Below are 404,168 nucleotides of genomic sequence, written 5' to 3'. Positions count from 1 at the left end.
CTTTTGTCAGCGTTGGTTGGATTACAAATTGATTTGAAAATTTTTGTTAAAGTAGATGTACTAAACAGAAAAGGATTAACTTTTGCCTGTCTCAAGGAGAGAGCAGGTTTTATTAGTGCACAGATTAAAGCAGTCGTGCAGGGCATTTGAAACTGAACTCTTCGAAATTGAAAAATTAACTTAGCTGGCATTTAAATTGGTATGTTCAGGTTTTCTTGGATCTGTAAAAGCTGAAAATCACAAAGTCATTGTTAGTGAATGCCAAATTTTCAACTCATGAGATGCAACATGTCACTGAAATTACACTTTTTATACTTACATCTGAACATGTGATGAACAATGGTTTCATCAGGACATTGCCTCATTTAAAAAGCGCTGAAGTGAAAATGAGCTGAAAGTACGCTTCCTGAGTATTACTGGTTTATAATCAGAGATACTCCAGAGGATGTCTAGAAGCATAAACGACCAAAGAAAGTGTTATAAAAGTGTACTTCTATGAAATTGAATATTAGTATTATGTGCCTTGCTAACCTACATTAGACAGGAAATATATGTTAAAATGTCGTGCATTACGTGATGTGCAGCTTCTCAAATACAGAAACTTAATCACCGCTCGAGATTCAATTGGATCATCTTTACACTTTCATTTAATTTAGTACCTGTAATATAGAAAATATTAAGAGTTAGAAGATGAAATTTTCCTCATAACCTATAAAAATATCTGGGTTACCTATGAATACCGGAGGAATTTTTTATTGAACTTCCCACATACTTGCCTTGGATAAAAATCCTATTCATGGTTCGGAACTCAATTTTAGCAATATACTGCATCTGATATATATAGCCTTGGTACTAGAAAGAGACTTTAAACCACAAATAACACTGGTCAACGAAATTCAGCTTTGAAAAAAAATATACATGAAACTAGGTGTTCCGAACTAGGAGGTTTTTAAGCTCTTGAGTACAAATCTGAGCTTCGTTTGGTACCTGGTTCTTCCAATTTTAAAATAATGCCAGGGAATAGTATTATCACTTTGAAAATCACGTTTCTTTTCTAAAAGAAGCAAATTTCAGACATTCACCCTAGTTAACTCAGGTTAATGGTTAATACATCATTATTTTTGTAATGATTAGTGTTTTGTAATACCGTATGATCCACAATTTTCAAGAAATCCGGGAAAGTTCGAAAGAATTTCGTAGAAAAATATGTTTCTTAGCAATCTGGGCGCCTCTGGATATGTATATACTAGCTGTTATGCCCGTTCTTCCCACGAGTCAGATAAAATATGAATGTAAACAAACTGAACAACGAAAGAACAATTAATAAACATTTCTAAAGTTGGGTCTATTTTTGTGTAAATGTATATCCAACCAGTATTTCTTCCAGACATGTTTTTGGGGGACACTGCCCCCAGGAGCTCTGAGAGTGCCCCCTCGGTGGAGACCAAATTATAAGTCTATAATATAATAATAAATAGAATAATACCAGAAGTACCCTCCGGAACATTGTTTCTGAAAGAAACTATCAAACAACAAAATGTCGGTGCTGTCAACTTAGAAATAAAATCTTTTTATGTGGAAAGCTATTCGTCAATTACTTTGTATAAAAATGTATTTATTGAAGGTATTTAAAAGCATGTACTCTCCAGTGACGGTGTCTTGATCACTAAAAAAACAAAAAAACAGAGGCGGTATGCCTTCATCATTCAGAAACCAGAGGCGGTATGGCATATCACGGCATACTGTCTCACTTCGACCACTGTATATATATATATATATATATATATATATATATATATCAGTGGGGTATTAAGCCCCCCGAAATCTTACTTACTATAGTAAAGTATATGCAATATCTTGCAGAATCTTTACATTTTCAGGCAAAGACCTCCCCAAAAGTTAGCAATTCCCCCTGAAACAAAATCGTAAATACGCCAGTGATATATATATATATATATATATATATATATATATATATATATATATATATATATATATATATATATATATATATATATATATATATATTTATACAGTGTTCAAAACAACACCGGCAACGTTTGGGAAGTGATTCCTGACACCAAGATAAGACAAAAAGTATAGACCAACCTGGGTGCACAAATGCTTCCTTTCGGAGTTATAGGCTGGCGAAAACATAAAATAAAAACATTGTGAATGTCCATAGCTCCTGGGACCGACCGTAGTTGGGCCAAGACTTTACTTAGGAACTACTATGTGCCCTATCCAAAAATCCATGTTTCAAAATCCTAAGGTACTCACACAACAATTTTTATAAAGGAACTTTGGCTACGGGCATATAACTTGAAGTACTCACCAACTAAAAGAATTGTTGGGGAAGTACCACAGGATTCTGAAACATAGATATTTGGATAAGGCACATAATAGTTCTTAAGTGAAGTCTTGATCCGACTATGGTAGATCCCATAGTTTTGGAGCTATGGACCCGTAAAGTCCATTTTCTCGTGTTTTCGAAACTCCGAAACGAAGCATTTATGCACCCAGGTTGCTTTATACTTTTTGTGTTATCTTGATGTCAGGAATCATCTCCCAAACGTTGTCGGTGTTGTTTTGAAACACCCTGTATATTTCAAAATGTCGCAAAATGTATACGAGGGTAGGTTAATAAGTTCTCAGCCTTCTTAGGTTCAAACAAAGCTAGATATAAAAGTTATACGTTTATGAGGCTTATAATTTGTGAAGCTACTGGGCAAAATTTGGTTTGACTAAACCAATTTTAAATTTGTCTTTTTCAAGTTCAAAGTGAGGATGTCAGCCTACGTCCCAGAAATTAGTAAATTTGAACACCGCGCATTCATCAAATACCTCTTCCTAAAGAGATTCTCGCCGAAGGAGATCCACAACGACCTTGTCGATATTGGGGGACAAGGCACCATCGTATGCCACTGTGAAGACATGGACAGCAAACTTCAAACGTGGGCAGTTTAGTCTGAACGATGATACCAATTTCAGTGACCTCTCCCGAGATGATTGACGCCGTTCACCAGATGATTCTCGATATTCGCCGAATCCCGCTCAAACAGATAGAGGACACATTGGGCATTAGTCATGAACGGGTGTGGAAAGTTATCCATGAAGGCTTGTTTATGAGGAAGGTCGCGGCAAAATGGATTCCGAAACTTTTGAACGCAGATCAGAAGAGTGAACGGGTAGAGGCAAGTAAGGCAGTTCTGTCCCAATTTCAAGCGGATAAGACCAATTTTTTTCAACGGCTGGTAACAGTGGACGAAACCTGGTTATAGGGTAATTTCGGCAAATAACGCCAGTCGGGTAATAACGCCATTTAAAGCTTCCCACAATGCTAGCATAAACACGTGGTTCGTAAGGTGACCGCTTATGAGTGTGTGATAAACAGTGATGCCTATTGTCTTTGTAGACACAAAGACTAGAGGCCAGCCAGGCGTCAGTAAAGAGAAACCGGTGAACAAATGTTGACCTGACAGCCGCGGAGCAGAGGAAACAGCTCGCAAATTTTTATTATGTGAAACGAGGTAGGCGAATTGTTTGGATAAAAGTAAGATTTTACTATTACTAAAGATATGCGTTAATAGGGCCGTACTTGCATAATATTATGATATAGATAAAATATGCAGGATCGCTGTTCTTGGTATAGAAATAATGGCCAAAACAAAGTCTATTGTTTCTAGAAATAACGCCACTATCGCGTCGGGAAATAACGCCACTCCATCTAATCGCTAATCGAAACTAATACTATGTTAAAAGTTTGCATTTCTTTGTCGTAATGGTAGAGCCGGAAAAGTCTAGTTTTATGCTTTCATGGCAAGACACTCGAATATCGTGTGCAGAAAGGCGGAGGATGAGCTATGGTAAACTAATGCGTTTCAACAGAACTACGTGAACGAATTGTATACGCTATTGGGAAATACACTTGATGCTATGAATCTTTTGTGACAATCCTGAACTTATTTGCAATGCAGATTAAATGCAGGACTATAACTAACATACAACAGTAGCCTAAAAATGTTGGCACATAAAGGGAGTAAGCGAGTATTTAATGCCACACATGGCGAAAAAGATGAAACTGTGAGTGTTATTGCGTGCACTAATGTATCAGGTTCAAATTAGATCCCTCCGATGGTGTTATACAAGAGAAAGTATAAAAAAAAATAGTTTAGTGATGATCTTCCTCCAGATAACATCTATGCAATGACACCTAAAGGCTGTGTTACAAAGGGAGAATTCCGTACATTTCTGGAACATTTCAACAGACATCGGATCCCTGGCCGAGCGCTGCTTATTGTAGTTTGCCATCGCAATTATCTTGATATTACCATTTTAAATGCTGCTGAGACCATGTATATTAAACTGCTGTGCTTGCCTGCACATTGCACCGATGAACTTCAACCGCTCGACAAAAGCTTCCTCAAATCGTTAAAACTGTAACTGCTCTGAAACAGTTCACAGTTATCGACGAACGCATCCCGGAATTACACTTGGGAAGCTACAGTTTCCAAAACTGTTTTCACAGCCATGATTCCGTTCAGCAACACCTCAGACCACAATTTCAGGCTTCAGCGCTACAGAGCATCCTTTTAACAAACATGCTATACCCGATGTCGCTTTTTCTCCAAATGATGTCTCAGAGCAAAAGCAACCTCCACCACCTCCAAACACATGACCAGCCTCCATCTCTCCTTCAACACCACCGAGTGCCTACTCCATCCACGAGCTTCTGCCTACAGCTAAAATAACTAGGAGCAAATCTCATCCCAGGGGGATTTCTCTTACTGCCAGAGGAGTATTGGTAACACTAGACCTATTCCCAAGAGCCGGCTCTTTCACTTCTTCCGGCACGAAGAAACAAGCATCCTCTGGAAAGACAAAGGATGGAAATATGCTTCGTGTAGACTGTGGAGGATATTACTATGATCTCAGGGGTCTTAAAACGCGGATTCAATGTATTGAATGCTAGATTATGCTTTCACGACTTATGTGATTCTGACAGCATTTTTAAATGTGGCTTCTGAACATTTTGTGACGCTGGTTGTGCATTATTGTCTGTCTCCGACGAGTAGTGCTCCATATGACTGCAGCTGTTATGTTAAGAGGTTCGCAATCATCACAAGAGTTACCGGTTAACATGTACAATGACTATGAGTTTTGTGTACCAGCAAAGCAGGTAGCACATTGCCAAGAACATTGTTTAGTTGTGTTCAAAATGTATTTCATTACGATTCCAACATCTTTCCGCTGTTGTAGAGCAAGTGGCGTTATTTGCCGACACGTCTGGTAATAACGCCATCTCATACTCACTCCGCTTCTCAGTGCATTGTGGTCGACATTGTATGTGTAGGATCTTTGTTTTCTCATTGCATTATAGCGGAAGGTTCACTCCATCTTCCATGTAATTTGCACAGTTCTAGATATTAAAGCACTTGAACACCAGATCAATATGTTGAATTGGTGGCGTTATTTGCCGAAGTTATCCTATTTTTTACGATCCCACGATGAAACAGCAATCGGTGGAATGGCGCCACAGCGGTTCTCCACTTCCGAAGAAGGCTAGGACACAGCGCTCCTCTGCTAAGGTCCTTGCTACGACCTTATGGGATTGTGAAGGAATTCTATTGCTGGATTATCTGAAATCGGGTGAAACCAGCAATGCAACTTATTATACATCTCTTCTGGACAAACTGAAAGCAGCATTAAAGGAGAAGAGACGTAGAAAGCTGTCAAAAGGGGTAATCTTCCTACAGGACAATGCGCCCTCACACAAGGCACGTCTGAGATTGCAAAAATTGGAGGACCTACGGTTTCAAATACAGGAATATCCACCTTATTCGCCTGATTTGGCTCCATCAGACTTTTATCTATTTCCTAAATTGAAAATGATTTTAAAGGGAACGCATTTCAATGGCGCCGATGACGTCATTTCTCAAACAGAGGCCTGGTTTGCATAGCATTCATTCGACTTCTATTTGTCTGGCCTGCAATCACTGCAGCAGCGATGTGAAAAGTGCATTGTACTACAAGGGGAATATGGTGAATAAAAACACCAAGCTTCGGTTTCTATCTACTTGTTTTCTTGGTGAGGCTGAGAACTTATCAACCCACCCTCGAATATACATTAACACTAAACACAACGATGTCATCATATATGTGCTTCCACGTAATACAAAATGATGTAAGAGAACACACTACCAAAAAAGATACTAATCAATGGAAACGCTAAAATATTTTTCGGCTGTAAATCTCTTGGTCTTTTTCTGTCAGATACACTAGATTGAAAAACCCACATGTTCAAAAATTATCTAGCAAAGCTGGCTCAAACCTGTTACATGTTAATGCTTATGAGAAATAGTGTGAGTCAACACGTTCCACTAAAGAGTTGTTTGAGATTTTTTCACCTATAATTAAGCATAGTGGTATTCTATTGGGCTGCAATGAAATTGCGCACACGTTTCCGGTTTTATCTGTTTTATCTGATAAGCCGTTGACAAGCTGTCATAATATACAAGATTGCGCACAAAAATATTAAGCAATGTTGTCAAATGGATAATATTTTCTCTTTTGTCATGTTTGTATATGTATGTAACTTTATTGACAAGTGTATTTTGAAAATACAAAGGAATTAACACATAAGCATATAAAGAAGTGCGGAGAAGTGATGTACTGTATTCGGAAAAAAAAAAAAACACCAGTTCGTCCGAGAAATATTACGGAGGCTGTTGAGCAAACGATTGAAAGAGAAGATGAGTTAAGTCATGATGGAGGAAAAGTTTCTATTTGCAAATGAAGAAGCTAAGATTATCGTCCTTGGCTAGTAGTGGGAAGTATGCCGTCTATATTATTATTATTATTATTATTATTATTATTATTATTATTATTATTATTATTATTATTATTATTATTATTATTATTATTATTATTATTATTATTATTATTAAAAACTTTGAGAATGTCATCGTAATGGTTTGCTTCGCTTTATTTAGGTTTCCACCTAGAATATGGGCTGCAGAACCTCAGTAGCTCTTCGATTGACGAATGGGGCCGAAGCATTTCATAAGCATTACAATGAACACGTCTATTCACCGGATCCAAATAGTTATTAAGTGATTTCATCTTTGGTGAAGATACAATCAGAAACAAAATTGAAAGTAAGATCATTTACGAAAGGATATACCAATACACAAAGAAAGGAAGATTTGAGGAGACATAACTTAACATTGAAACTGTATCAGATACTTAAAAGTGATACATATTCAGAGTATCAGACAAGGAGAATTAAGTTTCTAAAAGTTGTAGGCTTAAAATTGCAACCAGGAAAATTTTAGCATGTGGATTATAAATATGAAAACTTGATTTCAGAGATACCTTGACTTGTATTTACTGATCAAATTCTATTTAATTAAGCCTCAATATAATTTGCATTTTATTTCTAAGTTTTTGTTTCTATCCTAGTCTGAAGGAAAATCCTGTTTGTGCACAGATTTTAAAGCTATCAGTGTGGCAATGTTGGACAAAAATCTGTGTTCAGAAAAGGCCAACAGAGATTTGTGCGCAATTTGGGATCTAGGGTGTGCGCAATCCAGTTGCTTCCGTTCTATTGTATTATTAAACTCCAAATTCATTTTACAAAAGACAGCTTTAAGATTTATGATGGGAAATAGCTCTTGAATTTCTTGTAAGTCTATATTTAAACATCTTGAAATCCTATGTATGAACTCATAAAAATTGTTAGGAAAGATTCACAAACAACTGCAAGTTAATTTCAGACATTCTCTTATGTAATATGTTGAGTCTTCACATAGATAGTACTCACGTTTAAAAATATACAAAAATAGCTTATTTTCCATGACATTAAATATTTATAACGAACTTCTTGCAGAAACATGGTTTTCGTAGAGTAGTAAAATGTCATCTCGTTGAGTGCTGTTTCTAATCGGTAGAAGTATATTCCTCAAGTTTGTAATCAATGTTAATATTAGATCGTAAGAATGTTTGTAGCTAATGTAATGACATATAAGAATATTCACAAGAAGCAAGTTATATATTTTATGTGTGAATTATGATATTGAAAAATGGAAATCTTTTAAGAGCTAGTGAATGGGTTAATGAGCCTTTAATTTGGGATTTAAATTAATTAAAGACAAGGGAGTCAATCTACTCATTTAAAAAATCAGTCCATTTTCATAAAACTTTCGTAAATATAGGTATTATTCGACTTTGATGTAATAATGTGTATTTTTCAGACTTGAAAAGCACCCTTGCTGCTTGGTGTTCAACTTGATCAAGAACAAAGGGATGAATTTGCTTCAATTTTAAAAGCATGTTTCATGATAAAATAAAATATTATCATAAAGCATATTTCATAAAATAATATCCAGTACTTTTATGAAGCAGCGTATTATTTTGTTTGATGCTAATTTCAAATTAATTAGAGGCAAATGACTGAATTCACTCCATCTGTTTTTAAAAAATAAATACAAGTTCAGGTATATATTGCCTAGAAAATATCAGGTTTTCATGAAACAGGGACACGGAGGTTTAGCAGTATAGCCAACACTTGTCTCAAAAGTCCCTGATTCAGTCCCAGATCCTATGTGTTTGTGGCAGACAATATCGTGCCCATAGGTTTCCATCCATTTCCTCCCACATTTTAATCCCACCAATTCTTTAACATTCATTCACTTTCATTAATCACGTCTCCTTTAGCATAAAAGACATACGTGTGGAACCTTTTTTTTAATTTTTTTTAAAATTTAATTTAATTTCATAAAACATTTTGAAAACTTTCTTCAAGGCTTCCTAATGAAGATTATTACCAGGGCATTAAAATCACTCAAGAGTGAAAAGCAAATTCACTTCATCTAATACAGAGTCAGTTAAGCATTGGTCGTGTCGCCGTGGACTTAGGTGGAATCACTCAACTCTTACCTAGCCAAAATGGAGCCACAAGTAGGAGCACTTCCCGATACCTGTATATTAACTACTTGCGAGTTCATTCACAGCAGAATCACACCGCATGGGTATCGCTGCTGTCGATTGAAAGCAAGCAGAATGAGTCTTGAAGAGAAAGGAAATGAAATGAAATGAAATTTTGAGTTTTACGTCCACGGTTATGCCAAGAGAAAGGGATTTTAGAATTCCGTTTTTGCAATGGGTAACTAGAGCGATTATTTCGACTGTGTTCGTTAATGGAAACAATTCGTTAACATCTTAACAAGTAACAGGGACTTACGTTTGTCTGTTGGTGCATATGAAACTCTTGAGCAAAAGCAAAATTTTGAATTTTGTTTTTCGCAATAGAAAGCTAGAGCAATTATCTCCACGGAGTTCGTTAACGGATTCAATCTGTTAACAACTTAATTGTAACGGTGACTTACGTTTATCCGCTAGTGCACACGATAACTCTTGAACGAAAGCGAAATCTGTTTTCTTGCAAAGGTAGTAGAAGTTACACATCTGGCCGTTAGATGATAGCAAACGTCCTCAAATGGTTGACATCCACCAGATGAAATTGAAACTTCTAGCGCGTGATCCTTTTTACTGTCTACCAGATTTTATTAGATTTTGTAACTTTTACCATTGTTTCAATTTAATATCAATGAAACTTTTTATTCTTATTTAAATAACTGGTTGAACTGTAATAATATAAATAATAATAATAATAATAATAATAATAATAATAATAATAATAATAATAATAATAATAATAATAATAATAATAACATTAAATTACTTTTAAACTCAGTTCATTCAAGAGTTTCCTCTTATAATTAAGTTACTATTAAGTGCATGTTTGAACTGTGGGGTTTGTAACATTGCATTCCTTGTAGTATTTGATTCTTTAGAGCATTGATGGACATTTTTTTAAGGTGTCAAACAAAAAAATACTCAGGCCGATAAAAATTGATAAAATACGACAATGATACGTATAGTTTATAAAATTCTTGCTTCTGTCCTCTGTGAAAACAGTCATTCACAATCTCCATTCAAGCGAGGAAACCATGCAGCTTCCAAGTTCTCAGCCCGAAACTCAGAAGTCGTTAGAATAAAAGTAAAAGAAAGGGAAGAGGGAATATTTCAGTTTCATTGTGTAGCTTCAACATTTCGACTCCCCGAATTGCATCCATAAAACCATCTACGGAAAACTGAAGAGAGAAAGTGTCTTGAAGAATTGGTTGTTTTTCTTTTCTAGGTTAACCAACTTAAACCGATGATCTTAACTGACCTATTTTAAGAAGTCACATAAGGATCAAGAATCTTATTATTCGTCTAATTTCTGTCATAATTCGTAATTTAATGTATTTTTCTTGGAACATTACAAATTTGTGTGAAGGTTATATATACGAGGGTCGTTCATAAGTACTTACGAAAAGATAAAAAAACATCATTTTGGGTAGAATTTTTTAAAGTTTTACAATGTAATCTCCTTTTAGCTCGACAAAATCCTTCTAGTAGTGATTTTCTCAACGTAGGCTATCTCTAACTTTCTAAAGCCGTCCAAAAAGTAGAATTTCGGAAGGTTCTCAAAATAGGCATCTTCTTGGGTAGTTCCTCCTCGTTCGACGTGAATTGTTTTCCGCTAAACCATTTTTCAAGTTTGGAAATATAAAAAAGTTATTGGTGCCAAATATGGTGAATACGGTGGATGTTGTAATAATCGGGATTTTAATTCCATAATTTTCGCCTATGAAAACTTGTTTTGATGGAAGATTTTTTTTCTTTCCCAAATGAGGGTGTTTTTTAATTTTATTTCTTTCCTCAAGCGGTTCAATAACGATGCAAAATACTCTCCATTTATCATTTGTCCCTTTTCCAAGTGATCGATGTGGATATTCCGCGTGCATCCCAAAACTGTGGTCATCACCTTGTCGACCAATTTCACTGTCTTTGCCTTTTTCGGAGCTGAATCGCCTTTAAAAAATCACTCTTTCGACCGTTCCTTTGTTTTTGGAGGGTGATAGTGTATCCGTGTCTCGTCCACTGTTATGTGTCGATGCAAAAACTCATTGGGAATGGCGACGAAAAAGCACCAAACCAGCCTACGAATCGATCATGCGATTGCATTTATTCTCCACTAAGAGCAAATGTGGCACCCATCTTGAATTTTTCGTGCAAGATTGGAAATATTGTACTTTTCGATATCTCTATAGCCTCAAAACCATATTGTGGATTTTGTCAATCATTTCGGAGGAAGTCATTTCCACTGGACATCTTGAACGATGTTCTTCATTTGTGAATTTATGGCCACTTTTAAACACATTTATCCAATTGTAAACAATCGCAAACACAGGAGAAGATGTGCCATGAACTTATCCAACTAGGCTTTGATCTCTTTCGGTGTTAAACCTTTTGAATAGAAGTGTTTAATAACCGCAAGAAACTCATTCCTTTCCATTTATCTAAATAAACAAAGTTTGTTTCTTCAATCGACTATGACAATGAAACCACGTGACAGATATAGCTGAAACATTAACAAGTCTAGTGAGGAATGAGGCTTACTGAAAGCAAACCTTTTTCAATACTATAAGTGTCATCTTTCGGATTTTCTAAGGACGTATTGAACGATCCTCATATCTTTTCCATGATTTGCAATAAAATATTTTAAAATATTTTCATCAATCTATTTGTATCTATATTGCCTTTTAACCAATTTTTATTGCGCCAAATCCCAGTCCTCGCACTAATCCAAATAGTGCTGTTTCTATTATCGTTCCTCTATATTGGGTGTCGTGACAATTGCGACTTGCGACAATTGCAATCAACTGAAAGTTTCAAAATATTGAGATGTCATAATGTTTATTATTATTATTATTATTATTATTATTATTATTATTATTATTATTATTATTATTATTATTATTATTATTATTATTATTATTATTATTATTATTATTATTATTATTATTATTATTATTATTATTATTATTATATAGCAAAATAGTGATTAAATACCCTACCTATATCTCTTGCACTATTTGCAAGCCTGAGACTGACAAAATACTTGGAACACAGACCTACATAGGCCTAATGCACAATTGTTTGGGAGTGTTTTAAATTAGTGTTAATCTTCATAACGTGGTATTATTGTATTTAAAGCCCTTCTCACTGGCTTAGTGGCTAGCGTGTGTGCCTTTGGTGAACTTCGTCCTGGGATCGATTCCCGGTGTGAGGGCAGAGAATTTAATTTCAATAATTCACTTTCATTAATCATCCGTCTATTTTAGCCTAAAGAGCATAAAAGTGGGACGTTAAACTAAAAAAAAAAAAGATAGTTTTTACCATTTGCTTGAATCTAATACTGGTTATACACGAGCGTTGGGTATCAGCACAATTATGGGTCATTAGTTTAATAGGAGACTGTGCATAAATCCAAGTTCTGAACACAGGGCAAAGCTTTCTGTTTATTTTCTTTCCTGCTTGCCAGAACTTGGCGTCTTTTTACACTGTAGTCCACCTGAAGAAAATATTTAGAAACTACGCTTTTTTGTGTACTTATTAATTTATTTTTGGTGCGATAAAATGAAGAAATTGGACCAACAGTAAGACTAAGAAAACATTAAGGTGATTCGGTATGGACTATTACAATCATTTGAGCCCAATGCTTTTAAAGTCGTGGACTAATTTCTTCATTTACACCCCAAAGAATCTCCATTTGTGATTTTCGTAAAAGTGTTAATTTTATTATTTTTTAAAGTTTGCTAATTTTTTTATTCTTTTGATTATATCTTCACACTCAATCCGTTCTTGAAGTTTATCGTACTTTCACATCTCACCCATAATTTACGAGGATATCCTGTATGTTTTACTGTACATGTCTACTTATGAACATTTATATTTCCATAACAAAATAGGATGAACACTACGTACTATCCCTTTCCGTGTGGTTCAATTAAAATTATTCTTACAAGGCAGGGTACTCCGGTGTAACACGCCGATTGTGATAAGATTGCAATGACATAGAGAACATCGAAAAAGAAGCGACACGTATTTTTCTTATATCAGCCAACAGACATAAAGAAAAGGGTCAAATAGGGTCATAAAAATGGGATCAAAATTAGATAATGTGGAATATAACGAGAACGAAAAGATATATCGAAAAGGGGCAAATGTACGAAACACTACCCATAGTCAATGCAAGGCAATGAGGTAGAACACACCCACGCGAAGAAAGCAAAACATCCAGAAATGGACCAATCACGTGCAACATCGTCACAGTGTGTTACGGAAATGAGCAAAAAGAGTGGTAAGGAGGAAGAAGAAAGAAGAAACGAAAACAGAAAATTCGTTTTGCTTTGGGTGCATACGTCACCCGTATATGAAAGAGACGCAAATTCATCTTAATGCACGAAGATAGGAGAACATGTAGGAAGGATACAAACGCCGTCCGTATAGACAGACAGTGAGACAGTACTGTGAAGTAGGTTGCATATATCGCGTAATGGGAACAAAAATGCATAGCACAGTAAAATGTAATAGCAGGTGGTCCACATACGTAAGATAAACAACAACAGTAATTTCAGTACCACGCATGAGTATCAACATTACATCACTACGAAAATATGCGTGCAACATAACAGTAATAGTAACATTTTTCTTTTTGTGTTACTACTGCCTACACACATATTCATTTCCAACATTCATCTCATATTTGTTCTCATTACGCGATATATGCAACCCACTGCGCAATGTTGTCTCGCAGGCTGCCTATACGAACGGCGTTTGCATCCTTCCTAAGTGTTCTCTCATCTTCATGCATTGAGATGAATCTGCGTCTCTTTCACATGCGGGTGGCGTATGCACCCAAAGCAAAGACACATATTTTCTCTTTTCGTTTCTTCTTTCTTCTTCCTCCTTACCATTCTTTTCGCTTATTTTTGTAACACACTGTGACAATGTAGTGTTTCGTGCATTTATCCTTTCTCGATATCTCTCTTCGTTCTCGTTATATTCCACATAATCTAATTTTGACCCAATTTTTATGCCCCTATTTGACCCTTTCTTTGTTTTTGTTGGCCGATATTTAAAAAAAAACGTGTCACTTCTTTTTTCGATGTTCTCTATGTGCAATCTTATCACAATCCACGTGTTACTCCAGGGTACCGTGCCTTGTTATATATATATATATATATATATATATATATATATATATATATATATATATATATATATAAGATGGAATATTGTGTTTTCATCCGAATTCTGGAACTGCAAAATTCCATCTTTGTATGACGTCAGAAAAATGAGTTAAATTAACGTTGTAAGATTTTGATAACATCCTTATAATCATTGTAAGCCAAAGAAAAGCTTTAAAAATTAGTATGAAATGACATGAAATCGTTTAGTTAAACATCCCACAATTATGCCTTTTAGGCTAAGGTAGACTGATGATTAAATTAAGGCAAGTAAATGATGATGGAAGTATTGGTGGAATGATAATGTGAGAGGAAACGGAGGTAAACGCCGAGAAAATCCACGGATACGATATTTTCCACCTACAAACTCATTGGGCTGAGATCAAATCAGGACCCCACACACAAGAGATAAGCATTCTACCACTAAGCCACCAAATTTTAAACTTAAGGATTTTAAGTGATTCTCCATGATATTTCCCCGAATTTTCTTCCTAGCCCGAAAATTAAGGGTAGATGTTGGAAGAATGAAAATTTTTAAAAAGTGATTTTCCAATAAATAAATAAATAAATAAATAAATAAATAAAATTAAAAATAAAAATAGAACGACACTAACGATTTTGTTTATATTTTATATATCAAAAAACATTCGGGGAAAATTTACGAGGGGTAGTAAATTTCTTATTCTTGGGGGTAACCTCTTTTCGGAAGATTTTCTCAAAAACAGCACAGGCGATTTTGTTCATATTTCATAAATAAATTTTTCATTAATAACCTGATAATACAGCATGACTCAATTTTCAGGAAAATTATACGAGACTAGATTTATTATTGGGGTGATTTTTTACCGGCGATTTTCTTTGAAACGACCCAAGGAATTTTGTTCGTACTTCATAAAGAAATATTTCATTATTAATCTGATAACATGATGTAACTATTTGGTTCTGAAAGATACGAGGGAAAATTTATTTTTGAGGGCGATTTTTTCGGGAGATTTTCTCAAAAATGACTCAAGGGGCTTTGCTCATATTTCATAAATAAATATTTCGTTAATAACCTGACAATGTTTCATAATTCACTTGTTCTGAAAAAATATATGAGGGATAGTTTATTCTTGGGGGGTGATTTTTTTCGGGTAATTTTCTAAACTGGACTCCGGCGATTTTATTCATATTTCATTAAAAAATACATTCACTAATTACTATATAATGTTGCATAAATTACGGTTTTAAGAAAATATCCACAAAAGGTAATTTACTCTTGGGGTCAGTTTTCTTCGGGTGAAGTGTTCGGAAAATGCCATATTTTTCGTATTTGACAAGGAAATGTTTCATTAATAACTAAAGTATAAAATGGTTTAGTTTAACTTATTGGAGCGAGAAAGTTTAGTGTGGTGCCGGATACATTTATTGCTAGTGACATGATCGTTACTTCTTAGCAACATTGTTCAAACTAATATAATTGCGAGAACTTGTTACGGAAAAACTATTGCTGTAATGTTATAGATGCAAAGGTGAGCAACACATCTTACAAAAGTGTTCAAATTGGAACCCATGTTTTCCATATCTCGGAACAGTTTGAGATGTAAAATTACTGTAAATCTGAAATATACTATAATGATTTGAGATATAAATTTATTGCATTATATGCATTATGATCTTCAGGACTTTTGAAAACCATCTACATAATTACATGTGATACTTATCTAAGCACTTGTTCGAAATTACTCATTTCGAAAAATGCCAAATTCTCAATTTTTTAACTTAGTTGTTATTTATTCGAAATACGTTTTATCATGGTCGTAGCATTCTACGCTATGGCACTTTGGGTGCACATTACTTAAATTATTACGGCTTGTAAGAACCTCTGAAGTTTGGATGTTTATGATATTGTAGCATCCTTAATAATAAAGGTGATACTGTAAATTCTCGTTTAATACGTAGATTTGAAATTTGTAATAACTTAACCAGTATCATTTCAGTAATTTTTTGTTGAATTTGCAATACTTAATCTGGTAGTATTGAATAATATGTTAAACAATGTTCCCCTGCCATTCTTTCAATGGTGCAAAATTTCAACGTTTATTTTTTATTTATTACTATAAATGTTACATATGTGTCCGGTGAAAAAGGACAGGTAATTTGGAAGGTGATAGGAAACTTCAATCTAGCAAAAAAAAAAAAAAAAAAAAAAAAATGGTTTTCAGATGGTTTACCGATTATTCCAGTAATACCGAAGGTAGTTAAGAAAAAAAACCTCCAAAAAATTCCCCGATGATTAAGAGGTAAACTGTGTGCCTAAGATGTTTTGAAAGATGCCCGTTGGCCTTCGGAATAGTACTCGAGAAAGATATCCGAGCTACACACCAAATGGATCGAAGTGATAACATTTATGAAAAACTTGGTTTAAGCACGAATCACAGTATCAAGAAAGCCCCGCGTTATGTTTCGTGTTGGTATTGCACTACAGATACTGTGTTCAATAACACAGTTTGGCCCTTCTGTTTTTTCTTGCAAGGTTACTGTTTCTATTTTGTGCGTATTTTGTATTTGATATTTTGCATTGTAATATCAACATTACTATACATTACATGACACTGTTTATTGTAGATTATTCATTTACGTAAATGATTACGTTTCTTTGGCGAATGGACAGTCCATGATATATTCCTTTTAAAAGCGTAGAGTGAATTTTTTTTCTCGAGTACTATCACGACGTCAATTTGCATCTTTCGTGCAATTTGCGTAACATTTTAGCCATATGGTGTAGTATTAGCCATCCGAAATGTTTCTGTTTTCCTAGTGACAATATTCCCATTCAATAACAGGGAAATTTTGAAAGGATTTTGTTTTTTAAAAAAGAAGAAGAATCCGTTACTTACCTCCCTTCGGCATTGCAGGGATAATCGGTATATCTACTGTATAACCTTTCTAATGAAGTATCACTTTTGTTGACAGATCAACTACAGAGTGTGCTATAATTTCTTTATTGGCACTCTTTGAGAGTTCGAAAAGTAGTCCCTTATCTCGGAAACCAAGGGGAATAGATTAACACTATATATACAAAAAAAAAGTGCACTCTTCATCTGACAACTGAGGAAATGCACGTATTTTGGACGGGGCTTTAAGTTTCGCCTATTCAAGATTCGCCTAATGCCTCCTAGCTATGCAAACGTCAAAAATCAATGCGATGACACAGAGTAAATTTTCTTATTAGGTGAAACGCGAAAGTTGAATTTTTTAAACAAGTTGGTTTAGTTCGCATACGTTGGTAGGTTCGCGTTCTTATTAAATAGTCCAGTATGTAGGTGAAAATTTTGACAAACCCACCAAAGATTAGTAGCTTAATGAAATTTGCAGGATAGTTTCCTTTCATCAAGTATAGTAATATCCAAAAAGAAAATCCCCGAACATCCCTCTCGAGCTTCATCCAATATGGCTTCCATATTCAATTTAACCATCGCCGTCTATGGAACAATCATGTTTTCCTTGATTTCTTACCTTAGGTTCAATCCTTCGGACTTGGAACTTATAACAAAACATTTTGTAAATAAAATTTTCTTTGTTTGATATATAGTTAATCTCTGTAGGTCAGAAACTTTTAAAGTTACAAATGATAGGGTAAGCTTGTATCGTTTAATCTTGTACACCCAGCCACAAAAGTACCTCCCCCCTAAGTGCTCTAATTCCATTACTTGAGGTCCAGGTAATTTGCAGTTGTGAGAACGCCTAGACAGATGCAACCCAACTTACACGTAACTTTTCTCGGCACTGACAGCAGTTGGTAGCCCTGATCCAGGTAAAATTGTAAAGGAGGTGACTAACGAAACAGTTCTCCATTCTAAGATGAATCTCTATGGTTCGGATCGTGTTTTCCAAAGAACACCATATATTCATCTTAATATTGCTGTGTACCGTATGTAATGTATTATTTCTTTATATAATGTATGTTTAGAGAAATAAAAATACTTACCACGCATGAATCAGAAAATGCTTGAAAATAGCTGAAAATATCATATCTAGAACAACTGCTGGAAATAAGTTAGTAAATGATTGCCTTCATTGAGAGACCTTCTCCAATTCTCCTCATTCCAACATATTTTTCTTCCTGGAGGAGAGATCTTTCTTGTCACACTGAGTATATATCGAAATTGAAATTGAAACATTTGAAAAAGTTTCAATCTGGCCGGGTTTCGAACCCGGGCCCGAAGAACAGAAGTTCAATACGCTAACCACTTACCCACCGCGTCACTTAACCTTTTACCTAAACTTTTAGCTAGTTAAAGTAATTGCATGTAAGACTATACAAACTACTAGTGCTCGTATGAGAAGACGTTCCTTATGAGTGTCACAATGACTTACTCGAGATTTCCTTCTTTAACTCAAAAGCAAGTTATATAGACCTTCCTCAATGAGGAAAATATCACGAAACGTTCTTCAAGTTGAGGTTACCTCATCGTTTTTAACTGCTTCCGATTTACATTACTACTATTCTTCCTCATCCTAAGTTCTAATTGCCAAAGAAGAAGAGCCGGCGACATTTACGCCGATCCCAAGAGCTTCAGTATTCACGCGCTACCCTAGCCAGTTGTTTGAAGTTGGTCATGTAAAATGTACAGAAAAATTTGAGCAAGAGAACATAACCTAACCAACCTCTGCGGGGCTTCTAACCCGTTCCTACTACTACTACTACTACTACTACTACTACTACTACTACTATTACTACTACTACTACTACTACTACTACTACTACTACTACTACTACTATTATTATTATTATTATTATTATTATTATTATTATTATTATTATTATTATTATTATTATTATTATTATTATTATTATTATTACTTTTACTATGGATCCGTATAGTAAAACTGCAAGCTTATTTTCATGAAAAAAGTGTTATGAAAATTTAAAAAATCCTTGGGCAAGGTTTGAACCCACGCTAAAAACTATTTTCATTACTAGAACGTTGCCTTAGAACACTCGGCTACGAGGGTCGACAGCAGTTGGCCTTAATTTCTGCTATATATAGGTCATGACTCTTGATGTCCTATCTTTATCGGCCAATAAAATCAGAGGATATCTGAAATTCTTGGAATCTCCCACACATCAAGGTCTGCGGGGTTGTTAGTTAGGCCTCTGGGCCCGTTCCATACACGACAAATTAATTAAGGGAACAATATTGACAAATCTGACAATAATATACGAATATATATTATTTCTAGTGCCCCTAATAGTAGACTTTTTTTTTTTTTTTTTACTGAAATGGGCCCACGACTCATTATTGTTTTATTTACCTTTAGTGTGCTGTTCTGTTTATGTAATGTAGTGAACCCGTTTGATGCTTCACTTATAATTTAATTTTCGTATCGCATATGGAGTAAGACAATTTTGTCTTAAAATAGGAACCCCTCGAACGGCGGGGAGCTTTCCTGGGGGCAGTGGCCCTCCTGCCCCCAGAAGTTACGCCCCTGGATCGTGACAATCATTTTTTCTTAATTGGAAGGTATTGTTTACGTAATTGATTTTGTAATTATGTATTCCTTTATTATTATTATTATTATTATTATTATTATTATTATTATTATTATTATTATTATTATTATTATTACAAAGTCGAGACGTGGCTACATATTTTATATTTTATGAATTTTCTGATTGGATTTCAACTCTTTTTGTTGAATAATCAACACACTTCACTTTAGGGGGTTTGGAGGAGGGAAATATTATCCTGTTGCTTTTCATTTGTTAACTTGCACGTTACACCAAGCCTGGATATTACATTTCACCTTTCTATATCTACCGGAAGTACCCTAAAGGTTGTGATGATCATAATAGAATAATTGAATAAGTGATGAGATCAATGAACTTTGCGTATTAACAACATTTAAAGTATCAGGTTGTCAGAAAAGTCATGAAATATTTCGGTAAAATATGACAAATGATGGTTTGTGGATATACTAGAGTTATTCGGATCATGCAATAGTTTGTCATGAATAGATAAGATGTAGAGCGTTTTGTGTAGTAATATTGCTCTTTGTTTGGTTTGGTTTTACAGATTTGATCACAGAGGGCGTGGGTCAATGAAAACTTGACCCACGACCCACTGCGACCCACTCTGACCCATGATCCACTACCCACCTTGGTTACTCTGACCCACTACCCACCATGAACCACTGACCCACCAAAACACATCGTCATCAACTCTGGCACATGATCCACGTCTTCTTTTCTACCGACTAAAGAATTTATACTTGTAATAAAGCCAGGTTGTCAAATTCTAACTAATCGGAGTTTGAATTTCTATGGTCAATCCCTCAAGCACCTCTCTGTTACAATAATGATGGATCTGACCTTTACGATATAAAATGGTAAAGTGTTTGTCATGGGCAAAATTACGATGAATTTCAATTAAATTATCATGGTCTAGTTATTTTCTTATTGACTTATCGATACTTTTCAGTGGAAAAACGAATGAAATTTGAAAGTCCCAAATCAAGGTACGTAGACCAACATACAGAAGCTTACCTTACAGATTTTATGTCTATTTTTCTCACAACTTTATGGGTTGATAGCCATGTGCTCTAAGCGCTCCATATAATAAACAAGCTTCAGCAATTATTATAAAGCGCATGGTAATCATATATGGATATATGATGCGAAGCACTGTATTTGTTGAGTTGAATTGAGTTTAACGTCCCTTTCAGGAGCGAGGCTATATGAAACATGGTCCTATCCCATGCCGTAAACGTCGCCAACACCTAGTGGCCCACTTGCGGGTAAACGTCGATCGTCAATATAGAGACGAGTCGAAGGATTGCCGCTAGTGTCCCCTGCCGGCAGGGTTTCGTCGAGTAGAAACAGATATCTCGCTTCATATTTTATTGAAGTTACCACAGCGAGGACTTCATTTTGGTCCGCGCTCCTTCGATTCGTCGCGACCAACACAAACAATCGCCAGTCATGTGCATGCGGTTGTTATTATATATTTTTTTCCCTGACGAATTGTTCCTAAAGTGAGCTCCGGGGGACAAGAATAACCTCTACCTCAACATCATGAAGTGAAAAATCTTGAGTGCGATAATTGTATGAATTTAGATGGCAACTATCGTCGATCATTAGAAAGAGTATGGGAGAACTATAAAAATAAAGTAAATAGACATGCGTCATTTTGGTATAAAATTACATGGCGAACGCACTTTATCTTATCCCAAACAGTTATCGTCTCATATATACGGTTAAAAGAGCACTGTGATTTACCAAATTAAAAAGATCTCAACGATTTATCCCTTTACCAGCGACGTCTCCTTCATCACCTCCGTGGCGAAGTCGGAAGAACACTCGGTCATAAGGTTGGTTGTCTGATCCCTCTCCGGGGTATTTTTGGTACTTTTTTAGTGGTTTTTAGACTCACTTTAATGTAAACAAATCACACATATAGGCGATTTAACGTATTTTGGGGAAGTAATTTTGTGGTTCATTGGCGTTTTGTCGCGTCAGAAGATGCTGTCTACAATGCAGTGAGCAGGGAGGGTCGGTGGGTCAGAGTGTGTCATAGTGAGTGGTGGGTCACGGTGGGTGGTGCGTAGCAGTGGATCAAGGTAAATGATGGGTCGCAGTGGGTCACATGCTGATGACTCACAGACCCACTCCGAAAACTCGATCAATTTGACCCACTCCAACTCTGGATTTCACACCACATAGAAAATGGAAGACCAAAAATTGCATGTTCACCATATTTTATTGTTTTACTTCAGGCAAGGGAAGAACGCGCGAATAGTGTTTGTGATTTTTACTGTCCTCCCTGTTCTTAAAAAGTTACTGGAAAAACTGAAAGTGAGTAAAACGCAAAAAATAGGAAACAAGGTACTGAGGAAGGTTCGTTACATTAATTAACTTTAAAAAATGATCCAATGCCCTGAAACACCAGATTCCAATCAATATACACCGTGTAAGTATCTGTCCAATGCCGTGCCATGAAAAATCAGGGCCCGAGGCGAGAGCATACAGCAGAGCCTCCGTATATATGAGTTGTCAATTTAAAGTTAACTTCTCTGGACTATTCTTTCCGCATAATACTTTACTATTTTATCATGACTGAAATCAGGAAGTTTCAGCATTATTACACTGGAATCGTAAAAGTGTGTAATTACTGAATTCACTGCAGCTCCATTTTTCCTTCTCCCAGAACAGTGATGCCTTATATTAATGGCTTAAGCGTTAGTTTCATGATGTTGGGGATGCGAGTTCGATTCCGGCTGTGGCAATTCAGGAAATTTTTATAATCTACAAAACTGATACTTCTGATGTATACTAACATGAAAAATATTCAATTTCTCTGGGTCTAAGAGTTGAGACAACTTCCTTTACAGGTGAAATGCCAACAACACAAAATTACGTCATCCGTATCAACCTTCGTAATTGTCTGGCAAGTAACGTGTTTGGACAAGAATTGATGAACACATAAGGGCTAAACACGTCCTTCCTGCTGTAGTATGGGCCAAAAATGAGTTCCAAGGAATTGTTCCTAGCTGTGCACAAACGGCAAATAGTGATCGAACTTACAATAGGGATCGCTAGTCACGAGAATGATCCTATTTAAGATGTCACCTCACCTTTCTACTTAGAAGAAGGGCGAAACAAAATGCATTACTGTCATCAGCTAACAAATCTTTATATTCTATTTCTTGTTGTCATGAAATGATAATTCTATCTGTAAATCCATAAACGTAACAATATTATTGCGTTCATGTGTAAACCTAAGAAACATCTGACATACTCTATATCTTTTCTGTTCCTATGAATACCTTCTACTGTTACTTTTTCTTTCCATTGTGGTAATAATAATAATAATAATAATAATAATAATAATAATAATAATAATAATAATAATAATAAAGGAATAACATAATTATAATACCAATTACATAAACATTATCTTCCCATTCAGAAACAATACTAATTACCACGACGGGATTTGAACCCAAGTAGCTGCAGTGGAAATTTCTTGCTTTCACATTTTTTAAAACAAATTGCCCCAACCGGAGTATTGTTCGCCACTGACATTTCATGTCCTTTCGACGTATTCCAAACACTACAGGATCCCGAACACAGAAATACTGAGAATTAAAATTCCGACCTTGCTCTTCAGAGGAATTCGAATCCCTAGTGGATTACGCCTCATGATCAGAAGTCGAACGCCCGGGATTACTCGCCTAGTGCCACCGGTTCAATTTGCCACAAACTCCTCATATGAATATAAGAAAATAAACTAGTAGTTATTGAACATAAACATAGAATTGTCTATTTCTACCCGTGTTAATACAATTCAAAGAATGTGAAAATAATTTCTGTCGTCTTTCCTTTGGAAATTAGAAGTAATGGTAAAGACGAAATGTAATGTAAATCGGGATCATCCCTGCAACCAATGTCCAACGCCGTAACTTAGATTCTTTTCTGGGGGGAGGGCAAGCATTAATAAGCTTATTTTGGCCCCTCTAGAAAAATTGATTTTCTAATTATTGGCCCCTCTCCAACTTTCTCTTAATCTTTATGGGCCCCCGGAGCCTGTGGGCCCTCCCTCACGGCAAGGTCTGCGGTTCCGTTAGTTACTCCCTGGGCCCATTCCATACATGACAAAATTATTAAGGGGACAATATTGATAAATCTCAAAGCCATACGAATAAATATTACTGAAATGGGTCCACGACTCATTTTTGTTCTATTTACCTTTTGTGTGCTGTTTTGTTTATGTAATGTAGCGACCCCTTTTGATGCTTCATTTCTATTTTCATGTCCGTATCGTATATGGAGTAAGAAAATTTTGTCTCAAAATAGGCACCCTCGAACGTCGGGGAGCTTCTCTGAGGGGCAGTTGCCCCCCACAAGTTACGGCTCTGTTGATGACGTAGGCTCAACTTGAAGGACATTTCGTGATATTTTCTTCATTGAGCAACGTCTATATAACTTGTTTTTGAGTTAAACAAGGAAATCTCGAGTAAACACACACACAAGTTGCTTATATTTTCTTATTTATATTTTGTTTAAATTTGTTTGTTTTTGTTATATTTGAGTATCTTGTTTATATTTTTCCATGAAACGACTTTAACTAGGTATTAGTTTGGTTGGAAGTTTAAATGGCGTGGGAGGTGTTTGGTTAGCGCATTGAACTTCTATTTGGTGGATCCAGGTTCGAATTCCGGCCAGGCTGAAACTTTTTCAAGTGTTTCTGTTTCAATTTCAATTTCAATACACACTCACTGTGACAAGCAAGATCTTCTCTCCTCCAGAAAGAAAAAAGATGTTAAAATGAGGAGAATTGGAGAAGGTCTCTCAATAGAGGCAATCATTTACAAAGTTATTTCCAGCAGTTGTTCTAGATTTGATATATTCAGCTACTTTCAAGCATTTTCAGATTCGTATGTGATCAGTGTTTTTATTTCTTTGAATATACAGTACCGGTATATAATGAAAAATACATTACATACACAGCAATATTGAGATTAACATATGATGTCCATTAGACAACACGCTCTGAGCCAGAGAAATTGATCTCAGAATGGAGAAATGTTTCGTGCGTCATCTACTCACGATTTTACTTCCATACAGACGTGACTCAGTGCTACCAACTGCTGTCAGTGCCGAGAAAAGTTACGTGTAAGTTGGGTTGCATCTGTCTAGGCGTTATCACACTGCAAAAGAGCTGGACCCCAAGTAATGGTATTAGAGCACTTAGGGTGGGGAAGAGAGAGATACTTTTGTGGCTGGGTGTACCTGTGTTTCTTTGAAAATATGTTTCTGTTTTTATACATGTAATACTTGTATAAGTAAAAAAAAATAAAGAAAATATGTCAACATACCATGATTACAATTGATATACACATAATATGGTACATTTGAGAATAATGGGGCATTATACGAAGTTTCTGTAAACTTATTAAACAAAATAGTCCGTAGAGAAAACATTGTTTAAGCAAAATTAAGTTCTTTTTATATAAATGATAGAAATAATTTATGGTACATAAAATATATCAAAATTAAGTCAGTCTGGCACGGTGCACAGTTGGGAGATAAATGATAAGGTTGGATTTCATCAGACCCACTGCTGCTTCAAATGAAAAAAACAAGTCGAAAGAACGAGTTTTAAGTACAACATTTATATTTTGGTAATTTAGGCTTCATATAATAAACTCTGCTTCTTTCAGAACAGGAAGGGTAACTATTAAGGCGGATTTTCATGCCCGCGTTAGAACGGAAGCATCACATGTAGCGTATTCACCGTAAATTATTTTCGTTTTCATACATCCGTGCGTGTATTGCGCCAAATTACTACTCCCTAGCTAATGCGCATGCGTAAAATAGAAAGTTTGCGACTTCCGCCATGTTAGTCAGTGAATACAATAGTGTACGCGCGCTACTTCCGTCAGAATTGAACAAATTTCTACTCTGACGCGAGTGTAGCGCGCCATCTCCGATGCGTGATTTCATTGGCTGTTTGGCACAATCGCTCGCAACTCACGGAGGTAAAGGACACATGAAAATCCGCCTTTACACTGAAAAACTAAACAGAAAAACAAAAAAGAAAGAAAAAGAAAGAAACTTCGAAAGATTCATAAAAGTAACGTATAATTTGAGGGTAGTTCAACATTAAGATTACGTCAACATGTTACTTTTATCCTCTTGTTTTTTTTTAATTCCAAACATGTTATTTCCCTACTATTAATGCACATGTCTGAGTAAAACAACTTCGAACTTCGAACATGGGCAGTTGGACTAAGCATATGAAAATTTTACATTTGCAATTGTGTTGGTATACCCAAACAAGTAAATGGGTAGCATTCTTAATTTTCTCCTCCGATCCTCGATCAATTGCTAAAATATATCTTGCTCCAGCCGTTTGCTTCTGATAGTACACCTTCAATACGTGTCGCCTGTTCGTACTTGCTCTTATTTGTAAAACTGAGAGGTGAGTGAATAGTGTGAAATAAGTCTGCTCTATGTGAAATATCGACGAAAAGTCAGTGCGTCACCATCATGCGATACATAACAGTGTGATTGGAACTGTTATCCCACTTTTTCTAATTGTACAGGATTCGTAGTGTATTTATTGAATATACTCTCAACCTGTTGCAATACCTGTTGAATATACCTGTTGCAATTAACTATCTCTCGAATAGTTTTCAACAAGTTTTCTTCCCTTTCTGGAACAGATACAAAGTCGTGTCATTCTGAAAATTCATGTAAAAACAGTATCACATCATTCATGTTTCCTCCTGTATTTTCATGTATTTAAAACATTTCGACTGGGTAATGAAATCTGCCGTTTTGAAAGAGTTAAAGAAAATCAGAAAAATGCGCTTGAAAGAAACAGATACAAGATTAAGTGACAAAGGTCTACTCTATTAGTGGACACTAAACTACAACAACAATTGAGATAGGACGATTAATCGAGCGGACGCATGGCACTCCAAAATAAAGAAGAAAACAAGGAATCCACACTTGAATATATACAGAATTATAGATCTTTTAAAACAGAAGCAAGCAGAAAATGAAATGACAATGTATCAACCCCAGATGGGACACGTCGCTAAATCAAGGGAAGCAAAGTGGAATCGCTTTAATCGACGTATTGTGGAACTCAAAAGAAGGCCTGGATCACAAGAAATATACATAATCCAACACGTTGATGCAGTGCTCACTGCATTTTATTTACGTGTGACTTGCGATTCTTGGTGTTTTCTTTATTTTATGATTTATGCAAACTGTAGTAGGATTTCCGTCACTTCTCTTTGTTTTCTGTAAGACACTTTGTAACTTCATGTAGCATTTTCACAGCTTGATGTGAAGCATATACTATGTATCCATATACTGTAATTGTGCTTATACTGGTTCTTGGTATTTTGATAATTTTATTTTATGATTTATGCAAACTCTCGTGGAATTTACGTTACTCCATTTTATTTTTCCGTAATACATTTTGTAACTTCATATAACATTTTCATATCTTGTTGTCAAACATATAATATCTAGTCATGTACTGTAATAATGCTTATACCGGTTTAATACGTACGTACTTTTTAAATATTTATTTTAAAATTTGGACACTACAATTTATTTGTGTCATTTCTTCTCAGTACTACCAACATAATATCGCAAATCTTGAAAGGAAAAATCTTGAATTCAAGTTTCGCATACACTTTCTCTTGAGTTAATGTTTGTAAATTACATTGCCTAAAGTTATTAGGCGAATCTTGAGTAGGCGAAAGTTGATGTCACCGTTTTGAGGGCAGCTAGCTATTTTTTTTTGCACCGAAAAGAATAGTTTTATTAGTTGACTTACATTAAAGTATATCCGGTTATACATAAACCTAACATTTTGAGCTGTGAAAGTAATCCCATTTAAAATGTATGGAGATGAAATTTTTAAAATTTCATAAGACCCCTAAAACTTTATTTTTTATTTTTTATTTATTATTTTTTTTTTTTACAATTTTCTTTTCCGTTAGTTTTAAAAAGCCACGAGCATGCCAAGTTTTGAGTTTCTATTCCAATTAGAAGTATTTAAACTTTTAAGTTTCCCATTAAAAAAATAATTCCGTTTTAAAAACACAGGGGGAAATGTTTTACTTCCCTTTAGCTTTCCTAGAAATTAAAATATTCACGTTTGAAAACTTTTTCTGGAGTTTAGTCCTCAGAGGCTACAAATATGCCAAGCTAGTTCTCCATAAAACCCAATTAAAATTGGAAATTTTTAATTTTGGTGATTTAATTAGGTAACACTATCTAAAAACTATAAGCATACCAAATTTTAAGCTTTTACTACAATTTCAGTTTCCTAAAACATGAGATTTAACGTAAAACTAATAACAACAACAAAACTTATTTAAATAACAAGGGGAATATTCCCCTCCTTTTTACCTCCTGAAAACGTAACAAATATACTTTTAACAATTTTCCTGTTGATTTTATTTTGAATAAGCATGACAAATTTCAACTTTCCACGTGAACCAAAAGTACCTGTGATTTTGTCAGTCAGTTAGTTCAAATAGCCTCCTGATAGATATATTATTCATTACACTCCAGCCTTACTATAGGACACGATCTTTCTTTCTATTGGTCAGCTCAAAGATGTGTATTATTCGTAGATGCTATTGAATTACTATTACAAAATAATTTTGAATGTTGAATAGCACAAAGTACGCATTTTTCAATTTAATTAGTAGCTACAGGCGCACAGCCAAAACATTAATATAAGACAGACGGTCCGAGATAATTTTGGGAGCTGACGCGAATTTGCTTTACATTCATACATACATACTAACAAACAACTGAAAAGTTCAGCGGAGCTCATCGCCAAGGCTGGTTCTACCATATGTGTAACACGTGCATTTGCACAGTGCGGTAAATTTCGAGGGGCGGCAAAATCTGTCATAAGTATATTATTTAAATAAAGGTTAAGGTCACATGGACAGTGCTAAAACGAATGGCCAAACAAACCCCAGCATGAATTGCTTGGTTGTTGTCGAATACAAGAACTCAATTCACGAACAGTGGCGAATATCTGTTCCTTAGTTATCACGTTTTTGATATGAAAACTATTCTTGTCTTTATCACAAATTCCTTATCATTGAAGATGGAAACAGTTTTATTTTAAATAACAGATGTAGAAGCAAAATCAAGAAATCAAGATAAAAGAGCTAGTTACAATGAAATTGCAAACTGATGTTTTGAGATTGAAGCTCAACATTGAATTCTATAAAAAGGATTATCATCTTTCTTCTGCAGGCGTGTTTGCTTTATCTTTCGCTAAAAACAGACACAACGAAGTTGTATTTGTAGTGTTTAGGACTTTCTGGGTGCGAGTGCACTTCCCCTTTCGTTGTTCATGATGATATAGCATACTTCAAGTGACGTCTATTAACCCTTAACAGGAAATATGTGTCTGTCAGACACGTATGGTTTTTCTTTGTATTACATTGGCAACACTGATTCACTCAATGTATCGGTTTTCTCAGTACCTTCCTATTATTTAACATTACACATATGTTTTTTAAAAAAAGATATTGCTTTATACATGTCCGTGTCCCACAGACACTCCTTTCCTGTAAGCGAAGAAAATAGCGTTTCCTGTTAAGGGTTAAGATTTGTTATTTCTGGAGAAAGGGGGGCAGCGGAAATAATGACATTGTACGGGGCGGCATATTGCCTAGGGTCAGCCCTGCTCATCTCAGGGATACTGAACCCCTGGCTACCCCATTGGTACGGATCTGCTAAGAAAGGAACGTTTGGGAGGGAGGAGAGGGCAAAATTTTCAAGAAGGTGAGTCTCACCTCCTTAAGCTCACCACTGGTTTATAACAATGTTGTTTTCGTTAGTTATGTTAAGTAAATTATTATTTATCTGATTTAAAGATAGGCATCAAAGCACAAAAAATTGATGCGAAAAATAATATTTAGATGTAATAGTGAAACATGTGTGTTAATATTTGAACAATAATGAGCTAGGTAGTGTTACAATATTTGGCTTATAGTAATATTATTCTGTTATAATTGCGAACTTTTAATTTTTCGTAGCAAACGCTTCGGATTGTACTTCGTCAAAGCTGACTTGTAACTTCTCATATGATTAACACATACAAAAGTATCAGGAAACGCTTGCGGGAATTTAAAAGTCGAAGTTTCATATTACTTTTGCTATACTTGCATCCGGCGCACAAAACGAACTATAATTAAAAGTGAATATTTATTGTATTTTTGACAAATATTGCAATTTCCTTTTCTTACTATATTTCATATATGTATGTTTTTTTTTTAGTACATGACACTGAATTGCAAACATCAACTTATGTCCACTTCGTGACTTCACAGGCCGAAGTGGATGCTATTCATGAACTCTCAGATGTCTCTGAAGCTTCTAATTTTTTACTGCAGATGGCGGGCGTGTAGTTCTATGTGCGTTTAATCCGAGAGCGCCTAGGGCAAAGTGATGGACGGTGGAAATGGCTGGTATGTGTGTGAAGTGAAATCGTCGAGTATGTTTGTGAATGGATAGACTGTAGTGATATGTTGTGTTCTTTGTGTTTCGTATGCCTATCTTAACAACATCAGGTAAATAATAATATACTTCATTGGTGTTCAAGTTCGAGTGTAAGAAACGTTTAACGTTCAAGAAATACCGTTGAACGGTGTTATGTTTTCATGATTACCTGCGGGTGGAAGTTTATGTTTACGTGGGCGAATTGTTTAAATATATCTTCGAAACAGGTAAAATTATAAAAGAAACACTCTGTTATATGTTGTGCAATGTTGATAATGGGTTTAATCAACTTCTGTGTAAGTTGCAAGCGAGTTTAAAAGTTATTTTCTCGCGACAAGCAACAGGTTGTCAGATATTCGGGGAGAACAGAAATGTTTACGTCTTGCCTTTTAATATGAATTCTTGTGAATGGAATGTATTACACGTCAAGCTCGCACAATGTTTCTACCTAAGTTATTAGGTAAATATTTGTGGATTATTTTGAGATATAACTTATCGATTAAAAGGACACAGCTATATTGTGAGCTTCAGGCCAGAAGCTTACAGACCTACTTAATTGTGATTTTGTAATGCCTGTGCTAAAGGAGTGGTACTATCTGAAATAAATGTGACAGATTTTTTATATTCATATCAGTGCGTTTCATCGTACTATTTTTAGCGGTAAAACTGTGGTTCATTGCTAGAGTACTCCCCTCTGGTGGAAAGGATCTAGGTTCAATCCCAGCCCATGAAAGTTTGTAGTTTTCCAACGTCTTCTGTGTACATAATATCAACTTTGCCGTAATACAATGACATTATTACCCTGAAACTTTTAGCATATTGTGCATAACTATGGGGAATTAATTGAAAGAGAGAGAAGATTCACAAAATTTCGTTTACGATACATTCTGTCTAGAATTGTATAACGCCTGTATTGGCTCCAATGATAATATACAAAAATGTGGAGTTATTATTTGATGTGCCAAGCAGCCAATATTCCACTGGTAGTTGTTCAAATTACAGTGATTTTGTATTACTGAAGCTATGCTAAATTGAAGAGACTTATGCCCTAGTTTGAAAGATTTTTTTTTTTTTTTTTTTTTTTGACGCATTGTAGTATGGTAATGAGCGATTTGCCTACATGACAAAATTTCCATATGAAAAACAGAATGGGTGTTTGGTTGTAATTGTTTAGTCTTGTTCAATGGAAAACAGGCTAGATGAACAAGATTAGTTGTTGGGGGGAGAATATTTTGCTTAAATTTCGTGCTTCCTTGCTATACTTTCTGTATTCTTGATGGTTAGGATTGGTTAGGCCAGTTTAGGTTAGTATTTTTGGGTTTGGGGAGCCAGAATTCTTTGCTTAAAATTCCTATTTCCTATATTTTCTGTTTTTGATGATTTAGGCTAGGTTAGGTTAGTTTAAGTTCGATTAGACTAGTACTTAGTAATTACCCCTATGTTAACATCAAACTCATTTCTTCCGTAAACATGGTGTTTTTTTACCTGATTTTGTCCCCCCAGTTCCAAAATTATCCCAAGATTACAAATCTTTTCTAATTTTATTAAAAAAAGTAATATCTAATCGAACAGTACCCTTAAAAGTAATTAATTCCAGAAATTCCACTCTCTGGATGATAATATCTGTGCTATATTACGAACTTTCATTTTACAACTACATTTATAAAGAAGAAAACAATTCAAAGCACATATTTATATCCTTACCTTTATCAGAAGGAGTAAAAATGTGGTGTATACCTATACTATACTCTTACGCTCAAGTTTACAGAATTTATTTCCTAATATCACACATTTCAGGCGTTGTGCCAAAGGAGTATACATGTTCTTCAGTAGTATAGACAGAAAATTGGTCCTATGAAAAATGCAGTTGATGTTGAGCTTTTGATAGTGCATAAGTAATTTAATTGGTTTCATTAAATTGGACGAGAGATTGGATTTGGGAACTGAAATAATTGGTTATTTCTGTGCTCCTCTGAATAATAATGATCAAATTATAGTTATTTTCGATCCTGGGGAGGGGAAAAAAGAGAACGGAAGGGAGGAAACAAGTACATTTCATAAGTAATCAGAGATGTGATATCTTAGTGGAGAAATCCTAGCTTCGGAAAGGCAATATTCACTTTCGGGTTACTTCTTGAAATCATTATGCAGTTTGTAGTGGCTATATTTGTTTTCCTTCGTGGACATTATTTAAATCATTGCCTTTCTAAAATTCAGCATAATAATTCTTCTGTCATATTTATATATGTTCTTTGAGGTCATAGATGTGTATTTTTATTTACTAGATAGCTAAGTACAAGTTAAATCAAAGTGTAGTATTAACGTGCTGACATACACACGAAGCGATCATGGCATTCTGATTTAGAGATAATTGTCAAACTTCATCCTGGGTCAAATTGTAGTAGTGCAATTGCCTTTGGACAGTTTAGTTGAATTCGTATTTCTCTTGTGCTAGGCAGTGTACCAGAGTTTATTACATAGTCTTATTCGAAGTATTTTGCTCTACCTTTTCCACCTGTACTTCCCATGGGCTCATCCGTAGATTCATAGGATTTAAAGCTAAAATATGTAAATAAGAAGCCTTAAGTTTGTTCTTATCTCTGACGTCCAATTCCTCAACCAGAGGAGAAATTCAACATGAGCTTGAAGATTTTATTTTATTATCTCGTAGATTCATGTTATGCATTTACAAACATCTGTAAACAAACCAGTGCGATTATAATCCAACTGTTCAGCTTTACAATTGGATACATCGTGAAGAGGGTACAACGGATGACACTGTATCCTCATTATAAATTGTGACCTTTTTATTTAGAAATATTTTCTGTATATTTGATTATTCCGATAATTTCGAGAGTCGGGGTGGGGGAAACGAGTATTTAATAATTGCTGCGAGCACGAAGATTGTTCGTTAGGAAAAAAAAAAAAAAAAAACTTCAGTACAGAAATATTTCGAAAATTTATGATTATAGCTAGCCATAACTTTTTATACACAGCCAAACGTTTCAAGCGAACAAAAGAACATGCACACAAAAGAGAAGTTCGCCAATCAACAAAAATAATTATTTATTTTTTAATTCACTTACATTGTCTACGCGCTTTTGAGCAGTGATTATTTATTGTAATGTTCCGGAAAATGTTGGATTTTCCAATAAATTTTTGAGCATTGTCCAAGCAACAATATTGCAAGCAGATAGAGCTTTTATTGCTATCACAAAAATGTAGACAGGATTTGTTGCGGAGTATGGAAAGGGAAGGGATATTTGGATAACAAAAGGAACGGAAGCAGATTATAGAACTGAAGAAAGAGGATTGTACATCACTAAACCAACGAAGAAATATTGCAGTGATTCAACAGTTCCATAGCGGTTATATTCAAGTAATTACCTGGAAGTAAAAGCAAATAAAGATAGTGAAGAAATATTAGTTTCTGCTTTGCAAGAAGTTGCACATTATATATATCAATAGTAGCTGACACATCAGGGGGAAAGGACCCTTCAGGACCTACGAAGAGGTTACTGAGAAATAGAGAAGGGTCATATGATAATACCTAGCATAAAAATGGACATGAAATAAATCTGCGCAATGACATACCTAAAATTATTCTTCCTCCTGAAGCATGAAATGGATGTGAATTTCCCTTAAAAGTGCCACGTTCATTGGCTGAAAAAGCATTCGATTCGGTAAAAGTCTTGGTAGTTACATTGCTGTTAGTTCTAGTGGTGTCAAGGGAACATGTATCAGAATTGTTGATATCATTTTCATAATCATCACCCGACTGTTCGTCTGTGCAAGAATAGTAAGACTTGGCAAGAGGGCATCAGAATGATTGTATATCTCACAGAGAGATTTTACATGTTTTTTTATTGTGTGTTTGTGTTTCGTGGGAGAGAAAAGGGTAAAATATAACCGTGAAACATTACAGTAATTGTTTTCCTGGTGATACTACCTATATTTTTTTCAAAATCACAGAGTTGCAGAATATCCTGCAAGAGCTTTAAGTAAAGAACAAGAAGTCGGGTGTAAATTGAATACGAGTAAAAATGAAGATGATACTCAACAGCTTCACAAGAGTCAGTGATAGAGGTTGAAATTTTGAGTTTTTTATGGATAGCAGGATTTGAAGAGAAGAAATTAGACAGATGTGTTGAGCTAAACTCTAGTGTATCGGAAGAAATAGCTTCATATTAATAAAAGAAATTGCCGATATGTGTATACTGGAACATCATGTTCAATGTTTATATTCTACATTTTGTGATAAAATTATAAATATTACATGGAGCAGAAAGATGATAGGATTGACAGATATAATGAAAGTAAAGTATTGGAGTGGCGTTAATATGAAAGAAAATGATGATAGGTGGACAACGGCAATCTTTAACTGCATTCCAAGAGAATAAAAGCAATCCGGGAAACACCTTCATGAAAGCTGGTGTGAATCACGTGAGAAAGAATTGTCCATGATTTATGATTATTTAAAGTTGAAAAGAAGTTAATAATATCAACAATGAAGATAGAAGAATCATGTCATTTTTTAAAAGTCATCTTTAAATTATGATACAGGTTTCATATTGGCTGCGTTTTTAGCCTCATATTTGATGAATCTGTTCCTATCCGGATAAATCTGCATGTTTTGACAAGCGAATTCTTGCAGGTAGAAGCGTTGGTTGTGCAGACTCCATATAGTTGAGTACAGGGCAGTTTAATTTGAGATATTTTATGATTTCAGAGTGAGCATAGAGAGTAGTGATTGTTGTTAGTGTTTGTGATAAGCATTTGGGAACTTTCTACCACGAGGAAGATTTTCCTGATGAGGCCAAAAATTTGTGGCTTGCACCAGCAGTGACTCCTGAAGACATTGCTGGTGTTGAAAACTGATTAAGCTGGTAGAAGTTAGAGGGGAAACTGACGATTAAATGCAAGCAGAGTAAAATTGGTGCCAGTTTGGTGTCACCTTCAATAACAGAGATACAGAAACAAGCAAAGATGGATTGATCCAAGCTCATAGGGACAAGTTTGATGACAGGAAATAATAATTGCTGTTTGAAGTAGCCAGAGACGGTAAACCAACTCTTTATACTGAAAGCAACTGGCATTCAACATCCTCGACCTGTGAAGGAAATCTCTGAAGTCCTTTGAAAGCTCCGACTGTGATTTTTGTTTGTTTGTTTTAAAGTTTGGTGGAAGTAGTCCGTGTTGAAACACACATCATAGAACGGTGGATGCTATTTGATATGCAAAATTTTGCCTTTCTCTTTTACCGAAAAGTTGGTCAAACTGCAACCAAATCTGGTTGAGTTACCGAATCTCATTGAGTCTTGCTTCACCACTATAACACTAACCTACACAGCTGCACGGACAGTTTATTTCTTGGTTGGAACAAAATGCAACTATACCACATCTTCTGTATTATCAAACTCGTCTCCATGTGACTGATTTCTATTTCGAAGTGTGAAAGCAGGAGATCAAGGTGGAGGGTGACGTTGAGAGTTAGTTTATAAAGTAAAACTACCTGGTTTTAGAAATATGACATTTTACCTTGCAGACTTATAAGTAATTCTCAGGTAGTGTATATGTATCCATATTGTTAGTTGGTGAGCTTTAAGGGATGTTTATATAAGAATTACTTTTTCACATTTATTTCATCTTTTCATTGGTACATCACAAGGAATGTACTGTACTTTTAATTTGAGATCAAAACTGTTCTTTTCGTTAAAGAAAGAAATTTTATTGAATAGAAGACCTTGTGTGCAGTTGTTACATTTGGTAAAAAGGAAGACAGAACAAAGAAAAACTATTTCTGAAATATCTTTTACTGTGTTCATTATGAGTCAGTTTTGAATACTACTTCAAGGCAGCCGTACATAGGGAGATTTTCCGTAACTTTCATATATGCATGACGTATGCGGTCATATGTCAAGGCAAGAATACAGATTTTTCCCATGCTAAGAGCATCTTTCTTTATTTTGTTCTTTAATAAATTATAAAGTTAAGGACGTTGTGTATTGCCATATGCGTAATTGTTTAAAAGGAAATCTCCATTTAGATTTTACAATCTGTACGGAAATAACTGGTATTTTAAAGTACAGTTGCTAGTAAAAGTGGGTTAGGGTCTACGCTGTTCCTTTTCTCAATAATTTCGAAATAAATGGATCTATTTGAGTACAGTTGTTTTAGCTCAAAGACAGTACTATTTTTAAATTATACTTTTCTCTAGTTTATAATTGTTGAAAAGAAATAGTGTCTCTCTACCAACTTCCAACTGGCAATTAAGTTAAAAAAAAAAATAAAATAAAATAAAATAAAATAAAATTTTAAAAAATCCAATTATTTTATTACACTAACATTTGTGACGGAATGTTGAGTCAATACTTTCTTGAGTGTAGACAAGAGCATTATGATTTAAGATGAAGGATATTATGTCCTAATTAATCAGTTCAATCTAGAAATTTTATTACGAGATAGGCTTATGGTCTTTGTATAAAATAGTTACAGAAAGCCCACTACAGTTACAGTTAGAAAGGAAGGACTTGAGTGGAGATTGAAAAAAAAAAAAAAAAGTTTTGTCGCATAACTTAGCAGTTAATGATTTTGAAACGAAAATTTTATTTTTTAACTTCATTAACGGTATCTTTAAGCTTCAGAAATACATTTAGTCTGTAACAATAAATATTTATATTCCTTAATTTTTCTTGTTTTATCTTTCAGAGTTCACTCGTGTCTTGGACGACATGCATCCCATTCGGCGTAGGAAAAAACGGCCTAATTATGGTGTAAGAACCGTGGAGGTGACAAGAGGAAAGAAAGAATTCGGATTTACGATCTCAGGGCAGCAACCATGTATCCTTAGTTGTATTGTAGCTGGGAGTCCTGCTGAGAAGGCAGGACTTCGTCCGGGAGATTACCTCGTAGCTGTGAACGGCCAAAATGTTTCTAAAGTGCCTCATGATGATGTGGTTCATTTGATAGGCAACTCCACTGGAGTGTTAAAGTTACAAATTGCAGAAAATTACTACTCGGACAGCTCTGATGATGATGTACTTAATACAACTCGTCCAAAGCCAAAATATCCACATAAACCTAGGCATAGATTTGTTCAGAGTAGGGCTGCAAAGGTTATTGAAGATCTGCAGACAGGGGCTATGTTTGATGAGCAGCCCAATCGGGGATTTTCAGAGCCTTCAAGGAAACCAAGATGGGAATGTGTTAGTTTGCCAAATGATTACGGTGTATTGCTTCCTATTCCAGATAATGCCAAATTGGTTAACAACTTCAATTTTCCTGGAGGAAGTTCTTACGCACCAAAGAGTCCACACGTTATTCGAGACATTCCACCCCCACCAGGAAGAGTCGCCCCACAGGCTAAGAAGGAGAGATCAGGGAATTTCAGTTCTCAGGAAGTAAAAAATCAGCCACACAGGAATATGAACAGACATATAAAGCAGGTCATGGTTCCTTTAATGAAAAGGCAGCAGCTTGATCAGTTTTTGTATTTGACTCTCGAAAAACCAGAGAGTTCAGGGAATGTTGCAGGGGACAATTTGTCTGACATCCAGTACAAAGCTGTTATTGGCTACCTGGGGACTATTGAGATGCCTAAAGAACTTCAGCCCGGATCGCGATTGCAGGTGATTAGAAATTGCATTAGGCGAATGCGTATCGAAAAGAAAATTCATACAATGGTGTTAATGTCTGTGTATACACAGAAAGTGGTCTTGACAAATTCACATGGAATGATGCTTGCGGAATATCCCGCCGAGAAAATAACGTTTTGTGGTACATGTGCTGACGATAAAAGGTTTTTCGGACTGGTTACATGTCAGGGTGTTCTTAGTGATGACGTAAGCGAGTGTGGGAAAGAAGATAGTATCCCATTATCAAGTTCGTGCCATGTTTTTATGGTGGAGCCTAAAATGCAACCACATCGAGAGCACGCAGGTAAAGCAGAAACGTTTCGAATTAAGTGTACTGTAAATCCTGATACGAATAAATGTGAAGAATTTCCAGATACAGCTGATCCTATTTTGCACGCTGTTACCAATGTGTACAAGGAGAGACTAGGTGGTGATGGCGGAGGTGACTTTGGAAGATCGCCGGGGCTGATTGATGCAGATGTATACATGAATCCGTCCCCACAGCATAGTAACGCGAGTAGTAATTCAAGCAATAGTGACTCAGGGATAGGTTTTAAGGATGACGGTCATCATTCGGACCGCGTAATCGTGGTGGATGTTGAGAATGACAGGCTTCATGTTCAGCGTGTGAGTGGTGAGTGTTCGTGTAGAAGGGATAACAGGAGTGATGAAGGAAGATTATCGTCTCCAATTAACAATCACTGTGATAGCTCGTGTGCTTGTTACGCATCCAGTAGAGAAGATCGGTTAACGGTTCGTGCTATGCCGGATCCGGTTGGATTGTGTAGTGGAAGTAAGTCTCCGTGCAATGTGGTGGATGATTTTCGAGCTGGTGATAAACAAAAGCGTGGACAACAAAGGTATATTCTCCTAAAACCGGAGGAGCTAGAGCATTGGACTTCTAGTCCGTACCAACGTAATGGGTGTGGGAGATTACGTGCCTTTAAGGATATGCGAGATGGTGCTGTGTCGGATAATAGTCAAGATAATTTAGATTTGTTATCGTACAAATTAAGTCCAAAAGTTTTCGGTGTCAAAATGCCTAGTGGAAGAACTAGTGCGAATCATCCAGTTGCTCATAGTTTAGAAGATATTAAGACCAGTGAAAGTGCCGTGAATAATAAGCATGAATTTCGTAGTTCCCCTCATTTGGAAACCAAAAAGTATTCATCATTGGATTGGGTGTCTCAACAACCACCTTGCCACCCAGGTGCTGTTCCTGCTTTTCTTTGCTCGTCCGAAGCGAATTTGAGTCGTTCAAGCCAATCAAGTTCGCTGCTTCCAGGACGTGGACAGTGGGGTAGTCTTCAGGATCTTCGGACATCTGCTTTACCCACGGAGGAACAGCTTTATCCGCATTCTGTTCCTCATGACCTTCGTCAGGAAGAAATGCCAAAGAAGGATGAATTGGAACTGGCTCCGTCGGTAAGTGTAGACTGTTTGATATATTAATTTAATGTTATTGTGATGAAGGAGTAATTTGCGTTTGGAAATCATGTTCTATTAATAGTGATTAACTTTTTCTTTCGTGCTTTTTGAGTTGTGTGTAACTACTTTTAGAGCCTAGATATGCTGTAAATGCGATTGTTGCTTTATCATTTAACCTTAACTTCTAAGTTCACGATTAACTTGTAAGTATTTTTTATACAAGATCATCCAGTAAATGATGAGACTTGACACGATTTGTGAGTTGCGGAGTATCGTTATTATTACGTGAGCGATTTACTACTATAGTTTTATATAACAATTTGAGCATCTGAATTGTTGATTATCAACCTTTAACAATAACATTATATTGTTTTCATTATTTTGGTTGGAAATAGATAATATGAGTTCAATTTGTGTAATTCATGGGTCGTACTCAAGGAACGACTTCCTTCTACGTGTATTCATGATGCAAGACAGCGATGATTGATTGTTTGCAATGGTAGCATTACCTATTGTAGCAGATATTCTCTTTCCTCCTATTGTTATATTTTTAAATATTTCCACATGTATCTGAATTGGACACTATTGCTATGAATATTCACATATACAACATTGTTCATGAAATATAGTAAGTAATAAATGTATGTTTCAAACAAGGGTAAAATAGTTGCGTACTTTATAAAAAAAAAGCAAGTGAAATAACTCAAAGTATTGTTAAGTTGATGATTGTATCTGTACGTTGAAAATTCGACTTTTTCTGATACTTTTATTTATTCGGCAAGCTCCAGACGTGTTAGATGGGTCACTGGAAAATATTCTACTTTGACTGGTCATATCGTTCGAAAGTTTGTGAAAATTTTAAGGAAAATTAACTTTCGAACGTGACTATACATTGTCGAATAGAAATTGAATGGTAACCATGTGTTTAGGATGAAGGAAATGTTTAAAGAAGAGTTGTTAATAGGGCGAATAAGAGAGATTTTGATTCCTCGGATAAGTAGCTAACTATTCATATCTTGATTAAAATAGAAGAAACAGCCGATAAATACGTGTATACTCGAATGGTATTGAAACTTAAAACTGATCGTTGTGACAATTATTATTTTTTTTCCCGCTGTGAACATTCTAAGTTGATGATGTATCTGTAGATGTTTTTCATACAGTTCGTTGCTTCTGGACAAATTTGAACAGGTGTAAAGATAGCGTGCCTAAAATTTCCATAAGGATGATTTTAAATCTTCTCAGGTTTTAAATCTTTTGAGACTGTTTTATATTCTTTACATCGTTGGTTATATTGTTTGTATTGTTCTCTCGTATTATTTCCAAATGTATCTTGTTCAAAAAATTACAAGTTTCTTTTTTATTATGACCCAAATATACGTGTTAAGTCGGAAGATGTATATAGAATACGTTTTGTATGGTGTGCTGTGTTTGTTTATATTCGTTAAGGTTCTTTTATTAGTATCTAATGGAACAACCCATAATCATTCAGCGGGGCGTCATGTGTTGTATGTCAATGAATGTACCGGATATGCGTGCATGATTTTAATGTGCCGTAGTGCATAAACTTACCTAACATAATGTCTTAACAGTGTTTACGAATAATGCATGTTTTCTAAAGCTGTTTGCATAATGTGGCGTCTTTGAATGCTATTATAATTATGATGCTTCTCCCATATTTCTGTCAGACTTATATGAGTAGGAACTCCATTCCATGAATAAATTAGGGGACATTTAAAAAAAAAAAAGTTCTAGGGCCTTGAAACATACATTAACAAACTATTGAGCTTGTTCCCTCTGAAATTTTTTGTATATTTCCTCCAATTTTCAGTATATATATATATATATATATATATATATATATATATATATAATGTGTGTGTGAGAGAACAGAGAGGGAGAGGGAGAGAGAGAAAACTTCAGGCGACTACCTTGTAGCTACTGTTCCTTTTCAGACCCATATCTATATTTATTCGTGCATTTACTTCTAAAGATTTTCAAATAATTGATAAGTACTGAATACTGGATTGTGTGAATAAGGTGAATGTATCAAGACGTTAAGTTTGATTTTTGTTATGATCGTGTTAGCTACTTCCATCCAACGATTCTTTCATTGGACCTTTCGTTACATTTTAAAAAACACAATAATATAGTCATTTATAGAGGTGATCGCTATTGACAGTACGAAACAGATATTTATAACATTACACGTGTATGGTTGCCGAAATACGTGATCTCAGTCGATAATGAAAATTAGCTTCTTATATTCAAATTATATACTCATTTGTCTTTTCTCTGAGTTAATATATATCCACGTTTGATGAAATTGTTATCAACAGTTTTATATCAGCGACTTTTCATATGAACAGTGTTCGAAGTGGAAAAAAGCAGAGCGGTATGTTTTATAATTTTGGCTCAACATATCTGTTATTTAAATATTGTTTTGATCACTGAAAAACCAGAGGCGGTATGGCATACCACGGCATACCGTCTCACTTCGACCACTGCATATGAATATTCCTTTGTGCGTAACTGTTTACGTACAACTTTCACATTTTCAAAACGCCTTCCATAATTTATATTTTGTTACTGCTGACATTTGTGTAATATTGCTTCGGTGTTTAGCCCTTTTTCTATTGTATTTTATGGTATGCTCTTAGATTCCACTTAGATTTCTTTAAGAGACGGATAGAAACTGAAAGAAAGAAAGAAAAATATATCGAACTTGAACGTGCTTATGACTGGGAATTAGAGATGCAAGGGCTCGAAAAAAACACACACACACACAAAAGATTTTTTGGAGAAAAAAAAACTCGTTTTTTTCTGCTTCGCTTTTTTGCTTGGGGAATTTTGGGCTTTTTTCAAAATTCTGCTTTAAATTGATAAAGCAGATTTTGTTTCGCTTCTCTATAACACAAAAAGTCATTTAATTAGTGGTTGATGCCGATAGTAATAAAAAAACCTCGAAAATAAACCATGAATTTCGAAAAGATATTTCAAACAATTTTACTTCTCAACATGTTTACATTATGAATTCCAAAGGATTAACCATTGTATATAATAAGATTTTTTTAACCTCCTATATACAAAAGTAAGCAGGGTTGGCAAGAACCATGGTTGTTTTTGAAAATGTCAAAAACCCGTTTTGGGGGGGAGTTTAAACTAGGATTTTTTTGTTTAAACCAGGTTTTTTGGGTTTAGATATATTGCTTTATGTATTTATATTACATATTGACAGAAATAAATTTGTTTCGCCTTGGTGTTATTATGCAACAACAGGGTTATGCTGGAAGAGGTCACATAAGCTTAAAGAAGTCCGGTCAGTAAATTTGTTAAATTGGGAAACTTCCGCCCTAGCCATCGGGAAATCCCGTCATTATTCTAAATGTAAAACAATAACGGAAAAATCCTGTTATTCCTTTGCATGTAAAATTTAAAGGTCGACCTATCATAATCATCATAATCAGCGCTAAAACGGAGGTATTAAATTACAAATTTAGTGCGTACATATCATTGAAAGTCCAATCCAAGCTAATGTTGGAATCTACGTAGGCAATCGATAAATTTTGCCAATTTCTGTCAATATATTTAAGCAGCCTTAGCTTCTTTATAAAACAACAGGCATCCAGGCATGCAGAAATATACAATTTCGTTTCGTTTCGTATGTTCAGGCTTAACATCCTTACGTAATACAGAGGTTATGAAGGAGAAGACTTTCGCTTAAAGTTACATCCGAACCGCTACTTTGTTTACGTATGAAAGAAGGGTTGTGGTTCGACCGAGAATTGAACATGGAACACCTTGATTAAAAGGTGAAAAGGAAATAAAACTAATGCAGATGGTTTGATGTGTGGAAACGTCACCATGAAGTTCACAGATTCGCATTTTTCGTTCTTTTTGTTATTTATTTATTTTTTTTTTTTTGGTTTAAACCAGTTTATTTTTTTAAAAAAAAAGAAAAAATACACAAATAACTAGCAAAATTCTATGTAGTATTTTTACTTCAAAATATTCCATACCCTCTTTTTGGAACAAAATAAAATTAAAATAAAACATATGAGAAATACTTAGATTTATTTATATGATACACTTAAAGGCTGCACATCTAGGGCTTTTGGTTCTGTATATTCTTGAAATTCTACAGTTTTATATAACCACCATCACGGTTTACTCAGTCCTCAAGTTTTCTGAATTTTCCACAAGAGGGATTCAACATATGAAGGATGTGAGGCAAGAACATGGTAACCCACAACTTTACTATTTTAAGAAATTAGAGATTTTCTGCTGCATAATCCATTTTGAAAGTCGGAAAGCTGATTTTTCACATAAGACTATACATGAAGGACAGTGTTCGAAGTGGGGGAAAAGCAGAGGCGGTATGTTTTATTATGATTTTGACTCAATATACCGGCTATTTAAATATTGCCTTGATCACTGAAAAACCAGAGACGGTATGTTTTCATTATTGAAAAACCAGAGGCGGTATGGCATACCACCGCATACCGTCTCACTTCGACCACTGATGAAGGATTAAACGAAGCGATATGCGTTGCTGTCTATCTGGTGCTGCATAACTCAGCAATTGAAAATTGGTTGGTTACCATGTTCTTGGCTCACACCCTTCATATCATTACGGAACTTACCCACCACCACCACCCAAAAAAAAAAAAAAAAAAAAAAAAAAAAAAAAGACTACGGAATATATATTTAAGTTAAGATAAATACAACTGCACAACAAACAAGATTGAGTGGAGGTTTTGCGCTTTATCGGGAAGTCCGGGATTCAACCCAGCATTCGACCATTATGACAAAGTTTTTCTTCATTCCATCTGTGAAGTAGAAATAGTGCGTGTACTGTGAGTTGGCCGACTTCCTTTCTTATTGTTTTTAAATCGTTATTATTACTAATTAGCAGCAGTGACGGTTTTGCGAAGGTTAGGGGGGCGGTCTTTCGGACTGAAGCCTGTTCCCCAAAATTACGGAATGTCTAAAACAAACGAAATATCTATTAGTTATGCCTTTACTCATAAACTTTAAGCTCCCGTCAAATAAAAAGTACGAATGTTTAGAAAAACTAAACATTAGTAAGAAAAACCCCACCCAAAATACTTTTCTAAATCCGCCACTGATTTTAAGTGTAAAAGGTTATATCCGGAAGATTATCGCTAAATACATAAACGAAACAAAATATTAGTTATTCCTGTACTCATAAACTTCAAGCTCCTCCCAAATAAAATTAGGACATTTTAGAAAACGAAACAATCAGAGAAACGCCTCCCAAAGTACTTTTCTAAATCCGCTACTGATTATTTGTATAAATTAGTATTCAAGGTTGTATCCGGAAAATTATTGCTAAATCGTTGCACAGATACAGTATAACAGAAATGTGGAAGTACGGTTTGACAGATATATTGAAAAACATAAGTTTAACTTTTGCGCTAAGAATAAAAATATCAATAACTCAAATTAAAATAAAGTTAAATAGCCTTTAAAATTGCCCTCAAATACTACATTCTTCATGTTAGCTTTAATTCGTAAAACATGTGCTCCATCTTGATGGTGAATTTCAGAGCGAAATATGGCATTTAGGTCATGGAATTCTTATCTAACTATAGAATATACTATAAGAAAGCTATTTAGATAGAAAAATCATGAAAATGAAAAAAAGCCAAAATTTCCAAAATTCTCGTTTTTTCCCCCAAATAAAAGCCGGCTTTTTATGTGAAAAAAAAACAACATATATTCAAAAAAGCCGGCATCGTAAATATTCGTGCATTACGGTAGTTTCGTATAATCCTCAATCTTCTATTTAATGTTATAGCATTGTACTTTTTTTTTTTTTTTTTTTTTTTTTGTCAAACTGAAACCGATATAACGTCGAATCTTTTGTGTTATCCCAAATCGTTATAAGGTAATTTTTTTTAATACGTATACAGTGAGAGTTTTGTGTTTTGGGAAGAATTATTAGTGTGAAAATTAGGATGGAGGGAAATTAGTTCGTTCTTGTATCATCTGTAGAAAATAATTAAGGATTCGAAACAGGAACTTAGGATAGTTGAGTAAATGAATTAAATACTTGTCCTTGACTGGTACCACTGCTTACATAACAATGACAATTTTCATCTTTTTACCATTAAGTTGAATGGCATTTGAGAAGCTCTCAAACAAATTTTGAGGAAATCGTAAAATGTTTCTTTTATACCTAATGGCTTGAGAGAAGTGAAGAGCTTCGTGTCCAGAATATACTCGACCTTGTTAAAGCTCTTTGCAGACTCACTTCAAGAAGGAATCATTTACAATCAATCCCACGTTCGTGGGTACATACGTGTGTGCTCGTGGATATCTGTATTCCATCATCGTGAGATGAGAAAAGGTTTGGGATCTAATGTATTTCGAAAGAACTTGAACATATCTTAAAAAAAAAATCTGGGTGATACAGAGTGTTCGTAAAGTCATGCTACTTTGGTATTACTGGCAATTCTATTTTCACTTTGAGTTAAGAGAGAGAAATAATTATATATGTAAAACCACTGAGAGTACTTGGTTCGTGCTGTTTATGTATTAATTTAAGTTAAAGTAGTATGTCTTCTAGTCTCTTGGTGATCATATAGTGACTTTCGTGATGCATACACTGCGTGATTTCATAACAGTGAAATCTGTTTCAGGAGCAGTCCGGAATTGCATCCAATACGTCTCAAATTTTATAAAAACCGAACTCTGAAATATATTAAACAATATATCAATGGAATTCAAAAACAGATGTCAAAATTAGCGGACTGTATGTTATGAAGACCTCAAATGGTGGCATGGAAATCGACACACTGACCACAGGCCACTTCAGTATTTGACATAATCATTTACGCATCTGCTCGACTATAATTTTTGTGAAATGTTATCCGATTTTCGTGATTGTTAAAAAAGATTTTCTAAATAGTCTTGTTGCTTGGAATTGAATTAATTAAAAAATAAGGATGTGTAGAAGTTTGCTTATGTTCATTTGGTATCAAAGCTTGCCATTATAAATTTCGTAACAAAATATTCGCTTGTGATGAAATGAGCATATATTTTTTTCACAATCTTATTCATTCTTGATATCGCTTAAGGATAAAGGGGTTTATGATTCCCAGTGGGCCGGTAAATACCTAGGTAGTAAGGGGGAGTTAAATACGGACAAAGAAAAAGTTTTTCAAAGTAAGTTTCGTAAAAATGTTAAGATTTTCGTAAAATATAGTATTTTTTTCTTAAGGGTTTCGAATTGCACTTTTGATTGTTGAAATGAGTCAGAGCAAAGAGATGTTTATCACTTCTAGCCTATGTTTGTTTAAAAGATTAATGAAGATTTTCCTTTAAATAATAATAATAATTATTATAAAACACAGGTCATATATTGTGAAATATCGCATTAATTTGTTGAGGTTTCCCAATGGAACATATTGTTTAGTGTTGAAATCGGTCAGTGAAAAGAGTGTTTTCCAATTTAAGAAAATGTTTTAATTTCTTTGCTTATCTTTCTTTTCTTTTCTTTTTTTTTTATAAAGATAATTATTGTGAAACACGGTTGCTCAGAGCGGTATCAAATAATCGAGAGTAACCGATTACTGAGAACGCTTAAATTTTTTGTATAATTTATATTACATTTTATGTTGTACTCAGCAACAATGGCTTTCTGAGAATATCCAATTTTTAACTCATTAAGATCTTCAATTTCTTGGACAGACATGTCTGTCTGGGTGTTCGCCTGAAGACAGGTTCTAGCCCACTTACTGTAACGTAGCTAGATGAGGCCAGTAAGTCAGTTATGCTAGATTAGTGCTGTCCAAATGGCACCCCGCCAAACCATTTTCTGCAGCCCACAGAGCTGTCGCGATTTACGATTGTTATTACTGATACTATTTTCATATATTCATTCTTTTAATGTTTCCACTCTTCTTTCGAAATAAGGCATTCATTTAGCGCTTCTGTACAACAAAAAGGCGCGGGCATCCATGGCAACACGTTTCTCTTACTTTTGTGAGTTTGGTCGGAAAACAATGTCAATGTTTGGTGCACTTTCCAGCATGAAGATTGTGAAGAATCGCTTCAGAAGCTGTCTTGTAGATTATTCTTCTTTACATCTCTTTCGACTCGCAACAACAGGAATGGATGTAGATATCCCAGTTCTTGTAAACGCTGCTACCCTCATTTGTCACACTGAATAGTTAGGCCTATGTAATATTTCAAATATATTTTTATTCTTTTCTTTCGTAGCATAATAATAATAATAATAATAGTGTTATATTGGTTTCCTTCTATTAAGTTTTCTCTTAAGTGGTACGTTTCTCGCAACATTGTATTTTTTCTGTGATCGAAGTTGATATATATTAGCACTGTTATCTCCATTATAATTCATCGTAAATAACAATCTATATATATAAAAGAGAACGTACAAAAATTTGTCCGCTCATCACGCTAATACGGCTGAACCAATTTCTTTCATTTTTGGGGGGTTATTAGGATTTGGACCCTAGATGGTTTTTATCATATCACTTTAATTTTTAATTACCAGTGTCTTGAGATAATTGACCATTCAAGTGTCCATAACGTACAAATCCTTTGTTATTAGTTCATCATAGGTAAAAATAAACGTTTTTATATGCAACCCGCATGACCGTGTCACTCGGCGGGTTAACATAAATGACAGGCGATATACAGCGGAAAATAGCTTGAATCTTCTGTTTAAAATTTTTTAATTGATTTGCTTATTTTTACAGACACTTTTACAATATGCCAGCACCGGGATGACCGCAGCGAAGCGGGGCGGGTTAACATAAATGACAGGCGATATAATGTTAAGATTTACTGCAATCTTCTATGGTTTTTATCATATCACTTGAAAGCGAAAAAGTAAAAATTATCTAAGTAACAAAGTTTATTGCGTTCCGGGGTGACCGCAGCGAAGCGGGGTGAACGCTGCTAGTTATGTAATAATAGTAAACCACTGGTCAGTTTCGCAAATTTAGAGAATTTGCTTTTAACAGATAATCGACAACTTGATAATAGGAAAAAATATTGAACGCTAATTCTTTTACTTCTTAGGTACTAAGAAGAAATTCCTTTCTGATATAATTCGTTTTATTTCTTTAAAAAAAAAATCTGTTATAAAAGAAGGTAACACTTTTGATTTCACTGGTAATGATATCCTGGTTCATATTTGTCATAATTTAGTGATGATTGAGTACCAGATGTGTAGCGTCTTCACCGTCAATTAGTGCATATCGTCCTGTGACTCGTTACTTCTATGTACCAGCATTATTAGCAGCACATTACAGCACTCTTTTCACTTTTTCGAGGACAACACACTTTCACTTTAGTCTAAACTAATTATTTTTTTCAAACTAATTAGCATTGTTTATTAGTTGAATAGCATATTTCAAATGCAGGTGAGTTTCTTTCGAAATGGAAATACATGACGTTACGCTGACTTAACTAGAACTATAGGAAAAGCTTGTTTATGACGTCGACAATATTTTACTTTCAATATAGCTATTAATCCGTCCAGTTATTTTCGTTAGGTAAGGCTGAAACAAACAAAGTGATAAGTTGTGATCTTCATCTCTTTCTCTGTCATCGTAGGAATAATAATAATAATAATAATAATAATAATAAATCACAAACTTACCTTTCATGCATAACTGATCCCTCTTACCTTGGTTTTTAAGACGAATGTTTCAAATGGAGCATAGTGGCTTAGTGGTATGTCTATGTGTATTAAACAAATTGTCTGATGCTTTTGGCTGATGATCGGAGGCAAAACCCGATGTGTTCATGACTGTCAAATCCAGTAGAAATTCAGCAAAGTAAGGAAGAGTTGAATAAGTGGTAGAGCGCTTATCTGGTGTGAGGGCTTCCTGACTCTATCGTAGGCTATGTGTGTGTGTGTAATGGACAGCATCATGTCCATGTTTTTTTTTGTTCTGTTTCCTCCCACATCCTTATTCCAACAAATCGTTAATAATCATTCACTTTTATTGATCATCCATCTCCTTTAGCCTAAAAGTGGAACGCTAAATTAAGATTTTATTTCATTTTCATTTTTTTACGAATGCTTTGAGTCTTAAATTAACATCTATTATAACTTTTTCCTTAATATGATGATGATAAGATAGCTATTATTATTATTATTATTATTATTCGAACAGAAGAACGTTAGTTAAAACCAAAAAGACACATTTGCATAAATAAAAGTTTAGCGTTTAGCAGTAGAAACTTTATTGGTTATTTGACCGTAAAGTTTGAAGAAGTAATTACTTTCATAAAAAAAAAAAGTTAACTGTATTTCAATATTTGAATGTAGCCAAAGTTTAATCCAACTTTCTTCATTGTGACCTAACAGTACATCTGCCTCTTGTGTACTTTGACCCCAGACCATGTGGATTTTTTTAAAGAGGGACAATCTTATTTCATTATTATTCCATTAATTTATTTAATTATTAGTCAGTGTGTGCATCATTTTCATTAATGGGACGTTTAATTAAAAAATTCATTTAATTTACTAGTAATTATCAGATATAACAACTTTTTGCAATATTTTAATATTTATTCTCTGTTTATTATTTATAAAAAAAATATTATTGAGGATGTTCATATTGAACTTATCTTTATACGCTTAATATTTTGAACAAAACTTAACTCTTTGAATACATTGAGAAAATGTATTGAATGTTATTTTTATTTAGGTTCCCTTAAGCATTTATGCCCTCAGTGAATATTTTATGTTGAATGCAACTTCTCAAAAGTTTCGAATTGGTATGAATTTTGAGTTTATTTCGTATTACGCTGTGGTATAATAAACCAAAGGTTTGAATTTTGTTATCAAGTGTACAACTAGTTCAGTTTTATAACATCTGATTAAATGGATCACCTCATAAGTTTCAGAGTTGATATAACGTAGAATGCGCACAGTGTAATGAAAAACCTTTGTATGTGATTGACAGCGCGTTTAATTGTAGCAGAATGATTATTTTATAGTACTATGAATAGCGAAGTGAGTTATAATATGTTGGTATAAAAGAATCAGCAGGAAGAATATTGTGAGAAGCATGTATTTTTATGTGTTGCATTTCATTAAATGGAGAGGGAATTTCACTTTTCTTTTCCGTTTCAAGAACCAGTTTGTATTTGCGGAAGGGTTTTGTTGGATGTGAACCAACGCTTTCGCATTGACACGTTTTATAATCTCTTTCCTGCTGTGTATGTAGAGATAAATCTTTGAAAATCCTGTATTACTTTTTTCCCCTTTCATTTTGTCATCGGTTTCGTTTGTAATCATTTTATTCAGGTTAAATGTGTTTGTGTGTGGGGGCATATGCGCTCAGAAGTTGACCTGGAGGAACATCCAACAAGTGCTTGTGGACACAGTGGATTTGAGGTAAGCGTGCCATTATACAGTGTGGAAGTAGCGTCTTCTTGTTAGTAACTGTGGAGAAACTCGTTGTGCTGTTCTTCTATACGCTGGGAAAAAGTCACGTTTCTCGTCCGCAGGAAAAATTTCTCTTGTTCGAACAGAATGGAGAATGTTAGGTGTACGGTATATTAACTGCTTTCCACTGTAGATGATTACGTTTAAGTCTTGAAATAGCCATGCTTCTTGAAACTTCATCGTCCTGTTATTTTGTTTTGTTTTGAGTATGCTGAACTTTTTGCGTATCACGTACGTACGAGGCAATAAATAGAATTGCCGATTAATAACACGCATATGTTTTTGAAAGTTGGGCTCCTCCCAATATGCTTGCGGTGTCATTTTTGAAAGTTTGTATGTATGGTCTGTTGACTCCACCCTTTTAAGCTTGTTCATTGTTGCCAAACTTGTTGAGAGGAAGTGTGAGGATGATATATTGTATCATTGTTAGGTGTTTATTAATGGTTCTTGGCGTGAATTTTTGTCATATTGTAGGCTTAAACATGACCTATCAGTTATTGTTTTATTCTCATGATCAAAAGATGCCCCACTCAAACCAGATCGTAGCATCAGTCTTAACGAGAAACAAATCGATATATTTTTTTCATCAGAACTGTTCCGTACAAAAGAGAGTAAGAATTTGAATAAAATGCAGTGTATAGTTTTCCAGACCAAAAAGAACTTGCCTTAAAAAAATAGTTTGATTTATTAGCCATTTAGTTAGCAGTATATTCTTTAAAGCCACAGGATACTCAATACACAGAACAGTTTGAATTCATTAATAAATATTCGTACTGCTTAGAGGACCTCAGTTAAGTGTTTTTAACATCGATTACCCGTGTGGATCGTCTTGAATGACGATTTCTCTATTTTTAGTTTTGAAGTAAGGTCATAAGTTCGATGCTGGGACTTCGGGATGAATGCTTTTTTGTAACATTTTTTATTCTCCATACCTCAACAAGACAAAACAGACATAGTCCACAATTGTCAGAAAACTGATATAAACAATAGATGAACTAGGGGACATTTAATATTCATTTATCCAACGGATAACATTTACAGCATTCTTTATTTCAGAGTTATTCAACTTGGGGTACGTAAAATCTAAAATAAGCATAATGCATATACATATATATTTCGTGAATAATAATGAAGATCATTTCTGTCAGAAAAAATAATGTATTGTCATATATTTCCAAGAAAATGAAATGAAATGAAATCTTAGTTTTACGTCCCACGGTTATGCCGGCTAGGCTAAAGGAAACGATGATGAGAGATGAATAAAATGGTGGAATGAAGAAAGTGGGAGGAAACGGGAGAACCCTAAGAAAACCCACGCACACGGGATTTGTCCACCACAAAGCTCACTTGGCGCGAGCTGAGATCGAACCAAGGACCCTATGCACCAGAGATGAACGCTCTGCCACTGAGCCACTGCGGCCCCCCTATATTTCCAAGCATTCCCTTTGCTTATGACGACCTCTGCCATCAAGAATAAAAGCTTGCAGTTGCGCTCGTTTAATTCATAGCAGCTGTTAAAATTTTATTAATAAGTAATAGATTTTATAATTTATTTTTTATACAGTCACCTGTAATTTGCATTAAGAATATGTTAAATTTATGGGTATGCACATGAAGGGAAAAATATGGTGAGAGGTACTCGAAAAAATGAACTTCACTGCTTTATTTGAATCTACAAAAGACGTAAGATCAGTCTAGCAGATTGTTCTCAGCTGGTGTTCCAGTTTTATTTTGAGAATAACATTTCGTAGTTAAGAGCAAGACAGCAATTAATTTTAGACTATTATGTTTGAATGACTAATGAAATAAAAGAGAGGAGAGGTAGGAGTAAAGTACTATAGACAGGTATCGTCTCCTTAATTTTTATTATTTTTTTCTCCGATTGTTTCATTTTGGGTAGCTCTCAATTACAAACAAAGGTGGTCTGTAATGTCTTATGAGTTCAGATATATCATAAAATTCTAGTGTTCAAGAATGAGTAATAAAATTACCAATTAATACTTAAGAGTAATTTTTAATTTCCATGATTAGTCCTTTTCACTTATGTATCAGTATCTCTCCGGTATGAGGGATTAAGCCAGGTGTGAATTATATTGTTGCAGTAAGGTAACAGAACAGTAACACACAAAGAGTGAAAAATTGTCGGGATCTCCGACATATCGTTCCGATGTATTAACCACTACGCTTTCCAGAACAGCCACACTCTCTCTCACTCCTGAAGTTTGTGCTCTTCACTCAGAAGGCATAGGAAGCGGACTAGGTTGCGTAGTGGGTAACGCATCGGCACGGTATGCCAGAGATCCGGGGTTCTAGTCCAGGTCCAGTAATTCACTTTTCACTCTGTGTTATTGAATTCGCACCTACAGAGGATCTGGTGTGTAAAAAAATTCGGTTGCTACCTCCTTGCATTAATATATAATAGAACAGTGATTTATGCAGGATTTTTTGTTGAAGGTGGTGGGCTGGAAATCTTGAGGCTTAGAGTTTTCATCGAAGGTATGCATGCAGTCTGAAGTATAATGTTGCAACGAATTGCATAGTTAAATAATAATAATAATAATAATAAGTTATGCCAATTACAGAGAACTATCTCTGGAAAAATGTTTTCTTTTAATCACTTCTTTGCAGTTCAATTACGATTTTACATCTCCCCTGACAAAGGATGTATCGCAGTTTCATTGGGGAATGTTTCAGAAATTTCGTGAGTGGTGCAAACAGTTCGTTTTATGGAGCAATCCGCCGTTTTTGAAAAACTAGAGAAAAGTCAAGATTGTCCATGTTGGGAAGGATCTTTTACCCTCCCAATTAAGAAGGTTTCTGCCCATGTCAGCGCATACCTTTGCAAGAAAGTCAGTGTACTTATTTTAATATTGTACATGTCGTTCGCTTAGTCAGATGTTAGAATATACGAAGAAGTAAAACACTAACCGGAACTTGCGGATAATGCCTGTTATATTTAGGGTTGGTTGATATTTGACTTGTCTTATAATGTCGAGTAGGTCATTTTCTGAAACTTGACCCAGTTTGTACAAGTGAAAGCACTTGCCGCCTTTACTTTTCTTATTCCTTGCGTGTGTGTCAAGTGGGTGTTTTAATCGGTCATTACTTTATGATGTTAAAACGTGCTTCACTGGATTTGGAGCGAGTATTATTTGTGCTTTCAGGATGAAATATTTACTTTTCTTCTTTGTAAATACTATTTATCAAGATCAATGTATTTTTTTAATATTCAAACTTAATATCATTATTTTTTAAAAAAGGAAAACCTGATACATGATATGCTACTTTAAATTGTTCTTTCTCGGCTTGGAAATAATGACGGGTATATTTTGAAAATGATACTAATACTAATAATACCACCATTTGGACACTTGTGTCACGTGACAACTGTACTAAGGTCCTCAGCTACTTCTTCCTGTCTTGACATAGGAATTATCTATCCTCTTTAATACTGTCTATCAGTTATATTCTTTTCTTTCTCCGTGTTCGTTCACCATATCTTATATATGTTTCTCAGAATACACGTTTTTCTAGAACAAGGTTGTAATCCCCCGTGGCCCTGCGTGGCGTAGTCGCTAACACTTGCCTTCGGTGCGACCGGCCCCGGGTTCCATTCCCAGTGGGGGGCACTCGGTCGAAAAAGTGTGAAAAGCACTTTCAGGTCAACCATCCTGAATGAGGTTTTCCTGGGCTTCCTCTTTCACACCCAGCAAATGCCGAGGTGGTACCTAACATATAGGTCCCGGGTCGCTTCCTTTCTTCCTTCCCTTTCTCTGGTTAGTGTGCTCTTCGAGGGACGTCAGCCCTCAAAATGTGACAGGCTAACATGGCCATAGATGCCGAAAGCCCAGAAATCTAAATCCTAAACGTTGTAATCCCCTCCTTCAGTCTTTTCCTCATTTGCTTTTAATTCACGGACTTACCTTTGATTTTGTGCAAGAAGAGGCACGGTGGCGCGATAATAGATAACTCATGTCGTTCGAGAAAGGAATGTGCAAGGGATTCCTGGTTCGATCTGGTATGTAAATTAGTAGTGAACAACATCGTGTTCGTGGTTTTACTCGCGATTCTTTCGCTTTCTCGTACATTCTCATAGCACCATTTCTTTTTATAATCATTCACTTTATTTAATCATTCGTTTTCTCTAGTATGAAGGATGTAACTGTCGGACGTTAAATTAAAAATGTAATTTTTCAGTCCCTTTTCAACAGCAAGACAATATGAGACATGGATCTACAGTTTAAATTGGAATTCGAACCATCGTAGTGTGTTCAGTTCTCTTCCACCGGAAATCAGACCCGGAATTGTGCACGAATGTTACGCGAGCCACTAGATCAGCGGGGAGTTCGAGTGACCCTTTATCATTGAGTGGCTAACATATTTGATTTCTGTGCACATGGCGTTGTGTTCGATTCCTAGTGGGAATACACAGTGGTTTATTTGTGGATTTTGCAGAAGGGGGGAATATTTATAAAGAATTGCTACTAAAACATACAGTTGAATTATTGCACTTTAAAACAGATTATGTAGGCTATGAAAGGGAGAAAAATCTTTCCAGGCTGGGAAGACTGAATTAAACTTAGAGACAGGGAAGTCAAGACTTAGAAGGGGGGGAATTCCCAGGCTTCCCTGGCTACAAATAAATCCCTGGGAATACATCTTCGGATTCAAACCCAAATATTGGTTTGGATCCCATTTTGAACATTAGATTTTAAGTTGCTGAAAAAAGTACTTTCAACTGCAACCACCCAAACAAATCTTTTTCACACACATTTCGAGTATCTCGTCGTCTTTCTCAACTTTTCATCAGTTTCTGCTCCACAAGCTTAAATTGGTTTTAAAAATAAAATCCTTATGTTATAAACTAGATTATATGTTCGATTGCAGGCAATTATTGCCATTTAGTTTAGATTCGATTTTTTAATCGTATGTTTGAGGCCTCAGCTTTCAGTAATGTAAAAGATTTATTTGTATTTACCTTCGTAATTATATTACATGGACTTTTCTTGATATTCCATAATCATAACTTGAACAAATATAAAACTGATATAGTCAGTTTTGCAAATGCCAGATATATATGGAGAAGAATGACATTTCCAGACAACATCACAGATCTTTTCTTGCGAATGGACTTTCGTACAGCATCACTCAACAATGTGGAGTGATACTGGGCATTAATCAGTTACTCAACACGTGCGATATTCACTAGTGTGACTGCAGTCGGGCGAATGTGTCCATGCGCATCATTTGGCACCAAACTGTTCACACCATTCGTACATTCATGTCTGTGACATCGTTTGTTCACCATACTGTGCTTGCAATCTTCTGAAAATCTCAGCTGGTTTAACTTTCTCCTTCACAAGAAATTTGATTACACACCGCTGCTCTACAGCCACAGACACACTGCTTGCCTCCATGTTCGCTGCAACTGCTGCGCATGCGCCAAATACGTCATGCAGAGCGCTAGTTACTCGAGAAGGAATACATTAGGTCACCCGCAAGTTTCATCATGATCCGGCTATTCATCGATTATTTACACACGAAAATCCCGGTTAACCTTGAACGACTCTTGTAATATAACTTCAGTGCTTTGGTAACTTTCGAATTGTCCGATATTGTGTTGAAATGTATTTAGTATTCTTTCTTCGTTTCCTGTTTTTGTAAATTCTGAAATCAAACATTAGTTCTTGTTCTAAATAGTTCACAGAAACCTTTCTTTGAGACGACACGGTAGTCGTAGAATAATTATATTTGCAGCAACCTAGTTTGACGGAATAATATCGCATGTAATTGTATTGTTCTTTCAAGACGGCACAACCTATTATAATTTAATTAATAAATAATAAAGATTAACCTCACATTTTCATTTTATGTTCAAAGTTGTGCACTTTTAGACTAAATGTTGACATGTTCATGATAATGTTTTAGAATTGCAAGAGAAACAATAAAAAAAAAAAAAAAAAAAAAAACTGTCTTGCAAATTTTATTAGGTATGCGTGGTACAAAAGCGGTTATTTGGAACAAAAACCACCCGCGTTTGAAAATCCCGCTACATCACACACTGATTTGTGGAATATAATTACTGTAAAACGTTTTCTCGATAAATTCATAATTATAACAATTGAGGATATATGAAGTTCTGACGTAGTGAGAGGCGAGGGGACTCACTTTAAATAAACACACCGACTAGTGAGAGGCGAAAGGACTCACTACAAATAAGCACCCTCAACAGTGAGAGGTGCAGAGACGCACTTTAATCAAGCATCCCGTTAAAGTACGTACAGAACGGAGTTTCAAATCGGTCAGCAACCTTCTAGCAGTAACTCCTGCCAACTATAATTATTCTTTCCTAACTGCAGAGCATTTCAAACCAGAAAACTTTTTTTTTTTTTTTTTTTTTTGTAATTGTAATCACCATATTGGATCCACCATTTTGAATTTTGACGTCTAATCCCCTCTGGCAGTATGTTTTCTTCTACATTAAATGATTATTTCTCTATGTTTGGAGACTACCCTTACCGTTCAAAGGGTAGTTTCTACCCTTAACCCGCACCATTGCCGAAATAATAATAATAATAATAATAATAATAATAATAATAATAATAATAATAATAATAAAATACGTGTCGATTAATTTTCGGTGTTCTACAAGTATGCAAAGTTTTATTTAAATCGGTGAGTGATACTTCCGTAAGTCTCCTTGTGAGAACTAGAACTGTATTATTAAGGGATTGGGTGAGAAATGGAAGAGAAGAAACATATTTGAGTTATTGGTTTCAAGCAGAATCGTCTAAATAGAGTAATTAATGAAAATCTTAATTCATGGGAGCTTCTAAATTTTCAGCATATGTCTTGCTATTGATACTAGAGAAAATACTTTCGATAATGTTTTAGATCAAGTCATTGGATCTAAAAATTACTCTTCAAAAAAGGGAAGAGAGAGAAAAAAGAGTATTGTGATTTAATTATTAAAGAGATGTACAGTAAAATTGAAAGGTAAACTGCTAAAAGATTTCCCGTGAAGAAGAAACATCCTTTCAGAACACTATTTATGATAGAGAGTTAGTTCCATGTAGTTTTTGATGTGGTTTCACAGTGAGTTACTGGTTACAAACTTCATACGCTGATAGGTTGAAATCTCGCCTGGTTAAAGATGAAGTGAAAATCTAAGGTTTTAAAGCTGTATTTCTGTGTAAATATTTATCGGCTTTTATTTATTTTTTTAATAATTTTCTTCCTTTTGTGTTACTTTCAAAAAGAGAAAAATGATCTTCATTGAAGTTGTGAGTGAATGATACTAATACTAACAATACCTTAATTTAATAATATCCTCATGGTGTAGCATAATCATTAAAATGTGCAAATGAATTTTATGGTGATAACCTAAGCCATTGGCTCTCAAACGTTTTGAGTTTCGGAATGCTTTTTAGAAAAGAATCCATCCTGGAACATTAGATGAAATCTTTTCACGTGTACAGTAATTTATTAATAATTGCCCACTCTTAGCAGAGCACAGTTTGGGAACCGGTGACATAATGGAGATTTAGGAGCTGGAAGTAAAGTATCAGAAAATAGCATAACATCGGTAAAAGAAACGTGGAAGAGTATATCACATGGGCAATAGGCAGAGGAAGAAATAGCAGAGTAAACTTGGTCAGTGAATAATAAAATCTTGCTGATATGTTAAAAGTGAAATACTGTTGCTTCAATAAAAGTGAAAAGTGCCTTGAATTGTTTTGAATAGGCGTGAAGAGATTGAATGAATGCCGGAAATAGCAATCTTTCATTTTAATAAACACATTCAGTTGCTGAGATAAATTTGGTTATGAGAAATATTATTCCAGATTTCACATGCTTTTTTTTCCTCTTCCTCTTTTGATCATTAAGTTAACTGATTTACATTATGGCCTATATTAGATTGTGCTTTTAGACTGCTTATTGTGCTTATAGACTGATCACATGATTGAATTTCTAGTTTCGAAATACAAACTCAGTTTTAAGAATGAAATTCAATAGACAGGGTATGTTCTTACTTTTTCTTTAGAGTTTTATACTTTTCTCTATTAGACAAGCATTTTATGTAGATTTTTGTCAAACACTTCTTGCGTATTCTTAGTCTTTCATTCGTTCTTTCTTTTAATGTCAGTTTCTAGAGATTCGAACTTTCGTTCCCCCATCGCAGAGTTCACTTCCAGAATCTGTTTTCAGAGATTTGAAGTTTCGTTCCCCCCATCGTAAAGCTCACTTCCAGAATATATCTTCCTGCATTCAATAACATAAATACCCATATGCTAACATGAAGTTTATGTTGACTTTGATTGGCAACATACTTTGGAAAGGTCGACTATTAGTGTGATGGTAGTTTATGCACATTCATGTCATATTAACCACGACACTTTCGATTTGGCTTGATGACTTGATGAAGTGGAGTCGAACCGAGTATGTGTGTCATTTCATAAACTTATTAAGCTATTAAGTTTGGAATACGTCCGTTATTTATTTCCCGGATTTTTCAGGTGCACTCCTATCTGTTGGTGATCAAGCTTAAATCACGAGCTGCTGTTTCTTTCTTTCTTTATTTTTGAATCCCACCAAAATTTATTGTAATACTCGTCACCATGCGCCAGTTTAGTTCCTTTCTGTGCTATACTGTAGTAGTTTGAACTGAAGCACTTTGAGATTGAAAATGATTAAAAAGAATTATATCAAGCATTGATACAAGATGTCTCGAGAGTCGTCATTTTTTTTTTAAAACCTCTTTGATGAAAGCACCAACTGATAGAGAATAGTGATTAACACTGGTAACAAGTAGAGCTGCAAAAAATTATCCAATTTTTAATTGCACTTCCGAGGAGTTCTAAATTTCTGATATTACAAGAAGTGCTCGGGGGCCGCGGTGGCTCAGTGGTAGAGCGTTCACCTCTGGTGCTTGAGGTTCCGGGTTCGATCCCAGCCTCCGCCAAGTGAACTTTGTGGTGGACAAACACCGTGTGCGTGGGTTTTCTCGGGATTCTCCCGTTTCCTCCCACTTTCTTCATTCCACCATTTCATTCATTACTCATCATCACCGTCTCCTTTAGCCTAACCGGCATAACTGTGGGACGTAAAACTCACAGATTTCATTTCATTTTACAAGAAGTGCTCAATCTGTGTATAAGAGCTTCCTTTTCGAAATGGTGGACGTTCGATACAGAGAGCGAAAGTTCCATTTTCGATAGTTCTTTTCCCGGTGATAGTTGTATGATTTGGATCCCACATTAAGCTGTAGTCCGCGTCTTAAGTAGCATCAATGGTAGAAAGAGGCGCTAAATTCAAAACAGTTGAACCAATCAGTCTGTATAATGTAGCAATAATATTTTGCTTTCTTATATGTGGTTCCCCTAATCCTAATTCTCAACCTATCTTTTCACTCCAGCTTCCTAACTTTCCATTTGCTTATTTGGCCTACAGACTTGGTACCGTTCTCTATGCTCTACTGACTTAGTGGATTTGGCTGGATGCGCCTTCGGGGAGGAGGGGGGGCACTTGAAGGAAGCAGTAATGTGCTAGTTTGTACGGCACAGTCATTTATACGGCACTTGGCTTGGCCGAAAATAATCCTTAAAAATTAATCATGCGAACATTTGGTATTGCTAGAATGTATCTCCTTGATTATCTTCGTAGCATTTGTTTCTGATATGTAATATGGTGGATTTGTTGATCATGGATTTCATGATTTAATGTGAAAGTGATCGTTGTACATTTCTATGAAACTCAGATCTAAATTCTTAGTAAGTTCCACTGAGTCAGGACCTGTAGATACAGTAAAAATTTGCAATACTAGTGACTTCTGTCACTGTATCATTAGGTTTTAAGCGTAAGTTCCACTAAGCTAGACCTTATAGATTCAGTGAAAACATGCAAGACTTGTAACATTTGATCATTGTAAACTTTGGGTCATACTTAGAGGGCCCTTTTTCCAAGAATTCTGAAAATCCTGTCCACCCCTCTCAACCTTCCGCTAACTAGTCTCCGCGATACGTGGTAGAGATTTATGATCCCTTCTGACTAACAAAGTGACTGTTTGAGAAAGCATTTTTGTGCGTTACCCCCTGTAGCGAACGCGGCCAAGGTGGTTATTCAGTAATTTTACTTTTGCCAGAGTTGTAAATCATACTGTGAGCCAGTCAGGGTTTCCGGGTCTTTTTGCCAGGTCCAGGTCTATACTAGCAGAGTTTCAATACTCTGCACAAACCATCTTCCAAGCAGCTGTTTCTTGTTACAATCCCCTTGCCTGGCAACACGTCTTTCCTTTTTGTTCTTCCTTTTGAAATCTTTTAAACAGCAGGCGGTCTATTGTTCCGAAATGCACCAAATACGCTCGAGCTGACGTTTTCTCCGCGTTTTTATTGCTTTCGCGTTTGAGATTAGCCACCTACATTTAAATACATGGTCAGCGTATTCCAAGCGTACGCATGAGCAATAAATACGTTTTGCGATCGCCTCAAGTAGCCGGGTACTAAAAACCAATGTTGCCTCAATTCCTTTTTCCTAGTTGATGTTTTTTTTTTTTTTTTTAAATTTTTGTTGTTGTTAACTGAAAATAGGAAGGAAAGCTTTCTTCTTATTTTGCCGGACTTTAACTACACAAGTAGATCGGAGGTACGGCAACAGAGGATTAACCGAGGGTTGTGGGGAAGGGGGGGGGGTGAAAAGAAGCAGTGTTGGGGAAAGAGCCCTTTAAGGCTGTCCCGATGTATATATCGTAAATTTTAAGGATAAGTTCCAACAACTCAAGCATTATAGATACAAGTATTGTATATTTTTATTGTATCTTTGCGGCTATAAATTTTAAGAGTAACTTACACTGGGTCAAGCCTTATAGATATATAAAAACATGCAATATTTGTAACATTGCGTCACTGTATCACTGTAAATTTTAAGCGTAAGTTTTACTGAGTCAGGCTTTAGAGATACAATAAAAGCATGCAGTCATCTCGTCACCATAATAACGCCTTCCATAGTCTACTTTCCCTATAATTTTATTGTATATGTAAGCCTATACTCAGGGGACGTATACTACGGAAGATGAAAACGAGATGGGGTATTTTACACGTAGATTTCAATAGAACAAAAATATTTAAACGGAAAAAATATATATTGAAGAGCATACAGTTGAATCGAGCGGAAGTCCTTAAATTCCGAGAATCTGTACACTTATTAAAAGATGATACTCCATTTTGTACTCTAGGTAATTGACAATAAGTATCATTCTCATTCTTTAGTGGACATAGTTTATGTTCACGTCTCTATACATAAACAACAATTCAATAATTATCCAATTAGTAAAGTCTGTGTAGTGCTTAAGCTCATAGTGAGTGTTTGCAGATCTTGTTTTATGAAACGAACACAAAAAGCGAAGGAATTTTAGTTGTCATTCGCTTTTTATTTTTCACAATTAATTGAGAGGAAGAAAAAATACCGTTTCAATGATTTCTATGTACTTGTCGTACAGAAGGACGATGATCGTGTATCAGTAACTGTTATTTTATTTTTAAAAATAATATTTTCTTTGTAATTACATTCAGTGAGTAATACTTATGGAATGTCACGCACACGATTCATCGTGATAACCAGAGAATCTGTGGACCAAATTACTTTTTATATGATATGCAAATATGATATTAGATACAAGTCTGTAGTTCGTTAATGAAAAATGTGTCTTGAATTAACTAACTTCTTACTTTATAGTCTATGGAACCGAAAGGTTCAACGCCGCATTCACAGAAGCTCTCTATTGACTTCTGTTCTTAGCCAACTGGACCGAATTTCTACTTTGTATTCCTATTTCTACTAGATCCATCTCAGTATTGTTCCATCTGCGCCTAGATCTTCCTAATGGTCTTTTTCCGATTGGGTTTCCAGTTAAAATTTTGAAAGCATTCCTTTTTTTTTTTTCCATTCTGGCTACATAACCTGTCCATCTGAGCCTCCTAGACTTAATGACCCTAATAATGTTAGGTAAATGGTACAGAAGGTTGTTTGCTGCTATATATCCGACCATTTTCGATTCGGTACTTTTACCTGGTTGGAACTATGGGTTTGCTGGCGGGAGCAGTGTTGAGTCTGACTTTGTAAGTGCGTGAATGTTGGCAGTGAGTGATCAAAATCAAGTATTTGGAAAAATATTAGAAGGAACGGGAGAATGATGTACAATGTAGGGTGTAAATATCACAAATTACGAGTAGTTTGGTCAAAACATCGTGAATGCTTGTCGTTGCTCTATGGAGTAAGGAAGGCGGAGGCAAATTGCAACAGGAGTAAATTATAACGCTGTTAATTTCTCCTCAACGCGAAGAGTGACGAGAACGAACATAGTCTTCGTTCATCCACATCTTGTGGAGAAAGAGAGTCGTTAATTGTGGTGTTATTAATGAAACACATATTACTTTTCACCTGTAAAGGCAGCCAATGTTTACAATGACATTCATATTGGAGACATTTTCTTCCTTTTGTTAGGAAATATGGATGAGGGGGAAGTTGCAACATGTCCTGGTACAGAGAAACGAAATTACTAATAGTTTCATCAAAGCATCGCATCGTGAGGGCACTGATAGTTTATCGGATGGTGACAGTATTTGTGTTTAGTATGTGTTAAAGAATATGAAGATGATGGAAGGGAATGGGTACAGTGTGTCAGTGTTGGGTAAGTTACTTGTAAAAATGTAACGCGTTACAAGTTACTTTACTTTCTCTTAAAATGTAACGCGTTAGTAACGCGTTACTTGCCCCCAAAAAGTAACTGTTACTTTACTTCGAAAGTAACGCGTTACTTTTAGGTCCGAAACTTTAAAAATGTGGGAAAAAATTATGATTTAAATTTTCCGTACTACTATTACTACCGCTATTATTATTATTATTATTATTATTATTATTATTATTATTATTATTATTACTATTATTATTATTGCACGTTCTGAATCGCTTTATGTAAATGCAAGGACAAATTTTTACTTGATATATTAACATTTTCATATAATGTAACATTGATAAAATGCCATACTGCGTTACTCGTAGGGATGGACACGAACGAGTTCGAGTGAGTTTTCTTTGACACTCGATTCGACTAGAAACAGACATCTTTGAGCTCGACCCGAAAACTCGACTCGAAAAATTTCCTCCAAGTCGACTCGAATTGGGGTCGAGTTCCGAATCGACTCGAGCCAAATCTGGTGTGTAGTTTCGAGTACAATCTTCGAGTATATTATATAGACAGTATAATTATTATCAATGACACTACTACTACTACTACAACTTATATTATTATTATTATTATTATTATTATTATTATTATTATTATTATTATTATTATTATTATTATTAATTATAACAACATTGTATATAAAAAGAAAGATAGGTGATTTGTATTTGAATACTAAAAACCAGTTGATTGCCAACCTCGGTAGTCGTGAAGTCTAGGAATCAAGGACATTGTTCACGAGCTTCTGAATTTGGGTTGAGGGCCTAGGTTGAGTGTTCGGGCTCGAGCCAAACATTGTTAAAAGTTATAGGGCACTGGCCAAATAATTTCAAAACTGCTCGGCCCGGGTTTAGAATTGTCAACGATTCGAGCAGCTCGGCTCACAGCTCATTCACTATCGAGCCGAACCGAAAAGTGAGCCGAGCCAACAGCTCCCCAACCGACTCGGCTAGAGCCCTCGGCTTAGTTAAGCCGAACCGAGCAAATGGCTCATCCCTACCAAGCCAGCTCGAGCTGATGGTTCACCCCAAGTGAGCCAGCTCGAGCCATCTTCTCAGTTGGGCCGAGCCGAGCTGAGCTTGTTATAAAAAATCTCTTGTGGTCTCGTTATTGAGACGAGACGAGATGCGAGCAGTGTCCCCTCTCGTGAGCAACACTAAAAGTATTCCATGGCTTTCGTTTTCCAGTGTAATCAGGCCATGATTTCAAGACCACTTAAAACGAACGAGCCATTTATCAAACTCGACTGGACTCGAAACTCGACGCGAAAAACTGAATCAACTCGAGGATATTACCCTTGGCTTGACTCGAGACTCGACTTGAATTCGAGTCGAGTCGAGTTTTAACTTGACTCGTGTTCATCCCTATGCGTTAGAGAAAATGACTGCTTATTATTATTCTGCTAAACTAATTATATAATAATAATAATAATAATAATAATAATAATAATAATAATAATAATAATAATAATAATAATAATAATAATAATGTTGTTATGTAAAATTAAAAATAATATAGAGAAACATTACACTACTCTATAATCAACGGGACTCTAGGATAAGCAAACTGATCTGAAAGAACTCCAATATTACATCCATCAACTAACTAATTTCTAGGAATAAAGTAGGCCTGCTCATCAAAACACAGTTTATTCATGTTAACCCCTTACTGTAAATCGTTAATTATGGCACCCTAGTTATTGATAAATATTTACCGCCGGGGCACTTCAGAACTTTACTTTTAAATTCTGTCCACCATCATCCTCAGCTCTTAAGAAAAAAGTATTCTTTCAAATGTTCGAACGGTACCGTAAAATATTTTCGTTCTCCATCTTTATAAGAACAACACCAATCAAAGTAAAATAGACTACCGGTATCATTGCACTCACAGTTCACCCACTGAATGTATTGATTTGGAGCTGTCAAAATCTACGACAAAATATTCCAGGTGCTTGCAATCAGTACACGTGATTTCCCTAAGGCTGTCCTCATCTTCAAAAAACAGCAAATGGCACTACGAACTTATCTGTTTCTCTGTGTGTCTGTGACTGTCGGTCACTGACATACGTAGTTCATGCGCGATTGTTTCATTCTGAGAAATTCACTTACAGGAAAGAAACATTTGTTTCCGAAAAAAATACATATATTGTAGTTACTCATCCGAAATGTAACGCGAAAAAAGTAACGCAAACTAGGTACGTTACTTAAAAATTCGTAACGCGTTACCGTTACAGTTACTTTGGAAAAAATGTAACGCGTTACTAGGAAACGTTACTTAAAAAGTAACGCGTTACTTGCGTTACGTTACTTCCCAATACTGCAGTGTGTGGAGTGTGATGGGTGGACACACTTCAAGAAATGTGCGAAAGAAGATGTGTTTTATGTTTGTTATCGTTGTTCTTTTCGATTAAAGAAAATGTTTCTTTCGTTTGTATATTTCTTTATTACATTCATAACCTACAAATATGCTAAATTTAGGCCTAGGGCTCTGTGAAGTTTAAAATATTATGTAATCTTTTCCGATAGGCCTATGTGTAAGATGACAACACCACATACTCCATTCAGAGCGAATTAGCGTAATAGTATTGCAGTTTCTTCTTTTTTTTTTTTTAAAGAAGTATCTAGATATTTTTTCTTGTATTAGAAAAGTCAATTTATGGTGTAGACGCTGTCTAGAATGTCAGTATATGCTAAACAGTGTCTTACATTAATATTCATATTCATTAATAGTAACAATAACCGTGCAGAATGTTTGTACCTGCACTCTCAAGTTGATTTATAAGTTTGTTGGAAGCGTTTCAAAGAACGATGAGTACACTCTTATATTTACTGCAATACAACTTAGCGTTTTTTTCTTTTTTTTGATAATCATTATACAAGGGAGGAAGTGGTTTTTCAATTTAATTTATTCTTTGGAGAAACTATTTTATTGAAGTGGTGCATAGAAACATTTCGAAATGTAGTAGACCGTACTTGTTGTATAATGTTTTAACGGACGTAAGGATAAGAATTAATAATTATAAATTTGAATGATACGAACTCCGGTGTTCTTTGGAAAGAAAGAATCTTGTTACGCGTTTCACTTCATTGTGCATACATGTAGTACATGTTTCGTGCTAATTACAAGTTAATCATAATCTGAAACGGGAAGCAATCTTCTGTACAGAAGTAGCGTGCTTCTTGGTGTGCGTGTTCTGTAATCTCTCTCTCTTTCTTATTTATAAAACAATGAAAACATGTGTAAGCTTTCATATCTAAGAATCGGAACATAAGTATGTAGCCTTTATGTTATGCATCGTAGGTATAAATGTGTGCATGTTTAAGTATAACTTAATTTAAAAGAAAGATGCAGCTTTGTAATGTGGCTCGACAAATGTTCAGCAGAGGGTAACAAGAGTTAAGATGTGTCCTAATGTGTTAAGCAATGTCAGCCTCTTTGGTTAGCCAACGTCACCACAGGCACGTAGCCAAGGGGGGTCCGGACCCCCCCCCCTTCGAGACCAGAAATGAAAAATTAAGTAAGGATAAAACAAAATGAAATGAGAAAAAGAAGGATCAGCGTTAAAAATAAACTACAGGAAGCTTTTGGTTACTCTTTTCTTATGAGGAAATTTGTATTACTTGCAATACATGATTGCGAGGTGAACGATATATCCTGGAAGAGTCAGGGAATTTGAAATTTCTAGAAAAGTTGCGGAATTCTCAGAATTTCTGCTACTAGTCAGGGAGATTTCAAGCTTCCGAAAGCAGAGTGCCGTTGTGTAACAGCGTGGACATTTTTTATCATAATTTTTCGTCATCGTATCCTTGGAATATCAAACATGTTATTTCAAAAACAATTTTCTACTGCTCCTTTAACCTGCCATTTGAAACAGGCAGTAGTTGACGGAATAATAAAAATATATGTGAAAAGAGAGTTCTGTTAACATTTGATTCAACAGAAAAAGGAACGCAGATATTGCAAAATATTTTACAAGACATTATTGAGTATGTACTTTTTATATAGTGAATATGTACATTTTATAATAGTTGAGGTCATAATGAAAGCAAAATTGTTATATTTCAATAAACAGTGGAATGATGTAAATATTGTATAATCTTTTTCAATGCGTTTTTTTTTTTTTTTTTTTTAAATTTTACTCGAGATTCCTTCATAGTTTATTAAAATACTTACCAACATATCCTCATAAACCAATATATGTTGATAGTAAAGTAGTTTAGATTGATCGAGCTCCTGGCCTTCAGAATTTCATGTCACGCCCCCCCCCCCCGTTAGGAAATTCTGGCTAAACGAACCATTATATGTTCCAGTAAAATTGTTTAGAATGATCGAGCCCCTGGTGTGAGGACCACAGTATTTCATGTCACGGACCCTTCCCCCCTTCACGCAATCCTGGCTACGTGCCTGGTCACCATCTGTACATGCATTATATTTATATGAGATGTTACTTTACAGGGAGGTCCCTGGCCACTATTGTCCTTGTCGATTTCCTTTAGAGCGTGGATTGGTGGGTGATTTTTTTCTTTTTTTGAATAATAATTTTAATAGACAATAACCTTTAGTTACAAAATTTCTCAATCTTGCCTTAGAAAGTGACAAAATCTGTGAAAGTGAATAATTATTTTTTATATACTACAGAAAACCGTATTTATAACAAGTCGGGAGAAAATTATTTGTGAAATAAATTTCTATAAACCCAACAATTGTGCCATTTGTTACTTATTATTGTAGGAAAAATAAGGGGCTTCTAGTTGCTTCTTCTGGAACATACAGGGTGACCCAAAAGTAGGTATACTGTACCGTACTGATCAGCTCATTGCATTTTATATCATTTCTTATTATTATCCATCAGATAAACTCAGTTTTTTAAAAATTATTTGTTCTTAATGTATTTTTACTTAATCTTAAGATCGGAATAGCCAAAGCAAATAAACCCATAAATTAGAATGTTATACTTGATCAATGCAGGATTGTATATCTACTTTTGGACCCTCCCATATAAATGCAAGGTAAACGGATTCGAATCCTATGAAATAATATATTGCTTTTATGTTTCAGTATATGTATACATATATATATATATATATATATATATATATATATATATATATATATATATAATATGAAGCTACTTTGTTTTGTATTAGGACAGTTGCAAATTCGAATCCAATGGGCGGTTCTTTTTTCTCTCTAAAAGTTCCGTCCCTAATGTTTCTGTTGTAACACTGCCTCATATTGGGTATATCTATTACTTGATTAATAAATAAAAACTAAGTCGTTGTTGTGTATCAGCATGGTAATAACGCCCTTTGTATTTATGCGTATTATGTACTATTTAGAAATGAGAAGAGGTAGGTGGGCAATATGAGATGAACGTACATATTGAAATCGATGCTTCTTTACATAGAGGCTATAATGAAATGCACACCAATTACTTCTCTTAACTATTTCTGTAATCTTTAAAACTTATGTATATAAAAACAGAGACTATGTTTGTTAATAATAATAATCCTTGAACCGCGGACCGATCTCGATCAAATTTTCAACATAGACGAGGTTTGGGCCTGGGATTGTTTTTATAATTTCACTTTGACATGGAACTTAACGGAGGAGGAAGATATATATAAAAATGATCTAAAATGATCGATATTAGTGTCAAATACATAGTTTTCGGGGTAGGTGAGATGAACAGTGACACTTCCGATGCCGTTTAAATTCGAATTCAGCCCCGTAACTTGGGGGAGGAGGAAGAGAACTCCTTGCTTCTCACACGGCCAACTGTGTGGCAATGTCTCGAGTTGGAAATCCCCAAAGTTTATGTGTTCTGGTTGAAAATGCAAACCAAAAAACATTGGCTATCAGAGGGCGTTTCAGTAATAGTAAAAACTGACTGACTAACGGAACATATTACTATTGTTTCTTATTTTAACCCAGCGAAGCGGGTAATTGAGTTAGTATATAAATAAATGAAAGTAATGAATTTTGTTGTTGCATATCTTGAGGATTTATTCTTCAGAAGAGATGTAGTGTTCTCGTGGATTCATCAGATAATACTGTTTGTTAGTTGCTTTTATTGTTTCTGCCCTCCATTATGGGTAATCATTAGGGAATTAATGACTCGAAGTCTGAAATTACAATATAGGACAATATATATATACTTCCATTGTATAGGAAAGTAGAAAATCTGCAAAGATTTCCCCGGGTACATTCTGGAGTTTTTCTTTCTTTTCGTTCGTTTGTTCTTTCTTTTTTCATATAAAGATATGATGCAAACTAATGTTGTTTCTGTTTGTTTAACTTGCTTCTTGTAGATGTGAAAACTTTCTCTTGTTTGGGAACTTATGACCAATATTTCCTTGCAGTGTCCTTCGTGAGAATGTGAACATTCGACTTCCTTCAATTAAACAAGCGTGTTTTGTCACAGGTCAAGGTGTAGTACATAACATGTATCTACAATATATCACTAGGTACTCGTCTCTTGTTATTTTATTTTAAATATGCTATTTCTTTATGGAAGAAGAGTAAATAAGATACGGTAAATTCTGCTGAATATAAAATTGAATTACATATATTTAATTAAAAAATCAAACTGAATTGAGTCTTGAGATTACGTGCGCTTTCAATAGTCTATTTTTTAAAATTATTTTATAAATTGCTGCCCATTTATTTTTATTCGCCATTTTAAACTCAGGTTCGTGGGGTAAGTTCCGGAATTCTCCCATTTCTTTCTACTTTATTGTTTCACCAATTTTACAGTTATTTATTATCCGTTTCTTTTAGCCTATAGGACATAAGCAAGAGACATTAGAAAAAAGATGTTTAGTTTTTCATTTCATGTAATTAAGCACCAAAAATTAACGCAGTTTTTCATCATGCTTTTGTACTTTACGGTTAAGGAAAGCTTGCATCTGACAGTTGAAGATTTGGCAGCGTTTGAGCGGTTGTTTTTAGAATAATAGAAATAGTAGCTGTAGAAACAAACTAAGTACGTTTAACTACTCATAATTTTATAATCATAATTAGAGCCTGGATTTATAAGCACAACAAATAATAAAATAAGCATGCAAATTGCACAATAAATTGAAAAAAATAAGCAAAAGTAAATGCATGGAAATCAAATGAGATATTTGTTTTGGTGAAATCCTATTTTATTGGAGAATGCTACAGTATATAAGGAAGATCATCCTGAGATTTTCTTCAGTGAAGCTCCTACATCTGACTCAACAAAATAATTTGTGCAATAAAAATTTTATTTGTAGGTCGCATGACGTCACCTCTTCAATATGTGTTTCTTCACCGGAAAGCTTCCTGAAAAATTTTACACTGTTGTGTATCCAGGATTTTTTAAAAAGTAATACTTGATTAAACTTGTTAAATGTAATTTTAGTGACACCATGAGTCTCTAAAGACAATCTTACTGACAATTCTTCTGTCAAAGAAAGTGAATATTGTAGTCAAAGGTATTATTTCAAACTTCCAACTATTTCATAAAATCGGGTAGTTTAGAGAAGTGGTTATGAATGTACTGCGGAAAATCGGAAATCCTTAATCATTACAGCAGTGCATAGAAGTACAATATGCGCTTTTAATGTTATATTTTTAAGTTTGATAACCGTAAAATAAGTAAGCAATATATATATATATATATATATATATATATATATATATATATATATATATATATATTATATTTACCGGAATAAATATTGTAAGCACTGTCAACCATGGTTATAGTTGTTTGTCAGGGTGTGTACTACGAAGTACAACATTTGTGCATACCATTAGAAGTATGGAAAGAAATGAGCATTTTGCGTACAAATCCGGGCTTTAATCATAATAATACAACAATTTGATTTCTAATACATGATTTCCGTAGTACTTGAAATATTTGACAGAAGATTCAATATTCAACTACCGGCAACAGCGCAGTCAGTAACCTTGGTTACCTAAACTGTATGAAAGAATACTGCAGTGATTGGCGTAAAATTCTTTCCTTCGTTTTGTGTACAGTACACACAGGTATCTGTCAGACGCCAGCTTTCTTAAACACACAGTAAGATCAGAGGAAGATGATAACATTAAAATTGCAAATTCGTGCAGCTAATACTATATTACTATAAATTAATTGTGATAAATATAAAAGAATAGTTCGGTATTTTTAAGGTAATAAGGACAAAATATGGGTATATTCCGTAACTTCACAGAGTGAGTAAAATAAATATTGTTTCCTAGGAGTATTTATAAATATTACCAGCTACTCAAATATCATGTAAATGATGTGACCTTTTTGCAGCCTTTAGAAAAGTATTGCAATTCATCAAAATGGAGTATAGGTATTCTGAAAGTAAAAATAAATTTGATGAGCTGTTCTTATTGAAAATCAATTACTGCATTGTTAAATAGCAATTCAGAGTAATTCGAGGGTAGGATTTCTTAAATTAAAGGTTCCCTTTTAAGTTTTCTTAAAAGCAAATGTATCAAAACATCCTACTTGTTTAAGTATGACATACATAGTCGTATTTTCAGCTTCCTGTGAATTCAATATAATCGGCAAGTATTGCTTCTTCTTTCCTTCTTTTTCTTTTAAATAAGAATAAAAAAGAGGAATTCTTCAGGAATTTAGGAAATGCGTCATATGAACTGCATGGTGAATTAGATTTTTACAATGAAATAAAAGTAGATTAAAAACATCGTCATTTTATACTCTCCTCGAGAGCTTTATAACTAAAGCGTTTGGGTTGTTTCTCTGTCCGCAGGTTTAAACCTTGCTAGAGTTGCAATGCCTTTGATAAAAATCACGCTCAATGATTTCAATCCATCTTTAATAATAGTCTCAATTCTTCATAAGGACGTGTTAAAAAAAAATATTGTTAGATTAACTTTCAGTGTTTTCCCACGCAACAGATATTCCGATCAACTCTTGATTATGTCTCGAAAATAAAACTGAGAACGGTAACACATTGTTCTTCGTCTTTCAGATTTGTTCTTTCTGCGTTGTAAATTTGTGTTTTAAGCCATTTTAGTTGCTACTTCATTACTCCTAAAACATTTTAAAAAGTCTTTTGTCTCCTGGTACTGTTTGTTCTTTATGAGAGGTTCTAATTAAACTGCCGACAAAAAACAAAACCGTTAACCATGTATCCGCAGCGAATTAAGAACTTGGTAGCGTCTGAAGTTAATAACAGGCGGTAGTTGCACTTTAAGTAAACGAGGTTCGTTATAATTATTTTTTAGGAGAAAATTTTAAAAAAATGATTTCATTCTAACGTTTTCTTAATAGGAAGATATGATTACATGTGAATTATATTTTAACAGTAATATAAACGATGAAGGAATCGTGAAATATATCCATTACAATTGTTTCTTTAATGCTATTTTTATTAATAACATATTATACTTGTGAGGTTTTAGGCTGGAGAAAATTTGTGAAGTAGTCCCTTGGTGAGAACATTCCTTGGATTATGTTAGCGTTCCTTGTACATTTTGTTACTATGAACGAGATTGAGGAATATATGATAATAATAGTTTCGACTAGACTGGATTAGAACCTATTCAATTTGTGCATTGACTAGATGTGAAAGGAAGCCACTAAAATATGCTCCCTTCTTGTTTGGTATGTATTCGTGTAGTTTCTTTATTGCTTTCTGATCTTAAAAGAAATTGAAAGGCAGACAGAAGACGAATCACATATTGCTGCCCTTTTATTTTAAGTGCTACAGGGTGTCCAATATACAATGTAACCGGGAGTTTGGGATAGTAGAACTTTTGAACGGGAAGCGGTACACAAATAATGGTTATACCAAAATGAAGCCTTGTTTATGCATATATTTTTAAACTAGGAAGCAACGATTGAAGTACACTAGGAACCACACAGCGTTGCCAGATATAATCGAAGGTGTAAATCAATTTTTTTTACAAGTCACGTAAATTGACTCATAACTCATACGTACGGATCTTCTGTCGTTAATTTTCAGTTTGTATAGTTGGAGTAGCTTAACTATGGAATGAAAAAAAAAAAAAAAAAAAAGAATTTTTCATTTCTACCGATAATTAATGGGATGAGGCCTCTGTAAGGAGTTACTAGGGAAAACGTGGTTTTCATAAATTAACATTGTGAATTGGCAACAGTGCTGATGTTTCAGCGCATCAAAAGGTGTGTTAAGGATCTGTCTACGTTATGCAATTCCTGAAAACAATGAAAAAGAAACTTTGAAATTATCATGATAAAACTTTTACTTACATGCACCCGGCAACACTGCTATTCATTGAATCAAAACGGGGCACTTCCAGAATCTGTCGTAGAACAGACAATTCAGTTCGTGATGAATAGCAATGTTGCCGGGTGCATGTAAGTCAAAGTTTTATCATGATAATTTCAAAGTTTCTTTTTCATTGTTTTCAGGTATTGCATAATGTAGACAGGTCCTTAACACACCTTCTGATGTGCTGAAACATCAGCACTGTTGCCAATTCACAATGTTAATTTATGAAAACCACGTTTTCCCTAGTAACCCCTTACAGAGGCCTTATCCGATTACTTATCGGTGGAAATGAAAAATTCTTTTTTTTTTCATTCCAACTGAAAATTAACGACAGAACATCCATACGTATGAGTTATGAGTCAATTTACGTAACTTGTAAAAAAATTGATTTACACCTTCAGTTATATCTGGCAACGCTGTGTGGTTCCTAGTGTACTTCAATCGTTGCTTCCTAGTTTAAAAATATATGCATAAACAAGGCTTCATTTTGGTATAACCATTATTTGTGTACCGCTTCCGGTTCAAAAGTTCTACTATCCCAAACTCCGGGTTGCATTGTGTATTGGACACCCTGTATAATAATTCCAAACCGTATGTTCATTACCGCTCAACATGAATAATTCTTTAGGATTTTCATGATAAGTAATTGCTAAACGTTGTGAAATTATCGGAATCATATCTTGATTTGATTTATCCAGAAAAATATATTATATACAAGAATGTCAAGATAAAAACTCCATATTGAAAAAAAAAAAAGAACGGGTGTTTACATACATGCACAGATTGTATTACCGGTATCTAATATCATCTTATAAATAAGGTACTAGCTGAAATACCCATTTTACGCACGGGAAAAATGGGTTAATTCAAAATATTTGAAAGGTATATTTGGATTATTTTTTATATTGAGGAAACTATTATAGACATTTCCTTTTCTTCCGTACATTAGAAGCGGAATTTGTAAAAGGATGGGGCCAAGTTTCACATTTGTAACGTGAGGGGCTCGTTGAGATACTCCATTTTTGACGTACCTTGTAACCCCTTCTTCCCTTATAACGAAAGTAACGTGATAAAAAATTCGGCTCGACCCAAGTGCTAACTATTAAGGGGACAGACTACTAAATATTTTTCAAAAGCTAACAATTTTTCTTTTGTCAGTTTTTCGTAAATGAAAAGAGAATGAAATGTAACTTACCTCAATAATAGATAATGTTATTCTACACCCGAAAATACGAATCGGAAGAATTTTCAGTGTTGCCATCCATAGAAATTACAGTGTGACCAGAATTTGAATTACTGAAAACTCTAGGTTAAGGCAACGACTAGAAAAATAAACTCAACGGTAATTGATGACTTATCATGCTGTCTGTGTTTCTTGTTAACTACTTTTTAAATAATATTTGTATTTATTCTATAATAACTTACGTTCGTTATTACAAAATAAATACAAATATTATTTAAAAAGTAGTTAACAAGAAACGCAGACAGCATGATAAGTCATCAATTACCGTTGAGTTTATTTTTCTAGTCGTTGCCTTAACCTAGAGTTTTCAGTAATTCAAATTCTGGTCACACTGTAATTTCTATGGATGGCAACACTGAAAATTCTTCCGATTCGTATTTTCGGGTGTAGAATAACATTATCTATTATTGAGGTAAGTTACATTTCATTCTCTTTTCATTTACGAAAAACTGGCAAAAGAAAAATTGTTAGCTTTTGAAAAATATTTAGTAGTCTTCCCCCTTAATATGTTCGAAAATTCAGCATTTTCCTTTAATGCTATAATCGGCAAGAGCACTTTCATTTTTATTTACGGAGGCGAAATATCGAAGATAAAGGAAGAAACTCTGTTTTATTTTTACTACATTCTTCACTCACTCAACAAGTAGCTACACAGACAATATGATCATCTTGGGAAGTGGGATATTTAGTGCTTGCAAAATGTTATTAAATGAACTAATTGTTGCTTTTGAGCCCATTCATCTGAAATAAAGAAACTTTAATCGCCGACGGTTATGACTCATAAACTGCGCCTCCAGATTTCTGACATATATTGAAAAACTTGGATAGATTTGTTAATTCATTTAATAGCATTTGTAAATTATATCTGGGCTACTTTCCGAAATTTTTATATTTCTTATTATATTTAAGTTATTTAGTATTAAAAAAAGGTAGGGAACTTGTAAGGTTTTTAAAATTCACATTTCGTAGTGCTAATCAATATTACCTATAGGTTATTACTGGTGATTTGGATGCTGACATTGTGCTGTTTTTGTGTTTCGTTCAAGAATGTAACCGATGTTTCTGTCTCATAAGGAGGCTTGTTTTCCATTTACGTTGAGTTTGTGTCAATCTTGGGAGTTACATGTATTTTGGAAGTTCAAGTTTCATAATTTAATACGTCATAGAAATGCACAGCCATGTTAATGGTAGTAATAAAATATACCAATGAAATGTGTAAATAATTTTTTATTTACTTGTTTTTACATACTATAGTCCAGTTGTATTTCGTAAATTTTCGCACACTTCTTTGTCGTCAGTGGGAAGACGACTAAAACATTGCGTTTTCTCTCAAAATAACGAGATTTCTAACACAACTGTAATTTCCACATGAATTACATATAGGCGACTTTCTCTTCGCGTTTTATGACAACGAGGTTTCACACAGGAACGGGGGTCGTATACGTGAAAATGCTAAGAAAATGTCCAGAGGCGTTTCTTGAGCATCTGTGTGTGTATAGATGCAGCAAGATGGCATTTTAATTCAATACCGTTTCAACTCAATACTTTAAATGGCTTGAAAAGAGAAAAATGAAGAATCCTTTCGTGGCAGTTGATGATATGTGATGCTTTTATATGATAACAAATTACTTGAGTTAAATGAAAGGAAGATTGGTAATAAAACTGCACATTAAACTTTCACTCTCCATTTTAATTATATGAAAGGGTAATTCTTCTGAGTACATATTTTTTATGCTGCTTTTGAAGCTAAAAAAGAAAGAAATTGTGAGAGATTTGCACTGGCTAATGCATTTGTTAAATTATGATTCCATGAACAAACTGTTTCGACCAATATATATTGGTATTTTGGTACAGTTTGTCTCAAAATTGATTTTAACAAATTATTAAATGCTTCATGATTTTAAAATTTTAAAATTTCGCGACGCACCTTATCAGACTGCGTGACGCATTGGTTGGGAACCACTGTATTAGTTTATCTTTAAAAGAACAATATTTTCTGTCGTAGAGAAATGTTTAGCGTTTTACTTCGCATTCGGGAAAAGAAATTACAAATCTTGCATTCGGATATTCCTCAAGGGGTTTTCCCTCAGCTTCACTATGCGAATTCTAAAATAATGCCTTAAATGGGATCCTGGTTTAGTTACTATCCATGGCTTCAGTAACTACATAAATAAATTCCAGCGTAATTTTCTGGAACAAATTTGTAAAAATTGAGGAGTTGTGTGAATTCTGCGCTTGAGTATGCTGTTTGATACAGTTAATCTAGATTAATCGTTTGGAACTGTTACTAACTGTAAGTGCATCTGAAAATCTTTATTTTACTGCATTTACCTATTTCAAAATCACCGTGACATACTTCTTAATACTAAAATGTTTTATTCAAATTTAAAATTTCCTGTATCACAAGTTAATTGTATACCAAGCAGAAATTTCGAAATTAAATTTCAGTTGTTCCCAATAAAATTATTAGTATCTTTTCGGAATTATTGTGTCACAAACCAGTGATAGACTTTAGTCATTGTTTAGTTCTGTCAAGCGTAACATCAAATAGAAATTGCAGTCGGTTAAGTCGAACCTAAACCATGTTGCATAGAAAAATGGGCTGTATGTCTTACTTCTATATGGTGAAGCAGATAAATAGAATGTTTTTGAAATAATCAGAACATTGTTGGTTGTGCGTGAAATGGAAATTTATTGAAAGAGAAACATTCGTGATGATTATTTGTAGCCTAATGTCTCACTGTTATACCCTTTATGATAAAGGAAACAGATTATTAATGAAAGAGAATGATTGAGATAGTAAATTTGTTCTGTCACTGGGAATCGAACCCGTGACTACTAGACCAGTCACTAGACCAGCTATTCGTGAATACATAGTATTTAATGATGTTCAAGTGTTAGATTTTGCAAGTGAGGTTCGTTTTCGTTTATGCATTGTTGTAAGTTTGTACGGAAATTTGTACTTCATTCTTTCTAGCAGATCTTGACAATCTGGATGATTTGTTGACCAATACGATTCTTCAGATAACCTATTTTGTAGGGCCTGCTCATAAACGTGTATCCTCTCCCAAAATAATAACACATTAATAAAGGATATGTCATTTAGAATGTGAGCTTTTAGTTTCAACAAACCTCTGTACGTAGATCGACGAAGGTTGCAGCAGAGAACCGAAATACTACAAGTTAAGCGCATTTGGCTAGGCAGTAATTTTTATTCAAATATACGTATGTTTTGTAGTCAGTGTTACTTGAAGTATATTCGTCAGTGCTTAACGATTTTTTCTTTTTTTTCTTTAAATTTTCAAAATATAACACAAATCAAAGATCAGGCTTACTGTGTGTGCGTATTTGTCTTGACCTCACTAAATAATAAATTTTTGTTATGCTTAGTCCCACTTCATATTTTGCTTTTAGTAATAACGTGAACAGTGATATCGAAAAATTGTTTGGAGATGTCGGCTTTTTCAGTTCCTGTTTTTGGTGCATCTAACTTCTGGTTGAATTGCAGTTCCCTGTTGAACTCTGTCTCCATTAGTTTTAAAAGGAAGATTCATGGAAAATTAATTATAACGATGGCGACTGTACTCTTACGTTGAACTTTGGTACTGATGATGCTGTTCATTGTTAAGCAGTTCATTGAAATCCTTCTGCGTAAACGTTATTTTATATGTGAGTACAAGATAAATATTAAGATTTTGTTGTGCACATACGCAGAAACACTACTACTTGTATCAAAATTGACCTAAAATCTAAGGCACACACACATATATAAGAGAAATTGTAATGTTTCGAATAAAGCCACTTTTGACATTTTGTTTGCATAAAGAAAGAACAATAGTTTCTTTTCCGTATATTTATTTCAGGATATGTATGTAATACACATGACATAAGCATGAGCGTTTTTCTTTCTTGAAAGAAGGTATGAATTGTCTAAAGTTAGAGAAACCCTGGGAAAGATCGTTTCAAAAGAAAAGAAAAAAGAAAAGCAGGGATTGTGAAAGCGAGTGACTTGTAGTCTGTTCTGTATGCATAAGATATTAAGGAACCACACGATTGAACCCATCGTGCAAGTAATCTTGAGGACATTAGTCTCAATGTTTTCATTGTTAGTGGAAGTCATCATATTGCAGTATAATATCAGGTCTCTTAGTGACGTTGAACTTCAGCAAAGTAAAATGATATGGGTTGAACAGGTACTCGAGATGTTTTTTTTTAGGCCGAACATAACAGCTATTTGTGTGGGAGTCAAGTCGTTTTATCTGTAAACCTCTTCTTCTTCTTCTTCTTTTTTTTTAATGGTTCATTTAGAGTCCCTGACCTGATTGCAGGAACGATTTCTGAAGTATTTACTTTAGTTGATGAAAGTATGTAAAGAGAGTAGTACATTTGATTTTTAGATAGATCAGGGAACAGAGTTTTAATAGCCGTTATATAGCATGATATCTAATAATTACAAATGTGTTCCTGGTACCACTCAGAGTCTTTTTACTGGTTGAACAATAAGCAAATTCTGTTACTAGAGTAAACTAATTTTTGTCTTTTACATTAACTTTCCGTATACTTCCCGATTAATGCCAATTTACAACAGAAATATTGACTTGAAGTTGTCCAGTCGTAGAAGGAGTGGGGGAGGTATGGTCTTGAAAACTTTATTAAAAGCACAAGCTAATTTGGATTCCCTTTTCTTATGCCGCATTACTACTACGTTGAAATTTTTAAAGAAATCCGTCGGTAACAAGCTTCTTGTCCATTATATGTAGGTTTTAGCATAACGAAGATAAAAAGTACACTATTTAAAAACTCGTAGAAATATAAAATTGTTTTGTTTAAAACAAGATTGCGCTGAGTACAGGTTACATTAAATACAGGTCTCACTAAGTAAAGTTCATTGTAGGATATTTAACAGAAATAGTTTTTCTGCTCACAGTTAGTTCTTAGGAAGGTCAGTAACCAGTGGCTAATGTTTACCTCTCATTTGTTCAGTTCCAGCAGTTGCCAAAATAAGCAAATCGATTTTAAGTCATGAGCTGACTATATGTCTTGCAATCTTTTGTTTTCTTGTTATAATGCTGAGATGCATTTGTTGAGTATCCTCTCAAATTCAGTGTTTTATTTAGTATTTATTGCTCTATTTACTTTTCCTTTTTACTACTTACTTTTAACTCTGTATTTGGTATACGAATAAAACAAGCGAGAATAATCGAAAATTTTACCAATACCCACAAAATTACGCAATTCAACTCTGATACTGCTGGTATTAGTGCTTATTCAGTCTACAATATGGATCTTAGTAACTTCAAAGAGCACGTGATAATTTGATTTTTTTCTTCCTCACAATTACGAGCCTGAACAGTAAAAGTTAGTGAATAATTTTTAAGAGAATAATTCTTCTAAAACAACAACCGACATTTAAGTTAATTCAATATGGCTGTTTCAAATGGATTAAAAGAGCATTCATTAAGGTAAATACGCTGAGAATTAAGAAGGCTTATTGGTACAAAGCATCTGCTGGCATTCTTGGAAAATTGATGGTGTGGTGTGGTGTGTGTAGGATCCGTGTTGTGGGTCCTTAATTTATCAGCGGTACCTTAACAACAATCGAGTATTGTAGAATGTTGGAAGAAGATATCTTGCCCTTTCTCTTATCTGAAGATTGGACATACCCTGTCTTCTACCAATAAAAGGTGCCCCTCCGCATTATAGAAATTTTATTTGTGAACATTTGGATGTACAGTTTCCCAACTCGTGGATCGGTAGGTTGGTGCTGTGGAGTGGCCATCACGTTCCCTTGACCTACCTTTGGGGACATCGCAAATTCATTGTGTATTTAATGAAAATTGAGGATATTGACCACCAAAAGGAACGCGTAACGCAATCATACCGGAAAACACATTGAGCAGTGTTTTGAATGAATGAAAAAAAAAAAGACCTACAATTCAACGGAATGGACAACACATCGAATGTATTCGTTAATCGGAAGAAATGTGTTGTATGTGACTGACGTGAAAAAAAAAAAAAAAAAAAAAAACAGCCGTAACCTTGTTATAGTAAATGATAAAGAAAAATACAGGATTGAGTTCTTGAGAATTTTTTTTAGATGAGAACAAAATATCACAACACACGGTTTCCATTTAAGAAAGTGAAATGAATTCAAACTGGCGGATTTCAAGATGACGGCCATCGATATTACATTGTTCTTAAAGTTTTTTTTTTTTTTTACCACCTGTACTACTGACCTACAGTATTACTTCTGCAATTGTTTTAAATCATGTTTTTTATTTGAGTCTTTTCACACTTTTGGACCACCCTGTATGTTAAAATGCTGCGTTTATATGTTTATGATCCTTTCAACAATAAGATCTTGGAAACCACAAGCTCTAGAAAAGTGCCATTTTCGCAGATCTATTCCAATTTTTTTGTAGATTTGTTGGTTTTCATTGAAATAATAATAATAAACTTTCAATTATCTTGCTGTTCAACGTTGTAGTGATCGTTTTGAAACCATAAGATTAACATGGTCGCTATGGGTCATCTTAAGGTTGGTATCCTTGTTAGGCAACCAGTAGAACAATCGTGTATAGCAGGTTGGCATATATTGCAGGCAGTTTGCTTTAGTCTGAGTGGCAAAATCTATTGCGTGCTGGCAACTTCAAAAGCTTGTAGAGCCGCATGTGTGCTTGGATATAAATTTATAAGAAAGAGAAATAAATATTTCCATTTGATACCATTTACCTTTTCTAGTTTTCTACAGACTTATTCCAACATCTATGTACTAAAATGCTACTTTTACATGTTTATACCAGTTCCTCCCCTCTTTGAGTTTTCCAATCCTTCACTTGTGTCTGTAAAGGGACATGTAGTGATAGAGTAAGGACGTAGGAAGGTGATTCATGCTCATATTAGAATGAACAGCGCAGGCTCAGTTGTACAGCGCAGGCTCAGCAGGCTTACTATAAAATATCATAAGGAATTGAGTTGCATTAGTAGTTATCTCTTTGTCTGAAGAACATGCTCATTTGTAAAAACCGAACCGAACGTTATAAAGTCTCTCTTTGTTTCCTTTTTTTTTTTTTAATCGTGATTTTTTGTATGCCCTAGAAATTTTGAGACCAAAACTTGCATCAATAAAGTAAAATTCTTATTAAATATTTTATACGTGTTAAAACACTTTTCTCTCATGTCTGTTCTTATTCCAGTACTGTGATACGACGATTTGTTCTTTTTTTTCTTTCTTTTTCTTTTTTAAACTGGAACTGCGAAACAAGAGGAAAACCATTGTATTCTCATGGGAATATCATCTCGTTTGATTATAACATCTAAATAATAAGAAACGTCTGTAAGATGTAAGTAACTTTGCGTTGTATGATTGGATGATGAATGAGTTATAATACTGTTGAGTTTTAGATATATTATTAAGTTTTTCCTTTCTTTTCTAAAGGATTGGTAGATATTTGATTTAGCCTTCTTCGTTGGTTTAGTGGCTAGCGCATATCTCAATTGCGTACGTAGTCCCGACCTGGTTGTAGAACATTACAGAATTTAAACTCATTTCGGCGGTTCGGATTATTTAAACTTTAGATCCATGCCTCATCTTGCCTCGGTGGTGAATGGGAGCGCTGAACTTCAATGAAAAAACAATATATATATATATTTTTGAGTGCATTGCCTAAGAAGGCAAATCCTGTAATAGCATGTTTGTACTTCAGTATTCTGAATTATTGCGTTTTTTCTTCTCATTTGCATCTTATTCCTTAATGATGTGATAAATTAGTTACACAATGGCACAGATTAAACGGGATGCATTGCTGTGTATGAGAAACACACATGTAAAGATACTTCATTTAGTTAATATATATAGTCTCGTTCAAGCAGGATCCAGTAATTCCATATATATATATATATATATATATATATATATATATATATATATATATATGAATGGAATTGACTCTTCTTCCAGTACAAGAACGATATGCAAGATGAAATATATGACATTCTAGGATTGTCAAGCTAGATGTTGCAGGGGAAAGTGTGATGCTGAACTGGCAATCCCTAGTATCACAGTGCCACCTGCTACATCTAGCCTAACAATATTAAAACGTCATGCATATCACCTTGCGTATCGTTCTCGTACTGGAACAAATGCTTTAACTCCATCCATTTTTTTGTTTTTGAGCTATTGACTTCTACTTGAATGACGACGATTTATTAACAAACATTATATGTGAAGAGAAGCAAACAAAATATTTTTCTGACGTTCAATGATTGTTACCAAACTTGCAAACAAGCATTGATGCGTGTAGTGTGTTCATGGGTATGTCTTCGTGTCTTCTGCTAATAATAATAATAATAATAATAATAATAATAATAATAATAATAATAATAATAATAATAATAATAATAATAATAATAATAATAATAATAATAAACGTAAAAGTGTTACGTGAGAAAAAATTGGAGCACTCTGCCAGTGAAAGTTCATTAATATTACTTGTTAAAAAAATGGAGGGAAAAGCAGAGAAAAAGTGTGAAAAACAAGGCAATAAAAAAAGTGCTAGTAGAATTATTAAAGTTACTATGAAGATTATTGAAAACCACTTCCAATCATATCACATTTATAATTTTCAGCGTTATTTCTAAAGTTGGAACTTCATAGAACGTAAAACTTCGGAAATGTAAACTCCTCGCATTAATAGAATAAAATAAAAAGAAAAATTTCAATTTAACTTCTACGATTGTGCCTGTTAGGCTAAAGGAGACAGATGATTAAGGCAAATGAATGATGATGGAAGAAGTGGTGGTCAATTAAAATATGTAAGAAAACATGAGGACCCCAAGAAAACCCATGGACACGATGTTGTCCACCACAAACTTGGCCGGGGATCGAATAAGCGACCCCACGCATCGGAGGTAAGCGCTCTGCTACTAAGCTACTGTGCCTCCCTAATACAATAAGCAAATACATACTGTTAATCATTAGTAATGGTAACAGGCAGCGTTAGGAATTTGCTGGTTATAGTGAAGACTACGGTAGAGATCAGTGATTATCTCCCCTAGCATTTTATCTATAAAGCGAAATTGACGCAAGATCCAGAACATTAACACAGTGACAGATGTTACATTGTAAGTGAATGGCGTTAGAAAAGAATCAAAACTATCGGCATGTATTTTAAACAGGCATAAAATATGTATAATTGAGAACTCTGACCGTACTTCCAATTGTCTAATAAAGTTCCAGATTTATTTTACAAGTTTAATGCTTGAATTCGAATGCAGAATTCTATGATAGGATTCTATGTATAATATGGTGGGCTTGCGATATTCATAATTTTCCTTCTTCAATGCTGTACCCATCACTCTCCCCCTCCAGAAGTGTTCAAGTTTAATAGGATAAAACTCCTTTTTAAGTTTATGTAATCTGTTCTCTTTGAGTATTTGTTTTCTTTTGATGAAGCTCTCTTCCTCTTAGTCTCGCTTTTTTTTTTTTACTGGGTACAGGGTTGTAAAATAAAAATGAAGTGAAAATTTTAGTTGAATGTGTGTCGTCCATTTACGTTGAATGAGACGAATGTTTAATGAAGGTAAATGATCGTGGAAAATTGGTGGAATGAAAATGTGGGAAGAAACAGGAGAACTACGAAAATTCCAACGGACACGGTGTGCTCCTTCACAGACTCACATGACTTGGGATGGAACCAGGAACTTCTCATCCAAAGGTGAGTGCTTTACTACTGGCCCATCATCTTCCCATCTGCCATCAATAGAAAGATATCATTAAGCTGAAAAAATAACAAAATAGTATTACTCAAGGGAAGATTCCCATTCGTAATTCGTTCGTGTATGCGTAACTTTCTATTCATAATTTGCTTTTGTAGCCTTCTAGACGGAGTACGCTATTCCTTAATTCAAATACTTAATTTCCTAATTGCTGTTCTTGCGAGAATTCCAGCGCAGTCGACACACTCTTTGTACGAATTCGAACAAACAAACCCAAAAGGCTGGAAGTCCGAAAATTCTTAAGTATACTCTCCCGCTCTCCCAAATTCTTAAGTTTACAGTGATATAATATCATTTTAAGTGTTAATCAAATCTGTCTACTAAGTTTTTCTTTCCCCCCTTCTCATAATATCTAGTATTTTTCCCAGTTTGGGTTATTGACTAATAAGGTACTAAAGGTAAAAAAACTATGAAGACTGCTTAAGTTCGTTAAAATTCTTTCGTGAAAGGACTGTGTGAAGTACTTGTACATTGTTCGGGCCCATTGTGTGCGAATTTGCAGGTTGACTTCACTTATTCTCCGTTTCTGTGCAGTATATAGTGTGTCACTTTATGGATATTTTATTACTTGTCATGGATACTGAAAAAAAGTGTAAAATGTGGCGAAAATTGGCAACATTCGATGTCATTGACACGTATTGTTGTCATCTTGAGCCTGCATGAATGCAAACTTGGTCCCTCCCTGGCTCGAAGGTGCGCCAGGAGTCAGAAGACACGACTAAAACATTTTTCCTTTGAATCTTCTGCATTTCATTACATATTCTTTTTTAAAAAGGAGGATCTTCTGTCTATCTGATGGGTTAACACGCATCTTTTTCATGTAGATAGTTCTTTTTCAAAAAAGTAGCTTCGTTGGGCGTTTCAGTTTTCCATCTGTTATTGAGCTTTTTGCCCCTGAAGTTTTCCTTTTTCTTTTTCTTTTTTCAGTAGTAAGTAGAAGTGGTTCATATGTGAAAATTCAGAGCTTAGTGAATAATAAGCAACTAGGCGTAATACTTTTGTCTGGTAACAAATCCTTAAGATAAAGATCTTATTAGTGTTTTTAAACATTTAAGAGATTGAATGTTAGGCAAAATACCTATAATGAAACTGATCACGATGAAATTCATTTGGGTGGTCTTTCCTTCAATTTCAAGAAAATTTATTTTGGGTATTTGTCTCTAAATTTCCTATTTTATTACTTAAATGCAGAATATTGCCTATTTTTGACTTTATTCAAAGTCAGAACGTCATTTGAAAACTACATGTACCATGTATTGTAACTTGTATTTTTGTTTAATTTTTAATTTTTTTTTTTTAAAGCATTCAACAAGAAAAGAATACTCTTAATTAGCAGGTTTAATATTGAACTAAGGAAGAAGCTGGTCAAGTGCTGTGTACGGAGTATTGGACTGTATGGTTCAGAGACGTGGACATTACGAAAGTTAGTGAAGAAATATTTAGAGAGCTTCGAAATGTGGTGTTAGGGGAAAATGAACAAGATATAATGACGGAGAGAGAGTAAGAAACGAAGACGTTTTAAAACTGGTAGAAGAGAAGAGGGCGCTTTTAACCAGCATTCTTCGTAGGAAGTTCAATTGAATTGGATATATCTTGCGAAGAAATTGTCTTCTTCATATCGCGATAGAGGGAAAAATGGAAGGAAAGCGAGGAGTAGGAAAAAAAAAAAACATAGCTGATCGATGATTTAAGAAATAGGAGAAAATATTGTGAGTTAAAAGAGGAAGCTGAAGATTATAAATGTTGAAGAAACATTTCCAAGCCTGAACATCAAAAAGAAAAAAGAAAAAAATCAGCCCCAAGACCTGCCAACAGGCAGAATGCTTAGTAATAGTATGTTGTGCTGCAATTTTTAGTTCATTTCGTTGTTCTTTAGACTTCCAGCTGTGCATAGTATGAAAAGTCTTATAGAACGATTTTGTCTGCCCATCCGTTTGTCTGTCGACAAGTGTCAGAGAGAGAGAGAGAGAGAGAGAGAAAAAGAGATACGGAGTCAAATTTTAGATGAGACTTCAGCATCTAAGAATAAGTTCCTTCTCTTGACTTATCCCTCTATTACAACTGAAATTATAGACCTTCTAATCCCGGTTTCAATATCGAATTCCCATTGTTTCGAAGTCTTACCTAGTTTGACAGTATGAAAAACGAAATCCACTTGTTTAATCTCCGTGCTGGAGAGACAGTGAACTAGAACTAAACAAATAAGAAATCTTGCTCTGTATTGTGTGTGATGAATTACAAAGGGAAGAACAAAGTACACTTCCGTAACTCTCTCTCTTTTTTTATATATATATATATATATATATATATATATATATATATATATATATATATATATATATATATATATATATATATATGAGGGTTGGCAAAAACCATGGTTTTTATTAAAAAAACAAAAAAAACCTGTTTTTTTTTGGTTTAAACCAGGTTTTGTGGTTTAAATAATTTGCTCTATATATTCATATCATATATGGACAGAAATAAGTTTGTTTCGCCTTGATGTTATTATGCAACAACCAGGTTATGCTGGAAGGGGTCTCATAAGCTTAAAGCGGAATAAAAACCGCTTCTCGAGTTACATCCGAGAGAAATTGTCCTCCATTTGAACTCGGAACCAGGACTAATTGGCCGCAAATGCGATACGTCTGCCGACTCACTCACAAAGGAATCCTGATTAAAAAAAAAAAAAATGTTCTACTGATCTTTACATGCTTCTTAATATAACTATCAAGAGTCATTTCAGAAGGACAAAAAGATAAACAGTTGCACAACTGAAACCATTACACAGAATTACATATGAACAATTTCAAAGTACTACGGAGTACAGAAGAACTAATTTAGTTCAAGTTAGTTAACAACGACTTTTATTGGTCCAAATTAAAGAAATACACCGACTTAATCTGCATATCAATAAGAAAAGTGAATAAAGATACGAATTATTTGAGTCCACTTTGGCTCAGACTCATTTATGCATAAATAGATACCAAAGATACTTATTTCACTAAATGCCTCCCCTGGGGTCTGTATGACCCCCCCCACACAAAAAGTACGGCATTTTCGATGTATTTTATCAATAGTAAACATTGAAACGAAACAATATTTAACATTTTTCTTCGATTGCAATTACATAACAATAATAACAACTACAAAAAATCACAAAATAAACATTTATAAACTTATAAAAAAAAGTTGCTTTTGTAGTATAATCTTTTTGAATAATGAATGGGGAATTTAGGTCTGAATATAATACGAATAATATACGGGAGTGAAACGTGATAACCCACAAATGTGTGTTCATCAAGATTTTACAAACACGTACACTTTTACGAACATTTTTTTTTGTTTGTTTGTTTTTTGGTTTAAACCATGGTTTATTAAACCAGCGAACCCTGATATATATATATATATATATATATATATATATATATATATATATATATATATATATATATATATATATATATACTAATTGTGGTTATGGACAGAAAATTTTATTCAATTTTTCAAGACTTAACTCTTCTAATAATTTTGAAAGCATGTTTACAAAATCTAAAATTATAATTTTAGAGACTGGGTTCGATACTCGCATGATTTGCGAGTTAAATTAAAGATCTTACCGGATAGTTTGTTCAGAGTATCTACTGTGGTCATTTAACAGTTGTTCACTTCTTCCCTAGTCGCTGCATGTGTGCGCCCTAGTATATATGCCCCTTCGACTATTTTCTTTTTTGTTTCTACTTTCTTTCCTTCCTTTTTCTTTTTACGAGTAAGAAAAAAAAACAATTAATGTAATTAAGCTTTTCCTGACCTTGGAATCCGTGTGTGCGTTCCTTATCTTCCTTCCTATTTAGTGTACAAAACTCTCAAAAGATGGCGTGGTGGTGATTTTTTTTATGCTGGTGCTTTCGCTGCTCGCCTTTCTGCCCTAGCTACCGTATAATACGTGTTATAATAGGTGTTGACACACGAGTTCGCTGATCTTCACGGCAAAATTGGTAGGTCTATCCATTAATCAACGGTTGCAGTTAGGGTTAGAGTACATGGAAATAACTTTAAAAAATACTCTGTAAAACTCAACTAGAGTTATTTATTAATTGAATGAAAAAAAGGAACCTGAATCTTTGTTTAAATCTTTATATTGGTACTCCCATCAAATGATCATCCACATGATCATGGGTTCGATTCAAGGTAGCGATATAGTTTTCGTCTTATCTATCGTCATAAGGCAATTGGGAAGCTACTTGAGTTCAGAAAAGCCAATTCTGGTCTTGAAGCCCAGAAATAACTATGATAAGAGCAATTCACACCACTCAACTGAAAGCTGTTTGACTGTACTCTGTGGACTGTAATACCAAGAAAAAAATGCTTCCTCAGCTTGTTGTTTTTGTTTAAGTTTAATCCCCTTTCAGTACCGAAGGTATCTGCAGCTTAAGAGGGAGTCCGAATCACCGAAATGCATTCAAATTTCAATACGTTCCCAGCAGGGATCGAACCAGGACCCCATACGCAAAAGGCTTATGTGCGTGACACTAGACCAGCGGGGCAGGCCCCACCTTGTAGTTCGGTACTTGCACTGAAGAGTTCATTCCTTTTTAGTCGTTTATTTATGTTAATTTCGATATTACGTAAACCACTTAAATCAGTAAAATAAATAATAAAACAATAATAATTTTCCTTCACTGCCAAAAGTTCTATATAAAAATTGCTATGAAAATTTAAATTTATTTAGTAGTTCGCTATCCCCCGGCCGCAAAATGACAAAGCATTGATTTTATACATTTCTCGTTAAATAATATTACTTACATCGAGCATTTTAAAAGTAAAGGAAAAGAAAAGAATGTAAGTGGATAATGACGTTTCCTGGAGCCTGTATATAGGCCTATGTATTGGTGAATGATTTAGAAGTATCAGGAATCGAAGAAAGTATCCTGATTATGTGATTAACATGCTGACATGCATCACACTTATGTAAAATGAAAATAAAGATAATTTTAAAGTTTAATGTTATAGCCTTAAAAAGTTTCTGATGATTAGGGTTAGCGTTTTTAATTGCTCGCTTTAATAGTAAAAACGAGCTCTGTAAAAAGTACCTGATGTTTAAAATGTTGTGTCCAGTTGAGAATTTTATCCAGCAACTCTCCCCTCCTTTCTAGATCCTGTACCCCTTTATTTCCTCCCTTTCCTCTTCTTTTACTGATTCTTTTTGAACTTTTATTTCAAATTTCCAGGCATCGTGGATTGAGTGTACTGTTTCTTGTGCGAGAATTTTGACAAGACTAAGCACTCAACTAAATCCGAACGACGGTTCATGATTTGCAGGCAGAGCTATTTTGCATCAATGGTTACAAATACGTGACGGCTGAGAGTAAAAACTGAGTCCAACAACTGTTAGAAAAAGATCAGTTAGTTATATAATACTTCTATGAGGCAATAGTTAAATGGAAATGAAATTAAATTTTTAAGTTTTACGTCATACAGTTATGCCGGTTAGATGAGTAAAATGGTGGAATGAAGAAAGTGGGAGGAAACGGGAGAAGCCCGAGAAAACCCACGAGCATAGTGTTTGTCCACCACAAAATCCACACGGCACGAGATGGGATCGAACCAGGGACCCCAAGCACCGGAGGTGAACGCTCTACCACTGAGCCACTGCGCCCCCAACACTTAAATGGGGTTGTAAAAGAGTTTTCTATCTAAGGTTTTCAGCTTATACGTCGGTTGTTAAATTTGAACACACAACGTATTACCTAAAACAGAAAGAAATGTAGCACTCTCGTCGTGAAAGCTAAAAACAACGAATAACAAAAGCTTTATGTTTGTCTCTGGAAAATTATGTACCGGTATGTAGTTTGTTCACAACTAAATATAAACTACATACCTCTTTACTTGGATATGTACTTTATATTTAGTTGTTTTCAATTACATAAAAGTTGTTGACATAGTTGAGGAAGATCAACACCTTTCTTGCCCTTAATTTTGCCTTATTTCTGGCAACTTTTTCCTTCCTTTTTCAACAAACTTGAAAAGTTCGTGACGAAATTCTCTATGTCTGTGTGTCTGTTATTTGCGAATTTTTAAATTTTGAGTCCTCCGTTTGATAGAGCATCAAAACTATCAGAGAAAGTGACGGAATTTTTCGCTTCAGTCTTACCGTTCCAGAGATATTGGCCAAATAAATAAATAAATAAATAAAAAATAAAATAAAATAAAAAAGGTCTGATTTCGGGAGATTTAAGGAGCCATATCTTGGGAACCGTAAGTCATAGAGAGATTATATTCTGCGAATTTTTAAATTTTGAGCCGTCCATTTTGAACACGTGTCTTCGTAAAACAATATATCGTAGAATCCTTTAACAGAACTCTTAAACAAAACATGTAGAAAACATTTAGTTCTCAAGAAACCATAAATGGATATATATATTACAGGAATTGTTTAATGAGTATAATAATAAAGTACAAAGAACAATTGGTATAAAGCCTGTAGAAGTTAATAAGACAAAAATAATTCTTTTTAAGTTCGTTCTGGCAATGCTCTTGAAACATTCTCAATTGATTTCCTATTGAAATCATCCCAGAAAATCCTAACCCTGCTGATGATAATGCAGGAATTCGTGGGTGATCGAAGGAATTCGTGGGTAAGTGAAGAAAAAGAGAGCATCGTGGGGAAGTCGATGGACACAATGTTCCCCATCACCATCGTGCATGACATGAGTTTGAATCAGAAACTTCGCATCATAGGTGAGCGCCTTGCCACTGAGCCACTATGCTCATAAATAACGTTTTGCCGAGATTGATTGCAAATTGTATTTTCATGGTTACATCAGTCACATACATAGTAAGAAAACGAGAAATTCTTTCTCTTTTGTTTCTTTTTATTTTTCTTAAAAAAGGAGTTCGAGTGTTAAAAGTGTATATATATTAGGGATGGCCACAAAGTTCCGGTTCCGGCGGAACCGGTTCCCGGAGATCCGGTTTTCAGAACCGGTTCCGGACCTGGATCCGAAAACCCGGTTCCAGAACCGGATCTTAGGAACCGGTTCCAGACCTGGATCTGAAAACCCGGTTCCAGAACCGGATCTTAGGAACCGATTCCAGATCTGGATCTGAAAACCCGGTTCCAGAACCGGATCTTAGGAACCGGTTCCAGACCTGGATCCGAAAGCCCCCAAGACCCGTAAAGGAGGCATAAAGTTCACCTTCAAAAATAATGCAAAGAGGACCATGCGCTTGTGCCTTCCCCGCCCAGACCCGCTTGTGCCCCCAGAAAAAAAATTGGTCCACCAGTGATTGTTTAGCCAAATGAGTTGGCCAGTTTGCCTGTTTAACCATTGAATTTGCCAGTTACCCAGTTTATTTAGCCAAATGAGACAAGCTGCCGCCACCTGGGCGCCTGCCTGTCGCTTCCACCATTTCATCTACCATACTGTTCACAGCTTGCCAGCAGCTCGGTTTTAGCGTAGGGATGATCACAAAGTTTCGGTTCTAGCGGAACCGGTTCCGCGAGGAACCGGTTCTGTTTTCAGAACCGGTTCCGTACCTGGATTCGAAGGACCGGTTCCAGACCTGGATCCGAAGAACCGGTTCTAGACCTGGATCCGAAAAACCGATTCTAGACCTGGATCCGAAAAACCGGTTCTAGACCTGGATCCGAAAAACCGGTTCTAGACCTGGATCCGAAAAACCGGTTCTAGACCTGGATCCGAAGAACCGGTTCCAGACCTGGATCCGAAAAACCGGTTCCGGAACCGGATCTTCTAGAACCGGATCTGTTCAGACCCGAAAACCGGTTCCACCAGGAACCGGTTCTGGCCATCCCTAATATATATAGACCTATCTGCTTCACAGTAAGTAACGACTGACCAGCATTGCTAGTGTTGTAAGAGCTCGACTGTGCGCTTGTTAAAGTTCTGAAGTACTTAAATACGCATGAAGGTGTGAAGAAATCGAAGGTTATCGCGAGAGGATTCACACTTGTTCATTGACATTTTAAACGAGAACGCGAACGTCAACCCTGATAGTGAACAGTTGGTAATTAGTTGGCAAATATTCTTTATTATGTTACTAATAAAAGATAAAGGAGAGGTAAAGTGCTAAGTGTGGAACGTGGGTGTGTCTTAAAACTCTTGGTTGTATCGTGCTGTAGGAATTATTATCGATGTAGGTACTTGACACTACTATTCAACAAAAGAGTTTGAGTAAGTGAAATTCGTATATCATTGTGCATCCGTTAGACATTACCGTGCAGTTGACTTGTAAATTATTAGTACCAGTTGTTGCTCCCAAACCTTCAGCCGGCTGTACACTATAGGTTAAAATCGTAGTTAATTAAAAGAAAAAGTTTCACAGAAAACTAACGATCATTTCACTAGTTAAAAACTATCCACATTTGAATAAACGTATACTTGTGCTATTTATATTAATTTGAATCCAATGGTACTATTTTTAACTATATCCGTCCATGAAATCACGAGAAAAATGATCTGAAAATGGAAATCTTCGAAGTACCGTTTTTCCCATGGTAAAATGCCCACGCTTGGATACATTTCAAATTGCACTTTTTGCACTAAATTGAGAACGCTGAATACAATGGAACTATTTTAAACATACGCATACATGGGGTCCATAGTTAAGTGACCTTAAAATTTCGATATAAATAAATATAATTATCCATAAACTACCTCAGCATTTGCGGGGCCTAGGGCAAGAGATATCACGGGGTCCTTCGCAGGATGCTTGACTTAATAACAAAAGATGTCAACGACAGAATGTCGCTCGTCAAAATATCGATAAGCAAATATAGATTGATATATTAAATTGTTGCAATTGAAATTTCCAATTTTATACCTGATGGAGACTACTTTCTGTAACGCAGCTAATAGATGGATCGAGTTAATTTTGATTTTGAGTTTAACGTCCCTTTTCAACAGCAAGGCTATATGAGACGACCTACTGATTAACGTGGAATCCGAACCACACGAGCTGCCGCCGGGAATCGAACCCTGGCTTCCCACGCCAAAGGCGTGTACGCAATAGATGGATCGAAGTCACAAACTCTGGACAGATAACAGATTGGATATCTAGTCATCAGGAAGCAGTATGTTGTTGAACAGGATTGTATGAAAGTGCAGTATGGAAAACATTTATAGACTGATTTTACTTTACGAATTCAAACTGGGATACACGCAGCCGCGAAAAACATCAACAGTGCATTTGGGTTAGGAGTGGTGACCATACGTTGTTGGAATTTCGTGTCAGTGATACAATACTGAAAAATGAGCCCTGCGATTAGCAACCAACAACTTCTCAGGAACACCTTGAAACGGTGTTTGTGCAGTTGGTAAAGGGGGAATGTTGGATTCATGGGTGTCACATGAGTTGACATTGGCCAACAAGAATCGCTGCCTGGAGGTGTGCAGTTCTTTGATGTGAATATACGGAGTAACTCGAAAGGCTTTCTGCACGGGATTTTCATTCTTATGAAAAGTGAATCTTGCTGCGACAATCGTAAACCCGGCAGTTGCTGGATCCTGATCTACGTCGAAAAAGTTCCCAAAACCACAGGAGGTGTTCTTTTCCGTTACATTATGTCAAATTATCATACCGAACACTATGATTTTTCGTCAGTTGTACTGGAGGAAGGAGAATCAGAAACTAAAGTTACAAGGCCAATATTTCTGAAGTTTCGTCTGTTGTAGAGGAATGAGGAGTGTGCGGTAATTGTAATACATGGAGTTGGCAACTGTGCAGAGTTTCAACCACTCGCCACCTACGGTGCTAGTTGTAGCTAAACATAAATGGCAACTCATTTGAAAAACTGGTCTCGCGATGAAGTCCGCTCAGTTATTCGATTTCTGTGGGTGAAACACGTAACCGCGGCTGAAATTCACCGGGGGCTGGTAGAGATTTACGGAGAGACTGTGTAATGTTTCGTCAACATGCCGCAGAATGGTGTCAAAAGGTTTCGACTGATAGAGAAAACGTCACCAATAAGAGCACAGTGGCCGACCCAGCACGACATCAATAGATTTGAACACATCCCGCATAAAGGAGCTGATTCAGGACTACAGGAGGATCACGTTACGACATCTGATGGAAGAATTGGGAATGCCATTCGGAAGCATCTAGGAGGCCATCGCTTCGCTTCAGACGAGGAGGAAAACACTTAATGACGTGGCTGAACACTCAAGGACAGGATTTTTACCAGGAGGGAATCTTCGAACTCATCCCATGATGCGATACGCGCTTCAACCGATATGGAGACTATGCCGAAAAATAACGTAATGTATGTACTATCTGTTGGCTGTATGAAACAATACATATACGTTTCACTGCATGTTGTGCAACCTTACTTTCTGATCACTCCGCGTACCTTGTCTCAGAAGATCACTTTTCCTCTTGCTCCCGTATGTATATTCTTTATGGGTGACCCATCTGATAGTAAAATACATACATGCAACTTGTTTCTAAACTTAATTGGAGTACGGAATCATCGTATGGCGTACTTTTTCCCTTCTGAATGTAGGCTGGTAAAGGTTGGTTGGAAAGCTGATGTGAAAACGAACTTTAAGCCAGTCAAGTAAAAAGATAATGTAAGGCATGATCTGAGGAAGGTGGTTAATAATTCTGACTGTCTGGGTTGGATAGGATCTAGTAGTAGGCTTTTATGTAGTTCTGCAGCGTTGCTTGTGGGTTCCTTAAGCCAAGGGGGGGGGGGGGGAGAGAAAAAGAGAATTGAATAATAGTTCTGCTTTCTTCCTTTCTCTGTCTCTTTTTTTAAAAAGGATATTTTATGCTGGTTTATACATATTTCCTTAAGAGAATAGTTGGGTCACAAGGGAAAGACTGTAAACATCGATGAATTAGAATGTGTGAAAATGCCAAATAACAGTCACGAGTGACATGAATGTGGACGCTGTAGTCATGAATTTTATATTTGAACAGGATACCTTATGTAAAAGATACTTTTTGACGCAGACGTAAAATTAGCGGTCAGAATATCATATTCTCACGAGTGGTATAATATTTGTGAAGGGTCACATTACATTACAGCATCTTACCTCGAAGGAATATTGGCGATACAAGTAAATATCTTTGTGATGAAACCACAGTCACTTAGTTTTTGTTTACGTGGTATCCTTAATTGTAATTTTCAAACTGTTTCTTCATTCTGCTTAGTTTCCATATTCACAATTTTAAACCACAGGGGAAACAAGCTGGCCACTTTACTTCTGCGTATCCTGGTCTAGTGGACCACATGGACTAGATTAATCGGGTAGAACCTCCTTCGGCAGAACACTTCGACAATATTTTACTTGCTTAATGTTTTTTTTTTTTTTTTTTCTAAGTGAGCAGAATAAGTAATGTTCTTCGAAACTGAAAAATCTACGACCATTGATGGGTCATCATCAACGGTGTATGGTGAGGCTTTACTTCCCTCCCCTACATGTTGCGTATTATACACTGGCGAATAGATATGGGTTTGGCACTTTGAATTTTCCCGTTCTGATTGTATTAAGTAATAATAATAGGAATATTAATAATATATATATTTTTTTCCTTTGAACTTTGAAGAATTGGCACTTCTGTCAGCGACATAAAGATAAAAATAACGAGAAAGATAATATGGCCGAAACATTGAAATATTTTTTTTTTTTTTTTCAAAAGTATTCCTTTAACACTAAATTCCTGAAGTTAAAGTCGATTTTGTTGTTGCATGATATGTAGTGTGAGAGAGAATTCTTCTCAGTAGTTAAGTTATTAGCAACTATTGATGATAGGGAGGAACAGTATCCAGTTCTAAGAGTGGAGGATCTTGATTTAACAGAACAAATTCGTGAGATGTTTAATTAAAAAAAAAAAAAAAAAAAAGAAGAAGAAGAAGAAGAAGAAGAGGAACACTAATGAAGCGGTTGACAGAATTCGTGCAAAGTTCTCCTGGTTAAATTTTAGCTATAACCACTTTATACCGTATTTGTTGTTGGAGAATTTGACTTCGATTTTCAGAGCGTGTATATATATATATGTGGTGGGATTTCGTGTTAAACTGGATATTCATCTCTCATATAACATCGATGCTAGAAAAGAAACGTTAAACTCTACCAAAGAGTTCATGCATACGATGTAAAGAGAAATAAAAAGAAGTAAACGAAACATATACTGATTAGCCAGAACATTATGACCACCTACCTCATAGTCGGTATGTCCATCTTTGGCACGGATAACAGCGACGACACGTCTTGGCATGGAAGCAAAGAGGTCTTCATAGGTCGCTGGAGGAAGTTGGCACCACATCTGCACACACAGGTTACCGGAATTCCCGTAAATTCCAGGAGGGTGGCGATGCGCTCTGATGGCACTTTCAATCACATCCCAGAGGTGTTCGATTGGGTTCAGATCTTGCGAGTTGGGGGCCAACACATCAATTGGAATTCGCCACTGTATCCCTCGAACCACTCTATCATACTCCTGATCTTGTGACATGGCACATTATCTTGTTGAAAAATGCCACTTCCGTTGGGAAACATGGTCGTCATGAAGGAGTGTACGTGGTCTGCAACTAGTGACGATACGCCTTGGCCGTCATGGTGCCTTGCACGAGCTCCACTGGACCCATGGATGCCCACGTAATGTTCCCCAGAGCATAATTGAGCCGCCACCAGCTTGTCTCCGTCCCACAGTACAGGTGTCAATAAGCTGTTCCCTTCCCCTGGAAGACTGCGGATTCGCACCTTCCCATCAACATGATGAAGAAGGTATCGGGATTCATCAGACCATGTAACTCTGCCACTGCACCAAAGTCCAGTGGCGATGGGCATATGTTCATTTCAGTCATAGTTGCTGATGCCGTGTTAACATTGGCACATGGATGAGTAGTCGGCTGTAGAGACCCATCGTTAGGAATGTTTGTTACACTGTGTGTTAAGATCAGAGACACTTGTGCTCTGCCCAGCATTAAAGTCTGAAGTTAGTTCCGCCACAGTTCGCCGCATGTGTTTTACCAGTCTGGTCAGCTTACGACGTCCGACATCTGTAATGAGTGGGGAGGAAACCCTTCGACGTTTGGACGTCGTGTCACGTTGGTTTCGCCACTTGTTGAAGACACTCACCACAGCACTTCTTGAACACCCGACAAGTCATGTAGACTCCGGAGTGTTCGTGTCGAGCATCCAGGCCATTACAATCTGCCCTCGGTCAAATTCAGATAGATCGCGCGCCTTTCCCATTCACACGGTCAGCGCGTTCTGATACTACATGCACCGTACGTGTGTCTGGCTAGCAGGCATTCCTCGTCAGGTGACGCTGCTATCGCCTGGACGGGTTTATATCGATAGTAGTTAGGTGATCATAATGTTCCGGCTGATCTCTGTTTTTTTTTTTTTTTTTTTTTTTTTTTACTACATCTTCAAAAATGACGAAATTAGTAATTTGGAATAGGAAAACAGTTGCATTATTTTACGTTTTCTGTTTCCTGGCTGTAGTTGCGATAGTCCATGACGCATTTAACCTACTTAGATTGGATTTTTTCTTCGTTTATCTGTTGTATCTCATATGTATTTCTTTAGATGATGAAGAAAAGAGGATAACGCTGAGTAACTTTTGTTTCAGTACAGAAAGTTCTCTGAATGATATTAAGTCGGAATGATATTAGTTCGGAGAATTTCCTGAATTCCTATTCCTATTTTATTCTTTAAAAAAATCCCGATTTCACTTTCATTAATGTAAGTTAGTTTTCTGGCATTGGTTTCTTTTTACTATTATTATTTTTCGTGAATTCCTTTATACAGTGTAATTTCATTGTACAGACGATAGTGACAATATCATTTCCCGTATGTTATGAGTCCTTAAATACGTTATATTCCTTAAATACCCATTTTTTTTTTTCTTTTTAAAGTAAGACAAGTTGACTCACAATAAAGTCAATAGATGTATTGAGATGTTCTGAATTCCAGTTTTGTAAGTACAATAATGATGCAAAAATGCACATTATGCAGGGTATTATTCTGTTCGTACATATGCCTTATCATCCAAATCGTTCTTGTGAATGCAATGAACTATTCACTCCAAGTTGACGCTAGATGATCTCTACTATGCAGCAAAGAGTATCTTGGTTTTGTTTACATCACCCCATCAATTCTGATTATATTGCATAAGAGGCAGAAATAGGCCTGATGTAAAGAAAATTGTAGTAAAGTTGGCATTCAGGAGTTACTTAATGAGAAAATTTAGAGTCAACAGAACACACTTTACAATCTAATGTGTGTCAAATTTAGATATAAATTTGACACATACAATAGTAATATCTACAAAGTAATATCTACGAATGGAAAGATAACGAAAGCAACGCGCTGTGATGAGTACTAGAAATAAATATCTCGATTGCGAAAAAAAAACAAAAAAACATTGATTTTAAAGAATTTGTCTTACTACTGTTATACAAGGTAGCCCAAAAGTAGGTATCCAGTACCGTACTGATCAGCTCATTGCATTTTATATCATTTCTTATTTTATCCCTCAGGTAGACTTAGTTTCTTTATTATTTGTTCTTAATGTGTTTTTACTTATATCTTAAGCTCGGAAGAGCCGAAGGAAATAAACTCATAAATTAGAATGTTTTACTTGATCAATATAGGGGTGTATACCTACTTTTGAGCCACACTATACTGCATACACCAGGCCAATACCAGAATAGTACCTACTATATAGGTCCCAGACCGCTTCCTTCCTTTTACAATCCTTTCCTCCTTGCCTTTCCCTGGATAGTGTGCTTGCCGAGGGACGTCATCCCTGATACGTGACGGGCTAACATGGCCATATATGACGAAAGTTCAGAAACCTAATTCCTAATCCTAACAAATTTAACGTTTAACCTCAAATTAACGCTTAACAGGCTTGTTCCATGTATTTATAATTCTAAATAACAATTAATTATTCGATTTTTGTTTTTTCGAAAATTGACGAAGTCCAACCTCCAGTTTTGATGATCAGTAATTTGGAAATAAAATCTTTGCATATCAAAACAATTCACATGCGTACTAAGCAGACGAAGTTCATTCGAAAATGGATGAGTTCCGTAGATGTATAGTGCCTTGTGATTGATTTTTTTTTTTTTTTAAAGTTAGAAAACCAAACGAAGGACAAGAGACCTTTTATTGGGAAAGACCTTTAAAAGAACGTATATGTAATTAAACTGTCCGAGGAGTGTTACGCAAATACAAATTTTTGGGACAAAGAACAGCGGAAGAAAGTTAAGAATTTTAAGTTAAGAAAAAAATAGTATTTCAAAATATCTCACCTTAGAACTGTATCCTCGTTTTTTTAAAAAAAATAATTTTATTGTTTCAGTTCTTTTATTAAAGCAAGCAAGCAACTAAGATTTATCTAACACCGAGCAAATGCAAGTGTATAATAATAATAATAATAATAATAATAAATTTCACCAAGTATTCAAATAAAAATAATAAAATCGGTATTCAGAAGTACGTATAAAAACAATACAGGTTCAAGATATGAAGAAATGCTAAATACACGACTCATTTGGAGTACAAAATCAGTGACATAAGAAAAAAAAATTAAGTTTAAAAAAAACAAGTAAAATTACCCATTTTGTGCTGCTCGACACTTACACATAAGAATAATTGTAGAAGCAAGTCATTACTCTTTCAACAAGAATCAAACACATCTTTAGTGTTTTTTTTTGTTTTTGTTTTTTTTTGATGGGCTTAATGATTGCTGAGCTCGAATAGTTTTAGGTGCTTTATCATGGTCTAGTGTTGATAGTACCAAAATGTCTAGTCGATGTATTTATATCAATGAAGGAACTGCTTTAGCGATTGTTCCATGTAAGTTAAAATATATATATATATACATGATTTCAAGTTTCTAATTGGGTTCTGTTTCTGATCTAGCAAGTAATAAATTACTCACACCCTTTATATTATGTTGTTAATTGGGTTTGATTATAGTGTTTATTCATTTATAATACCATTGTCAGTATTCGTCCTTCAGTTGTAGAGTGAACACATTGGAAAACGTACTTCATTTAGAATACATATTTTATTGTATTATAAGTTGATAGGAACGAAAATAGCATGAAAACTTCAAACTGTGTTTACGAATATAATAAACACGCCATTAGATGTAGAGGTTTTGCAACGTATTTAAAATTTTATTTCCTCTTCATTGTTAATATTGAGTGAGTCAAGTGACCTTCATGGTGGCTTGTTCATCTGTATGAAGTATCTAAAAAAGAAGAGAAAAATTACGTCACGTCCGGTTATTTCTGGGTATTATCCGGTTTCCTCCAAAATAAGCCATACCTGTTTGAGTTTTGCGTGTGCAGTCAGTAGTATCTGCTTAGCATTTCCGGCTTTAATACGATGTGTTTTGTTTAGCTGTAATGACAGTGTCGTACACGTGTATACAGTAAATAAAAAATATATTGCTGGGTTTCTTCTCAACTTTTCATTACTTTTCTATCGATGTATTTATATTGCCTTATTAATCGTTTCATTATTCTGCAGAATCTTCATTGGAATCAAGGAAGGTGAAGTTGTTTTTAAGATGTAAATGGTAAAAGGGTTGACAAACTACTCGAAATGTAATTAATATTTCATTTCTCTTCTTAGTTTCTTGTATATACTTTCATAAAGTTTCGTAAGTAAATATGATTGGCATTTGTGGTCATATTTTGTTTCAGAACAACTCAAGAAGTTTCAGATGAAATACGAGTAATTGCTTATTTTATGTGAAGAAGATACCTTCGTTCATTCGAAGGAATTTCAAAGTTGCATTTGAAATCTGAATTTGAGTTCTGTTATACGATGTATCTTTCAAAAACACTTCGTCCCCCCCCCCCCTAATGTAATGTCCTTAATATTAGTTCGGTAACGTTTTATTTTTCGTTCGTTACGATAAATGAATAAATCGGCAAGAAAATTACGTAGGAAATAAGAGAATAGTATGTAAATTCAGAAAATGTATGTTTTTCCTTAACGTTTACTTGTTTCGAGTTCATTGCAAAATGAATCTCTTACCTCTTACGTAGCAAATAACCCTATTATTTTGGAGCCTTCGACTAATAGTTGGTGGAGTTAATACAAATATGAATATATATATATATATATACATATATAAACTTCCAGACACCAGTGCGGCATTTTGCACAGTGATTATGTATGCTATATAAAGGAATATATATATATATATATATATATATATATATATAATATTGTAGTGCCCCGCTATCACAGCTGTACACTACAGTCTATTTTGTTTAATTCATTTTTTATTTGTTTCTTCGTTTCATTTTATTTCATTTATGTAATGTATTTTGCTTTAATTATTGTCCTAATTTTAATTTTGAGAACTTATGCAATATTCTCAATCTGCACCCAAATGCATTATAAATACGTTAGACTGAAAATTTCGAGTTGGCTAAAAGCATTAAAATTGTCATACTTGATGCTGAAGAAGAGAAAGAAGAAATGGAAATATACACAACGAATTTTTTAACAGGATTGTTATCGGAAATTCAGGAACAATAATTGATAATTAAAATATTTGCTGCTAAACAGGTAAAATAGTACAATATCTGTCTTGAAGAGTTATTTGCAGTTATATCGTAAGTTACTTACATAATTATTATATTTTTTTTTGTTGAAGTGGCGAAATAATTAAAAATGTATTGCCATTAAGAAAATTAGTGGTTTGGGGATTTTTTAACCCCAAAACTCCACCCAGCCACTGTAAATCATCATGAACAACATACAGTAAAATAAATTATTCTCTCGTCAAAATTATCAGTATTCTGTAATCTATTTTGTCTATTATACCAACATGAAACGATCCTTTCCAATATCATTTGTTGATTCATATATTCATCAAATGTCACTCATAGTTTCTATGAATAAAGTAAATGCATTGTATGTAAGTAAACATCAATATGTTTTCGTTGAAAACGAGGTACAGTAATAGTTATTCTGTCGTTTATTAACCATTTCATGTACTGATATATATAATGTGAAGTTTTCTTAACGAAATAAGCTGTGTACATATCTACATGTTTAGCAATCAGTTTAGATCAATGCAATGTCGTTTCTTACAATGTAAACAAATAAGTTTACTTACATGTGTCGGACGAAGATTAATACTAGCACTGGCATCAACAAGGTTAACCTATAAAAAGATAGTATATCAAATCAAATAAAGAATCGATATAATGCAAGATCCTTGATATAATGAATGTTTAATATATATATATATATATATATATATATATATATATATATATATATATATATATATATATAGCGCGTATAATGAAATATAAGGTGTATTTTAATTTATTATAAAAGAATAAGAATTATTATGAATTTTAAAGGAATAATATATATAATACGATAATAAAAGAGAATGAGGGAAAATAAAAATAAAAAAATACCTGTGATGAAGAGGAATGACTGGTGATGCTGGGAATCGTTGAATCTCGACGAAACATCTGAAAAAAAAAATAGAAAATTTACTAAGTATACTGTACTTCCTGCGATTTGAAATTATTTTCGGTTTCTAAATTCTTCATGTATTATCTGAAGCTACAATATAACATTTAATAAATCGTATTTCATTGTTTACAAAGTTATTTTTAGAATTGATATATTAATAAGTTTATATTTTCTTAGCTGTTGCTAAGTTCGTTACGGAAACCTTAATAGTCCGTACGATGTGATTTTCTATATCGTCTTTGTATACTCCTGAGCCCACAACGAATTTGGAAATTGCGTTTTCTCTTCCGCGGCGAGTTGCTGCGGTGGCGACTTCAGTAAATTTTAGTGGGCCAAATTTTGTTTAGTTCCCCCGTGTTTTTAAAGAATGCGTTGGTGAACTATATATAAACTATTTTATTATCAAATTGTTGCGCAATAGGAAATAAAAGAAACCTCTATGAACGGGCCACACCAATATATATATATATATATAACTGTCGGGTGACACTTGATCAGAGGTCATGAGCCCATGTGATGACATGATCAGAATGGTCGCCGTACCAAGAGACATAGGTCTGTTTAAATGATCATATCTTCATTACCAATCATGATATTGTGATGTTTCAATACGCCGTTAGAAATATCTTGAATTAATCTTAAAAAGAAATCAGTCATATTTTCCATAAGTAGAAGCTTTGCTTTGTATATAATTAAATACACAGTTTTATTTGCTGAGCAAAACAATATATTCACATTAAAAACTAGTTTTTTTAATGTGAATATATTGTTTTACTCGGCAAAATTGTTCGTGTTTAAATCAGTCGTTTGTCGTAACACGAACGGTTAAGAAGTTACAGCGGAGAAAATTTGAAGTGGATGGTATACTGGTAAATATTTCAGAAAAAACTCTGAAAAACGATTTTAACGTATTTTTTGCGACATTTGTAGCAATACGTATTTTTAGGGATAATGAAACCTTGCTTCTACATAAATCTGTTTTTGAAATTAGCACACACAAATATTGTCATATGATATATCATTATCTAATTTTTCGGGGTCAAGAAATCCATTTGTGACTCCGAATTAGTGCGACCACCGGAAGTGGCTCAACCCATCATGAAAGTCAATCTGATGACCAAGTTCGATGTGAAATAGAAGTGCTATATGTTGGGGTGTGATGCATCGTTTCCAATGTTTTCAGGGTCAAGGATCTGATTGCTGATGCTTAAATTCTGATTCTGATCGTAGAAGTGCTGAAGAACTCGAGATATTTCTCCAGAAATGGTTAATTTTATGGAAAAAAATGTAATCCAAGGAATAATAGTACAGTTTCCTTAGGAATGAACTGAATACATTATTGCTGATACATATCATATTCCCCTGACTCCTCTTTCCTTATATAGGGACGGGTTCACTCCTAGCCCCAATTTGTAAAGTATTCCCTTGACTTATGGGCAGGGTATTGTAATATTTTCATGTATCACTTGAAACATAGTGATTTAAGCTACAGAAAAGATCTCTAGCTTTTTTGTCAGACAAATGGCTTAGGAGTTATTGCGGTTGCAATTGATAGAGTGAAAAACAAGAAACACATTTCCTATGATTGTGTTTTAATCTCTACATTGAGCCTCACAGCTACGAAGCAAAGTACAATTTAAGTTAGACTTTAGGTATCGACAACAATTATACCTCTCTTTGATTTGCATGATATAGTGATCGCACAGTGTCGTGAAGATTGACCTAGATTACCAATTTCAGCATCCAATAAACGCGAGGATGTGTCTCGGTCGTCAACCTCTATCCATAAAATTTTGCCAGTGTCATTTTCTCTCGCGTTATAGGAAGAACATCTCTTGAGGGTCCAATTTTTTTTTTTTTTTTTTTTTTTGGGAAGGGGGGCTTGTTCGCTATGTCTTCGTGCCGAATTTTTCCGATGCATCGTACGTGAGGCAAAGCAGTTCTATGATTGGTATAGAGCCCAAGCTTCACGAGTCCTCACGGTCACTATAGGGTTCCATAGTTATCTCGACATTAGCTGACCAGAGGAGTTCATAGTCATCTCTAATTTTTTTTCATCTCTGCTCTCACGAATCCAGAGATCTGCTAAAAATTTCTTTGGAGAATAAATATCGTTGGAGGATAGTTCTGTTGAGGTGGTGCGGTAGAACATTATATGTCGATGAAATATTCCCCAAGTTGGTCTCTTCTGTTGTGTAATGAGAACCCGCCTGGCCTCATTCACTGTCTCCACTAAACGTGAGGAATGGTACATTGGAACGACGAAGCGCTGAACTAGTAAGGATAATTCATGATCTTTAGAGATGTCTAGAACGTTTGAATGAACCGAAAAACTTCGTATACGTCTCGAAATGCTATCCACGCATTCCATGAAGTAGCTTTTCCAATACTTGAAAAGGCAGACACCCTGTGAGCTCCTGTAAAGGTGTGGAAAGAACGCAGAAAGTCTGAAAATTCTTGTGAAACTTTGTCGTGCAGCAAGTGGATCGGAATGTACTGGAGATGGTGGAAAATAGTTGGAGATAACTACAAGCTCCTGTGATCAGCTAAAACCGAGATCATTATAGACAGATGACCTAGTATAATGCAAATCAGAGAGAGATGCAGTTGTTGTTAATGCGTAAAATCTGACTTAAATTGCTTTGTAGCTGTGAGTCTCAATGTAGAAATGAAATCACAACCATAGAAGAAGGTATATTTCTTGTTTTTCATTCTCTTTGAAATTGCTGCCACAACAACTAAGCGTTCGTCTGACAAAAATTTAATGACCTTCTTTGTAGCTTAATTCGAGATCTTTCAAATGGTATATGAAAACATTACAAGATCTTTCCCGTAATCTTAAGAGAAGATTTGGGAACTTGAGATGAATGTGAATCTACCCCTATGTAAAGGAAGATGAGAGTAATGCACACTATTAATGACGTATTCATCCCATTCCCAAAAGGAAACTGTGCTATAATCGCTTTTGATTGTGAATTCTCCATAAATTGAACCAGTTTTGGGAGTCATTTTGTATTTTTTTTTTTTTTAACACTTCTGTTGTCAGAATGTGAATGAGCAACAAAAATGAAATTCTTGACCTCAAAATCACGGGAAACGATACGTCATACTCTAATACAAAACTTTTTTCCCTTATTGAAGTGGGGCACAAAATTAGCTTCCATGGTGGTTTGAGCTACTTCTGGTTGTCAGTTTGCAATTCGGAGATCACAAGTGGATTTCCTAATCCCGAAAACCTCTGAAATAATATATTACTTCGGAATATTGTAGCTAATTTCAAAAAAGTAAATTTATGCAACAGCCATTTTTGACCGCCAGCTTCGATTTCGACCACAAGAAAGCAAAATTCGACTTGAAAACATTCAGATTCATGTTGTTAACAACATTGCATGAATTGTAATAACAAAATATGCAACTAGTATGGTATGAAACTAGATATGCTGTTAGTGAACGACCATTAACATCATTAATCAACACAAACATCACAAGTTCCAGCACTTTGTTCACCCTGTAAGGGGAGTACAAAGCAACGAGTACTGCGGTGATTCCACCTGTAGCTTGGAAGTTGGGTTAAATAGCCTTGAAGGAAAACTCTCCTGCACAAAGTGTAACGGCAAGACGATTGCACACGGTACAGCTAACTGTGAACCGCAAACTACATGACAAAGCTCCAATTGGTGTTTAAAAATAGTAGACATGTCCATACCGCGGTCCATTGGAGGGAGAGACACACTGCATGCAACTCTATGATCGCCATCTATCCGGAGAAAAGTGTAAGTTTGTTGCTACACTCGATGAAAAATGGATTTATCTATCAGATTGTAGCAAAATTCGAGCCGTAACGTACACCCCACGAGAGATAGAAACCCGCCATCCGTAAGTGCAAAGCAAGTTTTCTCGTAGAGATGTCTGGTTGTCGCAGGATACTACCATGAAGACGAGCTAACGATTCTACAGGTGCCTAAAAACCGCAAAAGCAGCGCCACATTTTATCAGCTCACACCAATTTATGCAGATCTGCCCTGCGTGTATGGAAATGCAATAAATGAAGTCGGTGTGCATATGGATGTCTAATCACATACACAGAGGTATCTGCAACAAATTGCGGCAGACACTGGCATCCAGGTTGTTCCCGTGCAGAATATACAGTAAAGTCACCTGCTGCCAATCCGATGGATTTTTGCGGGTTTGGTCTATTGAAAAGAGCACTTACATCTCGTCGTGCCGCTGCTGTCCGTGGCCTCTGGGAAGCCTGTCAGGAGTGGCTCAAGATTCGCTTCCTGTACTTGAACGGAATTTCCTGCAATGAAAGTTACGGTGCAGGGCTATTTCTGTACACATGGTGCTCACGCCCACATCGAGGCAACCGAGTGTTTTTTTCTAAGATAGGCAAGACTTCAAAATCGGCCACATATAGACGGATCAATCTTCTGTAGTACGACTCACCAGTTAAGGGCACTACCTCAGCGATAGAGATTTATCACACCTTATCTCGTACATATAAAAATCTTTACATGTATATACTTGAGGATCTTAGGATAGTTTTTTTTATTATTATTCAAGTATACTTGTAAACTTGTCGTATTGAATATTTTTTAGACCAATTACCTAAATACTAATACTTCAGAAAATATCTGAAATATGGTGATAACGATAAGAGTTTATTTTTTTGACGCACAAACTATGAGGTCATAATGCTTATCATTTTATAGGAATTTCAGGTGGTACTTATATCTTAACTACCTATTTTTGTATTTGAAGCCGATACTTATTGAAGATGGCAGTTTATCTTTGGTTAAATACTGGTTAAATATGTCTTGTCTTGAAATACAGAATAGTCTGATAAATATACGATACACTCGGTATATAACATAGATAAACGTGTAATTTACATGTTAGACTTTTTCTGATGTACCTATTTCGGTTCCCGGCGGGAGCTCATGTGGTTCGGATTCCACGTTAATCAGTAGGTCCACGTCTCATATAGCCTCGCTGCTGAACGGGACGCTAAACTAAAATCAACTCAACTTCTGATGTACCTATCCTACTTTTAAAACATGAACCATATAATATCTGTGATTCGTTGGACACCGACACTTGATGATATCACATGCTGAAAAAACTGTATTTATTTTCTCTTTGAAGTGTAACGTGTGTATGGGGTTGCTGGAATGTTTCGTCTGTAGCAATGTTGTTAAAATAATAATAATAATAATAATAATAATAATAATAATAATAATAATAATAATAATAATAATAATAATAATAATATGATAATATAATCTATCTATTAAAATGCTACAACAGCAATTAAAAGCGCCTGAGCTCCAACCTATAACTTTAGCTTTCAAAACTTTCATTTACGGTTATGTGTTATTTCACGTTTAATAGAGACAAACATTTGAAGTATTTGTACTTTAAATAGTTTAAATTAGTTAACTATATCTTTTTCATAAAGTTTATGATATAAAATTATTGTTCAAAGCCTTTGTATTTTAATAAACCTTCTCTAAAATCAATGCATGTGAATTGTACTCCCATCTTCCGAGTTCTTTTAAACTACGTTTATACGTTTGTGGTCAATCCTTTCGACAATGAGATCTCGGAAACTACAGGCTCTAGAAAGATGACGCTTTTACTGATCGATTGGAAATTTTGCGTAGATTGTCCAGTTCTAATTGAATATTTAAAAAAAAAAAAAAAAACATGGCCATTATTTCTGTATTACATTTTTTAGGGTACACTGGAAGCGTTGAAATTAAAAAAAAAAAAAAACTAAAGCATCATGTCGTATGCGTTATACATTCCATCAACAGATTGTTGTATATCGGGGTTGTATATGTCTCAGGCGTATGTTTCATGGCCAAATAATAATGAAAAAGGAAGGATAACCATTTCTCGAGTCTAAGATAAATCTTTACTTTTTTAGTGTTTTGCCCAATGAACCATATATAACTGACATTATAATTAATTGTATATGTAATGTATTTGCTTATTACATATTGCATGCAAGAAGAAAGAGAACGCTGGCCATACATGAATTAGAAACTCCAACCGGAAGTAGGCTCAAATCTTGCAAACGGTGCGAGATATTGAGAAAAAATAATCGAAAAAATCTCCCGTTTATAATACCCTTTGCCGATTTTTTTTTTTTAAATCAAGACTTCTTTCACTTGTGTCTGTAAAGGAACATGTACATATATTGTGAGGAATGAGAAGGAGATTTATGCTCATATGCGAATGATGCGCTGTGTAAAGACTACTGTGATGCGTTCTACAAACTATTGTCTTGTATTGAACCAGGGACCCCTCATACCAGAGGTGAGCGCTCTACCACAGCTACCGTACCTCCCTTGTGCCAAGCATGGTTGGCTCGGTTTGTTCTATTTTGTATACTAGATGTATTTATCTATTGTGTTCTGTACTTTGTTTCATTTTTATTTTTATTATTATTTTTGTTGATTCAAATGTACATGTAGGTGAAGAAATAAATATTACGATATATCGTATTATTAATATATTACGTAATAATTAATATATCGTATTTTATTATTCTGCAAAGGTAATACATCGAGCTGGTCGTAGTTTTATTTAATTTTTAAGAGAATTTATTTAATTTATAGAACCAATGATCGACTTCATTCTAATTATAAGCACATTAAACTCTAACGAAAAAAAAATATATTCACACTGGCAACATTGCATGGGGTTCTTCTGATCTTGTATGATGGGATGATTGGGTCGGATGGTCAGTGACGGGATATAGGCGGGGCTGGACATGAATGGGTTGTCGGAAGGAAGACAGAAAAAAAAAGCGTTCTGAAAAGATCTCCCGATCCTCAGAGGCGAGCTCATCTCGTTAGGAGGAATGAGCAGAAGGCGTTTAACGAGATGGAAAACTTTCCATATTGGTAACAGTCAGGTGAGTGTAATAAAGCATGGCATTCATAATGTTGTTTGTCTTTGTCATATTGTGGTATTCTTCAAAGGCGCTAGAAATAAAAGCTCGTTAGTACAATTACGTGTACGTTTTCAGTGTTTAACGCATGGTCTGTTAGTTGAATCCACATAAAGCATAGACTGTAGCTTGTCCACGAATATGCATTGAGGAGCATCATCGTTATATTGTATACGAAGACGAAATTAATTTTTGAAATTCAGTGGAAATTTAGTAAAAATATGTATCACGCAGCAAACAATATTCAGTAGTTTGCAAATAAATATTTTGTGACGAAACTTCTAAGAGAGTAAAATTGTGTGGTGTTAATGATGAACATACAATAGAACTGGAGAAAGGCTTGGTTGTTGTATCTGACCTAAAATTAACCATGATCTGCACTTTCGTTTGTTACTGCAACATAAATAATGTGTCTGTTTTAAATGTATAGGGGTCAGGACCCACAAGATAATCAAAGGCTGAGATACTGAATCCTCGTGAACGACTCTTTCACTATCAAGGAGTATGATTATGTTACAATTATTAACCTAACTCATTTAGAAATGGTTTTAATATTGCAGTACTGAAAGTAATATTGTAAAATTTATTTTGTGAAAAGAAACACAGTAAGTGTAGGCTAGTGCTCTTGCCTCACAGTTGGGAGGTCCCGGGTTCGAATCCATTAACAGGTCATTTCGACAGATTTTTCAGACTTTTCCTCAGTTCCACCTGATGGTTCTTATAGACCCTGACCGAATTTCCTTCCACTCCTTTTCCCATTGTTGTTGTAGATTTATATAATTCCAGATTAAATTGGCCTTAAAGGCTATATTTGGAAATGGACAAATAAAATTGTTTTCTTCCATTTCAGTAAATCAATCAATTTTACCAAATAGCAAATTAAATTAATATTTAACTTTAAAATTAGTTAAATGATTGTTACATAGACTGCTATACCGATAGTTGTAAAGCAGTAATAATGTGCATTAAAACCGTACATTTTAAACAAGTGACATCCGATAATAGATAAATCAATACATGTTGATTTCAAATGATTCAATGTCTCACTTCGTAATTTTGACTGTAATTAATAATTAATAATCTTTGAACTGCAGTAAATATATTATGCTTCTCACTTAATAATGAATTATTTCCTTATTAATGAATTAAAAACATAGGATCTAAACCCTGGTCGGCGTAAGCTCTAAACTGCGATAAACAAAGCCACGTGAAACTAAATCTCGCTGATTTGCTGTTGGCCTACCGACGCTTGTACTCCTCCGCAATATAGTTCATATGATTTAATTATTGCTTCTACTATGAATCTCCATATAAAACTACTATATTATTATAAATGACAAAAATATAATACGGATTATCTAATGATACTGCAATCGAGTGTGGTTAATGAAACAATAGAAATAAACACTAAGCATGTGCAGGAATTATGGCGTCATTTCAACTGTGGAGGCGTGTTCTACTTTTAAGTCTGAAAGATGTCTTACATGAATTCCGGTTCAGCGAGTGTTGTGGTGAAACATCAACAAGGTAAACCTTTACTCGCTAAGCAACAATTGTTTACCAGCGAAATTCAAATATATATTTTTTAAATCTTTCGAGTCTTTTTTCTTTCTTTTCTGCTGCTGCTGTAAGTATCTGGACAACACGAGACAGTATTGTCAAAATGCACGTGTATAATTTGCTCCTCCCCGTAGGGACTAGGAGTGATACATCACTAGCCAATCGTATTTGTGACAAGTGGATGGATACAAATATTTTGTTTATTGGAGTTTAGAGCTTACGCTGAACAGGGAATACACAAAATATATCCAGAGTTTCATACACTAATCACAGTCCCCAACTGGAGAAACATTGGAGTATGGAACTAACGCCATAAATATAGTAATTTCTATATGTAATATAGTAATTATAATATAGTATTTTCTATATGTATACCTTTGATGGATAGGTGCAACCGAAATTCTATCTCCTGCCATGTTCATGCGAGCATGTCTGTTGGGGTGAAATGGATGCAATTATGTTCGTTGTTTAAACCACCTCAAACATCATGAGCTTCTTCACAGTTTGCAGAAAGAAAACTACATTAGTTTAACTCACGGGACCAATGACAAGCATTTAGAATCCTGTAATTCTTGTGTAAAAACTCTGTATAAAGTGAAATGAATTCGAATGTTTAGTTTGTTTTTAGATGTGTGTCCATTAAGATTGTCCCCGCTGCCGCTGGTCTAGTAGCTAGCCCGTGCCTTTCCTGGGTTCGATTCTCGGTGAGAGAGCGTTGAAATTTAACTTATTATGGTAGTCCGAATTCCTCCTTAAACTGTAGTCCACGTCTCATATAGTGTCAGAGCTGAAAAAGGACAGGCAAAAATGCTCATGAGGCTAAAGGAGACTGATGGTAACTGTAAATTAATCATGTTGGAAGAATTGGTTGAATGAGAATGTCAATAGAACTCATGTCATGATGTCCAGCATAAGTGTTACATGGCTTAATATCAATCCACCGTTCCCCTCACTGAAGTGAACGCTTATGATTGAGTTGCCGTGTACCCCTGATTACAGATATATTTCTGGTGTAACCTTTAAGATTTTCACTGGATAAGAACACTTCATTAAATGAACTTGAGTCTACTGGGTGTGTCATTCAAGAAGCAGTAACAGCCTTGATGTTGATAGTTTGTAGACGCACTATAATTTTATTCCTCTGTAAATTCATTGAGACAATTCCTCAGTAATTATACTTCCATCGGTTTCTGTACACTCTGCACGTTAAATGAAACATTATCAATAGAAAGATCCTAATGTCAAAATTAGAGAAATAATTATATTTCACTGATCGTTTAGTGACTAATAAAACTTTTAATGGTTTCCATCCATTTGTAAGAAGACATACAGATGGTTATCTAAATAGTGGAACACCGAATGACACATTGACTTGATACCTACTCTTCCACTCACGGCGCTGCTATCGGCTGAAGGAATTCCACTCCCTTTCGCTAAAGCTTTCGCTCAGCAAGAGCTGAACCCTTATTGGATCAACGCGTGGTTGGGTCTAGGGTGTGAACTTTAGTTCGCATTTTTGCCACTGCTCAAGACATTTTGGCAACACTTTAGTAGTGTGTTAAGTAATCGTTTGTACCATGTCAGATGGGGTAGAATGGCAGTGTGTGTTGAAGCGGGCAGACAGTAGGGATGCAAAATGTTAGACTCTGAGTTCCAGAAAGACAAAATTGAGTTTGTGTGGTTAGTTGTCGAAGGGTATCTAAGATGGCCAGTGTGTTGGGTGTGTCGCAAGAAGGAATGTCAAGGCGATGCCGGCTTACAGAACCCGTGGCAAAACAGCATCGGCGGAAAGTAATAATGAACGGAAAATAAGTACCAGTGAAAGGGTTACCCAGCATTAAAGGTTTATTATCAAGGATCGTAGAATGAATGCGGCAGAAGTGACTGTAGAACTCAATCAGCACTGGATCAACCGATTGAGACGAATCGCTGTTCAACTCGAGTTGTATATCCTGAACATCCGTGGTCGGATTCTAAGTCCCGAACAGCAGATTTTTATTACTAACAACGCTTTAGTGCAAAGAAAATGGTGCCAGAACGTGCAAAATGGATCACTGCTGATTGGGAACGCGAAACATGTTAGATGTGCTTATTTCCAAGAGCATTTCGCGTTTACTTATGACGGACTCCCAAAGAAACTTACTTTCCAACTGGCTCCTCTCTGTCGTGACACATAGCGGCGACTGTATGATACTGTGGGCTCTCAATTTTCTGGTATGCCGTAGTTCTGACATTACGGTTACAGGACGCATTATTGCCAATGATTATATGATTTTTAGATGCCCACGTACATCCTTTGGTGCAGGTATTTTCCCGTCCAATGACGCTTCTTTCATGATAATACGGCATTTCACATTGCTGGAGTATTGGAACGTAGTTTCATGAACTTCGGGGTGAAATACGTTTCCTCGACATAATGAATGTATATAACGATGTGTGAGGGTGACTAAAAGGATTTTAGCCTTCAAGAAAGTGAAGGAGGTACATATTTATGATGCCGTAATTTTTCAGCATTACTCCTTTTCATGAATACACTTGCTCCATCGGCCTGAAGTGCCCTTATCCGAGTAGAGAAAAGCCTGTAAATTGTGACCACAGTAAATTCTTCACGGCTGTAATAACTTGTAAAACGCTGTCCAGTTAGAACCTTTTAGATTCGGAAACAAATGGAAGTCTGAGGGACCAAAATTGGGTGGATGAGGAACAATTTCAAATCCACATTCACGAATAGTTGCTATGTTTCCTGTAGGAGATGTAGCATTGGTGGTAGAGATCTCCTCTGGTCAGCATTTGTGCCATTTTTTAAAATTTAAAGTGTTAAGTCTCCCGTAATGGTTGAAGAGTGCTTCCATGCTTTTGTTTCGGGCTGATACGTGTAATAATAAATTCAACATTCATCCTTGGTGATTAATCGCAACAGAAAATTACCCACATTACGTCCAAACATTGAGCACTTTTCAAGGTCAGAAACTTAAGCTCGTCGAGCTGAAACCTAAGTTCATTTTTGAATGTGATCTTACTTCTGTGATATGGTCAGCCTGTCTGTTACTTGACGAGTTGATAATCGCCGATCTTCCATGATCATATCAAATATGAAGACAATGTTCTCCTTGATGGTAGCACTTGATAGTCTTCCTAACCTCGGTGCATCTTCAACAATTTTTCTGTCATGCTTGAATTTTTGCATCCAACTTTTGAGGGTGGCGTATTAAGGGGCAGGCAGATTCATCTAGTGTTGATCATTTCCGGATGGATGTCGGTCGCTGACATTACTTTGATCTGTAGACATTTTATGATAACTCTGAACTGGATTTTCCTTTAACTTCTGATATCTAACTCGTCACCTGCCAAAGTCAAATGAAATTTCATAGAATCATGAAATTGGTACTAGTAACAAAGATTGTACTATTATGAAACATTTTTTTTTTATTCTGGCTTATTTATTTGTTATTCTTAAAACTTTTCAGTCATTCCTCGTAGATGTCAATAAATTTGGATTGTAATTGCCAATTTGAGTAACTTAAATTCAAACAGAAATACAAATTTCTTTAGAAAGATAGGTATTGTAATCAGTCAACTCATTAAAATAATTAAAGTAAAATAAATAGTGTTCTAGAACTGATTGCAGTTCGATTATAATTGCACTCATTTAGGTAGAGTAATAACTGTTGAGAAATCGTTTCTGCTCTGTTTTTACGAAGAAGCTCTAAACTTCTGTTCGGTATGAATTTTATTTTTAACTAAAATACAACGTAATTTAATTTCATCGACGTGAGGACAATTTTGGGTCAGAATAAGCCAATGACTGTTCGTCTCCATGTACCTCACACGTAATTATATATATAAATAAAGGTAGGTCTTTTGTGTGTATTGTGTCCTCTAGGTTAGAGTTTGACCTACATATGTGAGTTCCCTGAATAGAGACAGTACCCAAAACGGACGTAGTCTGATACGTCATGTGCCGCGTTATGTGTGTGCATGAAGGGGAGGAAGGGATCAGTATCACCGAATTTCTGTGAAGGAACATATCCCGTCTTGTGATCATAATATGCACAGTTCACATTGTATATCATCATTCTGACAGTTTGAAAATATTTAAAAAAAAAAAAAAAAATCAAATTAGTTTCAATTTTTATTTCAATCGAATGTTATCGAAATCTTGTTCTAAAAAGAAATAATGACAGCATCATCAGTTTCAGTGGAAAAGTGTAGCATTCTGTTTTTACAGTCGTGGGTTCCATGGGGAAAGGTGACCATCCTGCGTGAAAAATTCAGTTTCGCCAGCAAGTATAGAAGTAGAACCACTACAGTTTCAAGTGCTTTTATATTTTCCACGACTGGATTGCGCATGTGCTCAATTTCATTTAGCCTTCTTTGGAATGCTCGTAAAAAAAAAAAAAAAAAAAAAAAAAAAAAAAAAAAAAAAAAAAACCTGAAACTCCACACAGACTTGAAAGTGTACAACTAATATATATATATTGTAATTTTACTTAATATAATGTATTCGAAACATGATTTAAAATATATATTTTGTTAAAACAATTAATTGATCGCGAAGATAGCATGTTTGAGGGTCGTTCATTTTATCAAACAGGATTATGTTGACTAAAAGTAATTCTCTGAAATACTGTGCGAAGTATCGTGGATTCAACCCTGGAGTTAGATAGGGTGAATTTGGTCAGTAGGGCAAAGGTTCATAAGCACATTGGCGCACAAAGTGTTTCCGCTGTTCGGTGTGCTAGTGCATTGTCCACTAGCAAACAACACACGTTTGAAAAAACATCCCGTGACTTTTGCAGCAGGTTCCTATAGTATGTACCTATGATTGTAGCCTCATTTTGTAAGTAATCAGCCAAGTTCACACATTTATGTTCCAAAACACGGAGAACATGTCATTGCTGGGTGAATGCTGCAATTGAGCTGTTTTGTGGATGATGGACGAAATATGTTTCCTATTTTGCCTATTTCTGTGGTTTCAGGGTCAATACACCCAACATGCATCCATATTCACTAATCTGTTCACAAAAGCATGCTTATCCTTATAGGTCCGAAATGCTTTGTGCACATTGGATACATTATTATTATTATTATTATTATTATTATTATTATTATTATTATTATTATTATTATTATTATTATTATTATTTTTATGACAACGGTCTGAGAATGTTACATGGTGTGAACGGGCTTCCTACGGATTTTTACCTCCCTAGCTAATGCCCTACTAATGTTCAAGATAGACATCTATCTTCAGATGCCCCCCTAGCTAATGTCCAAGATAGATATATAACCAATTAATAGCTATACGTCTGTCTTCAAATACTAGCTACTCAACTTTTACCATCACTTTGGGTCTGTAGTCTTTAAGGGTCGACTTTCTCTTGTGTCATCCTCTGGACTGATACAAGTACGTTTTAATTTTTGTTGCAGCGTTCCACTGTGTCATAAGATGGGCATTCTTCACAATACATGGCTATAATCTCTTCATGTATCGTTTGTGCATATTTTCCTTGAAGAAAAAGGAACCAAATTATAGTTAGGTGTTCGATTTTGTTCATCCTGTAGCCACGTACTTTTCTGACTGTAACATCAATTTAACAAAACCCGAAAAGATACAAAATATTAGCACCATGTTAGTGAGATGCTAACTTTATCATTGTACACTTTCTTAATTTACGTGCACATCTCATTCATGGAGATAGTTTCTGGCCTACCTCGTGTATTTATATGTAAACAAGAATAGGCTTGATGCTTCATTATGGATATGTTTAGATTCCTTGTAAACTGACTTCCCCCCTCCTCAGTAAATCAATTCGAATGCATCGTTTACCCTTAATTACAGGCTTTCCTATTGTATATTTGTAGTTAGATGGTAGAATCTCAATTTCCCTTTTCGGTTCTGTTACATAAGGATTGGAAAGTTGTTTCTTACCTTTATCCTTTGCCTTTTTTTTTTTTTTTTTTTTTTTTAATGGAGCGTACAACGCAGTCATCGACTAAGATGATCAATATGTATGTTAACAACATAATCCTAGTTATTACAGGATGCCCACTCAACCGTGAATAAGCCATGATTTTCGTATACCATGAAAAACCTGAAATAATTCGTAAATTTCGTTATCAAACCTTGAAAAAAATCTGAAAAATATTAACATTTCTTAAATTGTAAACCTTGCAATAACAACCCGTTGACAGGATAAGGTAAATTAATACTAATTATAAAAAGGACTTTAAAAAAGAAAATTATATTTTAATGTTTTCTGTTTTTGTATGTACAGTTGAGATCGTAAGGTTGAACGAGAGCAAGTTTAATTATTCCACTGCAACGTATGACTGGCACGTCATGCTTTGGATTCCGTCCATGCTTTGGTCTCCGTCCATGCTTTGGTCACACGCCGGACGGTTATGATTGTTATTGTGCGATCAGTAAAAGTTATTTTTATTAACTTAACTTTCATATCGTAAAATTTAAAAAGATAATGTTTACCGTAAAAACCGCGAAAAAGCCGATTTTTAAAAAGAGAGAACCGTGTTATAATAGGAACGTGTATATATGTCTCACATATCCTGGAATGTTATACAACCTTGCTTACGATACTTGTAATGTTGGTTATAGAAAGATAAGGGGTACAATGAAGATTCCTTATAAACAAACGTTTCAGTGTCACGTTAATTTCTAATAGTAAACAGTTACAGTATTCGATGTCGCTACGTGCGCTGTCATTGCTTGCCTGACGCTAACAGATACCGCTACCCTCGGGACTGTTTTGTATAATGAAGTCTGAATAATAACATAAACATGGTGTGGAGTATGGGGTGGTTGATAGACAAGCTAAAAGTAAATAAAATAAATACATTTGTGAAATGTAAACAACTATTTTTTCTTTAAGTGTGATTTTAACCTATAGTGTACACAACGGGCCAAACTCTTGGACGCAACAACTGGTATAATTGGTTCGATCCCAGCTCGCGCCAAGTGAACTTTGTGGTGGACAAACACCGTGGACGTGCTTTTTCGTGGTTCTCCTGTTTCCTCCCACTTTATTCATTCCACCATTTCATTTATTTCTCATCACCATCTCCTTAGGCTAGCCGGCATAACCATAGGACGTAAAACTTAAAGATTTGATTTCATTTCATTTTTGCAACAACTAGTAATGATGATAATAGTATAAACGTTGAAATGTTTAGTTCAGTGTGAAAAATATATATTATAATAATACGAACTTACACAAACATTGGTTATATCTTACTAGCAGCGTTCACCCCGCTTCGCTGCGGTCACCCCGGAACGCAATAAACTTTGTTACTTAGATAATTTTTACTTTTTCGCTTTCAAGTGATATGATAAAAACCATAGAAGATTGCAGTAAATCTTAACATTATATCGCCTGTCATTTATGTTAACCCGCCCCGCTTCGCTGCGGTCATCCCGGTGCTGGCATATTGTAAAAGTGTCTGTAAAAATAAGCAAATCAATTAAAAAATTTTAAACAGAAGATTCAAGCTATTTTCCGCTGTATATCGCCTGTCATTTATGTTAACCCGCCGAGTGACACGGTCATGCGGGTTGCATATAAATACGTTTATTTTTACCTATGATGAACTAATAATAAAGGATTTGTACGTTATGGACACCTGAATGGTCAATTATCTCAAGACACTGGTAATTAAAAATTAAAGTGATATGATAAAAACCATCTAGGGTCCAAATCCTAATAACCCCCCAAAAATGAAAGAAATTGGTTCAGCCGTATTAGCGTGATGAGCGGACAAAAAATTGTACGTTCTCTTTTATATATATAGATTGTTGTTCTCTTGTCTAGCATATATACCTCAAGTTCTGTTTATTATTTTAGGCGTTATTAAGATTCCATTATGTAGGATTATTTTTGTTCTTGTTATTAAAGGGAAAAGAAAGCAGATGTTTTTGGTGTAGCGCTTGTTGTCCTCAGCACTTTGTTTACCGAAAGGTCAATATTAATAAGCATTCCTTCAACTGCACAACAGCCGATGTAGTGGAAAAATTCTTGCAAATTCTTACTTCTGACGAGTATTTTGTTGTGTACTTCCGTCTGACATAAAGGTTATGTGAAGTTAGCGTTCGGTTGATTGCGATGCTTGTCACGGAGCTGACCTTTGGGTTGAACTCTTCGTTCGTTCTCCGCCAAATGAAGAAGGGTGGTGTTGTGTATATTGAAGAATACAGGGTGCGTGAAGTCCACAGCGAATGAGAACTGCATCCAGTATGTATTCGTGTGTGAATAAACTGCCCGTAGATCGAATATCTTAAGAAAATTATTTTAAGTAGTGACAACTGTTTTAATAGATTTTACGTAGCAATCAAAATACAGGAAAACCTTGCATAACGTGGGTTCTACTCGAACACGATTTTTATTATTATACGTATTTGCGAATTCGCAATAAGTTTGTCATATTAAATTTTTAAAAATAGTATTGACTTGTTATATTACAAGATTGACTACAATTAAAGAATGGGAATACAATGGCTAAGTAGTGGAGCGCCCACCTGTGATGCAATGGGTCCCTGGCAAGATCACACAGGCCATGGGAGTTCGTGGTGGACAACATCTTGTCCATGGGTTTTCTTAAGATTCTCCCGTTGTTATATTGTGAACGTGAGTATAAAACTGTCCATTTTCCAATACTATACACCCACTCTTCTACATAGAAAGCAATGAAATACAATCTTTTAATTTAGCGTCCTGCATTTTTGTCCTGTAGACAGTGGTGCCCACCCACCTCATGTCCATGACGCACCCCCCCTCAATCGTCTATCCGTAGGTGTTCTTCCACGAAAAAAAAAACTTTTCGATTAATTTTTACACCCCCTCAAACATATTTATATAGATTTTTACCTCCCCCCCAATATTTCAATGACGCAGTTTGCGTCATAGCCCTCCTTGTGGGCACTCCTGCTGTAGACTTATAGAAACTGCATCAAGAAGACCCACGTATAGGTACAACTAGTGCTCTCAACGGGTCGGGTCGGGTTGAAGACCAACCCGACCCGACCCGTGACCCGAATTGACTGACCCGACCCGACCCGACTGACCCGAACCGTGATCCGATCTGATTGACCTGACCCGATAACCCGACCCGAGCTGACCCGGTTGACCCGACCCGACAACCCGACCCGAGCTGACCCGATTGACCCGACCCGACAACCCGACCCGAATAACCCGACCCGACAACCCGACCCGAGCTGACCCGATTGACCCGACCCGAATAACCCGACCCGACAACCCGACCCGATCTGACCCGACTGACCCGACCCGACAACCCGACCCGAGTAGCCTGACCCGACAACCCGACCCGACTGACCCGACCCGTTTGAGAGCACTATGGTCACGACACTGGGTGAACGCCAAAATGCACTCACATTGGGAAACTAGTTTTAAAAGCATAATTTTAGAAAATAAAGCATAAAGCATAATTTAAAATATATAGCACAATTCTTGGAAAATTCTCTTTAACTGAAAGTTTAACATACTGTGTTAATATTTTTTAAAGCCAATATTTACAATGCAAAATCATTGAGAACATAACAATGCAACAATGAAAAGCTTATTTTCATTTCTGTAAATTTATCGGTAAAATCCTTTGATGTGGAGAAAAGAAAAAAGTAAAAGAAGATTTTTTTCTGCCAACAATGAATAGTATGCAAGATCTCCATACTATATTGTTACAGTGACGACGCCAGCTTTAAGTTCTTAGGGGGGCAAAGGAGGGGCAGATACATTTTCGGGGGGGGGGGGCTATTTGCCATACCAAAAATGACATAGGCTATATGATTATAAATTAAACTTATTTCAAATAAAATTTGTAACTAACAAATAAGTAACGTCTGCACATGAAATATTTTTCAATGAAACTTTTGAAGCCTAAACATAAATTGAATTACTTTCGCGTAAGCTACAAGTAACACATTCGTCTATATGCTACGTCTCTCTCTCTCTCTCTCTCTCTCTCTCTCTCTCTCTATATATATATATATATATATATATATATATATATATATATATATATATATATATATATATATATATATATATATAGCCAGAGAGAGAATTTACGAGGAGCTGCTGAAAATGGGACCCGGACAAATCCGCCGAATGACAAATCCGCCAATTACCAAATCTGCCAATTACCAAATGCGCCAAACGCGAAAATGACCAAATGCGCCAATTGTGAAAATGGACAAATCAGCCAATGGACAAATCTGCCAATTACCAAATCTGCCAATGACCAAATCTGCCAATTACCAAATCTGCCAATTACCAAATCTGCCAATTACCAAATCTGCCAAACGCGAAAATGACTAAATGCGCCAATGACGAGAATGGACAAATCTGCCAATTGACAAATCCGCCAATTACCAAATCTGCCAATTACCAAATCTGCCAAACGCGAAAATGACCAAATGCGCCAATCGTGAAAATGGACAAATCTGCCAATGACCAAATCTGCCAATTACCAAATCTGCCAATTACCAAATCTGCCAATTACCAAATCTGCCAATTACCAAATCTGCCAATTGACAAATCTGCCAAACGGAAAACACCGAACTCTGTTTGTATTATCATTAAATAACTGGATAGTCTAGTAAAAAGCATACAGAAAGAAAGTATATATGAATATCAAGCAAGAAACTAAAAGTAATTAATAGAAAGTAATCAAATCATCCCCAAATATTTGAGGATTTGAACGAGGTAACCATTTAAAATAATATTAACGTGTACTCAATATATGTAAAAAAAAAAAAAAAAAAAAAAAAAAAAGTTGGTTATTTTGTGAAGACCGGAGAGACATGATGTAAAAGTTCAATAAATCGTACATGCTCTAACGCAATGAGATAATTTGTTTGTTCTTATGTGTTAATTTTGATGAATTTATAACTGTTAAAAATGAATGTTCTTGTTATTTGCTGGAGTGATTGCCCCCTTTCTGCACTGAGGTTATATTTTTGGGTGCCCGACCTCTTGGACATTACACTATACTTGTTACAGTTGGCAATACTTCTTATAATGACGTAGTTGCGAGAAATTTTTAAAACGATCGTTGTTTGTTTTCGTACTTTTGACACTTGACCAACAGTTTTTGGGAGTCGCGATTACTACATATTCTCCTAATTTCACGACTTTTAGCAGTATTGCCAACATTAACATTCATTATCACATCTCCTAAACTATGTAAAATATCAAATTGCTATTACGTGTTGTTTGCCATGACTCCATTTTGGTGTTGTTTGCCACGGTATTATTCTCTCTAGCTTATCTTATACCACAATCGTGAAGACTTATACAAAATCGACTTATAAGCTAAGGGTTGCCAGATGAGCATATTTTAATGATCAAATCTATTATATTATAAACAGAATGCATACAATACGAATTGTCCCAAGCACGTTATTGGGTTACTACGCTATCGGCTGTTAACGCCACAGTTAAATTTATTCAAGGTGAGTTCAAGCACTCAATATAATAATTTGTTTGCTTAGAAACTCTCCAAGTGCATTTTCAAAATTGATATTGCCTACAATTTGTTTGTGTTCGACTGTGTAGCCAACGTTAAATCTAGGCATATCATCAGGACTAACAATAAGGGGGGTATAGGAATCCCGATAAATGGGGACCCAAACCTTCCAGAGGGGGCGCGATACGCGATATATATATATATATATATATATATATATATATATATATATATATATATATATATATATATATAATATCCTTTCTAGAGATCAAATTAAAATTAGATTTAAAAATCTGGATTTAGCGATCTTTTAAACACCTTTGGTGAAAGGAGAAAAATTTAGTCTATTGCTAATACAAAAATTTAGTGACTTATGTATAGTTACTGGGGTATTTTCAAGTCCACACAAAGAGCTCCCTAGTGGATGAGCGGTTAGCGTAGGGACCCAGGTTCTATTCTTGGCGGGAGCTTATTTGGTTCGGATTCCACATTAAATTGTAGGTCCACGTCTCATATAGCCTCGATGCTGAACGGGACGATAAGACTGAAAATCAAATCTGTCCCACAGAGATTATTAAAATACAAGGGTCGGCAATCCCTCCATAGCATTTCTGAAACAAGATGGAATGTACACGAATTGGAGTGGATTTGAGTTAAGCATCCCATTCAGCAGAAGACTATGAGCCTTAGGCCTACAACTTAACATAGTTTCCGATACTCATGAGTTTCCGCCGGTAATCGAACCCGGGTCTCCCATACCAAAGACGCGTATCCACATAGCCACAAGGGAGCCCTGTGTACGATTTAAGACTATAAAACCTATGGCAGAAGAAACGGGTAGGTTACATTTCTCTAAGTTACAACCATTAATTCTTCCGGACGTTTGAAGATAAAATCTAGATCATATCAATGTAAGAAATTGAATCCCGCATTTGATACTGAACCACTCCGAGAAGAAATCAGAGAAGAACAATTTAAAATATTGGCTTTTTGACACAAGATCGTATGTCAGGTGGATTCTCGATGTACAGAAATGAGATATATTTACTTGACTTTTCAAGCAATTCTCAGAGTAAACACTTGGGATGACAGTGTCACAATCAAGAAATTAATTACAATCTACTCTGATGACTTCAGTTGTAATTTTGTCAAAGAGAAACAAGTATATAAGTCAGTCTCTGTGCAGCTACTTACTCGGATCTTCACAATAAAAATTATAAATTGATGTTATATTTGTGTTTCCTGAACTTCAGAATTTCCTCGCGCGAAGTGGATTTTGTGGTGGACAAGCACAGTGTGTCTGAGGTTTCTCGGGGTTCTTCTTCCTCCCATTTTCTTCATTACACTATTTTTCATTCATTCTTATCATTACCATATCCTTTAGCTTACACGGCATAAGGGTAGGACGCATCGGCGCAAATCTGTCTTCAACATTGGGGGGAGACGAGTAAGACCGTTCTCATATATATACATATATATATATATATATATATATATATATATATATATATATATATATATATATATATATATATATATATATAAGCGATGTTCAAAATATTTATGAAGTTGAAAAACAATGCTGTGAAGGATCAGAGGAGCAGAATTGTCTTCAGTGGCTTATTTAGGAGGCTATCCGGCTCAAGTCCTCCCCCCCCCCCCGAAATAAATTTGTTAGTTTTTCGCATTCCACGTACAACAATAATCCTTCTTACCATTTCTAAGAATGCAATTGACTTTCCATTTTCTTATGCTCTTTGTTCACAAATAATACTGTATTTGTCAAATTTCATTCCACGTAAGAACTGCGTCCTTTTGTTCTTTCTTTCGTCCTTTCTACTTTTCTGTTTCTTTTTCTGGACGTTACTTTCTTTCATTTCGTCTATCATACTTTATCCTCCGTTGTCAGTTGTGATTCAAGTGGGCCGTTGTCAGTAACACCAAAACTAAGAGGAGTTGATAAGAGAAACTGGTGTTCCACACCAACATGCGCGGATATCAACATGTCAGGACCTTAGTTATTATAATAAAGGAAATAATATATCGTTTAGTTATTTTTAAAAGAAGGAAATATTTGAATTAAAGAAAATCAAAACGGGGGAATAATTAGTCAAGGAAGTTAGGAAGGCCAAGAAGATGCTTCCTTTTTCTTGTATGAATAGAATAAAGGGTTAGATTCACTCATAAGTTTTTGTATCATATCATATATAGGATTTATCGGTCTGCAATTCTTGCCACTATAACTTCAATTTATGCATAAATTAAAATATATTTAATTCTCAAACTCAGATGGGCATTTGCACTCCCACTTCCTTCCTTGTGTTGGGCATAGCCCCTCGAAACAAAATACTAAGTACACCTTATTCTAGAGAAGGGAGATGAAACTCATATTACGGTAGATGAATCTGATCAACTGTTGTGGAGTATATTGTATATTAGGCGATGTAGGTGAAGTAGTTGTACATATCAGTATTACAAATCACTGCCGTGAACACATTCTGAAATCTGAATACACGCATATTTATAATTGGTATATTTCTAATTAGGCATTCACAAAGATCAACATTAAAATTGTTTTATAATAATATAATAATATAAATGACTTCCCCAAAACTATGAAGAAAGAATATCAATTATGTATGACGCAACAATACTGTTTGAGCAAAATGATGATAATCTCAATAACACTACATGAATCGTTACAGAAATCTAACGCATGTCATATACTCATATAACAGATGTAACCTTAAGATTATGGAGAAAAATATTCCAGCAATTGAATTCTTTTCTTTGCTTACGAAGTATCCTCTCTCAAAAGTAAAATTGGTATACGGAAATACGTAGGAACAAACTATGTTTCGATCTAGCAGAGAAGAGAAAACAGGCAAAATTATGTTGGCTAAAAAATCCGAATGAAATAACTACCGGTACACAAAATTTCGTCGATATCAGGCGGGAAACTTCTAAACAAAGAAACGCGATTTTTTGAAAGCTAAAATTTAAGAACTTGAAAATAATAGTAAAAATAAAAACATTCGAGACATGTATAAAGGGATCAACGGATTTAAGGAAGGCTATCAACCTCGTGCTTATATATTAAAGAAAGCTGATGGAACAGTTTTCACTGATACAGATAGCATTTTAAATAGATGGAAAGATTTCTTTGACGATTTGCTTAACACCCAGTCAAAAACAAATGTGCGTGGAGAAAGGGAGATACTCACCGCAGAACCGTATATTCCAGAACCCACCCGAATAGAAGTAGAAATCGCTATAAAGAAATTAAAGAAACACAAATCTCCGGGTGTAAACGAAATTCCGGCTGAGTTAATTTTAGCTGGAGGCGAAAAATTGTGGAGCAAGATACACAAACTCATTCTCCTTATCTACAACAAGGAAGAATTGCCAAAAGAGTGGAAAGAATCAATCATTGTTTCAATCCACAAGAAAGGCGACAAAACTGACTGTAATAATTATCGAGGCATCTCTCATCTTTCAACATGCTATAAAATTCTCTCGAACATTCTATTAGCACGATTGACCCCATACGCAGATGAAATTATTGGAGATTATCAGTGTGGATTTAGAAGAAATCGATCAACTATCGACCAAATATTTACCATTCGCCAAATACTCGAAAAGAAGTGGAAATACAGTAGCCCGGTACATCAACTATTTATTGATTTTAGAAAGGCTTACGACTCGGTTAGGAGAGAAACATTGTACAACGTTCTTACAGAATTTGGAATGCCGGAAAAGCTAATTAGATCAATTAAAGCATGTTTAAATAAATCCCAAAATAAAGTCCGGGTAGGAAAATTTTTGTCCACGAGCTTTCACGTCGAGAATGGCCTGAAAGAAGGAGATGCGTTGTTGCCAATATTATTCAATTTTGTCCTGGAAAACGCTACAAGGAAAATCAAAGATAGCAACCAGGGCCTAGAGCTGAACGGTGTTCACCAGGTTATGCGTACGCTTATGATGTAAATTTAATAGATGGTAGGAGAACAATAGAAAGAAATGCAGAGGTGTTATTAAACGCTTGCAGGGACAAGGGTTTAGAAGTAAATGCAGAGAAAACTAAATACATGAAAGTGCGTCGGGACCGTAATACGGGAAATTATGAATGCGTTAAAATATTAAATAATACTTTTGATAGAGTGGATACTTTCAAATATTTAGGATCAATATTAAAAGACGAAAATCCTATTCACGAAGAAATTAAATGTCGACCAAAAACAGGAAATTCGTGTTATTATTCAGTTCAAAATCTCTTGTCGTCGCGAATTCTGTTGAGGAATGGTCACTTATTCTGAGGGAAGAACATAGACGTAAAGTATCTGAGAACAAAATGCTCAGACGAATATTCGGACCCAAGAGGAATGGGAATGGGAAATGGCGGAAACTTCATAACGAGGAACTACGTAAATTATACTGCTTATCAAACATAGTTAGGGTCATCAAGTCTAAGAGGCTTAGGTGGGCAGGACATATAGCCAGGATGGAAGAAAGTAGGAACTCTTTCAAAGTGTTAGCAGTAAGACAAATCGGCAAACGACTATTAGGAAGACCTAGGCGCAGATGGGAAGACAATATTAAGATGGATCTCGTAAAAATAGGAATACAAAGTAGAAACTGGATCCAGTTGGTTAAGGATAGAAGTCAGTGGAGAGCTTTTGTGAACGCGGCATTGAACCTCCGGGTTCATTGGCTACAAAGGTAGTTAGCTTACGAAGCATGAGTAGATGCCTAGGCTGATACTACAAATAGATTAAATACGCATTTACTGAAAAGATGAGTTCTACTGACATTGGATAGTCTATACTCTTCCCGTGCTAGGGCCTAGGGGAGAGGAGGAGATAAGATTTCATATCAGGTTACGTCCAGTGTTGAATTCAGACATTTTCACCCGGGGGGGAATGTCAACTCCTCGGAGGGGGAGGATTGTTTTTCTGTATTTTTGCAAGAAAGCAGCGTATTTAACAATTTCATTCACATACACATCTTACATAATATTGAGACTAATTGCTGATAAATATTCAATGTGAAATTATAATTAAAAAAAAAACAATCGTTTGATTTCATCTAAAGCATTAAATAAAGACTGGCAAAAATATTTTACACTAAACTTTAACTGCTATTTACAGTAGCTATTTTTCTTATTATTTCCTATATTCAGTAGTTACTGTTTGTTACTAATGTAGAAGTTTTTAAAAAGATTTAAATTAACTTAAATATTTTTTTGTCCTAAAACAAACACAAACAGAAATATCTTAACAAAAAGTTATCATTTTTTCTCACACTTCTGATTCTAAATCAAGCATATTAGCCTTGGTTTCTTCATTGCATACACATCAATAGTTTAGTTTACGAAATTTTCAGTAGAATTAGTGCCTTGTCGTGGAAAATCAGCGTTTGGCGCGAGAGTATACGACGGCACCCCCATATATACAGGTATGAGTGAGGTCAACAGACCAGCCCCGAAAGGTGAGAAAATTTTAAACAGTAAACCATGCTTTTCCTTGATTTTGAGCACTTTTCATTACTTTTTCCTTTCATTTTATATAATATGTGCACATGTGTTTTATTCCTCTGTTTTTCCTTCATTCTTTTCTTTTCTTTTTCCCTCCCGAATTTTTCACCCCTTACTTCGGCGCCCGGGGCCGTCGCCCCGCTTGCCCCTCCCCCATGGCACGGCTCTGAGCAGGATCTTCATCACCTTCAATAGCAATCTTTCACTTATATACTACTATCATATTGATAAATTCTATATAAGTCTCTAATCCAGGAGGGATAACTGTTCCTCCCTGATCCCTCTAAATGACGCCCTCTGAATCTCTCCCTTTAACTGAATTATTTTTAATTAAAGAAAGGTGTGTTTACTTTAACAATCGTAAAACACATTTACGTCTGTTACTTCCGATGCAAGAAATGGGATTTAGGTGCCCTATTTCAAATAATGCAAGAACTGTACATTTTCAAGAACTGAAGTCTGTTGACATCAGAGATCATATGGAATGATCGAAAGATCTTCCCTGTCTTTCCTTTCCTATCTCAACCTGTGCTAGTGCTACCTACTAATATACAATATAGGGTGAGAGTATAGTACCTACTAAAATACAAACCTTTCTTCAACATTTGACAATTTCATGTTCTGCCAAACTCGGTCATAGCGTTAAGAAATACAAGTTTTATTGGCTATTTGGTATTCTAGCTTAGATGTTACACGTTTAACATTTATATAGAATGGGTCTGCGTCATATATATGCATATTGAGAGATTGGATTTCGTCTGCACGTGCACGGAAAGAAAGCAAATAATTATGTGAAGTAATTTCTACATTTTGTGACAGAAATTTTGGGAGTTTCTCCGGGGGGGAATGAATTTTCTTCGGGGGGGAGATTCCCCCCCGGGCTACCCCCTGAATTCAACCCTGGTTACGTCACACACAGTTGCACGCCTTCATTTTCATTAAAAATGGAAAAGCCAAGAGAAACAAACTTCATTTCACTTTCCTTTGTGGCAGTCGGACACAAATCATCACACTTATCTGCAAAAACCACTTTTCAAATAGGATTATTGGGAGAGTCTCTAGTTCCTATGTTGGGGGGGACATGTCTCCCCATTTCCCCGGAATTTGTGCCCGTGCCTACAGCTGAGACAACTTTCCAGCATGAGGAGAGAGGCATATCCTCCTCTGGCATTTATTGCAATTTGTGCCCAAGTAGCGATGAGACTATTAAACGCACTACAGCACGAAGTTCAGTTTGAAATACTACAAAATACGATTCTTTTTTAAAAAATGGAAAAGCCAAGAGAAATCAATTTCATTTTACATTCCTTTGTGGAAATCGGACACAAATCATCACACTTTCCCAAAAAGCACTTTTTGTCAGATTATTGGGGGGGACAGTCCCCCTCAGTTCCAAGATTGGAGGGGACATGTCCCCCTGGGATTTGCGCCAGTGGTAGGGCGTAATTGAAATTGAAAACAGAAAATTATACAACAGGAGATAATACTAAAACTCCGATAGAAGAGAAAATGCAATTATATCAATTTATTAAGTTATTGTGATATTAATGATGTTCTGTGTTCATTTGTTTTGAGTTTAATGTCTCTTGTTTGACGTTTGTTTTGAGTCTCTTTCACTAGCGACTCTAATTAGACCTCTCTCGTCCCAAAGGCGAGAACATTTACCACTTGTTCCAGAGGATCAAAACAGAGGTTCCCGGCAACCCTTCTAGATGTGTGTAAATTTTCACGATTATAAGATATGATAAGATCGGAATGCAAATACGTCGTAGCAAACAACTCGAAAATCGAGTCGTAGCAAACAACACCGTTGCAAACAACACGCCACCCAAATTGCTGTAAACGGCATTATGATCATTACATCTTTTGAAAATAATCTACGTAATTAGATGTGATACTTATCTCAGCTCCTTTTCGAAACAAAGCCCTTTGCAAGAAGTCAAGTTTTGAATTCCTTGTGAATTAGTCCCAGAAGCGACAGTCCTATTAGCGACAGGAACTGTTATCTGTCCTATGAGCGACCGATTCATTTATATTGAGATCATGGAAGATGATATGATTCCCTCTTGTAAAATATGTTTGCCTCTGGCGTTATTAGCGACCGAACAACCTTGGTATGAAATATGTACGTGCCAGTGATACTGTTCGTCAAATATATTTTTCCTTTACTGTGAGTGCAAATAAACCTTATTTTAATTTTGAGTTAGATTTGATATGACGAGAGTAGTTTGTTACAAACTACTCGACACTCATAAATATTCATGAGTGTCGATAATTTTGACATTTTAGCAGTTCCTAATGCACGTTTGAAAAAATGGATACACCCTTTTACGCATACTAATGACACATACTGTATGCAGGTGCAGCCGGAGGTTGTATAAAGAACATGACACATAATAAATGTTTCCGGTTAAAAGAAATGTTAATTGGACAAGCAGAATATAGAAAAAACCTTTCGGAAATAAAATATGCAGATCACACACTTAGAACAAGGTAATTCATTAATATGCAGCACATGTAACGCAGCAGCTGCTGTTGGAGAATATTTTGGAATTTTGATCGTCGGAATGAGTGAAAGAAAGCAGTGGAAACTTCCAGGTCTTTTTTCTAAGCTTATTATTGTTGGAATAGGGGAAAGAACACACTCGAAACTTCTGGAAAGGTTTCTTGTAGTATACTTGTTTACTTTTATATGGGAAAGGGACATATTGTAATTGTTGGAAGTATAATGGGGACGGAAGTGTTTGGTTTTATCGGGAATTGATTGCGGATTTTCCGGCATTGAAAAATGATATGACACGGTGTACTTTTATGGAATTATAACTTGACTAAGATATGGTATAATGTAATATGTAGGGAATCAACATTTTTTATTGCACCGGGACTCGAATTAGTATTCTCCCACGTGGAGAACCGTACGCTAAATTTTATGCTTGCAGTGCGAACTTGTTACTTATATGTAGCTATGAATTGTGTATGACATAACAGGTATATATAAATTATATTGTACAATACGAATCAAAAAACCTGCAACATGAAAGTTTAAGTTCATTGTGAAACTACGCCAACAACATAGGCAACCAACCTAACGTCTTTGTGGCACTGATCACGCCAGGATAACCTTCGGCTTCGTCCCCCTGCACACTTCGTTTGGAGCAAGAAATGCATAGACCACGTGACTACAAACCACAAATTTCTCACAAGATGGAGTAATAGATTGAGGTTCTTCTCATTTTACATCCTCAGTTTTAAAGAGAGAGAAAGAGAAAAAGGTCAACGTGATAAAAACTAAATAAAGAGGAATATATGAAATATAAAGGAAAAGAAAACGTGCGCATATATTGACAAATGACACATGCACTTCAAAGGAGACCATCTCAAATTTTGTTATGAACCATATATAATAACTGTGAGAATCAGCAAACCACAAAGACATAATTACACACAGTAAGTGTTATATAACACATATTTATTTAAATAAATAAAAATGCTCGCAGAAAGCTGAAAATGTCTTTAAAATCTCAACCATAACTGAAACAAGAGATTACTTCTCTATTGTTTTTCTTCGTAGCATCCATCTACATGGAGAAATGAGAAAGAGATAACATCTTAAGAGATTCGCACGTATACAATATCGGAAACTGCTAAATGGAAAAAAGTACAGTCTTTGGTTGGGATTCGAACCCAGAACCATAGTGTTAGAAATCCAACACTCTACCAATGTAGCTAGTCTGACTGTAGTACCCTGTTCCTCCATCATTACCTATGAAAGATGGAATGGAGTCTGCAGAAAACTACGTCTAACATGTCCACGACAGACCGCCTATAACCTATGTCTAATTGGTACTTTAAAAAGCTAGTTCTACACGTGCATAGAAAAGTAAAATCAAATGAGTAGTTAGTACACATCACTTTGTCTGTCTCACTCTATCTCTGACTATAGAAATAGAGGAAGAAGAAAAAAAATATAGAGGTGAGAACACAGGAAGAACAAGCAAAAATATAAGTTGCAGGAAAATGAATATCAAGGAGAGAGAGAGAGACATAGAGACAGAGAGAAAAATAGAGGGAACGGAGCAAATGATTTAATATACATCGGAAAAGAAGATTCACAACTGTGCTATACATTTAATGTATTGAATACTCTGCAGGCCCGTATCCACGGGGGAGGCTAGGGGGGCCGCCCCCCTAAACTTTGGCTGGCCCCAATAAAGGTTTCACGATAGGCTTGCAAATAAACTATAATATGGTGATGAAGTATAATTTCAATATGATTGGGTCGGGCTCCCCCTAACTTCGGCCCCCCCCTAAATTTGTGGGCTGGCTATGGGCCTGATACTCTGTTTCTTCTAAATTGCTTGCTAGATGACAAATATTAATTTGTAAAAACGTAGCAAATGCCCGCGTTGTCTTGTTTTCTTACTATTTCAGTAATAGTGGAAAACGTGGCTTATGCAACATAATAAATTACTAATTTTCCCACAACAACCATGTAGATGTTGTTGATGATTTTGAGTTTAACGTCCGTTCAGCAGCGAGATTATATGAGACGTTGACCTACTTATTAACGTGGAATCCGAACCATATGAGCTGCTGCCGGGAATCGAAGCAACCATGTACTGTTGGTAAGAAATTTCTAAGCAAAAGAAAAAACTGATCAGCAAAATACATAAAACGATAGTCCTGCAAACTATTACTTAAAGAGAATTTATTGTAAAATCAATACATCCATGTGGCGGTATATAGTCGTAAAGTGATGAAAACTTAATATTAAACTGTCGATCACATTGTTTTACTTATTTGAATTCAATGTCGTATAGATTCGGTTTTAGCTCTAGATTTCAGCGTTCTCACTTCGATTCTTAACTTGTTGGAAATATGCATTAATCGAAATTATAAAAACATACGAAATTTAACTAGCTAAAAGAAGAGAATAACATAAAAATCCGGATTAGAGTACGTCGTCGCCAACGTGTGCTTTTATTTCAGGGAGCATAAAGTCGAGAAGATCAACATTTTTTTTACCATTAAATCGGCCTATAATTCGATGGATACCACCTAACCTGTAGTCTCGCATATCCATCCCCAACAGTGAATCGTCACATGACCCATTCGCGCTGAACGGGCCATATATTGTGGATCAAACCGTCTTCCAGATGGGCGATACACACGTGTTGGCCCAAAATTTCCAGTGGAAAATATTTTTTCATCTGTAAAGACAACAGTGTCCCAGTGACAAGTAATATTTAGCTCTGCAAACGCCAGTCTATCGACTTTGTGATCTTCTGTCAATCTCTCCTTAACAGCAGCCCGGAAGGACCTTAAGCCTGCGGCCCGAATTCGCCGTCGGACTGTAGTTACATAACCTGGAAAGGCGGTAGACTGTTGCAGTTTTCGGGCACACATGAAAGGCTGTCGACAGCATTGATCAACTAATCGTTGGTCTTGTGTCGGTGAGGACACTCGTGGCCGACCACTTCCAGATTTTCGAGTTAGGCTTCCAGTTTCCTCATATTTTTTCCACCACCTGAACGCTGTTGTACGATGCACGCCTAATCGAGCGCCTGCTTCAGGAACACTCAATCCCGCATGTTCAATTAGAGCGATAACACTCTCGCGTACAGAATGATCATATTGCGCCATCCTTACACACCAAAGTAAAAGTACTAGAACGTCTTTGAATATAGGATAATGCAACATATTGCTATACATGACGTCGTATTATGAAAGGCATGCGTAGAAGAAGTAGATGTGCCTGTAATCAACTGTTGTTGCACGCAAAAATACTCACTCACTGTTAGTAACAAAATATTTTCCATTTTTTTAAATCCAATACATTAGAATATAGTAGCAGTTACTATTTTTTAAGAACATAACTTCCATCGAGTGGTGGGCATAAACAAAAACTCGTAACTATGCAACAGTTAACTTCCATCAAAACCCACGAAGCACTTTACAGATTTAATCTGATTTATTTGTGCAATTTAGATACATATAAGATTACAACTTGTCCGGGAAATTTGTTTATACTCGTCTAAAACAGTTCTATTCTATTATTCGCCACTCGTATACATTATATGACAAACAACAAAACAGAAACAAGTAAAGTGCAACTACTATAGACAATATTTATCAAAACGTACTAGAGGATTAAGATATAGCCGAGCGGTTTAGTAGAGTAGTCTACTACCTCCGCCTTCTCGTGTTCAAACCCACCTGAGGTTTGTGTCTATTCTCTGTTTTTTTTTCTTGTGCTTTCACAACGAACGTTTTTTCTATAATTCCTATAAGCTATGACTTGCAAACCCTAAAGAAAATACACATGTTTATTGTAATACTCTAATCCGGATTTTTATGTTATTCTCTTCTTTTAGCTAGTTAAATTTCGTATATTTTTATAATTTCGATTAATGCATATTTCCAACAAGTTAAGAATCGAAGTGAGAACGCTGAAATCTAGAGCTAAAACCGAATCTATACGACATTGAATTCAAATAAGTAAAACAATGTGATCGACAGTTTAATATTAAGTTTTCTAATCACTTTACGACTATATACCGCCACATGGATGTATTGATTTTACAATAAATTCTCTTTAAGTAATAGTTTGCAGGACTATCGTTTTATGTATTTTGCTGATCATTTTTTTCTTTTGCTTAGTAATTTCTTACCAACAGTACATGGTTGCTTCAATTCCCGGCAGCAGCTCATATGGTTCGGATTCCACGTTAATAAGTAGGTCAACGTCTCATATAATCTCGCTGCTGAACGGACGTTAAACTCAAAATCATCAACAACATCTACATGGTTCTTGTGGGAAAATTAGTAATTTATTATGTTGCATAAACCACGTTTTCCACTATTACTGAAATAGTAAGAAAACAAGACAACGCGGGCATTTGCTACGTTTTTACAAATTAATATTTGTCATCTAGCAAGCAATTTAGAAGAAACAGAGTATCAGGCCCGTAGCCAGCCCACAAATTTAGGGGGGGGGGCGGCCGAAGTTAGGGGGAGCCCGACCCAATCATATTATACTTCATCACCATATTATAGTTTATTTGCAAGCCTATCGTGAAACCTTTATTGGGGCCAGCCAAAGTTTAGGGGGGGGGGCGGCCCCCCTAGCCCCCCCCGTGGATACGGGCCTGCAGAGTATTCAATACATTAAATGTATAGCACAGTTGTGAATCTTCTTTTCCGATGTATATTAAATCATTTGCTCCGTTCCCTCTATTTTTCTCTCTGTCTCTATGTCTCTCTCTCTCTCCTTGATATTCATTTTCCTGCAACTTATATTTTTGCTTGTTCTTCCTGTGTTCTCACCTCTATATTTTTTTTCTTCTTCCTCTATTTCTATAGTCAGAGATAGAGTGAGACAGACAAAGTGATGTGTACTAACTACTCATTTGATTTTACTTTTCTATGCACGTGTAGAACTAGCTTTTTTAAGTACCAATTAGACATAGGTTATAGGCGGTCTGTCGTGGACATGTTAGACGTAGTTTTCTGCAGACTCCATTCCATCTTTCATAGGTAATGATGGAGGAACAGGGTACTACAGTCAGACTAGCTACATTGGTAGAGTGTTGGATTTCTAACACTATGGTTCTGGGTTCGAATCCCAACCAAAGACTGTACTTTTTTCCATTTAGCAGTTTCCGATATTGTATACGTGCGAATCTCTTAAGATGTTATCTCTTTCTCATTTCTCCATGTAGATGGATGCTACGAAGAAAAACAATAGAGAAGTAATCTCTTGTTTCAGTTATGGTTGAGATTTTAAAGACATTTTCAGCTTTCTGCAAGCATTTTTATTTGTTTAAATAAATATGTGTTGTATAACACTTACTGTGTGTAATTATGTCTTTGTGGTTTGCTGATTCTCACAGTTATTATATATGGTTCATAACAAAATTTGAGATGGTCTCCTTTGAAGTGCATGTGTCATTTGTCAATATATGCGCACGTTTTCTTTTCCTTTATATTTCATATATTCCTCTTTATTTAGTTTTTATCACGTTGACCTTTTTCTCTTTCTCTCTCTTTAAAACTGAGGATGTAAAATGAGAAGAACCTCAATCTATTACTCCATCTTGTGAGAAATTTGTGGTTTGTAGTCACGTGGTCTATGCATTTCTTGCTCCAAACGAAGTGTGCAGGGGGACGAAGCCGAAGGTTATCCTGGCGTGATCAGTGCCACAAAGACGTTAGGTTGGTTGCCTATGTTGTTGGCGTAGTTTCACAATGAACTTAAACTTTCATGTTGCAGGTTTTTTGATTCGTATTGTACAAAAAGTTAGCAGAATGCGCTTCCGGGAATCGAACCAGGACTCTTCCACGTGAAAAGCCGTACGACAAACATTTTGCTTAGCAGATGTTGTTACTTATATGTAGCTATGAATTGTGTAAGACATAACAGGTATATATAAATTATATTGTACAGAAAGTTAGCAGAATGCGCTCCCGGGAATCGAACCAGGACTCTTCCACGTGAAAAGCCGTACGACAAACATTTTGCTTAGCAGATGTTGTTACTTATATGTAGCTATGAATTGTGTATGACATAACAGGTATATATAAATTATATTGTACAGAAAGTTAGCAGAATGCGCTCCGGGAATCGAACCAGGACTCTTCCACGTGAAAAGCCGTACGACAAACATTTTGCTTAGCAGATGTTGTTACTTATATGTAGCTATGAATTGTGTATGACATAACAGGTATATATAAGTTATATTGTACAGAAAGTTAGCAGAATGCGCTTCCGGGAATCGAACCAGGACTCTTCCACGTGAAAAGCCGTACGACAAACATTTTGCTTAGCAGATGTTGTTACTTATATGTAGCTATGAATTGTGTAAGACATAACAGGTATATATAAATTATATTGTACAGAAAGTTAGCAGAATGCGCTCCGGGAATCGAACCAGGACTCTTCCACGTGAAAAGCCGTACGACAAACATTTTGCTTAGCAGATGTTGTTACTTATATGTAGCTATGAATTGTGTATGACATAACAGGTATATATAAATTATATTGTACAGAAAGTTAGCAGAATGCGCTTCCGGGAATCGAACCAGGACCCTTCCACGTGAAAAGCCGTACGACAAACATTTTGCTTAGCAGATGTTGTTACTTATATGTAGCTATGAATTGTGTATGACATAACAGGTATATATAAATTATGTTGTACAGAAAGTTAGCAGAATGCGCTCCGGGAATCGAACCAGGACTCTTCCACGTGAAAAGCCGTACGACAAACATTTTGCTTAGCAGATGTTGTTACTTATATGTAGCTATGAATTGTGTATGACATAACAGGTATTTAGAAAGTATATGGTAAGAATTATTATTATTATTATTATTATTATTATTATTATTATTATTATTATTATTATTATTGTTGTTGTTGTTGTTGTTGTTGTTGTTGTAAACTGTTGTGTTTTGTTTCATAAACGCTAGTGTAACAATGAGGTTATATGGCGACAGAACGTTTAACGTTACCGTAGATTGAACTTAAGGTTTTTTCATGTTGAAAGCTAAGCCAAAAGAGACCCGAGATTGTTTGAACATATTACCCAGGATGAAATGTAGTAGTGAAGTTAAAACGGAAACTTTATACTTATAGTTTGTAATTGGAAATCGTAATACAGCAAATAATTAATTTTTAATTCTTTTATTGTTTTTAGGTGGTGAAGGAAATAAAAAATCTTAATAGAAACACTGGAGAACAAACCTTATTTTTCTGAATTGTTTGTTGTTGAAATATAGCGGAGTTTTTTTTTTTTTTTTTTTTTTTAGTGAAAAGGAGTTATAGATTGGTTTTAAAATATGAATTTACTGAAACCGTTGGATCTTAGTTGTATGAAATATCGAAAATATTGGATAATGTGTGATATGAATATTGAATACTGAAATATCGACATAAAAAGTTATTATAAGTTTTTACATCCAACGGATATACTGGCTAGACTAAATGAGACGGTGATGATGAGTAATGATTGAATGAATATGGTTGGATGAAGAAAGTGGGAAGAAACAGGAGAACCACGACAAAAACCCACGCACATAATGTTTGTGCACCAAAAAGCTAACTTGAAACAAGCTGGGATCGAACCAAGGACCCCATGCACCAGAGGTGACCACTGTATTGCGTACCCACCATAGTTTTTTCTATGTATTATATTTGGATGAATAAAAGTACGCATGTATAAGTTGGTGGAACGAGAATGTAGGCGGAAACGGGAGAACTTCACACACAATGTTTAAACTAGAAATACACTTTGAATGAGGGAAAGCATTTTGTTTTAGAAGTGACTTATTTTTTTTATGATGAGCGCTATTTAATGTTTATGAACGAGGAAAGAAACTTACTGTAGCAGTTATTGGAGAATTATACTTTTGAAACTCTTTATACAAAATTAAGTGTTTATATAACTTCATACATACTAGTAAAGGAGATATATGATGTACGTTAGGGACAATTTTGACATTATTTAAATAGTGTAGGTAACGACTCTTAAGGCAATACAAGAGACGGACAATTATTTGACAGCGCAGATTAGTTTTATATGCAGATTGAAACAATTGCTTTAAATAAGAGATAGCACTTTGAACGTATAGTTTGGTTAAAATTGCTTTACTTTAGAACTCATAACATTAGGTACAAGGTAACCAACACCATTGGCGATAACTATTGGCAGGACTGTGAGCGATGGGAATTAGGGTGTTGGAGAGACAGATACATTTTGCGTACATAATAATAATGAGTATGAATATTTGACTTTGGCACCTAGAAGATTATGCAATCAACATTTTATAAACGTTTTGACGGTTGCATATAATATTTACAGACAGTCTGATACGATTTTGTATTTTATTTGAAGTATGATTAATGTTTGTTTGAATTAAAAAGGATATTTTATTTATAGGTCTTGTTTGTAAGTTAGAAAAACAAGAAAATATTCTTGTAATGGTGTTATAGTCGCTAGAAGCGAAATAATTTAATACCTTCTATTACAGGTAGTAGCTAACATGTCCTTTTTTTACAGTTGAAATAGATATCTGTCAATTTAAACTTTAATAAAAACTAGTTTGAATTTCGACAATTTAAACTTTATTGTAATTGTTACAAATGCATAAGAAAATAGTATTTTAATGTTTTAGTTGTCTGCATATACAGTGCAGATATATTTGTGAGTGAATACATGACATACAGTTATAACATATCAGAAGTGATGTACTCCCGAAATTAGATCTTCCTAAACCTTAAAGAGATTATATTGTGCAGTTTTCACTTATTGAGTTAAATTTGGTAATTTAAGACGAACTGTGGTTTTGCTTTTACCCACTGCAGTTGTATTGGATTGAAATACTGAACTTACTATGTCTGGATTTTTAGTTACTGTTTTACTGTTTTACTGGTTCTGTATGGTTGCGAAACATGGCCACTTACGCTGAGGGAAGAACATAAACTGAAAGTATTTGAGAACAGGATCCTGAGACGAATATTCGGACCCAAGAGGAACGGGAATGGGGAATGGCGGAAACTTTATAACGAGGAACTACATAGTTTATACGGTTTACCCAACATTGTTAGAGTCGTCAAGTTTAGGAGGCTTAGGTGGGCGGGTCATGTAGCTAGAATGGAAGAAAGTGGAAAACGCTTTCAAAGTCTTGACTGGAAGATCCATAGGAAAACGACCATTAGGAAGACGTAGGCGCAGATGGGAGGATAATATTAAGATGGATCTCGCAGAGATAGGAATACAAAGTAGAAACTGGATGCAATTAGCTAAGGATAGAAGTTAGTGGAGAGCTTTTGTGAACGCGGCACTGAACCTGCGGGTTTCATATGCGATAGAGTTAGTTAGTTTACTGGTTTTATGAATGATTTGGGAGGGCTGTTGTTTAAACTGGAATTTGAACCATTACTAATGCTTGTAAATTAGTAGTGAAATGAAATTGAACACGAAGTGAAATTTCTCGAGTTGCTACTCGCCAAATTTCACAAGTTTCGTGGATACGAGTTTCTTCTTTTCTGGTTTGAGAGCAAAGGGAAAACACTTATTCTGGCATGTAGATATGAGTTTCTGCTTTTTTTTCTGGCTTGAGAGCAAAGAGAAAACATTTTGTTTTGACATGAGTCTTATATACTCATCTACTCGAGACATTTTACAAGTAGGCAACGTTAAATGGTTAATGATTGTAAAAATGTTGAATATGAAGAAAGTGGTAGGAAATGGAGAACCCCGAGAATATCCACAGGGTGTTGTCCATCACAAATTGTCACGGTCTTGGGATTGAACTAGGGATCCTCGTGCCAGATGGGTGCACTCTACCAATGGATCAAACTGTTTCCATTTAAAGAAGTATTCCGTACAGTGATAATTATGAATGTTGTCTAATATTTTTTCTTGTGGGTTTTCGTGCTCATGTTGTTAAATAAAACATTTTTTCTACTAACATTACAATGGACAATGATGAAAGCGAATATGTATAAGAAATAATAAAATATTAAATGGTCGTATAAAATAATCTCTAATATTAAAAGTTAAATAAAATTGAATTACTCGCACACAACTCGTATTCAAAAATCAGTACATAAACTTTTCATCCACACCTGTATCGCCCTCCTATAATGCAACTAGATAGTTCGTTCGTTTATTATAGTTTAAGTTGAATGCTTGTTCCGATGAAATTTCAAAAAGTATTAACAGTCCAGATAAAGAAACATTTCGTCTTTTGAAAGTTCATGTATCGTTAATTTTAATACCAACAGATGTTTCGTGAAGTTGTTGTCCACCAGCACCACTACCCATGGAATTTTTGTCCATCACAATTGCACATGTTCTGAGATTGAACCATGTAATACCATTTTACAAACACTACCTGATTCACTTTTCAGTTTTAGCTACTGGCATAAGCATACAAACTCATCATCTGAGAAAATAATCGTTATATTTGGTGGTCAATCTCAACCATGGATAGTCTCAGCTTGAAAACAGAGGTTGTTTTCCTTAATTCTTTTGCAAGATGGGAATTTAAGTTTATTTCACCTCGGCATGTTCTTATTTTCTTCATTATGTTTAAAGTTTTACATTAAATTTTAAAAAAAGGTTCCAGCGAAAACATTTATTCCAACAAGAGTCTACCCAGGTTTGATTCCCGGCGGGAGCTCATGTGCTTCGGATTTCCCGTAAATCAGTAGGTCCACGTCTCATATAGGCTCGCTGGTGAAAAGAGACATTAAACTCAAAATCAAGTCAAGTCCAACAAGAGTCTTATACAACCATCTAATGGCACTATAATTTGAATGCATGTGTATAAAGCTGTAAAATTAAAACTGTAATCCTTGGACCAAAGGTAGTTCTTGAAATCTATCCTTCTGGTCCTCTTAAACATTAGTTCAAAAAGAACAAAATAAAATTCGTGTAACCTGTGTATCACATAGTATACTAAGAATCTCAAACAATTATTAATACTACTGTGGAATTATAAAATATTCTTCATCGCCTTCAAATCGTTCATCTCTGGCGCGTGATGGGTCCATGGTTCAATCTTAGCCCGCCAAGGGCTTATTATGTTTGGCACACAGCATGTAAGCAAGTTTTCTCATGATTCTGACATTTCCTCCCTGAAAAACAATCCATCTCAAGCAAAAAATTTTATTGTTTCCAAAGAAATCGTGAGGTAAATTAAACCTTCAATAAGGATTATTTAATAATAATTATAAGGTATGATCATAGCCTTGCATGATTCTATTACAAGAGAGAAAGATCGGATAAGCTAATTAAGCCAATAAATAAATGTAGGAAATGGAAGTACTAGGAGAAAAAAGATGTTGTCCACCACAAAGTTCAGTTGGTCGGTTTTAAATCACAAACATCAAAATCTCTTCTACCACTGAGTCACCGTGCCCTCCCCATATCCGACTATACTTCACTGTGGGTCTACAAGTTTCAAGAGGTTACCGTACAATGTTTATTCTTTTTAAAATCATATACCAAGTAAGGGTCTACACATTCTGAAATTTGTTGGAGGATGGATTCTGCAATAACAGTCACTGCGTTTAAGCATTATTGAAGTAACATTATTCTAGTTGCAATAAAACGACACGTAATTTTACAATATTGTCATCTATATTCTCAGCAAAAGAGTACACTAACTTCTTTTTATAAGACATAAAGAGTACAAGGGTATTGTAACATCGAGTTTTCTACAGTATATCACACATTTCTCTCCTACTGCAAGCATAATTCTCTTAAGAAAGTGTTGAAATGTTTGTTGGGTTATAGAGTTTTAAATGTGGTCCGCATCCAATGAATCCCTCGCGTAGGTATGCCCTTAATTCAATCCATTCTGCATACAAGATTATATGTTGTTTTCATTTAAAAGTAACTGTAAACAAGAATGTTAAAGTCTTCATATCATAAACTAAACACAAGGTATCAACCTCAGTGATTCCCGTTCAATCGACAATAGTTCATCATTTACTTACGTTGGTAATGTCTCTAAAAATCTAAAACAAAGTATTAAATATTTTCAGTTTCCTACCATATTCTTCGAAAAACAATTATTTTTTCTTTTAATGCACTGTTTCTTAAACACTAGTTTCTTCATAAAGCATACAAACAACTAAGATTATTTTTTCTAATATCAGTTTATTTCTTTAAACATACAATACTTTCACTGACAATTCAGTTGCCAGTAACTCAGTATCTTAGCTCTAACTATTATTTACATATGTTAGGTAATCTTATAATACAGTTCTCTTGCAGTTACAATAATATAAAAATGCTATATACTAAGTGATTAATGTTCCATAACAGTTCATGTACACAGCAACTGCATTGAAGTTATCCCTATTGTGGTTCGAAAACCCATATTACTGTTATATTGTTCTTTATAACCTTGTTGTTATATAAAACATAAATTAAAAATAATCCAAACAGTAGTCGATAACCTAATACAAATAAATCTCAACACCGCTTAAAATATAATTTACTAATTTACTTATCAATCAAAAGTCCCCGGTACAGTTAAAATAAATCTTGTTGTAAGCAATAGTAATTCAATTCGTTGTGCAAATATTCGTTTTCGTATTGCTGTCTTACACACAGGCTACTTCTCATCTGCGTAAAAGAAAGTCCACACTTCCCAATAGATATATATAGTTTCTCGTTACAAGCATTAGTAATGGTTCAAATTCCAGTTTAAACAACAGCCCTCCCAAATCATTCATAAAACCAGTAAACTAACTAACTCTATCGCATATGAAACCCGCAGGTTCAGTGCCGCGTTCACAAAAGCTCTCCACTAACTTCTATCCTTAGCTAATTGCATCCAGTTTCTACTTTGTATTCCTATCTCTGCGAGATCCATCTTAATATTATCCTCCCATCTGCGCCTACGTCTTCCTAATGGTCGTTTTCCTATGGATCTTCCAGTCAAGACTTTGAAAGCGTTTTCCACTTTCTTCCATTCTAGCTACATGACCCGCCCACCTAAGCCTCCTAAACTTGACGACTCTAACAATGTTGGGTAAACCGTATAAACTATGTAGTTCCTCGTTATAAAGTTTCCGCCATTCCCCATTCCCGTTCCTCTTGGGTCCGAATATTCGTCTCAGGATCCTGTTCTCAAATACTTTCAGTTTATGTTCTTCCCTCAGCGTAAGTGGCCATGTTTCGCAACCATACAGAACCAGTAAAACAGTAAAACAGTAACTAAAAATCCAGACATAGTAAGTTCAGTATTTCAATCCAATACAACTGCAGTGGGTAAAAGCAAAACCACAGTTCGTCTTAAATTACCAAATTTAACTCAATAAGTGAAAACTGCACAATATAATCTCTTTAAGGTTTAGGAAGATCTAATTTCGGGAGTACATCACTTCTGATATGTTATAACTGTATGTCATGTATTCACTCACAAATATATCTGCACTGTATATGCAGACAACTAAAACATTAAAATACTATTTTCTTATGCATTTGTAACAATTACAATAAAGTTTAAATTGTCGAAATTCAAACTAGTTTTTATTAAAGTTTAAATTGACAGATATCTATTTCAACTGTAAAAAAAGGACATGTTAGCTACTACCTGTAATAGAAGGTATTAAATTATTTCGCTTCTAGCGACTATAACACCATTACAAGAATATTTTCTTGTTTTTCTAACTTACAAACAAGACCTATAAATAAAATATCCTTTTTAATTCAAACAAACATTAATCATACTTCAAATAAAATACAAAATCGTATCAGACTGTCTGTAAATATTATATGCAACCGTCAAAACGTTTATAAAATGTTGATTGCATAATCTTCTAGGTGCCAAAGTCAAATATTCATACTCATTATTATTATGTACGCAAAATGTATCTGTCTCTCCAACACCCTAATTCCCATCGCTCACAGTCCTGCCAATAGTTATCGCCAATGGTGTTGGTTACCTTGTACCTAATGTTATGAGTTCTAAAGTAAAGCAATTTTAACCAAACTATACGTTCAAAGTGCTATCTCTTATTTAAAGCAATTGTTTCAATCTGCATATAAAACTAATCTGCGCTGTCAAATAATTGTCCGTCTCTTGTATTGCCTTAAGAGTCGTTACCTACACTATTTAAATAATGTCAAAATTGTCCCTAACGTACATCATATATCTCCTTTACTAGTATGTATGAAGTTATATAAACACTTAATTTTGTATAAAGAGTTTCAAAAGTATAATTCTCCAATAACTGCTACAGTAAGTTTCTTTCCTCGTTCATAAACATTAAATAGCGCTCATCATAAAAAAATAAGTCACTTCTAAAACAAAATGCTTTCCCTCATTCAAAGTGTATTTCTAGTTTAAACATTGTGTGTGAAGTTCTCCCGTTTCCGCCTACATTCTCGTTCCACCAACTTATACATGCGTACTTTTATTCATCCAAATATAATACATAGAAAAAACTATGGTGGGTACGCAATACAGTGGTCACCTCTGGTGCATGGGGTCCTTGGTTCGATCCCAGCTTGTTTCAAGTTAGCTTTTTGGTGCACAAACATTATGTGCGTGGGTTTTTGTCGTGGTTCTCCTGCTTCTTCCCACTTTCTTCATCCAACCATATTCATTCAATCATTACTCATCATCACCGTCTCATTTAGTCCAGCCAGTATATCCGTTGGATGTAAAAACTTATAATAACTTTTTATGTCGATATTTCAGTATTCAATATTCATATCACACATTATCCAATATTTTCGATATTTCATACAACTAAGATCCAACGGTTTCAGTAAATTCATATTTTAAAACCAATCTATAACTCCTTTTCACTAAAAAAAAAAAAAAAAAAAAACTCCGCTATATTTCAACAACAAACAATTCAGAAAAATAAGGTTTGTTCTCCAGTGTTTCTATTAAGATTTTTTATTTCCTTCACCACCTAAAAACAATAAAAGAATTAAAAATTAATTATTTGCTGTATTACGATTTCCAATTACAAACTATAAGTATAAAGTTTCCGTTTTAACTTCACTACTACATTTCATCCTGGGTAATATGTTCAAACAATCTCGGGTCTCTTTTGGCTTAGCTTTCAACATGAAAAAACCTTAAGTTCAATCTACGGTAACGTTAAACGTTCTGTCGCCATATAACCTCATTGTTACACTAGCGTTTATGAAACAAAACACAACAGTTTACAACAACAATAATAATAATAATAATAATAATAATAATAATAATAATAATAATAATAATAATAATAATAATAATAATAATAATAATAATAATTCTTACCATATACTTTCTAAATACCTGTTATGTCATACACAATTCATAGCTACATATAAGTAACAACATCTGCTAAGCAAAATGTTTGTCGTACGGCTTTTCACGTGGAAGAGTCCTGGTTCGATTCCCGGAGCGCATTCTGCTAACTTTCTGTACAATATAATTTATATATACCTGTTATGTCATACACAATTCATAGCTACATATAAGTAACAACATCTGCTAAGCAAAATGTTTGTCGTATGGCTTTTCACGTGGAAGAGTCCTGGTTCGATTCCCGGGAGCGCATTCTGCTAACTTTCTGTACAATATAATTTATATATACCTGTTATGTCTTACACAATTCATAGCTACATATAAGTAACAACATCTGCTAAGCAAAATGTTTGTCGTACGGCTTTTCACGTGGAAGAGTCCTGGTTCGATTCCCGGAAGCGCATTCTGCTAACTTTCTGTACAATATAACTTATATATACCTGTTATGTCATACACAATTCATAGCTACATATAAGTAACAACATCTGCTAAGCAAAATGTTTGTCGTACGGCTTTTCACGTGGAAGAGTCCTGGTTCGATTCCCGGAGCGCATTCTGCTAACTTTCTGTACAATATAATTTATATATACCTGTTATGTCATACACAATTCATAGCTACATATAAGTAACAACATCTGCTAAGCAAAATGTTTGTCGTACGGCTTTTCACGTGGAAGAGTCCTGGTTCGATTCCCGGGAGCGCATTCTGCTAACTTTCTGTACAATATATTTTATATATACCTGTTATGTCTTACACAATTCATAGCTACATATAAGTAACAACATCTGCTAAGCAAAATGTTTGTCGTACGGCTTTTCACGTGGAAGAGTCCTGGTTCGATTCCCGGAAGCGCATTCTGCTAACTTTTTGTACAATATAATTTATATATACCTGTTATGTCATACACAATTCATAGCTACATATAAGTAACAAGTTCGCACTGCAAGCATAAAATTTAGCGTACGGTTCTCCACGTGGGAGAATACTAATTCGAGTCCCGGTGCAATAAAAAATGTTGATTCCCTACATATTACATTATACTATATCTTAGTCAAGTTATAATTCCATAAAAGTACACCGTGTCATATCATTTTTCAATGCCGGAAAATCCGCAATCAATTCCCGATAAAACCAAACACTTCCGTCCCCCTTATACTTCCAACAATTACAATATGTCCCTTTCCCATATAAAAGTAAACAAGTATACTACAAGAAACCTTTCCAGAAGTTTCGAGTGTGTTCTTTCCCCTATTCCAACAATAATAAGCTTAGAAAAAAGACCTGGAAGTTTCCACTGCTTTCTTTCACTCATTCCGACGATCAAAATTCCAAAATATTCTCCAACAGCAGCTGCTGCGTTACATGTGCTGCATATTAATGAATTACCTTGTTCTAAGTGTGTGATCTGCATATTTTATTTCCGAAAGGTTTTTTCTATATTCTGCTTGTCCAATTAACATTTCTTTTAACCGGAAACATTTATTATGTGTCATGTTCTTTATACAACCTCCGGCTGCACCTGCATACAGTATGTGTCATTAGTATGCGTAAAAGGGTGTATCCATTTTTTCAAACGTGCATTAGGAACTGCTAAAATGTCAAAATTATCGACACTCATGAATATTTATGAGTGTCGAGTAGTTTGTAACAAACTACTGACGAGACAACAGGAATATTTCCATTAAAAGTATATTCCTATGTAATTATTGAAAATCCAGTTGTAATATCCCCTTTCTTCAAAAGCTCTGTTTGCTGTACTTAATTTGATTCAAATCTAATTACTCACTAAGCACAGTAATATATTTTATTTTGGAAAACTTAAACATGTAACAGTTTCGTCAACTATCTACTTTTTAGACTTCCTAAGACTGTGAATAAAATGAAAAAAAAAATGCCAATGATAAAAGACAGCTTTTGAGATCTCTTACATCTAATTGGCTATTCTCAACCAATCCCACCAATTACAATGCAGCTCACTCTAAACAATCTAAAAGATAAACAAACTCTTTAAACTACCTTCCCCTTATTGTAAGCTACTAGTAAAACGTAACTAATTGCTTAATTTGCCTTCCTCCCTTGTTTTGACTTATACATAAAAGCTTGTCGTATAACAATCTGAAATAATCCCTTATAACTAGACGAACTGTTAAGTCCTGCGAGAAATTTGTAAATTGTATAATAATGTTTTTCGAATACACCGTGTTTTTAGATTTCTTTGATATCCTCACGTGGTGAACACCCACTTTCCATGGGCTCCCGATGGGAAGGCAGGGATCGCCCCCCTGGCTCACGAAAATGTATACGTAATATAGCAAACCACGTATATTAAATAACAGATATACCAGACGTGATACAGCAACCATGGAGATGTCCCTCCCTAGAAAATTTTCTTATGGCGCCCCTATCTCTTTCTGATCTCTTTCTTATGCCATAAACATATTCAATCTAAACGTATGCTCCGTACCATTTTACATGAAATTTAAAGGCTAATGTACTCTAAATATTTAGTTATTTTTCCCCTTGATATAGTCAGTGTATTCATAGAAATTAATTCAAAAAATATAATATTAGGACGAACGTATAAAAGATTGTTAATGTAATGAGAGCATTCTCACGTATCAAATTCAGGTAGAGCGAAATTTTTCTTAATACATTTTGTTAGGTTCTAAATCACATTGGCATGAAACAAGTTAAAAAAGAGAGAACCTTATCTTCTTCCATTATCTTAGTATGAACGAATCGGTGACTCATAGGGCAGTTCACAGATCGAATCGGTCGCTCATAGGACAGTTAACAGTTCCTGTCGCTAATAGGACTGTCGCAAGTGGGACGACACCTTCCTTGTAGCTTTTTTCTTCTGTTTGATAGAAATACATTATATGCTGACTATAGTATTCGATACTAATTTGCTTTCGATGTGCGATGCACCATCCGTCTCACTTGCGTCCTTACTGTTGTAGAGGTCTCCAAAATTGGGAAGTTTCTGGATTTTTGTGATACTATAGCATCCTTAGTTTGAAACACTGAACAATAAAAGTGGTATTGTTTGTTTTCGATTTGTATGTACACTTAAAATTTGTAATAACTTAACGTAGTGCTATTTAAAAAAAAATACAACTTTGTGTTGAGTGTTGGCAACACTTTTCATCCGATGACATTAACCAATACGTGGCTAGGAGTCACCCTTCCTACAGTTTCTTCATGCAAGGTTTCGCTTCCCTCCCTCTTCTTGTTTTTCTGTTATCAAGGTTGGACATTATAAATGACGCACCCTCTCTCTCTCTCTCTCTCTATATATATATATATATATATATATATATATATATATATATATATAATGTGCGAAATGGTGTCTAGTAGTAAACAGGAAGAAGAACCGCACACTGAGAATTAGTCGACGATGTATGGAACCGCCCGGGTTAGCCACTTATGTCCTACCCGTACCTCCTAGTGGTGCAGACTGGTAACTTCCTGTCTACGGTGAAACTTACAGGTTTCCGTAATGATAGGAAGGCGAACAGGGAGGGCTATCGCCAACATGCCTGACCGGCACGGTGATTTTTGCCAAATACCTCCAACTTCTTTAAACAATCATGATAGGACACAGTAAGCCAAGACCCTCATTCTCTGGAAGCAGAAGTGTGTCTGGGCAAGGCAACGTTCAGAATCACATGCAGGCAGAGGGTGCTAAGAATCCCCGGAGTTACGGACTAGGTTATCATTTAAAACTGACAATGGCTACATACAATTCAAGATCCCTTGCTTCAGAAACAAGATTCCTGGAGCTGGAAGAAGAGCTACAGAAAATCAACTGGGAGATCGTCAGATTGAGCGAAGTAAGAAGAAAGGGAGAAGAATTAAGCGAATTGAAGAACAGACAATTATTCTACTACAGAGGATCAGAATGTGGCAAGATCGGCGGAGTGGGATTTCTTATCAACGAAAAATTGAAAAACAAGGTCCTTGAGGTAGATAGTATATCTAGTCGAGTAGCAAGGCTTGTAGTCAAACTCTCCCAGAGATATACACTACAAGTGATTCAAGTGTATGCGCCTACCACAAGCCATTCAGAAAAGGAAGTGTATATCCAGTGGTACTTGTAGAAACCGGAACTTGAATAAAATGGAAATCTGTGTATAATTGAAACTCCTCAGAGTCCTTATCGCTGTTATTCCTTAGAGTAAAATTCGGAGCCATTGCCTTCCGTTTTATACAAGTTTCACTATATATATATATATATATATATATATATATATATATATATATATATATATATATATATATATATATATATATATATATATATACTAGCTAAAATGCTAGTCATTCGCACAGGATGACGAAGATTTTGAAAAATATTTGAATCCCCCAACTCTGCATACAATGCTCATTTCAACGTTTGATTACCCGGTTTATCTCGACTGAATCTATTCTTTGTTCATGTTATACTCACCGTGACTTTTTATTTTTAACTTCTCCTCACTAATATCAGTCATTTTCGATTATTTGCATATGTCATCCCTCTGTGGCTCTCTTGGGGATGATAGGTGTATCTCACACCTACAACATTTTTTCCTGGTTATAAATAATATGTGTATCAAGTTTCGTTAAAATTGCTCCGGGCGTTCCAGAGTTATGCTAGACAATATATAGATACATACATACACTATTTTTTACACATCATCCTTCTGTGACCCTCCTAGGGATGAAAGTGGTATCTTTCGCCCATAGTGTTTGTTTCCTCATTGTAAGTAATACGTGTACCAAGTTGGGTTGAAATTGCTCAAGGCGTTCCAGAATTATGCTAGAACATATACACACATACACATAAGGCCTACATACTTTTATACATACGTCTTTATATATATATACACAATACAGTATTCTACATCCACGTTTATCCAGACTATCTGAGACCAAAGGCAATCTGGAAAATCGAAAATCCGAATAATCCTGATAATCTGGATAATAAGCAAAACAAATCCTGAGTCAATTCACTTCAACGTCTTGTGAGTAAAGCTTTCTAGAACTCGATAAGAAGCATTTTATGTACAGTATTACCATAATTTACTGTGAAATCTATACACAAACTGTACATTTAATCAAAACAAAAAAAGAAACGTTTGTCGTATTTATGGTTGCGTTCTTGCTATCATAGTTAAAAATTATTATCTATGGGGACATTAAATTTTAAAAAGTTTCTTCAAATCTGGTTTGGATTATCCGGAGATCCGGGTGAACGAGGGCCGGATAAACGAGATGGTACTGTACATAGATTAAAAACATCAAACTTGTTAAGACATTATATATATATATATATATATATATATATATATATATATGTATATATATATATATAATAGGATGTATGTATGTATGTTCGAGCATAACTCTCGAACGCCTGGAGCAATTTCAACCGAACTTGGTACACGTATTACTTCGAAACAAACACTATGGGCGAAAGATACCCTTTCATCCCTAGGAGAGTCACAGGAGGATGATATGTAAAAAACAATGTATGTAGGTGTCTGTATGTATCTATATATTGTCTAGCATAACTCTGGAACGCCCGGAGCAATTTTAACGAAACTTGGTACACATATTACTTATAACCAGGAAAAGATGTTGTAGGGGTGAGATACCCTATCATTCACAAGAGGGTCATAGGGGGATGACTTATGCAAATAATCGAAAATGACTGGTATTAGTGTCGAATTCTTAGTTTTTGGGGTCACGGAGATGAATGGTGACAGGCCCGATAGCGTTTCAGCCCCAGTGGAGGTCAGATACTCTTACCATCCCTAAGGGAGTCACAGGGGGAATGACGTACAAATACTCGAAAGTTAGCGATATTTGTTTCGAATCCATGGTTTTCGGGGTTGTGGAGATGAATGGTGACTTCCGATAGCGTTTCCGTCCAAATATGGCTAAGAAACCCCTATCAACCCTTCGGGGTCATATGGAGGATGACATGTATAGTCGGAATGAACCGTGTAACCAATTATTGAAATGTATATTGTTAGGGTAGTTGGGAGTTCAAATATTTTTATAAACCTGATCTTCCCGTTCGAAGGACGGGCATTTCAGCTAGTTTAACCTATAAAATACAAACCAGAGACATACACAAGCGATAAGTTCTGGTGGTCCGGACTACCGTTTTAAGAGTGATTCGTGCAATTAAATAGTGATATTCATTGGTGAAGTTCAATTAAGGTGACAATCATGTTCTTCCCTGCATCGATCGGCATCAGAGTGGATAAATTTCGAAATAAATTCCAGCGAAAAATTCTATGGGTGCTGAACGCCAATCAAAAATCCTCTATAAATCTTTGATCCTTGAAGCACCTATCTAATTAGTTAATTATTAGTGTTTAGCGTTTCTTTCCAGCACCGAGACTATAACTTGGACCTACAGTTTGAGATGGGACCCGAACCACCACAATGCGCTTAAACTTAAAATTTCTCCCACTGGGAATCGAACCCGGGACTTCCTGCGTGGCAGACATCTCCTAGGCACTAGACCTGTCTGAAATCCAATCTCATGTGTAATTATAATCTGCGCTTATCCTAGACACTTTTGTTTGATTATCAAATGAAAACCGCCGGTTAAGTTATTTTAATTCTTAGCTCTTAATTAACATCTTTCTATGTACTATTCCTTATGTGTTTTCGTTTTCTTAATAGCATAATGTTTACAGCACCTGTATTTAAAAGCATAGCTTTAGATCGATCTATCCTGTTTAAACAACTTGAGTACATTGGAAAATAACCACTCGTTCAAACAACTAGAAAGAGGAAACTGGAAAGGGACCGCTACTTTTTCTTCTTTTCTTTACGCTCGTATTTTTACGCTAGGTGTAAGGGCCAAAATACGGATAGACATTTCGGTCGGAAATTTACGGACGTAAAATGCGCACGGGAAAACACGTTAGTATTTGCCTAGCTTTATTGTGCAAATGTATGTTGATGTGGAAGTGCTTTGTAAATTCGGTTTATTGTGAGAGATTCTGACAAACAGGGAGTAATCTACACCCTCCCAACACCCCCCTAACACCCCCCAAATTTCTTTACGCACACCCCTAGATGGAAATGGAATACTCCCCCAAATCCAATTGTATCAATCAGTATCATATAAGTTATTAAAAAAAGGTTTAGCGTTTAGGAAAGAAGGCAATATTCTTATTTATTTATTTCACTTCAAAATACGAAGTGACCTCGTTCTCATGTACGGCTTCGAGAACCACATGACGTCATTGTTTCGATCAAAAAAATTGACAAAACAGACCCGCTCATACCTACTCTCCTGGGCTCCGCGATAAGAGATTGATGGACAGATGTAGATGACTGAAATTGGCAACGTCTTGAGTGGTCATTCACCTACCTCCTCCTCAATAAGGTAAAATTTGACAATATAGTAATAAGCCTATACCAGATTCAGTTGGTAAGTGCGACTCTGCAAGTGGTGTATCAAGGGATGGAAGTTAGAAGGGTATAGTCAAAACGTTTTTAGAAATGAAGAGATCGATCCAGGTAAGAATTATATATATTTTAAACTGAGTCTAATGTTATGCAGGAACGCATTGGTCGCTAGCTTTTTTTTTTTTTTTTTTTTTTTTTTGTAAAGTATACTTTTATCCACGTAACTTCATTGAGTGAATTATTAAAATTAGGCTACATTAAAAAAGACAAAACAGAAAGATGCAAAATATTTGTAAATTGAAAAACTCGATTTCTGGAAAACAATTAAACCAATGAATAATTTTCTTATGAAATATATTCAGAGCCAATAACGTAGCCAGGAAGGTTCAGGAGCGGGGGTTGAATAAATTGAAATAATGGCAGAATTTTGCAAAATAATTACAATAATTCGTATGTAATCGATTCATATGTAATTACTGGGTAAAATAGTGGTGATTAATTCCTAATACAGTGAAACCTCTCTTAACAGGCGTCTCTCAATAGTGGACACCTCATAAGAGGACAAACTTTCTTATTCTTCCATGCCATAAATATGTGAGGTGTGGTGTTATGAATGAGAACCCTTCCTTTTAGGGACACCGGTCATTTACAGACAATCGTTTCTACCGATGTCCGTTTTGAGAGGTTTCACTGTATTACTTAGTTTAATAATAATAATCATAAATGTTCAAATGTGTGAACTTCCTTTATTGATCCTACCACTGCGAAGAGCTGATATATTATTATTATTATTATTATTATTATTATTATTATTATTATTATTATTATTATTATTATTATTATTATTATTAGTAGTAGTAGTAGTAGTAGTAGTAGTAGTAGTAGTAGTAGTAGTAGTAGTAGTAGTAGTAGTAGTAGTAGTAGTAGTGGTGGTGGTGGTGGTGGTGGTGGTGCAATAGTTGCGTAACAAAATATACTGTTTCCTTTAAGTTTGTTTAAAAATGTATATCACTATTCTGAAAGCACCCCCTTTTATTTTGAACACCCCCCAAGTAAAAATTTCTGGCGTACTTACTGCTGACAAATCAAGCATGAAGTAATGTAAATTGTGGTCTAGAAAGGAAAAACGAAGTGCAAGAAAGAGAGAAGAGTAAAATGTTAAACGAGAAATTGTCAACTTCCAAAACATTTCAGATGGAACAACCACAGAATGGATGTTTTTGCGTGTGTTTGCGCTCAATAGAAGAGTATACTTATACACCGTGGAGTATACTTAGCGCCCGTAGATTTAGCGCCCACATATAATATTGTATACTTAGCGCCTAGAAAGTATTTGATGCTTATCAGTGTGCTAGGGTTGACCAAAGTGAGAACTAGTTTATATGTATAAATGTAATTTCGTACTTCTCTCGTCACCCCTCTCTTTTGGCGCCTAAAGAACAAGGATTTTTCATTTGAAAGATCGTGCTATTCTTGCTGCACAATTGTCATGTCACTTCTAAAACCCGTTAGGCAAGTTGAAAGAAATGTGTTCTTTCCTTCCTCTTCTGTTCACCACCGTCTTACAAGGGAACCTTCCGAAAATGATAGTTGCAGTGAAAGATGAGGCCTATGCCAGTTGAAAGAGCTGTAGCAGAGATGTTCATTCCCAAAAAATTAGCTGCCCATAGCAATAGGTTCAAGAAATATAAGATGTTCAGAGAGAGAGATGATTTTTCGAGTCGAGACATGTATATTTCTCTATTGGAAGAGCCGTGTCTCGACTCGAATTTTGTCAGGAAAATCCTATTCCGACTCGTCTCGTGTGCATCCCTGTATGGAACGTTAGGCTCAGACTGTTAGATATCTGGGAAGTTTTCTGAATCGGAATTTATGCAAAAATGTTTTCATTACGCAATAAATGAAACATGATTATGAGAACTATCATTTTAGTTTGTCTCTTTTCTTTACACATAAGCATTGAGCGTCGGTGAAGACTTTTTTCACTCTTCAAAAATTTTCTGCGTTCCTGATCCAAATTAAGTTGTTTTCGAGGAGTTACAATTCTATTTCTGTAGGCAGAATAAACGATTTATATTGAGGTTAAAGAAATAAAATACATGTAAGGTGAATACATGTAAGGTTAGAAGGCAGTGGCGGATCCAGGATATGATCAAAGGAGGGGCTAAACCATAATTTGCCATTTTATCCAGTGTAAAGCAGAATTGAAGCCCATTTTATCCAGTGTAAACCTGAGCGTCAAGGGGGGATGTAGCCCCTTATCCCCCCTTGGATCCGCCCTTGTTAAAAGAGATTCTACTGTTTTACGTACAAAAACAAACACTTACGCACTCCAGAACTTGTAGGACTATGTTTATGCCATTTTTCTTTTCTTCTTTCTTTCTTTCTTTCTTTGTTCTTTTCTTTTTTCTTTTTCTTTTTTCTTTTTTTTTGTAATTAGGTATAACTTTGTTCCCGTGAATTGCAGTAGGGTGTCGAAAATCCGTATTCGTGAGCCATAATGGTCGGATTCATGGGTCAAAATTTTGATGGTTGGCCAAAGTTTGCTCTGTGATAATTAATTCTTAGTTCTGATTTCGAATCCATTACATTGTTACCTTCTTTTTCAATGCAACTTATTTCTTTCCAGTTTTTCAGTATCCTTCTGTTGAACATTTCAATTGCATTTATATTTGCTAAAGCAGGGCTACCAATATATGAAAATTATTGTAAGGCGAAAGGGGAATTCCCATTTTGCCTTATGATAACAAGTCATTAAGTACCAATTTTTGGTTGACGTTTCCTGTGATAAGAATCATAAGGCAAAATGGGAAAAGGCGAACAGTGAAGACACGATTGGGATCATTTCCCCATCAACCACTTGTATCGCCAGGATTTCTTTTGTGTGTGTGTGTGTGTTTACGTATCTAGTTGTGTGATATTTTGTATGTTTATTAATAATAAGTAACCTTAAATTCAAAATTTTCAGTCATTAAGAAATTAAGTAAGTACTATAATTTTAAATGTATGTAGTAGCCAAACTATATTTTGGATTTCAAGTACAAACATTAAACTATTCTTCACCTCTATCGATCAATATTAAGAAATTCGCAAAGAAGGTCCATTCAGAGCTTCCGTTACATTTCACAAAATATTTTTTACTGTAAAACAATCAAAATTAAAATCTTCTTTATGTGGTCACATACAGAATAAATTTACAAAAGTTTACAATTATTACTGGAAATTGAAGCTCTTACCCATTTCGAACATTTCTTTTTAAACACATAGATTCAAACATATTAAAATTTCATTTCTTCTAGATAGTATGAAACGTAAACATTGTAAATTTTCATAACCGTTCTCAAGGTGGATCTGTGTACAGCCAGAGGCAGTTTTGTAAGTTCAACAAAAAGTCCAAAATAAGCCTCTTGAAAACAGCTTTTATTTGTAAAAGAATAGAGAATGATCACTTTTGGCTGTTGCAATAATCTGTGCAACCAGACAACAGGTGTTTCTCTTATTTGTAAAAAAAAAAAAAAAAAAAAAAAAGGAAAAACTCGATAAGGTGAGTGTAGGGGCGCCGAAGTCTATAGCTACGGCTCTGTTTTTCATCCCCCTTCTAAACATTTGTCTAGTTTACTAACACTTATCGATTCGACTGTGATATTCCTCATTGTTGTAAAAAAAATATATAAAATTTTTCGAACATTTAACATTCCCCTTCACCGGACGCAAATTCTTATTAATTAATACACTGAGAAAAGTCGGTTATTCGGACAGCGATACATTGTACAAATATACGGAATCATTATGTTTACTACAGGAATCTGCAAGGAGCACACGTTATCCATATGCTACAGACTTTCCTCACTTAGATGCTACATAATGCCGTTTTAGGATGTATGACATCTAACAGTCTTCCATGTATCACATACGTATACGTATGTTACATACGCCAGCTGTATGTTACATGCGTATATCTGTATGTGACATCCTGATCACTTATATACAGTTCTTTCGTTCGTACAGAAAGTACGTTTATTCGAAATATTTACACGGAAAGTATGTTTTAGTTATACTTTTTTAGTTATACGTTTTTTTAATTCTACCTTAAGTCCAAAAACTACAGGATTTACACATGTAACCTACGTTTTTACGTACGGCACATACATTTTTTCTGAGTGTATAACTTCACAATACGCCCTATGTCCGTCTCTCATGTTAGTGTATAAGATATAAGAAATTTACAGCATTCAATGTAAGGTCTACTGAAAACATTTTGACACAGTAAGCAGACACTTTTGATCGATGTAAACCAACTTTTAAATTGAAAAATTATTGATTCAAATGACTGGACTAAACCACATGTTCAAATTAAATATAACAAATTTGGTGTTTTTTTTTTTTAAATAATTTAGTTAACTGTAAACAAATTAATTTAAGTTGTTGGCCAATGCAATGATTGTTAGTGAATATTCTATGTTTGAACGCATCGTTGGATGACTAACAATTAATGAAAATATAATGAAACTAATTGTAGATCTGAAGTGAAGTGATTCAAATAAAAGCGTATAGATATAATTAAATACTACTAAAATTATTCCTCAACAATGTCTTAAAATTCAGTTAAATTGGGAATAATATTAACAAGTTTGCTGTCCATCGGCGATTAGGTGCGTGGAGGTAATTGCTGCTCTCACTTTTTTAGCTTTACACTATAACCTAATTACATGGCCCCTTTATATTAGTAGTGTTTTGACCCCATTTTTAGTGTTCATACCCAATTGCCGTACTTTCTATTACAAGTGAATGGATCTGTTTTTGCGCAACTACAATCGATCACGGAAAGTAAGATAAATTTCACACTTTATTAAAATTGTTATAGTTAGTTAGTATACTAAATATTGATTTTCTCTGAAAAGAGAGGTTTGCACGTGTATGTTATATGGGAACAACATATAATAAAATGTAGGGTTGTTACAAATCATTGGAGCTGTTTCATGAATTTGGCGTAGATATGATATTTGGCATATTATCACGAAGCTTTACCATAATATAGACCTTTAATACATGTTGGTACAAACATCTAACTGCTTAATTAAATGAATTGAGAACTACCCAATTTTGGTTCAGATTTTTTCTTTCAAATGATTAAACTGTTAACTCATTAAAGACACTTTCAACCAAATCCATTCGTTCATTTAATTTTTTTTTACTACATTTGTTTCACAACTTATGAACCAATCAGTTTGAAGGAATCTAAGTCGAAAGAGTTTCCATACTGGTTCAGAAAATAAACAGGTTTGTTTTATTTTAAATTTTCATTTCTCTCAGTGTAAAGATCCCGTCGAATTGTATGTTTTTAATACTCATAGTTCTTATATTCATTACATAAGGCATATTTCACTGGAAGAAATCGTGGTTATAAGGAATTAAGGAGAAAGTAAAAAGAAAAATGCAAACAAACTTGTATGTTATACGAAACTGAAAACAATTAAATATCAATTAATTTCGAAGCTCTAGTAGTTAAAATACCACTAAAATAACACACTATTAAGTAGGAAGTTGATTCAATTATTATATCAATTCTCCTGACAGTGATGGACATGCTACTTACAAACATAGTAAAACGATATAACTTGAGTTGATTTTGAGTTTAACGTCCCTTTCAACAGCGAGGCTATATGATATGAGACCTACTGAATAACGTGGAATCCGAACCACATGACTCCCACCGGGAAGCGAACACGGATCTTCCACGCCAAAGACACGTACGCTAACCGTTTAGTGACATAGGAGCTCAGTAAAACGATTGAGTTGTTCAGAAAAGAAATCATTTAAGTGTCAGGTATTCATTGTTATTTAATATTTTGTGGTAACATACCTTAAGTTAACGTTTATCTGGGAAAGATTGATAGTAACCATATCACAAAGGTTGAGAAATGTTTTAATGGAATACTACAAGTTAACATGAACTATTATGAGTGTATTCCTATATCCTGCAAATGGGTGTCATTTAAATTTTGATGTTAGGTATGTTCTGTTTTGAACTTACATAAGTTTTCAAGTAAGTGGTGGTACAGTCCCCATCATGACGAGATATAATAAAATGTTGAAAAATATTCAACATAGCTGGTATCCTGGATTGAACTAGAACTTTTATCACTGGAAAGCAAGCACACTGAAACAAGCGGTACAATGATTCTTCTATTTATACTTAGTATGTGAGCATTAATAGAGAAATAGGATTATTAGGTCTATTAAACTTAAATATGTGTACATTCTGAGGTTTGAAATAATACACAAAGAAAGAAGCATTAGGCTATGTATTGTGGTTTATCACATTTTCTTTTTCACGAGTATAGTCACGAAAAAAAATAGTGACTTTCTGAACCCATTTTGCTACAAGTTCTTGTAAGATTGAGAAGGTACTTAAAATAACAAGCAGCAAGTGGTCGAAATAGCAAAAAACTTTTAAGCGAATTTCGATACTCAAACGCAAATTTTTGCTTAGTTTTATCAGGCAGATATCGAGATAGCATCTTGTTGAAGGTCAGGATTACTACTTTTTATCTTAAATATACCTAGTAGGTACCTCTAGCCTCTATACTGCTGATGATTTCTTCTAAAAGTATTGTATGGGTAGCGTGGGACAAAACAAACTATCAGAAAGCTGCACTTGGACATTATTTGGTGAAGTGTTCTTCACAAGAGTGAAATGTAATTTATCTTTGCTACTGGGGACATTTTTATTCATATTCGACTGAGAGAACCAAGTGCCCGAAAGTATATCTGGAAGTAACATTGCTGTTGGTTGCCCTAACCTTCCTTCTTTCCCTTCTCTTGCTTTCTCTCTCTTTTATAAATAGCGTGACATTTTCAGTTTGCCGAGAATTGGTCACACCCTATTAAAAGTCATGTTATACTTCTCTTTTTAATATCAGAACATGAGCAATTCTAAAGGTGTGACTTCATCTTTATAACCATCTCGACCTCTGTGTGTGTGTGTGTGGGGGGGGACTAATATGCAAATACTAAATTTAATGTTAAATTCGTAGTCGAAAGACATCATCTTGGATTGGGTTTCAATTTAGCGACCTCTTAAACAGCGAGGCTATATGAGAAGTGGGATCCAAACTGCATGAGCTCCTGCTGAGAATCGAACAGGATGTCCCGCGCCAGAGAAGCGTACGCTGACTATATAGCCACGGAGGAGCTCTCATCATTTGCGAATTCTGATTAGGAAGTATTGGATTTAAATAGCTTTTTCTCTATGTACTGAAAATTAATTATGAATTTTAATTAGGAAATAATATCTCGCTTTGTGCAATAGACAATATTAATTTAGCTGAAATCATGTATTGTATAGAAAGACTGAAAGTAGATTGGAATGATGATTTCTCGTGGGTCTGCCAGCAAACCTCAGCAACGATCCGCGAGGACAACACAAGAACAGGTTTTCTCTTCTGAAAACAATGAAACCAGAACGTGGAGAAGGCCTGGAAAGGGCAAGAGACCACCTGCTGCTTGAAAACTCTTTCATCTGAGCCGTTTTTACGCGCCGTATTTACGCTGGAAGTTAAAAGCAGACAGACTTTTCCAGCGTATAAAAATTCGTTACGCAAACTCACGCCAGGTCCCATACACTAACGTATTGACAGCTGCTAACAAGACTAGCGTATGAAATTTTATGGTTACGACCGAAAAATACGTCAATGTATGGCCGACTTACACTGGCCATACACTGACGTATTTTTCAGCCGTAGCCATAAAATTTCATGCGCTAGTTTTGTTAGCAGCTGTCAATACGTTAGTGTATGGGACCTGGCGTACGTTTACGTACCGAATTTTTATACGCTGGAAAAGTCTGGCTGCTTTTAACTTCGAGCGTAAATACGGCGCGTAAAAACGGCTCAGATGAAAGGGTTTTCGAGCAACAGGTGGTCTCTTGCCCTTTCCACGGCCTTCTCCCCGGTCTGGTCTTATTGTTTTCAGAGGAGAAAACCTGTTCTTGTGTTGTCCTCGCGAATCGTTGCTGAGGTTTGCTGGTAGACTCACCAGAAATCATCATTCCAATCTAGTTTCAGTCTTTCCATACAAGATACGATTTTGGCTAAACTAATATTTCCTATTGCTCAAAACGAGACATTATTTCCTAATTAAAATTCATAATTAATTTTGAATGCACAGAGAAAAAAGGTATTTAAATCCAATACTTCCTAATCTGAATTCGCATTCGTATGAGAGCTCCTCCGTGGTTATATAGTCAGCGTACGCGTCCTCGGTGCGGGGCGCCCTGTTCGATTCTAGGCGGGAGCTAATGCGGTTCGGGTTCTACTTCTCATATAGGATCGCTAAACTTATCGAACCTGATGCCTTTCGACTAGGAATTTAAGATTTAATTTAATATTTGGACATAAGTTTTTTTTTCACACAGGTAAAGGCGCATATAAAGATGAAGTCACAGCTTCAGAGTTACCCATGTTGTGATACTGAAATGAAATCTTTGAGTTTAACTTCCCACGATTATGCCCTTTAGACTAAAGGATACAATAATTAAGGCAAGTGAATGATGATGAGAGAATTGATGGAATGAAGTGTGTGAGGAAACGAAAGTAACCTGGGAAAACCCACGGACATGATGTTGCCCACACAAACTTATTTGCACGGGGATTGAACCAGGGATCCCACGCACCAGAGATAAGTGCTTTAGCACTGAGCCGCTGTGGCCCTCTGTTGTGATATATTTTTTTTAAAAAAAAAAAGTATGACTGTCGAATGGAAAATTATCTATAAATCATATGTTGCTCCTACTATTGAGTATTGTTCTCCTATCTGGTCTATGGCCTGTCCTACTCATTAAAAAAAATAAATTCCGTAATTAATTTCTTTTTAGCCATTGTATCCTACCGAGTACCTCACCTCCGAACATTTCCAAAAAATAACGTTTTAAAATCCCTCAATCCTAGTGAGAAACAAAATTTCTGACCTAATATTTTTGCAAAAAATTGTAAATGGCCACATATCATATGAACAGTTGTTAAGTCAGATCAATTTTCGCGTACCCGCTAGAACAGCGTTTCCCAAGCTTTTTCAACTGGCGGCACACTTCAGGATAACGAATTCTCGCGGCACACTTATTATTATTATTATTATTATTATTATTATTATTATTATTATTATTATTATTATTATTATTATTATTTGAAAATATAAAATACTGTAGTAATTTTTTCTCATTACTGATATCCTTCTCACAAAGAAGAAAGCTCGATCACTGTTTTTTCCCCGTGGTAAATCATTATGCTTATTTTTCATTTTAATTTAAAAATAGAAAACAATTGCAATCAGATATAGGGCTCAAGTTGTTAAAAGTACATTTTCTTGTTCGAAAACTGTATCCAACTTTTCATTAAGGAGGATCACTAAACAACGAACGAACAAACAAATCTCTTTTACTTTCAAAACACAAATGTAGGTAATTCGTATGCATGTTTACTTTGCCGGAAGGATTGAATAATATTTTAAAATTTCAAGTTACGAAATAGTCTGCAACAATAAAAAAGCAATAATGGTCATAACAATGATAACAAATACTTTTTTTTTTTTTCAAAATTAGAATGTACAGAGAAATGTTCTACAGAAAAGTAACACAGTATGAAACTAAAATTTAGATTCATAGTAGAAATGTGAAATACAAATATACCTTTTTCTCTATGTCTTGCAATTTGATTGCTATAGGATTAATAATTTTGTTTCGACCAGCGACCCTTCGCGGCACACCGGTTGGGAAACGCTGCGCTAGAAGAACACGGTCTAGTGATCTCTTTTACACTCGAGCGGTGAGAGTTAATATTGTCCAAAGGTCCTTTCTAAACAAAATTATCAGTACCTATAATCAGTTACCAGAAACTGTAGACGTTTTCTCAAGTGAGTATACTTTCAGATTATCTATAAATAAGCTATTTTTGTAATGTCGCTGTTGTCTTGTACCATCTTGACCTCAAATTGTTATTAAATTGTTATCAAATTGTTAAAATGTTTCAGAGTAAAATGGGCTAGTGCTGTATCTGAAACCTGTTATAAATAAATAAATAAATAAATGTCACGCTATTTACAAAAACGAAAAAAGAAAAAGAAAGAAAGAAAAGAGAAGAAAAGAAAAGTGAAAGATAAGGTTACCGCAACCAGCAACAATGTTTCTTCCAGTCATACTCTCAGGAACTTGGTTTCCTCCGGCCGAACACAAATAAACCTGATCCCAATAACAAAGATAAATTACATTTCACTCTTGTGCAGGACACTCCTTCACCAACTAATGCAAATATTTTTTTTTTTTTATCACTGAAAAAATCATTCGAAGAAAGCATCACCAGCATTAAAGCTATAGCTACCTACGAAGTAAGTTTAAATAGTAGTAATCCTGACCTTGAACAAGATACTATCCGATATTTCCCTGATAACACGGAGCAAATAATTGAGTTTGAATATCGAAATTCGATGACGATTCTGGCCATTTTGACAATGTTCAACTTGTTATTTTAAGTACCTTCTCAACTTGACAAGAATTTATAGGTTCAGAAAGCACCTATTTTTTAACGTGATCTTGACATTACTCGTAAAAAAAGAATTAATAAACCACGAGATATAATGTTTCTTTCTTCGTATATCATTCCAAACCTCAGTTTGTGCAAATATTTAAATCTAATAATAATCCTATTTCACCATTAATGCTTACATACTAAGTCAAATAGCAAATCGTTGTACAGCTTTTTTGTGTGTGGTTGCTTCCCAGCCGTAAAAGTTCTGGTTCAATTCGAGGTACCGGCCATGTTGAATATTTTTCAACATTGTATTATATCTCATCATGATTGTAAGGGCCTGGTTCGTACTTAAGTTAAGCTTCAAAATAATTCAACGCGTTTAACACTTTCTTAACTGGTTTTTAATATTTGACCATGAGAAGTGTACATAATTAACTTTTCTGCACATCATAATTAATATCTCGAAATCTCTATATGTCTTTCTTTTTCTTTATACATTATACTGCTCACATAATTCGCCTCTGATCCCTTTCTGTAAATAGGCACAGATTGCTAATGTTACATACAACGTTATCGTTGTATGATGGGGATATATTTACGAACACTTACTTGAAAAGTGCAATAGATGTAAGCCCAAAAGAGATCATAACTAAGACCAGAATTGAAAATTACACCCATTTACAGGAAATACACTCATAAATTTATATTAACTTATTAAAGCATTTTTCAATCTCAGTGTTGGGAGTACTATCAAACCTCCCTAGATAAATGTCAACTTAAGGTATATTGCCAGAAAATATTATGTAACACTCAATACTTGTCATTTAAATAATTTATTTCACGAACAACTCAATCGTTTTACTATGTTTGTAAGTAGTATATGCATCATTATTAGGAGAATTGGCATAATTGACGCGATCTGCTACTTAATAGTGTATATTTTTCATAGACATTACATATTGAACATAGTAGAAACTCATCTTCAAGACTAGGGAACGCGGTGGCTCAGTGGTAGAGTGTTCACCTCCGGTGCTTGGGGTCCCTGGTTCGATCCCAGCTTGCGAGGTGTGGACTTTGTGGTGGACAAACACCGTACTCGTGGGTTTTCTCGGGGTTCTCCTGTTTCCTCCCACTTTCTTCATTCCACCATTTCATTCATTTAGCATAACCGGCATAACTGTGGGACGTAAAACTGAAAGATTTCATTTCATCTTCAAGACTGCTTCGTGTGGATGTTTCCATATTGCAGGCTATTAATTAATCATTTATTTATGAAATATGAACTATCACCTAAGGCGTTTTTCAGAAATTCGAAACAAATTCTCCCTCAAAAGTAAACTACCCGTTGTGGATCTTTTCAGGAAAAATTAGTTGTCATATTGTCCGGTTATTAATAAACCATTTATTTATCAATTACGAACAAAATTAACTGACTCGTGTTCGAGAAAATATCTCGAAAAAACTTACAGGCAAGAGTAAACTAACCTTTTTGTGTTTTTACCACAGAAATAACTTATGCCAATAATAAAAGTGGCAATGAAATATTGATGTACGAGCAGAATCGTTAGAGTCATTTTCGATAAAATTGCATTTGTCTTTTTATTTTCATCTATCAGTGAGCTTCCTTTATTTTGGGGGATAGGAAGAAAATTCGAAAATCTTCCCTTGGAAATCTGATAAAAGTATTAAGTTTAGAAACTTATCACTTGAATTTAAAGAAAATTATCCGATGTTGAGTTCGCTCTTACTAATCCTCAACTGATTTGTGTGTATATCTGGAAACACTCAAGTTCGGGTGGATTTTACCCTCATGTCATATACCCGACAGCAAGAACGAAGAAAAAGTCATGAAGTGTTTAAAATATTTTTTTTAATACAGTAAATTACTAAAGACTACATTTAAAGAAAACATGAAAATAAACAGTGATAAACTGGCAATAAACGAAAACCAGAGTAGAACTGAATTTAACCTGACCCCGCATGCTAACACCGGACGGTGGTAATTTTGTCACCGGAAAATTCGTCATGGTAATTTCGTCAACGGTAATTTTGTCACCAAAATATTAGCATATAGGTAATTTCGTCACTGAAAATAATGTCACGATAATTTCATCACCAGTGCCTTTTAGAACATAATACAAGTACAATGAATGAACTCGAAAAAGTTTTTGAAATTGTTTTCTTTAATCTTCAACTGAAGCAAAACTATGCAGCATAATCAAAATAGATTATTAATATTAAATAAAGAGTTACATATTTTAGATATCGTATTTGAGAGAAGAGATAAAAGTTTCCAGTAATTCTATCACAGAAATATTATCATATAGGAAATTTTGTCACGGTTATTTCTTCACCTTTGTTGAATTAAATAGAGACAAAGCAAACTATCAAACAGCTTACGTTATTTTAATAAAACTTAGAAAACAATTCAGTTGGTGTTGAACTCTGCAAAATTGAAGTTTCTGGTACTCGGCGCAAGGCCAAGTACCAGTAGAAGAAAATAATGTCTGTTTGAGCAAATGTTAAAAGCACAGGCAACATGGGGCACCAATGGGCTCATTATTCACTATTTACAAATATTAAATTTCGCGAATATCAAAATTTCAGAACAGAAAATAGCAAACAAATATGGGAAGATTCGCCAATCTGTTAATTTTTCCGCAGAATAGTCGAAAATTTTCATCGTTCTAGTACCGTTCTCTGAGTCCAAACTCTTGGACCTTCCAAGTTAACAGAGTCATTTAAAAAGATTGGCCTTTTTTTAGGAGCTATTAAAAGAATTATATTATATTTCAACTCTGAGTAAACATTGGCAAATTGTTATTGGATATATGTGAAGAGAACAAATTTCTATAAAGGAAGAAAAACATGTAAATATTTCTGGATGTTTCCTTTAAATATAGCCTTATGAAGCTATTAAAAAGTGAAACATGGATGGTGAACGCCAACTTTTCAATATATAAATCCGTTACTGCCAAAACTTAATATTTGTAAATAGAGATATATAAATCCATTACTGGCCCATTTTGCCTGTGCTTTTAACATTTGCTGAAACTGATATGTTATTTTACTGCTGTTTGTTCTTGCTTTGAGTATCCGAAACTGATTTTCCATAGTCGAACACCAACTGAATTGTTTTCCAACTTTGATTAAGATAAGGTCAGCTGTTTCGGTCATTTACTTTGTCTCTACTTAGTTCAACAAAGGTGAAAAAATGACCATGACAAAATTTTCTTCATGCTAATATTTTGGTGACAAAATTACAAGTGACGAAATTACTATGCCGAAAATTCCGGTGACGAAATAACCTACATGCTAATATTTTGGTGACAAAATTACCGGTGATGAAATTACCTAAGTCCGCTAACACCCAACCTTTCAATAAATAAATATTTAAATGATTTTTAACAACTAGATAAAAACTAAATGGCAAGATAAACTTCGAAATAAAAAAGGTAGATGGAAGCAGCGGGGAAAATCCCTTCAACTTACAACAGCCGAGCTAACAAGGATCAAACTATTTCTAAAGAATGGGGCTGGAGATAGTTGTATAAGTCTTGTTTTTCCTTTCTGGCCTATTTTTGAGCTGTGGATAAGGTAGTAAAAATTGGTATCCCGTGAGGGGATAGTTTATTCTATTTGTTACTACTATATTCTTCGTTAATTTTGTAAGAAAAAAAACGAAAGCTGCAACCATTAATAAATCATATTTTCTTTAAATTGAATTTATCATTCAGTAGCCCACTTTTTAACGACCAAAGTCAACAGTCTAAAACACTGTATAACAAAAAAAAAATCAATCAATTATTCAATTATCGGAACACTCCTTTACTCCCTTATTCTTTGTAAACTGCAGTTCCAAACAATAGGCTTATTTCGGAAGGTAAGAGGAAACCATATATCAAGCTCGTTCAGATTGTATTAAATCATCATTGTGTCTGTCTAGAAATTTAAACGTTTGCAATCTACATCATAAAAAATTGAATATAACTTTTTCCTTGTCCTCTGTCCTCCTCCTTCGAAGTACGATTTATATAAATATTTAGTGATCTCAGATCACTAAGTACAATGATCTAAGATTGTATCAAAAGTAGGCCAAATGGATTGAACTGCTTGGACATAATATAGATAAATGTGAATTTTTAATACTCTTCGGCGTGGCTCCCAGTCTGTTTCTTCTATGCTTTCTCTTTATTCTTTTACTTATGGCCTTAGATAGATCCATCTTGTTCAAGCAACTTGAGTAAACTGGAAAACGACAATGTGCTCAAACAACAGGCAAGAGGAGGAGCGAAAAATGGCCGCTTCTTTTTCTTCTTCTTTTACGCGCCTATTTTTACGCTAGGTGTATGGGCCAACTTACGGACCGAAATTTACGACATCATTTTACGGACCGAAAATGCGCGCTGAAAATACGCTAGTGTATGTTGGCCTTTAAATGTGCAATTCGCATTTTCTGAGCAGCTGTCAGTCTCTTAACTCGCCCCAACTGAGACAATATTCTCTGTAATTATCTTTTGATTCTAATTGTACTGAATGATACATGACAGAGACACGGACACAGAAAGATCGAGGACAGTTAAAATCACAGAGAATCTCCACTGCGGATGAAACCTCGGACCCATACACCAAAAACCCACCCACCAGCCACTATACCAGCTTAATTTCCTTTAATTAGTTGCAACAGCGACACCCGACTGTGTAGTAATCTTTTTTGGTTGCAATTCAACTTAAGCATACACGTTAGTGACAAACAGAAATGTAACGGACAGTCCAAATCACAAAGTATCTCTTGCCAGGAATCAAGGCCGGGATCCCTTATACAAAATGCTCACGTACTAGCGACTAGATTAACGCGAAGGCTCAAAGGGAGGGTTTATAGATATTGTAGATAAATGTGCAAAAAGGACTTTCAGAAGATTACAATATTAGTTTAGGACCATTTTAACTCTTATACACTCCGAAGATTACAATATTTGTTTTAGACCATTTTAACTCTTATACCCTTTGATGTCTGCCCCCATTCAAGATAAGTACATAGAATAAGAATTCATTCATCTATACGAAAGCTTGCTCAAAAGAAGGGAAACTTGGTGTTCATGACTGCATCACTTGCTCGCATCAGACATACGTTATAAAGGCATAGTACTCATGTTAATATCACCTTCCAGTACAAATACAAACTGATATTTGAGCAGGTATATAGTCTTAAAGTAGCTAGTTGGTGATCGTAGGAAATGCTGTCATAATCATGTGTCTGTCAGAATCGCATGCTAGGGCTATGTTTGATGAACCAAGGGTAGGTTATCAAACGAGAGTAGAAGGTGTACAGTGACTAGAATACACCTGATTCATGTTATGAAAACGTGTTATCCTCCTCGAAGATGAAATCGCAAAAAGTTGTTCAAATATTTATAGAGATTACAATTGAGGATGAAAGCACCCATAGCGGAACAACAGATGTGTGAGATATGTAGCTTAATGCCCTATAGTAAAATTTTGGTATTCATCCTATATGCGAAATTCATACACACTCAATAGTCGTCATTGTGTTAAAGGGTAAAACGACAATATTATCGAAATATCAGCGTCCTCCATGTGCCTAGTCAATGACGAAGGTTCTGTAAGCGATGAACAGATGGAGAAAAATCGTAGGAAAAGAACATAAACGTGCGATTCAATAGTAGATTGGTTACTGTTCGTGCGTTCACGTGGGCCCACACATGTTCCAATGAAGTTGGTAATGATCGTCCTATCAATTATGGTTATCCGCACGTGTCTTACTTACGACTTACAGCGAATAACTATATACATCATTACCCACGAGAACGGTCTATAAATAAATACGTAAAATAGTGGTAAACTTCAGAGCAATATTTTAGTTTACCTTTAATAATTCAAGTAATAAATTACTTTCTGTAGAAAGGAAATAAATATATCTGGAAAAATTATCTGTTTTTGCTTCAGAGATGAAAAGAGTTGAAAATTAAGTATATGTAAACAGTTACTGTAAGCAATAATGAAAGTGATGTTTAATTTTGTATAGGTGAAAATTCTTTGCATCTCCTTAACATGCACAACGATATGTTCAAAGAATATTTCTAACGTTAAATAAACCACCTGTAGACCTTGTAAACAAATTTTATATTTAACTCAATTGTCATGACAAGGTACAGCACTTTTTTAGTAAAAACACTGTATAAAATGAAAAGTTTCAATACTATAATAGTATCTTCACCAGACTTAACACACTTATATAGAATGTTGTTTCTACTCTTTCTACATCTCGTGGTGTAGCTCAAGGTTCTTGTTGCAATGAGGTACCTAAAAGAACGCCAAAACCGATTCAACTAATGTAATGTCGTATAATGCATTGCCCTTCTTCCTAAGATGCCACTATTGATTCATAATGGGTTATAATAACTTTATCAAAAACGTGGTATGTATAAGCTTTAATGTATGACATTTTAACGAACATTCCTAAGACATTGTAATATTTATATGCCATTAAATTGTATCATTGTGACTCTATATTACGTTTGCAATTGTAAAAAAGACACAGTACATTTTTTCTAAAAGAAAGTGACTGAATGAGAAATAGAAGAAGAAAACATGTTGATTTCGAAGTTATGACTACTTACTTTATAAATTTATAGTTTACAACTATTCTCAGGTTATCGAAATGAATAATGAAAAATATATAACTAGTTAGTAAATCAAAGAAATATGAGTCGAAATGTTAAGTTTTGTATAAATAAATTTATAAGTACAGAAAAGGAACATGTCATACACATCGTTATTTTAGAGAACCTAACCTATTCATTGAAAACCATAAAGTAAAAATTGTATGTAAGAGAATAACACTTACACAAATAATAAGAGAATATATATACTTTATATATGCTGTATTATAAGTAGGCAATTTGTGATACTTTTATTGAAGTATAGCATTTGTTCCAAAGGATCAATCTATATATGCCCATGAATATATTATAATGAAAGAAATACAAGAGAATACGAAGATAAATATGTGAGTAATGTATTGGCTTATTGTATATTATTTAATTTTAAAAAGACTGTAAATGTATGTAGAGGAAATATTATCTTGTAAAGGACAAACTGCGTTTCTTTACTAATATGACCGCAAAGGGGGTAACCGTGGCTAATATTGTGGAAAAGCGGGTCTTTGGGGAGCCAGTTTATTTCTCTTCTTTGTTTATTTTGTTTATTCCGTTATGAGAGCTCTTCCGTGGTTAAGCGGTTAGCGTACGCGCCTTTGGCGTGGGAGACCCGAGTTCGATTCCCGGCGGGAGCTCATGTGGTTCGGATTCCACGTTAATCAGTAGGTCCACGTCTCATATAGCCTCGCTGATGAAAGAGACGCTAAACTAAAATCAACTCAACTCAATTTATTCCGTTATGAGTATTTCAAGTTTGAAGTTACCGAAGAAGTGCCTGTAGTGCATCATCACGTAAGTAGCCCACTATGAAAGGGATACACTTTACACAAAAGCTCTTTCAATTTTCAAATTTAAAAGTAGTAGAAGAAATAATAAAGAAAAAGGACTTGAACCATATAATTATTGTTACTTGACTATTTCAACAAAAACGAAGTTGCAACTGTGCTGACGACCTTTACGGGGATGGAGATTTCACAAGTTTGGTTGGACCTCGCATAGAATTTGTGTGAAAGACCATGAAATCTACTAGCAGCCCTGTCTATGGCTGACCTAATTCATTAAGCGGATGTCTGCTTCTTTTTTACATTTTCGAAATAAACCAATATATATATTCCTTACTATAAGTAGAAAAATACAGTCGGTAAAAGTTAATAATAAAAAGTCTTGAACAAGAATCTATAATCTTTAACAGAAAATGGATAAGGAAAGTAAGAAGAAACGCAATTATTTTAGCAATAATAACATCGTTAATAAGTAGGCAGTAGTTAGTATAATCATGACTTGTTTGCAAACACGTATCTTGAGATCTTTTTTGAGTACTCTATTTAGAACGTTTAGAATATATATATATATTTTCATATAATTTATTAAGAGTCAGGTTTGCGGGGTTCTTAGATTGTAGGAACTTTGCCCATATTACAGGTAACTTTTGTCCATTTGACCTGATTTACAGTCGTGAAATTTAAAATCGAAAGTTATAACAGAAAAAATTCTTTTACAACTATAAATTTTGGTATTTATTTTTTATACGATCTTGTACTTGGTGAGAAATTCTAGTTTGTAATTGTGAAAGTTGTGAATATTTGAAAGAATGTGAAGAAATATTTTCATAGCCTTGTAAAATATAAAGTAAATATTTTAAGTAAACACTTTTGTAATTTTCTTTAAAAAGATTCTAAAGTGACGGCTTATATTTTGATGTCCCTATTCAAATTACCCGTTCCGAAAACAGGTTCGTATTCATTTTAACAAATTTGAAAATACTTATTACCAAGACTTTTTAATTAACTTGATTGTTATTACCTACGATTACAACTATCATGTTCGAAAAAGTGTATGTGTCACCTTACGAAAAGACAAGGAAACTCTGCTAGTTCACTACTGCCAGGACAATGAATGAAAGCTGTCACTGATTATTGGCAACGAAAGATATAGTTGTTAGTGCAGCATATTTTTTTTTATAAACTAAACTTGTATTCGAGCATCTCATTTTATTTGGTTCAATTTATACATATATAATGTGTTTGACAATGTTATTTTTAAAGGAAGAAAATCAATCAACAGTGTGGACTATATCTCATTAACTGAGTAATGTAGTCTTAGAATTGGTGTAATAAAGATTTTAATGACAGCGATGACGACTTCTGTATAATTTTGGGGAGGTATTGAAATATGTGTATATCCTTGCCACAAATTCGAATAAAGATATCTCCATCCAGGGAGGCCAATTCCAAGATCAGTGTGCATGGTTAATGACGATATAATTCAATTTCACTTTTATATCAGTAAGTAGCTGTAACAGAGCATCAATGTTCATATCTACGAATACGATATTTTACTACATGTTCTAGAAAAGTTTACATGGGTTTTTACACGCATGTGTAACATTTTGTTTACCTCAATATTATCAATGGAATGATATATGTCTCGTCATTGGAAGACTGTTAGAACTACGCGTTTCATTCTTGGAAATATATGTGTCAGTGTTAAGAGAAATCAAGTAACAAAACGTACAATCCGATTGTTAACAGTTAATATTTTTCACTTTAGAAATCTGTAATCAGGATCACAAAATTATTACAAAATCACTAAGAATACAAGTTACAAAACATCAGTTACTAATGTGTATTTACTAATAGATGCGAAGTGAACTCAATTATACTAATTTTCCTTTTATATGAACTAATCTTGGATCATATTCAATCCACTTTAAACGTATTAACTACATAAAGAGAAACTTACTCTGAAAATTATTTGTTGGCTATCGAATAATTACAACAAACATTAGTCTTTTTGGGTTCGATTCCCAGTAAGAGGACATTAAAATTCAATCGCGTTACGTCACGTCTCATATAACCTATGTACAGCAATGGGATACCAAACTTTAACAACCAACATCACTAAACATTCATTTTGAAACATAATTGCGAATTAATTAAAGTAAGACACGTCAAAATTAAAATACCCTTTTCCGCTTTCTTTCATAAATAATTCTTCTTCTTTTTCGTAATATTGTAGGATGATGATTGAAGAATACATCTAAAATAAAATGATAGTTCGGTGACTTATCCGTTGGCAGATTTGTCCATTGGCAGATTTGGTAATTGGCGGATTTGGTAATTGGCGGATTTGTCAATTGGCAGATTTGTCCATTGGCAGATCTGTCCATTCTCACGATTGGCGCATTTGGTCATTTTCGCGATTGGCGCATTTGGTAATTGGCAGATTTGTCAATTGGCAGATTTGTCAATTGGCTGATTTGTCCATTTTCACAATTGGCGCATTTGGTCATTTTCGCGTTTGGCGCATTTGGTAATTGGCAGATTTGGTAATTGGCAGATTTGTCCATTTTCACAATTGGCGCATTTGGTCATTTTCGCGTTTGGCACATTTGGTAATTGGCAGATTTGGTAATTGGCAGATTTGGTAATTGGCAGATTTGTCAATTGGCAGATTTGTCCATTGGCAGATTTGTCCATTTTCACGATTGGCGCATTTGGTAATTGGCAGATTTGTCCTAGGCCCCTGAAAATGTCGTAGTCCAATCCAGAAGGAGTGTAGGTACTAGGTAGAAAAATGAAACCGTAGTTTAGAAAAACATATCTATGTATGTACAAATATAAATTTTCATATTAATAATGAAATTCTTATTGTTTCTCAGGCCTCTGAAGTGATTGTGTGCCCAAACAGATAATTTCACGAACATCCAGATCCTTACTGTTATAACATTTTTGTTCCAGCAAGGAAAGTCACCGAAGTAAATTAATGAGGAAATCAGTGAAACACCACGGGACTCTCCTAAGTTATATATGGTGGTGAAGAAGTAAGTGGCTTAGTATAAACGTAGCAATTTCTCAACAAATTATTCTTTACATCCAGGATGATTAAAAGCAGTGACTCTTCCTGGAATCATGGATGCAATTTGTGACATTCTTGAAAATTGCAGCATTTCACCCAGTGGTGGATATAGCCCGGGGCCGGAGGACCTAGGCCACCCCAGTTTTTGTATGACAAAAATAATTTAAGCAAAATATATGTCAGGAGAATAAAAGGGTAACGGCATTAAGAGAAGTCTTCTTCCAATTTGACCGTAATGCTGATCAATTTCGCTGACGAATAGTAACCATAGATGAAATATGATTGTACCACTATGATCTTGAATCGGAACAACAGTCAATGGAGTAGTAGCACTCATTTCTCCATCGCCCCAAGAAGTTCAAGACACAGAAGTAGGTTGAGAAACTGTTTGGAACATTCTTCTGGTATAAGTATGGAGTGGTAGACTACCTCCTCAATGGTCAGATATTTAATCCAGAATCTCTACATTACTTACAAAACTGAAAGAAAAATTCAAAGTTCAACGCTGCGGAAAATGAAAAGAAAGGAATTCTGTTCCTTCAGGAGAATACACCTGTCCATCGAGCCCCTGCGAACATAACTTACATTGCATAATCTAGGATTTCAATGTCTAGATCATCATTCTTATTCCGCAGATTTAGCTCCGTCTAACTATTACGTGTACTTATTTCCCAAACTTAAGTAACACTTGAAAGACGCCATTTTAGATCTGATAGGGGTAGTGCTACGAACAGTGGTGCGAGGAAATCTAGATTTTTTTAACTTTTCTGCAAAAGCTGGAACACTGTACAAGGTAGTATATTGACTCTCGGGGGAAAAGAAAAAGAAGTAAAACTTCACCAATCCACGTGCACTCCTTCTGGGTTGGGCTACGAATTTTTCAGCAGTTCCTAGTCAATATGGTAGACGTCACGTCAGTACTTTGAAACAAAATAAGTAAAGGAGCACTAGTATAAACCAATTACTAACTAAAGATCAGCACTCTGACAATACATTTTATTGGGAATCAATTTCTTCCATAATTTTATTATTATCATTTGCAGGAAGGGAAAACACAACTCTTTTTATCTCCTTCAAAAAATTAAGTCCTGGTAGTTGCAAACTAAGCTGTTATAAGCACATCCTCTGAATATTGGAAGCCGAGAATAATGTTTCAGAAAAAATAAGTTTTAAATAAAACAAAATATGAAACTGAAAACTTCAAACCTGGATAAATACAAACAAGTTACGTAACTGGTTTTACCTTTCTTTTGTTTCCAATCAAAGTTGATCCAATGAGAAGAAAACAAGTCTACCAAATCTACTATTGTTCGCTAGGCACAATTATTAAAAATCATAAGAAAGAAGTATAACTAAAATTTACCTCAAAAGGGGCTAAATTAGAAAACAGAAATATGCGTGTATACCCAGACGCTCAAAGAAGAAAGCTTGAGGATTAATCTGCCACATAGTAAATTCATGGAAAGTAGACTACAATTTGTCAATGAGATTGGTTATGATACTGATATAAAATACTACGTGAAGAATGTTTAAAGATTGTACGAGTCTGGAGGGGCAGTCTAGGTGGCAGTCAGGGGGGCAGAAGTAGCTACTAGGGGGGGCGCTCTCCCCCCTTCTCCCCTCTGGCGTCGTCACTGTATTGTTATGTTTACTTTTTGAACTTAAGCACTTTCTGTACTTTTTGGTGGCATCTTTTACTTTCCCTTTCTGTATATATGTACCTGTAAGGCGCACACAAATGATAGAAAAAATTTATTCGAGCAAAGCACATCTCTTTACAATGAATTAAGTAGAAAGTTCATTAAATATGAGAGAAACTAGTTGCAAAAAAATATCAATAAATAGATTAACATATTTAGAATATTTAATGTATAATAAATATACATTATACACGATTAATGTAAAATAATCATTGAAATTAACAATAAAGCATAATTTAAAAAAAAAAAAAGCATAATTAAACAAGAAATAAAGCATAATGTGGGTTGCTCTAACAATTAAGTTGTATGAAGACGAGAAGAAAACGAAAGCTGATTCCTTAACGAATTTCGTTGATCTTCTTTGTGTCTACAAAAACGCATTCCTAGAAACCTACAAGCTAGGTATCATCTCTGTGATTATATCAGTTTCTAGTGCTACATGTGAAAGGTCATTCTCTTCTTTGAAAAGATTAAAGACTTGTATACGCAATTCAATGACTCATGATAGGTTGAAAAACTTAGTGTTACTTTATTTTGAGAAGAAAATTGATAAATCGTTAGATCTTTAACAAGTTGTGGATATGTTTGCTGCTGCCCACACGAATAGAAAGATCCTCTTCAAGTAGAGGCATGAACCTATAAGTTATTTCCTTTACCTGTAAAAGTGTATTTGCTTCCACTTAAGTCAACCAGCTACACATATTTTAAACGCCATGATTAAATAACTATTTACTTATATTAGAAATCAATTGCATTAATGAATCCTAGTTGTTTGAGGTACTAAATTCTTATATTTTCACTGTTTTCCAAAGAGTAAAATCATGAACAATAAAGATGGAAACATTCACCTTGAATACACACACACACACACACACACACACATATATATATATATATATATATATTGGAGATGTCCCCCTCAAAATCCTCTTGGGCCCTTCATTCCCCCCCCCCCTGAAAAAAACTCTAGCTACGCTACTGGACACCATGCACCAGAGATGAATTCTCTACCACTGAGCCACCGCGGCCCTGCTTGGGCTTGGTCGTCCATATCCAATCTCTCTTTTGGCGTTGCTTAAACAACTTCTAGTTTTCTTCTAAATCCAGACTCCATATTGGCGTAGATATTAATATTACAGTCGATTGGTAAAATCAATCTTCCACATTTAAAAATTAAAGTACACACAAGTAGAAAAATAAGCATTTATCATAAAAACACTAGCTGCAAGTGTTCAAAATAGATTTATGGTTTCTATAAAATCAATTGAAAATTGCTATTTTTAATTAGGCAGCTAGTGAAAAACAGCAGCTTTCGACTCCAGCCGAGTTTAAACTCAACCTAAACTCAGTTGACCAAAGTGAACTGACCGACTAACCCGACCCGACAACCCGACCCGATAACCCGACCCGACAACCCGACCCGACAACCCGACCCGATAACCCGACCCGACAACCCGACCCGAGCTGACCCGATTGACCCGACCCGACAACCCGACCCGAGCTGACCCGATAACCCGACCCGACTGACCCGACCCGATAACCCGACCCGAGTAGCCTGACCCGGCAACCCGACCCGAGCTGACCCGACTGACCCGACCCGAGTTGACCTGACCCGACCCGACCCGACCCGACTCGGGTCGGGTCGGGTCACGGGTCGGGTCGGGTCAACCCGACCCGTTTGAGAGCACTAGGTACAACTCACATGTCATGTATAAATTTCGATTACTTTTTAAAAATAATTTTCTTGAAACATTTTTTTAGTCAACTCCGTGTCGAAATTTATGAAACGGCTTTGAACGTATATGACACGGCTTTGAAAAAGAAAATATATTTTCCTGCGCTGTAGGTTTTCCAAATAACATTACCGCGTACATATCAAACACGATGAGTTAAACATAGAAATATAAATTAAATTAAAAGCGGAATAAACAGTATACATTAATGAATAAAACTTAAAGGATCGGACATGTTCATGCATGGGAACTTTATTATATTTTAGTGATTGTTTCGTTTTTATGAGACTGCATGAAGCTGAGGTTAATTATTTGCTCTTCCTCTCTGTTCGTTTCATGCTCTCTACAATACTATTAGTAGAGCAAGAGGGGAAAGGATTTCGACGGAAATCATAATAAGTAAAGAAAGAAAAAAATGGAGTACTAAAAATGACATTAGCTGCTGACATTAAACTGAAGTGCCACTGTTCCTAGAAGGAAGCTAGAATATAGAAATAGCACTGGGTAACAAGGGTCATATTGTGGAAATAAATCTGCGCCAAGTGCACATTTTCTCCGGGCTTCACGTCAAGGACGAATAAGAAAAGACATATGTTGGAAATGGAACTGTATAAATATATGAAGTGGTCACGTATTGCTTCATGGATTAATTATATTCATGGTACTTTTGAAGCTTCATCTGTACGCAAAATACTTTTGTTGTCTAAGTATCCCGGAATTTATAGGATCTTTTCGTTATTTATTCTACTCAGTACTTAAAGTACCGAGTAGAATAAATAACGGCAGGGTTATGTAAATTACTTAGACAGCTGACATGCCCGTCCTTGCCTTAGCTTGGGCTTAAATGCCATCAGGATTAGCACCCAACAACGAAGCATCCTCAAAAGTAATCGACGAATGACCCCGATGAATTCGACAGTAATTTCTTAGACATTTTATTTTTCACCTGTTCTCCCCCCCCCCCTCCCAAACCGATTGGGACTGAACTTGGACTTTAACGGTATCTGAAGTATAATTATTCATCTCAGCGACTGGGAGTGAAACATGGATGTAAAGGACACAGTAACTGCCACCAATCAACTTAGGGACCCCGAAAACTATGAATTCGACACTAATATATATTGTTTTCGATTAGTTTATGTCACCGTTTCACCGAAAGTGCTAATGAGTGCTGAACTTACACTTAACAAGAATCTGGATTGTCACAATTTATCTAAGCGACCCCTAAAACAATGAATTCGACATTAGTATTGCTTGTTTTCGGTCATTTTTATGTCTCCCCTCTCACTCCTCTCTAGGAGTGCTAGACAAGTTTTACCCCCACTGGGAGCTGCACTTGAATCTAAACGGCATCGAAACTACCACTAGTTAACTTAGGGACACTGAAAACGATTGATTCGACATTAATATCGGTCGTTTTCGATCATTTTTGCATATCACTGCCTTCCCACCCTAGGGGGATGAGAACGTGAACTTAAGCGGGATCGAAAGTGTCACTATTTATCTCAGCGACCCCGAAAACTAAGGGTTAAACATTAATGCTGATCATTTTTTATTATCTTTACTCTTTCCCCCCTTCATACACCCCTAGGGGTACTAGAAGGTCTTACCCCCACTGGTAGCTAAACATGGATTTAAAGAACACCGGAACTGCCACTAATCAACTTAGGGACTCCAAAAACTATGGATTCGACACTACTATCGATTGTTTTCTGTTAATTTTACATGTCATTTCCCTGTCCCCAAAAAGCTAATGGGCTCTGAACTTGGACTTAAAATGGCATGTGGATTGTCACTACTTACTTAACCGACTATGGATTCGAAACTAATATCGGTCGTTGTCGATCTTTTTTTATGTCGCCCCCTCCCATTTCCTCCTACATGTGCCTAGAGAGATGTTACTTCCAGAGTACTATTTTGTTTTCTACACTGTAAATAATATGTGTACAAGTTTGGTTAAAATTGCTTCAGATATTCCCTAGTTATGCTAGAACTCTCTCTTTCTCTCTCTCTCTCTCTCTCTCTCTCACACACACACACACACACACACACACACACATATATATATATATATATATATATATATATATATATATATATAATACACACAGAGGGTTGATTAATTCGTGTGTCAATTTCATTTGTTCACTGTACAAAAGGGGTATGAGGTAAAGCCGTGCAATTTGGTGTAACTTTAGACGAAAGACATAAGTTTTGTTTCGCCATAGAATCATGCCATTTGTACTAAAGATTGAAGAGATAGAGGGTCAAAGGTCAAATTTCGATTTTTTTTTTCCTTATGGGATTGCAATGGTAAATTCTGAAAGAGCCTGAAAAAAGGTAAATCGAAGTGAGAACCAAGAAAAAGCTGTATGGTATGATTCTATGTCGCAAGCCGACCAAATATGCGTCAATCAAGTGTCAAGGTCAGAGGTCACGGTCAGATCAAGGTCACAGGTCATCTTGAGAACCCATTTGACATGAAGTACGGACATTGCGTAGTTTTCAGTATGAATTTTGAATACGGTGACCGATATGAAAAATATTTTTCCATATCGCTTTTTAGTTTTGAAATATCTATCGAACGAGGTGTCACTCGTCCCATGTTACCATTTAAAATTTTAAAGTTGGGCTCCGGGCCCCCTTTAAGAGCCGCCCTGGGGGACACCGCGACATCACCATTCGGTTTGCCCCATGGTACTTCCTATTTGAGTTTTTGTTCAGTTCATTTATGTTCAATCGTTTTCGAGATATTTCAGTGGAAAGATTAAAATGGGCCACCCTATATATATATATATATATATATATATATATATATATATATATATATAATATGTCGTTAAACCGTTCGTATTTCGCATATATAGTACTTTTAATTATCTGTTTTCAGGAAGGAAATACGATAGAGCTGTTAGTATTCGTTTTCATATGTAGTGACTATTCTGTTGTTCTGGAACTAAACTACGGCATAAGTCACGTGCAACGCCTGCATGTCTGCTTCCTTTGTGAAGTGTAATTGATGCTTCCCTAAATGGCAAGTAACGCCCTCTTCGTACAATGTTGAAGTTTTCAGAAGCTCACACAAAGCTTATTTTGGTAATATTCGTTTCTTAACTCACTGTTAGTATTAATCGTTGGTATTCGCAGATGTTTCACTAACGAATATAAAGGTTTGGTTGTTGTTTATTTTAAAGGAGAAATAACACAATAATTGGTGTGTTTAAAATCATGGTTTACTGAAAATGATAGAGCCGTGTTTCATGCTCGAACAGTTTCTATAGGCGTTAGTAACACTCCCTCCCTTTTTTCCGTTCATTCTAGGTCAGATATCATTAAAAACGTTGAAATACTGGATTTCATGTCTGTAACTTGAAGGAGTTCTGGGATAGCGACATCATCTTATAAACATTGCAACCCCCCCTTTTTTTTCTCTCTTTCAAGTCGAATTCCCAACTTTTTTCCTTTCTAGGTCAAATAAAAAATGGTTTAAAATACAAGAGGTATTCTTGGGGGTAAGAAAGGAGAGAAGGAAGTTTGGTGATCGTGAGAAGAATCTAATTCGAGATTTCACTAGATTTACACGTTTCAATGGCCCATGCATACAGGAAAAGTGAGTTGACATTTATTCGGCCATTCGTCTGTTCGTCCTTATCTATATTCACCTAGAGTCCATACTGTTTAAGGTATCGAAACCAAATTTTAAACTGATGGTTTTTATGTCATTCTCAAAGTGAAGTTTTCGAATTTTCTTTCTACCCTTATAATGGAGAGTAGTTTCTAAAGGCTGAAAATCAAAATTGCGATTTTCTCAAAAAAAAAAAAAAAAAAAAAAAAAAAAAAAAAAAAAAAAGAAACTAACGATTTTGTTTATATTTCATTAATCAGTATTTAAATAACAGCCTAAGTGCGTTTGCACACGCCAACGATAATATCGGTGGAAGCGCCGATAATATTGACGGTGAAATCGACTTCAGTGTACTCAAATCGTAGCTTGCACACGCCACCGACATTATCGGCCAATTCTCCGACACGCAGATGCTGTCGGCCAAGCCCCCGATATTGTCGGCGATATCGCCGACACCGATTTTGCGGGGGCAATGTTTTCTTATGATTGGATGCACATGCGGCCGAAAATGTCAGCCGGCTAGTGGGTTAGATTAAGAGAGTGAGTGACAAGGCGCTGTGTATTCTTGTTTCTTTCTTGTCTTTGGAATTTTGTTGTTTCCATTTTTTCTATTACAATTGTATATTATTATTATTATTATTATTATTATTATTATTATTATTATTATTATTATATTATATTATTATTATTATTATTATTATTATTATTATTATTATTATTATTATTATTATTATTATTATTATTATTATCTTGTCCTACAAACAACTTCGAAACAGCTTATTATTGTTTTACATTCTCTATTTTGGAGTAGCTAATTCTTTTTATTAAATAAAGTATACAATGTGGGAAGTCTGAAGAGTACTGGTTTCCCTCTAAATAGCTATTACCAAATAGAATATAGGAAATTTAGGTAACCAATTTCTTGATTATTTTCCACTTCTTTTTTTAAAATTTTTGTTCTCTCTCACACACACACTCTTTGATGGTATCTTTTTTAAATCTACTAATGCATTTAAATTTTAATACATTCTTGAAATTAATTTAAGTGTAATTTTCAAAGTTTGATACACTGTGAACATAAGGCTATGGAAAACATCCTGATTATTATTACTTCCTTTTATTTTCATCAGAACGTATTGTATGTCATTTTATTATTGAAAATCCTATAAGGGATAGTTTACTTTTGGAGATGAGTTTTTTTTTTTTTTTTTGTGGAGGGGGAGACATTTTCTGAAAATGTCTTATAAATTTTGTTCGTATTTCACAAATGTTTCATTAATAACTGCAGTGAGCGAGAAAGTTTAGAACGGTAGTCCATATCTTTTACTCGAAGTTAAATGTCAAAAAAGTGCTGGAACACACATTTAATAATTTCAAGTGGAAAGTCAAAATACCAAATTTCTTGTCTCTAACTTTAATAGATCCTGAAATATGAACACTGCATCTCCCATTCTCTCCTCTTTCTAAATTGAATTTCCAAAAATCCTTCCTTATGTCACAAATTCTACGTATCGTCAAAATTTCAAGTTTCTAGCTTAAGCAGTTTAACCTAGGAGTGTATGAGGCAGTCACTCATTGAGCCAGGACTTCTTTTGTATAGAAAGATTATAACAAAATGAAGAAAATCAATAAATCAGTACATTCTATTACTTTTCATTTAGTTCTTAAGACATGTTCTGTTTATTCGTTACGTACAATGTGGCGATTTTCACTCGATTTTGATTCACTCCGATTTCAATGAAATTGAAGATCCAATAGACGCGTGATTTAGTCCACTGTTTACGATTTTTTTCTTTCTCTCCTCTCGTTTAGTTTCGTGCAAACAAACAAACAAACAAACCCTTCCGATAAGGGAGTTCGATAATTAGATTATAGAGATCGTTGTTAGATATTTATCGTAGGCGATCGATTGGCGTAAATGGGAAGTTTCGTGTTCGAATTCGGCGACTAGGTGCTGTGACTATCTTTAAAAAAATGTTTTCTGTATCCCCACCAAACGGTTCTTTGCATGAAACCTTTAAATATAGGCTCTGGACGACCCCCCCCCCCACACACACACACAACATTCCATCGCATGTTTTATTGTTTTTGTTGACATTGAGAATGTAAAATGTTCAACAGTTGTCTTGTCTGGAACATTGTTAATAGGGTAAATAAATCAAATCAAGTACCGGTACTGACTAAATATTAAGGTTGAGGGAGAATGGGTAGGGAAAGACGATTCAAAGTATTGCGCAAAGTATTTTTAACCAGTTAATGGAGAGTATATTGTTTTGTGTGTGTTTAAACCTACCAATAAGAACACTTCGGCATCTACAGTAAAATTATTGATAGATTACAGAATCGATTTCAGATCACTTCTTTCAAGTAGATACTTTATTGGACATCGTAAAAGGAAGTTACGTCATGGTTATATAACTTAAATATGTAATTGATAAGAAATGGTAATTTATGAGTAGCTACACATAGCTAGTTTGTACTCTTTGCCCTGTTCTCCTCCCCCACATCTCCTTAATCTTGTTATATGTGGCGATGTGTCACACTCCAATACGCACAGATTGCACGTCAAGGTCTGCGTTCTTGTTTTGTGTGTCTCGGCATGTGAGGAATTCACCACAAGGCTAAGTTGACTGACGGTGTAAATGCATGAAACTGTAGGAGGAGGTCGATGAACTCTTCATTTCATGTCAGGCTTTGCGTTACTATTTCATATTTGTTATACATAAAGTAATCAAAGAATCAATCGAAGCACACTACGTAGCATAGAAGCCTGTAAGAATCTGGTTTCTGTTGATTACAACAAATAAAGAGGAAAATAAGAATGAAATTTTGAGATTAAAATATTTTGCAGTGAAAAAGAAGCCAGCGAATTGGAAACAACAAACAAAATTGTGTGTGTGTGTGCTTGCTTATTGAAGTGTAACGTCCGTTTTCTGCACTGAGGCTATATGCGACATGGATCTACAATTTGAGATAGAATCCAAACCACCGTAATGCGTTCAAATTTTAGTTCTCTTTCAGCGGGAAGTAAATCCGGAACTCTATGTACCAAAGGCGCACGTGCAACAGCCGGCCCCCGGACCAGTCCCGGCCCACTGACCCCTTATTGAAAATATATTTCTTACATGATCTTAAATTGAACATAAAATACTTCCTGGATAACTGATTTCCACCTTGTAGACAGTCATTTGCGTTGGAAAATGGAACATGGAACAGTGTACTATGGAGCACTGAAAGACTAGTTCAGATAATGAAGAATCAAATTTTCACTAAAATGATAAATGATAAATAAATAGATTTTTTCTGCGTTTCTTTAGCAAATAAATATTTTGGTTACCGTGATAGTTTTGTTCCTGTGATATTAGTGTACGATAGACGAGTTTCTCCATTAAATATTGTCATTTCAATTGTTATGACAATATTATTGTCTCAAATAGCCCTAGAGGTCAATAAGTCCCCTGTTCCAACTTGCACATACCTGGTATAAAGGTTTGTATTATTGACTATGGCTTTAGCTATCTCAACTTCTTTTCTTCTTCTTCTGATTATTATTATTATTATTATTATTATTATTATTATTATTATTATTATTATTATTATTATTATCATCTTCCATTTCAAATTACACAGTTCAATCAGTTTTCCCCATTCTAAACTCCCTCATTTGCCCTTTGAACTGTCATTAAATAATTTAATTTTTATCCTCGTGGGGCCGCGGTGGCTCAATGGTAGGGCGTTCACCTCTGGTGCATGGGGTCCGTGGTTCGGTCTCAGCTTGCGCCAAGTGAACTTTGTGGTGGACAAACGCCATATGCGTGGGTTTCCTCGGGATTCTCCCGTTTTCTTTCACTTTCTTCATTCCACCATTTCATTCATTTCTCATCATCACCGTCTTCTTTAACCTAACCGGCACAACTGTGGGACGTAAAACTCAAAGATTTAATTTCATTTCATTCTTATTCTCAATTTTGTACTTAATTGGTGGGTTGTATAGATACGAAACCTCAATTTTTGAATACAATTTTGCTTTCAGATAAGGTCACAGATTATCAAAAATCATAAAGTTGAGGAGCATACAATCTACACATTTATCAAGTAGATGCACGAGATCGCCTTCAAAGTCAGGAATTTCATTTTTTGGTCCTTTATTCCCAGGTATCTGATTTGCAGCCCAATAATCAGCCAAAAACATGTGTACTCTACATTGTGCGTTGGATATTCGGAGGTTCCTTAATACTAACTTCCCAAATCACTGGATATTAGTCGTGGTTTACCATTCTGGTCGCAGTAATTTCAAATCTTACTATGTCACGTAAACCCTGTTATGTTTTTCTTCTGAGACAATTGAAGGATCATGTTTGCAGTATTCCAGTGAAGAACTTCAGAATTTGACACACCCACCCGCATCTATGATACGATTGCTGTTTGTTTCGTGCACGTATTGCAGTGAACCTGCAATCAGATTGAATATAGATTAAATATTATTGTTCGTGCTATCAGTTGTGTCCATGTGCGAGATTTGAATGCGATCATATACGATAAAATTTTTCTTCTGTATTTATCTAGTCCAACTTACTATGAGTGGGTTGAAGTAGCCATATGTGCGGCGTGTTTTTATTGGTTTATCATTAGACAGTGTAGTCACACGTTGAACTCCGATTGAAAATCGCGATATAAATAATAAAATTGACTTTAATAAATCACAGTCACACAGTTTGTTGTTCACGTATTTCCTGCGATAATGTATGTTCACATCTTTTAATTCTTGTACCTCATTGAAGTTTATATTTTAGAAATTGTGAGATTTAAGAAATAATTAATTAGAAATATGTTGTTGTCAATCAACTGTGTAGCCATTCAGATTAAAAAAAAAAAAAAAAACATTTAATTAGAGCTTGTTTTGACATGACATCGTCACTAGGGTTTCAAGGTGAATTTTGATTTTTCGTTTCATTTATATGTATAAATATTCATCATATTTATACATTCAGATGCATGAATGGGGGGAAAGGGACACAAAAATGATGAAAAACGACTGGAAGCTTACGAAATATGGGTGTGGAGAAGAATGGAAATAATTAGCTGGGTCAAGCGGAAAACGAATGAAAGGGTGTTAGAAGTAGTAGGGGAGAAAAGAACAATTTTAGATATTGTTAAGAAGATGACGAGAAATTGGTTGGGGCTTTTGCCAAGAAGGAACTGTATCATGAGGGACTTGCTAGAGAGTATGGTGGCAGGAAAGAGAGGGAGGGGCGAAGAAGACTACAATTAATGGATTATATCAAGACAGAAAAATCGTATGTGAAGACGAAGAGGTTAGCGGAAGACCATGGAGCAACGAGGTTTCTCAGTTGCAGCAAGTGACCTGCCAATAATGGCAGAATACCTATGATAATATATTCATTACATAAATCGCTCCTTTAAACTCAAAATAGTCAACTTTTGAGGAAAGCAATTTGAAGATATGCACTACAATTTGGAATGGACGGGTAAATGAGACAGTTGCTTCCTGGGGGGAAAGAAACAAATACGTACCTTCACCTGCGATGATTTTACACAGAACTCACTCTTTAGGACCATTTCAATATTATATGTCAAGGATCATTTTCAAGTTCTCTCGTTCCTATGAAGTAGGGTTGCTATATGTCCGTATTTTGTACAGTCTGTTTGTATTTTTGTATCTGTGTCCGTATCGTACAAAGCACGAAATTGGAAAATATCCGTATTTGACTGCTTTTGGAGCTGCCCGAAAATTTTCGAGTCGGGAATCACAAAAATCTCGGGCGAAAAGAATTGTTTTCATCATATAACTTTTTTTTTTTGGTTACTATTAATAAAGCAGGTTATGTTTTTAATAAATGTCTCATTTTTCCATTCCAGGACTCTTTAGGTTATATTTAATAGTCTATACGTAATTTAATGGCATGATTTATTACATTTGTGTTAACGAAAAAAATAAAAAAAAATCATGTTAGTTTCCAATAATGTTTTAAGCATTACAATAAACAATTATGTGATAACCTTAAAAAAGGTAATTTTTAGGTAAGAAATTTCAATATATTTTGTGTTTCTTTGATAAGTCGTCATTTTAAGGCTTGTCCGTATTTTGAATCAAAAAAATATGGCAACTCTACTATTTAGAAAGTAATACGCTGTATATATACTTATCCCCCCCTCGTATTTTTTTTCGCTTCTGAGGAGTTTGATTTGAAAGTATCATTGATTATACACCGTTTCCGAAAATTATTGTACCCTTTTGAAAATTATTCTTGGACCTGCTGATGTGATCTGAGGATCTTTTTTTCGCCTGAAGCAAAGTAATATCTCAAAGTTATTTGGCCTGAGAAATTAGGCCCTCTGATGTGATATTGGTCACCCGTCGAACTTTGATGGAGGCCGCGCTGGAAAGATTGCTGAACTCTACCCACTGTCTCCGAATGCGACGGCCGGCCAGTGCTTTTTCCCTTTACATAGGCAACCTGTCTCCATAATTTGTATATGCTAACGCTTAATTGAGTTGCCAGGTGGATCAACCCTTTACTCTAGCCGAAAGTTACATTGAATTGTGATAACAGAAGTTGTTTTTCCGTATTCTAATGCACAAAATACCTTTTTGTTTGTTCCACACCATCTTGGAAAATTCGTGTGTATGCGTACAGCGGGTATTTCAATAAGGAAAAAAAAAAAAAAAAAACTTTGATGATTAGTCGCAATTAGTGCTTCTTGGAAGTCTCTCCACACACTGATCACCTAGAAAGAAGTACCTAGGTATATAGGTACAATTACATTCGAAACTCGGTATATCTCAATTCAAGAACGAAACGTCTTGAATTATATTTTTATTTACTATCAGAAGGCATATCCTACATATTTGGACGGACACCTCAAAAGATTATTGGATGATTCGTACGCATTTAAAAATCGTATACTTTGTAAGATACTTTCGTATACCCCTGGCTGAGTACCACTGCATCGTAATCTAATGCTAAAAACGTCTCACTACACGACAAGCAGCGAGACTGAGTGCTCTTCTACTCAGACGGAGAACATATTAGAAGAGAAGTCAAGACAGGTAATTCTTGATCACGATATTTCGTGGAAGGATCCTTAGTGTACTTGAGAAGACAACTTGTAGCAAGTTAACATTCCATAACGCAAATCACGCGTGATTTTATAACAAGGGAATTGCATCAACTGGAATCATTTTCCTTTCTTGCACTTTGAAATTACGATCAAGATAAACACATTTCTGTTCGCGAAGCTCTGCAGCATTCTTGAAATTCTTCGGTGTTCTCGTAGTATAGTTGTTCATTACTTGCTTATTGATGTAAGTGGCGAGTTATTATTCGCTTGGTTTGGTATGCAATATAGGTGAAGCTGCAAGACAATTGCCTCGTGGGCGGAAGACATTTCTCATCACGTATGCTTCCGGTGTTTTTCGTCATACGTTGCTACAGGGCACGGCAGGTGATTCAGAAAAGAAATGAAGTTTCGGACTCAAGGACTTTAAAAACCTAAGGGAACTCCACTGTTGCCAACTACTTAACGTTATTTGTATCTTCATTCTTGTGTTATTAAATAATTTATCGATTTTTCATAATTTGCTATTATTCAGAACCCGAGTAAGTGTGCGTACTTTTTTGTATTTGGGCTTGGCTTCAGTTCCTAGTGGTAATGATGCGGTTTGGATCTTGCATTAAAGCTTACCTGCATATCTTCCGTGCAAACGTTAAAAATTGTGTGAACAAATAAACATCTGTGTTTAAGAGATCACTACAATGATTGCCAGGTAAGCTGAAAAATTGCACAAACAAGGATTAAATCTAGGACAAAAACTTGTCTTTTTCGTAGATGAGAAGCACTCCATCCCTACTCAAGTTGTAGTAGAGTATCGCAGCATTGCATGATATTTTCTTTGAAAAATGGATCTACATATATTCATACAACCACCCGATATTATACTCAAGTAAGACAAAATTGCATAAATATTTTTCAAGGTGGGAGGAACAGAATTTTCAGCTAAAAGGGTAGCGATCTTTGGTTTGGAAAATTAGAAATAATGTCATAAGAGTGATGCACTGAGTACGTACACCTAGTTGAATGTGGATCACATCACATTGTGAACTGTAGTAAATTCTCTATAATAACTCACAACTTTCTTAATATGATCTGATCAGTTTTCTTCCGTTTCCTACCACATTCTCATTCCACCCAGTGTCATTCCATTTTATTTATCATCCGTCTCCTTTAGCCTACAGGGCATAATCTTGCGATGTAATACCAGAAATTTCATTCAATTCTATTTTTAATGTAATTATTTATTTTTGTTTTAAATGAGGGAGCGTTTTTATGGATGTATCTTTAACAATATTCACAAAAGTAAACACACACAAAAATAGTTTCTGTAAATATTCGTAATTTCACAGTAAGATATTATAACAAAGAGAACTCATTTGTGCCTAAAAAGAACATGATCTCATGCAATGTACGTTAGAATACTTATTTTTTTTCTGTGTTTTTTTTTCTTTCATTACATAAGAATCTGCACATTCAGATCTAGCACAGATGAGTAAGTTTGCATTTAATACTAAGGTTTCATTTTAAGAATTACGAACTATATTGTACTAGAGTTGCGAGGGCATTTTGTCAAGAATAAGTGTTCCTGTTTTTATATAAGAAATTTTGCTGTACTCTACTATGTGCACTGCACCTGTGCAAACATAGTTATTATTTGTAGATCTGATTTGATATAAAATAGAGGTTGGCAACAGTGACATACTGGTTATATGTCAAGGTGTGAATGCCAGTGAAGAAGAATTACTCATCAGCTGCGGGTAAAATTTTGCCTACTTAGATATTTGAATGAACTAATGATTTTTCCAAAGAAATTAGACATATGCTGTTAGAGAAAACAGATTTCTTTCTAATCACCACTAGAAACACAGATTTCTTTCTAGTAAATTGTTACAGAAAAAAAACAACAGTCAATACAGTGTTTTTTTAAAATTATTAATGGATATTGCTTTTCGTCGAATATAGTGGATACAATTAATATAATCCCATCATGTTTTTAATTCTCAGTTTTAAGGCTCTTGATGAAATTATACACTTTACTTTCTAATTAGTTTTCGAAATACTAAAGCGAAAGGGTTGTATTCAAAGTTTATAGTGTGTTGTTCTAGTACATGTATAGATCTTTAATTTGCTACTGCAAGTGAATTCAGTTCGTTCCTTGCTATTGAGTAATAGGTCTACGAATCGTATGTAAGTTGATGATAGTGTTCTGGCATACTGCTCCACTATGACGAACTTGAAAAAGTTACGTTGTAGAATATTAATATAGTGTACTTTTATTTTGGCAGTATTTGCAAAGAATTCAATGAATAGTTGTGGAGATAGTTTTAAATAACAGAATAGGAAACATTCTCATAATATGAATTGGAATTGTATGTAAATATCTAATTTTTACTTATATTACCGCAGTTGCGTATTTAAGGGGTGGCTTCCGGACTTAAGCCCCCTCTCGAAATTTTATTTACTATCCCATAGTAAATTAAATATCTTGCAGAATTTTCACATTTCCAGGAATAAAGTTAGTAAAGCCCCTCCCGAAACATAATCGTAAATACGCCACTGATTACTCGGCTAAGTGAGAAAATATTTTCTTCTCCAGTTAATAAGTTGAAAATGCATTCATGTGGGTAGGCGATTCCATTTCTCACAGTATTCCATCCAGTCTTACATTATTCAGCGAGTCCCATTTGTTGATTTGCCTGGGTGACTTAATTGCAATTTAGGTGTTTATTATTATTATTATTATTATTATTATTATTATTATTATTATTATTATTATTATTATTATTATTATTATTATTATTATTATTATTATTATTATTGTAAATTCCTTATTCTTCCGCTCTGTTAACAACATTACTGTAAATGGTTAATTAAATGACTGCAACCTTCACTTACCTGTTTCCATTGTCGTGGATTGTTACGTCATATTTATTAACGCACACGAAGACGTGGCTTCAATATAATGGATGTTCACAGTAGAAGGTGAAGGAAACGTGTTTCTATATGCAAGGTTACAAGTTTCAGATACGTCCAAACTTTTTCTTTAACAGCTTCAGCAGGTGTTCATTAAGACAATGATATCGACCTGTTAAGAAGATTTCGATTTTAAGTTTTCACTGGAATTGTAGACAGGGTGCTTTGAAATTATTGTAGTAACCCTTAAATGACGATTCTACTTATGGAAACAAGCAAGAAAATTCGAATTTGGCTTTGTTTTTTATTTAAAACTCTCGCAAGGATTAGGAAACCAGGCGTAATTATAAAACGGAAAAGAAAGGCTTTTCAGTTAAATGATGTAGAGAAAAAAGATATGGGGTAAACACACGAGTAGTCAGCTATGCTGACTCAGTAGTCGACTACGTTAGCACTTAAAAATATACGAAATAGGCAGAATAGCAAACATAACTCTAAAACAGAATTTCTGTAGTCGACCTCTGGAGTTCTGCTCTGATATTCCACTGGTGAGAGAAGAATAAATTTTTGCAGATGAGATGTGCACACATGTGTACATACATAGTGCCTGTTATGTTATTAAATAAATAAAGTGGAAAGTTAATTACTCTTATTAGTTTCAATTGTATTAAATTGCTTGAATGCATATAGATATTGAAAATAATGATGAATATGCAGAGCAACATAGGGACCAACTACTGGATTTTATTGATAATAATGAAAAATCCTTCGTGAGTGAGTTAATTCAATATTTCAACTAAAAATATTAGGTTCTACATAGTGCCCTCAAATTTTCATTTATTATAATTGCGCACTATGAACACATGAGTATTAGCAGTTCTGTATGTAATAAATTTACAAAATGAAATTCACCCTTGCATGACTGGTTGCTGGCACATTTACCATACTATTAAACCAGTAGTGTTTAATTCAGAACGTTGACAATGCTGTGGAAGGAATATTTGTATATCTAGGAATTAAATTTAATGAGACCGCGAAATGACTGAGCCCGACACCGATTTAATGGGAAAAGCCACAAATTATTTTGTAGTGCTTTAAAAATACCATACGTGTATGAGATGAGAATCATTTAGTTGATGTTGCTTACTCACTAATGTTTGGCCCTCTCGGTATGCGCCGTATAGTCCTATACTATATTTGTTTAATGTTTAATTTATTAAGGTCTGTTATTGGGATAGAGCTACATAAATTAATTATCCTATCTTGTCAGTATAACATTTGGTCGAGGGTCCGACATTAAATCGTAATCTCTAGATATATCGTCGGAAAACATCATGCAGGATTCTCTAATTTGTGTGAGAAACCCCTTTAATGTCCTTAAGGGTCTAAGCTAGATATTATTTGTTAGTTGCTTTGTTCCAAAGTTTCGATACCAGTTTCTCTAACCACTTTAGTGTGTGTGTGTGTGTGTTTTTAATGGTGATCTCAACGTTAATTTTTCTGTTTTGCGAGAATTGAACCCAGAGACTGAATCAATTCTGTTTTTTTGTTCGTATATACTTTTTGACGTCTGTTTTCGTGAATAAAACTCTCCCTCAAACATAACAGTATTTTCGTAACTCCCTGTGTATATAATATTTTCACCAACTTATTCTGTTCCACGTAAAGCTAAATGTTAGAACCAATATTGGAGAGGGTATTGATGAACTAACAAGTAGCAGTGTAATGTGCACATGACGCGAATGAGTTTGGTTAGAATACTGAAAGTAACTGAATTTTTTGCAACCCCAACCTAAATTTAAGTATAGTTGGGTGGCATACTAACCAAAGAGAAATTCATATATAATAACCCTATATAGGAATACATGGGTGGTTCATCATCAGCGAACTTGATTCACTCCTTTTGACCCTGTATATCCTGAATCCATCAAATAGTCCTTTTTTTTTTTTTTTTTTTGTCTTCCAGACGGACGGATACACGGAAAGATATGGTAAGTATATAAAGTAGTTTCGGCTTGTGAACCAACTCTTTAAAAATTAGTGTTTCAAACAAATAATGAAGGCATGTTATGTGTGTTGCTTTCCTTCTTCTTGAAACTTATTATGGCTTATTGAAGACATTTAATCTGAAGAAATGGCAATTTTATATAATCCTTTCATTGAAGAATGAGATTGATATGAGAGTTATTATTTTTATACAAACATTCAAGTGAGTGTAGTTCAAGTGTATGATGTGCGTAACAAGATGTTAAATGATAACGGTATGTGAACGATTTATCAACATAAGTAAAACAAATAGTGGATGATTGACGTTCTACCTACTATTGTATCTTTAAAATGTTCCTTAAAGTAAGTTTTAAAGAATGCGGTTGATATGCTGTGTTCTTTAACGTGACTTTTTTTTTTTTTTTTTTTTTTTTTTTTTTTTTAATAATGATCTTCCTTGTTGCAAAAAGGTTAGCGATCTCGCCTTTAGTACAGGAGATACGTGCTCAGTTGCCACGTTCATGCGTTCGGATTCCACATCGAACTGTAGTTGCACGTCTTAAAGTATATTCGGTTTAAAAATGTCGTTAAAATTCAAGAAAGAAAAAAAAACAGTGTTAAAAAGCAGATAGTAAGGATTCAGGGGAATATATAATTGATTTCCATAGTTGGGAACGTAAATTGATCATTAATGTACATACAGGGTGTTTCAGAACAACACTGACAACGTTTGGTAGGTGATTCCTGACACCAAGATAAGACAAAAGAAAAGTATAGACCAATCTAGGTGCACAAATACTTCCTTTCGAAGTTATAGGCTACTGAAAACATGAAAAAATGAACTTTACAGGTCAATAACTCCAAAACTATGGAATCTACTGTAATTAGGTCAAGACTTCACTTAGAAAATTATATGTGTGCTATTCAAAAACACATGTTTCAGAATTCTAAGGTACTCACGCAACAATTTTTATAGAAGGAGTTTGGCTACGGGCATATAGGTAATTTGAAGTACTCAATACCTCTATAAAAATTATTGCGGAATTACCGTAGGATTGATTCTGAAACTTGGATATTTCGATGGGGCACATACTAGTTTCTAAATGAAGTCTTGACCCGACTGCAGTAGGCCCCATAGTATTGGAGCTATGGACCTTTAAAGTTCATTTCTTCATGTTTTTTCAGTTGCCTATAACTCCGAAAGGAAGCATTTGTGCACCCAGATTGGTCTATACTTTTTGTCTTATCTTGGTGTCAGGAATCACCTACCAAACGTTGTCGGTGCTGTTTTGTTGAAACATCCTGTGTTTGGTTTGGTAGGAAGGTTGTTGCAGAATTTGATGGAAGAAGAGCAGTGATAGTTGACTATGGGTTGCCAAAAGTCTGTAACGTACACTGGTGGAAAACGAAACATGAACATTCTGCCGGAAGTAACGTAGTAATACCGTATTCGCGTGTTACTGATAGAGGTCAATGGCTAACTGCGCCGCACTGCTGGTGCAGTGATCGAGTGCTAGTCATGGAATTTCGAAGTTCGTTGTATCAGTTGGTGACTTGCCACAAGAGTGATTGAGTGTTTCCCGCTTCGTTTTGTGCGTCAATTAGTCGTGAACGTTGTAGACATAATCAGTATGACGGAGGCGAGCTGTCTCGGTTAATGGAGACTGGACAACGGCATAATTTATGGGCAGGCGGTTCCGCAGAATCGCTCAGCACGTTACAGGAAAAGGTTCGGAATACTTTTGTGTTAACGTCATTGGTTCAAGGAAGTACCCACGCTTATCAGTCCTCCAAACATCAGCAGCTTACGGATGCACAACTGTACATCGGCATCAGATGAGCTGTCATCGCGGATCTTACGGAGAGTGTATCACAGATTAGGACTAATAGCGTTTCCGGGACGTCAGCTAGTACTACGAGGAGTGTTCAGCAATTATTTTCCCTGACATAGAAGATTGCCATTTTCCCACATAATCCTCCCTCGCTGTAGTACACTTCTCCCACTTATGTTCTAGAGCACGAATACCAGTTTCGAGAAAACTTGTTGGCTGTGCTAGAAGCAATGTTGAAAAACTTTGTCCCTCGTAGATGCTGCTTAAGCTTGGGGAACAAGTGAAAGTCACTTGGCAAGATCTAGAGGGAAGGTACTAAAGATTTCAAACCCGGCATCAGCAGTAGCGGCGGCGTTAAGGTTCTAGAGCAGGAGCGTTGCCCTGCAGCAGCAACACTATCCAGTGTAGCATCCCTCTGCGTTTCTCTTTGATTGCTTCCTAACCTTTGGAATCAATTGTGAATAGTAGTCAACTGTATTTTTTTTTTTTTTTTTGGCCCTGGAGACAATCAATGAACAGTATGCCCTTATTATCCCAAAAATTCATGGGCATATGCTTGCCAGCTAATAGCATTGTCTTGAATTTCTTGGGGAACGGAGAGTCATGGTGCTGCCACTGAATTCTCTGTTGCGTGGACTCTGGATCGTAATGATGCACCCAGGTTTCATCTACGGTCACACATCTAGCAAGAAAGTTACCCGAATGTTTCTTAAACAGCCAAATTTGTCTCTGAACAACGGACTTGTGCTTGCTTTTGATCAGTGGTTGACGTTCGTGGTACCCATCGGGCTGATACCTTGTGCACCTCCAAGTGTTGGTACAGAATTGTGTCTATTGAATCGAGTGACAAGCTTGTAACCTCAACTAACCTCTGCACAGCAGGTCGTCTGTCAGCCATTATCAGGTCGTGAACCAAGTTAATGTTTTCTGGTGTGCACACTGTTTCGGGCTGTCCTGCACCTGATGTATGTTCACAGCTCTCCTTGGCGCACCGGCAGTCACGTGATCAGTTCTTGATGATTTGGCATGTAGGGGCGCCATCACCTAATACATTCATCATGTTTTCATGTATCTCCTTGGGTGTTAGTCCCTTCCTCTAGAGGTACTTAATGACGGCTCTTTGTTCAGATTTGTCAATTTTCGCAGTTGTGACACCTTGACCTGCAAAACAAAGCAGAACATTAACATTATACACCCAATGTGCCTGAAACTTTGTCTCTAGACATTCAAAGGATACGTTATGCTGCATGTACAATTTCATCTTGCCAGACTTTCCCTCATTTTCCATCCGCGCAGCCCAGCTCCAACTCGTTCTCATAAGAAACGTTGAAGTGATAAATGACGTGTTATTGTTCTTAGTGCTGAGAGACGGTGCTTCAGAGCAAGTGATGGCCCTTTGGGGATGTGGGATCCATGACATCTTCCACAGTATTTACGGCAGTGGGTAGGACTCATAGTAGTCTATAATGACCGTCCACCTCTAGTGTTCTGACAGGAAACATTGATTATTGTAGCGCATGTCCTAAACATCATCCAAACCGTTCTGTTGATGCTCTGCCCAGGCAGAAAATGTTTTCTTCCAGCAAAACAATACTCCCACTCTACCCCACTCCTTACACCGTTCATGTTACTCAACGTACTCTACAAACTATGGATAACCTCTCTTGATCTATACAATATCCACCAGAAATCCATACTCACGTGTTCAATGTATCGAGCGCGAGCACTGTAAGTTGATAGCGAGCCAAAGCCCTTAGCAAACGCTACTCCAGTGAAGATAGTGAGCGCAAGAGCAAATGGACGCATGCGTCATTAAGGCTCCCGAGCTTGAGACCGAATTTATGATTCTCGATGTTTGTTTATTTATTTTCTACTAGTGTATAATCCGTATACATAAAGTGAGAGATTTAATATTCTTCCTTCAGAAGTATTTGAAATAACTGCAATCCGTCCTGATTTCGTAAACGTAAATGTTATTAGATTATGAATAATTCTTTAAACACAGTGATTACAAAACACTGAACTTTTCCATGCGGAAATTATATCAGACAAGAGCAATAAAACAGTTCATTTTGATTTATTTAATCTTATGTTAACTTATTTGTTAAGTGTGGTACACTGTTGCAAGGATATTAAAAATCATTACGTTTTATGATTGAAAAATGTTAATCATTTTAGTGCATTAGTACAATTTCTCAGTTTCTTGCTTGAAAATTCAGTTTTTAAAAATGTTGTAATCGTAATAGATAAAAAATAACTTTAATGTGCAGACAAATTAACCCATTTAAACCCAAATTATTATTATTATTATTATTATTTTTTTGTCGAATTTAATGTTGGTTCCTGCCAGATTGGTAGAAATAAAGGTAAATAACATATTTAAATACATTATGGTTCACGAAAATGTCACGGACCCCTAATTTGATAATGTTCCATTTTTGGAACAACGGGCCTGAAAGGGTACAGGTTTCTGAAAGAAAATATTTCAATTCAGCCAGGCTAAAGTACTATTTCGTTAAAATTTTAGGATACAGATTTTACAATAATTTGCAATAATGGAACAAACAAAATGCAAACTTCATGTACCCGTTCGAGCCCGTTGTTCCAATATTGGAACATTCAAGATTATAACCCGTTTTTATTACTAACAATCATAACCAATTGTTGCATTTCACATGCACTGAAAAATTAATACTTCTCCTACCCAAATAGTACAGGGTGCGGCACGTAAAACCGGCCCGTAAAGTGAACACATAAAATGAAATGTAATGTATTGAATATGATTAACTACGTCTGCAACTTCTCTCACTCGCATGAACCTGTTGACTCAATCTCCTGGTTGACTTTCGAGGACTTCTTGTCATTATCTCCTCCACCTGCATCTTTAATTCAGGTGTGCAGACAGATGGTCGTCTGTTCCTGGGAACATTTTGAACCGATCCTGTACGCCGCCATTTTTCAATCAATTCCTGAATGGTGCTTTTTGCTGGCACAGGACGTCCTGGAAATTTCTCCCGAAACAAATTCTTTGTTTTCACAAAAGATCCAGTGAGAATGAACCCTTCAACAATGGCAACACGCTCGGGTATCGAATACGGCATTATCACACACTGACACTCACCCGGCTTAACACAACGAGGCCTTTTACTCAACTGGTTTCGACAAGTTTCACTGGCTGCGGCTGCACGTGACTGCTGCAGGTCACGTAAGTCGACCCGACCTCGACACGCCATCTCTTGGTAGGAAGGTAGATTATTTGTTGCCAAAAACACAATATACCAGAATATTACGACGGGCCGGTTTTACGTGCCGCACCCTATAGGTAGAAAATTCATAAACGAACATAAAATTCACTTACCTCCTTTGAGACGCCATAATTTGTTCTTATTCAACGCAACTAATAGCGACAGTACACATCGTTCGCGCCAATTCAAGACAAAGATACGTCATTTGCTAAACCATTGGTGCCAAATGAAGAGGTCCATACAAAAATTGTTATCTTTATTCACGTAATATGAAAAATAAAAGTAAAGTAAAAAATGTTCCAATTTTGGAACAACGGGTTCAAATGGGTTAATATCCTTTATGGTGTATGGGAGAAAAACAAAAGAATAATAAGAGTGTCTACTATATGCAAAGCTCAGTGCGAGACACCCAAGTTCGATTCCCTGAACGTGTTCAATGTGCTTCGGATCGCACATTACGCTGTATGTCTACGATCTGATGTAATCTCGGTGTTCAAAAAGAGTCACTAAACTAAAACTACCGAAGAACGATATGTAAGTCAAATAGCAAGGTTGTCGAAGAAAAAGTTAAGTTTCTGTACTTTTAAATGATTATGGATTTCTTCAATGATTGTTGACATCCACAATTCTTCATTCGCATCGCTTACTTTTCTTGAAACGCGAACATAAAAATAAGATGTGTTTGGTGTAATCCTCTCCTTTCTTGTAATTTTATACTCAATAACAGGATGGAGCATATTGATCCTTCTGATTTCAAAAATGGGTTGAAATCTCCTCTTGAGTGGGCAACACTGTTCATCCGGTGATGTTCGTCAATACACGAGCGGATGTCGTCCTTTCTCTAGTTGCTTCGTGCAAAGTTATTTCGTTTCTTTGTCTCTTTTAGTTTCTCCGTTATCACGGTTGGAAATTCTAAATTATATTATAATGTGGAAACGTCATTTCATGATTTTGACAAGTCGGCACGGGTTAACGTTCTCGTAGGGAGCTGCTATTTCACTAATACGTGTTTACGGTCACATAGAATACATTTGGGGGGTGTGCGTATCGCAACACGAAATTACTCTAAATAAGGAACACTCTAATACAGCGTTTCTAAAAGTGTGGGTCGCGACCCATTGGTGAGTCGCGGGTCGCTTTTCGGTGGGTCGCTAGAAGTTTTTCCTTCTAATTATGGAAATTTTATTTTGATGTTGTGAAGTACTACTCAGAAAATGAAAATTGGAAGCGTTTGTTAATGAGGTGAACAATACAGTAAGTGGTTACTCAGAGCCCTGGTTACTTCCTTAAAGACATAGAAAAATGTAAGCAATAGCGATGGCGGGGATCAAGACTAAATACAGAAATCGACTGCATGTGTCCAATTCCTTGCACCTGATAGTAGCCTAATTCGTCAGCGTGGATATCAATACAGTTATTAATAAATATCGAAAACAAGCACATGCATCGCAAGCGACTCATTATGAATAGTTGTACAGAGATTTTGCTTTCCAGTTACTTTTTGTATATCATGTGAATTTTTATTTTTTAGTCTAGGAAATAACAAATTAGGATATGATTTACAAAATTTAATTAGTTTGAAATACACCCCTATTACATAGAATGTCCATGTGTATTTGAATAAAAGTAGGTGGGCCACAAAATACATTTTATTATTTAATGTGGGTCGCGGTAACAATAAGTTTGAGAACCACTGCCCTAAAATATATATATATATATATATATATATATATATATATATATGTATGTATGTATGATGTATATATATATTTCAATGTAGGTGTCGCACTAAAATTTGATATCCATTTCTAATTGTTAGTCCGGTAGAAATGAGATTACCTCGTCCGTTGATAGGTTTTGATTACTGAACCGCCCGTTTGGGGAAATTTATGCACAACGAAAACACTATGTTCTCCCGATCAAGCCATTGTGTGCACTGAAAATAAATAAATAAATAAATAAAATAAAAAGGAATAAAATTACATGTAATAAAAATTATTTACAAAATGGCATTTAAAAAATATATTTATAAAATTGCGTCTGATGATACCATTTCCACAACTCTACTCTCTGACTATTCCGAGCAATGTCTTTTGAAATCAGAAAGATCAATATGTCATACTCTTAAGCAATGACTAATTAATTTGTAAATACAAATTAGGTTGTTGGTTTACGTATATATCGTGTTTTGTGGATTTTTTTCTTTTTGCCAGGGAAAGATTGTTTCTTTTGTACTGTCTTTGATCTAAATTTATTGATGTAAGGAAATAAAGTAAATGAACAACGAAGACTATGTTGTTAGCATATTGATTCAACTTCATTGAGAAATATATGTCTGCTTGTGGTTTCCGGTGTTTGGAAAAAACTGAAAATTGGAAGTGAATTCTTCGTGCCAGTTGCCACCCTGCTTGAATTTCCGCTCACTCTAGAAAGCTTTGATATCATTCTTTCGCCACAAAGAAATTGATCAGAGTACACGAGAGTGGAAATAGAGATTACCATTATAATTAAAATCGTCAGGTTGCATGTGTTTATGGACGTCATTCGTTGCTGCACTGGTATCAATGATCTTTACAGTTTCTTGTATTCTTGTCGTCGTGTTCTTTGGCAGCCATCTGGTCAGTGTAGTGTAATGAGGACATCAACTCAACAGGTGCTGGTGAGTGTTTTAGTTCTTTCTGGTAGCGTTTTTATGTAATCCTAAATGAAAAGAACTCGAATCCGTGAAATGTATATAAATACTGTATTCGATTCAAAATAATGTAGTTCATATTAAAAATGTTGGTACAGTGTCAGACTTGCGGGTTCAAACGATCTAATCAAGGAGCGGCGGCCTTGCTCATTAGTGTAAGATGTTTTGAATATATATGTTAAAAAGAAAAACAAAAAAGCTTGGAAAGGTCAAAGAAAATCACACTTTGTTTGTATTTCTGTGTAGACAGCAGCAGAAATAAAGCCACTTGAGATATAACTATACACATTTAAAAAAGGCAAACGACTTCCGTAGTTTGTTAAAATATTTGTTTTTATTTCGGCGAAAGTGTCACAAGTAGTCAGCTTGTGTTGTAACATGGGGACATAGTATTTTCTAATAAACATAAACATAGCAAATAAAAGTAATTTTGCGAAAGCAAAGTTGGAAAACTGATCTGATCTTTCTGATCTTTGCCAAAAAAAAAATCTCTGTACACAAAGCGATATTAAAATTTCTACCGCACGATAAATATCTGTACACGTTTAAAAGGTTCGTAAATAATAATAATAATAATAATAATAATAATAATAATAATAATAATAATAATAATAATAATAATAATAATAATTTAACAAACTGAATAACTGTATTATATATCAATCGTGCATGTCTCCATAGAGTAATTTTGTATTCATTGTGAGGCAACGGAGTGAATTCAGAATTATGATTAGTTGTATCTTCAAAGTTACAAGTGATTGATTGTGCGCTTCAAGGAATTTAAAATGATGATGGATGCTTTCATTTAGTCTGTTAGTCTAGTTTCTATGCAGTAATGCGTTCTGTTGTGTTTTTATACTTGAAACATTTTCAGAAGCTTAAACTAATTTTGTTTTCTATAATCTTGAAATATTCGGTATTCGAGCAAAATATTTATTTTGAATAACTGGATAATACATGGAGAATTATTCGAATATCGAATATTTTCACAGCACTACTTTATGCTTTTATCTTAGTAAGAAGTTCTTATTATGTCAATCATATTAATTGAGAGTAATTTCATCCAACCTTGGTTGTTGAGATCAGAATGACCATCGCATACTACTGTAAATATGAAATTAACTAGAACAAGATATGTATTTGACAGCCGTGAGAGTGAAAGTTGCTTAGTCGTTTTGCAGTACGTATTATATTAAATACCTCATGTATGGGACGAAATTCGTTCTTTTAGCTTCTTTAATTAGCTTGTTTTCTGAAAAGAATTTTATGCTTTGGTGACATAAAACTCCAACGATTTGTTTAATGTCCACGTCCACGTATGTCCACGTCTCATATAGCCTCGTTGTTGAAAGGACGCTAAACTCAATTCAAATAAAATCAAACAAGAGAAACTCGGCCTTTATGAACTTGGTAAGTGACAGCAATACTCTAGATTTGACTCAAACTAGCGACTGTCACTCCTTTGCTCAGACATCTCTACTATACCAAATCACAGTAGAGATGTTTAATAATAAATTTACACATTCCTGAAACAACAGGGATTGCAATTGAAAACTGAAGAAAAGTTAGAACTGGAACATGTAGCCATCATATCATAGTGATGCAATGTGTAATATGTTCATTATTAGGAAATCGCTTTCCAAGATTCAGAGTCTATCGTTATGCTTTTCTAAACTCAGGGATGACGAATTAGGTTAACGGGACCAAAAAATTCCCACATCCTTGTGTATTTAGCGTGGTCCTCTTTATTATGTATTGTATCTTCATTAATGCTTGCTAGGAAAGAAAGAAGGCGCCTGCATTATCATTCGCTTCAGTTAGCAAACATACTTCCGTCTGCCTGTTGAAATTATTGTTTTTGACGTCATATCCGCTCTTTCAATGAAATGACTTGTGATGTCAGAGTTGAATGTTTTCTTTCAAGAACGAAGAAACTATGGATAAAATGCCAGATAAAGACAGAATGGCTGTAAGATTTTTAAGTTACATTAAGACGTAAGGAACTTAAGCTGTTTAAAAACAATGATTTGCATAATAATACATAAGTTGAGTTTCAGTATCGATTTATGCAAATGAAATTTTCATTTTTGAATCTTCAATTAGTGATGGTAGTGCTTGAGCACCTAAATTTTTTAAACCCATGCAAAGTGCGATCGCGTATCAAATATTGTGTAGTCACTCAAAATGGCTTTCCCTTGATAAAAACATATTTTTCTAATGCCGTCGATTGAATTCAGTGTTTTCAACATCTCTTTTAGATAAACAGATGACTGTAACTTAAGCCACAAAAATGTTTTCAAATCTGATTTAAACTACTCGCTGAGCAAAACAATACGTTTATAGTAAAAATTATAAATGTATAACAGTTTCGCCAACTATCCACTTGGCTTCATCAGACACTATGTAATGAAGCCAAGTGGATAGATGGCGAAACTGTTATACGTTAATAATTTTTACTATAAACGTATTGTTTTGCTCAGCGAGTAGTTTAAATCGGATTTAAAGTCTACTAAAGCAAAGTTTGTTTAAAGAAAAAAAATGTTCTTCGTTAATTAGTCTTATCGTTGATGGATTGTTGTAAAAATAATTTTTATTAAAGAAGAGGCTATCGTCGAATAGAAAATAAATTCTAAAATTCACTGTCAGGTACAAAATGAGTCTGCAGAATTCGAGCTTTTCGTGAAATATCTGTGAAACTAAATTAAATTTCTCAAGTTATTTAGGATTGTGCCATTTAGGATAGTGGAAACAAATGATTAATGAAAGTGAGTGATATAAAATAATTGGTGGGATGATAATATGGAAGAAAACGGGAGAACCTCGAGGAAACCCACGTCAAGTATGTTCTCCACAACAAACTTCCTTGGGCAGGGATCAAACTAGGGACCAGGAGTGAACGATCTACTAAAAGAGCCATCGTGCCCTCGTGAAATCCGTGTTGGCTTGTTTTTTCAAAGGAAAGGGAGATAGTCCTTTAAAAAAAAAAAAAAAAAAAAAAAGCTCAGTAGAGGGATTAAATTCCAGAGATATCCAGTGCACACTACTTTTGAAGTTACAGAACTCCCACTGTTTTCATGAATATCGTCTTAGGTCTTTACAGTTATTGCAGACTTCGATCGAATATAATTTCGGCAGTTAGTGGATGATATTGAGGTATGCATACGTGACCTACATATTTGCTTAAAATATTTTCCTTCAGAAAAATCAGTCACTCATATTTTCCCAATAAAACTGAAATATATGTGACACACAATAATTATTTTTATTTATTTAAACGTAAATAAGACTGTTTAGAGAAAAACGTGATATGAGAACGGAGGAATAATACTAATGCATATATTAGCAAACTGTGAGAGTGGTGTACCAGCTGCTGTTTGTGTTTGGATTTGTAATATAAGAAAATAATCCTACTCTTTAGATACAACAGATATATAATCTCCTTAGATGTAATAACTTATACGTGTAAATAACTAGCATGTTGCTGAAATTCCGTACCAGAAAAGGTGCTAATTTTCGAAAATGGAATTTCTTTTTAAAAAATTCGAATTTCATCTACAAAACATGCATGATCGCAATGATTGTAAGACTTTAATGGTAAAAGAGTGATTCCATTTCAAATCGTCCGGGGTGGTGCACAAGATTCTCAGATTTCATTTATTTTTTTTTATATAGGATCTACATGCAATATTATTAGACTCAATTTTTTTCTTTTTGCTGAAAAAAAAAAAATCCTTCGATATACAGCCTTCCAAAATGGCTGCCCTTCTCTCGGATTGTTCGAAAAACTGAAAAACATGTCAAATTAAAAGTTCTGTTGTAGACAAACGAGTGTAATAAGTAACATAATCGCAATAGCAGGAAGAGTATAAAGTTGTATGTTTCAGTGGAGGGCCAAAATTCGTCTATTGGTCCAAAAGAAATCGCGCAATTCACTCGCAATGTTGCCAACTTTGGTAACATTTTTGCTAACTTCAAACTTTTTTTTTCTGTCCTTACGAGCAATATCAACCATCTGCTTCTAGCATCGAAATTTACTCCCTAAGATCTCTTGAAAATGTAAAGGACTTACGTTTCTAATTAATACATTCCACGTTATAGCATGATGAAAAGCTAAAAATTTCATTAAAACGCCATGTTTGGGCGCCATTTTCTCAAAAAACCCACCTTTTAAAAAGCTGAATATTTTACAACTATTAAAGAAGTACCTAAGTATTTAATATCCGCTAACCGTTCATGCGGCTGCAGCCCCTAACATTCGCAATTAATTATTGAAATTTCGATTTTTGTACTTGAAATATAAATATTTCCTATGGGCATTTAGGTCCTATACACAAGGCAAATTGAAAGGGAGTATGAAAATTTTGAGAGATGAATCCTGACATTAAATCAAGTAGAAAAGTTCGTATAAACATGAGTCGAATTCCGCTTCGTTTTCGAGTTACAGGATTTCCAACTCGGGACACAAAATCGGCTCATGAAATGGAATCAGTCAAAAGAATTAATTTTTTAAACTCTTTATTTATTTGTTTTATGTAATATTTTGTGTACAGGATAAAACTTTTGATCCTGTTTTTCATCGTAAGAGTTTAGTAGAGAATGTTTATCATGTTAGTTATTATTATTATTATTATTATTATTATTATTATTATTTTAAAAGATATTTCCTAATTCCTCCAAATTGTATTATTTTAACGAAGATTCTATCGAATTTTTATCGTATAGGAAAGTAGTAGGGGTATCTAATGTATTAAGAGTGTAATGTAACTCAATGTTGACTTATTTGGTAACAATTTCTTTATCATTTTTTTTAAACTTAAGTACATCAAACTAAAATTTAACTGATATTTATTCTTGTATATCTTCGCTTCGTTAAACATTTGATGATGCCATATCCGTGAATTAATTGATACTTCCTTTCTCCAATCTTTGCTAAATCCGATAACGTGTGGGAATGTAATATACCAATCCAAAGGAAGGTGCGTTTTTGCCCAGTTGTCAGTTAAAACGCAGAGTATATTGAGATAATAAGATTTCTTATCTTTAACGACGTCGTTAGCATTTTCTTGGCGTAGTTGTTACGTAGCTGAGAATGCAAGTGCAGAAATAGCTTTGCTCACAACATCTCTTATTAGTATTGTGTTGATAACATAAAAGCATTGCTGCAAGCAAAGTAGAAGCTAATGCGAATATGGGTAAAGGCTACGATGAGATTTTGCAAAAGCATTGGTTATGGGATGTAGTCGCTGGTTGCATTAAAAGTGGAGAGTATGGGCACAAGGTAGGTCAAAATTTCAGAAGTGATTTTGTCAAATTATGATTTTACCAAAAAGAAATATTAAGATTAGAAATGAGAACATTACTAGGCAAACCAACATTGGTAGTAGTTATTACATCACTGTGTATATAACACGCCCATTCGAGTTAGACTTAAAAGTGGTCCTTAAGGAGTACTCCAGAAAAATCTGTTTATAACAGTACGGTTGGCTCTTGCAATTTAATCTTCTTTGATACTGATTACTAATCATTTGACCGTAGTTATATTTAGTTTCTTTGGTTTTGTTGTCTTGGCTTGCTGTATTCGCATTGCCTAATACCCATGTAGATTTCCTTCCACCATGAAGAAGAGAGAACTGAAGCTTTGTTTTAAAAATTAATTAGATCTTGTTTGCAGCAACGGTATGAAGTTAATCCTCTTTTATACCACATTTATTTTGACAAGTACTTTGGAATAAATTGACTGACCCCTGTGTAGTGCTTTCTGCATTAAATATGTAAATTGCGTGCACATTGAGTCCTTTTTAAAAAATGCCGACATCGGTGCAGCAATTCATGTTTTGTAGTAAATAAATAAATAAGTAAATCATGTAGTTTAATTTTTAAGTATGGTCCAAGTCAACGTTCATAGCTTGTTAGTACATAGGGAGACGGTGAAAATTACATACTTTTTGTAAAATGAATATAATTTTATTAATAAACAACCCAGAGCTCCAAAGTTTGCTCAGTACAATAATAGAACCTTCAATATAAAGGCCTACTTAGTTACATAGAATCTAAGTGTCAAGGTTTAATGACAGTAAATGAATAAATTTAGTGCTACATTTTGAAAAAAAAAAAAAAAGAGGTTAAAAATGACATATTGAATTGTGGTAAAAGGACATTAAACTATGTGAGGTAAGAGGCTTATACAGCAACAAACTACACTCAAGAAGGTAACATGAGACAAATATCACATTTAAAATGTGCTTCACGCTTGCTGACACCTGCACATTCCGTATGAACCCAATATCCACTGAATTCACATTGATCCCATAGCTCCTTAGGTTTTGAATTGAACTACAGATCGTTAAATAATAATAATAATAATAATAATAATAATAATAATAAATAAATCACAGTTACTTTCATTGTCATCAACATCTACATTAATCACGGTTTCAGTGTCTGCGGGCTTCTGTAGTTTTTTTTTTTTTCCGCATAAGATCAACGTCTTTTAATAGCCTCCTTTTCTTCCATTTTCTTCTTCTGTTCCTTGATAAATGGGCTTCATGTTAGAATTATTGTGCTGCTTCGCTTACGAACCATTTATTTTGCGTTTACTCCTGATGTAGACGGAAGCGGAGAAAGTTCTTAGATAGAGACGCTGACGTTCACCTTCGGTTGTTGATGGAGTACCGGTACATTTTTCGGAGTAAGGCTACAGGATGACCTCTCGGACAGATTGGATGGACTGTCAGAAATTATAGGTGGGTATGAAACGTCTATTTGTAATGAAGCATCTTGTGTAGGTCCACTGTCATTCGTAGACATGATATCTAGTAAATGGTCTTTTCACCGGACTCTTCTCTCGTCAGTAATTCCTTCTATGTCTGGAATATTCATGTTAGCTGAGGCTTGTCTGTGGTTTCCGCCGGAAGAAACCAGTGATCAGGGGAAATATTTGCATTAAGTGGATTGATTCGTGTACTTTTGAACCCACTTAGAGTAACTTCAGTTGTAATAGCCTTCGTAGGCCTATATGCTGCAGCAAAAAGACTAGCAGTTTGAAGTTGATTAACTACCCATCCTGGATGACTTTGTAACCAATTCGAAACTTCGTGATCGTAGTATTTCATTAACAGACCAAAGAATGATACAAGGAATTAGGGTAAAATGACATACTATGTCATTTTCCACCAAACCATGGCGTGTTATTTTCTCTCAATAGCATACTGCGAAAAACTGGTGCCATTCTACCAGCGCACAAAAAATGCCAACCAAGCGTAAAATGATAGCTTACTCACCATAATTCAACACCCACATATTGTTTACAATGACTTTTTAACTTTAAGGTATTTATGCTATTTCCCAGAGCAATAAGGAAAAAAAAAATACATATCTGCCTTAACCCTTTGGGGATCTTATCGTACATTTTGTACGATACGAATTTTTCATCGTACATTGCGTTATTTCTCTTCTATTTGAGCTTTTTCGTCCGTTTTTTTTTTTTTTTTTTTTTGTTTTTCAAGTCCAGATACATTGTAGAAGACACTACGTATGGTTTCAGACCGTCCTGCGTCCAGACATATGAGGTGATGACGTCATAATTTTGAAATAGAAATTTTCCCTTATGAACCCTATGTTCATTATTTTTTGGCGGGCTTCTTTTTTCACGTAGAAGATTTAAATTTTGCACAAACATTCAGTCCACCGAATAGTATTTACCAGATTTTTTGTTCCGATGTCAGTGCTAAAACAGGGGAGGAACCAGAGGGGCAAAGGGTTGAAAAAAGGGATATTTTTACCCAAAAAATCCCGTTTTTCAGGATTTTCCCGCCTCACATACATGATGGGGACACGTGAGTCATACCGTCTGAAAGGCAGTTCCATTCTGAAGAGAATGACGGTCGAATCATTATCCTAGGGTAATTAGGGACGTCTCAGGGATTTTTTTGAAAAATATACTTCTATATAGGGAAAAATGGGGCATTGTCGGTATATATATATTTTTGGTGGGCTTATTTTTGAACGTAGAAGATTGAAATTTTGCACAAACATTCAGTTCGCCGAGTAGTATTTACCAGATTTTTTGTTTCGATGTCAGTGTTAAAACAGGGGGGGAACCAGAGGGGCAAAGGGTTAGAAAAGATATTTTTACCCCAAAAATCCCGTTTTTCGTCATTTTCCCGCCTCACATACATGATAGGACCACGTGAGTCATACCGTCTGAAAGGCAGTTCCATTCTGAAGAGAAGGACGGTCGAATTATTATTCTAGGGTAATTAGGGCCGTCTCAGTGAATTTTTATCGAAATATACTTCTGTATAGGGTAAAAGTGGGGCATGGTAGGAAAATTTTTTCTGGCGGGCCTATTTTTTCACGTAGAAGATTGAAATTTTGCACAAACATTTCAGTCCACCGAGTAGTATTTACCAGAAGTTTTTTTCGATGTCAGCGTAAAAACAGGGGGGGTCCAGAGGGGCAAAAGTTGAAAAATGGGATTTTTAGATCCAAAAATCCCTTTCTTCGGGATTTTCCCCCTTTACACACATGATAGAGACACGTGAGTCATACTGTCTGAAAGGCAGTTCTGTTCTGAAGAGAATGATGGGCGAAACATGACCCTAGGGTAATTAGGGATGTCTCAGGAAATTTTTTCCCCTGAGATCATAGTGTTTTGTGGTAATTTGGGGCATTGTGGGAATTTTTGATAAAATTTCTCCAGCCCTTAATATTCGAGATAGAAACTTGAAATTTGGTACACACATTTAGTTTACCAAGTACTATTTATCAGATTTTTTGGAGGTCTCTTCGTTCACACAGGAAGGGGGCAGAGGGGCCCAAAGTTGGACAAAAGCAAATTTCCCCTCAAAATTTTCCCTTCGACATAAGTTTTCCCTCTCCTGGTATATGGTATGGGTATGCAAGTAGTACCATTTGAAAGCCAGCTCTATTCTGAAGAGAATGATGTATGAACCATGATCCTAGGATAAATAGTGACGATGCAGTAGCTGCTTGATTGAAAGTCTAAAAAATAGCCCAAAATGCCAGGATCCCCAAAGGGTTAACACAAATCTCCCCGTCAAAACGTAATTTCGTACTGTATTAATCTACCATTACTCCACTATCACTGTTGCCAGGTACCGTAGAGGGTTATGTTGCTGACAGACACAAAACACACCAACACCGAGAAACCCCGCTATGTTATTTTACCTGAGTATGTCATTCTCACCAAGTCTCCTCTATAGTAACCAAACGCTGGTAGGTTAGTTATCAAAACAAAAGCAGCATGGATCAAAAACGCTTTGCTTAGTGCGTATTAAATGCCATGTAACCTAAAATGCTGCCTGCAACATAATAATAATAATAATAATAATAATAATAATAATAATAATAATAATAATAATAAGAAGAAGAAGAAGAAGAAGAAGAAGAAGAGAGAAAACTATAATTTAGAAATGAATGGCTCAGATTCCCGGTGGGAGAACTCGGTCGAAAAAACGTAAAAAGCTTTTTCTGGCCAGCCATTCTGAATGAGGTTTTCCTGGGTTTCCTCATTTACGCCAGGCAAATGCCGGGATGGTACCTAACTTATAGGTGGCAGGCCGCTTCCTTCCTTTCCCAATCCTTTCTTCTTTCCCTTTCCCCAGATAGTGTGGTCGCCAAGGGACGTCATCCCTCATACGTGGCGAGCTAAATGACCATAGATGCAGAAAGCCCAGAAATCTAAAGCCTAAATCCTAAAGTGAATGGCTCAAATGTTAAACACAAAATAAAAGAAATCGGTATCTAGAATAATTTTGGTAAGATATTCGAGAATTAACGCTGTGCAAACGATTCACGAGACTGGAAAATATAGTATTCCTTTCCTTATTTGCAGTGTTTATATTAGTAAAACAGTATGAAATTATTGATCCTACGGATTATGATTTCGTTCGTTCTGCGTATTTATTCGTTTTGAATTAGAGCTTTTTAAAAATGTTGACATTTTGACAGCTCCAATATGACCTATGTTGATGGAAACAGTTGCTTTTTATTATATAAAAAATCAGTTTTCGAGTTAGACGTTGTTTGTTAGAGGCTGTATTTATTATATTCAAAATATGGTTTCCTCAAATAAACTTTCTTTTTTAACGTAATTATTAAATTTATTTTGAGAAATAAAACGTCTGTTTATATTTTCTTATGCTTACGAAAGTATGAAATAAATTACAAATAATAATAATAATAATAATAATAATAATAATAATAATAATAATAATAGTGCACATGAAACACATTCTTTCATTTGTGATGATGGATTGTTATTCTTATAGTAGTGTTAAGGTATGTATGACGCAAGCCGTGATTGGTATCAGCATCATAAAACGATATTACTCTTCTTGTTATAAGCAAACGAGACTTCCCATAATAAGATACTACTCTTGGGAACGGGTCAGACAAAGTCTGTTTTATTCTTCAATTTAGCCATTTAATGTTTACGTTTAACAAGATCTTAAGTGGGGTCAAAAAGGCTTGTGTCTGTGTCGTATCTTCATCGATTGAAAATGTCAACTGGGGTTTCCATAAGGGCAGTACTTTCTTTTTTCTTTCTTTCTTCCTCTATCTCTGTCTCTCTCTTTTTATAAGAAATCTTTATTTGTGAACCACATGCGTGCTGCTTCTGTTACTGTTATTCTGTAATGTAACAGTTTGCAGGAAGTTTGAAATGCATAGTAGCCAGTAATAGTGAGTGGTGTTTTTGAAAAGTAGAGCTTTAATGCTAAGAATATACTACTGTATTAAATTGTTGAGAATATTCGCTATACATACTCATAATTTTAGCAATGCAGTTATTAATAACAAAGGAGATACAGTTCCCCCTTTCGCTTTCTACTGTAAATTGTTCACACTTCCTAGAATTTGTACCATTCCAAAAATATTTGAACATGTTGGCTAAAACCATGCCTTTTCAGCAGTTCTAGGGCAATTTATTTGAATCTACGATTTTTTTTTTTTTTTTTTTTTTTTTTTTTGTGGACGATTACTTTGAAAGTTTTCGTCTTTTCTCACCATGTATCTCACTTTTTTGAAACCATAAGCCCATTTTCGAAAAAAAAAAAAAAAAAAAATGAAATCTTGAGACGGTGATGATGAGTGATGAATGAAACGGTGGAATGAAGAAAGTAGGAGGAAACTGTAGAACCCCGAGGAAACGCACGCACACGGTGTTTGTCCACCACAAAGTTCACTTGGCGGGGTGCTCATTTTCGAGTTAAGCTGACGTGTGGCAGCTTTTTCCAGCATTTTACCTGGTGGATTATTGCTGTGAGTGCAAGCTTCGCTGTTTCTCTCCCACTTAAAACTTTATTTTTGTTTAGGATTGGATTTACAAAAGGCTTCGAGGACAGTAGCATGGTAGATCGACATGGATTATGTCGAAATTGCATTATTGCATTAGTAAATTTAGCGGAAACGTCAATGTATGAAGCTGAATATTGATATGAAAATGAAGTCCGTGAAGTAGAACGCGCAATTTTATAAATGAACTCTGGAAATCTTTGTCACTGGCTTAACGTGTTGTTTTACTTATATTTTGTGGTTAGTTTTGAATTAGGATGATTATTTTTGTATAAGAACTTAAACGTATCTTTCAATAACATGGCGTGTATTCTTCAAGAATAGAGTATATTATTGAAAAAAAAAAAAAAAATGAAGTCTTTAACACTTTCACTCTTGGACTTAAATAACAAATTCCTGGCAGTGTAATGCATATTTAGATGTGTATCGGCTACAATGAGAGAAAAGTTCAGTACTGACTGGCTTTAGAGAACAGGTCTATACAGACACTGGGAATTTCTGCTTAAAGCACAATGAATCATTCATTGCCCATATCCCAACACCAGTTAGGGGTAGACCTTACATCATGCTGCGGCAGTATATGCGATGTTGCGACAGTGCGGTTGGTACTGTGGTAGACGTATGAATAGAAGGTTGTACGAATAATTGCAACCTCTGGATATAGTGACAGGGAACGCGAAAGCCTGACTGGCCAGGAAAAACGTAGACAACAGCATACTGGACATGGACGTTATACCACATTGACTTGATCCCTAGTCTTCCATTGCAAGCGCTGCTATCGGCTGAAGGAATTCCATTCGCTTTCTCTCGCTTAGCCACAGCTGAACCCTTATTGGCTCAACGTGTGGGTGTGTGAGGGTGTGAGCTTTAGTTCGCATTTTTGCCACGGCTCAAGACATTTTGGCAGCACAATAGTAGCCTATAGACAGTTGCCTCTACCTCCACCCCTTCCCTTCCCTTTGTTACCAGCTCAGAACACATCCTTCTCCCAGCTGTGATTCTGGGATTGTCCAAGGCACACAGATCACTATGTGGTGCTTGTTGTCAAGAGACTATTTACAGTTCACAGTTTTGGAATAATTTCAATAGATATGGCTGATACTCGTTACAGCACCAAATTCTCTTACACAGTGTTACTTAATTTATCTCTCGACATATACAATGGTGGCTTATAACTACTTGCTTCTTTACTTTTCTCATTGTGATCCGCGCTGGCTCCGTGATAAACACGAACTTCTGTTCGTCGTTGTTTCAATCGCAGCTCCCACCAGCATTTTTTCCTTATATTTAGCGTTCTGCTGGACGTACAGGTTATACCCATGCAGGATCCATACTCTTTAGATGACAGTCTAGTTCCTACAGACGTGGGCACGTACGTATCCTGCAGCTGACTTTACGTTCGCTGTATGATGGATTCTACGGTCGCCCGATTTGTCCGGAAGTTGCCAGATTAACATAGGGCCCTTCCATATCACAAGTTACTTTTCCGTGTGGTAGGAAAAAAATATCAGAAATATATGTCAGATAAATAAATAAATCTTTAAATATTATTTTGAAAGGAGTAGAACAATTATTTGTATTGTTGTGTAGAATCGGTACAACATTCCTGAGCTAGACTCGGGCTTCGTCCGTTTGTATTAATAAGTTATCCTATTCCGGCTTAGGATCCGAAGTGTTAACTTCCCATGATTACGTCCTTTAGGTTCAAAGAAACGGTTAATTAATAAGGGTAAATAATTGAAATAATTGGTGGAATGAGACTGTGGGAGGAAACGTTAGAGACTAGCGAAAAGCCGCAGACACAATGTTGTCCACCACAAACTTATTTGGCCTGGAATCGAACCAGGGACTCGTATTACTAGAGGTGAGCGCTCTACCTCTGAACTACCGTGCCCCTTCAGTATGTTATTAGTGACTGATAAATAATGATACCTAAAGTTAATTGTACAACTTGCTCGTATTATAATCTTACTATATTTATTTTATTTATTTATTTTTTTTTTTTTTACTAATTGGTGGAAATTAGGATCTGTATAGAGTTTAAGTATAGAAGAATCTTGCATTCGTATTGATTCACAAAAATAAACACACTCCATACATTTGAAGAGCTTTAATTTGCATTTGATTTTACGGGTTCAAACTGACTTTTCTTTAAGACCATCTTATTCATGGTGCAAAAGGAAGCGAAGCGAAGTGGTCGGTCTGGAAGTTAAAATACCGGAAGAATTGTTCCAGCTGACTGGTGATGATGTCTTTACAGTCGTTACACAGATGTCGCAATGCCACACTCAACGTGATCATTACACAAATGACTTAAGTAACATATGTGCTTGACTGAATGATTACAAACGTGTCCGTTTAAAACCGCAAAGACGTAACGGCCGTAAAAGATAGATAGATCGGAAGTAGCATGCTGTTCAGTTGCCTTCAAGAACTAAATTTTTCCTTTCCAGTTAGTAACGGGAATCAGAGATGGATTTAAGGTGGTTGCGATCGCCTTCCTACATGACTGCCTTTATTGCTTTCTTTTTCTGAAAATCAGAAACTACTTTTAGTAATGATTTTGGTATAGTAATTTACTAATTATTATATTTAATTATATTACATGTGAACGTGTCTTTTTAAGTCAGCAAGTAGTAAGTAGGCCAAAATGTGTTGTGATGTGGTAAAATAATTGACAGAGGCGTGTCGTAAACTGAAACGCGTAGGCGTCACTTTGAAACCTACTTCATGACTGACGAATACCAACTGGAGTTTTGCTAATATCTAATTCTAATATTTTAAACATAACAGAATGAGGGAGGTAGAGGCTAGTCTGATCTTGTGATCACCTTAAGAAAAATAATATTCGTTTTAAACAATGAGAAGATTTTAACAAAAGAGACACTGACCAAAGCTTACAACTTTACTTTATTTTAAATTATAATTTGTAACTGTTTCGGATATCTAACATATCCTTCTTCAGACACGATCGAAATTAATGAAAATACAGACATATATATAAATGTTGTTATCTTTTATGTTAGATATCCGAAACAGTTACAAATTATAATTTAAAATAAAGTAAAGTTGTAAGCTTTGGTCAGTGTCTCTTTTGTTAAAACAATTAATCCAAAGCCATGAATAGTCTTACTAATGAGAAGATTGTAAGAATTCGAAATTTTCTATGGAGAAGATACCTCTTTTAATTTCTTTGAGAGTCGCCCCTGATGGGGAGCAGGCTATGCAGGTAGACAGAAATGAGCAAACTAAGTGATATTATTGGGAGCAGGCTAGCAGAAGGAACCCCATTATTTACATCATAAAAACCTATACAGCACAAAATACTGTTGATCCATAAGCTTTATTTTACTAGCTTTTTATCTTTAGAAATGCACATGCAGTTTTCTCTGTAGTTTTTTGCCCCCCCCCCCCCCCTCAAGAGAATGGAGCCCTAAGCTATAGCTTGTTTTAGCTTATACGTAAATCCGACACTGTATGTAACAAACTAGAAAGTAACATGTGTAAATTTTTTAACTATTGATTTCTGATTACTCAGGTCTTGTTTTCCCCCTCATAATTCATTCTTCCATCTTCATAGTCGAAATACTGTATTCAGTGGCGGCGATTGGACGTTAAAACTGGGGGGGCAAGATATGATCTGAATATGTGTATATCAATGTTAGTGCTCCTGGTTATTTCTAACACTATTTTACCAAAGGTTGTCTAACTAATAGGATACTATCTTTTTCAGTTAAAATATCGTATATCGTGTTTCATATTTAATTAAGCAAATTAACAAGAGCAACGTACATAGGTACTAACCCTTGATTTCTTGCTCATGAACATCTTAAAATTCTGTCTAGAAAATTGTGGGATCAGATTATTTAATAAAACATTTGTAAAACAAATAAATAGAAAGGATATTATTGATCATACTAATGGATAATAAGGCTTGTTTTGTAGAAGTTATATTGAAACTGGGGATTAATGAACAACTTACATTTTTAATTCCACACTTGCCATTAAATGTATGTTATTACTCTTAGAAAATGAAAGACAGTAAATACTACAAGCATATGTTACGACGCATGCAATTAAAACGCAAATCCTGTAGCTGTCTTAACTCCACGGGAAGACAAATAACCAATACACACACAACGACAAATATTATATGGTACCATTTCTTTTTCTATGAACCAGTAATATATGCAAAAGCTCTACATTTCCAAATGAAACTATATACATTAACCATTTTAAATTATGGCTTTTTAAAGGTATTGAATTTCAGTCAATCAACTACAGCAACATCCCTATTTATCCTGGGATCATGGTTAGTACCTCATTCTCTTCAGAATAGAACAACCTTTCAAACGGTTCCATTTACGTATTCCTATCGTGTCCCTAAGACGGGAAATTTTGAGGAAAATCTGGATTTTTTCTGATTTTTTCAAACTTTGATCCCCTCTGGATGTTAACGCACAAATCTCAAAATCAACTGAAAAATACGAAGGGATGTACTAAATGTGTATTAAAAAAATCAAGCTTCTATCTTGAAAAGTAAGTGCGGGAAAATGTTTACCAATGAGCTAAGAACATTCCCACAATGCCCCAAATGACCCAGATGTAATATAAAATTTTCCTGAGACATCCCTATTTATCCGTTCATTATTCGTACATCATTCCCTTCAGAATAGAACATACTTTGAAACGGTACTACTCACATGTCTCCATCATGTACCTGAGGTGGGAAAATCATGACAATATGGATTATTTGTTTAAAAAATATTCCTTCTTTGTACTTTTTTTTGCCCCTCTGTACCACCCTGTTTTAACGTAGAGATCTGAAACAAATTGAAAAATACTAAGGGGTGTACTAAATGTGTGTGCAAAATTTCAATCTTCTAGGTGCAAAAGTAAGCCCGCCAAAAATAATATCTCTACAATACTCCACATTCCCGTATAAAAAAAGGATCTCAGGTAAACATTATATGAGACATCCGTATTTATACTAGGATTATGGTTCGTACATCATTCTTTTTAGAACAGAACAGCCCTTCAAACGGTACTATACACATGTCTCCATCATGTATTTGAGGAGGGAAAATCGCGAAAAAAGGGATCTTTGTTAAAAAGATTTCCTTTTTTTAAAAAAACTTTTTGACCCTCTGGACCCCCCTGCTTTATCGCAGAAATCTGAAAAGAATCTGGAAAATATTATGGGTGCACTGAATGTGTGTGCAGAAGTTCAGTCTTCAGGTTTTGAAGTAAGCCCTGCAAAAAATAATAAAAAGTCATAACAAAAATAATTTTTTTAGTTATGACGTCATCACACACTACGTCTCGACGCAGAAAGGCGTGAAAGCGTATGTAACGTGTTCTACAATGCCTCCAGGCTTGAGAGAGAAAAAACATGAGTAGAAAGCTTTTGTGGTACTTTTTAAAATCGAATAATGAAGATTCTAGCCTATCACCGAAAAATAGATTATATAATTTAAAAGAGTTAAGTGGTCACTTCAAAAAAGTGGGGGGGGGCAGCTGCCCCCTCTTGCCCCCCCTAATCGCCGCCCATGACTGTATTTGTGTCGTCTATAGTAGTCGCAAGAAGTGAAGCGTAACCTAGAACTTCCACTTTCAATATATAATAGAACGCGAGGGTGTGTCTTTGTCGTCATCCCCCATCGATGAAATTTTGCCAGTGTCCGTCTCGCGTGTGTTACGGAGAACCGGAGGGTTACGGAGGGTTGTCGGATTGCAGGCAAGTTTCGCTTTGTTTGTTTTTGTTGTTGTTTTATATTTTTGCTATTATTATTGTTACAGTTTAATTCGAATAATTGTTATAGTTCTGTTTTTTTTTTTTTTTTTGTTTTGTTTTGTTTTTTTCGCACGTTCGTCATGTCTTCTAAGTTCGGCAATATTGTTGGTGCACTCTGTTTCACGTTTGCTCAAATGTGCGCTCGGAAGACAATTCCACGAATCGTGCCGAATTCTTACAAAGCATCGCAAATGAGGCAAAGCAGTTCTATGGTTGGTGTAGATCGTAGGCTTCACAAATTATCGCGGTCACAATATTTGTGGGTATTGATGCGGCTTCCGGAAATCGAAGTCAAACCGCGTCCATCACACTCGATGTGAGATAAGACCTTGACTTTTAGCAGTTCGTTTACATTTTGATACAGAGTACTATCCATTAAGAATGAATTCCCAACAGACAGATTCAAAATGTAAACCCTAATGTGTATGCAACCAAACAAGACCTTTGTGTGACAGTACAGCGTAACCAGTAGGATATTGGTGTCATTGTTTTGTGTAGTTTTTCTTGTAATATGTGAATAGGAAATATGTTTTGAATAATCAAGCAGTAAATTAGTTTCATGCATTAAAAGTATACTTTCAGTATACATAGTTCCGAGATATAGTTTAATATTATGGTGTACTAATGATATTGTAGGCAGTCATATTCGAAGGATTTTCTGAAATACCTATTGCGATACGTAAAGTTACACCTAAAGGTATATTTCTGATAAATATTCAGAAGGCTATCATTCAAATAAATAAAATATAAAAATGACTAAACCCAAAATAATACTTTTTTTTAAAAATATTTATTATAACGAAAGGAAGCGAGTAACTGAAACAGAGACATTGAAGTAACTGAAACAGTAACTGAGAAGACATTGAGAAGTTAACAGACATACTGTATATTCATGTAGTAGTCAATGGACTTGGAATGGTAAGGTTTTAATTTACATCAGTATCTTGACGGAGAACCCAAGAAGACCCTCACTTGGAGGATAAACAATGGATACCCATCGTGTACAGATTCTATGCTGCAGACTACACAGTTGGGTCTTAATACGAAGAACACAAGAGCTTATACATAGTACAAACCAAGTGAAGTTAGACTGTCAACTTTCCGAATTCTCCAACTATGGCGAGTGCTATTCTAAGGTAGTCATATATCCATTATCTATTAGTTAAATATCTCTTACCTATTTTTACATAGGAAGTCATGTAGGTCAAAGTTTTTGTTTGAACATTTACAGTTCTTTGGAAACTTCTGGCTTTATACAATTTGTGATTTTTCATCCTATATAGGAATTTTATAAATTTTAAATAAAGTATCACACTTTTTTCCTTGATTGCAATAAACACTACAATATAGCCGTAGAAGTAATTACAAATTTCAGTTACATATATTGTTGGATTATAGAATTGCAAAGCATTGTATGTTCGAGTATAATTCTTTTCAATATATGAAGTCCTCATTACGTGCCTTCACCTGATTCGCGGTAGCTACAAACTGATTAGGAAGATAATTTTAGAAAGTTGGCAAATCCACAACTAAGTGTCGCTCATCTTGTTCTAGTTATGTGGAGTGTGAAGGAAATGTTTATGGAATGGTAGTTACAAAATGCGTCTTGATAGTGGGGCGTTATGTTTTGAAATGGACTTTATGACTTCACTTTTTGGTCTTGAACAATAGGGGCGAATTACGTTGTGTATTAAAAGTACGAAGCAAATAGTCTCACTGCCGACGTGCTCTAATTAAACCATCAATCAGTGATCCCAAAACCCCGCAAGTTGAGGAACCTCCATTCAACTGCGGTCCTCTGCTAACCTTTTCGTCTTCACATACGAGTTACTTGTAATACGGCCCATCAGTTGTGCTCTTTCCTCTACACTAAAATCTTATACTATAATCTTCCCATCAAAAAGCATATTTCTTTGACATAATTGATCTTTTTGAAATATAATTGTATGACAGATGTATTCATTATAACCTAATGTTTCCTTATTTTTTTTAACTGCATTTGTAACAAGCGGTATTTAATTCGGTTTATAAACACTGTAAGACATTGATTGATAATTAATATTTTTAATGAGACTGTAATTGGAATTTCGAGGAAAAGATGGAACTAAAGCGATAATTTTTATCTGTCGGTAATTTTGCACAAGTTTGAAGAATAATGCCACTCAACAAGCTAACTATTCACTAAATAATAAGCGACCAAGTCATGTGTAGCTGTGTAAGACAACATTTCACTAATTAAGGCGGCTCCCTCGTTTCTTTCTCTCTCTCTCACACACACATACAAAAATGGCATGATTGAATAAATATCCTAAAAGAATTGCCATTACCTTATGGTTTCCGAAGATTTAAACCCGAGACTTGCCGGTTACGAAATTGAGTACACAGGTGTCAGTTCCGCCGTTTTTATGAATGTATGTCCGATTTTTTAGACTTTTATAGGATTTTGAAATTTAATAAAACTGGTCTTCCAAATTTGTATTCTGATGGTATGTATTTGATTATAAGGTTGGGTGAAAGTACTTAAAGTAAATATGATATTAATTCATAGCCTTCGAGTTCTAATATTCAGTGTGGGCGTATCATCCGTAGTCCAGTTTACGTCATATTTTCCTCATAAATGAATTCATCACTGTGATAAAATATACAAGGACAGCATATTTTAGTTTTACATTTGGGCGCAAGTTAGCCTTGACCTAGATATAAAATGTTTACTGCGGTTTTTCTTTCTTTCACTTACATATGAAAGAACTACTGAATTAAATTTCAAGTATATTGGTGTATTTTTTAACTAACATATTCTTACGCAATCGAACAAATTGCAATGTTTTATTAACGGAATTATAGATTTTTTAAAAATGCTTCAGTTTTGCATGTATGATTGTAGGCCTATGCGATGTTCGGCCAAACCACGGGAGTATGTAAAGCCGGCGTTTAGTTGTGTATGTGATGTGGGATTTGACTGATGTGGAACTATCGCCTCTCCCTCCCGTCTGTGGCAGGGGGAGGAAATAACAGCCACTTCCGTTGCCTGTTCGGTTCGGGCTCAAACTGTGCTTTGCTTGTTTTCCCTTGTGCAGCAGATGGTGTTATTAGAATATGGACAGATTATGGGTAAGTAGAAAAGCGCTGAACTAAAACACACAGTTAACATAGTAAAATACTAAGATGAAGGTGCAACAATAGGAGCTGAAGGGGAAAGGAGGAAGAAGGGTTTGTTTCCGCCTGCAAAAATTCTCGTGAAGTGTGTTGTATTACGTGCTTGTTTGTTGTGTTCCGCTGGTCAGAATGTTTTGATGACCTCATAGGGTGGGCACCAAAGTCATCGTCACTGACTGAGTAAGCGCTTTGCTGGCTTGACTTGGCGTTCAGTCAGTCGGTTGTAGCAGTTTGCAATGCTGCTCAGTGGATAAATGGCTTGCTTCAAAAAGAGCTCAAGCGCAAGTATCGTGTTTCAAGAAGTTGATAGTTCCACGAGTCTTTAAGAGTGATTGACGGCTTCTTTCATGAAGGAACGCTATTCATGTTTAAATGTTGTTGTTTTGCTCGTCTCTATGGATGCTGTTGGAAACTTTATGTGTGTGCGTGTGAGAGAATGTGTTTCCGATGTACGAGTCGCGACTTCTTATTTAACGTGATCATTGGTTAACCTATAAGAGCATGAAGTGTAGTTGTAATGATGATGGTCTTCGCAGGAGCGACCCTGAATATTGTTGGAGTATTGGATGAAGTGATTGAAGATGTTCATAACGTAAGAATTTTTCTCCCCCATATCAGTGTTTTTGTTGTATTTGATGATGCAGATCGCTTATATAGAGAAGTATTTTTTGTACGGAAGATGTGTAGGTTACTTATCATTAACTGAATGTAGTTGGTATAACAAGTATTGTTTAAAACTGTAGAAGTAATATTATTATCTGCATGGTTTACAATTTGAGTTCATTTTTTTTAAATTTCTCGTTTGTATTCATGGAGGAGTCTCGAGAGTATTGTGACGTTGTCCTCCACCCCAGTGTTGAATTTAGACTTTTGTACAAGGGGGGGGGGGTCTGCTTTAGATTGCAGTAGAGCAGCAAGAATCTGTTGCAACAAAAGTACCACTTGTTATTATCTGATCGGTTGCAATAACCAATATATTACCATTTTCTCCTTGTAATTAGAACAATTTAAGTTGGTCTAAAGAAGAAACTAATTTAAAAAAAAAAATAATAATATTTTAAGACACTGTTATTTCCGAAAAAAAAATTAAACAGGAAAAAGCAAATATTTCAATGCATGTGTGTAGATATTCTAGGGGCTCAGCCCCCCTTAAACATGCCTGAATTCAACACTACTACAACCTTTGCGTCCCCAAAGGATTCCACTGGAAGAAAGGAGCCTGATCAAATCAAAAGAGATTTATTGATGTAAGATAAATCACTTCAAAATAATGTTGGAACTTAAAGCCTTCTGGCGCGGTGATTTACTGCAAGAGCGCTCTCTCTGGTGCGAGAAGTTCCTCGTTATGATTCCAGGCCATCTGTGAGGTTGGGTGGACAACATTGTGTCTGTGGGTTTTCTTGCGGTTCTCCCGTTTCCTCCCGTTGCGGCCATACATTCTTATTCCACCAATCCTTTCATTAATTATCCATTAGTCAAATAACAGACTCGGACTTAAAACCAGAAATTTCATTCCATCTCACTAAAGCTTCTCAAAAGTATTAACTGCCTGTAGTTCATAGCTGGAAGCAGTGGTGTAGTGCTAGAATTTTTGGTAGGTATACGCTCGATCGTTTTCAAAAGTACAGTGTATACGCTAGACTAGTTGGCGTATACGCACTCCAATACGCTCACTCTTTCGTAAATTTAAGGTGAGTATACGATGGACTATAAAAATTTTAGGTAGTATACACCGTATACTCTCGTACACGTCCCATTTCATCCCTGGCTGGAAGGTAAATCAGCTCTGTGTGTATCACATTAGTAGCAGTCGTTCTTAGTGGTTGTGGCGTCTGGTAGATTTATCAATGTGGATTTGATTCTATCCCTCTTGTTACTTTTTAAAATTTGAAATTGTACTCCGGCATATAACTACGTGTTACTAATTGATTCGAAATCTAGCGCACTATATATTAAGAATTCTAAGATTTTGAATTATCTACACCAATTACTTAGAATATATAGATTTGAAATAAAATAAAAAACTTGTACAAAAATTTAAGCGATGTGGTTTGTTTCGTCATTGGATGTAAATGTAAGAAGGAAGAATATTACTAAACAATTTTCATCGATGTACCATTTTATTTTTTATTTATTTATTTATTTTTGATGTTTAATCAAAAACTACAGAGTTATTTTATCCACTAGCAGGCACAGTTCTTTCATCGTGAAAAACAATGAGTATTGTTCTGATTTGTAATTTTGGTCCCCCCCCCCTTATTTCTTTCGGAGGACCGCCAGTCGGTACTTTGCGATATGTCCAGCATCTGGTCCTGTGTAATGTTCTTGGGAAAATTTGTGCTCTTTCAGGGAGACCAACTTCAGCTAAGGAGACTGGAACATCATTTTCGCATCTTCCTTTATGTAAATGTAACGTTATTGTTTATTGGTTTATTTTAGTTCCTTGTAAGAATTTCGAAATCACTAATTTGGTCTTGAAAAGACTGCTACAGTCGAATGTTTATTGTAATGTATAAACTAACGTTCACAAGAAATATTTATGTCATTCGCTGACACATTTAATAAGTAATTGAAGCATACATTCTACTTTATCATTATAAATGATTGTTGTACTTTTGCCGTAGTGTACACAAAATTTGGTATACACTCTCTGTTTAATTTCTTTATTCTTTGCCCTCAAATCTAGCGCGATAGAGACAAATTTCAACCACCTCTCTTCCATTTGGCGATTTAGAGACAGCAGGTGTTATAGTAAAGCCAGGTGTTACATTTATCCATTTCCGCAGTTTTTTTTCTGTTCGTTTTAGAGGATTGACGTGCTGTGTTCAATTCATTGTTCTTAAAACCTTAAGCACCCTAATATTTTGTTACGCTATAACTGCGGCGTCAGCTTTAAATTATTTGCCGTAGTAGCAGGTGACATGTCCCTCACGTCTTATCTTTCGTGTAGCATGTACTAGCTATTCGATGGCTGTATGATTGCCATAGCGTTTTCGACAAGGGAGACCCGGACCTGATTCCGATAGGTTCAGTTTTTTGTTTGTTTCTTTAAGCTGAACGTTCTTCTTCAGCATCTACAGTTTAAGGTGGAATCCGAACCACCGTAATGCGTTCAATACTCTCCCATCGGGAATCTAACGCGGGACCCCATTTTAATCAAAGGCCACATATGGTTCGGATCCGAATTTAAGTCGTAGATGCACGGCTCATGTAGCCTTTACAAGAAAAGGGGCATTAAACGAGCGGCGGCTTTAGTGGGTAGACTGGGTAGGCACGGACCTACCCAAAAATTTTGAAAAAATATATAAACATTAAAAGATATAATAAAGGATAAATATATTTTCCACTATTTATATTAATGATAGATAATTATTTAACAAATAACATCAACCACTACTGTAAAAGTAATTTCCTACTGTCATTAATCAATCAAATGTGTATATGTATCCATAAGCGAGGGAGCGGGTCTACCTAAAATTACAATTTTAAAGCCGCCCCTGCATTAAACTCCAAATCAACCAACACTCCCTTGTTGGTGTCGCGTGGCATTGCCAGCGTCATTCTTTCTTTCTAGCGCGAAGTTTGATACATCTGAATTCAAATAACTCCCACCTTTCCTCACAGTGCTGAGCTGTCACCAATAAATCTGTTTCAACTGAAAATCATGTGCGCAAAAGGTACGCGTGCTAACCAATCGGCTAATCAGGACAGTAATAATAATAATATAGTATTAAGTATTTTGCCATTATTGAAGGCGATTTGCCGCAACTGAGAAGTAGGGATGCGCACGAGACAAGATTTGTGGCTGTCTCTTCTCGAAAATGTGCTTTAAAAGTGATGTCTCGACTCGAAAAATGTATATTTCTCTATTGGAAGCCGTGTCTCGACTCGAATTTTGTCGGGAAAATACTGTCTCGTCTCGTGCGCATCCCTACTGAGAAGCTCTCATGCACCACAGTTTTCAGCTAACTTGTGGGTCTTCACGCACGATTTTTGCTTTAATAGCGTCCATGAACTGTAATTTCACACCCACATTTTGAAAGCTTCCAGTCGTTTTTCATCGCTTCTTCGGAATGTACGGACTTCTGTCTCGTAGAGTATAATATTCTACACAAAACATTTTATAAGTCTTTTCCTTAACTCTTTATTATTCGAGAACTCACAAAATATATTTTTTTTCCTCTTAAAGATAACTTTATTGGGTCACAAAAGAGACTTGTTTTTCCTAAAGATAATAAAAATAACTTTACTGGGTAAATTAACCGGCGATTAGATTAAAAGAAGTTGGCAATAAGAGAACCCGCATATAGTTGCAATTTAAATAGTTCTTTCTTCGATAGTTTAATTGCTTGATGAGAATGGTTGCTCGTGTGTACGCATATTTAACAACGTGCTGCTCTGTAGAACGGAAAGAATGTCCTATGAACTCAACAATATATCAGATTTTATAAAATCAATATACTGTTATTTCACGTAGTCTGTGCGTAACATAAATTACGATGAATTTGCCTGATGTAGCAGTAATTTCTGTAAGAATTGCTTCCTAATTAAGGCTATTTATGTATTATGTGCAAGCACCGATTTTGACCTTACGTTATATTATTATTATTATTATTATTATTATTATTATTCGTATTTCGCTTAAAAAGTATATTTTTCTCTAACTATAGACACGTTTAGTATACTGATATTCTTAATGTTTATTTAACATACTGTTTCCATTTTTGAAATCTTACAAAAAATTAAGCTGGATCATCACCCGGAAGTCAGTACATATTTTAGCTCATTGCCTTAAGTACTGCGCAATGAAACGTTACATATTATAAATATTGTACTATAAAATAGAATAATGTTTCAGCTACAGCACAAGACACTGACTTATTTGGTTGTGTCTCCTGATATCGAAAAATGTAACAAATAAAAGAAAATATTTGATTCGTTTTACAATGAGCACACGAGATGGCACTTGCTGTAAATTTTACAAGTGCTCAGTTTTACGAAATGTTTATTTGTATGTGTAAAGTATTTTAAAATAACGATCTTATTACGAAATAGATATATTGTTTTACCGTTTTTCGTGTTATGTTTCATATTTTGTATAAATATTAATTTACAATTAAGGAAATAGATTTTGAGACGAAACTTGCGCAGAACGCCATAATGCTTTGTTGCCAAATTTGTACGTTTACTGTAGTAGTCACAATAAGGAAATTCCTGGATTATAGCGTTCCAGTTCGAGAAACACAATTGCGGTAAGGGTCGAAAACTAATTTCTCTAGTAAGTATCCAAGCAGAATTCCATGATTACTTCCTTTATTATCTGGCATCAGTAAACACTCGACACTATCTGGCAACGCCACACTATTTAAGCAGCGTTTAGCATAGCACTGGGAACACCTAGTGATCCACCTTAACAATAAATACTTCATATCAGTGAAGACACGGTTCAACCAGGCCACTTGGGTCATGACTTTTGTCCGGGTCGCATGGGTCTGGGTGTCGCTTCCCAGACCCGAAGACCAGAAAGCAGCCACTCTACAGTATTACTACAGAATTTTATATTGGATTCATAATGTCTACTGCTCGAGCACGAATACTTGTGTGTTTGATTCCCGGCGTGACATCTCTTAATCAAGGTACCACGTCTTGACTAGGTCTATTTCAGATTTATTTATTATCTCATACTGAAAAACAATGCATTGGTTGTAAACACAAACTACAGAAAAAGATCTGACAAAACATTGTTTGACCTTAGGTGTTAAATCTCTTAAATTCTGTACAAGTCCCCCCCCCCTCCTACAACGAAAAATACGTAGCTTTTCTTTCCTGTGATTCTCAAGTGTTTATACTCTGACTGGCAAATGCCCCCACATGTTGTTGCGGGCAATACTTGACGTTCTTCCTTCTGCACCTCTCATTCGTCCAAACACGTCGAATGCCTAGTATGGATATCTTAATGAGACACCCCACCTGTTTTTCCTTTTTCTAGATCAAATATCTGAAAGCGCTGAAATAATATTTAATATATTAAATGATAAGTCTAAATACCAATTTTCATGTCTAATCTTGTAATGTTCCGAGATATGAACATGTTAATGTAATAACTTCCACCCTTGTTTCCCCCCCCTTCCTCGTCGAACTTGCAAAATCCTTCCTAAGTGGTGCATTATGTCACAAATTCCGTGCGCTGTCCAGATCGTAGGTTTCTAGTTTAAGCGGCCTTGGCGTTGGTCAAACACTCAGGACGACTTCTTTTAAATAGAGAGATAGACTTTGCAATGCTTCGATCACAAACACCGCAACAAGAGTGGAAGAAAAATATATATTTTGTAAAAAAAGAGAATCATATCTATTAAAATTTCTTTAGCAACTTTATGCACACTCTTCAAATGTTCATCTCCTGGTGTCATCTGGTCTGCCTGCCTCCGGGTCACGAAGTTGGTGAGCCGTTCCAACTTTGTTCCGTGTAGTAGATTTTTACCTGTATATAGTATAATTAGAAAGTAGAAACTGGATCCAATTAGCTAAGAATAGAAGTCAGTGGAGAGCGTTTGTGAACGCGGCACTGAACCTCCGGGTTCCATAGGCCATAGAGTTAGTTAGTTAGTTATAGTATAATTAACTCAAATTCACAATGAAGTAAGAGAACAGTAAAATTTCAATGATTTGATATGCTTATCTTTTCATTACCATTGTGTATGAATGAAGTAAAGGAAAAGAAACAGAGAAGTTGATTGTCGAATGTCGATGGACACTCACATTAGCCAGGCAAATGCTTCTCTAAATTGCCACTGTTCATTGCATTTGTGTATTTTTCTTATTCAGGCCCTTTATTTCTTTTTATGTTCTCCGTAATGTTGGAGGCGCTATTGAAAAAGTTGCATTTTCATAGTAAAATTTGATTATAGAGTAGTATAAATATGAATGGTTGAATGTACATTAGACTGAAATAAGCGAAAATATAGTGTTCTTAGTGGAGAACCCTTCACAGTATGATTGAACGGGAAGTTAACTGATGGCAGTAATTGTTTAAAACTTCCCTGTCTACTGTAGTGTAATAAACCGTTGCAACTTTTCTCTGTGTGCGTGTGTTTAATTTACGTTCCCTTAGTGCTGTCGTCGTCTCTCTTCTAGATTATTCATTTTTTAAAAGATAAGTACATCTAGATTAAAGTACATTTAAAAGTAAAGTAAAAGATTCAGCCTGTGCACAGCACTTCTTTAGTGATATGTATATTTTTTGTTTACTGAATTAATCAATTCGGTATAAGCAAGTTTAGATACTGTTTAAGAGTGGAAAGTCGAGTTAGAATCTTCCAATGTCAGTTATCCTGACTAAAAAATTCTCGATATTTTTAAATATCCTTAGTTACATCCTAACATGCTGTAATTTACTTTAAATTTAGAGACTTCTATAATTTTGTTTATGTGCTTCTTCGTGGCGAAGAGGCTAACGCGCGTATTTTCTGTGTCCATGTTCTTGACTTTGATCCCCGGTGGGAGCATGTGTCCGAGTAATGATTCGGATTTCACTTTCAAACAGTAGGCCCTATCTTACTTAGCCTGGGTGCCGAAAAGGGAAATTAAATTTCAATCAATCGATCATTTTTCCTTTGTGCGAATGATCACAGGATCTATTATTAGTGAGAATATTTTTTTTTATTAATTTCTGAAAAGTTGTAGGATATTAGCTCTTTTATTTATATTTTCGAATAATGGCACCCATGATACTTTAAAAGAGGTGCATTTTGTATTATCAATAGGTCTATAAAGCCAAAGAGCAAAGACAGTGGAAACCAATATGTTTTAACTACAAAGGACTTAGTTAAGAGCCGACTTCTGATCAAGTAGGCAGAAACGCTAAGGAGTTCGTTTTTAATCTGTGAGCTGCCTGTGAATAGTCATCACATAAATAAAAATGAATTTTGTTTCTATATTCCTTTGCAAGACTGCACCCAGAGAAATAAACTCCTATTAGGAGAGACTTGAAAGTGATATAAGATGTAATTTTATTGAGTATTAACGTAATGCTTAGGAAGAAGATGTTATTCCCCATATCCTTTCAGGATGTGTACTTGTTTCTTTGTATGCCTGAAACTGTTCAGTAGATTTCTAATTAAAACACACACTGATTACCAGCACCAAGCACTTGTGCGTTGCAAGTGAGAGACAGCTCATCTATATTAAATTATTTTCAGTGAAACTTGCTCAACAGTACGAAAAGGCAGGAATTGTAATGTATTTCCGTTTCCTAATGCGTAGATTACCAATTCTCTTTATTATTTCCTTTGAAATAGGCATTAATCATACAACTATATCCTTAATTGGTAGCGACCTGCATATGCCTGCCATAAGGGGTTTTCCACGTTAGTCCATGTTTTCACATAAAGACGTAACGAAATAATTGTCTGATAATTTTACGAGTTTCTGTAATAAATGAATCGAAATTATTGTTAACATGAAAAAGAGTGGTTATAATCGAATGTGTGTTATGCAAGGGACAGGTGGTTGGAAAATACGTAACGAGAATTGTCCTTGGGGAAGTAGATGTAAAAGAAATTCTTGGACAAGAAACTTCATGTTTACCTGATTTGTAATACAGTTCTGAGGAACGTGTGGTGTGGACATCTAATTTCCTTTGAGATTGAGATGGATATTTTATAACTTTTGTAAAATTCATTATATATTTCTGTACTTCCATTCTATTAAAATTACTATATAATAGACTTCTTGTTCTTGTTTTGAGAGATCTATAAATTAATCTATGGTATAAAGTGGTATTTATAAGTGTCCTGTATAAAGTGGATTTTTTTTTTTTTTTTTTTTTGTATTTTCATTCACAATATACGTAAGAATTTATTTTTTTATTAAGTTCTTAGCAACTGTATAATAATTATTAGTGGGCAAAAATTTTAAACATAGTGGCATGTTCTTGTTAATCTTCATTTTGCTTCATTTTTTGAGTTGAGTTTGATTTCCTTTCTGCAGCGAGGCTATATGAGAGCGGACTTACTGATTAACGTGGAGTCCGAACCACATGAGCTCCCGCCGGGAATCGAACCTGGGTCTCCCACGCCAATTCATTTTGCTGAAAATGAATAGGTCAACCATGACGTATTTTCGCAAGCACTACCGGCATTTTTTTTTACTTCCGGTGGGTTCCGAAGACTGGAGCTTCACGTAGAACTTAACAATGGTTGTCTTTTATATTGACTTTCATAAATATTATAATGGAAGAGAGAATTAAACTTTTTGTTTAAATTTCCGAATGGAAAAAGTTTAAAGAGTAAATAGATCAAAAATGAAGAAGGTAAGGAAACATATTTACATGAGAATAAAATGAAACACACATCGTCCAATGCTTTCTTTACATAGCTGACATGTTTGAAACTGAAACCTTGCACTTAAGTTGAGAGCGTTTAAGTGACAAAATAACTAGACTCATTCATTGGAACTAAATTTCAAGATATACTTGTATCTCTTAAATATCTATAAGGAAAAGGATGTTTGGCACTGTGTTCAAACTTGAAATCTGTTACGAGGTTAATAAGCTGCCGCTGAACAATGTAACATTATGTTTTTCGATTTTATTATTATTATTATTATTATTATTATTATTATTATTATTATTATTATTATTATTATTATTATTATTATTATTATTATTATTATTTTATTAAAGGGCTTTCTAACAATGGTCTATTATACCTTGTTGATATGTTAACGTTTAAAAAGCCAAAATTACCATATTTTGAGAAATATTTACAACGGCCAGTATATGGAATTCTGTTTGTGATTGTCACTTGTTGGAAGCGTTTATGTTCTGCTTGTCGTTGCTCTTCCAACGAGCAACGATTGGGCATACGCAACTATTCTAAACAGTTTCAAAATATGGTGTTTTTGGCGTTTACAAACAACACATCAACAAGGTATAAAGCAGTACAAAACACGTATAACTTGTTTATCTTTCCAATTTCTCATGCTACATTGACGCGTGTGTGTTTATATCTTTTTTAAAACTAATATATTGCATCACTTTCCACATTTTTGTTTATACAATATCTGTCGTATATGCAATATTTGTCGCATTTTGTCTTTTTATGTGCCCATTTCAAGAATTATAATTAGATATATCATCTGCAGTATCTCAGATTCCGATTCATCTGTCGTCAAATTTTATGCTTCGGACAGGAATACCTCTGACATACGGCAGCAAAGTTCTCATGCCAAAATATTAGGTCTGCAGTAGGTACTTACTCAAATCCGGGGCGTTCAAAAACTTTAGCCGGTACTGTATTATGCATGCAACAGTTTGAGTTTTCTGAGAAAAAAACAATCAAATGAAAAATAGATTTCAGCCATTTCCTGCGTTCCCTCCAAACACTGTTCTAGTCCTTTGTCAGGATGGATGGCATCATCAGAGATCAATGTTGATCACCCCTTAGTTACAAATCGAAGATGCAGCTACAACTATACAGCAATAATTTTGCATGTTGTATGAATGTACGGTAGCTGTTGTGTAATAAAAAAATCTTGAATTATGCCGTTTTACAGTATTATGTTACTAGATTCTAGCTATAAAAAAAAAAAAGTTGCTGTCACGAAAATAGCTCCCAACCAAGTCAAATAAATTTGCGCTCGTGTACAACATACTCCACAAACAAGACGCATATACACATTTATGTGGGTATTTTTTCTCAGTGTTCTATAATATATACTTTAAATGCTTGCAAACTAAATATTTTCCAAAATAAATACTTACACTTTTGGCAACTTCCATTTTCAACAAATTTCTTTAGTATCCCTCTTTGTTAATGATATCAGTTATGCCTATGTTTTAATAAAATATGAGTAATCAATAATTATAATTGAAAGTAAAATATGGATATTTGAATGCTGAAAAATCATTTGGAATGGCTGGAAGTTATTCTCAACTTTACTTGGGATTGATACAGGTAAGACAAGACTTACTTTTTGTGCAGATATACACATGTAAGAGAAAAAGTAATAGAAAATAACATTTGTCAGTTTAAAAGCCACCTCCAGCACTATCACCAATCAAATCCACAAAATTTTATGAGAATTTACAAGTTAAGTCATGATGCTATGCAATCCAAGTGGTCGGATGAAACTTTTAACTAAATTGTACTAATTACGTGTGTATAAATGTAATTTCAATTTAAAGCGAATGGTCAAGTTTGGCGGAGCAGGGATTTAAGATGATAAGAGTGAAAGGATCAGTTAAAGAAAATAAATTGAGATGGAAGCATTGAAATTTTAATTTTGGTATTTCACTTGCAGTAACAAAGAAGTATGGTCTTACAATTAACATTTAATATCATATTTCCCATAGTTTTAGTAGGAAAGAATTACTGCAATATTTGAAGAAACAAAGGATGAATTAAGAAATTCTAGCAGATCGTTTAAAAAATTGGTAATGTGGTAATTGTTAATTAGCAAACGAAAGTGTTAAATGTATGAAATTCTGCTTATTTGTTCCGTATTCCATCATGTACTTGCCGTGGCTTGTTACATAACACCGTTATTTCTCTAAGCGTTGATTTCATGCACCATAAATTCAATATGCTCACTGGGAAACAAGTCAGATGTATCACGAAGTTGAACAATTAGCTTAACTGAGCCACCAGGACAAACATATGCAACGTTTTTCCTTTAATTTCTCGCACAATATTATGGCTATGATTTGGGAAAAAGAATTCCCAACACTTCATATCAATGGGATCAAATTCGCGCTTATTTTCTTAAAAGATGAGGACTCTACTTGTATCGCAGATGCATTGTAGCTCCCTCTCCAATGTTCCCTCATGCATTCTTATAATTCAGGCCAATTAATTAACTAACTATTTTCTGCAGTTTAAACAAGACTCTGAATTACTTTTCAATTTACTTTCAATGAAAATAGAAATTCAAAATTTTTAATTGGGATATTATACAACTTTGAATCATTTTCGCAATTCGGTAGATAGGTTTAAAGTTAATTATGTTCTTAATGTTTCTCCGAGTTGTGGAATACATCATCAATACTCGCAGATGATGTCGTACTCGACTTTAGTATGTGTGTCCATTACAACCATTCAAAATATCGCAATTTCTTCACACAGTGGCGTACACAGAATGACATTAAGGAGGGGGAGGAGACGATTCAGCACTTTATCTCATATTCTTTCAGAACAAGCATGATTTATATATAATATCAGATTTTCCATAATATCTTGCTCAAGGGTGTCAACCGAACCTCCCTTACATACTCCACTGCCTTCACACATGCATCATTTATTAGTGGTGTGATTGTAGTTGTTCTTATACTCTTAAGAAAGCCAAGAGAAATATAATTATGTCATTAGTGGTGATCCAGTCGGTATTTTCAGAATATTACGTCTAGCACGATATAATACAAATATGCTGCTAGAATCTAGGAATACTGAAAGTTGAACGGTGGTAAGGTATTTTCATAGAATGATATATTTCCTTTGAGTTTGGTTAGTAAGATATATACATGTTTTGATTTCTAATTTTAAAGTTCTAGATACAGTTTTATTTACTTGAAAAGACGCATTAGGAAGCAATTAGTACTGTACACGTCAAACTAATTACCTGTTATTTACAGCAGTAGTGAAGTAATTAAGATGCAAAACATACGTTTGTTTATTTGTTGTTCGTAACACACAGACCCTGTGCACGAAAGATCCAATTGATGGATTTCTAGAAGCGATGGGGAACTCTTTTGTACCAGAGTAATTCCTGTTTGCAAGCTTGTGAAAGAGTTAACTAGTCCTACCAGTGGATTGTTGATAACGAAGTTTTCATTGTGTTACAAAGCCTAACGTGTGGCAGAGCAAAACCTATTGTTCAAAGTACATATACTGTATGCGATTTTTTCCGAGCTGTAGCGATCGTGTATAATACGAAAAATAAATAACATGAAAGCAGCACGACTTAATTATCAGAAGTGACTATATTTTTGTTAGTCATGCGGAATGATGCAATGATACATAATATTTGATTTATTTTTGCATTAACTATATTGTGCGAAACATAATCCTAATTTTGCTTCAACAACCCTTGAAGCATAACCAAAAAAGATAAGTGAAATGAATTCCTACGTTGTTTGGTGCTGCTGTTGAGTGTCAATACCAACCGTAGTAAATCGAAAGGTAGTAAATTGGAATGATAAGCTTTCGTAAACAAGTGCGCATACAGGAGAGTATGAGCACGTTCAGCGAGAAATAAAGATTATTGCTGCTCAAGGTTTTAGTAAGACAAAAAGCAATGGAGCCGGATTATTTTATACATGTAAGTTCTGAGCTTGATAGTATTATGTGCACTGGAACAAAGAAGAAAACTCCCATTGGATGCTTTCGTTTTGATTTAGCTGTGCAAGTAAGTTTATTAACGTTTTGTTCATGACTTAGTCTTTTTGTCACCACAAGTTATTTCTTTTGCAAAAATTCTATTGCCTCAATATGTTAAGAAAAAAGAACTACTTAAAAAGACTTCTTAGTTTACTATGCCTATATTTAGATATCTAAAAGGTGTAGAAATGATAGACATTAGGTCTCTTCAGTGAAAATTCTACTAGCAGTAACTATCATTTGTATAGCTTCAGAACATCGAAAGAGTGCATCCCTAATTCTGCAGTCTCTTAAAAGATCTTCTGAGGAACGGAACCAAAACATTTGTTATTGCTTTTGTATTGATACAAACATACAGAATGTTATATCATCAATATATAGTAATTGAAGACCTGTTTAAAGTAAGAAAATTACTAATGTCGAGAAACGGCAGTGTAACTTGGCGCTATCACTATCTTATTGTCGTATTTTCTGGTGGATTTTGTTCATGAAAACCTGCTGTGTTACTTAGTATATTCTGCTTAGATTTTGAAATAATAATTAATAAAATGAAATATTTGTACTGCATATCAAATGAAACATTATGCTTATAGTTCGTTACTGAAACATTACGCTTATATTTTGCCTTTTTCATTATGATTTATATTATATTATTATTATTATTATTATTATTCATTCGTTCCAGGTACTATTTTATGTTTAGTTATTTTAGTGTAGTGGGCTTTTTTTATAGTAAAACTGATTTATGAATATTTTTTGTCAGAAATTACTGTACCCGTAACGTGATTGCGTTTTGTAGAAGTATTTTAAATAGTTTCTTTCGTATAGTATTACATAATTTAATCTAGCTATTATTCTTTGGTTAAATGTAGAAACAAATCTCCCGTTAGCATATGATAATGTGTTGATGATGCGAGACGATCGGTTGGTGACAGATAGATGTCTGGTGATTTCGTAATCAGTTTCAATGATAATGCATTTACTTCACTTGCGTGATTGTATGAAAATATGTGAGTACGAATGTTCATTGATGTTTGGGGGGTATTTGTTCATTGGAGTTAGATGAGCTTAGTGAAAATGATCGTCGAATTTGTATGAATTAATTATTATTGTTTTTAAAAGTTACAACTATAATATGTACATAGAAATAGCGCTGTAAGGTTGTTGACAAAATATCTAACTGTTGCTTAAATCCGACACCTGTCATGCATGATTAAGATTATATGATTGTATAATGGCATTAAAATAAATGTAATACATTATTGTCTTTGTTCTAATCAGAATAACCAGGCTTCTAAAAGGAACGTTAAAGGAATTTATTTTGGGAAAGGTTTTGGAAACAAGAGACTGACACCTAACTTTACGACTTACTTAGCAGCATCAGATGATGATGTGTATAAGGTACTTTTTTAAAATTCGATATTTAATTCTCATGTGTGCTATGCATTTCTGGCTTCTGTTCAAACCTAATTTTCCATTTGCTCTGTTATAGCTAGTCTTGCATGGTATGTAAGAACTAATTAGTTCATTCATATGTGGGTCTGTGTTACTTGCTTCATTACTTGTTGTGCAATTTTGTATCTGTTTCTGCTTTTTGTGTTTGTTGTAAGCTCCATTCTGTTCTTTGCATGAGATCATTTATAATGACGTATCGTATAATTAGTCACATACCAAACATATGATTTAGAAAAATTAAAACAGATGTTTGTACTTAGTGTGAATTATTGCTTGCATATGCTTTTTTTCATTTTGTATTGTTTATGCTATGCTTTCATGTTATTGTATAGTTAAAGCTTCTGTAAATTATTTTCTTAGAAATATAAATTTTCTGAGTTTTATCGTAGTTTCTTTTACCTTATTTTCTTAATTTGAGATGGAAATAAAACAGGTTTGTTATTCTACTTTTTGATATTACCCTTTTAATTTCAAATGATTTATCTGTGTAAAACTATTTTCTGGGATTATGTCTGATACTTGTAACTACAAATGTTAAGATTCAAAACAGTGTATAAAGAATTTGGTGGTCCTCGGAAAATCCTGAAATTTTAGGCCACAATTGCGAACTTGCTCTTAATTTGAGTGGCATAGTTATAGGAGTATAACTTCAATCGTTGATATTGACTAAAGCACTTTGTAGTCAGTATTAAGAGATGCAATGAACTAAAGGTTGTTTTAATTCATATTCTGTACGAGTAATCTAGGAAATATCAAAACTTGCTTTGCTGTGCTATATCAAGTCATCGCGATTATCTTTATAACATGGTATTGTTTATGTAATGAACACAGTCCATTTTGGACGTTGATTGTTACAATTTCGTATTGTGCATATGGATATTTCGTTAAAAAAAATTCAGAAGAAGAAAAAGCGTCAATAGAGGTACTTGACATTTCTTGTTCCCTGCTTTCATGACCGGTTTATGTATTCTGCATGGCATTGCACGTGTCAAATACGTAGATGATGTGTTGTATTATATGATACAGTTTGTACATAAAATATGCTACTTTCTTTTGTTGATGACACCGTGTGTTGAAATTTTCTTAATTTTTTATATTCTAAGGTTACTTATTAAATTTAAACTTACTTAATAATTCTATCTGCTAGGGCCGTGATATCGGCTGAAACATACTGTATATGGTTTCCAGTTTCCTTACGTCTGTCTGTCCAAAAAGTATTCAATATATCGCAACTCTTAAATTTTGCCCTGATAAACGTCATGCTAAGAGTTTTTGTACATAGAATAAGAACATTATAAGCGTAAAAGTGTTTAAACACATTCTGATCCTAAGGCAACTCAAAGTGATTCTTTTTGGAATTCACTCCTGAAGTTCGATATATATTTTTTACCGGTACATAAGAAATTTCATAGGATATTTTACTTATTAAATGCACGAAGTGTATGATTATTAATTAACATTTCTGTGGTAAAATGGCAAAATGTAATATGATGTTAATTTTCGTATTTTATAGGGTTTTAAAGTGTGCCTAACCGTAAAGAGTCATGCAATTTTTGTGAACTAAAACTGTTTCGCTTTATTTAAATAACTTATTTTGGAATCGAATTTGTTACTTAAGAGTTCGGAATTGGATTTGGCTTGAGTGTGAAACATACAGAAGTATAAAAATCTGTATTTAGACAATCCTTTCATACAATTTTTTGACATCTTACAATAGATAAATTCTGTTTTAAAGGTATACTGATATTTTATTGGACTTGATTGCACACTTCTAAGAAAATTTCATCCTTTATTTCAACAATTCATTCTTTATTTCAGCAAGAAATGTAAAGCGGAAAATTTTCCTTCTTAGAAAAAGTCCTCAGTTAAGAATTAATCTTTATTAAATGATGATACATGTTAAGTTCCTACATTTGTTTAATTCATTCAGCACCAGATAGTCAATTTCCAAATATTTGATCACTAAAATTTATGGTGTACATGTATATGCAGAGTTCAGCGAAACCAAAGCACTTTATTTATTGGTGAAATTTGCACAAATTTTCCCACAAATAAATTTAAAAAATAATAGTATTAAATATTCAATGTCAAATATCGGTATGTAAAACACAGGTATTGAACTCTTCTCATGTAAAAGTCTCTTGAACCTTTTGAAGAAGAAAGAAAAAAATGGCAATTTCCCGAATGCAATTTTTGGAAAGAATTCTTCATAGAAGTTGTTTACCATACGTAATTCATGCCAATGAATCCTGTGCCTATTACTGATTAATCATGTGGTCGAAGGTGTGAAAGAATTAAAGATTTGCTGTTATCTGATAAGTTTTTTTTTTTAAATTTAAAATTTTCATTAAAAAAAAATAAGGACTCGCTCATAAAATATTTGACAAGAAAAACTTACAGGAAGAGACAAAGAACAGTATTCTTATTTGTCTGGCTCAGCTTATGAGTTTGAATCTAGATTTTCAAAAAGTGGTCATAATTACATCAGCAAATTTATATTTAATTTTCAAAATAAATTTGTTGATGTAATTATGACCACTTTTTGAAAATCAATTATTATAAAATCAAATGCTGTTTTCTTTCATGGCATTTTGTTGACCTTTTGTTTTTCTTCATTGTATTTCAGCATTCTGGAACCGAAGGTGTGGATGATGGTGGAACAGTGGACAGTGAACAGACTCCATCTGAGCGTGGTGTTGATGTTGGGCGAGTTGGCAGCTGGGCAGCATCTTTTGAAAAGTTGCTTGATGATCCCGCTGGACTTCATACATTTGCTGTAAGCTTTTTCCGTCATGTTAATTTTCATGTCTAATGTAGCGATGTGATTGCTTGGAAGTTGCAAGTTGCAAATAGAAAATCTATTAGGAGCTTACTGCAAATTGAAAATCTGCTCCTTAATAAAATTCTATGAATTCTGTAGAATTCATATACAGAATAAGGGATACACAAGTACAATAAGGGATACACAAGTTTACTGTATCCAATGTAAACTTGTGAACGAACCTTTTTTACGGCTTTTTTGCTTCTAGAGTGTAATTTAACATGCATGAAACATAAACTACACAATGAAAATAAAATGTAGGAAAGACAGAGTTTTACGGTGCCAAGGAAAATTAGATAGAAATTCATTTTTTCTTATTTTAATGTTCATTTTCATTTCATGTTCGTATTATATTTTATAATGATTTATGTGAAACTCTATATGTATGGTATATTCTGAATCCATTTTATTGTTGAGGCAACGAGTTTGTCGTTCTTTTCCCCAGAAAGAAGACATTTATAAATTGACTTATGAAGCTACTTGCGCGACATTTATTTGAATTCACTTCTCGTGCGCAAGTAACTGAACTGCTAACCGTTGCTCGGAGAAAGAAAACAAGCTAAACGGTACTTCATTTAAAGAGAGACAATCCAAATTTTTTACTTACACATTACTTTCATACTGCGTTATCCCTTTCATCTCTGTTCCCTTAAAATATATTGTGTGTTCTGGGTTCCTTAAACCTCAAGTGTGCGATGGAAGATAGCTATCAGTGGCATTTGGTCTCTCTTTCGTCAAGAAGCAGAGTGTACTCTCTCCCTCCTCCCGCATCATCTTCACATAAATTTTCGTAAAGTAGAACCTCATCAGTTATACCCTTTAATAAATTACAATAGATATATCGCTAAGAACTCAAATCATCGTTCTTGTGAAGCTACTTTTCATTATTTTATATTTATAATTTTATATTGATTTTACGGAAGTGGAAATAAGTATTCTCACGAATATAAGTACCACGCATTATTACCAGTTTTGATATTCTGTTTTGTGTACAAAAATAGTAGTGAATTTTCATTACGCATGTATTTCCTTCCTAGGAAAAAAAAATCACGTGTTGTTCTGGTTGTATTCCCATGAAATTGACTGAGACTCCTGGATAACTTGTGTTTCTGGTACATGATACGCATTTTTTATACTCATCCTTTTGTTAAATAGGCCGTTAAATATTTTCAAACTAAGAATACTTCGTTGCCTTATTTGAGTATTGAAACATACAATATTCTGAGATTTAAATTTACATTAATGACTTATTTTTTAACTTTAAGAAGCTTTCAGCGACTCATTTTTGGTCCAACTGAAGCTTCAAACCTTTATAAGTTAGGTGTCTTATTTGGGTTTCGGTTTACTTCTGACGAAAGAATTGAAAGCAGTATGCATTTATTTGTACATATCGAGTATTCAATGCATTTCATATGTAACAAAGTTGATGCTCTGTGCTTGAGTACAACTGAAGAAAGAGAATTTTACCCACACTGGAGTAAAGAATGAATGTTAGCAAATTTGGTTTAATTTGTAAGATATACAAGAGAAGTAAATAACATTGTGAATGAAGCAGTACAACTGAGTGAATGAAGCATTGTATTACGCGTTTCTGAGTGGTGTATATATGCATGCATAATTGACATACGTGTTTTGCGCCAACTGAGGAAAATCGTGTTGGTGTTCAGCCTAAGGAAGTTGTATCCTCTCACGATTTTTAAGCGAACTTTTCATTTCAAGTCACGTGTATGACTCGTCTATAAAGTTGGCTTTTTCTTTATTCGTTTTATCGATCTTCATGGCGTGCTAACTTAGAATCAAATATCCAAGTTGTAATAAAATGTGCAGTAGACTTCAGATTAGTAGAGTCTACATACATCGATATGTTCGCGATTTTCGTCAATTGATTCCAAACACAAAAGCTGTTATTTTCACAGAAATAAGTGTATTCATATTAGACCTTTTTCAGAGGGGTCAACCTTAGAGTTATATTGTCATGTGAGTGGAAAAACGTTATGTAGACTTGCAGAAACTTCCAATTCTCGTGTGAAATATATGCCATAAGATTAAAAGATCATATTAAATTATCTTATCAATACGGAAAGGATTGGTCAATCTTTCATTTATTTATTTATTTATTTACTTATTATTCATTTAGTCTAAATACACTTGGGATAATTTTATATTGCACATAATTACATAATATTATACATAAACAGTCGATGGAAATAAATATATTATAATTTTACAAACCTACAAATAATAGAGAGTTATATCAGGTAATAAACCAAAATTATAACCCGAATTTATGTTCTTGCATTTAACGAAAGATTAATTTACCCCGAAATGCATAATGCGTAATGCCATTTAAATTCGTATTTAAGGAAAACTTTATTAGTAAATTCTCCCCATAAAAAAAAGAAAGAAAGAAAAAAAAAAAAAAAAAAAACACTGAAGACATGTAACAAAAACACACTTTCCAAAAGTGTTGTAATGTTTGGTTTATGGAAAAACTGTCTTTCTGCTTGTGTTTCTTTTAATATTAATATTTAAATGTATTGAATTTATTATCAGAATCTTTACATGCGATAGCCTAGGTGAGTTTACTCATATTTGTACTGTTCTTCTGAACTCCACAATATATTAACAGTTATTTCTCATCGAGTTTTTGTTAGTTTTTAGTTGATAAATTTGGCCATTTTTATTATGGGTTTCAGTACGGTATTTTTCAGCCTCGAGAAAGTGAAAACGGTATAGTATACATATTTTTAAAAACAGATTAGATATAGTGGTTTACCATTTAACAGCTGTTTGTTTGAAACAAGATGTTTTATATTATTTTTGAAATCTCTTTATGAAAACCAAAATCATTCAGATCTACTGTTTTAAGAATACACAACGTGTTAAAATATTAAAATTCATTTCCCTCATAAAATCTCGTATTCATCTTAGTCCTTTTTTGTTTTTATTTTTATTTTTTTAATGATATATTTATTTTATATCAATACCCAATTTAATGAAAACACCCATTTAACGAAAGAAAATCCCCAAGCTATTCCTTAAATAGGGTTTTATAGTGTGTATATATAAACATTTTGTACAAGCTTAAATAGTTTTGTTACCACATCTGTGGTTAACATTTGAAGACTGAAAAGAAAAATGATTGTGTGTATTGTGAATCCCATAAAGGTGGTATTGTTTTGTTAGGTTAAGCTTTCACAAGAATTATAAAGATACCCTATCTCTACTATATTTACTTAGTAGAAGAAATAGAGTGGAATAGTAATACCGTTATTTTCTGTGTCCGTCACCATGTTGAACGCTGTTTTCTTTCTTTCTTTTTTTTTCCATCATTTTGCATGATCTCGTTATACTTCCCTATGTTGGAAATCGTAAAATTCAGTATTTCTTTCACTGTAATGCTTAAATCCGAAGCACATCACCATTATTAGTATATTTTAGTCGCCTTAACGCATGCTGTAATTATTAAATACAATATAAAATTATATATAGTTGACACTGGCTGTTACCATAGTAACGAGCAGATACAGGCCATTTGAGTCTAAAATGTAATATACGATATTTTCAAACCGTCTTTACTATCTATCCTTACTAAAATTACATGGGGAAGAGAGACGAAACATTTTCTCTCTTTCTTTTGTGTAATTTCTCTTAATATCCAACGATAATTTCCTATCATGAAATGGTTTATTATTTTTAAGTTGGACATCATAAACAGATATTTTTTCCTGACTTGTCTTACTCTTCCGTTAAGTAAATTGAAGTAACTAGTTGTTTCTTCTTCTTCTTCTTCTTCTTCTTCTTCTTCTTCTTCTTATTATTATTATTATTATTATTATTATTATTATTATTATTATTATTATTATTATTATTATTATTATTATTATTATTATTATTATTATTATTATTATGCTTTGCTTTGTCAGTAATAAAAAAAAAATATTTGTCCACATATGTTTCTTAAAAATATAAACATTGAAAGTTTTTCTCCTTTGGAAGATACAGCACTAGATGTGATGTAGTTGGTAAGGTATCTGATTCTTAGTTAGATATTGATGGAAGACCCCAGCTGGAACGGGTTCTTTATTTGTCTAAATTCGCCTCAATCTCTATCAAATATTTGCTTGGAGATAACGACAGGGGTGCGTATTTCTTCCAAGGGCTTGAACGCAACCCCTTCAAATTCATGATTTTTGTACCTCAAATTTACCATTCTCTTCTCCAGTTTGATTCTGCGATTTTCAATGAAAAATTATGTCCTCCCAAATATTCCCATAGGCGCAACCTGCACCGTAAGACTCACCGCTGGTGGACACCTCTGAGTAATCATTTTGCTCGAGGGGTATTAACCACATCACCTTACCATTACCACCTTGTGCTGAAGTCATTAAAGTGTAGAGCCTCATTTTCACACAGCCAGTGAGCCGCATTGATCTGTCTCGAATGGGGCATATCTTCACTTGGAATATAGTTTTTCTCTTTCTTTTCAGTAAACACACGTTTTTCTGTTTCCTTGTAGTATTTTGTTTTGATGTTATTTATTTATTTATTTATTTTACTTTATAGGAATTCCTTAAAAAGGAATTTAGCCATGAAAACATTTACTTCTGGGTAGCATGTGAAAAATACCGTAAATTAAAAGAGGATGCTGTACGAAAGAAGGCGGCACACGACATCTACGTCAGACATTTGTGCATTGGAGCTATGGAACCTGTAAATGTGGATTCCCATGCAAGGCAAATTACAAAGGAAGGATTGGAAGAAGCAACACCTCTTCTTTTCGCGCAGGTATATTATATACTTCATGGTATATTCGAAAGTATTAAGCCTTTAAATGTGGATGGGGTAGATATACGCTCTCCGCAATATAGATTTGTATTGCAGATGGCGTATATATACGTCTGAATTTGGTTCTACTGAGATCTGTAATGTGAGTGTCTTAAATATACTCCCAGATATTGTTTCTTCACAATTTCGCTACCGAACGTAATAATGGAATTGTTCCAATGAAATCAAAAAGTACAATATTTTGTATTTTTTCTCATTTTATTTCTATTTTCAAATAAATTTGGAAAAACATTTTACAAATTAATATACAAATAAATAACTCACTTTTCAGAAACGACTTGTCTCCAAAAATTCCACACTTGAGGAATTAATTAAAATTACTCACCAAATAAAAGTAGACAGTGATACAGAAGATTATCTTTATTGGTATAGTTTACTTTTAAAAGTTATGTATTTTCATTTTGTTGTTCACAGTTGTTTCACTTCTTTATTTGTTTTAAAAAAGACGTATCCTAGAAAGAGTTCAGAGTGATCTTTTAAGTTCGTTTCTGTTATTGTGTAGTCAAGACCAGAGGCGTATATCGGTTTGTTGGCTTGGGCTACCACTGACGTACGTTCTTCTTCTTCTTCTTCTTCTTCTTATTATTATTATTATTATTATTATTATTATTATTAACAATGATAATAATAAAAATATGATTAACATTGAAGAAATAGTGATTGGAAATGTTTTTATTGAACTGTAGTTTTCAGACCATTATTTATTTTTTTTAAAAGTTTTGATATCCCACGATTATGCGAAGAGACTAAAGGAAACAGTGATGAGATGGGCTGATAATAATGAAATGACGAAAGTGGGAGGAAACTGGGAAATCCCAAGGAAACTCACGCATATGATGTTTATCCAGCACAAAGTTTGCTTAGCGGGAGCTGGCATCGAACTAGGGACTCCATGTGCCTGATGTGAGCACTCTACTTCTGAGTCATTGCAGCCCCGTTCAGACCATTAATGTTTATCGCCGTAATGAAGCGTCATCCTGCCTCTGTGCAGTTAATTTACGCTTATAACGATAAAATATTAATTTTTACTAAAGTGACCTCCTCGAGAGCCGCATCTCTTGCTGACGTTCTTTGTATAAGATTTTTCGCGTGCTGAAACAAATCAACAGTTTTTCGTGATCATTTTACAACATAGAAAAAATCTTTTCCGATTTCAGATTTGATTACATAGCTGTTCGCGTCAACACAATGGAAAATTTGGTTCTAGCTTGCGGTAATCGATATCACATTCTAATTTTGTGAATGACGTTAGTAACGGAAATGTTGCATTTTGTTTTATCTATCGTCCGATCACACTCACCATCACATTTTTTTTTTTTTTTTTAAAAAAAAAGAGGAGGTGCCACATTGTTATATGGTTGATATTCTCCCTTGGCGCAGAAGACCTATCTTCGCGTTCCATTGAGAACTTACCTAGTTCAGATGCCGAGTTAAGCTGTAGACCCACGTCTCATATAGCCTCGCTGCTGAAAGGGACTCTAAACTCTAATCAACCAACCAACAACTCTTCTTAAAATGGCTTGCGTTGTGTTACAGTCTGCAAATTTTGTGAAGTTGATAACAAAACGAGGCTTTTTCTTGTTTAATCTTAAATTTACAGTTATTGTCCTGCTTTTAGCTTACAAACAAACCTTCTGTAATCGAAAAAAAAAATTAAAAACTGTACTTTTGTTCGTATTATTTCTAGATAGTACTCAACATTGCTTATTAGAGTAAATGGGATTTATATGAGTAACAATAACCCACTCTCCAATCGATTCCCTGGTACCCCTAAATGGTTGCTGTGTCATTACTTAAATAACTTCTATTTACTCTGTTGTTTACGTCTTTTCCGATGAGAAGGAATTAAAATACCGTGATTCTTAGTACAAACTCATGGATTCCGATAAACTTAGATTCAACTAGACTTCCTGCCAGCTCGTTGGTACACTGTTATGACAGAGCAAAGGTGAATACATACAAGTGATAGGATTCTTGCTGCGGACATTCACCAGAAGTTTCTATTATGTTGCCACGCAGTGAATTTCGTGAGAAAGCGAAACAGACTGCATACAAGGCTGATAACGGCTGTATCTTAATACATATTCACATTTGCGAAAAAATTGAACTTTGACTATTGAAAGAAGGCAATAAGGTATTAATTTATGAATGTGTTAAATGTAATTTATTTTACATGTGTTAAATTAACTGTATTTCTATAATGTACGGATACCGCCGGTAGGCCTGGTAGCCTACAGTGTACACCATCGGTCTAGACTTATAAACTGTCAAAGAAAGGTCATTGACTTTGATTGTATATTGACGCTCAAAGTACGTAAAACCCATTTTATTGTTGGGAAACGTTCTTGTTTAGAGAGATTTACTAAGTGTTCCGAATTGTTGAGGAATTAGTATAGGTTAGTTATATACTTCGCCAGTCATTGTACAGTAAACTGAAGAAGGGTCATCTTAACGTATACTAGTAGTATCTTAACGTTTATTTTATAATTAATTTTTCAGTACAGTTATATAATAGATAGTTTGTATATATAATATTTTACAGTCCATTTTTCACCTTTATGAGAAATATGGTTTCCCTAATTCCTGACAATAATAACATTGATCATAACAAATTACTTAACTTGCTACCATACTAGTATTGCTTAGAAAAGAAAATGATTAAATTCATGAAAGAGTAATACTGAAAGTAGGTAAGGTTATTTCTGTAGAATTACTAAGAAAAGTTGTACAAATCAATGAATAATAATATATTGGTAGAGCTTTTGCTACAGTAGTAAAAATGGCAACGAAATTAGTTCTTTTCTTTATTTCCAGGCACAAAAGCAAATATTTAACCTGATGAAGTTTGATAGTTATCCACGTTTCTTGAAATCGGATTTATACAAAGAATGCCTTTTGAAGGATATGTCAGGGCAAGATCTTCCTTTTCCTGGTGGTGAAGACCTGGATTCAAATCTGCATATACACGACAAGGATGAACCAAATCCAGGAAAGGTAAGTGGTCTGCTTGTTTGCTAGATTAAAAGTTTTTAGTAATGTAGTGCAATACAGTTTAATTTGCTTTTTTGAGATAGAAAATGTGTTCTTTTTTTTAAGAGTAGTATGTTGAGCTGACAATGTATTTAGGACATTCCATGTTGAATATGGCGGAGAAATGAATCACATAAAAATTTTAAGAAATGAAATAAGCAATTTTTTGGTGTCAGAAATCCAGCTTGAAGGGAAAGGAAGGCACAAGAAAAAGAGTGCTGAATATTATTCAAAAGGAAATAACTATATCGGATATTATGAAGAAAATGATTGGGCCACTGGAAAGAGTGCGTTGTGCATTAGAAGTGAATTAAAGGTTTGAATGAAGAAAAATGAAGCATAAATAATATCAACTTGGGTTAAATAACCATCGTGAAATAAAGAGCAGAACGAGAAAAATGGTATTAAAAGATGAGAGCTATTTGTCAATTATTTGGTAAATTTTTTCTTCTGTTTATTAGGCTGGTATGCTAAATTAACATATTTGATGTGTTTGTTTGAAATGTCTGATTTTCCCCTTTATACTTTATTTGAATTATATCTAGATTCTAGTAAATCTAGATTTTAGTGATTCTAGTGTAATCACTATGGTAACGAATAAGAAATCATTTATTTTGCAAAACAAAGAAATAATTTGTTTAAAGGGAAATAATTTTTTTCCCCTGAAGAAAATTAGGTTTAGTTTTCAGAGTTAATTGTTTATGAGAAAATTTAATAACTTGTATTTTGAGGATGTGTCTGTCCTCATTTCGTTTAGATAAAATAATGCTTTCGAGGGAAGTGAAATTTGTTTTGTTTTTTACATAGAAATTAATGGTCGTAATTTCTTGCCTCGGCATATACGTAATGTTTTTGATTGTTATATGGGTATCGTAATAAATGTTAAGTTTGGTAGCTTTAACAATATTAGTAGTTTAGCGATGTTAGTATTGTTCTTTTGTACCGTATCATTGTTGAAATCTCAATACATAAGAGAGAGAGGAAGCTAGAGGGAGAAATACAATGCGTCGTATGTTAAGATTAAAAGTTCTCATGCATTTGTAGTAATATGGGTCGTAAAATTTTAGTTTCGTATATTTTAAATGTTATATAGTTTTGATAGAGATAGATAATTGTTTTTCCCTTATTAGTTTCATGTCTTCTATAAATAAAATGAGATTCACCTCTTGTGTTGTACGTCTTTCGACTTGACGAATTGTTCTTCCTGTATCCCTCTGATTCGGGAAAGCTAAAGTAAAGGAATGCATGGAAAAAATTTTGTTCTTTCGCATTGAAAATGATAAGGAAACTGAATGATTTCGTATGTCCTTCATATGCATTTATAGTATAAAAATCCCATTAATTATCCTTTGACATTGTGTTTATTCATATTGTATTTCATATTGTGTTTATTTCTAATATTGTAAGTAGTGTTATGATCGGATGTTATTTCTTGTGATTGTTATGTTGAGCATATATTGTTCCTGCTGCATGCTGTTTCATTTTCTTCTTACTTGATTTTCATCATTGGAAACGAAGTAGAATGTTGATGAGTGAATGCGATTGTTTAAAATGCACCAGAGCAATGTCCTTAAATTACGAATATATGTGAAGTCAGAATTACTTTCCGTCTAAAGTGTTCGTAGTAAATATTTCCAGGGAAAGAAGTGCACTTATCCATTAATTTCTATGTAAAACTTATTTTAAGTTCCGTGCTACTAACCTGATGTTTTGTTTGTTCACAGCTGAAGAAAAGTTGCAGCGATGCAGAGGAGAGGAGAAGGAAATCTCTGTTACCGTGGAATAGAAAAAACAGGTCAAAATCCAAAGATCGTGGAGAGTCTGAGTATAATAAAATGAAAACCCAGAGCAAGGATGATTCGAGCTCAGTTCGAAGTGATATTACAAGTAGTCGCTCATCTCTCGCTTCGTCTGATCTTGCTATGATTCAGAGAGGAACACTTAGCAGACAGGTAAGAACAATACAGATTGCTACATTGTAATGCAAGAATGTGATCTGCTTCAATATATAATTGGTTAAGTGTGTGATTGAAGGGTAGTATCTTGGGACTGCAGTTTAGTCTTTTCGCAAATATGTACCATAAAATTTTGTTCATTACATTAGTGATAATAATGCAATTTATCGTATAAGTTCTCTGTAGCAGCTTTTCATAGTTCATCAGTCTCATGTAGATTATTCCAGTACATTATGCGTTATTCTTTGGGAATTCTGTGAGGTGATAGTCACTATACATCAAATCAAATCAGCATGGATGACTTAGAAAATTTTGTTTACAGGTAATTGAGCACATTGATAAAATTACACGGTATGCAGCAAATTCTCTCAATTACATTTAATACACAGATTGCTCTGAATCGTTATAAATACTTTTAGTATTTTGAACAATACGTTCGCTGTTCATCATTAGGGGTTCTCTTTCACAGTAGGTTGAAAACTAGTACTTCATCATTACATGACAGTTCAAAATCATATGGAAGTTTCTCTTTGGAAAACAAGACACTTACGCGCCCTGACAAGTATTAAATTTACTTGAACAGAGTTTCCAGTTTCTTTGAAAAAATTAGACGAACTTTTTTTGTAATAAGTATTAAATCTTTTTTATCCGCATATTATTTTTCCGTGTTCAGTTTTTGATTTTTTTGTCCTTAGGTAGAAAGCTTTTCGAATAGCTTTTGCCAATGAACGAAGATGTATGCTAAATATGTACATCCCGAATACCCTGCCTTCAGGAATTTTTGACATCTTAGTGTGATAATCTTTGGAGTCCCTAATACGTTCTTTTATTCTGGTGCCAATATTCTTTTTAGTCATCTAATGTATGAATCTGCACGTTCACGTTTTATTTTATACATAGCATAGATTGTAGTATTGTCAACAAAATAACTTTTTACGTTTGAAAATATCGTAATCTTGTGTTGAACTTGTAAAAGAATACTACGTTGTTGTAATTTTGTATATTTTTATACAGCTCTTTTGTAGCTTGTTGCATCTATCTGAGAGACGTAAGACTTGTTATTTGAATTCTTAAAAGTAGTTTAAAATATCCTAATATAGAGTTAGTCACTTACATTGGTTGGAGAGCCAGTATTGGAAGTGTGACATTGGTATTTGTAGTGTTACATTGGTAATTTTTGAAGCATATAGTATACTTCTAGTCTTAGGAGATGAGAAATGTAAGCTCTCAAAGAAATATTCTATAATATTCTATATGTATTGTCATGTTGGAAAAGATTGAAAACAGCTTTATTAAGCGGTCTTCTCATACATATAGGGAAGATGTTCGTATGCATAAGCGTGCAGAAAAGATTTGAAATGATTAAAAATATCTACGAGAAAAAGTTACAGATTTTGAGGAAGAGAAAAGAAGGGATACTCAAGATTTATGAACATGAGTACAATTATATATAAAAATTGTAATTCGTACCTTTCTTTCTGAAAATTCTTAATTCTTATCCTAGATAACTTATTTTGATACGTAAAATGTAAAGAAAGGCTTCAGCGGGACAAGCAATATACGTCTATTTTTTTTTCAAACCTATTTACAAAAAAGAGAAATTTATATTTTGAACAAAACTGTACATGAGACAAGTTATGAACATAATGCAGTTATTATTGTTACTATTATTCCATTTTTATGTTGTTAATTTTGGATGATAAGGATATCCGGAAATTTCTGTTTTGTAATTCGAAACTATAAATATTTTAAGAGAAAATTTTTCTGTGACTCTCTGGTCATTAAAAAGGGAAATGTAATTGAAATGGAAATTTGAAATATGGGAACTATAGTGTAATAAACATGTTCATTAAATGATTTTCCTTTTATGGAAGTTCTTTATTATCTGGATGAAAATTAAAATGTCAATTAGTTGTTACTAGAAACAGTGCTTTCCACTTCAACTATATATAAAATATCGTCTTGTTTTCCAGTGTGTGAGAATATTTTTTTAAGAGCAAAGTTATATTGAACACAATAGTTCCCTTAGTTGTTATATGCATTACCTTTTCTTTACATCCGAGGGTGTTACGGTAACTATTCTTTTCAACAGCATTAATGGAAAGTGTTATATTTATTGTTTTCATAGTTACTATAAATCAATAACAGAAGTTACGTGTTCTCGTCAGCAAAATATATAAACGTTCCAAAACTTATTTGTTTTGGAGGTTATCCTAATGTTTTTCATTAAGTTTTTCATAATAGAACATTCAATATTTTTAGTACTTTTTCAATGGCCTATACCAGTACGTATTACACTTTTTTAAATGTCTGTTTATAGTCACTGACTTCAGGGGAACACAGTGAGCGGGAGAGTTGTCAGTTGTGTCGTGTGATTTTGCCAGATGGTGCTACTACTGTTGTGCAGACGAGAAAGGAAGAAATTATTCGAGATTTAGTGAATCGGTTGCTAGATAAGCGTGGACTGAAGTATAGTGCCTTCGAAGTTTTCGATGGAAATTCCGTGAAGGTAAGAATTATATTTTAATATTCTGATTTTAGATTCTACAAGAAAAATCAAAAAAGCAGTTTGAGTTCTTGAAAGATTAAGAAGTGATTGCATATATTTTTGCTGAATATTCATTGTTGAATATTATCGTACATATTTAAGACAATTTTCTTCGTAATGTATTTGATACATAAGGTACATGTACAGATGGTGATCAGAAAAATGGAAACACCTGAACGAAATTGCAATTTACCAGATTAATATGGTTTCGGGCCACCTTTCGCCTACAGAACAGCCTTGATGCGACGTGGGATGGAGGCATAGAGGTCGTGAATGGTAGCAAGTGGAATTTTACACCATTCCTCGTGCAGGGCATCGGCCAGTTCTGTGAGAGAGGATGGAGATGGAAATCGTCGCCGGAGTCGTGTTTCCAAGACGGACCACAGATGTTCAATTATGTTGAGATCTGGGGATTGGGCGGGCCAGGGGAGGTGTTGAACTTCATCCCGATATTCCTCAAACCACGCTGCAACAACGCCAGCTATGTGAATGGGTGCATTATCATCCTGGAAGATGGCGTCATTGTCCGGGAACAACATCCGGACCATAGGATGCAAGTGGTCTCCTAAAATTGAGACATAATCGTTGGCAGTGATTCGTCCGCTAAGTGTGACCACAGGACCCAATGAAAACCATGATATGGCGGCCCACAGCATCATCGAGCCGCCGCCTTGTTTCACAGTTGGGCGGAGACACTGCAGATCATAAGCTTCTTTGGGCTTCTCCACACATAAACACGGCCCGTGGTTGGGAATAGGGTGAAGGATGACTCATCCGACCATATCACACGTTTCCAGTCCTCAACGGTCCAAGTTGCATGGTCGCGGCACCATTTGCGGCGTGTGAAAGCGTTATGGTCCCTAATGAGCGGTTTGGCCCGTGCAACACGACCCCGTAAGTTCATGTCATGTAATTCGCGGCGGACTGTGATTGTCGAAACAGGGTGGAGGAGGTGCTGATTAAGTTCCTCCGTCACTTGCTCCGCAGTGGCACGACGGTTCTGCGTGACACTGCGCTTTAATACCTGGCGTGACCTGTCACTCAAGATTTTCTTCCGCCCACTGTTCCGCTTCCCCGATATGGTTTTTCCGTGTGTTGTGTAGGCCGTCATCACCTTCGACACTGTCCCACGCGACACACCTAACACAGTAGCCACTGCCGTCACACTCACTCCACATAACCGCGCACCAACAATTTGCCCTCTTTGAAAATCTGAGAGATCTCCGATTTTACACTACCTCCGTCTGCTGCAACCATTGGACACTGCTGTTCCATTGCGCCTGACGTAGTATGGAGACTGACCTAACACACCACCACCAGCAGTCCGGCGCTGCGGGCGCCACGACACCACTGCCAACCCATACATCTGACGTGTTGCCAACTACAGGTGTTTCCATTTTTCTGATACCATCTGTAGCTTGTCAAATGGGAGAGAAAAGACTATTTTTTCCCGTCTTTATACCCTTTATATGCTTATTATCTTGAAGCAAAAAATGGGCAAGTAACACGTAGACTATTAGAAAGGAAGATCGAATTGTTTGGCAAATTCTCACTTTGCAATATTGTTATTTATTTGACCTTTAGTATATAACTATTGATGTGGGAGAAAAGTTACTTTGTAACCTACACGTGTGTTAAAGTGGAACTACCATTCACCTTTGAATTTGTTGTACTGTCATTGATAGATAGAATTAAAGAGAAAGCACATTTTCCCTGCGTTCTTCCATCTCTTATTAGAAACGTATTTATTGAGATAGTCCTCATGCGATTAGAAGCAGAAGGCTTTAGATAATTGGTCAGAGTTTTGAGAATTAGATTGTAAATATAATTTGTCCAGTGATTTTTATATTTATTAGCTTAAGAGTAATGTTACCATAGTAATATGTTACATGGTATATATTACGTGAACATTCATGTGAAGTCAGTGATATATTATGATTTGGTCGTATAAAATACCGTTGTATTATAGTCTGACATATTACAGGTTCCATTTATGACTTTTCCCAATACATATACCACCAATACTTATATCGAGTGTCGAAATACTGTATTCAATTATACTTTGTTGTGATTGGCCGAATTACTGTAGCTCTCTCAGGTAGATTTCAGTGTAGGAAATTTCAACTAAAATTAAAGTGTTCCATTTGTTAAACATTTTTTATAGTGTTTTAAAGCAAAAATATTCTTAAGTATGTTCTTATGTACCGTTCTCTCGTAGGTGTATACCATTTCAAGTTGAACAGAACTTTATTGTCATTTTTCGAAAACTACTATACTATAATAAGTGTAAAATGATTTCACTCATTAACAAGATCTTTGTGCAGATCAAATTAATGTAAAAAGCTAAAATTGTTGTATGCATATTTGAAATATTTTTGTGAAAATAAGTGACGTTCGACTTGTTTGTGGTGAGCCCGCGTAGAGTAGTCGCTAACGCTCTCGCTGTTGGTGCGAGCAGTCCTGAGTTCGATTCCTGGTGGGGACACACGGTCGAAAATATATAAAAGCATGTTCAGGCCAGCCGACCTGAGGTAGTTTCCCTGAAGTTTTCTCATTCACACCAGGCAAATGAGTGGTGGTATCTCACATAATGGTCCCAGGGGACTTCCTTCTTTTCTTTCTTCCTCCCCAATTGCCTGGTTAGTGTGATCGCCGAAAGACATTATCCCTCATACATGATGGGCTAACATGGCCATAGATGCCGAAAACCCAGAAATTTAATTTCTAACCTAACTTACTTCGGTTTCTCTTTGTTTTCTTGTACTATTCAAGTGGAGAGGAGGGGGTGAAAACCGCAAGAAGCATTTCTTGCTTTTCAGTGTAATATTTGCTTAATGTAACAAAGGAAAACTGAAAGAATTTGCTTAAAGGGTTGGCACCAGAAATCTGATTTCGGATTGAGGAAACAGATTATGAATACGCTAGCTCCAGAAAGTAGAACATCAACTGAGTGTTTAAATTATTTCGAGCGTAAAGAACTTCTCACTAATTTCTGTACCAAAGGAAAATATTCGTTTCCATTTCGTTGAAACAGCTTACTTCTATATCTGTGGATGTACTGTATGTTTTCACTGTACTTTATGTTCATAAATATTTATCTCTAAATGTTTGTTTGTAGCCTGTGCCAATAACAGAAGAGTCAACTGTGTTAGCAGGGAAGGAGGTTAGAGTAGAGCAGAGGGTAATCTTTCGTGTAGATCTCCCGAATAGGAAGAGTGTTGGTGTGAAAGCAAAACATTCGAAAACCGTTGGCGAAGTTTTACGACCCATTCTCCACAAATATGGATACAAATTGGATCTCACTAGTATTTGTGTGGTAAGCATAGTTTACTTAGTGTTGTCTCAAAGTACTTGTGAAGAGTGATTAATGCATTTTCTAGGACTTTGCTTCTCTGTTATACATTGAATGAATAGATCTAAAATTAAACGGTGACTGGCATGATCAACTTTCTAAGATTGCTATAAATACAATGAAATTAGTAGATTTATTTAAACACACATCATGGGATAATAGAACCTAAACTTGTAGGTAATGCACGCGATAAACGCCCTATCATTTCAGAAGTTGTATATTTGGTTCTATTTCTTCACTCTTTCCTTGTTTAATTCTTTGAACAGTATTCTGTATCCTACGATAAAGAAGCTATTAAAACCCTAATGAGTAAATGTAATTGTAGGTATCACATTTCACGTGCATCTAATGTGAGTGTTACTTGTATATATTGATTAGCACATTAGTAAGAGAGATTAATGTTTTCTTGTGTATCCATTTTTGCAGGTTAGTGAGAACCAAGTAATTGATCCTTGTGCTGAAGTTACATCTGTGGATGGTCATAGACTACAAATAAGAGGAAGACATATCGAAGGTACATATTTATGTATGGACAGTTTTTTTTAAATTTTCGCAAATGGTTTCGTTGTTTTACTGATTAACGGTTTAGAGAAAAATTGAGTATTACGTATGTTCACTTTGTGTCCTAAAATATCCAGGTTCAAATCCTGTAGCTAATCGACTTTTCTTGAACTCGTGCCGATTATACTAATCAGATATTGAGACAGTGCCTTCATATAGGATCACCTTAATCCTTATTACTATACTGTCTATGGATAAGTGCGCAGAAAATGCGGAAAACCATATAAATACGGACCAACAGGTGAGGAAAGAGAGGTAGGTCAGACCTAGCCTGATTTAATTTTGCCAGCGCGCGACTTATTGATTTTGAAAATACTTTCCCTTTTTGATAAGTATAATGTAGATATTATCGCTTGAAATTGTGCCTCTGTAATGGTTTGTTAGTATATACGCAGAAGAGGAATACATGAAGCTTTTAAAAAAAATTAATCCATCATTTTGAGTATTCTTTGAATTCTTACACGTACTAACGAAGCTAAATTGTATGAAGATCAGATTCGTGTAGCACAGAAGACATGGCCATTTTGTAGTCATAATGAATAATTTCAGTAAAACGGAAAGATTTAGAAAATGTAAGAAACAAATACTTTAAATGAGATGGTAATAGACTCTGGTAGAGTAAAGAGGACCATGCGATTCTATATTATGTTATTATGGGCAACTGATATTTCTTTGCTACTGTGCAGTTTGCGTAGAAGGTATGGAATGCTTTAGATTTTAATCGGGACGCTGATAGTCACTATTGCCCGTGAAGACGTTAACGGATTTACTCCATTAATGAACTCGACTGAGACAATCACTCTAGCTGTCTATTGCAAAAAACAGAATTCAAAAATTTGCTTTCATTCAAGAGTTATGTGGAGTAATGGACTTACGTATTGAACTAACAGTACAATCTTGTAAGTCCTACTGCATGATCCTAATAACCATTGGTTTGGTGCCATTGGTGAAAGATTTTAAATTTCGTTTGAAGAGTTATGACAGTAGTTTTCGGAAGGTGCTATGGTATATGAATGATTTAAAAAAAATATATATCTGTAGACAATATCGTATCTTCGTTTCAACAAACTGATCAATCTTTGTTGAATAGCAAGATCACCTTCTCCCTTAAATAATAATAATAATAATAATAATAATAATAATAATAAAGATGGACATTATTGTCAGTGAATGACAGTCGAAATTTGTGAGAAACAGTGAATTCACAGGGCAATTGGAAAATTTCTGTTAACTTCGATCTACTACTTTCCATCATTAGGAATTTTTCTGCGTTAGAGAAGCTTTTAGAACAGAACTTCATAGGAAACGATAATCTCTTCCGGGAGATTTTCAAACAACGTTGTCTTTTCGTAAGTACATAAAAGTTACTTGCATTCGTCAGTACATTTGATTGTAATACACAAATGTGTGAATCAACATTCTCTGTTCCAAACACACTCTCTAGAAGAAGAGCATGTAGGATGTATCTTATCCTCAGATCTTGATTATATTATAAGGAAATTATGAGAAAGGCAACACAAAGTTGTTTGAAAAAATAAACATATGGAAAAGTAACGTGCATTGACTTTCTCTTTGCGTTTAAAGTGAGTGAATATATTTGTAGTACTAACTTAAATTGTAGTTATAAATTTGTCAAAAAATTTTATTATGACATTTTTTGCAAAACTGCGTATGGTTAGTTTTTAAAAGAATTAGAAATTTATAAAAGTGTCTTTAAGGTAGTACTGTAAAGTTTGTGCAGTTACATTAGTAAATCTTTTTTAACATATTTTGCAGTGTATTGAGATTTTCGTATATGTTTGTGCATTTTTTGGTGTTGCTAAGGGAAAAGGCTACGAAAAAATTATATTGTAACAGTTTTAAAATTGTTATGTTACAGTAACGTAAAGTACTGGGAATGTAGAGTAGTGTGTACATTTGACATCATCTTCAACAAAACAAAATGAAAAAATAACAGTGTGTAATTTCTTTGTTTATTATAACGCAATATTACTATATACCTAGTTATATCATAAATACTGTCACAGAGTTTGGAATGGCGCTGTAGGCATCCGGAGTGGCACAGTGCTGCCATCTGTGTATAAAGTGGAAGATGCATGTAGTGTATGTTTGTTCATGACATACGTTGATATTGTACTGAGTTCTGATGGAGTGCGGCGATTACAAAAATCGTGTAGCAGTACTTGCACTACACAAGGTCGGGAAAACAGCAGGTGAGATTTTCAACCTCCTGAAACCCCTACAAGCAGCAAGAGATTCCTGTATCGCGCCATACAGCGATACACCGAGACTGGAACGGCAGCTGACCGTGTAAGGAGTGGCAGACCACGAATGGTACGATAGCAGGTCCAGAAAGCAGTCGCAGCAAGAATTCGAAGAAATCCTGTTCGAACACAAAGTGTGATGGCTGCTAAGATGAACATCAGCAGAAATTCCATGTCTCGTGTGCTCAGGAGTGACCTACATCTACGGGCGTATAAGGGGCGGACTGGTCACTTTCTGACCCAAACATTAATGTTGCAGAGGGTCCTTAAATCAAAAAGACTGTTGCGGCGTTACGCCAACAATCTGCACAGAAAGATTTTGTTCACTGACGAAAAGGTGTTCACAATTGAGCATGCCTACAATGCCCAAAATGACCGTGTGTATGCCAAGTCATCTACTGCAGCTGCTGAAGCAGCTCCAAGGGTTCAGAGAGCATATTATCCTGCCTCAGTGATGGTTTGGTAGGGAGTGAGCTACTCAGGCACAACCCAGCTGCATTTTTGCGAACAAGAAGTTAAAACATCTGCCAGGGTGTACCAGGACACAGTGCTAACACCTATAGTGAAACCACTGTCTGCTACTATGTACCCTGGAGAAAGGTGGACCTTCCAGCAGGATTCCGCTCCAGGCCACAAAGCGAAAACAACCCAGGACTGGCCAGCACGGAACGTTCCCGACTTCATTTCTACCGCTGATTGGTCTTGTAGCAGCCCGGACCTTAACCCGTTGGACTACAAACTTCGGGCAGTCCTTCAGGCAAAGGTCTGCTATAAACGGCATCCATCTCTCGACAGTCTGAAACAATCCTTGACCTGAGCAGTGAACAATTTTCCCATGGACGTGGTGCGTAATGCCATTGACCAGCGGCCGGACAGATTTCGTGCCTGCATCAAGGCCAAGGGGGGACATTTCGAGAAATTATTCGTGCGTCAGGTGTACAAAAGATCAATGTAAAACATGATCAAAATAAATTGCCTTGGGTGTTAATACTCTCTGTGTTATTCACATTCAAACTTGTGACAGTATTTATGATATAACTAGGTAATTGATAATATTTCGGAATTTGAAACCTGGTATCACTTATTCTTATGTAAACTGTTGATTTTTGATTTGAAAATAAAATATTTGAAGCTCAGTATAGAGTAGTGCATGCCAAACCAAAACTTGAAGTAACCTTAAGAGTAAAACTTCAGGGGAGTGTTAATATTTTATATTCATCGTTTCTTTCTTTCTTCAAACTATGATTCATGCAACACAAAGGATCAATGAAGAAAATCAGTGAGTGAAATTCGTGCTGTTTATTTTTTAATCAATACCAACAAGCGGCACAATGCTTTATAATGTTCTACAAGGTTCGCTATCCACTTTACCATAGCAACTTCTTGATAAGTTTCATTTCTGGAGTGGTAGTTCCGATTTCTTTGTCAAATTGTAGTCTTCTCCGTGGTATAAAATTCTAGGTACGGTTAACTACTATAGTTGAGGTTGAATACTAATCGATTTGTGCTTTATAGAATGTTCTATTGGTTGAGCTCTTCTCTTTCAGTCTACTTCCTATATTCGGAAAAATATACAGAAAACATCATTAGGATAGATGAATATGGATAGGTGGAGTAGAGGTTAAAGTAAATTATTATATGGAATTAAATATTACTATATATATATAATGTAACTAAATGTAATTTAGATTATTTGTTTAGAATTACTTTTTTCTCAATTTCAGGCTGGAATGGTGAGCATGTTCAAACAGCGTTGCCTCAAAAGGTGAAAATTAGCGCAACTCTGGACGAAATCACTAATAAAGTGTTTGAAGAACTCCTTAAAGGAAAGACTGATAGCCAAGCAGAGGCTGCAAGCACTTCTGACCAATGTTCAGTTAGGGTAAGTTCTTTTAATATTTCGTTTCAAATAGAAACAATTAAAATGTAGTTTCACAGCGCGATGATGCAATGTAATAGATCTTAATGAATTATCCATTTCTTTATAAATATTTGTCTAATGATGAAAGCTTCTGATTCATATTGTTCCTTCTATGATAGTTTGATTAGAAAGTCGTAAGCAGCGCAATACGTTAAACAATTAAAATTGATAATTAAAGTTTTCTTGGAAAGCTCATAAAAATTACAACAACATTGCTAAAATACAGTCGAGTTAATGCTGATCATCAAATCAAGAGTTATTATTGTAATTAACCATGAGGCTGTTAACCTTTAAATAGTTATTTATTATTATCATCATTATTGTTACAGTCCGAGGATATTAGCTCAGAGCACTCATCAGGAATTTTTGGTCGTTTTTTAAGGAGGGACTCAACGTCACTAGATAAAACACGGGTAAGTATTTATATCTGTTTCTATATTCTCTTTCATATTCATATGTGGTTATATGTGAAGCCTTTGGTTTATTATAATATGTACTACGAGCGAAGTCTTGAGCTGTGCACTGGTTACTACGGTACCAGGCATAGTTTCGCTAGTCTTGATCGAAACAGTATTCATCACTCCAATAGTATCCATCGAAACATCACCGCCTATTTGTATGTGTCAAATTATTAAGTATTCTGCCTTTCGGCAGGTCCTGGGACTAATGAGGATTTTTTTTTTTTTTTTTTTTTTTTCAATTTTAGATTTGGGCCTGGAAATGTTTCTTCCACGTTTCTCGATCTTCAGCTTCCTCTTTTAACTCCCAATATTTTCTTCTATTTCTGAAATCATCGATCACCTATGTTGTTCTTTTTATTCCTTGCATCTTTCCCTTGCATCCTTCCCTTACAATTCCCTTGCATCTTTCCTTCTATGGCGGTGTGAACAAGACAATTTCTTTGCAAGATGTGTGCAATCCAATTGGCCTTCCTACGAAGGTTGCTCGATAGAAGTGCCCTCTCCTACCCATTTTGAAATATCTTCGTTTGTTGCTCTCCCTGTCCATTTCACAACTTCACTCGTTGTCCTATGTACAGGTGTTGAATGAGTCGTCGGTCTCTCCAGTTGACTCTCCGGTCGATTTCTTTAAGTATTTTCAGAAGTTTCTTCCAGTTGACCCGGTCGAAAGCTTTTCGCTAGTCGATGAAGCACAAACACAACTCTTCCTTTACATCAAGAACTCTTTCTGTTATAATTTTCATCAATCCAATAGCATCTCTGGTACCTTTTCCTTTCCGGAATTCAAATTGATCTTCTAAACGCTCATCTATCTTACTTTCCAGCCGCCTGTTCAGTTTGCGTGCAATAATTTTCCAGTGTGGGAAATAAGGCTAATAGTTCTGTGATCGCTGCACTTCTCTTCTTGCTTTTTCTTGGGCAATGCAATCATTGTAACATCAAGAAAATCCTTTGGTCATTCTCCATTCAGGTAGAAATAAGTGAAGTCACCACTTTCATTGCATTCTCTCTTAATCCCTTGAGCAAATCTACTGATATGTCGTCGTCTCCAGGGGCCTTTCTCCTTTGCATGTCTTTGCTTGTACTACTTCACTTTTCAATGTACTGGATCTTTTTCATCATCCACCACCTCTTCCTCTACTTCGATCGCAATAACTTTGGGGCGATTCTTCTGATCATACAAATCCTTAATGTATTGTGAAATATTTGTTGAAAAAACTAAATAACAAATTATGAACGATCTGTTAAGATAATATGTTAGTTTCGAAGGATGATCTAAGAGTGTTCGAGATAAATTCTTTGTAAATTCAACATGTTTTGTAAGTATCTGTAGTTTCGTGGTCCTTATAGTTTACATGAGAAAGATATTTTTGTTGATGAAATGAATGGTGTGTTTGAATAAACGTATGCTTTTCTTTTTTGTGTAGTAGAATGTAATAAGGTAATTAATACTTTACATATTTTGCAAAATCAGGCTATGTCCTCGTAGCTTTATGGTTAGCATACGCATCTTTGGCGCGGGTTACGCGGTTTTAATTTCTGGCGGGAAGTCTCAAGTATTTCGGATCTCACTTAAGCTATAAATCCACGAGTCTTTTAGCTCGGTACCCAAAAGGAGTGTTAAATTCCAAACTAACCAACCAGTCAGTGAGTGACAATCCATCTTTGTTTCCCATTAACAATACGATACACTATTTCTGGTTTACTTATTGTATTCCTACCATTAGTAAATGTTTTATGTCCTTATTAATTATTTGTTAGTATGTATAAATTATCTGTTTCGGATTATGTTGGTCCTGCAAGTTACTAATTGGTGCTGTCACGTGGCATGCTTTGCTCCAGCACATCGGAAGCTATTGTACTTTGTTTGTGACACTTCAGATCATGTGTGCTTGCATATAAAAAGGGACCAGTTGTTGATTATTTAGTTTGAGTAGTAGCATACTTACCTCAGATGATGATTTGTGGATATGGAGGTATTGAAAATAAGCTATCAGAGTGTTTTTAAAGTAAATTTTACAGAATCATACTTGAAATCTTTTAAATGTAGAAAACTCGTTCTATATGGCCCGTTACACAGATAATAATTTACGATTTCTTGAGAATTTATTCTATAGGGTGATTTTAAATATATATATATATATATATATATATATATATATATATATATATATATATATATATATATATATATATATATATATATATATATATATATATATATATATATATATATATATATATATATATATATATATATATATATGTATGTATAACTCCTGAGTCTAGAATTTTTAACTGAAGTCCGGTTTGTGATAAATGATCAAGGAAGGGTGGTAGATTTATAGGACTACGTTTACTAGTTTAAATTCATTCTGGGTAATATTGGTCACGGCTCAAGGAAACAGCAGTACTCCAGTGCACCTTACAATTGCAATGAGGTTTTGGATTTTTGAAACTGAATTACAGAATACAAATTAAGTATTAGTGAGAATACAAATTAAGTGTTAGTGGTAACACCCATAAACATAAAAACTATTACATTACATTATTATTAATGGCACGAAGAAGACACATAACTTCTTACTTTAGAAAAGATGCTAAAAATGTCCGCCTTCTTCATGTAGACAAGTCGAACACGCCATCCATGTTAAGGGCTGTCAGACGTAATGTTTCCTGGCTAATGATCGCAATTTCAGTTGTAATGCTGCTACAACATTTCTGCTAATGTTCTTCTTCAGCATTTCCAGGGGTGGTTTCTGTACACATGTTCTTTTAGGAAGCCCCACAGAAAGAAGTCAGATGTAGTCAAGTCCGGAGGCCTCGGAAGCCACGATCCGTTTGAAATCACTCTATTGTGTTATAGTGTTATATATATATAATATATATATAAACCAGGGCCACACTGTTACTTGATGTATGGCATGTTGTTTCATCTCCTGTTGATAACAACTGTGTGAGAATTCAATGTCGTTCAACCTTTCAACAAATTCAATGAAAATTCCTCTGTACCGCTCTGTGCTCATTGTTTCATTGGAGAAGATTGGTCCCACTATATATGATGCTGAGGCAGCACACCATACCTCAAGTTTGAGTGAATGCAGTGGAATTTCCATTGGATTGTGTGGATTATCTGCTGCCCATAACCGTGTATTCTGCGAATTAATGTACCCACAAAGGTGAAACCAGGCTTTATCAGTAAACTACGTAATTTTGAGAATATCAGAATTACGCACAATGAACATTAAAAACTGGTTACAGTAAGCAACACGTTTTTCTTTATCTGGATCCTTCAATTCTTGAACAGCTGTAATTTTATACGACCTTAGTTTTGTAGTTTTTTTTTTTTTTTTTTTTTTTTTGTAGCAATTTACCTGAGGTGACACAGCATTTTAATATTTTTTTTTATAGGAATCCAAGTCCAAAGGAAAGAAGACGAATAGTAGTAAATTCGGAGCACAACGGAGCGAAATAGAGACCAAACATAGCTCTTTATCAGGGAGTAAATCAGGGCAAACAAACCTAAAGAGTGGACCACGACCTTTGGGCAGATCAGAAAGCGAAGGTATTCAACTTAATATTATTTTCTGAAACTTTACAATGTACTGATACAGTATTTGGATATTGATAGGCCAATAAAAATAGGCAAGTAAGTAATTATGATCGGAATGGGTCTTGAACATGATATTTGGTTTCCGATAGTGGTGTATTGTCTGTTTGAATTATGGTAAGAGCTTTTGTTGTTCGTTTAAGCTTTCTTTTAAAAAAAAATCCATTACAAGAGCAGTATATGTCGTACGCAATCTACAAAATTCATTTGATTTTGGCGTGGAGTACCTATTTTGCTTTGCAAACTTTTGGTTCCCGAGTTACGGGCCATTAAAGTGAATTAAAACTCAGTCAGATTTATTTTATTTTATTTTTATTTTTATTATTTTTTAAAAGGCTATTTAGAACAAGAGTTAAGGGGAAATACGTCATAAATCTTAGATGTTAATTTAAGGTTAAACGTTAAGTAAATGGAGTGTGTACTTACAATAAAGATTTTCCAAAATCAATGGACGAATTTTTCCGTCCGCGCTGAATGTTTTCGACAAACTCGCTCATTTGACATTTTCAATTATATTTCATAATTTTGTCGGTAGTACCATCTAATCTCTCTTTTCATTTATTTCAATCCTCTGCTTGATGAAGGATGATCTCGATCATTGATGTATCACTTCGGTTTAAACGTAGATAGTTTGCCTATCGTAAGTCCTATGTACCAAATTGTTTGAATACCTAAGCACTGATGTTCTTCCCTGTGCTATCTGTAACAATAGCTTGTATGTACCTTTTCATTTGCTATCACACTTACTATTAAATGTTTATATTTGAATATTATGATTATTTCTATTTCTGACAGAACTGTTCATTTAACAATATTGTCACTCTTAAATATTTTTCATCTACACATGTTTTTTTAAATTACTTTTAGATGTCCTTTACATAATTCAATTTTTATGTTTCGAAATTATAGACTGATTCTATTGAAAGGAGGAGGAAAGAAGTTATTAAATTAATGTTGGGGCATTTCAATCGCATATAGCATAATGTTTGTTGATAAAGTGTAGCTTTTGTTCTAGACTCTACAAAAACATTTGGTTCAAATTTGGAAGAAATAATTTTTATGCTAATTTTCTTTCAGAACTCTATGAAGGTTTGAAGCGAGCTCAACGTAGTAGGCTGGAGGATCAAAGAGGTACAGAGATAAATTTCGAACTTCCGGAGTTTTTAAAAGTAAGTATGAATGGTGATTATTCATCACTGCTAATTAATTATTTGAATATATTATAGAATTGAATATGATATTAGAAAATTAATGTTGTCAGTGTTAAAGTTGAAATTAAAATCAACGAACGAACCGGCACGGTATTGCGAGCTAGTCGTGTATTTTTTCTCTTTGATTTTTGTTTTAATTAAATAATACTAAATACAAATGGTTATCAAAATAATAGAAACACCTGGAGTTAGAAATATGCCAGATGTCTGGTTTAGCAACGATCAGGCGATGACAGCTGGTGGGCTGTTAGTGGTGTGATAGAGCAAACTCCTACTACATGAAGAGCATAGAACGGCAGTGTGCAGAGGTCATGGTGTAAAATGGGCTACTTTTCTGATTTCCATAGGGGCACAATTTTTGCGCTTGATAATGTGCGATCATAACGGAAGTGGCAAGTGTATTAGGTTTGACGCGAGAGACAGTGTCCAAGGCGATGACGGTCTACAAAACTCACGGCAAACAACATCGGCGAGGAGGAACGGGATTCGGAAGAAGACCTTGACTGACAGGTACTGCCGAGTATTTCAGCGGATTGGTCACATAGAACCGTCGTGCGACTGCGGGATATATGACGGAGGAATTCAAGCAGCACCTCCCACAGTTTGTGTCGACAATCAGTCCGCCAAATTACATGATATGGACACACGGAGTCGGGTTGCACGAGCGAAACTGCTGATAAGGGACTATCACGCTTTACCACATCAACGGTGCTGCGAACATGCTACATGGACTACTGACGACAGAAAACGAGTGATATGATCGGATGAGCCATCGTTCACTTTATTTCAAACCATGGGGCGTGTTTATGTATGGCGGACGCCCAGATAAACATATGATCTCCAGTGTCTCCACCCAACATTGAAACATGGCGGAGGCTCTGTGATGATGTATGCTGTACTAACCTGGTTTTCAGTGGGTCCCGGGGACCATGTGCATCCTATGATTCATATGTTGTTCTCCAGCAATGACTCCATACTCCAGGATTTTAATGCGCTCATCAACACAGCTGACACAGCTCGGTGGTCTGAGGAACATCGGGGCGAAGTTGAACACCTTCTTTGATCGCCCAATCTCCGGACATGAAATTAATTGAACATCTGTGGTCCGTTTTGGAAACATGAACGCGCGCGCGCATATTTCCTCCATTTTCTCTCATGGAACTGAGTAATGCACTGCAAGTGGAGTAGTGTAATATTTCACTTGCTACCATTCACGACTTCTATGACTTCATTCCACAACGCATCAGAGCTGTTTTGAGAGCTAAAGGTGGTCCAAATGTCATATTGATCCGGTAAATTACACACACACACACACACACACACACACACACAAAAAAAAAAAAAAAAAAAAAAAGTGTCTGTTATTCTCATAACCGCCTGTACATTCCTAATTATCTGAAGAAGATTCTTCTGATTTTTGGTTGACACTAACAGAAATAATAGAGGTTGTTCAGTCTACATTTGGCCAATTTCGACTTACCTAAAAATTTAGAAGAATCCATGGCGCCAGGTCTGGTTCCTAACAATAGCCGACAGCGTAATTTCCACTGTAATAGGCTTCTCTGAAGAACTGGGAGGGGAATCTTGTCCCATTCCCTTTGCACAGCTTTCCAAAATCCTTCCACAGTTGTCACACGCCGTTTTCCCAAAGCCCGCTTCAGCAACCCAAATCCACAATAGTCCATAGGACTTGCATCTGGAGATTTAACAGGTATCTCATTGAAAGGTATCACCTGTATACCACTTGCCTCCTCCATCTCCCTGTAGAATGCGAGGGACGATCGTGAGGTATGTGATGAGGCTTTGTTCATGTGAATGCGCACCAGATTGGCGTCATTTCCGTACATTATTGGAATCTCATGCTCGTAGATCGGCCGCATGACTGCTCCTGAAAATACTGCGAATTTATTTTGCAGTTCTTCGCCACCCTACGAATCTTCAGTTTACCTCGGTAACAGTATCCAGTAACGACCATGAACCCTTTTGGGAAGGATTCTTTACAGACACGGCCCCACCTTCTGAAGTTCTTGGCGCCTTTCTCTCGGTACGTGATGGCTCCCGGTTTGCCGCAGTCGGAAAGGTAAATCCATGCTTCATCGAGCGTTACGACGTACATCCACCTTTGTTTCGCCAGATGCCGTTCGTACAGCTTCCGGACGTTACACTTTCGTTCCTTTTGGTGAGCATCCGTAAGAAGATGGCCGCGAACTTTCATGACTTTTTCCAGCTTGAGTTGATGGTGTAACGTCCGGCTCACAGTCCCCAAAGACACGTCAAGACGATTAGCCATACACCTTTGTGTTGGCGGATTTTCTTGCATTGCCATTTTACGAAGTTTCCTCTGCATGGTGGAGGTGGCCTTGGTGCATTCTCGCTTCCTAGGCAAGTTCGTTGGTGATCCAAATGGTGTAGCTTCGTTGCCCTTGTACTTTTTAATAACATTTTTTATTCCACTTAAACTGATGTTGCGACCATTCTTCTTGCACTGTTTTCTAATGACAGAAAGACTAAAGTGGGCGTCATAAAGAGCCGCAACACAGCCTTCCCAAAACCGGCTTAGTTTGGGCGGCATTTTGGTCACAGAGCGGAAACCCATACACTTGGAAACAAATTTAACACAACACTCACAACAATGGTCCTGTTTTGTGCGTTATTGTTGTCCGCGCGTAAAAACAACTCCCTTCCCAGGAAGCCACTACACAACAGTGCAGGACGCCACGAGCCACGTCGGGTGAATCCATTCTGCCCGGGAGGGGGAACGAAATTGGCCAAACGTAGGCTGAACAACCTCTGTATACGCCGAATAAAATGTGACGGTTCGTGTACGCGTGTTATTTTTGCTAGTATTGAAACTCACTTTGTGCTTGATTGTGACAATACAATGCTAGCAAAGATTGTACCACTCTTTCAAAAGTTTATATTTCAGACAGGATTGACTACAGTTAAGAGAATTAAAATTACTTAAAAACCAATTTAAGTTAACTCAGTTGAAGGAGAGACTAATCTGTTAAGACTTCACTTACCTATTAGTATATTATACAGAATTAACTCATAGCAACTTAGCTCCTAACTCAGGTAACTTTAAATTCAGTTCAACAATAGGGTAAAAAATCGTTAAGCCAGGAGTGCTAATCTATATATATAAAAGAGAACGTACAATTTTTTGTCCGCTCATCACGCTAATACGGCTGAACCAATTTCTTTCATTTTTGGGGGGTTATTAGGATTTGGACCCTAGATGGTTTTTATCATATCACTTTAATTTTTAATTACCAGTGTCTTGAGATAATTGACCATTCAGGTGTCCATAACGTACAAATCCTTTGTTATTAGTTCATCATAGGTAAAAATAAACGTATTTATATGCAACCCGCATGACCGTGTCACTCGGCGGGTTAACATAAATGACAGGCGATATAGAGCGGAAAATAGCTTGAATCTTCTGTTTAAAATTTTTTAATTGATTTGCTTATTTTTACAGACACTTTTACAATATGCCAGCACCGGGATGACCGCAGCGAAGCGGGGCGGGTTAACATAAATGACAGGCGATATAATGTTAAGATTTACTGCAATCTTCTATGGTTTTTATCATATCACTTGAAAGCGAAAAAGTAAAAATTATCTAAGTAACAAAGTTTATTGCGTTCCGGGGTGACCGCAGCGAAGCGGGGTGAACGCTGCTAGTGTGTATATATATACGTATAAAAAGCTTACGTTAGGACGTAGGTGAATTTTATTTCTTTAGTATCCGGTACATATTGATACAAGAAATTCTATTAATTTATTCAATATTCATCCTATAGTATTCATAAATAAATGTAAAGCTGAATGTTTGTTTGTTTTTTATGAACCACACCGTTGGCTTGGCATACTAGATAGCTATCCAGAAGAGACTAGGTTATTTAAAACTTTTCACCGGGTACCTGCTACGGATTAAGAATAAGTGTACATGCAAAATCATTGTATATATCCTCCCTTTTATGTAGAATTGACTCTTAATACCTTCAAAAAATTGTATTTTATAATAAATAATTCATGTCTTGGTGCAGGTTTACTTTAAGAGGGGTGTAAATATAGTGTTTTCTGTGCTAACTTTATATAAAATTTTTCCTAGTCAATCCGGTAATTTTTATATGATTTTATACTCTGTTACAGCTGACATTATGTATATGTTGTTATGTACTTTGCTTCAACCTTGTTTTTCTGTCATTTAAATAAATAAATAAATAAATGCTATAGATTAATATTTAATACTTTGCAGAGAAAAAGTGATGTACACTAAAAGCAGAATAAGAGCTTCTTGAAAATTATTTTTAAGGGAAATAAACATTTTTGTTGTTTCACTTTTAGGACAAAGAAAACGCACCCCAAGGCAGCAAGAAAATTCGAAAAGGAAGAAGAAGCGAAGGAAATATTTATTACGAAGAGCAAACGGAAAGTGATGGCACAGATGGATCCACAAAGTGCAGACTTGGAGGGGATGTTTCATTTATTACAAAATTTTTGGACAATAGTTTCAGTCGAGATGGAATTCTTCCAACCCCTCAACAAGCAGAAGAATATTTCTTGGCAAGAAATTGTGATATTTCACATCTACGTGCAAATGGAACGTGTTTAAGTGTAGAAAATAATACTAGGAAAGAATTTAAACATAGACAGGAAGGATTGAAATATGGTCATCATACTTCATGCACTTCGACGGAGAAAGGACAGAATGGGAAAGTAAAAGCAGGCGATAAAAGCCCTGTTCATTTTAGCTCCTTAAATGTTGACAATTCATTAAACAATACTATAGTAGATAATATGAAAAGTGCAAATTTAGAACTTGATTTAGATAGAACGTTAAGGAATGACGGTGAAGATACCTTGACACCTTCGAAGTTTCCTCATCCGAATACGTCAAGGGCTTCTCTGAGTCATTTAGAAGAAGCCAATTTCACTCCTCCTCCTCCCGTTGCCTTTGGTGAACAGTCGGACAGTGATAGTGGTAAAGTGTTTCCGGATGATTTTCCTCAACGCGGAAGTGATCCACCACCCCTCCCACCGAAACCAAGAAATATAGCCTCACGGACTGCTCAACAGCGTGCTCTGTGGATGACCACCAACCAATCTTTAGCTCACTTATCAGATGAAAAATCGGAAGATAGCAAAACAGGCAAATGTGATGATGAGATTATGGCTCGAAACGCAGAAAAGAGAGACCTTAAAATTTGTCGAAATAGACGTGCTATATACCTTGACCAACCGAGCAGCAGTTTTGTGTAATTTTGAATTTAGAAGCAGGCGAGTTTTTCATGCGACGATTGTAAATGTTCTTTATGTTGTTAGCTGGTGAGCTTCTCTTGCGACAATTGTAAGTTTTCTTTATTGTTGTTTTTGTAAAAATTGGATGAGTGAAATAATTCAGCAATTAATATAAAAGGAGTCCTGGTGCTGGCACTATATTCATTTTGTTCAAGCAGTTTCAGATAAAGTCCAAAACTTATGTTCCAAAGTAACTTCGTTTAAAAACATCATGGGAATAAATTTACTTTATGTAATATATTCGGAGTCATTGATGTTACCAGAAAGTTCTGTAAAGAGAGATTAAAAGCAATACGAATAATTTTTTTAACATTAAAACAGATAAATGAAACTACTGTAGCGAACAAACGCATTTACTCATTGTTAATTTTGTGTTGGGAATTTGAAAAACATTTAAAAAGAAGACAGTGACATTAATAAGAGATTGAATAATACTTCTTTTTTGTGAGCCTATGTTTGAAAGGAAAGGTATTAGATTTTATGACGTTCCGTATATAAAATTTATTTATTGTTCATTCAGGTGTTTTTAATATAAGAAAACATTGTAATAGTGTTAACATACAACCAGCATATGTATTGTGTTCGTATGTATTGATTCTATAAATCTGTTTCTTTTATAACTCCAAAAAAGTACGGAAAAATATAAGAATAATTTAACATTAAAATCAAGAATTTACTATTATATATATAAAGAGGGAGGTCACTGTGGATTCGCCATTTTCATTTCTTAGCTTTTCAAATAATAGAGGAATATCAAAATTTGAGCTTCTATAGCTTCTCTATTAAATCTAGTATTTTTAAGATAGTAAAGTGACTTGTGTGTGAGATATTCTTTCACATTATGTAAGCTAACCGCTCGTGAATGATTATGTAATCCACCGAGCTGGGTAACTATAAACAACATCTATAAGCCACTAACTACTTACTTTTTGTAAGTACTCACAAACTTTGGCATTGTCGTTCTTTCCGTTTGTCATTAGCTGGCGAATTCTAGAGACATCCTACCAACAGAATTCTTGCAAATAAACGTTCTTTTGTAACACTAACAGCATAACAAGTCTGAAAAAGAGTACGAACTGCAGTTTGACAGTAGCGGTAGTTGATGTTACGATTGCAAGATGGCTTGCTTTACTATTAAGCCAATGTACATTGTAATTACTCAGATACTTTCAAGACTGCCTTCCTCAGAGTACAATCTGTGTGTGGCACAGTTGTTATGGAGACAAAGTATCTCCATGTGTATAGTTGTAAAATTTATATTTATATAGAGAGATCTGTTGCACATAACATGAATATTGTGGTAGTTGTTTGATACATACAGTATATATATAAATATATATATCTAGTGTACATAAGTAACATTGCATTTTCTCTTAAGTTTGTATGTATTGTTTATATGTAATTACTGAATGTATGAATGTTTTAAGATATTTATATGAAAAGAATTTACAAAAAAATAATAATATATATGTATATTTAAGATTTTGCATTAATATGTTTCTGACGAGCGATCACAATATTGCATTTAATGCAGTAACTTTAAATGTGTACATCACTTCCGAAATACTGGAAGGCATCCTATATGAACGATATTAAAACTACATGGATAATATGCAATTGCATCGTTCTATGTTTGCAGTAGGTCGTTGGTATCCTTCCTTCCTATCTATTTCGTTTCATTTCCATAAGTATTAATATGATAAATATTGATTTGAAATATAATTGTTTGCTGTTAAATGTTCAAGAAAGCAAGAAATAGTGAAAGTCTTTGTTTTTAATGTGAGTATTAATCAGAACTTGTGTATCTTTTTCTTTCTACCTTTTCTTTTTCTTTGTTTTTTAATAAAAGATTGTAAAACATTTTACACAATGATACAATTTACCGTAATAATACTATTCTGTCACCATTTTTGCGAAAATTTGAACAAACCGTATTATTTTTGTTAAGGGATATAATATACCCGTAGAGAGAATTCTGAAATTAGTTACACATTTAAATTAGGAAAGAAATATTGACTGTATGGTCACTGAAATTTTGCATTGCAATTTAATTTTGTAAACCACTCTTTAAAGTATTTAATTCCCACGTACATTTTGTTCATTGAATGTCTCTTCACATTATCACAGTTCTCAATCTTGCAAAAAGAAGCATCTTAAAATTTTAATAGCACAATGTTTAAAGTTCAGTGAAATATGTCCTAAGTTAGTCGTATGAAGTTGAAAAAATGTAACGTACCTAAGTGGCCAACTTATGGAGGAATAATACTATATGCTTGTATACAACTGTTCGTATCTACAGATGTGCGTCCAAATTTAATAGTTAGCAAATTTCTACTGTGTATATAAAATTGTGTGCTTTGTGTGTACAAAGTAATGAAACAAGATATCTATATTATTAAGGAGTACATTTACAAGACTGTAAATCACCATAAGCTTTCAGATTTAGTACATAATGAGAAACTTCTAGTAAACATCGGATAACTTAGATTAAAAGCACTGTTGCATTGTTTTGAGAAATGTAAAGTGGGTGCGAATTTCGGTAAATAGTGTGAAGTATTGTCAATAACGTACTCCATGTTGAGTTGAATTTCCTGTTGTTCGTGCATAATACCGACTGCTCTGGGACCTTTTTCAACACTCTTGTTGTAAACTCTTTTTTTTTTTTTTTTTCATTTCTCTTTCTTTTTATTTACTTATATACATATTCATTGTTTGAAGTTATCGCCCTGGAAGATTATATAAAACACACGGTCATATAATTGCTGGTCAGGTGTATTGCTTGTTACTCTTCTACTTCTTCACCTTGAGAAAGTCGCCATTAAATGCTTTATATATATAGGCCCGTATTTACATACTGTGCGCCCCTGTGCTCTAAATAATCCCCCCCCCCCTCTCCGCACATATTTATGTCTCAAACAAGGAAACAAGCCATGATTTTGCAAACATACCAGCCCTTTGATTACAAGGCAACGAGCTTAACCACTCAGTTCATTGAGGAAACATTCTCTTAATACTGGCATGAAATGTATTCATGTAGGTTTTAATTCACTGCCCGGAGAAAATGCATTCTATTAATTCTTAATCAACCATTGTCATTTTCATATTTCATAATTTTACGTGAATTATGATTGAATTTCTTAAATATTTACTCTTATCACTGTAATAGTAAAATATGGAATTAAAAAAAAAAAACTGTCTGTAGCGCATTTCAACTCGAGAACCATAATAGATAGAAACTTGAAATTTAATATGTTTTAAAATTATATGATCTAAATGGCCCGTTTCAGGTCTCTAGGTCACACCTGAGATGAGATATGGGAGTGCAAAATCCCCATAAGAATAATATGGCATTTTAAAAATAATTGAAAACTACAAATGTTAAAGTTGAATTCCTAGGTTTTGGGATCGCTGAGATGAATAGTAACAGTTTTAATCCAATTCAACTTCAAGGTCATACTCCACTCCTCAAGAAGGGGACGAGATTTTAAAAGTAATTGAAAACAACAGATATTAGTGCTCAGTTCATAGTTTGCGAGGTTGCTGAGTTTAACGATCAGTTTTCATTATGTTCAAGTTCATCCTTACCCCTTGGTGTGGGGGGAAGAGGATGACTTTTTGAAAATAATCAGATAAGCTAGCTAATTAGTAACTACTGTAGTTAGAGCGAATTTTAAACAGATTAACATATTTTCTCGCGCTTGCGCGGGACTCTGCGGGTAGTTAAATATTGCTTTATTGTGATAATTTAAAAAAATATTTTGCCGCCCCCTGAATTCTGCCATCCTGTGCTCGAGCACAGAATACCACTTACCTAAATACGGGCCTGTATATATAATATAAAGTCCTGTTTGAATGATGATAAAACGTGGTTGTCTCTTTCTAACGGCTGTGAATTTTGTGCCTTGTCTTGGAAACTACTAAAAGTATTTCGCTTTTATAAGCACATAAAAACATTTAGTTATTAATATATTGTTTACTGTATATAGACAAACATTGCGAATCCGTTGAATGTCATAACCTCTTCAGTGGCTTTGTGCAGTATACTGTACATCGAACTTTGGTATGCTTTAGGGACACTTATTGATTTATTTGAGATAAAAATATCATTATTCATCTTAACATTTATTTGGACCCTTAAGATACTTTATAATGAAACTTTTAAAAATATATACATCTACATATATTTTTCAAAATATACACTATAGTGTACATTTTCCTTGAATGAATGTGAAAAGAAAACGTAAATTTGCCACGAAGGAGGTTGTTAACATTAGATTCTAAAGTCAGAGAGTATTTGGCTGAGAAATCTTTGTCAGCTTTGATTAAATACAACTCATTGCTTTTCCGGAGTAAAGATGTGAATGTAATTTATTACACTTTGCCTAATTTTTTCAAACACTCAACTCATCCTAAATGCTATTCTCAATTTTACCATCCGTCCAGTGATTATATATATATATTTTTTTTCATAACTTTTTTTCCCATAACTTACAGAAGTGTGCAAAACCTGGAAATTTGTTTTAACCATATTCAAATCGTACAGGAGGATGATAAGATGATAAAACTTTTTCGTATCCAGGTATGCTTAAATTACGACATTTCCAAATGTAATTTTAAAAGAATGTACATGAACAGAACAGAATGTTTGGACGTGACCTACATCCAGAAGATCTAATATGATTATATATATATATATATTTAATGTAATTTCTTTGTGACATTTTCTTCCATTTTTTAAGTAGTCTCGATTAAGCATGTGTTTGTTTAATATTTTCATTGCATTTAGTAATTTCATCATTTTTTTTTTCGCAAACTACAACAACTTTTAATTACGACGAGTTCATTTAATTATGGAACTATTGTACTGTGTTTCTAATACCCTATTACTGTGGTACTAATGAGATAATATTTGAGTAGATTCCTAGAGAAATTTAAAAATAAGGAGAAACTTCTTGGTAATTCTGTCTCTCCCATTATTTAAGACTTTGACTTATCCTTTCCATTCTAAGATACTCCAACACCTGCTATAACATCCGTTAGCTTGTATGCAGTATGTATTTATGTATATTAAATAAGAATGCTTGAAATTAATAAACGTGGTGTAATTTCTGCTGTTATGTGATGGTGTAGAGGGTACTGTGATAAAAAAGAGAGAAATATAAAGCTACAAAGTACTAATATAATATTTTTTTAATTAAAAATTTTTCTTTGTATTACTAGTACTTGAATCGTGCCTAAGGATATTTTCCTGTGTATTGCACAATATATTGTAATACAAGTGTGTATATATCATGTATATTCAAGAAAATAAATGACTACTGGAAATACGAAAGTATATATTGAAAGCGTCAATTAATAATTATATAGACAAGTATATATATATATATATATATATATATATATATATATATATATATATATATATATATATATATATATATATATTTCATTTTCTCTTTTCAGTCGCTCGCTGAGCAGGAAATGTCTCGGCTTTCGTTTGTAATGAATATTTTACCTATACCTGACCTAACAACCTTGAGTTTTTATTATTATTATTATTATTATTATTATTATTATTATATAATTACAAGCATTTCAAAAACATACAAACTACCACAGCACAATAAGTGATATCTCGTTTTCATGATGGAGTGACGTTCTTTCATAGGATATTCACAGTTTCAGAAGACAAGATGGCAAAATTTTAATTACAGTATACCATGACATGACTTACCGTAAGTGTTCCAAGAAAGTTAATGCGAATATCGCTGTTTGCAGTAAGCATCAATGTACTTGCGTATGTGTGACCGTGGTGCTAGAAAAGTCCAAGGTAAAATAATTTTCCCCGCCTTTCGTTTATTGTGAAATATGAATGCAGATGCATGCATAATAGCTTTTCTAAATAAAATATCGCTGTATTCGTAACTGGTAACCTTTGATTAAATTTAACAATAACGTGAAGGTTATATATAATGTAGGGAAAGGCTACATCTCACCCCCATTTAATGCAGGGCGAGGTATCCACGAGCGATGTGGAGATAAGACCTTTTTATATATACTTTAGCATGTACAGGTTATGTCATATGCTCCGACCATCTTTACTCCCCTCCCATCCTCGTGTCCCTTTTACTGAGGCCGAGTGAACCTCTGAGCTGCCCTAGAATGAGAGTAAAATGGAAATAAGCCAGCCGCTACCTGTAATATAACGCACGGGTTGTGTGGTAGGTAGATGTTTACCTATTAACTACCGCGGCTATATATGTTCTTGTTTGATGAAACGATTCTCAGGTGCTGGACTGAGAGAAAGAAATTTAATGTAGAGTGTTCCATAGTCAACTAACCTCAACTTGAAAGATGTTACCATTTGAAAGAGAGTTTGGAAATTTCAGGTGAATGTTACGAGAATTCAAGATATGGTCTCTCCAGGAGAGAGAGAACCACTGCAAAATCTTCCGAGAGGAGAAAGAAAGGTGGTGGAAGGTTTGAGGAAGCTCGTTGAAATTGTGGTGATGACATATGGATCAGTTTTACATTAATAATTACATGGATATTTATCTTTATTTATTATTTCGAGTTTATGAACATATTTTACTGTCTATTTTTGCATTATAAGTGCATGTTGTCCATGTTTATAGTGCCTGAACACCCGGTCTCTAGTTACATGTATATAATAGAAATCTGGAGAGACCATATCCTGGATTCTCACAACATTCACCTGAAATTTCCGACCCCTCGTATGGTGAAGACTTTTGGGTTAAGGTCAGATGATACGGTACTCATTACATTAGGTCCCTTTCTCCCAGTCCAGCGTTTAGGAATCATATTATCTAACTTGAATATCTCCATTGATTCCAGATTTTCGTAGCTACTCTATAATATTTACAGCTAAGGAGTCAAATTAACGAAAGCTCTGTTGTGTTTCCTGACTTTAGATACAGAAATCTGTATGTCTCTTATAGGTTAGGAACTAATGTATTGTATTGATGCTTTTATATCACTTCCATAATTTCAGTAGTCTTTTATTTACAAATTGTTATTGTAAGATATTATATAAATAAGAGTGTATATCATGCAATGTAAAGTATAATAAGAAAAATGGTAGCTGCTGATTTAGCACTAGACTATTGTGTAGAGAGAAATTTATTGAAAATTAGTGTTGTGTTGTTTGGTTCCTGATTTTTAGATTAATATATACATATAAAGGTAAATAAATAATTAAGTATTGGTGCTGGCAGTGCAGAGTGATTGTGCATCTTAACTAAGATTTCTGAGTAGAGTGAAAGATATAAGTTCTTGATTGTAAATCTTTAATGTATTATTTTGTAATAAATCTGAGTGATAATTGATATGGCTGTTTTAATATAATATAAATCTATAAATAATGTTTATTGTACGATGACAAATGAATTATGAGAAATTGTTTGTTCCATTACTTAGGGAGAAGTTTTGTTATAACAAGAAGGAAAAGAAAGAAAGAAAGAAAAAAAAAAACTACCTTTGGCTGCTATTATAGACCTTTCAGCTCGACGTATTTCACAACATACGGGACACACAGCCCTAAGATAACAAGTGTTTATTCGTGTCTTTCCTTTTTGCAGTGTAAAATAAATAAATAAATTAAAATTCGGAGAGTAGGAACATTGAATAAGGAAGTAGTGTCAGTGCAAAAGTGTTCACCTTACTAGTAATATGCACCGCATTAGAGCAGAGCACGTAACGCTTTAGAACTTAGAAAATATTATGAAATGGATTTATAATAGTTTTTGACATACTGTTAGCTGATATCACAAAATAGACCTAACTTATTGAGCTAAAAACAAATGTCCCCAAAGGTTGCCCCTTCGGTCCCGTAAGACAATAAGTAGCAAGAATACGAGAAGACGACGTTAATGAATCGAACAACGGTAGAAAATAGTATATGCAAACCATGCAGTCGGGAGATAACTTTTTCATCATCCATTGAGGATGAAACAGAGGTCGAATGGGATGACTAGAGATGAATACTTCAATGTTTTCTGTTCGTAGAGTCAATGATAGTTCCAACAGGTTTTTAGTTCCTTCACCTCGTTTTATTACGAAAACTACAAATGTTCTATGCAGTTTTTGTACTCAAACTGTATTATAGTGTTTCACTAAGGATTGAAATATATACAAGTTCTCCTAATGCTTCTTGGTAAAATGCTCAGGATTTCTGCTGCCCGTAGCAGCTGGAGAGAGGTAGGTGAAGTTGACCAGTCAGAAGCAGACTGATACCTTCGGAGGTGTTGCGGCGTCTTTTATATCGTCAAGAGTGGCGTTCCTCTTCTGATCACGTGTCGATACTATGACAGCAAGGTGTCGTCTGCATCTTGTTATTGTTTACATCATGCACGTGAAGCTGGCAATCACGGGGAGGGAATACTGCAATGCAGAATGTCGTTTCATCCTTATGGCAGTGAATTACACACGCCTAACTTAAGTTGTAAAACATTTTTCCACCATGATCATGAGGTTGTAAAACATTTTTTCACCACCGATCATGTTCAATATGAAGTCTCTGGCGATGAACAATTGCACGACATCGGACATTTGAAGGACGCTTCTATTTAGCACAATCTGATCCAGTTTAGTCCACTCATCTCTGCATGCTTTCTAGACTCAAGTGTAGTGGCACGGCGTTTCGTCGTCCGTTTTAATACACCAAGCTCAAAAGTTCATGATACATCCAGCGATTTAGCAGTGATATATCTAAAAGGGATGGCCTTGATACATGTCTTTTATTTCATACGAGACATGGAGGCCACTATTATTTTGGCGATGTGACTGCTGGCCTTGTTTTGGTGAATGTGGACTTTCGTGGTCTCATTGCCATACAAACAAGGGCATGTTGGCGGTATATAGGATCTAGGACGTATTGTATATAGTTAGCAGTATTTATCTTTACATTGCTACTCGGAGTATAAGAAGCTTCCCTTAATACAGAAACTCGCTACTGCCATAAATTCTTCGGGGAAACTTTCCTTGCCGAAAAATGTATTTGCTTTTTCGTGCATTCTACGAAAGAAACAGAGTGAAAGCAATAAAATCGAAACAAGAAAAAAAAAAAAAAAAAAATACAATGCGATGTAAAGTTCTTGGACTATTTCGACAAATTACTCAATGTAGCACTTTCCTTGCAAGCAGGTCTTGATGATGTAATCGGTAACATCGTGGGCTCAAGTTCACGGGATCCTCAGATCGATTCCAGTCATTCAAGAAAAGGAATAAGTAAGACCGAACCAAATGTATGGGTCATTACGTGATTTGTTTAAAGAAACAATAAAATGGAGGAAAGTTGTTTTGTCTGTGTCTAGGAGTGGGGTTTGAAAAGAACAAGAAAATACACTTCTGTCCAGAATTTCTGTCGCATGTCTTTCAAAATTGCATAAATAGAAATAACTCTCTTTCTTATGATAGAAAATGTTAAATCTCTCTTTAAAAATATGTAGAAAAAGGAAACCACATATTTCAAAAAAAAAAAAAAAAAAAAAAAAAAAGTAAAATATTAAGAAATAAAGAAGCTATAATTAATAAAAGACATCTCCGAAACTCACCTCCAAATTCTATCTTCCATTTTCCTAAGCGTGGCAAACGCGCGGCGAAATTTACAGAGAGAAGGAATTTTATGCTTCATTAGAAATACAACGTAAATCTTTCATAATGTTAGTTACTATATATATTGCACAGCTCTAATAATAATAATAGATATTAAACATTTTATATGTAAACAAACAAATGAAAGGAAATAAGCCACAAAATATGCAAAGGGATCAGGCAGTTTGTGGCAGTGATTTTCTAATATGCGTTTACTAAGATAATAAACCTTAACACACCTTCGTAGAGTAGACGGTTAGAGCACGCTCCCTGAGTATTTTGTTTTTATCCACGATCATCAGTTCGAATTGCATAGCCTACGATTCCTTTTTTTTTTTTTTTTTTTTTTCAAAAAAAAAGAGAGTTTTATTCTGTCAATTTCTTAAACAACAATGTTTTGTTTTAATAGTGTTGCTTAGTATTATCGTCTTCATTCGTGTTTATTTGAATATTTCCAAATAATCCAGAATTACGTCCTTTAAATAAAGTATTATAATTATCAAGAATTTTATAAAAAGGGGAAACTTCATTTTTAATCACTATCCTAAACGGAAGGAGAAAATTATAAATATTTGAAACGGTAATTAACATATGGCTAAACTTTAATGAAACATTACTAAAGTAAAACATTTACTCTGAATAGTCTCTGCAAGTAATTTGTAGAAAATGGACAGAAATAATGAATATAAACTATTAGTTGTAAATTAAGAGGTAGTAGCGATAGTTCTAAACCCAAGTAGGATATTCACTCTTTTCTTCATGAAAATAATAAACATTTTACAAAAATAATGATCTTTGAATGTATCGTAAATATTTTAGTAAATAAATAAATAAAATACATATGTATAATTTAATCACCGTGACTCGATAGCAGATTGCGAGGGTGAAAATAATGAATATTACTACAAACTATTACATAGCTAGGGGCCGTAGTGGCCCAGTGAAAGCCGGTGGGTGTAGTTGAGCAACCTGAAGTGTTACACTGTAGTGTTGCCAACGGCTCGGATCACGGCTCAGTCACCATCGAGCCGAACCGAGAAGTGTGCCGAGCGCACACCTCACCCTACCGAGCCGGCATAGTTGGACCAAACCGAGCCGATGACTCACCTGAGCCAAACAAATGGCTTATTCTAACCGAGCCGATGGTTCATCGCAACAAAACCGGCTCGCGCCGATGGCTCACCTGATCCGAGTCAAACCGAGCCGGTGGTTCATCGCAATCGAACCGGCTCGAGCCGACGGCTCGTTTAAGCTGAGCCGAACCGACCCGGCTCAAGCTGTTGGCTCAGTTGTACCGAGCCGAGCCGGTTGACATCATTATTAGACTTACGATCGTGGGGTTTTCGAGTCCCTCTGTAGTAGGAAGGGAAGAATTTTAATTGTCCTCGTTATTTCTGAATTCGTGTCCTTGTCGATTCTAGGAGTCCTGAAATGTGAGTGAAATAGAGAATGCCAGGAAGTTTAAAAAATGTAGAATGGTCATCTATGGTGCATAAAGTCCCTGGTTCGATCTCAGCTCGCGCCAAGTGAACTTTGTGGTGGACACAGCGTGTGTGTGTGTGTGGGGGGGGTTCTCGGGGTTCTCCTGTTTTCCCCCCACTTACTTTATTCCACCATTTCATTGATTTCTCATAATCACCGCCTCTACCCTAGTCGGCATAACTATGGGACGATAAACTTAGATTGCTTATTCTTTTTGTTGTTACTGGTAAATACTGTAAGTAAAATACTGTAAATAATTGTGAATATAATTTTTTATCCTTAGATAAAATATTAACTTTCAACTCTTCCCATTGGTCTAGCGTGTTGTACGAGCGCCTTTGGTGTATGCGGTTCCGTGTTCTATTCCCGCCAGAACACAAAACATAATTACTTTTCATTTACTCTTATTAATCGTCTATCGTTTTCAATATGAAGAACATAAACGTGAAACATTAAACTAAATAATTCCGTTTCAATATTGTCCAGTGATTTCATTGTCTCAATCATCAATTGTTGCGATCGTACTATATACTACCATATATATACAATCGGTTTGTCGCAGCTGATCCGAATTTGAATGTGACTCCCAGTTTTTCCACTATCATCTAAGTGTTATAAATTATCATTAATACAACTTTATTTTGAACAATCATAGGGAATATGCCATCTGAACCTAAGTTTGGGCCTAACTACACGGCATCTACAGACGCCGAATGGAATGGAATTTTAATTTGGTCTTTTTGTGGTTGTTCAAAGATTCCATGCTTATTTGTGTTATTTCGTCCGCTATCACTACTGCTGTGCCAAGTTGTCTTTCCTTTAGGCAGTTACCTGCGTGCAGTTGTAGCTCGTGCCTATGTATTGTGTGTTGTGCTTTGCACAGTAGTCTTAATACGAATAAAGCAATCTTTTCCTTTCTACATGAAGCCTGTCACAAAAATGAAATATAAGTAAATGTATTTAGAAAGGGCAAAGTTTTCACACGTCATTCACTACAGACAAACCTCTAATATCCAGTTTTGATTGCTGGCAGAAGCTAGTGTTTTATACTGAAAATTGACATTCAATGCACAAAGGAATCAGGGTCAGTTTAGGTATGAAACTTCCAAACTGTGTTATAAGTATCTAAAGACTTATAGAACAGCTATGTCCGTTCGTCTGTCCATCCGTCGACAGGTATCATGGGAAAAACGGTAAAAGATAAAGAGATAACGGATCTTGCAAACGTTTCACCATCAGTAGCGGCTCGATACCATAATCTGAAGTAGTTCTGCACAGTTTGTTTTTTGTATATTAAATTTCCCGTTTACAGCAATTAATATAAAATGTACACGAACCAGCATAATCTTTCAGCACTCTAATCGTTATAAATGACAATTATAATTGAAATTAACAAATATATATACAACTTTAGTGTATAGCAAGCAAAACACTATTGTTTTGATTATTGGTTGTCAGTGGCGTATTTAGGGCTTTGTTTCGGTAGGAGCTATACACAGCATATGAATAAGCACTTAATTTTTCCTTTGGCACGCCTACAAGTTTTAATGAATTTCGGGTGATCTTGAGCCCGATAGCTCCCCTCGAAATACACCACTGTTGTAACAAATTTTTAAAATACATATTCATACCGTAAGAAACATTCTGTTTTCAGATACCATAACAACTTCGGATTCACGTAATGTCTACAGGCAGAAATTTTATTAATCTACTGAATTATAGATATTTTATCGTTTGTAAATGAAATCTATCCGACGTGACTTGTGCTGTACAAAATATCCTATTACTCTTTCATTCAAGTTCGGCGTGGTGGATATGATATCATGCTCGATTGATAAGGCAGCCAAAGCATTGATTCTTTCCTGACATATTGTGCTTACCAAAAATGTTTTAACTAGTTTAAAATTAGAGAAGTAACGTTCTGCTTCACCTATTGTCGTTGGGGTAGTTAGAAGAATTTCCAAAAGGTTTATGGTTTCCTTAAAATTGTCACACAAATTGTGTTTTGTTCAGAAAATTTGCTCAAACTCGAACACGGAATACCATTATTTTTAAAGCGCGCAACAATTATACTGATCTCCGTTATAAAAAAACAAGAGAAGGGCGCCTCATGTACATCACATCGTGTGTCTTCGGCTTCTTCGGAAGTATTCGTGAGTTCTGAGCTGCTGGAAGTGCAGCTCTAGTAAATCCTATCTAACAAACAAGGAAAACGTAATACAGTGCGGCTGGTGAAGATTTTGGTCTCAATGCTAAAGTATAGGGCAATCCGTGCACAGCTCTTGCAATATTATTAAGCTTCAGAAGGTGTTTCCAGTAATTGTACGCTATGTAGCATATCCAGCAGTACAATTTCAGGACACTATTAGACCAAATATCATCATTACACGTTATTTATTACCTTGATTAAATTAAACACAACTTAATTGAAAATACATTTATTCCACTAAAATAGCTGGTAGTTCTGCAGCTCTTATAGACAAGCCGCCCCTGTTCACCATCCCAAGGATAGGTTTCATTTCCTCTGTTTACTCTCTGTTCAAATCGGAAGTTGTTCAAGTTAATCATTTCCGGTTTCAACGTTTATCTCCATAGAAAAAAATGGTTATTAGATAACAACAAGCGGTTTTCTGCAAACGATTCAGCGTTTCAAAGCAACGTATCATGACAATGGCGAACACTCTACCAAAACTGGGAATGGTTTAAATTTACTACTACTTCCGGTTTCAATTCCGATTTCCGTAGAGCAAAAACGGTAAGAGTTATCGAGATATAGTTTTATCTAATCAATTCAGCTTCCCAACAGTACGTTCTATCTTCTCTTTAACTGCCTATTCAAGCCGGGCGCGATTCAAATTAACGATTTCCGATTTCAATCTTTAGCGCCGTAGAACAAAAACAGTAAGGGATAGCGACTAATGGATTTCTGATATGGATTCAGTGACCGAGGAACAGATTCTATCTCTGATCTTATTAATCTATTGTAACCATTATTTATAAATATCTCCATGCCGTAAGCGTTGTGGATCACCGATGGGCAACAAGCGACATCCGCGGTGGTCCCACTTCCGTTTTAAAAATTATACCACTAGAGGCCCACCAGGGCAAAAACGCGACGAAACGCCAATCAACCACAACATTATTTCCCGACAAGTTTGTTAAATCGCCTCTATGCGTGATTTTATTACATTAAGGTGAGTCTAAAAACACTAAAGGGAAAACAAACAGTACCATCGGGTGGGCGTGAACAACCAACTTTATGATTACTAGTCGTGAGTTCTTCCGATTTCGCACGGAAGCAATACAGAAAACTTGGTTTGTAGAGGGATAAATCATTGAGGTCCTTTTAATTTTGCTAATAAGAGTGCTTCTTTAACCTTGTATATTCGACGATAATTGTTTGGGATCATATAAAATGCGTTCGCCATGTAATTTTATAACAAAATGACGGTCGTACATTTACTTTATTTCAGAGTTCTCCCGCGTGCACCTTCTAATGATCGGGAAGAGGTTTATTTGAGAAATATTTGGAAGGCTCATTTAAACTTCCTTCCTGGAAACAGAATGGGTATTTCAATTAAAGTGAAGTTATGAAAACTAATGAGAGGAAAAAAGATTTTGGTAAACGAACTTCGGGCCATCTTTCGCGAGGTAATAGTGCACATTTAAAGTGTTAATATTACAAACTGAGAGAGCACAATAGTCAGTGGTACCAGATAAAAAGCGTCTTAAAGTTTTGACTCGCAGCATATATGACTCGACGCGTTAAGTTATCAAGTGACTTCGTGGCAAAGTAAGGAACATCTACATCTCACGCGCAGAGAATCCCGGATTGGGTAGAGTGTTCGCCATTGTCATGATACGTTGCTTTGAAACGCTGAATCGTTTGCAGAAAACCGCTTGTTGTTATCTAATAACCATTTTTTTCTATGGAGATAAACGTTGAAACCGGAAATGATTAACTTGAACAACTTCAGATTTGAACAGAGTGTAAACAGAGGAAATGAAACCTATCCTTGGGATGGTGAATCGATTGCAAGATCCGTTAGCTCTTTATCTTTTACCGTTTTTCCCATGATACCTGTCGACGGATGGACGAACGGACATAAGTTAGCTGTTCTATAAGTCTTTAGATAATTATAACACAGTTTGGAAGTCTCATACCTAAATTGAACCTGATTCCTTTGTGCGTTGAATGACTATTTTCAGTATAAAACACTAGCTTCTGCCAGCAATCAAAACTGGATAATAGAGGTTTGTCTGTAGTGAATGACGTGTGAAAACTTTGTCGTTTTTAAATTCATTTACCTATATTTCATTTGTGTGATAGACTTCTTGTAGAAAGGAAAAGATTGCTTTATTCGTATTAAGACTACTGTGCTAAGCACAACACAGAACACATAGGCACGAGCTACAAGCTAGTGTTTAGATCGTGTCACGCAGGTAACTGCCTAAAGGAAAGACAGGTTGGCACAGCTGTAGTGATAGCGGACGAAATAACACAAACAACCACAAAAAGACCACATGCAACTTCGGATCAGCTGCGACAAACCAATTGTATACATATGGTAGTATATATTACGATCGCAACAATTGATGATTGAGACAATGAAATTACTGGACAATATTGAAACGGAATTATTTACTTTAATGTTTCACGTTTCTGCTCTTCAGATTCAAAATGATAGACAATTAATAAAAGTAGATGAAAAGTAATTATGTTTTGTGTTCTGGCGGGAATAGAACACGGAACAGTACACACCAAAGGCGCTCGTGCAACTCGCTAGACCAATGGGAAGGGTTGAAAGTTAATATTTTATCTGAGGATCAAAAATTCTATTCACAATTATTTACAGTATTTTACTTACAGTATATTTACCTCTAACAACAAAAAGAATAAGCAATCTAAGTTTTACGTCCCATAGTTATGCCGACTAGGGTAGAGGAGGCGGAGTTATGAGAAATCAATGAAATGGTGGTTTAAAGTAAGGAAAAACAGGAGAACCCCGAGAAAACCCAACACACACGCTGTGTCCACCACAAAGTTCACTTGGCGCGAGCTGGGATCGAATCAGGGACTCTATGCACCAGAGATGACCGCTCTACATTTTTTTTTAAATTTCCTGGTTTATTCTCTATTTCACTCACATTTCAGGACTCTTAGAATCGAGAGGGACATGAATTCAGAAACATCGAGGACAATTAAAATTCTTCCCTTCCTACTACAGAGGGACTCGAAAACCTCACGATCGTCAGTCTAATAATGATGTCAACTGACTCGGCTCGGTTCAACTGAGCGAACACCTCGAGCCGGCTCGGTTCTCCTTAGCTTAAGTGTGCCATCGGCTCGAGCCGGCTCGGTTGCAATAAACCACCGGCTCGGCTGAGGTGAGCCATCGGCTCGAGCCGGTTCTGTTGCGATGAGCCATCGGCTCTGTTAGGCTCGACTCAGGTGAGCCATTGGCTCGCGCCGGCACGGTTGGAATAGGCCATTGGTTTGGCTCAAGTGAACCATCTACACGGCTCGGTTTGGTCCAACTTTGCCGGCTCGGTAGGGTGAGTTGTGGGCTCGGCTCACTTCTCGGTTCGGCTCGGTGGTGACAGCCGTGAGCCGAGCTGCTCGAGCCGTTGACAACACTACAGTCTAACATTTCAGGTTGCTCAACTACACCCACTGGCTTCCACTGGCCCACTGCGGCCCCTAGCGTTGTAATAATTTGTAGTAATATTCATTGTCTTCACCCTCGCAATCTGCTATCGAGTCACGGTGATTAAATTATACACATGTTATTTATTTATTTATTTACTAAAATAAATAATGATCTTCGGATGTATTCACGATACATCCAAAGATCATTATTTTTGTAAAATGTTTATTATTTTCATGAAGAAAAGAGTGAATATCCTACTTGGGTTTAGAACTATCGCTACTACACTTTTAATTTACAACTAATAGTTTATGTTCATTATTTTTGTCCATTTTCTATAAATTACTTGCAGAGACTATTCAGAGTAAATGTTTTACTTTAGTAATGTTTCACTAAAGTTTAGCCATATGTTAATTACCGTTTCAAATATTTACAATTTTCCCCTTCCGTTTAGGATAGTGATTAAAAATGAAGTTTTCTCTTTTTATAAAATTCTTGATAATTGTAATACTTTATTTAAAGGACGTAATTCTGTATTATTTGGAAATATACAAATAAACTAGAATGAGGACGATAATACTAAGCAACACTATTAGAACAAAACATTGTTGTTTAAGAAATTGACAGAATCAAGCTTTTCTTTTCTTTTCTTTTTTTTTTTTTTTTTTTTTTTTTTTTTTTTTTTTTTTTTTTAAAGGAATCGTAGGCTATGCGATTCGAACTGATGATCGTGGATAAAAACAAAATACTCAGGGAGCGTGCTCTAACCGTCTACTCTACGAAGGTGTGTTAAGGTTTATTATCTTAGTAAACGCATATTAGAAAATCACTGCCACAAACTGCCTGATCCCTTTGTATATTTTGTGGCTTATTTCCTTTCATTTGTTTGTTTACGTATAAAATGTTTAATATCTATTATTATTATTAGAGCTGTGTAATATGTATAGTAACTAACATTATGAAAGATTTACGTTGTATTTCTAATAAAGCATAAAATTCCTTCTCTCTGTAAATTTCGCCGCGCGTTTGCCACGCTTAGGAAAATGGAAAATAGAATTTGGAGGTGAGTTTCGGAGATTTCTTTTATTAATTATAGCTTCTTTATTTCTTAATATTTTACTTTTTTTTTTTTTTGGAAATATGTGGTTTCCTTTTTCTACATATTTTTAAAGAGAGATTTAACATTTTCTATCATAAGAAAGAGAGTTATTTCTATTTATGTAATTTTGAAAGACATGCGACAGAAATTCTGGACAGAAGTGTATTTTCTTGTTCTTTTCATACCCCATTCCTAGTCACAGACAAAACAACTTTCCTCCATTTTATTGTTTCTTTAAACAAATCACGTAATGACACATACATTTGGTTCGGTCTTACTTATTAGCTCTAAACTTCATGCGTCTCGATTCGTTTGTTTTTAGCTTTTGTACTTGTGCTGAAGAAATAAAAATGGTTCTGCGTGCGCCTGAATCCATCCGTGGACTACAAGATCTTCAGACCACCTTGCTATCGAATACTCTACGAGGGAGAATGGCCAGAGCTGAGAAACTATTTCTTTGTTCAACAGACATACGCACATTACTCTGGCTTCGTTACCTCGATCTGTGTGCGAATTTACTCAACTAACTCGGTCTTCAAATTTTACACGTGATTTCACTAACAAGTTATTGTTAGCTTCAACGCTACATGCAACGTTGACAAAGCATTAAAGGAATAACACAAATTACAAATAGTGATCGAACTTACAACTCTAATCAAAAGAAGGATTCTATTCAAGGTGTCACCTCACCTTCCTATCTAGCAAACGACCCGGGTTCGATTCCCGACAGAAGCTCATGTGTTTCGGATTCCATGTTAATCAGTAGGTCCCATCTCATATAATAGCCTTGCTGCTTAAAGAGACGTTAAATTCAAAATCAACTCAACCTATCTAGAAGAAGGGCGAAACAAAAATCATTAATTCTACTAGCTAACACATATTTATAGTCATTTTTTGTTCCCATAAATTAATAATTCTATCTGTCAATCCATAAATGTAATAATATTATTACGTTCATGTGTAAACCGAAAAAGAATCTGACATAAACTATCTCTCTTCTGTTCCTATCAATGTGTCTTTTTCTTTCCTTCTTTTGTAATAATAATAATAATAATAATAATAATAATAATAATAATAATAATAATAATAATAATAATAATAATAATAATAATAATAATAATAATAAATGGACACTGTTTTCCTCAGAAACTTGCGACTTGAAGGTCTACAGTGTAGAGCTCTGCCGACTACAACACAGTGGACATTCTTTATAAACAGACCGAAAAACATTATTCGTTAACTTATTGTCTACGGTTTGAACTGCAAGAAATGATCATATTTCTTCGCGATAATGTGAATACAAAAGTGAAATGTTGTGTTTCTACATAATTTTCTTTTCTCGAATGACTGGATAGTTTTAAAAAAACTTCTATTGTAAAAAAAAATTAAATATATGCTTTCAGGGGGAATTGATCTGAGGACCCCGTGAACTTGAGCCCAAGATGTTACCGATTACACCAAGACCTGCTTGCAGGGAAAGCGCTACATTGAGTGCTTGGAGTCTTAAGAGTCGAAGCACTTTACATCGCATTGTATTTTTTCCTTGTTTCGCTTTTATTGCTTTCACTCTATTTTTCTCTTAGAATGCACGAAAAAGCAAATACATTTTTCGCCACGATGCCCAGGAATACTGTTTTAACTGACGAGCAAATAGGAAGCTACTGGCGAAATGATATGGGGGTAATGTGTAGTATTTTATTTTCATAGCAGCAAGGGTCAAGATACTATCCCGCGGAAAACATGCATAAACTTTCTTGACAGAGAATACGTGGATCACATAGACGTTACGAGGAAGCTATGGAAAGGAAAAGGTTGCAAAATAAAGCGGATCTTTTGAAGAAGAAAGAAAGTAAGCGCATACCTGATCAGATTAAGCTTTAGGAAAGAAATAAAGCAAAACTTTCATTGGAGACATCCATTGAATGTAAAAATTTGGAACGTCAGATCGAGACTTTAAAGAGATCTTTGAAGTAGAGGATTTTGAATCAAAATGAAATACTACCTAGTGTATCATAAATACTGACACAACATTGAGTGGAAGCTGAGACTTAAGCCTGCGTTAAGGCCAAGGCAGCCGTTTCGAAAAGTAATTGGTGCTATGTTCGCTAGACTACTTGTAAGTAACCTATACAATGACATTAAGGTATCTTTCACATTTTCATAATTCACCTTCAATGTTATGTCAGTATTTCTGATACGACTAGGTAGTCATAAGTATTATAATCTCATTAAACAGTACTACAATTTATATATGTTAACATGTAAAGGTATATGTTCAGTTATCTATATTTTTATTTAATTGTATTATAATTTGATTTGATACAGTTGGAAACAAGTTATAGCCGAATACACGAAGATTATGGAAAATAGTACAGGTATTTTATTGTAATTTAGAACAATATACCCTTTTACAGATGTATACATGAATAAAAATGTTACTATATGTTCATTTGCTTATGTTTGTTTAAGAAATAAAGAACGGAAAATGTACCTAATTTTAAATCTTGTATATTGTATCTTGTACTTTATACATTTTACGAAAAATAAACTGAATGAAAGGAAGGCAGTGGGTGGATGTTGTGGAGGGCTTTCCTTTCATTCTTATGTAGAGGAAAGATGTGTGTCTGGAAAATGTTAGATCTTGCCCGGAAAATCTGGAAATGTCAGGAAAAATGAATTTAGAAAATCAGTGGCAACCCTGTGAATTTCGAGTTCTAAGAAGGAAAACTTAGAAACCTCAATCTGTGAACTTTTCTATGTAAGCGCTCAGGTAATATGTTTTCGTAATATAAATTTGAACTTACAACGTAACAAACATTGGTGCAGATCAATTTGAGGAAGCTTTGTTCATGCAGTTACTGTGGCAACCGTTCTCTCAAAGTGGAAACATGCGAGAGAGAGAGAGAGAGAGAGAGAGAGAGAGAGAATGCAGTAAACAACTACCAACGCAATTCTATGTTTCGCAGCGACATCTAATGCCCACGAAATAATTTATTTAATTTATTGAATCCCACACATTATTTACTTGAAAATGTCATCCATATGCATGTAGGAGTGTCTTGACATTTATTAAGGAAAAATAGTAATATTAAAGTATTAGATGATCGAATTTAGTTAAAAGATTTATAGCCACAGCCAAAAATTGGCTTCTTACTGCGTTATCAGTTTTTGCTATATCTGTGGGATTATTTTTTATTATCGATTAATGACAGGAATAAAAATAAAATTCAAAGTTTCAACAAAATTCACGTTTCATAAACCACATATGCTCAAAAAGGTTTATTGGATGTCTGTTCATTTCTCAATCCGTGTGTGCAGTGATGTAAAGACCACAAATTTTAGACTTAAGGTCTGGGATTTACCGGAACAGAAATTCAAATTTTCACCCTGTACCCCAAAATATGGGTAATTCATCGGAGAGCAAAAATCGGAAATTGTGATTTTCTCCAAAATGATTATATGCAGCGGCACCCATCTTCCTCACAGCTCTGACGATGCTCCCATTTTTCTATATGTTCCCCAAATCAAGTAGTGACCACCTTTAAAGTTAATGAATGCTTTTTTTCTTCTTTAATGATACTTCTTCTTTCTCCGCAACCCATAATAAATAAACAAATAAAAAAAAACATTCTTATATTTAGATAATTATCCAGTAAATATTTATTTCCTACTCCCCATCTCCTCCCCGGAATGAAGTACAGGAAAATGCTTTGAAGCTTTCAGCAGGATTCACAAAATATTTGTGGTGCTTCGGGAAAGAAAAACTAGAAAAAATAAGGAATGAAAATTGTCAACCATGCCTTCTACAAATCAATCACTACCTCTCTCGCATTTTAATCATGCCCAGGAAAGAGTAAGAACTATTTGTTGGCAAGTTACTCTTAGAGTTAAATGAAAAAGTAAATCAGTTTTAGATGAATTAGTAAATGAGATGAATTATCCCCCTGCTCAATTGCATATGACGCTGAGCATGAAAAATGGACATGAAATGGGGGTTATCCAGTACCACAGTAACCCTCAGTAATTTACATACGGCTCTGGGTAGTTTCTACCATTCACAGTGAGGTATGAAACACTCGACGAGATTTCCCCCTCGAATAATCATATTATTTTTAGTAAATTTTCAGTAAATTCCCCCCCCCCCTACTAATTTACGGGAGTTTCACAGTGAATTTCTCTTTTAATTTTTTAAATAAAATTTACCAGGACTTGATAGAGACTTGTGCTTTGGAACCCAGGATTAGAGAAAATGTTCGAAGTGCTAAATTTATGATCCCCCAAATCAAACACTATCTCCCGTGAATAGTTATAATCATGCCCATTAGAGAAGGTACGAGGCAATCCCAAATGCATTAGTCTTACTTTCAGAAGAAATTGTAAAATAATTATAGACGGAAAATCAAATTAGTTGAAATATTTGTTCCCTCCCCCCTCCCTTCCCAATTACTTATAACGTTCTGCGCGTCATGGTAACCATCTTTGAGCTACTCTGGCTCTATGATATCTCTTGTGGCTATGCGGTTAGCGTACGCGTCTTCGGCGCGGGAGACTTGGGACTGAATCCCGATGGGAACTCATGTGATTCGGATTCCTTGTTAAGTTCTTTTAATCATGACAATCTCTTAATCATTTTTACTTAACGGTGTTCAGATCTACGCCTATTTTTTCGTTGATTTAACTGGGGAACAATTTTCTGTTTTTCTTTGAAATGAACTGGAATTTTAATGATGGGATTTTACTTATTTCTTCTTCATAATTAGTTAAATGTCCTTTACTTTTTCAAAATAAAATTTGCATTATGTAGAAATTTAATATTAAGTTAAATTTGATTAATTAAATACCTAAATTATGTAATAAAATTTAATAAATAAAAAAGAAATTTAAATTTTCAGGAAGTAAGGAACATTTAAATAAATTTGGAAGAGAAATTAGTAAAATCGCATCATAAAATTCCAGTTGATTTCAAAGAAAACAGAAAAATAATTCCCCATTAGTTCCATAGAAACTGTTTGACTTATCGAGTAATAATATATTGTTGTTAGTAAGCTTTCACAGATATACAGGCTGTTAAACAAGTGGCCAATACAGGGTTTATTGTATTAAAAATAAGTGTGTTCACCAAATGGGAACGTTAGCTAGTAAAATATAATTTAAATATGAAGACATTTTTTCTTTTAACAGTGGGGATTTTTTTTCCTACTAGTGTGTTTGAAGAGGATTTAATGTGTAAAGTAAACAATCGTCTTAAAGTATACTACGTACGAATGGCAGCACAAAATCAGTTCTAAAAGTACTTTTGTACTTACCATAAAGTGTTCAATTTGAAATACGCAACTCTTCGAAAGTACTTGTGGTTCATTCTCAAGAGTAAAAGGTACTGGAAGAGAAAGATAGAAATAACTAGGGAAAGATCGAACATTAATTCAGTCGCACCAGTAAGATATTTTGCTCGAATCTATCATCAAAATGAACTAATGTTATTCCAAGACATATATGCTATTTGACATTAAGATGGTCAGGTTTAGGATCAATATCATCCTTACTTTAACCAGGGAATATATCTACAATTACTGTTTAGTTTGCCTTATTGACCTCTATTCAAATTTAGAACCGAATTTTTGCTTTTAATAAAAATTACTTAATTATTGACTTTTCTATATTGTTATTTGTTTTCAGTAGAACTTAATTTTCTTAATTTCATGGTGTTGTTATACTTTAAAAGTTGGAACAAATCAGACGTCGAATATTCACTTTTTGCTCTCCTTTGGCGTTCTTTTATTCCATGTATTCTAGTTGTTATATTAATTTTTGTTCACTCTATGTGAATTTGTTCACAGGGATGAGAAAGTTGGTACATCTCCCTCTTTTGTAAACTACCGGTAAAGTAATTTTTGTAACTACTTTGTTGCTTTTGTAATTTATTTTCTGATTTAGCAGTTACACTCAAACAACTGTTTTTCAACATATTTTTAATTGTTGTTTACAGTTTGGACAGTTAATAAATATATCCGTTAGCATTTTTCTTGTTTTCTCTTATTGAGAGGGAGAAGGAGTTTTTGGTGCTCTGCTTTCGACTAAGCATTTCATGAATAACCGTATAATGTAACTTCTCATTCTTGATTACAGAACAGCGTTTAATGTCCTTGTTTTGCATTTCTTCTGTTGACCGCAACAAAAACTTTCCAGATATTTGAATTCGTATTCTAGGGAGTACGCAAATCCAAAATGTAAGTTTACAAATTCAGACGCTGGTTTCCTGTAAACTCTTGAATGGAATATATTATCCTTTTTCCATGGTAATAAATAATAATAATAATCAAACTTTTTTTCTCTTTTCAATAACACCTATAAACTTATTATTATGCATTTTATTAACATCTGTAGTAAGCTGAGTTTAATTTTAAAAAATGAAGAAAACATAATCCATTAACCTAAAATATTTCGTGAATTTCAGAATTGAATCCAATCGGAATTGCAATCACACTGATGATGTACACTAAATGTTCAAAATTATTGTCGCATGTCTATAAATATGATGTTGTAGGAATATAATTTGATAACGAATTCGCCCGGTATTTCTTATAATGTTGGTTTGTGCATAATCGGCATAGACATGTATATGGCAAATTTCATGTCAAAAGAGCTGTAAATAAGAGCAATAAAACGAAAATAAAACTCTTGTCCATTTAGCAATATTTTGTTTGAGTCATTCTAATTTTCGTATTTATAATTCTTTTCCTATGAAATTTACCACAAATATACATTTCCCGATTATACACATAGTATCAGTTTTAAAATTACCCTGCAAAATCATTATCAAATCATATTCTTACAAGAAGACAGTTATAGATATGCGACAATCATTTTGGACGTGAGTGTATATTATTAGTATGAAACGAAAATAAGGCATTTATCCATGGACAACCTATCTTGTTAAAAATGTATCTTATTTTCAAGTACAAAATAATAATGTTTTACACGAATTTCTGGGAATAGAGAAATTTGTATTTCGAAAACAGATTTCATAAACGGTTAACAGTTTCTTAACGTACTGAACTGCAAAATCTAGTGATGTTGAAAGATAATAAATAAAAAGATAGACTTTTTTTTCTTTTTTTTTTTTTTTTTTTTTTACCTAAATACAGATGTAAAAAGGATAGTAAAAGTAAAGTTCGTTCATTACTGACTACTAGTGGATGCGCCCGAGCCTTCAACCTACTATACACTATAAGTTAAAATCGTGTGTTTGTTTAAACTGTTTACAACTATTTTTATTTATTTATTTTAAAATATAAATATTTTGAATTTGAGAATAAGATAGATTTTCAACAAGATGGGTTACAATGGGTAATCTTTTGTCGTCATTTCTTGCTAATAAGTTCCCTGTCAGTAATGAATCTAATTCCGATTGGATTCACTTAAGATATTTACTAATCATTTTGGATTCACAGGCAATGTTTCCTTTATTTTTAAAATTAAACTCAGCTTGCTTCTTTACAAAATGCTTTATCAATGCACATAAGATCACGGTTACTACTGAAAAAGTTTTTCAAACTTATTTTAGAGAGAACTCTACATTCCATACAAGAATTTAGGAAACCAGCGTCTTGAATTGTATACTTAAATTTTCAATCTGCGTGTCCCATAAACGTGAATTCAAAGAAGTGGGAGGGTTTTGTTGTTGTAGTCTTGCAAAATAAGGGATTCAATACTTTTTGAAACCGAGAATGTGAGTGGCTACGCTGTGCAGTTACTTTAAAATGCTTAGTGGAAACTTGGGGCCAGCAACCCTCTGTTCACTTCAATAAGAAGAACGAGCATAAGTAGAAAATGGATAGAATGAGAAAAGCAAAAGGCTCACAAAAGATATATAGCAGAATTTCTTCTACATGTAACAAGTTCTTCTGCTATATATCTTTTGCTGTGAGTATTAGCCTTTTGCTTTTCTCATTGAATATTATCATCGCTCGCAATATTGTGATAGAAAATGGATAGGTTTATTAACTATTCAACATATAAACAATGATTTAAAGCTGTGTAAAAACTTGATTTGAATGTAACCGTTAAACCAGGAAAGAATGTAAAAAATTATCTACATAGTGTTATTTTACACATTACTTACAGAAGAGCGAGTTGTACCAATTATTTTGTCTGCGAACAAATTTATATAGACTGAACAAAAATTAATATATCAACTAGAGTAAAGGAATATTTTAAAAGGAGCGTAAAATGAACATTTGATCTCTTGTTCCAACATTTAAAGTACAACAGCTCCTATAATATTAATAAAACTAAAGGTTTTATTCAGAACACATAATATAGAAAAGTCAGTACTGAAGTAACCTTTTATTAGAAGCAAGAATCTTAGACTAAATTTGGACAGAGGTCAATTAGATAAAGAGAATTACAGTTTTGTATGTGTATATATAATAACCATGATATTGATCTAGAAGCTGCAACTTTAGTGCCGAAATGTATATTCGCCTTGAAACAACATCAGTTCATTTACCGAAGTCTGTGTAAAATATCGTGCTGATGGGATTGAATTAATGATCGTTCTCTTTATAGTTATTTTTACTTTTCTCTTGTATGCCTAAAGGTGAACTACGTACAGGTTCAAAATGCTGAGTTTTGTATTGAAAACTTGACAAGTGCCAAAACACTACTTGTATAGTTAGTTTTAAAAACAAAATCTTCTACTTTTCTTCTTTTCAGCAACTTTAACAGAAACTTACTAAAATGTGAACAAAAGAATTGTTTTCCCTCATTTTAGGGCGTTTTAAAATTACATTTGTATGGGAATTTGTTAAAATTGGCTTGTTTCTAATTTAGGTTATCTTTTGAGTTTTTTTTTTTTTAATGGAATTTAAAATAAATGTAGGGCAACTACTGATTTGTAATAGATAATATCAATGACAAATATAAAATATCTGTAACACTGAATACCAACCACAAAATGTAATGAAAATGGGTATAAATCAATCAAAGAAGCTTGAAATTAACTGAAACTCACCAAACACAAATTATTTGCTCTGTCGCCTAGTTCCAAACGTACGCTGTGTCGATCTGCTTTTGTGGTCTTCATGTGGGTTATCTCGCACTAGGCATCAACAGGCATCATGAATACATCTCATCGAGTGATGCCTCGTTTTCATCTTTTAAAGGTCTTAGTGGAACCTCTTCCCGTTTTTCGCTTAGTACACCCAAGTTTAAGGAAAGTAGTCAACGTAAGAGCGGAGGAAATTTGACTTCAAATTCATGTGACGTTTCAGTTTTTTTTATTTTTTATTTTATTTTATTTTTTAAAGCAAGATTTCCACAATATGTTTGTGTAGGTCATGTTTGACATTGTGTGAAAGTTGTTGAAACCATCGATAAACGAGACCCATGCTTGTAGCTCCATTGAACGCAAAATCTTCCATGAGCTTGCGAATCTGCGGACCATCAAAGCTATCCTTCTTAATCTTTGCATTGGACAAGAGAAATTTTGAACTAAATATTGGAAACAAGATCACCTTTGTCTAACGCATTGACAAATTGGTTCATTATTCCTAATTTAATATATAAAGGAGGGAACGGAACGTTCTCAGGGTCATTTAATGGGGAGTGCAACTGTCTTCTGATACCAATCAAGCTTGATATGTTGTTCATGAAGTCACAACAGCAGAATGCACGCTCAAGCAGGGACATACACCATCTCTTGTCTTTGTTACGCAATGAAGCAGATGACGCAACAGTTTTCAAGTTCTTGCTATGTATGTTCGAAGAGGTAGAAGCGGTTTTACTCGATTCTCGTCTCCAAGGAACGAATTTACATTCATAAAGAAATATTTGGCAAAAAAAAAAAATATATATTTAAGCATTTAAAATACCTTTCTACAGATGCTGATGAAAGCAGTATTTCTAGTACAACACAGTTTACGTACTATATATATCTAAACGTTTAGTTAGAGACATCGTAATTGATGGAGCGATGGTAGCATTGTTTCCTCACACGTTTTCTTACGTCTTTCACACGTTTTCACTACGCGGTCTGTCTTTGAAACAGTTATAGAAAATCAGTAATGATAAGACAGAACAACTAATGGTTCTGTAATCATAGCATTAGATATTATTTATCTGCGATAACATTTCATGTCGCTAAATTTTCGCAGGTCTGTGTTATATTTTAATATCTTCAAGTGCATAATTGATATATACAGGGTGTCTGAGAAGTCCTGATACTCCCAGGTCTGAGTATCACAGAGAGTAATGTCATCCTAATTTTAGCTCATTTATTTAGCACATATTGTAGTTGAGTACTTACATATACGAACTACCGATATGTATCCAGTGGATTTGTATGTGCTCCACCGTGCTGTACACACAAATGTATGTGTGTCTCTATGTCCTACTTGTATGTTGCGGAATATCTGAGCAGTTATCGTTCGAAAGGCTTCCTTCAATTTTTGCTCAATTCTTTGTCTGTCTTGTATTGATAATGAAAGACATGTGACTTGATTATTTCCCCACAATGAGTTGTTTGGTGTAAGGCGGGTTTAGTGAGGCCATTTCAACGGAAATGAAGAGTTGTAGAACCAGACCCAATCCAGCTATCTGGAAATTTTTCATACAGGAAATCACGCACCGGAAGAGCAAAATGGGCTGGAGCCCCGTCCTGCAGTACCCACACACCATCTTTGATTCCCTTCTCTTGCAAATGAAGTATTAACCACGTTTGTAACATGTGTAAATATGAATATCCATTTACATATTCATCAAAAGAATATAGTCCGAACAAGTATTGTGATGTCAAATCGGCCCATATCGAAACACAAGGCGTTCCGACTCTTGCAAATGATAAGGATTTTCCTTAGACCAGAAGATCACATTCCTCCTGTGTAAACTGCGATATATTGCACATTCATATGAATATATATATATATTTATATATTGAGAGTTAGACAGATTATTTAGAAATAGTAATCAGCAAATTACGGCGGGCTACAACAAGCTGTTCCATGTCGCTATCAGATAATTTATTCACAAACATGGATCTGAATATTTACAAATCTTTTTTAATGTGGTCTTGCATTGTTGAGCGTAGTATATTCAGTTTAGCAGTTCTTTTGCGAAGCGTTTAGTTGAAGACATCGTAGTTGACCGAGCGATGGCAGCACAGTTTTCTCATGCGTCTTCTTACTCCCACTACGCGGTCTGTCTTGGACACATCCTGAAGCAAACGCGTTTCTCACAATCGAGCATGGTTACTTTACGAGGTGGACCCGTGCACAAGCAATTTCTAAACGTCGTCATTATCTGTGTCATTATTTGCCCTATGTGTGGTCGTCGTGTATACACACATATGCCACTAACCGTTCCTCGGCTGTGTAATTGCAACCACTCATATTAGCTATGGCTTTACAATAAATTCTCCATTTGATCTTGAACGCAGGGTCTATAACCATGAAAGCAGTGCTACTCATACCACAACTAAAATTACACTGACGTTGTTCTCTATGATACTGAAACTTAGAAGCAGGAACGGGCTGGCAAACTTTTGCCTACCGGGGTTAGCTACCGTTGACCCACCATCAAAATTTATGGTAGTACTCGTAGTTTCAATTACAGCAAGGAAGTGTTTTTCAAAAGTCAATTAAGAACAATTTTTGCCCCTAAACCTATGTTCACAAGCAGATTAAATAGTGCCTTAAATATCTTCCTATTAAATTCAGTAAACGCTATCTATTGTTTTCTAACCTTCATTGACAAGTTGCCTATTCTGATTAATCTCTCACATTTTTCGGTTTCTTGAGCTAAACTAAACCCTTATCTTCAGTAGAACAATAAGTTTATATTTACTTTTCCTGTGACAGTATATATATTTGCTGTACTTTTCATAGCTAAGGCAAGTTTAGGATTTAAGAGGTACTTAAAGGAAAATTTTAATCTACAAATAATCTACAAGTATTTTCAGAATTAGTATATCAATATTGACACTATCTTCATTCTACGGTTTCGTTCACTATCATTATCACGGTCTCTTTTTACTTGAGCATATTAGTGGTAAGTTAAACTAAGAAAAGATGATTAATGTTTCCTTTGTTGGTTGTTAGTAATTCAATAACGGCCTAATCCCTTTCAAGTAGAAGCAATTTATTCAATAATTTTATATTATAATCAAAGTTGAATGATTTTTCAGCGTAAAAAGCAACGAAAGCCTCTAACAAATCCTGCTTAAGAGAAAATCGTAATCGACTCTTAATATTCTTCATAATGAAAATTGTTTCGCGAGATACTTCGTTGGATAAAAGAGTCAGAATACATTTGTACGCCACGTACAATGTTAGATACATTGGGCCATAAAGATTTAGTTCATAAATTGATTCTAACGACCAGGACAGTCAACTTTGCATAGCAATTATTCATCATCTGTTTTTTTCTTCCGTGTCGTCACTCTCTTCATCGGAGCTTCCATCTTCTCTATCCTTTCCTCTAGCTTTGTCCGTTTTGCTTCTTTGCTTGTATCGATATCCTTATACTTAAGTAATGATTTGTTTTGTATTCGCTATAATGTCCGAAAAACTGAAGCAGTTCTTTGCAAAAATCTTTCTTCACTTTGGGATAAGAAGTAGAATATATCCATAGCATCTTAAGTAACTTACAACATACTAATTTCGTTGAAATGGGATGGATGTAGCCAATCCATGTCTTTTATAAGAGTGTCATTCGAAATAAAGCAAAGCAAGAATTTTCTTGCTCAATTGCGATGTCACTGATCATGCTGAAAACATTTACAGTATTCCAAACCATTTTGATGGCAAAGAGAAAGGTTTCTTGCTTTTCAGCTTGAATTTTCACCAAGTGTTATTGTTGATCTAGGTATTAGAAAAAGAATAAAATTAAACTTTCCCACCAAAAAGGAGAATATTTTTTGGGGTGGAGGGGTTAATGTTAACATGATTTTAATTTGGGTGCAACTAATGATAGCAACTCATGGCAGTAACTTTTTGTCTTCATGGATTACATTCTTACTGACCAATTATCTGCAGATCCTTATAAATTTAATGAAAACAGTTGAGGAAAGTGAAAGTTATAGATGAATATGACATTGTACCACATTTCACCCTCAGAACACCTCTGATGCGACATGGGATGGTGTCCTGGACGTCATGAATGGTAGCAGATGAAATATTACTCCATTCCGTGAGAGAGAATGGAAGCAGAAATCTGCTCTAGATTCGTATCTTCAAAATTGATCATAGATATTCAATTACGGTTAGAACCAAGAATTGGGGAAGGGGGGTGGTCAGGGGAGATGTTCAACTTCACCCTGATATTCCGAAAACCACGCCATAACAGCTCCAGCTGTATTAATGGACACATTATCATCTTGGAATATGGCGTCATTGCCCGAAAACGGCGGAATGCATTGGCGTCATGTTGAATGTTAGCGGCTCCATTGACGTCCGTTATCAGCGGTTTCGCCCACCGAGCCCATATTCCCATGACGTGTAACTCACTGTGGACTGTGATTGTCAACACAGGCTGTAGGAGACGCTGCTTGAGTTCCTTCGTCACGTTGCACCAAGTCGCAAGACGGTTCTCTGTGACATCTTGCTTCAATGGTCGGCGGAATCTGTCACTGACCGTTTTTTCTAACTACTGTTCCTCTTCACCAATGTGATTTTCCCGTGAGTTTAGTAGGCTGTAAACTCCTTGGACGTTGTCCGTCGCAACACACTTATCACTTTCGTCACGCTTACACCATATATAACCGAGAGCCAACAATTTGCTTTCTCTGGAAATAAAAGAACTCGCCCATTTTACATTGTCACCGTCTGCTCAGTTTATTGTATATTGTCGTCCTCTCATAGTACGGAGTTTGTCCTAACACGCCTCTGCCAATATGCTCATGACTGTTGCCAGTTTAGATATCTGACGCATAGTTTTATTTCATTCTAGAATAACTAAGTAACGCCAATTTAGTATATGCTTCATAACAATAATAATTGTTGCATTTATATTTAGGTCCTAATCCAATTGGTCAGTTGCTAAGGATGGGATCTACAGCTTAATGTGTAACCTGAACCACATTCAATAGTGCATTCCCCAGGATTCAGATGCAGGAGAACTCGCGACAAAGGAGAGATCGTTTGACGTTCAGTTTCTGGATGGAAAAAATAGTTCAACTACAATATTAATAGTAATTTATCAATTAAAGAAAAGTTATCATCTTGATCTGTTATTAAATTGTTAAAGAAAGATCTTTTTGTGCAAAATAAGGAAAGGGAGTAATAAATGAACTGACAGCATTCCCAATAATCACAGCACCTCTCCTTTTATTTTTATAAAAAAGTATATTTGGGAAAATTTCACGCAGTCTAACACTAGAAGATTATCAGTGATTAATGTAAAATTTTCAAACAGAATATTTTTCCTAGAAATAAGCACCTTTGACTTTATCATGTTGACCTGCCCGAAGATTGCCGGGTGCCCGAGTGTGGCCGCCCTTCCCCAAGGATACTAGGTCTTCTTGGACATCCTGTAGAATACTCAACTGTTTTCATATAAACTTATGTCGTAGGTGTGGTGGCTGTTAGCAATTTCAATGGACTCTTCACTGATATATTTAAAATTCTGTTTAGACAATTTAACCACAGGAAAACCATACCAAGAGTGGTTCACTACTATTATGGTGATAATGAAACATTAAAAAGACTTTTAATGGAAGATAAATAAAAACAACAGAGCACAACATATCTTCAAGGCATTTATTATCTCACAACAACAACAAGGCAGTGATTCTCTTCATTATTTTTCCTTAAAAATCCATTTTTCTTTGCTTTAATGAGATTCAAAAATGGTTTGAGGAAGAAAACTTTCTATATAATATCCAATTTTCATTATTATTATTATTATTTGTTTAACATACGATATGGTTTGTAATCTACAGAAGCTATTGAAGAGCTCCTGCCTCAAATGCACGTCGAACAAGGTGCATGCACCAAGCAGAAAACAAAACTACTCTAATCTGCTAACCCAGATGTATTTTTTTTAAATATCTATTCAAAGGACTGACCGTCGAGAGAGCCAAAGAACTTTTATAAGTGTTAGTTTGATTTTCAACATTAACCACAAAATAGCATGATTGATATTTGCTATTCTCAGAAGATTATATGATTCAGGAATGATTTCTGGTCCCGCAATATTCGACATGTTCTTCGAAGTATGCATGCAAGCTAGCGGCAAATTTGTTGTTACTATTATTATGAGCTTCTCTCATCTTGTACTTTATAAAGGAAGATTGCAACCATCTTGCTCCGAGCGAGATACTGAAAAACTAATAAGACAATTCATAATGTTTTGTTGCAACTTCCCAACATATTGATTCGTGTTTAGGTTTTCTGAATGAAGCCCTCGACGAAGCTGGCTTTTACGAAGCCTACTTCCATTTGAACTAAATTATTTGCCGCAGGCTTACTGGGAAAAATTCAGAGTAAGATAATTTCGTTCTTATTTGGGTTATCTCTCAGACAGTGTCCTTATTCTTAATAGTTGGAAGCTATATATCTGATCAAATTTAGATTTTTTTCAAAAGTATTTTTCGCTCAATACTGCATAATTGAACTGCTATTGCGGTCAAAGACTTTCAGCACAAGTTTACTAATTTGTATTGAAAGTAGTAAGTATTTTATAGTAAGTTAATTTATGGCCTAATATGAGCAAGATTTAGTAAAAGTTCTAAGTTACTAAAGCAATATATCGCAATCCTTACAGTTTTAGCACATGGGTTATTTTCAGAACAGACAAGAAGTAATTCCTCGCTGTCGAATATTCTTACATAGCAAAATGCAGTTTATCTGAATAATTATCAAATTTATTAATGAATCAGTTCTTGGAAACATTCTGAGATTTACTTGTTTCAGTATCTGTTCTTAATCTATTAAGGTTTAATGTTGAACAAATACTGTAGTTAGTTACCTATATGTCTATTGATGAGACGTGTCGGATAACTTAAACAATTGTTAACTTTTAAAAGATATTTAATAACATCGGAGGAAAAACAAAATGGTACTATGGTATTGTAACTCATTCAAATTTTAACCGATTGCTGATTCCAACACTAAACAATTAGTATTTGCGATATTTAATTAATATATTTGTAAATGTTTCATTCTATTGTTAGAAAACCGGACCAAGAGCTAGTGGTTAAATAGAGTTTTCTTGAGCCTCTTTTAATAGTTTGTTTTGGATTGAAAGAAGATTAAACTTGAAGCACTTTTTTTTTTTTTTTTTTTTTTTTAATAATTTTCTGTGAAAGAAGGATTTTCCAGTAGCATCATTTGACGAACAACTGATTTTATTTTAGTAATTCACTAGTAGTTAGGTATACTTGACTAGTTTTACCGGTTGTTAATATAATTATTAATATATTTTTTTAAATGCAAATTCCTATTCAAAAGAAGAGTTTATGTAGGGTTTTAGACGGAAAGATATGCGTATTTAGTTAACAACATAAATAATTAAACTAGATTAACTTTTTTAAATACTGTAGTATCAATACTGTAGAAGTAAATATACTTCTTCTATGTTGATGGTTTAATATTACAACTGACTTCAATAAGAAACTTTAAAAAAAACTTATATAAAGTTACAGATATTATAAATTGTTCATGAATGCTGTAACCATGAAAGTTTAACTAACGTTATTAAGAAGGACGGCCAGTTTTAATCGTTGTATGCCGATTATATTTTACAAAAATAGATGTCTTTTGGTGTTAAGGTCATATCCTAGTTGAAAAACAATATATACGGAATGTTTTCGGAATGTATGATTAATTCATCAGTTTGAGTGTTTGTATATTAATAATTATTACGTATGATACTATTCGATCAAATACTGATAATATTCACAAAAATGTGTTTGACTCAGTGGCGTATTTAGGGGGGTGGCTTCCGGGCTTAAGCCCCCCCCCCCCGAAATCTTACTTAGTATAGTAAAGTAAATGAAATATCTTGCAGAATTTTCACATTTCCAGGCAAAGCCCCACCGAAAGTTAGCAAAGCCCCTCCCGAAACAAAATCGTAAATACGCCACTGGTTTGACTGAATACACAATGGCTATATTAAGCTATGTGTTCGTTGTAAGTTTGTAGCAGGTTAATGTTAGTAAGATAATTGAGAATAGGGTGAGAAATGTTACATAAATGGAAGAAAGGAATTAGTATAAAATAAACTGGGTCACCGTGAATAAACAATTGTAGTTGATTAAGGTTTTAGTTAATAATATTTGTTAATTGGAGTCATATATCCAGGTAAAGTTTGTTTTAGAGAAGATAGATTGGATTTTTTTTATTATTATTTAGAGAAGCAATACATATCGATACATATCGATAATCATGTACGAATGTGACTGGAAAGCAAAATAAATAGAAAAGAAGTTACCGGCTTGTGCACCACCTGATTACTTAGAAATTGAATGATTTATTATTTATAGATGTTAATTTAGTCCTACTGGGACTCAGACTATGGCTTTTCTTATACTTTAACAACAGTAGGATCTCTATTTACATCATGACTTCAGTTATTTAGTGTGGTTGCATTTAACACTCTAAAAGTAACATGGAGTTTTATATATCAGAAGAGTGATTCTTTTTCATTTTACATTTAATCTTGAAACATGTTAAACTATTATTTTCCATTTAAAATGAACTCAATTTTAAACAGAAAGATGGAAAGATATAGAAGTCTAGTTAGATTGTAGAAATCTGTGTTATTCTACAGAATCTTAATCTTAATTTCTCTTGATAAAGGTAATTTAAGTTGTTGAAATATTGTATGGGAATTCTTAACTATTAATAATATTGTAAGAATAGATTCTTGGATAATATACATGTTGTCCCACATTGTTACATGTGAAAATATCTTTTTCTCTTTGTGATAAGACATAAATTTCCTAAAGAAGCCCGATTGAAGTATTATAATGAAAAATGATCAATTTAGAGGAATACATGCTACGCACAGTTAAGATGAGGTTTAATACAAGGTTCAATCTCGTATCACACTTACTGCAAAACATAATTCATTTTGACTGAATGCACGGCATAACTCAAGATTTGTAATAAAAATAATTTAGTAGAGTGATGACTCTTAACCAGTAGGGAGAGTTCAATACTAGATACCAGCTATCTGTACCCTGTTTTATTCCTTAGTTTGTCCTTAGCTACATCAGTGAATGCCACTTGGTAAGTTCAATTTAGCTAGACAAGTTTCCGGTTTAACATTTCTTTTTTGTAAACTAAAATTTGAAACTTTGAAATTCAAAGTGGAATTTCTTCTCTGTTTTATGTATATGTTTTATGTATATTCAAATACGTATATAGATTTTTTAAGATGAAAAAATATTTTATGCTTTCTTTCTTTAAGATTCATTCTGTTGAATGTAGAAATAAATAACATACTCGAAGGTGGAATAACATAATTCACACTTTTATATTCACATTCGTTGACAGTTGAAGAAGAGGAGTAAAAAAAATGTAAAATATTTATACTGTAAAACTTCCAAAATAACAAGAAACCTGCGTTCATGTGTTGTAAATATTTCTGTCCATTTTTTTTTCTTCTTTTTTGGGTCTCATTAACCCTCAATTCTAACGTATTAGTCTTAAAAATGTTGGTAGCGGCATCGGTGAAATTTCGAAAGAGTATTATATAGAACATATTTGTTCATGTTTGCTTTTGTAGCAGTCTAAATTTAAACTGAATATTCCGGTACTGTCATTGTAGTACGTGATATGGAAACAAGAAACACATTTTCTTGTTGTTAAATTTGAAATCTGGGTTAGCAAATCGAGCCCTTTGTTTAAATACCTACACATCCCACCGCCCTGCAGCAGGGATTTTTATTTAAAAACTTTTTCTTTCACAATGTAGTGTACTAAAAAGTTGAACATTAAATCTGGAGAGTTTCACTATTTACTCTGGTCCTCTTTCATCACAAAAAAGCTCTTTATGTTATTTTTTCAATGCGGGTTGATTTCTTACGAAAAAATACCACAAGAAAATGTTCCTTTGATCTTTGTCTTCGCTTTGTCAATTGTGATTTTTCGCTTTCTACATCACATTCTATGTCGCACTTGGCATTGCTTACTACTTCACTTTCCTTTGTTTATTTATTTTTTTTTTCATTTTAAAATTCTTTTTTTTGTTAGCTCTGATATATATATTTTGATTTTACTACTTTGCTCTTTGCATTTTAAAAAATCTTAACGCATATTTGAGTACTGAGGGAAAATGTTACTTAATTGTGAAGTGCCTCTGCATTTAGCGGAAGTGATTTTTTTTTTTCGTTTGTTTCTTGCAAAAGCAAATATACCTTAAAAAGGCGTAAAGGTGAGAAAGAAGGGAACCTTTCTTGTGCCAAAATCTAACAACAACAACCACTGCCTACGAACGATTTTTGTAACAAGAATCGTATTCAGACGTTCTCACTTTAAATTTTCCCCCCTCATTTACGGTAAAAAAAAGAAAAAGAGGGACGCTATTATTCTGTTGTTAATTACTTTTGTAAAAACTTCAAATTCACAAACACGAGTATATTTGTTGTAAAGTAATCTCGTGTACTAAAATTAGCGGCACTCAATGTTTCTGGTGGGGGCAAAGGGAATTGATAATAGGTGATAATTTTTTTCTTGCATTGTTGCAGAGGATATGAAGAAAAAAAAACTCAAGGACTTCCTTTGTTTCCTAATCTAGATAAACAACCAAGAATTAAATTCACTTGTCGGTAGCTGCATTGTCATATGGTCGAAGAACTGCTCGTACTGTTTGATAATGTTTTTTGAAACCTAGCTTTAAATACAACGATTGAGATGCAACATTCTCAGGCCGGATTACCACAAACGGTACATAACCTCTTTCTTTGACAGCTTTGGTTAAACGTTTGGCTAGTAGAATACCATATCCTTTCCGCCGAAACTCTGGTAGCGTTTGCATTGAGAACATGGCACCATAATAGCTCTGTACCATCCACGCTGCTAGCTCCCCTGTTTCCTTCGAGAAGATTCCATAAGCTGGTAAACACTCAAGAAGCTTCTCAAAGATTTCTACACCTTCAACATCATTGGCTGGATATAGATCGTGGATTGATTTCGCATGTTGTGGCTCTAATTGTTTCAGTTCGGCATCTGGTGGCAAACTGTAAAAAAGAACAAAGGAACAACATAAGAAACTGATTACAAATATTTTTTATTTTTTAAAAGTACTTTTCAATGAAAGAAATAAGACATTTTTATTTCCCATCCGCTTTTTATTTATTTTATTTTATTTTAAATGCTGAAGTTTGCTCTTCTAGTGAAATAAATTCAAGATATGAAATGTTTTACAATGTTAGTAAAATAGAACTATATATTAGTACTAGTAGTAGTAAGCTAAAATAGATCGTTGGGAATCAAATCAATGACTACGAATTACCCCATTGAATGTCCTACCAGAACCCTTCGTGATCTGAAAAGGACACGTCTGTTTATTTATTTATTTATTTATTTATTTATTTATTATATTGTTCAATATTACCGAATAATACAAAAAAATGAAATGAAATCTTTAAGTTTTACGTCCCACGCTTATGCCGGTTAGGCTAAAAGAGACGGTGATTATGAGAAATGATTGAAATGGTGGAATGAAGAAAGTGGGAGGAAACGGGAGAACCCCGAGAAAACCCACGAGCACGGTGTTTGTCCACCACAAAGTCCACACGGCGCGAGCTGAGATCGAACCAGGGACCCCAAGCACCGGAGGTAAACGCTCTACCACTGAGCCACCGCGCCCCCCACCGAATAATACAATAATATACATATTGCTTATTATATTTATCAAATAATACAATGATATGTTGCTTATTAAATTATATTCCCTATTTTTTCGGATTTGTCCAAATATTAACTATATTGAAAATTTACAATGTGCAAATTAGATTAGTTTTCATTTAAGACATTCTTTCTGATTTATGTAGCGAAAAGTAGAAGGTATACTTAATAAATTTGTATATTGTTTATTATAACATTGGAAATATTAAACACATATTGATAAAACTGATCAACTGACCAAAGTATTAAAACTTTTGATACAGTTTCGGCAATGTAATATCGCCTTCGTCCGACACGTGCTGTTGAGCATACCATGTCTGATAAAGGCGATATTACATTGCCGAAAATATACATAAGTTTTATTAATTAATATTTAGTGCTTTGGTCAGTTTTACTTTATTATATACTAGCATAATATCCGTGCCTCGTACAGGAAGAATACGGTTGATTTTGGACATAAAGGGTTGAATTTGGATTTAAACTGCCATAAAAGTGTCACTGTTTGTCTCAGCGACCTCGAAAATTATGGATTCGACATTAATATTGGTCATTTTCTATCATTTTTATATATCTCCCTCTTCCCCTAGTTGGGGAGCTGAATTTTGATTTAACCAGCATCGGAAATGTCAATGTTCATCTCAGCAACCCCGAAAACTATGGATTCGACACTAATATCAGTCATTTTCGATAATATATATATATATATATATATCCCCCTTCCCTTAGTTGCACTGTCAAAGTAAAATGTTAAAAACCATCCCAGGCCGGAACCTCATATATGTTGAAAACTAGTCACTTTCATGTTTATATATATAGATAGATAATAAACTGTAGTTATGCTGTATATGCTTTTCTCTCGTATATGCTGTATTTTCAATTATACTGTGAAGGTTCTTTAGTTCTCCAGCAATAACTAATTGATATACAGTATAGATATACAAAAACAATATTGAAGATATAATTGTTATAAGAAATATTGTGAAATAAAGATTTAGATTTTGAAGACTGATTCACAATGAAATAGATAGAGATTCCTTCATAATTTAATGTTAAAAAATATAATCATTGCAATTGTCATTTTGAGGAATATCTTTACGGTTTTACAGACTGAGATGGATTAGTTTAGTTACTTACAATATTGAGTCAAAGAATGGAAAAGCCAAAATTTTTTCTTCGGGATTTTTATTCTTTCAGTTTTCCGCAGATGATTTGCTGTATTTTCGGTAATGATTTTTTTTTTTTTTTTCATATTTCTATATTTTATTATCTTTTGAATGTTTTATGGAATTTGTATATTAACTTTGCTGAGGATATATTTGGTCTAGGAATTAATTCGTGCGGTTGGTACGCACACATTGAAGCTGTAGTACAAACACAAAATACATAAATACCTTAAGAAAAATATTGTCCATCGCTAGCCACCACTTTCGCCCATCTGTCAGGCAATGTACGGATTCCGTGGCGAAAGAAGTCCTCATCCTTGGAAGCGATCCAGTCAGAGACCCATGTTTCGATATCTTCTGAAGAAGTAAACCGCTGTCCAATCAAATCGTTGTTCATGCAATCGAACAAGTAGTAGTCCGAAGGAGCAACGTCTGGTGAATACGGCGGGTGGGGTAAAACTTCCCATCCGACATTTTCTAAATAGGTTTTGACCGGTTTTGCGACATGTGGGCGAGCGTTATCATATTGAACAATAAGTTTATCATGTCTGTTCTCCCATTCTGGTCGTGTTCTGGCCAGAGCTTGCTTCAAACGCATTAATTGTCGTCGATAACGTTCTCCATTCATAGTTTCACCCGGTTGCAGCAGCTCATAGTACACCACACCTTTCATATTCCACCATATGCACAGCATAACCTTTGCACAGTGAATATCTCGTTTTGGTTGTGATGGACCTGGTTCACCTGGTTTCACCCAGGCCTTTTTTCGTTTAGGGTTCTCGTAATGGATCCACTTCTCATCACCCGTAATAATTCGATGCAGAAACCCCTTTCTGCTCTGTCGTTGAAGCAGCAATTCGCAAATGGTTTTTCGTCTTTCAACGTCTCTGTCTTTCAATTCATGTGGAACCCAATGTGACATCTTTTGAATCATTCCCATGGCTTTCAAGCGTTTGGAGACTGTTGTTTGATCAACGCCTAATGCTGCTGCAAGTTGTTCCTGCGTTTGACACGAATCCTGCTCGAGCAATGCTGTCAATTCTTCGTCTTGAAATTTTTTTGGCTGTCCAGTTCGCTCTTGGTCTGCCAAGCCGAAATCACCACTTCTAAACCGTGCAAACCACTTCTGACACGTTCGCTCAGCTAGAGCATGGTCACCATACACTTCCACCAAAATACGATGACTTTCAGTCGCACTTTTCTGCATGTTAAAGTAATGCAGCAGGACACCCCGCAAAAACACTTTATCAGGCACAAATTGCGCCATGTTCACTTAGCTACAAACTGGTGTTGTTGACGCTTTAATCCACTGCCCTATACTACGAACGATACGCGACGACAGGGGTTTGCAACACATGTGTGGATACACGGAACTGTGGGACGCTCCGTTCGTTGCGCCATCTCTTGTCCACCCGCACGAATTAATTCCTAGACCAAATAGGGTTCATAAATGTTATTATTCACAATTTTCATAGCACGAGAAAATTTTAAATATACTCAAGTTACAACCTCGGAATTATTGTAATTTGTAAATATTCAAATTTTGTATTTTGTAAATTTATGGAAATATTTTATGCTTGATTTTTTATTATAATAATCATGATAATAAACTGTCTGACTGAATTTAGTGGCTTAAATTATGGTTGCTCCAAAATTCTAAATCAGATTATTGAAACAAGCTCAAAACTTATTTTATTTTAACAGTCAGACACGTGAAAGTCTTGGATTAAGAAATATCATATGAAAGACACACGGAACACATGCACACTTCTTCATTATTATTATTATTATTATTATTATTATTATTATTATTATTATTATTATTATTATTATTATTATTATTATTATTATTATTATTATTATTTTATTATTATTATTATTATTATTATTATTATTATTATTATTATTATTATTATTATTATTATATCAAATTAAGATGTCATGAAGAACAGAGAAAAGTGTATAGTTAGCTTAGCAGAATGAACTAGATGATGTTGAAGAATGTTATAAATGTGAGTAACACAAGTAGGAGAGAGAATCAAGAAAAACGTTCTTCGATGTAGTTCCGAATCGATTAAACTGTTCTATATTTCGAAGAACTACATATACAAACAGTATTTAAAATCCCGTGGTTCCGTGCGTGAACCTAATAATCCACTTGAATTCTGTTTCGAGTTAGTTGTTAGTTGTATAAGATTAATGCGGAGCAGAAATGCTAATTTGAATATGCTGGCATCTAACGGAAGTCAGATAAAACTAAATCAAGCTCCCAGAAAGCAAGAGTTATAATCTAAGGTACATTTCAGTTTCATGTAGATTTTTATTTAAAGTGATATTAGGTAAAAATAACGTTCTGCTTGGAAATTCCACATCCGCGAAAATCCTTCCTTACCTTGGCCCTGATGCTAGACAAAGAAGAAAGTATGTACCGACACTGTTCAGCATAGCTATAATCTACAAGAAGAATTACCTTATGATTACATTGTCCTGAAAGTCAGTCGTTTATTCAATTCTAGCACACCGCTTTTAATGTTGTGATCTCCTTATGTGGTAGTAACTCTTAAAGCCTAAGATAGAACTGCTTCATTACCTTTTATAAAACATCGAACCTGAGACTCACATTTCGATAACTTCAAAGCGCTATATAGACAAGCAATTCATAAAAATTGGTTTTCATGAATATTTTCCTTTTGAATAACGCTAGTTAAAATATTATCTAACACTGTGTTTGGCATGGTCCAGAGCTATAGCTTTCCCCTTTGCTACAAATAATACTGCAGCTTTTGTGAAAAGTCGGACCCGAGATGGGTACTCGACTGTAGCTCTGAATTTGCATGGTACTTACGGATATTACGAAGAATTCTATGAACGAGCACTTTTTAAAATATAAAATATGTACTATGTTAATAAACTATACCGACAATCTAAGAGATGATTCCTCATATAAAAATAAGAAAGAAAAAAAAAGTTTTTATGGATCTATGGGGAAAACTGCATAGTTTCAGAGCTAGATCACTCCAAAATCGTGAGAAAGCCACATTTCAATACGCGTTGTTTCGACTTCGAGAAACTGTGGAGTGGCGATCCATACCAGGGTAAAAGAAGTGCACACATACAGTACATGTCATTCAAAAATGCATATCTTAGCAATTTGCAATGGGTGCGCAAGGGATTCCCAAACATGCTAGAGGGCATAATTCCCAAACATGCTCCCAATAGAATTCTCGGATATGCTCTGACTTCAAAGTGGCTCCAAAATAGGCAAAAGGAAAGCCTTGACAGCAGTGAACACGGAATGCTTCGGCGGGGAGTCGGAAGAAGAGACCATCAACACCACGGTCCCTCGTGTTCGGAATAACGCGTGCTGCGATGTTTCGTTTAATGCTTATAAGTGAGAAAAACGTGAAATATACCGCAGTGACAAAATACATCGCAGCATGCGTTATGTCGAAAACAAGGAACCATGGAGCTGGCAATCCTTAACATTTCCGACCTCCCGCCGAAGCATTTCGTGTCCACTGCTGTTAAGGCTTTTGTCTATTTTGGAGTCACCTTGTAGTCAGAGCATATTGATAATTCTGTTGGGATCATATCTGGGAATTATACCCAATAGGGAATCCCTTACGCACTCATTGCTCATTGATGAAATATACATTTTTGGATGGCGTATGTATGACTTTTTTACGTTGATATGGACCACCACACCACAGTTTCTTGAATTCGAAATCATACGTTGAAATGTAGCTTTTCCACGATTTTGGACGGCCTATGTACTTTTCCCCAAAGATCCATATGAACTACTTTTCTTGTTTTGATGTAAAGAATCACCTCTTTGAGTTTGTCGGTATAGTTCAATACACCCTATATATGTATATTGAGGTCAAGAACATTACGTATTTGAACTAACATTGTATTTGTGGGACGGAATCCGATTCAGGGACTCCTTCCTTCCTTAACCGTTGAAACCAAAAATAGAAACGCTGTACGTGTAAGCATATTCTGTATGAGGTTAACCTCATCAGACTGCGGAGATTGACCTCCTTTTGTTTTCCAATGATAGGATATGGACTAACCACTTAGTTTTTCTGCAAATGGGAGTGAATTTTGGTACAGCTGCCAAATTAGCACGAATTTTTAATAGATAATTTTAAATTAGAAATTACTATAAGATTGCTACTACTATAAGCACGATTATTCAATGAATAGTGTAACAGTATACATAAATAAACTTCGGTAAATGTGACCAGTAATTTTTTGTGTTATCACCTACGAACTTTTGTCTGAAATTGACAGTAAGTTTTTTCTAGTGTAAAGCCAGCATTATTGACCTTTCAAATTGTGAATAACGGCAAGTTAACATCAGACGCTCGAAGATTGTTGGGATGAGGTGTCTCAAGGGGACTACTAGCAGAGACAATGAAAGCACAAGACAAAAGAGAAAGTTGGTGTGAAGAGGTAAAAAAAAGAGGATAAAAGAAAAAGAAAGTAAAGGAGATTTTTTGTAATTTTTTAATACATAATATCACCTTAGGTGTCATCCTAATTGCTTCACATTAACGCTTTTCAGTCATTGCTTCTATTACTGGAAAGATTTTCTTTGAGTAATATTAGAGGAAACATAATCAATTATTAAAGAAGACAAATTATAACGCTAGTCTTAAAACTTACACGAACACATATTTTATGTAGTTGTTAACAACAATAATTTAAATACAAGCCAATTTGCATTGGGTATAATAACGACAGAACTTTTATAGTACTACTACTCTTAATTGATCAAAGAAAGTCTTCGACCTTTAACAGGAGAGTTAGGGCCACTCTCTCTTTTCTTCCGCAGGATGTCTTCTATTACTGTTAGTACTACTATTAATAAGGCATAATTTTTGTAACCGCCGCCAGCTTTTTAACATGACAATAATGAAAAGGTTAGATTGTTTAGTTTAGGTTAGGTTTCGTTCACTTACTTAGTACATTGGTTTGGATCAGTGGGTCTTATCGAAAGTTAACTTATTAATAATAATGAAAATAATAATAATGATACTAAGAATACATTGTATACAAACATAATTATATTATTATTTTTTTCTTTAGTTTAACGTTCTACGATTATGCACCGAGGACAAGGGAAATGAGTGATAATGGTGGAATGAAGGAAGTGAAAAACCTGAGAAAACCCACTTACACAGTGTTTGTTCATCAGAAGACTTACTTGGCGCGGGCTGGGGTCGAACCAGAGACCTCACGCACTAAAAGTGAACGCTCTATTACTGAACCACTGCGGCCCCAATTATATATATATATTTTTTAAAAAAACTATCACACTACCACACGCAAAACAAGAATTTTATAGACTAACAGAATACAAAGAAATAAGTCGTGTGTCACAGAAAAGCAAAAACCAACAGCATTGAATAATGTAAGCACTTGGTAAATCAATTTTGCAAATATTTGTGCAGTATTTATAAACTTTAACATAAAAATATCAATAAATTACAATATTCTAATAAAATCATCTATAAATATCTCTTATAATTGTCCGTAATATCAAGTTATCAATTCTAGACGTCGTACTGGATTGGAGTTTTAAATAACAGTGATACTTTTATAAGAGGAACTCGAAAAATCTTAGATTGTAAAACTGTGAAAAGATTGCGGCTATGTGTAATATTAAGTTGATGAGTAGTAAACAGAAGAAAACATGAAACGTATGTGTAAAATATAAACAATTAAGTAAATAAAACTTTAATAAAAATAATAATCTAATAATACAATAAATAAATATTTCTTCTTCCGCTAGACAAATTTTTCATTGACTATTCATTATGTTGGTGCTTAAAAGTAACAGAAAATCAAAATTAAATTAAAAATCTCAGTTATTCTAGGAAATGTTATTCCGAACTCCATTCAAAGAAAGGAAACAATGAAGTATTTGCATGGAATAATTTTTGATATCGAGATGAGCAAAGCTACAAGTAAATACACAAAGTTACGTATATATGCATAACAATTTGGGTGAGAATACTAATGATGAGTAATAAGACAGTTTCAGTACAGTATGTATTGTAATTTAACATCAAATGATTTCCTCATTCTGGCGGGTATTTTACAATTTATAGCAATCTTTGTATATATAATAAGAGTCTTGCGTGGCAGGCTCATCGCGTGCAGCAAATTCGTCGCATGAGGAGAAAATGGTGGTAGCAATGGTGAAGGAAAAGAGCTCAGAAGAGAGGGATAATGAAGTACCCTTGTAACACGGCAAGCGCATTTCAAGTACATGAATAAATCATCATTGCACCGCAGAATGTGTTTTAAAAATGATTTTGTACCACGCTTAGATTTTTTTAAAATTTCTTTTTAGTAAACTTGTTAATAACGATAAGACCAACCATAACGCTCACACTATTGTAACGCAAGAGTCATATTTCAATGTGACATCAACAAACACTGACATTGATCAGAGCTAAAGCGTTATTTATTTATTTATTTATTTTATTTATTTATTTATTTATTTTTGGAGATCTACTACCATACAACTTGAAAACTTTTTTCAAGCAAATCTTAATGAAATTAAACAGTTTGGGACTTATGCAGAGTCGTTTTGACGTATGATTAGAGTCATACTAAAGGCCTGACTACTGCAGGAAACATATGTTAGTCGAACTCTTTAGTATGGCACTAATCACGCGTCAGAACGATTGCATAAGGCGGTTTGTTACTATGAAACAATAATATCGCGACTAAATAAATGCAGTGCAGATCTTTCAACACTTTGCTGTGATATATCCAATGTTGTATGTGGACTAACTATGACAAATAGCAAGCTGTAACTAAATTAATGGCATTTTTATAATTTTAATTAAACGTTATGTGCTACTAATTCTATTAATCAACATAGATTCTTAGACAAATTACTTATTTATTGCTTATGACGTAAGCTTGTATGCTAAATATATTTGCTTCTTTCCGATTTCTATACTCGGAAGATTAGCTAGTTTGAGAAGCGATTCAATCACTCTCGAGCGCGACTACTTTGAGAAATACTAACATAGTTTGCATTTTCACGAAAAATTGTCATTTTATATTCGAAATATAATATATGAAGATGTCAAATGAAGAGATGATATATATGATATTTTGTGATCAAATGAAGAGGTGACAAGAAGTTTCGAAGTGTCACTTTCATCTAATCATCATAAAATTATCAAATAAGATGATTTGTCTTTCAGTGAGGGAATAGGTGGTCGTAATTTTTCTTTACGATAAGTGTTGCCCCTTCAACTTTAAAACCTGAATGTAATACAATAAACCCGATGACGACAAGTTAAAAATATATTTGTGGGAGTTAATGTGTAGGCGCCAGCACCATGGCTGTTGTCCAATACAATGAAAATTAGTAAAGCTGATTAATTTATATTCATCTTGTAACTAAATGTAACAAATTGCCTTACGTGAATTTCAAAGAAAATAGCCCTAATTAATTCAATCTTTTAATTTAGCTGACACGGTTATGGCTTTAGGCTAAATGAGACCAATTATAATTAAAAGTGAATGACTGTGAAAGAATTGGTAGAATGACAATGTGAGAGTAAACGTGAGAATTCCAAGAAAACTCACGGAAACGATGCTGTCCACCACAAACTCACATAGTCTGAGATCGAATGACGAATCCCTCACAGCAGATATGAGCTTAGTGCCATTGAATCACCGTATCATCCTAATGTTAAATCCTAATGTCAGTAAAACCGATAAATCTCTTCTTGTAAGCCTATCTCCTTATGCATTCACTTCAAAGCAGTTGATAATTGCGCGTTCTAGTAACCTCTTATCTTTAAAATCGCGTTTTTCATGGTGTGATTGATTGAAGATGACAGTAAAACGATCCGAGAAGAGCAGAAGAAGCGTGTAGTCACTAGATTTCTTGATGACTTAAGCCACTTGGCAGCAATAAAATTAAATAGAAAGTGTAAAGAATGAGAGGAATATTCGGAGAGTGGTAACGAATTTACGATTCTTATTCAGATGCACTGAATTTAGACGATCAGTTTACGCATTTCTAGCTGTTTCGTTTTTTTTTTTGGGGGGGGGAGGGGCTAATTTCGCACAAATATGCATACACTTTGACTTTTTAGTTGTTGTGTAGGCTACATCCTGATTGGCAAAATATTTTTATTATCTTGTTTTGTCATCTTTGCATCCCCCGATGGCCGGAAACCTCACCACTGGTAACGAGTCCTGTAAATCACATGGAAAGGTATTAAAGAACGGAGTGCAGCAAAATATTAGCGGCAATCTCTTGCATTCAAGTGAGAATATTATGTGCCATCGCTAGACGAGGAAGTAGCAAGCGCGATAACGGGCGGGGTTAATCGCGTTGCCTTTCAATGGAACATTTTTAAGTGTCTGAGGAAGTCACCATAGCATTTTTACTGAAAGCCTTCTGACAAAAATCAACGTATTTCCGTATGATTTATGACCGCGGAACGTACCATAGTAATAATATTCATGCGAAAGTGCTGCCGTGTACAATGTAATTGTGTGTTAGGGAAAGTCGTGGTGTGATTACGAGCTGGTCGTGAAGGTTTGGCAGATAATACATAACCTTGATCAGATGCACATTGCCATCATTCCCGAACTCCCGGTACAGGTTGAAAAACAGTGAGGGTAAATCGGCTTCACTGGAAAAAGAATTCGATGTTAACCACCGAACACTGTTGACAATTGTGAATGAAATGTTTACGGGTACCGACATTGCTGTCGAACGGACAAATAAGTCTGCAAATAAACTATGGACAATTGCTTTTGACAAATGGACAAACACTTCTTTAGTGGGAACCCGAGAGAAAGCAGAGCAGCATGCTTTTAAGGCGTCCGGTATCTTTCTCATAAAAGAAGTTCAATACCGTACCAAAGATAGAGGTATTTCTTGTTTGACGATAAAACTGTTACTTATCAAGCTCATTGAGCAGAGGGCTACAACCAACAGTGCAATATATTCACAGACATTGTAACGGAGATTAATCGTAAGAGACCAGAATACAATATATCTCGTTCTCAATGAGATCATCCACTAAGTCTCGCAATAATGCAATAGTAGATCTACTTATGGCACTGTTATTTAAAAAAAAAAAAAAAAAAAAAAAAAAAGAAGTACCTCACCTGGGGACTCATTCCATATCGGTCCTCATCAAACTTCTGATCGCAGCCCAAAATATACAAGCAATTATAACTGGAATACCAATTACCGCAAACTAAAATTAAAATTTTGCGTTGCGATAACGCAAACCAATACGGAATAAGATACTATTCATGATAACATATTTTTATTCTTTTTTTTTTTTTTTTTCGTTGTTGGAAGTTTTACCGAATGCGAGCTGCTAAATTTTTCATAGTTCTGTTTTCTATTTCTTGACAAGATTGCGTCTATCGCATTTGCCTTTCCGAACACCCGAAAGGCTAGCCTTAGTCAGCTTCGTCAGGCCATTTTCGGTAGGCCTACATAGTATTGAATTTGTGTATAGACTGAAATAATATGACGTCACATCCTTCTCCTTGCCATCGTGATCGCCATTTTATTTTCTAAACAATGTGGCCTAACAACGTAAGTACAAAGCGAAAATAGTAGCATGTTTATTTCCAGATTGCAAGCATTAGAGTAAAAGAAACACTTATATGTGTAAAAAAAGATTTCCAATGAATGAATCTACGAAAAAATTGAAAAAACAAGAAATTAGGTAAATAATATGTTAAAATGTGTCAAGCATTGAAAGTGGCATGTTTTTCCCGATATTGCAGATTTTACATATTTTATGTACCTAGTATGTGTAGGTTACATTAAGTATCAAAATATACTTAACTTGTTTATTATCGGATATTAAATTTAAATAATTCCGGATTTTTTAAAATGTATTATCATCAATATCACACATTACATTGCTGACGTGTAGGCCAACAGAATTAGTGTTTATAGCTGACGCTAAACCACTCATAATTGGATGTTTTCTTGTTGTACTGTCAGTGTATATTTTTAAAGTAAATAGGAAATATAAGGAAAGATCTTATGCCTGTTAACCGATCAGAAACTGGTCCAGATTGAAAATTCTCAGCACGCATATAGCTACAAGCTTAGTGTTTTTTTATTTGATTGTTTGTTTATTTTGTGGCCACCGTAATTATGCACTTACATTTTATGGGTGGGTGTAAGAAGTCTGAATGCGCCAATATAACTAACATTGTTCTCAAAGTAGACAGTGATTTTTCCTTGTAGACAAATCATATACGTATTTATTCTATTCTCATTGTGCCGACAGCTCGTCAGTCTGTACCTTAGAGTTTTTACATTGCGTATAATTGATTTTGTTCATTATGCATTACGTGGTTGGTAACGGCGCTGGCATTTCTTATGCAATTTCTATCTTTATCAGTTTACGTAGAGATGCGGTCACTGTAGAAAAAGGTTCCTTAGATGTTACTTCGTGAAAAACTAGATTTCACTTGTAAATTTTCTAAATAGTTGCCCTCTATTCTTAATCTGTACCTTTTCCCACTAACTTTACTTTGTATTCAAAATATTCTACAATTGTCTCATTAACAATCTATTGTTATTAACACCAAACTTAACAGTATTCCTTTCGCTTCATGCATTTGTTTAGAAAAAAACGTGGCGATCACCATGGTAACAGAGAAAAAATGACATCACTATTTCAGCCTATTGCATAGATAGTTTTCGTCTGTTGAGGGTGGCGGGAAAGTGATTGTCACCGCCCTACTCTCTTAATTCCATTAGAGAAGCGGAAGGCTAGCGGCCCATAGCCTACAATGCGTTCTTGCAGAATCTTCACTTGATGTTTAAACAGCGTATTATAAAATAAAACCGTTTTATAAAATTTATTATACCAATATCCAAAACCATCATTTCAGGCTGATGTAGGCTATAAATAATTGGATAGACTTAGCCTTATAGCCTTAATGAACACTACGCCTCTGCTTTCTAATATACAGAGGTTATTCATTCTACATCTGGCCAATTTCGACTTACCTAAAAATTTAGAAGAATCCATGGCGCCAGGTCCGTAAGTGCTCGATGTGTTTCCCTTGGTTCCTAACAATAGCCCGATAGCGTAATTTCCACTGTAATAGGCTTCTCTGAAGAACTGGGAGGGGAATCTTGTCCCATTCCATTTGCACAACTTTCCAAAGTCCTTCCAGAGTTGTCACACGCCGTTTTCCCAAAGCCCGCTTCAGCAGTCCAAATCCACAATAGTCCATAGGACTTGCATCTGGAGATTTAACAGGTACCTTGTTGAAAGGTATCACCTATATACCACTTGCCTCCTCCATCTCCCTGTAGAATGCGAGGGACGATCGTGAGGTATGTGATGAGGCCTTGTCCATGTGAATGCTCACCAGATTGGCGTCATTTCCGTACATTGTTGGAATCTCATGCTCGTACATCGGCCGCATGATACTGCGAATTTATTTTGCAGTTCTTCGCCACCCTACGAATCTTCAGTTTACCTCGGTAACAGTATCCAGTAATGACCATGAACCCTTTTGGGAAGGATTCTTTACAGACACGGCCCCACCTTCTGAAGTTCTTAGCGCCTTTCTCACGGTACATGATGGCTCTCGGTTTGCCGCAGTCGGAAAGGTAAATCCATGCTTCATCGAGTGTTACGACGTACATCCAGCTTTGTTTCGCCAGATGCCGTTCGTATACCTTCCTGGCGTTACACTTTCGTTCCTTTTGGTGGGTATCCGTGAGAAGATGGCCGCGAACTTTCATGACTTTTTCCAGCTTGAGTTGATGGTGTAACGTCCGACTCACAGTCCCCAAAGACATGTCAAGACGATTAGCCATACACCTTTGTGTTGGCGCATTTTCTTGCATTGTCATTTTGCGAAGTTTCCTCTGCATGGTGGCGATGGCCTTGGTGCATTCCCGCTTCCTAGGCAACTTCGTTGGTGATCCAAATGGTGGAGCTTCGTTGCCCTTGTAATTTTTAATAACATTTTTTATTCCACTTCAACTAATGTTGCAACCATTTTTCTTGCACTGTTTTCTAATGACAGAAACACTAAAGTGGGCATCATAAAGAGCCGCAACATAGCCTTCCCAAAACCGGCTTAGTTTGGGTGGCATTTTGGTCACAGAGCGAAAACCCACACACTTGGAAACAAATTTAAAACAACACTCACAACAATGGTCGTGTTTTGTGCATTATTGTCGTCCGCGCGGAAAAAAACAATTCCGTTCCCAGGAAGCCACTGCACAACAGTGCAGGACGCTACGAACCAGGTCGGGTGACTCCATTTTGCCCGGGAGAGGGAAGGAACGAAATCGGGCAAACGTAGGCTGAACAACCTCTGCATTTAATAGTTCTTATATAATTTAACATTTTTTGCAACACGCTCATAAGGCCGCACTTTATGGCTCTGGAAGGCAACAAACATCATAAATGAACACCTTATTATTGTCGTAAATAAATATTTCTGTTTCCATGGTTATACAAACTATTTTTATCGGGAAAATCGTGTAGTTAACGACAGTGGCCTTTTTATCTTACTATAGTTTAAAATATTAAATTGTTTTGCCAATGAAGAATCGTAAAAATAAAAAAGGAAGAACATTTTTAGTTGATCTTACCTATGATCCTTTAGATGTGTAGCCGGCTATCTTAGCCATTAAGCCAGGTTCATATCGCCCTGAGTACATTATTATTGATATCTTTACTGCAGTTGAATTTTGTGTTCCTACTTCGAATTTTCTATGATATTTTCTTTGTTTCATAAATTCTGTCATATTTCTCTTATGTTGCCATGTATGTACACTATGCATTATTTGTATTTACAATTGCTGTTCTCTTACGAAATGTATTGCAGACTTCCATTGCCCTTCTCCACAAAACTATAACTTTGTTCTGATTTAATTATCATATTCTCCATAATAGTCGGTGTAGGAATGCCTGGCTCACGATCTGGTATAGCATACGTTTACTTATTTGACAGATACTACATATTGCATTTACAGATAATTAATTGATAATAATGTAAAAGATTTATATGTCACTAATATATTCCAACTTCTACATTTTCTATGTTGATGAAGTTGGAAGTGAATGATGATGAAAGAAATGGTGGAATGTGAAAGTGAGAGGAAACGGGAGAACCCCGAGAAAAATCACGGACACGATGTCGTCTACCATTACTTACTTTGACGGAGATCGAACCTGCGACCCTTTGAACCAAAGGTATGCGCTCTATTACTGAGCCAGCGTATCCAGAGACTCTGCAAGTACAATCCCTGTCTCAATTGTTCCACAGTTCGTTTGTAAGCTTGTACAGTTGTTAACGTACCTTATAGATGAAGGCTTTATTTTTAAAGCTAGCAATCTTCTGAGGAGCGTAATTTTACCTCATCCTAAAATTTGTTAATTTTTGTGGGTGTTTTGGCTGTTTCAGATAAAATGAGGATTTGTCATGTGTGGGATATGATGTAAGCCTAAAATTTATATCTGGTTCCTGTTCTCATTTTCACTTGGTTAAATTATCCTTGTATAGTGTTTCTTTCAATTGCTTTTTTTTTTTTTTTTTTTTTTTTTTTTGTTGTTGTGTTACGGAATGTAAATTATAATGTTCATCAATCACCACATTTTTCAATTTTTGGATAGATTGTGTTAAAAGAACATTTATTCTTTCGTGAAGACAGTCCTTTTAGATAGAAATCGGAAGGTGCACCTGGAAGAAACACTTTTCAGTCTTGCAATGTAGCATCTATATTGACACTTAGGAGTCGTTCTCCCTTTTTTCAGCTTTCACCAACATTAACACTTCTGTTCAGTGATTGTGATGATAGTTATGTTGATAAGACCTGGAAACCTAAACCTGAGGTCTCTTCAGAGTGCAGTTTAGAAGAGCAAATTGAGAAGACAAGAGATCAGTTTATAATTTTTCACTATTTACTGCACAAAAGACAAAATAGGATTTTGTTACGTGTTGAATGAAGCTCTTGGAAAAAGAGTAGCAAATCAGATTGGCAGTTGTTTAAAGTACAGCTTCTTAAAGCTAAATAGTGGACAGGACATAAATCTTTTACAGACAATTGCATTGGACAAAATAAAAAAATAGGTATTTCGCATCCATGTTTCTGTTCGCTGTTGATACACTAGATATTCCTGCAATCACCCACAAATTCCTCACTACAGGCCACACACAGAATGAAGGGGATAGCATGGATTCTTGTATACAAAAACAGAAGAAGAGAGTTCTTAGAAGTGGTCCCAATATTCATTCCTAGTCAATGGGTTGCTGTAATCAAGTTAAGCAAGAAGAGTGGAACGCCCCACTTGGTTAAAGAAATTGGTACAAAAAACTTTTATGATCTTAAAGATCTATCTTTTCAAATTGGTAACAATTGCTCTGTGGACGAAGATGATAAGAAAGTACATTGGCAAGGCATTAAAATTCTGAGAGTCGAGAAGGCAGTAAAAAATTATATCATGTACAAAACTGAATATGATGACCAAAAATACAAACTTATTCGAGTTAGACGTGATCGGCCGACACAACAAAGGCCCAACCTCAATTACGTCTTGCTTACAAAGAAGGAGATCTTGCTATATCCCACAGCAAGAAGACAGACTTGTTAACATTGTGCAAAAACAACCTGATACCTAATCTATACCACAGCATCTATGAGGGGCTGAAATCTACAAAATGAAAATTAGATCAGTGAAATTCTACAATGACTTGAGAATCACTTTGAAGATTGTGACACTTAATTATATCGAATAATATGTTTCTCTGTAAGAATAAAATGTCGCAACTCACAAGGTAAGTAAAAATCATCGTAAATGTGTAATTCATAATACACAAATACGCATTTATTTTCTCAAGTTATTTTCAACAAAGTATGTACTACTACCTGTATTTAAATAAAGTTATAATTTTAAATAAAAAGAAAAATATTAAGGATTCTTTCAATGTAAAAAACAATGTTTTTTTTGGAACTCATGTAAAATCAACTTTTTGAGTCACAACTAATAGTCTGGGGGTGCGAATGATCAAAGTTAATTCGGAAGAAGAGAGGTTAGTACAATTGTAGAAAACGGCTTCTCTCTATTGCCTTATATCAATCACTGTTAAAACCCGAAGTGGTTAGTTTTCTCCCACTTTAGTTATAGTAGAAAGATTAGAGTGAAGATGAATGTATTTTGGTAAGCTTAATTGATTACAGAAAACCTCTTCTCGCTATCTATTATGGTTTTAATTCTATAACTTTTGTGCTCTACGTAGATCAATATTAAAACCGGAATCTGTAGTGGATATATGCCACTTCCGGGTTTAGTAGAGAGTTAACGATAGAATTGTAAATGTATTCTTCGAACGCTTAAGCATTTGCAGAAAACCTCACCGTTTTAGCTCTATAACGATCAATTCCTAACTTTTGTTCCTCTACGCTCTGACCAAATTTGGTGATGGCTAGTCAATCATTTACTTTAATCATCCGTCTCTCTTAGCCTGAAGGACAAAAACATGGGTCGTTAAACTGAAATATTTCATTTCATTTCATTTATTTTTGAAGGAAAATAGTAAGAAACGAGTTGAAATTTAAGAAAAATATGTTATCCTAATTTCCTCATCTTGAGTATTTCGTTGAGGCGTCTGCTGTAGTTACTCTCTCTCTGATGAAATAGTAGTTATGAAGGACATTTCAACGAAATACGATACGGCAACAGGATAATACGATTTCCTTTAGACGTCAATTCGTTTCTTATTTTGCTCCAAGTGTAGTAATATTAACTTCGTACGTACTATTCTCCATACACTTGATGATGAACTGAAGTATAAAAATTTGTTAACACTGTACACGTCAAAAACTAGCATGTCGAAATCATAGTAGGCCTACACTAAGGACAAAATAAATAAGTTTTTCTCAGTGGAAACTATAAAAGAAATAAGGAATATGAAGGCAAAAGTTAACAAATGAGCTTATAAATCTGACACTAATTTCAGAGAATGGTTTCTGTTTCTCCAATTCACTTGTACAATACTCATAGCAGAGTCCATCGTGTTATTACATCACAATTTGGTTTCATTATAATAGGGAAGACACCACATGTGATCAAACTTCATGCTCTTGCTTTTTACGACCAATCAAATTTTATGTGGTCATTTTGTCTAGTGCGAACATCGAATAAATGGCTGTTCCTGGAGGAGCTATGACTTGTATAAACGCCCGTTTCGGAGAGGAAAGGAGGATATAACTTGGATTAACTCTATTTTCTACCTACACTATTAGATAACTATATTTCAGCGATACCGTGTTTCATATTCGTAACAATATTCGTGGTACTGTATATTTAAGTGAATGTCCCATAATGAATGCTTCCACCCCGAATATTATTTAAGAAATGAAAAAAGAAAAGTAATCTTAGGACTGAAATTTTGTCAGGAAGTTTGTTTATGGCGTAAGTTATTAGGTTGGGTGGTGTGTTGGATTGGAATGTGGATAGAATCAGTAGGTTTTAAGAAAGTTTTATTGAGAAGAAAGGTATTAACATTTTCTTCCAAAAGTAGCGTGTCAAAGAGTAGCTTGTTTGTGGGTAATGATCGAATGTTCAGGAACAGAAACACAATATCCATGATGAGAAGTCGTATGTGGAAGTAGTTATTGGTTGGACGAAAGATTTGAGGTATGAAAATAGACATCGGTGTTAGAGGTCGCATTGAAGGAGGCGTGAAAGATGATTCGGCCAGCATGAGTAATTTGTTGTAGGATATGTGGACGAATAAATGGATGAATGTTTTGTAATGCTAGAGTTGTAAAAGCTAGAAGTTTATCAATAGTGATGGGGGTCGATTCTACGGGAAAGTCGGTATTGGTGGATGAATCATGTGTTCGCAGTGGAGCGACTAGTTCTGGATGGGATGTTTCTGGTGGAGGTTTTCCCTTGCATTTGTAGCTGTAAGTGGGGTGTTGTTCATTGCAAGTAGCGCACCGAGCTAGCAGTGTTAGATTCGGACACAATCGAGTAGGATGCATGCCAGTACAGTAGCCATAAGACAGTATTACGGCAGTTGGCAGTAGTATGTTGGTTATATGTTTGGCACTTCTCACAACGAATTGGTAACGGGGGTGAAGACCGAGAGGGTTCTAAACGATGTCGTTGTTTATATACAGATGGTGATCAGAAAAATGGAAACACCTGTAGTTGGCAACACGTCAGATGTATGGGTTGGCAGTGGTGTCGTGGCGCCCGCAGAGCCGGACCGCTGGTGGTGGTGAGTTAGGTCGGTCTTCATACTGCGTCAGGCGCAGTGGAACAGCAGTGTCCAGTGGCTGCAGCAGACGCAGGTAGTGTAAAATGGGAGACCTCTCAGATTTTCAAAGAGGGCAAATAATTGGTGCGCGGTTATGTGGAGTGAGTGTGACGGCAGTGGCTACTGTGTTAGGTGTGTCGCGTGGGACAGTGTCGAAGGTGATGACGGCGTACACAACACACGGGAAAACCACATCGGGGAAGCGGAACAGTGGGCGGAAGAAAATCATGAATGACAGGTTACGCCGGATATTAAAGCGCATTGTCACGCAGAACCGTCGTGCCACTGCGGAGTAAGTGACGGAGGAATTCAATCAGCACCTCCCACCCCCTGTTTCGAAAATCACAGTCCGCCGCGAATTACATGACATGAACTTACGGGGTCGTGTTGCACGAGCCAAACCGCTCATCAGGGACCATAACGCTTTCGCACACCGCAAATGGTGCCGCGACCATGCAACTTGGACCGTTGAGGACTGGAAACGTGTGATATGGTCGGATGAGTCATCCTTCACCCTATTCTCAACCACGGGCCGTGTTTATGTGTGGAGAAGCCCAAAGAAGCCTTTGATCTGCAGTGTCTCCGCCCAACTGTAAATCATGGCGGCGGCTCGGTGATGCTGTGGGCCGCCATATCATGGTTTACATTGGGTCCTGTGGTCACACTTAGCGGACGAATCACTGCCAACGATTATGTCGCAATTTTAGGAGACCACTTGCATCCTATGGTCCGGATGTTGTTCCCGGACAATGACACCATCTTCCAGGATGATAATGCACCCATTCACACAGTTGGCCTTGTTGCAGCGTGGTTTGAGGAACATCGGGATGAAGTTCAACACCACCCCTGGCCCGCCCAATTCCCAGATCTCAACATAATTGAACATCTGTGGTCCGTCTTGGAAACACGACTCCGGCGACAATTTCCACCTCCATCCTCTCTCACAGAACTGGCCGATGCCCTGCACGAGGAATGGTGTAAAATTCCACTTGCTACCATTCACGACCTCTATGCCTCCATCCCACGTCGCATCAAGGCTGTTCTGAAGGCGAAAGGTGGCCCGACACCATATTAATCTGATAAGTTGCAATTTCGTTCAGGTGTTTCCATTTTTCTGATTACCACCTGTATGTAAGCATCATTAGCAAGTAAGATATCGATGGTCTCTTGAGAGGCACTGAGGATTCTCACCATATACGTGGGTCCTTGATCGTTGCGAATGCGAAGGGCTTTCGTGATGGTAAGACCCTCTGTCCGTAACTCGTCTGAAATTTCATGGTCGGTGTACGACGGATCAACACCCCTTATAACCACAGAAATAAGAGGAGGTTTCTTAGGTGGCGGAGGTTGCTTGCGCCGAGATGAACTAACAAGGTACATTCGCGAAGTATCCCCTCGGGATTCATGTAAAATTGATTTAAATTCAAAGTTCTCAGCGATCCAATATGTATTGTACTAATTTTAGCGGCCCATACGGGTAATTTGCATATTTATGGGCCTTCATATATCTGGAATTCATACTCTACTATAACGCTCGGACCAAAATTGCTTTTAATTTTCTTAGATGTAAGTGGACATAAATGTGGGCATATAAAAAACAAATTGGACCAAGTACGGCTTCTCTGACACATTTTACTCACCCCGGCGGCCATCTTGAATCCACCATATTGGATTCAACTTTCGGTTTTTCAAATGGGAATAGGTGCAAGTGATATATCAAATTAATGTAAAATTTTCTCGGAAATCCACTGGTTTTGTTAATTTCACCGTAGCATGTACCGTTTGGAAGATATTGCATATTAAATCTCTCCAGGCACTTTGCGAATGGACATTGCAGAGTAATATCAGTTACGATGTTCACAGATCAAAACATTTTTTAACTGGAAAAATACTGTAGGCAGTGGCGTATTTAAGAAGGGGACTTTAGGCTTAAGTCACCCCTCAAAATTTTATTTACTATCTTAAAATTAGAGATGCAAAAAAGCCGGCTTTTTTGAATCGATGGTTTTTTTCACATAAAAGCCGGCTTTTTTGGAAAAAAAAAAACGAGAATTTTGGAAATTTTGGCTTTTTTCAACTTCATGATTTTTCTATCTAAATAGCTTTCTTATAGTATATTCTATAGTTAGATAAGAATTCCATGACCTGAATGTGATATTTCGCTCTGAAATTCACCATCAAGATGGATGGAGCACATGTTTTACGAATTAAAGCTAACATGAAGAATGTAGTATTTGAGGGTAATTTTAGAGGCTATTTAACTTTATTTTAACTTTTGAGTTATCGACATCTTTTTTCTTCTCTAGTTAGTCATCCGTGTTTCATTTCTAAGAGCTTTTATTACTCTAGCTTCTAGCGCAAAAGTTAAACTTGCCCGTTTTTCTATTTATCCGTCAAAGCGTACGTTTTTCAATATATCCGTCAAACCGTACTTCCACATTTCTGTTATACTGTAGCTGTGAAGTGATTTAGCAATAATTTTCCGGAGACAAACTTGAATACCAATTTATACAAATAATCAGTAGCGGATTTAGAAAAATACTTTAGGAGGGGTTTTTCTGATTGTTTCGTTTCCTAAAAAGTCCTAATTTTATTTGGGAAGTGCTTGAAGTTTATGAGTACAGGCATAACTAATATTTCGTTTCGTTTATATGTTTAGCAATAATCTTCCGGATACAACTTTAAAAATCATTTTATACTGAGAATCAGTGGCGGATTTAGAAAAGTATTTTGGGAAGGGTTTCTTACTAATGTTTAGTTTTTTAAACATTCGTAATTTTTATTTGACGGGAGCTTAAAGTTTATGAGTAAAGGCATAAATAATAGATATTTCGTTTGTTGCAGACATTCTGTAACTTTGGGGAATGGCTTCAGTCCGAAAGACCGCCCTCCTAACCTTCGCAAAACCGTCACTGCTGGTAATTAGTAATAATATCGATTTAAAAACAATAAAAAAGGAAGTCGCCGAACTCACAGTACACGCACTATTTCTACATTTACAGATGGAATGAAGAAAAGCTTTGTCAGAATGGTCGAATGCTGGTTGAATCCCGGACTTCCCGATAGAAGCTCAAAAGCTAATCACTCAGTCATGTTTGTTGTGCAGTTGTATTTAGCTTAACTTAAATATATTCCGTAGTCTTTTTTTTTGGGGGGGGGGGTTCCGTAATGATATGTTGAATCCTTCTTGTTAAAAATTCAGAAAACTTGAGGATTGGGTAAACTGTGATGGTGGTTCTATAAAACTTAACTGTAGAATTTCAAGAATATACAGAACCAAAAGCTCTAGATGTGCAGCCTTTAAATGTATCATATAAATCTAAGTATTTCTCTTATGTTTTATTTTAATTTTATTTTGTTTCAAAAAGAGGGTATGGAATATTTTGAAGTAAAAATACTAAATACTATTTTGCCAGTTATTTGTGTATTATTTAGAAAGAAGTGTTTACTTTTAGGGTTGGCTGGTTTACACCAACTTTTTTTTTTTAATAACTGGTTTAAACCACAAAAATAAAAAGAATGAAAAATGCGAATCGTGTGAACTTCATGGTGACATTTCCAGATATGAAACCACCTGCATTAGTTTTATTTCCCTTTCACCTTTTAATCAAGGTGTCCCATGTTCAATTCTCGGTCGAACCACAAACCTTCTTTCATGCGTAACCCAAGTAGCGGTTCGGATGTCAGTTTAAGCGAAAGTCTTCTCCTTGATAACCTCGGTATTTCGTAAGGATATTAAGCCTAAATATACGAAACAAACCAAATTGTATATTTCTGCATGCCTAAATGCGTGTTGTTTTATAAAGAAGCTAATATTGCTTAAATATATTGATAGAAATTGGCAAAATTTATCGATTGCCTACGTAGCTTCCAACATTAGCTTGGATTGGACTTTCAATGATATCTACGTACCGGTACTAAATTTGTAATTTAATACCTCAGTTTTAGCGTACTGATTATGGTACGTTGACCTTTAAATTTTACATGCAAAGCAATAACATGATTTTCCCGTTATTGTCTTACATTTCAAGTAATGACGGGATTTTCCCAATGGCTAGGGCGGGAGATTCTCAACTTAAGAAATTTACTGACCGCACTTCTTTAAGCTTATGGGAGTTCTTCCGGCATAACCCCGCTGTTGCATAATAACATCAAGGCGAAACAAACTTAGGCTATTTCTGTGAATATGTAATATAAATACATAAAGCAAAAAATCTAAGTCAAAAAAGCCTGGTTTAAACCAAAAAAGCCTGGTTTAAACATCCCCCAAAAAACGGGGTTTTGGCATTTTCAAAAACAACCACGGTTTTTGCCAACTCTGCTTACTTTTGTATATAGGAGGTAAAAAAATTCTTATTATATACATTGGTTAATCCTGTGGAATTCATAATGTTCCTGTGGAATTCATAAATATGTTGAAGAAAAATTGTTTGAAATATTTTTTCGAAATTCATAGTTTATTTTCGATGTTTTATATTATTATCAGCATCAACCAGTAATTAAATGATTTTTTGTGTTATAGAGAAACGATACAAAGTCTGTTTTATCAATTTAAAGCAGTATTTTGAAAAAAGCCCAAAATTTCCCAAGCAAAAAAGCAAAGCAGAAAAAACCGAGTTTTTTCCCAAAAAAGCCGGTTTTTTTCCGAGCCCTTGCATCTCTACTTAAAATAAATGAAATATCTTGCAGAATTTTCATATTTCCAGAAATAAAGTTAGCAAAGCCCCCGGAACAATATCGCAGATACGCCACTAACTGTGGGTATAAACAATCTCTTTACAACATTGGTGTCATAAGTATTACATTTCTGTGAGTGATTGTTCTTACTTTCATGTTATAATATAACAAGGAAATATTCTATTACGGTCAAAATGCCTAATGTAAATTCAGATAGTACCAGATTTGGGTGAAGACATATTATTTCCGTATTTACGTCTGTGTGTATGTATGTATTACGTTCAGAGAATATTTCGTCAACGATAAATCGCGTAAAAGATTACATGTACAGACGGGGCCCTGCACAACATACTATTTGGTTCAACATTTAACATGCAATACCTTGCAAACGGTATGTACAAGCTACCGTAAAATTAACTACACCAATGAATTTCCGAGAAAATTTTATATAAGTTTGATGTATCACATGCACCTATTCTCATTTGAAAAACAGAAAGTTGAATCCAATATGGCGGATCCAAGATGGCGACCGGGATAGGTAACATGTGTCAGAGAAGCAGTACTTGATCCAATTTGTATTGGTTGATTGAGTTCCGGACATATGAAGGCCCATAAATGTGCAAATTACCCGTATGGGCTGCTAAAATTAGTACAATACACATTAAGCCACGGAGAACTTTACATTTCAATCAATTTTAGACGAATCCCGAGGGGAAACTTCGCGAATGTACCTTGTAAGAGTCTCTATGGTGGCGAAGATTTCAAAGGAGGCTTTATTACGTACAGAGAGGGCAAATTTTGGATCATGCGACTGCAGGATAATTCCGTTATGACGACCATCCATAGGGATGCGCTCGAGTCGAGACATGTCTCGAATCTCGACTCGACTCGAATTCGAGTCGAGATTCGAGTCCAGACACACTTTGTAAAATTCGAGACGAGTCGAGACAAACGTATTTCTCGACTCGAATTTTCGAGTCGAGACACGAGTCGAGTCGAGACGGCTCTTAAAAGTCTCGACTCGACTCGAATGTCTCGAAAATCTTTCTTAATTTTTAATATTATTTTGAAGAAAGTATTCACTCAGAAACAGCCTTGAAACCAATTCCAGCTTTTATTCCTTCAGAAAGGTACAGAACGCATAAAATTAATAGTTAATCTTTAAAGATCAAGATTTAATTTTCAGCTCAATTCAGTTAATTAGAACTAATAGTTAATGTCGTTGTATTTGGTTGTACTGCAAATATAATGATAATAATAATAATAATAATTGATTATCTAGTTTGTATAAAACTATTATCCGTAGTCTAAATCTAGTTTGTATAAAAGTACTGCGATAAAGTGAACTTCATAAATTCTCTGAATGAGCAGTTGGTAGTCTATAGTAATTTAGCATAGTTATAATTATTGTGTTTTCGTTCCCATGAACGCAATAGGGTTACGTAACTTCTGTATTATTTGCTTGCCCAACTATTCTGAGGCTTTAATATGTTGCAGCATATCACGAGCTACGGATAATATATAATGTAACATTTGTTGTAAATCACATATTATGATACGAGACTATTTTACATAGTATATCTTATCTAATATAAATAAAATAAAGAGTTTGTTTGTGTGTTTGTCTGTCTGTCTGTGTGCTACCTGGGGACCAGACGAGTGGATCGAGAGTTCCCAAAATTTGGTCACGGGTACCTTAGTCCAGGCCCCAGATCAAGACGAAGCGTTTTTTTTTAAATTTCGAACCAGGGGGGTCTCGGGGGGGACGTTTACTAGGACCGACCTGGGGACCAGACAAGTTGACCGAGAGTTACCAAATTTTGGTCACGGATACCTTGGTCCAGGTCCCAGTCTAAGGCGAAGCGTTTTTGTCAAAATTGGAACCAGGGGGTCTCAGGGGGCGTTTAGCGAGACATGTAGTAAAAGTAATCCAAATTGATCGACATTAGTGTCAAATCCATAGTTTTCACGGTCGCTGAGATCAATGGTGACACTTCCATCAGCGATGACTTGCAAATTCATCTACTACTGTATGCGGGCCGGGTGTCAGCGGGTGAGGAATACCGAAACATGTATAAATAGCCCATATTGATTGATACTAGTGTCAAATCCATAGTTTTCGCGGTCACTGAAATGAATGGTGATACTTCCACAGGTGTTGATTTCCAAATACAGCCCCCATGCGAAGAATGGGTATATTAAGCTAGTATTACAATAAATGGACTGCTTGGATGCCAAGAACTAGTACAGATAAGTACCATTCACTTCTATGAATAGGTATTTTTTAAAAGGATTTTTGTAAACACTAAGTTATAAAACAATGAACTACATACAGTAGTTATAGTTTTGGTTCCCAACATAAAAGAAATATGGATTGTTCATGAGATATTGAACTTCAACTTTCACTCCTGGAAAATTTCAATTTTGGAGTTAGGCCACTTGGCATCAAAGCAGTTCACTGTAAGACAAATACATTCCGCACATTAGTAACATAGTTGTTCAGGGGCCTTCGATTTCCATCCTCTCAAATGAAAGCTGAACGATTGCTTGATACATGCTGACTATATAGGAGAAATACTGTATTAAGTTTTCGAGCTTTGGTGCGTATCCGTATTTACACTCTGATATAACTTAAAGTTCACACTCAAATCGAGCTAATTGTTTAATGCATTTCGAAAGCTTTTGTTTTTATGCAGCTCGTTAAGGAAAATCTATTTCATAATCGTAACATTTATGTACTAAGAAACTATGAACGTAAAGTGGACTCGACCTAGCCCCGTGGCCGCTGTGACTCAGTGGCACAGCTCTCACCCTTGGTGTGTGAGGACTCTGATTCTGTGTGTGTGTGTGAACTCCGCGGCTAGTGTACGCGTCTTTGCCGTGGAAGACTCGGGTTCAATTCCCGGCGCGAGCTCATGTAGTTAGGATTCCACGTTAATCAGTAGGTCTACATTTCATATATCATCGCTGCTGAAAGAGACGGTAAAGTCAAAATCAACTCAACAATATATATGTGTGTGTGCTTATGTGAATTTCCTCGTGGCTGTATGGTTAACACATACGCCTTGATCGCGGGAGACTCTGGTTCGATTTACGGTGGAAGCTCATGAAGTTGTTACCGGTATCCCACTTTAAACTGTAGATCCATGCCTCATATAACCATAGATATAATATATATGCCTTTGATACACTTATTTTCCGACTTGGAAGCCATCGAAAATTTCCGGACACAGAGTCCCGTAGACCGAAAATGAGAAACATGGGTACAGAGTAAAACAGCCATAGAAATTTAAGCTTTTTAGGCTAACTTAATCCTTACATATAATGCAACTAGCTTGGCCAAGTTATAATGGAGGAAATGCTATCATTGCAACACTCTGAGAATAGAAAATGTTCGTCAGGTATTACTATCCCCCCCTCTCCTGCAGAATGAAAACCCTGACTAAAACTCAATATATATATATAAAACTATTTTGTGTAATGTAACAAACAGTGGCGGATAGTATTCATGTTTCCTTGCAGAGGTCCTTACGAGGGTTCGCTTCCATCTTCCTCTCCCCAAGAACTAAAATAAATTAAAAAATTGCTATTACTTGTTAATCTTGTACAAAGGACGCAATTAAAGTCCCAGTGTAACACTCCTTCACATTTAGATTTTTCCTCTGGAAGAAAACCAGTTATTATTGTTTCTTGATTTCTCAGTTTCACCTACATAAACATACGAATAGAATTACAGGAAAGGACATGTTTAGAGTGCTTGCACGTGACATCTAACTATATTTCTCATCAAATGTGTCACAAATGAAAATTTCCGTTTGTACTGCCTCTATTTTCTGGTACATATGTTTTATTTATGTTATGTTGCTAAAATTTGTTAGGAAACAAGTACAGACTGCGCCTGTGTGCCTGACAAAACGTAAATGTACTGGATAATTATTTCTTCACTTTCTTCCAGAAAAAAAAAAGTTACCCATCTCATGTCGGCTAACAAAAGGAGGTAGCGGACCAAAGATAGCCGTTGTTTACCTAAGGTCGTTACACAGCAGGGGTTTCATTCAGTCAGAGGGAAAAGAAAAAATAATTTAAGGTTTCTACATTTGTTTTGAACTGCAATATACTTTTTCCTTTTATTTTAAGAACCATTTCCTTCTCATTTGTCTGCATCAGAAAAAAAATGCAAAAAAATCACTAGAATGTGCCTATTTACCCAAAGTACGTACTAGATCACTAGTTCAATAGTAAAATCACTAAATCTAGTACGAAATCATAAATGTAGCATCCCTGGGTTGGAGCGAAAGTAATGGTTGGAGTAAAAACTAGTCCGTATTTCTACTGCGTTCTGTTGTTGAATTCACAGAAATGTTCAAAAATAAATTCAAGAAGTAAAACACGATCCTACAAAAGACTGTTTACTTGCTCACTGGTTTCCGTATTGCGAACTGAAACTCAAGTGCGCAGTCATGTTGAATACTTCTGTCCCTTTCTACTTTACAACTTGAGGTGGGATGATGGTCAGGATAGATCTAGTGATATACCGCTAAAGGAAGTGCTTCAGTACAGAGTCGGAAGCGATATGTATTGTTTATACTACTTACAACGTTACCCCCCACATAAAATATAAATTCACCCTTTCTCCCTTCCCTTTTTCGAATAAAATGAACCGACTATTTTGCTGAAGAAAGATGCTAAAAGAAAATTGAAACATCTGTGTTTAAACTTTCTTTGAAGCGCAGTCTTTTGTATTTGTAAGGTTTTGCGAGTGTTTTCGAGATAGCCAAATCTTTTACCATGGACTTCTGCTGCGAACTGACCGTGAGTAAACACCCGATCTCGCTGTGCTCAATTTCTCTCGCACACGTGAAATGGGTTTGTTGTTTCCAAAACAAATAGGAAGTTACCTTGTGCTTTTGCATTTCTGCACGCACACAGGTACCATTGTTGTTTTAATGATTAGAAGAAATATCAAAACCATCCGATATATATGATACGAAACAGCAAACAGAGGGAGGCAAAGATAAAAGTAGGCCTATACCAAGTTTTCCGCGTGGTACCATTATGGAGAATAAATATTTGATAAAGTCACGTAGATGCGCTTAAACCTATTCCATCTGTCCTTATAACTTTTCTGGTCTCATCAATTTCTCAGGAGAATACGTACAACATATGTCCAAGTTCCATATATACTCTTTCTAAACTAATGAGTAAACTCATTAAGAACACCAACTGATATCAATAAACAGGAAATAAAACAATGCTTTATACTTCTATCATTTGGTACACATCTTTATGAAGCACAGCTTGTTTCTTTTCGAAATAGCTCCTTCGTGTCACAGCTGTGGTTAGTTTTGTTTTGTGTTAGGATGAAAGAGAGAAATGCAACATTTGCTTTGCGGTGAAGTTATATATATTATTAAGATGAGCGGTGATAAGCGAGGTTTACCAAAGAGTGCCTTTCGGATGCACAATTTAACGGGTAGTTGCAGTCCGTGTTGAGAATCGAACCAAAGCTATGTAAGACATGTTATGACAAATCCAAAAGATGTGTTGTATCGGTGCAGTACCAGTTTTTCACGTTGTTCAAAATGTTCCAAAACCCAAAGAATAATCTTTAATTTCTAATATTTTAGTCGTCACAAATTACAATTTTATAATGTAGTCAATGTTTATAATTACTGGGCAGTTGGGCGTTTAAACTAATGACATCATAATAAAGTCAAAACCATAATTTTGAGTTGAATTGATTCTGAGTTTAACGTCCCGTTCAGCAGCGAGGCTATGTGAGACGTGGACCTACTGATTAACGTGGAATCCGAACCACATGAACTCCCACCGGAAATCAAGCCCAGGTTTCCCACGCCAAAGGCAAGTATGCTAACCGTTAGCCACGAAGGAGCTCCACCATAATTTTAGTGGGCGATAAGAAATATCTCGCCAGTGCTTTTACAATAAATAAAATTTTACACTATGTAAAGAAAAAATAGCGACACCTCAATTCTCAAGCTAACTTACACAGAAAACCATAGTTGCAGCCCGTTAGAAGAGGAATAGAAGGAAATGAAGAGTGGGATAGTTCATTTGCGTTATCTGTGACACCTGTGGTGTACGACATCGCTTGCCAATTGTTTGTGTATCAGTAATATTTTCGCTAGATGATACTGAATGCGTCTAGTAAATTATTGTAGTGAGAATTCTGCATTGCATTTGTGATGTGTAGGCTGAGGTAAATGACATTTTATGATTGTTCTTTGCTTTCTCATTGTTTGGATAGCGTCAAGTGGCAAAATTGTTGATGTGCGGCGTTGTTTGTGTGTGATATTGTTGTTTGTATGTGGACTGTAAACAAGTAAGATGGGTAAGAAATGTGACTTGGTGCCATGTGAACAAGACATAATTCTTGCTTTGATCAGCTAAGGCAAATCTTTAAGGAAATAGATGGAATACTGAAAATCCATGATTCTACGGCAGGAAGAGTAATTCACAAGTAGAAACAGGATAGCAAATCGCCCCTTCGTCAACAGTGTGAAAGGAAAAAGTAAGTATCACCCAGAGCAGATTGCTAAATGAAATCAATAGCACTGCAGATTTAAGGAGTGATTTTCCCAAAAATCGCTTCTGTAGTTTGACATGATCTTGGAACTGTAGTTACTCGTACAACTGTATTGTTTTGAATGTATGAAGAGGATATTACAAAGAAAGAACCGCGTAGAAAGTCAAAGCTGACAAAACACGGAGGACTTCAACATGTAGTTTTGTAAGTCGATATAAAACTTGGACTTATGGCAACTGCAAGCACGTAGTTTTCTTTGTTGAAAAGAAGTTTAGAATAGTGGGAAACGATGGTGGTGTGAAGTTGTGGATACGAACAAGCAAGGAACTTGACAAGGATTTTGTTTAAAAGATGTAAATATTCAATTACTGAGTGATTGTATGGGCTTGGTTCACCGTTAAAGACGTCAGAACGACGGATATATGTGAAGAATCGTTTGATGCACGAAAATATCTTCAAATTCTGGTACGTAAAGTTCTTACAACAGCTAAAGATGACTTTGCTGAAGAAAATTTGCACTACTTCCTTTTCCAGGACGATAATGCTTCATGTCACCGATCGAAAATCGTTAATACGTGGTTCAAGAATACGACTATTTAGAGACTCATGTGGCATACAAACTCACCTGACATGAATCCACTTGAAAATTTATGGATCAATTGAGCAGAAGATTCAATAGACAACTATCTCAAATAGAATGGAATTCAAGGAACAGATAATCCCGGTGTTATTGCGTGAAATCGAGGTTGCTTTGTGCAATAGCTTTGTTACCAAAGGGCTCCGATGATTCGCTGCACTCCAGAAAGCCCATGGTGCACATACAAAATACTAGTTTAGTGTATGGTACTTTCCGATGTTTGCACGCAATATGTCTTATCCTTAAGAAATTCCATTTCTTGTTTTCTGCTATTGTTGTTGATTCGTTTTCAGTTTTATGTATAACTCTTCCTATAAACGATTTTGCTCAAATACACATAGCTACTTATATATGCATATAAATTCATTAAATTGATGTCAAAAGCCTGAAACTCTGGCGCAAGTATTAAGAATGAACTGCTCATTAGGAATATGCATTGTAATATTATCAGGAATTCATGTAAAAATCACATTGATTAAAGTATGTTGCAAAAACCATATTCGAGCAAGTGTCGCTATTTTTTCTTTACAGAGTGTATAAGTATTAAAGAATAGTGGTAAGAGATTTTATAATAGCTCTTTTATTTATGAGATATGAGTATTTAAAAAAAAAACAACTAAAGAATAGGTTGGCGGAACCACAAAAGACTCGTAAAATAAACTTTCTTATAAATACATACGCACCTTACTCACCTTTTATAATTGCCATGCTTATGTTCTCCATAAAAACAGAAATTCTCTTTTAGTGATACTTTACACAAGATCATGAAGTGGTTTCAAATTTAATTAAAGGCAAAATACAATACAATAATCCACAAATATTGCCTCAAGTGAGTTTAAAGATTTCTAAACACTAGTGCGAAACCGGGCTCTGCCGTTGCGATCGATTTACAGGTTTTGAGACGAAAGTAAGAAGGGACTTACGCACACAGTAAGTAAAAACAATTAATATGCCTGTAACTTTCCCCCAAATGGGTGTATCTTAAAACTAACCTCACCATTATTTTTCTAATTAAATTCTAGCCCGAAATTATGTATCATATTACCCTATTCCCATTTTGAAAACTTGACCTTAATTCAAAATGGCGGATTTCAAGATGGCTGCCATCAATGTCATATCTACCATACGACTTCCCCCAGGACTTATATGTGTCCACATGGTTTTTTTTTTCACTTTTCTTCATTAACGCTCCGTTTACAAAGGGTAGTAAGGGACTTCTGTAGTAATTTCTAATAACCACGTCACAATTCTTAAAAGTTATTTAAAAAAAATAGAAAACATGCACCATGGCAAAAATTTGTCATCAAAAGTAATGATGCATACATGCCTTCTATCAGCAAAAAAAGTTTCATTGAAATTGGAGCCGGACATTTGAGTGGTGTCCCTTGTGGGATGTGATTGAACGTGACGTCAGAACACATCGCCCCCCTTCCCGGAATTTACGGGAATTAGGTGACCTGAGTGAGCACATATGGTGAAAGCTCTCTCCAGCGACCTATCAAGGATCATTGCGTGTATGCCAAGACGTGTCGCCGTTTTTATCCATGCCAAAAGTCGACATACTGACAATTAGGTAGGTAGTCATGATGGTCTGGCTGATGTGTGCGTATATTTTAACTCGTACATTTTGTCTCGACTCGAATTTCGAGACGTCTCGACTCGAATTCGAGTCGAGTCGAGACAGAGACTGTCGAGTCGAGACACGAGTCGAGACAGAAACATATTTTCGAGTCGAGACACGAGTCGAGACAACATTTTCTCGAGACGAGTCGAGACAGGCTTAAATCTCGACTCGACTCGACTCGAATGCATCCCTAACCATCCATCGAAGTCCCAGTGATCTGAGGAGGATCCGCCATGGAGATCTACAGTGGGGCCAAAACCCGAACTTAATGAACCAAAGACGTGTGCAATGATGTGATGAAAAATGATGTAGGTGAGGTGACCCGTTTGGATAGTCACCAAGATAGGAGGAAGTTTCCGGACAGACCCGTAGCTCTGCACATCCTTAGCTTGATCACTCTGGAGAGCAGGGCTCGTACGAATGAGAGAGAAGTCTCCGGTATATGGAACAGGAAGGTTTCCAAAAGCACAATAGCCACGCTATTGCGATTGACGCTAGCAAAAAGACCGAAAGTATCTTGGTGCCTTATTTTTTTTTTTGTCCGTCGTCCCGTTTAAAGGGTTCTACCCTTTCTTCGGGTAAGTGCTTCAGATATAAAAGTTGGACTGAACTTTAATGTGGCTGATCTAAGAGGTGTACATACATTTAATATTTATTCATTCATTAAGTACATATACACACAAGAGGTGATTGAAGGTTGAAAAATAAAATTTAATGAGGTACAAACATAATATAATGGGAGGCCAAGTGTGCAACAGTAATATTGTAGAAATCTACTACATTTATTAACATGCCGTGGTGAGTTATGACGAATGCAAAATTGGAATGATTATAGTGCAGGATACAGTGGGAAGAGAAGTAGATGAAGATGAAATGCAGTGCTCTGAACGCCACATCACAGGGATTTGTTAGCACTGACGAATGCAAGTTATCTTCTGTTCCTGGGGCGATTCAGGAACTGATGAAGACAGAGGAAGCCCATGTTAATAGGTAGTTACGGTGTATATGATGGGTAGATGAATGATGAAAGCTCACGTGGTTCGTAGATGTGAAAGATTTCGGGATCCACTACAGCATCATCTAGTTGCAAATGATAAAGAGTCATGAAGTGCTGTAGGGGAGTATTGACATAAGTTGAGGGGGCGTCGTGACCCCGGTCGTACCGTAGGATATCAAGTAACATGGGATGCTGCTGGTCAATTCGCTTGCAAACGTACCTTGGTGCCTTACATCACCTTCCAAGTATATCAGAAGTAACTAATAATTGTCAGAGAGAATTTTACTTTTGGAGTTAATTATTTGCAAAAAGCTTTAGGTAGTATATTTGATATGGTTGCCAAGTAACAAATAACGCAGCATGTTCTGCTGTAATCGGTCACGAAAATAATTTTGTAAACCTATGAACTGTCTGACAGTAGTTACATCAGTACAGTGCTGTCACCTGTTGATTTTATATGCTAGCTCAGCGGACGTTACGGAGTTTTTACAGTCATTCAGCTGTTATTCGTCGAAAAATCTCTATAACACCACCTGGAGGAAAAACGACAACTTTGAATTAAAAATACTATAGCCATATTGCATGTTTTAAATACTAGGAGAATGAAAGTAAAAGTATACACTTGCACGGTATTATGGATGTGTCATACACATGTGCAGTAGCTTATTTAAATGTGCTTCATTCACGCAAATGCACATGTGTACATGAACGACTTAATCACGGGTTATATACGTGTGTTTCATCCATGCAAATGCACATGTGCACATAACGGCTTAAACACGGGTTATGTACGTGTGCTTCATCCACGCAAATGCACACGTGCACATGCACGGCTTAAGCACGGGTTATATAAATGTGTGCTTCATCTATACAAATGTGCACATAACGACTTAAACACGGGTTATGTACGTGTGCTTCATCCACACAAATGCACATGTGAACATATCGGCTTAGGCACGGGTTATATAAATGTGTGCTTCAGCCATGCAAATGCACATGTGCACATGCACAACTTAATCACGGGTAATGTACGTGTGCAAAACCCACGCAAATCCACATGTGCACATACACGGGTTATGCGTGTGTGCTTCATCCACCCAAATTCACATGTACGGCTTAAGCACGGATTATGTATGTGTGCATCATCCACACAAATGCACATGTGCACATGTACGGCTTATGTATGGATCGTGCACATATGCCGTACACGTACGTGTTGTCTGGGTAGTTAAAGGGAAAACGACAAACAATAGAGAGATAATTAAGATTGCAGTGGCTGCTATTGAGCGAAGTAATATCAGTGAAAATTAAACATTTATCACTTCATACTAAATTTTCTTATTTAATATTCTCATTCTTGTTACAAGCGATGAATTGGTGTAAAGATCTGCACACTTAAACATTTGAAGCGATAAATTTTTATTTTTTACTGATTTGACCTCTCAAGAGGTGCCACTGAAGGATAGGAGCAATGGAACGCAGTACTCTATGTTACAAGCAGTCACATTAAAGACTCAAATAACAAATGATGAAACAAAGTAATCTAAATTTGGCAGGAATTTGTGAAGTTAACTGGGAAGGTAATGGGGGATTGCGAAGCGAAAAATGTAGAGTGAGAAAGGTGATCATAATGGTGTGTGCGTAATTCTGAATAATCGACCGAAAGAGAAGATAATGGAAGTAGAATTTGTAGATGTCAGGCAATCATGGTAAGACTAAAGGGAAAGGAGAAAGATCTAGTGTTGGTTCAAACATATGTATTAATAACTCACTCCGTACACGGAGGAAGTAGAAGAAAGCTGTATGAAAGTAAAAAGATTATACAGGGAAAGAAAAGGGAATCATGCGTAATTGTAACAGATGATTTTAATACCATAGTTGATCAGAAAGGCAAACTATTGTAGTGAAATCTGAATAAAAAATTAAGACTATTGTAGAAAAGTTCAAGAACAGTTGTGAAGATCGTGGATAAACATATATACTGAAAAGACGAAGAGAATAGTAATGATAACAAAAGGATTGTATCAACTTCAAAAGTTGAAAGGAAGAAAATAGAACAGGTGACTAGTTGCAGGTATTGAAGATATGAAAGCAGAACGGGATATTACAGAAAGAATAGGAATGAGAGAGAAGTATTTAGGAAGAAGAAAATTGTATTTTATGGTTCGTAGAACAACGAGTTGAATGAACGTTTGAAGAATTGTGAGAAGGAAAGAAAATGTTGAACATGATTAGAACGTGATGAAACTGTTTAGACTGTAGTTTAAGAAAAAAGTGAATAAGTTATGTTCAGCTCTCAGTGGAGGTAAAACCTTCTGGCATACCTAGAGGGGAGCAGGAGGGGTGACATGTAAAGTAATCGTACATGGCCGATATTAGTGTCGAATCTGTAGTTTTCAGGGTTGCTGAGATGAGACGTGACATTTCTGATCCCGTTTAAATCCAGATTAAGCTCCATTAGTACTTCTGAGGGGAGGGAGGAACTGTAACATATAAAAATAACTTAAAATGACCAATATTAGTTTCGAATTTATAGTTTACGGTGTCTTTAAGTTGATTAGTGGCAGTTCCGATGCCTTTTAGGTCCAAGTTCAGCCCTCAATGGGGGTAAGACCTCCTAACCTACCTAGGGTTAGTGGTAGGAGAAAAGATACAAAATGATCGAAAAAGACCGATATTGGTTTAAAGTCCAGTTTTCCGGGTCGCTGAGATGAATAGCGATTCCCGATGCCACTTAAATCCAAGTTTAGCCCTATTAGTAACTCCAGGGAGAAGGAGAAATGGTGACATGGAAAAATAATCAAAAACTACCGATATTAGTGTCGAATCCATAGTTGTTGAGTTCGTACACTCTCTTTCTTTTTTCCGTTAACTCATTGATTTACGTCACGCTTAATTACACTAGTCGACAAAAAAAAAAAAAAAAAAAAAAACACACTTTTTCTCTGGCACACGGAAGAAAATACCTGATTTTAATAGAACTTTTCACGTAAAATTCGAATCTGCAATCAGTTTTCTCCATCACCATCAGTTTTCCCGTGACAGAGGGATTTACGGGAAATTTCCCCTCAAATTTCCTTTTTTTTTATTTTCATACCTGTAGCTCGGGTACCCTTAGGTATATAAACACACAAATTATATTGTATGTTAGCTTGATCTATACTTAGTAAGCCCTCTAAGTTTCATAAGAATCGCATTATTCTTTCTAGAGAAATAAACATATTTATATAAAAATATGCTATGTGTACTATTCATTTTACCATATTCATTAGTGCAGATAAAATCACATATGACTTCCACGAAAATTACAATATAAGCACGGCTTATACCTCATTGGATTTGAAATAAAACATATTTTCAATGATGTATATATACACCGTGTCTCCATTTTTTGTATGAGGGAATTTCTAGAGGGATTTTGTTGGAAATTCCCTTCAAAAAGTAGTTTATAAGATTTTTTGTTTTCACTTGCTATTTGTATATAGTGATACAGAAACAGAAACTGCACTAAAACATGATTTTATGTCTACTTAATAAATAATACAAAAGAAGTGAGTGGTATCTTCGTAATAAATGAACACTTACTTACCTTAACTAAAATGTTTTAGTTGTCGACTTTCTTCTGTGTTTGGCTTCTGGAACATCTCTTTTGAGTGTCCAACAGTAATCAGCTAGCATTTGTCAGCTAGCACTGTCCGTGGTATCTCTTCTCCATGGAGGAAATGTCCTGATGAAAACGTTCCCCATGCTCATCACTAACAACACCAAGGTTTGCAGGAAAGAAATCCAGGTGGGAGTCTAGAAAGCGAACTTTAAATGACATGTTGCAACCCATTTCTCTGAATGATTGCAGGAAATCACTCACAATTTCACGGTAATTTAGGGCTTTCTGGTTTCCTAAAAAATTCTCTGTTAAACATTTAAATGAACACCAAGCTGCTTTCTCAAGCGGAGTTAAGAGATCCTCAAATTTTTGGCCACGAATCAAACATCTCATTTGGGGCCCTACAAAAATCCCTTCCTTGATTTTTGCGTCACTAACCCGAGGATTTTTTCCTTAAAGTAACAAAATCCTGCATTACTTTTGTCCATTGCCTTAACAAAGTTTTTGAAGAACCCCAACTTTATGTGAAGAGGAGGTAGAATTATCTTATCAGGGCTCACCAGTGAGGAATAAACAACATTCTTCTGTCCAGGAGTTAATACACGCTTTGGCCATTCCTTCTTGAGGTAATGTTCCATTTTGTTCCTGCTATCCCATTCGCAGAGGAAACAACAATATTTCGTATGACCAAGCTGCAAACCCATTAACAAAGAAATAACTTTTAAATCACAGCAAACGGTCCACTTGTATTTCTCATACTGAATTCTTTCTAACACTATTTTGATGTTTTCATAGGTTTCCTTCCTATTAGTTGCATAAGCCAAAGGCACTGAAGGAAATTTGTTGCCATTGTGCAAAACGACACCCTTCAAACTAGTTTTGGAAGAGTCAATAAACAATCTCCACTCTGTACTTATATGTGCATATCCGAGTGTATCCACCACAGCACAGACATTACTACAATACACTAAATCATTTTCTTGAGAATAGACCTAGTAGTTTTGAAACTCTGTATAATGGTTTCAAAAAATACACACTTTAGTGTCACGATGGAGCAGATTCCAGCCTTTAAGTCTAGAAGCAAGAAGTTCTGCCTGTATCTGGAGAGTTTTAAATCCCGTACGAGGTCATTTAGTTCACCCTGAGTTATCAAATGGGGATCCAATGTAGATGTGTTTCCTACATAAGTAGGATCATCTTCTTCATTTGGAACTTCAGTAGTTGCCTCAAGTACGTGATCCTCATTTACCGTAAGATGAGCAGGAGGTACTGGTACAGGTAATTCTGCACTGTGTGGAACTGGCCTAATTGCTGATGGCAAATTAGGGTACTGTACTGTGTGCTTAGATTTACTGGTTATTCCTTTTATCTGTGTCATACAAAAGTAGCAGTCTGAAGAATGATCTTTTGGTTCTCTCCAGATCATCGGTACTGCGAAGTTCACCATTTGCCCACCCAGTCAGACGTTTCACACAAGTACAACAAATGTAGTGAGGAGCCCAATTCTTATCTTAGTCTCCTAGACAACAACCAAAATATAACTGATAACACTTCCTCACAAGTGGAGTAAAACATCGACGTTGAGATTTAAATGCCAGGTCCCTACATATATAACAGAAATTGTCCGGGTGATTTACACACTTCCTCGGCATCTTTTATCCTGTAAGGTATCACACACACATACACACACGAATCTACACTCCATCAATCATGAAGCAGCACAAACATAATCTAACTCAGTGCATCGCCACACAACACAATCTATTCGAATTCCACAATGCACAAACACTTCAACTTACACGCGGCCACATCTAAAACACGTCCAGCTTGGACCGTCACTCAACGCTACTAACAGTCATCAGGCTACGTGAGTCATCAATTTTTTTATGCATTGTTGCCAGATCAAAATATTAAAAAGTGACTTATTTTCCACAGAAAGCATGCGTGTATTTGTGCTTGTATTTGAGTATCCATCTATGTGCCGACAATAATATGTCAACGTTAGGTTTTTGTGTTTGGTAAAAGTCTTGCATATTATATTCTTTATTACCTATAAATAGACACAACAGTTTATATCTCTAGACAGAATAATGCGATTCACATGAAATTAACATTATTTATTAAGTAGACATAAAATTATGTTTTAGCGCAGTTCCTGTTTCTGTATCGCTATATACAAATAGCAAGTTGAGACAAAAAAATCTTATAAACTACTTTTTGGAGGAAATTTCCAACAAAATCCCTCTAGAAATTCCCTCGTACAAAAATGGCGACATGGTGTACACATCATTGAAAATGTTTTATTGGAAGTCCAATAAGGTATATACCATGCTTATATGGTAATTTTCGTGGAAATTATATGTGATTTTATCTCCACTAATGAATATGGTAAAATGAATAGTACACATAGCATATTTTTATATAAATATGTTTATTTCTCTAGAAAGAACAATGCGATTCTTATGAAACTTAGAGGGCTTACTAAGTATAAATCAAGCTAACATACAATATAATTTGTGTGTTTATATACCTAAGGGTACCCGAGCTACAGGTACAAAAATTGTTAAAAAAGGGAAATTTGAGGGGAGATTTCCCGGAAATCCCTGTTTCACGGGGAACCTGATGGTGATGGAGAAAAACTGATTGCAGATTCGAATTTTACGTGAAAAGTTCTATTAGAATCAGGTATTTCCATTTTTGTGCTAAAATCTTGTTGATTAGTGTTATTTTTCTGTTTTTGAAATGAACTGGAATTTTGAGTAAGTGAATTTACACGTTTCTTCTTCATATTAAGCGTCTAATGAAGTCTAATAAGTCTTAATAAGCGTCCTTTGTGTTTTCCAAAATGAATTTGCATTAGACATTAATTTAATATTACTTGAATTAAATTTAACACAAAGAGTGAAAAAGTGACTGACTGGATCCAGATTCGAACCCGGGACCTTCGGCGCCGATGCATTAACCATTTTGCCACTCATCATCGCCCTCAGTGCTCTCATCTCGGACCACTTGCTCCCATCCATTGGACCTGTTGTGATTGGACAATCCAGTGTCCATATACCGAGCACCTTATGACAGTTGTGATTTCATATATATTAATGAAAGAAACAACCTTTTTTTTTTTATCTAAGACACCAAATCCTCTGTAGATGTGAATTCTAACGCAAAGTATGAAAAAGTGACTGACTGGATCGTGATTCGAATCCGGGACCTTCGAGAGTGACTGGCTGTTCTGGGAAGCGGACTGGCTAGTGTAGTAGCTAACACATCGGCACGGTATGGCGACGGTCCCGTGTTCGAGTTGCTGTGCAGTCAGTCGCTTTTCCACTCTTTGCGTTAGAATTCGCACCTATATAAGTTAAAGGATTTGATGCGTAAGGTAGAAAAAAATCGGCTGTTTCTTTCTTATGTATATATAAATTAAATTTGTTTATTAAATTTTAACATTACATATAACAAACTTTACCATTTAAATTCCAGTTCATTGCAGAGGAAACAGAAGAAACCGGCAACATATAAATCAATGGGCTAAAATGTCAAACATGATGCAGAGTTTTAACAATGCCAAGTTGATTAATAACAAAACGGAGTTCCTTTTTGTTTTGTTTTTAACTCTGACAATTTAATAAAAGGTTTAAAGTATTCATAATAATACTTTAAACCTTTTATTAAATTGTCAGAGTTAAAAACAATAATAATAATAATAATAATAATAATAATAATAATAATAATAATAATAATAATAATAATAATAATAATAATAATAATAATAATAATAATAATAAAATAGCAAACTTACTCCTCGTATTCGAAATCATCCGAAAAATTCTCCTCTTCGTAGATATAAATATCTCCATCAATCTTCTCCATCACTCCTATAGATTCGTAGAACGATTCCAATCTATCCATAATGGCTTTATGGGTGAAGTTTAGGTAGATGGGCTTACTCCAGTCTATTAACTGATCCTCTTCTTCTACCAATCTCAGACTCTCAATTTTTTCACTCGGACAGTACACGCAGAAACTCTCATACATCCTCGCATTCGGCTGCAAAACAAAAAAGGAAAATAACATTATATACTGTGACCGTTACAAGCGTAGTAGTTCGAACGGTGAAAAATTTTTAAGACGCAAAATACATTATGTCATAAATTAGAATAGAGTAATTTCTTCTACATAAGCGCAACCAAATATCCACGAAATCAAAAGTGGAAGTATTCAAAACGCCTGCTGTAGTATATGGATGGATACGAAAAATGGCGCGAACTAGCAGAAAGTCAACCTAGCTTGAATGTTTACGAAAAACAAGTCTTAGGTAATACACACTTATTTTGAGAGATGAGAGACAAAGAAACAGATGAATGGAAAATATAATATAACGCTGAATGCCACAATACATAGATATTACCAAATATCGTGCGAACAATAAATAGCTAGACTAAGATGAGCGAAATGTGCAGCCAGTTTATTAGTTATGAGCAGGTGCCCATTTGGAGAGCCAATGGCGCACCTGCTCAATGGGGTATGGGGGACGAATTACCCCCTCAGTTTCAGAAAGATATATTTTTAAAGAAATTTTATACTAATGTATTAATAATAATAATCATTAAAAAACAAACATGAAACTAGCTTTCGGGGATACTATTCAGGGAAATTTCAAGCTTTCGAAAGCATAGTGCCGTTCTGTAACAGTGTGGACATTTTTTAATCATAATTTTTCGTCATCGCTTCTATGCAGTATCAAACATGTTTTTTGAGGTACCGTTTTCTACTGCTCCTTTAACCTGTCTTTTGGAACAGACAGTAGTTGACGGCAGGGGTAAAAGTGGATCTGAAAAGGTAGAAGGACGCATGACGTCACACCGTCCCTCGTACTTATCTCTGCCAATTGTAATTTCTTTAGAAAATGGGAAACACCAAAGACATTTTCTGGAAGTGAGGTGACGACATCCCACCGCGTTCCTCCTCACTCTTACCCCTTGGTTGACGGAATAATGAAAACAAAAAAGTTATGTGGAAAGAAAGTTCTGTTATCATTTGATTCAACAGAGAAAAGAACGCAGATATTGTAAAATATTTTACAAGACATTATTGGATATGTACTTCTTATAATAGTTGAGGTCATAATGAAAGGAAAATCGTTATATTTGAATGAACAAAGGAAGGAACGTAAATATTGTAAAATCTTTTTCATTACTTATTTTATTCTTTTACTCGAGATTTCTTCATAGTTTCTTATTAAAATACTTACTAACATATCTTTTTATTGTCCTAACAAAATAATATATGTTGCCAGTAAAATAGTTTAGATTGATCAAGCTCCTGGTATGATAACCACAGTATTTCATGTCACGCCTCCCCCCCCCCAGCGATTATGAAATCCTGGCTAAGCGAACCAATATATGTTGTTAATAAAATATTTTAGAATGATCGAGCCCCTGGTGTGTGATGACCATAGTATTTCATATCGCGGACCCTTCCTTTACGAAATCCTGGCTACGTGCCTGGTATTATTGAGTTATTTGCGATGTTCTTGGTTTCACTGTAGCAGATAAGAGACTTCCTGAGGTATTCGATGAAAGTGAACACCGTGTGCTTTGGTTTTCTCGGGGATCTCCCGTTTCCTCCCACTTTCTTCATTCCACTATTTCATTCATTCTCATCATCACTGTCTCCTTTAGCCTAGCCGGCATAATCGTGAGACATAAAATTTAAATATATATTTTAATGAAAGTGACTTTATATCGTGTGAATCAATATGGTCAAAAGTTTGGTTGTAGGTGGGTGAAAGTGGGCTAGGACCTAACTGGCAGGTATCAGAAATAGAAAAGAAGGCTCGGAAGCCTGGAATGACATTATCTTTGTGTAATTGTGGCAAAAATTATTTTCAGAAGGAGAGATGCCACACTCGTTTTTTATGTGATTTTACAATTTCGGTGAAAAACAATGCGGGAGGTAATCACCATATTTAAACAAGCATTCTATAAAATGTCACGTAGAAACTACCGTCCGCCATACTTACCCATAATAAAATTTCAAGGATTACTTCACAAGACAATTTTGTTATGAACGCAACCCATTTCGCTTGTCTGATATTTACAGCACTTGCTTGGTGGAACCAACGACAGTAACACATCCTTGTAGAATGTTGCTGCCATCTGATGTGTGTTAGGCAAAATGCGTCAAGTGTGGCATCTCTCCGCCTGTGGCGTCTCTCCTCATTTTAACCTATATAGAATTCTAGATAGAAAGCATTTAAAATACCTCTGGGTAGACCAAGAAAAAGTGGAACAAGAGCAATCGTATTGTAATGTTCAACCTTTAGCTCTTTTAGCCATAGACAAGATACAAAGATAAGTCATAAGTCTTGCAATGTTCTGGTACACAATATACATATATATACTGCATATAGTACATACAATGAATTCAGGTTAACATTCAAAGCTTAGTTTCTCGTGTTGGACTATCTGCAGCCACCTTCCTGCCAGCTCCTCGATTTCACGTCGAAAATAAGTCAGGCCTTTTCCATTTTCTGCTGCTTGGTGAAGCATCGTGATTTAAGAACTAGCGAGTCATTGACCGAAATAGGTAGTAATCCGACGAGGCAAGGTTAAAGCTTCTAGCCGAGTGCGGGATCAGTTCGATTCCATCGAATTCATTGAATTTTTGTTGTGTTTTCTAGCCGGTGTAGTTTTGCGTTATCCGTTATGTAGCAAAATGTGCTTTTGGTTCACAAGTACACTATACTTTGGCATAGTGCAGTACATATCCGCTAAAACTGTTTGGAATAAAGATTGACATTGATGTCTAAAAGTCGTGTTAAAAGTCCACTTGCCACTACCTTTTTCAATTTGACTCAAAACTTAGGGTTGATCACGGCGTATACATCGGTCTACAGGGCATATTTCCACATTAATTGTGGAAATATTGCAAGACTTATGGCACATCTTTGAAGTTAAAGTATAGTTGAATCATGACGTCACTTCTGAATTGTTATTCTTCTATAATGAAGCAATTTTAAAGTAATTCTTAATTTTGTAAGTTCTCTGTCATGCAAATTGTAAGTCAAGGCTTATAGAATAGAAATGTGTAATCTTTGTTACGTTTTATATAACATGTAGATCCTTGACTTAGTGGAAACTTGTATACATAGAAACTTTCAAATTGTCAACCAGACATAAAAACAGGAGACGTAGCTTCTCCATGGTTTCTGTATTTTTAAGTGTTGAGACTTTGCCTGTAGATATAAGTAATGACAAGTCCAGTTGGGGCACGGGGATTATGTTTCAGGATTCGATTCCCCTTCAGGGTTCGGAGGTGAAACACTTGGTCCGTTTCATATAGCCTCGGTGTACAACAACGATAATGTATCTCTTATGTACTTTTAATTATTACTTTTATTTACGGGCAAAATGAGCTATTTAAAAGGGCACAAGCTATTAAGAAGAAGAAGAAGAAGAAGAGATTATATAAAGGAATATAAAGGAATTGAGTGTATTGCATAAACATTTAGAATCAGAGCATATGTAACATAGTTCATGACAGAATTAACGTTACATATTATATGGTGCCGAAGCCCGGGACTTTGGAGATCAGTTAGAAGTAAAAGTAAACTATCCCTCAGCATCACGGATTATTTATTGCTTCGTAATAAAAGAAAAAATTACAGAAGACCCATAATGAATGTGAATACCGGAATTGAAGAAGTTATGTTCCTGGAAGTGAAACTTCATCAGATGTAGTTAAACTTTTACAACAGCTAGGACAACAAATGAATTCCATGTCACAACAGATGGATACTAGGTTGGAACAAGTGACACAAAACATTGATTCCAAATTGAACACCAGGTTGAAACAAATGGATTCCAAATTAGACACCAGGTTGGAACAAGTGACACTACAAATAGGATATGAGTTGGATACTAGATTGGAACAAATGTATTCGAAATTGGACATCAGATTGAAACAGATAAATACCAAATTGAAAGTAACTGACAATAGGATGGAATATATTGTTCATAGCTTTGCATTGGTGAAAAGTAATGTTGACGTAGTTGAAACCCAAGTCAACGAACATGCCAATCAAATTCGAATACTGCAGAAAGAAATTCATACTATTAAAGAGATCAGTGCGGCCAACTGTAATCCTGATCCTGCTCTCAATGTTGTGCGTGATGAATATAGGAGACCTGAGTTAAAACACTGCGAAGAAGACAACAGTGTTCATCCGAAATCTGTTCTGATAGGGAGGACACCATCTCAAATACCCAGAATGAAAAAAGAAGGTCACCTCACAGAAATTACACGCACGTAAAACGACATCTAAGGCATCGGGTGAAATTCAGTGAAATAAGGTCGTTAACTAAATTCAGTGGCAGATCAGAAGACATCCCAGCAAGTATGTTTCTAGAAAAATTTGAGGAAGAATACGAGCTAATTGACATAGGTAAGGCCAATTTTCTTAAGATATTACCGCATATTTTGTTACCAACCTGTTCTGTATGGTTTAAGGCAATTAGCGGTAATTTACGTAACTATTCTGATTTCAAAAATGCCTTGCTAGCTAATTTCGAAAATGACTTCATGTTAGCAGACAGGGATGCTCAGATCAGGAATCGACGTTTTGATTCAAAAGTCGATGAAAGCCTTACCGATTTTGTGATCAATCCCTAACAGGAGTCGCGTATTATCGCTTCAGTACGAATATTACTTCCGTTTAAGCTTCAGTAATTATTAATCTCGTCACAATGTATAAATTTCAATCATTTAATTATGATTGTTCAAAATTATGAAAGTCAGGTTAGATTGCAAAGTAATAGTAATAGAAATTCAACTAATTATATTCCTGCTCGAAATATACATGTTAGAGGGAATTGTAATCTTAGTGCAAGGAATAATGTTAGATTTACTCAGAACAACAATACGACATAACCTAACTTCAGAAGAAACAGAAATAATAATAGTACCGTTTCTAGAAATAATGTAAATAATCGAGTTAATTACTTAAGTACTGCCAGATTCCGTAATAATTACCTAGGTGGCAGACTTTTCGAAATTGAAACCAAAGAATTAGTGAAGTAAACAACACACAGGACTGTAATCAAGGTTGTGCTATTCAATGTAACCTAATCGAATCTTTTAGTAGTGTCACTTAACCTAAATATAGTTGAAGTGAATTGGATTAATGCCACGCTAGCAATGGATTCACAAGAATATAAAAACAGTAATTTAAACTTAATTGACAATACTTCAAATCCTTTAAATGATAGCAACTAATAATAATATATATTTGAAAGTGTTATTGCTTTTGTGATTATTTTTTGTTTCACTTTGAATATTGTTCTGATTTTATTGTAATTCTACTTCGCTCATATTCTATGAATTACATCTATGCATCGATACAAATATTGTTTTATCAAATTTATGCTAACTATGCCTGACTAAATGAAATAAGTTAAGTTGTATTTTGACGTACACCAACTTTATTGTTAATATGTATAAATGGCATCGAATTAAAGAATCTATTTAGGACTTAAAAGAACCAACACACGTACCACATTTTGAATATCTCCTTATCGTCGGTAATTTTATAGACTGAAAATAAAATTGATTATGGAATAAATATAAAAATGATATTGAGATAAAATGAAAATGAAATGCTATTTTATGAATTGTAATTTTTATATATACGACGGTTATTCAAAAACTAGGGTAACTATTGTTCACAAAATGTCTAACGGTCCAGGATTCTTTCTTTAATTGTGATCAATGTAAAGAAGTCCCAGTAATTCGAAAGCCATTATACAACGATAATGAATCTCTTATGTATGTACTTTTAAGTATCATTTTTGTTTACGGGCAAAATGAGCTATTTAAAAGGGCACAAGCTATTAAGCAGAAGAAGAAGAAGAAGAAATGATATAAAGGAATAATTTAAATATTTTGTATTATATTGAGATTTTGTTAGCTATCGTTGCTATGACGTTTTGTTTACCTGCTTCAATGTCGTTGCTATAATAACTAGAAATATATAGATGTAACGAGGAACCACCTTATGTAATCTGAATGTATAATATTTTAGTGTGTCGAACGAGATATAAGTTGAAGCATAATAATATATATTTGAAGTGCATTACTGTGTTGAGTTATTCCAGATAATCTTGTGTATTGCATAAACATTTAAAATCAGGGCATATGTAACATAGTTCACGACAGAATTAACGTTACAGGTGCTGAAATGGAACGTCAAAATTGAACAAACCGCAACATGGGTATAAGTGAAGGAAGTTAAGGGTTAAGTTCCAAAGTTGGGCGTCCGTTTCCAGCAAAATTTTTAAAATTTACAGGAAAGATATGGATAATTTGATCGTTTGTGTGCTTGATAATATATAAGTGTCTCGAAAAATCTGTTTATTTGTTATATATAAGCGGTTGTAAACATGGGACTATACGGCAAGCGGAGGGAACTACTTGGCGCAATGTAACAAAACAGTTGCATTGTGGGAAAGAAACGAGCATATATGTTATCAACATGGCGAATGTACAAGGGCAATGAAGTAACAGTTTTAACATTTGTGAAGCAATACGTTGATAACGAACAAGATCTTCTAAAAGTTTGTGAAAAGTACGGATTAATGAACCTAGTTAACAAATTGCAGAAAGTGTGCAAAGGTGATAACAGCGAAAAACTTGGCGAAAGCGGACGCCCAACTTCGGAATAAATGCCGAAGTGAAACTAAATGTTACTCTTTAACGATGATAAAAAAAAAAAAAAAAAAAAAAAATCAGTACTTTTGATTTTAAGATAAATGTATCGAGCTCATATTTAAATATGTAGCTTTCGTGTAAAACTATTTCAATAGTAAATCATGTCAACTTTCATATGCTTTTTCCAAAGTTTCAATTTTAATTTCATCTAGTCTCCAGTAGCCTACAAGACTTTAATGTGAAACCTACATCTAAATTAAACAAAAGAATAAAAAGTGCGCTACAGCACTTTATTATTCCGTCTGTAGATATCTAGAGGACTGAATGCAAATTTTAAAATAAATACAAACATAAAAATGCAATTTATTTTTCTTCCAAATTTTGGATGAAAAATACGGATTCCTTTGTATAAAACGTTTTATTGTCCACCACAAACAGTGTAAGTGCCGTTGGTAACACATACATGACGCATAATCATTTTTGAAACCACAGACTCGTTAAATGTAATTTGGACCAACACAAATGCGGAAAGCCTCACTTTTATATATTGCAATACATGTGAAATGTATGGAGATTGTGTGATTGTACTAAATCACGAGGCGTTTTATATTATGCCGCTGTTTCGTGATTGATATCACCCCACCTGAAAACTTTCATGCACCTGGCAACTTATAAATGTAACTTTGCAGTAACAATTTCAGGGAGACTTGTTACGGTTTGACTGCATTCGGTGGTGTCGCCTTGGCGCGTTGCCAGCGGATATTGGCTCTTGGCCACTACTGCAGTCGTCTGGAAAGCCTAACAGCGTAAAGGAATAAGCAGTTAAACGAAGATTCGGGGGGAATCCCCTTTCTTCCCTGCTTTACACCAATAAAGTAATCTACTTTTTTTTAAAAAAAAAAAAAAAAAAAATATTATTTTGCTTCCAAAATTGACAGAGGAAAAAAAAGTTACGGATTGGCAAGGATATTTCTGCTCTACTAAGCCGCTGAAAATAGAAATCCCATTATTTCACAGGAGCTTCATTTTTGAGCAACAGTTCGGGCTAACTTCATGGAAAACCCGTTTAAAAGTTGTCAATTTCATAACATACCAGAATAAACATGTTACTTGCTTGAGCAGATTTTGAGTTCTAGTTTGCATATTCTCGTAAATATAGCCTCATCTTCTCTGGGATTCAGCCGATTTAACTTTCAAATGCAAATCACATGCAACAGCGTTTGATTTAATGAACTTACTGTTTTATTGTTCATGTAACAATACAAACGAGGAATAAATGGAAATACTTTATCTGAGAAATACAAAGCATGCATGTTTTTGTTCTTTATGAAATACTTGAAACTCTTTTGTGATCCTGAGCTCCTTCTTGACTAAGCGGTTAGTGTACGCTGCTTTGACGTGGGAAATCCGGGTTCGATTCCCGGCGGGAGCTCATGTGGTTCGAATTCCACGTTAGTCACTAGGTTCTGTCTCATATAGCCTCGCTACTGAAAGGGACGTTAAACTTAAAATCAACTCAACTCTTTTGGGACACTATATGGCTGACAACTGGTGCTCCTGCCGTTGGTATTTGTTGTCCCGGGTTTGATTCTTTATGTTGGAAGGCTGTTTCGTTACTATTTTAATTAAGAGACATCAAATACCGGTCTTCAAAGCCAGATATAAGATGAGCCCATATTCTGATATTGACAACATACTCCCTAACTAAGTCGCGCATGGGGGCCAGTACCTTCGTGGCCAATAACGAGCAGGAACACTGTTAGATTGAAATTATGAATTTTTCAACTAACATTTCATGTTCTATTCTAAATAACTTCCATAAAAAACTTATTTTTTTCGTGAGTCAAATATTCTGGAGTTTAATTATTATACAAACCTCATATTTAATAATTCATTTCTTTTAATAAGTATCCAAAACAAAACTGTAATCTAGACAATCAAAGCCTACGTGTACGTATAAACAACTTAAACAAGATACTATCAGGATGGAAGGAATTTCTTCATGTGTAATCTCAAGTGAAATGGAGCTCACTGAAACTAGAGTGAATTAACTACATTTTCACCGATTTCTGAGATTAAACATGAAATCATTGAGTTACGAGTATTCTACACCGAACTCTATGCCACAACGAGGCAAGTGTAGAAACTGATGCAACTGTCACGTGAAGCTCATTTCCCAATGGCAACAATTCATGTCAAGTTGGTACTGTTTCCATAATGGCTAGTTTCCCACAATACATGAAAATGTAGTTAGTTCGTTCTGGCTTCACACAGCTGAATTGGCAGTTGTCAAAAGAAAGGTCAAGGACAGCTGAAAATGAGATCAGTTAATTCGGCAGACTGAAGAAAAGCGCATTAAATCAAAGAGAGCATATTGGATTTGCAATTTATACTTAAGAATGAATAAGATCTGAAAAAAGTATAAGAATAATTCTTTTTTCTCAAATACAGTAATAATGCAAAATATACAACAGAGTATGAAATTAAAGAATTGTCGCTGTTTTAAATTATTCTTTCAGAAAATGGTCAGACGCAAATGGACTACGTTCTTATCATAAGGATTCGGACTCTAATGATATGGTCAATTAACTTCGATTTTTCCAGAGTACAGCTCAGTCCCACATGACAAATAGCTATGTGATGCCTTTAATATTTAGTGTTCATTCATAGTCGAGTGCCCAACACACGTGCGTTTTGTTGTGAGCATGGTCCCGAGTTTGATTCCAAGGGGGAATACTTTGCTCGGATACTAACTTAAGCAGTGGTCCCAATCCCAATTTAAACTGTAGCTCCCTTCTCACACAATCTAGGAGCTGAAGAGGACATTAAATTTGAACCAAAACAAATTTTTATATTTAGACTCTTGGTCGACTTCCTACCACAATTCTATCAATAATTAACCTATTTATTTATTTATTTATTTAGATAGTTACAGAGACAACTGTAGAGCTATGGGAAACAATAAACAATGGTGTTACATAATATGGGGAGTAATTTAGGAGGGAGTCACTCATGGCTTGTATTCTAAATATACCATACTAACATATGTATGGTGATATTGAGGGAAAACAATGCAAAATAGTGAGTTAATGATTGTTTGACGCGAAATTCGAAACTAATACCGCCTGATTGCAAAGCGAGAAGGTAACTATTCATTCACTTGTCCTGATTTTTTAAAGAAGTTTAACGTCTTATTGTCATAATCGAAACTACATATGATTGTCAAAATAATGGAAACACAAAAAAGAGTGAAACAAGTAAGTGGTGTGAGGTAGAAAAAACACTGAGGATAAGTTTGAAGAACTTGGCCTACGTAAGGTAGGATAGAATGGAGACTTGTGTGTCAAAGCGGGAGCGCTTAGCGGGCGTAGTAATACAAAATAAGCGACTTCTCTGAGTTTCAAAGAGGCGAAATTGTTACGCAGTTATATAAGTAACCAAGAAAGTTCTGTCGCTTTTTGTGCAGTTCTGTGTTCCATTGACTCTCTCATCGTGAGTTGAATGAAAATAAATATAAGGCGAAGGTCAGTTGTTGGTGTGAGTATATCCAACATACTACCTGGTTGTGGCAGTTCAGTTACGCCGTGAACTTGCGTAAGAACAGAGTGAACATGGAACCTCCATAGAGCATCATAAGGACGTGTATACTGTACGAGTTCTAAATGGGGTCAAACGCCGCTGCAGCGGGTGGTAGATATGCCAGGCCTTTGGTGAGGGTGTCGTGACTACGCGGACAGTGCAGCGGTGGTTTAACAAGTTTAAGGACGGTGACGAAACACTCGAAAACCTACCACGCACCGGAAAACTAACTAATGTACAAAATAAAGATTTTTAGGCAACAATTGAGGCGAACAGTTTCCAGAAATGTGAGGAACTGGGACTGTAATTGAGCGTAAGTGGAGAGACAATTCGACAGCACCTCCATCAACTTGGGAAGCACTACAGGTGGGGTCTATTTGTCCCATATAATTTAACTCCGGGCCTGAAGGCAACGTGAGCAGATATAGTCGAGACGTTCTATTGGTCCCCAACCGGCTTCCTTTGTACTCAAGCAGAAAATTTACCCTAACCGCCCTCATAAATAACACTCCAAATAAGCCATAAACGGTACGTGTTTGGTGTCGAAGCGATACGTTGTTGCCATCGCTAAACTTATATTATCGATGGAAACATTATGTAATAATAATAATAATAATAATAATAATAATAATAATAATAATAATAATAATAATAATAATAATAATAATAATAATACAATTAAAAGAATTAAATATAATAGTACGGACAGTGGCGGTGAAGGATAGATTTCCGGGGGTGGCAAAGAAATATTGTATTTTCTTCTCATCGGGCTTTTGCGGCACTGATGCCTTACGTGGAGGAGGGGAAGGGGGCGAACCACTTAAGATGTTTGGTTCGTACAAGCGTTATTGTTATGGAAGTTACACAATATTAACAATATGCTATTATTTAAGAGTAAAATAAGCACATATCATTAAACTAATGATTGATTTCTTTTTCTGTTCATTACAACATATCCAAGTTGAATTCAAATTAAATGAAATATATCAGTTTAACGTAACATAACTATGCTCTTCAAGCTAAGGGAGACGGAAGGAGAAGGATGCAATGGAAACAAAATTAACGAAAAACTAGATAAATCTGTCTTTCTGCGAAGACTATTGAGGAATCAGTAAGCAAGAGGGTGAAAATTGCAACATCGCTTTCTTTTTCAGCAGGTCAACTCGAAGGCCACCCTCAACTGGAAGGACTTGTTGAATTATCTCTACCATGTAACAAAGAAATATGTGGTTTTCTTCAATGGTTTTCAGCTTCCTTTGTACCCGCCTGGGGACGGTTTGAGCGATTTTACTTTACCTGTGTTTCTTTGCTGTCTTGTCTGAGGAAGAAGCCATTTCTGGACAAGGTGTTGACATGTGATGAAAAGTGGGTCCTGTACAAAGCTGCACAGCGCCGTTGTCACTGGTTAGCATCCCATGAACCGCTTCCAAAACAACCGAAACAAGTACTGCACTAGAAGTAAGTCTTCGTGTATATTTGGTGGACTGAAAAGGCATCGTGCATCGGGAACTGCTACCAGATTGTCAGAGCATCAATGCAACTGTGTACTGTTACCAGCTGAGTCGTGTTGAAGAAAAATTCAAAACTCTGGAGCATACACTTCTGAATCGCAAAGGAGTCCACCTGATAGAGGACAACGCTAACAGGGACAGCATTCTACGGCTTGGATGGGAAATACTATTGCATCCGCCATACTGCCCGGACATTGTACCATTCGATTATTACCTGTTCCATTCGTTGGACAATCACTTTAGAGGACGTCAGTTCAAATCCCTAGTAGAGGTGAAAAATGCACTTGATATTTTCTTCGCTTCATGGCCCACGAAGTTCTACCGCGATGGAATCCATCTGATGGGGATTATTTTACATCTTCCAGGTACGTCTTAGATGACCTATCGCGAAGGTGGTGGGTGAAAAAGCGACAGAATTTTCTTCCTTACCTTTATAGTAGGTGCAAGTGTACGTAAAGTCTTCAATATGTCAGCTGTGTTGCAAAGGACAGTGACCAAGATGATGACGGCCTACAGAACTCACGGCAAAACAGCATCGAAGAAGAGGAATAGTAGACAAAAGAGAAGCCTCAGTGAAAGGAATTACTGAGCATTGAGGAAGGTTGTTACCAAAGACAGAATGTGGCAAATTCGATTGCGGAACTCAAGCAGCGCCTGGAAAGTCTATTATGACGATCACAGTCAGATGCAAATTACAAAAATTGAAGATCCGTGATCAGATTGCAATTTCCAAACCGCTGATTGCCTCCAACAACGCTTTAGTACGAAGAAAATTGTACCGAAAATATTTTCTTCCTTCTCCATCCTCCATGACAAAATTGAGTACTGTATTGTATGAGAAATGATATAATATTTGCCAGGGAACAATTCGTGATTCATATGCCTCCATTTCATAACTATCCACAGGTGTTCTGCAGGTTGATGGTGGTCCCATGCAGGGCCGTGCTGGGATACTAATGAGGGCGGTGGACAAGTCTACTAAAAGGGCGCCTATATAAACGGGAATGTATATATATATATATATATATATATATATATATATATATATATATATATATATATGTATGTATATGTATAGTGAGAGAGAGAGAGAGAGAGAGAGACTTTGAAAGAAAGTATGGGTGCCATTTTATATCAAAATCACCACCAAATTTGTTTTAGTATTAACGTAAATAGCTAACCTCGAATCGAAATCCTCTTTACTACAGAAAAACTGTTTAGTTCCTGTAATAACATTTCTGTAAAATAAAAACAAGATAAATGTATCAACAACTCAATATAGCACGCCCCTGGACGCAGGAGGCTCATTGACGCGTTTACAAAAGCTCTCCATTGATTTCTGTCCTTTGAAAACTGAACCCAGTTTCTATTTTATATTTCAATCTCTGCGAGAACCATTTTAATATTGTCCTCCAATCTGCGCCTCGGTCTTCCTAACGGTCATTTTCCTATTTGGATTTCCAGTTATAACTTCGAAAGCGTTTCTTCCATTCTGCTACATAAAATGACCATTTGAGCCTCCTATACTTGATGACCCTAACAATGTTTGGTAAACGACATAAAATTATGCAGTTCCTCCTTATGAAGTTTCCGCCTTTCCCCATTCCCGTTCATTTTGGAGTTCGAATATTGGTTTAAAAACCTTGTTTTCAAATACTTTCAGTCGGCGATTTTTCCATCGTCAGTTACCATATTTCGCAACCATACAGCACAACAGGCATGATTATCGTTTTATATTTTGAGCTACAAATTCATCAACAGAATTAGCGACAACAAAAGATTTTTAACTGAATAATAGCATGAAATCCCTACTTTCAGTTGACATCAATTTTTTTAGTGATTATGGTTTTGGTCAGTTAATAACGATCCTAGATATTTGAAAGTATCCACTTTGTCGAAAGAAAATATTATTTGGTATTTTAACGCATCAATAAAATGCAGTATTACGATCTTGACAAACTTCCATTTATTCAGTTTTCTCTGCATTTACTTTTAAGCCTATATCCCTGCAAGCGTTAATTAAGGTTTCTGCATTCCTTTCTATTATTCTGTCATTACTTATTAGATTTACATCATCAGCATACGCCATAACCTGGCAAATATAATTCAGCTCTAAGAAGTGATTCCTGTCTTTGATTTTCCTTATCGTGTTTTCCAGAATAAAGTTAACTAATAATGACGACAACGCATGTCCTTGTTTCAAGTCGTTCTTAACGTGAAAGGTCGTGAATAAGAATTTCTCTACTCGAACCTTGCTTCGGGATTCATTTAAACATACCTTAATTAATCTACCTTTTTCGGTATTGCAAATTCGATAAGCATGTTGTACAATGTTTCCCTCCTACCAGAGTCTAAAGTTAATAATTGATGTGCCAGGATGTTGTATTCTCTCATTTCTTTTCAAGTATTAGTCGAATGGTAAATATCTGGTCGATTGTTGATCGATTTTACCAAAATCCGTTCTGATAATCCCCAATAATTTCATCTGCGTATGGAGTCAATCTTGCTAATACAATATTTAAGAGGATTTATTGGATGTTGACAGAAGAGAAATGCCTCGATAACTATTAAATCTGTTTTGTTGCTTTTCTTCTGAACTGGAACAATGATTGATCTCTTCAATCTTGTGGTAATTCCTCCTTGTTCCAGATAATGAGAATGAGTTTGTGTATCTTGCTCTACAATTTTTCCCCTCCAGCTAAAATTAAGTCAACCAGAATTTCGTCTACACCCGGAGATGTGTGTTTATTATTTTTTTTTTTAAATAGCGATTTCTATTTCTGTCTGGTTAAGTTCCGGTTATGCTGCATGCATTTCACTTTCTCCACGCGCATTAGTTTTTGGCTATGTGTTAAGCAAATCGTCAAAAGAAATCTTTCCATCTATTTAAGATGCTATCTGTATCAGTGAGAACTGTTCCTTTAGGTTTCTCTAATATATAAGCACAAAGTTGATAGCCTTTCTTAAGTTCGTTGATGCATTTATACATCCCCCGAATGTTTTTGTTTTCACTATTATCTTCAAGTTAATTAATTTTAACTTTCAAAAGTCGCGTTTCTTTGTTCTAAAAGTTTTTGAAGTTTTAGAAGCCACTGCCAGATGACAATGAAATTTTATGTAGTTATTTCGTTCGGATTTTGTAGCCAACACAGTTTCTTCTGTTTTCTCTTCTCTGCTACTTTAGTACATTCCTAGTTGAACCATGGTTCGTTCCTACGTATTTCTGCGTGCTCCAATATTTCTTTTGCTGAAATTTTAATGTTATCTCTAATTTCAACCAAGTATCGTGAACACTAGTGCACTCCGAACCTTCTAAAACCGAGAATCTATTCGACACTTCAATCTGGCTCCCCTCTCACCTGACTCTTCTCTATTAAAAAAAAAATTAAACCGCTTCGTTTTCAGATATTGAATATTTCCTTTATTCAACGATAGTATCTCTCTTACTATCACAATCAACTCCTCTGAACGACCGAAGATCAGTTGTGCTAGACTGTTCGTTTCTGTCTACTAAAACATGATCAGTTTGAATATGTGTTTTTCCATCTGATGAAGTCCAAGTATATTTATGAATATCGCGATGTTGGAATTTTGTAATCTTCACGACAAGGTTTCTGGATATTGCACAGTTCACGAGTCTAACGCCGTTGTCACAACCTTCCTTATGCAAACATTTATTTCCTATAATCGGTTTGAAAATACCCTCTTGTCCTACCTTCGCATTGAAACCACCTAACAGAACTTTCATATGGTATTGCAGGAGATGATCAAATACCCGTTCTATTATTTCGTAAAAACTGTATTTTTAAAATCGCCATCCTTATTTTCTGTTGGGACATGTGCATTTAAAATAATATTACACCACCGATCCTTAAGAGAAGTAAAAGAAAATATATCATTAACAAATTCAACCTATGTAATTGCTGATATTATGTATTCGTTTGTGAAATGAAAGCCCTGTTTCTAGTTGGTAATTTTTAATTTGTTCCCCGTAACAGAACGTAAAATTTCCCGACTTGACTCCTCCATTTCCTTCTCATCTAACTTCCTGATATCCCACTAGGTCCAACCTCTATTTCTAAACTCCTTTTTTTTTTTTAAATTTTAACGCGCCTGCCCTATAGAGACTTCTTACGTTTCATGTTCCAAATCTTATGTCGATTTTATTTTGCGGAATTCGTGCCAAGTTACCAGTTCTGATCCGAGGATTCTGCAAACTTATCTGAACAATCCTTTTTTTTTGCAGGATGAAGTTGTTAACCTCACACCAAATTCTCAAGCTGGATTATCACCCCTTGTCTGTCCGCGACTGCTTAATCAGTATATTCGCAGCTAACCACTATATCCCAGATGCCTTCCCCTTGATCCACAACCTGAGGACGCCCGTGCCGTGGTGACAGGAAGATCACATTTTACGGAAATTAATACAGCTATATTTCAGAAATACAACAGGTACTGATTATCCGAACACTGCTTTAAAACACACAGGGACAATCAACATGCTCGCATATATGAATGCATATTAAGACTGTGAAAGCTTCGATGCCTTAAAAATCGTAAATTAGAGAATAGTGTCAGTATAGTATTACATAAATGCATCGTACGTTTGACTATCCGAACTATTCTTGATGTATCACATTGTTTCGTTTTATAGCTATATAACTTTATATTTCTAAAAGTGATTATACTCTTTACCTGTTCTCTGCCAATAGCAACTGTATGAATTTATAATACAAAACTGAAATACAGAAGAATAAAATAAAAAAATATAATGTTATATTTCGCAGGGCATCTTATGTCAAGTACGCCTTGTATTCTTCACAGGTTCTGTATACCAGTCAGTACTTGAATTCATTATACAAAGCTGGTATACAGGATAACTAAAACCACGTATCTATAATGTGATGTTTCATAGGGCGCCTTATGTAAAGGGCGCACTGTACCTTTCACGGGATCTTTACCAACAGTAATTGTATGTATTTATTGTACAGAACTGTGCTATACAGAAGAGTAAATAAAATCGTTCATCTTTGATGTGGTGTCGGAAGGGCGCCTAATGTAAAGGGCGCACTGCACCTTTCACGGGTTCTTTACCAATAAAACTGTAAGAATTTATTACTAAAAACTTGTACCATTATTTAAAGTGTGATATTTCGGAGGGCGCACCGGGACACGTCCCGGTGTCCCGGTGGGCCAGCACGGGCCTGGTCCCATGTCAAATTAAGCAGTCGCATTTTCTTCAGGTTTCATTATCTTGATAACGACCTAGTTTGACGAGATTCGAGTCACACGTAGTGTCATTCAGAATCGAATCCGAAGCTCTGCCAACAGTTAGCATAAAGCAATGAGGGCTTATTTCAGCTATTCTTCTTGACCTTCTCTTCTTCTTCAAATTTACTATATTGTTTGGTATAATAGGTTAAAGATAATGGCTCCATATGTTGAACCTATTTCGAGAATTGAATGGTATCTAATTTATGGAAAATTTCGTTAAGTACTTCTGCATATCACGCCAAGAAAGATTTGAATGAAGTTGAGCCAGATGATGTGTACTTAATTGCCTATTTTTTAAACGTCCTATTGTGTTTTTTACTATCACTGCTTTACTACCACACACTGTTTTCCACTTCCAGTAAACACTAACTGACCTTCAGAGTGCTTGTTGTTGTATGATTTGACCTGTTCAGTTTAAATACTCAATATGGTATCAAAAGTATAAAGTTGTCAACTCTGAAGTTCTGCCGTGTTCCACGTAAAACCCTTTTGTCTTCTACAAATTCTGGTTGCCTGTGAGCAATGACTTTTTATGTTATTTATTTTTGGAAATTATATAAAAAAAATTCAAATAATGCATCATGCTTTAGATTCTGTATTTCAAACTACGTAGGATAGTATTCCACATAAAATAGTGAGTGTTACACAATGGAAAATGGTAACTGTTCCAGTTTAACTCATACCATTACAAAAGTTTATCGAACGATACACGTTCGTTTCATGGCACGACACACGTCTAGACAATAGTTCGATCCACACATATCTTAGCGGGTCACGGTTAATGATAATCACATCACGAGTAGTGGAGTTTTCTGATCTCACGCAATATTACTGACAATGGGGCACTTAGACAATGTCGCTATTTTTAATATATACGCAAATGAAAACAAATCACAAGTAGTGTCTTCGGAACATGAAGCATCATTATAACCGACAAATACTTCGTGTTTCCCTCGTAATTACTCGTGACAGCTAGTCAACGTTTAGAACATCTTCCGGGGTGTCCGAAGAGACATAGGAGCAAGACGGGGTGTGGGGGTCAGGGTACGTGACATTGTATTAACCCATAATAGATATATGTGTCTCGGATACAGTGATGGACTTAACATATTGGTAGACGTGCAGGTGACCGGAAGAATCCAGCGTTTTCAAGGACCACCAGAGACAGTCAGTCACACGGTTACGTGCTACCTGTTATTCAAAAGGAATGGGAAAAATAATAGTAATACAAGTGTTTTTCCACTGCAAATAGTGTCAGCAAAGCACTGAAGACAACCTAGAAAATGTAAGGAAATCGTTGCCCAACAAATTTGGGATGTTATCTCCACTACCAGCTGTATGAGAAGCTGGAAACATGAACGATTAAATCGTATAATTCTTTCATTAAAATACATAAATACTAAATTCGGGATGTAGCTTTAGCATAGCTATTATTGTAATTATAAATGAAATACTAAAATGCATATTTGAAAAGATGCAGCAGAACTTGGGTTGGTAAAATAAGAATTTTTGGTCTGTAAAATGTAATGGTTTGTTATATAAAGTTCCTTCAACATGTCAGCTGATTACAATACCTTTATGTATCAAGGTAGCTCCATGAGCTGTCGTCCAACGAAGTTTCTCCGTCAAAATCTTATGCACACTTCCCAGACAAACTCAGTGTTCATGGTTTTATTCAAAGAATGTTTTACAAAAGCCCTCCATAAAAGGTAGAAAACTTCGAATGTTATGGGAACACTTACCATCACATAGTCATGACGTAGATCGAAAGTTCTAGAAGGTTTGGGACATAAATCTCCAAGGTTCAGTACCGCAAACATTACCCTCAATCGACCTCACAGGAGGTGACATCGTGCAACGTGAACTTACCAATACAACTCATTAAAGTAGAAAAGACGGATTTCCACAACAAAATAATGTTTTTGTATGCGGATATAGATCACATCACTCTGTAGAAAGCACTAGCCGGCCAACTCGACAAAGTAATATAAAGTATAGCTAACATATGACAAGATGTGTATTGTGTAAAAGTAGCAAGTAAGGGAAAAAAAGGTCAGAATAAGGAATATGATGTAGACATGTGCAGGGTGAAGTATTCTGCTATTGCACCTAGTTTAATGAACCAAACAAGTTTTTACAAAATGCTTCAAAGAAGCTTGAGGCTACATACAGTAAGTTCAATTATTCTTGGAAAAAAATAATAAAATGTTGTAAGTAGTATCCACTAGAATCGAACGACGGACTTCCGGGACCATATCTCTCAGCATGTAACACAAGGTAACCAAAAAACGTTCTTGCTGTTCTAGAGCAGTGATGAACAAAGAGCAATATAGTGGACGGTACGTACCTTTGGGTTCCGAAGTAATCTCTATCAGCATCCGCAAACATTTTTCCAATACTGCAGCTGCACAATGCCCTGGTGATAAAACTCGCTAGTCGTGGATGCAAAGAAGTCCGTACTGTGTTCCGAAGGTCTCCTTCATTTACGAAGGATCTCCCACGGAGGTTGTTGTCGAGGGAATGAAACAGGTGGTAATCTGTTCGCGTAAGGTCTGATGAATATGGTGCATGACACACTGTCTCCCAGCCAAGTTGCTGAAGGGTCTCCTGGGTCCTCCTTGCCATATGAGGCTCAGCATTGTCGTGCAGGAACAGGGCACTCTTGCGATTCACCAATGCCGGCTTCTTCTTCCGCGTACCCTTTGCAGCTACTAAGAGTAGAGATCAGTAGTGATGGTCTAATGGATGTTCACGTGTCTAGTGAGCATGGACAAACAGACTGTCACTCATTGTTCCTTGTTGGCTGCCATCAACGTATGGGTACCCATCTACTTGTATGACTTCCTTATCCCATGTAGGTGCAGTCCGACTGTTCGAGCGGAAATATAGAACCTTTCCGCAAGGTCATCACATTAGACCAGTATTCTCCTCGATGTCTTCTTTCAGGCCTCGTTATCCAACACAAGTGGTCGTCCAGTGTGAGGTTTATCCGAAAGGCTCACATCTCCCGAACCGAATTTCTGAAACCAATGCTTGGCGGTCCGTTCTTTCACAGCATTCTTCCTAAATGCCTGGCATATGCGGGGATTGATGCGGCAGCTGATAGGCCCACTTTAAAGTCATACAAGAAACACATGCGAACAAGTTGCTTTGATACCTCCATTTCTCTTCGACACTAGACGAGCTATGACTGCTACTTGTGCACAACGTGCTGTATTACTAAAGATCGATGCTGAAACTAACTACCTCTAATCACTTGGTAGGCACGTGCTTCATTTCGTTTCCTCTGTGTGAGCGCATGATTAATGGGGCATCAAAAACGGCAAGAACTCGCTTGGTTACCTTGTAACAATAATATTAAGGACATGGCGTTCTTGTAACCAATGTTATCAGCGGTAACATAAACAACTAAAGTTTGTAGTAGTTTAAATAACTCATAACAATACTTTATGTATATTAATAAGAACAGAATTTTGACATGCTCTTCTTGAATTGATTGATATATAAGTCAATGAATAATATTGAAACCGGCGAGGAGAATTGCAACAACAAACCTGACGGAGGACATTGTTCCCTCCTGTCATTTCATGGCTCTTCCGTGGGTCAAAGCATAACACTTACTCAGAAACCCTGTTACCGCTCAGCTGGAGGGTAAAATCTTAACTTGCTGTGAATGCAGACCCCCACCCTTCGTACCTTTCTTTGTGTATGCTTGCAACTGCATATTGTGGTAGAAGGAATCACTCGATGTGGTGGCCCATTTCTGTTTCTGTTACGAATATGCAAACAATACACAAACGTCAGCTGAAGTCAAAGCTTACATACGCACACATACACACGCACACAAAGCTTTTTTCAGATCAATAGATCGTCGATTAAGCGATTAAGAATGGTGTGATGTTGTGTAGGGGTTAAGAAAGATAAAAACATTTTCTTTTCTACGATGGTAAGTCTGTACGTTGTTATTAGTATGTGGTTTCTGGTTAAGCTAACAACAAATTATTCTCTGTGAATAACGGCCAGTAACACTTATGTACTACTCACTCTACACTACTGAATAACATTAACTGACACTTTTTGTGGTGCTAACATTATTTAAGCCACAGGAAAGCCGAGCTGTTATTAAGACTGAAGCGAACTGAGGATTTCAGATTTTCCACATTCATGGTTTAGACGAAATTTGGCAACGTAACGGAATGGGTTCTGGCTGCAGACTTCCAGTCTCACTGCTTTAACATTATTGCTATCTTCAAACTGCAGCAGGTGACAGGGGGTATTGTGAGTAATTATATTGAAAATGGGCACAATACTGAATAATTGCCACTCCTATTTCTCCCTTCGTTCCTCCTCGAATTTCCAAAAATTATTTCTTAGTGGTACCTTACGTCACAAATCCGCTCACATCTTGTTCACCTGTGGTCCACATTCAGGGTAGTGTGAATAGTTTATCTTGTGAATTTGTTTATCTTGTATGAATAGTTTATTTTGATTTGTCAAATCTGTCCTCTGATCTTATCTGGGCATTTGCGGGGCCTCATCTTTCATCAAGATAACGAGTTCCCATCCAGCCATGACAGTCAGCTTTACTCGGTATAAGCCTTCTACCTTAACCTTCTAGGTCTTCGGAGCTAAGCGTTATCGAGCACGTGTGAAACGATGGGATGTCCACGTCAAGCTCTTCAGCAAGTGTGAAATACCATAACTTAGACGGACATTCAACATGTATAAAGATGGCTACTTTCCCGAAGAGCTAGTTGTGTGGCCCTCGATGTGGTTATACGTAGTACTAAGGTGAATACTGTGTTTTTGAACATTGTATGTAACATGTTCAGGATACCCCCGAGCACCATGTTGAGACCACTCCACTCACAATCACCTTGTTGTATTTGTACTAGATTCATGGATTCATACTGAGTGTTCTAAATGCAATTTATTTTTTAACGAAGCTCTCTCGAATTCGTGTCCGTAACAGATCCGTAGTCAGGACATTGATAGATAATTTCGGAGGGATCTAACTAGAGCATTGTTGACAGCGTATGTTTTGAACATACATTTATATAAACAAATAACCCAGAGTTTCAGGGAGGCTATAGGCAGGCCCGTATTTGGGTAAGTGCTATTCTGAGCTCGAGCACAGGGCGGCAGAATTTAGGGGGCGGCAAAATTTTGGATTTTTTAAAGATTTACAATAAAGTAGTCTAATATTTAAAACTAGCAACCCGCAGAATCTCGTGTAAACGCGAGAAAATATGTTAATGTGGTTAATTCGCTCTAATTACAGTAGTTACTAATTAGCTAACTTATCTGATTATTTTTTTTTAAAAAGTCATCCTCTCCCACCCCACCCCAAGGGGTGAGGATGAACTTGAACATCATGAAAACTTATAACGTTAAACTCGGGGACCTCGAAAACTAAATTCAGCACTAATATCTGTCGTTTCGATTACTTTTAAAATCTCGCCTCTCTCCCTGGGGAGGTATACGGACAAAATCTCGCGGCCGAAACATCGCCGCCCAAAATCTCGCCGGCCAAAACCTCGCGGGATAAAATCTCGCCGGGCCAAAACCTCGCCGCCCAAAACCTCGCATGGCCAAAACCTCGCCGCCCAAAACCTCGCGTGGCCAAAACCTCGCCGCCCAAAACCTCGCGGGACAAAATCTCGCCGGGCCAAAACCTCGCCGCCCAAAATCTCGCCGGGCCAAAACCTCGCCGCGAATGAAACTTTTCTTTAAAATTTACCCAATGTGTTTCCTAATATGCAATTCCACATTACAAATAATAATAATAATAATAATAATAATAATAATAATAATAATAATAATAATAATAATAATAATAATAATAAGAAGAAGAAGAAGAAGAAGAAGAAGAAGAAGAAGATACAAAACATCGTGTGCGTGGGCTTTCTCGGGTTATTCCCGTTTCCTCCCACTTTCTTTATTCGATCATTTCCTTCATCCTGGTCATCTACCTCTCCTTTAACCTATAGGACATAATCAAGGGACGTCGTAAAAACTCATATATTATTTCATACTTTCATAAATATTATTAGATTTTTGTTAAAATTTTAAGTTTTTGGATGTTCCAAAGTTCACGAAACTAACCTCGTTAGTTGTCATTACTTTCTTTATGCAGACTTTCTTTCCCTATAACTAGTTTAAAAACATCCTGTCGCCCTACCTTCACATTGAAATCCTCTAATACAGAAATAGAATATTCATATGGTATCGCGGGACTTGGTCAAATACCCGTGATACCTCTTCTGAAACAGCGTCTTTTATACCGTCATCCTTATCATGTGTTGGAACATTTACATTTGGGTCAGGCGAGATTTTGGGTATGGCGATATTTTGGGGCGCGAGGTTTTGGCCCGGCGAGATTTTGTCCCGCGAGGTTTTGGGCGGCGAGGTTTTGGCCAGGCGAGGTTTCGGCCTGGCGAGATTTTGGGCCGCGAAGTTTTGGGAGGCGAGGTTTTGGCCAGGCGAGGTTTTGGTCCGCGAGGTTGTCGCCGCGACGTTCTGGCCGCGAGGTTTTGTACCCAAACCCCCTGGGGAATGGAGTATGACCTTAAAACTGAATTGGATTAAAACTGTCACTAATCATCTCAGCGACCGCAAAAGCTATGAATTCAACTCTATTATTTCCGATTGTTTTAAAAATGCCCCCATGTTATTCTTATGGGGACTTTGTACCCCCAGATCTCAGCTCAGGTGTGACCTAGGGACCTGAAACATGTCATTTGGATCATTTCTTTGAGAGCTTTGAAACATATTAAAATTTCATGTTTCTATCTAATTAGGATCCATCTATCTAACACCACATCATAATCATCATTTAGAAAATTAGACCATTTAAAAGTACGTTGTAAATTTTACGTATAACTTGTAATACCTAAACTGTTACTCAACAAGGTCTGGTATGTTTGCAAAATCACAACTTGTTTCCTTATTTGAGACATAAGTTTATGTGGGGGCGGCAAATTATTTAGAGCACAGGGGCGCACAATATATAAATATGGGCCTGGCTATAGGTGTTGTAGGAGGCCATCCCCTAGTTACAGACCTGGTCCACTATCATCTACATATCTTGAACAATTCTTTAATGTCATTCCACGATGTGTGTTGATTTCGTCACACCATCTTTTATGATGACGTATTCTGCGGCTCTGTGGTAGAGCGCTCAGCTCTGGTGTGTGGGATACCTTGCTCTATCCCAGCTTGTGTCAAGTGGACTTTATGATGGGCAAACATCATTTGTATGGTTTTTCTCGGAGTTACCCCATTTCTTCACTCCTCATTTCGTTCACTATCATCATCACCATATTCCTTAGCCTCGGAGCATATTCATGGGACGTTAAGCTTAAAAAAATATTGTTTTTATTTTATTGATTATAATTATTCTTCTTGCAACGTGTCAGGCCTACTACCACTCTAGCGTCTTTATTTCCACGATAATGCGTATCTGTCACTTCTGTCGTCTCCCTGATCACCGATCCATAATACATCAAAATAGATGAAATGTATTCAGTGAAAAAATACTCTTTAAGCACAATGGCATTCATTTTAAATGCAGCCCTAACATAATACATTTATTGATTTCTTCTTTAATGTTACCATTTATAACAACCATCTGTCACAGGTAGATATGGATATTCATTCACCTGCTCAAATTCTATATTTCAAGTTCTGTCCTTGACTTGCTTGCAGAACTGTTGAACGTCATCCTCCTCTTTTCCCTATTTACTTTCAACCGTGCTTAATTTCATTCTTAAAATTGAGCTCTTCTATCATGTCTTGCAGATTTATGATTTTTATAAAAAAGAATGATTCACCAGGAAATGATATATCAGTTGTTCCTCGTTTATATTTATTCTATCGACCTCACAAATTATATTTTTTATATAATGATCAAAAACGACCGATATTAGTATCGAATCCATAGTTTTAAGGTTCGCTCACATGTAAACATATCGAAAACGACTAATATTAGTGTCGATTCATTAGTTTTCATTACCACTTAGTTAATTGGTGGCATCCTTAATGTCGTTAAAGTCTAAGTTAATACTCCAGTAAAGGCAGGACCCGCTGAGCACACCTAGAGGGAATGGGAGGAGCAGACATAAAATTGTAAGAAAGGACCGATATTAGTGTGGAATCCATAGTTTCGGGGTCGCTTAGATAAAGAATGACATTCAAGATGCCATTTAAGTTCAAGTGTAGCCTCCATTAGCACCATAGCAAGGAAGGGTGGGGGGCGGAGAAGTGAAATTGTAACATGTAAAGATAATTTAAAATGAATTCACAGTTTTTGGGCTCGTTGAAATGAATAATGACGCACCAATGCCCTTTAAGTTCAAATCCATCCCAATTCGCAGAGGGGGAGGTAAAAAATAAAATCTCACAAAAGACTGAGATTCATGTCGAATTCATAGTTTTCCGTGCCGAGAAAACCGTCTGATCCGTTTGAAATGGCTTTTGAACTGATACTAACACCATTTAGCCATAGATGTAACTAGAGGAGTGGGGAGGCAATCTAGCACATTGTTGGCCTCCCTAGAATACTGTTGTATCATAGGTAAGATTCTTTCAATTCTCAGACGTAAGGATCATGTTTTCCCCCTAGAAAACAATGACCTTTTCGGAAGAGTAATACTCTCAGAAGTATTTTTTTTTTCGCGCGCTACCCTTGCCAGCTGTTTTAAGTTGGTCACAAGGAAGCAGTTGAGGTTAAATTTATATCATGGGGGTCAAGGTGGAACAAAACGAGCCCTGTAACCAGTTAAGTCTAGGATGTACGGCTTTCTTGAACGTTCTCAGTCCATGTAATTTATGCGAAATAATTGCTTGAATGACACAATATGGCCTCATAACTTCCTAAAGTGTTTTACTGGCTACAGGTCTGCCAGGTAATCGAATCTTTTAGTGTTTACTTCCTGTAAGGCATAGGTTTGCAATTCTAAAGCAATTGTAAGAAACAGACCAGACAGAATTTTCGTGACGAGACAGAAGTCTTGTAATAGATGCAGACACAATCCAAGGCGAGACATCACTTTTACATCTTTTCGAGACGAGACAGCTTCAACTTGTCTGTTGGCAATCCTAATTGGCAGAAGAAACCATGAGGCAAATTGAAGTTAAAAACAGATAGAAAAATAAGAGAAAAGAAACAGAAGAAATTGAGGCTTCATAGGGGAAAAGCGCAATGAAATACTAAACCTAATTGTAAGCATATAATTTTGTGAAGTGAAACAACCTTCCAAATGAAATGTATATTATTATTATTATTATTATTATTATTATTATTATTATTATTATTATTATTATTATTATTATTTAAAAAAACTGCTCTTCAAATAGAATACCTGAATAATAATAATAACAATAATAACAATAACAGGATCATTGGTAACTGCTTCATGGAGATTGACTTATCATCTGCAAGATTATGAGAAAAATATGTTAGTCTTGACACACGTGATCTGTCTTAATGTTTAACCTAAAATACTTTAATTTTTAGTCATTTATTAGCTCCCGGCGTAAGCATACGGGAGCGTATAGTTTTACTCCAGATGCGTATTAAGTATACTTTATTTCTAGGTAACAACTGGTTGTATCTGAACCAAATTTGATGGGTAAATAGCCCATGTCCAAGGGAGTAAAAATCTATATATTTGGTGGCTGAGCTCGGTCAGGGACAGGATCGGTTCGCCTTGTATGTGATACTTTATTTCTTGGTAACTACTGACCGGATTTGAACTAGATTTTATGGACTAATAGTCCACGACCTAGGAACTAAAAATCGCGATATTTGGTGGGACAGACTTGGCTCGACAAAAAAGGCTGTGTTCCACAGCTTTGTACTCTGAAGCGTTTGACTGCGGTTCACCTCAGCTTGTACATAAATAGAATAAAATATCTTTATAACTGACGTTTCTGATCGCAGCTTACTTATAGTTACCTTCTATTAAAATTGTAAAAATGACCTAAATTAAAACAGAAAAAATAATATTCAAAAATTATCTCATAAGGGAAAGAGAGAAATATAAGTTATTTTTCGTGTATATTGCTTTCTTATTTGATAACCTACAGGTGATTATTAAAATAATGGAAACACCTGAAGTAAATGCAACTTATGTCGTGAGACCACTGTTAGCCTACATAACAACTCTGATTCAACGGGGAAAGTTGCATATAAGTCATGATTGGTGTCCAGAAGAATATTGTTCCATCCCTCATGCATTGCAACACCCAATTCGTGCATCAAGGATGGAGGAGAATATCTGATCCAGAATTGGAGATACAGAACTGACCCATAGGTGCTCAACAGTGTTGAGGCGTGATGATTGGGATTACCAGAGGAAGTATAGTTCATCTCGACACTGATGAAACCAAGCCTCAACAGCTCCAGCAGTATGAGTTGGCTCATTATTAACCTGTGAACGTAGTCATAGAACTCACGAAATATTAGGAAATTATAGCCCAGAACATCCAGAACAGTTACCAGTTTCATGGTAGTGATGAGAAGATGAGACAGTTTGAAACATGAGCTTCTGTGGATTTCCATCACATATAAACACTGCTGTTGTTAGAAATAAGGTGAAAAGCAACTCATTGGACAATTTCGCGTTTCCAATCATTGGCTATCCACTTTGCATATTTGGATACAATTTTCTACTCTCTAAAGAGTTGTTAGTAGTGATTAGCAGTTTGGAAACTGCAAGTGGATTACGGATGCTTAGGTTATGCAATTGACATTGGGCTGTTATTATCGTAATAGGCTTTTCTACATACTTATTAAGTTCCGAAGTCAGTTTTGCCGTATTCACTCTACGGTTCTTTTTGGCAAGTTCTTCAAAGCTTGGTGATCCCAGTAATTGAGACTTCTCTTTCGTCCACTTCCCTTGGACAATGTCATCATCTTGGATATTGTTCCTTCTACACACCTACTACACTGATCACTTTAGGTACACTTCCGCTAACTACCTGCTCACACACAATTTGACCTCTTTCAAGATCTAGTATTGTGCCCTTACACCACATGCCTCCGATCTATCTCACTTGACGTACTACTGAATATAATCAAATACCAGGGTTGTTAACGGTCACAATCTCAACAATCCTGCTATTAGATTATAAAGATATTTTTTCATAAAAAACGCTTTAAGACACGCTACTGAACCAATTTTCTGAGAAAAACGATTCTGGTCCCAGAACCAAAATTACTTTTCTGAGAAAAATCTGTTCTGATTCTGGAACGGAAAGAGGTATCAAAGTGGAAGTGAAATTACTGAGAAATGAAAAACAGATTTTGTAACAAAATCGCTACATGATTTTCCAAAGAGTTATTATTTCACAATTCCTCAACATCATTTGCAGCTGGAAATGATTTTGAATAAATGATGTTACAAAATATCAAAACTTATTTCGATTCTTTTTGGAAAACACTGAATTTGTTCTCGCATTTTGAATTAAATCGGTATCGAAACATGTTTCAGTTCTCTTCCCGTATCCCACCGAATTACGGTTTTCGGTTCCATAAACAGAGGTGATTTGTTGAAATATGTTTTGATTCTCTTCCGGATGGATATTGAATTAAAACATTTATTTAGGTTCCTGGAGTACAGCCCAAAACATTTTCGGTTCCATTACAGTTAACAGCTCTGCTGCGATTACACCATTATCAACGGCCAGGCGCAGCCCATACATCGCGATGTCAGTGTTAACACTTCACACATCGTACGTGTTACAATTTACAGGCGTTTCCATTATTTTGACTATCATCTGTACATCTGTATATTGGTCATATTTTTTATATTACGTTACGTAGACTAACATATCATTGCAAATACAAACTCAATTCACCTTTAAGACATATTTTTTTTCAGGTCCATGTGTATGCCCTTGTTAGGGAAATGTCATAAATCATTATAGTAAAAACCCTTGACATACTATACATCTAGTAGGCTTAATGACATATTATGAATTACCTAGTTAAATCTTTTAAGGAATGAGGGGGCCGCGGTGGCTTAGTGGTAGAGCGTACACCTCTGGTGCATGGGGTCCCGGGTTCAAACCCTGCTCCCACCAAGTGAACTTTGTGGTGGACAAACATCGTGTGCATGGGTTTTCTCGGGGTTCTCCCGTTTCCTCCCACTTTCTTAATTCCACCATTTCATTCATTTCTCATAATCACAGTCTCCTTTAGCCTAACCGGCATAACCGTGGGACGTAAAACTCAAAGATTTCATTTCATTTCATCTTTTAAAAGAAGGACGGTTTTACTTTGACATTTGAATATAAATTTGATTCCTTTAATCTTCTAATGAGAGATATGTTGTTTATTACATCAGAAAGCGCACACAATATTGACACACGTGAACACAATTTTCTGAGAAAGATATAACTTTCCCAGAGCATCCTCAAATAGCATCAATTGACTTTGTAATGAAGAGAAAATCCTTTGGTGATTTACACGGAACACAACTCTATTGATCGTTGGTTATATCTGCTGACGTGTTCTAGTGTCTACGTGCTTTGAAATAAAAATTGTAAATTTCTAAGATGTTGTTCCTTCTATTTTAAGAGGAAAACTACTAAATCTGAAAATACTCTTACTATTCATGTAGGACATGATTGGTTGATTGCAGAGGCGGGTCAAGGAAATAAAACCGATAAAAATTAAATTCTATCACTTCAAACTAAGGAAAGAAAAGTTACCTAATGAATTAATTGAAAAACAATTAGTACATTAGGTAACTTTCTTCCCTTAATTTAAAGTGATAAAACTTACCTAATGTACTAATTTAAACAATTAGTACATTAGGTAACTTTTCATTCCTTAGTTTAAAGTGATAAAACTTACCTACTTACTTTAAAGTGATAAAACTATTTTTTACCGCTCTGACACTAGCGACTCTGATTGATCAAGTGAAGTTATGCGTTCCTTTTTAACACCAAGAATATATGGAACGGTTCCTGATGCTTATAATGCGATACGTATCACTATTCTGGTTTCCGTTCCCGGAGTTTGAACTCGTGACTACACATGAAACATAAGCTATAATGTTCGGTAGTGTAAAAATATGAAGTAGTACAGTAAAAGCTCTTTATTAGCTTAATATATGTTCCATAAATATGCCGCGAATACAGAAACCGTGAATACGGAATGGTAATTTATATGGGATTGTAGGGGATACGTTCCTAGGTGACAAAATAAAAAAAAAAAACAAATACATATATATGAAAAATCAGTTTACTGTAATTGAAGTTTTTGACCATATCGATTAATTATTATCTTCAGGCTTAGGCAATGGTTTGAAGAATTTTGTAATTTTTTCTTGCTTGGCAGTTTTTAAAAGCTCCTTCAATTCAGACTGATATTCAGCAGTGGCATTAGCAATTTGCCTCTTCAAATAAGACTTCGTTCCATAGACGGATTAATTTTCATAAAGAAATCACAAAGTTCATTTGCCATTCTTAAACCTTCACTAAGATTTTTCAAATTAAATGTCACGTTTCCAGTGCTTGTTAAAGCCTCTTCTTCAATGGGCTGTGAATTTAACATTTCCTCCAAGTCGGTTTCAGTCAAATCTTCATCTTGCGATTCAAGCAATTCCTGAATGTCACTTGATTCTATCTGTTCGAACCCATCTCGTCCTATTCCATTCGCAATTTCGGCTATGTTTGCAGTCAAAGTTTGAATTTGCACACATTCTTCGTCATTTTCCGCAGTCAGAGCAGGCCACAGTTTTTTTCAGCATGACTTCAATGTGTTTTGGTTTCAGTTCTTCCAATGATTCTTTTATGTTTACGATGCATTTTGCTATGTCAAATTTCTTCCAGCATTCCATAACATTAATATCAGGATTACATTCCATATTATCCAATACGATTTTGAAGGTTCGTCTAATGTAATAGAGTTTAAAGGCCTGGATTATTCCTGGATCCATAGGTTGAAGCAAAGCCGTCGTGTTGGGAGGTAAAAATGTCACTTTTATATTTGGATGCATAGTTTCAAGTTCGCGAGGATGACTTGGTGCATTGTCCAAAACTAGAACTGCTTTAAAGTCTAAATTCTGTTTTTTTTTAAAAAATAATTTTCAGCTTCAGAAACAAAACAATTCCGGAACCAGTCACAAAAATTAGCGCTTGTAACACACGCTTTCTTATTAGCACGCCAAAATACTGACAGTTCGTCCTTGTTTTGATTTTTTAAAGCCCGAATATTTAACGATCTGTAAAGCATCAGTGGTTTAATGACACAATCTCCAGATGCATTAGAACATAGCAGCAGTGTAACTCTATCCTTTGCTGCCTTAAATCCAGGAGCAGACTTTTCGCTTTTAGAGATGAATATTTTGTTTAGCATTCTCTTCCAAAACAGTGCAGTTTCGTCTGCATTAAATACTTGCTCAGGTTTGTATCCTCCATCAGCTACTAAGTTTGCAAATTCTTCTGGATATCGTTCTGCTGCAGCAGTGTCTGCAGATGCAGCTTCTCCAACAATTTTAATGTTAAGCAATGATTGTCACACCTTAAATTTAGTGAACCAACCTTCCGATGCTTGAAATCCTCCATCTGTACATTCACCACTACAACTACCATCAGGTTCTTTAAAATGAGCATAAAGATACTTTGCCTTCTCCCGGACCATTGGACCACTAGGGACATCCTTTTTTGGTTGCGGTCTTTGATCCATAATGACAACGCCACTTCCATTTTTATATTGCTGGATCACGAACAATTTTCACTGACAGTGAAGTTGAAGCTACCAGACGACCTTATTTTATCTTCGGATATTTTTATCGATCGTACAGTTGATTCGTTGACATTGAATGAGCGTGATATGGATGCAAACGACTCTCCAAGGCGTAAACGATCAAGCATTTCTATTTTCACTTTAAGCGGTAACACAGATTTTTTTCGTGTCGAAACTCGTTTCTCTCTCTTTTTTTTTTTTTTTTTTTTTTTTTTTTAGTTAACATTACTGTATAAATTAGGAAGAAAGCGGTAGAGACGTGTTACTCGATCACAATTTTTGTAACGAATGGCAAGACGAAACAATAAAACACGCAAAGCGGCTCTTACCAAAGGACTGAACGTCTAATAATGTGGCGGCATTTAAAAATATACTTTATTCATTGAGTAATAAGGTTGCTTTCATTCTGTTTGTTTACATTCTCAAAAACACCGATCGCGGTGAAGGCGGCTTATGTCAAAGTCCGAACCAATACAGCGGCGATATCATTTAACAACATACTTTAGGCAAAGTTGTAATAAGTTCTATTTTACATTTTATTAGTCCATTTGACGGCGTTTACAAAGGATATTGGGTTGGATACCTATTGGAATCCTTTTTATTATTATGTATGTACGTACTGATTAGATCCGCGAATAAAGAAATCTTTGGCCGCGAATATAGGAATTGGGTCGGATTTTTTTAATCCGCGAATAGTGAAAACGCGAATGAAGGAAGCGCGAATAAGGAGCTTTTACTGCACATGCAAAAAAACTGATCAACAAAATATTTTCTATTCGTTTAATTCTTTTGATTACGTAATGATTGTGACTCAGTTGTAGAGCGTTTTTCTCTGATACTAAGTGTCCCTGGTTCAATGTTCAGGGTATGTGAGTTTATAGTAAAAAATTTATCGTGTCCGTATATTTTTCTCCTGTTTCCTCAGAAGTTCTCCTATTTCTTCATATTTTCTTGAGGTTCCCCTATTTCCTCAGATTTTCTTGAGATTCTCATATTTCCTCAGATTTTTTGAGATTCTACTATTTTCTCCCACGTAAGCATTCACTTTGTTAAATCATCCGTCTCCTTTAGCCTGAACAGCATAACCACGTGACAATATAATAAATTTATCCCGTTTTAATTCCATGATTATGCCCTGTAGACTAATGGAGAGGATGGTTAGTGAAAGTGGATCATTACAAATTACTTGCTCGAATGATAATGTGGAAGGAAAGAGGAGAGTCCCAAAAACATTATGAACACTATAAATTCACATTGTTTGAGATCGAACTGAGAACCTCGCACCAAAAACGAGCAGTCTACCGCTGAATCATTGTACCTCCACGATAAATTAAATATTTCGTTCATTTTTCATCCAATAAGGTAGATCTAATGATTTTCGAGTGTAAAATACCAAGTTCTCGACTTTGGAAAAAAATAATTGGGTGGAAAAATATAATTTTAGGGTAGGTCATGAATTTATCGAACGTTTCTCATTAATTAGTTCTAATTGTTGTACTTGAGCTTTCGGCCTGTTAAAAGTTTAAAATTGTTCCTATTCTCTTCCATCTGGCTACATTACCTGCCCACCGGATCCTAGATTTAATGACCCTAATGATGGTATAAATTGTGCAGTTCCTCCCGTCCTCCTTGGGTCCGAGTATTCGTATCAGGATTTTATTTTCAGGTATTTTCAGCCTGCAATCTTACTTCAAAGTACAGATCATGTTTCGCAACCATATAGAACAACAGGCATAAGAATCGTTTTCTATTTTAATCTCCAAATTGTTCAACAGATTTCGCATAAGCAAATGAGCTTGGACTGAACAATAACACGATTTTATTTATTTATTTATTTATTTATTTTGCTTTCAATCAACGTTTAACTTCTTAGTGGATAAAGTTTCGGTTTAGTAATTGATCCTAGATATTTGAAAGCATCTACTTTGTTGAAAGTATAGCTTGATATTTCAACAAATTCATAGTTTGCAGTATTGCAGTCAGGACGAATTTTCACTCATTTAGTTTTCTTTGCATTTGCTTCTAAACCCATGTGCCCGCAGGCGTTTAACAAAACCTCTGCATTGTTTCTATTGTCCTCATACGAGTATCATCTCCTATCCGATTTCCATAACTTGATGAATGTCATTCAGCTTTAGGCTCTGGTCGCTATCTTTAATTTACTTTATAGCATATCCCAGAACAAAAGGAGTTTATTCCAAAAGTGCCCAATTTTCCAGTTTGAGTTGTGCACATACAATTTGATGTGGGAAGAGGTCGTGACCTAAGATCTTCACATATAAACAATGATGGCCATAGCGGGAACATGGCCAAAAGCGGATTAATAATACAATGAAAATGCCCATAATGCTCATATTTTTTTGTATATCGCCCAAAAGAGGGGGTACGCTCCGTTGAGGTTTTATTGAAGTGAGACTACACATTGAGCTCTACAAGCGCTATGAGTTTCATCGCACTCGAGCCTGCCGGACGTACCATCTCCGATGCTCAAACTTGCTTGATATGAGACAAACCTCTCGGAAGAGAATGCCGAAACCGTGTGTCGTATTTCCACTGAGTGGCATTTCTATAGATGAAATAAGTGGAATTGAATGGTACAGAAAAAAGCTGATGATTGCCCTAGCGTAACGTGTAGTATTGAAAGGTACGAAATGATTGATGTGTTACCTGAGCTGAACTACAAGGTTTCCCTTACTCCCAGTACCGCTCAGGCAGTTGTGATTATTATGTACGGTGCAATGTGTTATATATAAGTATGCAAAAGGGTTCAAATGTCGATTTCCTCATCCTCTGACAGGAATAGTTCATTGTTATCGCCCATGAGCCTAGATTCGTCTTCTTATGAATAAAATAAATAATCCAAGAATTCAGATGTCTTCGGACGTGGTGCAATTGCTTTGCCCGTTCCTAAGTACCATATAATGAGCATGACATGGGCACAACATCCAACTGTCCGTGCTCCATTTGCACATTGACAAAAATATTCTATAATGTAATTGTCCTCTTCTCGAGTAAGATCGTATAAAACGAAAGTGCAGTACTTTAACCGATTATTGTGCCTTGGATGGAGTTGAGTTGATTTTAGTTTAGCGCCCCTTTCAGCAGTGAGGCTATATGAGACGTGAACCTACTGATTAACGTGGAATTCGAACCACATGAGCTCCCGCCGGGAATCGATCCCCGGGTCTCCCACGCCAGAGGCGCGTACGCTAACCGCTTAGGCACGAGGGAGTTCTGCCTTGGGTGAATACGTGCACGAACAAGGTAAGGTGTTTGCCTCATATCAAGCCAGTCTGAGATCGGAGATGGTACGTCCCCTGACTTTGACTCGATTTGTTTCCTTGTTCCGCAGGTTCGAGTGCGATGAAACTCGTAGTACTTGTAGAGATCAATGTGTAGTTTCACTTCCATCAAACCTCAACGGAGCGCGACCCCTCTTTTGGACGATATACAAAAAATATGTCAAAAACATGCACGCCTTATAGACATTTCCATTGTATTGTTGACCCATTTTTGGTCAGTTCCCGCTGAGCTATGACCACCATTATTTATATATGAAGGTCGTAGGCCACGCCTCTTCCCACACCAAATTGTATGCGCGCAAACCAAACGGAAAAAAATTCAGTTTTGGAACAGCACCTTTAATAATAATGGGATATAGGGATGCGCACGAGACAAGTCGAGACAGAATTTTCCTGAGAAAATTCGAGTCGAGACACGACTCTTCCAATAGAGACATACATTTTTCGAGTCGAAACATCACTTTTACAGCACATTTTCGAGACGAGACAGCCACAAATCTTGTCTCGTGCGCATCCCTAATGGGATAACTTATCTTGTTTCTGTTCTCGATGTAGAAGCTGGTGGACACATATTTCCATACTCGGGTTTTACTTTGGGTTTTATTTAAACACGTCTTAATTTGTCTAACTAGCTTTTTGGTATACCCTATACAAATTCGGTAAAAATGTTGTATAATGTTTTTCTCCTAACCTAGTCGTAGAACTTTCTAAAACCAATAAATAACTGATGTACGAGGGTCTTGTATCCCATTTCTTTCCAACTAATTGGCGAATGTAAATAATCGATCGATAGTTGATAGATTTTTGTCTAAATATGTATTGATAATTTTTAATAATTTCTTCTGGGTACGATCAATCTTATTAAGAGAATGTTTGAAAGTATTTTATTGGATCGTGATAAAAGAGAGATGCCACGATACTTATTGCAATCAGTTCTTGTGAATTGGAGAATGATGGATTCTTTCTGGTCTTGTGACAGTTCCTCCTTATTGTAGACGAGGAGAATCAATTTGTGTATCTCGTTCCACAATTTTCCTCTCCAGCTAATATTAACTCAGCGGGAATTTCTTCTACATCCCAAGATTTGACTTTCTGTTTGGTTAGGCTCTGGAATATACGATTAACGTGTCGGAAATTATTTTTTCAACTGTAAGTATTTTAGCATTTCCTCTGAAGATAGTGTGTGTCGTATGGCTGGTTGTACTGCAATTCATGTCGTATGTATATATTGTCAACTCAGAGTGTACCTATACTGATAGATATAACTTTCCGAAAGAAGAGGTTTACTTTTCAATTACAATGTGTATTTATCACGTTACTTTTATTTATGCTCTATACGCAGTTTTATTGGAGCGATCTATCGTTTAGATAAATACAGATAATTACTAAATGTTAGAAATTCTCTTGGGAGAGTTCTGTTAGTCAATAACATGCTGGTACATTTTTGTATCGCTAGGCTCTTACACTACTCAGTATTATTGACATCATTTACGAGATCATTTTTGTAATTTAATCAAGTGTTGCAGAATAAAACTCGCATAACAAAGGATATTTATGATTTTCCAAAAGTTCTTTTTATATATTTCCAACCTATATCGGTAACTAGAAAGTTGTGCAAGGCATAATAACAGTAGAATTCACTACAATCTCTGTGATTATATTAGTATTTTTATGTGGAAAATCTAATCATCAGTCAGAATTGGTTTCGAATATTATCATAATCTTTTGACTTTATAATTTGAAAGGGGTTTTATTCTTGTCGCTTAAGTTGGGTATTCATTGAAAGTATTTCCAGCCAATCTTTATCATCTATGAAACAAAATCAGTTATCATCAGTACTCTCTCATTTTGGAGTTCACCATTATGCAGCATATAATGTTTTGCCTTGTGCGTTTTGTCAAAACTGACAAATTATTTTAAGATGCAATTTTATTGTCTTTCCAAAGTGACACTAGCTGAAATAGTTGCTAGTTTGGAGGAGGAAAATTTATTTAATTGAAAAGTTTGTATATAGAATCTATAGAAGCTGAAGGAGAAAACGAAAATACTGCACGTGAATATGATGCATTTATTGATGACGTTTCGAAATTTCAATTTGGCGAAAGACAAGCCTTACGGACACTGTCGTTCACCAGGATTCTTAAAAGAATGGCTGATTCTAGTATGCATCAATTCAATTTCATAAGAAATCGTGCAGACGCATTTCTCGATCGCATCATGCACAAGCGAAAGGTTCTGGAGACCAGGAACGCACGTAGGAATTTATTATTTCGGAGAATGAGTCTAAATTGAATGTGAGGATAAATTATATTACAGTTTGTAAAATTACCTCTTAAATTAGACTAAATTTGCAGAAAAATCGAGATTTCTGTGAGTCCAGACTCTCAGGGCCTAACTCCTACGTACTTTCCCTGCTGGAGATCAATCAGATATATCACAATGTAACTAACAACAGTGTCCATTGATATAAAATTGACCAGCTGATCAGGCCGGTAGCCAGCCCAAAAATGTAGGAGGAGAGGGGGGGGGGCGATACAACCATATTGTAGTTCATCATCATATTACAGTTCATTTGCAAGCCTACCGTGAAAATTTTAGGGGACACGTAAAAATTTGGGGGAGGCCCTCCTATTACCCCCACTTGGATACGGGTCTGCAGCTGATTAAGCTGATGGACAACGCTAGAAGAATCCAAGCCAAAATGATAATTACATCAAAAGAGTACGAGCTCAGTGCTAAACGCAGAACTGAACTGTATATGCAATCCTTCAAACGATTCATGGTTGATACGTAGATAAAGGTATTCCTTTATAGGAGAGAATATAGGTATAATATTCTCATAAACATTTTTTTTTTCATAAAAAATCATCCTTGTCAGCCTACTCTCAAGACTGTCTATAATAATATGATTAAGATTATATGTAGGATCTAATGTGATCAGTTCATATTTAGTTATGATAGAAAACACATTATTAATCAGATTTTTGGTTGGTACGTAATGAAGCACTTGATTCTGACACCGTAAGAGCCTAGCGATACAGTAACGTACCACCTCCCATCCACCCTCTCACGATTCGTCCGTGAAAATAACTCATATAAGTGGTCCTAAATCGATCGAACAAACAAACAGATAAACAAAAATGTATGAATTCAGTAAAAAAAAAAAAAAAAAAAAAAGGCCGGCTTTAATGGATTAAATTGGACCAAACATTAGTAACCAATAACATAAGAATTACATTTATATAGCAACTTTGTAATAGCGTTCAAGTAAAGAAACACGGACATTCACCTATCTTTGAAAAGCTCAGTACCACGAAGGCTTGAATTGAACCTGTTTAAATCTTTGTTCCATGGTGAAATTTTTGAACACCATTATTTTCCCACCTAAAGAGTAATCGTATTGCTTATTTGACTAAATACTTCATCCAAAATTTCAGCTTTAACTGTAGTAGAAACTAATCAAACAAAAGTAGAAACTAATCATATATCAACTGCCGCAAATCTCGGGAGGACAAGCGGGACATGTCCCCTGTAATCTTGTAACTGAAGGGAATTGTCCCCCCAATAATTCGATTTGAAATGTGTTTTCGGGGAGAAATTTGATGATTTTTTTCGAATTGCCATAAAGGAACGTGAGATGAAATTGATGTCGCCCAGAATAAGCCTCAAATCTGCCTGCCTCCCAACGTTGAAGACAACTCTGGTCCTCTGATCCTGCACAACGTTGAAGACAGATTTGCGCCGCTGCATGTGTTACCGTATGAATCATACAAACATAGTGCTTCCATCTGGTGTTCCATACTACTACCTTTCTAAGATTTATCCTTTATCTATATTTTTCCTTAATAAAGCTCCTTTGGGGTTCTAAGTAAATTATTAGATTGCTATATTGATTTGGCAATATTTATAATAGAGGCAAAATGTCAAAAATGACCGACATTAGTGTCTAATTCATAATTTTCGGGGTCGCTAAGCTAATTGGTGGTCCGATGACATTTAAGCTCCAGTTTAGTGAAGAAAGTGAATATCAGAAGGTGTTGGTCATCATTATTTATTCTACTCAGTTCCTTATTCTTCCCGTATGAAGCACGGCACTTCTGCTAGTTTTATACAGAAAACTTCTGTACTTATATACAACGCAAATTCATTTTCAGAAATCAAGGGATCTACTCTAGTCCTAAAGACCTAGGGACTCAAAGATCTAAATAAACTAGACTTGCTAGTCTTAAGAAATTAATAATTAAAATGAAATGCTTAAAATTCTAATTCAAGAAAAGAAAGAAATATAACTGGCGTACCAAGAAGGTTTTTCGGGTTTTAAACTCTTTTAACAAGATATGCAAAATTAAACCTTTACCACATTAATACCTACCTACCTACCTACCTACCTATCTACCTACCTATCTATCTATCTATCTATCTATCTATCTATCTATCTATCTATCTATCTATCTATCTATCTATCTATCTATCTATCTATCTATCTATCTATCTATATCTATATCTATCTTTAGCTGCTAGGGGTCTAAAAAGGTCGAAACAATAGATAAGTTCTAAATTTTCTAACTTTGATTTCTTTGCTCCTCTCTATACTATATTCACTAAATCTTGATCTGAAGAAATGCGTGAAGCAATAAAACTATGAATATGGTATTGCCATCAACACGTTCTGTTCTAATTTAGTTTTCGGAATGTCGTGATATTTTCCCTAAAATATCACTATTTTTAAAGAAATGACTTTTGATGTCACCGTTTTACAAAGAAATAAGTATAAAAAGCTTTATCGACCCTATTATCTATTCACAAATAAATATTTTGTTGTTTTTTAAGAAGCAAAATGTATTTTGTTCATTACATACCACCAAGGCATCTTTCTGTGAGGCGAAAAAGTCGAAGGACAAAAAAGTTTATATTTTCCAATAAATTTTGTTGAGAGTGGTAAAGGACTTTGAGAGACATTGTTATAGAAAGTTTCGTTAATTAATTTTAATAAATAACATATTTATACATATCTATAATATTGAGGGGTTTAAACGGGACGAAATGTTTCCAATAATTTGGATTTTTTAAAAATAACAACAATATTTTACATCTTATTGCAATGAATCTGACATAATTCAATCTAAGTAGCATAAGAAACGTTTTCCCGAGATGTGTCAGTAATTAGACAGAAATAACGTTGATTGATATGACGATATTTTTTATGGTCAAGGGGTTTTTTCGGGACGATTTTTGGTTATTTCCAGGTATCCAACTCTCAACAGAATGTGTAAGAAAATGTCGGCAACTGTGAGCGTATTCTTTAAAACGTCTCTTCTCAAGCATTTCTCATTTCATAAACTATTCTGTTTAAACAGTTCACAGAAATTAGGATGGAAAATTGACAAAAACAGTGTCTACCAACATTTCAGATCGAACATCATCGCCATACACAATTGCTTCGGAGAAAGTCGCACCACCGTTCGCTCATAACAAACAGTATTGAGAAGGGGGGAAATATGTAGAGGAGGAGCCCTCCCCACGTGCGTCACGCAGCAGCTGAATAGTTGATTGACACCTGAAGTTAGTTTATAGCTGTTTTCTTCCGCTGGTTATAAAGCAGTAAAGCGAACAAGAAAGACTGGTTACAGATTTCAATAACAATTGTATAGGCTGTGCTCTACACAAACATATTTAAAGCTGAGAAAATACGTAGAAGCCCTAGACTAAAAGACACACACCATTTGAAATATTATAATATATAACTACAATACATGTATATAGAATAAAAAATACATGTTACTCAATGATAATTAAATAATCCAATGTAACACCACTCTACAATATATCCCATATTTTCAGGAACACAATCAATAAGACCGTTATATTACTGTTTTATCTATGGTTTAGTATCTTACTGGTAATCACACTGAAAGGAGAGGTTCCGACTTCATATGATCGCATGCAGTTTTTTATATGGTTTCTTGCTTTTCACTCCTTACATTGTGTCGTTTATTATTATTATTATTATTATTATTATTATTATTATTATTATTATTATTATTATTATTATTATTATTATTATTACATTATTAGTGAGTTGAGTTGATTTTGAGTTTAACGTCCGTTTCAGCAGTTAAGCTGTATGAGAAGTGGACGTACTGATTAACGTGGAATCCGAAACACATGAGCTCCTACTGAGAATCGAACCCAGGTGCCCCACGCCAAAGACGCGTACGCTAATCGCTTAGCTATGAAGATACTCATAATAATAATAATAATAATAATAATAATAATAATAATAATAATAATAATAATAATAATAATAATAGTTTAAATTAAAAGATATTCTGACCAAAGCATATATTAACTAATAAATAATAGCATTACAGTTTCGGCAAATTAATTTACTGAAACTGTAACGCTATTATTTATGAGTATATATATGCTTTGGTCAGAATTTGTCTTTTAATTTACAAAACAAGTTCCAAAGCTAGAATGAGTGGTATTCAAATAATATAGTTAATAACATCAAGAAATTTTGAAAACGATAATTTTGGGAGAAAATAGTTTTTGTGGTGGTAAATTGAAGAAATGAAATTAACACTAAAAGCATTTGCGAGATGAAATGTTTTTATAAACTAAACTACTTCCCTGATATTCGAGAAAACCGCACTCAATGTTTTTAATTTCTTCATTTTACCTTCTCAAAAATAGTTTTTTCTTTTTAATGCATTTTATAAAAACTTTGCTTTGTTATAATTTCAGCATCATCTTTACCAAAGGATTTATCAATGAATAAATGAGAAGTTTAGTTATGACCTCTTTCTAGTACCGACGCTATACGTTGCTTGAAAACAGTAATGGTTTTAGATTTTCCCTCAGGGGTGAGGATTTTAATACACTAGGTGTGAAAAGTAATATTGTTGAAATGGTGGGAAATTCACATTTAACATGCCCAGGAGGAATTCAATAGCTCCAAGGGGCTCCCTGTCACTCTCTGAAATAATCACTGCTTGAAAATGAAATCTCTGAGTTTAGTGCCATACAATTATGCTCCAAGGCTGAAGGAGATGGTAGCGAATGAAACAAACAAGTGATGGTAAAATCTTGGCGATATAAAAAGCGGGAGGTAATGGAAGGTCTTCGAGTAAACCCGTGCACATAGTTTTCATCCTCAATGAAACCGGCTTGGCGAGAACCAGGACCGAAGCTGGGGACACATATCCTAAGAAGTAGATAGGTGCTCTATCACTGAGCCACCGAGGTTTTCGTATAAGTGAATCCATACCTTAAGATCGAATCAGATCTACGTTAATGAGTTCAAATTTTAAAGCTGATCAAGAATCGAACTCGGAGCCTCTTACATCAAGCTCGCTAACCACTAGAACAGAGCGGGACTGTAGGGGGTGAAATACAGGGACCTGATCCCTATTAATTGTAACTTCCTGAAGTTAGCTCCCCACTCATCACAAATATATATTCCAAATATTATACTTTATTCCTTTTAAGTCATTTTTAGTACTCAAAGAGCATATTCCCTAAAAATCTTGAAATCTAATTTTGTAAAACAAACACAGGGGCGGATCCAGGATAGCGAACGGGGGCGATCACTCACTCATAGCATTGATTAGGCACTTTCCAATGAGATAGGGGCATGAATGTCCGCATAAATATACCTTATAACAACTTGAGTATGGGAAATATCCAAAATTTAAGGAATGTGCTATGGGAATTTTTTATGGGTGAAAACTGTCCTTAGCCAAGCAGAAATAGGTTCACTCACTCACTCATCACTTTCATTTGGTACTTCTCAATGAGATAAGATGTGAAACTCTGCATAAAGGTATCTTATAATGACCTGAGTATGGAAAAAGTCCGAACTGTGAGGAATGTGCTATGGGAAATTTCTTATAGGCGAAAAATTGTCCGTAGCCATTAGGTACTTTCCAATGAGATAAAGATGTGAATGTCTACACAAAGGTAACTTATACAATAATGGCTTGAATATGAAAAATGTCCGAAATTTAAGGAACGTGCTATGGAATTTTCTATAGTAGAAAAACTGTCCTTACTCAAACAGAGATCGGTTCATTTACTCACTGATCATTGATTAGGTGCTTCCAAATGAGATAGAGATTTGAAACTCTGCATAATGGTACCTACCTTATATAATGACTTGTCTAAGTAAAAGGTTCCAAATTTAAGTAATGTACTATGGAAATTTTTATGGGCCAAAAACTGTCCATAGCCATTAGGTACTTCTTAATGAGAAAAAGATGCGAAACTCTATGAAGGTACCCTGTAACGGCTTGAGAATGAAATTTGAGGAATTTGCTATGAAAAATATTTCATTGAAAAAAAAAAAACTGTCCTTAAATCAGAAATCGGGAACGATTCCGTTATTAAACACATTATGTGCATTGTGATAATGTTGTCAATCGCCCGAGTAGTCGAGTTGGTGCTCTCCTCGCTGTCTATCACGTGTGCCTTTGGAGTATGAGGTCCCGAGTTCGATTCCCGGTAGAAGAGCCTTTGGAATTTTAACTCTCCTCGATGTTTCTGTGTTCGTGTCCCTGTCGTTCTAGATTAATAGGAAAACGAGCTAAGGTCACCGAGAAAAATCCGTTATCCGGACATCGGTATATTGTACAAATATACGGGATCCTTATGTTTACTATAGAAATCAATACTTAACATACGTTATCCATATGCTACATACGTAGTGGCCTCTTTCCCGCTTAGATGTTACTCAGTGGCGTTACAGGATGTCTGACATCTAACAGTCTTCCGTACATTACGTACGTCAACTATAAGTTACAAACGGCCATCTGTATGTGAGATCCTGACTGTCTACATAGTTCTTTTAATTGTGCGGAAAGTACGTTTATTCGGAACACTTATACGGAAAGTATGTTTAAAATATACTTTTTCAGTTATACGTTTAGTGTACGTTAAGTCCAAAAACTACAGGATTTACATATGTAACCTACGTACGCCACATACCTACCTATGTAACCTATGTACCTACGCACATTTTTTCTCAGTGTGCGAGTAAAATAAGTGAAAGCTAGTAATAAGTAGTTAAGCAAGTTAATGAGGCACATTCTGAGAATCAGTTAACTTTTAAAAACGTAGGCTAAGACACGTACATACTGCCGTAAATTTCATGGTTGGAAACCCAGACAAGGGGAGCCAATATTTTTTTCTTTTTTCGGTGAAGATTTTTCCTTTATTGCAGTCATTTGTATTAAATAGATATTGAATTAATTGATAAGTAAGAGATTGTAGAAGTAAGGATATTTAGAATTAATGAAGTTTCCGAAGAAATGATAAATTTAATTGTTCGAGTTTATGTGAGACTAGCAACAAAATGTAACCGATTTCGTAAATATATTGGTACCACGAGTTGTATTATGGTTACCACAGTCATTATGTAAAAATGTTCTTGATGCTTCGTGTCTCTATCTGTTAACAGTGTGCGAATCTCTTACGTATCAGCCTTTTCATCAACAGTGAATTTCGTGCCTTTGCTCTTCATATTTCCTGAATTTGCCCACCTGAGGGTTCGCCCCCACGCGTCCGCCTTTGCTCGGCCTACTTCCTCACACCTCTTAAGCTCACAATTCTACCGAATTTCAAATTTCTTTTCCCATTTCAACTATCTAAAACATAAGATTTTGTATCCCAGGAAAACGCCTATTTAAATAACATGGGGATTTCTTCATCTCCCTTTAGCTTCCTTAAAAATTAAAAAAATATTTACTTTTAGCAATTTTCCTATAGGTTAGTCGCGGGAGGTTACAATCGTGCCAAATTTCATCATTCTAATCCTGCCGGAAGTGAATAAACATTTTGGGGTGTAGAAGACGTCCAATATAAATAACATGGAAATGGTTTTTCAGTTCCTCATAAAACCACTCTAAAGTTGGAATTGTAGTATTTTTACTAATTACTTAGGTAATACTAACGAAAACGTAGAAGCAAACTGAACTTCAAGTTCTTATTCCAATTCCAAGTTCCTAAAACATGAGATTAAAAGTCCAAAAAAGACCCATTTAAATAACATGGGGAAATTCTTCATCCTCTTCATCATTTCAACTTTCCACGTCAACCGGAAGCACCTCTTTAATTTATGTAAGTCCATGTAGTTTTATATACAGTTAGGATATGTTGGTGGCAAATATTATTAAGATTACAAGCTATTTGAAAGGTGTATATCATTGGAAGGAAAACCCGAGGCATTATGAAACTGCGCAACATGCGCGTCATGTAATGAACTCCGTAATTTCGCAATGTGGAATGGTAGAGAACAATTAAGTATATTGAAACACCAGCCATGTCTAGTGATGTAGCAGCGAGGATTCAGCATTAAGGGTTTTGGGCCCTGTTGATACTCTTCGTATTTAGGTAATGAAAGATGAGATGTTAGCGATCGTGATTTTGTAGTTCGGGTAAATGAATTAGAATCTCGTTTGGACATAACTCTCTGACAGATATTTAATAGAATAAATCCTCCCCGCTGTTCTAGTGGCTAGCATGTGCGCCTTTCTTGTACGGCGTCCTGGGTTCGATGCATGTCACACATTATGACTCCTTTAAAAATGTAAAATTTTAAATTTAAATCCAATAATATGCCACAATTAAGATATACGATATTGACATGGTGAACTACAAAAAGAAGTGAAATATGAACAAAAACACCAGAGGTAAAAAAGCGCAGCATCAAAAAGTGTTGAGATGAGGATGGATGAACCAAGTTCCTTAACGAACTCATCTGAAACGAACACTGGAACTTGGCGCGAGATGTCAAGGAAAATGATGTTAAGGAATCTTAGGGATAGTGGTGGTGGGCGTGGTGGGTTTGAGACCACCACCAACCTTAGGAATATCAACTTCGCTAAGGCGCTAAGACACATATACAGTATACTGCAGTAAGATTGGTGGTTCGAAACCCAGACAAGGAAAACTTATATTCCTTCACGAAGTGTCAAGATAAATGATGTTAACGAGCCTTACGGATGGTGTTTGTGAGCGTCGTGGATTTGGGGGTCACCATTAGCCTTATGGCTGAAATGTCCCGGCCGTGAAACTAGGAACAGACATCTTAATGTATTTGAATATGTTAGACATCTCGCGCCAAGTTTCAGTGTTCGTTTCAGATGCAGTGGTAAGAAACTTGGCTCATCCATCCCCATCTCAACACTTTTTGAGTCTGACGAACTTGGCTGCACTTTTTCTACCTCTGGTGTTTTTGTTCATATTAATTCTACAGAAGAGTCCATTCCCTTTTCTAAAATTGTTTGACTTTTCGTTTTTTATTTCTTCTTTCTTTTTTGAAATATATTATTACCTTGTTTTGAGCTCGAACGACTGCCCCCCCCCCAATATTCAACTTGGATCCGCCTCTAGTTACACAATTAAGGAATTATCCACAGAAAGATACATTTAAAATTTTTTGTTGTTTATTACAAGCGCTTTCATGCGTGGAATAAAAAGAAATTTCTATTTTACGTAGATACCAATGTAAAGTAAAGCTAATTAATGTTAACTGGAAAGCAAAGTTGTTAATGTTTAATTTAGTCGGCAATGTCCTAGTGAGATCAGCCAAGTTAAATAGTACCGGATCTGGCCCGAGTGACTATGCGTACTCATTACATGGTATCGGCAATTCGGTATACACCCAGCGTCGTGACGACAATTGGGGAACTACTTGAAAGAAAGTATTGAACTCGGTGACTTCAACTTTCGGCTATTCAAGATTCGTCTAATAACCTCAGGCAATGAAATTTGCAGATGTTAACTCAAGAGAAAGTGTAAGTGAATCTTGAATTCAAGATTGGCTAATGTGAAATTATGTTGGTAGTACTGACAAGAAATGACACAATTTAAGAAATTTGTAGTTTCTAAATTTTAAAAAAATAAAAATAAAAAGAAAGAGTACACATCAAAACAGTATAAGCGCAATTACACTATATGACTAGATATTATATGTTTGACACCAAGATATGAAAATATTACATGAAGTTACAAAATGCATTACAGAAAATATAAAATGAAGTCACAAATTCGACGAGAGTTTGCAAAATTCATAAAATAAAATTAAACAAAGCACCAAAGATCAGTATACGCACAATTACGGTATAGATAGTATACTGGTACGCTTGACATCGAGCATCACCATTAAAAGTGTAAATTTTTAATTAAGTGCAAACTGTTTTAGTGCAGTATGCCGGGCTCTGAACCGAAAAAAAATAGTAACAATAAAACTTATGGGACAGATTCTTCCCATCAAGTATAGGCATATCCTAAAAGTGACCAGATATTCATTTAAGCTTCACCCAATATAGCTGCCATATCTCATGTGATCGCTGCAGTCTATAGAATATCCATGTTTCCTTGATTTCTTACCTTTCGTTCAATTAAACGATTTTGAAACTTATAACAAAATATTTTGTAAACAAATTTCTTCTCGTTTGATATAAAGTACAATCTCTGTAGGTTAGGTAGATATAAAGTTACAAATGAAGGAGAGGGTTGTGTCCTTTAATCTTGTATGTTTTTTTTTTTCTCAAGCGCATTTTTCTGATTTTTCATAAAGAAAGCAGATTTCATCAATCAGTCAAAATGTTTAAATACATGAAAATACAGGAGAAAACATGGATGATGTGATAATATTTTTACATGAATTTTCAGGAAGTAACATGACTTTGTCTCTGTTCCAAAAAGGGAAGAAAACCTTTGAAACTACTCAAGAGATAGACAGTTAATTGTGACAGGTTATGAGTATATTCAATAATTTTACCACGAATCCTGAAGAACTAGTAAAAGTGGGATAACGTTTCCAATTATACTTTTATGTATCCCATGGGGTGACGCACTGGCTTTCTGTCGATATTTCACATGCAGAAGACTTATTTCACACCAGTCACTTACATCTCAGTTTTACTCTTAAGAGCAAGTGTGAGCAGACGGCACGTATAGAAAGTGTACCATGAGGAGCTAACTTTGCTGGAGCAACATATTCAAGTAATTGATATGAGGGATCAACATATTCAAGTATTGGGGATCGGAAGAGAACATGGAGAACGCTATCTAGTTCGTTGTTTGGACATAGCAGCACCATTAAAAAAAAAAAAAAAAAAAAAAAAAAAGCTCGTGTATTGCAAATGTAAAACTCTCATGTACTTGGGCCTATAGTTTATGTTCGAGATTGTTTCACTCAGACACGCAGTGGCGTAACTAAGGGCTTGGGGGCCACCCAGCAGACAACGTGGAATGGGGCCTCTTCTCTACGTCCTACATCACGATTTGGGGCCCCGTGATGGCTCTGCCCCCCCCGCAATGCGGGGTCTGCGGGGCCCTTATTTACGCCCAACCGTATCGTTTATGTCCCAACAGTGTACCGTGCTAGGGATGGACTTTTTTTTTGTCTTTTATGTACCATAAATTATTTCTATCGCTTATAAAAAAACTGAATTTTGCTTAAATAACGTTTTCTCTATAGATTATTTTGCTAAATAAGATTACAGAAACTTCCGTTCTCAAATGCATCATATTTTGTATACGTCAAGTGTAATTCTAGCATATTCACATATTTTCTTTCTCTATTTTTTTTTTTACTTATATAAATATTATTTGTATAAACAAACAAAGAAATCAGAAAAATACGCTTGACAGAAACACAGGCACAACATTAAGCGATACAAGCCTACTCCTTCATTTCTAGATTTATATCTACCTGACCTACAGAGATGAATATACGAAACGAAACGAAATTTTATTCACAAAAATATTTTGTTACAAGTACCAAGACCGTATAGTTGAACCTAAGCTAAGCAATCAAGGAAAACATTATTTTTATATACACAGTTTCGGCCAAATTGAATATGGCAGCCACATTGGATGTAGCTCAAGAGGAATGTTCGGGGACTTTCAGGATATTACTATACTTGATAAAAGGAAACTATCCTGCAAGTTTCGTTAGGCTACCAATTTGCGCTGGATTTGTCAAAATTTTCCGCTACATACTGGACTATTTAATAGGAACGTAAAAATACTTTCAAGATAAAAATGATAACTATCAATAAGGTGCAGGACTACCAACGTATGCGAGCTAAACGAAGTGCTTTAAAAAATCAACTTTCGCCTAGTAAGAAAATTAACTGTGTCATCGCTTTGATTGACGTTTGCATAGCTAGAAGGTATTAGGCGAATCTTGAATAGGCGAAACTTGAAGCCCGGTGTACTCCCGTCTAGTAATCCAGCATTAACGGCGAGGGGGGCGATGTGCTGACCACACATCACTCCAAAGGCATGAGTGCCGTAAACCAGCTTTTAAGCCATGGTCTACTAAAGGCTGTTACGCCAGTATTTTTTAAAAGTTTAATTCAGTGATGGTAGGTAGTATTCTAAGATTTATTATTTTTCTTTTTCCATTTTGCATAATTATGTTTTTTTTCTCGTTATTATATATAAATAAAACATTCTAGCAGTTTCGATTTGCTCGACTACAAACACGGAAGTGTACGATAATTTGGAACTATTCATACTGTTAGGTGAAAAAAAAAGTTGTATACCTATATAATACATCACAGTCTTATGAGCTTGTATAAGAAACAGAAAGTGAAATCTGAACTAGGAGAGATATCTGAGTTTGAATCTCGTGTTTGGTGACACAACCCGAGACCATAGATAATACAAGATGATTGTTGGATTTGAGTTTAGTGTCCCGTTCTGCACCAAGGCTATATGAGACGCGGACCTACAGCTTAATGTGTAACTATAATATTATGGAGAATAAGCGCATCGTAAGGTTGCAATAACATCGTGTTATAAAGTGTCAATTAAAGTTGGTGTTGTGAAAGGTAATTTAGGATTTCATCCATTTGAAACTGTTGGAATGATACAGATTGGCACAAAGTGTTTTATAAATGTGACACTAGCTGTTTTGAAGCTGAAAATGGTAATGAATATGTGCAAACATAGAAAAAATATCACATATAAATAATTGATGGTTGGTATGAACGAAGAATCTGCATTTCTCAGTGAATTCTCAAACTTCATCATTTGGTTTCCTGGAAACCACTTCTTTTGTTGCTTCTGACTTATGGCCGATACCACAACCCCTGTATCCAATATAAACTGCACCTTTCTATTATCGCAACATAATGAGATAGTCAAAGGTTTCGACATATTCGGCTTACTATATGCTATCCTACCAACTGCGCCAAAATTGTTAGCTCAAGCCGATATATCAACAATCTTTTATTTGGAGTGTGTCAACTTATTCACACAGTAAACGGCACAAACACATTACATTCTTATATCGGGTATAGTGCATTTATTCTTAATCTGTACTGGAACCAAATATTCACAATATTTTTATTAATAAGATTCGTAACACACATATTCATACTTCATATAATATTATTTGTAATTGTATTTGCAACAACCTCAAAATATCGTCATACCAACCATCAATTATTTATATGTGATATTTTTTCTATGTTTGCACATATTCATTACCATTTTCAGCTTCAAAACAGTTAGTGTCACATTTATAAAACACTTTGTGCCAATCTGTATCATTCCAACAGAAACAAATATTGTATTAGTAAAATATCTATTTGTTAAGATAATGAACGTGATTTTCTTTGTTTAACATGGCAGTCAAAGAAGAATTAATGGATAATATATACGAAATTGTAAAATTTAAATTTCCTATCGTTTAAATACATTCTTGCTACTATCGACGGCATTATCTGGTAGAAATATTGAATAACCCTGATTCAGCAGGAAGAAAATAAGCTATAGTATTGACTAGAGTTGATTGACTAGAGTTTCACTATATAACAAATATTGAGGTTATATGAGACAAGATATGTTGTTTAAAGTAAATGTGGATCACTATTCGAGTTTTATCCAAGGCTTGATATACGTACTAATGATTGAATCCGCAAACACGCATACGAAGCACGAGCATTGCAACTTAGCTACGAATGGACACGCCATTCAATAATTCTAATTCAAGAATGAAGGCTAAAAATAAGAAAGATGAAACGACAGTCTGTAAGATGATACTACTTTCACATTTTTTATTTCACACTACTTATTCCGAGTACAGTGTGTTTATCGAGACGAGATCAGGATCGAGGCAATTATTTGTCAAACGAGACAAGACCTACACTACGTCTCTTCTCTATACCACCCCTAATCCGAACTCCTCTAAATTGGACGATTCTCTAAAAGAAGTTGAAAGAATTATAGGCACAACAACCATTTGTAACATACACTGAGAAAAATCCATTATCCGGACAGCGGTATATTGTACAAATACAAGGATTCGTTATGTTTACTAAGGAAATCTGTACGGAGCGTACTTTATCCATATGCTACACAGCTACTGCCTTTAACGCGCTTGGATGTTATATCATGTCGCTGCAGGATGTCTGATATCTAACAATCTTCCGTATTTTATATACGTATACGTATGTTAAATACTTCAGCTATATGTTATATACGTCCATCTGTGTGTGAGGTCCTGACCGCCTATAGACACCTCTTTCTTGCACCATAGATGACGTCATGAAACAACTGTCGTATGCTTGCGAGCTGGTTTATAAACGAGGTTGTTTACAAACGGAAAAGAATAGCGGAAGGAAAGAAAAGCCTGGGTAAGTGCAATAGTAAATTATCACTTTAGTTAAATATTCCATTAATTATATATTCCTTTAGTATAACTTGCTTTAAAATAGTACTAAACAAGTAATGTGATTTATGACCACAATTCTTACTATTGTAACTCGTTAATGGTTGAGGAGAAAGAAATGGGTTAATCTGAATTTTGAGAAATCTTTGAATATTAATGTTCTGTAACTTTTTACATTTCAAGGTACGCAAAATGAATGTTATGTGTTTATTCTTTCCTTTTTATATGTGACGGTTTATTACTTGATGGAGATTTACTACAGGACTGCTTAACATAATTGCTAAGAAACCGTTTTCAGCGCGAACATTTTCTTGTGTAGTGAAGATTTAGGATTTAGATTTCTGGGCTTTCGGCATCAATGACCTTGTTAGCCCGTCACATGTGAGTTATGACGTCCCTCGGTGAGCACACTATCCGGGGAAAGGGAAGGAAGCAAACGGCCTGGGACCTATATGTTGGGTACTACCCGGCATTTGCCTGGTATGAAATGAGGAAAACCCAAGAAAGCCTCATTCAGGATGTCTGGACTTAAAAGCTTTTGATACTTTTTCGACCGAGTGCCCCTACCGGAATCGAACCTGGGTCCGCTCGTACCGAAGGCGAGAGCGTTAGCAACTACGCTACGCGGAGCCACTTGTGTCTAGGAAACCTATTTTTACTAGGATATTTGCAACACAATTTATTTCCTTTCTTTCTTTATTTTTCTTTTTCTTTTTGTTTTTTAACAATAAAACAAAACATATTTTACAGCCTCACTGAAATTTAAAAACAGCAGTCAGGGAGAGCTCACGTTTAAGATTCTTTTTGTTTTGTTTTGTTTTGTTTTGTTTTGCTTGTTATGTTCTCTAGTTAACTAATGTTTGAGTTCCTGAGAATTACATTATTATTATTATTGTTTCATAATTTTCGAACCAAAAATTAGATGTTTTTCTTTTTTTTCCTTGTGATGACGTCATTGTGGCAAGTTGGGGTGTTTGTATCGTACCTTGGCATTAATTTGGTTACTAGCACATAGTGTCAAGGTCATAAGTTGTAGGCCGCTTGAAACAGCTATTACACAGTTGAGTGTCAGGCGTTTGACTTGCAACTTTCGTTACAGCGTCTAAATTGCAGTATTGGATTGCGTCCAGCTTCTATGGCTGGTAAAAAAGTTATATCGCTTTCGTAATATGGTAAGAAATACAATGTAACAGTTAGGTATAGTATATATGACTAGTTTAATTAGTCGGAAATTACTCTGTTTCCTTGTCTTATTCTTTCGATTATGTTTAAGTACTGTGTCTTCATAGTATTGTTTCACTATTTCTAGAAGGAATTAAGTATTAACGAAGTAAAGAATAAGCAGAAGCCCACTTTGACGTTTACTATTTCTCATACTTCATTGAGAATGTTTTGATCCCCAATTGCGCAAACTTCTAATATGTATGTGTGTTTCTTTTTGTTGTTGTTGTTCTAGTATGTATGTGTGTTTCTTTTTGTTGTTGTTGTTGTTGTTGTTGCTTACACTGCTATAGATATGAGCTCCTTCATGGCTAAGCGGTTAGCGTACGCGCCTTTGGTGTGGGAAACCCGCGTTCGATTCCCGGCGGGAGTGGTTCGGAGTCCATGTTAATCAGTAAGTCCACGTCTCATACAGCCTCGTTGCAGAAAAGGATATTAAAATCAACTCAGCACTGCTTTACAGATGGAGTTGTTTGATTCAGGGTTCGAATGAAGCTTTTTACGGGAAGCAGGCACGTAGCCAGGTCTGTGACGAAATACTGTGGTTATCACACCAGGGGTTCGATCAATGTAAACTATTTTACTGACAACATATCCATATTGATTTGTTAGGACAATAAAATGAGGATATGTTAGTAAGTATTTTAATTAAAGAATTATGAAGAAATCTTGCGTAAAAGAATAGAAAAAAGTATTGACAAAGACATAGTCTTCCAAGTCATTCGAACTCGGTTCTTCTCGTCTTCTTTCTATTTCTCTTATCTTAGTTCAATGCCGTCAAGGATAGCAACGAGATCTCTTTCTGGAGTAAAGACATCCTATAAAATGGATTAGTGTTGCCGCGAAATTCAAAATGGTTCAATTATTAGTAATTCTGGGCATTGCTTAAGTTCTGACAGGCTATCTGAAAGAACCGGTTTATCGATCGTCATTTGTAGTCCATAGGGTTACTGGCGCAAGTCCCGGGGGGGATGAGGACATGCCCCCTCCAATCTTAGAA

The 404,168-nt window shown here is 35.3% G+C and overlaps 2 protein-coding genes across 5 annotated transcripts in view; one reads left to right on the top strand and one right to left on the bottom strand.

Moving 5' to 3' along the window:
- Nucleotides 1-30,076: 30,076 nt before the first annotated feature.
- Nucleotides 30,077-278,211, top strand: loco (regulator of G protein signaling family member locomotion defects). Of its 3 annotated transcripts, none has more exons than XM_081764563.1 (15): nucleotides 30,077-30,146; nucleotides 36,886-39,236; nucleotides 236,803-236,922; nucleotides 239,603-239,752; nucleotides 244,364-244,585; nucleotides 247,460-247,639; nucleotides 249,400-249,627; nucleotides 251,951-252,139; nucleotides 255,297-255,494; nucleotides 255,957-256,044; nucleotides 260,080-260,237; nucleotides 260,606-260,689; nucleotides 264,149-264,302; nucleotides 265,425-265,516; nucleotides 269,912-278,211. In XM_081764563.1, exons 1-15 carry the CDS (start codon nucleotides 30,140-30,142, stop codon nucleotides 270,824-270,826), a joined length of 5,136 nt encoding a protein of 1,711 aa, XP_081620689.1. In that variant the 5' UTR covers nucleotides 30,077-30,139; the 3' UTR covers nucleotides 270,827-278,211. The 3 variants fall into 3 exon arrangements, with proteins under 3 accessions (XP_081620689.1, XP_081620680.1, XP_081620698.1); XM_081764554.1 differs by having other exon boundaries at nucleotides 30,091-30,248; XM_081764572.1 differs by lacking the exon at nucleotides 236,803-236,922 and having other exon boundaries at nucleotides 30,091-30,248.
- A 26,756-nt stretch (nucleotides 278,212-304,967) lies between these two features.
- The window catches only part of LOC145690034 (uncharacterized), a 376,283-nt gene continuing 277,082 nt past the window's right edge, over nucleotides 304,968-404,168 (bottom strand). For both annotated transcript variants that reach the window (XM_081764535.1, XM_081764542.1), the window contains exons 4-5: nucleotides 349,926-350,173; nucleotides 304,968-308,885 (exon numbers count right to left, since the gene is read on the bottom strand). In XM_081764535.1, the coding sequence (XP_081620661.1) occupies nucleotides 308,465-308,885; nucleotides 349,926-350,173 (669 nt within the window). In that variant the 3' untranslated portion in view covers nucleotides 304,968-308,464. The remainder of the gene's footprint in view (nucleotides 308,886-349,925; nucleotides 350,174-404,168) is intronic.

The sequence above is a fragment of the Thermobia domestica genome, chromosome 1, assembly GCF_964235325.1.
Source record: "Thermobia domestica chromosome 1, izTheDome1.hap1.1, whole genome shotgun sequence".
Lineage (NCBI taxonomy): Eukaryota > Metazoa > Arthropoda > Insecta > Zygentoma > Lepismatidae > Thermobia > Thermobia domestica.
This window is presented reverse-complemented; position numbering and strand designations above follow the sequence as displayed.

Bases quoted from the DNA above. Each gene is read 5' to 3' on its own strand.
- loco (XM_081764554.1), top strand. From the start codon at position 30,227: ATGCCTATCTTAACAACATCAG. The intron at 236,923-239,602 runs GTACTTTTTTAA...ATTGTATTTCAG, and splicing joins CAGATGATGATGTGTATAAG to CATTCTGGAACCGAAGGTGT. The intron at 244,586-247,459 runs GTATATTATATA...CTTTATTTCCAG, and splicing joins CACCTCTTCTTTTCGCGCAG to GCACAAAAGCAAATATTTAA.